The 404,161-nt window shown below is 36.1% G+C and overlaps 1 protein-coding gene across 23 annotated transcripts; it reads left to right on the forward strand.

Moving 5' to 3' along the window:
- The first annotated feature begins 79,038 nt into the window (after nt 1–79,038).
- Nucleotides 79,039–383,019, forward strand: MAP2 (microtubule associated protein 2). 23 transcript variants are annotated; one of them, XM_055290436.2, is made up of 20 exons: nt 79,039–79,293; nt 154,953–155,002; nt 229,112–229,179; nt 272,767–272,843; nt 294,005–294,150; nt 302,388–302,672; nt 327,577–327,690; nt 329,729–329,806; nt 339,559–339,804; nt 341,563–345,288; nt 345,492–345,698; nt 345,870–346,004; nt 349,229–349,290; nt 353,399–353,569; nt 354,530–354,677; nt 358,844–359,184; nt 372,511–372,603; nt 374,630–374,711; nt 378,776–378,888; nt 379,112–383,019. In XM_055290436.2, the coding sequence occupies exons 6-20, from the start codon at nt 302,411–302,413 to the stop codon at nt 379,325–379,327; spliced, it is 5,994 nt and encodes a 1,997-aa protein (XP_055146411.1). In that variant the 5' UTR covers nt 79,039–79,293; nt 154,953–155,002; nt 229,112–229,179; nt 272,767–272,843; nt 294,005–294,150; nt 302,388–302,410; the 3' UTR covers nt 379,328–383,019. The 23 variants fall into 23 exon arrangements, with proteins under 23 accessions (XP_055146411.1, XP_055146412.1, XP_055146414.1 ...); XM_055290437.2 differs by lacking the exons at nt 294,005–294,150; nt 339,559–339,804 and having other exon boundaries at nt 79,040–79,293; XM_055290439.2 differs by lacking the exons at nt 294,005–294,150; nt 339,559–339,804 and having other exon boundaries at nt 79,040–79,293; nt 341,575–345,288.
- The last annotated feature ends 21,142 nt before the right edge of the window (nt 383,020–404,161 follow it).

A 404,161-nucleotide genomic window follows, 5' to 3' on the forward strand; every position in this document is an offset into this window, starting at 1 on the left:
AACAAGTTTAAGAAGAAAATTATTATGAATGCCTTTGATGTCCCCTGACAGCTGAGATTATCCCTGAGTATTCCTCCCCCATCCTATCCACTTACACCCTTTTAGAGATAAACAAGTGAGGATTTGTCATCCCCCTATTTTTATTTACAGTCCTACTGTCAGAGGCGTGTGAATCAGAGCAACTCCATCTTGAATAGGAGCTAGGTAAAATGAGGCTAAGACCTACCGGGCTGCATTACCAGATGGTTAAGGCATTCTAAGTCACAAGATGACATAGGAGGTTGACACAAAATACAGGTCATATAGACCTTGCTGATGAAACAGGCTGCAGTGAAGAAGCTGGCCAAAACACCAAAACCAAGATGGCCACGACAGTGACATCTGGTCGTCCTCATTGCTACACTCCCACCAGCACCATGACAGTTTACAAATGCCAAGGCAATGTCAGGAAGTTACCCTATATGGTCTAAAAAGGGGAGGCATGAATAATCCACCCCTTGTTTAGCATATAATCAAGAAATAACCATAGAGGCAACTAGCAGCCCTTGGGGCTGCTCTGCCTAGGGAGTAGCCATTCTTTTATTCCTTTACTTTTCTAATAAACTTGCTTTCACTTGACCCTATGCAGTCGCCCTGAATTCATTCTTGCATGAGATCCAAGAATCCTCTGTTGGCGTCTAGACTGGGACCCCTTTCCTGTAACACTACCACATGTATTTGTACTAAGTTTTTGGTTTTTCTGAACTTCGATGCTTTTAAACTTTATATAAATGAAATTATATGATGAGTACCCATGTACATCTTATTTTTCCACTCAATATTACAGTCAAGATTCATTCAGCTCTCTGCATATAGTTCACATTTATTCCTCCGCTGTAAAAATTCCACTGTACATTATTCTCCTGTATAATATATATATATATTCATTCCAGTATTGATTGACATTTGGTATTATTCAATTTCAGTTTTTTTTAAATTGCAGATGATGTTTATATTGATTGGCATTTGGTTTTATTAAGTTTTATATCAGGATTTTTAAAATAATTGTAGATTATGCTTATCTGAATAGTCCCCTGCATATACTTTAAAATCACAGACAATTGCAATGAACCATACAACCAGTTGTTACTGAATTAAATTTGAAAAATCTGGTTTGGTTGTGGTAGGTCTCTGCAGAGGCAATTTGATGCAGAATATTTTATGGATGCACACCATATCTAAGAGCCCTGAGTGATTCCATAAATTATCATAGCAAATGAAGATAATTTGAGATAAAAAAGAGAGGAAAATGGCTTCAGCATTCCCCACAGAACAAAACTGAAGAGTCACTTTAGGAGTGGAGGCAACTGGAGAACAAGAGTTCACAGAAGCATGAGCCTAGATGCTGAAATATATAAGGAGGAAAGCCCCTTCATGAACCAGCTGGAGTAGAGGCCAGTGTAGTTAAAACCCTGGGGAAGGGGATGAATGATACTCCATGGATTAGGTGGAAAGCACCAGACAAGAAAATTGCAAGTGCACAAGAGGTAATGAGCCTTGAATCAGAAAAGGTTTAAGAAATACAAATATACATAGTTTTTTCTTTCAAAGGAAGAATAACTTTACAGATAATAATAATTGCCATCTTTAACAATAACTTCACTGTAAATTCACTGCTTCATTTTGCAAAACACCTTGAAATGTTTACGTATGGAAATTGGCAGTAGGAGCTAAATAACAAAGGACAATAGAAATCTGGTAATTGGGAATTTGAAAGGGAGAGAGAGAATTTAAGGAGCCTTGAAGCTATATGGAGAGAGTGAAAATTGGCGTAGAAGAGCAACTAAAAGCATCTTGGAAAACATAACTATACATAAGCATTTTTAGATTGGGTGATGTCCACTCCTCCCTTACTTCCCATATGGACTCTTCATAAAGCTTTGTGTTGTCCTCACAGTTTTTATATGAATGCATCTTCAGAGGGAACCTAGGAGTTACTGAGCTATTCATCTCAGCCCCCCTAGTGTAATACAGATCACACATAAGGATAGAGGAAGAAGCACATGAGATTATGGAAGCGTATATTCCTGAAATCTAGTCATTACAATTCCTTAAGCCATGGAATTGGCATTTTATGGTAAGCATACCTAGATTTCATGGGGCAGGAAGGCCCCAGCTGACACACTGATAATACTAATCTACATCCTTAAAGAAAGGTTAATTAATATTTTAGCTACAGAACAGATTATGATTCTTTTTCATTGCAAAAAAAAAAATCCAAACACAAATTAAATAAATAAAAAGGAAAGTTTCTCATCAAACCTTCTCCATCTTTCTCCCATCTCAGTATCAGCCCAGAGGTATTCATGGATATTTACTTGATCAATTTCCTTCTTGAGCATTTTCTTTCCATTTTCATACACATGCTGTATTCAGTAGACCTTTTAATATCTATAAAAGGCTCTTTTTTTCTCACACAATCTTTTCACCAAGAGCTTACAAATGTGAAATTCTGTACTTTCTGTATTAGAAGGTTGTCTGAGTCAAAAGGGGCAGCCCTCTTATGAGTGGTGACCCTAATTTAGACTCCTGGATGTATCCCCAAATTATTATTTCTTTCCATATTCTGAATAAAGCTCTTTCCATAGTCTGAAGACAGCAATTTTTGTTATTGCCCCTTAATGGAATACTGACACAATATAAGCCATTTCTAACAGAATGACTGGAAAAGTGGGTATAGACAGCAGGGAACCTTTCTGTTCTTTCCCCTACTTGGATAGAATCCTATTTTCAAGGGTGACTTTGGATGAAGTGCTCCTAGTCACTCTTAAAGTTTCTATCTATGTTCCTAGAAAGTTCCTTAGGGAATATTTCATTGCCTCTGTTTCTGTGTTTGAAACTAGGACTATCCAGTTTTAGAATAGCTTAGCCAAATCATTTTGCCTATAATTTCCTTTTTCGGTATGCAGAAGAATATGTAATAAAAATCTGTCTGAATAAACCCAAATATTCTCCTTTTCAATAATCAGAAAATAAAAATTCTAATTGAAAGCACTGTCTCAGAGTTAAATGATCCATGTTTTATTTTTATTAGTGGTGCACAAGATATTGTACATCTTACAATTGATAACATCTTAGATTTAATGAAATATGGTATTTTTAGTCTTCATTGTAGCTATAGGACAAGCATATGAGCCAGTGTTCTACAATAAAATAAACCTACATGAGACTTTGTGTCAGACCTGACCTATGTGAATAAACAGGTTTCTATTTTTGGTGACTTGAGTGTGGCTGATACAGCACTGTTCTGAGTTGGTTGTGGCTGCTATTTGGGCTTGTGGTGCATGGTGGTTCAGAAAGTGTACTGGAAGCTTGGTTCTAATCTGTCCTTCAGCAACTCAATGATTCTGTGAGCTATCTAACATCCACAAACAAATTCCTTTAATGTAGAGACTAGCCGAAGCAGATTTCGCTGTTTGCATTTAAGAACACTAATAATACATAAACTATATTTGAGAATACAATTGCTGGAAAAAGGACTAACAATGCATAAATAATTCTGGGCCTTGACATTCACCTGGGAAAATAAAAACTATTTTGAATCCCACCTTACACCATATAAGAAATAAATTTCAGGTAATTAAATATCTAAATGCATAAATATAATCAGAAGGAATACATTAATAATAACTGGAATCTGTGAAGGCATACAGAATCATGCATACATTGGTAAGGATTATCAGTACACATGATCTTGTTTTTGTAAACAATTTGGGCATTATTTATCAAAATAGTAAATGTGCAATTCTTTGTAGCAAATTTTACCTCTAAAAATCCTATAGCAATATAATTTGCAAATATAACATATTTGCAAAGATTTCTATATAGAAGTCTTCATGACAGCATGATCTGTTATAGGAAATAGAAAATGAATCAGTCTATACAATCTACAATAGGGGAATTGTAAAATAAATAATGGTATGTCTGTGTAATTAAATATTCTGCAACAATATCAAAAAATGAGGTAGATCTTTATGTAACAAGCCTGATGGACACACATCCATGATGTATGTGAGAATACGTACACATTGAGAATGTCTGCATACACTAATACCTTAAAAGATGCCCAACTGTGATCCTCCTTGAGGTAAGAGACTGATAAGAAAGGAATGAGAGTTTTTAACATTTTATTCTGTGTTGTAGGAATTTATTATAATGAAGATTATTGCTTTTATAATTTAAAAAGCAATAAGGCTTAAAAATAGAAATGGCCTCTTTCAAGGCCACACGTCTTTCTTCTGAGGCTTTTGGCTGTAGATTTAGTGGAAGTGATTTAGATTCTATGGAGTTTCTTCTTGTGAGAATGAGCACCCCAGTCCAGTGCAGGTAGCTATTCAGAACACTGTTGCCAAGTCTGCTCATATAATTTAGGGTCCCCATCTGGATGCATGCACTCATTTGGCTGGAACAACAAATTTACCTGTCTTTGCATAGGCTTAGCCACATCATTCCTTAAAAATATGTGTGTGTAATGCACTTTGTATAAGGGAACAATAGAAAGTTTTCCTCTTTCTTGTTTTATTTTTCTGACGTTTATTAACTCACATATGCTATCTTTGAAATAAAAAGTTTTCTATACGCAGAAGAATGAACCTAGATTTATCAAATATATTGACTATAAATGAAGTAAATATTCATTACTGGAAGAATTACCATATTTAGACATCTTGTAAAGCAACAGTCAATTGTATTGCAGAATCAATTCAGAAGTACAGCTCAGAAATAAGCCTACAAATAGACAAAACTCAACTTTGTTTTGACACTGAGGAATCTGAGGCAGTTAAAATTGACAATTATCTCAGAACAAATCAAAAACTGTCTCACCATTTTAAGTTATTAAAAAGTACCTGTCAAAAGCTTCTGGCTAACTCTCAGAAAAGCTGTTTAACTTCAAGAAATGCTAAAGTAAATTAGAGGAAAAACAAAATGATAGATTCTGCTAAATAAGAAATGCAAAAAAATACTCCGTATTATTTGTGGTGCTTGGATATTCTGTGAACAATCCTAAAGGTGCTGGTCGTTAAAATCATGTTATGAAAAGCAATATGTGCCAGTGATGCTAAATATGCATACTTGCCATATTTAGTAAATTTTAAAAAATCTTTATGCATACTTTAAATATGAAGAAAATATAAACTTTGTGATGTTAAACAAGGAGACAGTTTAGGATAATATGAAAAAATCATGTTGTTATTAGATAGAGAATAAAGTGTTTGTGTGTATTTACTGTAATGTTTTCTAAGCTGCATCCCCGCCCACCAATGTGCTGATATTGAAATGTCTATGATTTGATTCAAAAATGGCATCTTAGATCAAGGGTAAGTCCTTTTCCTAATAGGCCACTAAGCTTGTGTTTGTTGCTAATTTCACTGAAGCGTAATATAGTTTTAAAATTGCCTTTTACTTGCAGCCTTTCAAAAATGTTAATTAGGCCCCCATCAATTTTAAGCTTGTATTGCAATTCTATGTGTAGACAAATGGAGTGTCTTATTGATTTTTGTATTCCCTAGGATATAGTTAGTACATTGACCAAAATGCTTATTCACAAAATGTTTTATGTTTGACAATTAGTGCATAGCTTTACTGCAGATATTTATCATCTCGGCTATAACAAAATAAGGCAATTGGTTTATTATTCAGTACCTAGCAGATTAATGTTCCTGCTTCCATAGAAACCTAAGCTTTGGTTACTGCGACATGTTAGTGAAAATACAAATGTGTTATCTCTTTCTCTTGGAAGCCAGTAATTCTGCCTCAATTCAGAGATATGCTATTCTATACCTGGTATAAATTTGTGCTATTTAAGAGTCTACAAAGTTGTACTGATGCACATAAATTTTGCCATATGACATTTTTATGGAAATTGAGAAAAAATCAGTTTCTTATTATTTAATAATCTTATCTTCTTTTTAAATTTTACATTATGAAAATTTCTCAGATACCAGAAATTACGTAAATCATTTTGGGCAAATAATATTTTCTTGGGCAAATTAAATTTCGCTTTTAATTGTTAACTATTTAAACATTGTCAAGTGCCATTGCTAAAGCACAAATGTTATTAGTTCCAAAAATCTTATAGTTATATTAATTTTGCTCTATAATTCCAAATTATTATATCTAGGTTAATACAGATTACTTCCTGATTTCCTAAAACATAATTTCTCCAAGTTCCTTGGGTACTTAGTAAAAGAATATGGAATTTTTGTCATGTATATTTCATTTTTATTGTATCTGTATTTCTCTAGCATAAAGTAATTCCTAATTATAGATTCCAGATACAGATGGATATAAGTATCTCATATTTCTTTAATGGTTTCTCATGCAAAATACTTGTGAGAATTAAAGTGCACACAATAACCAGAACAGATTACTACCAGAATAACAAAATTTGTCATTATGAAAGAGGATGTTATATCTTCCCACTAAAGAGGAATTATGATTTAATGTTTACCTTTTAATCCTTGCTAGACATTCATCCTTGTTTTGGAGTAAGTGCAATGGTAATTGAAATTTGTCCAATACTACAGAGTTAGTAACCAGTAGACTTGTGATTAGCAATGGTGGTATTAGGAAAGAAAGAAGCTGCCCAAAGTAACAGGGGTACAGGGTTTTGACTTGATACTATGAGGCTAAAAACAAAAAAGCTCATTGCGAATGACTTGCATTTAAAAAGGTAAAAATAATGACTTCATTTTTATTAAGAAACCTGGCAGGCACCACCTTAACCAAGTGACTGGCTCCTCCAGTTTCACTGAAAGTTTTGATCCCTCTCCTCAAACTGCATGTTATCAATGCCTGGGGATCTGTCCTTAGCAACACAAAACAGCTGCTCCTCTCACTAAATTAAAATCTTAAACACTTTGTTGCTAATTCTCATTAAAATTTTGACTGTGACAAATAATCTTATTTGGGACTTAGTGGCTCATTGCTAATAACCAGAGTTTAAAAAGCTAAAAATAATTACTTCATTTTTATTAAGAAACCTGGCAGGCACCACCTTAACCAAGTGATCAAGATTAACATCACCTGTCCTAAGATATACTAATATATATCATGTATCTCTGATATATATATCACAAAATGTTTTATGATTGACAATTAGTGCATAGCTTTACTGCAGATATTTATCATCTTGGCTTTTTATCACTAAAAAGGACACATCACTTCCATTATATTTTTTCACAAAATTAATATCCTCACGCAAACCATTTAAAAAATCAGGTAAACCCAATTGAGGGACATTCTACTAAATACTTGATCACTACTCTTTAATGTGTCAAGGTAATAAAAGGTGAGAAAAGGCTAAGAAACTGTCATAGATCAGAGAAGACTAAAGAGACATGACAACTAAATGAAATGTGGTACCCGGGACTGAGTTCTGAATCAAAAAAGACATTAGTGGCAAAACTGGGGAACTTCAAATAAAGTCTATAGTCAGTAGTAGTACATCCATATAAAATTCTTAGTTTTGATAAATATACCATAGTTATGTAAGATGTTAACACTAGGGGAATTTGGGTAAGGAGTAAATTGGAATTATTGCAGTTTTTCTATAAGTCTAAAAAAGTTAAAATAAAATCTAAAACATTTAATTTAGGTATGCTCACACAAATTTTTATAAACAAATAAATTTCTATAGCAACATTACTAACATGAATCAAACTCCAATGTCCATGAATCACTCTACTGCCTATTAACAGTAAAAATAATAAATACATTGTTACAGTTATACAATGGAATACTATTCACTAATGAAAAAATAGACTATAATATGGATGAATATCATAAATATTATGCTGAGAAAATGAGACAAACACCAAAAAGTAATTATTGACCAATTCTGTAAGAAATTATAGAATAAGCAGAACTAATCTATAACGATAGACACCATATAAGTGGTTGCCTGGGGCTTACGGTACTGGGGGGAGGGTGCCGTTATTGACTAGAAAGAAATTGACTATGGAATAACTATTTGGATGTGATGAATATATTACACACCTTGACGGTAGATGAGCTCCATGGGCAACTACATTGATTAGAACTTTCTGAACTGTACTCTTAAAATGAGCTTTTTATTGTATTTAGATGATGTCTTAATAAAGTTGATTTAAAATTCAAAAAATATGATCAAGAGATTTAGTTAAACATGCTTTGTTAATCCCTCATAATGGCATAGCACGGTCATGATTTCTGGTGTACAAATGCACTTGGGTGCTCTTTTTTTTTTTTTTTCAAATTTGGCATGGAACCAGAACTATTTTCTGAAGAAAAATCCTCTGCTACCTCAGTACTGAGAGGAAGTGGCCATCTGTCCAGACAACTGTCCTGATTGGCTTCTCCAATTTCACTGTAAGGTTTGATCTGTCTCCTCAACCTCCATATTATCAACGCCTGTCCTGTCCTTAGTTAGCAACACAAAACAGCTGCTCTTCTTCTCGCCAAATTAAAATCCGAAACACTTTGTTGCTCATTCTCATTAAAATTTTTACTGTGACAAATAATCTTATTTGGGACATTGCCAGAATAATAAGTGGTTATTCTGTTCATCCAGAAGTATAAATTATTTGGTCTGCCTAAATTTGCTTTTAATAAATTATATAATACTTTGACGTAAGACCATCAGCTTGGGTTGAGAAAGCTATTAGGGAGAATACATAAAACTCAATACTTAACTACTCAATATTTAACTACTCATTCAACTTTTTAAAACACTTCATTTATGATGTGAAGTTTGAGGTTCCTGTCAGAAACCCAAGTGGATATGTAAAGCCAAGAATGATGTATGTTAAGTTCCAAGAAGTATATTGTTTTAAATGGGGAAGAGGCTGGGCACAGTGGTTCGCACCTATAATCCCAGCACTTTGGGATGACAGGGTGAAAGGATCACTTGAAGCCAGGAGTTCGAGAGCAGTCTGGGCAACATAGAGAGACCCTGTCTCTACAAAAAAAATTTAACAATTAGCTGGATGTGGTGGCACAAGATTTGCAGTGATAAACAGAGGTCGTCTTACGAAAACCAAAACAATGAGCTTGGACTATTTGCTGTATGCAACAGTAGTCCTGCTACTAGGGAGGCTGAAGCAGGAGGATCACTTGAGCACAGGAGTTCAAGGCTGCAGCGAGCTATGATCACCACTGCACTCCAGACTGCGCAACAGAATGAGACCATGTCTTATTAAAAATAATAATAATAATCAGGGATAATAGGCCATATGCTGTATTTAACAAGTAAGGAGGCACTGGTACTGACCAATCAGGAGAAACAGCCCCAGAGTATTGGAGCAGGTTTTGAAGACTCCCCCACCCCTGCTGCACCAGGTTTCATCACTGGCTTCTGGAGGGAGAGGATAAAGATTAGCAGAGACTTCTGAGAGAGGGTCCACAGCAGAAATGGGTAAAGAGAAAGCATTCAAAGCAGTGGCTATTTACCAATCAGTAAGAAGGTATATTTCAACATTTTAACAACCAGGATGCCTGTACTAATGCATACTAGCTGAATATCAATCCTGAATGCAATTGATCATTATAGCAGGAAATAGCTTATTATGAAGATTGTTGGGAAAAATTTCTTTCAGAACAATGGAAATTTATATAGTTCTTAAGCATCTGGCTTTTTTTCTAATTGCACTCGCTATTTTATTTTATTTTTTATTTTTGTGGGTACATAGTGGGTGTATATATTTATGGGGTACATGGAATATTTTGATACAGGCATATCCCTTGGATATACTGAATCTCAAAAATGTCTTCTATGAGAAGCTTAAAACAATATTTTCATCCAACTTCAGCTATTGTATTACACAGTTTAAAATAAGATACCTTGTATTCCTGATTTGGTTGTATTTTATTTTTATTCTAATTTATTTATTTATTTATTTATTTATTTATTTATTTATTTATTGAGATGGAGTTACGCTCTTGTTGCCCAAGCTGGAGTGCAGTGGCATGATCTTGGCTCACTGCAACCTCTGCCTCCTGGGTTCAAGTGATTCTCCTGCCTCAGTCTCCCAAGTACCTGGGATTACAGGCATGCGCCACCACGCCTGGCTAATTTTGTATTTTTAGTACAGACAGGGTTTCTCCATGTTGGTCAGGCTGGTCTTGAACTCCCAACCTCCTGCCTCTGCCTCCCAAAGTGCTGGGATTACAGGCGTGAGCCACCGCACCCGTCCTCTTTTTTATCTTTGGAAGAAAATTTCTCATTGATTTTTATATCCCATTGTATGCATTTATTAAACCAATAAATGCTTATTTTAAAATATTAAAAATTAAAAAAATTAATACATTTTGTATTAAAGGTACATATTACACACATACACACACACACACACAAATAGGTTAACTTTACTGAGTTTAAGGAAAGAGATGATAGGTGATACCTGAACTGGGAATTGAAAGACAAAGGTGTTTACTTGGTAGACATGAGGACGAGGACATTCCAGGGAGAAGTCATAGCATATTTAAAGGCATAACTTTGTGAATATGGCAGAGCATATTTTGAAGTAGTTCGTTCTTTATTAGAAGAAATGGGCGGGGTGAGGAGTGATTTGCAGAGATAAACAGAGGTCATCTTATGAAAACCAAAACAATGAGCTTGGACTATTTTCTGTATGCAACAGAAATTTAATAAATAATTTTAAGCATGAGAGAAATGTGAATTAATTTGTAATTTAGAAAAAAATACTTTAGGAGTAATATATAAAATTACTTTGAAGATGGGAGAGGTTAGAAACTAGGATGTAAATTAAATGGGTATTGAAATATTTTAAGCCAAATATAACAAGAAAAGTTGTTTCAGGCGCGGTGGCTCACGCCTGGAATCCTAGCACTTTGGGAGGCTGTGGCGGATGGATCACGAGGTTAGGCGTTCAAGACCAACCTGGCCAAGATAGTGAAACCCTGTCTCTACTAAAAATACAAAAATTAGCCGGGTGTGGTGGCAGGCACATGTATTCTCAGCTACTTGGGAGGCTGAAGCAGGAAAATTGCTTGAACCCAGGCAGCAGAGGTTGCAGTGAGCTGAGATCACACACTTGCACTCCAGCCTGGGAGATAGAGTGAGACTCCATCTCAAAAAAATAGATAAATAAAAAGAGCTTTTACATTATTTTGTTTAGCACTGTTCTAATCCCACCACACTTTCCACAGCCCCATGAAAACATTCCTGTAACTGTATTAGTATCTTACACCTTTTCTAGAATGGTCTACCCACCTTCTTGCCTTTCTTGGTCAAACTTTTCCCATTCCCCAAAATGCAGTCCACATCTCTCCATTTGCAGGAAGCATTACCTAACTATTCCAGCCATTATGAGTCACTCTCTTCTCTCAGTTTTCAGATTCTACCAAATTTACAAAACACTATTAAGAATTCAATCTTGTTTTGTATGTTTATTTTATCTCTACCACAAGAACATGTGCATGTTGAGTAGCAGAATCATATATAATAATTTCTTACGACCTCTCTTCCCACCTTCCTCACAGTGGTTAGCATTAAGAGCACACTGAAAACCTTTGTGTGCTTCAATATAAAATTTTTTAACTTAATTCTTTATGACTAATGTCAGCCGCTAGTAAGAAACCATAAATAACTAGCTTTAATAAGGTAGAAGTTCATTTCTCTGCATTTAATTTTAGAAGCTAAAATTAAAAAACCATGGTAGCAGTGGTGACTCCATTTGTCATTAAGGAACCAGTGCCTTATCCTTCTGATTCCCTACCCTTAGCAGATGACTTATATCCTCAAGGCTTCTTTGTGGTCCAAGCCAGAGCTATCCAGCTATTATATGCAGGAAGGAAGCAGAAAGGGAGCAGTGATGGACAGAAACTATATATGGCAACTCTCTGCCCCACCCCTCTGAAAGGTATCTCAGACTTCCTCCCTAACAAATTCTGGTAGTATTTCTTTATTCTCCACTAACTCCAAGAGTGGTTGGGAAATACAGTCTTTTAACTAGGCACTATAAAACCCAAAATTAAATCAGAAGTCATACTAAGGAAGAAAGTTTGAGTGAGTATCCGGTAGGCATTTCACAGTCTCTGCCACAGCATGTTCAGTATTTTAATACATGTTTGGTGTCTTTTAACCTAAAGAGCATTAGTGCATTGTGCCATATTGAATTTAACAGAGCTAAATTCAGGCTCTAGCCTGAATTTATATCCCAGCTCCAGCTGTTACCAGTCATTTGAACTTGGGCAAGATATTTTTCCACTCCATATCTCAATTCCCCCATATGCAAAGCAGGATAATAATAATACCTACATCATGAGTGCTTTTAAAGATTAAATGAGCTAATAAATGAAATCACCTGACTCAGTATCTGACTGCTCATGTTAGTATTTGCTATTATTGTCATGTATGTTCTGTGAAGATACGTCTAATTGCTGTTTTGAGTAGCAAGATCCAAATTTGGCTCCTCTAACACCTATGAGGAGCTTTTGTTGAGCATTTATAATGCCTTGCTTTTCTTCAAATTTCAGCATTGTTCTCATTCTTAAAGAATCTGGAAACAGAACATGAGTATTATCATCACTCCTTCCCTCTCTATCAATTGTTTGATGATGCATTCTTTGAAGGAGCATTCCACAGGAGGACTAGCATCACTGTCTGTAAAGAGTTTGGACATCAGGTCCAGCCTGCCCTACCAGTGATTTATTGCACACCAAGACAGAAGTGCAAATAAAAGACTGCAGAAAAAGAGAGAGGGTAATGCCCAAATATAAGCTTTACTCTTGTGCAGTTTTGCTCAGGACCAGTATTTCCGTGCCTCAGTGGTCTATGGCTTAAAATAATAAAGCTCTATTCAGCACCTGAATCTTGAATACCTACCAAAAAGAAATATTTCAATCTATTACGTAAAACATTATTTTCCATACAAGACTTCCTATGTATTTGAAACTGCCTTGCAAGCATTTAATAGTAAAGTTTTTTTTTCTCTTTTTGGTGCCTAAAAGAAGTTTCAAAGCTACAAATGATTTTTACTTGTTAGTCATAATAAAGTGGTTTTAATTCTAGATCACTGCAGCATTCTCTGTTCCTTCTCAGGATGACCTGACATCACTAGCTGGTTATATTGCCCCTTATCTGATTGAAGCCTTGTCAGGAATTCTCACCTCGTAGAACTGCCAACTGAGGCAACACCACCTCAGCTCACTGACTCACGGCATTGAAATGAAACCAACAACTGGGACTGAAACTACAGGTCCTGTAGACAATGGCATCACAGACACATCATCTAGAGCCGTGGCTTCACGTTGATCACAAGTCGGAGCTGGAACATTTTCCTTGCATTTAAATTGCTGATGCATTTCTTTCTTGAATCAGGGAAATGACCCATATTTAAAGCATGTATTTCTGTAGTTTCTCTAGCCTCAACTATGAGTATAACATGGTATTGAAAACAGTATAGCTGTGTATTCCAGACATGTTATTGCAACCATTATGGTAAACTTTTATTGTTTTAAAAACAAACATCAATTATCTTAGACTATTGTGAAGACAAAGCAACTACACAGTAAAACAAAAATCTATGGACCTGTCCAACTGTTTTAAGAAGGGAAGAAGTCATGCTGAGAAGCATCACAAACAGAGAAGACTGCTGATTCTTTTCTTCCTCCTCAAGGCATAGTCATTTCACAAGTGTGGCCCTGAATAATCTAACACCATCTCACACCAGCCCTATTGTTTGTTTAAAAATTGGGGCAAGATGCATCTCCATATTGTATAACTTTATCCATTTCTACATTATGAAGATGATAAAAATTCAGTATCACAATTTGAACCTAATTTAAGTGATCTAACTAGTAATAAAAACTATACAATAATGACAAGTACGATATGATTTATGGCCAAAAAGCAGTTATCTGGCAGAATGCATTACTATGAAAGGATTTATGATCTTTCTCGATGTTGTAAGAGTATGTTTGTCAAGCTGGAGGGTGCCAAAGGATGACATGGGTAGAGGTGACTTTCACTCAAAAGAGAGAGCAAAATGAGTTTAGGCATATGATAATTAGCTCAAAGTACTTTCAGCAGTGACCTTTGATTTAGATCTATCTCACCTTTGCTTATACACACATGATTAGCATCCTCACATTTAGTGTCTACATATTCTATTTTACCTTTGTGATATTCTTTATCTGCCCCATTGCCTACCTTTTCAGACTCATAAGTCTATAACACACCAAGTGGGAGGGAGTCTTGGAGTTATCCATGGCCTATGCTCCAACACCTGTGAGAATGATGCCACTATTGAATTAATTTGTACAGAAAATATTACCTACAAAGTGAAAAGTGGCATATTGTTATGGAAACACAAATAATGCACAATGTCTGGCACTGGTAAGTATTTAAAAACACATTTGGCTAGTCATGGTGGCTCACACCTGCAATCCTAGCACTTTGGGAGGACGACACGGGTGGATCACGAGGTCAGGGGATCATGACCATCCTGGCTAATATGGTGAAACCCTATCTCTACTAAAAATACAAAAAAAAAAAAAATTAGCTGGGCATGGTGGCATGCGCCTGTAGTCCCAGCTACTTGGGAGGCTGAGGCAGGAGAATCGCTTGAACTCGGGAGGTGGAGGTTGCAGTGAGCTGAGATCATGCCATTGCACTCCAGCCTGGGTGACAGGGCAAGACTCCGTCTCAAAAAAACAAAACAAAACAGACTCGTGAATGAGAAACTCTGGACGATAACTCAAGGAATACAGGCTTGAATTGCAAAAGATCCAATTGTTAGCTGCAGAAATGGGGATGACCACTTAGGACTATGATGGCAAAAGTACATACTTCCCCAAAGTTGACCTAACAGGCTATTTTCATGTGTAATGAAAGAAAGAAGAAACTCTGCATTATCAGATAACCAGTATCTTCCTGTCTTTCTGCAGAATATACCAACTGATGCTATGATGGTAGGTCCCTAGGAGGCCTGTGTAATCTGCTCCCATCACTTGAGTTGCATGCTTACCAGGTGCCCACTAATGAGTACATTATGGTGCTGGCTGTTGGCATTGTAAATATATATTTGAATTAATTATTATATACATTTATGGAAATAAATATGTAGAAAAAAGAGTTGTTTCTATGAACACTCAGCTGGATCCTTTGAAAAGACTTCATAAATGTGAACCTATTTAAATTCATTTTCAAATCAGTCGTCTTGAGAAAACTAAAAAATGAGAGAGATCATAAAATATATAAAAGAAATTTGTGCTTTATTGGCTCCACAAGTATCTTTATAGTCTTGTTCTACTTTAAGGAAACTAAATGAGGAAGTTATATATAAGGAATTTCAGATGAAGATTAGGCAAGAAGATGGAAAAAAAAGCAGGGCATTCAGAATTTTAAAAAAGGCCTTAGCACAATATTAAAATATTTATAAATTAATGCTAATTTTTATAATCAATTTAAATAAAAATGCAGTATATTAAGCACGCATCATTTTTAAGTTTTCTATGTAAAGGACTTTTTATGATCCTTTTTTCAACTAACTAGCCCATCATTGGTCCAGATAATGTCAGAAAACAGGGATTTATCTCAAACATATTTTAAATAACTTTAAAGGTTATAAAGTCTTACAGAAATTTAAAGTATATACGTCTATATTTGTATTACCAAAAATTCACAGCAAATGAAGAGGTCATCATGAACCAAGGAAGAACTGATTCATGTACAGTTAATTCTGAAGTCAAGAAGATATATACTGTGGCTTGAAAAGAGTTGACATAAAACTTCAGTGCTCCCACATCACACTTATTCTAAAATTGACCACATAATTGGAAGTAAAACACTCCTCAGCAAATGCAAAAGAACAGAAATCATAACAGACAGTCTTTCAGACCACAATGCAATCAAATTAGAACTCAGGATTAAGAAACTCACTCAAAACCATGCAACTACGTGGAAACTGAACAATCCACTACTGAATGACTACTGGGTAAATAATGAAATTAAGGCAGAAATAAACAAGTTCTTTGAAACCAATGAGAACAAAGACACAATGTATCAGAATATCTGGGACACAGCTAAAGCAGTGTTTAGAGGGAAATGTATAGCACTAAATGCCTACAGGAGAAAGTGAGAAAGATCTAAAATCTACACCCTAACATCATAATTAAAAGAACCAGATAAGCAAGAGTAAACAAATTCAAAAGCTAGCAGAAGACAAGAAATCACTAAGATCAGAGCAGAACTGAAGGAGAGAGACACATGAAAAATCCTTCAAAAAAATCAATGAATCCAGGAGCTGGTCTTTTGAAGATTAACAATCACTAGCCAGACTAATAAAGAAGAAAAAAGAGAAGAATCACATAGATGCAATAAAAAATGATAAAGGAGATATCACCACTGATCCCACAGAAATACGAACTACCATCAGAGAATACTATAAACACCTCTATGCAAATAAACTATAAAGTCTAGAAGAAATGGATAAATTCCTGGACACATACACCTTCCCAAGACTAAACCAGGAAGAAGTCGAATCCCTGAATAGACCAATAACAAGTTCTGAAATTGAGGCACTATTTAAAAGCCTACCAATCAAAAAAAGCCCAGGACCAGATGGATTCACAGCCGAATTCTACCAGAGGTACAAAGAGGAGCTGGTACTATTCCTTCCAAAACTATTCCAAACAATAGAAAAAGAGGGACTCCTCCCCAACTCATTTTATGAGGCCAGCATCATCCTGATACCAAAACCAGCAGAGACACAACAACAACAAAAAATTTCAGGCCAATATCCCTGGTGATCACTGATGTGAAAATCCTCAATAAAATACTGGCAAACCGAATCCAGTGGCACATCAAAAAGCTTATCCACCACGATCAAGTTGGCTTCATCCCTGGGATGCAAGTCTGGTTCAACATATGCAAATCAATAAACATAATCCATTACATAAACAGAACCAATGACAAAAACTACATGATTATCTCAACAGATGCAGAAAAGGCCTTCCATAAAATCCAACACCCCTTCGTGCTAAAAACTCTCAATAAACTAGCTATTGATGGAACATATCTCAAAATAATAAAAGCTATTTATGACAAACCCACAGCCAATATCATACTGCGTAGGCAAAAGCTGGAAGCATTCCCTTTGAAAACCGACACAAGACAAGGATGTCCTCTCTCACCACTCCTATTCAACATAGTATTGGAAGTTCTGGCCAGGGCAATCAGGCAAGAGAAAGAAATAAAGGGTATTCATACAGGAAGAGAGGAAGTCAAATTTTCTCTGTTTGTAGATAACATGATTGTATATTTAGAAAACCCCATCGTCTCAACCCCAAATCTCCTAAAGCTGATAAGTAACTTCAGCAAAGTCTCAGGATGCAAAATCAATGTGCAAAAATCTCAAGCCTTCCTATACACCAATAATAGACAAACAGAGAGCCAAATCATGAGTGAACTCCCATTCACAATTGCTACAAAGAGAATAAAATACCTGGGAATACAACTTACAAGGGATGTGAAGAACCTCTTCAAGGAACTACAAACCACTGTTCAAGGAAATAAGAGGACACAAACAAATGGAAAGACATTCCATGCTCATGGATAGGAAGAATCAATATCATCAAAATGGCTATACTGCCCAAAGTAATTTATAGAATCAATGCTATCCCCATCAAGCTACCATTGACTTTCTTCACAGAATTGGAAAAAACTAATTTAAATTTCATATGGGACCAAAAAAGAGCCCGTATAGCCAAGACAATCCTAAGCAAAAAGAACAAAACTGAAGGCATCATGCTACCTGACTTCAAAGTGTACTACAAAGCTACAGTAACAAAAACAGCATGGTATTGGTACCAAAACAGATATATAGACCAATGGAACAGAACAGAGGCCTCAGAAATAATGCCACACATCTACCACCATCTGGTCTTTGACAAACCTGACAAAAACAAGCAATGGGGAAAGGATTACCTGTTTAATAAATGGTGTTGGGAAAACTGGCTAGCCATATGTAGAAAGCAGAAACTGAATCCCTTCCTTATATCTTCTACAAAAATTAATTCAAGATGGATTAAAGACTTAAACATAAGACTTAAAACAATAAAAACCCTAGAAGAAAACCTAGGCAATACCATTCAGGACATAGGCATGGGCAAAGATTTCATGACTAGAACACCAAGAACAATGGCAACAAAAGCCAAAATTGACAAATGGGATCTAATTAAATTAAAGAGCTTCTGCAAAGCAAAAGAAACTATCATCAGAGTGAACAGGCAACCTACAGAATGGGAGAAAGTTTTTGCAATCTACCCATCTGACAAAGGGCTAACATCCAGAATCTACAAGGAACTTAAACAAATTCACAAGAGAAAAACAAACAACCCCACCAAAAAGTGGGTGAAGGATATGAACAGACACTTCTCAAAAGAAGACATTTATGTGGCCAACAAACATATGAAGAAAAGTTCATCATCACTGGTCATTAGAGAAATGCAAATCAAAACCACAATGAGATACCATCTCATGACAATTAGAATGGCGATCATTAAAAAGTCAGGAAACAACAGATGCTGGAGAGGGTATAGAGAAATAGGAATGCTTTCACACTGTTGCTGAAAGTATAAATTAGTTCAACCATTGTGAAGACAGTGCGGCGATTCCTCAAGGGTCTAGAACCAGAAATACCATTTGATCTAGCAATCCCATTTCTGGGTATCTACCCAAAGGGTTATAAATTATCCTGCTATAAAGACATGTACATGCACACATATGTTTATTGCAGCACTCTTCACAATAACAAAGACTTGGAACCAACTCAAATCCCTAGCAATGTTAGACTACCTAAAGAAAATGTGGCACATATACACATGGAATGCTATGCAGCCATAAAAAAGATGAGTTCATGTCCTTCGAAGGGACATGGATGAAGCTGGAAACCATCATTCTCAGCAAAGTAACACAGGTACAGAAAACCAAACACCACATGTTCCCACTCATAAGTGGTGGTTGAACAATGAGAACACATGGACACAGGGAGGGGAACATAACACACCGGGGCCTATCGGGGTGGGGGACTAGGGGAGGGGTAGCATTAGGAGAAATACCTAATGTAGATGATGGGTTGATGGTTGCAGCAAACCACCGGACCTATGTAACAAACCTGCATGTTCTGCACATATAGCCCAGAACTTAAAGTATAAAAAAAAGCTACCAGACATTACAAATGTCAAATTTTTCTAAATGATAAAAGAAAAACTTCAGTGCTCATCAATTGGAAGTGTGACCCAAACTCTTCCTAAACTTCAGCAGGTTTACCAAAAACAAGTAACTATCTCTCTTCTCTTTCTCTCTCATCTACCTGTAGATGTGTAAAATATGTTTACATATGTGCACCATAATTTTTTACATATATACCATATGTACTTATGTACACATGAAAATATACATATACACCATGCATGTGCCTATAAATGCACTGTTACATACGTCTATGGAACACTGGACACTCCATTTACTCTTACATCTTATTCCTATAAACTTAATTTTCAGTCATCAATGTGAAGATTCAGAAGTGAAATTACTTAAGAGGAAACTTCACACCTAGCTCACACCTTATAGATTTTCAGTGGCAGCAGGTTCTCAAACTTTCCTCTTGACATTTAGAAAGCCTCACTGCTGATCTTAGGTAATAGAACTTGACACTTGAACAATATGCCCTACATTTTCAGAACACTTTGAATCTACTGATTAATCTACATACTGTCTTCGTGAAGTGAATAATTACAATTTTCACAAGTTTTTTCAGGCGAGACAACTGAGACTCCATTAAAGTGTCTAATAACACATGACAATAAGGAACTGTATTTCAACACTATTATTTGCAGAGGAAGAACTACATAGGAATGATGAAATAATAGCTCACTAAATAATTATTGAGCATAATTATGTGCTCTGTAAACAAAGAAGAAGAATTGTTTCTGCCCTTAAAGCAATTACAATAGAATCTGATATGTATGAAGAGATTTGTTTGAGGCACTGTTGAAGCATGGGGCAGCAACAACTAACTGCCATTTGTGGGGGAATGGTAGAAAATGTGCTTCTAAAATAACCATGATGGAGCATCTTGAAGAGCAGGATTTTATTTAGCAGACAGAGAAGAGAACGATGTTCCCATGAGAGCACTGTGACATACCAAGGTACAGAAGTGTGAAATGCCTTTCTCAGCCAAATAAAATTATACCAATGCAGCAGGCCTGGATGAATCCAAATATTCAGTAGGAAATTTTAGAATATATAGAAACCACATGGCGAAGAACCTATAAATCCATGCTATGAAATCTTAAATCTATTTTAGACTCCCAGGAGTCACTGAAGGAGTTGACATAGGAGAGCGAATGACATGATCCTATTTGTATTACAGAAGATTTTTTTTCTGTAAAGAAGGACTGGCTCAATTCATTAACTTGAACAACAAAGGGAATAAGTTGAAGGGACGAAAGATGTAAATTAAGCTGTAGCACTGAGAATGAAGAGAAGGTAGCAGTTTCAACTCTCATTTTACAGGTATAATTAACAAAATTCAATGCTTTTAAATGTAATTGATAACTTTCCTTCTCTACTGGCTTCTTAAAATGTGCCAATTTTTTCTCCTCAGGACATTTCTAGATTTGGTTTTGCAATATAGTAGTACATAACCTAGCTCCCTGGGTTGCTTCATGACCAAATGGAGTACATATAGATTCAGAAATCACATAATTCCATATTTCATCTGAAGATATTCTTGTCTAAAGTGACAACATTGCTTCTTAATCTGGAGTCTAGACTTAAATAAAATGTACAGGATCAATTTCTACTTCTCTCCCAAATGAAACCAAATTGACCAACAGGTCTGCAGGGGGAACCAGTCAGCTGCAGCATGAGTTCTCACTTCTGTCTCACTTCAGAGAGAAAAGAAGGACATGAAGTATCAGCAGAGGGTGTTCAGTTGCTCCTGAGCTTGTGGCTCCATAAAAGTAACTAGAGAGATCAATTAAGTACCTCGTGCCTTCTAAAAACCTTTCCAATTTAGTTCAAAATAAACAATTCTTACTTTTCAAGCAATAATTTGAAGACATAATTTACATTTTATCATCTAATGTAAAATGTTAAAAAAGTAGTTTCAAAATTATGAAAAATGGAATAGTTTTAAGAAATTATGTCTCTAATCCGTGCATAAGTACATGAGCAATGCACACACACACAATGGAAACATCTAAGATTTGTCAATAAACATTAACTTAAAAATAAGACCTAGCTAGAGAGATACCCAAGGTTATTCATGGGATAGTACCCAGGCTCTATGCATCATGTGGAAAGCTATGACATCATAAATTAAAAGCCAAATAATTTTGAAAAATTCTATTTTAGTACTAGCTGTACTATAGTTCATTAAGGTATGAGGTCTAATGCAGACATGTTTAGTTGCCCCTTATTTTTACTAGCTTACTTCTACATGAGAGTGTAAGGTAGAAATCATGGCGTCATGTTTACCAAGAACGGTAAGAGGAAGATAAATGGCTGACAAACATCCTATATGTCTTCAATTCATTTCAAATGATTTCACAAGGGGACTTCTCACTTCCCCGAGAACCCTCCATGAGGAAAACCCATGCTGACTTCCCAGCCTGATTTCTCAGAAAATATGCCCTTTTTTTATCAGATTCTACTCAAGGCCCCTACTCTGAAAACTAAAATAAGGGTTTGGGGCCATGCAGGAGGCCTGAGTGTGTGAGGCAACAAGCACATCGGCAGACAGACAGCTTAGTGGTATCAGGCAGAGAGCAGCAGTGTGCACCCCAGGTCCTGTCTACTCTTTGCCTTCTTGGGCATGAGTTTAGACATGTGAGTTAACACAGCTGTGTCTCAGTTTTTTCCTCTGTAAAAAGTGTGAGAATTATAATTACTTACCTCTTAAGGATGTTATAACACTAATTAATGTCTCAAAACTCTGTGAATAAAAATCATCCTGTACAGATGCTAATTACTATTATTCATAGATTAGCCATGAGGCCAGATGCAGCAGCAGAAGTGGTAGGCAGGTTTTCAGTCTTTTTAATGAAGGCCAAATGGCAGTGAGTAGGAAGAATTGTGGATAAAAATAAAGCATTAACCAAGGACTTAACATGAAGAACATCACACTAGCAGAGCTGCAGTCACCAGGTGTCCACTGAAATGATGGTGGAGTGCATATCCCATGACTGAAAATCACCAGAAAGTTCAATTATCTGTGGCAATATTTCACGAATAAAAAATATTTTTGAATATGACTCTGAATCCTAGTGGAGTAAACAAATTGTCAGGAATATTGCTACACTCTGCATAATCAAAATAAGACTCAATCACTTAAAAGACATCATGTGAGCCTACCCAACACCATCCTTTTATTATTTTTAGATACAGAGATTGCAGAATATGGCCAAATTAGAGAATTCCATAATCTTCGACAATTGTTACTTTATAATTGAGTTAGGATATTGTTCCTCAGTAACATTTAAAAGGCTCATTTAAAAAATAGTGTAGTTATTTTCTTATGATTCCTACCATTGCATCCATATCCTTCTGGCCTCTGCCCATAATTCACTTTTTGGCTACACCTAGAAAAGCATGAAGGACAGGTCCTCAATCCTCACTAAGCCATCTGGCCATGTGAGGTGATTTCCATAAAATTTCTTGATCAGGAAAGATGGTTTGAGTGGAAAGTCTGGGAATTCCAAAGCCTTTTCCATCCAAAGATTGCAGAATTCCTAGGCACCCACATATTGCAGATTACTTCACATTTTATACTTTCTCATAAGACTTCTGCAAGATGATGTGTTTTCAGTGTTACAAGTTGCTACAATAGTCTAAGTTCAGAAATATGAAAGTGCACTTGAGATGTGTATGAGTGAGCAAAGGAATAGATGGACCAGTTGGAAGACTCAAAAACTTGCAGTGGGGATCAGGCCTGAAGAACAACACTTGTTATCTGATATATCTGAACTGTATCTGACAACCATTTATTTTTATGGAGATCAGATTCAGCATGAAATGAATTTGTATTATATGCAAAGTATAACCATGGTTATTTTCACATTCTAGCTTCAAAAAGAACACAAGTACAAAAGGCATTTCATCTCTTTTCCTTTCAATGAGAAACAGAGGTTCAGAGAACTTATATGACATTGTAAGATAGTGTAGCAACGTAAGATGCCATTGGCTTCCAGTCTAGTGATCTACCCAATGGCTCCCTCTGATGTCATAATTATTTAAGCATCCAAAGAGACCTCTGTGACATGAGTGTGCCACTTCCTGGTGGAATCCACCCCTGGTCACAAGAATGCACCCAGGCACATTAATGCCCCACTTATAGAAAAGTAAAAATAGTAATAGCAGATTCAAATTGCACCTAACAGCAGTAGCAGAAAGATGAGAAAAGAAGCTAAAATATTCACTGTTATCAAATCACCATGGAGGATTGTCCATTCTTACAACCATCATCTACGAAGAATCTATGATGTCAAGAGAGACTAGGTCTTTACCCTCAAAGACTGTACCATGTCTGGGAGGAGACAGTCATGAAACAAATAAGCTCCTAAACAGTTAATAAATTACAAGTGAAACAGTGCTAAAATAAATCTAAAAGTTTAATTACCATAAACTCCAATATGTATAAAATCAGCTGTTAGTTTTTGTCATAGTAGTCATATTACTTTTAATGTAAAAAATCTAATTTCAATTGACATAGAAGAAAGTAAAAGTGGATAAAAATAAAGCTCATGATATAACATCAGTTGATATCCCCCTATCCCAAATGGGATTGCAAGCAACTTTCCCTTAGATTTTAGTGGCCTGGGCTTCCAATGCATTTTGAGACTGCATTGACAGCAGATAGAGTTGGGAGTATAATTACCATGAGGGAATACTAAACTAGATGCCAGAAATTGAATTGGGAATAAGAGGACAATGGACCTGGCAATATGGCATGGTTCAGTCCCCTGGTGCTAGGTCCCCGCCAACTTCGACCAAGAAAAAACTTCTCCTGAGCCTACAGGTGAAAGCAGTCTGCAGGTTGATCTCAACCAACAACTGTACTTCAAAAAATGCTCACTGTGACAGTGAATCCCCTTCTCACATTCTTGGCACTTTAACTTGAAAACTGTAGCCGCATTTTAGTTTCGGAAGTAAGTGTGTAGCAGATGAGACATCCTTGTTTGATTATGTGCCTTAATTTCTAGAATATTCTCTTTATGGGTTGTTAAGATTGTTAGAATTAAGCTGTCTCCTCCTCCACTGCAGAATGGCATTATACCCAGCACGCTGCCCGAGGCTGGTCAGATAATGAAGCAGAACAGCAACGTAATGAGCTATTATAGCAATTCCTAACCCATTCCACACCTGACTGACCCCAGTAATGAGTCAATAATGCCTGTGGCTCTGTAATAGGAGCTTATGCGGTAGAACAGTGAGGCAGGAAGTTGAAAAAGAAAACCTAGAAGCTGTATCAAAGCAGGTACCATAGCTCCTAGCATTTTTAATAGGCCAATTCAATCTATAATCTGACCTCCTGTGGTACCCAGTGGCTTTCTTGCTTCCTTTTCTGAATCACTTCTTAGTTTTAAGTTCCTTATTTAAAAAAAAAAACCACAAAAAACAGACGCCTTCTTGTTAAATGAGACATACAAGATTTACAACTTTGAGGTATTAAAAAGTGGAAGTAGAGTGAATAAAAATAAAGCTCATGATATGAATTAGTTTCTTCTGCTACTAATGTTTTACTCTAAACTCTTCAATTTCTAGAATATATATCTGGTAGCATGATACTAGTAGAATTACTGCCTTCACCCCTTGGTTCTACCAATCCTTTCATTTCTTTTAATTCTGCAGCAGTTTCTACTGGTATTCATCTCTTTTTAACCTAATAATCATATGTGAAATGTTAAAGTCGGATGTTCTGGGCAGTTGTGTCATGATCTTAAATTGATTAAATGTGAAAAGTTAAATATCACAGTTCAGCATGTACCTCTTAAGCCATAAATGGTATTGTAATCGGATGAATAATAGTATGTCAAATGATGTACTGAACATTGGTTTCTATGATGATTCCATATGGGATTCTAGCAGAAGAGAAGGATCAACTGAGTTACTTTTCCAGGAGGCTGGGCACAGAAAGTAAAGTCACAAACATTGACAATAAGATTATCTGGAAGAAGGAAACCTCTGTGTCTCCACAAAGAATGAAATATGAGCGAAAAAAATGAGAACAGGAAAGGATAGATGTAAGAGAGTAATGAGTAACTGCAAACAGCGAAAAAGGATGATGTGGCACAGACACTGGGGACTCACAAATCATCCAAGTCAGGTTTGGATGATTTGTGACTCCATCCAAACATGACTAGTTTTGGAGATTAAAATATGAATGGCAATGACATGTTATTTACAGTCCTATGCAGCTAAGATAAGAAGTGTTGTACCCCTCCATCTCTTAGTAGCCATGTGTTCCTAGATTAAAGCTGTTGTGCAACAGAAATACGATGCAAGCCACATATGTAATTTTAAATTTTCTAACAGCCTCATTAAAATTAATAGACTAAATATTTTTTATTTAATCTAATATATCCAAGATATTATTCTTTCAACATGCAATCAATATAAAAATAATTATTGAGATACTTGACATTCTTTTTATCTTACTATGTCTAATAAATCCCATGTATATTTTACACATATGGCACATTTGGATTCAGACTCCACACATTTCAAGTGTTCAGTAGTCACACGGGGCTAGTGGCTACTCTGTTAAGTAACAAAGTTCTAGAAAGTCTTGCTACAAGATGAAAGAGGGCTGCTCTACATTCCACTGTCTGAGTAAGAGAATCTTCTGTTGCATTAAGCAAGTCACTGAAATTTTAGTTTATTTGTTATTACAGCATAAAATATATTTACCCTGACTAGTATAATAAATGTAATAAAATCAGGACCAACCAAAAGGCTTTCCTTTTTCCTCTTAAGTTTAAAGAAATTAAATGTAGTTAAACAAAAATAAAATTTTTGGCCAGGAAATTAGGCGAGATGTTGATGCATTAGTGTTTTTCATAGGTGGAAGCAAACTTACTAAAAAATAAAAGCTGATGCCTCACTGCCAGAAGAAACACACATAACAGGTGTAATTGATTGTCCAATCAATCACAATCAAACGTGCGTATAAAACTTTGAACTATCACAACTCAATTAGGAGCCTCCTTCTCTGCTTGATTGTTGAAAACCTAAATTTGGGGGATGATATCTTTCAGTCTAACACTAAGGTTATTATTTAATACATCTTTTCAATCTTTCTTCTTTCTGATTTCTTTACTCTTCCCCTTCCTCTTGGTCTTACTTTTAATTTCACAGGAGTCACAAATGCCTAACTCCTGGTGGGGGGGATGAAGGATTCTGATACAGTGAGCTGGCAGAGGCAGGGATTGCAAAAGGTAGAGGGGAGTTGAAAAGGGAGAACTATGCATATTCTCCCAGTTGGGCCTCCTTTCTGTCCAGGTGTTCAGGGTGACCAGCTGTTGACAGTTGTAGTTGAAGACCCATGGAAGGGTAAAGTACCAATTTGTGGACCACTTGATCATCTCTGTATAACTAGTTAACACCACCCATCTGACAAACTGTTGAAAGGGTACCCTTCCATTACTGAGCAATTTCTAGAAAAACTGTTGATCTGGCTCATGATTTGATTTGAATTAATTTTCTGGCATAAGCTTGACCTATATGAGAAATTTAGAAATGACTGTCACTCCTAAATGGGACATGAAGTGTTCCCTAATTAAAGACTCACCCAAAAACTCCAAGGGTAGGTCCCATAGGAGCATCCAATTGCATGGTAAGATGAGTCAAGTACCACTACTTGACTACCATAGTGAGGAGGATGGACTGGAGGGGTATAGCATACCTTTCATACACCTTTCTCCAAATCTCTCCGACACTCCTCTCATTCTCACACCCTTTGCTCCACCTCAGCAGTGGAGAGAAAAACTCGTTCTTCTAGTTCTTATGATCTCTTCTCCACAGACTTTAATATGACACCTAGTCAGGTCTCCATTGAAATGGCAATTTTCTGTATTTCCTCCCCTTCCTACACTTTTTCCCGTGTGTGTGTGTGTGTGTGTGTGTGTGTGTTGTGATTTTGTATATGTGCATGTGTGTTGAGAGTGAAGGAGTGAGAAAGGAAATAAAACTCATTCTCTCTCTCTCTCTGTCTTCAGTTCATTGCCACAGATAAACATTTTACATCTCACCTTCTTCTCTGTAATTTCTACAGCCTCCCCACAGATAAAAGAGCTTCCATAGATACTCAAGACAGGTGCACAATGAGTTCCCGATGAAACCTTTTCTGCTTGGCTTTGTAAACAGATTTGACAACAGTTTCCAGGAAACTGCATTTGATGTTTCAAGGTTAGACCTGGCTGTCAAGCATGCTAAGTCATATCCATTGAGTCAGAGAGTGCTATGCTGTAAGAGAATTTGTCTAAGATTAGCTAACATCTTTGCTTTAAGATGAAGAAGTCAGGAGAGTTCTTTAGCAAATGATTCTGAAGAGGTAGAAAAGCTCCCCTTTAGGAAAGGTTGTATTGTTTGCTTTTCTTCAAGGTTCTGCCATTATTGTCTGAGCTCAACCACCTGGGAACTAGAAGCTTATAACTCAAATCACATTTTTAATAAACATTATGATGGAAGAAAGTCAAAGATGTAACATGAATAATTTAATTAAGCTTCTGTAGACTCAAAACAAACATATAGGTAAGTGCCAGAAGCCTAAACTTTAAGTTCTCAATACCAAAAAAGCAAAATACCAGCAAGGAAACCATAGCCTTCTGTGTAGATATTCACTAGTGAACTAGTGTCTACTGATATGGTAGAAATGGTGGTCTAGATATGATAAATTGAAACACAATTAGAACCTTAACGTTACAAGTTAACTGGAACCCACAAAACAAGGTGAATTGGCTTTCATCTTTAAAAGAAGCCATTTATCAAGATTGAGTATACTTCCTCATAGCACAAAAGACTTAAGGGTTCACAATCAAAATAAAAGTACATATGAAACAGAAAAAAATAGTTATCCTTTCTTAAGCAGTAAGTATCTCAACTGATCTTGACGGAAAGAAAACTAAGAACTACGACCATATTTTAAAATCACCACAGACCCTACAAATGAAATAATCAAAATGAAAGTGTAGAATTAGAGTGTTCATAATACAAAGAAATAATAAATGCTTGAGGTGATAAATATCCCATTACCCTGATTTGATTATTATACATTATATGCTTGTATCAAAATATCACATGTACATCACAAATAGGTACAACTGTTATGTATCCATAATAATTAATAACAAAAACTAAAAATAAATAACCAGGCCTATGTTTATAATACATTCACACATTTCTCACAAGATAACGTTTTAAATCAAATCATTATTTTCTTTTCTATTAATTATTAAACAGACACAAAACTTTATAGCTACACAATTTAAAATATAGTTTTTCTATGGAAACAGTATACATACTTACGACTTTTTCCAATAATATAAAAAGGTTTGCTAACAAAAACATCACTGAATAAAGATGAATATGGGGCAGAATTATTTCCACTATCTTTATCTCTAAAATGCTCACCAAAATTCCATAAACTTATTTCCAATTCTAAAAACACCCACTATTCATATAGAATACACTAAATGTTTTTATTAATGTCATAAAACTATATATACTGGCTCCGAAAGAACCTTTAAAAGATTTTTTTTACCCGAATAAAATATATTTGGGACAGAGACTAAATATAGATTGCATTTTAAAAAATATATTTATTACTTATTCCTTTTCCCTCTAGTTTCATCAATTTAAATTAAAAGGGATTTATAGAATGATGAAAAATAATTCGTTTTACTATTAAGGAGTAAGCAAGACACATTTATAATTAGTGATAAGATAGCAGTAACCATAAGACACACTGGTCAGGAGATGTTGGAGGCTCAGTCTTACTATCCATAAAGTATATCACTGAAGACTAATGAGGAATTTAAGGAGTTTTAGGCAAGGCTATTGGATTCTTCAAATCATCACTCTCACCTATGTAAGTCTATTAACAATCCATTATCCTGGATATTGAGATATTTTGGTGGCCTAAAGTCATCCATTATGATGCATAAAGCTGAACAAAAGGATACACTTGGTTGGGAAATAGATTCTGGTTATGAGTAAAAGCCTCGGGTAGGTGAAGTTTGGAGAAGAGGCAGCATAAGAAAAGAGCTCTGTGACTGATGAAGGAGCCCAAGAAAGGAAAGACAAGGCAACAACAAAGCAACATTTGGCATCTAGAAGCTCTCCTGTGTATGGCATGCACTGGGTGTGATATATATTGGTCTTAACTTATTACCCCTCCTTGTGTCCACTCTCTTTGCTATGTGTCTTTGAAGTTCCTTTCACTAAAGGCAGGGTGCCCTTTCCTACTCATTGACTTTGGGATTGGCCATATACTAGCAGACATGATGTAAGTGAATTAGCAGCTTTAAATGTGCTTGCATATTCTATTGTCCTTCTGCATGCTCTAGGCATGCTCTATGATTAAAGCATGACCCAGCTAGTTCACAGGTCCTGGGAAGAGGAGAGACATGTGGAGCAGAGGTAAATTCAATCTGCATCTTGCAGCCAAATCCAGACTAGCCAAACACCAGGAAATCTGCAAATGCATAAGCAAGAATAAATGATTGCTGCCTTAAGCCACTGTTTTGTGATATTTTGTTTTGCAGCCTCGTTAAGGCAACAGCTAACAGATACGCTGATCTGGATACTAGAAATAAGAGAGTAAACAATGCAAAATGCTTGCTCTCAAGGGACTTACAATTTAGTAAATAATATCAATAAGTACCCTGCAAGTAAATGCAGTGAATGGATCCTATGAAATACCTAACCTGCAGACTCCGGTGTCCTGGATCAAGAGACATCTAAGCTCAGACCTGAAGAATGAAGCAGAATGAGCGAACTAAAAGGACTAGAGAGAAGGTACAATTTGATAGCGCACCACAGGCAAAGGAAGTAAGATGTGCAAAGACCCAGGCATGTGAGAAAGCAGAAGATTTTAAGGTACTTGTGAGCAAATGGAGTGAAGAGTTTGAAGAGGGGACTACTGAGAGATGAAATGAAAATGATGAACTGCCAAGTAATTATAATTAACGAGTGTAACATATAAGAAGCACAGCAAGAATGGGTGTGAGATTTTAGTTTGGTCAAGTAAGAAGATTATTGGGTCGCTGAGTCACAAGACCACAGTTTCGGTGTATTCATTTTTTTTTTTTTTGAGACAGTTTTGCTTTTGTTGCCCAGGCTGGAGTGCAATGGCCCAGTCTTTGCTGACTGCAGCCTCTGCCTCCCGGGTTCAAGCGATTCTCCTGTCTCAGCCTCCCAAGTAGCTGGGATTACAGGCGTCTGCCACCATGCCCAGCTAATTTTTGTATTTTTAGTAGACATGGGGTTTCACCATGTTGGTCAGGCTGATCTCGAACTCCTGACCTCTGGCAATCTGCCTGCCTCGACCTCCCAAAGTGCTGGGATTACAGGCATGAATGGGCCACCAGTGTATTCATTTTTTAGCTCTGTTTTCTTGGATACTTCACATTTGAGCTTCTATTATTTTATTGCCATTCAGAAATAATCGAATCCACTTTAAAGTGTTGCAAATATCCGTAATAATCTTAATAAATCATACATTTCTATGCAAATGTTATATCTGATAATAAGAATATCCATTTAGCTATAATATTCTTTGTTAAGAAAGACAAAGGTAATAACTAAAGTCATATAACATTGTAAGTGAATTTCTATTTTCAAATTTTATTATTTATTAAGTTTGTAATATTTTTATTTTAAAAGTAATTTCAAGAGTGTTTATCAGGATATGCACGGTTAAATTTTAAAAATGCAAAAAAGTAGAGCATTACCAATACCCATATTATTCTCTCCAATAAAAATGTTTCTCTTTCTTCTCCAAACATAAATAAACACAATGCTAAATTTTGTTAATAATTTTCTTATTTTTCTTTATAATTGTATCTTTTTTTTATGCTTCTTTGAATACTATACTATTTACTTTTGAACATTTTATACTCTTACTGTGTTTATCCTGTTATTGAGAGGTGACAGCGTGTTGGCAGCCCTCACAGCCCTTGCTCGCTCTGGGCGCCTCCTTGGCCTTGGCACCCACTCTGGCCACACTTGAGGAGCCCTTCAGCCCGCTGGTGCACTGTGGGAGCCCCTTTCTGGGCTTGCCAAAGCCGGAGCCGGCTCCCTCAGCTTGCAGGGAGGTGTGGAGGCAGAGGCGCAGGCGGAAACCGGGGCTGCACACGGTGCTTGCGGGCCAGCGCGAGTTCCGGGTGGGCGTGGGCTCGGTGGGCCCCACACTCGGCGCAGCCAGCCAGCCCACAAGCCCCGGGCAGTGAGGGGTTTAGCACCTGGGCCATCAGCAGTGCGCTCCATTTCTCACCAGGCCTTAGCTGCCTCCCCACGGGGAAGGGCTTGGGACCTGCAGCCCGACATGCCTGAGTCTCCCCCCTCGGCCGTGGGCTCCTGTGCGGCCTGAGCCTCCCCCACTAGCGCCGCCCCCTGCTCCACAGCACCCGGTCCCATCGACTGTCCAAGGGCTGAGGAGTGCGGGCCAATGGCGTGGGACTGGCGGGCAGCTCCACCTGCGGCCCCTGTGCGAGATCCACTGGGTGAGGCCACCTGGGCTCCTGAGTCTAGTGGGGACTTGGAGAAACTTTGTGTCTAGCTAAGGGATTATGAGTGCACCAATCAGCACACTGTGTCTAGCTCAGGGTTTGTGGATGCACCAATCGGCACTCTGTATCTAACTAATCTGGTGGGGACTTGGAGAATTTTTATGTTTAACTAAGGGATTGTGAATACACCAATCAGCACTCTGTATCTGGCTCAAGGTTTGTGAACACACCAATCAGCACCCTGTGTCTAGCTAATCTAGTGGGGACGTGGAGAACTTTTGTGTCTAGCTCAGGGATTGCAAAGGTGCCAATCAGCACCCTGTCAAAACGGACCAATCAGCTCTCTGTAAAACAGACCAATCGGTGCTCTGTAAAATGGGCCAATCAGCAGGATGTGGGTGGGGCCAGATAAGAGGATAAAAGCAGGCTGCCCTAGCCAGCAGTGGCAACCTGTTGGAGTACCCTTCTGCAGTGTGGTTGTGTTGTTCTTTTGCTCTTTGCAATAGATCTTGCTCCTGATCAGTCTTTAGGTCCACACTGCTTTTATGAGTTGTAACACTCACCGCGAAGGTCTGCAGCTTCGCTTCTGCAGCCAGCGAGACCACGAACCCACCGGGAGGAACAAACAACTCCAGGCGCGCAGCCTTAAGAGCTGTAACACTCACCGCGAAGGTCTGCAGCTTCACTCCTGAGCCAGCGAGACCACGAACCCACCAGAAGGAAGAAACTCCGAACACATCCGAACATCAGAAGGAACAAACTCCAGACACGCCGTCTTTAAGGCCTGTAACACTCACCACGAGGGTCCGCGGCTTCATTCTTGAAGTCAGTGAGACCAAGAACCCACCAATTGCGGACATATTATGACTTGCTTTTTCACTCAAGATTGGTTTGGGAGCATCAGCCACACTGCTACATGTAGAATATTCAGTAAAGGCTCCAGTATGTTTGCTATTACACTCAGGGATGCCAGGAATGTTCTTGTCCATCTGTTCTGGTATACATATGCAGGGTGTCTTGAGACTGCTCCACGGAGTGCTACACCTAGGTCACAAATTATGTGCATTTTCAAATCCACTAGGAATACTATTTTTTTTCCTGAAAAGGTTTACCATCAACAGTACATACAAGTTTATACTGGTAGCTTCTTTGCTTGCACTTGGTATTGTGCATTTTAATTTTGCAAGTCATCCTGCACCCATCCCTCCTTTCTGTCTCTTCTTTCCTTCTTCCTTCCTTCCTTATCTACACTCCATCACTGACGTAGAAACTGAAAGATGTCTATAGATAAATTTTCTAGGGTGAAGAGTGGAGGCAGGGGGTTTGAAGGAGCTGGAGATGCTTTTCCGGCTTTTTAACACAGGCATTCTTACTTCAAGCTCCATAGTGAGACTATTGTCAGCTTGACAACTCTTACAGAATTTTTTCAGACTGCTTTAGCATCATTGATTGCAGAATAGCATTTAAAAGGTGACCTCCTGAAACAGTCAGCGGTCAATGTCGAATGCTTTAGAGGTCATAGCTTCTGTTTTGAGAGTCTGCACCAACCATGTTTTGGAAGGTAAGCAAATTGGTGAAATCTTTTAGTAACCGACTGCAGCTGACTCCACTGTTTCCATGGAAACCTATCTCAGGCAAGGTATTCCAAAGGTTCTTTATTTAAGAAATATCAAATAGCCCCAGGGAGTCACTAGTCATGTCAGACCACTATACCCACAATAGCGAAGATTATCTGCTGCCCGTCAGAAAGGGATAATCCTTCCTTTGGTTTCATGACTTTCTGACACCTCTTTAGAGCAATAAAATTCCATCCCGAAGCTTTCTGTTCATTTTTCTTTCTTGAAGCTAATAGAGTATTCAGAGTACAAAGCAGGAGGAAATCAGGGCTGGAGGATGCAGGCATTCTGCCTATAGTGCCTCTATTTACTTATGTGAGCTGTCTGGAAATATTAAACACAAAGATTCAGAAGGCTTAGTTTTTAATCACTCCTGCTTACTGCTTATAGTAATACTTGAGTCTTGGGTTCTTCCTTTTTAGAATAACAGGATTGAACTGGATTATCTCAAAGGATCTTCAAGTTACCAACTGAAAAATATGATGCCATGTTCTATCTGACAATAAGACTTTTTATATAAACTGATATCCCTTAGAGGGTAATCAACAAGAGCAAAGCTGAAGTTCTAAGAATCTAGTTAGCACTGCACTAGGTTGCTGTGCATTGTATAACATTTTCATTTTGAAACAACCTAAGGATATATTTTTATCCTGCATAGACCACTTTGTTGGGATTTAGAAGGATTAGCTTTCTAATTTTATATTAAAAACAAACAAAAAAACTGTAACTCTTGGGCTGGGCGTGGTGGCTCATGCCCATAATCCCAGCACTTTGGGAGGCTGAAGTAGGTGGATCACCTGAGGTCAGGAGTTCGAGACCATCCTGGCCAACATAGTGAAACCCCATCTCTACTAAAAATACAAAAAATTAGCTGGATGTGGTGACAGGTGCCTGTAATCCCAGCTACTTGGGAGTTTGAGGCAGGAGAATCACTTGACCCCGGGAGGCGGAGGTTGCAGTGAGCTGAGATTGTGCCATTGCACTCCAGCCTGAGCTACAAGAGCGAAACTCCACGAGGCGACTGGATCACGAGGTCAGGAGATCGAGACCATCCTGACTAACATGGTGAAACCCCGTCTCTACTAAAAATACAAAAAATTAGCCAGGCGTGGTGGTGGGTGCGTGTAGTCCCAGCTAATCAGGAGGCTGAGGCAGGAGAATAGCGTGAACCCGGGAGGCAGAGGTTGCAGTGAGCCAAGATCGTGTCCCTGCACTCCAGCCTGGGCAACAGAGCAAGACTCCATCTCAAAAACAAAACAAAAAAACAAGTAACTCTTTTTAGTGCTAATCACTGCATATTCACCATTTCCTTTGGCAAACGTAAGAAAGAAAGCACTAGCATGTCTAACTTTGCATAGCAGGAAATGACATTAAATCTGAACTCTGCTCATTTGTTCTCCATAACATCCCTGACTTCTGCCTTGGGCCTCCCTATAGTAAAGTAATGTTATCCAGTAGATAAAAGGGTGTGTTCCTGGGATCTGACAACCTGGTTTCCATTCCTGAATCTGTCCCTTCTGGGCTTTTTGAAGTTGGGCAACTTCCGTATTCTCTCTGACCTCAGTTTCCACATATATGACATAGAAATAAAAACAGCACCTCCATCATAGAGTTGTAAAACATAAATAAACTAATACTTATGAAGCATTCAGTAGTGCTTGACTACAATAAGCACTCAATAGATATTAACTATTATCACCTAATCGTCTCAGAAGCATTCCTTAGGGTACCATTTAGTGCTCTAAAGTGCTTATTTACTTGATAATAGTCTAGTTGCCCAAATGTGTTTTGCCTCCAAAGTAAGCAGTTCAGTGTTTACCTAATTGCCTAATGGACTCTAACATATTTTAATTTGTTTGGTTAATAATAAAACCCTATAAGAAGGCATTATTCTTATCATTTAAAAAGTTATTAGAAAAAATTAATGCATATATTGAAGGTGGAAAGCTTATTAAATTCAATTCTTTGAAAATATGCTCAACTTATTAACATTTATGTTAGTTATTATTTTAAAAAGCAGTAAAAAAAATTTCCTATGCTTTTTCAAACAAACTTTTTTTAGTCTATCCGGAGTCAAACAGCTTTTTGATATATCAGTAAAATTCAGACATCTAGATCTTTCTATGTTAGTTTTCAAGTAAATTCAATTTTACAAGACATTCTCATCTTTTTTTCTTCATTCTCTCCCTCATTCTTTGTGGTTTTACCCTTTTTAAATTCTTCAATAAACAAAGCTAACTAAAATTGTTCAAAGGTGGCTTCAGCTATCTAGACCTTTGGTAACTAAAAGTGTTAGGAACCCAAAGGAGAATTTTCTTCCATTAAGCCACTTACCACAAGAATATTTGTGTATTTATATATTTAAATTTATCTGTTTGATTTTGAACCTATTTTATAAATAGATGAAAAGTGCTATTTTATCTAACAATAAATTTGCTATGTAAAGTTTAAAAAACTTTTTGCAAAGTGAATTGTTAGTGTCATCAATTTTTTTTCTACACTACATAATGAATTTCTTTTAAGCAAATCCCATTCGGACTTTTCCATCTCCAATAGGGGCAAAATCAGGCCAACTGCAGCAGGAATGCAGCAAGATATTTGGAAGCCTTTCTACGTTGTTGTGACTGGCAAACTGTAGGATGCTTTACTAAGGCAGAAAATTCTTTCTCTGAAGTTTTTAGGAACAGGATGAGTAACTTCTCTGGGAACACTGCCATCCTGAAATCTGAAGGACTGGAATTTCCAGATTATTTAATACAGTTCCATGTTATCACATGCTTATCAAACTTTGCCTTCATTGATGGCCTGCCTCTTACAAAAGAGTGAAGTAATCAAAATGTGCTTTGCTTGCCTTTTTCTACAATGTATTGTTACTCATAATATTACCTGAATTCTTACAGGACAGCTGGTGCTCTCATCTTCCAAAACTTATGAGCTGTCTGTCCACTGTGGGAAAAATTAAGTGAACTAGCATCACTGTATGTAGCATTCTCTAGTACACAAATACTTATGGAATGACATTTAGTTCTCACAGCACAACTCTTTGAGAAAGATATTCTTCTCTCAACTTCGCAATAGGAGGGTCAGAGGTGACAAGCTTTTTCAAAGCAGAATAGCTGATTCTGAATTCAGTGCTCCTTCCAACAAGCTACATTTTTCTCTATTATCTGATAACCCCTAGAAATTAATCACAAATATGTCTAATTGGAATTTTTCAGGGACTGTGGCAAAACAGGTGGGGAAATTGTTTTAGAGTTGGGAAAGAGGAAAGACTTTTCCCAGCTCTCTTCAAATTGTGCTAAGTAGTCAGGTTCATAGTCTGACCACGCCTGAGTCCCAAATTTCAGGGTTTTTTTTTTGTTTTTTGTTTTTAATAATGGCATTTGTCCTTAGGTGATTCAGTTGCATGGCAATCTGAATCTTGTAGAAAAACAGCACTATTCTTAACTCAGTATGTTTCTCCCACAGTCAATTTATGCATGACCAAAATAGATCATCTCTTAAGTTTTATTACTCATTTAATCCAAAAATGTTAAGAAACATCAGCAAATCAAGAGTGAGACTATCCTACTTGGACCTAATGGTTACTTTCAAATTTTTCTTTGGTATCATTGTCAGCACTTGTAAAGAAACATAAACACTTTAAATTAATGTTATAAAAATGAGTGCCTAGAGAAAACTTTCATCAACTGTTTAGTCATGCTTGTATGTTTACCTGATGATTCAAAAGCTTGATTATTCTGGAATGAAACTTCATCACTATCTATCAATATACACTTGGGCAAATTTACAGATATAACAAATTAGCATTTGTTAAAGTACATATTTTAGCTTAGAATTCATAATGAATATTTAAAATACTTCAAATTACAAATGAATGTATATTAAAGGATGTGTCATTTATTTATTAGCTATCATTATTAAGTGATGCAATGCATATTGAGTGTTTTGCCAGGAATCTGACACATAAGTAAGAATCTAATAAAAGACATTCGTGTAAATCTAAAGAGCATGACTTGATTTTATGTTCCTTTTTATTTTACGTTTTATGCAGCTCTCCTCATGATAATTTGTTCCATTACTAATTTTTATTTACTTATTTTTTGAGGTGGAGTCTCACTCTCTCACCCAGGCTGGAGTGCAGTGGCACAATCTTGGTTCACTGCAACCACCGCCTCCTGGGTTCAAGAGATTCTCGTGCTTCAGCCTCCCAAGTAGCTGGGATTACAGCCATGAAGCCACTGTGTCTAATTTAAAAATTAGTGAATTTTTAAAAAGAAATTTTTTAACAGTAAAACAACTGTAAGTTAAAATATATATATCAAGTTGTATTGCAATAATGTTAAAATAAGGTTACTATCCATTTTACTCTCAGATCTTATGGATATCTATTGCAACTCTTTTGTAGAATCTGCATATTAATCTTGATTTTCTTCAACATTAAAAAAGATTTGTTAATCTTTCCACAAGAACATGAGGATGAATGGGGTGAATGAAATCCTTTGCCTATTTAGCACAGGATTCAAACAATAAAAATTATATCAAAAAATAATTCTGATTATAATTCTTCATGTACATTTACCTCCATAATTAGATTATGTGCTATTTGAAGGCAAAGATTTGATTTTAGTAATTTTTACATCATCTAATTATTCTTTCATTTAATAATTATTACAAATTTTTCATGTACTCAGTACAGTGCTAGCCCCAACCATACCAGAACCCATGCATTTATTTCCATCTTACCACTGCCACAAGGATCCTAGCCATCAATACTGCTTGCCTGGACCCCTACCACAGCCTCCTAACTGTTCTTATTTTAACTTGTTCCCCTCTATAATACATTCTCCACAGAGGCCAAAGTGATTTCTTTAATTACATAAATACTCAAATGGTTCTGATGTCATTTAAAATAAAATCTAAACATCCTGCCTTACAAATCCATGCATTAGATGGTCCTATCTTCTTCCTGGATCTCATATAATATACTACCTCTTGCCCACTACCTTCAAATCTTCAGACCTTTTGTCCTTCCTTCTTTCTTCTTCCCCTGGCATTCAGATATTAGCTTGAACATTCCCCTTTCTGATCATCCATCTAAAGTAGTCACCCTGTTACTCTTCATCACTCTACTGCTTTTAATTCTGTACATAGCACCCACTGGTATCTGGTATTTCTCTCCCTACTCAAGAATGGAATTTCCAGAGACCATCTTGTCTATATGTGAGATTGCATCTTTGTCGGTCTTACTCACCAGTGTATGATCAGCAGCCAGAACATAGTAGACATTGAACAAACAGGTGATGAATGAATGGAAGGAGAGGTTACAAACCACAATACCAGCAACAATGGTAATTCACATTTCTTATCTACAAAGAGTTTTCCAGTCAAATAGGAGAAAAAGGAAAGTAACAGAAAATAACACTTGATTCCATGATAGAAGTACACACAGGATGCCAGGAAAAAAGAGAGTCTTTTATTTCTGTGAATAGGGAATGATATTGAAGGGAGAAATGAAAAGATTTAATTTGTAAGATAAAGTAAAAGAAGGAATCCAGAATGATTCTTGGGTTGCTGATTTTGGGGACCGATTGACAAAAGTATCATTTCCCAGTATAGAGATAACATGAACACAACCTGCCATAAGAAAATGTACATTCTATTTGGATGTGTTATGTTAGATACCTATAACCCAAGCTGTAATGTCTAGTGATCAGCCAGGTAGAGGCATCTGGAACTCAGGAGAAAAATCTGAATAGATATTTATACTACTATATATAGGATAGAAAGTACTTTACTGCTCATTCTCACATCCATTATCTATTTGCAAATTAAAACAACTCTTTAAGGTAAGTGATATTATTTCCATAGTCAAATGAGTTATTCAGGAATAAGGCACAGAAGCAATAAGAGAGATAGAATTCAAATATTCTATTTTTTGTCCAGTGTTTTCTTCTCTGTTTTTGTAAACTTCAAATATTAGGAATACAATAATGTATTGCAGAAAGAAAAATGTGTTTTTGATGGAATGGTGACAATGACGAAGAAATATGTGCTTTCCTATTTTTTAAAACTTTCTTGTATTTCACACTGAAAGTGGAAAGCTTTGGTTAATTTATGGCCATCTTTAGCAGGAGATACTCCAATCAGATGCTGATTCATCAATTTTCTCATTTTCCTTTCATGTTAGCAATCCATTTCATTAACTTCTTGGGTGAGAGAGAGAGAAAGAGAAAGAGAAATGCTAAGTGGCAAAGAGTGAGAGAAATAACCACCGAAGTTATTTGAGCGGTTAAAGAATTAAACATACCGAAGGAAGAAAAATAATATAGTTTTAGATTATTCTTAATCACTTTTGTCAAAAAGATCTCAATGAAATAAATCCATGTAGGACTATTTAATAAGAATATCACCAGCCCTTAAAAACTGATTGCATTTAACCTATAAAAGGAAACTGAAGGATAATTGCAGTGGATTTTGAAGAGTGGTCATTGAGTCCAGTTAGAGTGAACAGAAAATAACACTGGAGAAGGCATTTCACTTTGTTTGCTCTAAAGTAGGAAGTGTACTTGATGTACATCCAAAGAGGTGTCTAATTGGTTATTATGAAATGGGGGACACAGTCAGTAAGAATGATAAATATTTATGGTATTGAACAGGAGTGGAGTGGAAAACTACATTCATGGCACTGAGCCCTTTGACCATATTACCAAGAATATCTGCTTTGAGAAGGATTTTAAAACATTATAACTAAAGAAAATAGTTAGAGCAAGTACTTTATGTATAAATTTGGATTAAACAATCTTTTGTGCATTTCTTTTCATACTTTTATTTCAACATGTATTACTCTATTATAAAGTAACAAATATACGAAGCATAGAAAACATTAAATAAATTGGTGCAAAACTAATGGTGGTTTTGCCACTAAACACAACAGCAAAAAAACACAATTACTTTTGCACCAAACTAATATTATCTCTTCTCACTTAAATCATGCGTGTTTTTTCCTCTATTACAAATTCAAGACACCCTGAAGTTTAAGGCATTTAGTTCTGAAGATAGAAATTCTGGAATTTAAATTCTGTTATTTACTACAGAGACTTGTGTAATTTTGCTTAAATTACTCATTTTTTTCTAAGATTGTATTGCCTTTAAATCTAGTGAGGATAATAAAAATACCTACCTCATAGCACTAATGTACAAATTAAATGGGATTATACATAAAATACTTAGCACAGTGCTTGTCATATACTAATTGGTCATTAAATTATACAATGTTTCATTGTAAGTTTATACTCACATTTATTTAACCAATCCACATTTATCACCCCTGAAATTGCTTCCAAATTTTTCCACTCTTATCAATGCTACAACAAGCTTTCCTATCTCAAAATCTTTATTATTTCTTTTCTTCCTTATATACTCTTAAGAGTAGAAGAAATTTCTAGTTAAAATGCATGCCCATTTTAGAGCTTTCAGTCACTTACATTTGGTTCAGGAAAGAAAAAACAAGATAAAATAAAGGTGCCTCAGTGGTACAAAGATACGTGTCTGAGAAAACTGTAACTTCACAATGAGGGTGGGAGTTAGGAGAAAAATATTACAAAATCATGCCCTTAACTGATGCAACTTCAATTAAAATGAACAACGTAAATTGCATGTAGGTGACTGGATTAAGAAAAGCCACGTATAATAGGTCAAAGGCTAAGCATTTCTGAACATTCCAGGCTTGCAATAGCATCCTGAAATAATTAATCCTGCCACCAGTTCTCTTAAGAGAATACTGACAGGCATTATCTGATGAAGAGACAAAGAATATAAACATAAAAAATGTCAGTACCAAAAGTGATGGGTGTCCAGGAATTTTGTTAAATCTACATATAGAACACAACGTTACACACTTATGTGTCACTAGAAGAGAAAAATAACACAGACTATAACATATCTTTTAAAGGACTGAGACTTCAAAAATAATGGATCAGTTTATTTCTAAAGAAAATTGTGCATAAATCCGATATAAAAATTAAATCTAGCAGTATGTCAGCTGTGTTTGACTCAGCAAGAGAAGGTACAGAGGCTTAGTGAAGAGCTGCGGACAGTCAGTAGCCAGAAAACAGTCCAGGGATTGGGGCTACATCCTCTTGAATCACATACACTCCTCCATGTTATAATGTATCTACCCCAAAACTGTAAAGTAATCTTGCCATGGAAAATTCCAAAGCCCACAGAAGGAAGAAATTATAACTATAGAAAACTCACTATCTCAGAAGCATAGCAGTGCATGAAATTATCTATGCAAAGGTCTGAAGCATAATGCACGATTCCCTTTGCTCTACATCTGGGTAAAAATTGCAAAATTTTCAACACAAGAAAAACTAAAAACAAAGATAAACTAATGAAAAACCTCTACAATTAAAGATGTATTTCTACATCCTTAATCTCAGATATTGTATACAGTTTTTTTCTTTAGGTAAAAGATATTGCAACATTTTAGGAAGGGCCCTGTTAATCTAGTTTATAAGATACAAGAAGGGTAATGAAAAACATATAATTCAGGGTTTACTGAGCCAATAAATGGAGGAAGAAAATAAGTCAAAGTATTCCCTTGATTTTTCTATAAGATGCTCTGAGATGGAGTTAGGAAATCAACTAAGTGGATATGGGTAAGTGAATGTGGGATAGATCTAAAATAGAGGCCACAGATTATCCCATGTAGCTAGAAGGAATTGTTTATTAAAAGCCTCTTAACTATCTACTGCATATTACATTATTTCAATCAATCCTCTCAACCACTCTCTGAGGATACTATATTCCTCCTTTAGAAGGAATCTTGTGTATCTTGTTCAACATCACACAGCTGGTAGGAGGAAGAGCTGAGATTCAAATTTAGGAATTCTGCATGATTCCAAAGTCTGTTATTTTGAACACTCTGCTAGCGAACTTTTGGTTAGCAATAGCACCTCAATGCCAGCATAGGGAAGGATCACAGAACCTGGCTCCCTAAACCTGCTGTGTAAATTTTATATTTATATCTGATATCAAAATAGGTAATATAGCCTTGATATAGGAGAATCTGCATCACCGAATTTCCAGCTTGATTATAAGGCTTCCTAACCCCGCTAAAGAAATTACAGGAGAGACTTAGATATTAGTAGCTCAAATTGATCTGTACTCTGCTATGCAAACAAAATTAATTAATGCCATTAAAAAGCTAGGATCTAGGACATATATGAAAATGCAAATAATTAACATGGGATATATAAAAACAAAGATAAGGACTCGGTGAAGACACTTTAAAAATTAATGATAAGAACAAAAATGTGAAGTGTGATGAGTGGGAGTAAAAGGGATACTGAGAAAAGACCATGCGGTTGCCAAGGAGACAGCCAACCATCTTGTGCATGACCTAGCTAGGAGAAATATTTATAAGAGAGAAAATGATTTTGAGACAGTTATAAGGATAATTACATTCTAAGGCAGCATATGCGACAAGAAGACATACCAGAATATTTGATTTTTGAATACTTGGTAACAAAGAAATGTTAGGGAAAATAGAAAAATATTTAAGAATGCCAAGGTTGAAGAACTGTCTGTGTAAAGAAAGGACTACCAGAGAACAATCAATGTATTTTCACCACAAGGCACTGGGGAATAATTATCTAGTAAACAATAGAGAGTGACTTTGCTTGTGTCATTGAGGATCAGCTTTCAGAAATACAACTTGATCATAATAAAATTACTTTAAGTCCTGAGTGATTTACTTTTTGGTTTGCAAGACTAGATTTGCAGAATCAATTTATTTCTACCTATCATTGAACACATTCTACATGCAGTTTGGGTGTCAGCCACCAGGCAATTGGTGATGTTGTATTTATAAAGCAAGACCCAGTCACTAACATTACTGTCATAACAGTTAAGTGAAGATATGAACAAACCACACCATACTAAAAAACCCATATTTTTATACAGAAACTTAACTGTGAATTTGGTTTATCTTTGCATATTACATAGCACCTAGAACCTTGTATATACTAATGGCTTTTCGAATTTCATTGAACAAAGCATTAATACAAATTACTAATCATTATGAATGTCAATCAAGCGCAGGCACCTTCAGAACAAGATTTAAAGAAATAAAAATTGTGAAGAACAGTTGGGATTTTTATGTATGACTTATTTGATGTTGGTGACAATTTCTCAATTTTTACTGGAGCAAAGATTAATCATTCCTCTCAGTTATTCTTCAGATAATGAGAATATTTCAGTATCTACACAGCTCAGTAATTCCTTGAAAAAATGATAAAATTTATGTGGTACAGTTTAAATGAAAATATTTTTGATGGTATCACCTTTGACACAAAGCTAACGTCTCATCAACCTGTGTGAACATAAAAATTGCTTTCTGTTTGATTTGACTATATTGGTAAATGTTAGAACTTGCAAAATATTATGTACAAGTGACTAGGCACTCCAATAGAACATGCTGTATTCCTCAGAAAGAATCATAAGAATCTAAATTTTGAAAGAATAAGCAGAAATTCAGTTGATCAAAAAAGAGACTTACATTAAGATATCAGTATGCATAAAGGAAAATGAATTTATTGATAATAATATCCAATTCACACTTTGACAATTGCAAACTTTACACTTGGTCCCCAAATACCATTGTTATTTATATTCTCACAGTGAAGATAGTATTACAGCTGGTTTATTTCCATCTTTAGGAGCTGCCATGGAATTCATTGTTAAACTTGGTACTCAAAATGCCTCATGAAAAGGTCAGGCCGGGCGCGGTGGCTCACGCCTATAATCCCAGCACTTTGGGAGGCTGAGGTGGGCGGATTACCTGAGGTTGGGCTTTCGAGACCAGCCTGGCCAACATGGTGAAACCCCGTCTCTACTAAAAATACAAAAAAAGTCAGCCAGGCCTGGTGGCGGGTGCCTGTAATCCCAGCTACTCGGGAGGCTGAGGCAGAAGAATTGCTTGAACCCAGGAGGTGGAGGTTGCAGTGAGCCAAGATCGCACCATTGCACTCCAGCCTGGGTGACAGAGCAAGACTCTGTCTAAAAAATAAATAAATAAATAAATAAATAAATAAATAAATAAATAAATAAAATAAAATAAAATAAAAGTTCAAGCCCTAGGTCTTTAAGATCTTCACAAGCAAAAAGCATTCCTTGCAAAAGAGCCACACTTAATTGATTATAATAACGGTGTCCCCTTTTTCCACCAACATTTTTTCTTAAATAGTACAATGTTTACTTTGTCCCTTAAGAGGACAAACTTGAATTAAATTACATGTCAATCAACATAAACATTAGTCACTGCTTTTTGTCAGATCAACTTATTAACAAAAACTGCTATTACATATAATGCATTTCTCCTTTTTTATGGCCTTGTTGTGGAGACTCTTTTGTAAATTCTTCCTTATAGCATTGATTGGGTTTACCTAAAAAAGTATATTTTGAATTAAATTGATGATTAGAAGCCATTGTCCACCTACTTCATTACCTCAATTTATAGCAGTATGAGGAATATTATTTTGACTTTTTGTGAAAACCTTTTATAAAGAGTGTGTAACAAATAATGACAAAAGGCTTACAATATAGATTTTTTTAAATGCAGGTTGGTCAAGCTCTCAAATGAATGAAATTTTAGTTTGATCTAAATAATTTTAAAATCTCATTTTTTATGAGTTTATAAAACAAAATATATGCATATATCCTATTACTCTTAAAATAAAAACAAATTCCTTGAGTTTTTAAGCTTGCAAATGTTCTGAATTTTTCATATGAAGAGTCAAATAAAAACATGATATACAAATATGTTGATCACTGCCAAAGGTATTAGCGTTGTGGCATACTTTACTGCTTTAATGTAAAGAATAATAGATCTTTAAATGTACAATATGTTTTGGAATATAGCATAGTTAAAATGGCAATAGGTTCGTGGGAGCAGTATATGTGACTAGAAAACTTCTGGTACTCTTCTGTATGTCAAACTACATTTATCTCTCCATTTCTCAATCCTATTAATTAAAAAACAAAGACTCATTCAGAGTAGCACAAAAATCGCTGCATATGATTTGGCCTGTAGATATCAGAAGACCTCATTTTATGACTTTGTCAAGCATTATAATTTTTGAAAAATGACAAAGTGGAAAGATTTTTCTTAATTATATTGACTACTTGGAGTATGTGGTCATCATTTAGATGTTTGTGTTTTGAAGTGGGGAAGGTGTGTGGTTAGGTAAGTTTGCAAGGAACAGAGTTTGAGAAGTTAGGAAGAGAGTCCCAATGATATACAATGTGTTAGAAAAATTGTATTTGTATTTATCATTTATTTTGCTTTCAAGTATCAGCAATATTGCTTTTGTACAAAGAAAATGAGTAGGCAGCTGCTGCAAGTGGTCCAGCTCAGTCGCTAGAAAGTATCTTTTGCATTTGGGTTGCCCAGTCTGAGCATGCTCAGTTGTGATCACCATAACTCAGGATTGATTTAATGCAGCATGAAAGTTCTGTTGTTTTGTTGATGGAAAAATACAAAATGTCTGAATTATTTCCATTGGCCTTGGGGAAAACTGGCTTCTGTGTCTGGAACACTTCAGTCCTGTGCTTTTCCAGCACAATTATGTTCAGATTTCTGCCTCCCTTTCTAATAGTTAGAGCAGCCCCTTCGTTTTCCAGCTAAGATACTTGATGCTGATGATCACCCTTACAGTTGGCTTCTAAATACCTGACAAGACATGGAGGGGAAACTGTTTCTCTTGTCAGCTAGACATTATGGTCTTCTCAGCTTTATTTTATACAGGCTTTATAGCATTGTCACTTCACAAGAATAACTACTCTCATTTTACATTGACTAGTACATTACAAAGTTGGAGGTGCAGCCAAAAACTCTTTGATCAGTGAGAAGGTATTATTCAGACAGAATAGGCAAAAGTGCTATTTTCCACAAGGGAAGATTTATTAATTCTCTATAGCAGTGTCTCATTTTTAAATGACTTCTTTTGGAGTGCTGAGTTGTTCATGGTGTTGAGGAGAACTGTATCATAATGACTCATATTTGGAGAACAACTTGCTTACACATTCTAATTTAATTAATTTGGATACGGTAAATTGGCACACAGGATTCATCCCAACATCATTGTTCCATTACATACTGCAGAGGTTAGAAAACCAAAACATACACGTCTCATGCTTTTATATATGGAATTCTGGAAATTATATTCTCTATTTCCTGCCATTTAGAAAGAAATAAGGCTGGTGACTTGGCTATTGCTGCTGACAAGTGCAGTTGAGGGGATGTCAGATTTTTCTGCATCTGTCACTAGTTTAGTGATTGTCAGGGCAGTAGTGGTCTGAGCAAAAGCAGTTTCCTGATCACTGATCTCATTTAGGACACTGTTGTTAAACTTAGTTACAATAGTAGCTTCATGATTTGTAGCTTTCTGGTTGTGATGGAGGAAGCTGCTTTCCTGACTGACCAACCTAGAAGTGTTTTCCTTGTTCTAATTTGAATACCAGGCCTGAGTCCCATAAGCCACCTGTTCAGAAAATGTGTTAGTATTTTATTTATAGTACTAAATCTGTATGCTTAAATTATTTCCAGTGGTTTTTATTTACTACAAGGTAACTCAGAGTAAAGTATTCTCATTTTCTCTGGATTTGACTGAAAATTAGTAATAAATAGAGAATGTTAAAGACTACAGCTTCTGGTAGTTGTAGAATAGTTTATTATACACTAATTCTCCCTTGAAGAAGAATGAGAACAGCTGCACAAAATACAATATATATCTACGTGAAGGTAGTGCCAGTTGAATATTGATGATATAAAACAACAATAATAAGATCTTTTGTAGTTTAAAATAACCAGGTAAATAAAATATATGAAAATTTCACATGAATCAGGAGGAAATATAAATAGAATTAAAGTCTCCTAAGATCCTTTTATTTCCATGAAATGATAAAAGGATACATGCAGGTCATAATCACTAGCATAACCATCAAAAGACCAATAAAAGAATATACAGCTAACAAAGAGGTGACATGAAATCACAAAAATGGTGGATTAATCCAAGTAAAGGCAAGAAAGAAAAGAAAAAGGAAATGAAAGCAGTTTGGACATATATAAAATAAGTAATAAAATGGTACATTTATACCCCACAATAATTTTAATTACAGTAAATGGAAACAGACAAAACAGACCAAAATTTTCAGACCTGGTAAGGAACTAAACTTAACTCAATGTTGTATACAAATTACTCATGGCTTAAAAGAACATAAAAAGACTGAAAGGAAAAAGGATAGGCCATGTGAGCACTAGCCAAAAGAATGTTGGTGGAGGTGTATACTAACATGAGAAAAAGTAGGCTTTGAGACATAACCATAAAAAAGAGAAATATCTTATAAAATAGTCAATTCATCAAGAATTGATCATCATTTTGAATGTGTTTAGTATAGCCTCAAATAAGTAAAGCAAAAAAGTGATGGAACTAAAAAAAGTATTAGATAATCACAATGCGAAATGTCAGCATGCAACCCTCAGAAACTAACAGAACAAGACAACAAAAAATTAGTAAGGAAATAGAAGATGGAAAAACACAAAATTAAAAATTGATCTAGTAGATATATGAAAGAAAGACCTCAACAACTACGGAAGACATGTTATTTTTAAGTACAAATGAGATATTTGCAAAATTAACCATATGCTGGACCCTAAGAGTATAGTGTCTGGCAATAGTAGAGAATCTTCTTCTAAAGCTATAAATCAATAACAAACTAATAGCTTAAAAATATTCAAATGCTCAGAAATGAAACAATACTAAATAACCCATGAGTCAAAGAGAAAATCACAGTGGAAAATAAATAATTGTAATTGAGTAATAATTAAAATATGACATATTTATGAGATGTAGCTAACGCCGTGCTTGGAGAGAAAGTATTGTCTTAAGTGCATATATTAGAAAAGAATCTCAACTTGTATAACAAGAAGCAAAAAAAAAAATAGCATATGAAACTAAAAGGAAGTATTACAAGTAAGAAAGAAAACATCAATATTTAAAAAACAATTATTTTCTGTTTTAACAAAGACAAAAGTTGTTTTCTCAAAATAACTTTCAAAATGATGGCAGCTTGGCAAAGCTGATGAAAACAAAATATAAAAGAGTACAAATTACCAGTATTATGACTCAAAATAAAGTTTATAATAATAAATGCATTGTGGGAAATGTCATATCAATAAATTTGGAAATTTAGAAAAGAAGGTTAATCTGGAAAAATGCAACATATTATAAGCCACCCAGGTAGAAATAAAATCTAAATATATTTATTAAATAATTTGAATACATAATAAAAAAACTGCAAACTAAATACCAGGCTTAGATGATATCACTAGCAAATTCTTCCAATCATTTATGAAAGACAGAATATCAAATGTATGCAAGTCATCCAACATAGGAAAGAAGAAAAGTTTCTAGACTGATTTTATAGGGTCAATAAACTTGATGCCAATACTTGGTAAGAATACTGTAATTAAAACATATAGACAGATCAATTTCTCTCATTCATAAGGAAAGATGTAGAACAAAAAACATGAACCATGAACCTAAATAAAGTATTAGCGAACCAAGTTCTATATATAACAAAGGTGATACAACATAAGCCAGTTGAATTCACTCCAAGAATGCAAAATTGGTATAACATTCAAATGTCAGTAAATCTCCACCACATTAACGGAATTAAAACGAAAAATTATATCATCATCTCAATAGATGTTGTAGCAGGGCGAATAATATCCCCATCCCCCAATGATGTCTTCATCCAATCTCCAGGACCTGTCAATGTGTTACCTTATATAGCAAAATGATATTGCAAATTGGTCAAGGTTATGGAGCTTGAGATGGGGAGACAATCCCAGATTACCCAGATGGGTTCATTCTTGTATCATTAATTCTTAAAGGTAAAGAATCTTTTTCAGCTGTGATCAGAAAGATGCAATGTGAGAAAAATTGCCCACCTTTACTGGTTTTAAAGATTGATAAAGGGGACTGTAGGCTGAGAAGTGCAGTAGTCTTTAGAAGCTAGAAGTCACCCTCAGCTTATAGCCAGCAAGAAAATGGAGACCTCAGTCATACAACTACAAGGAACTGAATCCTGCCAACAACTGAAACAAGCAAGGAAAACGGTTCTGCCTTAGAACCTTCCATTATGAAGGCAGCTCTGAGGATACCTTGATTTTAACCCAGTAAGACCTGTGCCAGACTTATGACCTATAAATCTATAAAGTAATAAATTTGTATTGTTTTAAGTGACCAAGTTTGTGGCAATTTTTATGTCAGAAATGAGAAACTATTATAAATATGTAAAAGGTATTTGATAAATTTTAATATCTATGCATAATTTTTAAAATTGCTTGCAAAATAATAATATAAAAGATAATCTTTAATCTGATATAAGATGTCTACTGAAAAAAAAACTGTATAAGCATCCCACTTAATGGTAAAATACTGAAAGTATTCTCCCTGGGATAAGAAATGAGACAAAGGGGTGCAATATTATGACTTATATCCAATAGCATTCTGGAGGTTCTAGTCAGTAACAAAAGCCAAGCAAGAGAAGTAACATTTATAAAGGACTGGAGAGAAAGAGTAAGATAGATAAAATTATTGTGAATGCAACATTTTAAAAGAATCTCAGGAAAACTACTAGAATTAAAAATTGAAGTTAGAAATTTTACTGGATATAAAGTAAGTATAAAATTAATTGTATTTTCACATATCAGCAAGAAAGGTTAGAAAATAACAATTTTAAAGTGATACATTTTTGAGAGGAACAAAAATATTAATACCTATGAATTATCCCTTGCAAGATATGTGATACATCTACACATAAAACTATAAATATTTATTCAGGTGTATTGAAAAAGACCTAAATGAAGTTGTTGGATTTTCCCAAAATTACCTTTACAGTCAATTTTGTATACTAATTTCAAATTTTATGTAAATATGTATAGGTCCAAAGGTAAAAATACAAGCTTAAAAAAGAACCAGCTGGGCATGGTGGCTCACACCTATAATCCCAGCACTTTGGGAGGCCGAGGCGGGTGGATCACCTGAGGTCGGGAGTTCAAGACCAGCTTGGCCAACATGGTAAAACACCATCTCTACTAAAAAAAAAAAAAATACAAAATTAGCCGGGCGTGGTGGCGCATGCCTGTAATCCCAGCTACTCGGGAGGCTGAGGTAGGAGAATTGCTTAAACCCAGGAGGTGGAGGTTGCGGTGAGCCGAGATCGTGCCATTGCACTCCAACCTGGGCAAGAAGAGTGAAACTCCGTCTCAGGAAAAAAAAAAAAAAACAAAAAAAAAACTAACTGAGCATGTACTGTACTGATTACCAAAATGTACAATACAGCTAGAGTAATTAGGATAGTATGCTATTGTTATAAGAATGCAAAAATAAGCCAGGATAACAAGATAGGCATAAAAGAAATTGAAACATACACACTGGACCCCTGAATTATGATAAAAATGACACTTCGATCATTGGAAAAGGGACAGTGTTTTCAATAAATGATGCTGGGTAAATTAGAAATCTATGATTTAAAAAAACTTGGCTCAACTTATATCATCAAACATTAATTTCAGGTCTATGATGCATGTAAATGTAAAACTTAATCAATATAACTTCTGGAAAAATGCCTTCACAAGCTTGTGTAAATGGAAGCCAGGTTGAATAATATCATTCAGTATATAGTCTCTGACCACAGTGAATGAGAAATCAATAAAAATAAGATCACAAGGATAGTAAGCAACACACTATTTTAAATTTTTCACAGTTATCATTATAAGAGAAATTACATTTTAAACTTAAAGATAAGAAAAATAAAACATAAAATTTGTGGGATGCAACAAAGCAGTATTTAGGGAGAATTTTTATTTAATTGCTTGTATTGGAACCAAATGTCATGAGAGGCTGGGAAGGCAAGTGGAGAGAGGATGAAAAGAAGTTGGTTATTGGGTACAAAAATACAGTTAGATAAAAGGAATAACTTGTAGTGTTTGATAGTACTGTGGGGAAATTATAGTTAACAGCAATATATTACATATTTCAAAATAGCTAGAAGAGAATTGTAATACTCCCAACACAAAGAAAAAATACATGTTTGAGGTGATGGGTATCCCAATTGTGCTGATTTGATCAGTACACATTGTACACAGGTATCAAAGTATCATATATACTCCCAAAATATGTACAACTGTGATATATCAATTTTTTAAAATACAGTCTGGGCATGGTGGCCCACACCTGTAATCTCAGCACTTTAGAAGGCTGAGATGGGAGGATCGCTTGAGCCCAGAAATTTGAGACCAGCCTGGGAAACATGGCGAGACCCTGTCTCTACAAATAATTTTTAAAATTAGCTGAATGTGGTGGTATGCACACGTGGTCACAGCTACCTAGGAGGCTGAAGCGGGAGGACCACCTGAGCCCAGGAAGTCAATGCTGCAATGAGGCTGACTCTCTTTTCGGACTCAGCCCTTCTGCACCCAGGTGAAATAAACAGCTTTATTGCTCACACAAAGCCCGTTTGGTGGTCTCTTCACATGGACGTGAGTGAAATTTGGTGCCATGACTCAGATCGGGGGACCTCCCTTGGGAGATCAATACCCTGTCCTCCTGCTCTTTGCTTCGTGAAAAAGATCCACCTACGAACTCGGGTCCTCAGACCTACCAGCCCAAGGAACATCTCACCAATTTTAAATCAGGTAAGCGGCCTCTTCTTACTCTCTTGTCCAACCTCCCTCACTATCCCTCAACCACTTTCTCCTTTCCACTCTTCAATCTCTCCCTTCTCTTAATTTCAATTCCTTTCATTTTCTGGTAGAGAATGAAAAACTCTGGTAGAGAACCCAAAACTCCAGCACCGGTCACGGACTGGGAAGGCAGCCTTCCCTTGGTGTTTAATCATTGCAGGGACGCCTCTCTCTGATTATTCACCCACATTTCAGAGGTGTCAGACCATGCAGGGACGCCTGCCTTGGTCCTTCACCCTTAGTGGCAAGTCCCACTTTTCTGGGGGAGGGGCAAGTACCACAACCCCTTCTCTCCGTGTCTCTACCCCTTCTCTGCCCTTCTGGGGGGCAAAAAACCCCCAACCCCTTCTCCTTCACTCTCAGCGGCAAGTCCCACTTTTCTGGGGGAGGGTCAAGCACCCCAACCTCGTATCTCTGTGCCCCAATCCCTTATTTCCACACCCTGACCTCTCTCTGTGCCCTGATCCCTTATTTCCATGCCCCGACCTCTTATCTCTGTGCCCCAACCCCTTATTTCCGTGCCCGACCCCTTTCCCGCTTTCCTGGAAGATAAGAACCTCTGAACCCTTTCCCTCCATGTCTCTACTCTCTCTTTTCTCTGGGCTTGCCTCTTTCACTATGGGCAAACTTCCACCCTCCATTCCTCCTTCTTCTCCCTTAGCCTCTGTTCTCAAGAACTTAAAACCTCTTCAACTCATGCCTAACCTAAAACTTAAATGCCTTATCTTCTTCTGCAATGCCGCTTGACCCCAATATAAACTCGACAGTGGTTCCAAATAGCCAGAAAATGGCACTTTCAATTTTTCCATCCTACAAGATCTAAATAATTCTTGTCGTAAAATGGGCAAATGGTCTGAGGTGCCTGACGTCCAGGCATTCTTTTATACATTGTTCCCTCCCTAGTCTCTGTTCCCAATTTGACTCATCCCAGATCCTCCTTCTTTCCCTCCCACCTGTCCCCTCAGTCCCAACCCCAAGTGTCACTGAGTCTTTCTAATCTTCCTTTTCTACTGACCCATCTGGCCTCTCCCCTCCTCACCAGACCAAGCCAGGTCCCAATTCTTCCTCAGCCTCTGCTCCCCCACCCTATAATCCTTTTATCACCACCCCTCCTCACACCCGGTCCAGCCTACGGTTTCATTCCAAGACTAGTCTTCTCCCACCTGCCCAGCAATTTCCTCCTAAAAAGGTGGATAGAGCTAAAGGCATAGTCAAGGTTAATGGTCCTTTTTTTTTTTATCTGACCTCTCCCAAAATCAGTTAGCATTTAGGCTCTTTTTCATCAAATATAAAAACCCAGCCCAGTTCATGGCTCATTTGGCAGCAACCCTGAGACGCTTTACAGCCCTAGACCCTGAAAGGTCAGAAGGCCGTCTTATTCTCAATATGCATTTTATTTTATTACCTAACCTGCTCCTGACATGAAATAAAGCTCCAAAAATTAAATTCTGGCCCTCAACCCCCACAATAGGATTTAATTAACCTCACCATCAAGGTGTACAATAATAGAGTAGAGGCAGCCAAGTAGCAACATATTTCTGAGTTGCAATTCCTTGCCTCCACTGTGAGACAAACCCCAGCCACATCTCCAGCACACAAGAACTCCAAACGCCTGAACCGCAGCTGCCAGGGTTTCCTCCAGAACCTCCTCCCCCAGGAGCTTGCTACAAGTGCCAGAAATCTGGCCACTGGGCCAAGGAATTCCTCCTAAGCCGTGTCCCATCTGTGTGGGACCCCGCTGAAAATCAGACTGTTCAACTCACCTGGCAGCCACTTCCAGAGCCCCTGGAACTCTGGGCCAAGGCTCTCCGACTGACTCCTTCCCAGAGCTTCTCGGCTTAGCAGCTGAAGACTGACACTGCCCGATCACCTCAGAAGCCTACAGGACCATCACAGATGCTCTAGATAACTCTCACAGTGGAGGGTAAGTCATTCCCTTCTTAGTCAATATGGAGGCTACTCACTCCACATTACCGTCTTTTCAAGGGCCTGTTTCCCTTGCCTTCATAACTGTTGTGGGTATTGACGGCCAGGCTTCTAAACCTCTTAAAACTCCCCAACTCTGGTGCCAACTTAGAAAACATTCTTTTATGCACTCTTTTTTAGTTATCCCCACCTGCCCAGTTCCCTTATTAGGCCAAGACATTTTAACTAAATTATCTGCTTCCCTGACTATTCCTAGACTACAGCTGCATCTCATTGCCGCCCTTCTCCCCAACCCAAAGCCTCCTTTGCGTCTTCCTCTTGTATCCCCCCACCTTAACCCACAAGTATGGGACATCTCTACTCCTTCCCTGGCAACCGATCACATGCCCATTACCATCCCATTAAAACCTAATCACCCTTACCCCACTCAACGCCAATATCCCATCCCACAGCTGCTTTAAAAAGATTAAAGCCTGTTATCACTCGCCTGCTACAGCATGGGCTTCTAAAACCTATAAACTCCCCTTACAATTTCCCCATTTCACCTCTCCTAAAACCAGACAAGGCTTACAGGTTAGTGCAAGATCTGCACCTTATCAACCAAATTGTTTTGCCTATCCACCCTGTGATGCCAAATCCATATACTCTCCTATCCTCAATACCTCCCTCCACAATCCATTATTCTGTTCTAGATCTCAAACATGCTTTCTTTACTACTCCTTTGCACCTTTCATCCCAGCCTCTCTTCGCTTTCACTTGGACTGACCCTGACACCCATCAGGCTCATTAAATTACCTGAGCTGTACTGCCGCAAGTCTTCACAGACAGCCCCCATTACTTCAGTCAAGCCCAAATTTCTTCCTCATCTGTTACCTATCTTGGCATAATTCTCATAAAAACACATGTGCTCTCCCTGCTGATCGTGTCCGGCTAATCTCCCAAACCCCAATCCCTTCTACAAAACAACAACTCCTTTCATTCCTAGGCATGGTTAGTGCAGTCAGAATTCTTACACAAGAGCCAGGACCGCACCCTGTAGCCTTTCTGCCCAAACAACTTGACCTTACTGTTTTAGCCTAGCCCTCATGTCCACGTGCAGCGGCTGCCGCTGCTTTAATACTTTTAGAGGCCCTCAAAATCACAAACTATGCTGAACTCGCTCTCTACAGTTCTCATAATTTCCAAAATCTAGTTTCTTCCTCACACCTGACGCATATACTTTCTGCTCCCCGGCTCCTTCGGCTATACTCACTCTTTGTTGAGTCTCCCACGATTACCATTGTTCCTTCCCACCCTTATCTCCCTTCGCTGACTCTCTTTTCAGACTCAGCCCACCTGCACCCAGGTGAAATAAACAGCCCTGTTGCGCGCGCGCACACACACACACACACACACACACACACACAATGCTGCAATGAGTCTTGACTGGGTCACTGCACTCCAGCCTGAGTGACAGAATGAGACCCTGTCTCAAGAAAAAAAAAAAAAGAAATGAATGTCTATCATCCAGTAAAAAAGTACAAGCTGGGCCAAGAAGCAAGAAAATATGATTTATAACCAAGAAAAGTATTACTCAAAAGAAAAAATAAGTAGAAATGACATAGAAAATACAACTAGCAAAAAGATCTTTAAACAGCCAGTAGGTGAATATTTAAGTATTTAATAAAGAGAGAAATTAGTCAAAAACAATGAAACTTCTTAACATATGCAAAATGAAAACTTAGCTGTTTGAGACTAACTGCAGATTAAATGATAAGAAAAAAATTTTGAATCTAATGACACAATAGACTTTTTCAAAACATAAATACAGAAAGGAAAAGATTGAAAAAATTATTGAATAGCATCTCAGTGACATATGAAACATTCAGTGGCATATGATACATGAATAAGCAGTTTAATATCCATGTATTTTAATATTTTATATACCATATAAACATTAAATATTAAAGAAATATTGGATAGAAATTTTTGAAATTTACTGAAAACTATAAATGCAAAGAATCAAGATCATAAACTCCAAAGGAGGATAAATATCACAGAACACACAAACACATAAACTGCATACTAAGAAATATCATAATTAAATAATTGATAAAGAAAAATTATAAAAGCAGCCATTAAAAAAATTACACATTGCATTGAGGAAACAATAGTGACTGCAGTCTTCTCATCAGAAAATATGTAGGACTGAAGACAATGGAAATATATCATTAAAGTGTTGAAAGAAAAAGAGAACTGTCATCTTAAAAGTTATTACCAATGAAATTGTAATTTAAAATAAAAGGAAAAGTAAAAATGTGGACAATAAATTTCTGAGAAAATTTGTTACCTGTAGACCTGAAATACAAGAATATTGGATTAGGTAACTACATAGATAAATATAAAGGACAGTACAAAAGTATTTTTTGTCTGTAACTTTTTGCTCTCCTTTCTCATTTGAAAAGAACTTCAAAAGCAGTAATTATAAATCATGTTGATGGGAATACAATCTATAAAGATGTAATCTGAACGGCACTAATAGAACAAAGGAGGGAGTACAAAATGGCATTATACAGAAACAAAATTTTACTATACTGTTGAACTTAAATTGGTATTAATATGAGCTATACTTCTATAAACTCAGATGTTGATTATAATACTATTGTATTGGCATCCAGTAAAAATTAAGGGATAAATATACTAAAAGAAATGGCTATAAAAAATGGCACACAGGCCAAGGACAGTGGCGCATGCCTGTAATCTCAACACTTCGGAAGGCTGAAGTGGAAGGAACATTTGAGCCCAGGAGTTGAAGACCAGCCTGGGCAACATAGGGAGACCCTCATTTCTAAAAAGAAATTAATAAATAACCAGGCATGGTGGTGGGCACCTGTAGTCCCAGCTGCTTGGGAGGCTAAGGAAGGACGATAACTTGAGCCCAGTTTTTGAGGATGCAGTGAGCCATGATTGCACCAACACACTCCAGCCTGGGCAACAGAGCAAGATTCTGTCTGAAAACAAACAAACAAAAAAGAAATAGTAAACTATAAAATATCTACCTAACAAAAAAGAAGTCAGTAATAGAACAATAGAGTAACAAAAAAAGTGATATATAGAAAAAATAGCATCATGTAGATATAGACCCTACCTTACCAGTAATTATAATACATGTAAATAGATTAAACACTTCAAACAAAAGGCAGATATTGGCAAAATTGATGATAAAAATTGTTTGATAACAATGTACTGTGTACTAGAAAATTGCTAAAACAGTAGATATAGCTGTTTTCAATACCAAAAAATAGTAAGTATGTGAGATAGTGCATATATTGATTAGCTTGATTTAGCCATTCCACAATGTATATGTATATCAGAATATTGTGTTATACACCATAAATATATAATTTTACTTATCAATTTAAAATTTAAAAAATTTTAAATTTTCCAAGAGAGAAACTTTGTATTTCAAAATTAATAAAACTAGAAATATAAATATAAAATTAAAATCCTCAACAAACAATCTAAATCCAATAACAGATAGCTAAGTTTGATTAATCATCACGAATGCAAAGTTGGTTCAATATGAGGATCAATCAATTATAATAAACTAATTTAATAAAATAAGGACAAAAACCATATAATTATCTCAACTGATGCAGAAAAGTCATTTTCTGCATCAAAATTCAACACCCTTTTATGATAAAAATGCTTAACAAACTAGGATAGAAGGAAGCTTCCTCAACTGATAAGGAATATTCTTGAAAACCTGCAGCTAACATCATTCTTACTGATGAATAACTGAAGTATTTACTTTTAAGATCAGGAACAAGAAAAGTGTGTACACTCTCACTGCTTCTATTCAACATTGTACTGAAAATTTGTAGTCAGGGCAATTAGGCAAGAAATAAAATAATAAAGACATCCATATTAAATAGGAAGAAGTAAACCTATATCCAGTTGCTGACATGATTTTGAATATAGAAAATACTAAGGATTTTTAAAAACCTATTGAAGCTTATAAATGAGTTCAGCCAGTTTGCAGAATACAAGATCAATCAAGTTTATTTCTATATGAACAAACGATCCAGAAATAAAATTAAGAAAACTGATCCTTTTACAATAGCATCAAAAAGAATAAAATACTTAGGAATAAATTTAACAAAAGAAGCATAAAGAAGTATAAGATTTGTATACTGAAAACATGGAAAAAATTAATAAAAACCTAAATAAATGGAAAGACACCACGTGTTTATGGATTAGAAGATTTAATATTGTTAAAATAGCAATGCCCCCAAACCTATCTATAGATTCAATGCAATCTTTATCAAAGCTGCAACTTCCTTTTTGTGGTGTTGTCACAGAAATTGACTAGCTGATCCTAAAATTCATATGGAAATGCAAGGAACCTAAAGTGGCCAGAATAGCCTAGAAAAAGAACAAAGTTGGAGGACTCACACTTCCTAATTTCAAAAGTTGCTCCAAAATTACAGTAATTAAGACAGTGTGCTGCTCCTATAAAAATAGACACATAGCTCAACGGAATAGAAATGAGAGTCCAGAAATAAACCCTCACAGTTTTGGTCAACTGATTTTAAAGAGTATGCCATGACAAATCAATAGGGGAAAGAATGGTCTTCAACAAATGGTGGTGGGACAACTGGTTATCCACATGCAAAAGATGAAGTTGGACTCGTATCTCATATCTTATAAAAAAAAACTCAAAATGGACCAAGTAACTAAATGTAGAAACTGTAAAACTCCTAGAAGAAAAAAGGTATACATCTTCATGACCTTAAATTAAGCAATATTATTTTAGAAATAACATCAAAAGTACAAGCAATCAAAGAAAAAAACGAATTAATTGGACTTTATAAAAATTCTAAAACTTTTGTTATAATGGAGAGAATCAAGAAAGTGAAAAAGAGAATTCATAGAATCAGAGAAAATATTTGCAAATCATATGTATGATAAAGGATTAGTATCCAAAATGTGTAAATAACACTAATGATAAAACTATAGATAACCTAATTTTTTAAATAGGCAAAGGATAGACAATTTTTCACATAAAATATATAAGTGGCCAATAAGCACATGAAGACATGCTCAACATTATTAGTCATTAGGAATATACAAACCCAAATCACAATAATATACCACTTCCCACTTAGTAGAATAGCTACAATCAAACAAGACAATAACAAGTGTTGATGAGAATGTGGAAAAATTGAAACCTTCATGCATTGCTTATGGAAATGTAAAATGATGTATCTGCTTTGGGAAAAGTTTTAGCAATTACTTAAATTGTTGAAAATATAATTAAAATATAACCCAGCAATATCATGCCTAGGTATACACACAAAAGAATTGAGAATGTCCATAAAACTACTTGTATAGTACTGTGCTTAGCAGCACAATTCACAATAGCCCAGAGGTGGAAACCACCCAAATGTGCATCAACTCTGTTTATCAACAGATAAGCAGAAGTGTTATGTCCATGCAAAAGAACACAACTGAGTCATAAAAAAGGAATGAAGTACTTATGCTTGCTACAACATGAATGCACCTTGAAAATATTATGCCAAGTAAAAGAAGCCAGTCATAAAGCGCTGCATGGTGTATGATTCCATTGATATGACATGTCCAAAATAAGCAAATCTATAGAGACTGAGGAGAAGGAAGAATGGAAAGTAGACTGCTAATGGTTGTAGAGTTTCATCTGGTGGTGATAAAAATGTGGAAATTCGTGGTAATGGTTGTACCACTATAAATATGCTAAATCTCACTGAATTATACTCTTTATAAGAGTGAATTTTGTGATATCTGAATTATAACAAAATTTAAAACGTAAAACGTGAAAAAGATAAGCTATGTCAATCTTAACCAAAAGAAATCTGAAATTATTTTATTAATATTACACAAAGTAAACTTCAAAAAAGCAATATTACCTGGAAAGGAGGAATATTAACCATTTTACAGGGAACAATTCAGCAAGAAGACAGAAAATCCTACTTGCATATATATATTATTTTGGAGGTTCAAAATGCATGATGGAAAATCTAATAGAATGGAAAAGAAAAATGACAAATCTACAATTTTGGTCGGATATTTCAACACTCTTGCCTCCACTTATAAATGGAATAAAGCACAGGGGCTGGGCTGGAATAAAAAGAAAATATGTAAGAATAGTGATATAAACAATATTAAGCAAATTTATACAACTGGCAGTTTTAAACACTCCACTTAACAGCAGTAGGTACATATTGTTTCTTTACAGATTTATTGGGATATAATTTACATACCATAAAATTCACCTATTGTTAGTGTATAGTTTGATGCATTTTACTAGGTTTAGGTAGTTGTGCCCCCGTAACAATAATATGGTTTTAGAACACTAGGATGACCACAATAAGTTCTCTTATGTGACTTATAGTGAATTGTTGCTCCCACTCTTAGCCTCAGGCAACCAGTGATGTACATTTTGTTTCAACAGTTTAGCCTCTTTAAATTTCATATGAATGAATTCATGTAGTAAGTAGTCTTTTGCATCTGATTTCTCTAACTTAGTAAAATCTCTTGGAATTTTATCCTGGTTGTTGCATGTAGCAGTATTCTGTCCCTTAAATTGTGTGCATTATTCTAGTGTAGAAATATATCACAAATTATTTATTCATTCACTACTTCATGGGATTTTGATAAATTCCTATTTTCAGCTCTTATGAATTATGCTGCTATGAACATTAAGAGAACAACTTTATGTAGACATATGTTTTCATTTATTTTGGGTAGATGGCTGGGAGTAGAATACTTAGGTCATATGGCAAGTGCGTGTTTAAATTTTTAAGAAGCTTACTAACTGCTTCCTAGATTAGATTGCTATGTCTTGAGTACGGCCCCTTAAGTTCATGTGTTGGGAACTTAATCTCCAATGCAACAGTGCAGAGAGGTCGGACCTTTAAGAGGTCATTAAATCATGAAGGTTTTGCCCTCATGAATGAATTAATGCTGTTACTGCAGGAGTGGGTTAATTATCAAGGGGGTGGGTTCCTGATGAAAAAAGAGTTCAGCACCTCACCCTCCACCCAACTCCTGTGTGTGATATTGCCCTTCTGCTTTCTGGTAGGGAATGATGTGTCAGGAAGGCCCTCCCCAGATGCAAGCCTCTCCACTTGGGACTTCTCAGACTCCACAACTGTAAGCAATAAATCTTTCTTCTTAACAAATTACCCAGTCTCAGAAATTCTGTTACAGTACAAAACAGACTAAGACATGGGTGTACAATCTTACACTCTTACCAATGATGTATGAGAATTCCAGTTTTCTTCCCACCCATATCAGTACTTGATATTGTCTCTCTCTCTTTTTTTTTTTTTTTAATCCTTCGTAGTGTGTATGTTGTAGTATGTCATTGTGGTTTGAATTTGCATTTTCCTAATGGTTACTGATATTAACATCTTTTTTGTTCTTAATAGCCTTTACTATATCTTCTGTGGTAAAGTGTCTATTCAAATATTTTGCCTTTTGCAAGGGTAGGATGTGATGTTTATCTCTTTATTATTAAGTTTGAGAGTTCCTTATAATTTCTGGATACAAGTGTTTTATAGGACATAATGATTTGGAAGTATTTACTCCCGGTTTTTGGCTTGCCAATTTTTTTCTGAATGGAATCTTTTGGAGAGCAAAAGCTTTTTATATTAAAGATATCTATTTTTTTCTATTTTTGATAATCCTTTAGGTGGCATACCAAAGAAGTTTTTGCCTAATTTGAATTACAAATATTTTCTTCTATGTTTTTTCCTAGTTTTAAAACTTTATCTCTTATATTTGGGTATCTCACCCATTTTAAGTCAACTTTTGATATACATTTTTAGGATCACATAGAATATTAGTCAAGATAGACCCTATGTTTGGCCATAAAACAAGCCTCAATACATTTAAGAGAATGAAGATCATATGAAATATGCTTTCTGCTACAACTGAATTAAATTTATAATTTAAATTTTTAATTTAATTTAATAAATATATTTATAATTTATATTTAATTTATAATATAAATATATAATTATAATATAAATTTATAATTTAGTTTAATTTATAATTTAAATTAAAATTATAGAATGTATACATTCTAAACAAATATATAATCTAAACAAATATATATATTCTAAACAAATATATAAAATTTTATTTATTTATTTATTTATTATGGGAATTGGCTCATATTATCACAGAGCCAAGAAATCCCATGGTGTGTCATCTGCAAGCTGGAGAACAAGGAAAGCAAGTGTTGTAATTTAGTCCCAGTCTGAAGATCTGAAAACTAGGAAAGCTGATGGTGTAATTTCCAGTTGAGCATGGAGGCCTAAGAACTGCAAAAGGGGGCACTGATTTAAGTCCCAGAACATGTATCTTTGAAGGCAGAACAAGGTGAATGTCCCTGCTGAAGAAGAGAAAGTGAATTTGTGCTTTCTTTACCTTTTTGTGTATTCGAGTCCTTAATGTATTAGATAATGACCATCCACCTTGGTGAAGGTGATCTTCTTTACTCAATTCATCAATTCAAATGGTAGTCTCTTTTGGAAATATTCTTACAGGCATTTAAAACATCAAAAACATTAGAAACGTTTTTTTTTTAGCATTCTGGGCATCCGTTACCCCAGTCAAGTTGACACATAAATTAACCATCACAGTTAGTATATTTCAAATGTACATGTATATTCAAATTAATCACAAAGGAATAATAATAAATTTTGAAGTAAATTATAATGAAAACACAGCATATCAAAATTTGGGAAATGTAGATAATGCAGTGCCTACAGAAAAATTTATCATTTTAATGCTTATGAGGAGAAAACCTAACTCAATGATTTATCCTAATACATAGGCCAAAGTAGAAGTATGAGAAGAAATTAAATAATATTTTGAACTAAATAAAATGAAAATATAACCTATCAAACTTGTGGAATGCAGCAAAAGCAGGGTCTAGAGGTCAAAAAGTTAAAATCATATGATCACATCAATAAGTGTAGAAAAATATTTGAGAAAATCAAGCCTCCATTCATTTTTATCATTAGAACACTAGGAATAAAAAGACATTTTCACTACCTAATAAAGAACAACTACAAGTTACCTACATCTAGCATTATATTTAACAGAGAGAAACTAGATACTTTCCCCCTAAGACTGGAAACAAGGTAGGGATATCCTTCTCATCTCTCCTATTAACATATTAATAAAGTCCTAGCTAATGCATTAAGACAAGGAAAGGAAATTAAAACTACAGATTAGAAAGGTAGAAAACAAGAAAAGTAAATTAAAACTTACAGATTAGAAATGCAGAAAAAAACTATCCTTATTTGCAGGTAACATGTCTGTCTATGTAGAAAATTCCAAAGAATGAACAAACAACAATAAAACTTCTTGAACTATTAAGAGATAATAGCAAGATTGCAGGTAACAAGGTGAATATACAAAAATCAATCACATTATTATACACCAGCAATAGGCAATTGAAATTAAAAATTAAAAACATAATACCATTTACATTAACACCAAAAAGGTGAAATATTTAGGTTTAAATTAACAAATTATGTACAAGATATATATGAGAATAACTATAAAACCCTGATGAAGGAAATCAAAGATCTAAATAAATGAATGTGGGAGGACTCAATATTGTCAATATCTCAGTTCTTCTCAACTTGATACATAAATTCAATGCAATCTCAATCAAAATCTCAGCAAGTTACTTTGTGGTTATCTACAAACTTATCCTACAGTGATATAGAAAAGAGAACCAAAATGTCCAACACAATGTGCAAGTAGAAGAACAAGTTGGAGGACTGACACTATCCAATATTAATATTTACTATAAAGCTATAGTAATAAAGACAGTGCAGTACTGGCAAAAAACAAACCAAAACAGACAAATAGACCAATACAACAGAATAGAAAATTTAGAAATAGACCTGCACAAATATAGTAAATTGATCTTTGACAAAGAAAGAAAGGCAATACAATGGAGAGAAGATAATTTTTTCAACAAATGGTGCTTAAACAGTTCGACATCTGAAAGCAAAAAAATGAATCTAGATGCTAATCTTACCTCTTCCACAAAAAATAACTCAAAATGAATTATAGGCCTAAATGTAAAACACAAAGCAATTAAACTTTAATAGATAACATAAGAGAAAATCCTTGTGACCTTGTACTTGGTAATGAGTTTTTAGATACAAAACTAAAAGACAATCTATGAAAAACAAATTAATAAATTGGACTTCATTAAGATTAAAAAGTTCTCCTCTGTGAATATCACTATTAAAATGAAAAGGTAAGCCATAGATTTGGAGAAAACATTTGTGAAACACATACTCGATAAAGGACTTGAATACAAAATATAAAGAAACTCTTGAAACTCAACAATAAGAAAAAATGTAATTTAAAAAATGGGTAAAATATCTGAATAACTACTATACCAAGGAAGATATACAGGCAGGAAATAAGCATATAAGGTGATGCTCAAAATTATATGTTACTAGGAAACTGCAAATTCAAACAACAAGATACCACTAATGCCTACTAGAACAGGTAAAATTCAAACACTGACAATAGCAAATGCTCTTGAGGACATGAAACAAAAGGAATTTTAATTCATCACCGGAGGAAAGGTGCAGCCACTTTGGAAGACAGTTTGGCAGTTTCTTACAAAGCTAAACAAAGTCTACCCTACAATCCAGAAATTGTGCTTCAGGTATTTACCTAAATGAGTTGAAAACTTATGTCAGCACAAAAACCTGAACATGAATGTTTACAGCAACTTTTTTTGTGCTTGCCAAAATTAGAAGCAAATAAAATGTACTTCAATAGCTGAATGGATAAACAAACTATGGGACATTTATACAATGGAATATCATTTAGTGATAAAATGAGCTATCAAGCCATGAAAGGGTATGGGGAATCTTAAATATTTACTGTTAAATGAAAGAAGAAAAGCTATATACCACATAATTCCAACTATATAACATTTGTGGCGTATTGAAAGACTGTAGGGAGGAATAAATGGAGTACAGTGTATTTTTTAAGGCAGTGAAAATATCTTGTATAATACCACAATAATGGGCACATGACACTATATATCTGGCAATACCCACAAAACTGTACAATACCAAGAGTGAACCATAATATAAATTATGAGCTTTAATTAATAATAATGCCTCAATATTGGTTCCTCAATTTTAACAAAGGTACGTCACCCATGCAAGATGTTAATAGTAGGAGAAACCATGGGCAGGGGAAAGGAAATGTATGGAAACTCTCTGTACTTTCTGTTCTGTTTTTCTGTAAATGTAAAACTGCTTTAAGAAATAAAGCTTATTAATAATGTATATATTTTTCAAAAACTTCAAAAAATCTAATTAAATAGAGATCTATACCATGTTCATGGATTGGAAGACTCAATATTTTTAAGATGGCAATTCTGCCAAAATTGATCTACAGACCTGAGAAAATTCCAATAAAAAACATAATTTTTATTTAAATTGACAAGTTGACGTCAATATTTGTATGGAAATGCAGAAGACTACAAGAGCCAAAAGAAATTTGTAAAAGAAGAATAAGATTGTAGTACTTGCCATATCTGATTATAAGATTTACCATAAAGCTAGAGTAATCAAAATAATGTGAAATTGCCATAAGACTCAATGACATGGCAGAGTTCAGGAACAGACCTATATATATATGACCAATTGATTTCTGACAAAGATGTTATGGTCATTCAATGAGGAAAGGATGGTCTTTTCACAAAGTAATTCTGGAACAACTGATATCTATATGGAAAAAATAATCAGTAATACCTTATATCATGTCTATTAATTTGAAATAGATCATAGAAATTAAAACTATCAAATTTCTATAAGAGAACAGAAAAAAGTAGCCCTGGAGTAGATGAAAGATTACTTAGATATGACCAAAAAAACACAAAGCATAAAAAGAAAATTTGATTGAGGAAATAGGGCTTTATCAAAATTAAAGGAGTTCGCACTTCCAAAAGATAACATTTAGAAAATGAAATGCAAACAAAAAATTGGAGGAAAACATTATCAAAATATATTCCTTATATATTCCTTGTATATTGGAAGATACACAACCCAATTAAAAGTTAGCAAAATATTAGAACAGACACTTCACAACACAAAATGTGATGCAAGAATAACCAATAAGAACACAGAGACATATTGGCATCATTGGTCATCAGGGAAATTTGGTTCTTCTCAATAATTTTAGTTTTTCTACTGAGATTCTCTATTTTTTTCACTTATATTTCCTTTACTTAATTGAGTATATTTATAGTAGCTGATTTTAACACTTTTCTATTAATTCCAACATCTGGGTCATCTAAAAATTAATTTCTGTTGATTGTCTTTTTTCTTGAAACTGGGCCACATTTTCCTTGTTCTTTGAATGTTGAATAGCTTTGGGTGGTATCCTGGATGTTAAGTTGTGAAGACTCTGGATTTCGTTATATTACTCCATTGTTGAAGTTTTTGTTTTAGTACTCATTTAATTTGGTTAGATGCACATTGCAACATTTGTCACTCGGGTAGCAACTCAAACCTCAGTTCAGTATTTGGTTATTGTTTTTGTTTGTTTTGTTTTAATCTTTAACTGGGAAGCATTGAATCTGTTCCATACACACATGATTCAGGGATAAAGTGGAGATTTGTGTGTAGATTATACCTAGAAATTTGGACTATTCCAGTGTCTCTGTTCTTTTCAGTCTTCTATTTTCACTTTCCATCTCAGGACATTGTCCCAAACTCTATACTCTATTTCAGGAAAACTGTAATTTTTCTATGAGTGTTTGCCCCGGCAGTACTGTGTGCAATCTTCTCTCAAGCTAAAAGGCATTGAATGTGCCATTCCTTCTTCCAAGCGTTAATTCCCTTTTAAAATATGCCTGTTTTGTTTACATTCCAGTGCTTTCTGGTTTTGGTTGTTTCACTCCTACAGGAGACGTTATCTGGGGGATGGTAAGATCTAGTAAAAGTCTACTCAGCAGTACTGAAAACTTAGACTTCAATAGTTTCTTAAAATGTTAAGCATATATCTACCATTCGACCCAGAAATTTCACTCTTGGGTATATGACTAAAAGAAACAACAACATATCCACAAAAAATCTTATATAAAAGTTCATAACAACCTTATTACTAACAAGCAGAAACTGAAAATAACCCTAAATGTCCACTAATTAGAAAATCAATATGCAAAATATGGTATATCCATACAATAAAATACTACTGAACAATAAAAAGGAATAAACTGCAGATAACTTATAAAATAAAGAATACATCTCAAAAGTAATATGTGTGCAAAAGAAGCCAGACGTAGAATAGTATATATTGTCTGAATCCTTTTATAGGAATTCCAAGAATATGCAAAGTGAATCCACAGAGAAACATAATCAAAAGCGTAGTTACCTCAATGGGTTGGGGCTGAAGGTGTAGATTGAACATTTCTGATCTGTGCTTTTAATTGAATGTAAATTATACCTCAACAAAATTTTTGAACAGAATGATACATTATGGTCCAGAAGAAGTCAATGATAATTTTACCACCTGTTCAATGAACTAGGCATAGAATTGGAAATGGGAGACCATACTACAAAGCTCATTTTTAAATTTTAAAGCCATTGCAATGGTCAAAACTTTTGAAACATGATAGAAATTTTGATAGATGTGCATCTAGTCATCCATAGAGAAAAGGTCAGGAAATTAAAAACAAAACACAAAAAGCCCATTTCACACATAGAAGGTAAAAGACTTATGAGTGTCTGCTCTTCAGTGTCATACCTGCATCTTGCATCCACATCTTTTCTATGATGGGTTGCACATGGTATCAGCATTATTTGTGTATGTATGAACCTTGCTCATTGTTTCTTTAGGGGCCACTTAATTAATGTTCATCAATTTAATAAGCAAATCCTCAGCTGAGCTATAATTTCTCATAGCTTTATAAAACTAAAGTGACCTTAGGTGGCATGTGGTTGAGTCTCCTCATTTGCTAATAAAAATATTGAGGTTCAAAATGGTAGAGAGATGTACCCAAGGTCACACAAGCAGAGAACAGCAAATATGGGCCCTCAGATCTGACTTGAAGTCTGCTGCTCTTAACACTATGCAGTACAACCTCCTCAAAGGCTCACCTACTCTTTGACTCTCTGGGGAGAAGGTTTCATTACTTCCTATATACCAGTAGACTTTTCTCTAATCAGTAGAAATACATTTATTCAGATGGTTTTCTGACTGAGAAACTATCAGAAGGCCTGTCCCTGAGAAAAGGGTATGGTTGTTTATGTACATAATCTTCTGGGCCAAATAAATACAAATCAAGAATTTAGCCTGAAGACAAGACAAGTAATTGTGGAAATCAATATTGGCAGGCTCTTTCTATCTGTGGTTTACTTTTTGGAGTCCAGCACTGTATTAGTCAAGGCTTCTTCAGTTGAAAATGACAGGAATCCAACTACAGCAAGCTTAGAAAAGAAACAAAAATCTATTGGCTTGAAAAATGGCATTTCTACCTTGAGACATAGCAGGATCCATGGAGTCTTTCAAGGGTTCTTTCTCCATCTTTCAGCACTGCTTTTCTACATGGAAGGAAATACAGTCACTGACAACTCTATACCTATACCATCCGATTCACTATTGTTCATATGACATATCTCATGGAAGAAACTCTGATTGGAAATATTTGGGACCCTGGATCAATCACTATACATGATGAGAACAGGTTCTATTATAGAGTTAGCCAGAGTCACATGTCCACCTCTGAGAAAGAGAAGAGAGGCACACATTTTACTAGCATATGGGGAATCATATGAAAAGGATCATTCCTCTAAGGAAGGGATGCTTTGCTGAGGAAAAAAAAAAAAAAATAGTTCACTTCGACACAAAGATCCCTCATTAAACCGGAAGCCTAAACACCTGGAGTCCACTCCTAAAGTTGTTTGACATCCCAGGGCACTGACTCATGCAAACTGTATTTCTTAGGCTACTTTGTCAACTGACTTTCTTCTAGGTTCACCCAATGACAGGGTTTTGAAATACAGGTTAAAGGAGGGCCACAGTATTTCTTTTCACTCTCAGCTTTTGGAGGACCCTCCAGCATTATCTGTCTCCTAGTAAGCATCTCCACTGTGGTCTCGGTTCCCTTAATGTAGCTTGTGCTCCTCATTCCTGGTAAAGCCTCCTCTCTAGCACCCCTAGCCTGAGAGTGGTAGTACTTTCCTACTAGTAACTATCGTCATGTTGCCTCATCATCCCCTAGTTGGCTTTTTAGTCATTTGAGTCCTTTGTAATTTGTTCCCCATATTAAATTCTCTCTATTGAATTACAACATATAGATGCTATTTTTCTGAAAGAACTCTAAGATGTGTGTTGAGAGGAGGCAATCTCCCATATAAGGACCAAGTTCCCCAAAGAGAAAAGCCATTAGAGTTTGGCTGCCTCAGCTAATCTTAAAGTGGAGGAAAAAACAAACAAACAAACAACAACAAAAAAACTAAACAAAAAATGCTGAGGAACACTGTACTTTAAACTATCAGAGAAATAATCTCTTTTTTATTGCTGTTTTTTAGAGACAGTGTCTCACTCTGTCACCCAGGCTGGAGTGCAGTGGTGTAATAATAACTCACTGCACCCTCAAACTTCTGGCTTCAAGCGATCCTCCCTCCTGAGCTGCTGGGATTACAGGTGTGAGCCACCGCTCCTAGCCCTGGAAAATTACTCTCAGTGAGCATCTGCACCTGCATGCCTGGTCATGAATGTCAGCTGCTAACACTGGTAGGATGCCTACTCCTTCCTCCCATCCACATACTGTCTATAATTTCCTAGTCTCCTAAGACCTCCTTCTCAATCAGGCCATCTTCTGAGGAGGAGCGTCAACTCCTCCAACCTCCCAGCTCCTGGGTGTGCCTTGATATTTCCAAACTCACTGCAAGCGTCACTGGCACATGGTATGAAGCAGAGCGGGAGAGGCAGGACACAGAGCACGGGGTGTGACTGGGGAGGCCAGGCTTTCACAGCTTCCTCTGTGACGGTTTCTAATCCTTGCAGGCTCCCATCATTGGGTGTCTTTCCATCTGAAAATGGAGGGAATTAGACCAGCTGCCTAAAACATCAACTCTAACGTTCTAGGTTCTAAGATTCTATGGTTAATTTAAGTGACAGAACCACATTATGGCTGCTGTTTCATCAGCACTGTGAAGACTGTACAAGCCACACCTCAGTATGTTGGCTGACCTTAAAAACACCTTGTCAGTACTTGATATAGACACTTGAAGTAATTCTAAGTTGCATCTTACTTTTCTTACTTACAATAAAATGCTGCTCTCTGATTATGAAGATTCATACTCCTTAGTATAAATGGTAAAGAATCATTTGTTTTCTCAGTTGGTCATTTCACTTTCAAAAGTATTTAAGAGGCAATTTTTTTAAGGGTGATATTTCAAGGTCAACACTTTCCGTGCTTTCTAATTCATTGTATTTGTATCATTCTTCAAAGATCCTTCATATTCATTATCTTTTTAAGCATGAGAGAATTGGGCTGTCATTTTTAGTTCTCATATGACACATGAATACACTGAGAGATTAAGTGAACTGTCTCTAGAGCATACGTCTGGCTATCTAGAATGTAATAATTATAAAGGGAGGGGATCTTTTTTATTAGGGTTGGGGGAAACGTCTGTTTTATTCACTGATATTTCTAATGCTTAGAAGAGTGCCTGACACATAGTAGGTGTCAATAAACATTCGTTGACTCAATAAATGAATGAATCTAATTCGTGACAGAGCTGGGTCTAGAATTCTCTACTCCCTGAGCCATTGCTCCTTTAGTGCTGACAAGAGTTGTTCTATGTTCTCAAGCGCCCCACATTTCCTTTGTCGTTTCTGGATGCACCTGTGGTTGGGTTTGTGAGGCGAGGCCAATGAGCTTTCCTAGTGAGGTGCCACTGGCACCCTCGCCTCATAGCGACACAAGGGAGGGAAGCAGGGGGTCTGTGGAGGTTATTCCCGAGAGACTAAAGCTGCTGCCCCCAATTTGCCAAGGACGCCAGTGAGGAAGGCCCGCCTGTCCCGCCGCCCGGGCACTGGCCTTACTTTGTCGCTGGAGTGGACCAGGGCTCTGGAGAAGGCCCGGGCCAGCGGCTGGGCGGGGCTGTCCGAGGCTCCCACCTCGCGGTCCCCGCCTGGCGGCCGGCGGCTGCGGCAGAAGGCGGGGCGGTCGTGCTCCCCCTCCCGGACACTGCGGCGGTGGCAGCGCCAGCCACGCCGCGGCCGCCCACGGGCTGGCGGAGTCGGGCGGGACCTGCGCGGGGCGGGAAGGAGGGGCCGGGGCGGGGCTGCTGCGCTGGGAGCCGGGTGGGGGCGCCGCTCTCAGTCTGGGGCGGGCGCTCGGGCTGCGCGGGCTCTAGGCAGCAGCAGCAGCAGCAGCAGCATCCTCTCTTCCTTTACTTCCCTTCCGCTTCTTTCTCTTCCTTCTCCTTCTTTTTCCCCCCCTCCCCTTCTTCCCCTAACCCTTCCACCCCTCTCCTTCTTCTCCGGAGGGCGCTAAGTCCGTGAGCGGTGGCAGTTGCGACCGCGGGTGCATCCAGTTTCTGCGCCCAGGTAAGAGACCGTCCCCACCTCTGGCTGTATGTAGGGCGCCTCTCCTTTTGCCTCGGTCTCTGAGTAGAAAGAGATAAGAATGGGGAGGGGTTGTGTCTCGTCCTCTAGGACTCGCAGCAGGCAGTCTGGGAGTTGGCCGAGTGGCCAGCCGTACACCTGGCGGAAGATTCGGGCCTGTCCTCTCCAGGTGTCACTGCGGAGCAGGGGGCCGGACGCTACTGGTACCTGAGCCCTGGCTTCGTAGAAGAGCGAGTGACCTTGTTAGGTACCACTTTGAAACGACTGAAAACTTACGCCAGGTTAGAATACGTGTTTCGAAAGCCAGTATTACCTGAGCTGTGGAAAGAAGGGGAGTGGATTCTACAAAGATAGTGGAAAATAGGAAATCGAGGTAGGGGATTTTTTTGTTCATCCAGCTGCAGAAAACTGCACACTGCCAAGTGAGTGAGTGAGGGAAGCCTTGCCCATTTCAAATCATGTTTCTCTGTAACTCCTTCAGAAATGGCTGGGAGAGGAGGACTGGTATTTATAATTGTAGGAAAATGAAAAATCAATGTCTGGTGGTGTTGGAGGGCGGGGCACGAAGAAATGAGTCTGGTTGAGCTTCCACACAGTCGTTTTTCTTTTTAAACGATGGGGGTGGACCTCTGATCTACAGTACATCTATTCTTTTCTTCTTTTTCTTTTTAAAAGGCTTTTTTGGTGGGGAGAGGAGGACTGCAGTGCTGGCTGCCTTCCTTCCCCCACCTCGTCTTTTGTTTAAGGATGGAAATTTCAAGAAAGAGTGTGTGGGGGGCTAGGAGTGGGGAGCTGTATATTTGGGTGTGTATAGGGGGAAGTGTAGTAAAGGGAATAGAGTCAGAAAAAAAATCCTTGAAAACTGGAAATTAATGTTATTCTGCTTGGCATCGGGGCTTCAGGATTTTGTCAGAAAATAAAAAGCTTTCCTTAGCAACAAACCCGTTTGTGACAATTGCTGTGTGCCATCTGTCGTAAGCCCTTAGCACAATGCTTTCAGGACGTAGACCCTTTAAAACTGAGTCCGGTGTAAAGGGTTTTTGTTTAAATGACTAAACACACAAGTATGCACACAAATGTATAATACACTATATACATGTTACAAAAGGAAATAGGTACTTAAGAGACTGATTTTTTAAAATTGTATTTGAGGGTTTGGAAATTATGTTGTGAATAAAATCTGTAGTGCAAAACAAAAAAATATTGTTGGGTGGTATATAATTTTGGGTGTGAGGCAAAGGGATTGATGACTGTTGGTAAGGAACTAATTTAAATGTTAAAGATATAATTTATTTTAAAATGATCAGTCTAGAAAAGGAAATGATTGCAAACTGAAATTGAGGTTTGCAGCCACAGTGAGGCGATGGAGAACAAAGCCTTTTATGTGAGCCACATTATGCAAAATGTCCCATGCATGAGCTGCAGGTACCAGCCCAGTTCAAAAGCATAGTTCTTTCACTATGTCATTTCACTGTGGACAATTATGATTTTTTTTGGCAGTCAAATAGATTGAATAAATAGAAGCCCTTTAAAATGCTTTTAATTTTATGCCCAAGGAAAAGATTACAGCCTTCCATCAGAATATAACACAAAACAGCCCTTTAACCGGGCAATAGGTGTCTGTATTTTGGTAGAAATCCTTATGAATTTGCAAATCATGGATGTTCCAAAAGCCCCAGCCCCATGCACACAAAGAACCCTTCCTTCAAGAAAAAAGACATTTTTTTCATTCAGTAAGGATTATTATATTTGTGTATGTGTGTTTATGTTGATTTCCTGGTAATTTCATCTGATTATCATAGGTGTACATCTGCATTCATGATTTGTGTATTATCAGAGCCATTGTGGCTTTAGGATCAGTGGTACATGCTGTTTATCTGTGGTTTATTTAATTTTAATTTTTCATATTTTATAGTTTGCTACAATATTATTTAATGTCCAAAGTTTTCTTTTTTTAAACCATAAGTAGAAAATTGCTTAACACACATCTGAAGATCTAAGTAATTTAAAAATAGAGCTACCTTTTATAAAATAATATTTAGTTATATTAATTTTTATTTTATTTGTTTATCTCCTCTCTTTTTTTCCCCCTTTTTTTTTTTTTTTTTTATCAAATAACCTGTTTCTTTATGGCTGCTTTAGTCTTCTATACTGCCATAGCAGGGCCGGTGTTTTCAAGAATTTTGAATTTAGGATTGTTCATTCTCTGCAGCACCTCTCAGGATGACTTGTTTACAGCACCTTCTCAGGGAGGAGAGAGGGAAAGAATGTGCTGAAAGAGCATGACCCAGTGAAACTAGCACAGCCATTACCTCATCCTAGTAGGTACTTCAGATTCATTGAGAGCGCAGGCATCCTCTCAGTGGAAACCAAACACCAGGAGCACACCCATCTGAGGGCAAAAGCCTTTCTCTTCCCATAGCAGCCTCTACTAATGGTGTTCCACTGAGGTTAAAGGGATATTTTCTCTTTTATGTATTCCTTTTCAGGGATCTTGAACTTGGTTAGAAATATGTAGCCAGAAATGAAACTTGGCACAGAATCCTCTAAGCCTGAAGGAATAATTTCATTCCTTTACCCCTTTTGGTTTAAACCAGTTCGCAAATTTTCTAAACATCAGAAGGGAAAAGGAAGAAAAATGTTGGTGTATTTTTGTGTATTTTCATATCACACACACATATTTTGTATTGAATTTTACTAGCAGTTAGACAACAGACTGGACATGCTTTTAACAAATATAGTTGCACTGTTGGCATTTTAAAAAATCATTATTACATTTGCTTATAGGACAATAGGTGCATCCTTCAGTGATTCATTGATGTCCATGTGAGACTGACCATATGAAACTGACTTGGGGATTTTAGTATTCAAGTTGGTAACTCTGATTATTGAATCTTTTCAATACTTAATTTCCTCTTAACAGATTAAGATAAAGAATCTGAAATAACAGTTACAGTAGAAGATAACACCACCCCCAGATCAATACTATCCTCCTTAATGCTAAAAGTAGTCACTTTAGGTAAGTCATTGGTAAATGCAAGAACCTGAAGGTAACAGTTTTGAAACAATCTCAATTTTTTTCTCTCTGTTATAGATTAGTTAAAGATGCTAATAAACTCTTTGAGTCATATCTGATTCTCTCAGATATATCTAGTCTTTTTGCTACTTTAATTATCTCTTTACTATTGCCATTACCTTTATCTACTCAATCTAGACCTTTTCATGTAAGGGCTATATTTTGATCATTTCACCATATTTTCCCTCCCTTCACATCATTCGTTTTAATTTGATATTTGGATGTTAGACTTACTGTTCTCTAGCTATTTTGGTTTCAGTAATGTTACTCTCTTGATACAAATTTGGCCTTTATTTTTCATTAAGGAGAGCACTTATTACCATTTATGTATTTATTCATTATGAGAAACAACTTTTGATATTCTCAGTTTTCAATTGCAGAAAATGATTCTAGGTACCAAAAGTAGTTAAAAGGCTGCAAATTAATATGTAGTACACACAGTCTGTATGGAGGTTTGGGTGGGTGGGTGGGTGGGTGTATAGGAAGATGTGGAATGAAAGCAAATTCTCAGCTATTAAAAGCTGTCCATGTAGGGTAGAGATGAGCCTTTTTGTCTAAGAGGGTGAAGAAGGAATAAATGTTTTGTTTTTCTGTTTCAACATATTTTGTCCCCATCCCTCCCCTGTCATGTCTTTGAACTAAGGCCATGGTGCTTCCTTATAAAAATTATACTGTATGTTTATTGAAAGGAGTTTTACAGTGAATTAGGTGAATTCAGAATTTTAAAATGATGTGAACACAATTAGATGAATTTGTATGAAAACACTTTGAATCTAATCTTTGATCTTTCCTGTTCAAGACATAAACTTTCCTTTGAATGGTAGTACTTTAACTGTAATACATTTTACTTAAACATTTAAGTAAAATTCTATGGAAAGTTAGACAAAATAAAGAGCTCAGGATCCTCTTTCAGTCTATTGTTAAGTTTATATTGTGGAAGTTGGGGAAAGTTTTAGACAATTTGTTTTCCCTTAAAACACACACCAGAGGGAGCAGATTTCTTTTTTCCTTTTTTTTTGCTTTTTGTTATGTTAATGAGCAAATAATTTACTTTTAAGGTCACATACCTTGACTTTTTTCTTTCCTTCTTTTTTTGTCTTCTTTCTTTCCATTCTCCCCTTTCCCTTTTCTTTTTTTCTTCTTTACTTAGATTTCTTCTTTACTCCTTCCTTTCAGTTTGTATTGGCAAAATAAACATTGGTCTTTAGAAAATGAAATTATAGCCTGATATTCTTATTGAAATTTATTTTTCAATATATTTATATTTCTCATTTAACATGAAGTTTTATGCTAACCTCTCCTCCTTCTCAAGGCTCCATCCCTATCTTGGTCCTTTCTTTGAACTTGGCTTTTATATCCCCTAGGCTTCAACAGTTTTTTCCTTGTATACCATTCTTTCATAACGCTTTGTACCTCACAAAGTCCTTTAAAAATCAGAAAGAAAAGTTGCTACCCTACTTCTCTCCATTAGTTTGTATCCAAGTTTATTCAGGTTCCCTTAGGTTATAGGTAGTTGCTCACCTCAATGTGTCCTCATTAGCCTTCTTTGAATTACTTTAAAGACATTTTCAGACAAAAATAATACATGTATACAACGAATTTTTTTAAATAAAAAATTTGGCTAGCCAACTGACTTTTTATTATTTTGTTCATCAGACACTATAAAACATGATTCAACTATTTTTTTTTAACTTAACTAGTAAAGTTAGTATGTGTCAGGCAGTCCATTGTCTTTATGTTAGTTAACTAATTCCACTAATGTATACCTATTAAGTGGAGTATGAACTACTCTATGAGCAATCAGTAAATGTTGAACTAAATTAATTTGATTTTAAGTAAAATATTCCTAATTACATTTCTCTGTATAGCATCATCATTAGCCATCTTAATCTACCTCAAAAATGATCATAAAATACAGTACTTGAATATCATGAGTATATTTCATCGCTTAACTGTCCAGGTCCTTTACAGTTAAAGCAAACTCACAAGTAAATATACAAACTGATTCTATTTGAGACAAAACAATCATTTCAATATGAACTCTTTACATTTATTTAAGTAGTAATGGATTTTAGGTGGCTACTACGTTGCATTATAACAATTTAAAAATGACAACACTGTGTTGTTAATGCATGGTGCTGAAATTATATAATGAATTGGCATGAGAAAGTGTTTATCAGTTTTAGAATGAATAATATGGTATCATTTTGATTGGTATTAAGGGAATTAAATAATGCTCAGCTTTGACCTTTTACTATTTTATTTGAGTATTATACCTCTCAAATTTGTAATTTACTCTTCCCTTAAGAGTTTTACCTTTTTGAGCAAAATAATGTATTAAACAATAGGCTGCCTATTTTTTATTGTTGTTTATATGATGCACTACGTCCTTTTGGCCCACTTTGAAAAACAAGCAAAAAAGTTTTTAGGATTCAGTTATTCATTCTTTTTATCTTAATAGGTCATCTAGTATAGCCAGGAAAATATTTGATTCTTTAATTTGCTACATAAACTTATTTATTGTTTAAACAAAATTTTTAATCTGTAGCATACAATTTCTTTACTTAGTGGATGAGAACATGGAATTATAATACTTGTAACAACTTCTCAGCCTGCTAATTTTGTCCACCTGGTGTTTCACAAGGGCTAACATGATGGTGGCAGTGGTGGTATTTGCGTGTTTGTGTGTAATTACTTTCTAAGATAGAGTTAGACTTTTATATATTTGCTTTTTTCATAGGTGAAATCAATTATTATGCAATCAGTTGATTCCACATGAGAACAATTGGTATTAAATACAATTTAATAGGGAAAACAATGACCAAGTATTTATTAATGAAATCAAATTAGATTAATATTAAAGTATCGCTGTATTTTTCTGTTTGGATTAAGATAGTCCAGATTCCATTGTTCATTATTGAAATCAAATGGTAAAGCTAAATCTTGTGCTCAAAATTAAAGCATCTCCATGTTGATCAAAATGTCCTAAGTTGGAATACTGGCTACTTAAATGTATCTTTTAAGAAGTTCAGGTGACACTGCTTTTACATGGAAAATGCCCTTTATCTTCACTTAAACATCAGAAACCAGGACTGATGGAACTTTTAAGAATTTTGCTGCTAGGAAAACATAAAATATCAAGCATCTACTGAAACCTGAATCTTTTATAAAACAACCAAGTGACTATGATCTAGGATTTATTTAAAAGATCTTTGGCCACTGTATCTCAGACTAAAGTTTTGCCTCATTCAGGATGAAGATTATTATAGAGCACTGAGTGGCCTTTGGTGAAACTGAACAGTTTTTTTCATTTGTTTAAGTTCTTATAGCTTTAAAACTCAGTCACGAATTTCATGCTTTTTCTTCTTTTGTCTTCAGTAGCACCATATTGAGAGTGGTCAATATCAAAATTGGCAGTATGAAGCTTTGTACAATCCTGGACATTCTTACTGCCTTATTTAGTCCCTTCCCAAATGGTATCATGAGGGTATTAATAGGAATCCAAAGTTCTCCATTAAAAAAATGGTATTTAAAATGATAAGCTGATATTTTAATAAAATCTTTTTATTCCTAACATATTTATGATTTATGTAATGGAATAGCTTTTTGTAGCCCTGTTAATTACTGGACTTAGAAGGACTGTGTGTTTACATATCTGGAAATATTTAAAATGCTATTAAATGCATTCTTTTTATAATTAGTTAATTATTTTTTACATTTACAAATGAGAGTTACAAATATATTCTTTATTTCTGTGCCTCTGCCCCATCACTGAAGAGGCATCAATTCTCAAGACTTGCTATTTATATATGAATTAGAGGATGTTTGATGGGGAAAAGAGACTATCAAGAGCAAATGTTGTGAACCTGTGGAGTACATGTAAGTAAACTGGGACAGTGACCATTTAAGTGACTTTCCTTATCTAGTTAGTAGGGGAAGCAGGCCTGAGACTCAGTAATTCGGGCTTAAACTCAGTGCTTGGTAAGAGGTGTCACTGAAGACTCATCTCATTCTGACTGCCATTCCCAATTCTGATTATATTTCTGTTCTCTGAGCTGAGGGTGGAGTGAGGTGGCAGTCATACCTGCCCAACTTTGTGACTCAACTGTGACTTTCACATGGATATAAAAGAGGGAGGGGCTTGGAATTCTAGGGTCATTCCAACCAGCTACATGCCAGCTACACTACTGTAAGCACTGAGACTAAATCTGATCCAGGAAACACTTACAAAGCTACTGCTCCAGGGCCATTCCTGTGGTTTGGATCTCTCAGGATAGTAGTTTAAACTCTGGGGATGTGTGCCCAGACTTGGAAAGCCAATGAACTTTTCTGTGAGCTTGAACTATCCATACTGATGCCTCCAGACTGATTTGAATCTGTGTTTAAACTTGGCTCAACATATAAGGGGAATCCAACAAAAATAGGTAGGTTGAAGCTTTTTTCTCATCTGTAATGCCATTAAATTTTCTTAAAATTGCTTTCCTTTTGCGTTTCCCCCGGATTTAACATTTTTAGCTAAGAGGAAGTGAGCTAGAAAGGCTGTGGGCCTCTGTGTTTGTGCCTGTTTTCCACTTACCTTCCTACTCTTATGTGCCTTCCTGTTTCTCTGCCTACAGTGCTCTATCCCTCTTGGTGGTGGTTGTTGTTGTTTGCTTTTTCCAAGACTGCATATTAAATAAGAATTGGGTGTTGCTGTGGTTCCTGTGTTCAGCAGAGCTTCACCTGCACCCATGCTACTTAAGCTTTCTGGAATCTTTAGTTGACAAATACTTGAAAGCCATGAAAAACATCTTAAAGGAAAGAAATTAAGTAGAAATTGTGCTTAAATATTAAGGAGAAACATATTCCTGGTCACTGAAAACTGAAACCATACCACTATCGGAAGAGTGAAATAATTCTAATGCCACCATTCTGTTAGAAAATTCCATGTAGTATGTCTTAATTCTCTAGATGAACATGTCTAAACATCCATCAGAATCAGAGTGACTGTTTTATCACTGAGTAGATAGAACAGAGTTTCTTATAATTTCCATTGATGAAAAATGGGTTGTGCATATTGTCTTCCTCTAAAGTGTCTTTATGTGGTACAGGGAATAAAACCACCTTAACTGTATATCAAGAGTCAACATATATAAATGCAGATCTCTTAAAGTAAGATATTTCATACTCTTCTTAGTTTATTTTGTTTGGTGGTCTGAAATTTAAATAATCTGTAAAGAATTAAGATAATGCCTTTTAGAACATGATGTTCTTACTTGGGAGGGATTCACTGTCTCTTCTATTTGAATATCAGGCTAGTGTGTCCTTTCTTAGATCATAGCCCATGGTTCATTCATTTATTTATTTAACACATGGTTATTGGGTTCCTAATATTTAGCAGGCACTTTTCTGAATGTGGAGAATATCAGAAGAAACCACATAAATTCCTGTCCTCATGGAGCTAACATTCTAGCAGCAGGAGATATACATTAACAAGTAAAATAATAAATAAACATTTCAGACACAAATAAATGCTGTAGGGAATATACAATAAATATATATAATAGAGCTTGTCTGTGGTGGTATAGGCTGCCTTTGGAGGCATGAGTGATGAGAAGTAGCCAGCCATAGTAGGACCCAGAGGAAAAGCTTTCAAGTGAGAGAGAATAGGCTCAAAGTAGGAAGAAGTTTGGTATATTTGGAAAACAGAAAGACCAATGGCACTGGAGTCCAACGGACATGGTAGAGGATACTGGGACACTTAGCTCAGAACAGAAGGCAGGTACCAGGCCACATTGCTCCTTTTGACCCCGATAAGGAGTTTGTCTTTTATTTAACTTGCACTGCACTGTAATTTTTGAGGTTAAAAGCAGAATTTTTTAAGAATCTCATAAAAGCTTTCAAAGATTAATTATATCTTCTAAATCCCTGTAGATATATCTGTATCTTATTTGCCAATGTGTTAAATCACAAGAGAGAAATAATTTAGAAAATCAAAAATCAATGGTGGAAACAAGTAGACATTTGGTAAGCTGTTCTTATCTAATGCTGTGATGTAAGTCAAACTGTGTCGTTTTTTTTTGGCTATTGGAGAATTACATGCATAATTAATTTTAATCACTTGTAGTCTCTTTGTACCCCAAACCAAGCTTTTCAAAATAATCTAAACAGAAAAGTACAAATTCATGCTTGAGGGAAGTAGTAAAAAAAAAATTCCATTCTCAATATGAATGTGTTCTTTGGCTATTTCCCCACAGCAGATTTAATTGTAAACAAGGTCAGGTGCCAAGCAACAACCAACATTAAATAACAGTGTAACACACATTTTGCTTCTTAGAGACAATAGTCTAAATCTCCTGAGAATTTGGTAAGTGAGCTGATCCAGTTTCATGATAATCTTGAATCATGTATGAGATTAATAAACAGTGTACCTCTTTATGCATATATTGCTTATACTAAAATATTTAATGTACTTTTCAGATATTTATGGACTTAGTGTAATGCTCTATTGAGTTTAGCTTTAAATACAGTTTGCAGAGACTTGATTTATTGTACTTTTGGCATGGTTCAAAGCTGTTTACTTTTTTCCTAAGCATGCCCTCAATAAACAAAATTATTATTTTTTTATTTTTGTCATGGTAGTTACTGGACATTTCCAAAATATCACTTAATTTAGGAGTAGTTAATATTTTTTATTTTATAATGGAGTATTTAATTATTGTTGATTTTTGTTTAAGCCTCTTTCCTTGACTTCTGTTTTATTTTTAGGATTATTTTTATTATGTAAATTACTTTAATGTGGAACCATTCGATATAGGGATCTCCCAGACTTGCAGTTACTGAAATATTAAAAATATGGGACAAGCATGGTTACTCATGCCTATAATCCTAGCATTTTAGGAGTCTGAGGCAAGAGTTCAAGACCAGCCTAAGCAACATAGTCAGACCCCAAATTTACAAAACAATTTTTTTTTTAATTAGCCAGGTGTGCTAGTGCATGTCTGTAGTCCCAGCTACTCAGGAGACTGAAGTGAAAGGATTGCTTGAACTATAGAGTTTAAGGCTGCAGCGAGCTATGATTGTACCACTGCACTCCAGCCTGCATGACAGAGCCAGATCCTCTCTTTCTCTCTCTCTCTGTCTATATATATGTTTTATATATATATATATTTTATATATATAGGTTTTATATATCTATATGTTTTGTATATATATGTTATATATATATATAAAGCAAATCAACAAATAATTCAAATATATTTTAAAGTCTGAATAGTATCCTTGGAATTATATCCAGAATGTGGGCTTTTTAATATTGAGATATTACTAAGCATCAAATATAAATTAAAATATATTTCAAAGGATTAATGAAAGAGCTTTAAAAAGAATCAGAAAAGTAATTAATTTCTTCTATATAGACAACCCTGCTTGTACTATAGAGCATCAAATATACAGCATATTGTTCTCATCTAGTTGACAGTCACTAGAGATAGAAGACATAAAACTGGTATTAAAAATAATATAATTTACAACAAAAAATAATATAAATTACAACAATATGAATGGTAAAAAAAAAGTATGTCTTATAAGTGCTAGCAAATTCAGAGGAGGGAGTGTCATTGCCATGTGCAGAAGTGAAACACATTATGTCGGAAGTAGCATGAGTGTGTGTAGGTCTGGAAAAGCACCTAGATAGGACAAGAGCAATAGCAAAGGCACTGAGGTGACAGTGAGCAAAGCAAACCAGATTGCCTGTAATAGAGGGTTCCTTTTGGAGAACAGTTGCCTGTGTGGGTGGTGCTGGATTTGTTGAGGTCCTTAGTAAGAGATTTGGTTTCATTGTAAGGCCACTGGCATCAATGAAGGATTTCTGACCTGGAAAATGGCATGAGGAATGTGATATATTCAGATTAGCAAGAAAAATTTGGGGAAAGATAGTGGCCTGCCTAGAATTTCTACATATGATGTAGCATAGAGACATCAAACTATTCAGACTGGGAAACTAAGGGACTTCTTTGGAAATTTTGGTTACAGACGTTTTCACATACAATTAAGAAAATATCAACACTAACGAATGGGATTGTGTGATGCTGGTGGAGATGGGTGAGAGTTAGAAGCCATGCAGAAATGTAGTCAGTGAATAATATAGGCTTCTATTTGGGTTATGTCATGTGCATGCCAAATATATATATATATATATATATATATATATATATATATATACACACACACACACACACATATATATACATATATGTGTACATACATATATATATATATATAGACACTGGCCTTGGAAAATAAAGCAAAAGAACAAAGATTAATTTCTATTTAATTCCTTCTAATTTCTAGGCCTTAATGGAAATGGACTTCATGACTTCACAGAATAAGTTAGTAAACACTTCTTGAAAATCAGTTATATGTATGTATATGTATGTTAACAAATTGTCTTTCAGAAGATTACAAACACATTCTTGTTAGATATTTATTTCTAATTTTAAAAATTTTCATTAAGACGTATTAATATTTTTATAGTTAATGTACTGAGGTAGGGATTGACAAGTTATTTTATCAAAGGCCCAGAGAGAAAATTTTTAGGCTTTGTGGGCCATGTATACATTACAATTATTAATTGTAATTAATTAATTAGTAATTGTCTCTATTACAATTACTCAGCTCTGCTGTTGTAGCAAGAAAGAAGCCACAAACAATAAACAGTTCTTATCATGTTCCAATAAAATTTTATTACTAAAAACAAGTGACAGTCCCATTTGACCTTCAGACTGTATTTTGTCAACCCCTGGCATATGTTGTCATGGTTGAACATGAATCCAGAAAATGGCTTTGAAATTATAAAAACCATACTGTTAAAAGATAACAAATATATGAAGACTATATGAAGACAATAGTTAATATATTTCCCTTTATGAAGTCCCATGGATGGAATCTTTAGATTTCTCTCAAGTCAGAGCATGTTAGATACTGGAGACTCTTTCCTAAGCCACTAGCTTGGTTTTGGAATCAGTGTTTGTGACGTTGATTGTGTCTCCATTTTTTTCTTGGCTTCTAGTTATCTCAGAATAAAATCGTGTCCCCCTTCAAGTAACTGTGTAGAATCTTTAGTAGACATTTCATACACTAACATTTTCATGCATCATTTTCTTATGATTTCTCTTTATCCTAATTTTGTTGAATGTTTTTATTAAAAGGTAAAATGTAAATCAAACTACATTCTGTATTTTCATCAGAGATCTACTTTTAATGAAAGTCTGTGACCAGAACAATATTCACTTTTCAGAAAGAAAAGATGGCATGGCCTTTCAATCATATTGTACTATCAAATTAGGACAGATTGCATTGTTCTTGTTCAGTTTTCACAGTTGAAATCATTTTCTCAAAAATAAATTATAACATGTGTGTGAATATGCTGTCGGAGGACATTTGTTAAATCTGTTACCCTTGTACTTAAAAAAAATGGGGTGGATTTGTTGCTTCTGAACCTTTCACTGTTTGTTATCACAAATGTCTTTTAAACAGTTTTTCAACCCTCTCAACTTTAGTGGTCCTGGTAGGAAGATGCTAAGACCCAGATATTTTGTCTTATAAGTGCATGGTCATGAAAATATTCTGAGAATTAGAATTTAGATATGTAAGCACTATTCTGTCTCTCTCCAGAATGCCGCATGAGGTTTTCTCATTCAAACTGAAATCTGGGACTTACAGTATAACTGTGAATTTTGATTTTGTTTTGTTTTACATATTCTCATGTGAAATTGCAGTGTTGCCTTCTAATTTTGATAATAGGTAGATATTGTGGATACATTGGAATTAGAATTAAATAATTGGCCTAATTTTAACTGTCCTATTAAATCAATAGTGAGATTGTTTGACTCTTCCAGAAATGACATGATGGGCAAGAGAGCTCCTCGTGTGACCATTAGCCTGAAAACAAAAAGTTACTAATTAGCTGCGACTTGATCATGATTCTTAGACATAATCAATGGGAGTGTCAAGGGAAATGGCAATATTCTTCTTTAAAAGTTAAGAAAAATAGAAGAATACTATACAAAAATACATGTTAGAAAGTTCTTGGTTGTCAGATAGTTAGTGGTTTGTTCCCCCTTATCAGGAAGAAGAATACTATACAAAAATACATGTTAGAAAGTTCTTGGTTGTCAGATAGTTAGTTTTTGTTCCCCCTTATCAGGACTTGTCTTTGAGATAAGTTGTTCCCCTGTAATCATCTTGCATTGTTTAGAGTCACAGAGAATTAGATATGTAACAAGTTGCATTTCAACCAGATGTGGAACATAGACAACACATTGAGTGATGAGCCATAGGTATAGTCAGAACCAGATTTCAACAAATATTATTGCCTAGGTGCAATTGCAAGGAAAGTACAATAGGCATGAGACTGTACTATTGTTATGGTAGTGAAATATATAAAGTATCTCAAATATTAGCAAGAGGTTAGATTAAGCTAAGTTAGTCAAAATGAAAAGATGGTGTTGTACTTTGTTAAAGTGAGTTCAATTTTATTTTCCCATGGCAAAGAAAAAAATTCATATTTTATTATAGAGATCAGATACTTACGGAAACAGTCTGTAGATAAGGATGTAGATGTAAATGGGGTATGAATATTTAACCTTGAGAATATTATTTTTATTATTTTAAAATAATTATTTCAAGGTAAAAATTGCTTAGGGTTCCTGTATTATGCTGGGTTATTTTTTGCATTACAAAATATTTCAAAAACATAAGAGCAGCCACTGGAAACTTTGTGATGAATTAAATATTCATGACTTTATATCTTGTGATTAAAACATAGTTTATTGTGTAAATAACTCCATCGATTTTATTCAGTATACTTTTTCTGGGAATATAATTAGGAAAAGACGTTGAACAATTGCAGTTGCCTTTCTCAAAATATTATGCACCTTCTTAAACCTGCAGAGAAGGTTCTATATGTCTATGGAGAATCTACTCTTACCATTGAGCTGAGTAGCCCTGGTTTAGGCCAAGGCACATCTGGAAAATGCTTTTCCATAGAAAAATACTATTGGCTTAAACAGAGTGGCACCACTTATTCATGCCATTTCTGGACTCATGTCAGCATCCTCAGGATGGAATGAAAAGTAACCTTATGATGACACAGCTCTCTGGTGGTCAGTTTTGCTGTTACATATCGTCTTCATAAAATCTAGGTATACATATATTCAAAACACAGACAATATTTCAAATTTTGGGATAACTATATTGTTATTTATAATATAATCTAATAATAGAATAAAATAGACCTCCTGTTGGAAAAATCCATACCAACTCTAATAAAAGTTTCATTTTGCTCTTAAAAATAACATACTGATTTTTATTCGGTTGCCATTTAACTGCATAAAAATTTGTAAGTTAAACATTTGAAGTTATACAAGAACAGTATAATGCCTCCTCATTGATGGTATATAAATAAAGTTTCTTCTCTATTTCTGAGGTTGGAGAGAATAAAATGGAGAACAAAGAGGGGTATCATATGGTGATCGCTTTGTGTAACTCCAGTTTGACTGAATGCTGTTATTTCTGTGTACCCACATTGCTGCTCTGTTTTGTCATTTATAGGATTATACATTTGATTACCTAATTCCATGACTACATGTGATTGCTAACGTCCACATTTATTAATACCTATACTTCTTCGAACAAGATGCCTAATATGTGTGTGTGTATAAACGTGTACATATATATAATTTACAAAGGACAACTTTGCATGGACTCATAAAGGAAGTGCTGAAAAAAAATCTAAGTTGAAACTAAACTATGACTTTCTTGGCCCTTGTTTCAGTATTTTTAAGGTGAGGATAGTTACTAAAGATCTCTTGAGTTTTTTGTTTTATTTTTGCTTCACATCTAAGAATCTGGAAGTCAAATTAAGGCTATCTTTTAGGGCAAAGACTTACTGTTTCTCAGGAAGTGAGAGAGAGTGAACAAAATACTCTATATGCCACAATTATAGCTCCATAGAAAAAGGCAATGTCAACAGGTTTACCATACATAAGAGATGCTGATCACTTATCGGTCACATTAGCCATTTGAGAACGGTCAGAAAGTAAGCAACTGTCACCCTTTATAAAATTGTATAAAGTTTATAAAATTTGAAGTCGATGTTACATTATCCCAGTGCTTGGTACTGGGATATACAACATGAATAGATATAGACAAAGCACTGAATTTATCTGGAGGAGAATGTAAATAAAATAACATCTTACTGACCCTTATTTATTTTATGGTTTTATTGTCCACACAATAACTTTAAAAAACATGATAAGTTACAAACTGTTCTATTACACTTTTTAGATTTATCACTCTATATCATTGTATAGGCCACATAATTTTTATGGAATAGTTCACTTTTTAAATATTTATCCTTGAAACATTCACTAATTTCAGTTTTGAAGTAGTGTGCAAGACACCATAGTCACTACATAATTTTTGTTTCCTTGTTTGTATAGTATCTGCAATGTTTTATTCTCTTATTCATCATGATATCCCAGTTGTGTCTACGAAGGGAATGGTCAATAAGTATTTTTGAGTAAATGAATGAATAGTTTTAGAGACACAAGCTTAGCATCCCAAAAGATTTAACAAAACTTGTTTCATCCTATACCAAAAAGGAAATGGTGACTACTTTTGGAGAAAATAAGATTTGAAAGAATCAACACTGTCTGTTTCTCTTAAAAAGAAAAAGAAACCTCATTCATTTGTCTAAAATATCCAATTTTTGCCTTTGACACAGAAATTCTTATAACATCACCCTCTTATTGAGTCCTTGAGAAAGTCATTTGACCCTCTAGGCCTTAGTTTTCTAATAAAATAAGGGGATAAATTTGTCTCCAAGACTGCTTCTGTTTCATGGTTAATTGGAAGAACATTACATTAATTCACACTTTTACACAAATCAGTCATCTTAGCTACCTGTTTGCTCAACAAAGACTGCAGTGGTTGGAATGCTGAACAGGTAAGTGCTTTTGGTTTGTTTGTTTTAATTAGGGAAATCTGAATGTCGTAAAGAAAGGTTGGAATTATAAGGCACCTTTCAGAGGAAACAAATCTATCCATAGTGAACACTTACTTTATATTCAGCAAGTGTTTATTAAGAACACAGTTTCCTACTGCGATGAGCCATGTTAGCAGTACAAAGTAAAAGACAATCCCACATCCTTGCCCTCCTGAATCTGTTACCCAGTTGAAGTCAGCCATCTCACATCCTTTTGGCAACTAAACAGACTATAAATAAATGCTTATCGTATCACTAATTTACATTTTTAAAAGTTCTTGGGGGAGGAAACATACATGTGATACACTTAAATAAGAGCCCAGTCGTAATTATAGTTGTGTGCTAAAATCATCATTTATGGTCATGTATAAAAATGATGATTCTAATACATAACCATGTAAATAACGATACAAGTAATCAGAGCTGCTGGAAAGATGAGACTGAGACAAAGCTTTGGGAAAAGACACAACTTTACATTCTTTGTAGATTATATTCACCCTTCCCGTAGCTGGTGTGGATTTTTAAAAGAATAAAAAATCTTTTTGAAAAAAAATAATTTGCAATAGAAAGGAAACAAGGTTGTTTTTCTTCACTAATGTACATAATACCACATTTTATTTCTTTGGGCAGTTAAGTCTTAAAACAATTCATCAGGCGTATGGATAAAACATTACTCATAAATCCTTTAAATTTTTTGTTATATACAGATGATCTACAAATGTCTATTTAAATTCTCTGAGAATGTCTTCCACTTCAAATGTAAGTCCTTTGGAGGACTTGATGCTTTGGAAAAGAAGGGAAAAAGGAGGTATCCCCAAAGGATTTATTGTACTGCTTTTCGAAGTGGAGGCCAGCTGTTTTTGGAACTAGAATTAAAATGTAAATTATCAAAGGGAAATAGTGAGAGCCATTCCTTTTAAACAATGCCCAGTGCAATCAGAGTAAGAAAAGGATTTAGGGAGATTTCCTACTATGCACAAGTCACGAATGATGAAGTGAAAGTCTGGGAGGGAAGTGATTTGCAAGGAACTAAGTGAACACAACCCACTGATTGTTTAGGACACTTAGAAGTTGAATTAATCGAGGAACAGACCGTCAGTTCTGCTGGGCCTGAATCCAAATCACAAGGTAACTGTGCGTGGAACTTAGGAAGTCACTACATTAGTACTATAGCAGGACTGTAAATGGAACTACAGTGCTGGCATGAGTTGCATTTCAATTCATGTGGTTTTTGAATCAAAACAGAGGTCTTTTAGCACAATGCAGTCAGTCAGTGCCACATGGGAACAAAACAGAAAGATTATACATGTTTCCTCAGGATCGTCTATATTAATTATTGGACAAACACCCATAAAAGCTTTTAAATTTGAGGATTTTCACAAATAAATTAGTTTTTATTATGTTTTTCTACAAATTTAAGTGCTTCAGAAAGGCCCAAATGTTCTAACCAGGGCTACATACATAGAGTATACTCATTTAACTATTTCTATTAAGTCCTAATATTTAATGTCAATCAGATGTCATAGTTATGTGATGAGGAAATAAAATGTTGATGAGGAAAGGAAAAATGTAGATATATTGATTTGTAATTGGTTTTTACACAAGTAAACCACTAAGTTGAGGGAGCAAAATAACTTTAACCTTAAAAATTTGGGGGGTCTAGGGGCCCCCAAGACATTGATCAATGATTTTGCCTTTTTGTATGGGCTGGTGAACAATTTCTATAGTGTCCAAATGACTAAAGATCAGATTGCAGTTAATGACTGAAATAATAAGAGATTTTATTAGCAAATAAATGTTTAATTATCAGCTTAAATTTTGGCATTATCTCCTCATCCTCTACCTCCAGTATTTTATTAAGGTCCCTGACTCTTCTTTCTGTTTACACTTTCACTGGATGATCTTTTCCATTGTCCAATATTTAACAACCATTTGTATTCTGACTACTTCCTAATCTGTATCTCCAGTTTGGGAATCTTCCCTGAGAGTCAGGCTCATATATCCAACTGCCTGCCAGGTGGCTTCACTGGTGTTCTGCAGGCACCTGAAACTCAACATGTTCATAATGAAACTTATTTCAACATCCACCCTTACATTCCTCTTAGAGTCCCCATTTTAGGTCATGGAACTATTCCAAGTCAGAAATGAAAAGACATCCTAGACTCCTAAATATATATTTCTTTCAAATTTTTCTCCTTTCATCTCTATTGTCACTGAATTTGTTTTTCATCTTTCATCTGAAATATAGCATTTGATTTTCTTGCCTCCAAACTTTTCCCATTAAATTCGCTATTTATATGAGCCAGCGTAATTGATCTTTCTTAACTGCATATTTAACCAAATCACTCCTCTGTTTAAAATCTTTCCTCCAGTATTAATATAGCATATAAAACCATGCAAATCTGGAAGCATGCTATCTCGTCAATCTTACTTTCAGCCACTCCCTTCCTGTATTTTTGGCCTCAGAAATACCAATCTACTGTAGTCGCCACACATTACTTGCTCTGTTCTTCCCATTATAGGTTTTTTTTTTCTCCTTGGCTAGCTGCTTTTAATCTTTCAAAACCAGCTCAGTTTTTGTATTTCTATCCCACTGGCTATTTATACTTCTTGCAGGAAGTAACCATCATATTCATTTTTGTAAATCCAGTTTCTAGCAGAGTGCCTGGCATATACTATGTACTGAATAATTATTTGTATAATCAAACGACAGTGCAGGTTCACAGTTCTGTTTAGCTTTTGCTAGTGATTGTCTACTGCACTGTTTCCCTCTACAGAGCTAACATCAGTCAAATGCTTTAGTATAACAAATATTTTTATCATACTTCTTGATGTATGCTACCAGCCTCTTCAACACCCACTCCCAAAAAACACTTGTTCCATTATTACACCCTATCCTGGTTAAACTAAAGACTCAACCTCAGTTTCTTCACTTCAGCCATGGGGATAGTTTATTTTCCAAAGTTTTGTGAGAGTTAACTGATGGAGAGCTTATGTGAACATGGAAGCATGGTGTCAGGCACACATCATTGGAGTTGAGTAAATATTCAGTGAATTTTCATAAAACCTGAAGACTCGACATTTTCTAAAATGTTTCAACACTGTCATTGGAAAATAAAGATGATGAACAGCTGCTCATAGGAAAGAGGTGAGCTAAAACTTTAATCTACTAGAGGAGGCTACTATGGGGCTCAGTTTCCACACTTGTCATCACTTTGGATTCTTTACACTCAGCAAACCTCCAAGCAAAACCAGTTTTAGGAATATATTATTCAAGTACTGAGAAAGAATTTTAACATTTCCTTTGTATAATAGTTAAGTATTTTGTTTCAGTTTTAGAGATTTTCATAAGGTCAATAGAGATGTCTGTATGCTTGAAATCTATATTGTTTTGCTCAGGTTAATTTAATTTAGTGGCAATAAATGATTTACCAAGCACATTAACCATTAACACCAGCAAAGTAGTCAGAAGTTTAAGACATCTGTCTCAAGTTAATGCAGGAAATTAGAACCCCCATGTTTAATTCTTTCTCGGGGACTAAAATTTGAAATGTATGTGTCTCTCTAGTTCAATATTTCTTGTCTTTGCTCAAGGATTAATTATATTACTCAGTCTCAATGAATAAGGAAATTAATAATTCATGCCTAAATATTACATAAGTGAACATTTTTGTTGTACTAATTAGAATCTTGTAATTAAAAGTCTTGTATGACAAGTACATGGGACTGTCAGCTGAAATAACCATACATTCCAATTAGATTCAGTAAGTCAGTATCATTTATGGGGAGGAAGCCTATTTGTCTAAAATTAGAACCTGGGCTGGGCTGATATTTTGAATCAAAATCTGAAGTGAATTTTGGTTGCAGTTTAGTAAAATTACTTTAAGATATTTTGTCAGAGGGAAAATGAAAATTAAAGTAAAATTCAAACCTCATTATAGTAATTACTAAAGGAGTATGTAAGTTAATTGTTTAACTTGAAATTTAATTATAATGACTATTTTTATTTTTCAAACTGAGTCATCGTTGAAGCTTAGTTTGCTATTCAATCATGTATTCTTTGAGGAAATTTGAAAGACACTTGGTTTCTTGATTAAAAGTTCTTATCGGGAGCAATTTTTAAAAATAGTATGTTTTTAAAATTTTAAAGTACTTTATAAAATCTCACACTTTCAAAAAGAAATATTTGATTGTCACGTATGACAAAGCTTAAGTCAAGCTTTTTTGTGATGATGTGTTACCATCACTACTCTGACAGACATGGTTTTTTTTGTTTGTTTGTATGCTACATTGTTTTTGCCCGATTCTATAATCAATAAATTTCCTAAGGACTATTTAGTTGTAATTCTCTTGAAATTAAAAAATAATATATATGGATCACTCAGATTTTGATTTAGAATCAATGAGAATATTCATATTGTGATACCTTAACACATAAGTATCTAATTAGCTCCAAAACGGCTTCCACATTTAAGTAATATTAAAAATTGCTAACAAAGCCTAATCCTATTCAAATACTTCCAATGGGCAATAGGGACACTACAGTTATTTTGCCTTCATGCTCTCAAGAGAGAGGTTTATGTTCACCTTTATTTTTGTAAACTGACTCCGTGATATGCACAATGTCATTCTCTGTTGAGGTAATGGTGAAAGTGAATATCACTGAAAGCAAAAGCTACATTATAATTATTATGCAGAATAGATTGACAAGAGTATGGTTTCAGTGTTTGGGTTTTCTTAAAACCCTAAAGCTATGTGGCACAGGTTTTTCAGCAGAGAAGTTGCAACACATTTAAAACATATAGCCAGAAATGTGGGTGGAGACAAGAAAAGTTGGTGCTCTTGTTTCTTATGGAAAAGCAAAAATCACTCAGAACACAAGATCCTTCTGGGCACATAAATAATCTGTATTAAGAGTAAGATGTCATTTTTATGTAACATCTTAACTATGGTGACTTATTAAATATGATCAAGAAAATCATGTTCTACCAACGGGACTGAACTTGAGAATAACAATCAGAAGCATTGGCAAACCATTCGAACACCCACATCTTCCAAGAAAATTACTCATAATAGCAATTTGCATTGAGGTATTAGGCAGCATGTTTTAATAATATGTGGACTCAAACTCAACAAGAAAATATAGCAGTTCTTTTCTTTTTGTCCACAGACCATAAAACATACCATAACCTAAATGAACAAAAAGCCACATGTTTTTTGACAATCAAAACCTAAGTACCTACACTTCCTGCCCATTATAGAATACCATAAAAAAATCAATGTTCCATCACAAGATTTATCTGCAAGAACCCAAACAATAGGTATTAAAAAGAAAATATTTGGATTTTGGGGGTAGTTGTTTAACATTGTTCAATTTAATGCCATAATATGGTCATAAGCTTGATGTGTTTTCAGAAAAAAAAGTAAAATTATTTAAGAAAAGTGTCAGTTTCATATAGTTTCTTACTTTTTTTAATCAATCATATTTCTATTGACTAGTAAACCTCAAACACATACATTGCTAAATGTGGTTCTGGCTTATCATACCTGGTTTCTTTGGAGACATATAGACCTTTAGTCAACAATTTGACTGTAGTTATGTCCAGAGTTCTGCCTTGGAATTTTTCCTTCTTTGACCTAGCTTTAATATTACATTGTATATTTCATCCTTTCCATTGAAAAAGAAAGATCCCAAGAGTAGCTTGCATTTATTTTTCACCCTCCAAACCCCGACATCACCAATCTCAGTTCTGGAAGAAAATAGAACCACTGCATTAAATTACTTTGGAAAAGTTGGGTATTTAATGACTAAAAATGAAACAGACTGTACATTTTAAAATGTAGAAAATTTTTGATTTAGAGGCTTAACCTAGAACTGCCTAGACATGAATGAGCCAAGGAAAAAAAATTATGGTAATACCAAAAGCATTTAAAATTACATTATTAAAATAGGTGGAGGGAAATGAGGTTCCAGCTGACTTTTCTCTCCACCCCATTTTGAATAAGTACATCTTGTTTTCTCAAATCATGGGAGGTTTTCTTTAAATTTTAATTGTGAAACCAATAATAGTAGGAGAGTGTGAAGTAGAAGGCTGTTTGAAAGAAAGAATCCTACTGCTGTGTTTAAATAGAGTACCTTTGGCCTTCTATTGAGATTTAATTGACCCATCCAAGTTCAAAATTAAAGAGTGGTATTAGTTTTCCAAAACTTAAGAGGTTTGACAGTGTCACTTCAATAGCAGATATTTTCCCAGATACTACCTACCTAGGTAATGTAGGTATTTCAAGATTACCTAGGACCTCTAAGGCCAACCTTTTTTTCTGGTAAAGCTGCAGCTTGCCACAACCCACATCTTGATTTTTCTTTCTGGAGCTAATATATAAGTAGATAATTAAAAGCAGTAAAGCACTAGAGTAACTCGTTCTTCTTCCAGACAGAAGTTCTACATGGACATGGAATTGTGGCCTTCTTTGGTGCCTGGACTAAAACATCCTTTTTGTTCAGCCCCAAGTGACATTTCATTAAATTGATCATGAACTTTCTATTTGTGGCTATGGAATTGTGGCCTTCTTTGGTGCCTGGACTAAAACATCCTTTTTGTTCAGCCCCAAGTGACATTTCATTAAATTGATCATGAACTTTCTATATGTGGCTTTTTAGTGGCTCACAAGTCTGCAGGCTTGATTTTAGGAAAGAGGCCACTTTCATAGAACTACCAAATATTATCCTACCTTGAACTGCTGACCTTTTGCTAGCCATATCTTCTAAACTACCTGTTGTGGATCATATTGGTCTGTTTGGGCTCAGAATTTCACCTTTAAGGTTTTGCTAGGGATAAAATGTAATATGTTATATAACCCCAGGCTACTGAAATCTCCTTTGCTAGCATCTTGGTAGCAACTCTCTCATTCATATGGAGAAATTCTTACTAAAAATTTGAGTAGCCGTCAAAAGAAACGATAGCATTTTGTTTAGAGGATCTTAAGAGACAGCCTCACATGCTGATGGAGAGGGTAGTCATGATGAGGGTATCAATTCTTGATACTATCCTCAGTGATTTTGCTAACCCCAAGGATCCCTTAGCAGATCATTATTCAAGCCAGTGTCAGGTTGTTTCCCAATTCTCTAAGCTTGAAACCTGTACTATCAATACTTCCAAATAAGAGACTATCAGTTATGTCCTAGTCACTCAGAGAATAGTGGAAGATAACTCCATGCTCTAGCTAAAAAAGACACATCAAGGACTGCAAAGTTCAGTAGAGGGCTCATCAGCTCTATTGTAAGTAGTTAACTCATAACTGAAAATTCTGCTTTTAAAGCAGCCCTTCCCCAAGTATGGTCCCTGGACTAAGAGTATCGGCCTCACTTGAAAACGTGTTAGAAATGTAAATTCTACTTCATATTTACTATGTTTAACAAGCCGTCTGGTAATTCAGATGCACACGAAAGTTCTGAAAGCACGACCTTAATGTGTAGTATCATCCTTCACCATGTAATATACAACAAGTAGAAGAAAAATCTACTGTCCTACAACAGCATTGCTCCAGGGTAATTCAATGAGGCATTGAACCTGAAAGATGATCCAAATAAAGATGTCTATTGTTGAAATTTGGGCAACATGTATAAATATGTAAAACATAAAATTGCTCTCATATAACCACTTGAGGTTGGGAGATAGGTAGCTGTTATAACCATGAAAAGACCATTTCAGTAGTTTTTCCCCTCCTGTTGACCGTAAAACTGGCAGCCAATCTTCTTGCATGCTCCCCAAACCAGAATTATTAATAATTAACTACTTCCCAAGGATTAACAGAGCAACATACCTGGACCACATACTAGGACTAAAGAGTCTTCACTTGGTTGTGTTAATTTCTTGTAGCTGCCATAAAAAATTATCACAAACTTGGTGCTTTAAAGCAATAGAAATGTTTTCTCTTACAGTTCTGGAGGCCAGGGCTCTGAAATTAAGGTATTGGCAGGATGGTGGTCCCTATAGAGGTTCCAAGGAAGATCCCATTCCTTGCCTCTTCTAATTTCTATTAGCTGTTGATGCTTCTTGGTTTGTGGCTACATCACTCCAGTCTTTGCCTCCTTTTTCACATGGACTTCTCTTTTGTCTCTCAAATCTCCTGTGTGTGTCTCTTATAAAAGGTTGCTTGTCACTGGGTTTCAGGCCCATCAGATCCAGGGTCTCTACATCTCAAAATCTTTAATTTATACCTGTAAAAAACCTTTTTCCAAGTAAGGTAACATTCACGGGTTCTGGGAATTAAAGCATGGACATATCTTTTGGGGGGCCACCATTTAACCACCATACCATGTGGTAGCCACCTGCATACTTATGGTACTTATGGCCACAGTTTTTAGACTAGAGAGATATGGGGGACTCTGTAACTAAAGCCTGCTTTTATAATGTCATTATTAGAGTCCCATAACTAACCAGGGTAAGTCTTATACGTGCTTCTATTAGGTCTTCCCTGACTTGGCACATGATTTTTCTCTAGGCATTAGAATACGGAGCTTCCAAGTTCAGCACCTTGGTCTAAAGAGGCAATGGAAGACTCAACCATTAGGTTATACGTTCCACAGTCTTATTTAGCACTGTATCACCTAGCACACTGGCTGGACCATAGTAGGTGCTTAGCACTTTTTTAAAAAAAAATTAAAGAAGGAACAATAGAATCAAAAAATTGTTTCAGGCCCAACAGACACAGGCAGTCAGGGAAGGAACAAACTGTCACGCTCCTTATTCCAGAACTACAAAAATACTTGACAGGGACTGCTTAAGAAAACTGGATGTTTAGAGAATGCCTTTCCCTCTCCTTCCATGTCCATAGTCTATACCAATTATCTCAAAACCTTTTCATGACATACCTATTGCTAAAACAGTATTGAACATACTGCCTAAAATGCATAGTAATTTATTATACTTTTAATAGTTATGTAGTTCAGAACTTGTTATATATGTATAATATAAAATTGAAATTAAAAAGAGCAAATTAAGCATAAAAGAATAATTTCAAATATCTTGCAAATCGCAATGGCTTAATATCTCAAAGAAAAATGTAATTTGAGTGAGTTTCATCATTAATGATATTGGATATAAAGGTATATTGCAAGTAGTCTTGATGATTTCCAGTTTCTTTGTCTGACTTCTCATCAGATCTGAATAGGCTTTCATTGTGTATGTCTGAAAATATTTTGTATTGAAGGTTAGTGACACTTTTTATTGCTGTGTGTTGCAGGAGTATACTTGTATTATCAGTATTATCCTCCATTTGTTCTTTATGCATAGGGAATTTTTTAAGTCACTTATCTTTTTAATTTTCTTTTATTCTATTTTATTTTATTTATTTATTTGAGACAGAGTTTCACTCTTGTAGCCCAGGCTGGAGTGCAGTGGCGCAATCTCATGTCACTGCAACCTCCGCCTCCCAGGTTCAAGTGATTCTCCTGCCTCAGTCTCCTGAGTAGCTGGGACTACAGACATGTATCACCACGCCCAGCTAATTTTTGTATTTTTAGTAGAGATGGGGTTTCACCATGTTGCCCAGGCTGGTCTTGAACTCCCGACCTCAAGTGATCCACCTGCGTCGGCCTCCCAAAGTGCTGGGATTATAGGCGTGAGCCACCGTGCACAGCCAACTTATATCTCTTTTTAACAGATTATTAAACTTCACATCCACTGGCCAAGGCACACATAAACAGTCACACATGTAATAAGCCAAGAGCAATGAACAAAAGGAACCTTTTCTTACTCTCTTTATTAAGAGCCATCCAATCATCACTTGGCCTCAGTAACAAGTTGCTTTTGACTTATAGGCCAAGTGAAGTCTCCCGTGTCAATTTACAGATTAGTAACATTTCATTCCAGTTATTCTTAGGGAAGAATTAAAAATATAATTTCTAATATCTGCTTCCTACACTTCAATATAAATCACATACTTTTACTGCATTACTTAGTACTTGAATCTAAAACTCTTAATTATTTGCTTTTGTTCAAGTATATTTATATGCTCCTCAGAATGTCTGTAATGAAGATGGGGTTCACGTCTTACACTTCTTCAGTATCTTCTACATCATCCAAGAGTATCTTGTAAAAAGTTAATGCTCAAAAATACTATGTGATTAAGGACTGTAGCTCATTGGAAAGTCTGACTTCTCTATAACTTTTTCATTACATATATTTAATAAATCAGAGAAAAATAGAAATCACCTCAGTGTAGCTTATTAAAATGGGCAGTATAGTATATAATATCAAAAAAGAATGAGATTAGAAACTGTAAGCTACTGCAGAATTGTAATTAGAATTATATAATTATTAGAATTTCTAATTCTATAATCATTAGATTTCTAAGTTATGAAATAATTTGTTTTTGTTTTTTTTTTTCCCAAGCCATTAGCAAGTTTGTGTTTTATTCCTTATTTCTTCTGCTGGGTATGTAAAGACTATCTGCTAACCTGGTAACCTGAGGAATGTAATCCAAATCCACATGCATTGAATCTGAACAATTGAGTTATTTATCCTCTGATACTGATATAAGATACACCTAGATACAGAAGGTTCTATAACATGAAGTTGGACCACGTTTAGGGAAAAAACGTATGAAAGATAATCTTCATTTGCTCATCACACCCATCCACTCTCCACCTTTCTCTACCCTGGTGAGGCGGTGAGTGTGACCCTAAGCATCTGCCCATCAGTCTGCTGCTCCTCTGGCTTCCTGTTGGATTCAGACAATTGGGAGCAAGAATAGGTGATCAGCAGGTGAGAAAGGAGCAAGGCCAGCTCTTTATTTCCCCCTTCCCTCCATGCCCTGCTGCTAAGATTCCCACAGTGTCTGTGCCTCCCAGGTAAGTAGTTCAGGCCCCCTTTCCTGGCAGTAGCTATGGTGGGGTCTGTTCTCTCCCCTTGCTCCCATGGCTCCGAGGTGGTAACAGTTTTCTACTTTTCTAGCCCTGGCTGTTGCAATATCCCTCCTTGGTTTCTGTAACCTTATCCATAGCTTTTTATGAGGGATCCCTTCATCAAAAGCCCACTTATCTAATTGGAGCCTGACACATACACATACTAAACAGGGCTTTAGTGTTTAATACAGATATTCAGCAAACTTGCTGCTGGGTGTATGTAGGCACGGCTGTAGGAGACTAAAAATAGCTCTGTCTGCAGCATTGTTTTTTCTTTTGAAATTCTAAGCTCCATTTTGGGGGACTCAGTAAGGACTTTATCATTAGGTGCCAGCTTTTCTCTTGCAACCTAATCCTCTCTCTACTCTCACAAAGAACCTGATATTGGTCACCAGTTACCCTTGTTACTGACCACACAATATTTTAAAATCGATGAATTTTAGAGAGGCATACCTCAGCCTAGAACTCTGTTTTTCAACTTTCTCTCTTTTCAATAAAAAGATTGTATTGATTGGTAATGCAATTTTAGAAAGCACCAAGTTCATGTAGAACTAACTGAGGACCCAAAAGAACACCTTGAAATCGAAATAGGCTGTTTGCAAGTCTAGCCTTGAGAATAAACCATATCATTTCTTTGAGGTTAGGAGTGTGAAAGGGTATGAAGTGACAGTCTAGGTATTTTTCTCCTTTACAGATGGATCTGTGATCTCTACAAGTAGACAGAGTAGGGGTTGACCTATATGCAAATACTAAAGACCTATTTCTAGGAGCTATTTGGTTTCAGCAGCTTCTTCAAGGATGTAAAACCCACTTTCATCCAGTCCCCTGGCAGGTCCTTCTCTCTAGAAAGGCATTCTATCAGGAACTCTCCTCTTTCCTGTTGAGCATAGATCGGTTTCCTTTCATCTAAACACCTCTGAATACATTTTGCATTTTTTCACATACCTAGAAAAAAATCATGGTATTTTAGCACCCCTTTATGGTATCCTGAGGCATATCATATCCCTAGGCATCCCATTTTCTTTTTGCCTCTGATAATAACAGGGCGAACAAAGTACATCTTTTGAATGAAATTTCATCAATTGGATTAGAATAAAACCATATTAAAGGATGGATCCACATTTTAGAATTCTGGATAGCAATATATTTGGTACTTCCAGCATACAGTCCCATCTCTTACAATGCTTCTCTTCCCTTCAGTTTTTAGCCTGCATACATACCTCAGTACCAGCCAATGGCTCTTTATGCAATCTGAAACATGCAGAGAAGTAGAGGGGACTGTTTTTAATATCTTACCTTAACACCTTTGCTGCAATCTTATAGCATTCTTTTATTTAACAATCAAAAGGATACTCTTAGTTGGTCACAGTTGTCTCTATAACACTATTGATCTTTTATATATATAAATAATTTATACCTATCAATTTTTTTCTTCTTCATTGTAAAAGAAATTGGAAATATTTAGCTTTAATCTTTTGTTTTTGCTCAAAGTTCTTATATTTCAATCCTGCAATTTTATTTCTTTCTCTTTCTGTTTTGTCCTGCATGTCTGTATTTTAAGTGTAGGGTAGCCAAAAAGTGATTTCTGTGGCTTATATGAAAACACAATTCATACAGTGTGCCTTATGGTCTTTGTGATTAATACCCTGTTATTCCATCTCAGAATGACAAAATAATTGTAGTAATGTTGTTGTTCCCTTGATGAGCTATCTGAACCCCTGGATATTTCTCTGCTTTAATGATGCATGATCAGCCATTATCTATCTTGTATTTTCTTTGTTTAAGAAATTAATGACAAACTGGCCATGATAGTAACAGTTTGGCATTTTGCTTGGCAAATTCATTCCTACATAAGTTGAATTTCATGTGTTAAAAAGAAAGTTTTCTTCCCCACTTAAGAAATAAAATATCAGATTCTACCCACTTAATGTGAAAGTACTTTAAGATTGGAATGTACAGTTTTAATACACAACAATGCAACATAACAACTTAAAAGGGCTGGAAGAGGATTAACATTACATATATATATATATATACCTCTGACTGTTACTGTTTATATTTTTTCCTAAAAATTAAAGCCTAAATCATCCTAAACATTTATATGTGCCCATTTTATCCTTCCATATAAAAAGATTACATAATATTCTCTTAGTAACGAAAATTCTTGTTTAGAATTTTTTTATCAATAAATAATTTTTTTTAACCAAAGGATCCCCTATTCTTTCTTTACGTAGATGGGGTGTCATATCAAGTGATATTTCTCACATGAGTCACTATCTTAATGTGGACATGATTAGGGTACACAGATGGCACTATACGATAACCTTTCTACTGGACTAAAAAATATAGAGGACAGGCTGGGCGTGGTGGCTCACGCCTGTAATCCCAGCACTTTGGGAGGCCGAGATGGGTGGATCACGAGGTCAGGTGATCAAAACCACCCTGGCTAACACAGTGAAACCCCGTCTCTACGAAAAATACAAAAAATTAGCCAGGTGTGGTGGCGGGCACCTTTAGTCCCAGCTACTCGGGAGGCTGAGGCAGGAGAATGGCGTGAACCCAGGAGGCGGAGCTTGCAGTGAGCTGAGATTGCACCCCTGCACTCCAGCCAGGGCAACAAAGCGAGACTCTGTCTCAAAAAAAAAAAAAAAAAAATAGAGGACAAATTTTAATGCAATTAGCTCAGCCCAGGAGATTATGAAAAAGCTCAATTCTAAAATAAGAAAAAAGGAATCATTCTTCTTTCTGGTGTAAGGCAGGATTGTTCAACCAAAGCTAATATGTTAGGAAATCATCAATATATTCACTGAATGCTGAATATATAAAGAGAGAGATGGAGTCTCACTCTGTCACCCAGGCTAGAGTGCAGTGGCACGATCTCTGCTCATTGCAACCTCTGCCTCCCGAGTTCAAGCAATTCTCCCTCCCTCAGCCTCCCAAGTAGCTGGGATTACAGGCACCCACCACCATGCCCGGCTAGTTTTTGTATTTTTTAGTAGAGATGGGGTTTCACCATGTTGGCCAGGCTGGTCATGAACTTCTGACCTCAAGTGATCCACCTGCCTTGGCCTCTCAAAGTGCTGGGATTACAGGCATGAGCCACTGCACCTGTCCTGAATACTGAGTATCTTAATAAATTCCACTGCATAGCAAGCTAAAAGAGTCTTTTAAAATATAGAATACATAATCATATGTAGTTGCATTATTATGTAAATATATGATAATAGCAAATATTTGTGTACTTGACTAAGGGTTAAACATGTGCATTGCACTCTTTGTGTGTGTGTGTGTGTAATCATTTACTCTGTCTTAGTCGACTTTGGCTGCCATAACAAAATACTATAGATTGTGTGTCTTAAACAGCAGACATTTATTTCTCACAGTTCTGGAGGCTAGAAAGTCCAATAACAAGGTGCCAGCAGATTCAGTTCCTGGTAAAGACTGTCTTCCTGGACTGTAGACAGCCGTCTTCTTGCTGTATCCCCACATGGTGGAGAAAGGGGGAGAGCAAGCTCTCTGTTCTCTTCTTATAAGGGCACTAATCACATCATGAGGACCTCACCCTGATTAACCTCATCTAAGCCTAATTACCTCCGAAAGGCCCCATCTCCAAATACCATCACATTGAGGGTTAGGTCTCCAACATATACACCTTGTGGGGACATAATTTAGTCCCTAGTGTTTTCCTTATAACAATCTTATTAAGTAGGTACCATTATCAACCTTACTTTACAAATGAAGAAACTTACATGAGGAGATGATAGATAATCTGTCCAAGGTCACACAGATAGTAAGTAGTAAAGTTAGAATTTTATTTTTTGATCTTATTTTGTCTTTATGAACAATCATATTTTAAAGGCACATTAAAATATAATAGATTAACAAGTGGTTTTATCTCTGAAATTGCTCCAGCTCTGTGCTATTATTGTCAAAGCTGGCCTCTACTCAATATAACCAGAGTGAAAGGTGGAAGTGTACTATTGTTTCATATTTATCATCCCTTGTAATGATCCTCAAATGTTCAAAATATGGATGCATCTTTAGGAAGATTTCCTGACACAGTTCAAAAATTATTAGCATGAAGTACTTGTATAAAATGCAAAGCATTAATAAAAAACATGGCTTCATATTCTTAATATATGTAGAGCTGGATGACTGTGATATATAAATATATTTTTTAAGGTTTCTAGTAATATTTTAAAAAGCCACCTTGTAATCCTGGTCCTGAAGAATGGATGTCTTGCTTGTGGTGATTTAGAATAACTGGATTCTCATTCTTAAGGTATTAATTATTCACTTGGCTCTACACCTTACTGACCCACATTATCCTTGCGAGTACTGCCATTCTACTACTACTACCACCATTACTGTGAGTGGTTTTTTGGATTTTCTAAGTGCCAGGCATATTATTAAGCATGATATCTACACTATTTCATGTAATCTTCAGAATGATCTTGTTAGGTCAATGTACCCCAGTTTTATTGACAACTCCTTAGGACCCAAGGTCAAAACCTCTGCATCTTTGATCTAAAGCAGCCATAAAAAGAAGTGACAATCACTCATACTCCCTGGCATCTTATCACACTTGTGCCTTTGAGTAATTTTTTAAATGAACCTTATCATGTGGTAAGGTACATCCGAGGTGCTAAATGGTGAATCCTGTCACTTTCAGGAATCTAAAAGGATTTATAAGATCTTCCAGTGCATCCTTAGGAATTATAATCTCAAACCAAGAAGATTGGTTTTCTGCTTATAGTATTAAAAATATCAGGTCTGGGAGGGACTTTAGATGTCACTGTTCTAAACCTTCATTTTACTAATGGGGAAACTGAGGCCCATTGAATGAAGCAGCCAGTTTAAGGTAATGTACTGCATTTGTGGTATAATGAAGAACCATCATTTTACTACTCAGGCCTCTTGCTCTGAAACCAGTATGGGTCCTAGTGAATCTATGTTAGATATGAGAAAGAATGGTGGAAGCACAAAGGCTGCAAACTGAGTCTGTATCTGTGATTAGGGAAAGCCTGCAAAGATACCAAGACATATAGGCCATGTGGGAGGGAGGAAGAAAAGAGCCAATGACAAACTAGGAGTAGCTCTACTTTCTCTGTTTTGTTTATTGCACTTGTCCTTGATCCCTCAAAGAGGAAGTGTTGTGGTCATTGTTGTTCACTGTGATCACATGTTAACAAGTAGAGGCCACAAGTTACCTGTTTACTTCCTTAGGTCAGACATTAGCCTATGAAACAGTGTGCCTTCTTCATATGAAACGCTTAGCTCACAATAGCATGTTATAAATTGCAAACTCCATGTAAGTCACATTCAAGAATTGGGAGTTGGGATAAAGAACAATTTTCATCTTTGTGTCATAGTCTTTGTTATAGATAAATTGTCATCATTGTAGGAATCTTAGGGAAGTAAATTGGTGGCCCACTTCTTCCAACACACACACATGTACACACACACACACACACACACAAACACATGCACAGATCAAAAGAAATCAGGTAGATCACTTTAAGGAGAACTCCATTCCACTTACAGGTAATCATTTTAATCACAGTTAATATTTAGGTAGTGTTTTACTGTATAAAATATGTTTCAATAACATTATCTCATTGAACATTACAAGCTGTTTTGAGGTGGTTTTGAGGTGGTAGTTATTTCTTTGTTGGTTTTACAGATGAAGATATTAAGAATCGTGAAGGGTGTGAATGGTTTGGTTATGGCAGCTACCCAGATGAGCTTTTGCATGGATATTGGCTCATCTTTTCTGCACTTTCACTGAGTCTGGCAAAATCTTCCTAAATTGCCCACCACCTAGTCTGGAGAGGTACCTGTTGACCTATGTATCTTATCTTGGGAGCAGTGAACCAGCCGCTAGAAAATGACTGCATACATGCACAAGTGCATCCTACGTTATTGCCCATTTTTGGAAGCAGGAATGATACAGTACAAAAATGGAGGCCTAAGGAAGTTCATTCAGTTTAGATTTTTTGTGTGAATGGGATGCTTTGGTATGGTAGAAAGAATATTCAATTGGTGGTCATATAATGAAACTCTGAACTGCAACTCTTATGAGTTCTGTGACCTGAACATGTAGCTTATTCTCTCTGAGCGTCAAATTCCTCATCCATTAAAAGAGGACAGGGATATCCCCTGTATGTACTTCATAGGATTGTTGGAATGACTAAACTCTATGCATCACATGAAAGTTCTCTGAAAATGGGAGGATACATGAGAAGTATTCTAGAGATAGGGACATGGAGATGGGGGATTATAGCCCAGGTTGTGTCCTATTAGTGTAGATACCTGAGTTTCATTGCCATCTTTGCCTTTCCTTCTTAAGTTAGGATGATCCAAAGTGAACCACAAACCATGGGCCACAATATGCTACTGCCCTTCTCAACCACTCAAATGAATTGCAGCTGTAAAGGAAGATATCTCCATGCTGTGTTTTTATCTTGATTTTGTTGGGACTTCCAAATTTTTTTTTTGTTAAATTTTAAAAGGCTGCACTATGTTTGCAGTATTGATTATTAGTGAGTCCTGAGCATTGGGATAATAATACAAATAAGTAGGTATTTTTTTTTTTACTTTGGCAGAACTCTCTGCTGCTAAAATGCCAGAAATCCCATTTAATAAAGTAGAATCATTGTAAAAGGTTTGGCTATACTCCCAGAACAGGAGATTCCCCAGTGAGAAACCACCTGTTAGTAAAGTCTTCATTACACTGTTTGGAGTCACAGAAGAATGTAAATTATCCAGAGCAAGCAACACAGAGGGTCTGGAGGGAAATTACCTCCTGCCTAACAACTCAAAGACTGTATAGTTGTACCACTATTATATGAGTGGATGCATTCCAACTATACCCTTTGTAACTAAAACTTTTTAAAAAGGAACTGTTCTAGGGATAGGGACATGGAGGTAGAAATAATATCGAGAGCAAAGGAAACAGGAAAATTGAGATTAAGATTAACGCCAACCAAAATATGGTCCATGAAAAGTAATTAAGTAACTAGAACTCATTCACAGTAAGAGGTCAGGCTGCCTATTGAGAGATAGTTGAGATTGGCTAAAGGGGATGGTCACTGTGTTTGAATGATAAAGCAACTGGGGGTTTAGGGAAAGTGAAGATATTTTGGATTTTCTCCAGCATCTGTGTTGTTTACCTCTAACCACAATAATAATTCATATGGGTAGAGCTCAGTATTTCCAAACCTGAATCACACAGGCTGCCTCCTGCCCATCAGAAGTCCCATAGAGGTGTTTGAGGCATACGATGCTCCCTCCACCTGCCTGAGAAGCAGTGAAGGATACTGTTTAAGAGCATATGGTCTAGAGTAACTTTGTGTAAGTGCTCTAAGCTCTCTATATCTTAGTCTCTTCATATGTCAAGCAGAGATGATACTTATATGTAGCTTATAGGGCTGTTGGGAAGATCGCATGATTTTTAATACACGTAAAGTGCTTAGAAAGGTGTTATCTGACAAATAATCATTGAGCAAAGTTGAATGATAAGGAAATATAGGTCAAGCTATTGCTATTTGTGAAATTCATTTTACCTCTTAAGACATTTTAATTTTTTCCCTAGTATTCTGGCTCTTTCATGCCCAGGATATGTAGTGTATTAATTAAGAGAATGAGTTATGTAGTCCAACTGCTTGTGTTTAAATTATGGCTCCACTCTTTATTAGCTCTAATCTTGGGTAAATTATTTAACATCTCATGCCTCTGTTTTCTCATCTGTAAAATGGAGCTAATACCATTCATATAGTTTTGAGGTTGAATAGTGAGTCGATGAAGTGAGACATGGAAAGCCCTAGAACAGTGCCTGGCACATCTTAAGTGCTTGTCCAATGCTAGCTGTCATCATCATCATTATTATTATTTTCTCTGGAACTTACTTTTTCTCCATAACTGGGACCACTAGATACTCCCTTAAAATCTACCTCTTTCCTAATATTCAAGACGAAGCCTGGCCTAAAGTTAAAGATCCAGGAAAACAACTCTAAGTCTGTCTCAGCAGTGCATTATCCCATTCTGCCCTCCAGGCAGATTCAGATCTTGGTGTCTAGCTCTCATATGTGGGTTTCTACTGTAATTCTTTTGTCCTGATTTCTATTCTAGTACTCTGTGAGACTCCCTGGACTCTCTTGCATCTGAGGTGCTTTTCTACTGCCTTAGAGAACAATCACATCACTGAGATTCATTGGTAAATCTCTCTGATGTGCACTGCCTACGAGGCCACCATGCATTTTTTTGATTAGTAGCAGTTTGGGACTTGCAGGCCCTAGTCCTCATGCCTGCAGGACTGTGCTGGATGTCCTGTAAGTCTTGGACCCATCATGTTTGACTATTCCATGGAGCTTCTATTCTTAGCACATGAAACCCTCTCAGGCCCATGGAGAGTCTCTCCAACTCTTAGCCCCTTTCTTTGTCTTTGTTGCCCATCAGCCACAACCTCTGATGAGCAAATAAGGCCTATTGCTAGATTAACTGATATTCTATGAGTCCAACCTCCTTTATAAAACAAATACTTGGATATTCAACTAAGTGGAGTAAAATTTTTCAACTCAGCACATAAATTATTCTGTTTAGAAATTATAATTCAGTTTTTACAAACCTATTTTAATTTGTGAGTACAAATGTGATATTTTATTGTGTGTGTGCATGTGTGCATAGTTTCCTCAATAAATTCTGGAATTATCATTTTCATGAAGTAAGAAGTACATAAAATAGATGAAGAAATTGGCCGTCATAATGTATGAAGATTACTAATATCTGACTACCCGTGTTTACAATGACAGTCTATGTCAGCTATGCCTGTTTAGAGGAAAACAACATAAGTGGTTTTAAAAAGAACAAACTGGTTCTTTGGGGCGTGGATATTAGTTTCATAAGGTAGACATGGGCCCTAGAAAATCACTGCAGTGCAATAAATTTAGTGACTCAGGTGCCTTAGAGCTGAAAGAGAAAAAAATTCCCTTAGTAACTGGGATGTGGGGGAACTAGGAGAAATGATCTTCCCTTTCCCTTTCCCTTTCCTTTCCTTTCCTTTCCTTTCCTTTCCTTTCCTTTCCTTTCCTTTCCTTTCCTTTCCTTTCCTTTCCTTCTTTCCTTTCCATTTCTTTCCTTCCTTCTCTTCTCTTTCCCTCCCTCCCTCCCTCCCCTCCTTTCCCTCCCTCCCTCCCTCCCTCCCTCCCTTCCTTCCTTCCTTCCTTCCTTCCTTCCTTCCTTCCTTCCTTCCGCCCTCTTTATTTTTTTCTCTTTCTTTTCACTCTCTTTTTTCATCTTTTAACTAATTTATAACAAAGTTTCTCTTTCTCTTTTGTGGTAAGTAGAATCTTACTTTGTGGGTAATTAAAAAATGGAAACTTTTTTGTTGTTGTTGTTTTGAGACAGAGTCTCACTCTGTCTCCCAGGCCAGAGTAAGTGGCATGATCTTGGCTCACTGCAAACTCCGCCTCCCGGGGTAAAGTGATTCTCCTGCCTCCTCCTCCCGAGTAGCTGGGATTACAGGCACGCACCACCACACCCAGCTAATTTACAGGCACGTGCCACCACACCCAGCTAATTTTTGTATTTTTTGTAGAGACAGGTTTTCACCATGTTGGCCAGGCTGCTCTTGAACCCCTGGCCTCAAGTGATCCACCTACCTCAGCCTCCCAAAGTGCTGGGATTATAGTAGTGAGCCACTGTGCCCGGCCAAAAAATAGAAACTTTGAAGATATAAACTTGTTTCACTGGAAAGTAAAAAATAAACAAAAAACCCATTAAATACTCCGGAAAACCTGATTATTAAGTAAACTTAATTATTACTACCAGAAAACTATTCACAATGGTTCAAATTAAAAATAAAGCATTTGTTTAAAAATCTGTGCTCTCCAGAATTAACTACATGACTACTTACATTTGAGTTGAATAAATGTAATAAAATTTGAAATTTAGTTACTCAATTGCACTGCCCTCATTTCAAGTGCTCCAGAGACACATGTGGCTAGTGGCAACCATGCCAGACAGTATGGATTCACATCATTTTATATTGGATCATTGCAGAAAGTTTGACTGCATAGCGTGGCTTTAAATAATTCCCCTGTTTAAAATTCGTAGTTTAATAGAATTTTTTTTTTTTTTTTTTTTTTTGAGACGGAGTGTTGCTCTTGTTGCCCAGACTGGAGTGCAATGGCGCGATCTCGGTTCACTGCAACCTCTGCCTCCCGGGTTCAAGTGATTCTCCTGCCTCAGCCTCCTGAGTAGCTGGGATTGCAGGCATGTGCCACCATGTCTGGCTAATTTTTGTGTTTTTAGTAGAGACGGGGTTTCTCCGTGTTGGTCAGGCTGATCTTGAACTCTCAACCTCAGGTGATCCGCCCCCCTCGGCCTCCCAAAGTGCTGGTATGACAGGTGTGAGCCACCGCGCCTGGCCTTAATAGATTCTTAATTAATTGTTTTTATTGTTTGTTTCTTTGATCTCTAATCTTCTAGTATTTCAGCCTCTTCTTTTGCCACTCTTCAGGTCTGTTTTATTCTCATTCATCTCAGTACTCTTACACATGTTATTCCTCTGAATTTCCCTTTTTCTTCTGATTTTTTTCTAATCCATGGAATTTAATCCAGATATAATCTGGCAGAAAACCTTCCCTGGCCTTTACTCTCTGGTTTAGGTGCCTTTAGCATCTAAGGGGCCCAGTAGTACCTCGTGCTTATTTTATGAGTCATCACACTTATCAAAACTGTATTTTAATTCCTCTCCTACCTTGAGCTGCTTTATAAAAAATCCTGGTAAAATATATAATAGTTAATTCAATTCAATTTTTGACAACTATGAAACGTTTTGTTCTAGTTTTCTTTTTGAGAATAATTGTTGTGAGAAAAGGGGAAATTGGTGTTTGGATATAGAAAAGAGAAATAAAATAGTTGGCAGATGGTTAGTCTTTTCAATTAGACCTTATCGGGCAAGATCAGAAAAAATAAAGGAGGTAAAAACAGGCTTCAGAACTGCACTCCAGTGGTATCCTTGAAAGGTGAGCCATGTGTAAAAAGGACAGTGACTTTGTCATGGATTTATCACAAGAAGAGTTAATGCCATGGAACTAAAAATATCGGACCAGAGGTTTGAAAAATACTTAGTTATTCCAATTAGGTTATTTATAGGCAACCACAAACCTTTTCAGGCATGTACACTACTTTGTATCTCTGAGAGCTCAATAGAACCTAGGAGCTGGGATCCAAGAGACAAAAAGAATGTCAGTCTCTATTCATGAAACTGAAAACCATTGATCAATTAGAAGACCGCACCATGCTCTTACTTTGGATGTTCTCTTCCACAAATCTTTTACCAATTATTGCTATTATGGTAGCAATAATTAACTATTAAACTACTGTAATTAGCTGTTAAACTAGTCTAATTATGACTAGTTTGAGATGCAAAGGATATAATTGGTTTAGTATTTGGTTAGAGTTATGTCTTTGATGCTTGGGTTTAGTAAATAAATATATTGCAAAGACATCATTTAAATTCTAACGTTCTCCACTTAGTTTTAAGATTTTCAGTTGTAAATAATCTTATAATAGTGGCTTTTGGGAGCCCAATCTCTTTAAATGAAAAGGGATTTTTCTGTAATTATCTGCTTGTATGCCTGCTCTTCTGTCAACTCCCAGCATAATGTACACACACACACATGCACACAAATACGTGCACACACACATGCATGAGCAACTTGAAGACATGAGTGTGTCTTTTATTTATGGATCCCCGGAATCTATCTCATATGGTTATTTGATAAATGTTGAGATGAGAAAAGGCAGGAAGAGATGGAGGAAAAAATGGCAAAAATTGTTTCTATACTGAGTCCTTATAGTGTCATTCCACAATTATAAGCTGGCTCTAATGACCTCATATTTATTCTTAATAATATGGTCTTTTAAAATTTGTTCTGATAAGTCGTGCTATTTCTAATTTGTTTTATTTCATACAAAGTAATAAAAGTCAACTTCTTACCATTTCTTAACTTGTCTCACGAAAGTGTTCCTTTGGAGAAGTGTCCCTGTCATGCTTTCTGGTCTGCTTTTAGGTAAGGTCTGACTTCTGCCACTAGAGGCCTGAGAATGTTTTTCTTCTTTTTTTGGTCTCTCTCTGGGGAGGAAGCAGCTTTCAACATGTTCTTTCCTTGTGAATTTGTAAAAATTGAAATCAAGGCATGCTTGTTAGTAATTATAATTCTGATATATACTAATGAGATATAATCATAAAATATTTACAAAAAGAAATCATAAAAATGTATGTACTGAAAATCAGTGCCCATATTTCACATATGAGGAAACTGGAATCTAACCTAAACTGCCCAGAATAAAAGGGTAAAACCTGAGTTATAACATTTTAGCTATTGCTAAAAGAAATCATTGAAATAATCTATGGTAGTTGTCTAGTCCCACTTTCTTTTTTATCTTTGTAGATGCCTCTTTATTGAAAGTTTTAATGTTGGTAAAATACTATTATTTACCTAAGTCAAAGTAGAGACTGTAGATTCAGTGAAGTAAAGAAAATTGTTGGTGTAGGGATTGCCTTTTAAACTAGCTCTCAGTCGCTAGATTTAGAGTGGTTTATATAGTTTTTGACATACAGACATCTCCCTCACTCTGAGACATCTAATTATAAACATGACAAATGTTACAGGTGTTCAAATCACAGAGTTTAGGAATGACTAATGGATGACTGGGGAAAATTAGCTGTATTACTGTATTATTTTTCTTCATGAACAGGTCTGTCTACAGTAACAAGTCCAAAATTTGAGACTGTGCTCTATGCCATCCCAAATTCTTTGAATGATTGAAATGGTTCACTAAAATAGATGATTATATCTCAGTATAAAGAAAAAATTAGCTTGTCCCTTGTTGATATAGCTTCAATGTTAGTCATTTTTTCTGAGGAATTAATTAGCACACGTACTTCGATTGAAAATAATATAGATTACATTAGGAACTCACAACCATCTATTTCCAACTCTTGAATTAGTTTGGTAAAAATCTCTACATGTGATTATTTAAAGTAATGTCAATGAAATAATTTAGATTTATTCAAATTATACTACTTAATGAAGAATAAATTATTGCAGTCAGGCCCATTTTTGTAACATTATTAGGCAACGTTTGCTGTTTGGTGTGGGAGAGTTTGAGGACGCTTGAAGGTGACATTGTTTCTGTTTGCCTGAAAGAATGAAGCTGGAAAACAGTGATATTACTCTACAGATATTAAACGGTACATGATTGATTGATTCCAGTCCAGCATTCATTAATTATACTGTATTTATCAGTAACATATTAATAATAAAATTGCTTAGGTTAGAAAACAATCAACTTCTACTAAAGGTTACAAAGAATGGATTTTAAAAATAACTGTTTATCTAGTTATAAGGTCATTAAAGACAACTAATATAGTTTTGAAAATACAATGACATTAACTAAAATTGCCTGTGTTCCCCAAAACTGAAATCATCTTGTAACATCTTTCTTAAAAAAGTGTTCTTTTTATTGTTAGTGTAATTATACTGCTGTGTATGTGTATGTGTGTATTTGTATACTCACACATCCAGATAATTATAATTGTGTGTGTAAATAAATACCATTCTGTATCCCACCCTTCTCATGTAATATCATAAGCTTTCTTTTCAGTGCTGCATGCATCATATCACAGGAATAGACTATGACCATTCCCCCAGTGTTGGGCATTTTAGATTTTTCCAAAGGTCGTGGATTAATAAAATTATAGAGCTGAAAGGAGCCTTAGGGAAGATTTAATCCAGCCCTTTTTCTCTTATAATTAGATTTTTGTGGTTAGGACTAAGGTCTAAAAAAGTTAATTGACTGAGAGATTATTTTATTTTCTTTAGGAAAATAATATAAATGACATCGTTCCAGAAATACTTTTGTTTAAAAAAAAAGTGAAAGAAAAAGAAACTAAATCAGTCAAGGCACATTCAAAATAGAATAAAAAATGTGCATGAGTAATCTATCATTGGAGTGAGTAATATAACATTTGCTATAAATATTTTTCACATTTTAAAAGGCAAAATAATTGCATATAACATAACTTTTCTAGTTTCTATCATTGTAAGAGGAGGACTCACAAAATATGGTATTGCATGAAAACTGGAAAATAAATTTCTAGTCTCCTTTCTTTAAAAGTTCTGAGTTAATTTCATGACTGTATAGAGTGAGAACATGTTGAAAAGCAAACCTCGGTTTTAAAATTCTTTCCATTTCAATAGTCTAAGTTATTACAAAGAACAGTAATACTTTCTCCATTCTAGGATGTAACTACTTGGCATTTAACTTATTTTTCATTTCCTTATATTTGTTCACTACACTACAATTTATAGACTCCATAGAAGTCTAAATGATAATTTGCTTAGCAAACACCCTTAGGTCTGAAACACATGTTGGTTCTTGAGAGATTTCCCTTCTCCTGTTCCAGTTGTGCAGAGGCGTAATTTTTTAAAATGAATATATCAGTGGGCTGTGCTTCATTTTCCAAAAGCACTGTGATGGTGAAGCCAAGCCTCTGAAAGATCAAGGCCCAGATCTTCCTCAGGTTTCACTTCAGTTAAGACTGTTGCACAAGGAGTCCAAAGAATCAGAAATGCTGGAATTTGTTCTGGGCCATGAAGAATATTTCCTTACCAAATGACCCAAAGCTATCATTGAATGTATGACTTCAAGTATGATCAAACATTGAGCGGGCTGGTTTGTGTTAAAGTCCCATGAGACTACTAAAGAAATGGTTATTTAATCCAAATAATCATAAACTATAGGTTTGTCTCAGTTTCTTACAGAGTAAAATTTGAGAGTAAAATTTGATTTTATCAGCTATTAATGCCCACATTTGTCACCTAAGAAAATGGAATTTCTAGTATTAGTTTTTGACTAAAAGACCCCCTACAAATAAATGTCTACACTTGCCACATTCCTTCTCTCAAAGTAGCTCTAATCCATCCTGAATACTTTTTCTAGACTGATTTTTCCCTAAAATGACATTTGGAAGTAGATTTTGGGAAGTTTCCTTACCTCTCTAAGACTTAGTTTCCTTATCTGTAAAAAGGACTAATAGTAGTATCTTCTTTATCGGGTTGTTGGTTAAGCAAATGAAGTGGTCGGATCACATTAAATGTCCAATAAATAGCTACATTTATCAAGGACCTACTAGGTACCAAGTACTTTACATAATCATATCATGGCAATAATACCTACCCATTTTTCACACAAAGAAAGTAGAACTTTGGATGGCAACTTAATTAAGAGATAATGGAGCAAAGATTTAAGCTAGCTTGGTGTGAGTGATTCCATGATCTAAATGCTACATATTTCTTTCTCCATGAAAACCCTTAAAGATAGGGAATGCATTTGTTTCATAAATAGAAGAATTGAAAAGAACTTGTGGAGTTTCTCTAATGACATGGTAAAAAGCTAAGAAAACAGTAGAAGATCAAATTCTTGCCACTTTCAAAATAAAAGAGCTACCTAGTTCTCACTGGATCAGAGGGACTGAAGACTTGAATTTCTCTCTTTTCCCACTAACCCCTCTCCTGTGTTCCTTAATAACATTTCCAGTTGCCCAGTGGCATTTTCTCTTGAGTGTTCCACTGCTACATTAAGCTCAGTATGTCCCAGTCAGAACTCATCACCTCTTCCACACATTCTCCTTCTTGCCAAATTTTCCTTATTTTTAAGGAGAACACTTCATACCCATGCAGCCACCCAGACTCTAATTGACAGAACAAAAGCTTTCTCTCACCTCCACATTTAATTTGTACAAATTGTGTCACTTCTTACCTTTGCTATGTCTTCTTTTGGACTTTATTTCCACCTCACTTATTCAGGCCTTCTGCACCTTATTAAATTAATTGCAATGACCTCTTTACTGGGGTATTTCTGTTCAGTTTCTACCTCTGTCATTTTGTCCTACATAATATACCACCAGAAGATGCTTTCCAAATTCCATCTTCTGTCCTATCACCCTCCTGATTAATCATTTCTAATGTCTACCCAATTCTTAAAAAAATAAATTTCAGCTTCCAACAACGTACCAATGAGGACTACTTAAAATATACTTTTTTAGATTTGTCTTTTCCTGCTACTTCCATTCATGGCCCTGAATCTCTGACCAGCCTGGAATGATCTCACCATTTCTCACATACTCTTTCTCTTTACATTCTTCTCATCATCCCTTTGTTATGCCACTCTTTCTGTGTATTACCATTTTGATTCTGTTCTACCAGGTAAAATCTCATATATGTATTATTTCTAAAGTATTTTATTTCTCTGCCTTTCTCCTTGGAGTAGGAATTATTTACTCTTTCTTGTCTAGACTGAAGAGGCAAGATAATAAAGAGAATAAGAGCATGGACTCTGCAGACAGATTGCCAGGGCTCAATCTCTCTTCTCCACCACTTATTAGCCATAAGACCATGTGCAGTTTCTTAGCATCCCTTTTCATCAGTTTCTGCATTTGCAAAATAGGGACAATAATGGTACCTGTCTCATAGGTTGGTATGAGGATTATATTAAATATAAAGCACTTGGAACAATGCCTAGCTCATATGAAGTGCTACAAGAGGTTATTACATAAAATAATTAAGAATTGGCTGCAGCAACTGGTTTATACTTACCTTATGACAGGGATCACATTTTATGTCATGTTATTTGCATGCATGTCTTACCTAAGCTTGCTCACTCCCTCAGCCCTAATTTGAGAATGAGATTTTTGCTTTTTTCATTGTATTTTCCTATAGTGGAATTTGGCACTTGATTCTTGAGAAATTCAACTTTCATCTCGGTAGTTGACTAGTCCATTCTCAATAGAATTATTCTAAAATTTGGGCCAGTTTTATCTGATCATTAATTTTTTCACAAAACTAAAAAGTCTCATGGAGGATTTTTTCAGTTTAGTGTTTCTTTAAGCACACAAAGCCTTACATTCAATTTATCGAGAGTTTGTCCCTTCAACACTCAGCAACATGAGTTTCATGATTCTTATATTTTTGCAAACTGCACCAATAGATAATGATGTGGTACCTTTGGAAAGAGTGTTACAGATCGCATCTAATTAAACCATATGGATATCTTTGATCTGGGTATATATTACCCTTACTTAGTAGGTGAGGAAACAGGAGGCAGAGGCACAGGGCAACCAAGTAATGTTGGTGGGACTGCTCCAGTGCCTGGGGCCACCAACATGTGGGAACATTTCTCTGTGGCTCTTAACTTCCAGCTTCCAGGATAACATCCAAGATGGTACTATCAGGACCACACTGTAAGTTTATGGCCGAGCCAGAAACTGAACCAGGTCATGAAATCTTATTAATAAGAACCAGAGAATTAGAAGAGATTTGGGGAATCATCTTGATCAATTTTAAATGCATGAATCCTCTTTAAACAGATTTATGACCTGAGCTTATTTGGGCCTTATTTGAATTCCTCCATTAGGAAACTCATTATCTCTTGAGTCAGCTTACCACATTTTCTCATTGCTAGATAGAGCTTCTTAGTCTCAGGCCATAGCTTGTCTTCTTGCAGTTTTCACTCATTTGTGTAAGTTGTTCCCTTAAATTAGATACAATATGTTCCATTGTCTTCCATAAGATGTTTGTTCCTGGTTGAAAAGACAGATTCCATGCCTTCCACTGAGTCGTCTTCTCTGGGCCAAAATATGCTTAGTTCTCTAAAACATTTCTGATGTAACATTTTTTTTATATATTTTATTTTTAAAAAACACAAAAATTTCATTTTGGGGGGGCATACTCAAGTAAGTATATGCACAATACACTTTTTTTGGTTAATGATTAATGGGCTCTATCTTCTTTCCATCTCCATCTTGTTAGGAAGAGAAGCAATGATATGCTAATTCCATCCTTTATCGTTTCTTACTCTCCCTCTGCACCTGCTGCAGCCTCCCTTCACATCTGTCTCTGTCTCTCTCATACACACGTCCCTCCATACACCCACAGGAATGTCAGTGCCTTGGTTCCTACTCAGGCTAAGAATTACCTAAGCAAGTGTAGTTCATTCTTGCAGACTAGGTGTTATAAAAATAATTTGTCTTTCAGCCACACGCACTAGGATTTGAGTTCTAGCATTGCCACTTACTAGTTATGTTTCTCTAACAGAATTATTTCAACTTGATGCACCTCCATTTTTTCAACCTACAAAATTGAAGTTATGATTCTTGTTTCACTGGCCAGTATTGATTGTTAAGTGTAATAGGAAATGTGAGAGTGTGTGGCTCACAATAAATACTCAAGAACTACTGGTTTCTGTTCTGTAGGTCTACATTCTCAACAGCCCACCTACCAGTTTTATTATGGTTTGCTGCATCAAACACATATGTTTGCTTTCAGAACTTAGTCATCCATATTTTTTTAATATAGCAAATCTTCAGTGTTCAAAATTAGTATAGTATGTTTGAATTTAAACACTTGTAATTGAAAGAAGTGAAAATCCAAACAATGCTTTGGGCAAGGCAAATGCTGTGCAGGAGATGATCGTTAGAAACAGCTTGTCATGTACATGCACAGTGCCCCTTGGCACTGTTTTAAAAGTGGGGAAGAAATGGTTTTACATATGGCAAGGGATCTTGTATATTTATCTAGCCAAGCATATTATTAACGTGTCTTCTTTAGCAGTTTGAATTTGTGCTATACTGTAATTACGCATACATCTCCCCCCTCACAGACTTCTCTTCTGCCTTACTTAGAGAGGAAATTAAGTAAAAAAAAAAAAAAAAATATATATATATATATATATATATAAATTTTTTTTCTACCTTTTCATGTATTTTTCCCCTGTAAAATAAGTGATGTCACTGAACTGCAGTGGGTAAGGGTGAAATCTCATCAGAAAGATGTCTTGTCTTTGTCATCAAAAGTTTCTCAACCTCACCCACATCAACAGCCACTGCCCCTGGCTGTTCTGTCTCCATCATAGCTGCCATGCACCATGTACTTTCAGTTCTGAGGTCAGCTAGGGGTGCTTGGTGTGGCTATACTAACTCCCAAGTCCAACTTCTCTGCACTAATATACCTGGATTCCAAAAGTGAATACTGAAAGGAAACACCTTTTTGAGGGCAAAAACCACTTGCACATCATCTTTCCCCATTCATCTTCTCTAATGAACATAAACATGGTCTTGCTTTTGACAATGACTTAACTGATTTTCCCATATCTCCTGAACATGCCCTTCAACTTGTCCTCCATATTGGAGTAGACTAATTTTGGAAAAATACAAACTTATCAGTATTCATGTCCCTGTTTAAAGGTCTTTAGTAGCTTCCCGTTTGTCTTCTGGTACAAAGACAAATCTTTCTATGACTGACAAGGTTCTGCATGGTCTGACTCTTGCCTGTTTTCCTAGTCTCACTTATACCATTCTCCAGATTGCCACATTTTACCTCAAATACACCATGTTTCTCTTTTCTAAGGCAACATGCATTTTCTTCTAGTTCACATTCTCACCCACTCTCCCTCTTTCTGGTTAATTCTGACTCATCCTACACAGGAAGGGAATCCTTACTCAAACTCCTTCAGGTTCTTTTGCCTCAGAATACTCACTTCAGGTTTTAATTATTTTAAACCTATTAATACCTGTCTTCTCTACTAGATTGTAAGCCTTTTGAGAATGGGAACTGGGTCTGGTTTTGGTCACCATGATATCCCCAGTACCTAGCATGGTGCCTTACATGTCCTTAGGTATTGAATTGTTAAATAAAAGTAGGTGCTGCTAGGGTAAGGGAGGAATATTAAATGGGTTTTGACCATTAACTGTTCTAAAACTGTAGGTAAATTTGGTAAAGAAAGCTATTATTTCAAAATTAATTTACTAAACGTGTTTTAAGAACGCTGGGAGCTTTTCAACCTAGTACTTAAATGATTTTTCTCATGTTCCCAACCCCCCACCCCCGGCACTTAATAAAAGAATAAAGAGGAGGGAATATGTTCTACAAATACTTTATTTATATTAATTTTCTTTTATTTGATATATGTTATTGCCTTAAAAATATATTTCCTTGAGAATGAAGGGTTAAATTATGTTTTAAAATGCCAAATAAGGAGAAATTTTAATGATAAGATCAAATATATGTAAACCTGGTCTCTATTAGTAGGAATTTCTAACTTTAATAAGTCCTAACATAAGGACATGAAAATGAGATATTGTATTTTTGCTGCTGTGTTGAAAAGATAAATAAATCAAATTTTATGGTTAAAAGGAGTTTCACAGCCAATTTTGCTATTCTCCCCACCCCACTTCATCCCAATGATTTTCCATAAGGGTTAATATGCTAGATATGTTATGAACAGCTGACAATTACATATCATGTAACTATTGATTTTTTTAAAAATAAATTTTATTTTGTATATATGAGGTTTACAACATGATGCTATGGGATACATAAAAATAAAAGATGGTTACAATAGTGAAACAGATTAACATATCTATTATCTCACATAGAAGCTATAGATTTTAAATTTTCATTTGGAGCCCCTCTGGGATGTTATTACTGATGGCCTTCAGAGCAAGTGTGTGTCTGGGCTGTTAGCCAAAGATTTAAGTTGGTGACTAGGTTTATTAAGGAGAAAATGGATCCCTTAGGATTGTTGAAGGTATATAAACACCAAGCTGAAAACTGCAGTCAGGAAGCTGTTGAAGGCCAAGGTACTTGGCCTGCTGCTTCATTTCCACCAGAGTTCTGAAGGGTATAGCCAGCCCTGGGTTATGTTGGAGTTGTAAAGTGACACTTAAAAGCTCAAGGCCAGGTGAATCTCAGGAAAAGTGACAGCTTGCAGTCTGCTTTTTGTTTCCAGAAGATTGAAGAGCACAATTCATCAAAGTACTGACAAGGCTTGAGTGTTGAAATACCTCTTTGTGAATGAAAGAAAGAGAAGTTAAGCACTAATTACCAAAGACCATTTGCCCCCTTAAACCTTGAGGGAGGAGGAAAAGCAACAGGATTGTGTAGCACAGAGATGAGTGGTTAGAACTACTCAAAAAAAAATTATTGCCGTTACTGAAATTGCTTAGTCATTGTTTTATATCCAAGAGCAGTCAACTGTGAGTTGGTATAAAAGCATTATCCTATTGAATATAATGCTAGCAATGAATTAGAAGAAAGTTTAGAGATCTTCTAGTCAAGTCTGTTTTATAGGAAAGAACATAAGTGGATTAGTAATTTTCAAACAATGTACAGGGATTTCTGATTACTGTTATGTATATATTTATTGTTTTTACATTCTTCTGATTCTTTCAACATCAGACCAACATCTTTGATGGCTAGGATTGCAGTCTGAGCTCCAGGAGCAGGGTGCTACTCCTTGGTGATTTCATAGCCTTCTTAAAGTATATCACAAATTGTCCTCCCCACATCAACTATGATTGCACTTCCTGCTTAGTGTTGTGCTGTATTTTGGTCTGGTCTGTCTCAAGTACCTACTAGCATTCCTGGAACAAAGTTTATTCATCCATAAACCCCACATTTTACAGTGATTGTCAGGTTATTGGTGGCAAATAATTATACTTTGGTGAGAAAATAAGTGGTAAAAAAGTGGTCTGTGCCTTTCTACTCAGTGACTTTTAAAGGATTTTACTTATGAGTAGACATATTGCTTTCCTTCATTCTTCTTAGTATTTTAATCTAGATTATTAAATAATGAAAATCCATTTGTTAAAGAGTTAAGGTCTTGAGGGTGAAGAGTCTACAGCAGGACCTAGGAGGTAGAAGGAGGTATAGTACCATATATATTTAAAAGTTTTGCTTTTATCACATATGTTTTCACTAAGAGACCTGTACAATTTTATACTATGATTTGTCACCCCCAAGTGTCCAAATTTTAATTTAAAATTTTATACTTAGGGATATAGAAACAGATAAAGATAAAACAGAGATGTATAGTTATCTACTCTTACAGTTTTGGCCTACCAGGCAAAAAGTTACAGGAATTATTAATAGAGCTCTCTGAAGTGTTTACGAGACTAGTTTGTGATGTATTTTATAAATACCTTAGATATGAAGTAACTAATGAAAAATTAGAACATAGGAAATAGAACTAAAATTATTTATCACTTCTTAATAGCACCTTATTAAACAATGACTACGTACATCATACAAATTTGTATCCTTGTATTTTACAGCATATATTTTAAAAAAATTATCACATATTACTTCTTAAGGTTTCGCTAGGAGAAAATGTGATTATTTCTAGCTTACTGTATTTATTTGCCTTATGCAATCCTTGTCTATTTCTGTGTAGTTTCACCACTTAAGGATCTACCCCACAGTGCTCTACTCACATTCCACAAACCTGATTCATGTTGTTTTCTAACATTGAATCGATCCAAGGAGGCAAACTTTAGAAACAGTACTCATTACCTTAGATGCTCTCTATAGTGGTTTACCCAAGGGGAGCTTGAGATATGGGCACACTGCCAGGTGTTGAACCAAAGCAATTTTGGCTACAACTGATTTGTGGTTTGATCTTTGCAAATGTACTTAACTTTGGTCTAAGTTTTAGGAAGTCACTGCAATTCAGTGGAGTCAAATGTGGTAAGTGCCTAAAGACAATGACTTTACTGCATATGTTTTGTCAGCTGGATTTTTTTTCTTAGATAGTGAAAGTTATGAGTCCTTTGTATAATTTATATTACAGCATGATAGGAAGGCAGTTATATCGCTTTTAAAATAATTATTTATTGCTTATTCCATCAGCCCAGGAACAATGCATAGTCTATAAAAACAAATTCTCAGTGCTGGTTTCTGAAAAATAGTATTCCATTACATTCTAATATAATAGTATGGACCATTATATTCCATATTCTCCTGCTTTGAAGACCAGTATTGTTATAAGAAAGAAAGAGAAGGGAGAAGTATATTATATATGAGTGTGTATGTGTATGTATTACAAAAATTAACTGTTCGTATAAATAACAAAGTATAACTTTATTACATCACAAATACTAGGACAAACGGGTGCTACTTAAAGCTTGAAATGGGTGATTTTCAGGCGAATAAAATAAAACCGTATTTTACTACACAGTGAGTAAAATACATGGAGATTTTTACTATACACATACATATATACAAACAATTGAAATCTATAAATAGGCATGAGGAAAGCATATATATTTTTCTCAATTCAACGATATTTCTGAATCCAATTTGGTCAGGATTTATCTTCTCCCTCCTGCCAGAGATAATTTCAAATATCTTTTTCACTTTTTGCAAGTAATGGATTTTCACTCTAATATTATTCTTGATTGGGTGAAAGCATTTTTTTCCTACCTAATAATTTTCTATGTGTATGAAGAGGAATGAGTTTTAGTTCCATTTCTTGTCTTAATCCTGCAGTCTGGAAAATTGATTTATAGTTAGATATCTTTAAACACAATCTGTTACAGTAAAGTAATTTGCTCCCGTCATGAAGTTTACATAAAAATGGTAACATCCTCCTGTGTGTTTATACACGTACACAAATCACAAGTCAGTGAATGTAAAACCATCTTCTAATCAGTTCTTAAAAATGCATATTTGTAAGATTTTGTCTTTATTCACGGTAAAAATATATAAACTGTGTATAGAATTCTCCTCTTGTTTTTGTTTATTTAAGCCACTGTATACAACTCTGAACTGAAAGGACAAATACTCCCCTTCATCTCTGCTCAATGCAATTGTTCTGAAACTGCATTACTTTATAACATTAGGGAAAAACATAGTATTTGAAAAAATAAAAACATTTAGAAATAAATGTTTAGCAGAGATATTACTATTTCATCTAAGGGTACATATGAGAGGAAAAGCCTCATAAAAGGTAAAATCAAATTATATAAAATAGTGAAGTACAGCTTAGGGGTCAAATCAATATTGTTATGTTCAAGTAGGAAACAACCATTTTTTGTTTGAAGAGCAGGCAATAAAAAAATTCAGCCAATTTGAACTACTGTTCTGTTCTATTAATGTATAATTCTAAATAAACATCAATCTTTGTATCTATGTATTCTAGTTTTTAATGCATATTTGACTTTAACACTATGTAATTATGTCAACTTGTATGGAATATATTTATAGTACTTAAGTACAAGAAATATGAACGTGGTGGATCACAGTTTAGCAGTATTCCAGAACCTTCTATGAAGAGTCTCTAGAAAAACTGTAAATTTCTTTTCTCTAGGAAAAACTGATGAGAGGTCAGTTGGTACATGCTGAATGTTTATTAGACAAAGCTTTCCATTTCTCTCTTTCAGAGAAGACAATTTTAATATAACTCAGAATGCTTTTTTTTAGATTGAATGTATTTTACCATACTGGGAATTTCTCATCTAAAAAAAAAAAACAAAACAAGTTTCTTATCATCCAGAATAGAGGAAGGTTCATCTAGGATAAACATTTAGAAAATACTTTAAAAATGGGTATGAATTTTAAGCCAAAGCCTTCTCGAGAACATGATTGTGGATCCTACTTTTGGAAATGAGAGTTCTGTCCATCTCAAAGTGATAGCAGTCACTTAGAAAGAAGATCTATTGACCTCTGACATAAGATTGTTTTCTTTACTTTGGAATTAAACATCTCAGTAAACCGATGCTGAAGAAAGAGATCCATTTACAGAAAGTGGTAAATTAGTCAAACCTGTAGTAGTCCTCCCCACGATTTGCTTTTCTTAGTTTTGTTTTTTTTTTTTCATCATTCTACTATACGTATAATTCAGGCTGTAATTTAGGAAATACACTGCTACTTGCCACTAGCCATCCTGAAATATAGTATCCTGGTCAGATCCCTATTTCCCTAATGGTGATTAAAACTGGGCAGAAAGCCCAATGTAATAAAACAGTCTCCAAGCTTTTTCACCAACCTTGGTCTGGGAAAAGCAACATTAGAGGTTTTATGTCTTGAAAAATATACAACGTCCATATGATTAAGTGCTCTTCATTTTCTTCTCAACCACAGGGTGCACATTCAGTCCTTAATTGTGCCAGCTGTTCTCTTAACCCATCACCTAAATATTGCTTTTGAATATAGTCTGTCTTGACACAAAGCCTTTTAAGTTTTCTTTACTGCAATTTATCTTTCTTATACTAAATTAAACCTCATTTTCTCATTTGAGAAAAGTGAGCTCTTTGGAAAAAAATAAAAACAAAGTTTTTTTATTCTGCACATGTAAAGGCAATTCCTTTTTCCTGCCTTAATTGAATTCAGTTAAGCATTCAAAACCTTCATCACAAAGATTGGCTGAGCTATTTTTCTTTTTAAACAAGGCCAAGTCTTGTTGGCACCCATGACGAAGACCATACTGTGAGAGGGCAGGCTGCCAGCAGGTTTAACATTCAAGTCCAGAGTTTGATGACGTCTTTCCCAAGCTTCATCAAGAGTCTTGCAACAGAGCCACCTTGCAGGCCATTGGTGTGGGTACTGCACAAGTGTTAGTTTCTGTGCTTTTCAGAAGATTTGGAAACAATGAAGGTGATCCATTCACTTTTTCATATACAAAAAAATTAACGATGGAATTGGGGAAGCTGAGTGAAGGGCCACTTTTGTAACTTCTTGTGAATCTTAAACTATTTCAAAAGAAAACGTTATATTGAAAAAAAAGCACAAAAATGAAATATGAAGAAGCCAAACTGTAGTACATAAATATGGCTCTATTAAAAAAATTAAAAATAATGACAGAATAAAGAATACATCATGATTTTTTTTTCTTTCCATTGCTTTAGCCACATGTGTGAAAGGCTCATGCTATTCCTAAAACCCTTTACAATTGTCTTTAGTGGAGGGCACAGTAAAGAACATTAGGCTATTCTTTAACCAAAGGGAAATAATTTTAAATGGATATTTAAGTCTGTCTTAATCTCTACGTATGCTTTCTTCTCTCCCCCCTACCTCTCTCTCCCCTTCTCTGAATCCCTTCTAACATTTTTCCTTCTTTGTCTCTCCACTCTGACAGTTCTGGTGTTGAAAATACTAAAGGTTGGGTGTGGTGGCTCACGCCTATAATCCTGGTTACTCTGGAGGTTAAAGTGGGAGGATCACTTGAGCCCAGAAGTTCAAGACCAGCCTGGGTAACACAAGTGAGGCCTCCTCTATACAAAACATTAAAAAAAAAAAAAAAAAAAAAAAAAAAAAGCCAGGTGTGGTGGTGCATGCCTGTAGTCTCAGCTACTGAGGAGGCTGAGGTGTGAGGATGGCTTGAGCCTGGGAGATTGAGACTGCAGTGAGCTGTGATAGGGCTACTGCACTCCAGCCTGGGGGACAGAGCGAGACTCTGTCTCAAAAAATAAAAATACTAAAAATACTGGTAGATTACTCTTATTCTATTGTATTAAGAAAGTGCTACTTGGGCTAAAGTTTTGTAGCACCTGATTAGGATCAGTCAGGTGTGAGGAAAATAGAATGAAAAACAAACAAACAAAGAATTCTGGTAAACACGTCATTATTGCTAGTTACCTGCAAGAGAATGACATCAATTTTAGTGGTTAGGAACCCAGCCTCTGAAATCAAGCAGTCCAGCTTAAAATCCCGATCACGCTTTCTCCTGTGACCCTTAGCAAGTGACTCTCTGTGTCTAATGTCCTTATCTTTAAAATGGAGATGACCATAATATTATCTACCTCATACATTTATTTTAAAAACTATGTGAGTTAACGCATCCAAAGAATTCCCAGCATAGAGCAGCACTCAGTGATTATTAGCTTAATTATCTAATTGAAGACAAATATTTACTACTGCCAAGTTTAACATGTATCTGGATATTTGAAATACAATTTACAAAACCTCACTATAGAAGAACGTGAAACAGGAGCAGTAAGAGATAACATAGTTGTGTCATGGACACCCAGCACATCACAGCTGCTGCGACTCTCCTGTTGCAGAGTCCACTTTCTGAATATATGTAGGGCAGGCATACCTAAATAATTTAGGTTTTTGATGTTTATCATACATTATTAAAATACCAACTTCTAGTGACTGCTATGTTCAACTCACTATAAGGTTCCACATTTTCATTTTGTTGATGTGTCTCCCATTTCCACTCTAGATTTAATTATCTAAATAGAAATGTTTTGATGTCTTGTGATATTTGTTTTAAATTTGAAGGAAATTGCCCATATTTTCATCAGACATTCTCCCTCTGATGAAATAGGATGGAATTAAATAGGCTGTATAGATTCTTCCAGGGTTTGAAACAACTTTTTTTAAAGGTGTCTAACATTTACCCAGTCACACAGTTTTATTGGCCTGCCTTCATTTAAGTAGTTTTATTTGTTGAGAATCAATTAAGAAACTGTTTTAAACAATGAATAAAATAAATATTCATTTCTAATGTGTTAGCATATGTGTATTCATTTTCAAATTACAAAAGCAAGTGATTTTTTTTCTTCCACGGTTGGACTTCAATAAACATGGAGTATTTTCTACCATGGAAAATACATTGGTTTCTCTTTTAAGATTGATCAATTTTTTCCTTATATGGTTGTGCAAAAAACATATATCTCTCCTTTTCATAAGGTTCTGTATTTAATTAAAATTAACAAAAGAAGGGATTTTGTAGGGTTTTGTTGAAATTGGCATAGGAACCTGCTGAAATATTAATACTCTGCATCACTTATATAAAATTTCATTACCCGAACTTCATTGACATTTACATTACTCTATTAATGCAATTATATTTTGTCATATTACTATTTGCTTAATAGACAGGAACTATGATAATAAAGAATTTTTTGATCAATTTTCTAGGGCTAGGCAGTAAGTAAAGAATGAGCTGGAAATCTGAAATTCAGAATAACATGGTAGTTAGATTTGCTTCATTCATTTCTAAATCTTAAAGTAACAATGTTGATTTCAGCATTCTCAGAACCAAAGGCAGGATATATGAATAAGCCAACAAATTATAGAAAAATTCAGAGATTCTGTAATTAAATGCAGTATACCTGACCCCTGGCTTGAGATAGAAAATAACACAATTTTGAACTACATAAAACAATATTTTTAGTCCTGTGTTTACTACCAAAAATAAAAGTGTCAAATAAAAATGTAAAGTTTTTAAATTACATTTTAAAAGACTTAGTAAATTATAACTTTCTTCAGCCTTAGCAGATATAATAGCCGAACATTTCAACCATTTTCAAATTATGCATCAAAATAAAATTGAGTTGCTAGTAGAAAGCTCAAATAGTTTTGCCCAACTGAGCCTATAAATGTGTTTTATTGCTGCTGTTTCCCATGTTTTACTTAAATAAGTCACATAAATTTGTTTAATTAAAGTGTGACAGTTTGAGCTGCATTTGACATTTTTCACAACTTTCCTCATCATTCCTTACCTAATAATGTACATACTCAAATAGCTGATAGGCTTCTAGCTAAATATGCACATTGACTAAGAGTAGTTAGTATGAAATCAGTAGACTGTCACTGTGTCAAAGAGGGAGAGCTTGATAATGTTCTGCCAAGGATGAGGGTCTTCCTTAGGAGAGTGACAAATAGAACTTTAGAATATAATAATGTAGTCTACTAGAATAGTAGACTCCACTTAGTACTATACCCATTAGCTTTATTAACTGGGACTTTTTATTCCATTTGGAGGGAAACTATTAGGTTCTAGTTTACGCAAGGAACAATAAGGCCATTGTATACTTTTTGTTCTTACACATTTAATTTTGAATAGTGTTGAATTTCTGGCTGAGCCTGTGGATACCTGGAAAAAATATTTAAAGATGATTACAAGCTAGCATTGCTTTATTTGTTGTTGGAATCACATTGTTTTCCTTAGTACCTTGCAATTAAGATGATCTAAAGTTTGTTTGTTTGTTTGTTTTCTTTACTACATACTGTATGCTCTAGTCCATGAGCAGGATTTGCCAAACATGATGCTGCTTTATGTATCAGCCACTTTGTGTTGTTTGAAGTTAATAGTAAGATTTGATATCAGTATTTGTCTATAATAATCAGGCTCTTTCACCTGTAAATAGAAAAAATTTAAAAGTTTAGACGAAAATATTAATGCATATACGATATAAAAAGTCCAGAAGTCCTGTTGGTATAGGGATGGCAGGAACCAAGTTTACCGTTATAATCATTAGCTTAGTCTTGTTCTTCTTTCTTTCTCTTTCTCTTTCTCACTCTCCATCCCACTGTTTCCCTCCCTCCCACTCTTCGTCTCATTTTCTCTCCATTTCCCTGCTCTGCTTCATCTGGAAATACTGGGTTCATCATAAGGCTCTTACTCCATGGTGAAAACAGATACCAGTACCTTCAAGCTTACAAGATTGTTACATGTAGTTAACTGAGAGGAAAAGAGATCATCTCCTGTACAGCCTTCACATATCAGGGAAGACTCTTTTTGGCCTGTGTTGCAAACTGAATTTCCATGAGACTGACTCTGACACAGAGTGTAGCTTACTGAATGTTTCTTGGGATAAATGCCCATGGAAGGGAAGGAGAAGGAAACAGGAATGGGCAGAGGGAGAACTTGAGCTGCTTTGCAACCCAGTGACAACATCTCCCAACAGAAGAATGCTTTTCAGCTTGCCTCCTATTGGGTGAAGATGGTTCAGTCTTCATACTCCTGCACTGATCCATCACTGGATGTGGGCTACCCAGGGAAAGGGAGGCAATCTCTGAAGGGGCCCAACTACTGAGCTTTCTCTACTGACAGTAACTTCCTGTGGCTAGGACATTGTTTCATTGATGAGGGACGGGGCGGTACACCAAAGTGCCACTCCAGCCTAATATGGCCTGAATTCCCAGCTGTCAACCAATCAGTGTCCCCAAGAAATGGAGTCCATGGATTGACCTATACTATCCTATGGCTGAGGGTGGGGTAGGATTGGACTGTGTATGGTCAACCACATCTAAATCACATGAAATTGGCTCCCCACAAAAAAGATGAATTTGACTCCAGATGAAGGAAGGGAAATGCTGAACTGAGATACACATGACAACCTCTGCCTTAGGTCACTTAACTATGAAGCCAGCTTGTCTTTAGGTTTCTAAATAAAGGGAATTATGATAGTAGAATATATTTTTATTCAGAACATAGAATTTGGATATGTTTTATCCCTAAACCCCTCTTCTTCTGTGTTATTGAGCATGTATTAGCTCACCATATAGCATACATGAGAAAGGACAGCCAGCTTCCACGAACTTTTTTTCATATGGAGTTGATGATGTTACAGTTATTTGTGAGTTAAAATACATGAGCATTCTCTTCATTTATTTCGGAATAATGTATTCCTATATGTATGTATACATTTATTTTACTGTGGAACTTCTTTCTTTTTTAAGTAGAACATCTTAGAAGAGAATGCACACTAAGAAAGGCTGGGGTGATTAGACCGAAATCTCAAAGACAGCAGTAGAATCAGTGTTGACACTTCACTATTCATACTTAAAAAGTATTATTTGTAGTTCTGTTGTAGAGACTGATCATGTGTCTTAGCTCTGTTACTAAATGGTAACTCTCTGAGGGCAGAGTGCTATGCTTGCTTTCTATCTCATACCATATAGATATCCAACATTACACAATATAGACATGAAAAAATGTTTGCATAAGTGACTGTCAGTAAGTTAACTGTGCTGATTAAAAAAAAAAACTCATAGTCATCGTGAGAATTAAGGTTAAAATTCAGTGAAATAATGTCACCATCAGAAATCCAATGTCAGCAGCATTGACTTCAGTGTTAATACATTTTAACCTGTCAGAGTCAGCCTCTCTAAAAACTATGTCAGTCCTTTCCCCTTTGACACGTGGCAATATGTATTCAGGTTGATATATTGTTGGTCATAGGAAGTGAACAGATTTTTGCAAACATATTATTGAATGAAGAATTAAACCCCCATTTTATACCAAACTTTCTGATAGGCTCTTAACACACATTATCTCATTATCTCAAAGAACTCTGGGAAATTATTACCCCCATTCTAATGATGAAAAAACTGAGACTCAGACATATTTAAACACTAACTGATAGAAAAAAGTCTTAGGATTCAAACACATGGCCTGGGCTCTTTCCATTCTACCAGCTACCTTGAATTTTTGCCTGTTTCTGTAAGATTAAACAATATTTATAGTAAATAAATCTGAATACTAATATGCTACATGATAGTGGTCCGTTTAAATGAACTCTGCATTTTACAGAATCATTGCCTGTTTTTATGAAATATTACAGCCTTAAACATACCGCATTTTATCTTGTCATTCCTACAGCTGTCCTATTGATTAGGGCGATGTAGATTTTAGTATCTTTTTTAGAACATGACATTTTATGTTAACAAAGGACTGAGTTTAGAACTGAAGTCCTGAAATTGTCCTCAGGGCTTTGCTAAGTCTAGATTATTCATACAACACTAATGACTGTAAACATGATCTGAAATTCTGCTTTTAAGAAATATTTTCTTAACGTGAATTTTGTGCAGCCACCACAGAGAAACAAATTATGTTTGCTTATACTTTCATTATTGGCTGTAATACATGTTGATCAAAGATAATTTGTGAATACAGAAAAATGAAATGTCTGAAAGAAGAGAAGAATGTGAGTGTTATAAATTGTACCTTGTTTTAATGTTTATTTTATTACTGGTCCTGATACCTAGATTCAATGGTACAATTACCCTTTGTTTAAAAAAAGGTATTTAACCTGGACAACACAATAAGACCTTGTCTCTAGAAAAATAAAACAAATTAGCCAGTGATGGTGGCCTGTGCCTGTAGACCCAGCTAGTCAAGAAGCTGAGGCTGGAGGATCCCTTGAGCCTACGAGTTTGAGGCTGCACTAAGCTATGATTGTGCCACCACACTCCAGCCTGGCTGATGGAGCGAGACTCCATCTCTTAAAAATTTTTTAATTTAATTTTTATAAAAGATGTTTTTAAAATTCCTTACTGTATTTTGTCAGTACAGTCTACCTATTACGGGTCTTGTTTATCTACAAGAAAGATGATTTTTGAAATTGGAGGCAAAAGTGTAATAATTTACTGTTCAGTTTTGCTTGTGACAATGCCAGAGTTTGTGTTAGTTTTTGGAAAAATTTTCAAGTCACATGAGCATCTTTTGCCTTAAAAGAGCACACACCATTTACTTTTATCCATCCTTTCATCATGGGGAAGATTAAATGGAACACATGGAGCCAGGAAAGGTGGGTGACAGCTGGGAGAAATTTTCTTAGAGGCCTCAGAGCACCTCCAGAGGATTGATTTGAATCCATTTTCTGCCAGTTCCTTTAGCTTTACCCAGGTTATCATCTCTGCAGGGAGCTGGGAGCTGTATCTCACTGAACTTCTGATATGTTAGACAACCCTAGAACATTCCTGAACTTCCTTAAGCTTGATTTCTTTTTTTAAAAATAGAAGTAAAAATCTTTACCTCCTCTATTTCTTCTAACAACAGTATAAAGAAAATGCATTTGCATTTGAAAAAAATGACTTTTAGCTTGTGAGGGCCATGTGTGTTCACTTAGTAAATTGACTTGCCCCTGAGTGCAGTAGAAGGGCACAGACTGACTTTTTACAGCACTGAAAGTTTACTGGTAGGTGGTTGGTGGTTTATATTTCACCACCAGGAAGTCGAAGAAAATGTATTTGATGGCCAGGCGCAGTGGCTCACGCCTGTAATCCCAGCACTTTGGGAGGCCAAGGCGGGTCAATCACCAGGTCAGCAGTTCGAGACCAGCCTGGCCAAGATGATGAAACCCTGTCTCTACTAAGAATACAAACATTAGCCTGGCGCGGTTGCAGGCACCTGTATTCCCAGCTACTCAGGAGGCTGAGGCAGGAGAATCGCTTGAACCCAGGAGGTGGAGGTTGCAGTGAGCCGAGATTGCACCATTGCACTCTAGCCTGGGCAACAGAGCAAGATTCCATCTCAAAAACAAACAAACAAACAAACTTATCTTTCTCGATGAATTTGCTTGGGGGCAAATTACTGCAAGTCAGCAAATACTTATTTTGTGCTTTTATTCTGCCTTTTAAATAACCTGGCCTTCTTGATTTGAGATTGGCTAGAAAATAAGGCCTCCTCAATTATTTAAATGTCCATTGTCAACTAGTAGCAATAGTGAAAAAAGAAATCTTCTTAAAGAACTTAAATGTGCTATCTCTGATCCCAAAGGCACACTGAAATCAGGCCAATGGAAACGCGATAGCAGTTGTGCACCATGTCTGCAACTGTGGCAGACACACAACCGAAGTTAGTAATTGGGCTGCTCATTACAGACAGGGAGAGGCCTGTTAACTTTCTGTAACTGCTGGAGCGTGTCTATAGTTTCTTTGCTGTGGCACTAGATTCATCAAGTGCTGAGTCCTCCTAGAAGTGACAGGCTGACCTGCTGTACAGACTGATTCTAACTGTCTTCATGTGAGTCACATTGGGCAGCGTTTTGGTGGTACCTGACTGCTGTCAAAGCTTATTTCCCTCTCTGTTAACTGTTTGAAGATTTATGTACCAACAGGAATTTAATCAGTGCTGTATTTTAAATAATTTTGTACTTGGCTCAAACAAGAAGAGTTAATCAATTCATTAGGGGTGGATTATAAGCCCCACCTCCTATAACTTTTTTTACTGTGTCAGAAATTTGGAAATAAAACACATGTTATTATTCAAAACATTTTATTGAATGGGGATTTCAAAAATTAGGTCATTTCTTTTCCTTTATTTCTGGATTGTTTTCTTCTGCATGACATTTGAAACTTTGTCAAGCAAACAATTGAGGATAGCCCATAACCAAAGATTACCTGTCGTTGGGAAGCAGGTGTCATGCTGATGAATCAGAGCCAGATAAATCTAGGCCAACAGAGGTATGTTTGCTTACAGAACTAAGCAAGACTTTATATGTGCAAGAACTAGAAGACCAACAGATATAAGCTGTTAGTTTTAGTGTTGGCACCAACACTGCTACTATAACCCCACACTAGTCTCCAAATATTTTTGTGCACATTCAAAATTCACATGAATTTGTCATTTGCACTTTCTAACTTAACACTCCTATGATTAATCTGTGGCTGAACAGTTGTAGATCAGGGATCTGTTAGTTGGAAATGTTCCCTTCTGAAAAGGCAGAAGGTTAGGGCCTAGCTTTCTTGCTATGATAGATGTCTTTTCAGCTTCTGCTTCTTTCTTGTTGCTTAAATTGGGGGTGGAGAAAGCTCCCAACTACCATTTTCTCTAACCTCATACCCTGCTTTATCTTCTTCATAGCAGTCATCATTCTCTTAAGTATTTATGTTCCACTATAGGACTGTAAGCTTCAAAAGTGCAGGAACCTTGTTGACAACTTCTTCACCACCATTATATACCAGTTCCTAGAAAAGTGTCTGCCTTGCCCTGAAGCACGTCTTCAAAAAACATTAGTTAAAAGAATGAATAACTAACCTAACTTCCTTGTATATTCTATTTGCTTGGGAAATCTTTTTTTTTATTTTATTATTATTTTTTTTTTTTATGGAGTCTTGCTCTGTCACCAGGCTGGAGTGCAGTTGTGCGATCTCAGCTCACTGCAACCTCTGCCTCCCAGGTTCAAGCGTTTCCCCTGCCTCAGCCTCCTGAGTAGCTGGGACTACAGGAGTGCGCCACCATGCCCAGATAGTTTTTTGTATTTTAGTAGAGATGGGGTTTCTCCATATTGGCCAGGATGGTCTTGATCTCCTGACCTCCTGATCCACCCGCCTCAGCCTCCCAAAGTGCTGGGATTACAGGCATGAGCCACCACACTCAGCCTAGGGAAAACTGTCTTACAGTAGAATAAAGATGCAGATATGTCTTGGTTCACAGTCAGGCTGTAAACATTCTATTTAGGTGTTCAGCACCACTTCAATTATACTAAAGATGAAATTGGTCAGATTAGAAATTAAACCATCATTTATAATGTTTTGCTTGTGGTTTTAAATATGTTATTGAAAAATTACAAATATAAGATTGTTTATATGTGAATTATACGGGAAAATGTAAGTTGATTTAAGCTATTTTCATTCCAATGTAATACTTTCTGCTCCAGTGCTACTTCGGGGGAAAATTAAAGCATTAACTCTTGATTAGTACAGTTGAAAGATAATGGAATCTGAGGAAGTACTTAATATGTAACATGGATTAACAGCAGATCTGTGTCATAGATTAATATTTTCAGACTTATGGGAAACCCTAACTTTTGCTGCAGCTACATTTGTTCCAGACATGGAATTTCCTTTTGTAGTGTATAGATTCCATTAGAATTCTGACCGTTTTTTGGTCCCTTGTATGTAACATGAAATGCAATAGTAATATTAAAATGGATGAAAATATACTTTATAATAAATAGGTCTGAAGTCAATTCTCATATACCTCTTTTGGGGATTTGCAATTTTATTTATTAAATTATGCAGAACTTTACTTATAACAGCAACACAGAAGGAATTACATACACCTGGACTCACCCGAGAGAAAGCCTCTGACTCAGAGAAGTGGGTCCAGAAATCTGTGGAATGCTCTGTTTTGACTTATTAGTAGTGCATTGCCAAATTTTTCAGGAAATTAGAGCTTTGGGGAACAGATTTACTTTATTGTCAAGGATTGCCTATAGCTGTACATTCCTTTGAAATTCAGGTTTCACTCAGATGACAAAATGATGGTTTGGTAGACCTAGGAGGATGTGTACTTTGCAAATTGGAGAAAATCTAGGTTGTGGTATTAATCTTAAAAGCACCCCAATGTTAGACACAGCTGCCTGCCTGACATGTGCCTCAGGTATATCCTACATGTTTACAAAGTTCAGTTGTAAATCTGAGTATTAATGAGAAGATGTTCCATGAAAGATTTTCAACAAATAATTAATAATGCATTCAGTTAACCATAAAAGCATTTCAAGGAAAAACTCAGACTTTGAAGACAAATGATTGAATAAATGGATAAAAATAAGCTTAGGGGCTTTTGCAGATTCATCACTCAACTCTATTACTTCATTATCCACATAAATACAGTGTTATTCAGATGCATTTTAACTTTCAAATAACTCATACTTCTTATTGCTGTTTTTATCATAAACCTTGAGTAGGGTAACCTCTTAAACTATTTATATACCTAACATTGATAAAATAAAAATTAAAAAGAAGGAAAAGCAAAAGGAACTTGGTTGGGAATATGTAAGAACTTTTTGCCATACATCTTTGAGGTAATGGCAACAAGTTTCTTTAAAAAATAAATATTGCTGGATTCCTAGGCAAGATGGCCAAGTAGGAACAGCTCCAGTCTGTGTCTCTCAGAGAGACCAACGCAGAAGGTGTGTGATTTCTGCATTTCCAACTGAGGTACCTGGTTCATCTCAATGGGACTGGTTAGACAGTGGGCACAGCCCACGGAGGGCGAGCAGAAGCAGGGTGGGGTGTCGCTCACCCATGAAGCACAAGGGGTCAGGGAACTCCTTCCCCTAGCCAAGGGAAGCCCTAAGGGACTGTGCCGTGAGAGACGGAGCTATCTGGCTCACATACTATGCTTTTCCCATGGTTTTCGCAACCTGTAGACCAGGATGTTGCCGCGGGTGCCTACACCACAAAGGCCCTGGGTTTCAAGCACAAAACTGAACAGTCGTTTGGGCAGACACTGAACTAGCTGCAGGAGTTTTTTTTTTCATACCCCAGTGGCACCTGGAAGGCCAGTGAGACAGAACCATTCACTCCCCTGGAAAGGGGGCTGAAGCCAGGGAGTCAAGTGGTCTAGCTCAGTGGATCCCACCCCCACAGAATCCAGCAAGCTAAGATCCGCTGGCTTGAAATTCTTGCTGCCAGCACAGCAGTCTGAAATCAACCTGGGACGCTCGAGCTTGGTGTGGGGAGAGGCGTCTGCCATTACTGAGGTTTGAGTAGGTGGCTTTCCCCTCACAGTGTAAACAAAGCTGCCAGGCAGTTTGGACTGGGCGCAGCCCACCACAGCGCCAAAAAGCTGCTGTAGCCAGACTGCCTCTCTAGATTCCTCCTCTCTAGCCAGGGCATCTCTGAAAGAAAGGCAGCAGCCCCAGTCAGGGGCTTATAAATCAAACTCCCATCTCCCTGCAATAGAGCACCTGGGGGAAGGAGGGGATGTGGGTACAGCTTCAGCCGACTTAAACATTCCTGCCTGCCAGCTCTGAAGAGAGCAGCAGATCTCCCAGCACAATGCTTGAGCTCTGCTAAGGGACAGACTGCCTCCTCAAGTGGGTCCCTGACCCCCGTGCCTCCTAACGGGGAGATATCTCCCAGCAGGGGATGACAGACACCTCATACAGGAGAGCTCTGGCTGGCATCTGGTGGGTGTCCCTCTGGGACAAAGCTTCCAGAGAAAGGAGCAGTCAGCAATCTTTACTGTCCTTCAACCTTTGCTGGTGATACCCAGGCAAACAGGATCTGGAGTGGACCTCCAGCAAACTCCAGCAGACCTGCAGAAGAGGGACCTGACTGTCAGAAGGAAAACTAACAAACAGAAAGGAATAGCCTCAACATCAACAAAAAGGACAACCAAGCAAAAACTCCATCTGAAGGTCACCAACAGCAAAGACCAAAGGTAGATAATCCACAAAGATGAGGAAAACAACAGTGCAAAAAAGCTGAACATTCCAAATACCAGAACGCTTCTTCTCCACCAAAGAATCATAACTCCTTGCCAGCAAGGGAACAAAACTGGATGGAGAATGAGTATGATGAAATGACAGAAGTAGGCTTCAGAAGGTGGGTAATAGCAAACTCCTCTGAGCTAAAGGAGCATGTTCTAACCCAATGAAAGGAAGCCAAGAACCTTGATAAAAGGTTAGAGGAATTGCTAACTAGAATAACCAGTTAAGAGAAGAAAAGAAATGACCTGATGGAGCTGAAAAACACAGCACGAGAACTTCATGAAGCACACACAAGTATCAATAGCCAAATCGATCAAGTGGAAGAAAGGATATCAGAGATTGAAGATCAATTTAATGAAATAAAGCATGAAGACAAGATTAGAGAAAAAATAATAAAAAGGAATGAACAAAGTGTCCAAGAAATATGGGACTATGTGAAAAGGCCAAACCTACAATTGATTGGTGTATCTGAAAGTGATGGGGAGAATGGAACCAAGATGGAAAACACACTTCAGGATATTATCCAGGAGAACTTCCCCAACCTAGCAAGACAGGCCAACATCAAATTCAGGAAATACAGAGAACACCACAGAGATACTCCTTAAGAAGAGCAACCCCAAGACACATAATCATTATATTCACCAAGATTGAAATGAAGGAAAAAATGTTAAGGGCAGCCAGAGATAAAGGTTGGGTTACCCACAAAGGGAAGCCCATCAGACACAGCAGATGTCCCTGTAGAAACCCTACAAGCCAGAAGACAGTGGGGGAAAATATTCAACATTCTTAAAGGAAATAATTTTCAACCCAGAATTTCATATCCAGCCAAACTAAGCTTCATAAACAAAGAAGAAATAAAATCCTTTACAGACAAGCAAATGCTGAGGGATTTTGTCATCACCAGGCCTGCCTTAAAGAGCTCCTGATGGAAGCACTAAATGTGGCAAGGAAAAACTGGTACCAGACACTGCAAAAACAAGCCAAATGTAAACACCATCAACACTATGAAGAAACTGCATCAACTAATGGCCAAAATAACCAGCTAGCATCATAATGATGGAAATCAAATTCACACATAACAATATGAACCTTAAGTGTAAATGGGCTAAATGCCCCAATTAAAAGGCACAGACTGGCAAATTGGTTAAAAGAGTCAAGACCCACTGGTGTGCTGCATTCAGGAGACCCATCTCATGTGCAAAGACACACATGGGCTCAAAATAAAGGGATGGAGGAAGATTTACCAAGTAAATGGAAAGCAGAAAAAAAGCAGGGCTGGCAATCCTAGTCTCTGATAAAACAGACTTTAAACCAACAAAGATCAAAAAAGACAAAGAAGGGCATTACATAATGGTAAAGAGATCACTGCAACAAGAAGAGCTAACTATCCTAAATATATATGCACCCAATACAGGAGCACTTAGATTTATAAAGCAGGTTCTTAGAGACCTACAAAGAGACTTAGACTCCCACACAATAATAGTTGGAGACTTTAACACCGCATTGTCAAATAAGACAGATCAAGGAGACAGAAAATTAACAAGGATATTCAGGACTTGGACTCAGCTCTGGACCAAGCAGACCCAATAGACATCTATAGAACTCTCCACCCCAAATCAACCAAATATACATTCTTCTCAGCACCACATAGCACTTATTCTAAAATCAACCACATAATTGGAAGTAAAACACTCCTCAGCAAGTGCAAAAGAACACAAATCATAACAGTCTCTCAGACCACAGTGCGATCAGATTAGAACTCAGGATTAAGAAACTCACTCAAAACTGCACAACTACAGGGAAACCAAACAACCTGCTCCTAAATGACTACTGGGTAGATAACAAAATTAAGGCAGAAATCAATAAGTTCTTTGAAATTAATGAGAACAAAGACACAATGTACCAGAATCTCTGAGACACAGCTAAAGCAGTGTTTAGAGGTAAATTTATAGCACTAAAATGCCCACGGGACAAAGTGGGAAAGATCTAAAATTGACACCCTAACATCACAATTAAAAGAACTAGAGAAGCAAGAGCAAACAAATTCAAAAGCTAGCAGAAGACAAGAAATAACTAAGATCAGAGCAGAACTGAAGGAGATAGAGACATGAAACACCCTTCAAAAAAATCAATGAATCCAGGAGCTAGTTTTTTTGAAAAGATTAACAAAATAGGTAGACCACTAGCCAGACTAATAAAGAAGAGAGAAGAATCAAATAGACACAATAAAAATTGATAAAGGGGAGATCACCGCTGATCCCACAGAAATACAGACTACCATCAGAGAATACTATAAAACACCTCTACACAAATAAACTAGACAATCTAGAAGAAATGGATACATTTCTGGAAATATACACCCTCCCAAGACTAAACCAGGAAGAAGTTGAATCCCTGAATAGACCAATAACAAGTTCTGAAATTGAGGCAGTAATTAATAGCCTACCAACCAAAAAAAACCTAGGATCAGATGGATTTGCAGCTGACTTCTACCAGAGGTACAAAGAGGAGCTGGTACTATTCCTTCTGAAACTATTCCAAACAATAAAAAAAGAGGGACTCCTTACTAACTCATTTTATGAGGCCAGCATCATCCTGATACCAAAATCTGGCAGAGACACAACTAAAAAAGAAAATTTCAGCCCAATATCCCTGATGAACATTGATGCAAAAATCCTCAATAAATACTGGCAAACCAAATCCAGCAGCACATCAAAAACTTATCGACTATGATCAAGTCGGCTTCATCCCTTGGATGCAAGGCTGGTTCAACATATGCAAATCAATAAATGCAATCCATCACATAAACAAAACCAATGACAAAAAACACATGATTATCTCAATGGATGCAGAAAAGGCCTTTGATAAAATTCAAAACCCCTTCATGCTAAAAGCACTCAATAAACTAGGTATTGATGGAACATATCTCAAAATAATAAGAGCTATTTATGTCAAAGCCACAGCCAGTGTCACACTGAATGGGCAAAAGCTGGAAGTATTCCGTTTGAAAACTGGCACAAGAAAAGGATGCCCTCTCTCACCACTCCTATTTAACATAGTATTAGAAGTTCTGGCCAGAGCAGTCAGGCAAGAGAAAGAAATAAAGGGTATTCACATAAGAATAGAGGAAGTCAAATTATCTCTGTTTGCAGATGACATAATTCTATATTTAGAAAACACCATTGTCAGGCCCAAAATCTCCGTAAGCTGATAAGCAACTTCAACAAAGTCTCAGGATACAAAATTAATGTGCAAAAATCACAAGCATTCCTATACACCAATAATAGACAGACACAGGGCCAAATCTTGAGCAAACTCCCATTCACAATTGCTATAAAGAAAATAAAATACCTAGGAATAAAGCTTACAAGGATGTGAAGGACCTCTTCAAGGAGAACTACAAACCACTGCTTAAGGAAATAGAAGAGGTCACACACAAATGGAAAAACATTCCATGCTGATGGGTGGGAAGAAACGATATCGTGAAAATGGCCATACTGCCCAAAGTAATATATAGATTCAATGCTATTCCCATCAAGCTACCATTGACTTTCTTCGCAGAATTAGGAAAAAGCTACTTTAAATTTCATATGGAACCAAAAAAGATCCTGTATAGCCAAGACAATCCTAAGCAAAAAGAGCAAAGCTGGAGGCATCACGCTACCTGATTTCAAACTATACTACAAGGCTACGTTAACCAAAATATTATGGTACTGGTACCAAAACAGGTACATAGACCAATGGAACAGAACAGAGGCCTCAGAAATAATGCCACACACTACAACCACCTGATCTTTGACAAACCTGACAAAAACAAGCAATGGGGAAAGGATTCCCTATTTAATAAATGGTGTTGGGAAAACTGGCTAGCCATATGCAGACAACTGAAACTAGACCCCTTCCTTACAAATGTATACAAAAATTAATGCAAGATGGATTAAAGATTTAAACATAATACCTAGAACCATAAAAACCCTAGAAGAAAACCTAGGGAATACCATTCAGGACATAGGCATGGACAAAGACTTCATGACTAAAACGCCAAAAGCAATGGCAACAAAAGCCAAAATTGACAAATGCAATCTAATGAAACTAAAGAGCTTCTGCACAGCAAAAGAAACTATCATCAGAGTGAACAAGCAACCTATAGAATGGGAGAAAATGTTCGCTATCTATCTATCTGACAAAGGGCTAATATCCAGAATCTACAAGGAACTTATACAAATTCACAAGAAAAAGATAACCCCACCAAAAAGTGGGCAAAGGATATGAACAGACACTTCTCAAAGTAAGACATTTATGTGACCAACAAACATATGAAGAAAAGCTCATCATCACTGGTCATTAGAGAAAAGCCAATCAAAACCACAATGAGATACCATCTCACACCAGTTAGAATGGTGATTATTAAAAAGTCAGGAAACAATAGATGCTGGAGAGGATATAAAGAAATAGGAATGCTTTTACACTATTGGTGGGAGTGTAAATTAGTTCAACCATTATGAAAGACAGTATGACGATTCCTCAATGATCTAGAACCAGAAATACCATTTGACCCAGCAATCCCATTACTGGGTATATACCCAAAGGATTACAAATCATTCTACTATAAAGACACATGCACATGTATGTTTATGGCAGCACTCTTCACAATAGCAAAGACTTGGAACCAACCTAAATGCCCATCAATGATAGACTGGATAAAGAAGATTTGGCATACATACACCATGGAATATTATGCAGCCATAAAAAAAGACAAGTTCATGTCCTTTGCAGGGTCATAGATGAAGTTGGAAACCATCATTCTCAGCAAACTAACAAAGGAACAGAAAACTAAACACCACACATTCTCACTGATAAGTGAGAGTTGAACAATGAGAACATGGGCACAGGGCAGGGAACATCACACACTGGGGCCTGTCGGGGAGGTGGGGGCAAGGAGAGGGATACCATTAGGAGAAATACCTAATGTAGATGACTGTTTGATGGGTGCAGCAAACCACCGTGGTCCATGTATACCTATGTAACAAACCTGCATGTTCTGCCCAGGTATCCCAAAACTTAAAGTATAATTTAAAAAAAAAAAAAAGCCAGCTAAATCCCACCGAAATCAAGATGGTTATGAGAGTGACCTTTGGTCATCCTCACTGCTATAGTCCTACCAGCACCATGACTGTTTACAAATCCCATGGCAATGTCATGAAGTTACCCTATATGGTCTAAAAAGGTGAGGCATGAATAATTTACCCCTTGTTAGGATATAATCGAGAAATAACCATAAAAATGGACAACCAACAGCCCTCAGGGCTGCTATGCCTATGGAGTAGCCATTCTTTATTCCTTTACTTTCTTAATAGACTTGCTTTCACTTTAAAAAACAAATAAATAAATATTGCCACCTTCCAAAGTTTTTGTCCCACTGAAAACACAGAAAGAACTAAAAGAGATTGAGATATTTTCATTTCAAAAATTTATCATTGGTTTTCAAGTTTCTTCAAAGCGTGTTTTCCCCTGTTGTTTCTGCCTGAATTTGAATATGCCAGAACTCCTTAGAGAATTATATAGGTAGGAAAATCCGTCAGTGCTCTAAACTTAAAAACAAAAGATGAAAAAATAATATGTGCTGGCCATATATATGTATATATTCCACCTTATCTGTGATTTTTGTTATTTCTTTGCCTTAATAAAAGACTGATAAACAAAGCTGCCCGAAGTTTGGACTGGGCGGAGCCCAGCACAGCGCCGCAAAGCCACTGTAGCCAGACTGCCTCTGTAGATTCCTCCTCTCTGGACAGGGCATCTCTGAAAGAAAGTCAGCAGCCCTAGTCAGGGGCTTGTGGATAAAACTCCCATCTCCCTGTGACAGAGCACCTGGGGGAAGGGAGGGATGTGGGTACAGCTTCAGCTGACTTAAACATTCCTGCCTGCCAGCTCTGAAGAGAGCAGCAGATCTCCCAGCACAGTGCTCGAGCCCTGCCAAGGGACAGACTGCCTCCTCAGGTGGGTCCCTGACCCCCGTGCCTCCTAACGGGGAGATACCTCCCAGCAGGGGACAACAGACATCTCATGCAGGAGAGCTTCGGCTGGCATCTGGCGGGTGTCCCTCTGGGACAAACCTTCCAGAGGAAGGAGCAGTCAGCAATCTTTACTGTCCTGCAGCCTCTGCTGGTGATACCCAGGCAAAGAGGGTCTGGAGTGGACCTCCAGCAAACTCCAGCAGACCTGCAGAAGAGGGACCTGACTGTCAGAAGGAAAACTAACAAACAGAAAGGTACTGGATATTCAATCTTTATAATCTTAGTTTTCTCCTGGGAATAAAAATAGTATCTGCTGTGTTTGGTCTTTGTGAGGATTAAATCAATAATGCATCTGACAAACTTTGTAGAATGATTGAGTTATATTAAACACTTAATGCTCATTTCCTATAATTGTTGTTTTGTATTAGAATGGTACTCTAGCCTTCATAAAACAAATTACATGATTTAGACATTTGAAAGTTCTTCATTTTCAATTGATACTCATTTATTTCTAGTTACTGCATCACCTAGTCATTTTATGTTCAGTGTTGTGACAGCAAATGGGTGAAATAGTTTCAATTTCCCAGCATGTAACTGGCCTTCTTTAGCCTTAACTTTCTTTTCCAGCATTGTTATGGCAGATACAGCAAACATGTCAGAGTACAGAACATTCCATTAAGAGCCTTACCTCGTGCCTCGCTTCCTATGATGTTTTATATGAATAATACAATGTCTAGAGGTGAAATTAGTTGGAGTGCTCATGACTCAGCCTCTTTTTCCAGGGAGTGAGTCATTCCACATTTATAGATTCCTGACTTTGTGCTGTATACCACACTAAGGGCTTGGAATACAAACATAGATTTGCTGGGTCATTGACCCAGAGCAGCCCACAGTCTGGGCAGGCAGGATATGGCATTCATTAAGAATGATATGGGCTTACACATAGCCAGCACTCTATTAATGTTATATCTACCTGTCAAGGCAAAGCGTGATTAAATATACAATAATATGAGCTGTCTAGACAACTTAATTCTATGTTTTGGAAAATGTACCTTTGACCCTAAAACCCTATATTGGTATATTTTGCCTAATTATATCACCACAAATTTAACTCCTTTATTGTTTTGTTTAGATATTGAGTTTTTATTCCTTTGCATATCACATAAAATCATACCCTCCATGAATAGGTCAGTTGCCTGATGAATACCTTTCCTTTATTATCCTGCCAGAAACTCACACTTAATGTGTCTAATAAAGCCCATTATCCTCTACTTTTACCCAGCAACTTGATCTCCCTTCAGGCTTTCCTGTTTCTAAGAATGTCCTGGGAGTCTGTTTTTCTTACACTCTCAAAATTCTCTTGGCTCCTTTCTTCATCCTGTGCCTTTCCTGGCCAATGAATCCTTAAATTCTTTTTTTGTGTGTGTGAGACAGGGACTCTGTTGCCAAGGGTGGATTTCAGTGGTGCAATCATAGCTCACTGTAACCTTATATGCCTCTGGCTTCAGCCTCCCCAGTAGCTAGGACTACAGGTGTGCACTACCATGCCTGGCTAATTTAAAAAAAAAAAAAATTGTTTTTGTAGCAGTCTCTCTATGTTGCTTATGCTGGTTTCAAACTCCTGGCCTCAAGCAGTCTTCTGCCTTGGTCTCCCAAAGTGCTGGGATTAGAGGTGTGAGCCACTATGCCTGGCTTTAATCCCTAAATTCTGTATGGACTGTAAATACTGTTATAGACTGAGTTGTGTCCCACCCCATCCATATGTTGAAGTTCTAAGTGCCAGTGTGACTGTTTAAAAATAGGGCTTGTAGCAGGTAATTAAGGTTAAACAAAGTCATCAGAGTGGGGCCCTAATCCAGTAGGGTTGGTGGCCTCATAAGAAGAGGAAAATAGAGTTCTCTAAATTTCCCCACCCATCTTCGTGTCTTTCTTTCTCCACCATGTGAGGACATAGTGAGAATGTGGCTGTCTACAAGCCAGGATTATAGCCCTCACCAGAACCTGACCATGTTGGCACTTGATCTCACCCCTCCAACCTCCAGAACTGTGAAAAAGTAAATATCTGTTGTATAAGCCACATAGTCTAGGGCATTTTGTTATGTTAGACTATATTAGGCCATTCTCTTGCATTGCTATAAAGAAATACATGGGACTGGATAATTTACAAAGAAAAGATGTTTAATTGGCTCACAGTTCTGCAGGCTATACAGGAAACATAGTGCTGGCATCAGCTTATGGGGAGGACTCAGGGAGCTTTTTCTCCTGGCAGAAAGCAAAGCAGGAGTGGGCACTTCACATAGTCAAAGCAGGAGCAAGCAATGGAGATAACAAGAGAGAAAGAGAGAGTAGAATGGGAGGCTCCACACTCTCTTAAATGACCAGATGTCATGAGAACTCACTATCACAAAACAGCACCAAGCCATGAGGGATCACCTCCATAATCCAAACCCCTCCTACTAGGCCCCACCTCCAGCACTGGGGATTACAATTCAACATGAGAATTGGGTGGGGACAAATATGAAAACTATATCATCTTGCACCTGGCCCTTTCCAAATCTCATGTCCTTCTCACATTGCAAAATACAGTCATGACTTCCCAATGGTCCCCCAATGTCTTAACTCATTCCAGCATTAATTCAAAAGTCCAAAGCCTCATTTGAAACAAGGCAAATCCCTTCGATCTACAAGCATGTAAAATCAGAAAGAGTTATTTACTCCCAATATACAATGGGGGTATAGGCACTGGGTAAACATTGATATTCCAAAAGGAAGAAATTGGCCAAAAGAAAGGGACTAAAGGCCCCACGCAAGTTCAAAACCTAGCAGGACAGTTATTAAACTTTAAAGCTCCAAAATAATATCTTTTGACTCCATGTCTTACATCCACAGCACACTGGTACAATGAGGGGGCTCCTAAGGCCTTGGTTAGCTCTGTCCTTTTAGCTTTGCAGGGTGCATCCTCCCCATACTCCTCAGCTGCTCTCACAGGTTGTTGAGTGCCTGCAGCTTTTCCAGGTGCAGGATACAAGCTGTTGGTCTGAGGTCTGGAGGGTGGTGACCCCCTTCTCACAGCTCCACTAGGGAGTGCCCCAGTGGAGACCAGATGTGAGGGTTCCAACTTCACATTTCCCCTTGGCACTACCGTAGTAGAGGTTCTCTGTTGGGGCTCTGCCCCTGCAGCAGGCTTCTGCCTGGGCATCCAGGCTTTTCCATACATCCTTTGAAATCTACATGGAAGGTGCCAAGCCTCATTCACTCTTGCACTCCATGCATCCGCAGGCTTAACAACACATGGAGGCTGCCAAGACTTACAGCAGTTTGTGCTCTCCAGAGCAGTGGCACAACAGTGTCTGGGGTCCTTTGAGCAGAGGCTGCAGCCAGAGCTTCCAATGCAGTACAGTATCCTGAGGCTGTGCGGGGCAGTGCGGCCCTGGACCTGGCCCGCAAAAACATTCTTCCCTCCTAGGCCTCTGGGCCTATGATGGGAGGGGCTGCCATGAAGGTCTCTGAAATGCCTTCAAGGCCTTTTTCCCATTGTCTTGGCTATGAGCACTTGGTGGGGTTTCGTTATGCAAATTTCTCTAGCAAGTGGTTGTTCCACAGCCTGCTTGAATTCCTCTCTCAAAAAAAGCTTTTTCTTTCTTTGCCACATGGTTAGATGGAAAATTTTCCAAACTTTTATGCTGTGCTTCCCTTTTAAGTATAAATTCCAATTCTTAATCTTTTCTTTGCTCCTGCTTCTGAGTGTAGGTTATTAGAAACAGCCAGGGCACCTCTTAAATGTATTGCTGCTCAGAAATTTCATCTGCCAGATACGCTGTATAGTCACTGTGAAGCTCAAACTTCCAAAGATCCCTAGGGTCTGGACACAATCCAGCCAAGCTCTTTGCTAACACATAAAACGTGTGACCTTTGCCCCAGTTCCCAGTAAGTTCCTCATTTCCATCAGAGACCTCATCAGCCTGGATTTTGCTGTCCATATCACTATCAGCATTTTGGTCACAACAGTTTAACTAGTCTCTAAAAAATTCCGAAGTTTCCTTCATCTTTCTGTCTTCTTCTGAGCCATCCAGACTCTTTCAACCTCAGCTCATTACCCAGTTCCAAAGCTGCTTCCACATTTCCATGTATCTTTATAGCAACACCCCACTCTTCAGTTCAATGTGTTAGGCTGTTCTTACATTGCTATAAAGAAATACCCAAAACTGGGTAATTTATTAAAAAAATAAGTTTAATAGGCTCATGGTTCTGCAATCCATACAGGAAACACAGTGCTGGCATCAGCTTCTGGGGAGGCCTCAGGGGGCTTTCACTCATGGTGGAGAGCAACGCAGGAGCAGGCACTTCACATGGTGAAAGCAGGAGCAAGCCAGAAAGAGAGACGGGGTGGGGAGGAAAAGGAGAGGGAGAATGCCGGGAGGAGGTGGCACACACTTTTAAGTGACTGGATTTTGTGAGAACTCACTATCATGAAGACAGCACCAAGCCATGAGAGCTCTGCCCCCATTATCCAGTCACCTCCCTCTAGGCCCCACCTCCAACAACAGGGAATACAATTCAACAAGAGATTTGGGTGGAGACAAACATCAGAACTATATCACAGTCTCAGCAGACTAATACATATATTCATGCAATAGTTGTAACACTCTCCTTTATATGGACACTGTCTCCACCTGAATTGTCTCTTCATTACCATTCACCTGGGCTTCTGAAGGAGCCACTTTTATGAACACTTCTTTAAGCACTCCCCTCTCTGATCCAATCTACATAATATTGCGAGATTAAATTTCCTAATTATGCCATTCTTGAATTTAAAACCTTCAGCGGTCCACTTTCACCTACAAAATTAAATATGTTTAATTGAATAGCCTCCTCAGATTGTCATTCAAGGTCATTACTTCCTATATAGAGCCAACTTAGCTTTTCACCCAATTATTGCTCTTCTTATGTGTCATACTCCAGGCTAGGTATTTTTCCAAACACCCTCTGGGCTTTGATTCTTCTGTTACTTTGTTTCTGTGGTGTCCTGTCCATTGTCTGTCTCCTTCCCACTCCATCTCCACCTATCAAAATCCCTTACCTCCTTCAAGGGCTAACTCAAATACAACTTCCTCTGTGAATCTTTATCTTCATAACAGGATTTTTCTCCCCTTGATTGATCTCCCAAAAGCCCTGTTAGTATTTCCTTATGACAATAGGATTTTTTCTTTTTTTCCATCATGGCTTTTTGTCTTTTGGCTTTTTCACAACCTCCGTTATCCCACTAGATTCTAACTAAGTGAACTCTTTAAGGTTAAGGAACACTGGATCCCTAAAATATTAATGATGCTAAAAAACATAACAAACAAACAACAAAAAAAACCCTACCCAGTTGGGTATGGTGGCTTATGCCTATAATCTCAGCAATTTCAGAGGGTGTATCAGTTGAGCCTAGGAGTTTGAGACCAGCCTGTACAACATAGGGAAACTCTGTCTCTACAAAAAAATAGAAAAATTAGTTGGGCATGGTGGTGCATGCCTGTAGTCCCAGCAACTCAGGAGGCTGAGGTGGGAGGATCATCTGAGGCTGGGGAGGTCGAGACTGGAGTGAGCCATGATCATGCCAATGCACTCCAGCCAGGACAATAGAGTGAGACTCTGTCTCAAAAAAAAAAAAAAAAAATCCTACTCTATACCTTAAAAATATGAGAATTATAAGAATTACAAACAAAAACATTTCCATTTTTTAAAATATCTTATAACTGCAGTATTTGCAACATTTGTTTCTGTAAGGTGTAACTCCAGTAGTAACTTTTCTGTTACTTAAGCAGTAACAATTTCTGTAATTTGAAAACTCAAGTGTAACTTTAACAAGGGAGAAGCATAAGAAATGTAAAAATTGTGAATTTTCAGCTCACAATTAACTTTGATAATCCAATAGCTAAAAGATGTCTGCTATTTTCATCTTGTATTCCTTGTGAGGTATAATCAGGCCTATTTTAGTTTGACATAGGCTTTATAATGTTATCTGACCATCACAATATGATTTGTAATATGGAGGCATGAAGTCATTTTTCACTGGGGCAGGAGTGTGGCCGGTGGGGGCGGGGGGGAAGAAGAGCTTTACCAATTAACTCAAGATTATTTGCTGACATTTCTCCTACCTTTTAGGTGAGGGGAAAGAGACAGAGGATGGAGAATTGGTGCTTTTAGTATGCTGATACATTAAGCTGCCTGGAAGCAGATGCTAAATCCTATTGAAAAGAATTTTATTTGCGTTTTGCTTACGGCATTGTTTAGCAAAATACTACACAAGAAGTCTTGATCTGTGTGTTTGAAATGGCAGATGTTCACAGTGAGGACTGAGCCTTGGGGCAACATCAGTCTTCACAATTCTGCGCCTATTTGCTCAATAACTGGCTTGGTTGGAAAAAAAGAAAAAAAAATTCCAGGGAGTTATTTACAAAGCAGCTGCTCCTAGCACTGCAAATGAAAGTGCTCTCCTTAAGATAAGAAAAGCAAGCAAACAAACAGAAGCCACAGGACAGCTTGAGCCCACCAGGTCAAAAATGAATACCTCTTTTCCCTCAGAACTGTGTTTCCAATATTTTTATATAAAAATTGTATATATTCAAGTGTGCAACATGTTTTGATATATATACACACACACAGTGAATTGATTACTAGAGTGAAGCAAATTAATGTGTCTGTCTCCTCACACACTTATTGTTTTAAAAAATAAGAACACCTGAAACCTATTCTTTTAGCAAATTTTCAGTAGACCTTACAATATTATTAACTGTAGTCATCATGCTGTACATTAGACCTCTAGGTTTAGTCATCTTGTATAATTGTGACCTTATATCTTTCGGCTAACATGTCCTCATTTCGCCAATCTCTCCACCTCCAGATAACCACTATTCTACTCCGCTTCTATGAGTTCAGCTTTTAAGATTCCACATAAGTGAGATTATGCAGTATTTTTCTTTCTGTGTCTGGCTTATTTCACTTACCATAATGCCGTTCAGGTTTTTTCATGTTGTTGCAAATGGCAGGATCTCCCTTTTAAAGTCTTAATAATGTTCCATTGTGTATAGTATCTCACAATTTTTTAATCCATTCATCTGTCGATAGACATTGGTTGTTTTCATATTTTGACTATTGTAAATAATGCTGCAATGAACACAGGAGTGCAGATATCTCTTCAAGGTACCGACTTCATTTTCTTTGTGTATTTTCCCTGTAGTGGGGTTGCTGGATCAAATTATAGTTCTCTTTTTAATTTCTTGAGGTACCTCCATACTGTTTTCCATAGCACTTGTACCAATTTACATTCCCATCCACAGTATACAGTGTTCCCTTTCCTTTTCGCCACATCCAACACTTATTTTTTTATCTTTTTAATGATGGCCATACTAACAGGTGTGAGATGGCTATCTCATTGTGGTTTTGATGTCTCTGATGATTTCTGATATTAAACACCTTTTCATAAACTTTTTAGCCATTGTCATGTCTTCTTTGGAAAAATGTCTACTCAGGGTCCTTTGCTCATTTTTAAATCAGATTGTTTTTATTTATTTGCTTTGAGATATTGTTTCATTTGTGTTCTTTATGTATTTTGGATTTTTTTTCTTTTCTTTTTCTTTTTTTTTTTTTTTTTTTGAGACAGGGTCTCACTCTGTTGCCCAGGCAGGAGTTCAGTGCACAGTCACAGCTCACTGCAGCCTCGACTTCCTGGGCTCAATCAAACCTGCCACCTCAGCCTCCTGGGTAGCTGGGACAACAGGGCACATCACAATGCCCAGCTAATTTTTTGTATTCTTTGTAAAGTTGGGGTTTCTCCATGTTTCCCAGACTGGTCTCAAACTCCTGGACTCAAGCACTCCACCCTCTTTGGTCTCCCAAAGTGCTGGGATTACAGGCATGAGCCCCCATGCCCAGCCCTATATTTTGGATATTAACCCCTTATCAGATATATGGTTTGCAAATATTTTCTCCAGTTCTCTAGATTACCTTTTTATTTTGTTGATTGTTTCCTCTTTTGGACAGTTTGATGTAGCCCCATCTGTTTGTTTCTGCTTGTGATGCCTGAGCTGTTAGTGTCATATTCAAAAAATCATTGCCAAAGTCAATGTCAAGAAGCTTATTCCCTATGTTTTCTTCTAAGAGTTTTATGGTTTCACGTCTTACATTTAAGTTTTCATTCCATTTTGGGTTGATTTTTATGCATGATGTAAGATAAAAGTCCATTTTCATTCTTTTGCATGTAGTACCCAGTTTACCTAACACCATTTATTGAAGAGACTATCCTTTCAATGGAAGTCATGTAAGGCAAGGATGGGATTTTATTTTCTTATTCTCACCACAAAGGGTATTTTCAACTGTTTCTTTAAATTTGACATAGAATTGGAAAAAATACAACAGTAAGCACCTTTATTCATTTAACAATATTTATTGATATTTTGTGTGCTGCAAATGTTGGGTTCAAATACAAAGTTCACATACCTAAAAGAGTATTAATATTTTGAATACAGTTTGTTTTTGAATCATGCTATATTGAAACCCCATCTCTACTAAAAAATGCAAAAATTAGCTGGGTGTGGTGATGCATACATGTATTCCCAGCTACTCGGGAGGCTGAGGCAGGAGAATCACTTGAACCCAGGAGGTGGAGGTTGAAGTGAGCTGAGATGGTGCCACTGAGCTCCAGCCTGGTTGACAGAGCAAGACCCTGTCTCCAAAAAAAAAAAAAAAAAAAAAGAGAGACTAAGCAAGATTTTTCTTGGAGATGGGGCTTCCAGTGGTGGGGAGGAGGAACACTGGAAGAGGGACAAGTAAGTTGGAATGTCTTTCCAAACACATTATGGAATACATAAAGAAGTCAGGCTCCTGTGTCATAAAACTCAACTTAAAAAAAAAAAATCGCACAGTATCATTTTGTTTTTGCTATGAAAGTGTATATTTGGGAGTGCACATAGAAGAAATGAAATCCAGTCTATTTAAAAGAATATTAAAGATATCAGGATGCTGATCTGTGTTAAAGAGCAATTAGCAAGAAGTAGCTATAGTCAAATGATAAATTGAGGCCTAAAACTTGCAAGCAAACAAATGGGCAGTTTCACTAGTTGACTCCAGGCAACTAGTGAACCACTTTCTCTTTAAAGAGTTGTTAAATGGCGATATCATCCTGGTATTCATTGCTCAGTATGCATTTATCGATTATAGAGCAGGTTTTTGTATGAGACACCATGCAAGATCCTAGGATAACAGCATCACTTATTTTATATTGTAGTAAAACATATGTAACATAAAATTTAACATTTTAACCATTTTAAAGGGTTCAGCTTTGTGGCATTAAGCACATTCGCGTTGCTGTGCAAGCTATCATTTTTTTTTCCTAGTGAATATTTAGATCTAAATCACAATCCCTTTCCAATGTCTCCTTTTTTCTTAGGGGATAATGATTGATAATATGATTAAAATGAACACCTATGCAGTGTATCCACTCTGTCTTTCATAGCCTAGTGTTCTTATGTACATTCTATTTTAGCCATCTCTTGCACACACAATAGAGCACATGCAACCCAGCCACACATACACAGTCACTGAGTGTGTTGAATCACTGTCCTTCCCACTCTCTTAGCACTTTTTCTTCATATTTTAGAGACATATTTTTTCTTTCTCTTTTTTCCTTTGCTCTCCTAGTATTTTTATTTTAAATTTCTCATGCTTTCTCTTTAAATTTGTGGAGCAAAACAAAAAATAAACAACAAGAAACTATGCTTAACAGGAATGTTCCAAATGTTCTCAGTTTATGGCACCCTTAGTATCTCAGTAATTTTATTTTCAAGATTCCTCTAGGCCAAAAGACAAAAGATGTACCTCACAGTTTCATTTAATTAACATAATATGTTTAAGTCCTAACAACTTAGTAACCTTTTGAAAAAATAATACACATAAATTGAAATCAAATCTATTTTTGTTTTATGCTTAGAAACCCACAATCACTTACTAATGGGATTTGTGCCTGTTGAATACTGCCCAGCCCTCAAACCTTGAAGTCACACTGGACACTATCATTCTTATTTCCTTTAATTTTTTTATGGAAAAAAGGTTTTTGCCATTCTTACTTCATGTTGATTTTCATGCAGTATTTGCTTTTATATCACAAACATCATCAAAATCCAACTTTGCAAAGCTGTAACATCATTGAAAGGAATGTAGCATGATCTAATATTGAAACCGCAAACCACTTTAAGTTAATAGTTTTTGTGCTGCCTAATGGATATTGCTGTGGGTTTTTTGTTTTTGTTTTTGTTTTCATATATTGAAAATATTTTGGCCAGGCACGGTGGCTTATGCCTGTAATCCCAGCACTTTGAGAGGCCAAGGTGGGTGGATTGCTTGAGTTCAGGAGTTTGAGACCAGCCTGGGGAACATGGTGAAACTCCATCTCTACAAAAAATACAAAACTTAGGCATAGTGGTTCACGCTTGTAGTTCCAGCTACTATGGAGGCTGAGGTGAGAGGACTGATTGAGCCTGGGAGGTTGAGGCTGTAGTGAGCCATGATCACACCCCTGCACTTCAGACTAGGTGACAGAGACCTTGCCTCAAAAAACAAGAGGAGAAAAAGAAAACATTTCACCATTCCCCTGAGAGTTTACAGTGGTGCCCTGGGCCACCATGACAGTTAGGGAGCTGTTGGCTTTATAGCCAAAAAACAATATTTGTATCCAAGTAAAATAATGTCATTTGTTTGAAGTCAAGATAGATATACTAAAGGCATTAATCTTAAATGTCCTTCATAATTTCCTCAGATACTTAAAAAAAAATCTCCACAGATGTATCAACCCATTTCGTTATTGTAGGACAAAGTTTACTTTTCTTAAACACCTGCCCTTAGGATTAAAAATCAACTATTTCATATTCAGTTGTATTTTCTGTGGTTTACTAGTATTTTCTTTGTCTTATTTTATACTGTTCTTTTCAGTAAATAACTAGTTTTAGGCTAATTTAGTTTTTGGACTTAGCATAGGAGTCTAATAATGAAACATTTCTAACATGTAGAAGAACATATGCTGTTTTCTATCCAATTAACTCACAAACATACTTCTAGAACCTAACTTGCTTTTTATTCTTATTTATTTATTTATTTATTTATTTATTTATTTATTTATTTATTTTTTGAGACGGAGTCTCGCTCTGTCGCCCAGGCTGGAGTGCAGTGGCGCAATCTCGGCTCACTGCAAGCTCCGCCTCCCGGGTTCACGCCATTCTCCTGCTTCAGCCTCTCTGAGTAGCTGGGACTACAGGCGCCCGCCACCACGCCCGGCTAATTTTTTTTTTTGTATTTTTAGTAGAGACGGGGTTTCACCGTGGTCTCGATCTCCTGACCTCGTGATCCGCCCACCTCGGCCTCCCAAAGTGCTGGGATTACAAGCATGAGCCACCGCGCCCGGCCTAACTTGCTTTTTAATTAGAGACTGCCCCGTAGATGCTCCCTGTGGCGAGTTGAGTCTCTTCTGTCATTTTGAAGTTGTTTTGTTTACTATCTGTTCAAGAGGCAGGCTGACTTTGGCACAAAATTTGTTTTTGTCCCTGGTTTACCTTCTTTATACTTCCATTTGACAACATGCTTTTCTGCATATTTACTTCTCAGCATATTTTAGTAGCAAGGCTTAGGTGCAAGAGACCAATGGAAAGATTGATCCTTTACCACTGGAATTGTCTTATTTGAACTTTGCTACCTTTAGCAAAGGTTTAGACTGATTGTCGACCCAGGACTAAAAATCTACATCTTCTCTGTGCATATTAAATCACATTAAAGACCTGTGTCAGTCTGTACAGACTGTTGTAACAAACATAAAAGAACAGAAATTTATTTTTCCCAGTTCTGGAAGCAGTGAAGTTCAAGATCAAGGCAGCAGCAGATTGGTTTTGCTGAGGTCCTGCTTCCTGTTTTTTCCTCTGCCTTCATATGGCAGGCAGAAGGTGTGAGAGCGCTCTCTGTGATCTCGTGTATAAAGGCACAGTCCACTTTTTATATTTCTGGGATCTCTTTTATAGGGGCACTAATCACCTTCCAAAGGCCCCACCTCCAAATATTACATTGGGGGATTAAGAACTCAACATATGAATTTGGGGTGGTGGGGACACAAGCATTCGGTCTATGGCAGGATCAAAATGCATGAGTTTTATTATTTTTGATTAAACATCTCTTAAGAGCAATGGTAGTATATTAGGAACAGAATGTATTAAAAATTCTTTTTGGTTGGTTGTTTCAGACTATAAACATAGGACTTCTACTTTAAATAAGTATAAAATAAAAATAGGACCTAATTTTGTCATTTAATATATATTTTTTTCAATAAAATGTAGAACGTATTTTTAAGTTTAAAGTTGTATTATACATAACCGTCGTGTATTGTAAATGGATGTATTTCAGACAGTGCATTTTATGGAGTGAGGAACAAGTCACTTCTGATTTTATCTTCCTCCATAGTGAAAGAAAAAGCCAGATTGTTCAACTGATTTAACTTACTGGGTATTTTTCTTTTCTTCTTTTAGATTTTATTGATCTAATCCAAAGTATCTTATAACTTCTGGCTGGAATTAAGGTCAGTACTATATTTGTGTCAATCATGAATAAACTATGAAATAAAATAAAGGCATCATGGGTCTTTAGATAGCTGTGTCAGAAATATGCTTGCAATGTGTGGTAAAAGCTCAAATTTAGTAAAAACTGGATATATTTCAGAGTTGGCCTACTAGCAAATATGGTTCCCTAAGTACTGTTTTTCTAATTAGTATAATTTATTTGGTTTTTGAATGTTGAATTTATTTCATCTTACTACTACCTGAGTTTCGAATAATGAAAAAAATCCAACTTGAATTCATTTGTTTAATTAACAGAAATATTAAAAAAATGACTTCTTGGAAGGCTGACCTTTCAAAGAATGGTCAGCTTCCTGAATTTGCAGGAAAACACTTTGAATTCCACAATTATATACTCACAGAGAATATATTTCCTAAAGAGGGTAGTGTTGAAAACGTACTTTTCAATAAAAAATTTCAGTTAGCAGAGTGTTAAGATATCGTTCCTTTTGTTCTGTGCTTTCATTAATTGGCTGTGAGACTCGAAACTAGCTTAACTGAGTTTAGAGTAATAACAGAACCTCAGAAGTCCTTCACAGCAATAAACTTGGGATTTTATTTATGCCTTCTATTTTTTTGAACATGTATTCAGATTTAAAAAAAAACTAAACACTGAATGAAATGAAGACTTTTATTGCTTATGAAAGAACAACATGCCAGGTGTTGCTAAACTTTTTGTATAGGCTTTTGATTAATAATTAACACAAAGGAAAACATTGGCTTTTCATTTACCCTTACACTAATCAGGAATTTTCCCTTTAAAGCCCATGTTTAACTCTTCAGATTGCAGTGTCTGTCATATAACAGGCACACTGTAAATATGTACCTTTTCTGGCCTCAATTCTGACCTCACTTTCCTACAACCAAATACACATAAACACACAGACACACAGACACACTCTCTCCCTCACACACACACACACACACACACACACAGATGAAAAACTGTTATTTCTCTTTTCAGGTTCAAACTGTGCTTTCCTATCTTCGAAATCTGTATAGAATGAAGCAAATAGAATATATTAAAATTATGCCTATAGATAATTGGAAACTTAATAAAAAAAAAGGTGAAATGTCTACAAGTATTGGTTTAAAGTCTATAAACTGTATTATTTTATTAAGTGTTTTTATATAGTTCGGGGTCAAATTTATTAAAGTCTCTCTTTTTTATTCACTTTTTAGCATATACTATGGAGATTTGTGAACATTTAAATGTGCAATTTTTTAAGACTTTTTGAAATTTTTTCTACTTTTATCCCCTACTAGCCCCTATCCCATCCACCTACAAAACCAAAATTACAAGTAGAATGAGATTTTTGTAAAGTATACATCATTGAATCAGTGATATTTTCAATTCACAGAGTTAAGTTTTAATTATAAATAAATCTGTATGAGAGGTAAACTTTTCCTTTCTCTTCTTTAATAAGAAATAAACTCTTCCCTTCCTGATTTTTTATTTTATAGTTGATATGGTAAACATGACAATTTGCAACCTCATCTTGTTCTGACCACTTTCCAGAATGAAAGAAAACTGAAAAGAAAAAGATTTTTGTTAGACTATAAAAAACTAACAGTAATGCACAAAGATTTTTCATAATCTGATCCCCTAACCATCTTCCACATGGAGATTTCTGTTGTGGGAATATGAAAATCGAGTGTGTTTGGTCAAGATGACTTGCCTATTTTCAAATAAATAAATATATCAGTGAAAATAACGTGTACGTGGCCGGGCGCGGTGACTCACGCTTGTAATCCCAGCACTTTGGGAGGCCAAGGCGGGCGGATCACGAGGTCAGGACATCGAGACCACTGTGAAACCCCGTCTCTACTAAAAAGTACAAAAAATTAGCCAGGCGTGGTGGTGGGCGCCTGTAGTCCCAGCTACTCAGAGAGGCTGAGGCAGGAGAATGGCGTGAGCCCGGGAGGCGGAGCTTGCAGTGAGCCGAGATTGCGCCACTGCACTCCAGCCTGGGCGACAGAGCGAGCCTCTGTCTCAAAAAAAAAAAAAAAAAAAAAAAAAAGAAAATAACGTGTACATAGAAATGGAAACGTTTAAACCTCTTTTATTACCAGGTCTTCCCACTTGGATATGTGTGGTTTAGTATTTATTAGTATTGTTTTCCCTTCTATCTGGAAATGAAAATAATATTAAATTACATTTGGTTAATCAGTTATCTAAATCACATTTTGTAAAAGCAGTTAGATGTAGTAAGTCTCTTAAAAATATATTAACTCACCATTAACAGCCAGGTTATCAAAACAGAATATATGTAATGGAAATTACCATTTTTTTCAACTATAACTAAGTACTTTTGGTTTAAGATAAAAGGGTTTCCCTCACAGAAAAAGCATGTTTTTCTGTAAAACTGTTAGCTGAGCAAAATAACTAGTGTTGCCAGATAAAAGCAAGCTACCGATAGGAGTATATAAAATAAGACATCAGAAATGCCATTGCAATATTTTATCAATTCTGTGATGCATGTAATTTTACATTAAGTTATGTAAAATTAAGTGATGCTATAGTTAAATTGACAGCATTTTTTTTCCCAGTAGTAAATGAGGTATGTCTTGTAATAAATGGTATCTTAGATTTTATGAAACACAATATTACTGAATTTAGACTGGAAACGTGTTTTAATCTCCTAAAGTTATTACAAAATAAAAAGTCAGAATGAAGTCCAGAAACAAGGAAGGTATATTTGGCATTGATTCTTAGCAACATTTTAGGCCACAATTTTTGCCTTTTTAAAAAAATGTGTATTGGTTTTTCTGATCTACTTCTTTTTCTTTATTATTAATACTGCTACCAGCATTTTGGTATATTTTCCTCCAGTTTTTGTTGTGGTTTGTTTTCACAAAAGTTAAATTAAATTTTCTCTTCTATACATTCCAGTTACTTGAAAAGGTGATTTTTAGTGGCTCTATGATATACTATCCTATGGATATTTCATAATTTATTTCACCATTTACTGATTGTTGGACATTCAGACCATTTTTAATATCTCACTATTATAAATAGCACTGCAGTAAATATGCTTCTAAAATGTTTATGTTCACTGCTGACATTGTACTTAGGATTAATTTGTAGAAGTGGGATTATGTAGTATAAAGAAATAAATATATTTGAGATGACTAACGTGTACATTGTGAGTGTTCCCCAAAATTATATACCAATATGCACTTCACTGGTAGCAGAAGCAGTCTGAGTTTTGCAATACCCATGTCAATGTTGGAATTAGGATTTTAAAAATTTCTCTCAGTTTTATAATCAAATGATGGCTTCTCGATTTTAGAATATAAAATAGGAAACAGATGCTTGTAAAGGAATACTCATGGATCATTAAAAATATCAATCTAAACAGCATAACTTGTTTTTTAGATAGAATGACCAGGTAATGTTAATTTCATTGGCTCTGCCACTCTCAGCTTGGGAAGGCTGTTTGATCTTATGCTGTTGAAGACAGAATCAAAAGCTAAATGATTTTCATTCTTATAAAGATAGATGATCATGTTAATTATATTAATTATAGTTGTCTTGAGAAAGAGGTTGAGGACCCTAAGGAATGGGGCAAGGGAGACATTCTTTAATAGAGTTCTCAAGTTTACTTACAGTGGAGATACTGCTCAACAAGTGACATGAGGTGCAGTAGCTTTTCTGGAAGTGTTTGGAATGCTGTGAGCAGAAAAGAACTAAGATTACTCTACAAATCTAAAAGTGAAATGTCATATTGTGTGCTAGCTAGTGTAGATATTTTATAAATTTCTCTCCTCAAAATTTTAAAAATACTTTTCTACATTGATACTTTTAGTCTCATTTTGCAAAATCAGAAGTTAAAAAGAAAATATTGGATATAACTTGTTGCTATTTTGTATCTGTTTCTTCTTCATCCTATACACTAACCTTTTATCCTTCCTCTAATGCAGTCAGTACTTAGCATATATATTCCATGAAGACGCTACCTCCAACCCTATCCTATCTTGCTCCCAAAGAGGGATCATATTCATCATACTGACACCTAGTTCTAAGGGATACATTGCTTAACACAAGGCTCTCAGTGCTATAAGACTTCCCCTGCCTTTGCAATTGCACTTGACTATATTAAAGTGTTCTGGTGATGTTGGTTGAAGCACCTGAGTTTGAAATTAGATGAATTCATGCTTTCTTGGTGCTTAGACTTCTTAAAGAGATGATTTCCTATGATTTTTTTTGAAGAGATGGAGTCTCCGTCTGTCACCCAGGCTGAAGTATAGTGACACAATCATGGCTCACTGCAGCCTCAAACTCTTGGGCTCAAGTTGTCCTCTCATCTCAGCCTCCTGAGTAGCTTAGGACTACAGCTGTGTGCCACCATTCCTGGCTATATTTTTTATTTTTTGTAGAGACTGAGTCTCGCTTTGTTGCCCAGGCTGGTCTCAAACTCCTGGCTTAAAGCGATCCTCCTGCTTCAGCCTCTGAAAGTGCTGGGATTACAGGCATGAGTCACTGTGCCTGGTCAATTACCTGTGACTGAATCATTAATATTTATCTGAAATTATTTATCCAAGCCCTGATTTTGATCCAATGCTCCTGGATCTAGTCCTTCCTCCTAATTGTAATCTTTTCCTCTGGCTTAACCTCTGATGCCCTCTATGCTTCTAGACTGCTAAGCTGCTTGTGGTATTCCTTGGTCAAGCCCTCTGATTTTATTATCTGTAAAATGGAAACAAAAATAACTTATACTTCATTCCAAGATTAAATGAGATATTATTATGAGTCTTAAAAATTGTAACTTTTAATCCACTTTTAAGCCCTATATCAAAATATGCTAATTACTTTGATTATTACATAATGTATACTTGTATCAAAACACCACATTGTGTCTGATAAATATATAAATTATAATAAATTACATTTTAATGCAAAAAAAGACTCTTAGAACAATGTCTGGCATATGGGGATTGCTAAATAAATAGGAGTGTTTACTCCATTGAGCCTTGAAAACAAACAAACCAACAAATGCTCTATTAAAGTCTTTTTTTCTAGATTTTACATGTGTAATAAATTCTGACGCTTCTCTTAAAACAGAAAATAAAATGAATGAGGATCTTTAAATTATTGTTATAAAAGCTTCAAAATATATAAATGAAAGAAGCCAGAAGTTTTAAGTGTATATATATACACATACACACACACATATATAAAATGTATGATATATATAAATTAAAACAATATTTCTTTTATAGAGATAGGGCCTCACTCTGTTGCCTGGACTGGAATGGAGTGGTGCAATCATAGCTTACCATAAGCTCAAACTTCTAAGCTCAAGTGATTCTCTTGCCTCAGCCTCCTAAGTAGCTAGGACTGTGGTAGCGTGCACCAGCACACCGAGCTAATTTTTTATTTTATGCCTTTTATAGAGACAGGGTCTCTCTATGTTGCCCAGGCTGGTCTTGATCTGGCATGAAGTGATCCTCCTGCCTTGGCTTTCCAAAGTGATGAGATTACAGGCATGAGACACTGGACGCAGTCCAATATATAGAATTTTATACGTATTTCAAACTGGCCAGAAAGTAATTTCTCTATGCTCTGCTGAGTAGTATTATATCTTTCATTAAAGATGCTGTTAAACTAAACAGCACATTGCACAATTAAGCAGACTTGCACTTAAAAAAGTGTAGAAAATGCTAATACTCTAATGAAATAGGAAGTGGGGAGAGGAGGATGTTCTTAATGTCTAACCAGTAAGCTTCAGTGCTTTGAGCTTTCCAGAATTAAGACAAAATTTTGATTAGCTTCTTGGTCAACTTCCAGTACCTTCTCGGGGAGACGCTATATTTCTCTTCCAACTTGCTTCATGTTGCTTCACACATTTCTTATAGACTTGTTATGCTTCATGTTATGATTATATCTGGACAGGTCCATTCTCCCCTAGCAGCCCATAGGCTTTTTAAGGAGAAACTGGGGCCTTTACCCTTATGCGTGCTATCTCAATAGGGCCTTGGAGGAAATGGACACTTAGGAAATGCTTATATAATGAATTTTAAAGACATTCATTATATAACAAACAATTATAAAATTGCAAAACAGAATATAAACAATTGTATTACATATGAAGACTATAGGGCTACATATATGTGCGTGTATGCGTGTATGTTATAATAATCATTAATCACTGTATCCTCTCTCGGCACCCTATCTTTCTCTCTTGAAAAAACAAAAAACAAAAAAACACCACAGATCCAATACTTGTTCATTAAGACTCTTCCAGTGGGTAGTATTTTTGTATTCATCTTTCATGGCATCAACAAGCCTATTTCCTCAGTATATCAGGCTGTCAAAATGAAAGAGCAATTCTGGAAGCACGTATCCCCAAGATTCTTCATTAGGTCGTGTGAACAAATGAGGAGGGATAAAAGTTTGTCTGCCACCCTCACTTCAACCTCCTCCCCGCCTCTCCTCTTCTAAGTCATGTCATGAGCTAATTCTTTGATAGTCATGTTTTTGTCCGAAATCCAGGAAAGGATTACTTTCTATTAAAAGGAGAAAATATGTATTTATGATGCATCAAATTTCAGAAAGTTTCACAAGAGAAAGTAAATTATCCTAAGGATTAAATGATCTTTTCAGTTTGAAATGTGATTCTGGAAGCTTTGTATTTCTCCTTAAAGTGGTAAACAAATAATTGGCCATTCTATAAATCTTTCCAGAATCTCAAAGTCACTTTGTATCATATGTAAATCTAATCATTAGAATCCTGGATATGTTTTTTAAATACAAAGATATTAATATACTATGCTAAATGTAGGAATAAAATAAAATGACAAAATAGTCACCTTTTTCATAAGTTTTCTAAATTTCCCAAATTAAACCTAATAATTATTGCAGCTTCAAATGTCTTTGGGGTGATTATTGTTTAAAGTCCTCCCTCTTTTTTTTCATGTGGGAAAAGAATGCTCTAGCTCATTCTTTATTCCTTAATTAAATGTGGTATCAAATGGCTGCAAAAGACAACCACTGGCTATGTTTTCATACAAACCCCATGCTTATGAAATCAATTCTGTGGATTTAATTCACTGACCAGCTAATCTTTATTATCTTCCTAAATTCATCTGTAAAAAAGAATCCTATTCCAAAGAATAAAACAGCTGATCTCTTTGCAGCCCATTTATGTCATTAAAAAGTATTATAACCTAAATATGGGCCTTATATCTTATTAGGGTAGTTTGGAAGATTTAAAAATAAAATAAATGAATTTCTTTATTATGTAAGAAATTCTTTATATTCTACTTATTGCAGAATAAGAACTGCATAGTAGTAAAAGGGATAAACTCTCTTGTTCCTCTATAAATCAATGTGAGACTTGTTAAGCTTCATCACTTATTCACCTGAGAATAGAAAAGTATCCATTGTGTATTAGAAAAAGGAATATGACATAAAATACACACATGTGATAGATAGATAAATATATAGGCATGATGGTTTCAAATAATTTTGCCAATGCACAATACAAGGGCTTTACTTTTAGGAATGCCTTCTGAGTTATTCATGTTGAAGAGGGTAAAATTATGTGCCTTTTCTGAGCTAATCTCTCCCAGTTATTAATATTATAAAAATGTTAGTTGAAAATCATTTGCCATAACAAACCAACATGGATTAGGTTTCATTCCATATTATTCAGTGTCTTATGGTTATCAACTTTGTGTTGCTTTAGAGTCTTCATTTTCTTTCTTTCAACCATTTCAAATCTAATTAGTGAAGAGTTGAATAAAGAAAACACCAAATGCATTATATGTGTACATCTATGTCTGTCTTCTTTCTCTCTCTCATTTATGTAAAGTTTTATACCTGCCAAAGTTTGTAGTTCAAAACTAGAGCAAGTGATCACTTAGTACATTACTTTTTGAATATTAATAAGTGTATTAGTCCATTTTCACACTGCTATGAAGAACTTTCCTGAAGTTGGGTAATTTATAAGGAAAAGAGGTTTAATTGACTCACAGTTCTGCATGGCTGGGGAGGCCCCAGGAAACACAATCATGGCGCAAGCGGAAGCAGGCACTTTCTTCACCTTCTTCACAAGGTGGCAGGAGGGAGTATGTGCGAGCACGATGAAGTGCCACACTTTAAAACCATCAACTCTTATGAGAACTCACTCACTATCATGAAAACAGCATGGGAGAAACCACGCCCATGATTCAATGACCTCCCACCTGGTCCCTCCCCTGACATGTGGAGATTAAAATTTGAGGTAATATTTGGGTGGGGACACAGAAGCAAACCATATCAGTAGGTAATTGGAACTTTAAGTACTATTGTCTTCATTTTATGAATTGAGAAACTTAGTCATTAAACCAGAAACAATTTTTATTTTTATTTCATTTATTTATGTAGAGACAGAGTCTTATTCTGTCACCCAGGCTAAAGTACAGTAGTGTGATCATGGCTCACTGCAGCCTTGACCTACCCAGCTCAAGTGATCCTTCTTGCCTTAGACTCCTGAGTAGCTGGGGCCACAGGTGCACACCGCCATGCCAAGCTAAATTTTTTTTCTTTTATTTTTTGCAAAGATGGGGTCTCATTATGTTGCCTAGGCTGGTCTCAAGCTCCTGGGCTTATGCAATCCTCCCACCTCAGCCTCTCAAAGTGCTGAGATTACAGGCGTGAGCCACTGCACCTGGCCCAGATAGAATGTTTATAAACAGATATTCCTCTGTGAAGTATGTTAGTTCTTAGAAATACAGAAAAGTCTTTTATGGAATAACAATAAGTAGAAAAATACACATTTATCTAAATGTAACTACTTGCCTATGATATACATCATTTAGTGATGGCTTAAACTATAAGATATTGATCTTCAGAGTGATAAAGAGAGTGGGTTTGATGTCATTTGCTTAAAGATGCTTCACCTAGAATGAATATGCTTTTTCCACCTTTTCCTCAAAGCTATTGCCTTCTATTAGTGTTCTGCCAGAAGTAGCTCTCTGGTACAATACTAAGGTGCAAGTATAAGCTGATCTACTTTTAAAAAAAACAGCTAAGGTGGTGGCATCTTTAAGGGGTTTTAAGTCAGCCATAAGGAGTATTAGACCAATAGAGGAGAGTAAGTTAAACAACAGGAATAAAAAAAGGGAAGGATTAAGGAACTTACTGAAAATAAAGGTATAGGAATTTCCTTCTTTAAAATTTATTTAAATTTTGGAAATATGGGGTAAAAATGAGTCAGTGAGCAGGACGTTTAACTTGAGAGGCAACTTCATAGTTGCAAACCATTTCAAATTTCACTTCAACATTCCATTATCCCTTAGAGACTCGAAGACCTAATTTAGACCGTCTGGCTACACTATCACAGGGGGATGATTTGTGCACTTAGGGTGTCCCTTGGGGTTTTCTACCTGTTTGGAAATTAAGATGTAAATTACTATTGTAGTATGTTAGAGGGGTGTACTGGCAGGCAGTTAATTTCCCTAGGTGAAATTAATGCTCAGAGAGAAATCGTACTTACATATTCAGGCTAGGCTATTATATAGGCACTTCAATGGAGTGAAATTACCTTTTCTTCTATTTCATACAAGTGTTGTACAACACAACAATTACATAATCTTCCATGTTAATAATTACTAATGTCACCTTAAAATATCATATGCTATTGAATGATTATGCATGTACTGGAAATGTATACCCCACAGGGTATTTACCAAGTTTCTCTATCAGGCATCATCCTCCCTCTTCCACCATACCTGGAACTGCTGTGTTCCTCTTTGATTGTAGGGACTAAGTAGCTATGTATTTTTTTAATTTTCTTATATTTAGATAGTTTTTGTAAATTTTCTTTTTGGTGATCACTGAAGTTCTCTGTTAGAGACCTAGTGGCAAAAGTTATTTTAACTTTGTGCTTAGAAAACAAGGACACTCTTCACCTTTACGTAAGTATAAAGAGGATGCAAACATCCTCTTTATATTCATTAGTACTTCATTAATTAACAAGAAAACTTTTAGAAATATCATGTGTTTTGTCACCACAATGTGTGGCACAATGTCAGCAGATGGCATAAAAAGTGTTTGAAATGTGATGTGATTTGGTTTTGCTTTCGGAAAAGTAAACAGTTTCTCTTTGGATTGAGCATAGTATCTTCTTCATTTACATGTCATGGATTGCTTAGAGAGTTTTCACAAGTTCGTTATCTATCTTGTAAAGCCCACATAATTGTAGTTTTTGATACGTATCTCTTTATTTCATCATTTTGACATAGCCATAAATGGTATCCCACATAGATATTCAAACAATGTACCATTTACTAGGACATAGGGATCCTAGTCATTAGCTAACATGACCCCACGTGGAAATACACCACTTTACGGAGTGGAAGGGCAAGGGAAGCAGATGGGGGAAGAAGTAGCTCAAAAAATAGAAAAGTATATACAAAGAAATCCAAGCCATGAGGTGAATGATAACCAAACAGATTTTTTTTTTTAAATAAAAGAAAAAACGAAAAGTAAAACAGCCTAGATGATAACACATTTTTGCCTGGTCCAGCTTTTGGGAAACCAGATTACATTCTTTTGTCTCATAGTTTCATGGGCATGCATTTTTACCAGGGAAAGAGAATTTGTACATGATAATATTTCTAAATCATACTCTAAATCATTCTCTGTGCTTTCAGAATTAAATCTTTGCACACATATAGTAAGCCTACATGAGAAGGTGCAGTTCCAATACAACTGAGTGGTTATTAATAAATCAAGTAGTGAGGATCCAGTTGTAGTTCATTTGAGAGCAAGATTCTGTGAACGCTTTAAACGTATTAACAGTGGTTACTTTGCTCTGCAATGGCTTGCAGTCAGGAGAGGGGAAAACTAATGCATATAAATGCTAATACATGATGATACAATCAAATACTAAGCACAGATATAACTTTGTAGAGTGACCTAGAGAAGATATAATTGATTTTGAAGGGCCAAATTTTTTTAAAGGGATCTTCAGCTGGGTTTATAGGTAAATAGAATTTATATGGCCACAATAGAGAGTTAGAGGTACAGAAAGAAGGACATTTCTTGAAAGGGGTCTATGGAAACCAAAGCACGCATAAGGGAATGAGGACTTGGAAGTTGCGAAACCTGAACAGAGGGTGCAGGACAGGTTTACTTTGGATCTGTATTCTGCCTCTTCTTTTCTTCCTTCTTTCTTAGTCTTCCACTTTTTTTCCCTACAAATATTTGTTGAATTGCTTGTATGTGTATCTGTTCTTTAACTGTAAGCAGAAACCCAGTTCATCATGGGATTTTTCATTCTCTCTTCATGCACACAGAATAGTTACATAGATATATACTGCTGTGAATGTCTGTTTCAAAAGCTCACTTTAATGAAAGTCTATTTTTGTCATAGGTTTTATGAAAAGAAAAAAGTAAACATTGATATCTCAACACATGGGAACTAGATGTTCCAACTCACCCTCTTAATGTCTGTAATTATTTTATTTTGGCACTAATGTTACCAAGCTTGTTTATAATTAAAGATAAATGAAATAGTAAAATTAACTACTTTATCTCCTTATTTAAATTTCAGATGGGAAATCTGGAATTTTACCGTTCAAGTCCTTTGTTAAATATGTAAAAGGGCTCTACTACAGGGAGACGGATTAATTAAAATCAAAATTGTTGAGGGAATATAATTAAAAACAAAATCTTATACCAACCCAGAAATCCCCTCCACCAAAGTAATAGAAAAAGAAAACACTTTTACTATTAAGCATTAAGCCAGAATGTGATGAACATTACAGGCAATCCACTAAGAGATTGTAAAAACCAAAATAAATCTCACTTTTCTATATTGCCAAGTAGATGTAGCCAAGAGTGGGATTACACACATGCTTTCAAGATAAACAACAACCAGTCCTCAAGTAAAAGGACTTGACAGCACCATCCTAAATTCTTCAGGTAATTGGGGTGATCATCTGTGTTAGCTAATTGGCTTTCTCCAAGGAGAAACAAATTTCTCATGCCTTTATGACAGGAAGAAGTTTTGCAACTTGGAGCAAGGGTAACCCTGAAGTTAGGCTCCTACCCTCCCATAGGAACTGGGAGATAGGGAAGCTTTCTCCCTTGATGTTTGCATTTCAAAAAGATAGCTCCAAGGTTCTTGAGAAAACATTTCTGAGTTGTGAGGCTAATGGGAGGCTTAGTTAGCCATCATTAAGATTTACATAAATTCGCAAAGAACAAAGAAAGAAATTCTAAAAGAAAAGGGAGAGTAGAAAGCAGTCTCTATCTACCATTGTTTTCAGCAGAGAGATTTGAATAAGAGGTATATTTGTCCTTACAGTGTAAAATGAAGGAAATAATTGTTTTTTAAGAAAAGTAGTCAGTGGATATTTTGGGTTACCTGAGTATATTGTCAGTATACTCTAAAACAAAGAACAAATAGGCTTTAAAATGGAAAGATTGAAGTAAAATGATCACTACTCCTTCACACTCATAGTAACTTGATTGCTGGGTAAATTATTGGAGGGTAGTTCTGCTCATATTTGGCTTTTGCAAGGGAAGGCAGACCTTGTGGAGAGCAGAATGGATCATATAAAAAAGGTCTTAAATTTCTACTTGAAATGTGTTTGAGACTGGACATCCTAGCTTTCTGGTGCATTTAACTTAAACTGCTCCACTACTCATTCAGTGCTCATTCAAATGTTAATGTGGGCCATCTGCCTCCCCACCCCCATCCTTTTTTATAGCAGGAACAAGCTGAAGGTCATGTGACCCTAATTACTGCAATTATGAGATTTCTGGGAGTAATCACTTAGGTTGCACCCAGAGTGAGCATCTGCTGATGATAAATAGATCAGGAGATGACTAAAGACAGGCTTCCCTATAAGATATCCAGTGATTAATTTCTTAATATATATACATATGCACAGCTAAATCCATATGCTCTAATAAAAGCATTCTTTTCCTCACACTTTTTCCTAAAATGTCTCTTTAAAATTTAGTAGGAACAGCACAAAATGCATATTTTTTTGTGTGCGAATGTAATTAGAATTCTGAAGAGGGACATAGGGAAGATATTCTAATAATGACTAATAATGAAGCAGCAGCCTTTACCTACACAAATTTTAGTTCTCTGTGCAAGGAGAAAAGAATGTCACAAGGGCTTAATCTTTCCAGCAGAAGTATTATTTCATATTATTTTATTTTGTTTTGTTTTTATTAATTTTGAGATGAAGACCTAATTTCTAATGAAAAGGGTGTGTGTTTAAGGGAAGATTCTTCAGGCCACTTAAGACCTTCTGAGGCCCATTCCTTAGCAAGATGAATTATTTTCCCTTTCATGAGGTCATTTGCTTGTTATTAAAAGGTGGTTGTTTCATAGGATATTTTCTCACAGTATTGTTTACTTTGCTCCCTATTATATTTTGCTTACTATAAAGCACTTATAGTTTTAAATTTTATTGTGTATTAATTGTACTTATTTTTAGCCTCTCCCATCTCATGCAGTAATGTTTGAATGACACACTGTCTGTGCTAAATATCATATTAGGAGATGTGGCAGTATTTTTGCAATACCATTGGTTGGTCCCCCCATGTTGGCTAATGACAATGACATTAAAGGTTATGCATAGTATCTTTCTTCTTTTGAAAATCTCTCTTTTGCCAATTTGCCTTCAAATATGGTTTAGAGCTTCTTATAATTTCCTTTATAGTATTGAGGCAGGCTAAGCTTATTTCCAGTAGGTGTAAAATGACTCTAAATGAATTATTTATTCACTAAACAAATGCTTTCTTGAGCACCACATCATGCTAAGAAGTGTGCTACAAGAGAACAAGAAAGACACAGTCTGGCTCACTTTTATTCAGGTGGCAGCAGCCTTCTACGTACATACATGTACTTTACAACACACTAATATGATGGACCAAAATGTAATGTATCATTTCCTAAATGATTTGACCTCATTTATTAATAATTTCAAAATACATCAATTGATGGTTTTTAAAAGTCGTTTTGTGGCAGCACCTCTCCAATCCTTCCTCCCCCACCCCCTCTTTTGTCATTACTGGGATATGATTCAGTTTATTCTTCAGGCATAAAGGGAGTTCGATTGGATTGTAACCCTTTTCTCTCCTTTTTATCTGTCTTTATGCTTCCTTCCTTGCTTCTTGTAAACTCTTTAATCTTATTTCGAAAAAAATTTTTTTAAGCTGCTTTAGTTGTTAGGATTGATATCTTTCTCTTCTAACTTTTCAGAGAAAGAACAGTTAAGAGGCTTTGCAGTATTGGAACTCTGTCAGCTGGGCCCCTATGCCTCTCAAAGGTAACACCAAAAGCACATTCATGATCAATCTGAACTGATATACCAGGAGATTGGGATTTTGAGATCAATAACACATTACATGGTCCATTCTATAGCATGTTTTAAAGGAGAAACTGCTAAATTCCTTAATTGTTGTTTTCATAGGTACTAAAGCTCCCATGGTATTATTTTTTCAATAAAATTATCAATACATAGCAGTGTAGTTCAGCTTTGTAAGACTTCATATTAATTAAATCATAAATTACACAGAAAAATCTTTTGACAAGCCATATTTTTAGACCTTTGGTTCAGAAAATATTGTTTTCATAAATAAAATTCTAATGGGGGGGAATTTGTTCATTCACTTTTAAAGAAGCAACAAAGACCTGTGTCGAGCTACTTCTCATACTGGATATAGAACAAGAGTCAGCATCATTTTAACCAGTGCCCCATTAGGATTGATGGGCCTCCATTTTTTTTTTCCACCAGCTGGATCTCAGCTGTGAAATGAGAAAAATATATTCAGTAAAGACAGTAATATAAAGTCCAAGGAGCTAATCAGATTAGAAAGCCATGGCCATACACTTCTGAATCAAGGCAGAGCACTGTAAATATGGCCAATGCAAAACCAGTGGCACCGGTCACAAAACAGCATTTTGAACTCTAAAAACTAGAGTATCATAGATGCAGGAAAATAAAATGATTTGGAAGAAGTCTTGCAGGTTGGGATAAGAGAGACCTAAATCATATTGAAGTGGTTGACAAGTCATAAACCTCAGGTTGAGGATAATATTGCCCCTTCTTATATGATGTTTCAAGAAATGTTTGTGACAAATAATTTTTAAAAATAACTTTTGAAAGTGCTGGATAATCAAGCATTGTATTTCTGAATGAGAGTTCAAATCCATATATGAAAAAAGTTCCAAAATAATCAATATGTGTAAGAGGCCGGCACTTGTAGGTCTCTGCAGTTGTAAGGACATGGCCTAAGACCTCAATCCAGGAAATTTATTTAAAGCTCCATATGGAAGTTTTTGTTTTTGTTTATTTACCTTTGGTAAAATCTTAAATTTTCCTCATTTAGGGAAAGTATCAGTTGATGCTGCCCCCTCAGTAACAAAACGGTTGCATTCAAACTGTTACAGCTTACGTAGAAAACCCAGACCACTGAATCAGAGATGTTAACTAACTCATTGAAGCCCACAATTATTGGTGATGGAGTAAGTGTAGTTGTGACTCTAATAAATTTACAGTTGTCTTTTCCTGTTTATGGTTGCCAATATTGGTCTTTAGATATGATATATTACGTACTTAAAAACCTGGTAAGGAACAAATTAAAATCTGACATTTGTATTCAGCTTAAATTAGTTAAGTCAGTAAATGGTTCTTCAGCCTTATTTCCTGCCATCTCTCCTCCCTTTATTCTCCATGTTTTTTTCTGTTAGGAGTGAATGCTTAGACCTCAGTTACTCAGAGCCGTCTTTCCTACACTGGGCGAGATGCCCTCACTGTGCACTCTCATAACACCCTGAATGCAACCTCTCATGGCATTTCGCTTTATTCTCTCTCCATAATCAACATGTTTTAAAGATTAATTAGATTCCTAGTTGTTGAAGTCAGAGACCACGCATGCCTTGTCATTACTGTCTTTCTGGAACTTAGTGCATTGCCTGATACAATTTTAGTGTTTATGATGTTGCCTACATTCACTCTTACTCTTATTGCTGTTGTTGGATTGCTGTTACTATTCCAGTGCCCTGTGTGCCCTTCTCTATTGTTGTCCTGAGTATTCCCTTTCTAACCACCCTGTCTGAGCTCCTTGGCCTATGTCTTCTGCATGCTGGAGGCTGGACCCAAATGCTAGGCCCTTCTCTTGCCCATCTCTTCCAACCTGCAGGAGCTGCTTCTTCTCCACTGGAGGCTCCTGTCATAATTCAGCAGTCAAACTGCAATGTTTACTTTTAAGGAGCTTGACAGGTAAAAAGAAATCTCTTCAAACTGCATGAGACCTATTCAGCTCCATTTGGCTTTTTATTCATTTATTTTTCTCTTGCCAGGTGGTCCGAATCAAAGATTGAAGTGCCCTAGATTTCCAAATTTGTCTTCTATATATTCAGTGTTAAGTGCTTAGTGTTGTTTATAATTTAAACATAACTTTTATAAAACTATTTTGAAAAGCGATGACTAACTATGGATATACATAAAAAGGATCTTAGCAGAAATGAAAAGTTCCGTTTAAGTCCTTCTTAAGGCTTGTCTCATTTAGACAAAGAAAAGTTACATTGTTTGCCTCCTCACAGATGACTGGTACCGTTTTTACTTCCCCCATTCGCTAAATATTCAAAATTTATTTGAGCTTTTTTTTTTTTTTTAATGCAGTGAAACAGTTTGGTGCATCAAAAACTACATATTATGGTGTGAGTAAATGTTTCACAGCTTATTTTAGCATTCTAGAAAGGTTGGCATGGAAACCTTCAGAAGGCATCTTAGATGCTCAGTGATACATAAAGGCATTCATTTTGAAAGTCCTGTTTATCTTATTTATCCCAATTTAGAATCAATTTTAATGGTTATTTGTATCTAATTTTAGAAATATGATTTTTTTCAACAGGCAGAAGTAGTTTCTTTAGTCTTTTCTTTTTTTTTTTTTTTTTTTAACACACATAATCCAGAGTCAGGGAGAGTTTTCAAGAATTAAGCAATGTAATTCACTGGATAGAGATATACATTGGAATCATTTAGATTTGGTTTTAAATAGTGGTTCTTAGCTTTATGATAATTGCTATTTTAGTAGCCTTGAAACATGAGATTAAACATTAAGATAATAGCAATAAAAGGAAATAAATAAGGTAATACATGCAATACACTATACAATATAATATGTTACCAGGTAATATATGTAACACACTTGCATGAAGTATACATTCATCAACTTTCATTATTATATGTGTAAAATAATAGAGCTGGAAAAAGAAAAATTCAATAAATTACTTTGACTCGGGAACCTTTTCATCATTCATGCTCTTTTCAGTCTTTCTGTCTTGCCTGAACACTGGGAAATGTTGGTTCAATTGAATCTCAAGACATTCACTGATTTATTTATGAATAAGCTTCTATGGATTACAAAGAGTGTGAAAAAAGTTAATATCAGTTGTTTTTTCAATTCATTACCTGTTGTGTTTGTTATTTGGTTGTTGGTGGATCTCTCTTACCCCATGATAATTAGGGACCATCAGTGTCCCTTGGGATCCAGAGACCTGGCTTCAATTTTTGTCTCGTCTGCTAAGCAGCTGTGTTACCTTGAATAAGGAAATTCAAATTTTGAGACCTGGGTTTTCTTGTATGTAAATTAAATGGAGATGAGCCATATTATTTTTAATATATGTTCTAGCTTTTATCCATATTTTTCCAGTAGGATATTAGAAATTAAATAAAGGCTATTCTGTGTCTACCATCTCTGCAGACATGCTCAGAGGTTGTCAAACATTTTGTAAATGACTTTCGTTAAGCGAATTAGCTACTAATTTTTTTAAAACTTAGAGTCACGAAACAACTAGCTAATAAATGACAATTATTTCTAAATTTGTTTTTAATGTAGAGATTAACTTTTCATACCTATATTTAGAAATGATGTCTTCTAATTTTATCTAGGCATAAAACAGCTAAAAAATTGATATAGTCTATACCAAAATAACCCAATAATGAAAGTAAGTTGTAATGGGAGAATAACCCAAAGGAGCAATCTTCGTGTGAAAAATTTTCCAGCGTATGAAGAATTGTTATTCACGCAAGACTAATCTGTTGGCAATGTCTGCTGCTGAGCTGAAGAGGGTTCTGCCAAAGCAAGCCCATTCCTGAATGGACTGAGCCTTCGAGTGGCCTTGAATTAGATATGAAGATAATTCTGCCTCTGGAAAAAGATATCATAGTGTAGTTATATAGACCTTACTCCTCAAAAGTTCCAACCCTTCTAACTAAAGCTTTACCAGAAGAATCCCAAAGAAGATCAACTTTCAAAATTCCACTAAATAAAAACTCCATTTTACTTTCAAAAAACATATACATTCTCAGGGAATTTTGTGTAGTTCAAGATTATATAAATAACTTTGTCCAAACTCTTAGTTTCTACATTTCTTTACAATTTCTTTTTTTCTCCTAAGAAAGTCTGGGGAAAAAAACTCTTCACTATAGTAACTGATTAGTTCCATTTCCTGTCATATTTCTTTTCTTGTGGTTGCTGGTTTCTAGCCAATTCTATTTTTGCATTTATTTTCCCCCATTACATTCTGTTTCTTTTTTTTTCTGGGTAGAAGAATTTTTGTGTTTTTCATTTTGTCAAAATGGAATTCTTCTCATGTCATGTCATGATTTTGATATTTTCAAGCTTAAAAAGCAACACAGAGGAGGTTTGTTTACATAATGAAGCATATCATGGGCTTTTTACAGAAGGTCTGATAATTCAGAAAGTATTTTCAACTAGCAGTGGATTAGCAATGCCTACTTTTTTCATAAGTCCTATTCTTTTGAGCATAGTCAGCTTGATGCAGCTGTGGTTTAAAAGAGGAAACTAGGAGTCTAGGAAGTGACCTCATGAAAATGCAGAAAATTGAGAGATTAAATAGTAATAATATACAAAAGTAAATAGCATACTTCACTAAATGTCTGAGTGCCTGAGAATTCTGAAAGTGGAGGGAAATCCAATTTAAAGAATATAAAATTAATATCCACATATGAGCACATAGAGAGAAGTACAGTAGCAGGAGGCTGAGAGACCTTTCTCAAGCTTTTGTTTTTTGGTTTGTTTCTTTTTTTTCTTTCTTTTTTTTTTTTATTTAAAGAGCACTCTAGATTTATTTGGGTAGAATATCGTGAGCATTTGCTTAGGATATATGCATTTATAAATTTAAAAGAGCAAGGATTCTCCCTGGGGGCAAATCTTTCCTTGGATCATTGAAAACTAACCAAACAGTGTCTTCTAACTGGATTATCTTCATACTAGATCCTTTCAGAAGTATTAGCTGGCCTAAGTCCTATTTTCTGCCACCCTGGAAGTGAAAGAAGGAAGTGCTGCTATAATAAGAACTGTAACTAAATCTAACAGCATCCCTGTTTTCTGATGATGGTCATGTGTTAGAAAAGTTTCATTTCATACCTGAGATGTAAGATATACAAATGTCTTTCCTAAGCTTGATCATCCATGGCAGATCTATGATGGAATATAGTGGAGAATCTGTAAAACTGACTGACTACAAAACCAACAAATACTTTTTCTTCTCCCTCAGATTTACTTAATTAAACCAGGAGACTTGTGAATATATGAATAGGACAGAGCTCCAGGCAGATGGACTTTTATGAATTCTGCACCCTCACTATCTGGAGCTCTTTATACTAATCCTGGCATCTGGGGGAAAAGTGATTGCAAAGTTACACATTAGAATTGTCTCATTTTCTTGTGGCAGTTCTTAGTGTGATATCTGGTGGACATTGTTCCTGTATCACCCTGTGTGGAAATAAAAAAGAACACTTAATCCTCACCTACTCTACCCTGTATTTTTCTCCATAGCATTTCTATATTACTGATATAACTGAATTTTTTTGTACAATTAATTATTGTTTCACGTAACTAGAATGTTCATAGAGCAGGAACATTTTCTGTTTTGATCACTGATGAGTCCCTAACATCTAGCCAAGTTTTTGGCACATCATAGTTGCTCAATAATATCTGTTCAATGAATATAAATGTAGTCACTATTTTCATGCATACACGATGCCTACTGTTCTCTGGTCTTCCCCTCGCAGCCATGTACTCCGCCTCTCTTCTTTCTCACCACATCCCACAATTCCCATCCCACTAGCAGCTTTCTTCACAACAATGAGGTTACATACTTGATTAAGGAACCATCTTTTATGGATCTTTCTCAGGTGCTTAGTGTGACACCATGTGTGGCTGTGCCCTCTTAGAGGTGAGGGCTGAGCTCCTGATTTGGCTTCTTTATGCCTTTCCTTCATGAAGGACAGTGGTTCTCAGAGTGTCCCCTGAACCAGCACCATCAGCATCACCTGGGTACTTGTTAGAAGTGTAAATCTTTGGGCTCCACCCCAGACCTAGTGAATCAGAAATGTGTGGCTGCAGCTCGGCAACCTGTGTTTTGTCAAGGCTTACAAGTAATTCTGATGCTGAAGTTTGAGAACCAGTGAGAAGACATAGATTGCCTCCTGGCTTTAACTTTTCAAAATCCCTGTAATTTCTCTGGGTGTATTTCTTCAGGAGATCCAAAAAGATTCATAGTATACAAAGTTCTCTCTCTAAATTAATGCAAGGACTTAACATTTATTTATTAAATTATGGGCATGGTAGGCATAGATTATGTGTCCCTGTAGAATCTTGCAAGGTAGAAGCCATCGTCCCCCCTGCCCGCCCCAGAAAATATGCAAATTCGAGTTTCTAGAAGACTGGGCTGTAATTCCCATTTATTTTTAAGTGTATACCTACCTCCTTCATCCCCCCAAACTTCCCACATGGTATATGTATAAATTCAACCCTAGAACCTGTTGTAGATGAGCCACAGCTCTTCAGGACAAATACTCAAAATCAGTAATTGTATGTAAAGCTAAAAATTAAACTACTTTAGAATGGGAAATATTACATAGATATTATATAGTCTTCTTTCTTGGAAATTCTATGTAATTCTGTTTCAGAGAAAGGAATGGTTGCTCACTTTAAAATTTTTATCTACTAAATCTGCTTTAATTTATAAAATAGCAATAGAATGTTGTATTTGCTTTTTTATTAAAACCACTTCTGTCATTTATGGGAAAATACTTCAGGTGCCACATTTCATTCTTAACTTGATTATAATTTGGTTAACATATTGGCAGTTCAGCCTTTTGAATGCTTGGCTTCTAGTCCCCAGACCTTTCACTGTAGCTGAAAGACCACCAGAACTTGGATTCTTTCTCAAAAGAGGACCTGGAAGGATAGCTGAGCCCAGGTCATCTTAGGACTATATATACACATGTATATGTACATAAATATACATGTATATATATGTATATGTACATATGTATGTATATATATGTATGTGTGTATATATGTGTGTGTGTGTATATATATTCTCAATCATTTTTTCACATTTTAAAAAGCATAATCACATATCTAGCCTTTTTCTCTGGGGAAGACCGATTCATTATAATTCCTGAAGAACTTTGAGTCTGAACTAAGAATAAGGAGGTGCTATTTGTCTCTCAAATGGAGTTTGCTGTAGTACAGATTAGAACTGACAAGGATTTTAGTTAGAAAAAAAAAATGGTGGTGTGGATGAAGCAGCAACAGTTATCAAATGTGGTGGAGAGGACACTAAAGCTTCCTTGCTTGCAATGTTAGAGCAACAAGGGCATTCCATTTTGAAAGGAAGTAAGCAAGTTTAGGAAGACAAACTCTATTGTTGTCAAGATTATAAATTAGCAAGGCATTCAGTCAAAACCAACTTACAGTTAATGCATTGTACATCAACTAACATGAATATGTAAACTTCTTAACAAACAACTGTATGTGTGATTTGATGAAGAGATAGTAACTGAACCTGTCAGGTGAGGAACATTGCTGGTTGTAAGTGAGAAAAGCATATATCTCCTATGGAAATCATTGATGTTACTGTTAAGTCCATTAAAGCAACTCTTCAAGAAAAAAATATATGGGTCTGATCATCACAAATGTTACTTATTAACATATCCAGTCTTATAATGACACCAGGTCTCCTAATATCCCTTTATAATTATTCTAAAAATAGAATTCAATCCAAAATAAGTGGGAGGCAAGCAGATTCATCATTCACTAAAGGGCATCAGCAAGATGAAAAATGGTCCACAGAGAAGCAATAAATACTTTAAGCAAATACATATGTCACTAAGTACCTATACGCTATTTATTTCTCATTTTAGCCATAACCTTTAATTGTACTCCCATCTGTCCTAGACCAATTACTCATGTCTTGACTGCTGAAGTCATTTGTTATAGCCCAACATTTTATTCTTTCTTTTCTTTCTTCTTCCCCACCCGCCTGCCCATTAATGATTGCACAGGAGAAACAAACTCAATAATTCTATGAGTATTGAGAGCGGAGTTTTCCTTAGGTATATTTAATTTCGACCACATGGGGAAGAATTACAAAAAATTTAAAATAACAGTAACTTAAGCCAACTCAAGTTTAACATAGTGCTCCATTATCATCAGGGACCCAGATGCTCTCTGTATTTTTGCCCTGCTGTCCTCAACATGCAACTTCCATTTTGTTTCCAAGATGGCTGCTTCTGCCCCCATTGTCTTATCACATATGCATCCCAGATAGCAGAAGGGAGAAACGCAGAGATGGGCATGACCTCTCCCTTTACACACATTTCTGACTAGTAACATATACTTCTTGTTCTCACATCCCATTGACCAGACCTTAGTTATTTCATTGTACTTTGCTGTATAGATGATATGTAGTCATTATTAAAAATAAACATGTGCCCAACTAACATTTGAGGATTCTTTTACTTAAGAAGAAAGAGAGAATTGATATTGAAGGACAGTTTTTGGCTTCTGCTGTGTGAGAATTAGCCCTATTTATTTTGTTAATCAGAGGAGGAAGTACAGATTATTAGGGTTGAAGTGAATGTTCACTGTTCAGTTACATGATTATAGGACAAATATAGAAAGGAAATTAAAATCTCTTGCAGATTATTTAATTTGAGATTTTAAAGTTGTCTGCTATTCATGAGGATGTGTATTTTTCTCAGCTTGAATTAAATCATAAATTCTAGTAATTTGTATTTATAAGAGAACAAATATTTATGAAGTTTCTGGCAGCATGCAAGGTTCTTGATATATATTATCATTTTTTTCTTTATAAGCATCCAGTAATAGAGGTATTCACCTTTTTTATAGTTGAAGAGTCTGAGAATTAGAATTGATTAACTTGCTCCAGGTCACATAGATAGTAACAAATAGGGTTGAATTTTGACCCATGTCTGTTGGGTTGCAAAATATGTCTTTTCTCCCATATTGTTCTGTTTCCTAGTTGCTTCTCAGTATTTATTAGCACTGTGTTCAATTTGTTTCATTCATCTTTAGATCCTCCATGTTACAAACAGTATATTTAACTGCTGATTGAATGAATTAAATACAAATACAAAGTCCACTATTTTCGCCAATGCTGTGAAATGTTTTTATCATTTGTAGAGTATTTAAAGCCATCTCATGCCTTTGCTATGTTTAATTTCTGATTAGTGGCCAACATTTTTATTGAGCAAATTCAGTGACATGATAGATGGGATATTCCAAATAGTATTTTTTCTTCATAAGAAAAATGAAAGAGAAAAAGAAATGAAAGAGTAAAGAAAAGATAATGTCCTTCTCTTTATTTCTAAGTTCTTATTGCACCTGACTGTCCTCGTGTCATGGGCTAGTTTTGTCTGTGTTCTATGTCCTCAAACATCTACTCTTTATCATGCAGAAACTTTTCCTCATTATTTAATAGCATAGCCTTCTAAAGCCATTTAATTTGAGAAAGCATGTGTAATACCATTTAGTGGTTATTACATTTGATTGCTAGAGTAGAGAAAATACACTTTTTTTATAAGCCTGAATCAGACTTTCATAAAACAAGTTATAAAATAATTAAATGTGTGTTTGCCAAATTTATGCATGTCAACCTTGAGAATAATGAGTCAGAAGTTGAGGAAAATTTACCTTCAATACCCTTGAGTTATTTAATCTTTGGCTAATATGACTTATTTGTCAGTGTACTTTACAATAGTTTTAGAAATCTGTTATGTTAACTGAATTTTGAAATTCAAATAATGATGTTTGGAATATATGGATTGCTGATATAGGCTACTTTTACAGGCAATTCCTCTTTCTATTTTTAATGTTAAATTTAAGTGAGCTTAATTATTCAGGTACAAATGGTATTGGGCATTGACCAAATTAGGATGCTCTTGTGCAACCAATCTTAGACTTCTAAGGGAAGGATCCTATTGAGAAAAAGTGTCTTTAAATAATGTTTTCTAAAATACTATAATATAAATGTTGATGTGTTTCCTCACTTTGACTAATTAGAAAACAGGACTTCAGCCAGGCATGGTGGCTCACGCCTGAAAGCCCACCACTCTGGGAGGCTGAGGTGGCAGGATTGCGTGAGTCCAAGATTTTGAGACCAGCCTGGGCAATAGAGTGAGACCCCGTCTCTACAAAAAATAAAAAAATTAGCCAGGCGTGGTAGCTGTGTTTGTAGTCCCAACTACTCAGGAGGCTGAAGCAGGAGGATCACTTGAGTCTGGGAGGTGGAGGCCACAGTGAGCTGTGATAGCATCACTACACACCAGCCTAGGTGACAGAGGGAGAGCCGGTCTCAGGAAAAAAAAAAAAAAAAAAAAGGAGGAGGAAGAAAAAAATAAAAATGAAAAGAGGACTTCAGCTCTTATATGTTCTAGGATCTATTTATTTCACATAAACTCTTCTTCATCATCCTCATTTTCTTTATCACATGCCTAATGCTAAGTGTTAAGCCCTTACCATGTGTTATTTCATTGAATCCTTTAGCAGTTCCAAAAACTAGGTAATATTGTTATCCCTATTTTAAAGATGATGTAACTGAGGTTGAGTCAAGTTAAACAATTTCCCCAGGGTCTCATAGCTTACAGCTGGCTGGGCCTGGATTCAAGTTGAGACAGTCTGAAATCCAGAGCCTGCCCTCTAAAGTATACTATGATGCCTATGTGCCTAATCTCACAGATTCCTAAATGTGGAACTGGCCGTGTTTCGATGACCCTGCCTTTAGTGTTGTCTCATTAAGTCTCTTCTCTCCTTTGAAAGCTGGCCTCCTAGAACTCAAGTCCACAAAATAACCTCCTGTTCCTCTGCACAGAAATCAATGTGGACTAGTTGTACAGGCGATTTGCATTTCCCATTTTGATTTAATTGGTTGATTATTTTAATTAGCCAACAAATTTGATGAATTTTTCACCAATGAACTCAGTGGTGATTTTCATGTATCTTAAAAACTAAGCTTAGCCTGCTGTCTGGTGAACTCATGAAATAGCTGGGATTTGCCCACTCCTCCCCGCTCCCCTGACAGAAGCATTCTCCCTTTCAGACCTTTTCTTTTTTCTTCAAGTGGTCTGCACTGCATTCCCCTTTGTACCACTTCAAAACCAAGCCTTGAAAAATAAGTGCAATTTTACTTTCTCATTATTTTTCTCTACTGCCCCCATTTCCCAAGCCAAGGTATGTTTTTATTATTTTTATTTTATAATTTATTTTTATTTTTTATTTTTGAGATGGGGTTTCACTCGTCACCCAGGCTGGAGTGCAACGGCATGGTCTCAGCTCACTGCAACCTCCGCCTCCCAGGTTCAAGCGATTCTCCTGCCTCAGCCTCCCAAGTAGCTGGGATTACAGGTGCCTGCCACCACATCTGGCTAATTTTTGTATTTTTAGTAAAGATGGGGTTTCACCCTGTTGGCCAGGCTGGTCTCAAACTCCTGACCTCAGGTGATCCACCTGCCTGGGCCTCCCAAAGTGCTGGGATTACAGGCAAGCTATGTTTTTAAATATTGTTTTTTCTGGTTTCCTAATTGCTCTGTTTTCAGTACAAACATTTTAGAAAGTACAGAACAGTATAAAGAAACAGAAAGAAATACAGATCCCGTGATTCTACCATCCAGATGCAGCTACAGTATGCATTTTGGCAAATTTCCTTTCAGCCTTTTGTTGTATGAAAAATTTCTAAGACATGAGGAATTATTTTTTAATAGGATACAGCTCTTTGAAACAAAAGCCATGTTTATGCTCAAGGCATACTTATGCTTCTGGTTCAGATATACAAAATTGTCTCGTTGTTCTAAGGATTCAGTGAGGATCTAAATCTGTTTGTGTTAGGGACATCGAAGTGATGCCACCCTCAATGAGGACAGGAGAGGTGCTCGAAGATCAAAAACATTCCTGGGAGAACTAGGATGAGACAGGGGTAAGGGGAGCTGGTCTAGGTAAGAAAGTTGACAAAGCAAAAGATAGATCTTTCCTTGAATTTTATTAACACAAGGAGAGTGAGAGCAGGGACCACATCCAGTTGGAGGGAATGGGAGCTGAGTGCTGGCTGAAGGAACTAGGGCATCCCAAGAGACCTGGCTCCAAAGGGCCGTCCAGCAGCCTAGCTACCCCAAAGGGCTATGCAAAATACCAAGACCTGCCAAAGTGCTCAGAACCTCCACCTTCAAACATAGACCAACTTGATTATTCCTGAGCCCTGCAAGTAATTGATGTGAGACCTTTTGTTATTTTGCCATTACTAACAGCCAACATTTCTTGCGTATGTGTCCAGCACTGGCTAATCTATCTCCTGGTGTTATCTTGTTTAGCCCTTACAACAAGTTGGTTACTGTTAGGATATCCATTTTACAGATAAAGAGTCAGATTTAAGAGAAGTTGATGGTTTTGCCCAAGGCCACTTGGATAAATAGAGAAATAGGAATTCCAGCTCAGTGATTGTCTCATTCTAGTTCTTACTCTTTGCTGCCACGTGGTCTGTGATTTAGTCATTTGCCAGGGGGTTATGGTAGTAGTCTAACCTACTGGAGGAAACTGTTGTGTTTGGGGGTGGGTGGGAGGCAGTAATTTCTGGAGGTCTTCAAATTATTGTACCAAGGTAACATTGCTTAGCCCTTCTAAATTGCTCTGTGTAAACCTGTTCTATAAATATGTCAAATATTCAAACTAACTTCTGACTTAGAAGTATTCCAAGCTCTTGAGTCTGTCAACATTTTTTCTTTTAATTAAGCTGGACTTCAGTTTTATTCACATAGAACATAGAATTATATAATCAGAATATCTCAATTGCCACAACTTCTACAAGAGTTACAATTCAAAATTTAACTGAATCACTGCTCTGAAATAGCAGGAGTTTTAAAGTTAGTCTGCAAGGACATGAAGAAATACTCATGAAACATGAAATTTCAAGGTCATGTACCCTGCCTGCCATCATCCCAAAAATGGAATACATGCATTTTTTAACAGCTTTATTGGGATATAATTCATATACCATATAATTCACTCATTTAAATTATAAAATCCAGTGGTTTTTGGTATATTAACAGAAATATGCAACCATTGCCACAGTCAATTTTAGAATATTTTCATTACTGCAGAAAGAAATCCCATAGTGTCCTCTGGCTACTACCTCCCCACCCTTTCATGTCCTCCCTTCTCCTCTCTCCCACCCCAGTCTGAAGCAACTAGTAATCTACTTTCTGTCTCTATAGATTTGTCTATTCTGGATATTTATATAAATTGAATGATATGTGAACATTGGTGACTGGATTCTTTCAGCTAACATGTTTTCAAGATTCATCCAAGTTGTGCCATGTGCTCAATTTGTTCTTTGTATTTTATTTTTTCTAAGGGTTCACACCCTTGATGCCAATAACAGGTGCTTCCCTACTTATCCTGGACAACTTTACTGTATAACCATAACATTTCCAAGGATCACTTAGAATTATAAATTTTGCACATTGTGGTAGACAGGCCTTTGATCCCTGAAAAGCTTTAAGAACACTTTTTACTACTTCAGAGATGTCCATGTCCTCCTTAGCATCTTTTCGTTTCTCATAAATATATTTTCAGCCATGAATGCTTGGTTCAGTGAAGGCTTCCCTTGCAGTCTTGAAAAGTGTCTTTTTTTTTTTTTTTTTCTCCTGCAGAAGAAAGCTGATCAATGCCTGTGAAATAAAAAGAAAGCTTTAAAACAAACAATTAGAAAACAGTAGGGTCAATCCATTTTGAGGAGGTTTGTAGTTTTAGACTCCATTAATAAATTACAAAGCTAGAATTAAACTGGTAATAAATAATACTATGTTGTAGGTATTTTTCAAGGTTTATTTTTCAGTTACACCAAATTAAATATAATCATTTGGTTAAAATAATACAAAAGCCAATATAATATAAAATTTTATCATTTTCTGTTCCTCATTGTCTTCTCCTATAAGCTGGCCTCTTTTATAATATAGTAACTGAATTGGTATTAAATAGGTTTTTGCTCCATTCATCGTAGCTTACTGAATAATTACACAAATATTTCATAATACAGTTGTAAACCTAGAATGAATTTTATACTAACAAACAGATGGTTAGGTTCTTCAAAACTTTCTTAGAATGAGACAGATTATGGATACACATAAAATAAAATATAAAATTGGCATTTTAACTATTATACTTTTTATTTCAGTGCTATCTCAGAGTGAGACAGCATTTGTTTAAATGTTTGTTAAATGTTTATTCTCCTAAACATTTAATAACCTGATCTGTGCCATAAGCTGGACTAGGTGTTTTTAAGTATATTTCAGTTATTTATGACACATGCAAATATAAAATAATAAGCAAAATGATGTAACACTGTCATATTATTATTATTGTTCCAGCTATCAGTATAGTCCCTACCAAAGACTGTACAGATTTATCTCTATGCTTCATTTTGGGCTTGAGCCCAGGTAGAGAGAAAGGCAAATTTTGCTCAGAAACATATACTTTTACGCAACTTCTTTAAACTATAAATAGCTTGAAAGAAAAAAAACTTTTCTTGACTCTTCTTCAGTCAGAGCAGTCTTCCAAACAAAATGTTGTTCATTGACCTTCGAACTGCCCTCCACACACCACGCAACTCTTTGTCAGTCAGGTGAGAGCTGTTTATTGGGCAATGTGGAATCCAGCAGCTTCTCGCATGGTTCCAGAGTCCGGTGAACAGAAGCCATGTCTGTGTCTTGGGTGATGGTGAGACAAGACATGGTGGATCCCCAAGTACAATTTTAACTAATAGAATATGAAGCTATTTCAGAGCCTCACTTTGTGTCTTAAATTGAGTTACTTGTTAATCTACCCTAAAACTTTAAGTATAATAATAATAAAATTTAAAAAAATAAATTTTAAAATATGATAGTATTTTTTTTTCGTAAACCTGTGAAATGTCTAAGCACTAAGTGGCCAGACAGAACATAAATTTAGGTTTATCCAGGACAGAAGTTTTCATCTTCACCCGTTGTTCCAATTTCCATCCTATTGGGTTGCATTGAACCAGTGTTTCCTCACTGAATATGTTCATTATGTGTGTACAGTAAGGATAGCTCACAGTGGCGGGGCATGTGTTTTATAGGATTTTTTTCTAAGTGGCCCAAGGGTATACAGGCGTACCTAATTTTGTTGTGCTTTGCTTTATTGTTTTTGCTTTATTGTACTTCACAGATAATGCATGTTTTAGACATTGAAGGTCTGTGGCACACTTATATTAAGCAAGTCTGTCAGCACCATTTTTTCAACAGCATGAGCTCACTTTGTGTCTCTGTGTCACATTTTGGTAATTCTCACAATATTTCAAACTTTTAAATTATTTTTTGTATCTGTTATGATGATCTGTGATCAGTGATCTTTGATGTTACTATAGTAATTATTTTGAGACCCCCAAAACTACAAGAATCACTGAAAGAAACACACAATAAATTTTCCATATAAGTTGGATTAATTTATACCTGGATAGGTTTATGTGCAAATCAATAAGGCAACTAGCATAATTAAGAAAAAAATTAAAAATTCGGTGTTTCTGTACTGAGACTACATTTAGGTAAAATGGTTAAATGCACCAGAAACTTTCATCCAATCCTAATGAAAGATAAATTGTATGATTTTCTGGATAATGCAATTAATTAGAAACTAATTACAGGTGTATGTGTATATTGTACACGCTTTCTGTACATACACAAGTTTTGTTTACATGATTGTATTACAGCCTCCATCATTATTTAGCACAGTATTGAGAAACTAGTAGCCATTCTTTTAATATTTGGTTTGTAATCAAGTCAAGTCATTTTAAAGGTCTGACATAGTCATGGGGTGATACTAATAAATTCTGGACTTGGAGTGAAGACTCTCTCACTGATATTCTTGTATATGTCACTTATTATTTCCTTAATCCTCCTCAGATTCAGCCTTTAGTGCATTTTATCAAGAAGCAGCATTGCTATGTTAATTTCCTTTATAGTCTGTTGCTCATAGAAGCATTAATAAGCACAGAAATAATAATATGAACAATATTTGATGTTTGGCACCTGTGCCAAATACAGTGCATGCGTCTATTGCTGATCTTCAGGTAGATAGTAGTATCTAGCTCACCAAGATTAAGTAACTTACCCAGAGTCATAGTCAGGCAGATTGAACCCAGTCTATCTTGCTTGAGCATCACTGTAGAATATTTTGATCATACATACACACCATCTTTGGCTGTGTCTTCACTCAGAAATCTGTTGGTTATTTTTTGCTGAGGAGACTTTGAATTTTTGGATTTGTGCCTATGAATATTATCTCTGTTAAATACTTTACAAATGGTGGCCGGGCGCGGTGGCTCACGCTTGTAATCCCAGCACTTTGGGAGGCCGAGGCGGGCGGATCACGAGGTCAGGAGATCGAGACCACAGTGAAACCCCGTCTCCACTAAAAAAATACAAAAAATTAGCCGGGCGTGGTGGCGGGCGCCTGTAGTCCCAGCTACTCGGAGAGGCTGAGGCAGGAGAATGGCGTGAACCCGGGAGGCGGAGCTTGCAGTGAGCCGAGATTGCGCCACTGCACTCCAGCCTGGGCGACAGAGCAAGACTCCATCTCAAAAAAAAAAAAAAAAAAAAAAAAAAAAAATACTTTACAAATGGTTAATACAATTTATGATATAATGAAATAAATGAACTGGAACTTGAAAATAATATTTAGAGAAGAGAGAGAAATGGGAGAGTCAGTTAATATTTTAGATTCATGAACTTTGTGGTGACGGACTTTTAAGGTTAAAAGAGTTAGTGAATTTTTGCTATTTTATATCATTGGTTCATATTCCGTATTTATATCATTGGTTCAAGTTCCTCAAATGTTTTTAGCAAAATAATAATGATGAAGTGAGCTTAATGTCTGCTATTTTTTTTTCATCAAGTTGAAACAAGACAAAATTCAAGAAATCAGCCGGTCAGAGCAAATGGACAGAAGAGTCCTTTTTTTTTTTTTTTTCCTCTGTGTATGACTCTCGGTATAAATAGAACAGTAATAAATTGGTTTTGGAAAAATGTGGTACGCATTGGAAAAGATGAAGGCTAGCACTTGGTACACTTTGGATTAAAATGTGTATCAAACTTCCATATTATCCCCTTCTGCCTCTGCAGTTAATAAAAACACATGGTGAAATCGAGATGCTGAAAAAACAAGCTTTTCTTTCCTAACACTGATGACACTGATTTAATCAAATCTGTCGTTGAATACCCTAAAGTTTGTTCAATGAGAAGGATGTGAATTAGTTAATTTAAATATATATAGATTAGAGTAGCTAACAAATAATATCATTGTTGCTTTTAAGTTAGGGAAAAGTAATCAGTGGTTTCCATCTTGTCTTTTAGAATCTAGTACAGATTACTAGTTTCATTAACTTTTAATTAAACACTAATACAATAACTGGTTTTTCAAAAAATATTAGAATGATACACATCTTTTCTGTGTGATCTTGATATTTACGGCAGAACACAATATTGTTTCCATAATTTATGATGTTCTGGACTAACATTTTAATTTTTTCTTTAAACCTTGTGTTTATTTGACCTGCTGATCTTGCAATTGTCCAGAATCATCATCACTTTGGAGATTATTTTTTAAGTTACCTTAAAATATGCAGATTGTTTCTGCTCTTATAAAATGCCAAGTATAAAGACCAAAGTAAATAACTTATTAAATATTAATGGAATTGCATTTCTGTAATTGTTGTGAATGCATTCTGTATGTAGTGAATTGTTGGGTCTAATTAATTATATATTTACCTCTGCTCCTTCACAATTTGGCCACTCTTTTGACCTAATTTATGACATGAGTCAGAACAGCTGAATTAGTCATTTAATGCAACTAGTATTTTCTGAAGAAAACAATGAATAATCTCTATGCTGAGTATCTGTCTAAAGTCTAGGAAAATAAAGTCAATTTGGCCAATTTCACTGAGATGCTCATTTGAGTATGTTCCTAAACGACTATTCTCTAAAGAATAACTGAAAACTAGTGCTTAATTTTTAGGAGCAAAGACTTCATGGGTTGTCTTTTATTATAATTATCACTTGAATGAATGTTAGAATCTAATTATATTTACACTTACTAGTAAATATCAATTTTTAAAATTAACAATCTGCTTTTTTTATGTCTGTGATGATGGAATAGTGCAAATTTGTTATTGACAAACTCATGTAAGACTCATTTGTTTTTTTGCTCAAACCACATAAAAGTCACATTCGTGCTGGCTGCAGTGGCTCGTGCCTATAATCCCAGCACTTTGGGAGACCAAGGCAGGAGGATTGCTTGAGCTTAGGAGTTCAAGAACAGCCTGGGTAACATAGTGTGACCCCATCTGTACAAAAAATAAAATAAAAAAAATCTAGCCAGGCGTGGTGGCATGTGCCTATAGTCCCAGCTACTCAGGAGGCCAAAGCAGGAGGGTTGCTTGAGCCTGGGAGGTCGAGACTGCAGTGAGCTGTGATCATGCCAGTACCCTCGAGCCTGGGTGACAGAGGGAGATGTTGTAAAAAAAAAAAAAAAAAAAAAAAGTCACAAAGTTTACAATAGTGGATTTGGCCCAGAATCTGTTATTGTGAGCTTGAATTTAGATAAAATAGAAATATGTAGTGACCACTTTCTTTCCATAATTATAGGTCTGAGGAAAAGTTAGATGACATTTTAAGGAAAGTAAAAAAAGTAAATTTAATGTTTTAGCATTTGTATAACGCATTTCTGGATATTGTCTCCATTAAAAAATTAATGAAAATCACAGCACTGGCTGGGCGTGGTTGCTCACGTCTGTAATCCCAGCACTTTGGGAGGCCCAGGCAGGCGGACCATGAGGTCAGGAGTTTGAGACTAGCCTGACCAACATGGTGAAACCCCGTCTCTACTAAAAATACAAAAATTAGCTGAGCGTGGTAGCACATGTCTGTAATCCCAGCTACTCAGAAGGCTGAGGCGGAAGAATCACTTGAACCCGGGAGGCAGAGGTTGCAGTGAGCTGAGATCGCACCATTGCACTCCAGCCTGTGCGACTGAGTGAGACTCCATCTCAAAAAAAAAAAAAAAAAAAAAAAGAAAAGAAAATCACAGCACTTTATCTTGATATTCATGTCATTGATTAAATATATATAGAGTTGTTAAGTGATAGTCCTAAATACACCAAAGTATCTAATGCACTTAAGAAATGCATTGAGGATTTTCAAAATATATTTGCTCTTGAGATTCTCAGTCTACTGTATGCATTATACAGACGTACCTTGGAGATACTGCGGGTTTAGTTCTAGCTGCCACAATAAAGCAGGTCACATGAATTTTGTGTTTTCCAGTGCATGCAATAGTTATGTTTACACTATACTATGGTGTATTAAGTGTGCAATAGTATGTCTAAAAAGTACATACCTTAATCAAAAAATATTTTATTGCTAAAAATACTAATGATTTTGATTTTTTTTTTTTTTTTTTTTTTTGAGACGGAGTCTTATTCTGTCACCCAGGCTGGAGTGCAATGGCACGATCTCGGCTCACTGCAACTTCCGCCTCCTGGGCTCAAGCAATTCTCCTGCCTCAGCCTTCCAAGTAGCTGGGATTACAGGCACCTGCCATCATGCCTGGCTAATTTTTGTATTTTTGTAGAGATGGGGTTTTTTTTATTTTTGTTTTTTTTGTTTTGTTTGTTTGTTTGTTTTGTTTTTGAGACGGAGTCTGGCTCTGTCCGCCAGGCTGGAGTGCAGTGGCACGATCTCGGCTCACTGCAAGCTCCGCCTCCCGGGTTCGCGCCATTCTCCTGCCTCAGCCTCCTGAGTAGCTAGGACTACAGGCGCCCACTACTGCGCCCGGCTAATTTTTTGTATTTTCAGTTGAGACAAGGTTTCACCGTGTTAGCCAGGATGGTTTCGATCTCCTGACCTCGTGATCCGCCCGCCTCGGTCTCCCAAAGTGCTGGGATTACAGGCGTGAGCCACCGTTGGCCAGGCTGGTCTCGAACTTCTAACCTCAAGTGATCCATCCACCTCGGCCTCCCAAAGTGCTGGGATTACAGGCATGAGCCACCGGCGCCCGGCCCTAATGATCATTTAAGCTTTCTGCAAGTCATAGTCTTGTTGATGAAGGGTCTTGCTTCAATATTGATGACTGCTGACTGATCGGGGTGGTGGTTTCTGAAAGCAGGGGTGACTGTGGCAGTTTCTTAAAACAAGATAACAATGAAGTTACCACATTGGTTTTGTCTTCCTTTCATGAAAGATATCTCTGTAACATGCAATGTTGTTTGATAGCATTTTAACCACAGAACGTCAAATTTGGAGTCAATCCACTCAAACCTTGCCTTTGGTTCATCAACTTAGTTTATGTAATATTCTAAATCCTTTGTTGTCATCTTGACAATGTTCATAGCATCTTCACCAGGAGTAGATTTTAACTCAAGAAACCACTCTTTTGCTCATTCATAAGGCGCAGCTCTTTTGTTAAGGTTTTCTTATGAGATCACAGCAATCCAGTCACATCTTCAGGCTTCACTTTTAATGCTAGTTCTTTTTCTATTTCCACCACATCTACAGAATATTAATTCTTCACTGAAGTCTTGAACCCCTCAAAGTCATCCGTGAGAGTTGGAATTAAGTTAATACTAATTTTAAACTCCTGTTAGTGTTAATATTTTGACCTCCTACCATGAATCATAAATGTTCTTAATGGCATCTAGGATAGTGAAATTTTTCCAGAATGTTTTCAATTTACTTTGCCCAGATCCATCAGAGGATGCACAATCTGTGGTAGCTACAGCCTTATGAAATGCATTTCTTAAATAAGACTTGAAAGTCAAAATTACTCCTTGGTCCATGGGCTGCAAAACGCATGTTGTATTAGCAGGCATAAAGCCAACATCAATCTCTTTGTACATCTCCATTAAAGCTTTTGGGTGACCAGGTGCTTTGTCAATGAGCAGTAACCTTTTAAAAGAAATCTTTTTTTCTGAGCAGTGGGTTTCAATAATTGGCATAAAATATTGAGTAAACAATACTGTAAACAGATATGCTATCATCCAGGCTTTCCATTTACATCACCCAGGCTGTTCCATTTACAGAGCAAAGACAGAGTAGATTTAGCATCATTCTTAAGGGCCCTAGGATTTTTGGAATGGTAAATGAGCACTGACTTGAATATCAAGTCACCGCTGCACTAGCCTCTAACAGGAGAGTCAGCCTGTCCTTTGAAGCTGTGAAGCTAGGCATTGACTTTCCTCTCTAGCTATGAAAGTCCTAGATAGGATCTTCTTCCAATAAAAAGGTTGTTTTATCTACATTAACAATCTGTTGTGTAGTGTAGCTGTCTTCATCAAAGATTTTAGCTAGATCTTCTAGAGAACTTGCGGCATCTTCTCCACTAGCACCTGCTGCTTCACCTTTCACTTTTATGTTATGAAGATGGCTTCTTTCCTTAAACCTCATGAACCAACCTCTGCTAGCTTGCAGCTTTTCTTCTGCAGCTTCTTTACCTCTCTGAGGCTTCACAGAATTGAAAAGAGCTAGGGCCTTTCTCTAGATTAGGCTTTGGCTTAAGGGAATGTTGTGGATAGTTTGGTCTTCTATCCAGACCACTGAAACTTTTTCCATATCAACAATAAGGCTTTTCAACTTTCTTACCATTTGTATGTTTTCTGGAGTAGTACTTTTAATTTCCTCTGAGAATTTTTCACTTGCTTTCACAATTTGGCTGTTTGGTGAAAGAGGCCTAGCTGTTTGCCTATTTCAGTTTTTAACATGCCTGCCTCACTAAACTTAGTCATTCCTAGTTTTTGATTTAAAGTGAGAGATATGTAACTCTTTATTTCACTTTAACATTTAAAAGTCATGGTAGAGTTATAAATTGGCTTAATTAAAATATTATTATGTGTCAGGTAATAGGGAAACCTAAGAAGAGAGAGAGAAATAGGGGAAAGGCCAGTCTGTGGAGCAGTCAGAACACACATGACATTTAGCCATTAAGTTCGTTGTCTGATGTGAGTGCAGTTTGTGGCATCCCAAAACAATTACAACAGTAACATCAAAGATCACTGATCATAAATTACCATAACAGATATAAAATTAATGAAAAAGTTTGAAATACTTTGAGAATTGGCGAAATGTGACACAGAAACAGTAAGTGAGCACATGCTGTTGGAAAAATGGCACCGATGGACTTGGTCAATGAGTTACCACAAATCTTCAATTTGTGAAAAGTGCAGTATGTATGAAGTGCAGTAAAGCAAAGTGCAATAAAATGAGGCATACTCAGATATTGATTTTGCAATGCTGTATAGTATTCATAAATCTCCTTAGAATACAACGCTTCCTTTTACTTCATCACTGCTGTCTTAAACCAACATGTTGGGTAATAGAACATTTGGAAAACATTCAAAACTATTTTGTATCTGTTTCTGTATTTTAGAATTGTGTCAGGTTTCTTTAGATACCATGCATGTATTTTAAAGATTTAAGGGCAGTTTAGAATGATGTGTTTTTCAATGTACTTCTCTGTAAAAAACAGCATTGAAATTTTGCTTTAGTACTGTATGAAAATGTGAGATCAAGTTTTATTTTGTACTTGTTTAAACAATTGTGTCATAAATCCATGACGTCTGTCTCTCTAAAAGCTTTCATTCTAAATGTTTGTATCTTTTTTAAAAAAGGAAAAAAACAGGCCTGGCACGGTGGCTCACGCCTGTAATCCCAGCACTTTGGGAGGCCGTGGTGGGCGGATCATGAGGTCAGGAGATGGAGACCATCTTGGCTAACACGATGAAACCCTGTCTCTACTAAAAATACAAAAACAAAATTAGCCAGGCATGGTGGCGGGTGCCTGTAGTCCCATCTACTCGGGAGGCTGAGGCAAGAGAATGGCATGAACCCGGGAGGTGGAGCTTGCAGTGAGCTGAGATCACGCCACTGCACTCCAGCCTGGGCGACAGAGTGAGACTCCATCTCAAAACAAACAAACAAATGAAAAAAACAACAGGGAAAAAACAACCTTTTTAGTTTTTGTTTTGTTTTGTTTTTTGTTTTTTGTCCTCTATCCCAGCAACATCGAGGGAATCTTAAACATGACAAGAATAACAAAATGGTATTGGGAGAAATCTTTTTGCAGTGGGGAAGGAATCTTCACTTTGACTATGAAATGGAGGTCTATCTATCTATGATATAATTTTATTATATGAGCTTAAGGGCTTTAAAATGATTATTATTATTTTATGTATGATCTCTTGGAGCTGGTTTCATTTCATCATAGCTCTCGTAACTTTCCAAATTGCTGCTTAGGCCAGCGTAGAAGGATGTAACCTTGAGCAAGTCATTTTACCGATGAAGCTGCATCTCCTCTTCTGTAAAACAGGGCATTCAGTAAACACTAATGTATATTAGCTATTATTTCCTTAGAAGTCATTGAATTAGTTGGTAAAAGTAAAAGAGCAAAATAATAATCATGGACTGCTCAACCTTAGATTTCCCATCCATTTCTTCAAAATATGCTAACCCAATAATGTGATATAAATCTGTAAGTAGTCAGCATTGTAAACCATCAATATTTTTACGGAGGTTGGAATAGATATTATGTGCACATTGAAATACAATTACGGCAAGTACTTGATTACTCTGGGCTTGAATAGCCAGTGTCTAGATTGCATCAGCCTTTGTAAAACCTGAATATTCTTCTTCTGGCCATTTCACTGTTCATTAAACTATATACCAGAATATGAGCAGTGTGAAGAGATTCAGATAAAATGGAATTCAAACTATTTTTGCCTGTTAGGAGAAAAAAAATACTGTTAATTTTTTAGAGAATTTTAGCTATGGGATAATAGTAAGATTTTTCTTTTTTTGGTGGGTGGGGGAGGAAATCTGGCAGTGATCAGATTGTTTTACACATTTAAATTAGGTTATTTATGCTCTACCACTTACTGAAGGTAGTTGTGAGTTTCCTGTAATGTGCTGAATCTTAATTTACACTTTACCATCTGTCTATGCTTAAGATTTTAATAGATTTTGCCCTATAGTATCCTCTTGTAGATGAAATCCATCTGTGGGAAAGCATCCACTTTTGTAAATCTACCTAGCCTGCACTATTGGGTCTCTAAACCAGAGACACAAGTGTTAGTAAAATTCAATAATTTTTATTTTTTAATGCTACCTTGTTTTGTTTTATTTTCATAGTGTAGAGCTTTGAATAAACATTAATTAGTTGACCTGGTAGCAACAATATTGTGGTAACGATGCAGCTGACAATATTGTAACATTATTAGTCAAGTCAAAAGGCTAGTGTCTTATTAACCTGAAAGTTTGATTTCTACATAAATTAATTTGGCTTTTCTCTTGCAAGAGTAAAAGATGATAACAAATCAAAATAAAACCTACCTTATTGTTTGTTTTTAGCACAAAATTGCTGCAGTATTTTTTTGTTAGCAGTTTTAACTACTTATTTTAAAAAAAGAAGTTCAGGATCTTTTTGTGACATCAAATCTGCACAGTTATGCTTTATAAATTATGGATTGAATGTGAGAAAGTTAATAGTACTGAATTAAATTCACATACAACACCAGATGGTATTTAACAAATTTAAGAAATGCAACTTTTTCGCCAGGCGCGGTGGCTGACGCCTGTAATCCCAGCACTTTGGGAGGCCGAGGCGGGCGGATCACGAGGTCAGGAGATTGAGACCTTCCTGGTTAACACAATGAAACCCCGTCTCTACTAAAAAAAATACAAAACAATTAGCCGGGCGTGGTGGCAGGCACCTGTAGTCCCAGCTACTTGGGAGGCTGAGGCAGGAGAATGGCGTGAACCCGGGAGGCGGAGGTTGTGGTAAGCCGAGATTGCGCCACTGCACTCCAGCCTGGGCAACAGCGCGAGACTCCCTCTAAAAAAGAAAAAAAAAAGAAAAAAGAAAAAAAAGAAATGCATGCAACTTTTTGTAATTTATGGTCACATATATTTTAAATGTGTATGGATGTTTTTATATATACACATACCTAAGTATGTATATCTCTGTATACATGTAGATCCCCACTGTGTACAGACATATATGCACATATATATATTTATATGCAATGACACAAATTATATGTTTGTGCATCTTAATGCTACATATAACAAATCAAATGATTATGTAGTTATGTAATATGTAATGATTATGTAGTTATGTATTATCAATATTGTCATAGAGATAATGTCTGTGGAGTCAGTGTCTGGACAGTGTCTGTGGAATCAGTTAAACTAAATGTTAATTGGGACTGCCCTTTACTGCTTATAGGATTTTTCATCTCTTTGAGTCCCAGTTGCCTCACCTATAAGCTAGTGCATATCAAAAAGTATATCTATGGAAAGTAGATGAGACAACAGGAGATGTTTCAGGCACAGATCCTGGGAGTTATAAAGGCTCAAAGTTGGTCACTTTCCCTTAGGAGTAAAGCAGTACAAAATTTGTTTGATTCTCAAAAGGCCACACTATGTTACAAGTCAGAGAAAGAATCTATATGCATGGCTTCCAAAACCATGTGGTTATTCTCCAAATAAACCAGATTTTAGAAGAATTAAATAACTGTAACTATTTCTCTTTTATTTTCCACTGGTATTGTCTTTGAGTAAAACAAGAAGATCAACAAAAATATGAAATTACAGATTTTAATAGCCAGTGGCTAGGAAAATGGTTTAAGCATGGAGCACACTTTATCATACTTTCCAATGAGCCAATAAATAGAAGAAATTTTTTAAAAATTAATTTGATACATATTTGGAAAGAAAATAGAATTCTCTATTTTCTCCATCATTAAAAAGTCAGGAAACAACAGGTGCTGGAGAGCATGTGGAGAAATAGGAACACTTTTACACTGTTGGTGGGACTGTAAACTAGTTCAACCATTGTGGAAGTCAGTGTGGCGATTCCTCAGGGATCTAGAACTAGAAATACCATTTGACCCAGCCATCCCATTACTGGGTATATACCCAAAGGACTATAAATCATGCTGCTATAAAGACACATGCACACGTATGTTTGTTGTGGCACTATTCACAATAGCAAAGACTTGGAACCAACCCAAATATCCAACAACGATAGACTGGATTAAGAAAATGTGGCACATAGGCCGGGCGCGGTGGCTCACGCCTGTAATCCCAGCACTTTGGGAGGCCGAGGCGGGCGGATCACGAGGTCAGGAGATCGAGACCATCCTGGCTAACACAGTGAAACCCTGTCTCTACTAAAAATACAAAAAATTAGCCGGGCGAGGTGGCGGGCGCCTGTAGTCCCAGCTACGCAGGAGGCTGAGGCAGGAGAATGGCGTGAACCCCGGGGGGCGGAGCTTGCAGTGAGCCGAGATTGCGCCACTGCACTCCAGCCTGGGTGAAAGAGCGAGACTCCGTCTCAAAAAAAAAAAAAAAAAAAAAAAAAAAAAAAAAAAAAAAAAAAAAAAAGAAAATGTGGCACATATACACCATGGAATACTATGCAGCCATAAAAAATGATGAGTTCATGTCCTTTGTAGGGACATGGATGAAACTGGAAAACATCATTCTCAGTAAACTATTGCAAGGACAAAAAACCAAACACCGCATGTTCTCACTCAGGTGGGTATTGAACTATGAGAACTCATGGACACAGGAAGGGGAACATCACACTCTGGGGACTGTTGTGGGGTGGGGGAGGGGGGAGGGACAGCATTAGGAGATATACCTAATGCTAAATGACCAGTTAATGGGTGCAGCAAACCAACATGGCACATGGATACACATGTAACAAACCTGCACATTGTGCACATGTACCCTAAAACCTAAAGTATAATAATAAAAAAAAGAAAAAGGAGCTTCTAGTCTACAAGATTGAGTGAAAAAATTTATAAATGATGTAATTAAAAATTATGTCACACAGCTAAACATGGTAGAAACAGCAGTAACTTGCATAAATAGGCCATCACTCTAGTCCTGGCTTAGCCACTATGTACTGTGAGATCTTAGGCATAACTCGGATAACTTTTCTATGTGGTTGTAGCTTCCTTGTCTGTAAAAAGAAGAGGTTGATTAAAAAAAAATTAATTTGATACATATTTGGAAAGAAAATAGAATTCTCACTTTACCTGTCCAACTGGGAAAAATTGCTCCATTTATATATATATATCCTAAATTTTATTTTTATTATAGATACCATAAACTGGCATTGATGCATCCCCTAAAATACTCTTGTTGGCTCTTCCAGGGGACGTGTGAAGAGATATGCTCCTGGAAGTATGCCCCTTGAGGAGAGGGTGGCCTCTGTGCTATAGCCTGAGGGGCTTTGACATGCTACTTCTCAGACATCCTTCACATAGAGCCACTACCCCCCATGAAAAGAAGACCTACAAAACATACACCTGAATTCTATTTTTTTTTTTAACGTGTTTGCTTTGCCAAATAAAAGTCCCCAGTCCCTCCTTCCACTTAGTTTTTAAGTTCCTCACATGTTGCAATTTTGTAGTCATCATAATCTTCAGGGTAAATGAACGCCAAATAATCAGACATTTAAGTTACAGCAAAACGTAAAATACCAGCAGATTTTAAAGCGTGAAAGATCTAACAAAGAAAAAAGTGACATTGCTAATAAAAATGCTGTATTGATGAATACTAATATTGAAGGTTTCTGGAGTCACATCACAGGTTCAGATTCCTGCTCTACTACTTATTTGTGATGTATCTTTGAACATGTTACTTAACCTCTCTGTGCCTTAGTTCCCTGTCTCAAATGGGGAAAATAAAACCACTGACCTCATAGTGGTTGTAATGTAGTAAGGATTAAATGAGAAATCCATGTAAAACACTTGGCACAGCTAAGTTAAAATAGGGGTTAATTTTTTCCTTAATTCCACTATTATTATGATGTTTATTAAATGTGGTTCCATTGCATAGAACTCATGAATATGCTTGAAGGCTGGAATTCTTTCACATTTTTGATGCTAGAATACAGTCAGTCTTTTTACAAAAATGATATTGATTGTGCAACAGTCTTTAAATTGAAGAAAGAAAATAAACACAAGGCATCTCCTTTTCCTATTTTGTAACTCAAACAGTGAAGCTTTATATGGTGCTTTTCTTGATAAAGCACCAGAAATAAATTGAATGCTGTTTATTAGCTGGACACAAAGTGTCCTGATTGCTTCAGTTCATCTAGGCATGTAAATTATTCAGCATTCCACACTAAATTGGACTTCAGGATCCAAGCATCAGTAGGAAGATATTTCCTGAGTAGCTTAACCAAATGTACATGATTGTAATAAAAACTTCTAAGGCAGTCCTACAAGGAAACAAATCACTCTGATTTGGTAAGGAAAATGGGGAGTTCCACAAACCTCATATTTTTATCTAGGCACAATTAGCTTACATTCAGAGGGACAATTAAGATGACAGCCTGCCTAGAAGGGCTTTGCATTTGTTTATTTGTCCTGTTCCTGATACCCACCAGATATTCTATCTTCTTTCTAAATATTATTTTCTTTGCTAAACAAATAGCAGAGCTTATGCTCTTAGCTGGATCTACACATAACCTTGTGAATCATTTTCAGATGTCATAGAAATGACATAAACACAGAAAGTCAGAAAAATATTAGCCAGAAATGCAATCAATTGTTCAGTGGTACCATAAGAGACTAAGTGCCTGGTACGGTTTGGCTGTGTCCCTACCCAAAATCTCATCTTGAATTGTAATAGCCATAATCCCCACAACCCCCATGTGTTATGGGAGAGACCAGGTGGAGGTAATTGAATCATGGGGTGGTTTCTCCCATGCTCTTCTTGTGATACTGAATGAGTTTTCATGAGATCTGATGGTTTTATAAGTGTTTGGTAGTTCCTCCTGTGTTCATTCTCCCTCCTGCTGCCTTGTTGAAGAGGTGCTTTGCTTTCCCTTTGCCTTCCACCATGATTGCAAGTTTCCTGAGGCCTCCCCAGCCATGCAGAACTGTGAGTCAATTAAACCTCTTTCTTTTCTAAATTACCCAGTCTCAGGTAGTTCTTTATAGCAGTGTAAGAATGAACTAGTACAGTGCCCGAACATATTTTTGTCTTTCTGTGTTTCTAGAATGTTGACTTTTTTCAATCATAAGGCTCTTTGCCCTATAGTCACAAGATAGCTGCTACACGTTCAGCCGTCACATCTGTATTCCAGGCAAGAAAAAATAATTGGGAAAGGCTTTCTCCTGAGGATTTTTGTTTTGATTTAGGAAGAAAGACTCTCTCCAGGAGATTTTTCCCTAATATTTCCTTAGCCAGAGCTGGCTATCACTAAACCTATCACTGGGCAAGGGAAATGGCTGTGAAGTAGACAGTGGACAGTGTCTACCATGCCTCTCTTTCACAAATGAGAAAACCAAGGTTTCTTCACCAGAACAGACTTGTGCAAGGCTTCAGAGTAAACTGAAGAGAAAAAAATGATCATTTCTGGCTCTGGTGGCTCCCACTCTACCAAGCTGTACTCCCTCCATTAATCGATTAAGGGTTTATTGAAATCCTCTCTAGAACTGTGTTATTATTCCCAAAAGTCAATCTTAATTACCTAAAAGGAATAATTAGAAATCTAAAGTATATTAATTAATAAATCAGCATACCAGATATCTGGAAAAATACTTTGTAAAAGGTATTTGTTTATTTCTTCAACCTTTACAGAACCTGATATAGATTTAAATGTCAGAAAACTTCTTGAAGCATATTGTTTTCTTCTCTGCAGCTACTGTATAGTCTGTTGCCTGCTATTTTCATGGCAACAATCACAAGTTGGACACTCTTTTTAGCTATAACAGGACTATACTGAATAGGCCAGCTGAGAGCTATTTTACAAGAAAATTTAGCAATCACTTTGCAGTAATGGATATTGGTTTGTGGCACATCCGTTCTGGTTTCTGCCTTGTTAAACACTTTAAAACCAGCTCTAGTATACTTAGCTTCTCTTTCTGACCCTCTGGGAACTGTAAGTTTACTCATCTTTACAGTTGGTGGTGAACAATTTTTGATTTTATGCTGCTTCAAATGATGGAAAAGGTACTGATTTATTTTAAGGCAAAGTGACAATATAGTTTGTAGATTATTTCAGAATTTTTAAAGGCATTTTTAATAGTTTAGAGAAAGGAAGCAAACATTTTGTTAATTCCTTATTGTCAATCCCTGGGGAAGCTATAGTGGTGAATTAGTCAACCTTGCATTTTACATTAGAAACATTTATAATGTGATTGCTCTTGGTATAAGACACTTAATAAAATGCCGTATTTAAAAACAACATCCTGGTCTCTCCTCTGGGACCATCAAACCATACTCAAAACATTGAAGCTGTTCATAACATATATCTTATAGAAAAATGAATATGCAGTGAATCTATATACTTATGATTATAGAAATAAAGTATATGTAGCTTTATAAAGTAGTATAATGTTTACTCTAAATTTTAGTGGTAAAGAGTCATGAGTTCTGTATTTAAAATATATTATTAAGTCTAGTTTGAAAGCTAATTAAAAGACTCAAAGAAATAGGACTTTATTGCATATTCTTTCACAAAATTGAACTCTAATTCCTACACTTGATATTTACTCTAAACCTGAAATAATTTTTCTGAAATATTGATAATGAGTATGAAACAACCTCCTGGATAGTATTTCTTAATTTCTAAGCCAGGGTAAGCAAGATATAGCTGAATGTTTAAAAAATGTTGCAAGAGATCATTTTTAGATGATTAATAAATAATCAAGATTAGTTCTTATAGTTAACAAAAGGCTGAAACAGTTTCAATATTCAGAAGTCCCAATAATATAATGGTTTTGTCATGGATTAAATATTTCTAGAAACACTTCCTACTTGTCACAGTTCTCATAATGTACTTTCACTTGATTTAATATAATTAAGTAATGAAAACTTCTCAAAGTTTGGTCAGATCTCAGTTTCTCCAAAATAGAAATATTAAATCTTGTGTATAACTTGTATTGGGGATTTTAATATAGGTAGGTTCTCCTAGTCACACTGAGGAGGTCACCCTGACGCCTTCTCATATCATCCCAATTTCATTTTTGTTCAAAACAAAATCTAATAAGAGGAAGAAAAATTATGCCAATGCTGTCAGATCTCAAACACCATCTGTAAAGGATTCCATATTACCATGCCATTAATTGTGTTGGCATAGGAAGAAAATAATGGATTGGGTACAAAGTTATAGGGCTAGGTAGAAAACATACAACTTATCCTTTTTTATTAAAGCTATATTTAAGCCTACAAAACTGAAGGGTTTAGCTATTGTTAGACAGAAATAGATTGCATATGGTATCTGTTAGAAAGCATTACCCAGTAAGAAAAAGTGTGGTCTTGATGGCGCACTTCTTCCTCACTTTTTATTTTCATCAGTTACTTTTTACTACCTTCATCTATCAATTTCCATTTAATTCCTTTTAAAGGTAGCATACATAAAACATTATTTCGTAGTGCATTATTCACCTAGAAAGCTCATTGCATTCACTTGATAAGATACATTTCATAATTTTTAAAAAGTGATTTCATTTTGTATGTACTTGTCCTTGCATAGAGCCCAAAGAGCTCTGTTCTGTTTTAGAGGACATTTTGATAACTTCCTTTATATGCAGAATTAACGTAGGCAAGCTGCATAATGCTATTTATTTTCAGGATTTGGTTTTTCAGTTTAAGTAAGAATTTTCATTTTAAAGATTAGCAATCTGGTAGAAAAACTTTCTATGATTTGAGCAAGTTTGCATGCACTGAAATGTTCTCTCTGTGGAAGTCATAAACGGTTTCCTTTCTGGGGAAACCAGAGTATAGTATGGCCAATTAAGAAAGAAAAGGGACTAACTATTAAGACTGCGTGTGATATGCTGTTACTTTGTACACATCAAATTGTTTATTCCACATAATGATATTGTGAAGTAGGGACTTACGAAAGTCTAGGTTATTTACCTTCCCTTCAACTTTACAGCTAGCAAATAACAGAACTCCATTTTAAACTGAAGACTCATCCCAAAGCCATGCCCCACTCAATATACCATACTGCTAGTAAGATTAAATGGCCCAAAGTGCATAAATACACTTTTTGATGTAATAAATTATTTCTGTTTTGGAATCATGGGGCATGAAGTTTCTACCAAAGCAAAAAGGTTGCAGAAGTGTTTATTGACAGCAAATATTCTAATTTCTTTCTCTACTGTAAAGTGTGGATAAGAACATCTATAAACAAAAATATCTATAATAAAGTAAGAATTAACTATAGAAATACTTAGCCTTTTAAACTTTTTTTGTTGTTGTTATTTACTGTAAAGTTGTCAATCCCTAACCTGTTATGAACAAAAATGTCTCACAGGGCATTTGAAACTTTTACATGTAACGACTTCCTGCATTCATCCATCTGCTTCTATTTTTAAACATTGGGGTTTAGAGACATTTAGCACAGTGCCAGGAATATAATATTGAATTTATGCTTTTAATAACATCAGGGCTTAGAATGAAATAAGCAATTCAATCTGTCACCCTTTTTGCATTTGTGTGTTACCACCATCATCTCCCATATAGTCTCTTCTTTTCAAAGTCCTATTATGTGTGTGCCTAAGACTTATTTTGAAAAATACTTACTGGCCGGGTGGAGTGGCTCATACCTGTAATCCCAGCACTTTGGGAGGCCGAGGTGGGCGGATCACGAGGTCAGGAGTTCGAGACCAGCCTGGCCAACGTAGTGAAACCCCATCTCTACTAAAAATACAAAAATTAGCCAGGCGTTGTGGCACGCACCTGTAGTCCCAGCTACTTGAGAGGCTGAGGCAGGAGAATCGCTTGATCCCGGGAGGCAGAGGTTGTGCTGAGCCAAGATCATGCCACTGCACTCCAGCCTGGGCAACAGAGCGTGACTCTGTCAGAAAAAAAAAAAAAAAAAGAAGGAAGGAAGGAAGGAGGGAGGGAGGGAGAGAAAGAAAGAAAGAAAGAAAGAAAGAAAGAAAGAAAGAAAGAAAGAAAGAAAGAAAGAAGAAAGGAAGGAAAAGAAAAATATTTATTTTGAAAATCAATTAAAATTGAAATTAATGTAGCTGGGAAAAATATTAAGACTATAACAAACACTATTTGACAGCACTGCACTGTCACAAAACAGAGTTAAAACATTAAAAAGAATGTATTTTTAAGAGGCAGTATGGTACCGTGAAAAGAGTACATTAAAACAGAGATCCTGGTGTTGCCTGGTTCATAAACCAGATGCTTGTGTTTATGAATGTATGTATGGAAATATAAAAATTCCTGGGCTCAACACCGTTACAAGAACATATAAGATAATGTACGGGAAGGTGCTTGGTAAATAGTACATTGATTTCCTGATGTAAATGACTGCTCTGATTATTGTTGCTGTTATTAATAGCACCAATTAATAGTAGTGCTAGACTTAATAAATGATAGTAGTTATTGGCATAACTTCTCAGTTGAAGTCCAAAAAGTGATTTCAAGTAATTTAAACTATTTTTATGCCTCTATTTATCTTATTTTGGGGCTATCCCTTCTACACTTATTTAATTTGTCCTCATCCCTAAGTGATGTATTTGAGAATGTTATCATTGCCTAAATAAATGTATTACATTGAAAAGAAGAAGCATCTCTAATTTCTTGATTGTTAGTGGTATACTGGTAAAGTGGCCATCAAGGGGAGTGGGGAAAAATGTAAAATGCCCTACTTTGTATAGTTAGCAGATTTCTGTGTGTAAATACTACTCCTGTGGCCAGTTTCAGGCTGTCCTCATGATGTCACTGACCACAGAGTTGAGAAAAGAAGCTCACAACTGACTTGAGAGTGGGTGGGAGCTGGGTCCAGCATATACACCATGGACCAGGGATCCAATGGGTGTGTTCAAGATACCTGTTTCACAGTGTAAACTACTGAGAATGAAGGCATGACAGAAATATACAGTTCTATCTCAGGAGATGACCTTTTAGCTCTTTGACTCTCATCTTAATACTTGTTTCTGTTTTTTAATAAAGCATTGAAATTCAATCTTTTGGGTATTTGAACCTAAACTCTCCCCACCAGATCCTGGCTTGGCTCAGCCTGTAACCCTTGGCAGCTAGGTGGTCTCCAGAAGAAATTCCCTGTTTATTCTGTCTGCTCCAAATATAGCCCACTACTCTGGCCACAGTGTCCTATATTCTAGGACTGGTCTTCTCCACTCTCTTCTACCTGAGGGTGTAGGATTCAGACAGATGTAAGCATGGTACCATTGTGAGTTAAGATGGATGCAGCCACAGTAGGCTGCTGTGAAGAATGCAGACTGGAGAATGAAAGTCTAATAGCTTGGTTTGGGGTCGGGTGCAGTGGCTTATGCCTGTAATCCTAGTATTTTGGGAGGCAGAGGCCGACGAATTGTTTGGGCATAGGAGTTTAAGACTAGCCTGGACAACGTGGTGAACTGTTGTCTCTGTAAAAAATACAAAGCTACTCAGGTGGCTAAGGTGGGAGGATTGATAGAGGCTGAGATGTTGAGGCTGCAGTGAGCTGTGCCTCAGTTGTTCCACTGCACTCCAGCCTAGGAGTTAAAATTAAAAAATAAAAACTTGTTTTGGGACTAAAATTTTAGATTCATTTTGGTAGCAGGTAAACTGTTACTACAGAATTTAAATACATAATAACTATCTGATAAATACATAAACAATTTATATATTCATTATATATAATGTATACACATTTTATGTATCTATCATATATAAATATATATATTATTGATATATATATAAAATTTACTTTCTGCCTTGTTTCAGAAAGGATTTAAAGTGTCAGAATTTTAGGGGAGGCATCAAATGGGCAAATATAATCATAAATCCTGGTTCTTGGGGCTTCTAACGTCATGTCTAGAAAATAACAGGTGATTCATACAGAAGATAGCAAAAGGGTGCCCAGTGCCCGTCATAGTCCTATCCTTCATTTTATAATCCTAGATCTGTTTTTTGGTTTATTTGTTTGTTTTGTATGTTTGCTTCTATTTACTGCCTAGGATTCAACTATGGGGGTTTATTTGGTAGAATTTATCTGCTAAACAAGGATTTATTACACTTAAAAAATGCACGTATTCCGAGAAAGCTAAGATGCCAGCAAATATTCACTCAGTTCAGTTATTTTTTAAAATTTTCCACATTCCCAGTGGAATCTGCTGTAGGGAAGCTGTTTTAATGGAGGCCAAGAGTTGGGCAATTTTGTGTTATGGAGAACTCTGGGAAGAAGGAAAGACCCAGATGGGACTGTTTATTGAGGCTTATGACTGGACTGGAGGTAAGGTAAATTAGCATTGAGAACATACAGAACCGCAGGCAAAGTTCTAGTTTTTTAGTAATAAAGGGGCTTATCTATACATTTTCAATATGAAGGAGTCAAAATAGAAATTCAGCTTTATTTCTTTACTTCACAACTCAAGTTTATTTCTTTTATTTATCCATTCAGCATTTGTTAAATTGTTGGATTGTGCCAGGCATAGAGGTACCAAAAAGCACTTTCAGCTCAGATTTGTAGTATCATTCAAACACATCACAAGTCTAGCCAGGAAAACCAAGCAATATTTAATATTTGTCTTTATAAACTGGAGAATGCCAATATTCTACTCCCATCCTTCAAGGATGAATTACAAAATCTAGTCACATTCTCAGCATCTGCAGTTTGTAACTGGCCTGGCATCCAGAAAGAAAGCCTAGTGGTTGTGTTCTAACTATCCTTTTAATGGTATTAGTTCTGGAAAAGCTGGATTTTCTGCTTGAAAAGAAATTGAAAAGAGAAAATCATTTTCTGGCATTCTTTCTTTTTTTTTTTTTTTTTTTTTAGAGGCAGGCTGTTGCTCTATTGCCCAGGCTGGAGTGCAGTGCACCATCATAGTTTACTGCAGCCTCCAACTCCTGGGCTCAAGTGATCCTCCTACCTCAGCCTCCCAAGTAGCTGGGACTATAGGCACATACCACCATGCCCAGCTAATTTTTTAAATGTTTCTTGTAGAGACAGGGTCTTGCCACATTGTCCAAGCTGGTATTGAACTCCTGAACTCAAGTGATCCTCCTGCCTTGGCCTCCCAAAGTGCAGGGATTGTAGGCACGAGCCACTGCATCCGGCCCCAGGCCTTGTTTCTTTTGAAGATCTGTGGTTCTACCATTTATTAGCTCCGTTGCCTTAGACAAGTTATTTCATTTTCTGTACCTCAGTTTCATTATCTCTGAAATGGAGACAATACTAGGATATGCATCCTAAATCTGTAAGTATTACATGAACCTTGTAAAGTTCTTAGCAGTGTCTGGCACATAGTAAGTGCTACAGCTCTGCCCTCTACTGCTTAGAGAGAAACGTGAGGCCCAAACATGGGTGCCAGATTTCAACCTGAAACACCTCCACCCTTGCATACACACACACATACTGGCAACATAAAAAGGATTACACAGTGAAAGAAACAATCAAAATGGAAAGAAATATCTTAACTAGGGATAATCTGACATAAAACCATTGTAGCTGACAATGGCATATTAAACCCAAAAATGTTCTAACCTACTTTGTAAAAAAATTTAAACTACATATATAAAATTATGTCTTTACTGCTGAGATTCTTTTTTAATTATTAAGCAATGCAAAACAAAACAAAATAAGAATATTCAAGTATAACGCTTATCATTCTCCTAATGGAAATACAGAGTTAGGTGCTATATATTAAATATGTATTATTATAATTATATATTATTTGGGTCAATTAAGTTGACATCTACCAGATAAGGAAATATATTTTGAATCTCTATGTTAACAGAAGATACTGTCCTTTCTTTTGAACTATTTAAAATAATTTAACATAGTTAAGTAATACTCAGTAGGCTCTGGAAAATCTGTGATCTCACATTCACTGTTAATTCAAAATACACTGAATAAAATACTATTCAGGTTCATCTGAATCTTTGGCTTATGGTTTCTAATTCTGAGACCAGACAACAGACTTGTGGCACCATCTTGTTCTCTCACATAACGTGAGCATTTTGGTTGCACTGAGAAGACTAAACTTTAGTCCAGTATGTGAGTCTCATGACAAATTGTTGTCTCTGTTACCTGTTTGGTAAGAAGAGAAGACTCCTGTCCAGTTCTTCAAGAATGGTATGGAGGTAAATAGCAGGAAAAAAATGTGGTTTTTTTTTTTCCCTGTTTAAGCTGCTACATTCCAACTTGGTTGTGGAGTGTAAGCATGCACATTCACACCAGAATGAATCGTGTGGAGGCTCTTGTCCAGTAGAGCCGCTCTCCAACTCCAGCATCAGGCATCACTGGAAGACTCATCAAGGCATTCTTCCAAGTGGGTTTACAAGTACCAGAATAGTCTGTAAAATGAGTCCTTGGCATCCTGAAATGGCCCTGGATCCCAGGGGCTCTGAAGAGTGGGAATGAGCCAGGTTGTCTTCAGCTTAGATTAGGTCCTGTTTTACTAGGTAGCTAAAGGTAACAGGTTGAAGTGATGTAGGGAGGAAAGACGAGAGAGCCTTTAATGGCTCAAGTCCATGAGCAGTGTGGGAGTGGAAAAAGCACAGGATGTGCACTGAAGGAGTTAGAATTCGGCTCAGCCTCCTCTGTACTCTCATAGTGCCTTATGAAAAACTCATCGCAGAGCTGAGCACATTGAACTCTAAACAGTTTTATATGCCTTTCTCCACCACTGTATCATGAGCTATTTGGAACACACACAATATTTTCTTCTCCAAACTTTTAATTTTGAATAATTTTAAAGCTACAGAACAATTGAAAGAATAGTACAATGAATATCTATGTGTACTTCACTAGATTCACTAATTGTTAACATGATGACAATGTTATCTCTCTCATCTCTTCAGGAAGATATATGTATATACCATATGTATACACACATTCATATATCTACATAAACACACACACATATTCTTATTTTATTTATTTCTGTATTTTTTTGAGGTAGGTCTTGCTCTGTCACCCAGGCTGGAGTGCAGTGGCATGATCTTGGCTCACTGCAACATCTGCCTCCTGGGTTCAAGCAATTCTCCTGCCTCAGCCTCCCAAGTAGTTGGGATTATAGGCACACACCACCACACCCGGCTAATTTTTGTAGTTTTAGTAAAGACAGGGTTTCGCCATGTTGGCCAGGCTGGTCTTGAACTCGACCTCAGGTGATCTGCCTGCCTCGGACTCCCAAAGTACTGGGATTACAGGTGTGAGCCACCACGCCCGGCCACACATTCATTTTTCTTCTGAACTGTTTGCAAGACACTTCACCTCTAAACCCTTCATCTTGTCTCTTTAAAGACCCAGACATTCTCATTACCACAATACTGTTATCAGAGCCAAGAAATTTAACACTTATTCAATAATGTTATCTAGTATGTAACCTGTATTCAAATTCCTTCATTTGTCCCCAAAATGTTCTTTTCTAATAATAATAACCCAAGAATAAGCAAGGTTACCGTGTTTCTTTAGTCTCCTTTAATCTAGTAAACAGTACCTGCTTTTTAAAAATTTTGTGACATTAATGTTTCTGGAAATACCAGGCCAATTGTCTTGTAGACTGTCTCACATTGTGGAAGTTCTTATTTGCTTACCGATGATTAGGTTCAGAGTTTATATTTTTTGGGGAAATAACCAAATAGATGACATTGGACACTTTTTATCAATTTACTTGTTAAAAGTACCTCTCTGCCTCTGTAATGAAGAAGGAATCTGTAGGGGATACTTCAAGGCCATGGGAATATCCTGTTTCCCCACACTCTTGCACCCAGCAGTTTCAGCATACATCAATGATTCTTACCTGAGTCTGTTACTATATTGGAGGATGAAACGGTGATTTTTTGTCTTTAAAGTTTATCATTCTTTCTGCCCTTACTAACTGGCATTCTTCTTTAAAGAAGACTTTTCCCCCAACTCGTCTCCTTTTCTAAAGCTTCCCCCTCTCTCTCCCCCATGACACCTCCTTCCTTCCCTCCCTCCCCTCCTTCCTCCCTCTGTTAAGAGTATCTCTATAGCCTCATGGGTTTTCCTTCAGTAAATGTCTTATAATCTAATACCATCATTATTATATTTGATGCCCAAATTATTTCAAATTTGGCCACTCCACTGGGCGTGGTGGCTCATACCTGTAATCCCAGCACTTTGAGAGGCCGAGGCAGGCGGATCACTTTAGGTCAGGAGTTCAAGACCAGCCTGGCCAACATGGTGAAACTCCATCTCTGCCAAAAAAAAAAAAAAAAAAAAAAAATTAGCCGGGTGTGGTGGAGCATGCCTGTAATTCCAGCTACTCAGGAGGCTGAGGCAGGAGAATCGCTTGAACTCTAGAGGCGGAGGTTGTAGTGAGCCGAGATCATGCCACTGCACTCCAGCCTGGATGACAGAGAGAGAGACTCTGTCTCAAAAAACAAACAAACAGAAAAACCAAATTTGGCCACTGGGAGCCCCACCAAGACAGTAGTGGTGTCCTTTCATCAAGTGTCATCAGTCAGTCCTTCAACACTTCTCTGCTTTCTGGTGCAACAAGATGTCCAGAGACACTTTGTATTTTCCCTGTCCCAGTACTGGAGTCAGCCACATTTTTTTTCAAGGACTTCTTGTTCCTTTTAGTGGTAAATGGTATTTATAAACCAAGACTGGGGTGTCACTGCTTCTAGGACAAAATGAAGTAATTGCTTTGAGAGTACTTGGTGAAATATGAAATGCTATATTATCATGACTATGATTAGTGCTGTGAAACAAGCATTCAGCTTACTTGGAACAACACCAAATAGGAGCACCAGTATGAGTCTGTGTGCAGGGAATAAGTAGGAGGTAGGATATATGTGAGGGTGAAGGAAATAAATAAGCTAGCTTGGTTAGATACAACATGAGTCCTTGTCTTATGACTCTGAGACTAAACAAAACAGATGAAAGGCTGTGGATTGCATTCTCACCTATTCCCTGTGCTGCTTTGTTATTTAATACTTCAGATAGGAAAGCATATTTTATTTTGTGATGCATTGAAATCTTTTCAAAAAATGAAACATTTATATGAAGAATGATAAAACATAAATTTGTGATTTCTTGTGTTTTTACTTTTCTTACATTTATTTAGTAGGTTCTAAAAGAACAGTGTAATTTAGGGAATATAAGATTTTTTAAAATTGCAAACATATAACTTCTTTCATTTTCCCAGTGGATGCAGTACCTATGTCACATTTAAGGAACTAGTGTGGTGACAACTTTGAGATTTTTTTTTTTTTTTTTTTGAGATAGTGTGTCATTCTGTCACCCAGGGTGGAGTGCAGTGGTATGCTCATGGCCCTCTGCAGGATTGACCTCCTGAGCTCAAGCAATCCCCCACCCCTCAGGCTCCCAAAGTGCAGGGATTACAAACATGAGGCACTGCACCTTGCCAATGTTTATATTTTTTGAAGAGATGGGGTCTTGCTGTGTTGTTCAGGCTATCTTTAGATTTCTTGTGGGCAAATGGATTGTTGTGGGTTTTGCTTTCTGTGATTCTTTTACAAGTAAGAAGCACACCTATTTGACTATAATTTCATTTTTAATACATACTATAAATATGATTTGGTTTAATTTCAAGGCTTTCTTGCTTGTGCCATATCACTTTATACTCTCAAATTAAAACTCTTAAAAATAACTTACCACTATGTGACCACAGATTATGATAAATTGGACAGAGGACAGAGATGAGTAAATAGATGATGCTTAGCATCTCATTAATAGCAAGGAAGGAAAGCAAAACAGCCCAGATGACCAGAAAACAATAATTCTTTTCTTTATATCTTCACCTGGACTATTTCTTCTGACTATGGTGGCAAAAGCAGGCATGAGGATGGAGGAAGGAGAACACACACAGAGACTCAATGATTTTACACCTCCTCTTTTCATTAGAAGCTAGGCTAAAAATAGGGAAGAACAAAGATGTGATTGTATGATCTATGTTGGAATGTCTTTTATTCTTATATTTTTGGTTTTGTGTCAAATTCAGGTGAAAGAATGTCAAATGCCTGTGTGTGTGTTGGCATCTGAACTTGGCAAAAAAGGTGATTGGGTTTGGTAGGGCTTTATTCCAGCTTTTTCAAGAATTCCTCACATTTCAATACTGAACAGAACAGGCCATTCTGATAAAGAATCCAATACATATGTAGAAAAATTTAGGCTCGTGGAGAAGCTGGGGCCAGATTGTCTGATTCATGAAGGTTCTTTAGTTTCTAGCAGTTTGTCCTTGGAGAAGTTATTTAACCTCTCTGAGTCTCAACCTGCTCACCTATAAAATGTAATAAGAGGACCTTCCTCATAAGGTCTGATTATTATGTGTAAAGTGCTTAATATAGTGTAGGCAAATTATAAGCACACATCAAATATTAGCTCTTATTTTTATTACTTACAGACACATAAATGGACATGTTAAGAAAATATGATTACTTCTTATCAATGTCTGAAAATTTTAAAACAGTCCAATCAACAAATGAATTACTCAGTCTTCAAACTATATTGTCTAATTTTATTTTGTTATTGGTTTCTTTAACTTTCTTCTTTTGAGATGCAATATTTTTAAAGCTTTTACAGCTCTCTGTATTACCCAGGACCACCAACTCAATGTAAGGCACATTGATGAAGCACTCAGCATGGCCAGGGACTCTTGTAGTTGTGAAGGATCCAAAAATATAATGATATAGTTCTCCGCAAGTAGCTAAGTCTGGTAGTACACACCATTATATAAACAAGGAAATGTCATTTTGTTTGATAATTACTATTATAAGATATAGTGAAGGTATAAATTTGGGAAAATTAAGGAATTCCTTATACTTAAGGGTCATGAAAGATATATCAATGTTCCCCAAATTAACAGTGCTGAAACTCATTCTTCGAAAGGAAAATAAATATAAAATAATTTTGCTCAATGACTACAATATTTTTAAGAAAGTGTGATTTAACTCTAAAGCAAACATGAACACATATGTGATTCTGGATATTATACTTTGGGATTTATCATAATGCCCAAGGCACTACAATATTACTAATTTATTTATTTCCTCTGGGCATCTTGTAATTTAAGAGGGTAAGATATCATTTTCCCCTTTCACTGGAGCATATGCGTCACAAAGGTAGCTACACACTGGGGGTGTCTCCAGCTTGAAAAAAAAAAGCTAATGCAGGTCAGGCATGCTGGCTCACATCTGTAATCCCAGTACTTTGGGAGGCCCAGGAGGGTGGATCACTTGAAGTCAGGAGTTCGAAGCCAGGCTGTCCGACATGGTGAAACCCCCCTCTCTACTAAAAATACAAAAATTAGCCAGGTGTGGTGATGTGCACCTGTAGTCCCAGCTACTCGGGAGGCTGAGGCAGGAGAGTCACTGGAACCCAGGAGGCAGAGGTTACAGTGAGCCAAGATTGCACCACCACACTCCAGCCTGGGTGACAGAGTGAGACTCTGTCCAAAAAAAAAAAAAAAAGCAGATGCAAACAGCATCCCAGTGAAGCACCAGAAAAACCAAAACCAATGCCTCAAAAGCCCAGCGGTGATTGCACACCAGCTCAAATACCAGAACAGAAAGTTTTCTGTTTCTTGACTCCTCAACTAGTCTTAGAATATAAAGCAGTTTTTAAAAATTGGGGGTCATATTTCATTTTTGAAAAATTGAATCATTAATGTTAGTTATTCACACATCTCAGGAAATTAAAAGACTAAGAAATACATTACCAAAACTGTTTTTGGCTATTCCATTGCTTCCTGGATACCTGATTATTCACATTATGCACATTACTTATGTGAATCTGCTGTTGAAATTTTCAGCTAGAGGACTGAGATGCCAGACCTTAACTCCTGCCAGGTCTTTAGCCTTCTCTCTGCTATAGAATCAGTTTTGATTATATACAGAATATAGGAGAGTACAGAGTAGTTAAAAGTATACCTGTAGTATAAAAGCATATGACCTGAATTCATACCCAGTGGTTTAGTCTTCCTGTGTCCTAGTCTGATCATCTATAACATGGGTATAATGAAAGTAACCACCTCACAGAGTTGCTATGAGGATTAAACAAGTTAATGGCTGGTGCAAAAGTAATTGTGGTTTTTGTCATTAAAAGTAACGGCAAAAAAGTGCAATTACTTTTGCACCAACCTATACAAGTCAATGCTCAAAAAATGCCCTGTCCTTAGTAAGCACCTTATAAAAGATTTTCATTGTTATCTACAGAGATCCACAGAACAACCCTCCTTCAGAGGCCATATGAATCTAGTTCAAGATTAAGGACACCTGCATCGCCACCAGCTCCCCAACCCACCCCGGTATACTTCTCTAGCTCATAGTGAAATCCCTTGGCCTCTCTCAGACTAAAACAACAGTGTGGCTGGAATTTCCAAGCTCTGGAATCCAGTCCCAAGCTCTGGAGACCAAGATGATATTAACATAGCCCCTTGTGAGCGCTGGCTGTGCTGTTCCCAAATTCCTCATAGAGGTTTTGGTCTCAACCGAGATAAAACACTGTGGAAGCTGAAGTAATGTACTTTCATCTGAAACAGACAGGTGTCTTATTCACTTTATAGTTTGCTTTGCAGTTGAAAAAATAAGCTTTTTTTTTCTGTGGTTACCAGTTCACAAACATCAAGTGCAAAACTTGCAAGTACTAGGTGATAAAAATATGGCAAGAATGCTGAAGGTAACTTTCTAACTTTAAGCAATATTTGTAGATCTTATTTAAAGCATATGTTATAAATACCATCTTGGAATCCTCTTTGTACTTTCATTTGTCTCTCAACAGTCAATGTGAAATGAAGGTCAGTTAATCTTAAAATATCCTTGATTAGAGCATTTTTTTCTGGATTTTTACCTGTTATTACTGATCGCAGCTAATAAAAAAGGGATAATACGAAAGGGAAAATGAATAGAAAAATGAAGGGAAATTCCGTTGCTTCAAACAATATATTTTAATTTGTAATATCTGTAAGTGTAGAAGACATTGATATAATACAGTATGCTTTGTTCTCAGTGCAAATTCATATTCACATATAGTTTGACCCCTGTACCTCATTTTTGGAACCCCCTGTTGGTTTCATATGTACAAGAGGCAAATACCTTTACATCTGGTGAGGAAATAATTTATCTCAAGTTATTTTGAACTATTTATGCTAGTGTTTTTTCAAACTGGATGTAATGAACCAGTAGCACCAGCATCACCTGGGATGCTAATGAATGCATATTGGACTGATGGCTTACCTCTAGACTTCTGAGTAGAATTACACAAAGGTGAGGCCCAGAATCTGTGTTTTAGCACAGCTCTGTGGAGTAAAAAAACCAAAAAAACAAAAGCCGGGGGTAGCCACAGCTTTCATGTCTACTTTCATAGCCCCTTCCCCATAGGTGGTGCTAGGGAGCAGTGCAAGTTCTTATTTCATAACCTGTTATGGTGGTGGTTGTTTTGAACCACAGATGCAAAGAATTGACCTTCTCATAATCCTCACTTCTTTGGCTCATGATCATCAGATCATGCAAATCTTTTTTCATGCTTTACGTTATTTTAACTTTTTTTCCTTTCATTTCTGAGCTCCACTTCCATTCTCCTGCCCCCACATGCCCTCATTGCAATATGTTGTAGAGATGCCCATACTGTTCTGTTTCTGCCTTTTTTCACTCAACACAGTTTAGAGTTTCTAACAGCTGCACAGGACGGCAAGATTCCTCCTGCCACCTGTGATGTGTCTCCGCCTCTTGCTGTGAACACCTCAGTTGTCTTGACTCCCACCACCATAAACACCGAGCTCAAGCACTAAACTCAGATTCACCGCTTGGCTGCTTCACTTTGATTAGGCTTCAAGATTACTCTTACCATTTAATTTGCTATTAAATCTAGACTTTAACAACTCTTTTTCATTGATTGTGTTTTAAGCTGCCTGGATAACATGTATTAGGAGGAATTGCAAACTCAATGGAAAATTTCTTTTTGTTTTTATTTTTTTGCGACAGGAACTTGCTCTGTCTCCCAGGCTGGAGTGCAGTGACATGATTATGGCTTACTGTAGCCTCAACCTTTTGGGTTTAAGCAATCGTTTCACCTCAGCCTCTCTAGTAGCTGGGACTACAGGCACACACTACCATGCCAGCTAATATTTTTTAAAATTTTTGTAGAAACAGGGTCTATGTTGTCCAGGCTGGTTTTGAACTCCTGGGCTCAAGCGATCCTCCCACTTTGGTCTCCCAAAGTGCTGGGATAATAGGCATTAGCCACTATGCCCAGACTGAAAATATCTATACATTATAGATTGAATTATATCTGTATTTCCTTAACTATTTCCATCCACGATTTATAGCTTCTTTAAAATGTCAGTCATAGGTATATCCTTATCCAAAGTTTTTTTCTTTTTCTCACATTTGTCATACAATTTTGTGATCTTTCTCTCTAAGGCCGTTAGCTCTTTGTTAACTAACCTAAGTTCCTAAGAAAGTCCAACAAGAAGTCACAAATTCATCCTCTCTAGTACAAAACGTCTGTCCTGTGTGGGCACCATTTCCCAATGAAATATTAACTCTTAAGACAAAGGTCACAATGTAGGATTGTTTTCTCTTGTTTTTGCTCATCGGGTCTCTTAATCAAAAATGCTACCTTTGAATTTCTTGTCCGACTGCACAGATGTTTAAGAAGAAATTTTTCTAAGCAAAGATTTTTTAATATAAGTAGCCAAGCATTCAATCTAGGGAAGAATGCAACCAGCCAGTCAATAATGATGAAATACTTTTTTGTCTGTTTTTCATTCTCCCTCACTCAGCGACTGCTGACTATGCACCTTCAGGCCAAAGGCCTATTGAGAGTGACATTCATTCTTTCCAAGATAATCCTCATGATAGGATGCACTTAATTTATCCTGTTGATGAAACTGAACTGAACTTATTTGCATATCATCAATACACGTAAGTCCTGAGTGGAGGACCAACCATCCTAATTAATATATCCCCTGTCACGGACTTGCTGTATCTAGCAAATTCTGGAATAATGCTGATTGCAGGTGGCTGGTGAATATTGACGCTGTTCAGGATTTATAAGGCTGTATTGGAAGGCACGTGAAACTAAAATCTTCCTTGGAACAATGTCCCTGTTTAAAACTACTCTCATTCAGACCCAGCTGGGCATTTAGCAATGCCAGCCATTGAGTAAGATCTTTCAAGTGCCTCAGCCTGCTTCACCTGTCAGACTGGCTCTATGTTTTATAAATGAAACTCTATTTGTTTCCAAAGCTCTTGATCCTCTAACTCTTCTCTATCCATGTTGCATATTCTTGCTTCTCCTTCTGATTTGAGTGTCTTAACTCTCCTAACACACATCATCAGTTTTCATTTAATTCTTTTTTCAAGTGATATACAAATAGTGCTGAGTCAGTCTTGGCATTTCTGTGCTGTTTTATCATCTTCACAACCCCCGTTTGTTTTTTCGTGGTTTTTTTTTTGTTGTTCTTCTTCAGCTTTTTTCTGTTGTAAAATAAGTTTCTTTTTCATCACACTTGGCTTCTAATTCATGACTGTCAGTTTCTCCAGGATTCCTTTTGTGCATTTCTTAACACAAGCCTCACATTCCCTTCTCTCATCAGCCATCAATCAATCATACATTTTGTTAAACAGCTTCAAAATAAAATAAGAAATTATAAGAAAATTAGAAGCATCCCCTTGCCACTAGAAAAATCTGTTGTTGAGGCATCACCTGCTTTTTTCTAATATGTCATCTATATGCTTATAAGCATTACAGTAGAAAGTATGTATAAACTGGACTTTTAATTCTCTTTTCTTTATTTTTTTAGCTTCACTGGGTTAAAAATAAATAAATACCATGCTGCAGCCCTACATACAATGATCTCAGTGACAATATACCTTCCTCCCCACCAGCGACTTCTTCTTCCATTTTTTTAGATCAATGTCCACAACACAAATTAACATTATTTATTGTACACCAATGTAAAAGGAGCCTACCAGATATTAGAGAAAGTTGTGTAAAACGCATCGAGTTTGCCCCTAACTAACATAAAACCAAGGACCTATATAGATGAAAGTTTATTCAAATGATTCTGTAACTATTTTCCTTGACTATGTTCCCCATTACTTTGGAGTAAAATGGAGGAGAAAGAGTTGAAAGGGGAAGGCAAAACAAAGATAATGGAAAAGTAAAAAAAAATGCAAAACACAGGAGTGTGGTAGCTCAAGAAAAAAGTCAGTGGTCCTGGGGGTGTGGAAATTTCTCTTCTAAACAGATCTGTTGGCCCAGATTCTTACAATAGCTATTTTTGCATTCCATTTGAAATAAAAAAGTAGATAGACCATGTCTAGAAAAAAAAATTGAGTTCCGTTTTACAGAATATTAAATAAAACACTGACTTCTTCAATTATATGTTTGCTATTAGTAGCAAAGGAAAAAAAGCCACAAAACTATGGAAAATGAAACGAGTATAAATATAACATAACATGAACTCTTTCTCGCCAACTTAATGATACTGTTGAGAAGGAATATACATATATAGGCATTGCTTATGTTTAATATTTCCTTTTGATTTAAAAGCCAGTATATCTTTTACCTAAAATCCTTTGCAGCTGAGAAATCTGATGATAGAATGAGCCATGAAGTTTTAGTAGAAATAGAAACAGTACACCCACTCTTCATCTAAGTTCCTGTTTCTTTTCACACTAGGGATTTGATATTCATCATCTTTATTCTTTGGTTCCAATCAATAGGAGAATTTGGAACTTTCATGCACATGTAGATGTACTATTGAATACATTCTAAATATTCAAAGTGTGTTGTAGTTCTGTTTTATTAAAATATCTATAAATAAATACCTGCATAGATAATTAATTCTCTCTTCTCATCTCTATTGTAACCTTGGTACAAGGACTAGAGGAAGAGGAGAGACTAAGAAATTACATATGTAATTCCTGGTGGCCATCACCCTAGGGTACACTGTCCCCTAAACAGTCAAGAGAATAAGTTTGGATTTCATAAATTTTGGGGATGTGGATTTCAGTTATTCACAAAATAAATATATGCATTTTCAGAAATCATTCCACTTACGATATTGTATTTATTAAACCATCAAAGTAGACATCTTATTATTTGAACTGGAAATATTAGACACTGAAAATAAAAGCTATAGGATCATGCAGAATTTAAGCTTCTTCAGAATAATTTGGTCATATTAAGGTTAAAGATTACCAAATGTAAATGGATTGGCACTAGCTGACCTCTTAAATTCTGCTGGCTCTCCAATTCAGTGAAGTTGCTAAAGACCGAAGGAACAAGAGAGGTTTAAAATATTGAGATATATTAATCTTCAGTGCTTAGAAAGCAGTCAACAAAATAGCTCCTTTTAGTAGTTTTCAAAAACCAATCAGGTATTTAGATCTACTGTCATGAAATGTAGCATTTGATTTTGTAGCATTTGATTTGATTTCAGTCTTTCATGAAATTGTAATGGCCCCACTTGTGGAGAATTTGATTAAATGAATGTTAATTTCCTGCTTTCAAGAAGATCAGCCAAGAAATTAATGACTCCAGAAGATGGTTCTGCTTGACTAGTTGACTACTAAATAAAAATTTTATTTAGTAAAAAATCTTCCGCACTAATTCTCTTAATTTTCCTTCATGGTTTGCCCATTTGTCTTGCAAATATTGTTTGCCTATAGGGTAGTTGTATCTCCAGTGAATACGGTTAGTCTTAACATTTAGGTTATAAGTAAGATAAAAATAAATTTACTAGTTATAACTAAGGATTCACAAGTAGATAAGAAAAACTGCTAGAATAATTTTTGTAGAAATAAAAAAATAAGTAAATACTTTTTAAAACTTGAAGTAAAGGAAGAGGGGTTACTCAAACTCCCTATAAATGTGCCAAAGATGAAAAATCTAAAATTTGTATATTCAAATAGCTAACCAAGACCCAAAATAAATGAAACACTTGCACTACATGTTTTATCTCATGATTTCTGAAACTTTTAGCCCTAAGACTTTAAGGAAGGTAATTTATGCTTCTTATATGAGCTTTAATGTTTTAATTTCAGTGTTCATGCAGCATGAATGAATATTTATTGTGCACCAGTTATATACTAGGTATTTGGGATATATTCATGAACAAAACAGGCAGAGTCTTGCCTTCATGAAGATTACAAGTGAATGGGGAAAGACAATAAAGGATAAACATAACAAGTAAATTAATTATATGGCACATTAGAAGATGATAGCAAAATGGAGTAAGGGTGATTGGGAGTAGGAATTACAGATTGCAATATTGAATAGGATGGTCAGGTGAAGCCTGCTTGAGAAGGCAATATCTGAGGGAAAACTTCATGGAAAGAATAGAATTGTCTGAAATAAAAAAGTGTCCACACACCAAAATTTAACTATTAAAAATGTGTTAACTTTTTTAATGGACATGGATTACATAACATGATATGGTGTTTTCTCATGTAACGTTTAAGATTCACCATGATGTTTGATGATTTCTAATTTGATAGAATAAAATAATGGTAGTGATTTTGTTAAGATATGTACTTCACTATTATCATCTGTACTTCTAAGATAGGAGTTAATTTCAACAAGATGTTTCAAAACAAACATAATAAGCCCAAATTGTCAAAGAGCAAAGTTCTTTAAAAACACATGAGCATATATTGCACTCATATATTCTATATCCTCTGCCAAGATTAAACCAGATAGATAGTAATTAAAATTATGATGTTTTCCTCACCTCCAGGAATGTTTGTGTTTGTACATATACATTATTTAAATATGAACTGATGGAATCTGAAATAATTCTGACAGTAAAAATCCATATTTTTAATCTTATCTCTTTTATGCACAGCCTACTTACATAACAAGTAGTCTGTCTAAACTCCCTCTCCTGGAAAAATAGAAAATTCTTAATTCTGTGTTTAATTTATCTCTTCTCTTTCTGCTATCTTGTAAGTGTAAATGGAAAATTCTTAGTTCTATGTTTATCTCTTCCTCTTCTGATACCTTCTAAGTGTTAGGCTGAATTACAAACTAATTAGCTGAGAAGTCCAGGGATTGAATTTCTGCTCCACCACTTAACAACTGTGTTCCCCTGGGCACTTGACTAAACCTAATTAGGCCTATTTCCTCAACTGTAAAATAGAGGCACATGACTCTCAGAATTGTTGAATAAAATAATGTACTCAAAAAGACTGGCACTTTCTAGGTTCTTAATCATTTTATCAGAATCATGTCATGTACTTTTCAAATTCGCAAATATTAGAATAAATAACTGAACGTAAACTACTGAAAAATGGACCAAGCCCGTATCTAATAACAGGCATTATGGTATAATGATGGTTTTTGTTTTTTGTTTTGTATGTTGGCGATTCTGAGAAAGGAAAGAGCTTTATGACATTATGTGCTTGTGGGAATTTTGGAAGCCATTATGAAAAAGGCAGAATTTTAAATGAACCAAAAAGGAAATATAAGATTTGGGTTGGAAGAGAAGAAATCAATGATTCCTGAAATAAACTTACGATTATGGTAGGCCTCAATGTGTAAGGGATTTTTGTGAAAAGGATGATACAGGAAGCATCTTAGCTGTCCATTCTTTTGTCATAATAGTGTAGTTCTGTAAGGGCTGCTTCACATAAATACTTTCACTTGTTGCCATATTCCTAAAATACACATTTTACTTCCATTTTTCATTTCATGTGCTTTTACTTTACAGTTGCCATTTATTTACTAAAAGCCAATGTAAAACATACTCTCCCTACTAAGGAGAATGTGCCCTTACAATTTGTTTATTTAATATACACGTAATCATATAGTCTCTATTTACATAGCCATAGTTACGTGGTATGTGCGCAAAATATATGCTTATACAAGAACCCTTTTGCATAATATTCACTGTAGATCCTAAAACTTATTAATGAAGAACTTCTAAAACAATGGCACCGTAATATTTATTACAATTTTTATTATGAAGGTACATTACATTAATAGAGTGCACTCTACCCCATGTCACTGCCACTCAGGTCAAGAAGACATTGTACATCTTCCAAGTTAATACAGTCTCTCATACTACTTTCTACAGAGGTAAACACTATTCTGATATCTTTCTCTGAATATTAGTTTTATCTGCTCTGGAAGTTCATATATTATTCCATATATTTAGTTTAGTATTTACTTTCACTAGATATTGCCAAACAGTTTTCCAAAGTGGTTGTATTAGTTTAAGCTCTCACCAGCAATGTATGAGAGTCTTAGTTGTTCAACTATTATAGTTTTCTTTTCAACCTCTTGAGAGCTTTTAATTCCCAACATAGTTCTTAAACTGTAATGAGATTATGACTTTATGAATTGAAGTAGCAATTATTTTTCATAATTATAGTTCATGTGACATTGTTTTTAAAAAGAAGCTTGGTTTATTTTACTTTGGTAAAAGTATGTGAGAAGACTAGAACTTTGAGAATAGTTATTTCATAAGCTTAGGTGGTAATGTCATATGAAATCTAAATATGGCATTTAAGCTAGCCATTTTATTAAATTGCAGTCAGACTTTGAATGCTGACAATAAGAATAACCTGTCTTTCTTTCTGTCTCTCCATTTATACCATCCCATTGGCTTTACCTTGATAAGTGAAATAAAAGCACTGATGGAATAAAGAAAAATGAGAATTTATTACTTTTAGAATTGTGCAAAATTTGTCAGTGAAATATGAATATCTCTGAGGTTCAAGATGGTGCATAATCCAAAAATAATTTGAAATGTATTATGTACATACATTTGGATAAGAATATAAGTGATTTTAAAAAAATCATCATACTAAGATTCTAAATGAAATAGTCAAGTTAAACCCTGATCATCATGACTCAGAAGTATTAAAGCCTGATTCAAGAGCAATTGGAAAGTGATTTCCAGTTATTTTGTCTTACTCTTCACCCTACTTGGTTGGAATAAATTCATCCTTCCCATTGCAATACAACTCTAATTAAAATCACAGTGAATATGTCAAAGATGACCACATGCAATGCATATCTCAATACGCTCTTTGCTTTTTATAAATATACTTTATTTTGTAATTTGCTTTTCATCCAGATTCAGTGGAGATACTGAATATTTTGTTTAACTATTTCTTACTGGGTTTTATGTATGAGACATGTTTAAAATACATATGGAGTAAGGCAGATAGTATAGGACTTTGGGCTTGGATAATATCAATATTATTTTCAAATTTTAAGTAAGTTAATAGCCCAGAGCTCAGTGGCATAGAATACCTAGTAAACTTAAATGAAATATCAAATAGACAACAAGCTAACAAATGTAGTCCACTTTTTAATCATAACAAAACTTGTGGCAGGAGTCAAGTGATTCAAGGATTCTACTTTTTCAGGAGAAATTTTGTCCCTCAGTAATAAATTTGTCCATTGTTTGCCGTCAGAATTATTTGCATGAGTTTCTCAACATATGGATGTTTTTATAACTAGTAATTCAGCTTCATTGATGGTGTATAGTTAATAATTTTCATAGTTTTCTATGAAAAACAAAAGACAGCCATGAGAGTGATTTACATATATTTATCCTTTAGATGCTTAGTGATTGTCTTTTAACTCCTGACCAGTTGTTCTTTATCACATAAATCAGGAATCCACTAGAGCACGTCTTTCATTTATGATACCACGTTAAAGAATGTAAAAGAAATTTGTCCATGTAAAAGAAATTTTTAAAAATGGAGATCTACAGATCTGCAGTTGAATTTGTTAAAGAATTCAAGAAACATTTCTAGAAGATTTTCAGATTCCCACATGAATCAGTGTCTCATGGCCTCAAAAAAATCAATAGCTCTTGGAGCCATGCTTCTAACAATTTGTAATAATCTGGAAGGTGCCATGGATTGAATTATAAACTTGTCATATTTTACTTAGTGGCCATGGAATTCAAAGACTTGCTGCCTAGAGACTGGGACCTTTTTATTACTTTTTTCTTTCTTTCGTTCTTTTTTCTTTTCTTTTTTTTTTTTTGAGAAAGAGTCTCACTCTATTGCCCAGGCTGGAGTGCAGTGGTGCGATCTCAGCTCACCGTAACCTCCACCTCCTGGATTCAAGCAATTCTCCTGCCCCAGCCTCCTGAGTAGCTGGGATTACAAGTGCGAGCTACCACACCCAGCTAATTTTTGTATTTTTAGTAGAGATGGGGTTTCACCTTGGCCAGGCTGGTCTCAAACTCCTGACCTCAGGTGATCCACCCACCTCGGCCTCCCAAAGTGCTAGGATTACAGGCGTGAGCCACTGTGCCCAGCCCCTTATTACTTTATTTTTTACTGAGTTATTGAGATATAATTCACGTGGCATGAAATTCACTCTTGTATACAATTCAGCAATTCAGTGGTTTTTAATATATTCAGAGTTATGCACCCATAACCATTACTTAATTTCAGAACATTTTCATTACCCCAAAAAGAAGCCCCTACCCATTAGTAGTCACTCTCCATTACCCCCTGCCCCCAGCCTCTGGCAGCCATTAATATACTTTCCATTTTTATGGATTTGACTATCCTAGGTATTTCATATAAATGGAATTATAAAATATATGGCCTTTTGTAACCACCTTCTTTCACTGAGTATAATGGTTTTTATGTTCATTTGTGTTGTGACATATCAGCACGTCAATTTTTTATTGCCAAACAATATTCTATGAATATATCACATTTTAAAAAAGTTTTATTATTAATATTTTTGACTGACAAATCATAATTGTATACATTTATGGGGTACCATGTGATGTTTATTTGTTTTTTTGTACAGTACAATGTTATTGCCTATGATTCTCATGGTACATTAGATCTCTAGACTTGCTCATTCTACATCATGCTATTTGGTATCCTCTAACCTACATCTCATTCTCCGCCACCGCCAAACTGTCCCCCAGCCCTGTCACTGGTAACAACAGTTTTGTTCACTCTCTGTATACTTGAATTATTATTATTATTGTTATTTATATCTCACAAATAAGTGAGATCATGCAATGTTTTTCTTTCTGTGTCTGACGTATACTACACTTAGCATAATGTCCTCCGGGCTAATCTACATTGTGGCAAATGGCAAGATCCTGTTCTTTTTTAGAGCTGCATAATATAGATACACACACACACATACACACACAAACACACACAGACACAGAGGTTATGGTTTCTTTATCCATTCATCCATCTATAGACACTTAGGTTGTTTCCATATCTTGGCTATTGTGAATAATGCTGCAATAAACATGGGAGTCATTTTGTACAACTCACACTACCCAATCCCGCATCCATGTATAGCTTCTCTAGGTATTAGGTTGAACCATAGGAAATTGGCATTTTGTAGGTAAAAAGTAATATAATTTTATCATTTTGTAGATTTATGACTAATGTGCTGATTAGTCTTTTTTTTTTTTTTGCCTTTTTTGACCACAATATATTTTTGTGTGGACCAATTTTGTTGGAAGAGAAAATGCCATCTACAGTAAATAAGGCAAAACAGTGTTCAGTGATTTTGGATATCATGATAATTTGTAAAATACTTACACATCTGCCTATATGATTTAGAACAACAAACTCAAGAATACTAGGGGAAAGCATAAGTATTATTTCTATTATAAATTTTTGAAAGTACAAATTTTAGTAAGTGTAGTCATATCTCTACAAAGGTCATTCCAAAATATTTTAGCCATGAGGCAGCATTAATTCGTCGAATTTTATTTTAAAAATCTAAAAATTATAATTTAGCACATTTTAATACCAAGAGAAGGCATGATTTATCAAACAAACTCTTTCTGAGCATTTAAAAGCTGATAGCCCCAGGCTAGGTACTTTGCAGAATTCAAAGAGAGTAGGAGACAAGTCTCTATTTAAAATAAATTTACATCCTATAATAGAAATTACAAAACATATTGATTACAAAATATATGGCAAGGAAAGCTGGGCGGGGTGGCTCATGCATGTAATCCCAGCACTTTGGGAGGCCGAGGCGGGCGGATCACGAAGTCATAAGATCGAGACCATCCTGGCTAACACGGTGAAACCCGTCTCTACTAAAAATACAAAAAATTAGCCGGGTGTGGTGGCAGGTGCCTGTAGTCCCAGCTGCTCAGGAGGCTGAGGCAGGAGAATGGTGTGAACCCGGGAGGTGGAGCTTGCAGTGAGCCGAGATCGAGCCCCTGCACTCCAACCTGGGCAACAGTGAGACTCCGACTCAAAAACAAAAAACAAAAAACAAAAAAAAGCATATATATGTGGCAAGGAGTCACTTACAAATAAAAGGCAATATTTTTAAGAAAGACTGAATATACAGAATAGGGAAGACAATATGGAATACAAAAACTTCTCGTGTTTAGACATTCCAATTCATCCACTAGTGTGATTTTTCATATTCAGTCATTTAAAAAATATTTTTGAGTGCCAGTACATTCCAGGCACTGTTTTAGGTGCTTTGGATACCAGTGTCCCAAACATGTAAAAATGACTGCCCTCGTGGAACTAGCAGGGTGAAGTTAGAAATAAATAAGAAAAGTTTATGTTATGATAAGTGCTATGGAAAAAAGTAAAATGCAGCAGGGGATGAAAAGCCGTGGAAAGGGCATGGTTGCAACTTTCATTATGGTAGTTAGGAAAGCCCTGGTTGGAAGATGATCTATGAACAAAGGCTTTAAGGATGTAAGGAAGATGCCTCCATTATTCATTCCTGGAGAGTTTAGGTAGTGATACACAAATACACAGACCAATATATTTAGGGAATGAAATCAAAGTTATTTCAGAAGAGGCACAGGGGTGAATTAACTAAATTTGGGAGTATAGCTAAATCAGATTCTTAAAGATCAGGCATCTACAATGAAGCAGATATGACAGAGGGGTGGAGTCATAGTATCTCATCAAAGTGAGAAAAGGAAGGGTGAAGTTAGGTTTCTGTTTATTTATTTATTTATTATTTTGAGAGACGGAGTCTTGCTCTGTCGCCCAGGCTGGAGTGCAGTGGTGCGATCCTGGCTCACTGCAACCTCTGCCTCTTGGGTTCAAGAGATTCTCCTGCCTCAGCTTCCCAAGTAGCTGGGACTACAGGCATGCACCACCAAACCCAGCTAATTTTTGTATTTTTTTTTTTTAGTAGAGATGGGGTTTCACTATGTGTTGGCCAGGCTGGTCTCAAACTCCTGACCTCAGGTGATCTACCCACCTCAGCCTCCCAAAGTGCTGAGATTACAGGCATGAACCGCCATGCCTGGCCTTCTGTTAACTAATTTATTAAATGAAGTGTCTTGAAAAGGAAATCCTGTTTCCCTCTTTTTTTCCATTCCCAGAACCTGTAAAGAGTCTGAAAAATACGTATGTGTGCCATCACAGTTGATTAAATGAATGGATGAATGGTGGTAATCCAAGGTCTAAAATACTGTCAGACAGAAGAAGGGTAAGGCAAGCACCAGTTTAGGCTTTTGGGCATAAATATGAAAACTCTAAAAATTAACAGAAGTATCTCAATTGTCGGTTGTCTTGTATTCTTAGAATATGACATACCTAAGGGCAGTAATTATGTTTCACATATGGTACTTACTCCATGTTCGAAACAAATGGGAAAAAAAGAAAAGAAAAAGAGTATACCAACTCATTCTCATGTACTGAACTAGGTACCCCTAAATATTAAATGACCTCCAGAGAGTATTAAATGTTTTTGGAAGCTGTGCTATATTTTTAGACTGACCAGGATGCTGATATGTGCTTTCATGATAGAATATGATTCATGTTCCAAGACATTAGTCTTAGGCATCATTTTTTATGTTCTTAAGTGAACAGAAGACAATACATTAAAATAAAACATTCACTTGGAAAAATCACCTTATTATCCAAAATCACTGAAGAAAAATAGACATTTAACAGGGAGATTACATTTAAAGGGGCATTTTTTTTTGCGGGTCAGGGGAAGAATTCTAACCAGTATGTAGGATTCACTGAAACCTGAAATTTCTTGTGATTATTACCTGTGGTAGTCATACATTTTAAAAATGTGATTTATTCATTTTATAGCTACATACTGGGGAAAGAGGATGATGATGGTGGCAGCAACTGTCTTTTAGACATCAAAAAAAGCAGTATGACCCTATCTATAGATGAGTTAATCCAAAAGCATTGAATCATATGAACTGAATATGGAAAGAACAGTTTGGAAAGAAAATAAAAACAGTAAAATATGAAGGTCAAAATTCTAGCCACATTTACAGAGTAGTTTAGAAAGATTTTAAGAAATTTTGCGCCCTCCAGTGGTTGTTTCGGAATGAATTATTATCATTATTACTATAATTTTTAATTTTACCTGGGCTCTCCATTTTCCAGCTTCTTTGTTTTTGGTAACCCAGGAAAGTTTACCTTGTCTATACCTAGAAGGTGCCTTGGGAGACCGACTCAATTTGATTACCCAGTTTTATGCTTGCAGAAAGAATGAGGCCAGCAATGCTAAGAGTGCCTAGTATATGATCATGAAGTTCAGGCTCAACAAGATAGGTTCACAAAAGGGCAATCATGCTTGATTTATCTGATTGCCAGACTGGAAATGAAAGAAAAGCAGTGACATAATTACCCCAGATTCCTCAGACCTCAAATACAATCCAGCACAGATATTTGCAAAAGTCTTTAGAATGATTGCAATGCATTTTAAAGAGGGACATCACTACTGTAGCAAATATAAGGTTTAAAAAATCAAAGACAAAGGATGTTTCTGGAATCTGTATTGCTTGCAAACAGAACAAAAGAGAGCAGAGAAAGAAAGTCACTTGGTGAGAGAAGAAAAGCAAAGGACTGAATCAGGAAACGCTGCGGGTGCCTGGGTTTTGTGACCTTGGTCATATTCTTTGGGCCTTAGCTTTCTCACCTATGAAACAAAGGATGTGGACTAGGCTAAATGGTTTCCATGAAGCCAGTATTTGGACAGAGGCAAGGGGTAGCAGAATTGATCTCATACAAAAGAACTGTAGTTTGAATATTTATGAAAGCGAAATTAGTTAGTGATTAAAAAATGGGGCAGAAAGGTGGCTCAAGGAGAATGCAAATTTATCTTAATTCAAAATACAGTATTAAACTGATGGAGGCGATTCTTTCAAGAAGGAAAAAGAAAAAGAAGCCTATCATCTGTCTCTCAATTTCCTTCCCTGTAGTCTCGTTCTGTCTTCTCTGTCATCATATTTTTTTTCTCTTGACTTTCTGTTTCCAGTAACCATGGTGATGCTTCTTCCCAGCAACCTTCTTCACAGCTGGCCTTTTTGGTTCTCATCGAATTTTGCTCCATTCACTGGTTCAGGTTGCTAACAATGCTGTAAAAATTAATTTATTTATTGACATTTTTCTCCTTCCCTTTTCCCCAGGAAATAAATGCAGGGAATTATTCCACACTTAACCTCCCTACGCAAGGGCACTGTAAAACAGGGATATTCAACTGCTAATTTCAGTTGCTAACATGGAGGGGATACAGATTATGTCAAAGATTGAATTCTCTGCCTGGGCCCTCAGGGACTGAAAAGCCCCAGGACCAAGTTGGTTGCCACCTCCTTTTGCTTTTGTATGTAAATGGAATAAATAGATTGCCCCCAGAAATCACATAACGGCCCTGGTTTTCTAATTCTCTTTGTTTTTTTTTTTTCTTTTTCTCTTGTAAGGAAAACATGGCCAAGTGCATAATTATAACTGTTAAAAGGGTATTGAATTTTCTGTAGGAACATATACATAAATATATGCATTTCTTTAATGAACATATTTATTTTGGAATATAAATAAGCAATATGCGATAGTTAAAAATATTGTAATTATCTGCCAATGACAAAACATCAACAAATCTCTGATGTCCTTAATGCAGATAATAAAAATTCCCATAAACTAGTATTTAGTCATGTCCAGTTTGTGTAGCTTAACTTGTTTGTAATCCTATATGCCTGAAAACGGTTTCTCTATTTAAGCGGTGTGTGTGTGTGCGTGCGTGTGTGTGTATGTGTGTGTGTGTCTGGCATTAACACAAAGGAGACCAGATGATGACATTCATAGGCTGATAGACTCGACTCCTGGGGACACACTTGGATGGAGGCAATTAAAATGCCTGTCAGGCATTTGGTACCAGAAGCCCCTATGGCAAACCGCTAAATCGTAAGTGAGGGCTGCATCCTATTGTCAGTGAATGATGGCGGAGCTGAGTGGTTTGTCATCATTCTCGAAAATTCTGAGGCTAGTGAGCTCTCTCCCTCTCTCCCACTCGCCTTATTTTCCTGTTCGCCACTGCGGGGACTTCTAATTTGCAGCTTCCCTTTCCCCAGCACACACAGACACGAGCTGGTGGCTTGCAGACTGCGTCTGTCTGGAGCTAGAGAGCCAGAGAGCCAGCCTGTGGGGATAATGCTTCCGGAGAAGGATTCTGCAGCAGTTCTCAAAGGCTAGACTTGAGTGGTATTGCTGCATATGCGCTGGTAATGGTTCGGGGCTTTTAATTTTATTTCGTTTCATTTTCAATTCGTTTTTCATAGGATGTGCTTTATGTAATCTCAGAGTAAAGATCTTTTAAAATTCGTTATTGAGCTTCCTAAATATTCAAGTACTGCATTTTTTTGTGCTACAGACCTCCAGGCATAGATTTATTATTTGAGTATAAAGAATGCATTTGCTTACTGGTGAGTTATAATTTTTGATATTTAGTTAACAAATCCATATATATATATTTTTTTTCTTTTGTTTTGTTTCGGTAGATTCTTCAGCTTGTTGTCTCTAACCGGGGAAGCATTGATTGGGAGCTACTCATTCAGAAAATTAAAAGGTACCACATGTTTTGTTTGGATGTTTTAATGAGGGAAATTCAGGGGAGAATTGGAATGTTTTTATTTAGATTAATTTATCTATGATTGATCTTTTATCCTTAAGCTGATCATTGTCTATTGCATATACCATTTTCTATGCAGATAATTCTATTATCTAACGTTGTTTTGATTAGAAGATGACTAAAGAATTGTGTCTTTTGCCTATGTTGCAAGTTATTAACAAATATCAACATGTTTGGCTTATTTGGAGATTTTATCATTGTAATGGTTTTTTTTAAGTTCAAAATTCTCCATCTAAATGAAAATTCATTAATTTGAATTTAAGAGAAATATGCTAAGTAATGATTTTATCTGAACAAATCCTGCTAAGTGATTTATTAAAATGGTTAAATGAAATGCCTTGCCCTTCCCAGGTAGAATGGGTGCTAGAGACGAAAGCCCAGGAATGACTCAGTATTGTTGGCTTTACAAATAAAATATTGTAACTTCTTTATTGACATTTCAGTCTTTAGCAATGGATATATTTAAAGGCCGAGGTTGTTAGTTCTTAAAAGAAGTTATTTTACATTTGCTTTATTTGGAATTGACAGCATAAGAAAGTAATCCTTCATCTTGCCATGAATGCACTTGAATCCATTTGATCCTGGGCCTCATGCCTTACGTGAAAAACATCAATTTTGAAATTCAGCCTCAGGATATATATTGATTTGAGATGGCAATTATGGATATTACCTTTTCTTTAAGACTGTCTTTAATACCTATTAATATCAATAAAACCTGTATTTGTAATTTGCCTTTAAAAAATGGAAGACATTTTCTGCCCTGCTGAGAAGAAGATCAGTAATACCTTTTAAGCCTTTCCTTGGGATCTATGTATAATATTTCCTCTCAAGACGGTCAGTCCAAAGCATTTTACACAATAAGTTTAGTTTTTAAAAAATATGCCTGAAAATAGTGTCCAACTACTGACCCTGAAATATTATAAGTATGTGAGTGTACACCTATGAGTGTGAATATTTGTAGCAGGTGAAGGAGAGTAATACATTGTCCTTTGTTAATATCTGCAATATATAATCATGAGAACTTTAATTTATTCATTCCACAAGCACTTCTTAAGAGCCTTGCTGCTGTGGGTAATTATTGTGAGAGAGAGAGGGAAGGGGTAGATGACACTGTCCTCAGCCTTCTAGAGTGTAGGCAGCATCACATAAAGATTTTTGAGCAGGAGAATGAATTCATTAAAATAAATCAGTGTGTTCTAAGAAAGGAAATTGCATTATTTCAGATATTGAACAAAAGCTAATGCTAGTCTTGAGACACATGAAATTATATTGCACTTCTTCTTCAGAAATTACTCAGTGGAATCGTGTATGAAATCCCCCAAACAGCACTATTTCGCCTAGATATTGTAAAACTCTTGAGACCATTCTCTCTTTTTAGATTTCACTCAAAGTAAGTAAAAATATTTATGTTTGGTGGAAAAAAAAATCTATTTGGTATTTTCCCATCTAATTAAATCCAGAGAGCATATATTTCACATGAACATCTATTTCCTAATCTTCAGACTCGTTCAGCAACTCATTATATTAATTTTGAACTTTAGGATATGTGTATGAATTGGAAAAGGGTGAAATTATTTAACTGCTAAAAAATGACTCCAATGCATTGTCAATAGGAACTAATAAGTTCTGTTATGATTTGTCTGGATATTGGAGAAGGGGCATATGATCTCACCAACAGGCCTCTGGCATCTAAATTTTGGAGGACCAGTTAAAAATTCATCTAGCGGTATGCTGACAAAATGCATATAATAAAAAATGAGTTATTAAAATAGTAGGTTGGGTAGTTAAAGCAGAACAGAATTTGACTACTAGAGTCAAATTCTGGGACCTATATCATGGTTTTTCTAGTCAATATTGTGATGAGTTAATTCCTTTACTGATTTCACTCATTTTTTTTTTTCACTTATATTTTTAACATATAATATATAGTGCCTGGGTCACAGTAGAAATTCAATAAATATTTATTTAATTATTTCATGAATAAATGAATTTGTCAGCATTTTCCCCCATTAGTTTTTTGTTCTTGACTTTCTTAAAATTATACACTGTGAAACAGACATCTGGTCATTTTTTTTTAGTTACCCAAAATATTCATTACATGTTTCTAATAAATAATAATTAGATCATTACACTGGATATAAAAGTGACAAACCATGTATAGAAATTTCTTTAGGCTGTACGGAAAAGGATTTTTCTGGTTTTAGATTAAAACGGAAAGAATTCTTGAAATGTCCCCTTTCACTTTCATCAGCTGGGGGAAATATGCCAAACTGCAGCCTGAGCTTTGCTTATGGACACTTCCTAAATACTACTCCCAGGCTTGACATTGTTTATTGCTTTTCATGTCTTTGGCCAAGATTTTGCTGCAGCAAAGGGGAGGAGGCCTTTCCCCCCACCCCCCTCTCTATAAATGTAATATGAGAAATGATGTCATACTTACCAGTCCATAATGAGCAACAAAGCATTTAAGGATAGAGAGATAGATGATAGATAGATAGATAGATAGATAGATAGATAGATAGATAGATAGAATATTTTCTATATATTTAAGGAATCTATCAAGAAACTTCTAGAATCACATGGCTTTAGAGAATGCTATTCTTTCTTGCTGTCATTTATTTTCATTATTAAAAGTATAATTTTTTGTTATTAACGATGTGACTGACAATATCGTAAGTCCTTAACATATATTATCTCCTTTAGCTCTCCGTATAATCCTGGGAGATAAGTATGGTCTCCATTTTACAGATAAATGAATTGAGACTACAGTTGGGCAAACCCAAGTCTGGCCTCAAAAGTCCTTCATATTAAACACTACATTTTACCACATTTTTTTCTAGCAGATTTTTGGTTCCTAGTCATTGTCTTGATGTTCCATGCAATAAGGTTAAAACAGTATACTTGCAATTATCTTGATTTATCTGCAAGTATAAATCAAGATATATCTATCTATCTATCTATCTATCTATCTATCTATCTATCTATCTATCTATCATCTATCTATCTTATCTATTTATCTATGGTAGAAGTGAATATGTGCTCAAATACTTAACTAATATTCAAGCTCTATTGTATTTTAATTTTTATATTTAACTTGAAGGACTTTATTCTTCAAGGATGAATGCCAAAGATAAATTAGGAAGTTTTAAAATAAATGTATTCATAAAGCATTTTCCATGTCATTATAGTGAAATGTTATTTTGAACTGCATAATCTATATAAGAAAATTAGAGAATCCAAGTGCTAAATAGCATAACTGATGTTATAACTTGCAAGGTTTGGGTTTTTTTTTCTTTTTAAAGTGAAATAATGGCAGAAGAATGTTCAAGTGGCCAAAATAAATAAACAAGCAGGCAACAGGGCCATGGGCAGAGTAAAAATACCAATTCAACCTCAAGGACAACTAACTCGGAAAAATCACTGAAGATACTAACAATTACACAAATATGTATTAAGATTCTCTACTTGCAAAGGAGTATTTACAGGAGAACACTTCCGGAGCTGAGTTGGAGTCAGCAAAATAAGATGAGGAAGTAGTACCAAGGCTCACTGGTACCATAAGAAAGACATAAATAATTTTTTTTTTCAGATTTTATTTTAGATTCAGGGAGTACATGAAGGTTTGTTACCTGGGTATGTTGTATAATGCTGAGGTTCGGGGTATGGATGATCCTGTCACCCAGGTACTGAGCATAGTACTCAATAGTTCATTTTCAACTCCTCCTTCCTTCCCTCTGCACTTCAGTGGTCCCCAGTGTCTATTGTTGCCATCTTTATGTCCACAAGTACCCAGTGTTTAGCTCCCACTTACAAGTGAGAATATGTGGTACTTGGTTTTCTGTTCCTGCATTAATTTGCTTAAGATAATGGTTCCAGCTGTATCCATGTTGCTGCAAAGGACATGATTTCATTCTTTTTATGGCTGTGTAGTATTCCATGGTGTATATGTAACATATTATGGATAATTTATTAAGGGACTTCATTACAGGGCATGAATTCTAATCATTGGAATGGGACTCAACAGGAAATACTTTATAGAGCATGAGTTTTTTGAGGCAGAACTTGGGGATGAATAGAAGTATTCAAGGGGGACACAACGTATGGAGGAGCTCCAGAAAGAACAAACATTAGCAAAGGAATCAAAGGAAGTGAACATGCTGGGAAAGCACAGACTGATCTCATTCATATTCTAGAGTATAGAGGAGAAAAACAGGACTCTTAGAGGATAAAGTTGTATCATATGAAATGGCTAATTTTCATCTTTTTTGAATTATAAAATTAGAAAATTTTATTCAGTTCAATTTAATACATTGGAAGATGGCTTTGAATGCCAGTTGAGGAGGTTTGTTTCTTATTCAGTGGGAAGCTATTGACTAGTTTGAGCAGGAGACTACTATGACCAAACTGTGTTTTCAGATTATTTGTTTTATAGCTCTGTGTGAGATAAATCAGAACTGCGTGTGAGAGCATGTTGAAGAAAGCATCACTTCAGAAGCTGTCATAGAATAATCCCAGGGGAAAAACAAAAGTCCAAAGAGGGTATTGACTGTGGGCATGAAAAAGAGGTCATGATAATGAAAGATGCTTCTGAGCTCAAGTTCATATACAGAGTAGAACAATTGCTTGATTGGTAGGAGGAATGAACAGCAGAAGGACTCAAAGGTGACTCTGAAGTTTGAATTGGATAACTGAAAAAAGCAAAGGGAGAAAGTAGCTGAGAGCTACACGAGGAAAGAGTCCTTCTTTTTATTTTTATTGTATCTCTAGTCGCTAGCAAAATGCCTAGTACATAGCAGACAGCCAATAAATGCTAAATGAATGAGTGAGAACGCGAATAAAAAATGAAGAGGTATGTTTAGGACATGAGGCTGGATATGTGGGTGGACTGGGCTCGTAGATTGCAGAACATGCAGATCCAAAGCTGAGAAGGGAAGTTAGGGAGGGAGGGCGTGGGTGATATTAACAAGAAGGATAAGAAGAGGACCAGAGGGAATCTCTTGGCAGTACCTGCATTTAAGATGCAAAATAAGGGACAAGAATTAGAGTTGAATGAAGAATTAAAAAGAAAAAAGCAAAGAAAGAAGAGGACAGGGAAGGTTATAGAAAACAAAGTTAAAACTCAAATTTTCCAGAAAAAATGAAGAATGAGAATAAAGAAAATGCTGCTGGGATTATTATTTATTTCAATAACTATTTTGTTATAAAAACAATAAATCCACATTTTGTAAAATTTGTAAAATTTGGAAGAGTGTAAGGAAGGAAATAATAGTCACTCATAATTACACAATCCAGAGATTATTATTAACACTTTTAAAACATTTTGATGTATTTTTTATCCTATTGCTTTTAAAATTTCATCATCAAAATCATAAGGATATAATTCTGAATTCTGCCTTTTTTCATTCAGCAGTGTCTTAAGCATTTCTTACAACATTTTGCCACCTGCATATTATTCTCTCACCTAAAGACTGGACATTTTTATTCCCTGCTGTTTCCAGTTTTTCACTATCACCATAATGCTGCAGTGGAATAGTTTGTACATTATGCTTACACAATATTTTAAATAATTTCCAATGGATAGCTACTTAAAACAAAATCACTGTATTCTATTTTGTCAAATTCCTGGACAGATAAAATTTGGTCGTTTCAAAATGAGCCTCGGCTTTCCTCCAAGGAGAATCTGAGCTTACATTAGCACCTGCCATGTGCCAGCATTTGTGAAAGGCACTTTAATTATCACAGTATCTCTGATGTCGATTCTATTATACCCACTTTACTAATGAAGGTACAGAGACTCAGAGAGTTGCACATGTTTTTTAGGCCTAGTTTTAAATCTGGGTCTGACTCTAACTAGTCAAATCGTGGAGACAGAAACAAGATCTTGAGAAATGAATGAGTAAATAAGGATATGAAAACAATAGAAAAATACACTTAAGAAATCCAGAACTCAAAGAAAAGAGAGATAAAATATGAAAAGCAAGAAGGTGGTGACTCCATGGGCTTTTGCTGCTTATTAACATGCAAAATCACAAGCCAAAGGCAGGGGCAGGTAGAGAGGGGTGCTACATGTGTAATCAGAAAAAGGACAAATTTATAGAAAATGTTCTAAAGGAAAGGGTATAAAGAATGTGGACAAGAATTTGGGTTTGGCATGCAAAATGTAGCTTCCTTATAAATAAGAGCAAGGGAAAAGAGGGCGAGACTTTTGAAGTGGTAAAGAAAAAATATGGGAAACCTTGCATATCTCATCTGGACTTTATCCTGGACTGAAGGATATTCATTCAATGAATATTAATTGAATACCCAATTCCATTCCCTTTTCCTGCCCTTTTGGAACTTTCCTTCTAGAAAGTGGAATGAATCAGTGGGCTAACAAATAAAATTAAAATTACTCAGGCAGCTGTACAGAGAATGAATTATAAAAGGGTTAAGAGTAGATGCTAAGAGATTTGCTTCTTAAACTTTAAAGCAGAGAAGAGTCAACTGGGGATCTTACTAAAATGCAGACTCAGAGTCAGTCGGTCTAAAGAGGGGCCTGAGATTCTGTATTTTGACAAGCTCCCAGGTAATGATGCTGCTGGTCCATGGAGACCATGCTTTGATTAGTAAAAGGCTAGAAGGCAAATGTCCGGGCAAGAAAAATGAGAAATGATTGGAGGAGTGGTTGGTGAGCAAGTCTGAAGTGAGCTCTTCTTATTCAGCAACATAGCATACTTTTAAACCTCTTTGATGCAAAGAGCGAATTGCCTCTCTACTCCTGAGTTTTTAAATTCCAGCCAGTTGTTTTATGAAAAATCCATTAAATCAACCCAAATGAGCTACTGGCATTCCATTCTTTCTGCCCATTCTCAATGCTTATTATGCCATATAATGAATTTCGGTGACTTGGGTTTGGGGATGTGGTTCTATATAACCCTGTGTCCGTTTCTTAATTCCAGTTCTATTTCCTGCCTCATGACTTCTTTGGACTTTAATGTCCTCTCTGCCTGGATTTCCAGCACAGTACTGAGCTGCTAAATTCTCTGGCCCCTTAGCTCTTGACATCCATCACACTCCTCTGTAGGAAGCTTCTGAGTCTCCACATTCCATCCTCTTGTCACCCACTCCTACTAAAAGCCCTGGGTGACTCTGCTTAAAGCCACAGGGGAACAGAAGATGGTCTCTGACTTCAAGAAAGCATTTTTTTTTCCGTTGAAATCATTTCTTTGTGGTGGACTGTTTTGGTTGGTGACAGCAACCTGCATCCCTCTGAGGGATTTGTCAGAACTCTACAGGAGAATGCATCTGTGTGTAGACAATCAGAGCGTTCAGAGGGGCCAAGTATTCATAAGAAGCCTTGACAGACTCTGTCAAGAGGAATGTTACCTTTCTGCCTCCAGTGCTAGAATGTAATTCTAGTCATCTCTTTTAGCTATGGGAACGTGGGAGCACTGACCTGTTTGATTACCTTCACATCACTCACTGTAGCTATAAAATACCTAAGAAAAAAATCAAATAAATATAACATACCCATCCTTCAAGGCAGAATAGCTCAAGTGCATGTTAAATATCTGTGGTGTCCTCATCCTTGCTAGCATTTATCCTTTGCTTAAAGGGCTAGTTCTCTTTCTAGACTATGCCATGACCAGGTCTCTAGACCTTGTTATCATTTTGTAATTTGTTGTATACTTAAACAGCCACAATAGGCATGAGCAATGTCCTTAGAAACTAGAAATTTAAAATTGCAGTGAAGTATCAAATTAGTTTTTATGTGAAGTCAAGTTAAATTGGTAATCACATTTCCTCAAGAACACTTAGGCAAGGTCCTTGCGGAGAGAAGCCATGTTAACAGGCACCTTTGCACTCTGTATGTTGTCTACATAGAAAATACTCTAGATGCACATGCCAAGTCGAAGTTAAGAAAAATGAGTGTTGTACATGGGTGTGTGTATGTGTCAGTCTACTCTTTCTGTAATGGACAGCACTGGTCTTCTTTGCATAATCAAGCTGGAATTGACTATTTGCAGAATTTGAATACTGTGCCCATGCATTCAATTGTTAAGAGTCTCAGAGTAGCACAGAATCATCTCTGGTCTTCCAAGATTGTCTCTCTTTCTCAAAATAGAAGTCTGAGTAAGTTTTGTTTTTTGTTTTTGTTTTTGTTTTGTTTTGTTTTGCAGGTTCCATTTCGGTCTGCCTCAGATGGTTTGCATTAACCTTTTTTCAGATTCTCTCCTGGTGTTAATGACTACATTATGACCATTTTAAAAAGCCAGATGTACATTGATTCACCTATGGCAATTATTAAGGAAAAGATATTCCATTTAATGTATTATAACCAAAATATATTTCTTCACCATGTGTAGGAACTTAAGAAGTGATGTCTCTTTTTGGGAAGATCTTACATTTTATTTCCAAGGTGAACAATGGTTGTGCTTAGTTTTCTTTAAAACTATTTTCTTGCATTTTATACGATTTTCTCATGGTAAGATTTCATGTTAACATATACAGAATAAGGTGAAGCATGCAGGCGTTAAGGATTCTTCTGACATAGTGCCCAAGAGCCACTAATTAACATAATTTTGAACATAACTTCAGGAAAATTTGTGATATTTCAGAATCTTAAAAAAAAGCCTAAGTAGACTGCCTATACTTTAAATAGTGGGAGCAGAAATTCCTAAAATGATTGACTTTCCAAGATGACATTTGAGGAAATAAGAGATCTAACAATCAAAACATTTTAAAAATCATACAATAATTCATGAGCCTGAGAAATTCATATAATTCTGGCTGTACTTTTCCTCTGTAGGAAAGTGGATAATCCAAGAGATAAAAGAGAAATAATAAATGTAATATATTACATTAAGCATGCAATGTGTGTATGCTTAATGGAATAAGCTCCCTATGTTATGTTTGCAAACACAACCAGGGTATAGACTGTGAATTATAAAATTGTTAGAATAATGCAACCAGTTAAGAAGCTGCATTTAGATTTTTAGGACAAAAAAAAATAACCACTTCTGTACCACTTTTAAGTAATATGAAACATTTTCTAATACATGGTGTTCCAAAGCTCACAACGGTCTTTGGAATGGGAAAGGCAGACCTTGTTATTATATTTGGTAAAGATGAAAATACTGTAGTTTGAAGAATGCAAGTGACCTACTCAAGTCACTGCACTAGAAAATGGTAAACCTGCGACACATATCCTTGTTCTGACTCCAAAGACTTTACTTTCTACTACTATGAAGCTAAAGCAGATAAATGAGTGTATTGCCCTAAATCTACAATATTTTAATAATGCACTGACTTGATTGCTAAAATAAGGAATCTAAGGCAGTGGCAACCTCTACTAAGTGGATTGCCCTACCTTAAAAGACTCCTGCCCTTCCAAATCTTGGATTAGTGTGGCAAGGATTTATGTAAATACTAGTAAAAATAGCACAGTCTTTACTGAAATGGTTTACAATTTTTCAACATTAAAAGTAGATAAAGCTGAATATATCACAGAAAATGAAATAATGAAATATTATTGATTTAAAACACATTTGAAAGAAGGATAAATTAATAATTCATTGTTCAGTTCTGAGTTCCACAGAATTTTAAGTGAATGGTAAATAACGCAGCAAGAATTCAGGATAACAAAGAAATTTATTAAGGTTTCAAAAGAGTACATCTATGGAGAAACATTTTAAAACATAGGCATTGTGATTTGCCTGTTGTTAGGATAATTAAAAGAGCTTATAAAGAAAAAATTTAAACTGGATCTCAGTTCTGGTCTCAGATGTAGATATGGAAGGGGAACATAAATAAAGAAAATGATTACCTCAGGAGCTGCTGAGTTAGGGTCAAGGTGGAGGTTAGGTGTCCCGAGGCAGACACCCATGGGAATGGGTCCACCAAGGCCACGCGCAGTGCAGCGACCCACCTCTTTCCCAGTTCTCCTTTCCACCACCCCATCCATGCTTTCATTAGCACACCAGGGCTACTGAAGTGTGTTTATCTGGTCTCCCTTCCCCAAACACCATCACTACCTTAATCTTCCAGACAAACTAGAACACACTTCCTGTTATTTTTCCCCCTTTAGTGGCTCTCATTTGCTATCTCAAACAGTGCTGGCTAATAAATACAGTAGCCACTAGCCGCATGCAGCTATTTAAATTCAAATTAAGAATTTTTTTTTTTTTTTTTTTTTGAGACGGATTTCACTCTTGTTGCCCAGGCTGGAATGCAATGGCGCAATCTCGGCTCACCGCAAACTCTGCCTCCCGGATTCAAGTGCTTCTCCTGCTTCAGCTGCCAGAGTAGCTGGGATTACAGGCAATCACCACCACGCCCGGCTAATTTTGTATTTTTAGTAGAGACGGTGTTTCTCCACATTGGTGAGGCTGGTCTCGAACTCCCAATCTCAGGTGATCCATCCATCTTGGCCTGCTAAAGTGCTGAGATTACAGGTGTGAGCCACCATCCCTGGCCTCAAATTAATAAAAATTTTAAAAATTGAAAATTGACTTCCTTAATCATACCACATTTCAAGCGCTTGATAGCTACATTCTTTTTATAGAACATTATATATTATCTTACATTTCTATTATCACAGAGGGTTTGATTGAAGAGTTCTACTCTGAAGCATAACCAGAACCTTCACCCAGGCATCCTAGGCCTAGGCTTACTCTCCTCCTCGCCCACTACCCTTAGCACACAGTCTTCACTCCACCTGCTGCTACTGTCCTCCTCTTCATGATCATTATTACAATTAGAGTTAAAATAGTAATGACTCGTGTTTATTTAATGCATGTTATATGCCAAATACATACCTTTTTTACGAGATTATGAAAAAACAAAACAAAAAAGCCTCATAAGACCATTTGGTTTGTTTTTTGTTTGTTTTTGTTTTTGTTTTGTTTTGTTTTTTTAAGCTTAATTTCACAGAAGAGGAAAATGAGGTTTAGCAAGGGTAAGTCTATTTTCCAAAGACAAAGAGCTAGTTGTTTGTGGGGGCTGAAATAAAACTCAGGCCTGTCTGGCCCCAAAGCCAAGGCTTTTCCCCTAACCTGGGGGCCCCTCTGCCAGGAGTCATTTGGAAATGTCTGGAGACATTTTTGATTGTCACAACTGGAGCAAGAACTACTGACATCTAATGAGTAGAGGTTGCCAGGGATGCTGCTAAATCTCCTACAATGAACAGCTTTCTGCAATAAAGAGTTATCTGGCTCAAAATGTCAATAATGCCCAAGTTGTTCGTTTTCTATCTCCTTCTACAAAAATTTAAAGTCTAAAAAAAATAAAAACGAGGACTTTTGTTTCCCCACCACAATTTTCCTACTGCCTTAAACAGTACTTATCATAGAATGGTATATATTTGAATGAGAGGTGAATTTATTGTTTTTAAGTTAAAGTAATACCTACTTATGGCGAATAAATAAAAGTTTAAAAACAAGCCAAACAAGAGGACCAAAACTGTTCCCATTCCCAATCTCACATCCCAGTGAAAACCATTTTGATAACTGCTATTCCCCAAGAGTTCTTCTGATTACCATTTTAGTTGTAAATAGTATACTTCCATTTCTTAACTTTGGACAGTATCTATTGATTTACTACAATAAAAAGTGAGAAATTTAGCACACTAACACTTTCTCCCTCTCCCCTCTATTTGTTAGGTAATTATAATTTTTATATTGTCAAGGTTTATTATGAATGTATTCTATTCTGTATTTATAATTAAGCAATCTGTATTTTGTTTATGTTGATTCAAAAATATATTGAATATATTCAAAAATATATTTCCCTGTTGAATCAAACACTGTAATCAGAACCACTGAAAAGTAAAGGTAATCTTGTGTCTTCCCAACTCCTGCTTTTCAAGTGAAAATATTCTAAGTGTTGAGATCTAGAGGCTTTAATGCCTTTTCAACCTAATTTCTTTCTTCTAAGCTGGGTTCAACACACTTTTTCTTTAAAGGGGCAGTTAGTAAATATTCTTGGCTTTGAGGGTCATCTAATCACCATCACAGCAACTTACACAGTTTCTGTCGCAGCTATAATGTACTCTGTCATTGTAGCACAAAAGAAACTATAGATAATAAGTAAATGAATAGGCATGGCTGTGTTTCAATAAAACATTATTTACAAAAACAGATGGTGGCTGTATTTGGCCCACAAGTCATGACTGACTTACCCTCATTTTAGGCTATATTCGTGTCTCCCAGTGACTTCTATCTCATGTTATTTTTTCTGTATTTCCTTTTGGTTTGACTGGAGCTCCGTGTGAAGGCATTTATTCGTATGTGGCCGGTCACTAATAAATCTGAGTCCTTACATGTTTTGAACTATATATTCACATGGTACTTATACTTGATTGATAATTTGATCAGGTATGCAGTTTTTCTCCATTACATTTTAGCATCCAGTGTTACTGATATGAAGTCTGAAATAAGTCAGATTCTCATTCTTTTGTGAAATACTTTGATGGTTTTCTTTTTAGTAGGCTTTAGGAATTTTGTGCTATTTGAAAATGATGTGTCCAGATGAAGGTCTTTTTTTATTTAACCTATTTGGCAATCAGACTATTTTTAATAATATCTTTTTAATTCAAAGGAATTGTGGTTTGCTCTTCTTTGATTTTTCTTGCTATTCCTGCCTCTGTTCTGTGATTAGGGGATTCCTAATGATAAATATGGAAGCTCCAGAACCTATAATGTCTCCTTTTTCAAGTATTTTAAGTCATTTTTTCACTTTTTCTCCATTCGAGGTTTTTTTTCCTTTTTGTCAACTGAGTCATCAACTTTACCTTTAATCCTGCTAATTCTATTTTTAAAAATCAATTCAAATTATGTAATCAATTTAAATTCAAATTATTTAGGTAGTCATATATTAATTTCCAAGAATTCTTTCTTATTTTCTGATTGATACTTTTCCATAATTCATTTTTAAAAGGATGTTCATTTTTAAAGTATGTAAATGACATCCTTTCAAATCTCTCCAAGAAAAATGCTTGTAAGTTCTCTCTTCTTTCCTGAATCACCTCTACTTCCTCAAGAGTGATTTTTAAAATGTATTGTTATTGTTTGTGCTGCTTATTTTTCTCAAAAATCTTGATTTTGAAATTTTTATTAATTTGTATTTTTTAATTAAAAAAATGAATGAAGAACTAGTTGAGAATCATAGGTCGCTGTTGTAAGTCTCCTTTGCAGTTGTGTAGCTGTGTATCCCCATTAATTGTGAAGGCTGACTAATGGTTCTAGGTAAGAGGGCAGAATCTGTCAAGATGCAGGTATCAGCAGGGTGTGGTAACTCTCATCTGTAAACTCAGCACTTTTGGAGGCTGAGGCAGTAGGATCATTTGAAGCCAGCAGTTCAAGACCAGCCTGGGCAACACACCAAGACCCCATCTCTACAAAAAAAAAAAAAAATATATATATATATATATATATATGTATATATATATATATACACATACACACATTTTAAAATTATATATATACACACACACACACAAATTAGCTGGATATGGTGGCTCTCGCCTGTAGTCCCAGCTACTTGACGGGCTGATACGAGAGGATCACTGGAGCCCAGGAGTTCAAGGCTGCAGTGAGCTATAATTGTGTCGCTGCACTCCAGCCTCGGTAACAGATGAAAAAAAAAAAAAAAAAAAAACCAGGCATCCCAGAGGGAGTATGGAGAAACAGCTGGCAAGCTGGCAATGAGCAGGGTAAGATCTTTGCACATCCACCATGTGTTTTAGTTCTGCCTGGATTTATCTGTACTAGACCAGGTTCCAAAACTGATCACATGCTTTCATTAAAGACCAGTTCTTATTTTGAAGACGAAGGCTTCAAGGGTCAAATGTAGTAGCAAGGGAGAAGAAGAAGGGTCTCAAATGTTCTGAATAAGTTTCTTAATGAATTGCCATGATGTTGCTCCCATAGTCCTCTAGGACTCTATATTTGATTACGCTAAGCTTGGGGTTTCCTCAGGGGTCCTACTATTAAAAAAACACGTTTCCCTGGTGTTTTTTCTCTTTCTGTCTCAGCCCATCTGCATTTGATGTCTAGAATATCTTCCAAATTTCTCCTAGGGTTACACTGTATTTTTGATAATTTTATCCTTTACTGATACTTTAAATAGAGAGAAGAAGTGTGTGTAAGAATTCTCCTATCACTGATCATATTTCATATTTTTTACTCTGAATATTCATAATAACAGTATATGTTTGCACTACAATCTTTTGCACTTATTATTTCATTGTTCTACCTCTAGTATTTACTACCTGGTTGGAAAAATTCCTTTCCTTGGCCTTTATTTTCTGTAAAATAATGATAAGATCTAATTCTCAGTGTTGAGATGGAATATACAAGTACATATTGTAAGATGTAGAATATAAATGTCAACTGTCTTTATATATAAGACTTTCTCATGGATCCAGAGTAACAAATAAATGAAAACCTTGAGATTAACTAGTTACAGGAAAACCCCTTCCCTACTGAATAGGAATTACAAGGTGATCCCAAGGAGAGGCAAGAAGTAAAACTCCTTCTACAATTCAAAAGAACTAGAAATTATATGGTGGTAGCAGTATTAAAATAAGCAATTGCACATTGATATATTTTTCACCTCACAGAAAGACAAAGTTGAAAGCAGACCAAGAATGTAGTTGATAGACTCTCAGCTAAGTAAAAATAAATGTGAAATTTAGGTTTGGCATAGAATATATGACTTAATGTGTGTGATCCTTTTCTTGGCAATATTAAGAATATGAATATTTATGTTAAAATGAGTATAATTTAGTGGTGCTAATTAGCTGCCACAAAACTATTATTGATTTTATCTGGCTTCAGTTAATTGAAAGTTTCAGCTTTCTCAGTGAGATTAAGACATGAAGCACCCAGTAAAAGGAGATACCATCTCACAGCAGTTAGAATGATGATCATTAAAAAGTCAGGAAACAACAGATGCTGGAGAGGATGTGGAGAAATAGGAATGCTTTTACATTGTTGGTGGGAGTGTAAACTAGTTCAACCATTGTGGAAGACAGTGTGGTGATTCCTCAAGGATCTAGAACTAGAAATACTGTTGGATCCAGCGATCCCATTACTGGGTATATACCCAAAGGATTATAAATCATGCTACTATAAAGACACATGCACATGTATGTTTATTGCGGCACTATTCATGATAGCAAAAGCTTGGACACCCAAATGTCCATCAGTGATAGACTGGATTAGGAAAATGTGACCTATATATACCATGGAATACTATGCAGCCATAGAAAAGGATGAGTTCATGTCCTTTGCAAGGACATGGATGCATCTGGAAACCATCATTCTGAGCAAACTATCACAAGCAGAGGAAACCAAACACTGCATGTTCTCACTCATAGGTGGGAACTGAACAATGAGAACACTTGGACACAGGGCGGGGAGCATCACACCCCAGGTCCTGTCGTGGGGTAGGGAGCAGGGGGAGGGATAGCATTAGGAGAAATATCTAATGTAAATGACGAGTTAATGGGTGCAGCAAACCAACACGGCACACGTATACCTATGTAACAAACCTACACGTTGTATACATGTACCCTAGAACTTAAAGTATAATTTAAAAAAAGAAAGAAAAAAGAAAATAAAAATAACAGTAAAGTGGCTTAATTGTAAAAATCGAAGAGATTAAATGTAGAGAGAAAGTTAAGGATCACAGTGGCCTTTTACTTCAACGTACTGGAAACCATTTGTGGATATGATAAAACGTGTATTTTCCCTAAATTATTAAAACACAGCATCTTTATTGATAGCCTTTATTCTTAGGAATAAACTGAAAACACATCAAACAGACAAAGCACACCATGTGAATGTATACAGTGTGATGCATATACAATTAGATATATGACTGCTATTCATTCTTATTTTCTGCATGCAGTTATTACATTCTAACTTATGCAGTTATTACATTCTATTTGCAGAGGATAAGTCACCAGCCCTAGTTAAATGTTAATGGATCTAGTGACATGACATACTTTAAATTCAAGGCCTTATGCAAAGGAATGTGAATAAAATGCATTTGTTTGGCTTTTTATGGCCACTATTAAAAGTAAAGGAAATGAAACCATAAACAACTATGCTCAAATATTGGCATAGGTGAGGCTGCTTTTTTGCAGTAAAAAATCATATTTATTGATGGTGAAGCTCTGTTTAACCTACCCAGCCCATCTGGATGGTAATTGAAATTTTAAAATGTACTTGGAGACTTAGGCAAAACATGAAGGGCTAACTCAAAGCGAGTTCATTTTGATGTGTTTTAATATTCTGTTGTTGCAAAAAGCTGGCACAATTTACAAGTCTTTTTTCTAACTCATACGTAAAGCCAATAATTAATGTGGTATAGATTACTTTTACCCCCAGTACCTATTCTCTCTTTATTCCTCAATAAAAACAGGATTCCTGCTTTTGGGAGATTCATGAGTACTTGGCCATTCAGAAAAAGATCCAGAATTTCAGCCTCCTTTGTAACTAGGTGTGACCATATGACTAAGTTCTGGCCAGTAAGCTGGAAAAGAAGTTTTGTGTGAAATGTGTATCAGCTACTTAAATGGAGTAAGTGTGCTCTTTGCCACTTCTTCCTCCTTTCTTCTGGTGGGAATTCAGACTTAGTGACTGGAGCTTCAGCAGCCATTTCGAATAGGAGATAATCTTATAATATATTTCTATTTTGTTTAAGCCACTGTTAATTGGGGTTTTTCCATTGCTTACAGCCAAACTTAATCATCTGTTTGACAATTTTGTAACTTTATATTTATTTTCAAAGATTCCAAACCATCATTTCATCATCATTGCTCTGTATATAAATCACTTTTATATTAAAATTGTTACCAAAAATATACCAATCAGTTACCAAGTTCTATTCAGTTCTGCTTTCTAAACAGTCTTCAAATCCATTCATTTCTTTATGCTCACGTGAACTATGTTAGTTCAGTCTCTCATCGTCTTGAACTCCGATGACTGCAACAGCTTCCTATATCAACCCTTCCTTCACAGGAACCATTGTACACATGGTAGATGGACTTAGTTTCTCAGAATACAATCTAATCATGATATTTCTGTGGTTAAACCTTTCAATGCTTCCCATAGCATTCACCCTAAAGTGCAGAATAAACTGTGCCGTAAGGCCATCCATGATCGGGCCTCTGCCTGACTCTCTAGGTCCATCCTGAGTTGATTTTCCTGCAGCTATTGCATTTTTTTTTTTTTTTTGGCCTGGTACTCTCTCTCTACGCTCCCTCCCATCTCTCCCCACTCCCACCCTCCTCCCCTTTGCTTACTGAAGTCCTGCTCATTGGCTGGTTCTCAGATTAAGCCTGTCATCATCTGGTCTGATTTAGGCTTGACCATTATATAATTTCAGAGCCCCTGTACTTCTCTCACTTATATTTACCAGATTAATGCCCATCTTCCTACAAGACTAGAATCTCCATGAGTGTCTGTCCTATTCTCTTTTTTTTAATTTATTTATTTTGAGACTGAGTCTTGCTCTGTCACCCAGGCTGGAGTGCAGTGGCGCAACCTCGGCTCACTGCAACCTCCACCTCCCAGGTTCAAGTGATTCTCCTGCCTCAGCCTCCCGAGTAGCTGGGACTATAGGCACCCACCACCATGCCCAGCTAATTTTTGTATTTTTAGTAGAGATGGAGTTTCACCATATTGGCCAGGCTGGTCTCGAACTCCTGATCTTGTGATCTGCTCACCTCGGCCTCCCAAAGTACTGGTATTACAGGCGTGAGCCACCGCACCCGGCCTTGTGTCTGTCCTATTCTTAACTTGAACCCCGGCACCCAGTGCAGAGACTGGTACAGAATAGGTGCTTAGACAATGTTGTCGACTAATTAACTGATACTTTATTCTCTTCTCTTCACCCCAAAAGCATACCTAACTGACATCCCAACCAAGGTTCCACTCATCAAAATCCCATCCATCCTCTGGACCATCAAAACCATTTTTGTACCTTCTCCTTTTAATTAGACATTCATTTTTCTTGTGATCATATATCAGACTTTAATTATAGTTATTTTGTTTACAAAATTCTAAATTACTACTGGGAACACATTCTAGAAAAAATCAAGTGTTTTAGAAAAGTTTTATTATAATAGCTGCCTGTATTTAAAAAACCATTTATTACAATTGCCTTCTTGTCAACAGAACAGAAATTTCTGGAGGCTGTGGCTGGTAAATTATTCCTTTTTTGCAAGCAGAATGTCTGGCACACAACAGGCATTTAACAAATATTGAGTTATAATGTAGTGGAATAAGTCTATACTTTGAAATTAGATATCCTTGGGTTCAAATCCTCATCAACTGTGAAATACTGGAAATTTACCAAGCCTCAGGTGTATAAAACAGGAATGATAATAAAAAACTTATTAGGATATTGAGGGAGTTAATGAAGATAATTTACAGAGCAAAAGTTATATAATTAGCAGTAATTACTATGACCTTCCAAATTACATTACTCTACTCCCTTCTTAACAAACAAGGTAGGTGCTCAGTTCTTTCTTGATGTTGTTTTGAAACTGAATGGTAAAGTTTGATAAAGACAAAGCCTAACATTAAACAAAAGCTACGACCTATAAAAGGAGCATTGAAGGGACTGCAGTTTCCTTTACTCTGCCCCTTTGCTCCTTTCTACCCATTTCACTCCTACCCAAAATAAAAATAAACAAAACAAAAAAAGCCCACACACATCGACAGGTGAAAAGCAGCAAGATGATAGATGGAATTATATATCATCCAAAGTCACCAGAAAGGCCTGGAAATTATATACAACCTAAATTACACCACCTGAGGCCATTCTGCTCTCAGGAGAAAAGCTGGCAGGGGCAATGTTAAGAGTTCAGCTGTTTCTCTTGAGGTTTATCTGAAATGCAGATTTTTCCAAGCCTTTCCTAGCTGTTGCAGCCTCCAGACCCACCAGCTGCTGTCATTCCTCCCAGCTGGCTTAATAGGATTTGTCTTCTCTATAGCCTGTTTCCGGGGCTGTCTACCATCAGCACATATTCGGGTAGACAGTTTTTCCCCCTAACTAATGTCAAAATCCCTACCAATCCCCCAAATGGCAAACATCCATTATCACCTGTCTCAAAGAAAGGATTATTTTTTGTGCTTTCTGCCTCTAGCCACATACATAGATGTTATCTTTTGTAAGAGTCCTCAGTCAGTCCCTATTAAGGGCAAACCTCCTTGTAGGGCTAACAGAGCCAGGACACGGTGGGTGAGCTGGGAGGCAGCTGCCTTGAATTTGCAGGCTTCCCCAGGTGTTAGCGCTGCTAGGCTACCTGATTTCAAATGCTTCCCTTCTCCTACTCTGTAGGAGTAATGTCTATTCCATCATTTGAGCCAGGATTGTGACTATGTAGCCTTTCCTGTAGGTTAAGCTTACACTTTCTTTACATGCACAGATTCTAGCTCAGTTTTTTATGGCTAAGCAAGACACACTGTTGAGAGGCTAATAGCTCGGGTCAGTTCAGAATTAGACTTCTCACAATGACAGCTGTATGGCTCTTGGCAAGTTACTCTGTAGGCACAGGTTTCTCACCAGTAAATTTCAATACTTACCTCGTATACTTGTGAAGAATGGTTGCCATATTGACTGTAAAATACTTAGTCAAGTGCTAGGCACTTCAACATGGACAATAAATGGTGGCTGGTATTCTAATTATTTACAGTTATACTTACATTTAAAATTTTTATTTTTATTTAGTAACTTAAACATTATAGTTATGGGTAGTCAATCCTTCCAATTTTTATTCTTTTTTTCTTTTTTTCAAGTTATAATAATGTAGGATTGTATTTTTAGAACATTTTCATGAAGAAGTATCTCATTCCTTTCTACATCTTACATAAAAATAAATTCTCTTGTTAGGCTTAACTCCAACCATATTTCACACTTTAGGCATGTGAATTTTTTAACTAGAGAGAAAAATACTGTATTTTAAAGATATTGAATAGTCTTTGACATGGAAAACATAGCTTTATTGGTTCATTGTTTATAAAGAGAACTTCTATAAATTATGTCTGAAATGCAGTGAGCTTGCAAGTCAATAGGCTATAAAGGGGTGGTCTTGGGCTTTTTAATTTTTTTAGTGTTTTCCTCTTGTGCTGCCAGTAACTTACCAAATGCATAAATGAAAGAAATGCTAATTTATTCTGGATTTCATCAGTAATGATTCATGAGTCTACTACAAATCAGTTCTTGGGAGGTTGAATCACATTGGTTGGCAGTGTATTTTTCTGTGATATGTGACATACAGATAGGATAAAGGATATTCAGCATTCTAATCTCCCTTGAAGGAGTACTACTTATATTTTTTTAAATTAATCTTGATTTTTAAAGTCTCACCCTTTGTATCTACAAAATAAAACTAAGTTGCCAAAAAGACTCTACTTAATGACATTTAAGAAAGGAGACTGTTTACTTGTGTGATATGCATGAACTCTTCCAAGCTTCAAGGTCTGTTTTAATAAAGCCCTCTTTGCACAGACATTATGTGTGAAAAGTCTCCCAAACTAATTTATGCACACCTGACTCAAGCAAATACTATTATTGTTGTTTTTCTAAACTGCTTGTCACCTTTTGAATTTTATCTAGTTTGGAAAGGAAATTGACCAATATGCCTTAGTTTTTTAGCTCGAACAAGACTCAACTATGCATATTCTTTTTATATTCCTCTCAAATGGAACAAATCAATTCTCAGTCAAAAAGAAAACAGTTGAGAGAGTTCATTTACTGTTTGGGTTAAAAATATAATTGGCTTAAAAGACAAATGTAAAAACTATTAGGATTTTTCTCTTCAAATATATTTGGATAGAATTAACAAAGGATGCAAAGGTATACTTGGCTACCCATCTAGTCATAAAATAAGTGCTGCTGATCATGAATTGCATTTGATTTCACATGCTTCTCCTCAGGCAGGCTGGCAGTCACCTTGGCCTCTTTTAGCTGTCAGAAGGATTGAGCCTTTTGTAAACTCAATAGATCAGAATCCCAGCACTTTGAACAGCTGGTGTAAATAGGAACATGAATACAGAAATATATTCTAAGTTTCTGTTACTAATCTTGATCATTAATATCCACTACCAATAAAAAGTACACATTCACACTGTGAGTCTATTTTGATGAACTCAGAAGAAGAAGAGCCAGCTCTCCTGACAACTGAAAGAGACCAAGAAGACTCAAGTTCTTCTGAGAACCCTAGCGGATTCTGAGCATGCCAAAACTGGACCAACTCTCCAACAGAGTTTATCAAAATGTGAAGGGCAGCCTGTGGGCCTTGCGGCACTTCTCTAAGTCAATATTACACATTATAATTCTCTACCAAATCTTAAAATGGTTTCAGAGCTCGTACTGTTATCTGGAAATAAGAGCTAGGCTTCAAAGAGATGCTTTGGTGACTGCAGTTCTCCGGTAGTCCTAGGAGGAAGGCTAATGACTCTCAGGCAGGCATCTCAAGCTCATAAATCAGTGGCTTGAAGTGAAGCCATTTAGAATAGAAACCAGTTAACCACAAATATCAAAAAGAGATAAAGCATTCATAAGAAAGAGGATTGCCGGCTGTGCACAGCCATGTTTTCATTTAGCTGCAGTCCAGAGTCAAAACTGCCCTTAAGCTCGGAGAGAAGGATAGTTGGGTAAATAGGATTGCCTGTCCAAACCGACCTGATGCCAACAAATTTAGGGGGAAAAGAAACCCTTGGTTTATTTAGAACTAAATTACATTGCGGCATCTAAAAAAATATGTAGGCCCAGCTATTATTTTTTCTACCTACCATGTTTCCCATGAAAGATACCTTAGAAAACCATGACACTCATTGATAATCAAAGATAAAGCTTTACCATTTTCAGTGTGCCTTCAGAGTCATTGTTTCATTTGATGTAGAAACTTCGGGGGGCGGGGAGGCGGTTATTACAAAGGATTAGCAGATTGTGCATGAACAATCTGCCCCCAGTGATGTTCCATTTACCTTTTATATGTAGAAGAGGAAAGCAGGCACAGAGTAACCATTTAAGCAAGCATTTTCAAAGCTTTCTGCATGCTGGTGGGCAGCTCCTTTTACTCAATAGATGTTAATAGCTAAGAAGGGGTTACTCCCAATCTTTAATCCCTGTGAGGTGTGAGATTTCTCATCTTTTTATATCCTCCTTTCTTGGCCACATAACAGAATAGCCATGGCTTTTCACATTTTGGACAGAATATCTCTCAATTTTTGGAATACAATGCTATAAAAGACATCTTTTTTAGTAACAGTTTCAATCTTTTCATCAGAGGAAAGAAACCACAATTGCTCTTAGTGGTTTCAAAGTTGATCTAACTGTCTAAGGGCTGTATGTGCTCTGGTAGGGGAAAAAAATGAGAAAAGTTTGTGTAATGCCAAGGTAAAGCCACAGTGTCCTACTTTTGCTGATCAGAGGAATGTGCAATTTTGTGGAGGGACATTACAAATTCTAGTTAGCTGAGGGTTCTGCCTTGCTGACCTGCAGCAGGTCTCATCATCTCCTGGAGGACTTTGTTTTGCATCTTGTATGTATTCACTAGTTTGTACCAGTTTCCATTAATTTATCCATGAGATTCACTGGATCTCTATAGCAGTAAGAAGGATTGGTGCCAAAAAGAAGGCTATAGATTAGGGTAGGGCCCAAGAAAGATGAATAGATTTTTAGAATGTTTGCATTTATTTAATCACAGCTTCAATTCAGTTTTCCAAGTAGTTACTGAGGTGTTCATTAAGTCTGTACCCAGTACCCTTGAAACAAGAATGCTGCATAAATCCTTGTCTTAATCTGCGCTAATCCAGATGAGCTAATTTGGTAGTTTGGCTCTTCAGTTCCCTAAAGTGACCTTAACACAGGATGTTCACCGCCCTGTCTGCATAATCATGAATTGTAGCAAAAAGATTTTTGCTCCTGGTCTAAAGAAACTCACCAATATTCATTTTGGTGATACATTTGTTCTCTAGTATGACCATCAGTAGTTCAAATGTAACTAGAACTAAGAAAAGGGAGATCCTCTTAAATGTAACCACCTTGCTTTATCTTCGAAGCCTTTAAAAAGGATTTCCATAAAACAGTTTTTGGTATTTCAACGGAGTAACCCTACAATAACTGTCTGTTTTATGGACGTCTTTTCAAATTGTACACATAGGCAGGCCCAAACCCCTGTGCACATGCTTTTTGTTTGTGCAGAGAATGCTGTTAAGTTCTTTTATTGCTTAAGCAAGAATAATAAATAATTATCCTGCCATAAAGGAAAATACTGATAATTATAGTTTGCCAAGCATGTTGAATAAGTGGACAGGAAAGACAAAGTGTTAGTGTTGGCAAATCCCAAAACAGAATACTTCTGCAGACCGGAATAAACTCCCACTTCTAATGGCCTCCCCATAAAAATGCTAAAAACTTTAGAGGCTGTTGAACAAAGCTTGATGGTTATGGTATATTATATGTAACCAAAGAGATGAAGATTTTAAACATAGTCAGTAATTTCTCACTGTGTTTTAGTTAGTGCAGCAGAAATATACTAAAAGAGTATATGCGTGTGTATGCAAATGTGAATAAATAAGCTCTGAAAAAAATATTTATATAAAGGTAACTAGGCTGTTTTAGAAAACAATTTTAAAAATACAGCTTCTCCTAGCTACTGTTCATTAGTAGTCCTCTCAACAAACATATTTCAGTGAGACTCATTTCCCTATCTTAGTTTTGTGTGACTTTTAAATAGCACTTATGGAAATAGATTTATTCAAAATTAGATTTTTGGCAGAAAATATGTACAAGAGAACCTCATTATCTACTAATAATTGTTGTCACAGAAGGAAACATTTAAAGTAAATCTTCCTCAAACACGGATCAAATTTTATTAAAAACATAGTGAAGGAAAGTTTGAGGCAATGTTTAGTTTGAAAAAATAAAGTTAGATCTTATACAAATAAAGTTATTATAACTATGAATAGAAATGTTTGTATTATAATTGCAACTATATGCTCATTCTAAGACAAAGGAATGAATTGAGTTTGTTTGGTTTTATTGAGAGTAACTTCCCCACAAGTTTTATTAGAATGTAGTTCAACATCCTTTATGCCACCTTTGGCTTTTTCAGCATGCTCCTTAAAAAGGCTGTTTGGGTAAAATTATTTAAGCACTTACTCAATTTTTCCTAGATTTTAAAAAACTATTGTGATACAGAAATAATTATTTGTTAAAGTGAATATTGTGCCCTTATCCTTGTGGTTTTCCCTTTTTCACTGGTAACCGGCCTAACCATGCCAGATCTTCATGTTCTCATGATTTGCCTATTAATTAAGTACCTCTCCTCCATTGCCTTAGACTTGCAATTTAAATAAACAGTTGAGTGGTATCCCATTTGTATTGTGTTGTCAGATATTAGCATCTTCAGACAAGTATCTGGAAATCAACTCAAGAGGAAAGACCTTGACCTTTTGAGAAGGGATAAAAGTTAGTGTTAACCACTGGATAGATAGATGCATGTTCATGTAAATACTCATTTTATAAATGGTCAGTTTTTTTAGTGACTATGTTCACGTTATGATAAGGGGGGAGCATAGAAAAAGATTTCTCAAATGGGTAAAATAATCTTCCTCACTCAAAATCATATATCAAGCCTTTTCTTTAAGAGAGCATCCATTTGATTGATACCACCAGAGAAGACTTTAATAAATTGTTCAGTCTTTTTTAATTTCTGGCTCTTTCAGAAAGTTACTTGAAGACTGTTTCTAAATATGTGTCAATGGTTAAAAATATAAAAGAAAAACTTCCAGGTGAGACTATTTAATTTTTAGGCACTATAAAGGGAAGATTTTTCCTCTTGGTATTAACATGTGAAGAAAGAATAGAGAAAGTAGGTCTTGTGGCTTGCACCTCTAATCCCAACACTTTGGGAGGCTGAGGTGGGAGGATAGCTTGAGCCTGGAGATAAAAGCTGCAGTGAGCTGTGATCACACCACTGTACTCCAGCCTGGGCAATAGAGTAAACTTTGTCTCAAAAAAAGGAGGGGGCATGGAATTGGGGTTAAAAAATAGAGTAGATTCATTTTGTGGGCAAAGTCTAGTAAAAAACTAGGTAATTAATGTCTCTCTATTAAATTGGACATATGAAAGAGCTTTAGAAAAATCTGTACCAATCCAGTCTTTTGATGACATTATTTTGAATGTAATAAATAATTATCACATTTGATAGTTGAGATCATGTTTATGAGTCATTTGATTTTGCATATATGAGCCCTGCTTGGAGCTAAGTAACTGCATACTTAAATTTTCATTTAAAGGAACAATAACAGCAGAAAGTCAAAAGCTAACTCAAGTAACAGGTGGTAAATGTTTGGTATCTGTATTTTAGGTGACTTCACAGTAAATGAATAGCATTAATGATATTAAATATATCATTTTCTGTTGTGTTCCTGTTAATCTTCAGCAGAAATATTTATTAACCTTAAATGTATTTTGGAAGTATTTTATTGTTAATGATGAGAAAAACTAATAGCATCTACCAGTTAGTATAATAAGGTAATAACCACAAAACTCATCTACTCACCAACTTGTTTCTATGTTATGATTTAAATGTCCCAGGTACATTTCCAAGTAGATGGCATTCTACCTTCAAATACAATTGGGAACCATAAAACCATTGGATACTATTTAACATTTAAAACATTTTCCAAAGTTGAAGGTGTTTTGAATATTTAAAGTTTCTTTATTTCAGTACTTAAAGAAACATAGACTGAAATACTGGGAGAAACAACTGGTCCACTGACTGCAGACCAAGATGAATTAGTCAAGAGATAATGTAAAACTTGAGCCAAGGGTCAGTTCATCCCAAACAGATTTTGAAAGATGGTAAACTATTCCCTCCCTCTCAGATGTCTTCAAATTAATGTTTTGTTTGTTTGTTTATTTGAAACAGAGGCTCACTTTGTTGCCCAGGCTGGAGTACAGTGGCACAATGTCAGCTCATTGCAACCTCTGCCTCCTGGGTTCAAGTGAACCTACTGCCTCAGACTCCCAGGTAGCTGGGATTACAGGCACCCGCCACCACACCCGGCTAATTTTTGTGTTTTTAATAGAGACGGGTTTTACCATGTTGGCCAGGCTGATCTCGAACTCCTGACCTCAGGTGATCCACCCACCTTGGCCTCCCAAAGTGCTGGGATTACAGGCATGAGCCACTGTGCCCAGCCTGAATATTAATACCATGTGGCTGCCTACCCCACTGGTGTGCACTATTGCTGGATCCTCACCAGTGAGGGGTACTCCTTTTACTCCAGAGTCCTCATTCTGAAATCCCCAGTCTAAAAGTTTGTTGCTTAATTCTGCTAATATTTCTAACTACCACCTTCTTATTCCTTTTGCTAGTCAAACTCCTCTAACGTATCCATTCAATTGATTGTCTTATATCTTTTCCGTCACACTCTTTTCTTAGCATTTTGCTAGATTTCTTTTTCACCCTATTATATGCTGGAAATGTTTTCTGAGAGATCTCCTGTGATCATCTTATTTTAAAATGGAACAGTTGCCTTTTACTTTTTATGTTGAATGACCTCTCTTTGCCACAGTAATGATGCAGTAGAAAGAATGTGAAAACTTGATTTCACTCTTGACTGTACTGTGCACCACTGACTGTGAGACCTTAGGCAAGTTATGAAACATCATACAAAGATTAAATACTGTACAAAACCTGATACAAAGATTAAATACTGTACACGTATATAAGAGGATATTATTAGTGGCTACCCATTTCTCCTTGGAATCTTTTTTTTTTTAAATGGAGACAGTATCTTGCTCTGTCACCCAGGCTAGCGTGCAGTGGCACAATCATAGCTCACTGCAACCTTGAATTCCTAAGCTCAAGTATCCTCCCACCTCAGCCTCCTGAGTAGCTGGGCTGCTGGAGTGTGCCACCACACCTGGCTAATTTCTAATTTTTTTGTAGAGATGGGATCTCACCATGTTGTCCAGGCTGGGAAATCTATTTTTATTTGATTCTGCAATATTGAATTGTATCGTTTTTACTGGCTTTTCTTCATCCTGCCACTCTATCATTGATCTATCCCAAAACTATTGGCCTATCCCAAGATTCTTGTTCCACATGTTTGGTGAGGCCATCCATTTCAATTCTAGATTAATCTTTGTGAAACACAACTAATTATATCTTAGCCTAAAACCTCCAAGAAATTCTTCTGAATGCAGAAATAAATATTCATTCCTCCAATTAGGATTCCATCCCCTCTGTTATATGACCCCTACCTACATTTCCATTTCTATCTCCCACTGTTCTCTGTTGTGTGCCAACAACCTGCAGTTCTCATTGCCCCTTTGCTTCTGCTCTTTCCTCAGTTTCATCTTTGCCCCCATCCCCTGCTTGCCCAAATTATGTGTAACTTTACAAAGCTCATCTTAAATACTGTGCCCTCCAGAATAATTAAAATTGAATGTAATATATTCTCTGATTCACATAGTCCCTGACACATACTTTTTCTTCCGTGCTCTCACCCTATACTTGTGTTAATTACCATCCCAGATTTGATTATATATAAGCTTCTTGAAATCAGGAAGGGTGTTTCATGCATTTTTTAACAAGATCTAAGTAGATGAGGTATAATTTAAAGCCTAATATATAGTAACAAATGTATATTCATTTTGAACATTTTGTTATATAAAGGAACATTTTTCCCATTGCTCAGGCTTAAAACTCTGAAAAAAATCTTAAATTTCCAAAAATTGATATTTACTAAATTAATTTTTGATTTTTCTATCAAAATCATGAATTAACATACGTCACTAGGTCATTAATTTTGTTTGAAAATAACAGCTATATTGAGTGAGATAGAATTCACATATAAAAATTCACCCTTGTAAATTAAATAGTTCAGTGATTTTTAGTATGTTAACAGAGTTATACAAGCATATCCATTATCTAATTTTAGAAGGTTTTTATCACCCCCTATGGAAACCCATCAGCAGTCACTCAATTTCTGCCTCACCTCTATCCTAGACAACCTCTAATCTACTCTCTATGGATTTGTCCCTTTTCCTGGACATTTCATATAAGTAATACAATAGGTGGTCTTTTGTAGAAGGCTTCTTTCACTTAGCATCATATTTTCAGTGTTCATCCATCATTCACTGCTTTTTATGGAAGAATAATATTCCATTGAATGTATATGCCAGATTTTATTAGTTCATTAATCAGTTGATGGACATTTAAGTTGCTGAGTCATTGATTCTTTTTTAAACTGAAAGGAAACCCAGTGGTTATTTAGTCCAGTGTCCTCCTTTAATACATGTGAGATTGTGTCCCAAAGTGGTATTCCTAGACTTACATAGTTATTGTATTTCTTATTATTTTAGATGCCGGGTTGGTACAACACATACATTCATGTACTTTTCTACTCATTCTTTCATATGCATAATATAATAAATACTTATGGAGCACTAAGTGTTTATGATCTGAATAAACAAAAATAATTATGGTTCATGTCCTCATGAGGTTCACAGTTTAATTGGGAATAAGCTTTTATTAAATAATCATATAAATAAACACAAGATTAGAACCATGGCAAGAGCTATAAAGAAGAGATTGGGGAACTGACCTTGTCAAGGAGGATATTTTAGCTGTGATCTATGGATAAGCAATAATTACCTAAGTAAAAAGGGGAGAGAAGAGCATTCCAAGCAGAGCAAGAGCACATGCAAAGGCCCTGGCTATAGGAGCATGGCTTATAGGGGAAATGACAGAGGCAATGTAACAGGAGAGGAGAGGGTAGGGGAAGCATGTGTGGAATGAGGCTGGAAAGTAAGGTTAAATGATGCCAAATCTTCCAGCACAAGGGAAGGGTTTTACTCATTTTCTGAGGAGTATTGGACCACTGAAGTATTTTAATCCTAGAGATAATGCAAGCAAAAAAAAATGTGCATTCTTTTTACTTTTTTTTTCTCCCAGGGCTTAGCTGTGTTAAGAAAGGCGAAATTTGCTGGATGATACATATCTTTTCTGCCAAAACTTGTGGTAGAATTGTGGCGTTTCAAGTTTTCTTTTATGTGTTTACCAAATAACTTGTTATCAAAAGTAAAAACTTGTATTATTTTCACAGGGTAAACAACCTCCTTATTAGAATTCTCCAATTCAATTTTGTAAAGAACTATTCTTTCCAGCTCTCCTACAGAATAAGCAATCATGGCTACTTGAGAAGTATTATAATAAATATATAAAGGCCATGTTTCCATTATACAATAAACATGTTTTAGACCTATAAATTCTAAGGGTACAGAAACCATTCTCTAAATTCCAATTAGCTAATGCCTAATTCTTTAGCCTAAGTGCTTTTGACTTGAGAGCCATTCCTCTCAGGCACTATATGAATGGGACCCAGGAAGCTTTTGTAAAAATAATATAAAGCTTTTGTAAAAAATAAAGGTCATGCCTGCATGGGCATGAATCCAAAGCTTTCATTAAATTCTACAAAGAGTCTATTATACACAAAAAAAGTTAAAAACTAGGGTTTTTGAGAGTGGAAAATAATCTATAAGTTACTAGGAAAAAATATTTGGTCACTTTTTATACTACTTAGAGAAGTTTAAACCTATACAGTTACAAATGACACCAAATATTTAAACTAACAGCTATTATATAAGCTAATATCTTAAAAACAATATTCTCTTTTTTTAAAATTATGGACCTTAGATCATACTCAGGGATTATATTGAGCACTTGTGAGGAATGTAGATTCCTGGACCCACTATAGACATTTGGAATCAGAATCCCTGGAATAGAACTCAGAACTCTGGATTTTTAACCAGGATCCCAGGTGATTTTGGTGTCAACACATGTTTGGAAAGGTAACATAGTAAATAACAACATTCTTTCTCTGTTCAGTGTTTTGAAAAAACAAATTTATACATTAGTTATATCATAATAGTACCATGTAATACACACTGAAAAAAAAAATATATATATAATATAATTTACAATTTAAAGATGAAGAAATTATGGACCAATGAAATTAAATAACTGGCCACATAGAGATCTGACTTTGTTTATACTCTGTCATAAAGCCTCTTGCTGTAACTGCTATAAGTTACCTACTGCTAGTTCCCTACTGTAAGAAGTACCCAGAAAAAGAAAGCTTCTTTTAGAGAGTGGAGTTATATGAGTCCATAACAGTGTCAGTCAACATCCACTGAAACCCATGATCATCAACAAAGTTAAAGATTTATAAAGAATAAAGTATAACACATGAGCCTCTCTCGCCAAGCACAACTGTCTGACACTTTCTAAAAGAAGATCTCAGAGGTAACACTTTACAGGCAGAAAAAGTGTGAAAATGAGAAAAATTTGCTCCAAGTTGTTACAATTTAACAAGCAGGGAATATAAAGAAAAGACAAAATATTACAGTAAAGTAACCCTAAAACCTATTAGCATGTATCGCTACCAAAAATAAATAAGTAAATAAATAAAATTCCATGTAACTCCTTAAAGCAGCTGGAAAAAGACAGGTCTGTTAGGTTGCTTTAAGACATGAGCTTAAATAAGCATTTTACCCAAGAGAGATGGCTCTGTGATATGTGTGTGCTGTATCACATGAATTGCATTTCATTTCATGCAGCCCCTTTATTGGGCATTAATAATAAAACTGTTGAATTTAAAAACAAATTCTGAAATCAACTCTATTTTATAGGCCTTTACTAGAAAAGAGCTCTTTGCCATTATAATGTAGTCTATTCATAAAATATTTTGAGAGTGAAAAGATACAAGTTTTCTAGTTATTTGTTTATATCTAGTTTCTAGTTATAATTTTGAAATGTTTGCATTTCAGTAATGAAGTCAGGGGTTAAAAAAATTTAATTTGACTTTAAGGTGGCTTTAACACAATAACACTGATTTCTTCTAAAATATCTTCACAGTTTATTTCTTTATGAAAAAAATGATTTTAAGTCAAACTATGTAAGAGAAAAGATCGTTCCTTTATATAATGCTAAAAACCAACTCTTCAGGAAATTGGGAGCCAGAATTTTTTTCTGGGCCTGTAGTAACTGAGTTTGTCAGCTGCCATATAACAGCAGAAATAATATTTCTTATGATGCTGTTGAAAAGTGCTATTCAGCTGGCGGCTATAGCAAGTAATAAATGAATGAGAGAACTATTAAATACATTATTTCAAGACTTTTAGGTGATGCTATAGCTGATCAATATTTGAGAATATTTTGGGAAATGAATGCAAATGTCTTTTTTGGTCATGCGTCAACTTCTCTATGACATGGAAACATAGTATTAGAACAAGTTTTACAGGAAATCTTATTTAAGGACAGAAAATGCTATAACTTCCTTTGGATAGTTAAGGATCCTTATCTTTTGGTTTAGCAGTGGCGTTATGTTTACTTATTAACACAGTAGAAATCTGTATTCTGGTTTTAGTGTTATTTCAAAGTTATATCAGGATCTAATGAAACATGGCCCATTCATGGCTGCTTGCTACTGTAATAAATTCTTGGAGAGTATTGCTAAGATTACCTTCTATTAGATCAGGTTCTCTTACCCCCGCCGTGTGCATCAGTTGATCTCCAGACAATCAGTGAGAGTACTTTAAGAGCTTGAAGTGGACTTGCTGTGCATAGGGAAAGCATATTCTGTTTATGCTAACTAGATAGAACCACCCAAAACATGAGGCAAAGAGAAAGCCACAAATGGCTTCCAGTCTCTTAACATGTTTTTTATTTCTATTTTTATTTATTGATTTATTTACTTTTTAATCTGTTTTCTATAGCTGCATGAGTTTTCTTTTAGCTGAATGGCTCTCTGTTTGGAATTAACATTAGGAAATTGAATGAATGTGAAATGGCAAAAATAAAATCATAAACAAAAGAAAACAAAACTCACTAAACTACAAGTTCTGTAGTCCTTCATTAAGAAAGTGCCTCCAAAATCTTCCTTAGAGCCAAAGCCCCTGCTAAAGGTGAAATCATGCAAGTCACTAGTTGCTGGGGGGAGCCCACAGTGCAGGTTGCTGGCTTTGCAGTTTTGGGAAGGCCCCAGATGGATCAAGGAGCTCAGTGGGGCTAGTGGAGAACAGCTCTACACTTGGAGTCTTGGAATTAGACCACTCAAAGACTAGAATGGGACTTTTTTATTGTAGTATAGTTATTCAGAACCACAATTTTAAAAGATAAAACATTTTGAAGTCTGTCAACTATTCATTGGCTTAACATAGCTCTAAAAAACATTCTAACAGTGTGAGGTTGAAACCTACCTCTAAAGCAAACTTTTGTGCCTGCAGATACCAAAGGTAGCTGATGTAGTCCCAGACAAGCCCAGGGTAACCCAAGCAAGGAGTCAACAGCCCTCACTTTCCTCTGGAACAACAATAATTAGAGCAGCTGGAATATTTGCAACCTCATTGGCTCACTTGCTGTGTTTTTAAGCCCAGGCTTTAATCTTATTTTTATGTTTTTGTATAAATCAGACACATGTGGCTTAATTATAGACATTAAGTGGCTACTAGGAGCTTTAGATGAAAGCTTTTCAATACTGTGCAATGCCCGGGTTCTCTGGTGTCCTCCCCACTCTGCAGTTTCTGTCTCTTTGTGCTCCTCCTCCTGTGTTGATTTCTGCACTCCTCCTTCCTCCATTCCGACTACCCCTCATCTCAGTGGTGCCTATTTACTTAAATCTAAGCCAATTAAATACAACATAATAATAGAACATCCTTCTGAAAAGAGCACAAAGAATGGGGAATTGCATGGCCACTGACTGAATAACGGAAGAACGGGGAAAACATCTTAAAAGAAACCCCCAATAGATGATTCATCTATTCTTCCTTTGCCTCCTATTTATAGGGAGGCAACCTCTTCTTTGTTTTTGTTTCCAGCAATCTCTATGCCAAGTCCCCCACCTTTCTTTGGTAAAATCTTAATGGTATATCATCATGTATATTTCCAAGATTATTGATGTGAGAATAATTGTATTATGCACTCAGGAATATGGTTATAGAATTTCCAGAACACTTGAGAGTGATAACATTATAGATTGAGATATATTTCAAGGCTTGCTTTTATGTCGATATATTTTCTGAGCCAGTAAGTAATATTCTCACTCAATTAAGAGAAACTCACTTTTTAAAATGGGTTATTACAAGCAATCGCTTTAGTAATAAAATGTTGGCTTCCACTGTTAAGAAAATAATTTGGGGAGGAAGAAAAGATATTTCACATTAGCATCACAGAAGGGGGAGGGGAGGGTGCCAGCTTAGTCCCCACTGTGCTAATTAAGTGATCATGCATTGCCTCTTGAAGAACATGCAGCAGAAGATGAAGAACTCAGATCAGCTGGAGATCACCCTTAATTGTAAACTCTTCCGCAATACTCCAGTGAGTTGATGAACTTCCTCTGCTTCTAGAGCTTTTAGCTTTTCATGCTAAAAGTAGATTTGTCAGAATTTCATTTTTCTGGTCAGATGACTGTAGCACAGCCTGTATTTCCCTCTCTCTGGTGTGGTCCCCTTTCCTAAATGCATGCCTTTCCAAATTATCCACAATCAGGAATGTCAGAGGGTGTGGAGCTCAGGCAAAAAACATCATCAGTCAGCTGAATTTCAGTTTCTATAGACCACAGCTGGAATCTGAATGCTCACGTTGACCTCAAAAATAGCCTGGTGCTCTGTCCCCTGTGTTCAGCCAAATGCCTCTTCAGTGAAATCTCTGTATGTGGCTGCAGGTTGACAGATGGCTCCCAGCAGGTGAACTCAAGGCTATTAGTGAGTGAAATGCATTCTCTGCCACAATCCTTCTCAAAGACAACCTCATGTCTTAAGAACCTTACAAAAGGCTTTTAGATGTTAAGCAAAACTCAAGAGAAGAGTTGAAGCCAAGAAACCACAGATTAAAATAACCATAGGGTTTCTGCTCAAGTTAATAACTAGTTTCTTCATGAGATAATAAAGTAGTGCTAAGTGGTAAAAGAAAATATCATTTAAAGACTGATATTGACACTTTGCAGTTTTCCACAATTGTCAAAGCATTTTTCCAAACATATAACTTTATGTAATCCTTACAATGACAATAGGGGAAGTTTCATTAATAGTCTTCATTTTGAGAGTGGCAGGAGGCAGCCAAATGCCTAGGCAGATACGGGCAGGTCCCCGGTGAAATGCCACCTCCAAGCCAAAGACAGCAAAAAGCCTGAAAGCCAAGCTACAAGTTAAATCCTCTGACTGGATTGAGAACTTGTGTTCCTGTTTAGTGCGCTTTCCTCTGATTTGTGCCTACCCTTCACCTATTTTACATATACCTACTCTTTCCTAATTGATTTTTCTATGCTATCATGCCCTCCTTTGAGTGGTATCTTCACTTTAAGCTTTTCTGCATACTCGCAAATCAATCAGCACACACTCCCCATTCTGAGTTCATAAAAGGCCCAGACCCAGCCACACAGGCAGAACTTTCCCACACGCGGGTGAGGGCACCATTCCTCCCCTATCCCACATCCCCTGTCCACTGAAAGCTATTTTCATTGCTCAATAAAATTCTTCTCCCTCTCCACCCTTCAATGTCCTGCTGTGTATCATCCTTCTTCTTGGGCGTGGTACAAGAGCTTGGGAACCACCAAACAGAGGTACCAGCTATAACACAGGTGACCTGGCACACACAAGCATGGCCAAGTGAGGCCCGGGTGGGGCATCACTGGCCCGGGGTCCTCAGCTTGCAAAGTGATCAGGAAGAAAAATCCTACATCAATTTTATTGCTAACAGTGATGATCCAAAAAGTTAGAAGGCTTACCCAATATTACACAGCCAGTAAGTGTTCAAGTTCAGCTTCTATTATCTAAAGTTTGAGTTCTTTTTACTTCAGAGACCAAATTTGATTAATTCCTAGTCAGAATGGTTAGGAAAATAAACTATGTCTTTCATTAACTCATTCATTAGACCTTTACTAACCCACTTAAAATCAGGGAAGCATTAAGCAGAGTATAACAAGATTTCATTGCTTATAACAGAGGAGCTCATCTACACAAAGTTAACCAGTACTGAGCACACCTTTCCATTTTTTGCAATATGTCTCTCAGCTGTTCATTCATTGGTTGAATAGTTACTGAACAAGTATTTGCTACCAAACAGGGGGTGTAGTGTAATAAGAAAACAGTCACTGTCTTTCTAGAGTATACACATTAGTTGGGGTGGAGTGGGGCAGACATTAAACAAATACACAATATGCATTGTTAGTGATACTGTCTGAAAATAGACAGTGGGATCCGTATGTGTTAGTCTGCCCAGCCTGCCATAAAGAACACCAAAGGCTGGGGGGCTTAGGTTCAGTGAAGCATGGGCAGCCATGTAGAAATATGATTGGACAAAAAGGATATTATCTCATAATTATAGACTAGGCAGGGGGACCTAGCAAGACCTGTCTGTTCAGATTCTTCATGGCCTCTGTGCAACATTCCTTCCTTCCATTAAATAAGGTAGATCAAAGCATTTCTTTATGGCAAACTCTTACACAGAAGGGCGGGATAGGGGATACAGTGTGGGGAGTCATAATGATATTTTTAGGTTTTATGGCTGACTTTGGGAAAAGAGGGCTCTGGTTTCTATGACCCACCTTAAGGAACAGGGATTCTAGTTTCTATGACTTGTGTTGGAGAAGAATGAGACCTAGAGACAGACAAAAGGACAGCAGAAGATCAGAAAGAAACTGCTTCCTAGGCGTTCATTTTGGGTTATTGTTTTCTGAGCCCCAACGTTAGCCAATGAGCAGAGTGAAGGGATTATGGATGAAAAATTACTAAGAGACATCAATTGTAGGTTGATTCTTGCCAAACCTACCTAATCAGATTCTTGCTGAAGGCAGACCAAAGACACACACATCAAAGCTGGGGGATAAGAAACTCAATCAGATACCCAGCATGATCAAATGTCAAGGGTGGGGGAATTCTCCCTAAACTGATTTTAGGTTCTTGCTCCAAGAATGCAAAGGAGCCAAAGTCAAGTCTTCCAGTTAAGAAGAGGGCTCAGAGAAGCCTGGCTAAAGTTTGGTCAAAGAGAGACTCTTGGCTTCTTTGTGCTCATGGAGAGAAAAGGAGATCTGGTGTCTCCTCCTCTTCTTATAAGGACTCAGTCCTGTTGGATTAGAGCCCTACCTTTATGACCTCATCTAACCTTAATCACCTTCCTAAAGGCCTTATCTCCAAATATAATCACATTAGCAGTAAGGACTTCAATATATGAATGTTGGGGGTGGGGGAGGATATAATACAGTCCACAAAGGGTATAAATTAATAACTCTTCAGAGACACTTTGACAGCATTGTTTGAAGTCTATTGTGTACGTATATGGTTTAACATTTTTTATCCTGCATATGTTTTTATTTTAAATTCAAAATACTATCAAAAAGTAGTTTATATATTTAATAAATACTAATGGCTTTTAGAATTGAAATAAAGCAGAAAAAAGGTCAGGGACATGAATTTCTTACAATTTCAAGAAGGCTTAATCAACTGTATATCGTAGTTTACATGAATATCAAATAAATATAAGAAACAAGAACCATACATCAGTGAAAGAAACATTACTGTCGTGGTTGGGGAATCGAAGAGTTCATGGAGAACATTTCAGTTAAATAAGGAGTTGAAAAATCTAGAGGAAGGAAGAGGCAAAAGGAGCAGGGGAGATAGGCAGAGAGAAAGAGAAAGAAGAGGACCTTGCAGGAGAGGAGAAAAATATAAAGATGGAATTAATAGTTCTGCAAAAGAACTAGTCTAAGAAAATGTGAGGGTTTGTAACAGTAGAAAGTTCAGGATGAATACATTGTAGTCACAATACAAAAGTCCTTGAGGCTAAGCTGAGAAATTTAGATTTTGTCATTTTGAAAAAATAATTTTGACCATGACAGCTACTAATAAATCACTAAGTGGTATCCCGGCAAGATAAGTCTTATGACAACATGTGAACCTGCTCAATTTCCTTTGAGCCTCTCTCCAATTTTTTTCTCCTACCACATGAACCTGGGTACCTGCATTAATTTATTCTACCATTTTTAAAAGATTGGTGTTCTGTTTGAATGGCTATTATTAAAAAGACAATATATGTGTTGGAGAGAATGTGAAGAAAAGGAGACACTTGCCCACTATTGATGGAAATATAAATTAGTACAGCCATTATGGAGAACAGTTTGGTGGTTCTTCGAAAAATTAAAAATAGAACTACCATATGATCCAGCAATCCCACTACTGGATATATATCCAAAGAAACTGAAATCAAATGTCAAAGAGATATCTACACTCCTATGTTGATTGCAACATTATTCACAATAGCCAAGATATGGAACCAACCTGTGTCCATCAACTGATGAATGGATCAAGAAAATATGGGATATATACATAATGAAATATCATTCAGCCATAACAAAGAAAAAAATCTGCAACTACTTGGATAAACCTGGAGGACATTATGTTACATGAAATAAGACAGACACAGAAAGACAAATTCCTCATGGTCTTACTTATATGTGAAATCTTTAAATGTTGATCTCATAGAAGTAGACAGTAGAATGGTGGTTATCAGGAGCTGTGGCAGTGATGTTGGGGGTATGCTGCGGAGATGCTGCTCAAAGGTAATGAAGTTTCTGTTTGATGGGGGAAGTAAATTCAAGAGATCTATTATACAATATGGTGACGGTAGTTAATAACAATATATTGTATTCTTGAAAAATGCTAACAGAATAGATTGTAAATGTTCTTACCACAAAAAAATGACAACTATGTGAGGTAATACATATGATATCAAGCTTGATTTAGCCATTCTACAATGTATACATATTTCAAAACATCATATTATACGTGATAAATATAGATAATTTTATCTGCTAATTGAATAAATAATAAATAAAAGGTTGGTGTTTTGTATGCAACTTAGAGACAAATGAACAGATGGCTTTCTGTCAAGGAGTGTTACATTTCTTCAGCTATATTCTGATGCTGAGCAGAAAACAGCAGTGTAGTATATAAATAAGCAAAACTACTGACAAATGTGCCCCATTGCTGCTCAATGTTCCCTATATTGCAGTGCTAATTCATATTTTATTTATAAAATAAAATATCTATTGATATGTATATATATTTAATCACAGTCAGCATAAGCTAACAATTTAGCAAAGTAAGTTTTAAGCTGATATCACCAAGCATTGTTATTTATTTTCAACCTTTGTCAACAAGGAAGAATCCTAGCATAGCTACAGGACCCATCCTATCATACCCATTCATCCTTGAGATGGAGATATTTATTGCTCACCAGATATCAGATATCCATTTATCCCCCATGTTTCTCCACCCCTTGCATTTAAGCAACATGTTCAGTACAGTGGGCTGTAAGAGGAAGTGATGTGTGTCACTTCCTCATTAAGGCATTTAAGAGCCTGTGCTCAGCCCTCCAGATGTCTTCTTTCGCTGCTGCTGTAATCCTGAAGGCTGTAGTTGAGCCACAAGAAGGATGTACCTAGAGAGCTCCATCACTGCATGAGAGAGAAGTGGCCTGGAGAGTCTTCCTACTCACCTCAGGATTTGTGTAAACAGGTTATAACCTTTATTGTGTAAAGCCTCTGAGACTTAAGCCTTACTTTTCTGACTAATCTAATTGTTTATCCTTCACCTACTTGTATACTATTTTTACTGCCTTGAATTATGTTGAGATGCTTCAGACAAGACTGGATCATTTCTACTAAATCAGCTTAACCTAGCCCATTAGTCCTCTACAACAGCCTAGAGCTTCTGGGTTTAGAGATGAAAGGAGATAATTCTTACTGTCTACCTTACCCAAGTTCTCTGCTCCACTGAAGACCATATGTTATTTGCATAGGAATTTGCTAACAGCTCTTAATCCTTTCAAGTTATATTTTGAAATAAGTTTCCTTTGCAAGAAACATAAGTTTCTCTTAAAAGGAACTTTGACAAAAGCTCCAAGAAAGAAAGATCATTCTCTGATATTTTCAATTATCAGTGCCTTTGGGACACTATGACTTCCTTCTACTCACAAATAAGTAGATAACTAATTCTATAATAAGCACATTAGGGAGTAGAAATGGTTTAGTAGCATGTTAGACTAAATGATTTTATGTTGGCATCTGCTCTCCTATTTAAAAGACTGCTTGAATAATGGATATTTTCCCAACTGTTCTGGACATTCAGTCTTCAATAGCTAAAATATTGTTATCCTGGACAAGTGCACTAAATTACATGAATTGCTCAAAATCTTGATAGGTCAGATTGATAGTGAAGGTGAAGTAAAATGTTATTGTTGTTTATTTGAGAATTGAATGAGCAGCCTAATGCTAGTCATTGAGGTTAAGCTTAGCCTTTAGAAACACTATTCGGAGGCCAGGCTTGGTGGCTCACACCTGTAATCCTAGCACCTTAGGAGGCCGAAGTGGATGGATCACCTGAGGTCAGGAGTTCAAGACCAGCCTGACCAACATGGTGAAACCTTGTCTCTACTAGAAGTACAAAACTTAGCTGGGCATGATGGCACATGCCTGTAATCCTAGCTACTCAGGGGGCTGAGGCATAAGAATCACTTGAACCCTCGAGGCGGAGGTTGCAGTGAGCCGAGATCATGCCATTGCACTCTAGCCTGGCAGCCTGGGCAACAAGGGTGAAACCAAAGAAAGAAAGAAAGACAGAAAGAAAGAAAGAATACAGGATTCCAGCAACTTCAGGCATCTCGATTTTTTTTTTTTTTTTTTTTTTGAGAGAGAGAGAGAGTCTTGCTCTGTCACCCAGGCTGGAGTACAATGGCACTATCTCGGCTCACTGCAACCTCTGCTTCTCGGCTTCAAGTGATTCTCTTTCCTCAGCTTCCTGAGTAGCTGGGATTACAGGCATGCACCACCATGCCCAGCTAATTTTTGTATTTTTAATAGAGAGGGGGTTTTGCTATGTTGGCCAGATTGGTCTTGAACTTCTGACCTCAGGTGATCCACCCTCCTCAGCCTCCCAAAGTGCTAGGATTACAGGCATGAGCCACCACGCCCAGCTGATGTTTTGCTTATCTGGCAAAGTCTATCAAACATGAGATTTAAAAACTAAATGATACTTAGAATGTGTTTCAAAGGAAACTAAAGAGTATATCCTGGCTCAACAATCCAGGGAAGATTTTATCTTGATGACTTTGTTGTTTAATAAAACCTGAGTTCTTACAGCAGTTGAGAAAACCACAACATGGCAACATTTTCTCCAGAAGACTCTGAAAATCTGCATGAATTTATCATTATAACCTCAATGCTGTAGGTAGCAAATAACTTGGACATAAATATGAGAACAGCCAAACATATATGCAGCCTAAGCACATTGCATGCATATCTTGTTTTACGGAGTAACCAGCTGATAAAAGCTGACTTTGTTTATAGCTGAACAATTATTTTGGGTTCCTCAAATGATTTACTCAGCTTACTTTGTGATGCCAGTGTGCAGTGTACATCCTATTCTCTGCCTTGAGTAGGCTAACTCTTAAATATAATTGTTAACCAGTTGATTTCGTCATGTGTTGTAAGTCATTATTCTCAACAGCATTCATATCTGGCTCTAAAAGGTTCTGGAAGGTAGCATAAGCAAACCTGGTAGAAATAATGGAATGATATAATGGGAGGCAGAACTGTGGCTGAGTATACTACAATTTGTTCAAAAAGCTGAATATGCTAAGTAAAAAAAGTACTTTGTAGGTAATTCTAGTAAATTAAAAGTTGACATCAGTGTAATATCATTCCTCAGAGAAGCCACAAGCCCTTAGGCTCAAAATTGTCTCTAGCCAGAGTTGAAGACCCAAAACCAATTCTCAGTGTCTGTGGAGTTGCTATGTAGCTAAAAGATTTGGGCACTGTCTAGCCTTGTGATGCTGGGAAGGACACTTAAACTCTTTTGGCCTGTTTTCTCATTTGTAAAGTGGGGACAATAATAGAGGATGATGGTGAGGAATAAATTACTTAATATATATGAAGTGCTTGGATCATTGTCTGGCAAACAATAAATTATGTATAAATGTTTGCTAATACTATTTTAGGCATGTTGCAGCCACTCTATATAATGAATCTAATGCTAAAACTATGTTGTTAATGTTGTAAAAAAATTAATGTTATTTAATACTATTTATATGGGTAAAAATGATCACTTCTAACTATCCTATGTTAATTTAAAATTTTGTATACCTTGTGGAATAGGCCATAAGTTGCTCTTTAAAAATAAATCCCAGAGAGCATGTATCTCATTCTCGTAAAGTCTAGAAAATTATAGTTATTTCTATTTTTTATAATAAACAAAACCTCATAAAAGTCAAGCTTATGTGAAAATGGGCCATTCTTTTTATGACTGATAGGTATTGAGTACCCTGAATTTTTTAATAATCGTCTCATCCTTTGGCCAATAATTTCCCAATTCTTTTGGGATGAAATAAGCTTTTAAGTATTTAGGGTTGGAATTTCACTTTCATTCATATGTAACTACCGAGTTAATTTTTGGAAAGACTAAAAGACAGGATTTTTTTTTAGTGTTGTTTTTAATATTACTCAAATAATGAACATGCTCTTTGATAACAGGTAAGTTAAATGTTTTCTGTAAATGGCCAGATAGTAAATGTTTTGAGCTTTGCAGGCCATATAGTCTGTCAGAACCATTCAAGTCTGGCATTATGGCATGAAAGCAGCCATATACAATGTGGAAGTGCGTGGGAGTGGCTATGTGCCAAAAGCATTGTATTTTTTAAAACAGGCAGCAGCAGGATGGTTCTGGCCCATGGACCATAGTTTACTGACTCACATTTTATAAAATTCATTTTTTTTCTTATTTTTACTAGGGTAAAAGACATACGCATAGAATGTGTACTCACACACTTACCCATATGCATGTGTGCTTACTTAAAAATCATGAAGATGAAGCACAAAAAACAGGCACTTTAAGAAATTTAAGAAAAATACATAATTTCAAGAGAAAATAAAACAGGTATTCTCTCCAGCATTCATTTGTTAAGTACACAAAGACTCTTTCTATCCAAATAAGCTCCAGAGCTGGCCTACCATTCTACTTTAGTTCTAAAACCAACTTAGAAGGTTTAATTTGCTTATAATCAAAATTATCCTTAAAAATTCTCTAAATAGTCTGAAGTTATTGTGCACAGAACCCTGTATTATACTGTTATATATACTCCAAATGTGAGAACCACTGAGCTGGACTAAAGAAAATAAAAAGCTATATGTAAAGATTTGGACGGTCAAACCTTTCTTTTTAAAATAGTTATCAAATTGTTACAGGAATGGAGAATTCTACCATGTTTCTTCTTGCCTGCAGATATTTTTTAATGTTTATTTAAATGTTAAGACTTTCTAACTTTAATATGTACTAATAGGACTTGTTTGCTGCTGCACATTATGTGTAAATGTTCACAGATTAAATGAGCTAACATGTGTAAAAGCACTTCATACACAGCTCTGGCCCAGACCTTATTTTTTGCTTTTGAATCAAACTTGTGTCTGCTCATATCCATATACACATTGGTCCTTAGAGGTTCATACAGAAGAATTGAGCCATATGCATCTTGTCTTTCCAACTTGCATTTCCTACTGGGTCTTAAAGAAGAGTTAATAGGTATCAGAGTTTGAGTCAGAGCAACATCTTTCTAGAAGATATGATGGGGTCCACTCTACCAGGAGTAAAATCACACAGGTCCTAATAAATGCATGGAGATACATAGATTTAGACACCTAGTATAAGAGAGCTGGACTTTAAAATGGCCCTCAGCTCTGCAATCCGTTATGTATTATGCATCCTTTGTAGTCCTCTTTATAGATGAAGATGGTTACACCTGAATTACTTATGAAGTAGAAAACAAGCCTCGTGCTTTCTAGTAATTCTGTTTATTTCTACGTACCACTTCAGTAAGAAGTATTCTGTATTGTTCTAGGTGGAGTTCCGAAGCAGAACTACTAATCCAGAATGACATTTAGGATTCTGAATGTCAAAATAAGCTCAGTACTCCACGGAGAAAATTTAATGAGTTGTTAAAAAATTCCTCTCCATCCTGTGCTGGAGAGAATCACTGCAGACTGGGCTGGAGGCCCAGTCCTTTAAAGATTACTGGATATAATTAACGATTTACTAGAATGAATGTATTCTCTTGGGAGAAAATATGATTGTCTGCTATTTATTAGCTGAAGACAATTTAAAAATTTATTCTCCCTTGGATGTGATACCTATAAAGTGCCATTGGAGTGGTTCTCAAAGTGAGAAAAAGCATGCAGCAGTTAGCATTTTCACTGCTCTATTCTATCTGCGATAGTTCCCAGCCAGTGATAAATGCTCAGTGTATGACCACTGTAAAGAACCATGATGATATCCATCTCATAGTCTCATAGTTGCCAAACACAAAAAGAGAAAGCCACAAGATGAATTCTGTTGCTGAGCTACTTGATGTGATTAATGTATATGGATCAGGGATTAAACTATTAATTTTCTATTTTTTAACAGAAAGAAGCCAGAAAATATTATCAACCCTTTGAGAACACGACACAACGAACTTTATATTTTACTTCTTCCTTGAATAGGTAAGACTCTCTCTACTCTGAAAGAGTTACCCACAATTGTGAAAAATAACTCTTTGCTAACCTTTTGTTTTTTAAAATCTTTAAATAAGTAACAATTCATTTTAGTAATGGAGAAATAACTTATAGTTATTTCTAATATTTGAATAGTTATAGCTAATAAATTCAGTGTTATTAAAACAGCACTTCATAGTGTTGAGTTGACTTGATAGTAAGAAAATGACAAGCTCCTTCTCTTAAATCAGGATTGAATTCAGCCCGTCTCTCCTGCCTTGGTTGACAATGCCAACAGTATTTCTTCAGTACCTGTTACGTGCCAAGCATGATCCTACATGACTTAATTTGCATAAATCAATTCATTTACTTCTTACAACAGCTCTATGAGGTAGATATGGGGATCATCCCCATTTTATAGATTAGGGGCATGAGGCAGAGAGAGAGGCAGGTGGATGCAGGGATTCACCTGAGATTGCATACATGGCTCTGGAAGCAGGCACTGGACAGAACACCAGCCCCAGCTGTTATTAGGAGAGTAGTTTTATGTTGTGGTAGAAATGTCTAGCAATCAGACTTTCCTACATTTTGAGTAGTTTTTATCAAAATTTGTGGAATAAAAATAACAGTGCATTTACTGAATGAGCTGTAAATGCATAACAGGTAAACTTTTATGTTTGCATTTGTTCCTCACAAAATTTTCACATGAGTAAATAAAGGAACATATATGCTTTAGCTCAGTTACAAGCAGAAACAATATTTTCCTTTATTTTACATCTTTCTTTAAACCCAAAATTCCTATGATAAAAGCATAATAAAATTATGGAAAGATTATAAATCAATGATTTCTTATTCTAGGAAATATATTTCAATTTAGTTTTTTTTAAATTAGAAGTACTGAATATATAATCTTAAATTGGCCACAGCAGTATTCACTTTCTTGTTTTTATTATTTGTTTTTAAGCAAGAAAATTTATAAGATGTTCAAAGCAAAATATAAAAAAATATTATAGGCCGGGTGCAGTGGCTCACACCTGTAATCCCAGCACTTTGGGAGGCCAAGGTGGGCAGATCATGAGTTCGGGAGTTCGAGATCAGCCTGGCCAATATAGTGAAACCCCATCTCTACTAAAAATACAAAAAATTAGCCAGGTGTGGTGGTGGGCACCTGTAATCCCAGCTACTGGGGAGGCTGAGGCAGGAGTATCTCTTGAACCTGGGAGGTGGAGGTTGCAGTGGCTGAGATCACACCATTGTACTCCAGCCCAGGTGACAGTGCAAGACTCTGTCTCAAAAAAGTATATATATTACAGCAAATACCTAAGTATCCACCACACAGATTAAACAAATGCTAACATGCAGCTATATTAAAATCTTGTCTAAAAAAATAAACTATCACAGAAGTCATCAAAGCTCTTCTTGCTTCCTTTTTAGTTTCTTCCATTCTTCCAGAGATGTCAAAACCCTAAAGATCATATAACCTTCCTGTGTGTGTTCTAACACTGCTATGACAGGTGTAAGAAACAAATGTTGAACAATTATTAACATTTTAAAAGTTTACATAAAGGGCATCACACTGTAGATATACTTTTGCAGCCCATCTTTACCCAATATTGTATGTAGAGATTCTTTCATATCGAGGGATGAAGATCTGGTTGACACCTTCTGTTATAAAGTTGACTCATTTTAATATTTTAATCTTCTGGTGCTTAGTATTATTAATTATTATTTCTAAATAACTTTCAGCATTTTAAAGGTTTAATGTTAAAATGTTTTAAGCATGGCTTGCAAAGCTTATTTGGGATTTATGTATAATGAATTCAAACTTTTTAATAGATAGTATCATGCCAATCCTGCTTATGTTTTATTTTTTTCAACCAGAAAAACATTTTTTATTTGGTTTGTTAGGATCTTACTAATTTAATGGGACTCATGATTTTCATTCTTTTGCTATAACACAATAATTAGAATCTGTTTTATCTCCCTATACATGAAATACTTACTATTCCCAAATATAGTATAAATTACTACCTTTGGAATTTAAGATACTTAAAAGTGAGATATCTTTGTCTGGCCCATGTTAGTTGATCATATTCTCCTAGAAAATAATGGAAGAAACTAAAAAAGAAAAGATTTTTTTTTCAAAATTTTTTCTAACACTATAGCTAATTTTAGAATTTGTTTAAGGTTAGTATATGGTAGTGAAATAGTTAGACATAGACTCTCTCCCAACTTTTATTTTCTGAGGGAAATAAATTATTTTGTCAAAGTTGAGGGAGGAAGAGGAAGAGAAGACTGACCTTTCTGGGCAAATATGAGTAAGTAAATATGAGATTTTATATGTCTCTTAGGTCAAAAATGCATTACCATTTTGCACAGGAGGAAAATAAGGCCCAAATACCTCAGGTAACTTACTCAAGATCATATAATGATTGCAGAGCCTACATGCAAACTCATCCCTTTCAGGCTCTGAAGCTATTCTGCCTACCAGAAAATAAATTGGAAAAACCTAATCTGTTTGTCACATATGTAGACATTTTATTCATGCCACTAATATTTATTGGGATCCTTTTATGTGAGTTGAGGGCCAATGTTAGGAAAGCAAGGAAGACACAGTAACTAAAATGAGAAACAGTCTATTAATTAATTTAGTGATACCACTAAATGTGACTAATTAGACATTTTTATTTTGCTGTGATATCCTTACACTGCTTACCAGGTGATTACCTTTGAAATTACCTAGCCATGCGAATTTAATTAAACTGGATAGGATAATAGGAGTGAAAATGTTTTGCAAATGACAAAATCTTTGCAATCATTTGCTAATATTACTAATTCTCATATTCCATGAATTTAGAGTTGAATACTTCTATCCTAACACATGTACTTCTAAATTTCAAGTTTGAGTCTTACTAACTTATGTAGAATTCACATATTTTTCGGCCGGGCACGGTGACTCACGCCTGTAATCCCAGCACTTTGGGAGGCCGAGGCAGACAGATCACAAGGTCAGGAGTTTGAGACCATCCTGACCAACATGGTGAAACCCCCATCTCTACTAAAAATACAAAAATTAGCCAGCCGTGGTGGCACACGCCTGTAATCCCAGCTACTCGGGAGGCTGAAGAAGGAGAATCACTTGAACCCGGGAGGCGGAGATTGCAGTGAGCTATTTTTCACACAAAAACCTTAAATATTACAGTGCAGTGGTTAGCAACTCTGAAAGTTTGTTTGTTTCTAACAACCACCACCTGTTAAAGGCATGATTTAATCTCTTTAAGACTCAGAGTAGATAATTACAGTACCAAGCTCATGCCTGTCCAGGATCTTGTCATGCCTTATCATCTCTACCTATATCATTCACATCCACTGTCTCTCATGTTTACTACTATCATAATCCCCTGTACTCAGTCTTGTTCTTCTACAGTCTATTGTTCACATGGAAGTCAGAATTATCTTTTAAAAACATCATAATCAATTGATATGACTCTGCTATGCATAATCCACCAATGACTGCCTGTAATAGTCAAAAATAAATCCCACACTCCTACAATGGCCAACAAGATGCTACATATACTGGCATCTTCTCCCTACATCATCTCAACATGATCTCCTCTCATGGAGGGCAGAGACTATGATGTTCAGAGCTGTATTACCAGCCCCTAGAACTACCACCTATCCTGGTGGATGGACCCTCACTTGCTAAAGGGATGACTAGGTATGCAAGGGATACCACGGAACAATGTAGGTAGAAACCCCCATCTCTTTTAATCTACAAAAAAAGATTAAAGATGCTCTGCACAAAGAGTACCCTTAATGCACAACAGTGATAGTCGTTGCCCTTTTAAGGATTCCTTTGGTTTGTTTCAACAGAGGCCATCACATCTGCAATGCTAAAGCACTTTCATGTTTTTGACTCATGATTTTATAGCATTATGAGAAACTTTACTTAGCTGATTTATAATTTCAAGCCATAATGTATAATACCAAAAGAAAGAAAAATGCACATAGACAAATCAGGAACTAATTAGCTGGATGAGAAAGCCAGTTGAAGAGCAGAAAATATTTAGTATTCCTTGCAGTCTTTTAACTAAATAATAATACTAAGATTTACCACATTCAACATAGTTAGATTTTACTTTCTCTTCAGAATAGATTTATATCTTTTCATCATTCATAGATGAGCAAAGTTTATCCTTTAAGACAATTTTCTGTAAAATAGGCTGGGTTTTTGTTGTTGTTGTTGTTGTTTTATTTTTATAATATTCCTAGGAGAAGCACTTGATGAGTGTTTATATCATTGAGAACATTTGGCAAGAGAAAGACAAACAGTAGAACCACAATACCCCAACATTTAAGGAAATGAGAAAGAAAACCTGGTATTTTCACCATCCTCTCTGAAAATAAATACTTTGACTTGCACTGATTACTACTTTATCAGCATTCAACTCCGCTCCGTGGCACTCTGTGTGAATAATTTTAAAGGCAGATTAAGCATTCTAAAAATAAATTCTATTGGTAAATTAGGATATCAGATGCTTCCATTATAAAAGCCTATCCTATTGTGTACTCTCAGCTGGCAGTCATATCCAGATCTCAAGCTACTCTGGCTCTTATTGAACAAGAACTTATTCCAGGAGTGAGGTTTTGAAGAGGGATCTCTCATGGTTAACTAGAGACAGAAAGAGGGAGAATTGCTCACATACTCTGGCAGGAGTTAAAATAACAATAACAGCCCTCCTACTTAACAGGCTGAGTCATCAGCACATTCTACTGATTTCTCAGTAATTCTGGGCAGATTGTTTGGGCTGGAATTCTGTAGGCAGAGGTGGGCACCACCTGCTTCAAAAGGCTCTAGTTCTTATTAGGAGGGGGCTGTTACTAAGTCTTGTCTTTTAACAGTTTGACCAAATGGAGATAAGAAAAGAAAAAAAAAACGGTGCTGATGAACACTTTTTCTAATGCTTCGAATTTTTTAAAATGGTGGTCCAGGCATGGTTACTATGCAATTAGTTCTTTTACTGGCTATGAGTGTAAGTCACTTTGCTTAAGCAGAATAGGGAAGATTATTTTATGGTTGCTGAGGGACCTCATAATCCAAGGGCTCAGAAACAGATCTTATGAGGGTCTAGAATCAGGAACTAAACATCAGCCAGGAACTAAGGCCACCATTCTCCCAGTCTCTCTGGGGCTCCTCAGCCCAATTCTTCTGTAGCTCTCTTTAATTCAAGATGACTATAGATAACTCTTTACATAGAGACTGGATTTCCCTACTGCCCGTTACACAAGCACAACTCTCAAGTGTGGTTTCTCATGAATGCCACCTTCAAGCAGTATATTAATTTTTAACGACCCAAGCTGCTTGGCTAATAAGCTGTGATCAATGGAATAGACCAGGTGGTACATATATAGTTGCCAGGATCCTATACCTATGGGTGGGAAGAAGGAAGAATAATCAGTGAAATGGAGTCTCAAAAGCTATTAAAAATCTCGTGGTACAGTTTATTTATACCCTAAGTCTAACCTTCCACAAAATTCCCCTTTATTGAATTTCGTTGTTGTATAAAGAGCCAAAGAGTAGGATATTAAGAGATTAGAAGAGCAGGGAGTATAGCCAGCCTCCAAGGGAAAGACAAATGGATAAAGGACTTCTTGACTGTGGCTTTTGTGTAATTGATACTTTAGGGAGTGTTCACTACATACTATTTTTTCCTTCTTCTTCACATACTTATGTATATTTTATGGTTGTCAACTCATGAAAACCCGATTACTATACTGATCAAGGGTCTTCCATATTGGTTGGTGCTCAGAAACTGAGGAAGTTTATAAGCCCTTAAAAGTCTTATTCAAGCTCTCTTTGCCCCTTGGGCTAGAAAGTAGCATTTTTCAAAATTGAAGGGAGCTACAAAAAAAAAAAAAAAAAAGAGAGAGAGAGAGAGAATAGATGGAAAGCAACATGACTATCACAGACAAATCTAGAGACAGAACAAGCAGCTTAAGGAAGCATTTCAGGTGCAAAGTTAGCATTCAGCCTTTAGCTTGCCACATTTTCCTGTAAAAATAAAACTGCTTATAAGATGCATTCATCTGTCTGTCCTGTCCCTTTGATGCAATATGAAAAATGTGAACTTAGCAAGAGATGTGCGGGTATGTGGATGTCTGTGTGTTTACATGCACAACTTAAACCAACATTTCAGTACACATAGTTCCAAAGACCACTCTTCTACAAAATTTGGCATGAATGTGATTATGAGTTTGGGACGCTTTAAAACCTCAGTCCCATGGTCATTGAAACCAATTTTAATTTGAGGATAGAGTGTGATATGAGGAACTTTGCAGGCAGACCCTTCAGCTACTGTCATGTGGACCTGGCTGTTCCTGAGGAGGTGACTGGCCATTTTCCCAGAAGTGGTATGTTTGGCCTTTTCCTCCTTTGTCCCTCAGGCTTCTGTTGTTGGCAAAAAAAATAAAATAAAAAGTAGTTAACAAGGAAACATTTTTCTTAATGGTCATAATCTAACCTCAGCATAATACCTGCCTAATTCTCACTGAAATATGTAACCAAATATATAAACTTATTTTCGAGCCAATCGTCATTTTACAAGACAGAAAAGAGTATGTGATGAAGCAAAGATCTTTCTATTCACTCATTAAAAAATATTTTAATCCTACCTTGTTCAAGTCTTTGTTCTATAAAGCATGAGAAATCCAAGCAAGGAATTGTGTAGAAGCATGAAACTGCAACATGTGTTAAAAGAAACAGCAAGTCCATTTTAATTGGATTATGTAAGGTAGGAGACTGAGTTGAGTCAAAAGGGGTAAATTGAAATAGGATTGTGGAGATGCTATAAAACCTAACCTGGGGGCATGCACTTTATTCATTAGATAGTGGGGATTCCGTAGGCAACACGATTTCTGGCAGAGCAATGACGTGATCAAACTTGAGTTAGGAAGTTTGATTACACTGGCAAAGATGTGTAGAATGAATTAGACAGTAGATTCTGAAGCAAAAGAAAATTGGAGGTTTGCATCACTAATATTTATTTACACCTTCAATATGTGGCAGTGGACAAGAAATTGAGTGGAAAAGAAATCTGTAGCTGAGGATAACAGTCAGGACTGCAATTATGGACTAGGTACTCATCTAAATATCCAGTATCTGAACTATTTGGAGTGAAGAGCCATGGAGAAGATAATAATGCCAGAAAAGAGCAAAGAACATTAGGGAACATTCACATTGGTGGGGAGAAGTGGAGAAACAGAGAAAAATTAGAAGGATATTTAGAAGAAGGAATCATGCCTATCATGAACCAAGGTTGTTATTACAGAAAATGATATTTAAGTCAAGAAGAAAGAACGAACAACAAAAAAGTATCATACTTCGTGCTTAATAGGTTCTCAGTGACTATTAAGAGACAGGAAAACAACATTAACTACAAAGTCTCTATCTTCAACCCCAGTCCGCAGACCACCAAACACAAACTTTCTACCATGCTCTGGCCATGCCCATCCAGATATGCTGTTGTCAGGCATCACAAACACACATGTCCCTCTGTGCTCTTCCCGGCACCCAAAGTTTTAATGTATCTCCATTGCTATCCATCAAGATATCCAAGTAGAAATCCAATAATCTATTGTTTAATCCTCTTGCTTTAATTCCTAAATCTGGCCAGGCAACAGATTCTGAAGTATCTCAGAAACCTGAGCCATCCTCTTCCTCACTCTTACTCTCTCAGCCAAGGGCATCTACCAGAACCTTTCAATGGCCTTTGATTAGTTTCCCTCTTCCTGACTTCTTTATAAACTGACTCTCCTCCATGCTGTCACTGTGTAATTTTCAGTGTATATCAGATCATTTCTTTTTCCTACTTCAAATTTTCCTACAGTCTAAAGCTCCAAACATATTAAATGCCATTTAGAACAGGTCAAAGCAGCTGTTTCTGGACAATCTCCAGTCTTTTCTTTCTACTCAATTGCCTTTTCTTCATTCTAACCTCAGCAGGTGACTTGTTGCTTCCTCAATTTAATTATTTATTTTTGTATGCCATGTTTCTCTCATGTTACAATCACCTTTGTTATTTCTGTTACCCCATCTAAATACCCGTGTTCCCCTCGTCTGCCTTCCAAAAGCCTATGTCTGTTCAATTCAAATGCCATTCCTTCTATGAAGCTTTTTCTCCAGTCCTAAAAAAGTGGTATTAATTGTGCCTTTAGGCAATAAGGGGCATCTGTAGCCTTTTAAATATATCTGCACTATAGAAAAATCATCTTGGCGTGTCATTATTCCCATCCAGTTGGTGAAGTCTCAAAGGCAAAAGTTTCACCACTTCCAAAACCATGTTATTCGATTTTAAACAAAATAATATTTAATAAATTGTTGTTAATAGTTGTTACTAAGTTATGAGTAAAAGAATGAGTAGGTGATAAATAAATGGATTAAAGAGGTGAAAAGAAATAAACTGTAGCCTTGAGATAGCAGATTTACAAAATAGATTTTATGGTTATGGTTACTGTTTATCATCCTTTCGTGTGGTAGGGAAGGGGGTTTGTTTTGGGTAGGAAAAAAGACTAGGTTTGTAGTCAGAAAGTAAGAAAAGGAGTAAGAATGAGCTGGAATTGTGAGACCATGAGGGGATATTTGACAACATTTTGGAGGAGGCAGGAAAAGATATGTTAAAGAATAAATAAATTAACAAAATGAGGGCCACCCATTCCTCTAAAGAAAGGTGACAACAATGAGGGCAAATGAAAGGTACCTAGAGAGACAAGACGTAGACCTTTTGCAGGGCGTCTGTTTTTTACCATCTCAGGAAAAGGAGGGCTTTCACTTTGCTTTTGGCAAACATGAAGCTGTCCTAAGATTCCCTGAATGTGTTTGCACATTCTGTCTGCACGTTGGCCAGAAAGCAGATGTTACAAAAAGACCAACCCAGAAGCTGGGCCATCTTTGCTCCAGCCACACCAGAGAAGGGCATGAAGAGAGAAATTCAGGAAGAGCTGCAGGAAATTCTTTCCTCAAGTTTGCTCTCTCACTTCTCCCACTCCACCTCCCACAGGGTGTTCTAGTTGCTGTCAAGATTTGCTGTGCAGGCAATAAATTGGGGACAGTGACTTAAATGTTGCATTTAATCCTGCTACTTCTATTAGTCTCATCTATTTTTTGGAAAATCTCATTATACTTTTCTTCAAACCAAAAGGATTAGCTTATTGCTGTAACAAACAGATCTAAAAGTGTGTTATAACTTTGTTTCTTGCTCACCCAACAGTCCAGGTTCGGTGTTCCAGTTGAAACGTTGTTTGTCCTCTTCGTAGTCAGCCAGGGTCCAGGCTTCTTCCATGTGTGGCTTTGCTTTGTCATTTTCTTCATCCAGTGAGTGGAAGGGAAAAGACCAAGGAGGAGCAAAAGGCAGCTGTACATTAGGTGATCTTGGAAGTGTATACAGCACTTCTTTCTGTTCACCTGCCATTGGTTTGAACTCAGTCATTTGGACACACCTAATCTCAAGGGAAGTTAAGAAATGTACTCTAGCTATATGCTCAAAGAAAAGGGAAAAAAGATTTTGGTCAATGGTTAGCAGTCTCTGTTATACCAAGGGAAAATCTGTCTACAAATTAATATATTTGAATACTCAGATCAAGTAGCTCAAGCTGTGGCAAAAATAGATGTCAGTTATACCACAGAGATGAGTGTGGATTGTAACTTCAATATCATGTTAAAATAGTAAATGTATTAAATAAACCAGTTTATCGAACTTAATTCTTACAATAATAGAGAAAGCAAGCATTTTGCTTGGGCAACATAGCGAGACCTCATCTCATCTCACAAAAGATAAAAATAAAAATTAGCTAGGAAGGTAGCACCTGCCTGTAGTCCCGGCTACTTGGGAGGCTGAGATGGGAGGATTGCTTGAGCCCAGGAGTTGGAAGAAGCTTGAGAGAGCTATGATCATGCCACTACACTCCAGCCTGGGTGACACAGCAAGACCTCTGACTCTAAAAGAAAAAGAAAATAATAAATCAGATATTTTACATAACTCTCCTTATAGAAATACTCATTGTTTCCAAAATGATAATGACTTCAAAAGCATAGTGTCTATTGCCATTCTTGGTTTCTTCAGTAACTTCTTATTAAAGGAATCAATTGATTAATTAATGTAGAAAGCCTCATTATGGAAAAAATAAATATTTGTACTTTAATGAGTTTCTAAAATTTATTATAAAAAGACAAATTGGCATGGCCAATTAAAAACTCATTTTTGTACTGAAGAAGGATATATGCCCTTTTAAGGAAAACTAAAGAGTAAAAGTATAATAGAAGAAAAAAACCCTGAGTTGATACTTTTGCAAAAATGTTTAAAAAACTGTGATGTTTTGATAAACTTACAAATAACCATATATAGTCCTGACATGATATTTTGTATTTGCTCCATCCATACTGTTTATTTGGATATTTATAAATATTACTATTTACGTGGAGGGTAGCAGTGCACCTGGTTTATATGAAAGGAATATAGTGTGTTGCAGTGTTGCATGAAAGCTGTTCCGTTGGATAAATATTCTACAAAATCAGTTTATCTGCTAAATAATTCTATAATTGAGTTTCTGTTTCCTGTGACTGCAGAACGCTTGGGTGTTTGTGAAAATACTGCATTGCAGTAAGTGTGTGATCACTGGTTTTTCCCTGAAAGTTAAAACTCATTTTCTCTTTGAGAGTAGACGGCCATTTAATAGAATTCTCATGACATCAGAGAGCATTTCAAAGGGAAGAAAACTGGCCTTTCCTACAAGCATGTAAGCAAAGACAGTTTGATGTTTTCTTCTATGTGAGATTAAGTAGCCAACAAGACCCCATTGTGGCTGAACTCAGAGATTGATTCCTTCTGAGTGTCTCTGTCAAATCGTTCTTCCTAAGAAGTGTGATGATTTTACTTAAACCTAGTAATTTCTTGAGATTTTTACTCTTTTCTTTTATCACCCACCCTCTGCACTTTTCTAATGAATGTCAAGGACTCTAGTTGTACCATGTGCTCAGTAATTACTACAGAAGGCAGTTTGATTCTGAGACAGTTGTAGTCTCTGTCAGAGAAATTTAGAATTCACTAAAGCAAATACTTCAGTGAGGGAGTGCCAAAGCTTGAGTCATTTACAACCGTTGTGAACAGAGCTCTAGGAAAGATCCAGTAGTAATCAATCCTGAATAAAAAGCAAAGGGCCAACACAATCAGAAAAGACCTTTTTCTAACACAGACAGACTGCTGTGGCACTAGAAAGTTCTTCCTACTGGGAAGCAATGTGTAAGCCTTTTTGTTTTGAGCTTGTGTATTCCTTTTTGGCATGTGTTTACAATTGGAGTGAGTCCTGTTTTTGGAGTGTGAGAATTCAAGAGAGAACTTTATTTTAAAAGCAAGGGGAATTGAAAATTATAGTATAATATAATGTTATATACATGTATATTATATATATATACACACACACTTATAAGTAACAGAATTGAAAATATAGCAGCATAAGATAATACATTGCATATGCACACTGATATACAATATCCATATACATACATCTATGGATTATTTAAATATACACTGTAAGATTTGACTGAAACATGAGGACAGGGAAATTCTTCATTGAAATACTATAGGGAAGTAACATAACAATGTATATTTTTAATGTAATTTTCTTATGGCAGAGCTGAGTAACTGTATTACATAGTTCAAAATATTTGTACATGGAAATCACACAGAAAAACCTTCTAACTTTATTTTCTCCACGATAGTTTAAATAATGACAAGCCTATCCTGCAATTATTGTTTCTGGCATCCAGGATCTACCATGCTTAAGAGCCTACAAAGACTTCCCAGCTTGTATAGGATCCTGTAGAGCTTCGTCAGGTGAATTTTTTGAATTATACATTAAAAGTCTAAAAATCACAGAATGCCAAATGAAAGCTCAGAACCTACCTGAATAGTGTTCTCTACAAGCAAGTGTGCTGCTGCTATATTCTGCTTTTCTCAGCTCATCTGGAATCCCAGAAAGAAAAGGAGCAGTTCTGGCCGGGTGTGGTGGCTCTTACCTGTAATCCCAGCACTTTGGGAGGCCAAGGTGGGCAGATCACTTGAGGTCAGGAATTCAAGACCACCCTGGCCAATATGGTGAAACCCTGTCTCTATTAAAAATACAAAAATTAGCTGGGCGTGGTGGTGGGTACCTGTAATACCAGCTACTCGGGAGGCTGAGGAACAAGAAGCGTTTGAACCCAGGAGTCAGAGGTTGCAGTGAGCCAGGATCGCATCACTGAACTCCAGCCTGGGCAACAGACTGAGACTCTATCTTGATGAGATAAGACAAGATAAGGTGAGATGAGATAGGGTAAAATAAAATAAGATAAGATGAGATAAGATAAGATGAGATGACATGAGGTAAGACAGGAAAAGAAAAGATGGGAGCCATCAGTCCACAGTGGCCCTTTTAGGGATGCTGTTACCAGTAATACTTCTAAACATCAACCTCACTGGTCCCTTTTTCTCCTCACTTACTACTGTGATTAAAATATAAAATTGCTATCCTTTGTTATTGTGATGGTTATGATGAAATGTTAAACATATGTTAGGTTTAATAGAAAGTTAATTTTTTAATACACTTGTATTAAAAAATTAATACGTCTCCTTAAAGTTTTTGTGATTTTTCTAAAATTTGTTTTATTTTAATATTAACTTAATCTTTTTTGTGTTCTAAATAATTTTTTTAAATTCACTCTTGGCTAAGTCCTATTTACCTAACTTGCATATGATGGGTCTATTTTTATATCTAAGTATTTTGCCTACAGGCCCGCCACATAATATTGCCACATCTATTAAGACTTTTCCAAATAAGATTGGAATATTTGTCTTTGAAGAAAAATTAATTATTGTGGCAATTTAAGTACTTGAATATTTTTTCTAGCTCATTCTTTTAACATCTCATAAATGTAAATGAATTGTATGCATTTCAGGCCTGGATGATTTAGCAAATGTATGTCCCATCATACCCCTCCAGAAGTTTGACAGAATACAAGTCGCATGCCATGGAAATTAACCTGATTTCTAGAATTCACTCTGGGGCACACTAAGATAAATCTACTCAAAGAGAGAAGTCAAACAGTATATGAAGGCTGATCCAGTTGGATCAAACTTGGGTTGCAAGGGAATTTCAGATGACAAGGATTCTCTGGATGCTTCCTTTTGGCCCAACTCAACCGATATGGTGAATAAGGCTACTTTCAACTTAGAATTCCTCTGAATCACAATTACAGCTGCAGTGGGCACAGCACAACACAAGCAGCCTGCCCCAAATCCCCCCCCGCCCAGAAAAAAGAAAGAAAAGAAAAGAAATGACTATGCTTTATATGACTCATACGTTACTTATATATGACTAATATTTACCTTTCTCTGGAGAAAAACTAGTATTTAACATAATTAACTAGATTGTTGATGCTCCACAGATGTAGTAGGTTAGTATACTTTAAAATGCATATAATACAAATGTTTTGCTTCCATCCATTTTTCTTTTTAAATATGTATGACTCAGAAGGTTTTTATTCATGAAGTACCTATGTTATCCTCTATTATTGCATTTACTGTGTTATAATGTATGTTTTTTCAAACACATCTGCCTTTCTGAATACAGTGTAAGAAGTTTATGGTCAGAGTCTATATCTTTAATCATCATCATTTTCCTAATGCCTAACAGCATTCCTGATATAAACCTGGTATTCAATAAATGATCATTGAATAAGATACTAGAAACCAACATAAATTAATTGGTGGATTGATAATGATCTTAAAATTAAATGAAGGCCTGATACATGCTCATTATAGATCATTATCAACCCATCAATTTATTTATTTTGCTTTCTAGTATATAATTCAATAATCATTTATTGACTACCACCTTTATATCAGGCCCAGTGCTTTGGTCATTTAGGCTCTCTGTTGCTTAAGCAATCCTCCCACCTCAGCCTCCCAAAGTGCTGAGATTACAGGCATGAGCCACCATGCCTGGCATCAGCACAAATTTTAATGAAAAGGAACTCTTCTGGACATCATGTGTGACTGGACCACAAACTGAATTCAAAACATAATAATGTCGATACCCATCAAAATTGTATAAAACATGATATTTTATCATTCTTTTCAAAACAGATACATGTAAATAGATGATAGATAAATACTGTAACTTTAATTGATGAAACAGTCTGTTAAGTTTATTAGACTGTATTAATTTGAGGATTAGGTTTTGTTTTAATTAATTAATTTTTTTGAACGTAGAATCTTGCCCCTTGTTTCAGTCCCACTCACACTGCCATAGCTCAGGCCCAGTTCCTTTCAAACAACTGTCTCTGAGAAATGTTTCTATCCTTAGTCATGTCTTCTTCCAATTTACTTTCCATACCACTGCTGGATCAATCATCCTAAAAACTAAGCTCGAGTGTACCATTTTCTTCTCTCCATCTTTCATGGGCATCCATGGCCTTCAGGACAGAGTACAGGCATGGCTCACCACATCCCTTTACAATTCTGCCATTGCCTGGCCATCGACCTCATTTCCACACTTCCCACTTCACTTCTGTTCCATAGTGAACAATTTTGTGCTTTACATGAGTTTTTTTTGTTGTTATTGTTGTTCATTTATTTAGCAAGCATTTGTTGTGGAGCCTACTCTGTGCCACACACTGTACTTGGTGCTGGAGGTCAGAGATGAATTAAACACAGCCCTTCCCCCAGGAACTCACAGCCTTGTGAGGGAGACATAGAGTAGAGAGGAACCTCTGACCCAGAGTGAGGGCTGGAGTTATGGAGATGACAGAAGATGCTCATTTTGGTATCTTTCTAGAAAGTGTTGCCTAGCCCAAGTCTCAAAAACAAACAAAACAAAAACAAAAATGTAGGATTTGGTCATCTAGGCTCTTTCTTCCTAGGAAGATTCTTGTCCTTTCTTTGACTACCTCCTACTTGTCCTTCAAACCCTCCTCCAGGCAGTGTTGATTGACTTCCTAGTGTGGCAAGAGATGTTGATGTACCTCCACAACTTCCCGTCCTTATCACCATCACAGCATGTACCACACTGTATTATTGCTATTGGTTTGTCTGTGACCTCCTTCAACATGAGGGCTATATATTTTTTTCTAGTATTCCCAGTGTGTTCCTACTACTTGATACACAGAAGCCTGTCCATTAATTTTTTAAATACAGTTAAAAAATAATTAATTGCTTAATGCATTAAAATTTGTAATCTTAGAGTTGGACAGCATCTTAGTAGTCATACATTCCAGCCTCCCATCAGTCAAAACCAGAATTGATTCTATAATGTTCATAACAGGATGATCATTCAGGTTTTGCTTCAACACGTTCACTGATAAGGAATGCAATGAGGTTCAAAGAAATGCAAAAAAAATACTATGACTATGCTGTAAATCTGTTTACACTTATATTTGGAATGTGATTTTAATTTGAACACGTTAGAGACAGAGCTTTAGTCAGATGGCTTGCATTTGTGGAGAAAGAATTGTTCATCAAAAGATAAAGGGACTGAGCAGATCCCATAAAGAGAAGGGCACACAACAAATGGTATCCTGCTTATAATTCCCCAGGACTTTATCCTTCCTCTGTCTTAAATAGCCAAGAAGCCAATCCCACTCATAGAATTAACTATCAAGCATCTAATTTTTGAATTTATGTTCTAATACATTCTCCAGTTTCAATTATCTATTCTTTTTTTTTTTTTTGTCTTTTCATGACTGCCATTTCTTCTCCAACTTTTAGAGTTTTGTTTGTTTCTTAATTTTAATTCTAGCATCTTCTTCCGTGATGTATAACATGGCCTTCAAATTTACCTGGATCATGGCCCTATTACAATACAAGGAAATCTCTAAAGCATCTAGTCCTCAAGTACTGATTGTTATTTTTAAATTGTTGTCAATCCCAGTCAGTGGCTTCTTTATAATGTGGCTCTCAGGTATCTCAAACCCAAGGATCTTCACTCTGTGGTGGTACAAATACTTATGGCCTAAATTCTGCTTTGTAATGTCTGCAATTCTAGCGAATATTCTTCAGAGTTGTGTCCAAAGAAGATTTATGGTATTTTGTTAAGTGAACCTGGACCAAGTCTGACAGGTCTTGAATCAGATTCCACAGTGGAAAAAGTTTAAAACAAAATACATTATTTATCCAAATCCAAATTATAATTTTCCTCTTAAGCTTTTTATCCTGATATTTAAATGTATGCTTATGTAAGAAAAATTTTTATTAAAATTCTGATTAGAATTTTTTCTGCTTATAAAGAAAAATTCCAATGTAGGGGTCAAAATTTATTTGTTCAATGGCTCCATAGTTAGTTACATACTTATGAAACTAACACTCTGGTTTAGCACCATGTCCAAGTTTACATATCTAGTAAGCGGTAGACCCAGGATTCACCCCTAATTTTCTGATTGAAAATCTGTTACTTATTGCACAATATCTCCAGTACCTAAATGCAAGTCCTTAATTCCTTAATTAAATATCACTGGTAGGGGTGGGGGGACTTAAAAAAAAAGGAAAAAAAAATTACTGGTAGAGACTAAAGCTCTAAAGCATTTTAAATATTATGTATATCTAATACATACCGGAGCTATTTATTAGTCTTCCAATATAATAAAAAATAGGCTCAGAAATAGTATACAGCTGTGAAGCATAAGTTGTATACCATGGTCACATAAAGACAGTTGCCCAGTTTCATATGGTAAGTTGTTACCAATCGAGCAGGTTTACAAAGTTAGTGTTGTTATCTGGACTGGATTCTCTTTTTAGCTCTAACCCTATTCCGCCAGTCTCACTGCTTTGTGAAACAGCAAGCAATGGAACAGATGTTGGGATTTGACTTCTCCTTCCAGATCTCTCTGGAAGTGTCTAATTTGGTTAAATAATTTACTGTATCTGTTCTTGGTTTTTCAGTGTGGGTCAAACCATGTACTGAATCCTATTGCTGAAAATGTTCAAATAAAAACCATAAAATGGGCTGGGCACAGTGGCTCATGCCTGTAATCCCAGTGTTTTGGAAGGCTGAGGCAGAGGAATTGCTTGAGGCCAGAATTCCAGGCAACATAACAAGACCCATAGCTTGATGGTGGGTGGGGGGGATTAGCTGGGTATGGTGATGTGCACTTACAGTCTTAGCTACTCAAGAGGCTGAGGCTTGCTTGAGCCCAGGTGTTTGAGACTGCAGTGAGCTATGATAGTGTCTCTGCATTCCAGCCTGAGTGACAGTGTGAGACCTTGTCTTTGAAAAAAAAGAAAAAACAGAAAGAAACAGAAGAAGAAAACACAAAATAATAACAAGTAATAGGTAACATTTCTTAAGCCCTTCCAACTTGTCTGAATTTATACTTTATTTGTATTATCTATTTCTAGCAATAACCTAATGTTATCTGTGTCTATCATCATTTGAAATTACGTGTTATGCACCCACCAGCTCTCTTCTTTCTAATTGTTTATTAGTCATGGTATGTGATGAAGAATGATGAGTCATCCTTATAGGTATTTTACAATCAGCCTGAAATAAAGCAGGGAAGATATGAAACAAATATCTGGATTTTCAGCATATCTTTTTCATGTTATTGAGAACCTTTTCCTCTGTTTTTCTTAGAAGACAAAGAAGGAGAATATAGAGTTGCAGGCAGCTTATTAACAAATGTTTAAGCTTAGAACTTCTCAGCATTTATAAGCAAAAATATGGATTCTGCATAAACTTCTAATACCATCAAGGACCAAAACAAAAGTTTCTGTTTTGTGGTACTGATATGCATAGTAGTAGTATAAAGCATAATTGAGCCTACATGGAAAAGAGAAACAATATTTATGTGCTTAATTATATTACACAACTGGTCATTTTAGCCTTTTGTTCATCTGTGGATATGTAGTAGCACAAAATTATAAAACCAATGTTTTTGATTGAACTGGCACATTACATGATGATAGGGCAGAACACATAGAAAACATTCTAGAACTGTCTGTGCCAAACACATTATTAAAATGGAGACATGCCTATCTGGCACATAGTGTATTTTTCCTTTAGATTTTCCAAGACTTTTTTATTTCTCCTTTTGCCAATTTTTGAGAGTAGTTAGTGCTGCCTGGTAATAATTATCATCAGTGAGGTATTCCTGTGCTTTGTGATCTTTCTAATACTGTAATCCAAATAAAACCATTGAGGTTTGTGATTATGTGGGAATCCCAGGAGAGAAAGTTCTATTCTACTTAATGATATTTTCAACACACATGTCTCAATGATCTAGATACTAAATAATTCAATTACTTCTTTGAGAGCTTTACAAATTCCGAGTTATCTACCACCCATTTGCACCCTGCTTATTACCCCACATCCACCTCCAAAATGATCTAACGGTAAAGAAAATTGTAACTCAATTTGAGATTTGTGTACTTCTATCACAAACCATTAATGAATGCTAAGGAGTGTTTAAAGTAAATGTTCGAAAGACAATTTGAAAATGCCAGGGACTGCCCATTGTTTTCATAATGTGAAGTAGATTTTTTTTAAACCATGACAACTGGTAATTTTAAACATTCTTGGAAGATATTACAAGTAGGATTAGGCACAACAGAGCACTGCCTTATTCCCCATAAGCTAGAATACGAGCAGTCTATCTTGTGATTTAACTCCATCAACTCATCATAATGTTCTGGACAAAGGAAGTGAAAGATCCAACTTCTATTTGTGAGAATAGTCATGTGACCTATCAACATCGTTGCCTTAACCCTCCACTTCAGTTAGTCTATAGGGATTTTCCATGTGTGTATTTTTATCACTCCTCATTCTTTTCTGAGGTCCTATGCAGCAAGCTTGGCTGAAAACACTAGTCTTCAAATGTCAATGTATCAGAGTCACCCTATTGAGCTTGTTAAAATATCAATTTGCAAGTCCCACATTGAGAAATTCTAATTTGTTAAACCTGTGTTGGAGCTAATTGACTGAAAACACTGTAAGACACACTGGAATGGATGATCACCAAAGATCACTTCAGTTTTATGATTTTAAAACCTTTTCTCCAATGGATTGAAGTAGTTTATCTTAAAAATATTTCTAAACCTGTATATCATGTGGTTTATATTATGATTACTAGACCTCTATCTATCACCCCATTTATACAGATTTAGAAATATTTTTACTAGACCCTATTCATGTCCAGTAGTTTGTTTTACTTGGTGTTATTTTTCATATGCACCGGAGCATATGAAATGGAGTTAGAACTTGAATTCCATGCTTCTACCATGACAGCCCTGAAAATTAGATTCAAAACTATTCCCCTCTTACCCAATTTGCTATATAGTGTTGGCCAAACATCCACAGCCAGCAGAACCTTTCTGTGTTTACCCTGAGGTAGGTAATTGATTAATTAATATTCATTCAACATTGAATACATATTTGAAAGCTGGGAAGTGAAGGTTGCAGTGAGCCAAGATGGAGCCACTGCACTCCAGCCTGGGCAACGATGTGGGACCCTGTCTCAAAAAAAAAAGAAAAAGAAAATGAAAATGAAAGCCAAAGTATGACCAAAGGCTGTTTTGATAGTTTTTTATATTGCTATCATGGTTTGGTTATGCACACCATACTTTCAAATAACCCCTTTTAGACTTTGAAGAAAAGGTATGGAAAACTTCAAATTTTTAAGTGGGTAGAAAACGAGAAAATTGTTTCTTTTTTAGTAAAATGTATTTCTGATTTGCATCCTTAGTCCTGGAGTTACCCAGAGAAAATAAATTCAAAATTCATCAATAGCTCAGACTGATGGCAGAGTTGTCAGGGGCATTTTTTTCTGGGCATTTCTGCTTACTTCTTATTTCTTTCCTTTAAATAGTCTGGGAAATGTGACAGCTGTACTTTATTTTCTTGTGTCTGCAAGCCCTCAGGGCATATGTGCTCAGGAACTACTTTTTGTTACACTTAAATAAGTATATCTATTTGCCACTTGCTCTAAAAAACAAAATGCGGGAAACATCAGAGTGTATCAAATTTTTTTTTCCATGTGCAATATTCAGGCAATGCAATAATAGATGGAGGTCCAGGTGAAAATGCTTATCTTTTTAAGCCAGCTGCTAAATGCATTAAGTTTTAATTTGTACATACAGTTTTATAACACTTAGATAACCAACCAAAATATGTTATTTGGCTGTCTCCAATATAATAAGTCATTTATCATTTTAAAGTTATTATTCACTTATTAGCAACATTTACTTCAATGATAATTAAAAGAATATTCCAAGGAAGAAGAACAAAGGAGAAATACTTAAAAAAAAAAACTAAGTAATTTATTCCAACAAATCAGATTTTTCTGCTACAGTTTGTTAACCTGTAACCTATCTGAAAGGTCTAAAATATTAAATTTTTACGAGACATTTTGTGTGGAAAATATTGTTGCCTATTTTGTACTTCATTTGCTTTACATGAAAATAAGCTATTGTATGCTACATAATATTATATAATTTTATTGTAAGAACTATGCTCCAAACTAAAATTCTAAAAGGCAATATGTACAGTTATGTATTTATGATATACATTCTGCAGGATTTCAGAAAAGATTCGATAACTTTCACAATTATAAATAAAATAAGGAACAGAACATAGTGCTCAGGACTTAGAATAATGTAAATACTGCATTAAGCATTAAAATTCTTGGGAATAAAAGAAAATAAGGGAACAGATGTATTTGCTGATAGTCTAATCATCAGAAATATGCAAAATAAGCTGGGCATGGTGGCTTATGCCTGTAATCCCAGCACTTTGAGAGGTCAAGGTGGATGGATTGCTTGAGCTTAAGAGTTCAAGATGAGCCTGGACAATATGGCAAAACCCTGATTCTCTAAAAAATACAAAAATTAGCTGGGCATGTGGCACATACCTGTAGTCCCAGCTACTTAAGAGGCTGCTTGAGAGGCTGAGGTGGGAGAATCACTTGAGCCCGGGAGGTTGAGGCTGCAGTGAGTGTGATTGCACCATTGCACTGAAGCCTAGGCAACAGAGTAAGACCCTGTGTCAAAAAATAAAATAAAATAAAGAAAATAAAAGAAATCAGCAACATATAGGTTATCTTATTTCTAAATTACGATGTAAATTAATTTATTATGCATATTTTTTTGCAGGAGGCAATCACATCACAAAAGACAATGTTTCAACAGTAGTGTTACAGATTTGCAGGCAGACTTTTTGGCCACCTATGGGCAAGTCCAAATTTTTTCTTACACACAGAAAAAGAGGAATTCATTTAAGCATCTAGACACACACTCAAGTAAGATTTTAGAATTTTTAAACATAGAACATTACAATCTTAGGCCTGGAAAATGCTAAAAGCAGATACATTTAAATATAAGAAAATCCTAATGCAGTAGAAATTGAATTATTGATGTTTCAGTCAATACTCTAGAAATCTGATAAATAACAGCAGTAATGACTAAAAGAGCTACCCATCAGCTACAAAATGAGTTTCCAAGAGTCTACATTAATTATGATATTAGATAAAGAAGTTTCTATTAAGTGATTGAAAATTAGAATATGTCTGTCCCAAAATTGTTTTGCTGTAGTACCCATGTTTTATATTGAGCTGGATGTTTCCTTTTGTTCTTTCTTCATTCTTTTGTTGTTGTTGTTTCTTCCTATTTTTTTCTTGCTTCTCTCTCTCTACTATCGCTTTTATTTCTTTACTAGAATTAATAAAAACATTTGGTTACTTATTGTATTAGTCCATTCTCACATTGCTGTAAAGAAATACCTGAGACTGGGTAATTTATAAAGAAAAGAGGTTTAATTGCCTCATGGTTCACAGGTTGTACAGGAAGCATGATGCTGGCATCTGCTCAGCTTCGGGGAGGCCTCAGAAAATTTACAGTCATGGTAGAAGGCAAAGGGGAAGCAAGCACCTCACATGACCAGAGCAGGACTAAGACAGAGTGAGGAGCCACACACTTTTAAACAACCAGATATCATGAGAGCTCACTATCATGAGGACAGTACCAAGGGGGATGGTGCTAAACCATTCATGAGAAAACCACACCATGATCCAGTCAACTCCTACCAGGCCCCACCTCCAACACTGGCAATTACATGTCAGCATGAAATTTGGGTAGGAACACAGATCCAAACCATATCACTTATAAAATTCATAATTCATGATACCAAAACCTTTTAATCAAAATGAGGTAAAGTACTTGTTTTACTCAACAGTATTAAACATGTAAGCATTAAGTCTACCTAAAAACAAAATTGAAGAATGTTACATATGTCAAAAAGACCAGAAATTAATTCATATACCATTTCAACTTGAAATTTAAGCTCTAGAACATTCTATTCTGGTTATATAACAGTTTTATTATGCTGATATACTATGATACAGCTTAAATCATCAATATGCTAGAAATCTGATCAATACCAAGTCTCTTAGTTTGGCTCACATCATTGGAATCAAAGGTTAATGTCAGATCAACAAACACTAAGGAATTTTAGATTTTTCATAATTTTCCATCAGTGAAATTATTCAGAGTGCAGCAGTGATCAGTGGTCAGAGGTTGGTATGAAAACATTCATGTTGTTGTCAAGAACATTAGAATGAGAAAAACAGATCTAAGGTTTATCAAGGGAAAAAGCTGGAATTTTAAAAAACAGAAGTTTTAGCTTTTGATGAAGTAGAAATAAATGTGTCCATAGAAACTCTCAAATATCAAGACAAAATTGTGTAACAACCAAGGTAGCAAACATCAAAGCTCACCACTCAGATTCATAACTAACATTTTTGGTGGCACAATATTTTTTCTTTTTTTAAATAATACACCTTACCTAGAAAGAATACTTGGGCCCTTTAATATATAGCATAATAGTCATAATACAATAAAGTCAAGTGTAATATCTCACCCTGATATCAATAGATATTTAAACGTCTTGGATTTTTTTTTTTTAAATGGAGTCTCGCTCTGTTACCCAGGCTGGAGTGCAGTGGTGTGATCTCGGCTCACTGCAACCTCCGCCTCCCAGGTTCAAGCGATTCTTCTGCCTCAGCCTCCCAAGTAGCTGGGACTACAGGTGCACACAGCTAATTTTTGTATTTTTAGTAGAGACAGGGTTTCACCATGTTGGTCAGGCTGGTCTCGAACTCCTGACTTCATGATCCACCCGCCTTGGCCTACCAAAGTGCTGGGATTACAGGCGTGAGCCACCGGCAAATGGCCATGTCTTGGATTTTTAAAAAATGCTTATCACACATACAGTATTCCCATTATATATTGACATGTGTGTTTTGTCCTAAAAAGTAAGATTCCCATTGCAATATATTATAAATTGTAAATCATTGTTTTAGTCTTAGATTTCCTTGCTCACATTATCAAGCTAGGCTTTGCAGGTAAGAGAAATAAGGTGGCCAAGACAGTGAAACCCCTTCTCTACTAAAAATACAAAAAAAAAAAAAAAAAAAAAAAAAGCCGGACATGGTGGCAGGCACCTGTAATCCCAGCTACTCAGGAGGCTGAGGCAGGAGAATCACTTGACCCTGGGAGGTAGAGGTTGCAGTGAGCCGAGATCGCACCACTGCACTCTAGCATGGGTGACAGAGCAAGACTCCGTCTCAAAAAAAACAAAGAAAGTTTAGGTAGCATCTCAGCTTGCTCTATCAAAGCAGGGATTGTGTGGCAGATGCTCAGCGGTTTGGCAGTTAGGAGCAGTTAAGATCTGTGATCTTTTGCAATTTGGAGAGTTTCCCATTGCACAGTAGGAATGGAATGTTAAAAATTCCTAGTATTTCACGACAAATTTTTTAGTAGATTTGGAGAGAATTTGTCGTTGTCTTCACTTTTTTATTTGTATCTTTATTTGCTTAGAGACAGAGTCTTTCTCTGTCACCCAGGTTGAGTGCCATTTCATAATCATGGCTCACTGTAGCCTCAATCTCCTCGGTTGAAGTGATCCTCCCACCTCAGCCTCCTAAATAGCTGCACCTAGCTAATTAAAAAAATTTTTTTTGTAGAGATGGGGGTCTCACTATGTTGATCAGGCTAGTCTTGAACTCCTGGACTCAGGCAGTCCTCCCACCTCAACCTCCCAAAGTGCTGGGATTACAGGCAAGAGCAACTATGCCCAGTCTTTATCTTCTTTAATTGCACATTCACATGGTTTCCAAAGAGATTTGGGTAAAAATAATATTACGTCAGGAAGAAGAAATTAAAGAAGGCTATGGTACTTTTAACTATGTTGAAAATACCATTTTGAAGAACAGAGATAATCTATGACCCCAAAACTCTGATTAGAAGTATAAGTGAAATTTATCATTTATGGGTGGTATTTTAATAATATTATGTTGTGATTATAAATGAGTGTGGCCAAATAGTGTCTCCTTTTGTTCAATAAACTTTTCCCTAAAACAGAAGCAATCTTTTCAAGTTATATTTTCTGTAAAAGTAGTATTGTCAGAGCCATGCTAATTTTAGTTTGAAATCTCCTAAAATGATCATTACTTACCAAATGGTTAGACTATTTTCTTTCAAAAAGCTTAATAAATTAAAAAGTAATACCTGATTAATCTGCATACATTTTAAGGAATATTATCTGAATAGTCTTACCAGGAAGTTGGGTGATACTTTTTAGGTAATAATTTTGATTTTTTTGTGATTCTGGTATTAAGCGAAATCAGTATGGCTATCCAGCCTTTTCTTCTTCCAAAATTAGTTTTTATTAACTAATTTAAAAAATTCAAAACTCTAAAGCATTAAATACTAAGGAATTCATTTTTTTAAATGTCTGTCCTCTTGAAAACAAATTATCTTAATATTTTAAATGGATGATTACCAAGTAGCAGTCTCTCTATTTAAGTGTTGGTTTGCTAGGTTTAAAATAAGGATTCTTGGTCACTGAGAAATCTGTTCTAGAAAGCTCTATGGCAGGGGGATGAGAGAAGTCAAATGTAACTGAGAGTTGTGGGTGCTTATATTGTTGTATTTGCTTTTAATATTTGGTGGCTAGAACTCCTAGGGTTAAACATGGGCTAAAGTACAAACCTAACTATTTCCCAGATCCTCTTGGGGATGTTAATAAATACGGTGTTAGAAAAAGTTTTGTGGCCAATTGGTTTGGGATGTTTTGCACACCACTGCCTTTGCCTGAGATTCAAATATCCAGTAGCATATCAAAAGCTTTCAGAAGGCTCATAGTGTTCCTACCCACGTAGCTTAGCATCTCATTTGAACACTTTACCTCTGTGGTCTTCCTCCCCAAAACACATAACTTTAATCATTACAAAAAACAGACAGATCTCAATAGAGGGGTATCCTATGGTTTATCTGATTAGTACTCATCAAAACTTTCAAGGTCAAAGTCTTAAAGGAACCTAAGGAGACATGAGGACTAAATATAATATAGTACCCTGGATCAGATCCTGAAACGAAAACGAAAGACATTAGGTAAAAACTAAAGTAATCTAAATAAACTATGGACTGTGGTTAAAAGTAATATATCAATATTGGTTCACTAATTATATAAATGTACCATACTGATGCAAAATGTTTAAGATAGGGAAAACTGTATGCAGGGGGTAGATGGGTGATCTCTGTAGTATCTGCTTAATATTTTTATAAATTTAAAACTGTTTCAAAAATATAAAGCCTATTAACTCAGAAAAAGCTACATCAACAAGGCATGTTATTTATGTGAAACTTTTTCTGTTTACAATGTTCTCTGTGTACACAAAATAAATTGGGCCATATAAGAATATGGAAATCTTAATTAAGCTCTTTGGTAAAACAAACAAACAAAAAAGAAATAAAAGCATGTAAAGATTAGGATACTGAAGTAGGCAAGAATCTATCAGTAAAATGTTGTGATCCAAAAGGTCACAATTGGAATTTAGATAATTTCCTCAATCTTTTACATATATGAAGATGCCACAACTCAGCAGAAACACAATGCTTAGGCTACCCAATTAGATCTTTTGATATGTGACTGGAAGAAAATGGCAGAATGGAGTGTAGAACACTGCAGAATGGTTTTTATAAAAAAGATGTAGCTAATTTTTCAGTGTACACAGGGAGAGGTTAATTCCGAGGATGCTCTATTCTCATTAGGCTACCATGTCTGGTACATTTGCCATGCCTGTCTTGGGATATCCATTCATCCCTACACAATATCTGGGGACAGATTTGCAAGTAACTCTCATTATTGTACTCACCAAGTTTTCAGGCTCCTATTCCTATGCCAATGTTGTATATGTAATGATTAATGATATAATTAACAAACAATAACAAATGTAATAACTACTGTTTATTGAGCATGCCAGGAACTGTGTTGAGCCCTTTATTTTATTCTATTTAAACTTGGTAACAAACCAATAAACTAAGCATTGTTCTCATTTAGTAGATGAGAAAACTCTCCTGTGCACACAATTCTTTACATATAGTTAGTGAGGTGGCGATACTCCCTGATTTACTCATAAGCCCATCAATCAATGTTTTAAGAGCTAAATTTTTACATCCTGATTAAATGTGTTCTTAGGGAACATAAATAGAGATGTTTTGGGAATCAGTTTTGGGAGAGATTTGGTGCTGTAGTCAAATTGGCTTAAATGAATTAACTCATCCAGCTCTTCCTGCTATGAAGAGAAAATAGAGAGAGCGGAGGATAGCAACAAAATTCAGTTAAAAAACCCCCAGACAAATGCTTGTTAGTAATCTGATGGGAAAACTTACTTTATTTATACTTTCTCCAAACAGAGCTTGGTAGTAAGAAGTGGATTTGTCTTAATATAATTTTTGCTTACTTGTTTGGAGGCCTTTGCTTGAGATACTTTTTTGAAAAAAGGAAGATGTTCTTAGTTTCCATCAAAGACAGTATTGCTTGTATTGTCATCCTTACTGTGGAGACGATAAGCCATCAATAAGGCTACGTGGTGGGCAACACTTTCCAAAACTGAGTGGTGAATCACTTCTTTTCAATTATATATCTAAACTTGGTAATATTGAGAGGTGACAGCGTGCTGGCAGTCCTCACAGCCCTCGCTTGTTCTTGGCGCCTCCTCTGCCTGGGCTCCCACTTAGGTGGCACTTGGGGAGCCTTTCAGCCGCTGCTGCACTGTGGGAGCCCCTTTCTGGGCTGGCCAAGGCCGGAGCTGGCTCCCTCAGTTTGCGGGGAGGTGTGGAGGGAGAGGTGTGGGCGGGAACCGGGGCTGCGCCCGGTGTTTGCAGTCCAGCTCGTGTTCCGGGTGGGCGTGGGCTCAGCGGGCCCCACACTCCGAGCGGCCGGCCGGCCCTGCCCGCCCCGGGCAGTGAGGGGCTTAGCACCTGGGCCAGCAGCTGCTGTGCTCAATTTCTCGCTGGGCCTTAGCTGCCTTCTCGTGGGGCAGGGCTCGGGACATGCAGCCTGCCATGCCTGAGCCTTCCCCGCCCTCCATGGGCTCCTGTGTGGCCGGAGCCTCCCCAACGAGCGCCACCCCCTGCTCCAAGGCACCCAGTCCCATCGATCACCCAAGGGCTGAGGAGTGCAGGCGCACGGCGCAGGACTGGCAGGCAGCTCCACCTGCGGCCCTGGTGCGGGATCCACTGGGTGAAGCCAGCAGGGCTCCTGAGTCTGGTGGGGACTTACAGAACCTTTGTGTCTAGCTAAGGGATTGTAAATGCACCAATCAGCAGCCTGTGTCTAGCTCAGGGTTTGTGAATGCACCAATCGACACTCTGTATCTAGCTACTCTGGTGGCGACTTGGAGAACTTTTATGTCTACCTCAGGGATTGTAAATACACCAATCGGCACTCTATCTAGCTCAAGGTTTGTAAACACACCAATCGACACTCTGTATCTAGCTACTCTGGTGGCGACTTGGAGAACTTTTATGTCTACCTCAGGGATTGTAAATACACCAATCGGCACTCTATCTAGCTCAAGGTTTGTAAACACACCAATCAGCACCCTGTGTCTAGCTCAGGGTTTGTGAATGTACCAATCGACACTCTGTATCTAGCTACTCTGGTGGGGACTTGGAGGACCTTTGTGTCCACACTCTGTATCTAGCTAATCTGGTAGGGCCGTGGAGAACCTTTATTTGTAGCTCAGGGATTGTAAATACACCAATCAGTGCCCTGTCAAAACAGACCACCGTGCTCTACCAATCAGCAGGATGTGGGTGGGGCCAGATAAGAGAATAAAAGCAGGCTGCCCCATCCAGCAGTGGCAACTCGCTCGGGTCCCCTTCCACGCTGTGGAAGCTTTGTTCTTTTGCTCTTTGCAATAAATCTTGCTACTGCTCACTCTTTGGGTCCGCACTGCCTTTATGAGCTGTAACACTCACCGTGGAGGTCTGCAGCTTCACTCCTGAAGCCAGCGAGACCAGGAGCCCACCTGGAGGAACGAACAACTCCAGACGCGCCGCCTTAAGAGCTGTAACACTCACCGCGAAGGTCTGCAGCTTCACTCCTGAGCCAGCGAGACCACGAACCCACCAGAAGGAAGAAACTCCGAACCCATCTGAACATCAGAAGGAACAAATTCCAGACACGCCTCCTTTAAGAACTGTAACACTCACCATGAGGGTCCATGGCTTCATTCTTGAAGTCAGTGAGACCAAGAACCCACCAATTCCGGCCACAATATCAGCTTGTAAGAGAAGGTCATGCAGTATCTTCCATCCAATTAACACGTAGAACACCTCCTCCACAACTCATTCATCCTTTACTATAATTTACAACTTCCTGTTATATGTCAATGGTTTTAACTTTTTCACATCTTATTTGATTTAGCTAAGAATGCCATAAGATAGGATGTAGGCCTAATGTTATATTTATTTCCTTTCTTTCTGTAAGATTTATATTAATAGAAAATATCATTTCCTGTTAGTCTATAGATAGGGTCCAGGAAAGTTTATCAAAAAATTAAGTTAAAGCTATCTTTCTTTTAATTCACAATATCCAGAAAAGCGTATCTACCTTTGGCTTTAATTGAACACCCTTGAAACCAAAACGGCTAATATGTTAGTTATTGTCTTTTCTAGATCTCACTGAAAGTCATGATTTAAGAGAGTACGTGGGATAATTTTTCATGGTATAGAATTCCTCCTGTCATTCTTCCTCCCACTTTTTCTAGCCAGTTTTCTCATACTGCAGATTTTCCCTATGCTGAAGGATTCCTTGACTCTACCATACGGTCAACATTCAAGACCATAATTAAATGAAAGTTCATTAAGATGTGTACCTAAATGCCAAACACTAGTTTTTTTATTGTTGTTTTGTTTTTTGTTTTGTTTTGTTTTTGTTTACAAAAAGGAATTTGTGTAGAATGACATTGATCTTATTTTAAAAGAACTAATATTCCAGAAACAGTCTGTAAAACTCAAGATGAACTAATTGACCCATTCTTGATATTAAACATAGGTTATTGTACATGTTTTCTTTGACTATAGAAAGCCACGCGGTTTGCTATAAATTTCTCCTATCTTGGTACAACCAATATCAGATCAGAAGATGTCCCCAAAGTAATAGCTACTATTTTTCCTCTTTCAATTGCAGGAGAAATAACAAGGCATTGAAGAATGGCAGATGAACGGAAAGACGAAGCAAAGGCACCTCACTGGACCTCAGCACCGCTAACAGAGGCATCTGCACACTCACATCCACCTGAGATTAAGGATCAAGGCGGAGCAGGGGAAGGACTTGTCCGAAGCGCCAATGGATTCCCATACAGGGAGGATGAAGAGGGTGCCTTTGGAGAGCATGGGTCACAGGGCACCTATTCAAATACCAAAGAGAATGGGATCAACGGAGAGCTGACCTCAGCTGACAGAGAAACAGCAGGTAACTAAGGGCTCTGCTGTCACCAAGTGCTTGCTTTGTGCTTTGAAGTCAGTTTAGTCTGAAAGTGAATTAATATACAGCACTGATCCTCTTTCAGTAGTGCTAGGACTGAACTTCCAGTCAGTCAGAGGAAATAAAAGAAGAGAAAAATCATGGCAACTAACTTGACATTTCCCCACATTAGCTGTATTCTCAATCCCATTCCCCTATTTAATTTTTATCACGTGAATTTTTGCAGGCTGAGTATATGTATGTTTTGCTAGAAACTGTCAGCGTTTTAACTCATTGAAAGAAAATTTTACAAATAGTTTTTTTTTTTTAATTCTCTTAAATGACCTTGGACCTAAATTCAATGGATTGATTAGAAGCATATTTTTTAGAGCAGAAAAATGCAAAATACATAAATACATACTGTAATTTTTTTAACCCATCATTCAACAAACTACAGTTTAGCTTTTCTACATGCAAGGCGTTGTGTTAGCTTCTGTGGCCAGTGCATGTGCAAGAAATGGTCCCAGAACTTCGTGGATCAGATGATCTTGGAGCAGACATGAGACTTGTGCATATGTTTATTTGGATACAGAGCATAACATGTAAGTGCCACATGAGCAGTATAGAAAGGCAAAGTTTAAAGCAGATTATTTCTACTTTGGGCCAAAGTCCCCAAATTATGCGCAAAATCTTCTTATCATCTTGGGGTGCTGCAGCAAATTCACAAGAATACAACAAGATATTTTAAATATTTAAGGGGAACAGTGATAATATCTGTCAAACACTGCCTTAACTATTAGCTCAAGATAGTTCACAGTTTCAACATTACATTACACTATATTCCTTTAACATATCATATCTTTGCAAAGATAGGTTTTCAGCAGTTGTTCTGATAAAAGCAAGTACCCTGCAGAAATCCATGTGAAGTGGAAGAAGAGAGTGATAGTGTCCAACCTGATTCCAGGATTTGAGAAGCTGTGCAGTGCCCCACAGGCACATACATTCAATTAGTATGAAATTGTGGTTGAGAATGAAATAAAAATATTATTTGCATGTTTCATGGTTACAATGAGGATTAAATAAGATAGTAAAGTGTACAAAGTGAATGGCTCAAGAAATAATAACTATTAATTAATTTTATTATTATTGGTGGTAGTGGTGGTATCAATATGGATGACATAGCACTCTTGATCAAGTAATATTTTTCTATAGCTGAGTATACACAACTTTAAGAGGGTGGAATTTGGGTGTCAGGAGCACTAAAAGGATTTTGAAGGGATTGCAGCATGAGGGGATGAGAGCATATTATAGCATATTGGTTGTGAGGTAGAAAAGAGTTAGTATGATATGTCAAGGTTTTTTTTGTCATCGTATCTTGCAACACCTGGCATTAGACCTTTGATATTCCATAAATGTGTGTTGAGTGAGTGAGTAAATGAAGGAATAAATGAATAAATTCAAAAAGAAGAAAGTCCTCTTCACATTAATGGTGAAAACAATTGAAAAGTCTTACTTTGTGCTCTCACCAGTTGACTCTCAGTGCCTGTTATGAAGGCTTGTAATACACTAAAAAAAAATCACTGCAGTGTGCTTGGTCATGGAGTAAAAACCAACACCATTCAGTATTTCATCTGTTCAGTGATCTTAAGTATTTGAGAGTATCAGAAAAATCTATTTGTCAAGTCAGTGTGTTATCACCAGCTTCTCTGAGAAAATAATATACATTTAAAAGAGGCTAAAAGGCATTTCTTTTAAATGATGGGTTTAGGACCATCTGGAGTTAATTTTAAATTCAGCTCAACATGTATCAAACACATTTGGTATTAGCTTTTGGAGACTGATTACAAAGGTTTTGTATGTATGTTCTGAGTGACAAAAATTGCAAACAGTCAGCCGTGGGCTACCAGAGTGATTGTAAATCCAAACTAAACTGTGGTGTGATTTTTAAATTAACTTTCATCTAGAAATAACCAGCCAAGTATTGAATCCATGAGATATGCGTGTGTAGAAATCTATAGAAAAAGGAAAATGTAAAATATTATCTTTTCATATCTACAGAGGATGTTCCAGTGATGAGTTAATGTGCAATTAAATTTATTTCCAAACTCTAATTTAACAAATAACAACTTTTATCATTCATGGGTTATTGACAGCTGTTTCACAAATTGTGTAATAAAAATCATCTCCAGCATAAACAGATGCTCTTAAATCCCAAATATGGTATTTAGAAATGCTATCCTTTGGTGATAGAGAGTATAGATATGAGCTGGCATAATATTTTGATGTGATTATTTTAAAAAGGACCAGGGATCTATACATCAGCTCACTCTTTTATACAATCTACCAGTGTATTACATTTTTCCCTATAAAGGATATTTCTCAGGGACACTGTTAGCATGAGGCATTTCTCAGTCACATCAGGTCCATAGCTATATGTTGTAGTATCCAGGACATTACTGATTAAATCCAAAAATCTTCTCTCTACTTTCTTTTTTTGCTATAGTCCTCTCTTTGCATTTTAAAATAATATTTTCTCCAAGGTTGTTTCTTTTTAACCATCTATGTAAATAAGATCACATGATAAATAAATTGCAATCGTCATCTTCTTCCCCCTTTTCTCCTTCGTTAGAGTGGGCTCACTTCAACCAAGATCCTTACTTTTTTCCCCCTCATCCACTCCTTCAATGTTCATCTTCATTATAGGCAATAATAATTTTTAAAGATGCAAACCCATAGTCAGTATATCCTTGATCTTATGCACTGACACCAGAGGGTGGGAGAGTGGAGAATGTTAGAAGGCAATAATAATTTAAATTGGCTGGGTGCAGTGGCTCACACCTATAATCCTAGCACTTTGGGAGGGTGAGGTGAGTAGATTGCTTGAGCCCAGGAATTCGAGACCAGTCTGCGCAACATGGCAAAACCTCATCTCAAAAAAAAAAAAAAAAAATTCGCCGGGTGTGATGTCACACACCTGTGGTCCCAGCTACTCGGGAGGCAAAGTTGGGAGGATCACCTGAGCCCAGGGAGGTCAAGACTGCAGTGAGCTGTGATCAGGCCACTGCACTTCGGCCTGGATGACAGAGCAAGACACTGTCTCAAAAAAATAATGATAATAATAATCTAGATTTTGTCCCCTATTTTATGATTTAAAACTACCCATAAAAAGAATTATTTCCTCAACTATAGCAAGATTTTTCATTCTTTAAGATTTTTTCTTACCACTAAAGTGTCCTTTTTAGAAGCCATGCCACAGAAGCATGAAAAAAAGAAATGAGAAACTATTAAGCATCTAGCCACTTAGGAAAGCTGTTGTTATAATAAGTCTAAAGCATGATTTTTACCTTTGTCTTTGTTTTTTTTTTTAATTTTTATTTTCATGGATTCAGGGGGCACAAGTGCAGTTTTGTTACATGAATATATTTCATAGGGGTGAAGTCTGGGCTTTGAGTGTACCCATCACCTGAATAGTGAACATTGTACTCGATAGGTAATTTTTCAACCCTCACCTCTTTCCCACCCTCCCACCTTTTTGAGTCTCCAATGTCTATTATTTCCATATTTATGTCCACGTGTATTCATTGTTTAACTCACACTTGTAAGTGAGAACGTATGGTATTTGATTTTCTCTTTCTGAGTTATTTGACTTGAGATAATGGTCTCCAGTTCTATCCATGTTGCTGCAAAGGATATGATTTTATTCTTTTTTATGGCTGCATAGTATTCCACCATGTATCTACACTACATTTTCTTTATCCAGTCATCCACTGATGGATGCTTAGGTTGATTGCATACCTTTGTGAATGGTGCTGCAATAAATATATGAGTGCTGGTGTCTTTTTGATATAATGATTTATTTTCCATTGGGTAGATACCCAGTAGTGAGATTGCTGGATCGAATGGTAGTTTTATTTTCAGTTCTTTGAGAAATCTCCATACCGTTTTCCATAAAGGCTGTAGTAATTTAACATTCCCATCAACATTGTTTAAGGGTTCCCTTTTCTCTATAGCATTGTTAACATCTGTTGTCTTTTGACTTTTTAATAATGGCCATTCTAACTGGTGTAAGATGATATCTCATTGTGGTTTTAATTTGCATTTCCGTGATGATTAGTGATGTTGAGCATTTTTTTTCACATACCTATTTGGCCATTTGTGCATCTTTTGAGAAATGTCTATTCATGTCCGTTGCTCACTTTTTAATGAGGATTTTTTTTTTCTTGTTGAGTTGTTTGCATTCGTTAGTCCTTTGTTGGATACACAGTTTGCAAATATTTTCTCCCATTCTGTGGGTCGTCTGTTTACTCTTTTGGTTATTTCTTTTTCTGTGCAGAAGCTTTTTAATCTAATTAAGTCCCATTAGTCTATTTTTGTTTTTGTTGCATTTACTTTTGGGGTGTTAGTCATTATAATTCTTTGCCTAGGGCAATGTTCAGAAAAGTTTTTCCTGGGCTTTTTTTCTAGGATTTTTATAGCTTGAGGTCTCACATTTAAGTTAAAGCATCATTTTAAAATTGTTTTCCAAAGCGTAAATAATAAGAGTAATGGCTTGTAATAATTCTTTCCTCTCTTTTCTGTGTTATCTTTATTGAAGAAAGCAAGAGGAATGCATTTTGGTCCCCACAGAGTTTCAGCTCTGAAGATAATTAGGAGCCTCGTCCTTAAGTTTCAGTTCCAGGGTTGGGGCCCAAATTCGTATTAGAACTTGTATCAAGATCTTATAAGAGGGCAAAAGGGATTATTTGTAAAATTTGTAAAATATTGAGTGGAAAATTATTTTAGAAAATGGAAAGTGAACTTTCAAATTTTAAGAGCACAGAAAAGCAATTGATTTCTGTAATCATTGTGCATGTGACTTAACAGTGTAATTGGTTTTGACTTCATCTAGTATTCCCTTAACAGTATTATATCAAATCCCATCTTTACTGTGCCTGTTTATAGAATCATTTTGAATATGGTATTTTCTAGCAGCAAAAACAGGGTTGTGCAAACAAAGTGGTGGTTCTATGTTTCTGACCTTGCTCTAAAAAAGTAATAATTTTGCTGTTGCTCACTTTTCATCTAAAGAGAGGAAAAAAATTTCTTTTTTTTTTTTTTTTTTTTTTTTTGAGACGAAGTCTCACTCTTGTCTCCAAGGCTGGAGTGCGATGGCACGATCTTGTCTCATTGCAACGTCTGCCTCCTGGGTTCAAGTGATTCTGTTGCATCAGCCTCCCGAGTAGCTGAGATTACAGGCGCCTGCCACCAGGCCTGGCTAATTTTTGTATTTTTAGTAGAGACGGGGTTTCACCATGTTGGCCAGGCTGGTCTCGAGCTTCTGACCTCAGGTGATCCGCCCACCTCGACCTCCCAAAGTGCTGGGATTACAGGTGTGAGCCATTGCGCCCGGCCAAGAGGAAAAAATTTTCTAATTTCTATTCATCCCTCAAGGATTGCTTACAGAACTATTATGGAAATATATATAAAACTACAGCTTAGAAATGTGTATAGAATTGCAAGCTGCCATAGTGCTCTTCAGTTTATAAAGCTCCGTCATATCTTTTATCTCATTTCATCTTTTTGCAATTTCCAGGAGGATATCTGTTATTAGTGTCTTCTTTTTACAAATAAGAAGACTAAGGCACAGAATGGCTGAGCAACTTGCCCATTATTACACAGTAAGAAAGTGAGAGAGGTGAATTGTGAACACAGTGTTCAGGAATTTCATGCAACTCTCTTCTCAACTGTCCTACCCTCAAGAAGTGGTGTGGATTTTTTTTTCTATAGTTTATAATTTACTTGGCTTTATAAATATGCTACTCATTGTGAAAGCTTTCAAGACTTTTTTAGATGAATGTATTTTTTTCTTGCTCTCAGGATTAATTTTGCAAATGTCAGGATTTGTTCTTTATTAGAAAATAGTGGTGAAATCAGCTACTTTTCTATCACAGTTGGGGATGATGTGATTGAAAGCTGGAAGGGACCAGTGAGATGACTTTTCACAGTAGATCATGTGACTACTACCAGAATGCAAGTCTCTTGCCCTACAGACCAGTGCTCTTTCCACCATCCCCATCTGCCACATTCAGAACAGCAGTTAGTTGCAGCAGTTATCAATTACAGGCAAAGCAGACAATTCTTCTATTCCAGAACTGCCACATTCATGTAATTTTAAGTGATATGATATCATAACTTTATTCCTAATTTTCAATCTGAGTAGACAAAAAGGGGAGGCAATTTTGAGATGTTTATTCATACTAAAACATTTTTAAAGTATTTAAAATCAGGCTTTGGTGATTTTTGACTATCTTGAAGTACAGTGCTGTGAACACTAGTAAAAAAAAATGCTGATCACAGGCCGGGCATGGTGGTTCACACCTGTAATACTAGCACTTTGGGAGCCAAGGTGGGCGGATCACGAGGTCAGGAGATTGGGACCATCCTGGCTAACACTGTGAAACCCCGTCTCTACTGAAAATACAAAAAATTAGCCAGGCGTGGTGGCGGGCGCGTGTAGTAACAGCTATTTAGGAGGCTGAGGTAGAAGAATGGTGTGAACCCAGGAGGTGGAGCTTGCAGTGAGCCGAGATGGCGCCACTGCACTCCAGCCTGGCTGACAGAGCCAGACTCAGTCTCAAAAAAAAAAAAAAAAATGCTGGTCACAGTAGAAAGTGCCTACGTGACGATCAAAAGCCAGTATCAGCAATCTCCTTGGGTAAATGTAAAGATTAAAAGGCAATTCCTCACTATAATCCCCACAATTTACCAGGATTCCTTTGTCTCCCCATCGTTTCCAGGCATACTATCCAGACCTACCCACTGCCAAAGAGGCAGGAATGGAAAAGCTTTTCCAGGCTTTGCGTTGTCACTTTTTCAGGGAACTCACCATGGGAGCTATGTCTTCTAAAATCTGGCCCTACACTATCACATCCACATAACTCCAGCAGCCAAGTGACTAACACTCGGTTATATACATTTATTGTTGCTGCAATTTTTTTTTTTTTTTCGAGACGGAGTCTTGCTCTGTCGCCCTGGCTAGAGTGCAGTGGCACGATCTCGACTCACTGCAATCTCCACTTTCTGGGTTCACGCCATTCTCCTGCCTCAGCCTCCCAAGTAGCTGGGACTACAGGCACCCGCCACCACGCCTGGCTAATTTTTTTTGTATTTTTTAGTAGAGACGAGGTTTCACCGTGTTAGCCAGGATGGTCTCGATCTCCTGACCTCGTGATCTGCCTGCCTCAGCCTTCCAAAGTGCTGGGATTACAGGTGTGAGCCACCGTGCCCGGCCTGCTACAATTATTATTAGTAGTATTTATTATTTTTTTTTTTTGAGACAGAGTCTCGCTCTGTCGCCCAGGCTGGAGTGCAGTGGTGCGATCTCGGCTCACTGCAAGCTCCACCTCCTGGATTCACACCATTCTCCTGCCTCAGCCTCCCGAGTAACTGGGACTACAGGTGCCCGCCACCACGCCCGGCTAATTTTTTGTATTTTTTTAGTAGAGACAGGGTTTCACCGTATTATCCAAGATGGTCTTGATTTCCTGACCTCGTGATCCGCCCACCTCGGCCTCCCAAAGTGTTGGGATTACAGGCGTGAGCCACCGCATCCGGCCCATTGCTGCAATTATTAAGTTTGAAAACACATGAAGGAAAAGTTTGGCATCTCTCACATGCAAAAAGCTGAGTATGCCTTTAATAAAGCTTTTCTCTCTGTTCTGCTTTTCAATCTCAGAAGATTCAAATCTACCTTTTTTCACCTCGCCCTTTCTCCCCTGCCTCCATTTCTAGATTCGCGATTTACTAATAGGAGTCAGCATCCCATTTAAAATATGGCCTATTCTATGTAATATGATATTAATTTATGCAGAGCAAAATAGCACTGAGCCATTTCTCCTGCAAAATGACTAAAGCCATCCACACCAACCCCCCAAGCAAATAAACAAGCTCGCCTAACAAGCGAGAGGTTGCAGATTTTCCTTTCCTAGTTGCCATGCCAACCACTCATTGCTCTGGCTGCCATTTCCCTGAGCTCCGCAGAGAGAGGAGTGTGCAGAGCAGAGTTATTTAGCATTCAAGGGTGGATCTGCAGAAAACCACACAGCCTCACTGCGAAGCATCTGGGCCTGGTGGCACCGATGGATGAGGACAGAAAATGGGGATCTTTTCAGTGTTTTCCTTCTAAAGGTTAGGCATCTGGGGCTAGAAAGAGTGAGAAAGACAAGGATTGATAGAAAAGACAGTTCCACGAGGTTTGTATTGTCACGTTTGCTTTGTCCTATGTGGTCTCTCTACTAGGTGAAGCTGGTTGTGGGGATTAGCTTCAATCATAATATTTGGCTTGGCTTGTGGATGAATAGGATTTGAACCTAATTTAGGGCTAACTTATATGGATATTATAATAAAGAATTGTGTCTTTAATTCTTGATATAATATGAGGTTGTATATAGCAGGTATTGCCAGCCAGAGCTTTTGATATTTTACAAATTAGAGGAAAAAACCAACATCAGATAAAGTTTTGTTTCATTGTACAGTTATAAGGTAGTTTGTCCCATAAGAATCTGTCTTTGCTCTTTAGTCCAGTCTTAAGGTAGGATGAGATTTTCTTAAGACGGTAATTCTGAATCGATATATGAGGAAAACTTGGTTTCTCAAGACTTGTTTCCATTAAACCCTATGACTCAACAAATTGAGGTATGATTTTATTCTTTGGAATTTTAATTGCCTACAAACACTTCAAGTTGTGAAGAGCAAGGCTCTATCTAACACAATATAATAGGATATTTAAAAACTGAGGTTAATTGCATTCACATATACTTCTATGTGTGTTCCTCAAGAAAATTCCTCCCATGCACTGTGGAAATCAGTCTTATTTCTTGTCTCGCTTTGTGCTAAATGTCAGAACTACATCACAAGTGCAAAAAGTATTTTCTCAGACATTTTGGTCCACTGACATTTTAAAAATTATTTTGTTGAATTTGAATCTTAATGAAACAGATTTTTGCCAGTGACAATTCAGACCTATTTGTGAAAATTATTCTTTCTAGTTTGTTTTTAAGTGCAAATATAATTTAATTATCATTGTAATTTTCACTTGACCTTTCTCTCATGCTGTATTTTCCAAGATCTTGTTAGGTTTTCTCTCCTCTAATATGCTGTCACGTTTTGTCATCATATTTTTCTTTTAACGTTTTTCAATTTTTTTGAGATTTAAAGAACCTCCATTTAGATAAAAATTAAAAACAATTCTTAAATTCTTTTTTATTTTTAGCGAACAGATGAAAGTAATAAGTAATGGAAGTGAGTCTTCTAGATTCATTTTTGGACTGTCTAAGCCTTTGTTTTGGTTAGGATTATGCATGGCCTTTATCTGTCCTTTGTTATGTTTCGAAGTATTTTCTCCTCAAAAAAGAGAAAAAGAAAAAAAAGATAAGATAAAAAATCTAATACTTTTGAACAAATAAATTGCTCAAATGTCTTGAGACTATATTTCTTATCAAGCAATAATGTGTTTTTATGTGTGAGATATATATATATACACATATACATATTCTTTGATTATATTACTTGTGTATGTCTGAGAAAAATATTTGCGACTGTATGCCAAATGCTGCCTTGCAGTTTAGAATTGGGAGGTTATGTGGAGAGTACCCAGCAGTTATCATTCCTCTTTTTTCCCCTCCAAGCTATTGAGATAAACTGACTCTTTCTGCTTCAGTATGTCAAGGCTTTTTCTCTTCCTCTCATTCCCTCACACCTCACTGCTCCCCAGTACATTACATAAAGCACGTGCTTTGACTGTCAGGGGAGTCTGGAAATCATATCAGGAGAGGATGAACAGAACAACTGGTGCTGCATTGCAGACCTGGTAGCTTCAGCATTATCTGACCTGGCATCGTGAGTCCTGGGGGAAAAGGACACTAAACCGTGTCCTGCCGGCTCACTGTGTAGCTCGTCTCACTGAATGAGTCACCATTCAGCAACACTCATAGAAAATACAGTTCAAAAACCAGCCAAGCTGATGAGCAAAGGAAGGGGAAAACATATGTCATAGGTTGTCATGCAACTTTTAACAATGCTTTTAACAATTTTTGCAAATGCTGGGTGGTTATTAGAACACAGAAATTAGAGTAAAATACAGTTGATTTCAGGAATACGCAAGAAGGCATTAGGCAAAAATAGATAAGAAAGGAGGAATCAAGATTCAGAGAAAAATCATCCTAAATACATATGATTCAGTTTAAGCATCCTGAAAATCCATATTTTTAATTTGTAAACACAGGTCAAAGTGATGCTGGCATATAGCACCTCTGATTCTTGCAAAGCATCTCCAGCATGAATGATCAGTCCTCTGATTGGTCTAAAATTTTCTCTTTTGTGACACATTACATTTGCCGAATGTAAATGGGCAAGTTTACATTGTGGTGTTTTCATTCCCATGCAGTATTGTGCAACAAGTCATAGGAAAAACATTTTGGAAGGGTACCACCCTACAGCAAAGGTTCTCAGATGTCTACCATTAAAGATAAAGAGCTGTTGTTGATTTTATTCTCTCAGATGAATCTTCCTCTTCTGAACACCACCAAGCACCATGTTTATATCTTGCTAATACAATTGATCATAGCAATCATTTTACTGAGGTTACGTGTTATTTGTTTTTATTCCAGTCAGTAGGTTGGAAACGCTTTGGGGTAGAACCTGTACTTCGTTCGTCTTTCTTTTCCTTTTTGTATATAACACAGTGCTTATTTTCTATAATATGTGCTAATATATATTTTTTGAATTCATATAAAGAAGAGAGGGCTGGACCTAGTGGCTTACGCCTGTAATCCCAGCACTTTGGGAGGCCAAGACAGGCGGATCACTTGAGGTCAGGAGTTCAAGACCTGCCTGACCAACATAGTGAAACCCTGTCTCTACTAAAAATACAAAAATTAGCTGGGCATGGTGGCACATGCCTGTAATACCAGCCACCTGGGAGGCTGAAGCCCAAGAATTGCTTAAATCCAGGAGGTAGAGGTTACAGTGAGCCAGATCATGCCACTGCACTCCAGCCTGGGCAACAAAGTGAGACCCTGTCTCAAACAAAAAAAAAAAGAAGAGAGAGTATCCATATATAGTTGTGAGAATGGAAATCACATAAACAAAATGGTCTACAAAATTTATACTATATTGTGAACAATAAATTTGCAGGAAAGACTATATTAGAAAGGAAAACCATGGCTCACGCCTCTATCCCAGCACTTCGGGAGGCCGAGGCAAGCAGGCAGATCATGAGGTCAGGAGATCGAGACCATCCTGGCCAACACTGTGAAACCCCCATCTCTACTAAAAATACAAAAATTAGCTAGGCTTGGTGGTGCATGCCTGTAGTCCCAGTTACTCAGGAGGCTGAAGCAGGAGAATCGCTTGAACCCAGGAGGTGGAGGTTGCAGTGAGCTGAGATCGCACCCCCGCCCTCCAGCCTGGTGACAGAGCAAGACTCCATCTCAAAAAAAAAAAAAAAAAGAAAAAGAAAAAAAGAAAGGAAAACTGAGAATGAAGAGGTAATCAAGAAACTGAAAACAGTCTAGATTCAAAGTAAGAACTTTAGAACTGTCAGTTAGAACAGAAAGAAATTAGGTAGGAACTCCAAAATACTGTAGTGAAAGTATATGGTGGAAGACTTGACTTGTTCTGAAATTGGGAGTGAGAGTTGGGAGTAAAGAAAATATATCTTTGGCTGAAGATAGTGGTAAGATATCGAATTGGACATATTTTCTTGATGATGAAAATTACTGAGCTGAAAATAATATGAAAAGTCCAGATAAATGAACTTTCTAAAAGATAATCTAATGGTTAAGAAATACATAGATACAGAAAAATTTTTCATGTTCATTTCTAAAGTAGAATTGAGGCCAGTGTAATAATTGGTTTGGGTTGAAAATGCCACCGAAATATTCTGTAAATGGAACTCTATAATGCATGTCTTTTTTGATCCTCTGACTATAAATAAGGATTGCTGCACTGTTCTAGGTCAGGAGCTCAAGTAAGTCTCATTTCTGACAAATGGGCAATCTTAAAGCATTTGGATATTCTAAGTCATGGATTTAATATGTGCCTCCTTTAAAGGAATATACCAGTATCGTCTTGGAAAGATATTATGTATCCTATTTTTGAAGACCAAATGTCACCAATGCCCTTTATTTTCTCTGCTTCATCTTTGAGTGTATAAAATTATTTGCAAATGAGTTCTTAGATAGTAAACAACATTTTCATATCAAATTAGGAAATTTATACATTAGGAAAATATTGTGATTTCAGTTAAATATAATTCCTTAGTTTCATTTTAGTTTTCATTTTTCACTTAATAAAAAGCTTCCTGTGATCCATAATTTTCTTTTCCTTTGACATATTTGAATGAAAATGCTCCCATTTACATTTTCTAAATCTAATCATTAAGTATTTCAGTGTTTAGTGAAATTCTTCTCCAAGGAGGAGACTAATAGTAGTAATAATAATTATTAACTTACTTTTATAACCACTTTAAAAAAATAAATCAATTCACTGGATACTTTTTCTCCTTGTTGCATTTTGCATCTTCAGCTCATGTTTATTTATGTCTTTCTTTAAAAATTGGCTTTGGTTGTTTTTCTCATCAGCTTGAAAAATAGAGATTTGTGACTAAAGCATTAAAATAATTGGAATAAACTTGCTTTCCTTCGAGCTTTACTGGAACACAAATGCTGACCTGGGAAAAGTGGCTTTTTCTCCAAATATTGCACTAACTTGGTGTAGATCACAACGCATGTAAGATATTTATTTTCTCCAGGCCAGTTCTCATCTAATTCTTTGTAAATCCTGATTGCTGTAAGAAAAGAAGCAAATGATTGAGTTTGAGGCAAATATAGTAGCCACTTAACAACAATCACATTTTAAGAGAGGAAGTTCATTCAGTTGGGATAACAGTAGAGGAATAACAAGAGGATAACGAGAGAAGAAGTTCATTCAGTTGGGATAACAGTAGTTGCCTGCTGTCATCTGCATCCTGAAGAAAAATGTGTTATGAAATGCTCTACAGACCACATTTAACTTTCTTATATGATCCTAATACAACATCAAAAATACTGCTCAAGGAGTTGGCTATTTTGGTGACACAGGTTTCCTTTCTAGTTGTATTTCACTCTTTAAGGGTGAACTTAAATTACTCTAGCTGGCAATTTATCATCTTATGATGGAATTACTAGATAAGTTTGAATTTAATTTTTTTTGATGTGAAGAAAAAAAACTCCCCCAAATTATACTTATTTTTAAAGTAAATTTTATAATATCCTGCATTTCTTCAATTCTAACTAGAAATGCTTGAGTCTCCTGAGGCTTGAATAATGGCAAGTTTCAACTTTTGCCTGTGTTCTTTGATGCAACTGAATGTGGAAAAACTACAGTATGTAAATAGAAAGTGGTTTTCTTTACCAGTTCTGTGGGAAAATGAAAATATGAAATTTGCTCTTTAAAGAGTATTTTGGACACTCTAAACTCTATTTAAAATGTTGAGGTATTTCTTGTATTTTATGCTATAAAATTTCAGGTAAGACACTTTAATTAACATAATGATTGTATTAAAACCATACTTCTCTTCCTATAGCTTTTGATCACCTTCTAGTTGTTTTCAGATCATGTCATTCCTGCCTTTGTTTCATGTGTGCATTTCAGAACTGTCCAAGAAAAAGAGCAAAAACAACAAAGTTCTCTGGTTTCATGAGAGTTTTTACTTTTACAGTTGTTTTGGAAGAAAACAAACCCAAACTACAAACTCACATAAAATATTTTTGGAGGGGGTGGTCTCTGTAAAAGTTGGGAGAAAAATGACTGATAAACTAGCAAAGGGAAAGGAAAGGAATCTGAGAAACCAAGCTATTTTTAGGCATATTCTTAGAACCAAGAATTGGTCAACTGCTTCATGATCAGGGCTGCTGTACGTGAAATACTGAAATTGTAATTTCATTTTGAAAAACAAAGGCACAAGTCCTGATTTAGAAATTTTCCTTATATGTTGGGAAGAAAATAATATATTTTTCGTATATTATCATAGTAAATTGAATTTTCATTGTAATATTTTCCTGAAAATTTCAGGGCCTTTTAATGAAATCTGATTTTCCATATCCTCAGCAAGCCCCACATATCTATTCCATAAGATTGTGATTCTCATTCCAAATGAAGCTCTGTCTTTGTAGACCAAGTAGGTTATATGGGTATAGTAATATCTGCCAACCTGCCACTGGCCCTATGCAGAATTAGAAAGTAAATGAAACATGACTTCAGCACTTTTCTATCTGCTTCCCCAATCCCATCTCTTCATTTTCTTTAAGTCAGCAGTCATATGCTCATATGCCTAAAATCCCACCATAAATCCCATTACAAAGCTTAATTTCCTTGCCCTATATCAGGCTACCTACCTAGATAGCATCCTGTTCTTACGTTTTTCTCAACTCTACCACCCCATCAAATTTTATCTACCTTTCTCTTTCTGCTGGGCTCCTACAATAGGACAACCAGAGCTATTACAATAACAAGTTACAGTTTTATGCTCCTAGATATCATTTCTATTCTGACATAGAACTTCATTGTCTTCAAGTAAAGAGTGAGTTCTTTGGCAAATATAGGTATAATAGAGATGGAATTCATGCTTTGAAGGTATTCCTAGAGGTGTGCTTGGTATCAATGAGAAGCAATACAGTGGAGAGATGCAGCTATAGAAATTGGCATGAATAAACAACATTGAAGCAAAATCATCAATGTAAAATTTTATTTCAACAAACATCCCAGAGATATTTTCTAAAGATTTGTATGCTATTTGCAAATTTCTCAAGGTGCATTTGAAATTATTATTTGTTTTTTATTTGTCTTACATAATGAAGAAATAAAATTGAAAAATGTATTTAATAATATTTTCTATGGGATGCATTTATCAATACAGAATCTAAAAGAAATCATCTTTATTCTAGAATATTTTTGGCATGAAGAAATTTTAAAATTCTATTAAAGTCTTTGCTTTTTACTATCATAATGGCATTGAAATACAAATATGACATTGACCTTACACTTCTTGCTGTAAAAAGAAGATTTGCAAAGTCTGTTGATTTTGCTACTTACAGGTCTGGCAAAAAGTATTTTAACTATCATCAATTTTACATAGTTAGAATTTTTCCAGTGAAGTTGCTCCCCTTCTCTTGGGTTGTGACTGAGCTTTTATTTTACAGCATTATTAAAGAAAGAATAGTAGGATGGTTCAAATTTACTTTACTTTCTTTTGCTTTTTTTTAAGTAGGTATTTCAGTTTTCAGAAGTTCATAGTGTAATTGATTTCACTGTACCTCCCCCCATAAGATTACTAAAACATGATTATCTGATTATATATTCAGTTATGATTTGAAAATTACAAAGAACTACCATGTCTATTTAATATTGACTTTTAAAGTCTGCCAAGTCGTTTCAAGTGCTTGTGTAAAGAGAATCTTTGTGGACAATACTTTTGTAGCTGTAATGATATAAAATATGCAGGTATAGAAAATGAACAATCACTTATTTACAACATTAATAGTTAATGAGAAACTTGCTAAGAAGAAAGCAGATAAGGTTGATGATTGCTGCTATTTGCAAATTGTTAGAAATGTGATAGGACGGGAAGGAGGTTTAAGTGAAATCTAATTATGCAGAAGTCATGTTGGTTTTTCCATGTGACCATTGAGTGTACCTTATGATATATTTTGAACAAAGTGATTTTTCCCATCACATGGTTCCTAAATTCCATATGCATCTAGGTCACAAGGCCTCCAAAGATTTCTAAGTTATGTTGGGGATGAGAGAGAAGGATCAAACAAAAGTTAGCTAAGCTGCTGATCTTTACCATTTTATTGTAACAAATATAGTCTCTCCTAGAAGAAAGATCTGTGTTTACAGAGGTAACTAGTAAAGACTATTCTTGGTATATAGAGAACTTAATTTCAAAAGTTTATTCCAATGACATCTTTTTGGAATGTAGAATTTTTTTTCCATTATATCCTCTGTCTCAGGCCAGCATTGGCATTCCTGTGTTTTGCAGCTATAGAAGCATTGATTTCTCCATAAGAAGCCCTAGCCTTGCTCCTTGTGCCCAAGACCTGTGAGGTATCCATGTACAGATGAGACTTTAAAAGCATGGACAGACCTCTATGTGCATGAGTACTAACATGTGCATAAACACACACACACACACACACAATTGCTTTTCCACAAACACACTATATTTTATATTTTGTTTATCTCACAGTTACTCTTTCTTGGGGTGGATTTATTCAAGGTCTCTTTGTTTTATTGATATTTTATTTTCCCACTAATATTTAAAATGTATCATGCTACATTCCTTTAGCAATGTGATGTATTTTAAGACTTAATGAAGGAGAGAAAATAATCCAATTTCCCCACATCTACAAAGAGTAGTACAATTGTAACAGTTTTGACGAGATGCCAAACAGAACATTTCAAAGTTCCAAAAGTACTGTCAATTCCCTCAGTGCCTTAATGATTGGATTCAATTTATTGGTGTTAAAACTATTTGAAAATTTCAGGGGAGCAAACCTCTCTAGAAATTTCTCTTTCTCAAGTTAAGATTGATAAAATATTACAAGCTTAGTTAATTAGTAAATGTGTAATATATGGGCTACGAACAACATAAACATGCAATACATTACTCCATTGGACACCCCCAAAACCACCAGCAGCAGAAAACTTTAACTAGAACATGATAAATATAAAGCTAAATTGTAACGATATTGGCTTACCATATTTCTTCTGCTTAAATGTGTTTTCTGTTTCCCTACTTTCAGCTGGGAACTTAAAATTAGAAGCAACATTTTCCAGTAGGTACTATCTCTGATCTGTGCTTTTCTAATTACCTTTGACTCCATAATGTAGTGTTTTTAACCTGTGGTGTCCTTTCACTGATAATAGTATTAATTTACTACATTTTCCTCCTTGACCAAATTTAAATGCTAGGCCAGTTCTATTAAACTCTAAAGACTTCATTTGAGTACATTAAGGTATAATCTAAACAAGATTGTGGGGTTTGAGCATGTACGTGGAGGTAGAGGAAAAAAAAGAGCAAGAGAGGGAAAATTCTCCTATGATTATACACTGTACTCACAATCCTAGTCTACCAATTTGTAAATCCATTTCAGAAGAGGACCATATGAGTGACTGTGGCGGGATCAGTCAAAATTTGTGGCCACTACTAGTAAATCTTGAAGAAGAAAAATAAAACATGTCCTTCAACAAGATTGCCCCCCTTTAAACACAATTTAAATGTAGGAATACCATATCTTACTCATCTTTGTATAACCCCTAGTGACTAAGAATAGCTCCATTGTCTATAGCAGGTGCAAAATAAATTCTCTTAAATTTAAGTACCCATCAGAGCCAAATTTTGTGCCATCATAATTCTTTTATCTTAAATGCATTTGTCTCTGTTAACTAACTTCACCTCAAATGCATTTTTCCCCATAAACGAAATTGATCCTTGTTTTAATCACTAAATCTTTAGAAGAAATATCTGGGAAAAAAAAAAGCTGGTGGGCAAAGATCTGTAGCTGCAATGTTGGCCAGTGTGACCCCTGAGATTAATAGAAGTCTGTCTAGGGTGAGACAGGCCAATGCTGGCCTCTAATTAATGCAAAGGTGCCAGGGAAACAAACAAATAAAAACCCAACAATTTGCTTCTTTAATTTCCTTCATCATCAGTTGATTACAGGAAATAGTTTCAGAGGAACCATTTACTCTCCAAATTGAGCAAGGAGTAGAAGCAAAGAACTTTTCTTCTTCCCCTATTTTTGTGAATTCGTCTAGGGTCTTTGTTTAGCAGAGTGCTTCAAACTACACAGTGCTTTCCTTGTTGATTAGTTTCCATCAGCAGCAGCAATTAGCATCGGTTTCCTAGGAAACCATTCTGTACCCTACTGAGAAAAACCTTTTCTTGACAGGAGCATTCTGTCTAAAATTGTTTTGTTTTCCTTCTTCCACAAGCGTACGGTAAGCTTATTTGTCGTTTTCTTTGAACACAACATTATTATACCAAAGATTCTTAAAACATTTACAGGCTTTTATATTCCATATGGTTGAATTTACAGGCACTGTCTCTTACTTTTCTCTTAACAACCTGAAAGAAATCAACAAAAATATGTTCTCAAGCATATGCCAAGGTGCTTGGATTTTTTTGTTCACAGTCTAATTGGTGAACCTTTGCACGTTCAAGTAATCATAGCTGGTCCTGCTGAAAAACTACAGGGTGCGAATTCAAAATCAAACTTATGGGTCTACCAACAATGTTATATATCACTCAGAAACAAGTTGAAACTTCTGGGATCATTGAAAAGGTTTCATCTCCATTGCTCTTATTATTAATCAACCAAGCAATATTGATAGATAAATATAACACAATAACTTTAAAATGTGCTAAAAGCAAAGCCTGAGGTTGTCTTAAAATTTTTGTTGTGGCAAATAGTGTGATCAGAAGAGCATGGCAGTGGTGCAGCATGAATCAGTATTAGGGAAAAAACCAGAGGGTCATGATGGCTATAAATGCTGAGTAGTATGATATGACAGTAAAGCAAAATTTACCTTATGTACCTTTTAGTTTAAATAATAAGTGGCAGGAGCCTGATGTATTGTCTGTTAGGGTCCCAGTAGTGGCCCAACATTTAAGCAAGGAGGTACTCATTGGTAAAAGTGACAGAATCATCTCAGTGTCTGACAAAAACTTTCAGATCTTACCTACATTTTGTCAATCAAATGATGTTCATAACAGAACATCAAGAATGATTAAAACAGTGGTACCTAATTTAAATAAGCACTTGATTTATATTATTTTATTTAATTGCCACAACACACCAAAAGATGAATACTACGCTTATTCCCACTTTACAGATGTACAATCTGAAGGTTAGAGAGATTGTTACTTAACCAAGGTCTTTTGGCTAGTAAGAGATGGAGACGGAATTTGATCCCAGGTGTTCTGACACTAGAACCTACTTTTATATAAGATACTGATGTAAATCATAACAGTGTCTAAATGGGACAAGCATATCTTTATCCATTATTTTGCCAGTTTTCCCATCTGGACAATGTGTAAATATGTGTATTAAATAACATCAACAAGAAATGAAAGTGCCTACTGTAACAACTCGTTATACAAGGTTGCTTAATAATGTTGTGTGACAGTGTGATGTTTATTCATTTGTTAGGTGAGATGTAAGTAGCTTAACATGATACCGTTTGGGTTTCTTCAAGTAGTTTTTGGTGGATGACAGCATTTCTCAATTAGTTTCTCATACTTATTAATCTCCTGTATGTGTTTCCACTAATATGTTTCCTTAATACCAAGAAAAGATATTATTTGTTTCCAGAGGACTGCTTTGATTCTCTTTTCTAAATACTGACCCCATCTTTGTTTCCCAGGAAAAGTTTTCAAGACAGATTTCACTTTTTATCTTCAGATGTTTACCTGGATAGTGATGATCTGCTATCATCTATTGCTCTGTTGCTTGGATTAAATATTTAAATCCTTTATTCTTATCAGCCTTTAACCAATAGCATTTTTAGAAATTATGAGATGAATTTTACTTAGAAAGGTTCCTTTTTAATGTTTTCCCTCTAATTGATTTGTGAGCAGATCCAAGTTGTCACTCATGCATAGCCATGACATGACTTTACAGGCATGTTATAATATTTCTTATTACTTATAGAAATTGTCTCATTATCATATTGACACTACCGATAAAATAATAACAAATTAACATTCAAATACCAATGTAAGGGTCTTACTGCAATGCAAAAACTACTGTTAATTACATCAAAACCCTGACATTCATTCACAAAAGACAGAATGGAACATTCACAAGAGAAAGAATAGAAAAACATATTGTATACACTTATTAACTAAGATAATTTCTAACATAAACTAAAAAATGTCCAGTGCCAGAACATTTTATAAGTTCAAAAGAAAGATAATTGAGCCTTTCAAAATATCAGATTACAATAAGCAGTTTTATGTTTGTTTAATATTTTCAGCTATGAAGATCGGTGTTACCTTTCAATTACATATAATGAATAATAATTCCCCAATTTATGTGTAATCTAGATTCATCTTTAATCTTCTAACAACTAAGTCCTGGTTATGACTTCACACATATGTTTGAAACAAAAAGCAAGAAAAAAAGAATAGGAAATATAAAAAGGAATAGAAGGTAGGAAAAATAAGCAATGAAAAATTAAAATGTAGTCTAATCTCTTACTTCAAAGAGAATTTTTCATGTCACCAATTGTCTTCAGAATTAGACAGGATTATCATACCTTTTAGAGCACTGTCCAGAATAGACAGTCCTGAATTGGGACTTGCTGGACGGAATCTTGAGCAGATGGTAGCCCAGGACCTATGCATCCAGGAAACTGGGTGTGAAGCCAGAAAATAAATAACAAAGACAATATTTACTTCTCTCATATCTTTGCCTTGGAAAAAAAATACTTCGCTTGTCCATTAACATAGCCATCAACATCAGTGATATTGGATTAACTATATTTTCAGATGGTTATAATAACAATAGCCTAGTTGGGCTGACCTTTAGTGCATATCACTATTGCTCTTTCTTTAAAGTAGAAATATTAAAGTAGAAGACTCAGAAAAATACATGACTAGGGGAAAATAAAGATGCGCTGGTGAAGGACTATCTAGAAGTTTTTATTTTATTTGTATTCCAGGCCTGTTATATAAATATGTGCCAGGCCTGTTATATAATTATGTAATTGAGTCCCCACAACACCCTCTGAGACAGGTACTAAAATTATTTCCATTTTATGGATAAGGCATCGAAGCAAATGAGACTGAGTACATTTCATAGTATGAAATAACTAGAAAGTAGCAATGCTGGAATTTGTACCCACATTTTCCTGAATTAAAGTCTGTGAGATTCCCTCTGATGTGTGCTGTAAAAAAACAGCAATCAGTAATCCCCTAAATATATAGAAAGACTAGATGGATGGATGGATGGATGGATGGATGGATGGATGGATGGATGAGGCATTTAATAGACAAATGTAGAATCAGTGAAGAAATTACATATATAATCACACACATCATAATCATTACCTTTATATTTTTATAGGTCTGATTTTGTGACTGTCTTTCCTTGTCTTCTAAGTTTGTTTGGAACGTTTACCATTAATCTTCCCTGAACTTTACACAAACTCTGAGTGAATTTGCTCCTGTCCCAGGAGCCATGCTATAAGGATGAAGCTCACCCAGTAGATTTGCTGATGAGGCTTCCAGTGAGAGAAGCCCATCTCTTCCTTCCTTAAGAATGCTTCTATCTCTGCTGATGACAGCCCTTACTTACAGGAAGATTTTAAATTAATTGGACCAATTGAAATTCCCAGAACAATCTTAGGCTCCTGTTTTCCTAAATTCACTGTGAACTTTATATTATAAAATGTGTCAGGCCCTATTTGAAAAAGTTTAACAATATTATTCTCCAAAAAGTCTTAAAGATAATATGTCAATTAAGCCAATAACTTGTTTGACTATGCTAAAATAATATTTCTCAAATTCTCTTAAATTCCTTCAAAGAAGAAAAAATTTACCAATTCTTCCTTGGATTTTTTTTTACAACTTTTGGTTAAACATATACAAAAATAAAATTAACTTATTCATGAGTTCTAATTCCATTATGGGACATAAACACACTTATAAATTCATTTTCTCTGAAACAACAAAACCAGTAAAATTCAAACTCTCTGCTGCTTCCCATCTACAATAAATGATACTGCTTTGCTGAAACTAAATTATCACTCACGATTAGTACTGGCTGATACAGTGCCTTTGTTTAAGTTGGACATTTCTATACTGAACTGGAGACAAGTAATACTTCTATTCTCCTTTTGTCTCTGTTTCAACTATTTTCAAAGTCTATTTATACAGTGTACCACAATGTTATTTGGGCTACACTTGTATGAATGCATCCTTTATGTATTAAATCCACCTATCCTTTCTTATTAGCTCTCAACACTTAAAATAATTCTCCATGGTATCAAAACTGTATGCTAAAATACAATCCCAAAGAAAAATACTGAAATAATGTAGAGTTGCTCAGTTATAATTTGCTCATATAACCAATGGATACTTATTTATTTTGGATTATCTTCCCAATCTAAAAAAAATGAATACATATAAAACACTCTCAGACCCTAAAAATACTTATCAATAGTTAAACAAGAATGCAGGACCCCCATTTAAGAAATACTGTTTTGATATATATATCAAATACTTAATAATAAATAAGATAATTTGAGGTTTTAAGGTTACTAACTATAGTAACAAGCATGAATTATTTCTGAATTTTTGTAAATATTATGAACAAAACCTTTCATATTAATTTTCTATTCTGTCAAAAAAAGTTTTGTTAAGCATCCAATCTGAATAAAGCTCAATAAGAGAAGCTTCAAGGATTGCGCATTGCAACACTATTCACAATAGCAAAGACATAGAATCAACCTAAATGCCCATCAATGATAGACTGGATAAAGAAAATGTGGTACATATACACTGTGGAATACTATGCAGCCATAATAAAGAACAAGATCATGTATTTTGCCAGGGCATGGATGGAGCCATTATTCTCAGCAAACTAACACAGGAACAGAAAACCAAATACTGCATGTTCTCACTTATAAGTGGGAGCTAAATGATGAGAACACATGGACACATCAACATCAAGGGGAACAACACACACTGGGGCCTATTGGAAGGTAGAGGACTGGAAGAGGGAGAGGATCAGGAAAAATAACTAATAGGCACTAGGCTTAATACCTGGGTGATAAAATAATCCGTACAACAAGCCCCCATGACACAAGTTTACCTCTGTAACAAAGCTGCACATGTACCCCTGAACTTAAAAGTTAGAATTGTGACAATGACAGAAGAGAGTCCTCGACTTGGGAAACTTTACATAGTGTGGGAGATAAGCCATGTGAACCAGCACAATTCCATGTGAGATGTACTAAATGCCATAGGAAGATACTACAGTTTGCATACGTGCTAATAGAAAGATGCAAGAATGATCCAGAAGACACAAAGGTCATATATATATATCTTCCAATTTCTGCCATGATTGTTTCACCTCTTTATTACACTCAATTTTTCCATAAATCACTGGGGTGCTAGAAGAAGCTACCTCACTCTACTGATTTTTAAATATTTTAATTGCATTAAAAATTAATATATGTAAGTGGCAATTCTCAAAACCTAGAATAATTCTTTTTGTAACATTATTAAACAATTTAGAAGTCTAAGCACTATCTTTACAGCTAATTTAATTTTCTGTAGCCCTTTTGGTGTACTCTTTCCCATTTAAAAAAACATCACTTTAGGAGCCCAGCCTTTCAGAGAATGTTCAGAGAAACCCCACCCAGCAGCCTGGCTTTATGAAAACAAACAGCCCTTCCTTCTCTATTGCCCTCTTCACTGAGTAGCATAGCAGATAATCTTCCTCATAATGCTTTGATGACTGTTAATGTTATTTATTTAACTGGTGTAACTGTGAAAAATTCTATTCCAACACTAAAACAAATATGCTAATAAGATAGTATTATCTCTTAGAAATAAAATAGTCATCTTCTAAAGGCAAACTATCGCAATATCTAACATGGTCTATGAGATATATAGGTAGGTAGGCAGGCAGATAGGTAGGTAGATAGATGATAGATTAGATAGATAGACAGACAGACAGACAGACAGATAGATAGGTGGATGTTGCTCAATTGTGGCTAATCACTTGTTGCATAGCTTCCAGCTATAATCAGGAATGGAATTACAATGATGTATTTTAGATAGACAGATAGCTGAGCAGGTCTGAAAGTGAGTATGTTTCCTTCATTCATACCACTAAATGAGTTGATATATTTCCGTTAGTCATTCACTCATGACTGTTAGAAAGTTTTGTGATTATGTGTTTGTTATTTCTTCCATTGTTCTGCTTAGGAGAAAGAATATTATAATAGTCAGGGACGCTAAAAACTAGTTATTTGGCATCTCACAGACCGATCATTTTAATTTTGAGCCCTCCTTTTAAAAAAATGAAACTAAGATGATTTTATGTCATATGGCTTTAAAGATCTTTAAAACATCAACTATCTAGAAAAATACTAGTTCTTTAGAAAGAGACCATCTGACATATCATTGCCATGTATTTCATTAAAACTTCATCTTTCCAGATTCTTTATAATTTATCTTATTTTCACTGATCCTGGGTAATGCTGTTTAACCACAAATAGATTTTCAGATTTTAAATAATGGTATTTCTGCAAATCAAGCACATAAGCTTATATAAATTACATTTTTAGAATAGTATAAGAAAACTATAAAACAAATTTAAGTTAAATTCAAAATGAATCCTCTATTCTCTCCTTGAATTTGTTTTACTAGGTATAAAGAAATTAAATTGTTTCTATTTTTGTAAACAGCTTTTACAAAATAAAGTACCAATTGCCTTCACATTGGAGGTTAGGACTTCAACATATGACTTTGGGGGCAGGGGATACAAACATTCATTATATAACAGAGATGTCATAGACTTCAGAGTTGAAAATAAATTTCTGTTGTTGAAGCCAAAAACATGTTCAAATACCATGTAAGTGTTTTTTCTCAGTTCTGTGCTCATTTTGCTTGCTTAGCTTAGCTCCTAGAATACCAACTTCTTTTCTTCTTCTTTTTTGTATATATGTGTTTATGTTTTCTCTGCAATTAAAAAATTATGTTGTACTTTTTAGGGGGAAGAAAATGAAATTCTAATCCACTATACTGTTTGGTTACTTTTCCTCTTTGCTTTCTCAGACTTCTCATCATTATATTTTATTTTGTTACTGTTTATTACAGAGGAGGTGTCTGCAAGGATAGTTCAAGTAGTCACTGCTGAGGCTGTAGCAGTCCTGAAAGGTGAACAAGAGAAAGAAGCTCAACATAAAGACCAGACTGCAGCTCTGCCTTTAGGTAAATGAGAAGATTCTCAGGTTAGGGACTGTGTCTGTTGCACCCTGATCACAGGATAAAGTCTTCAGGTTCAAAAGATAGGCCATATCTTGTACTTCATCCTTACATGTAACATTCATCAGACACCTTGACTGGGTATGCAGTAGCACCTATTTTCATCTTTTTCCACTGGTTTGTTGTAGTGTTTGCATAGTCTTTAGTTAGGGTGGTGAGCTTACAGTTAGACTTTTCCCTAAGTGGCCCTTAATTTTTTCATTTTCCAGACAACTAGAAATAGTTATTATTAAAATAAAGCCAATGCATTATTTCATGACCTCCACCCATAAGGATAATATACTAAAACTTTCATAAGAGATGATTATTTCCTTTACAGGTTTTGGTGAATGATTATACTGTAGCCTTGTTTGGGTCTTCTTGAACTGACTACACAAAACCTATAGCCAGAGCTTTGTTATAATCGTGAGTGACTTTGTATCTTATATGAAGTACTGAACTTCACTTGGTTCACCTAAGGGCGCTGAGAGAGTGCTGCTCTCTCCCTTAGTAACAAGACAAATGGCCTCCAGGCCAGGCAAGTCATTTAACGCACGCTTGCCAAAGGAAACACTCTCAGCCAAAGTCTTGCTGCCCCTACTCATAGATAGATAGATTGATAGATAGATAGATAGATAGATAGATAGATAGATAGATAGACAGACAGATAGGCAGATAGAGAGATGGATGTATATACACAAAGAGATACAAGAAAGGAGACTCTCTTAAATTCAATATATATATTTATTTCACAGGTATATACACGCGAGTCATAGAAAGGTATCGTTTTAAAGGCCTAAAAATAGTACATATCCATTTCCCTCTCTTACAGTCTAATATATCCATGATATTTGATTTTTTTATCAGTATTCCTTTAATTGTCTATTAAAAAGTAAGTAATAAAAATAATCTGCCCTCCCAGAATAATAATTTATAATACACTCAGTATTTTCAGTACTGTGGATTTTTTTAATTATTAAGGACTATTTTTCTCTTAAAACACATAGAGAAAGAATTATCTAATCTAAAACATTAACCTTCAGTTTATTGTTCACTTTTATTCCTTGAAAGAAAAGAAAACTCAATTTTTTAAAACTTGAAATCTTAAAATACGCCATGCAGAAGCCCATAGGGTAAGGAACTAAAAAGTCACCTGTCATCCCAAAGCTCCCTCTAATAACTACTTTATGAAGCTGAAATTCCCCTAATATTTAAAATAGATTTAACCACTGGCCTTAAATGAGAAATATTTCCTTTTGCAATTTCTGTCATATGAGGGGATCACAAATCATGTAAGTGTCTTGAAAAATAAAACTTACATTAACTGTAAATTAATTACATCTTTTAGAATCTTTTTCTCTGGTTCCTCTTCATGTGTATTGATTGCTAAGACCAGAAGTTTACTCAGCGCATGGTTTTTGTCTGAAAGTTCACTCAGGCTATGAAAGCTTATTTTTCCGTTTCTGAGAATACATACAGAAGATGGGTTTTGAAATTAGACTCAGTGAACAAAAGGTTGTTTAAAAAATATGTTCCCTAAAATAACTATGAGTGATCAAGATAACACGTTTCCAGATTGAGCAGTTGAACAATAGAGCGTTCTAATAGTTTTTTCAGTCAGTAGCTGAATCCAGACTAAAAACGCCTGCCTGCCTATGTGTGTTTTCATATGGTAAATTAGGGCCAAAATGAAATATTTTATTAATTGAACAGGTAGACACATTAATGAGATTAATGATGGAATTTTAGCAGGCATCTCTAATCTGTTTTTCTAGAGATGATAAAATCATTTTTTTAAAATATCAAATGCTTGTCTTATTTTTTAGTTTTTCAAAAATGCATGAATCAGGTAATGGGCCTAAAAATAAACCAAATGCGGCTTACTATTGAATCTTTTTCTGAATTTTATAGAGAGGTCTTTTTACAAATGGCAGAACTTCCTACACATCTACCAGCCTAAAAGGATTAATTATTGCATCTCATTTTTCCATTGTTTGATCTTTAGCAGCTGAAGAAACAGCTAATCTGCCTCCTTCTCCACCCCCATCACCTGCCTCAGAACAGACTGTCACAGTGGAGGAAGGTAAGGCCTATTGGACTTTTCAGGGTTTGTCTTCTGATAAAGGGTGAACAATAAACTTCAATCAAAAAGCTCTGGACTTTGGTATTGGTTAGTATGTGACCAAGCTTTGGATCTATCTGTTTCAAATAATGAAGAAGAAACAAAGACTTTAAATAAATAATCACTTATTTTTATAAAAGCAAAAGTAGAGGAATTTGGTAAATAAAAAAGAAATCTGCTTGATTAAGGAAAAGAATTTTGTGTTCAGTTGCTAAAATAACTGTACAGAACCCATTCACTTTAGAATGCTTTAACAGGGAAGATACAATTCTATCTTGTAAGTGACTGAACAAAAATTAAAATAAATATAAATGTAATCTCCATAATAGTAGGGGTCAGATTTATCAATGAAATCAACAGTTCCTTATGAAAGTGTCAGGAATTACCTCTGTTTTGCTCACTGTTATATTGCCAAGACCTTCCCCAGGGCCTGACTCATAGAAAATTTAATAAATATTAATGAATAAATGAAGAAGTTAATGAATGAATCTGATACTGAGAGCATTGAACTGGAAGCTAAGCTCATGATTCTTTCCTGTTGAGACCTGTTATTGTCCATGGATCTTTTTATGAACTTACTCAACATGGAATGTCATGTTAGCTTTTCAGTTCTCATTGATAAAACAGAAAGATGCCTTTGAAGAATTTTCATTCAGAATCTGAGATGAAGGCACTACTTAAAAGGAAACCATTACTGGTTCTCCGACTTAGGCCAGTTAACCTTTGTTTATTGTTTGAGAGTTACAGGAAAAGGCAGAGAAGAACTAAGGCTCCATTGTTGTTTCAACATTACTTAGTTTTCATATATTAAAACCAGAATTTTAAAAGTGTTTATTCATTTATTTTTCCTTTTTACTGTGTTAAAGACTGAAGAACATTTATTTTAAAAGACTTGTCTTTTTATCATTTGTAATTAGGTTCATTTAAAATATTCTTTGATTTCCTAAATACAAAAATTTGAATTAGTGAACCATATTATCACCTCTAATATAATTCTATTTTGTCACAGATTTATAAACCTAAATTTATTTTAGCAAGGTTTTTCTTTCTTAAATTGAGCCCTTTTTTTTTCCAATTTACTGCCTGAAATAATAAACAAACTAAATTTTTCTGAGGAATAAAAGAAACTTTGGGGATAATAATCAGTTCATAGCAGCCACTGATTATTAGTTAATGTGATTTAATCTTGTAATTTATAGGTTTGAAAAGTTCCTTTTGACCTTATGTTTATCCATTCACTGGGCACATATTTATTGAGCCCTACAATGTTCCAGGTACTCTTCAAATTCTGAGTATATACTAGTGAACAAAACAGACATGATCCCTGCTTTTAAAGAGTACACTATAGCCGGTAATCCCAGCACTTTGGGAGGCCAAGGCGGGCGGATCACTTGAGGTCGGGAGTTCAAGATCAGCCTGGCCAATATGGTGAAACCCCGTCTCTACTAAAAATACAAAAATTAGCCAGGCATGGTGGCGCACGCCTATAATCCCAGCTACTCGGGAGGCTGAGGCAGGAGAATCACTTGAACCCAGAAGGCGGAGGTTGCAGTGAGCCAAGATGGTGCCATTACACTCTAGCCTGGTGACATAGCGAGACTCCATCTCAAAATAAATAAATAAATAGTACACTATCTAGTGGAGAACAGAAATCCAATAAATAAGCTTACCAATAATTTCAAATTGGATTAGCATTGAAAAGGAAAAGAATAGGGAGCTTTAAAATATTACAAGAGAAACCTTATTTTATTGGGTGGTGAGGGGATGGCTAAGTAGCTGAGACCAGTAGCATGAGGAGGAAGTGTTGGCCAAACAAAGATAGAAAAAAGCACAAGGGCACTCAGGTGCCCAAGAAGATGAAGTGACCCAAGAACTGAAGGGGGTCCGTGGCTGATGGGTAGTGAGAAAGAGTAGAGCAGTGGAGGAGTGTGAGAGTAAGCAATGGTCAGCTGGGGTCAGTGGCCTAGATTTCACTCTGAATGCAGCAGGAAGCCTGACATGACCCTTGTACCTCCTTCAGGCCGTGGAAAATGTTTTTAAGCTCCTACTTAAAGCTTTTCAAGCATCAGAGAATCCTCTTAACCCAGAGAGGGATATGATGTTGACAGAGTAGGTTTACTCCAAAAGTCGGCTTGAGGTCAAGTCATTTAATCTTCCTACTCTATATGGGATTTGGAACAGAAGGGGAAGAAGCAGAGTCCTCCCATCCATCTGAGAATTCACCCAGGCTGCTTCCTGTAGGGTAATATGATGGATATAATGAAAACATAAATAAATAAAATGTAGAATCACCTTCACATTTTGGTAACTTAGGTGTCAACTTTCCAGAGTTCCCTAATATTTTAGAATTACTTTCTTCAAGCTGTTTCAAGATATTCAAGGAAAATACCAACTAACCTCTTATTGAAAGTAATTCAAAGTTATTTTCAAGCCAAACTTGTATTTTTAACTTTTTAGGTATTGAACTATCTGAAGTTCTGATTATTTGCTTTTAAAAGTATAACCATTTTTTGAGTTTTAAGAAAAATAGATGTATATATTTTATAAACTCTACCTCTATAAAGACCAGATAATATTCTCACCTTAAATATGTAAAAGATTTGTGGTCTAGACAAACTACTGCTTCTCTTTTATGTTAAGCCACACTTAAGTAATATACACGTATTTTTTAAGTTTAGTTTTGTCAGAAAATAAATCAGTGACAAGTCACAAGACAGGATTGAACTGTTCAGTTTTTCAAACCAAGTAGTTTGTAAATACTCAGCCCAAATTCCACCAGTATATTGCTTATAGCAGGTCAGGTGGAAAGGGAGCAGGTGGATTTTTTTGCCTTATCTAGGGGATTATTTACCCTCCGTGATACCCTCAAAGCAACTTTAATCTGAGGGTATAGTGACTGCTGCAATCTGATCCTTTTATACAAATGGAAGAAAGCTCTTTTGTTAGATTAATTCAGCGATTTTGAGGATACACTTTCTTTTTATTAATTATCAAACTTTTTAAAGCTGTTCTTTCCCAAAGGGGAAACATGAAAGCTTCCACTAAAAATAATTTAAGACGTTAATTACTATCATTTATGAATATTTATTATAATTAATGTAATATCAGTAATTCCCAGGATATGTGCTTATTCTAGAAAACATTTACAAGGGATTTTGATGAAAAAAATGAAACAAGCTGCACACTTAGAAAAGGATCTACGGTACAGTAAACCAAAACTGTACCGATTGTGATGTTTTCAAATTAACCTCCTTTTTCTTTTTGGCCTAATCATAATAGTTGTCATTTGGACTGAGCTATTAGAATTTGGAAGGCTGTGAAGGTATGGAATAATCTGAACACAGAACCAGGATTCTTTCTGCCCTTTTAGGTTTGCTCCAGAATTCTAGGGTGGTGTTTTCCTGTGTCATGGATGTGGTGACCTAATTGTCGCTCATCTGAAAGTAGTTTTCTCTTTATGTCATTCTGGGGCAGCAGTAACAGTCAGCAGACTGAGAAGTCCTCAGTCAAAAGCTGGCAGAATGGAAAGGGCTTGGAAATGGTGGAGAACAATGTAAGTGCGGCCAGCAGCCATCAACCATATGCTGTGATGCCACAACAAGAAAAAAGTACCGAATCACTAACATTCCACAAGATGTAGTCTCCAAAGGAGGCTGGCATACCAAGGCTGGGTTTTACATGGCAAGCCTTACATTAGCCCAGTGGAAATTTTCAAATGCTTTATTAAAAAAAAAAAGTTTCAATGAAAGCAAACTAGGGAAACTTTATTCCTCCATTGAAACCAGGTAAGCTTTATTTTTGAAGATTATAATTATGCAGAAAACTATGCAAAAGTCCAAGGTGTATAAACTTACCCTGTTTTTAGCATAACACGTGATTAAATGAAATAGAATATTCTGTGGCAAAAGCGGAGTCCCCAGAATCATGCACACTTCTAGTAAAAGGATGCATGCATTCAATCCTGACCTCAAACAGCAAACTAACTGTTGTGAAATAAATTTAATTTTTCATGTATCTCTCAACTCCAACTTTGATGTGCTAAATGAGAGGAAAGAACAGAGGTACCTGACAACTTGTCTGAGTACACTGAAGACACATATGCTAAGATGTATGGAGTCAGACATTGTGCTTGGCATTTTCACAGATATCTTCTCATTTAATCCTCCCAGCAACCCACAGAGATAGACAATATTCATTTCCACTCCTTTGCCCAAAATGTCATGGTTTATGTCTGGAGAAGTGGCTTGTCCAGAATGCAAATCCAAATCTAAATTCTGCAATCACAGTTGCACTACATCCCTAAAGCTGTTTCTTATCAAGGTTCTTACTGTGAGACTATGGAAGTAAATTATCTTCAAATGAGAGTTATTTGTTACAAGCTACTATACTAATTTCCTTTAAGAAAAAAAAGTTTACAAATAAATATTCCATTTATTATTTATTTATTTAAAATTATTATGTCTTCCATCTCCATTGGGAGTGATCCAGATGCACCTGCCATACACAACACCATAAGCAATGAGAATCTAATGTCTTCTGTCATTATCATTAGAATCAAGTGCCCTGTTTGGCTTAGCCCTCCCTGGTCCCCATAAAGCGTAGCTTCCCTGGCATATCTCTAGAGCTTGTAACATAGATGGACTTTAGGCTGATACATCTTAAACAGAGACTTAGAGTACAGACAGCTTACAGTACCAAGAGAAGATTGGACTTTGCCAGACACTCTTTTTGAAGTTGCCTTGGTCCCAGGCCAAATACTACAAAGAAGCTACTTTTTCCACTAGAGCTTTCAAAATTTGTGTTGTTCTTTTTGTTGTTTCCTGATTAGAGTGAAAGTTTTCAGAACAGAAAATACCATTTGCCATTTTTTTTTAATGCCATAGATCGGTAGCAAGGCTCTGGACTGTTTTTAAATTTTGGCACTTTCACAAAGAACAATGACAACAAGAAAGAGAGGGCCAGAATCTGCAAAAGGTTAAAACATCCAATGAGTATTGCCTTTACTCTCAGCTTGAAATTCTTTAGTTTTATACTATAGTCTGATGTACCCCCCAGAAAATAAATGTTGAAAAGCAGAGAGGAACATATCCCATTTTCATTTATTGGTCATGAAAGTACCCTACTGAACATATTAGGAGTTTTAGAAGTAACTTGCATACATGGGGAGTTTACAGCCCCAGAGATCCACTGAGAGAAATATGAATGGCTAGGACATGTGACAAGCCCGGGCTATGATTCAGTCAGTGTTGTAGGCCAGATCTTGGACAATTATCTGCTCAGCTGCAAAATCGTGCCGAGTTGAACTAAGAATATCAAACGTTATTTTAGGCTTCTGCTATCCCATGATATAAAAAGCATTGTGGCTGAGAAAGTTCTGAGCATCCATCCAGAAACATCTTCCATGGAACAATCAGTAAATAATGTGCTTGAAAGATTAAATGTATTTTCTCTACAAAATGTTATTTTAGTATCCTCATGATTTCAGTCTTATTTCTAGTTGTCAGCACTTGGTTGCCAAAAATAAGTTACTGTCCTAAAAATACAGTATATTTGCAAATTAATGCTATAATTTTGTCTTCTTAAAATCTGATATAAATAAAAACTGTACAGATAGATACTATAGATTTTGTTCTCATTATTGAGAGTCATGAAATTTTAAATTGATTTCTCAATATAAGTAAATAAATAGTGATTAGCAAATTTAGCAACCACTACATAGGCCTGAGATGTAATGTCTGTACCACATCAGAAGCCAAGTGCTCATTGAGTTATACAAGAATCCAAATGCTAAGCAGACTGATCTACAGTTGTATATTTAAGGAGATATGTTTAAATAATGCAAATTTCCTGGGCAAGATAGAGGAAAGAACAGAAATGAGAGTAGTTACTTTAGCATTTCAATAAGAAATATGCAATAAGAGATTTGAAACATGAAAAACAGCCAAGAGCCAGTGGTACAAATGAAACTACATGGAATAAAGTCTTGATGAATCTGCAGCCGACTCTGCAGAAATTTTTAGCTAATTGTATCTCTAGTAAGCTTTCAGGAGGAAAACAAAACATAAGAACACAAGTTTATAATATTAGAGCCTTTCTTAAAACAGTATACTTTCAGTGTCCTGCAAATCAGAACCTGGTTTAAAATGATGCCCCTAGGTACTACATTAGCCTTAGCATCCTAAGAAAGAGCTATGCTGACTGCTTATTTCTTATTAAGGCAGGAAAGAGGAATAATGCATTGTAGATTTTTCTTAACAGGATTGAAATTAAAAATGACTTTCTGGTTAAAGTTATTAACTAGAATTAAATTAACCAAAACACTAACTACTTGTGCATCCTAGATAATTAAGGCTATGTGTTAAACAGGACTATTTTCTTCATAATCTTACAGGCATTAAATCCTAATAACTTTCTTCTTTTTTAACTTATAAATATATTGATATAAGCATGAGTAAGTAGTGTTAACCTTCATGAAATAATTTCCTCCAAAGAATGCATTTGTTTTGTAATGCTTTGTTTCTATTCCAATGTTTCCTTGGTTATTCTGACTTGTTTGAGAGCAATGTATAGATGATTTTTATTTTGCCACAGGGCTGTCAATGCTTTTGGTTCACTTAGATCAATGGCAAACTTGCTTAAGGGATAGGTGGAATTCAGCAGTTACTGAGGCATGAAACATTCACTGTCTCCCATCCTCCATCAGCTTGATCTTGCTAATTTCCCTTCATCCTGCTGTGCTGCTTCTGTGGCCCTTCCTGTCCTTGTGTAGGTGTTTGTCTCGTCCGTCTGATCTTGTGTCTGTGTTGTCCAGTTCTCCCTGCAGTTTCTTCCTATGTGTCTGTTTGTAGATGAAGGGGCTGAGGATCAAGTTGGTCCTCTACACAGGTTCCCCAGCCATGAACCTGCCATCAGCGGGGAGAGGCGTAGACTCCTAGCCCCCTCCATCTCAGTGTCTGTGCCTGATGATGACCCTTGCAGTTCCGATGAGGAGTACTATGAGCATCCTTTGTTCAGCTCAGAATGGACCACCTCTAGTGTGCTCCCCAGTGTCACAGCGCAGAGTGCAGAGGCCCACTTAGGCCAGGAGAAAGGTGAACCAAGCATGGTCCCCTTTTGCTCCTCCTCCCTGGCCTGCAGCTTTGACCACCTGCATCATGTTAAGCGTGCCTTAATACAGGGTGGGAGGGGCAGGAACCTGTTTTCTCTGCATGAAAGTGAAGTTCCTGTATAAGTTGAATCTATCCAAATGCCTTAACAATTTATATAAAAGAAGCCTCACTGGAGGCATGTGAGCACTTCCTTTTTCTGTATCATTGCTTCTGAGAAGGAAGAAAAAAAAAGAGAGAGAGAGAGAGAGAAGCAAAAAAATATTCTATTAAAGTATGACTTCTTTCTGCTCCCTGCCAATAATCAGCTGGGAAAGAACATATTCTTTACCCAAACCAAACAAGGTGACTCTGAATATAATTTTTTTCCTCCTTAGACACATAATATTATTATTAAATAGCATCTTTAAATAGCATCTTTAAATAGCATTAGCTTTCTTTTTAGTGCTATATTAATATGATAGATCTTTAAAAGAGAAAGTATGAAGAATCTGTTTAGCGCAGAATAAATGTTATGGAAACAATTTATTTCCCCATATCATGTAATCATCTACAGAAACTACAGAGGCTTCCCCAGGTGACTAAATCTTGGCCCACATCAGTAGAGCTGGACTAAAATGAAAGAAATGATTCAAAGCGTGTGTCATTCTAGCCTTATAAAGCTGGGAGACTCAAGTGTAGAATTGGTTATCGTGAGGATAAAATAAGTAGGTGATGAGCTGCAATATGTCTCATTCTAACTAGGTAGTTTTGGTAAAGAAAAAAAAGATACAGCTAAATATATTTTTGCTTAGGCGAAGAGTTTATTTCCAAAAGGGACAATATTTAATATGAAAGCAGATAGTTCTAAAGCAATAAGGAATAAGCTTACAGCTCACCAGCTACAGTCATCATAATAAGCGTCTTCAAGGACCCTTTTGGAAACAGAACACCAATAGCTCAGGCTCTCTGATAAAGAAATATAACCCCTATTAAGTGAAACGAAGTTCTTCTAAACTAAATTTCTAAAATATGTGAGTTTTTAAATTAGGAACAATTGTAGTGGAAATAAATATGATTTATACTAAATGAGAAAATGAAAAGCTAAAAAGCTACATGGATTTGAAAACATGTAAATTAACTTGATTAGACTTTATCCAAAAAGGTAACGTTATAATGCATTATATTAAAATTCTTTTAACTGTAATCAAAATCTATGGCATTGTAAAAATTTTCTTAAAATAACAAGTTAGAATTTAAATTTTTAAAATGCTACTTAAAATGCCATAATTAAATTACAAAACTAAAAATGAGTGCTAAATGTGAAGAGATAGATAACGTAGATTTTTTTCTCTCTCTTTCTCTCTGAGGATATTAATATTTCTAAAAAAAAAAAAAAGAAATTCCTTTTCCTTGTATCTGTAGTCTTTCCCTCAGGGCCGTTTAAACAATGCACAACTATTTCATAAGAATTTCGTAAGAATCTTCCATTTACAAAACTATAAAACAGCTCATATATTTCTCTCCAATTCCTTAAGTAACAAAATGGGATTTACTTATTTTTACTGACATTTTAAGTGTAAATGAGAAACAAATTAGTGCAATAACTCATGAACTTTAAAAGTTTATCTTTACATCTTAAATGTTAACTTTTTATGTGATATACATGGTTTGGGGGGTGGTTATTTTGGCTGTTTGATTGCCACTCAGTTATCTTTCCTTGGTGATTTTGTTTTGAATTACAGAAATAAGACTTGATTACTAATGTGCATATTTTTTCTTTAGTGTCAAAGAGAATTATACATGAACTACATTACTGATATTTCAGGGAGTTAAACAATATGATAATAGTCGTGTCCCAGACGTAGACTTTTGTGAACAGATTTAAATTTAACCTTGACCTTGTTTTTAACATATTTTATTTTACTTAATTTTTGAACATGTTCATTTTCTGCAACATCATACAATGCAGTGAAGCTAACATAACTTGACTTAGGTAGTCCCTTACCTTGGAAATGCTAAATAAATTATATTTTAAGTAAATTTGGTGGACTTTTTGATAAAGCTGTTAAGGTAGTTGGTTGGATATTCTTTTGAGGCAAGGCTTTTTTTATTCCCAAAGATTTATTTAGCAAAATTTGCACATTTTAAATAAAGCAGCTGGGAATTCTTATGTAGGGGCTTCCTGCATTGGCAAAAACAGCACATGTCTAACAAATTTAAAGGCTTTTTTTTTTTCAGTACATCAGTACATCCATCTTTTCACAACCATCTGTTATCCGGCAGCACCATCTCTTATTTCCAGCAAGCTTTCTACATGCGTGCAACTTACTGCCGTTTCCAATAAGGGTAATCAATCAATACAACCCTTTCAGCTCTCAAACTTTAAAATAAATTGCCTTTTAATGAGACTTTAAAAGTCATCACTATTAGCAGATTATACATCATAGTTTTCCAACCAGTACATAATGTATGTTGCATTAGAATATTAATTTGTTTACCCCAAAAAAACAGCTGAGGTCTTCATGAGGTCATTCTAATGGAGCTGAAAGTGTTCCTTTAGTAATATTTCTGTCGTTTCGTGTATTGTTCTGTGGTCATGATGTCAACATCTTTTTCATCCCTAAGAAGAAGAAACGCTAGAGAGTCGGATGGCTGAGGAAGAGAAACCTGCTGCTCTTCCTGAGAAAGAGTGTGGGGCTGCTAAGTCCTCAGACCAACCCAAGGGCCTCAGTAAGGGCCAAATGGAGTCTAGTGCGGAGGCCCAAATAGTTCCCGAAGAGAGTGCCCTGGCAAGGGCCCCACATGAGAAAAGTGTAAAAGAGGTCAAGGAGGTGTCTCCAGAAGTAAAAACCCCTTCCTCTGCTGGGGAAGGTGTGTCTTTCTCAGGATTTGCATGTGTTTTGTTGCAAATGATCTCTCCAGTGGCTTACCAACCTGATGCCTTTCCAACACTATTTCACTGTTTCATCGCTGGGTCTTACGATAACAAGTCCACTGTTGTAGGCTTAATGTGCAGAGAGTGTGGCTTGCGCAAGTGCCGTGTGGCAGCTGGTTTTCCAGTGCTGCAGCTGATTCCTGGTTTTCCTTTGCCATGATACAATACGCTTTGCAGCCAGGCTGATGATGCTATGTGAGCTTCTTTTTTTATTTTTTTTACCCGCCCCCCTCATCTCAAATGTTTGCCAGTCACATTGCTAATACATGTGTATTTTTGTTTTTATTTTGGGGACAGCAATTCATATGCTTTTATTTCAAATCGTACAGTTGGATTTTGGCACATAGAGGCTTAAATGGTGGAATCGTTTTTGTTTGCAACCAAAATGTGCTATATTTTTTATGCTTCAATGAATACTGGTTTGATTTTCTTGAGCTCCTGCTGATGCTTCTCGTATCATTTTCTCCCCATGGCAGCCAGCCCTTCTGATCATCCCCATATCTCTTGAGTTTTCATTCATCTAACCTTTATTAGAAGTTCATAAAGTATTTTTTTCTATTGTTACAACAGGACACATAAGTATATAAGGTAATGATGATCCATACACTTGCTCTTTTAGGGATGGTTGAATTTTATTATTTTTCCCCAAATCTTTTCCAGATAACTACATTTAGCTCTAATGACCACGGTAAAATACTTTTGACCTTAAAACACAAGTGGGACAATAAAACCTTTTGGATTGTAGAATAAATAAAAGTAAAAATGTGTTATCTAATTTCCGTGAAGCACCTTTAAAGCCAATACTGGCCAATGCTTCACCAGTTGGTCATGCTCCAGTGATTGAGGTCATGACCATGGAAATAAAGTTATTTCAATAGTTGACTCTTTTGAAAAGTTTGTTACTCACATGACTTCCCAGTATCAACAGTGTAATTCAGATTTTCTTATATCTACTGTACAGACTAAGTAATGATTAGGAATTTAAATTTTTAAATATGTGATAGAAACTGGCTTGTAAATTCTTAAGTCATATCATATAAAATTGATAGCAAGTATTTACTTATATTTCTGAAATTTACCCTCAGATGAATTCTAAAAATTTATGCCAGTAATCTGTGGATGCCTAAAGAATTGGCCCTGACATTTGTTGATCAAGTTAACTGCAACTATTAACATTATATCATTGTGTATTACTTGGCTCTCTGCCTATAGCCTACCAATTCATTTTTAAATGATAAAACCAATGAAAATGTTCAGTAGAAATCAATTCTTATCTATATTTAGTTCTTACTATATATTCTTGTGTACCCTAACATTAGCTGCTTAGTCAATATTCATTAGCTTATAACTTTTATGTATAGAAGGCACATAAATTTGTTTCTTCTATAATACACATCACATAATGTTTAGGAGAGACCAACAAAAGAAAAAAAGAGAAAAGAATATCCAGAAATATACTGCTCTTAGAATTCCTTTGCACATTAATTTACAACCAAAGTTCATTTTAGTAATAGTACACATATATCTCAGTCCTGACCTTTTCATATTGACTTTTACATGGGTAGCATGCTTGCATGTTCCATAATTTTTGTTTTTATTCTACCATTCATTTATCACTTCAAAATATAATTTTAAGCTTATTTCCTGAACGCACTTGCCTATTATTTGTTTAAAAATCAACCCGATTACTTCAGATTTACTTACAGCCTCGAAGATGGAGTTCCATGATCAGCAGGAATTGACTCCCTCTGCAGATGAGCCTTCAGACAAGAAGGAAAAGGAGTCAGAGAAGCAAAGTAAGCCTGGTGAAGACCTTAAACATGCTGCCTTAGTTTCTCAGCCAGAGACAACTAAAACTTACCCTGATAAAAAGGACATGCAAGGCACAGAAGAAGAAAAAGCACCCCCAGCTTTGTTTGGGCACACTCTTGTTGCCAGCCTGGAAGACATGAAACAGAAGACAGAACCAAGCCTTGTAGTACCTGGCATTGACCTCCCTAAAGAGCCTCCAACTCCAAAAGAACAAAAGGACTGGTTCATCGAAATGCCAACGGAAGCAAAAAAGGATGAGTGGGGTTTAGTTGCTCCAATATCTCCTGGCCCTCTGACTCCCATGAGGGAAAAAGACGTATTTGATGATATCCCAAAATGGGAAGGGAAACAATTTGATTCTCCCATGCCAAGTCCCTTTCAAGGTGGAAGCTTCACTCTTCCTTTAGATGTCATGAAGAATGAAATAGTTACAGAAACATTGCCCTTCATCCCTGCCTTTTTACAGCCAGATGACAAAAAATCTCTGCAACAAACCAGTGGCCCAGCTACTGCCAAAGATAGTTTTAAAATTGAAGAGCCCCATGAGGATAAACCTGACAAAACGGCAGAAGCACCACCCTCAGAGGCAATGACCTTACCCAAAGATGCTCACATTCCAGTTGTAGAAGAACATGTTACGGGGAAAGTTTTAGAGGAAGAAAAGGAGGCCATAAATCAAGAGACTGTGCAGCAAAAAGATAGTTTCACCCCCAGTGGACAGGAACCTATACTTAGTGAAAAGGAACCGGAGCTGAGGCTTGAAGAAAAAACCACCATTTCTGACAAAGAAGCTGTGCCAAAGGAGAGTAAACCCCGAAAACCTACAGATGAAGAAACAGGCATAATTCAGACCTCCACAGAGCACACTTTCTCAGAACAGAAAGACCAAGAGCCTACCACAGATATGTTGAAACAGGACTCATTCCCTGTAAGTTTGGAGCAAGCAGTTACAGATTCAGCCGTGACCTCTAAAACACTGGAGAAAGCCATGACCGAACCATCTGCATTAATTGAAAAGAGCTCAATTCAGGAACTTTTTGAAATGAGAGTTGATGACAAAGATAAGATTGAAGGAGTTGGAGCTGCAATATCAGCTGAGCTTGATATGCCATTTTATGAAGATAAATCAGGAATGTCCAAGTACTTTGAAACATCTGCCTTGAAAGAAGAAGCAACAAAAAGCATTGAGCCAGGCAGTGATTACTATGAACTGAGTGACACTAGAGAAAGTGTCCATGAGTCTATTGATACCATGTCTCCCATGCATAAAAATGGTGACAAGGAGTTTCAAACAGGAAAAGAATCCCAGCCCAGTCCTCCAGCACAAGAAGCAGGATACAGCACTCTCGCACAGAGTTATCCATCAGATTTACCTGAAGAACCCAGTTCTCCTCAAGAAAGAATGTTCACTATTGATCCAAAAGTGTATGGAGAGAAAAGGGACCTCCACAGTAAGAATAAGGACGATTTGACCCTTAGCAGGAGTTTAGGACTTGGTGGTAGGTCTGCAATAGAACAAAGAAGCATGTCAATCAATTTGCCGATGTCTTGCCTAGATTCCATAGCCCTTGGATTTAACTTTGGTCGGGGACACGATCTTTCTCCTCTGGCTTCTGATATTCTAACCAACACTAGTGGAAGTATGGATGAAGGGGATGATTACCTTCCAGCCACCACACCTGCACTGGAGAAAGCCCCTTGCTTCCCTGTTGAAAGCAAAGAGGAAGAACAGATAGAGAAAGTAAAAGCTACTGGAGAAGAAAGTACTCAAGTGGAGACATCATGTGAGTCTCCTTTCCTAGCCAAAGATTTTTACAAAAATGGTAATGTCATGGCACCTGACCTGCCTGAAATGCTAGATCTGGCAGGCACAAGGTCAAGATTGGCTTCTGTGAGTGCAGATGCTGAGGTTGCCAGGAGGAAATCAGTCCCATCAGAGACTGTGGTTGAGGATAGTCGTACTGGCTTGCCCCCGGTAACTGATGAAAACCATGTCATTGTAAAAACAGACAGTCAGCTCGAAGACCTGGGCTACTGTGTGTTCAATAAATACACAGTCCCATTGCCATCACCTGTTCAAGACAGTGAGAATTTATCAGGGGAGAGTGGTTCCTTTTACGAAGGCACTGATGATAAAGTTCGAAGAGATTTGGCCACAGACCTTTCATTGATTGAAGTGAAACTGGCAGCAGCCGGAAGAGTCAAAGATGAGTTCAGTGTTGACAAAGAAGCATCTGCACATATCTCTGGTGACAAATCAGGACTGAGTAAGGAGTTTGACCAAGAGAAGAAAGCTAATGATAGGTTGGATACTGTACTAGAAAAGAGTGAAGAACATGCTGATTCAAAAGAACATGCCAAGAAAACTGAAGAGGCTGGTGATGAAGCAGAAACATTCGGATTAGGAGTAACCTATGAGCAAGCTTTGGCCAAAGATTTGTCAATACCAACAGATGCATCCTCCGAGAAAGCAGAGAAAGGTCTTAGTTCAGTGCCAGAGATAGCTGAGGTAGAACCACCCAAAAGAGTAGAACAAGGTCTGGATTTTGCTGTCCAGGGTCAACTAGATGTTAAAATTAGTGACTTTGGACAGATGGCTTCAGGGCTAAACATAGATGATGGAAGGGCAACAGAGCTAAAACTTGAGGCTACACAGGACATGACCCCCTCATCCAAAGCACCGCAGGAGGCAGATGCATTTATGGGTGTTGAGTCTGGCCACATGAAAGAAGGCACCAAAGTTAGTGAGACAGAAGTCAAAGAGAAGGTGGCCAAGCCTGACTTGGTGCACCAGGAGGCTGTAGACAAGGAGGAGTCCTATGAATCTAGTGGTGAGCATGAAAGTCTCACCATGGAGTCCTTGAAAGCTGATGAGGGCAAGAAGGAAACATCTCCAGAATCATCTCTAATTCAAGATGAGATTGCCGTCAAATTGTCAGTGGAAATACCTTGCCCACCTGCTGTTTCAGAGGCTGATTTAGCCACAGATGAGAGAGCTGATGTCCAGATGGAATTTATTCAGGGGCCAAAAGAAGAAAGCAAAGAGACCCCAGATATATCCATCACACCTTCTGATGTTGCAGAGCCATTGCATGAAGCAATCGTATCTGAACCAGCAGAGATTCAGAGTGAGGAAGAAGAGATAGAAGCCCAGGGAGAATATGATAAACTGCTCTTCCGCTCAGACACCCTTCAGATAACTGACCTGGGTGTCTCAGGTGCCAGGGAGGAATTTGTGGAGACTTGCCCAGGTGAACACAAAGGAGTGATTGAGTCTGTTGTGACCATCGAGGATGATTTCATCACTGTAGTGCAAACCACAACTGATGAAGGGGAGTCAGGGTCCCACAGCGTGCGTTTTGCAGCCCTAGAGCAGCCTGAGGTGGAAAGGAGACCATCTCCTCATGATGAAGAAGAGTTTGAAGTAGAAGAGGCAGCTGAAGCCCAGGCAGAACCCAGAGATGGTTCCCCAGAGGCTCCAGCTTCCCCTGAGAGAGAAGAGGTTGCACTTTCTGAATATAAGACAGAAACCTATGACGATTACAAAGATGAGACCACCATTGACGACTCCATCATGGACGCTGACAGCCTCTGGGTGGACACTCAAGGTGTGCATTATTATTATTATTATTTTTAATTTTCTTCTCACAACTCAAACACAATAACCTTATGGGAATTTTTTTTCACTTAAACATTTTAAAATACTTTATCTCTTTATTTTGCATTTTGTTAAATATACAAAGGATTTTGTACACTTGTTACTAATGTTTTCACTGTTGTTGTTGTTGTCATGATTTGCTTTGATCCACAGATGATGATAGGAGCATCATGACAGAACAGTTAGAAACTATTCCTAAAGAGGAGAAAGCTGAAAAGGAAGCTCGGAGATCATCTCTTGAGAAACATAGAAAAGAAAAGCCTTTTAAAACCGGGAGAGGCAGAATTTCCACTCCTGAAAGAAAAGTAGCTAAAAAGGAACCTAGCACAGTCTCCAGAGATGAAGTGAGAAGGAAAAAAGGTTCATTTAACAATCACTTCTTTAAAAATGTTTTTGAAGTAATTCATTATTACTTTTTTGCAGAAGAACTGCCTAACAGTGGTAACTAATTATTTATAAAATCTCGTTCGGTTTTGCTCCAAATGTTTATTTTTTCCTGATGGTATGCTTTTTGTGTTTTCTTATTCATAGCAGTTTATAAGAAGGCTGAACTTGCTAAAAAAACAGAAGTTCAGGCCCACTCTCCCTCCAGGAAATTCATTTTAAAACCTGCTATCAAATATACTAGACCAACTCATCTCTCCTGTGTTAAGCGGAAAACCACAGGTGACTGTTCAATTCTGCAATGTGACTGGCAAACATAGACATGTATTTTTTTTTTTAAATCTCATTACTGTAGCAGCTTCTTCATTTTGTTTTTCTTCCAAGAATCTCAGCAGTCATGAACAATTTTACTATTAAGTGTCTTGTATCATTATTCTTTTTTTCCCCCTCCTTACAGAAAAGGTCATGACCATCTGTTTCTTTGTCATGCTCAGACATAACAGTGCGTGATTGTATCTTGGCATTGTGCTCTAGTGTCACGTTCTGGGGATTCCTATTTTCATTCTGTGTGTTTGGTTAGACGATGGCGATGAATTTAACTGTGGTATGCATTCTCATTATTTTGCTTATTTATCTCTCTCATGCTTAAACCCATAAATATTTGTCCTATTTTCTACATTGATACTGCCAAATCTGTTACTGATGTTGATGAATTTATTGAAAACCACCAAGAATGTGTAGTGATTTAGATACTGAAAATGAAAAGCAAGCCAGAAAGTGAAATTGTGGTTTGCAAAATTACTATTACTTTGCTTTTGCTGAAAAAAAGAAGATAGAAAACAAAATTTTCTGGCAATTTTATCAGATTTTATTCTTCATATCCAAAATTAACGAGATTTTCACTCTACTGAACTACATCTCTTAGCTGACATTTTGTCATGGGGATTTCTTAAATATGTTGGATCCAAACTGCTTGACTTTTCTGTATAATTTAGTATTCGAAAATTTGAAGCTAAAACTCTTCCTTTTAGGAGGAACTTGTTAGAAATAAACTTCGGTTTATTTTTACTTTGCTACCTACTTTTTTTTTTTTTTTTTTTTTTTCCGAGACGGAGTCTCACTCTGTTGCCCAGGCTGGAGTGCAGTGGCACGACCTCGGCTCACTGAAACCTCCACCTCCCGGGTTCAAGCAGTTCTTCTGCCTCAGCCTCCCGAGTAGCTGGGATTACAGGTGTGCACCCAGCTAATTTTTTTTTTTTTTAGTAGAGACGGGGTTTCACCATCTAGGCCAGGCTGGTTTTGAACTTCTGACCTCGTGATCCACCTGCCTCGGCCTCCCAAAGTGCTGGGATTACAGGCATGAGCCACCGCACCCGGCCTGCTATCTACTTATTACTCTTCCTCAAATACATATTTTTTCGTAAGTTTATAAAACTGGTAAAACAAAGTAATGAAACAAGTTGGAAACCATCATAAAAGCCCCTACAAATATCTGTAATGCCAACTTTTTTCTAAATTTCAGGGCAAAGTATTTATTTTATATGTTTAATTATACTAGGATAATCTTACCTTACACTATATTTTATTTTAGCATTTATTAAGTGGCATGCTTGTAGTCTGCAAAATGACAGATTGCTAAATCGGAAAAGAATGTTTTTCTTTCCATTGTACATCATCAATGCCTCTATATAAATCTTTGGATGGTTTTAAAGGTTAAGAGGAACATTAGCCTTTGTGAGAAAGAGAAAATCAAAGTAATTGATGGTTTTATTTTAGCCATTGAAAATTCCAAGTATTTTGTATTTGTGTTCTTCATCTAGAAATCGTATCATGTGTTTTCCTTCAAAAACAAGAATCTAAGGCAGGATTTGAAAATAGAAGGCTTGTATATACGCACACCTTGATAAAGCTTCAGGATGAAGAATATCTCTGAAGCTAGGAGTTAGGAGTTAACATGACACACCTCAGTTCATTTTCTCAGGTTTTTAGCTTCATCAAACTTAGAACTTCATTAAACTTAATAGCAAATTAATAGCTTCATTAAACTTAGTAGCAAAATTGCTTGGGCAAGCAGAATCTCTTGATTTAGCATAAAAACTCTATAACCTACCTAAAAAGATGAAAGATGTCATCAGGATTGTGGAATTTTAGAGAAAATGTAAAATGGTTTAGTAAAGTGTTTGCATGTCATTGGTATTCAATTTACCACATTTAAAGTAAATTGTGTTTTTATTCATTCTTTGAAAGAAATTTAAAATCTTTGAACTAATTAAGATTTTCCTTTATTCTGGTCTAATGTTAAGATACTTTAGGAGAAAGCATGTATCAGATGTAGGTGTCATTGGTTTGAAGCAAGCTATACATGTCACAAGAATTTGAGTTATATTACAGAGATAGAAGTAAGGCATCGCTTTTATTGCTTCCTTAAAAACAGTGAGTCCTAGAATCTGAAAAATCTCACTAGCTAGTCCTACATGGCATAAAGCATATTGTAGACAGTTATTATGTTTGTGTCAGAACTGTACCTGTCATAAAAATACCTTTTTGGAACTTATTGAGAGGGCTTATAAGGATACATATTTTTTCTGAGGGTTTCTGTTTTATGAATGCAAATTAAGGAGGAATAAACACACAAGCTTGATTATTTTATCTTCTAAGCCCAAATTTCAAACATAGATGGTTTTCCAAACCACAAAGGATTGTTTTAAATCATGAGAGCTAAGCCACCTCAGGTAAGTCATCAACCAAAATGTGCTAGAGATAATGGAGTTTAAAATTGAAACCAGAAGCATAAAACAGCAGCAAGAGAAACAACAGTAACAGATGTGGTAATAATTTCCTACAGGAAGTGCATGTGTAGAACATGTTCTGTATTTACTGAACTTAAATTTTCTCTCGTGTTTTCCGTTCTTGACAAACTATTTTTGTTCCCTTCTCATGTGGCATTTTCATATCAAACAAGTATGTCATTCATATTGTGAAATGAAGGGATACAAAGGGAAAGGGGTTGGCTGATCATGACAGTTTGAAATGTAAAATACCGAAATATCTATGGGTATGCCAGTGGCTTCCAGAGCAAGAAGAGGGTTTGGAACTCTCTATGAACCCTCTTCTGTATATCATGTGAACCCCAGAAACCAATCAATGTTCTTTTCCTCAAATTTTGCAACATTCACATTGCTATTCTGTAACTTCTGTTCTAAAGGATCTATCCTTACGTACTAGTGACTCAAAGATACATTGGTAATCAATAGAAAAATTATGTGGTGTGCTTACTCGCACTTTGGTAGACAAAGGGTTATATTAATTAGCACACACTGTTGGAGCCACATGCTATGTTACTGTTATTCCGGTTACTTGAGTTATTGAATTTGAGTCTCATAATAAGCAAACTTTTGCTTTGCATTAGTCTGTTGACACAACAGAATATCCTACAGGTATTTAAAACTGCATTTATGAGTTTTTAGCGACTAAGTTTGGGGTTGTTTGTCTTTTATTTTCAACAGCAGCAGGTGGGGAATCAGCTCTGGCTCCCAGTGTATTTAAACAGGCAAAGGACAAAGTCTCTGTGAGTAAAATAAGTTTTTCCTTGTTCTTCATTTGAAGTTCCTTTGGTATTAGCTGTAACATGGGAATAACTTTTGATAATGTTTAGATATTTACTCTTAAAAGTCATTTTAAATAGTTCGCTCACCCAGAAGATTCTCCGTGGCATCCAGGCATGGAAGGATGAATGTCTTCTGGGATGGCATATGATGGTAATTGGTGAGGACACAGCTGGATTGCTTCCTTACTAGTAAGACAAGAACATAGAAAGCAGCACAATGATATGGCAAAAATAAGGAAGTCCAGTTTACTTTTCATAGAATCAAATTAAACCATATAATCAACAGTAACTATTTTATAATACACTTTCATTGTTTTTGTTACAAAATAAAAATATGACCAAATGAAGCACTGTACACAAGCAGAAAGAAGTAGAAATCAATTATAATCCCCTTATCATAAAGATAAACACAGCTATCATTTTGATGTAAAATCCTAATTTTTTTCTATACATTTATAGGCTTAACAACAAAAATGAGAACACTGTGTATCAATTTTTAAATTAAACAGTAAATGTACTTCCATGTCGTTGAACATTTTGTAAGCTTTAATGACTACGTGATACTGCATTTTATTTCTTTGCAATGATATACTTAATCAATTTCCTATTATTTGATTTTTAGAATTCTTTGTTGGTATTTTAACAATATTACTGTAGAGAACTTTTTGGCTAAGTTCAGTTTGTATGCTATTTCCTTCAGATAATTTTCTACTAGTGAAATTATTGTTTCAAGAAAAATGTTTATATTTAAAGTTTTTGCTGCATATTGTCAAATTGCCCTCTGGAAAGGTTCTACCCACTTATACATTCTGTATAAGGAGAGTGTTCATATTTATTATTATTACTACATATTTTATATTGTTGTATATTTGCCAAATTATGGAGATGGCATATATTATTATTTTAAAAATTTATTTTGGTTGTATTAGTGGTGTTTAACTTCTTCATATGTTTATAAATCTTTTCTATTTTTTCTGTGAATTTTATTTTTACATTATTAACTATATTTTAATGACCAAAGCCAACATGAAGTATTTTCACTCCTTTATGATTGAAAGAAAAAAATTAAAAGGCTACTAATGAAATCCTAAAATTATAACAAATAATTTGAATGATATTAATTAGTAGCTTATAACAACATTCTGAGACTGAGCAAACACATATAATATGTAAATCACAATTCTTAGTTTACCCTTCTAAAAAACCAATAAGATTTTAGACTTCCACTTTTATTTATTATGAAAAGTAGTGATTCATTTCCTATGACAGGCAAATCTTTGATCTTGAACCTGAGGGGTTTTACACTGATAAAAGATGATACTTGATTTTTATACAAATGTTTCAGATATATTCCTGAACATATGGCAAGCAACAGAATTCATTTATTGCTTTGGTAAATATTAGGCTTTATTATAAACACATTGTGATTTCAAGATTTGTATCTCTTTACCTTCTGTTTCCAAATTAATGAGGTATGGTGGTTAGCCGTAGGGCTATGAAACAAATCATGTTCAAATCTTGAACATCTATTAGTTATATGATCCTTTTCTTCCTATTTCCTAATTTTCTAAAAATAAAGGGGAGGACAAAATTCCTATATCATGAGTTAGTTATAAAAATTAAATGTAATAATGTTATAAAACAGTATGCAGTATAATGTTTAGAACATAGAATTCATTTAATAAATGGTAATAGTTGTTAGTTATTATTATTTTAATTAACTGAATGGTGGAAGTTTTCAGGAGCAGATATAGAAAATAAGTCTGACCTTTCCTCCTTTAGGTTGACATTATTTGGAACATTTTTAGGAAATTTTTAAGCCCCTTGGTCTTTGAGTAACTCGATAGAATCAGCACTTGGAACAGAACCATAGGCATCGTCTGACACAAAACAACCTTTTTTCCTTGTAAATGCCCATCTTGTCTTTCTGAAGCAAAATTAGCCCTTCATTCTTTCTTTTTTTCTCATTTATTAGTCTTTTTTTCTTTCTAATCCCATATCTTTGTCCTATAAGTTTTCTAAAACCCCGAGGAACTTTTGTTTGATTTAGCTCTAATATTCAGTATATCCATCAGAACAGTTCTCTGATTTTTTTTGGTAGTTGTATGCTCTTTTAGATTCACTTTTTTTAACTTAAAATTTTTTTTCTATGGGTACATATTAGGTGTATATATTTATGGGATGCCTGTGATGATTTTTTAAATTGCTCTTTATTAGGAACCAGACCCACCCGTAATCCTGCATTTCAGATAAGTTTTTCTGTTGTTTGTTTGTTTAGCATTAATAGTTGTCTTTCTTAACTACAAGCAATCCAATTTATTTTTCTCTTCTATATCACACTTTTGAAATTCACTCTTTTGTGGGTAGGACCAATCAAAAAAGAATGACTTGTGCTGACCCAATTACACTTCCCACTCAAGATACTGGGTCTGTAAAACAAGAAGTGATTTGTACAGTCTGTAAATACTTATGTCTCTGTTGTAGCTACAGAGGTTAAAACTTGAGATAAAAATCTCAGTTTTATCTGTCATTTCTGTAACAGTTAAATCAAATTAATTATTTGAAGATAATAATCTCCTTGGCTTTGTCATACTTATCTATACTTTTAACAGTCACCCATGAGACATATGGAACGCCGGCATAGCTTTCTCCAAAAGCCATACATCCTTCCCAATTACACTTGCAGACAGTCTCCCCAGGGGTTATCAACACCTGTAAATTAAGTCGTGATTTTCATTGGCCATCTTTTCAGTCCTGACTTTCCTTTTTAGAATCATAACACATCATGCAGACTCTAGTCTTTGCATAAAAATGTTATTAGTTCTATGGTATAACTTAATCCACAGTATGTGTTTTACTTATAAAATGAACTAATTGTATATAAACTCTGAAAATTTTCTGTTGAAGTCAATGTAGATTACCTGAAAATAAATATTCTCAATCTTTAAAAATACTTTTTTCATTATTAGGCTTCAAATATACCTAGTTCTAAAGTTCTTGAAACATGATTAAGATATGGATTGTATGTACACCTTAAAGGCTGTGTTTATTAAAGGAATAATTCCAGCAGATAGGATATTGAAAGATATTTCCAAATGTGTTATCATTATAAAACTTATGAATTAATTAGAGACTATATACATAGAATCCAAAAAGAATATTTTATATACATTATCCTTAAATTAGAGAACTATGTATAGAATCATTTTTTAAACAACAAAATTTAAGCACTCAGCATTATTTTTTAAACCAGCAAAAAGAGAGTTTTGCTAGTCACTTGTAACATTCTTTCTATATTAAGGCTTGTTCTATTTTTAAAGAGAGAGAGAGACTTGCTTTGGTCTCAGGATTTCACAAAGCTAATTCCTTCATATCTAAGCAATATTTACTCTTTCTTCTGTCCTTGTATCTATCCACCCACTCATCCTTTATTCAGCAATTATCCAGTGGGTCTCTACTGCGTACCAAACATAAACAATCACATTTGGAAGTAAAGAAGAGCAAATAATAAATAATAAACATGGATACCTGTTCTAGACCTGGTTAATAGAAAATAAAGTGGTTTAGCATTATTTTTGTGTTTTATTTGTATAACAGATTTTTTATTTTATTTTTAATCAGGGTGTCCATGTGCAGGCTTGTTACAAGGGTATATTACGTGATGCTGAGGTTTGGGCTTATATTGATTCCATCACCCAAATAGTGAACATAGTTCCCAATAGGAAGTTTTTCAATCCTTCCCCCACTTTTGGAGTCCCCAGTGTCTATTGTTGCCATCTTTATGTCCATGTGTACCCAGTGTTTAGCTCCCACTTATAAATGAGAACATGTGATATTTGGTTTTCTTAGACATTTTTCTATGACTATTATTAAGTTAGTTTTGGCTAAAAAGAGCTGTTCAATGAAAATCTCATCTAAGTACACATCTCTATCATTGATTATAACCATTTATCATGTGTTCTTATTAAAAAGACTTTGAGTTTCTTATACGTTTATATTTTTTTTTATCTTCCTTTTACTTTATAGTTTGGTTTATTTTGTGCTTTTGTTTGTTTTCTTTCATGGCTAGAATTCTACCTTGTCAAAGATTCCTGCTTTACAGGGTAGCACAAAGTCCCCAAGATACAGCTCAGCCTGCCCTAGCACGACTAAAAGGGCTACATTTTCTGACAGTTTATTAATACAGCCCACCTCAGCAGGCTCCACAGACCGTTTGCCATACTCAAAATCAGGGAACAAGGTAAGGCGGCAGGTCAATAAAAGGTGCAGAAAGAAATAGAATTTGGGAGAAGGTTATGTTATAGAACCTAATTCAGGAAATGTATGAAAGCAAAACTTTACATTCTGAAGTGTTTGACACATAAACAATAGGTCCTTTTAAAAACAAATACAAATTTAAAATTTTGATAAACAGTATACCTATTTTTTAAATGTAGAAAATATGTCTTTTTCTCGATATGCTACCTATTATTTATGGTTTGATTATCTGGTAAAATATCAAATGCAAACTAACAAAACAAAATATATTCTGTTATATATAATATATAAGAAATAATATTGTATAGTACAATAATAACAAATTATATTGTATAGAATATAATAGACAATTTAAACTTAACATCATATACATCAGGGTTTAATACCATCTCTGACACCTACCAACTCAATTGTCTTGAAACAATTACATGAACTCATTAAACTTGTTTCTTCAGCTTTAAAATGTGTATCATGTTTTGTGGTGAGAATCAAATCATAAAAGGATGTAAACTATAAAGAGTTCCTTTCACATTCACACACAAGATATGGTAATGGTCATTGTTAGAAATATTATGCATGCAGTGAGCTACTCTCGGTCCTTTCTGATTAATAAATTATCATGCTAATGAAGATTTTTCAATAATATTAGTAATTTGCTGAAGATTGCTTGAGTACATTTATTTTACCAATATTATCATTTAGAACTTGAACTTCACACTCAGTTATTAGAACTCCAAAATAATATATTTTTATAAAACATCTAGGCAAATATGCAGTCTTTCTAAGTTATAAAGTAGAAATGTTTATAAATATGTGAAATCCAGTAGTTTGTATTAAAAGAAATTCATTTATCAGCACAGGAGGAAAATAGCAAAATCAATATCACTTCATATAAATTAAAGAGTTACAAGAACCCGATGTCCTTTTTGTTTTCTCCAATTAGGATGGAGTAACCAAGAGCCCAGAAAAGCGCTCTTCTCTCCCAAGACCTTCCTCCATTCTTCCTCCTCGCCGAGGTGTATCAGGAGACAGAGATGAGAATTCCTTCTCTCTCAACAGTTCTGTCTCTTCTTCAGCACGGCGGACCACCAGTAGGTTTATTTTGATTTGACTTCCTTTTTAAGCACTTTTTAAATCCTTTAAGTGGAATAACACTTATATTTATATTTTAATTTGTAAAAATAAAACATGCATTAAGACTAGATTATATTTGCCCTAAGGATCAGAAAATCCAGAATGTAGATGGTGCAAACTAGCTGTTTGAGTAAAAACAACTGATGGAGGAAATGGTAACGTATTACTCTATTATCTAAGACTGATATAAAGTTATTTCTCTAAGAATATATTTTCCTTTTTGCTTCAAATTTAGAGCATAAAAGAAAATTCTAAAGAAGTAATCAATGTAGAAACCAAGTCAAGGATTTGAAAAACATACATCTATAAAAGCTTAACACTTACTAGATTTCCAAGTTGTAAAATCTAACTAGAAAGTCGACAATCAAAACTTAGGATCCTGTTCAACTCATTAAGAATTTGCATTCCAAATGAGCTATAAATATAGCATAGTCTATGCAGTAGTTTCAGTTTATCTTGATTGATGGCCCATTCATGAACTGATTGGCAATTATAACAGTTTATATAATGCTCCAATCATTACACACTTATATGTTGCATTGTGGCAAACTATCTAGTAAAGCATGGATTCAAATTACTTCCATAAGTATTTTTCTGTTGCAACCAAAATAGCTACCATTTATTGAGCACGTATAGATACTAAACTCTTAAGATACATTTTTTTCACTAATTAATTAGCAAAACTAATGACTATTATAATAATTAATAAACTCAATTCAATCTACTGATGAGAAAACTGACCCTCTAGAGAGGGTAACTTGTCCAGTGCTTCACAGCTCGTAAGTGGTTGAATTTGGTTTTCAGCCTACTGATAACTTCACAACCTGAAGTCTTAATGTCTTTTCTACATTTATTGGGAGGAAATAGTACTAGAGAACTGCTCTGTAAAATTATTTGGAGAAGAGTATCTGCGTCATTTAAAAACCATTTTAAAATGGTGGAAATTGCTACCACTATCACATTATAGTTGACTTCAACACTTATTTTAATAATAATTGGCCCACTTAAATATGACTATTGGCATTTAAACAGTTTTTGCCTACAAGAAAAATGTTTATTATAATAAGAGTAATTGTGTCCAACATTATTTAGTTTCCTAGAGTATTAGCATCCTTTGAAATATGTGCTAAGAACACTGAAATCACAAAAACTATTTTATCATAGCAAAAATAAATTATTTGAATGAATTAGCAGGAAGGGCATTTAAGATTTAGTACTCTCCAGGGAAGAGACTTTAAATCTCTAGAGTTGAAATTGAACATCATTAATAACCCCAAGGATGTATGAGACAAGACAAAGATACCAAGTACTCTCCAAAGGAACATCTTGAATTATGCTTGTATTTGTTGCTATAAAAGCAAAATGGCACTTCCTCCATAAATCCACTTCTTCAAACCACTGTGTTCTGCCTTTTAAAGTGTATCTGTATATGAATTGATTCATTAAATGTTCAGCACCAATTCTATTTTGACTTTTTAAATTTACTGATGTTTACAAGCATTTTGCATTGTATTATTTGATAGTGAACATAACTAACATGTTGATAATTTTAAAACATAGGGTCTATTTTACCTCTACATATCAATAGCTGAAAGGCATAAAGATGATTGGAAGAGCAAGCACTCTGCCCACTTCTACTTGTGCACCATCCCCTTAATGGCACACAGGGATGTTCTAACATTTTGTGCAGCTATTGAAAAGATTTGAAGGAAACAATGTTGTGCAGGAAGCTCATCCACCCAAGAGGAAGGAAATCCATTGTCATTGAGGAGTTGACAAGATAAATAAAAGCACAGTTTAATCAAGTAACTTGTAAACAAATATCTTAAAAGTTGTTTTAGATCTTAGGTTTAACCTCTTCAAGTTCAGAACAAATAGGAAACATTCAAATTTATTGTTTTGATGACAAGAACATATTTATTACAATAAAAATTGGTCATATATATTGAACAGCAGTGTGAAGGCCTTAATATTTGTAGTTTATCCTCTTTCTCCAGATGTAACACAAAACATTCTTTTATGAAGCTTAAAGTGTTTTCTACAAGTATGGAAATGACCCCTTAGAAGTTTAGAAAAAATTATTTCATATAGTAAAAATTGTTATTCACATCCAGAATATTGCTTCAATTCAGTCTCCATGAAGTCAAAAAACCCCTCAGCACACTTTGATGAATTCTGAATTCAATACATTTTATTAAAAAAATATGTTGTCTACCTACTGTATTCAGCTCACCCTAAAGTCACCAGGGCTAGATACAATGGCAAAAAATACAGGGATGATCCCTCTCCCCAGAATATCTGAGCTATTCAAAACTGGTGAAGTAATAGAGAAAACATTCAAGAAAGAAAGAATGTTTCTGGAGAGAGTATTCAGACAGACATAGAGACAGACATCTACATTACAAACTTAGTGCATAACAAACCAGGACATGGAAGTTACAAAATGCCAAGTTGGATGTGGTTGTGTCATCCTAGTCTTGAAATTCTTGTGAAAAACAATAAAAATCACAGAACACATGCTAATTTCTCACTTTAGACTTCTCATATCCCATTTCATATTATCAATTGAAGAGTCTAACTATCTTGTGCCCTGTGTTAGAAGACCAAAAAGACACAGGGCACTTTCATTTGATACATGAAAACTGTTCATTGAAAGAGGTAAAATTGTTCTGTGTTTCTCCAGGAGATAGAACCTATGGCGATGGGCAGATTTACATTTTCCATAGATCACAATTGTCCAAGAAGCTCTCCTGAGCTCACATCTTGTAAATATTTAAGCAAAGATTACATGTCCACTTCTCAGAAAGAACTTCCTATATTTATAATCAATTGCATTAGGTGACCTCTAAGATTCCTTTCACTTCAGTGGCTTTAAAATTGTTATATATTTATTCTCTACAAAATTTCAGAAGATTCATTGAATTTTTTACTTAATCAGCAGTAAAAAATGAAAAGTATCCCTTCTATAAAATATGTTATAAATGAAATTTGCGTGCTTAAAAATATAAATCCTCAGGGGCTAAATATTGTATCTGGCTTAGACGTTAGTAGCATCTGGGTGAATGAGCCTCAATATTCTCATTTCTTAGGAATAATAAGAGCTGCCCCTAACAACTGTATTGTGCATGTTTGTTTGGTTATCAGTTGGTTGGTATTCACATAACTGCTTTAAAATGTATAAGGTGTTGCATTCTTATTTCTATCATTCTTTCAGAAAAGTATTTCAAATGTCATTCAAAGCACATTCAAAAGATGGAAGAAACATAGTATAGGAAAATGGGGGGTGGGAATAATAATAATATGAGGCTGAGCTCAACTTGAGGCAAAGAAATGCATCTCAGATCCTGTATAATTAACAGGGTTTTGGATTTAACTCCAAACTGCCAAACTAGTGATGAAAACAGAGGAGAAAACACAGTCAGGTACAAGGCTCACTGGAAAAATATTGTTGAGACATCCCAAGTTTCTAAGGCAAGAAATAGACTTTTTTTTTTTTGGTTTGAAGCACTGAGATAATTTTCCTTATGAAAAGAATACATGATATAGCAATGTCTGACAGCTTCCATAAACACATTTACACCTCATAGTGTTCCTCAATATAAGGATATAATATTGAAATGCAGATATTTCTATACAGACCAAAACTATGTGTCCTAAATACATGGTTCTATATTGTATGTTCACCTGGATCCCAGAATGAATTTAGTACATAGAGGAATGAATGATCTACATATCATTCAAGGAATCTTCAGTAAATATGGGTTTGCAGTGTAAACGCTTTCCAAATAAAGGCAGATCCATTTGCCTTAATAGTCACACAAGTAGAAAATAGTTTTTGACACATCCATAATGAAAATTAAGGAGAACAAATCAGAAAAAAAAATCAGGTTTTTTTCTTTGTGTTGATAGCAATGCGTGTTCAAAAGAGTGCCATCGGGTTATGCACCTGATTTCAGAAACGAGACTCTCAGCTTCTTGAGCACTATAGTGATCATTACAATAACTGTTTCTAAATACCTTAGAAATTTAACATATTATGACTTCTAACAATCTATGGGGAGAGGGATGTTTTGAGGAGAACTGTCTGACTCTGGTTTGATTTTGGTCTTGCTTGTTAATACAGGGTCAGAGCCAATTCGCAGAGCAGGAAAGAGTGGTACCTCAACACCCACTACGCCTGGGTCTACTGCCATCACTCCTGGCACCCCACCAAGTTATTCTTCACGCACACCAGGCACTCCTGGAACCCCTAGCTATCCCAGGACCCCTCACACACCAGGAACCCCCAAGTCTGCCATCTTGGTGCCGAGTGAGAAGAAGGTCGCCATCATACGTACTCCTCCAAAATCTCCTGCGACTCCCAAGCAGCTTCGGCTTATTAATCAACCACTGCCAGACCTGAAGAATGTCAAATCCAAAATTGGATCAACAGACAACATCAAATACCAGCCTAAAGGGGGGCAGGTAAGAATTGTATGAACACATATTTGCTGCCAGAAATAATGATTACGTTGCCTTCTTCATATGGAAAACTAACAGTTCTTAAAAGGGAAGCAGATGTGTTATAAGAGCTGCTGGTTACAATTTATTGCTAAGAGTTTGGACTTTACATTAGGAAGATAGCCTCTGAAATATAATGAAAATCACATGACATGCCCATTCCTTCTGTTTGTTATTGGGTAAAAATTTTTAGCCACTTTTAGTTGATTAACTAACTTTTTTTTCTGAATGTATCTCTGTTGCTTTGTGTTTTTTAACTTGAGATTAAAGTTATATTTCTGATATAAAATTGAGTTTTCTATTTTAGTTTCTGACCATGAGCTCATTTGGCTATCTTTTAGTGATTCCAATTTTATCTCCTTCTTTCTTCCCCAAGGATTTCCTATGACATTTTCTACCATTTCCTCATGTTTACTCCAAAATAAGGATGTTTCACCGGAGTTTCAATTCTGGCTACTATTGCCTAAATGTTGCAAAGGGCAGGTATTCGTGTTGATAATAAAAGACACATGGTTCTGATGAATAAAATTGTAGACTTTGAACTTCTATTCAAGATTAATTGTATTAAATAGAGCTATTAGTAAAGCTTACTTACTAACTCTTAACTTCAGCTCCCCAGAGCAAACATTCATACCTTTTCAAACCGGGCGGTTTTGAGTTCTGTCTTGACCTGAACCTTGCTTATACGCTATATGTTTGGACAAAGCAATTAGCCTGGAAGGAAAAATACAAATATTATTTAATGTTTATCTCATAATATTGATCTATTCAGGATAGTTTAACTTTTGTCATTGAAGAGATATAAAACAACATGCTTTTTTGAAAGAAAGAAGGACAAAAACAGTAACTTTGTACATAAATGAACTTATAATGCCCTTTCAATATTCCAAGAAAGTCTTTCCTTTTTAACGTCAATATTTTTTCTGCCACTCTTTTTCTTGTCTCTTGTATTTTGTGCCACTGCTTTCTGGTATCCCTCCTTCATGCCAAAGAAAATCTATTTTCAGGCAAGTTTAGAAGAAAGATCTTGCCAAAATGTAAAGCTATCAGGCACTCCTACTCACCAATGAAGCAAAAATTCAGTGTTGCTCTTTCATTTAGCAACAAACTTCTTTGCTGTCTCATTATGGCTCTGTTAGGGAAAGCCCAAAGAGTTAAGAAAAATCAACCAATGGGGCAGGAGGGAAGAGGTCAATATGCCCTTTTAGAACAATGATAACATTCTATAATAATAGAGTCGTAGAAAGATACTTTTTCATAGATGCTATGAAAACTAGAAGCTACAAGAAACATTTTTAAGCAAAAAGCAGAATTATAAGCCTATAATTCCTAAAAAACTCAAACTATTCTTGCGTTCATCAGAGTTTTGCACATGCAAGAGAAGGAAATATTTTGAGCTTTTTGGAAATATTCAAATGTTGCATCATCTTTATATTTATACATAAATAATTTAAAAGTGTAAGGTGAATAAAATCAATTTAGTACCATTTGGAAAGTTCTGCATTTTAGCCTTGGACAAGCTATCCTCTAAAATAGAGTAACTATTATGTATATTTAAAAATCAGTTCTTTTAAAATAAATATTCCCATGTCCTGTTATTCTCCTTAACTAGATGTGGAGTTTACTTAATTATATTCTGGAAAACATTAATACTTAAAATAATTTGTTTCCTCTTAGAATCACAAGAAAATACAAATTATCTCCAAGATATTGTATTAAAACTAAAAAAAGTAATTAAAAGAGAAAAGTACTATTTTAAGTTGACATAGAAATTTTATAATATATGATTTTCTTTGAAGGACTCCTTAAGAAAGGCAAAAAGAATAGTTTTAGCCCCAGCTTTGCAGGAACCTCTAAGATTCAATCAACCCAAAAAATGTGAAGACGTCTGTTTTCTTTTTCTGATTCTTTATCATATCTGGTTTTGAGTATTTTTGTGTCTTATTTTAATTGACTTCTATATTTGGTAATTCATAAAATTGATACAAAATATCTTATACTTTTGAGCTGAACTGAAACTTCCTTAGAGATTATGGTAGTTAAGGACCAGTAAATACATATGACACAAAAATTACAGAAAGAACAAAAATAGCTTCAAAATCACAGTGTCATTTGAAGCAAATCTGTTTTTTTCATCAGGCAAGTGTTAACCTGCTACAAAATTATCCTAGTTCAGCAACGATGACTTTGGAAGAAATCCACAACAGTGGAGTTATGAGGTGACTTTTTTGCGGAAGTAGGAGGTATTTCCTCACCAAGATAAGAAACAGATGAAAGATATTTGCCTTCTATTTTGTGATAGATGGTGTAAATTCACTTAAATTAAAGGGTAAAATGAATTGGGAAATAATAGCGCATTGCAATTGAACTGTCTGTAGGAAAAACATATCATTCAACACTTCAGCACTATCCCCTTAAAAGCCTCCTTACAGTGTATGATCTCAGATACAGGGAGTGAGGAGAGGTTTTTTCCATACTTGTAAAACTGAAGATCTTATAGAACGGCTGAAGGAAAAGTATTTTAGGGCTTCTTAGAAATTATCAAAATGACATGTTAAAGACCTTTATTAGATGATTGAGCATCTATACATGCATACTGTTGAAGAAATTGAAGCCACTAGCACATTGTTCTCAATTGTAAATTGATTTTCCTAAGGCATTTGAATGGATAGTGGCCAACCCAGAAACATTTAAAAAGACAGAACAGGAGCTATACTTTCTTCACGGGCCAGGTTTTGTAATAGTGATACATGGTCTCTAGGAACTGAGAAAAATATTCATGTAATTCTTATTAAAGAAGGTGGGAGTAAAATTAAAGATGTAACTTTAATTCCTCTGCACAGGGTCTGTTGTGGTAAAATTTGAAGCAATTAGTTTGTATACAAATGATTTAATTGTGAAGACTTCATTATTGGGGTTTTAAAATTTGTGCAATCTCTAAAAATTGGGAGAGGAAATCTATAATAAAGATATATGCATCTTAGGAACTCAACAGCTTTCCAAATTATTTGCCTCCAGTTTGAACATTAATTGCTCTTCTGTATGTACAGGTTTTGTGCTTACAGCAGCTATCTCTTCTGTTAAGGTCCAATTTCTGTTGGCAGAGGGGCTCAGCTCAGTGAGTCAAATCAATGCCTAATGGAATAGATAAGCTAGCTGAAGATACGAGGAGCTTTACAGAAAGCAATAAAGCTAATCTTTTCAGCTAAAACAAATTCATTCTATTGGAAAGAATAGGGGCAATCATGGATTCAGTGTAGATAATTAGCTTGATTGATTTCACTCAAGGCATAGGGAAGACTATCTTATTAAGTGTATTAATTTGAAACTGCTCTATGTAGCTAGCCTCTCAATCTACATTAAATCTAAGTTTTAGAATAAACAATGTTAGCTTTTGAAGAACACAGCTGCTTCAGTTAAACAAAGGTAGGAAAACAAGCAATTTCTCTAAATAGGTAGCATAAAAAAATTTAGGAAACAACTCAAGGAATAGTGCTTTTTACCTTTTCTATCTAATAATCAGGTTTTAAAATAGTTACTTGGATTTATATGGAATGCTCCTATATGTTTTGACAGATATCTTCTTTTTCTCCATTGGCTTTATGAAGATGAGTATAAAAAGCACAAGTTGGCCAGGTGCGGTGGCTCATGCCTGTAATCCCAGCACTTTGCGAGGCCAAGGCGGGTGGATCACTTGAGGTCAGGAGTTCGAGACCAGCCTGGCCAACATGGTGAAACCCCATCCCTACTAAAAATACAAAAAAAAAAAAAAATAGCCAGGCGTGGTGGTAGACACCTGTAATCCCAGCTACTTGGGAGGCTGAGGCACGAGAATTGCTTGAACCCAGGAGGCAGAGGTTGCAGTGAGCCAAGACCACGCCATTGCACTCCAACCTGGGCAACAAGAATGAAACTGTCTCAATAAATAAATAAATAAATAAATAAATAAATAAATAAATAAAATTTTAAAAGCACAAGTTATATGCCCTTGTAATAATTGAAAGTTACTAAAGAAGTGGTTTCACAGATGTTGTTTTCATTTACTGCTCATTGGATAGGATAGTGAGTTAGAGCATGATCTCTGCAAGGCCATGTCTGTGGATCTGATTGATTGCCTCTGAATTATGTGCTTTTGCTCCATTAATGACTACTGTCAGTCATTTTCAGGTTAGCTAGGCTACAGATGGTGGCATCATCATGCAAGTCACTCCTTTTTAAAGAAAAAACAGTACTCACTTTTTAAAGAAAGAACTTTGTAAAATTTGTCAGCTTTCCCAATCAGCATTGCTCTGTCATCTTTTTAAAATTTTTATTTAGATAAATCTATTAAACTAGAACTTGTAAAACATATCATTACATTCTAGAAATAAAGCAATCTTAGTTTCTATATCTCAGTTCTATATGGATCTATTAAACTAAAGGATATTAGACGTCAGAGATATCCATCTCCTTCTAATCCAACCCTCACATTTTCACAGAGTAAGAGACAGAAGTTCTCACATTACCCGCATCTTGCATATAGGACATTAAACATCATCCTTCCATGGCTGAGCTATGAAGTCAGAGTCTATACTTTGTCTTTAATGAATAATTAGTCACTTATCTGCAAGTATGTAATTTTGTATACCTTAGTCTTTTTTGTTTGCTTTACTTTTCATTTCATAACATGAAAATAAATGGTAATTTTATTTAACAGTGCTTTCCATGCCAAAGTTTTTTTTATCATGTCAGGATTGAAATTTGAAGCTTCTAAACTTTTATTATATTTTCATGAAATAATTTAATGCAAATAGCATGTTATATTGATACACTATTAAAATACATGTTATATTAATATACTACATTAAATTTGGAAAGGTATGTTGCATTTTATCCTATTTTTTGTTTTCTCCTATGATCGACAGTTAGTTTTTAAATAATTCTAAAAATTAAGGTTTTAAAATAGAGGCTAGTTAGCTTTTTAGTTTCTATGGATAATATAAAGAATCAATTATGAAATATTATAGCATCAATCTTGGCATCTTAAAAATAACATGGGGAGTTGTCTTTTATTTCTTTGATAATCCCAGAAATACAAAGTTTTACCTTTCTTTACTTGACCATTGATTCAACAAATATTTAATGAGCACCTACTACACCATGCTATGTTCTACATACTGAAATATAACGATGAACAAAACAGACATAGATTTCTTAAATTCTTGCCATCATGGAATTTACATTCTAGGAGGAAAGGTGAGCAAAAAAAAAAAAAAAAGTGATATAAGAAAAATATGTAAAAAAGTGCTAAATATGAAGGAGAAAAATAAAGACAAGAAAGAGGCTCAGGATATGTTAAGAAGAAATTGCATTTCTGATAAGATGGCTAGGAGAGGCATGAGAAGGTGATATTTGAATAGAAGCTCCAAGGAAATAAAGAAGTAAGCCATTTGGATAACTAGGTAATGAGCCTTTCAGGCAAAGGGAACCACACATCCAAAGACCCTGAGGTAGAAGCAGGCCTAGCATGTTCTAGGAACAGCAAGTACATCAGTGTGACTGATGCCACATACATCTTTGAGTATAGAAAGTTTACGCTATTATTACATTATTATTTTTAGTATTATTACATTTATTCAAATAACAGGACTTTCATATTGCTAAACCAAAAATCTAAGAGTCGACTTTTCCTCTCACTTTCTCTCATCCCATATCCTAACCATCTGATTTTGTGCCCTGAATAGCTCTTAAATCTGCCCATTTCACTCACTCTGCTCTGCACTACCTTAGCGCAGGATACATGATCTCTTGTTGATATTGCCACAATTGTTATTAATTTTTGGTTTCCCTACATCTGTTGTTTGCTCTATCTGATACACTCTCTATACTGTAACCAAACTTTCTCACCACATTTTTCATTAAATATTCCATTGTATAATTAGTAATTTAATGTCTATCTTGTTTCACTTACTAGACCATAAGCTCCATGAAGTCAGAGATGATGTGCATTTTGTCCATAATGTCCCATACATAGTAGGTGCTCAATAAATATGCATTGAAAATTGAATGAATGTATTATGCCAAATTCATGGAGAGACGCATTCTTTTAGTGACACTGTTGAATGATTATGAATGTTTTATGTCATGACAGTTATTATCCAGAGAAACTTTCCATGATTGTCTAAAACAAGCTTGTCCAACCCGTAGCCCTTGGGGCCACATGTGGCGCAGGATGACTTTGAATGTGGCCCAACACAAATTCATAAACTTTTTAAAAACATTTTGATATTTTTTGTGATTTTATTTTTAGCTCATCAGCTATGATTAGTTTTAGTGTATTTTATGTGTAGCCCAAGACAATTCTTTTTCTTCCAATGTGGCCCAGGGAAGCCGAAAGATTGAACACCCCTGATCTAAAAGAATATTGAACTAGGATTTAAGAGCTGAGTTAGTGGTCCAGCTCTTCTATTGAAGTATTGCATTACCTTAGGTACTGATTTTTTTTTGTCCTTATTTGTAGACCAGAAGCAACAAAATCATGCTTGATTTTGTATATAGCACCATTTCATTTAAATAGACTCTTAAGTCATTTTAAATTCTCACATGCATGGTACTACTTGGAGCATGATAGTAGTTATGCATTACAGTTCATCAAAAAACATTCATTTAGGTATTCTAATAGATTCCATATGTGTTTGTGCCACAAGGGCCAGCTGAAATTGAGTAAAAGAGCAGGGTTTCTGAAATAGAAGACAGGTGTCATAAGGGAAGAAGGAGCCATAGAGAGGGAGGAATAAGGGAATAAAATTAGTAAAATGTAGGGTGGAATCTTTTTAAATATATTCTTATAAAGTTTTAGGCATTATCTATATTAGTCTGTTCTCACATTGCTATAAAGAGCTACCCAAGACTGGGTAATTTATGAAGAAAAGAGGTTTAATTGACTCACAGTTCCACAGGCTTAACAGGGCGCATGACTGAGAGGCCTGAGGAAACTTAAAATCATGGCAGAATAAGAACTTTCACTCTCTCTCTCACCTGCCACCATGTGAAGAAGGTGCCTGGTTTAAGGGAAAGCAGTTCCACACACTTTTAAATCATCAGATCTCATGAGAACTCACTCACCATCATGAGAACAGCAAGGGGGAAATCCATCCCCATGATCCAGTCACCTCCCACCAGATCCCTCCTCCAATTCAACCTGAGATTTGGGCAGGGACACAAATCCAAATCATATTGTTACCCTCGGATTATTTTTAGGCCCTTTAAGTGCTAATTACATAGTTTACCTTCAATTTTATATTTAAGAAAATGGATTAATTCTAGAAGCAACTAATAAATTATAGTGAAACAGAATTTTCCCTCATTATATGAAATTATAATGGTTACCCCTATGAAGGTCTACTGGGTGCTATTAACATGTAAGCATGTTTATAACATATAAGATGAAGAGAGAAAGATTGCAATGAATCTTTTTCTCATTCACATATTTATTCTTTCATCAAACATTTACTAAGATTGCTGGGCATTAAATGACAAAAGGGGAATGGGAGACAATGAGACATGGTCTCTGCAATCTAGGCAAAGGGGAGGCTTTTTGTTTTTTGTTTTGTTTCTTGTCCTCCTGTAATGTCTTCCCCTTATTTAATTTTAAGTTTTTTCCAAGCCATTTCTTTACATATTCTTAGAGCTACAATAAGGTCTAAATAAGAGGAGTCATAAAATACCCTATGAACTTGTAAAAATACTGTTGGTCAACACAGCATGAAGAAATTTATTACAAGGCTTTTGTTTGTTTTGTTTCGTTTTTTGATATCAAAGTCATCATTATGTCAGAGTGAAAGCTCCTTAAGATCAGGACTCTGTCTTTATGTAATAGAATTTTGTAACTATAATTCAAATGTCTTTTGTGGAGTAATGAAAAGGTTTTGAGCTAGGTTGAGTAAATATTAATTTTTAAAAATTATGAGAAAATTACCACTTTGGGTTTGCAAAGTTGAGGCCTGTTGAGCCTTTTTATCTACTATTCATTCACAAGCCAAACAAAGACATAGGAACTAATGAGGTTATTTTCAGATAAGTGAGCAGACTATTTAAAAGTTACTTTCTTCAATGACTTGGTCCACTATTCCTTAGAATTTCTTAAAAATTTAAACAGGAAAAAATTTAATGTGAAAAAATTGTAGTATACAAATTTGAAAAAGTTCATTAACTGTTCATTTTCATGCATCAAAATGACTGTTGTACTCATGTTTCTTCCAGCGCCCATTGAGAGACTATTTACAAATACTTAACAATGGGTCTAGTGACTAAACTCATTAATGTCTATTCCACTAAAACGTTCTTTCCAAATTCTTCAGCATTATCTATTCACCCCAGGGCTTTTCAGTGTGGTTCTAGTTTCTGTGCCATGTGACTCAGCTTGCGTAGGAAAATTCATCTCTCCAACTTTTCTTTTAGAGTTTTGTGGAATTGTGCATTTTGACATAAACTGTTATTTCTTCCTAAAAATGTATTTAAATATACATATTGTTTATATTGGATATAAAGAATTTTAAAGAAACTCTTGTTCAATGTAGGCGGGGATGATTAAAATTCTGATTATAATGTTTGCATACATTTTAACCAGAGTGCAAAGTTTTTAACAGATGAATCTTTGAAGAACATCATGTGTGCCAGAGAACTTTCAATCTTCAAGAATATCTGTAGTCATAGTTTGCTTAACTATAGGATACTTGAGGATTTATAGAGGCTAAATAGTTTTCCTTAAAATGAATATTATGAAATAAAAAATACTTTCGAAAGAGAGAGAAAGTATTTTCATAATGCAAGAACAAAGGAGGGCTTAATTTTATGCCATCCTGAGAAATGAGGGAAACCCAAAGGAGAAACTTAATCCCCTGCAAGGTTAAAGGGAAGTCAGTTGAGTGCCACTGTTCACTCCCCCTTCTCAAAAGCATTCTTTCTGATACAACTCAGGTGGAGGAAGAGAGAAATGGTGTTGCAACCTAGGTTCATACCTAATGGATGCCTGAGGGGGTCTAGACAAATCCAAATTATTTGACACCTAGTCACCCTCCACATCTCACCACGTTGAGCTGATGTGTGGGTCTTTTGATAAAGAGAGCAGTGTCGGAGAGAGTCAATTTAAAAAAAAATCAAAATCTCATTGCTCAAGAAATTCAAGTTGACGTTGGGATGAATGCCTCCAACTTACAAATTGTTTTACTAAAAATTATACATTAGGAATGTATTTTCTTTCATTTTACATGTTTCTTAGTAAGAGAGATTTTTTTTTCTTGTCTGCAGGCATATCCTGCATTTTCTGTTTCAATCCTTTCCTAGAGCAACCCTGTTTTAGGGGAACAGGTGTTAATTTATTGAAAGAAACAATTAAATATATGCAGAGAGAGAGAGCACCGTGGCAGATCACTTCAATTAAACCATGGTGATAAAATCCAACTAAAGTCACACAAGGAATATCCAGAAAGAAATTACGATATTCTTCTCTATCATAGTGGAAGAATAGAGTTAGTCAAAATTAAAATAAAGCAATTCTAATGAATTTTTAATGTCATTAACCTATGCTTATACAACTCTTCATGCTATATGACCCTTATGTGAATGGAAAGCCAACTATTTCTGCAAATAAATCACCAATGTTTGCATAAAATTCATGAGACTACAGTCCTTTTTTGCAAGCTCTCACTGGGGGTATTGATTGCACCAAACCTTGAAGAATAATCTGTTACAGACTCAACTTGGAATGAGAGCACCCTAGGGAGAGATAATAACATAAAACACAGGGATGAACTTTAAATGTAAACACAGACCTGAAAGTATAGAATGTAGCAGAGTCTGGCCAAAATGTAAAGTAACGGAGAAGTCTGAAGATTCAGAATTGCTGAGACCTCTGGCTGCCTCACTAAGAAGTTTTGATGTATTTAATAAGAAATAGGGCGCTTGGGGGAATTTTGAATGGGGAGAGCTATAGGAAGATGATCTGGTTGATTAATATAGTATTTTTCACTTCTACTATGAAGTATGTAGAAAAAAAGATTGTCACACTCTTTCAGATTACACTACTTTGTATTAATAGTGCAAGTAAAAATTTTACTTGAAATAGGCCGGGCACAGTGACTCACGCCTGTAATCCCAGCACTTTGGGAGGCCAAGGTGGGCAGATCACGAGGTCTGGAGATCGAGACCATCCTGGCTAACACGGTGAAACTTCATCTCTACTAAAAAATACAAAAAATTAGCCGGACATGGTGGCGAGCGCCTGCTGTAGTCCCAGCTACTCAGGAAGCTGAGGCTGGAGAATGGCATGAACCCAGGAGGCAGAGCTTGCAGTGAGCCGAGATCGCGCCACTGCACTCCAGCCTGGGTGACAGAGCGAAACTCGGTCTCAAAAAAAAAAAAAATCTTGAAATAAATTGGCAGAGATTAAAATGTGATTTAGAGAAAATTTTTTGCAATTATTATTCAGATTTTTTCCTTCATATCATGAGCACAGAAAATTAGTTTTTTCATTAAATAGTAGTTACTTGTTTTCTAGACAATCTCTAAGATGTTATAATAATTTTCCCTTGACATAGGTTTTTGGGAAAACAAATGTTTTTCTAAAACTGAAAATCTCTTCCCAAAGAAATAAGTGTTTATTTAGATTTATCCATAGAACCCAGAGTTAAAACTTAACTCTTTGATTTTTTTTTTTTAACTGATCTGGAATATGGCCTTCTCCTTCACAGCAGCCACGAATTTTTCTATTTTATGAAATGGTTTCTGAGGACTGCTGTTATTTGTGGAATGAACTGTAAGATGCTAATTATTTGTAATTGACCCTAGAGATCTTTGGTGTGAAGTAATTTGTAATTTTGCTACGGCATAAATGTGAGTCATGCAGAATAGGTGAACATTCAGGTGCAAGTTGTCAAGCTAGAGTGTAACTCTTCACAAGCACTAAGTGTCCACTATCCAAAGAGGTTTATGCTTCTTTCTACCCTACCATTAAGCGCTATGGAAAACAAAGGTCTAGAGAGGCCAGTTACATTTATTCTGTCATAATTCACCTCATTTTAGATGAAAAAATTATAATATAAGCTATTGCAATATGGAAATATGTAAAGAAAGTGCCAGTGATGCATGTGAAAGGATAGGATTGCTTCATATTACAAGTTGAGCAGACATAGGTGGAGAAAGTCTACCTGCAAGAGAGGCAAGCAGGTTTTTTTGATAGAATATCTGTGATTTTCTAGAAAATCTGGGTAAAATCAACAGAAGTCAGCTATTAAGTTGTAGGACTTTAAGATTCTAAATAATCTCTTAATAATGCTGGCAATGTGATCATTTAGGATTGAATCATTTGCTTTGGAAATCATAAAAATGGTCAAACAGTTGATTAAATGTTAATGTCAAAGAGATTTATGCAACTGATTTTAGAATTTCCATTTTTGTAACAAGTGAATCAGATTGCATGTTTGGCTTGTGATCACTTGGCAATGAGTCACTAGATTGGTACTCTAATGATCTCTAAGTTAAATTTTTTAAACATAGTATGAAATCCTGTATATTCTCAAGGATTAGTAAAATAGCTCACATCATGTCTATGTCATTGCCAAAATAATTAGATACTTACTGAGAATCCTTTAAAGTATTATTATTAGAAACAATAAGTCAAAATTATTTGCTTTCTCCCATCCGAGTACTAATCAAGCCCGACCCTGCTTAAATTCCAAGATTAGATGGGAATGGGCACATTTATGGTGATATGGCCATAAATAAAATGATTTGGTCTTTGTTGGTTTAAAACTATCTCCGTCTTATGTGAAACATTTATAGTTCAACTACACTTATTGTTAGATACAGACTGTGAATATCTTCAACTCTGTTTAAATTGCAACTTTTATTATGCCCTAAAAAGTAGCCCAATCAATCTGTCTTCTGAATTCAAATTTTGACAAGAGGCTCTCCCCGTGGGTTGCTGATGAGAGATATCAATGATATTTCCCTGCAAGGGACAAGCTATCTTGTCAATGTTAGGCAGGCACTGTGAATTAAGCTTTGCCTAGTTAAAAATAGTCAAGATTCAATGTCTTTTCAAATTTTTTATTCTTTTTTGGAAGTACCAAAAGGTGTGGTAATATTCTTGCAGATGGCTGTGTATCTAGGGTAAATTTATTTAGAATTTTTTAATAAGAGGATAAAGTGTCCCCTAAAGCATTGAAAATGTTTTTTTTCTTTAGCTATTGCAGAGGTGGGGAAGAGAAGAGAGTAGAAGTAGCCAAAGTAAAACAAAATGAACAAATAACAGTAACAACAATAACACAAATAAAGCTTTCTTTCCATGCTTACATTGCTTATGTGCAAAAGATGCAAGGTTCAAAAGACATATGAAAGATGTCATGAAAGTTGTAACATTTTACATTAAACCAGAGTAATGTCCTTCCAGATCTGGATCTGCTGTTGTCTTCAAGATGAATGTTTGACTTTCCAAAAATGGAAATAAAACACCTAACCTCAAATCTGCTGGCCTCAATCAAGGCCTGACCTATGTCTGTATGACCTAGTTACAAGTCAGCTAACCAACGGGCATGGGTTTTCTTACCTCTAAAAATGGAAATAATGCTTCCATATGATCGTCCATGGAAAATGGCTGCTCTTGACCAATTGCCAGAAAGGGGCCTTCAGGAGGTCACTGAACCAAACCTGCAAGGGAATTGTGAAACCCAAAGTTTCTTTGTTGACCCTCCTGGGAAACCGGGGGTTCTTACCCTAGATGAATGAGAACTCTGATGTAGAGCATTCACCATGTGTGAGCCCCATTTGTGCTGTGCGGACCAACAGAACAGTCAAGTGTACAAGGTGATTAATAATTGTGATGGCTGACTCTGATAGGGCGAGGGAATGGCATATCCTTTAGGGTCCTGTGCTGAACAAGATTTAGTATTAACCACTATTGAACCTTACCTAGAGTGAGCCTGAGTCCCAGTGTTGCTGACAACATTGGTAGCCTCCCCATCACAGATGACTCAAGTTTTATTTTTCAGTCCATACAACTGTTTCCAGATAATACCTAAGTACAGTGGGATTTCTAAGCCTCTCTCACATTTGACCCTTGGGGGTGCAGAAGAATAGGGGCTCAGATTTACATGATAGAACTGTTCTTCAGTTCCAGTGTTAGATTTTCTCTTAAATGAATGTGTAGGTGGAAGGGAATCTAAAGCCTCTTTGATGCTACCCATTCTGGTTCCCTTTATCCAGCAACTTGACAGAAAAATGCACAGTGAAGTTACCTCCAATTCCTTTTAGGTTAGGATTTTAAACAAGAAGATCGATTTTAGCAAAGTTCAGTCCAGATGTGGTTCCAAGGATAACATCAAACATTCGGCTGGGGGCGGAAATGTAAGTAGAAGCGCCTTTTAGAAAGCTGTCCTGATTGCGTGGAGCCACCTGCACAGCCAGCACCCTGCCTTCTTTCCCACCTCTTTCCAACACACTGCTCCTTTCCCACTGCTGTTCCACATGTCTCCCTGGTATGATAGCTTGTAGCCTTGCATTTTCAGCGATGGACTTCCCATCATTCCCTGTAAGATCATTAGGGAATTTCTTGCTTTGATTTGGGAATGAAAACCTTGATGGAATGCACCATGGTTTTCTGGAGAATGGCAAAACCACTTCACTTGCCAACTTTGTTGCTGGCCTTCTTGTCTTCAATGTATTTTCTCATGTTGTTTCTACTCTGCTGCAAAAGTCAGCTGGGCACATATTTTTCTAGCTCCATTTAAATTACCCATGAGGCAAAGACTGATATACTTGTAAATGCCCGAAGTATGTAATGTCAATCTTCAGTGGTTCATTATTCATGAAAGTAAGGATATCATTTAGAATAATACAAAACTGGTGGAGCATGGTTCATCTATAATTCAAAGTGAAAGGATTCAAGTCCAGTGTACACTTGAGCTTGATGGGATTTTTTTTCCTGTCTCTTTCATTTAGTGTAAATAATGTCCTGTGAGAGGAAGGGAAAGATGATTCCATGTTTTTTAAGTGTGATTGAGGCAGAGTTGAAATGGTCAGACAATCTCAAGCTAAAGGAAGCGTGGTTGTATATAAAACAAGAATAGTTTTTCAAAGGTTATCAGGCTAACTGTATTCTACAGATCCTATCTTTTTAAACTTCAGTTTCTGATCATCCATGACTCAAGTAATTTACAGGGTGTTGAGTCTAGAATCTCACCTGTCTAGTAACTCTTGGCTACTTGCTTCCCAACTGGGCAGAAGTAGAATCAAGCAGTGAAGAGAGAGAGAGAGAGAGAGAGAGAAGCAAGTGCCTTCTACAAGCAGCTGTTGCCTGATAATCAAAGTAGCTTCTCTGAGCATAAAACTGTCATTGTCACTGAAAGTTCATAGCAATGTTTGCTGGCCCCCTTCAGGTATGCTAGGCTAAGCCTCAGGGTTAATCTTTACATTTATGTGGTTGCCATTCTTCCTTATTCCCCAGACTGTAAGTATACACCATGTAGTACTCTGATAAAAGTAGCCCCAGTCCTGGTAATCACCTTGAGGGTATCAGAGGATGGACCCAGCTATCCTTTACACAGGTGCTGCTGGACAAAACACCTAAGTGGAAAAGGATAAACTAGGATAATTAAAGATCTTAAAGTAAGTAGAGAAGCTTTATCTCCCAAAACAATAGTCTAAAATTTTCATCTAGGAAAGAATCCCTTGTTTAAATATGCAGACATCCTGGCCCTGTCCTCATGATGTCTGATTCAGTAATTCCCAAGTACTCTCATGCAGATGACAATGGACCAAACTTGGAGAAGCACTGCTTCAAATATTGGGAGAGGAAATATTTTCAGTAAAACACACAGAAGAAAAAACATGTTGCTATCATTTTATAATTTGGTATGAAAGAAAAATTTCATCTAGCTAAGATATGACAATGTAATAACAATTTAGGAAAGCACATTCAGAACTTCTTGTTGTATCTTAAAACAACGTTGGTCTTCTTGTAACTATGAGCAACATTGGTCACTTTTATGTAAAAATCACTTTATAAAGAATAATGCAGCTCTTCTCTTGGCTCTTTGCTTATGGAAAGGTTTAACACAGTGTTGCTTAGTTCTCTGAGTGGAAGCTTGCCTTATTAATATGTTTCTATCCTCCTGTGTCATAATCTGCTTTCAACTAATAAAATCTTCTATTCTAGGGTTTTCTTTCACTTGGGTTCTTCTTTCCAATCCAAACATGTGGGAGAATATATGGAAAATTATGTCTTCCTCTGTTTGTGTGTGTACTTCAATTTGGGTTTCTAGCTATGTTGTTGCATGTTGTGACTTTGGGTATGTTTCTAGATCTTATATATGAGCTTGGGTTTTTGTCCATGTTTCAACTATTTTAAGCATGTTTTATGTGGTTCACATAGGTACAAATTGTTACCAAGAAAATAGACCTAAGCCATGTGACATCCAAATGTGGCTCTCTGAAGAACATCCGCCACAGACCAGGTAAATAAATAATTTTTAGTAGTTTGAGAAATATTTAACTGGAATCAAGAAATGGATGAGAAAATTTTTTGTTGTTGTTGCAAAATACCTAATTGGAAGGATGTTTTAAAATATGGATACTTCACATTTTTATTAATAGAAACTAAAATTGAAAATTTCAAGGCATCTTCATTGGGGAAAAGTGAACCCAATTACAATGAGGAGGACACATTTTAATTAAAAATTAAAAGGACATAAGATGCATTTATCTTTATGTACTCAACACGCTTATTGGAGCTCCTTTGAAATATGTAGTCTATAAAATACATCAGATCATGTATTCATATATAATAACATTGAATGGGGGTAGCATTTCCAAAGTTTTTTTTCCTAAAATTGACTTTCTACATTATGTAAAATAAGGATTGTGCTTTGCAAAGCTGAAGAAGTGTATTTATCTGGTGAATTTCTCAGATTCTTTATTAGGTCAGTAAACACCGTGAATACCCAGCAGAATGCAATGTTTCCTCAACTTATTTGACCATGAACCCCTTTTGGTTTTTCAAAATATCTCATACGACTAGTGCTCTAAAGTAGAATTTATATTCATAGTTACTGGGAGATTTTCTCCCTTTAAAGTGTGAATCTAACATTATGAGTCACTTTTTCTGAATATCATGTATTACATGATTTTGTTAAATTCTGCCTCCATAGAGTGGGCATGTTGGCTGATGCCTGTAATCTCAGCACTTTGGGAATCCAAGGCAGGAGGATTGCTTAAGGCCAGGAGTTTGAGACAGACTCGGCAACATAGGGAAACCCCTGTCTCAATAAAAAACTAAAAAATAAAAATAAGACAGATACAAGGTGGTACATGCTTGTAGTCCTAGCTACTTTGGAGGCTGAAGCAAGAGGATCACTTAGTTTCAGGAGTAAGAGGCTGCAGCAAGCTATGATCACACCACTGCACTCCAGCCTGGGCAACAGAGCAAGACTCTGTCGCAAAGAAAAAAACTCTGCCTCCATAGATGTGTAATAAAAGATGACTGTCAAATTTGTAATTTTCTTGAGAATATTTTGACACAATTCATTTATCCCTTTGAGAACAAAAGGAAAGCAAGTGGTTTTAACTGTCTATGTTTGGCATCTTAACATGAAAACAAAGTAATAGGTTTTTTTTCCATGAAGCAAGGTATAATAACAATCGAGCTATTAGCTGACAATTATTCTGCTAGTCAGGAGAAAATTATTAATAAATTATTGGTTGAAAAGCAAAGATAGGTAGAATACATTTCAAAATGGATAAACGCATTGAAAACATCTGGAAATCAGGATTCATTTGGTCAATGGGTGTTCATTATAAAGCAAGTCAAAGAGTTAGAAACTACATTTATGAAGTCTTCACTACCAGTTTCAGAACTGCTGCCATGGAATTAGCTTCTCTGTTATTCATGAGGCAGCGGGAAGGTTGTCCCATACTTCATATCTTCGAAATTCCTCTGTCCACAGCTGAAGTCTACAAACACTGAATTGACTTTGTACTGCTGTGTCAACAGCATGGCTGGAATACTTGGCAACATTGCCTATTTTCTTTCAGAATACAAAAGAAAATGCTAGACTCTTTAATTCTAGACAGTAAGGATATAGTTAGTCAAACTCACCTGTGATCTAGATGTACGGAAAAATTTTATATAGATAAGGAACTATTCTGTGTATGATTTGTTGGTCATATAAGGCTGTTGTCATGGACTCCCACCTATTTCTAAATCTAGCTCTTGCTTCTATTATAACTGAATCAAATGACTAAATTCATAAAGAAGTGTAAGCATAATAATCCTTGACAGCAGCAACTTTTTCACAAAGTTACTTTGGAATGTGGAATATCCAAAGAGAAAATAAAGAAAATAAACATCTGGAGGCACACATTGAAATATCTGTTCTTCTCAACTTCATTTACAGAGCTTGACAAAGATAATAGTCTTTCACAATTACTGCTCCTGATGAGTGCCAGAATTCTTTGAAAATCAAAGGCATAGATCTCTGAGTTTAAGATATCTGGATTCTCTAACAGTTGCATAAGAATTTCTAGAGGGACTTCATCAGAAATAGACTTCTTAAGCTTCCTTTTCTGAATATGTTTTGGGTCAATAATACATTATTATTTTTCCCTCTCAGAAGACAGTTCATAGTGAGATTCCATCTCTACAAAAAAATTAAAAATAAAAATAAGCTGAGTGGGGTAGTGCACACCTGTAGTCCTAGCTACTCAGAGGGCTGAGGTGGGAGGATCACCTGGGCCCAGGAAGTCAAGGTTGCAGTGAGCTATGATCATGTCACTTCACTCCATCCTGGGCAACAGAGCAGACCTTGTCTCCAAAAATAAAAAAGGACATTTTTGCAAAAATTTAACAAGATTATATTGATACAACATATAATCAGAAAAGTAAATGATTTCCATCAGAGGCTACCAAAAATACAAAAATAAGATCACAAAGAAATTATTCTTATCTAGCTGAAAGTCCAGTATCCTCTAACCTCTAACCAAGATAAGTCTGTCTTTATGAATCATTACGAATCATGTTCATCTCATCACAATCAACAAGTGAGACCCATATGGCCAGGTAAAATGTGGGAAGAATAATACTCTATAAAATGAGGCATATTTTCAGGGAAGGATAACGACATCTCTAAGCATGAGTTAAATAACGTCATACAGTTTCTAAGCCTTAAAAGAAGAATGAATGGATGTTTCTCCAAAATTTAATCTAATTATGTAATATAGTTTCAAGAGGCCCCTGGCCAGGCAGTTGGGTATTAACATAGATGTCTAGATATTGCATGAGAAAAATACCTCATGGCTTAAGAGAACTGTGAAGCCTTAACAAACCTTCCTCTTTCGTCTACAGAGATACATGAGCAACAAGAATCCAAAATTGCAAAATCTCTTTCATATTTCCGTATGGTCCATCAGGCATTTTTTCAAAATCAAACTCCAAAGTAAGATGCACTTTATATACTCCACATGTTTATTGGAGCAGCTTTGAAATATGTAATCTGTAAAATACATCACAAGTGAGACATACGTTATCACTGGCTTTCCAGAAGAACACGTGCTCAAAACCAAGTTGCTGTTAAAGTGAAAGCAAATCTCTTAGGTGGAGATAAGTAAATAAGGAGTCCAATTTCACTTTTTATCTAGATCAAACACATCAGCAGACACTCAGAAATGGTCAAGGACAGGCTCAAGGACAACAAATAACTTACCTAGTGTAGAAGAACTTCCCATATTTGAGAGCTTGAGAAAGACATGTAGAGATGGGGAAGACTACACTGAAGAGTGCAGCATGGCACTGTTATAATCAGCAGATCAGAGCTCTAGACTGGTTAGCATTAGGGAAAATGGCATGGTCAAAACTCTGTCTCAATATTATCATATCAAAGTCAGCGTCAAATTGGTCCTATGGCATCCGTACGAGAAAGAGATGATGATCTGTCACTCCATATATGAAATGGGAGGCTTTTAAAGCTTACTAGTCATAAACAACTTAGCTCCTGACTCATTTCATCAGTGAAGCTTTCAATGTTGAACATTATAAATGAATATATTGCCCACATGTGCACCACTTCCAGCCTGAATCTTCTTTGGATTAGTAACCTGTTACCATGAAGAATAAAAAAGAGTTTTATTTAAATTTAATTTGGCCCCTTAGAAATAAGAGACTAAATGTTCCAACTTTTAGAAAGGATTCAAATAAGATATTTTCATTTTGCTAATTTTTAGAGTTCTTGTTATACCAAAAAGAAAAGCCCCTCTGATTTCTTAGGTTAGACATGGATAAAGGAGAAAGGTATTAATACGTGAAGCAATCCATATAATGGTATAAGAAGGGTGTTATGGTCTTGGATCATATGAGGAAATACTATGGGCTAGAAATTCTAAAAGACTCCTTTTACATATATGGTTGGAGGGATGGTAAAGTCAATACATTTGTGGTTTGCAATAGTCTATCTACTGCAATCATTTTTGGGAAATAGTTACCATAAATGCAAGATATAGTTATATCAAGGTATTTCTTCCCTCATAGGTGGTGGACGTGTGAAAATTGAGAGTGTAAAACTAGATTTCAAAGAAAAGGCCCAAGCTAAAGTCGGTTCTCTTGATAATGCTCATCATGTACCTGGAGGTGGTAATGTCAAGGTAAGAAACAAGGTTATGAGCCAATCTTGTCTTTCTTAAAAAAAAAAATTCTTCTGAAATACTCTTCATCAAAATAGGTCCCAGATTGTAGACCTGGACAAATAAGAAGTGGGGATAACAGAGGTGAATAGAAGTCATTAATATCAGCCCTGGGAGATGGAGAAAGAGGTAGGGGCCAGTTGAGATGCGTGAGTTAACGAGGACTGATGCTTGTCTTAAACAGATTGACAGCCAAAAGTTGAACTTCAGAGAGCATGCTAAAGCCCGTGTGGACCATGGGGCTGAGATCATTACACAGTCCCCAGGCAGATCCAGCGTGGCATCACCCCGACGACTCAGCAATGTCTCCTCGTCTGGAAGCATCAACCTGCTCGAATCTCCTCAGCTTGCCACTTTGGCTGAGGATGTCACTGCTGCACTCGCTAAGCAGGGCTTGTGAATATTTCTCATTTAGCATTGAAATAATAGTATTTAGGCATGAGCTCTTGGCAGGAGTGGGCTCTGAGCAGGTGTTATATTCATTCTTTATAAACCATAAAGTAAATAATCTCATCCCCAAACTGTAGTAATTGTTACAATTTTATATTAAAAAATGAATAGTACATGCAGAAATTGACCTGATTTCCATTTGCAACAGGAAGACACTGGCTTTACATGGGTTCAATTGGACAATTATTTTTGCTCTGCTCTGTTTTGCATGGAGTATTATTATTTTAAAAATTGCATTTTTACCTTTCATGTGCCTGAAGGCTATCCACTACATTCTGAAGGCCTTGTTAAAATCCAAGCTGCTCATTTCACTATTCTGTTTCTGAGTGAGAAGATAAAAACTGCCCATTGTAACTTATTTCAGGTTAAATTAAACCAAGGAGTCTGATTGCAGGAAGGGAAGAGCATGTAAGAAATAAGTTTTTTTAAAGTGTTATTTTGTATAAATGGGAAGAAAGATTCAATTAAGTTATTAACATTTGGGACCTGGATAATTATATCAGAGTATGTCAATCCAATAAATTATTTAACTAATTAAAAAATAGTTGCAAAGCATTTGAGCTGTGATTGAGGAAGTGGTGTAAAAGTGCATCCCTTAGGAATGATGCACTTTCATTAGGATGGACTCGTGTCTGATTAGAATATCAGTTGGTCAGCTAGATTTGTGTCCACACTACCAGTTTCACACCCCCTTTCCATCTGTTTGATACAGTATTATAGATATAAATATATATATATATTTCTCTGTGGCCATTTGTGATACTTCCTCATATACTTGAATATTACACTTCTTTATTCACAGTATCTGTGTCTCCTGCACCCTTCGGTGTTGCAATTTTAGGTATGTGAAAGTAGATGTTAGCAGGGTTCTCTCCCTATTTAAAAAAAATACATTAAAAAAGACAAAAAATCTTAGCATGAAGTTGCTTTCCGTAACAACTCAAAGCCGTAACCCTGTTTTAGTGCCAGATACAAGTCTCTCCCGTGATGCTAGAAAAAAAATTATTTTTCTTTGCTTTCACCAACATGGAGTTTGTGGGGGTGGGTCCAGTTATACATGAAAGGGTTTACAGATTGTTGGTTTAAGACTATGGATTTATCTCATTTTTAATCACAAGATAGTTTGGGGTTTATTCACGAAACCGACTTAAGATTTTTTCTTTCTTTTTCTTTTTTTTTTCCATTTGCTAAAGTTGAAAGTTGAAACTAACTGTAATAGTTTGAAACATGTTTTCTCATTTTTCCAAATAGTATCTGTTTATTAAATTCTCTAATAGAAGATGTTTGTCTTTCTTACCCAAAGTAAATGTCTCCTGATTGGAAAGAAAAAAATACAATACTTTGGGAAGCTATAGCTATAAAACACTTGAGACACAGATATCTAAATCAGTTTTTTTCCAAGACTCCAACATTGCCCTCTGTAAAGTAACACAGTGTGATCTAGTATTATTTATCAGTAGATAATACTTTTCTGACTGTATATACAGTCTAGAACTCACAAATCAATTAATTGCTCTCACAAATCATTCATCTTAGACTTACAAATAAGGAATGAAATAGTCAATGGCCTGATTGAGGCAAAGAGCTACCAGGCTAGATGGACATTTTTTAGAATTTTGTCTGTTCTTTTTCTTGCTCAGGGCTGGCAGGTTTGATCTGAACCATTAAAATCAAATGGTCCACTAGGCGTATGATCTCTTTGAGCCAAATCAGTTCCTGAATATAAAGGAGGAAATGATGAGGATGGACTGAGGCAACGGGGAAGTATAGAAACATCCAAGACAAAAGCCAAGGGATGCAAAGGCAGAGACACAAGTGTTTTTGGTGACCCAGTGGATATGGCAACCAGTGTAACTGCCATACAAGAAACCCTAGGAGCAAACCCACACCACTCATTCTCAGCTAAGAGATTTTACACAGGCAAACATGTCTTAAACCATTTATAAGTCAGTTATTTTATATGACAGTCAAAACCTTAGAAACCTTAGGATCATTATATCTATTTTCTGCCTATTAATTGCTGTGAGGTTTGATTTGACCAATCTGGGCAGTTTATTCATCAGCTTCCCTTGAAGTGCACCAGAAAATAGAAGAAAGGTGTGTGGAGACTTAGGGTATTTTATTACATGTTTTGATAGTATTAAATAGTGATTAAATTTCTCTAGAAAGAAGTTAACAGCTCATTAGAAAAGTTTTAACCTGTGAAATAAGTATTTTTCTCAACATTCTTTAAAGTTTTTATATAAGTTAACACTAGGTAAACATTATACATACTAAAAGTCAGTTTATTACAAATACATGTCAAAAATAAAGATTATACAAGGCACCAAACTACTAGATTTGGCATTAAAACAAATGTTTATTTCTAATCACAACAAAATTATAATGAATAAATGTTCTTGCTTTGTATGGAAATACAATTCTTTATTAAAGTTAACAGAAAGGAACTGATCGTTTGTACCAGTAAAAGAGAGAAACACACAGGTTAAATGTCTTCTTGTGGGGTTAAGGGGTAGAACCTATCTTGCCTTCACTCTCAAGATAACGACTCAAATTAAGCTTTTTGAGCACCACTCTTGTGGGGACACACATACGCTGATCTAAGAATGAAATCTTCGTGGTCTCAATTCTAGATCTACTATGCCAGTTTCTCTTTGGCTTTAGCCTTTGAGAACCTGTATAAGAATACGTAAGTAATCCAGAGCTGTGAAGAGTTAAAAGGCCAACTTCTCCAGTGAACTCACCCTCTGGGTCACTTGCAACCAGAAATTGGGTACCTCATAATGATGCAGGAAAGACCCGAGTTCATGATGAGTTTCAAAGGCCACGTTCATTTAGGAACCAACTCTCTCTGGATTCACCTGCTGAGTTCCAGCAGCGTGATGGGCTGACATCCCACCTACAAGCATGACACCTGTGTAACACCAGCTAGGTACGGCTGAAGAAGGCTGAAGAGAGAATGCCATTAAATGGAAGAATGTACTGATTGTAGTGACCTTCTCCACACACACACAGACACACACCCCTACAGTAATACAGCAAGCGTGGAATAATCAGCCAATATATAACATTATATCAGTATTTTATTAAAGAAATAATCTGAATGTGGTTGATTTTGACAAAGCTGAAATTACAGTTTTCTTCTATTTTTCAAGCCACAATAAGGAGAATAAACTACTCATGGTCTAAATACCAGAGATAAAGTAGATTCATGGCTTGGTAAGGAAATTTTAAGCATTCCTTCAAAGATTGACGTGCTAAAATAAGCATTGATGTTATGAGTTTTTTACACCTAGGATTTTCAGCTTGGGTGTGTAGGTGAAGGCCAAGACCCTCTGCAGGAAAAAGCTTATTTTCAAACTCAGAAAATAAAATATCAATCATAAAAATCTACTTCAACTTTAGCAAAAAGAAAAAAAATCAACAAAAAGTATACTCTGTATGCTGGGATTCCGAGGTTCCAACACACTGTTACAAATCTGTGGGGGGGTTCTTTCTTCTGATAATTCTAGAGCCTGTTACCATAGAAAGGCATTTCTTCAATGGCTGGTTGTAGTTAGTTCATGTTTTTCAATCAAATTTGCAAATGTATTTGTTGCTGTATAGTGATTGTTTTGCAAAATAAAATTGCTTGTCACCTAACTGCTAGCTTTGGTTTCAGACTGTTTAATTGCTTCTCCTCTGGAAAAAAAATTATATATATATAGTGATACAGTGCGTGTGTGTGCGCGTGTGTGTAATACAACCAAAGAAAAATTGTGAAAACAAGGCTATTATTATGGCTGAGTTTCTATTGTGTGTCAGGCTCTATATTAAATGATTTTATATTAGCTCAATTAATAAGGAAATTTATTTTTATCACTACTGTATTAGCAGGATGCTATCTTTTGCAAGAGACAAAAATTCTAATTAAACGGGCTTAAACGTAAAGGTGAATTTGTAGGCTCAAGTAACTGACTACTCAGGTGTATCTGCCTCAAGCATGGCTGGATCCAGGGCCTCAAACGATGTCATCAGGAATCTTCCCTTTTCCAACTTTTAGTTTTGCATCCTCTGTGTTGGCTTCCTTCTCAGGCAGGCACCCCTTCCATGATGGGCACCAGAAGCTCCAGATTTCACAACCTATCAAAGAAAGCCCCTTTCCAGTAGCTCAAATCCAGGGTCTGAAAATCACTGAACGATTAATACTTGGATCTCCTGCCTACTTATGCTAATTAACCAGGATTGGCTCACATACCCAACTCTATCACAGGTGGTTGGAGTAGAAGGAGAATAAGGGGAGAAGTGGCTTTATTCTCCTCCCTACTACCTGAGCTAATCATGGAGAGGAAACGTTTCCTCCAAAGTTAATTCAGGCTACTCCTGCCAGAAGAAAGGAATTGATACTGTACAGGCCACAAAAACAAATATGTGGTATAGCTGCACCCCTGCTCATCTTTTAGCTCCTTACAGCTCAGATGATGCTCAGGCTTCACCAGGGAGCTTGATAGAAATACAAATTTCTGGACTCCACGCCAGACTAACTAACTAACAATCCTCCAGGTGATTCATCTGCACTCAAAAATTTGAGAAACACTCAGCTCATTCAGTCCCTGCTAATGTGTTTAAGGAGAAAGAGCTCCATTGCAGGTCTCTAATGGATAAAAATTATCCCAAAGACTATTTGAGACAGCATCCCTACCTCTGATGTCAAACTAGGAACCAAGACATAGAAAGCTGTGACTGGTAAAAGAAATACTTGTGTCTGTATTAGAGATTTTCCAGCCCTCAGACTATTTTAACTTGGCTAAAACCTACTTCTCTTATTAATGGCGTCACTTCTCATTCAGTCTCACTTTGCTAATAATGCAGATTTTGTAGAACCTAGCAAGAATTATTAGTGTATCTCTAATAATTCCTTAAAATCAGCACACGTGTTGTCCTTCAGAGTCTTCAAACCACAAGGATTAAATTTGTCCAGTAGCATGAATCACCATAAAATTGTTGGTTTTCTTTTTTATTTGTTAACAAGGCAAATAAAGGTTTATTTGCCTTGACAAAAGACAAATAACCATAAATAATGGAGGATGACAGGATAACATTCAGTGTAACTTACAGAAAGATAAATGTTCCTTTTCTTGTTTATGATGTGGCACTTGCTTGTAGACCTGAGACTTCAAGAATTTAGGGCTGGAAAATTGTCAAAAGTATACAGTCTAGCAACCTAAAATTGTTTCAAAATATTAAGCCCTTCACTAGATTTTCTTGAGCATGATGAAGCAGCATCATAGACACACTCTTTAAAGCCCCTTTTTCTACCTCCCATGCCTTTCCCTCACAAATATGCCTCAGCTGTTCCCACTTCTACTCCCTTAAATTCCAAGACAATCTCTGTTCCAGGCCTCAGTTGAGGTAATAAACCTGTGGCCTCCAGATAGGCTTTATTTGGCCTGCAAAGTGTTTTCAAATTTCAGAAACTTCACACGCACACACACACATCCCAGATTTGGATCTTCGCTCTCGGTGACCGTTGACCAGAGCTGTCCATGGGTACCTCTGAGATGGGGTTTCTTCCCTTGACTTGGCCACCATGCCCAGCTAGGCTTATTATTTTCTCCCACCCCTCTTCTTTCACTCATTATGATAAGCATTAAACTACAGATTTAGAGTTTGTAACCCTTGACCTAGGCACACTTGTCTTTCTCGCCAGTATTTTCCTCATCCTATGAAACAAAAGCCCAAAATCCTAGAGCCCCTAATCCTAGAGCCAGGGAGTTAGGGAGGTTAGACTAGAATCCTCAGGGTGACGGAGAACTGGGAACACCAATATTTATAGCTTTTGTCCTGTCTCAAAAAAAAAAAAAAAAAAGCAGGGAGAAAAAGACCTTTAAGAAGCACATTTATTTCATAGTAGCAACTATTAAGGTCCATGAGTCCATGATAAACATATTTAAGTTTCTGCACACCCCTTATATTTATTGCTAAATCAAGGAAAAAAAAACTGCAGTGAAGTTTGTTTCCTTGTCGTGCCACCTATGATAAAGATCTCATTGTCAAGTGAGAAATGACAAAAACTATTGTCTTACTCTGTAGGACTGAACATATAGGATACTTGCCTGTTCCTTTTAGGAACAAAGAAAGGCATAGCTAGGAAATGCTCTAGCCTAGACAAGCCAGTGTTCTTGAACCCAAGGCTGATCTTCAGGCAATATACATGTTATTTAATTGAATAAGTTGTTACAATATTGAAAGACTTGCTGCCCAAGCCTCCTCCCCCTTACCAATGCCCACATTGGCCACCCAAACCTATTCTTCTGTGCTCCACTGATGTCCTCTGATTCCAGCATATACAAAGGGACAGCAGAAGGCCTTCAAAATCCTGCTCCAGTCCCCTCGAAAGTCCTGGCTTCCAGGCATCACCAGTGGCTACTGTCCCCCAAAGGCTCCTGAGAACTAGCTTGTGCCTTACAAACTGTTGCAAGAAGCCCAGATGTGCAGCACAGGAGGTCTACACTGGCACCTAGAAGCCTGCTTTCCTGCCAGACAGCCTGCCACAGCTCTTATTTGCCTACCCCATCCCTGCATTACACAACCCCAACCAAGTCAGAAGGAGATTGGAACCCCCCAGAGGAGATAGTGCCTTTAGTGACATGATGGTAGGTAAATACCTGGTGCACATATAATTATACCTTGACTATGGTCACCTGTTGTCAGTCTCTAGTCCCCTAAGAACCTCTCTCATGTAGTTGCTTATGAAAACTAGTCACCACAGGGCTTGAATTCTTAGCATAGTATGAAAGATGGACAACGGGAACTAAGGGGGTAATACAGGTTCCTGAGGCCACAAACAGAAGGATGTTGTCATAGATAGGCTAGCCTATGGGATGATTTGGGCTAACAGATGCCTAAGGTAAGGAGTTTTTATGGTCCATGTTAATAGTCACCTCCATTTTAAACCCACCCAAAGCCCAACTGATGTGGGTATTAACACTTTTAATTTTATTCTGATTTAGTGATTGTGCCAGGCATCCTTAAAAACATATATTAACTCCTAATAGTACTGTATTTGTCAGCATCACCATTTTACAGATGAGGAAACTGGGGCTTAGGTCATTTAAAATTTAATGGCAGAGCTAGAATTTTAACCCAAGCAGCCCAACAATAGATGTTTCATGTAGTGGATTAGGTTTAACCTAATTAAATATTCTAATAAACCATTTTTGTGACAGTTAATAATGATATCAAATACAAGGTATATAATACCTTATTATATCACAGTATTACAAGGGCTAGAAAAATGTTTATGTATTTGCTATTCAGCAAAGGGTAAACAGGTTTATGAATAATAAATATCATTTATGTAAAGACAAATGCTTTTTTTCAAATAAATAAAGTCATCCAATGACAATCAATTTGAAGTCATTGGAAGTATTTTATGCGGTTCTCTGCATCATCATGGCTTGTACAAAAAAATATCTAGCAAGTGACATCTAAGTCAAGCAAAGATCAACCAAAAATTTCTAAAATTCAACAATTTATTTGGAAATTTCTAGGAAATTGTATAAGCTATTACTACATCACTCAGTCTTATAATTCATATTGTTTAGAGAATAAAAAGCAAGTTTTCTAGTATATGTGTTAACTTATAATAGTGTACCAGCCACTAAATATTTTAACATCACCCTTGCTTCCAGCCTCATTATAAGCATGACTTGTCACTTAGATTTTCCTTATGAAAACAAGGATCTGCAGTTCACAGCATAAAATATGAGAATACCCGATTAAGCCTTAGATGTGGAACGCACACGTCAGACAGTCTTGTTCAATTTTGGTAATATTAGTAAACAAAAATATGCTGATATTCATTAGCATCAGAAAACTAAGACACAAGCCAAGGGGACTTCTCAGCCATTTTTCTGCTTCAAAAGCACAAAAAGCAGAAAGCACTCATTATGTGAATACCAGAGTACCAATATTTCATCTTTTCCTGTGTAACGAGAATGTTGAACAAGCATGACTCATATGAATTTCGATCAAAACACAAATTTATTTTTGTCTCTCACAGTTCCTTTAAACATCCTACTGAATGGTGAAAGAAATCTTCCCCTGCCTCAAGCTGAAGACTTGGACAAACCTATGGCTTTTTAGTCACTCTTGGATCATAAAATTATTTTGGTTATAAAAAGAAGTCTCAATTATAAAGAGTCTCATTTCAGACATTAAAACGTCCAATGCATGAAATAATGAAAACGCTGAACGGATGGCGTAAGATCTATACCACGGATTTGCCTTCAGGCTGCAAGCCTGCGTTGAGATTGGGGCATAACTATGCCCCAATATAACTATCTTTTTCCTTCTCTGTGGATTCACTTTTTTCCCCTCCTGACAGGTGCTGGGTTTGCTCCCTTCAGAGATAAAACTTGGGGAGTAAGAAAGAGTTAGGAGAGGTCTTACTTGATTGGGGGTGTTGCACTCCATGACTGTGGTGGCTTAAGCAGATCTTTTCTCTTTTTCAGTGGGCATCCAGTGATACACCTTCAGCCTCTTTCTACTGAGGCATCTAGCCCATCTAGGCAGTCCTACTGGACAAGACCCAAGATGTCTCTCTCCAGCTCTCTCTCCCACCTATCTCTCAACTGACCTGCATGTGTTACCTATCCTAATAACTCTATTGGAGGCAGATCCCAACTCAGCAGCACTCCTCAGACCTGCCAATCAGAGCTATCAGTTTCCTCTAGCCACTAGATTTCTCCAGCCTGAAAAATCTCATGTCTACCAACATCCGTGTTCCCCAACACCATGGAACACATTTCAGTGCTTTCCAAGTAGTCCTTTTAAATCACTTTATTAAACTTAGGATAGGAAGGTAGCACTCCCCTATGCCTCCCCAAAAAGAGAAGTGTGACCCACAGACAATGTGGGGAATCCCTTATCAGTCTCCTCTCACCAAATCCCACTCTGTCCCATTTTTGTGTCTTTTATCTGATAGAAACAAATCTTTGATATCATTTCCTGTGTCCATCTGCACATGGAAAGGGGCAATTTTTCACTCTCATTTTTGTGACCTGGTGTTAATCAGGCCAGCCCCTCAGTAGATTCTCACATGAAAAGAATCTTGTTTTAACATCTTGTTGCAGTTGTCTTTTCCACATTTTTGGCTAGAGTGGTCTCATAATGTCTGGACCCTTTTAAACAGAAAACAAATAAAAACCATAAACACTCATTGAATGCCACATCTTCATCTGCTCTAGTGCCCTCAAGGCATTCAGAGCCAAGTGAGGGAAGCAGATCATACACAACTAACCATAGCCCAAGATAAACAGCGATAAGTGGTGGAAGCTTAAGTCACGCAAAGATCCAGGGGACAAAAGGGGAGTCAGAAAGGACAAGGGGATGAGAAGGGACTTCGAAAGCAAAGGCATAAAGGCATGAGTGAAGGACACATTCTGAACATAAAAATCACCTGGTATATCTGGAGTAGAGGTAGGTCCAAAGAAAGGAGGCCAGGAAAAAAATAAAGAAGGTTGGAGACAGATTTTGGATCTTCTATCATATTCAAACACTTGATTTCTATTGTGTAAGCTCGCAGAGTCATTAAAGGTTTTGAGGAGAAATGACATGATCAGATCTGAATTTTAAAAGAGTAATTTTGGCAAGAATGTTGAGATTGTACTTAAAAGAAGAGTTGTTAGTTGGGGAAACCAGGGAGAGATCACTAGAGTCTGGGCCAGAGAGTGGCAGTGGTGGCATGGAGGAAGGAACAAGCTTAACACACTTTTGAAGTAAAAGTGACAGAACTTAGTGACCATGGAATATGAGCTGGTTAGTCAAGAAAGAGAAATAAACCTGAGGCTTTTCACTTGCATAATCAAGTAGATGATAATGCAATTAACTAAGATGCAGTATGCAGGTGAAGAAGATGAAGTGTCGGTGGGTTATCCAGAAAGAAAGAAAAAGAAAGAAAGAAAGAGAAAAAGAAAGAAAGAAAGAAAGAAAGAAAGAAAGAAAGAAAGAAAGAAAGAAAGAAAGAGAAAGAAAGAGAGAAAGAAAGAGAAAGAGAAAGAAAGAGAAAGAGAAAGAAAGAAAGAGAAAGAAAGAAAGAGAGAGAAAGAAAGAAAGAGAGAGAAAGATAAAGAAAGAAAGAAAAAAGAAAGAAAGAAAAAAGAAAGAAAGAAAGAAAAAAGAAAGAAAGAAGAAAGAAAGAAAGAAAGAAGAAAGAAAGAAAGAAGAAAGAAAGAAAGAAGAAAGAAGAAAAAGAAAGAAAGAAAGAAAGAAAGAAAAAGAAAGAAAGAAGGAAGGAAGGAAGGAAGGAAGGAAGGAAAGAAAGAAAGAAAGAAGAAAGAAAGAAAAGAAAGAAAGAAAGAAAGAAAGAAAGAAAGAGAAAGAGAAAGAAAGAAAGAAAGAAAGAAAGAAAGAAAGAAAGAAAGAAAGAAAGAAAAAGAAATCTCAGGAAATTATTAATTCCCATCTGGATCTTAGAAGTGGGATCATGACCAATGATAGTTATATTCTTATCACTCCAGATTCTGGATGGTCCCAAGCCAGGGGGGATTAAATAAGAGGAAGAGGAGTGGCTTGCCCTAATCATCTCTAACCCAACCATATTGATCAGTAATGAGCATTGCAAAAGCTTGGCTTTTGAAATAGAAAGACTCCTATTTATCAGATGCCATGCATAAAATAGGAAATAATAGCTACAACTTGCATCTCTTATGCTTCATCCCAGGGCATTATTCTCTCCAAATTCAGGTGTTATCACTTAGGATGGGTCTAGTTGACCATGAATGCAATGTTGATGACCACCCCAGGTCTATGACTTATCTGTTCTGAGTCCCTGTAGATGTTGCTTCCTTTAGAGAAAGTTAGAGGAATTGAGTTTCAAAACTATCTGAACCAGTAGGATGCAGGCTACATCACATCAGTGGGGTTATTTTATCTTCAATTCCTCCTCTGTCATCATCAGTGTTGGCTCTATTAATTGGTCTATTGTCCCAAGACAGTTACATCTGAAATTGAGACAGCGTCTTTTTCGTCTAATTGCTTTATTTGTTCTTGGTATTCACTCATTAGACACCAGGTATATATTTACCTTAGCTCTATTTATTTTGTTTAGGGACAAAACGTCTGATCATCAAGGAATAACATTCTTAAGTCAGCAATGGCCAGAACAAAGTTATTTATTAATTTTCTGTGGTCCCAAAATATTTGACATTTATTCTAATGTTCTCATTTGCCAAAGTTCATAACATCTTACAGGAATTTCCAAAATTCCTATAACATATAAATGATGCCAATTCTGGGGAACAGATGAACTCATTCAGGCTGAGCTCACAATGGAGAGAATTAAAAAGTCCAAAATGAGACTTAGTGTAGTTTTCATATTGAAGTGACAAGTAGAGAAATAGGGTGATCAGAAAAACTAAGGACTAGTCATTGGAGGGATGTTCCTAGAAGAAAATGTTACAGAAGCCACAGGAGTAGATGTTGCACAGGGTTAAAATCTGCATCTGCCAAATATGAGAAGGAGAAGCATTTTAGAATGGATCGCTCAGTGACTTTGCAGAACGATGGTGGATGCTGAAGATAGAACAAGGTTTCTTGGGCTGTACTTCTTCATTTCACTTTTATATAACAGTGGCAAATTGCAATATCTTCTCCAGCTCCTGAAGGACCATCTGAAAAGAATTTCCCCACTCATAGCTTGGGGAACTTTGAATATAAATATTTTCCTCTAGAAATGCCTTTCATCCAAGGCACACGATGTTTGTCAACATCATCCATGATAAAAAGGCATCTCTCTGTGCTTTGGCATCTCACCCTGTCACTCCAACAGCTGTTTTTGAAAGCCAGCTTTTACTTTTATTGGTTCACAACCACCTGGATTTGCTATCTTGCTGGCTCATGGATGCTAACTGACACTGGCTTCTAAATGAATATAAATTGATTTATTTGCTTGTATAATGAGAAAAGTACAAATACAATTTTTCAAAAGGGTAAACAGGCTTTGGTAAGTATATAAAGCAGCTTCAACTCAATGGAATGTTGGGTTAAAATAAAGTGATTAAAGTCTGTTTCATTACTTATTCATCCATTTACCTTAGATTAAATCCTTTAACCAACCCTTCCAACCCCCAAAAAATGATGATGGTAACCTTGCTTTTGTCCTTGTATTTCAGCCAGTTAGATTTCCAGCATGATCTGTGATTTTCAAATGACAATTATTGAGTTTTCTCATTTATACATTATAAGAATAGTGGATGATGAGTTGAGGAATTTAAAATCTGCCTTCAGGGCCAGTCTGGAAAACCAAAGTAGATTAAATCTGGTTACATAATTTATGTGATTTCTTCTCCAGATACACTTGAATGTATTATACAATCCTGCAATCATAAAACTGCCTTTGAATTATTTTCTATTTTGATCCAATTCCTATGCTCTCATATACATGCATGTGAGCATACTCTAAATAATCTACATTTTATGATGTGCCCATTCTAAAATTAAGTTAGTTTTTAATTTCTTAGTGGGAAGTGTTTCTGACAACTCCAGCATGAAAAGGAGAGGAGGAGAATGAGTTTGCAGGCTAGCTCTTAGAGAGAACTTGTAATTCCTCCCAGTTACATCACCTGTGCTTTCATTCCTCGTGCCAGAGGATCAATCGTGCTTGATTAGAGAAGCACATTCACAGCAACACAATCTGTGCAAAGCAGGAAAAATTCAAGAGGAGATGGGGCATTTACCTTTGTCTTGAAAGGAAATTTTGCAGTAATATAACAACAAAAATCACATTAAATAGTAATGTATAAATTGGTGACTTCCAGTCTTTTTAGAATATAGTTTAAATATAGGAACGCAAGTAGAATACTTCTTTCGATCATCAAATCCACATTCAATGTCATTCCTTCCCTTTTTATAGCAAAATTTCTCACCAGTTTTCTCTAGAGAACCATCAAAGTTTAACACAATTAATTACATTAATTTGAGAGGAAGAGTCTATCTGTAATATAAGTGAAAAAAGTAAACATTGAAGAAAAATTAGCAAAAAAAATCTACACACTGGAAAAATAAATTCAAATTACCAACTATGATACAGCAGTTGGAAACAAGATGAGATATCTTTATTGTTGCAAAGGTGTTTCAATCACAAAGGCCATTATTCTCCATACAAAACACTTGGCCGAATCTTCTTTCTTGTGTTTGAACCAATAGCAAAGCTCATGCTCAGCTATTTCCAATTTCCCTGACATGACACCTAAGAGGAACCCATAACACCTATTCCTTGCATGGGGCAATTTTCCTAACTCACTAAGCTACGGTCCTAACACTACTAGAAAGGAAACTTCCCAAATTCTCCTTTTGAAGAAATGTATGTTTTTCTTGCCAGCTAACATATTTTCTTCAGCAGACAAATGTGATTCTTACACAGGTTGGGTAAGGGTGCTTGTCTCTAATTCAATAACTATATGAATTTTACAGCAAGATCTTATGGATTGATTGGTATGTGTGATAAATCAGTCTTTTCCTTTGGGAAAAATGATCTTTAGGATCATTCCTTGGAAAAAGATTAAACCCAGGAATGATCTCTTATGTAAATTACAGGTTATAAACAGAATAATCAGTTTTAGAAGGAGAATTAAATAACAGTCACTTGTTTGGTATTTTCAGCAATTAATATACAGACATATAATGGTAAATTATGGTTCTTACCACTTATAATGTATTTAACGGAATCAAAATGTATTGCTTTTCAAATATGCCTTAAATGTTTTGATACATTGCCTCTTTTAATCTTTACAATAACTCTATGAGATAAATATTATTATATGCATTTCATGTTAAAGAAATGAGAACCCATAAGGCTAAATAGCTTGTCCACTATCACACAGATAATAAATGACTGAGAAGTGAATTACATGAATCCTTGTGATTGAAAACCCATCTTCATCCATGTCTGTGTGGGGTGGGGGGAGGGGGGAGGGATAGCATTACCTAATGTAAATGACGAGTTGATGGGTGCAGCACACCAACATGGCACATGTATACATATGTAACAAACCTGCACGTTGTGCACATGTACCCTAGAACTTAAAGTATAATAAAATATATATATATAAAGAAAAAAGAATTTTAAAAAAATTAAAAATAGAATACGTAGAACTTTAAATAAATCAAAAAATGCTAATTATAAAAAGGCATCAGCTTCTTATACTTGAGAATTTATTGAAATTTGCAGTTATATTTTTATTAAAATAAAACTCTCAACCTAATCCTGAAAGGAGAAACTGTGTAGTAGCATACAAAGAACATGAACTTTCTAATCCTGACCTTACTGTTTCTTGGTTATGTAACTTTAGGCAACTTACTTACTTTTTACTGTGCCTCAGTTTCTATACTTGAAAAATGGAGACACTGCTAGGTACACACACACACACACAAACACACACAAAATACAATTAAAAAGTGGGTGAAATTCACAATAGCAAAGACATGGAATCAACCCAAATCCCCATCAGTCATAGTCTGGATAAAGAAAATGTGGTACATATACAACATGGAATACTATGCAGCCATAAAAAGGAACGAGATCATGTCCTTTTCAGGGGCATGGGTGGAGTTGGAAGCCATTATCCTCAGCAAACTAATGCAGGAACAGAAAATCAAACACCACATGTTCTCACTTATAAGTGGGAGCTGAACAATGAGAACACATGGACACAGGGAGGGGAACAACACACACTGGGGCCCGTCAGAGTGGGCAGGGGGAAGGAGAGTATCAGAATAAATAACTAATGCATGCTGGACTTAATAGGTAGGTGATGGGTTGATAGGTGCAGCAAACCACCATGGCACATGTTTACCTATGCAACAAACCTGCATGTCCTGCACATGTATCCCAGAAAATAAAATAAAATGAAATTAGTTTTTGTTTTTTAAAAAGTGAGTGAATAGCTCACAGGATTGTTGTGAAATTTTATTTTATTATTTTGTTTCTAGAGACAGGGTCTTGCTCTGTCACCCAGACTGGAGCACAGTGACATGATAATGACTTACTACAGCCTCGAATTCCTAGACTCAAGTCATCCTCCTGCTTCAGTCTCTCAAGTAGCTCAGATTACAGGCATGCACCACCACACCCAGCTAATTTTTTTAAATTTTATTTTTTGTAGAGATAAGGTCTCATTTTGTTGCCCAGTCTGGTCTCAAACTCCTGGCCTGAAGCAATTCTCCCACCTTGGCCTCCCAAAGCCCTGGAATTACAGGCATGAGCCACTGCAACTGGCTTGTTGTGAATTTAAAATAAAATAATGTATAGAGTTGTCTAATAAAGTACTTAATTGTAAGTGCTACATTTTTCTGCTATTCCACTTTTTATATTTTTATAATGTTTAATAAAATATCACAGCATATAATTTTATCAGAAGAATATACTATCATATTTTTTGTACCATGGTGTTCATTAAACTTGAATTATGAACATCTTTTCAATTCAATATAGGTTTGCATTATTTTTTATGACTTTATTGCATTTCATTTTGTGAATATATTATAGCTGAATTAATTATTTATGTTTGAGCCTTTGGTCTGGGGTTTTGTTTTTTTTTTTTGAGACAGAGTCTTACTATTGCTCTGTCGCCCAGGCTGGAGGGCAGTGGCGCAATCTCGGCTCACTGCAAGCTCCGCCTCCCGGGTTCACGCCATTCTCCTGCCTCAGCCTCCCAAGTAGCTGGGACTATAGGCGCCAGCCACCATGCCTGGCTAATTTTTAGTATTTTTAGCAGATATGGGGTTTCACCATGTTAGCCAGGATGGTCTCGATCTCCTGACCTCATGATCCACCTGCCTCGGCCTCCCAAAGTGCTGGGATTACAGGCTTGAGCCACCGCACCTGGCGGGTCTGTTTTCAAATTTTCACTATTATAAGTGGTTCTGCTTTCCCATATACCCACACAGCTTTTTAGTTACTTCCTTTGCAAAATTTTCTAGAAATGAAATTGTTGAGTCAAATGGTATCCAGATTTATAACGGATTTTTATATATGTAGCCAAATTATCTCCAGAAACTGTGTGCTAAGTTTTATGTTCACAATAGAGGGATACTTCCCCACTTCAATTCGTTTTCAATTTAGATCCTTTTGATAACAATTGATGAAACACTATTCTCTTATTAAGTTTAAAAAAAATTAAAAACAACCTATGATTTAGATCAGGGATTTGCAAACTTGGTCTGTAAAAAGCCAGGTAGCAAATATTTCAGATTTCACTCACCATACCTTCTCTGTCTGCTCAACTCTGCTGTTGTAACATGGAAGCAGCAACAGGCAAAACATAGAGAAATGAGTGTTGCTGTGTTCCAATAAAAATTCATTCATGGACACTGAAATCTGAATTTCATATAATTTTCACATGTCTCAAAATGTATTCTACTTTAATTTTTGTTCATTTAAAAATATAAAAAACATTATTGCCAGTCATGGTGGCTCATACCTGTAATCCCAGAACTTAGGGAGGCCAAGGCAGGGGGATCACTTGAGCCCAGGCGTTCAAGACCAGCCTGGACAACATGTCAAAACCTGTCTCTACAAAAAATACAAAAATTAGCCAGGCATAGTGGCTCACACTTGTGGTCCCAGCTACTCAGAAGACTGAGGCCAGAGGATCGCTTGAGCCTGCAAGGTCAAGGTTGCAATGAGCCAAGATCGTGCCCAGCACTCCAGCCTGGGTAACAACATGAGATCCCGTCACAAAAAAAAAAAAAAGAAAGAAAGAGAAAGAAAGAAAGAAAGAAAGAAAGAAAGAAAGAAAGAAAGAAAGAAAGAAAGAAAGAAAAAGAAAAAATAAATAAAACCATACTCATATGTAAAAACCATCATTAGCCAACACAAACAATGACCCTCATTTGGCCTAGGCTGTATTGTAATGACTCCTGAGTTGGTTAGATGTAGTGAGATTTCACATGGTTCATACTTCCTGATTTTTACCTCAGGAAGACAAGGGAAGAAGTAGTAGTATAGATGGAAAGACAACCATTAAAGAGACTGGTACCCTTTACTCTAAATAAAAAGATAGTTTTCATGATCCAATGACTTCAAATCCTGGTCTATAATTTACTACCAGTGTAAATTAGCCTTTCCAAACCTCAGCTTTTCCTTAACAATAATGAAGCTATATCCATATGGTCCCCCTAATTCATATGGAAGTAGTTAACTTTATTCTTCAGTGTTCTGGAAAACTCACGCATGAGCTGATGCAATAATATATTGGATACACGTGTGAAAATGGACAGTGAAGTTGATATTTATACATAAGCAGTTATTTTGCATTGCTTCCCTTGCAGCAACAATTAACTTGACATTCTGGTACTTTGAAGTAATTATTCCTTTGCTTTTGTCTGATGCTTTTAGTTTTATTAAACATTTTCAACCTTTTATTTAAGTCTTAAAATAATCCTCTGGGATGTATATTCTTGCCACATTTTATAGAGAGGAAACTGATATGAAGTCATTTCCCAAGATTATGCAGAATAAAGCTAGTTAATAAAAGAACTATATGTTGAACACAGATCTTCTAACGTCATGCTCAGGCTTTTTCCTACATCCAGAAGGATCCTCTCACATATGAAAAAACTAGGTAGCTACTTTTTCTGTTGGCCCCCTATCCTGGAGCTGCCACTCATTGCCTGGATCTCACAGAAATTCAAAGTGAGTCTGCCCCTCTCTTCATAGCCCCTGCTGCCATAAATAGTCACGGTTTAGAACATGACTTTTCAACTTTAAACAACTTCACAGTTTATCAAACTACTAGGGATTCTGTGAGTCAAAAGCAGCTGTAGTATTATAAAATATATCTTTGATCTTTGTCCCTGTTTCCCAATATAAAAATCCTAAAATCCTTGGAATTTCCAAAGTGATGTATGTTTTTGTGTGCTCATGAGTTGACAGATGGCTGACAGTCCCTAGGTAACTTCAGGATAGGGGCTAGTCACAAGAAAGACCAAGGCACGATTAGAGAGTTGAGACTTTTCAGCTCTACCCCTCAACTTCTGGGGAGGTGAGAGGGGCTGAAAGTATTGATCACCAATACCTAGTGACTTAATCAATCATACTTACATAGTTAAGTATTCATAAAAGCCCAGAATGACTGTACTCAGAAAGCTTCTGGATAGTTGGACATGTGGAGGTTCCTGGAAGGTAGTGCACCCAGAGAGAGCATGAAACTCTGCATCACTTCCCACTTGCCTTTCCTATGCATCTCCTCCATCTGGTGCTCATCAGTATCCTTTGTAATATCCTTAAAATAAACCAGTAAATGTTAAGTGTTTCCTTGAGTTCTGTCAGCTGCTCTAGCAAATTAATCAAACCCAAGGTGGAGATTGTGGTAGCCTCGATTTATTGCCTTCAATGAAAAGCACAGGGAAAACAATCTGGGGCTTGCAATTGACACCTAAAGTGAGGGGCAGGCTTGTAGAAATGAGCCTTCAACCTGTGGGATCAGATGCTAGGTCCAGGTAGATAGTGTCAGAATTGATTTAAAGTAGAGAATGCTAGCTGGGTTGTGGGGTGTGAGAGTACAGAAAAACAAACTGTTTGTTTGATTGCTTTTTCTACAGACTAGATTAAACCTTGGGCTGGGCAATTGGAGGGCAAAATGATCAGAGATGAGCAGATCCACAGAATGAAGCTGACTCACATGAACAAGGAAGCTGTAGTGAGAACTGCTGCTGTAGTCCATTTAGCATCTTTGTTTCATCCACAGTTCTGTCTCAGTAGGGTCACAGCATAACTTCCAGGTTTTTGTGATTTCCCTCCTTATAATACTTCCCTTCCTTTAAGCTAGTCTGAATGGGTCTTTATTTCTTCCAACCAAATAAGCTCCAAATAAAACATCCTGATTAAGTCATTGAACATTTTTATTTCTTTCCTACAATATGTAAATACCTACATAGGTCCATAAAATTTGGAGGAGGAATACAAGAGTCATTAAATATGTTGGAGAAGAGCCAAGATGGCTGACTAGATGCAGCTAAGAGGAGCTTTCCCCACCAAGAGACCAGACCAACAAAATCGGCACACTCTAAGCAGATCTTCAGAAGGAAGATATTGAGAATGGACAGAGGAAGGGTGCAGACCCTGGGGAAGGGGTGAGTTAAACAGGCGAGCAGTGGCCCACTCTCACCACAGACCTCTAGAATCCTAGCTGCAGGAGACCTCACAACCCCCACTGACATTTGAGCTCGCAGGGAGATCTGTTTGGAGAATTGTCAGGGACAGGACTCCAGTCTGCGAGGAACCCAGAAGGTTTGATGTGGGAAAAGCTGCTGTGAAATATGACCAGGGACACCCATCCCCCAAGGCTTGCCACACTCCTCTAAGTGGCTTTGACTTTTGTTGACTGTTGGATCTGTCTTGCTCATGAGATGGGCCCAGGCTATTCTAAGCACACCCTGTCTGCTGGCCTATCCTGGGTTCCCTCCCTCGCCATGCCTGCTTGCAGCACTGCTTTGGATGCTCAAGTAGGGTACTTCCCAGTGGCTGCCACATAGCTTCTTTGTTGGCAGACCCCATCTAACCATTGGAAAGCTTCTGTAGATGGACCTCCCCACTACCACTTTGCTAGTGTGTACTCACCTGCAGCTTTCCCTATCACTTTGCAAGGCACACACATGCATGAGGACCCTGCTACCCCACTGGTGCTTGCACATGCATGCATGCAGACCCCACTGTCACCACCTCAACAAAGCACTTTTGCTAGCACCCCACCATTGCAGTATTGTTGCCAGCAAACCAGAAATAAATACCTAGGACCTTCCAGCACAGCAGGTGCTTAACAGCTCAACACTTTTGGGCTGTGTGCTCTAATCCTGGGGGGCTGGGACAAGTCTCATGGCCACCAAACAAAGCCATGACCCTGGTCCTGGGCCCCTAGCATTACAGCACACAGCCCAAAAGTGCTGAGCTGAGCCTTGGATCCCTGAAATCATCCAGAAATGAAGCCAGTCAGTGGAGCCTAACTTATACTACAGTCAAATCCTCAAAGGCATCAAAGAGTGTAACAGCAAAAAGCCCCATCCAAAGGACAACATCTTCAAAGATTAAAGGAATATCAGCCCACACAGATGAGAAAGAACCAGCACAAGAACTCTGGCAACTCAAAAAGCCAAAGTGTCGTCTTACCTCCAAATGATTGCACTAGCCTTCCAGCAGTGGTTCTTAACCAGGCTGAAATGGTTGAAATGAGAGGCACAGAATTCAAAACCTGTATGACAAAGAAGGTCACTGAGATTCAGAAGAAATGTGAGTCCCAATCAAAGGAAACTAAGGAATCCAGTAAAATGATATAGGAACTGAAAGATGAAATAGTCATTTTTAGAAAGAACCAAACTGATCTGATAGAGCTGAAAAATTCACTACCAGAATTGTATAATATAATCAGAAGTATTAACAGCAGAATAGACCAAACTGAGGAAAGAATATGAAAGCTCAAAAACCAGTTCCTCTAATCCACTCAGTCAGACAAAAATAAAGAAAAAAGAATAAAAAAGAATGAGCAAAACCTCTGAGATATATGGGATTATGTAGAAAACAAACCTACAACTCATTAGCATCCCTGAAAGAAAAGCAGAGAGAGAGCAACCAACTTGGAAAACATATTTGAGGATATTGTCCGTGAAAATTTCCTCAACCTCACTAGAGAGGTCTACATTCAAATTCAGGACATTCAGCGGACTTCCTTAAGATACTATATAAGATAACCATCCCTAAGACACATAGTCATCAGATTCTCCAAGGTCAATATAAAAGAAAAATTATTAAAGGCAGCAAGAGAGAAGGGGCAGGTCACCTACAAGGGAACCTCTTCAGGCTAACAGCAGACCTTCAGGCAGAAACCCTACAATCCAGAGGAGATTGGGAGCCTATATTTTGCATTCTTAAAGAAAAGAAATTCCAACCAGGAATTTAATATCCAGCCAAATTAAGCTTCATAAGCAAATCCTTTTCAGACAAGCAAATGCTAAGAGTTTGTTACTACCAGACCTACTTTACAAGTCATCTTTAAGGGAGTGCTAAATATGGAAATGAAAGACCATTACTGACAACCACAAAAACATACTTAAGTACATAGGCCATTAACATTATAAAGCGACTACCCCATCAAGTCTATGTAACAACTAGCTAACAGCATAATGACAGGATCAAATTCACACATTTCAATATTAACCTTGAATGTAAATGTGCTAAATATCCATTTAAAAGTCACTGAATGGCAAGCTGGATAAACAAGCAAGACCCAACTGTATACTATCTGCAAGAGACTCATCTCACATGCAATGACACCAAAGGCTCAAAGAAAAGGGATGGAGAAAAGTCTATCAAGCAAATAGAAAAAAAAAAAGAGCAGCGGTTGTTATTCTGATTTCAGACAAAACAAACTTTAAACCAGCAAGGATCAAAAAGGACAAAGAAGGGCATTACATAATAATAAAGGGTTCAATTCAACAAGACTCAACAACACTAGATACATATGTACCTAACACTGGAGCACCCAGACTCAAAAAAGAAGTTCTTAGAGACCTACAAAGAGACTCAGATAACCACACAATAATAGTGGGAGGCTTTAACACCCCACTAACAGTATTAGATCATCAAGGCAGAAAACTAACAAAAATATTCAGGACTTAAATTTGACACTTGACCAAACGAACCTAAAAGACATCTACAGAACCCTCACCCAACAACAGAGTATACATTCTTCTTATCTGCACGTAGCACAAACTCTAAAATTTACCTCACACTCATCCATAAAGCAATTCTCAACAATTTTTTTTTAAATCATACAAACCACACTCTCAGACTACGGCTCAATAAAAAATAGAAATCAATACCAAGAAGACATCTCAGAACCATACAATTCCATGGAAATTGAACAACCTGCTCCTGAATGACTTTTGGGCAAACAATAAAATTAAGTCAGAAATCAAGAAGTTCATTGAAACTAACAAAAATGAGGATACAAGACAAAAGAACCTATGGCATACAGCTAAAGCAGTGTTAAGAGGAAAGTTTATAGTGCTAAACACCCACATCAAAAAGTTAGAAAGAATTCAAATTAGCAACCTAACATCACACCTAGAGGAACTAGAAAAACAAGATCAAACCAACCCCAAAGCTAGTAGAAGAAAAGAAATAACCAAAATCAGAGCTGAACTGAACTAAATGGAGATGTGGAAAACCACACAAAAGACCAACAAAATCAAAAGTTGTTTTGTTGAATGAATAAATAAGATTGATAGATTGCTAACTAGACTAATAAACAAAAGAAAGAGAAGATCCAAATAAACACAATCAGAAATGACAAAGGGGACATTATCACTGACCCCATAGAAAAACAAAAAAGCCCTAAAGACTATTATGAACAACTGTATGCACATGAACTAGAAACCCTAGAAGAGATGGAGAGATTTCTGGAAATATACAACCTCCGAAGACTGAACCAGGAAGAAACTGAAAACCTGAAAAGACCAATAGCAAGTTCTGAAATTGAACAGTAATAAAAAGTCTGCCAACCAGAAAAAGCCCTGGACCAGACTGACTCACAGCCAAATTATACCATATATATAAAGAAGAGCTGGTACCACTCCTACTGAAACTATTCCAAAAACCTGAGGAGAAGGGCCTCCTCCCTAATTCATTCTATGAAGCAAGCAGAATTCTGATACCCAAATTTGGCAGAGATACAACAAAAAAAGAAAACTCCAGGCCAATATCCCTGACGAACATAGATGCAAAAGTCCTCAACAAAATACTAGGAAACTGAATTCAGCAGCACATCAAAGAACTAATCCTCTATGATCAAATAGGCTTTATTCCTGAGATGCAAGGTTGGCTCAATATATGCAAATCAATAAATAGATTCATCATATAAACAGAACAAAAACAAGAACCACATGAATATCTCAACAGATAGAAAAAAATGTTTTGGATAAAATTCTACATCCTTTCATGTTAAAAACCCTCAACAAACTAGGCTTCAAAGGAACATGCCTCAAAATACTAAAAGCCATCTATTACAAACCCATAGCCAACATCATACTGAATGGGCAAAAGCCAGAAGCATTCCCCTTGAGTACCAGAACAAGACAAGGATGCCCATTCTCACCACTCTTATTCAACATAGAACTGGAAGTCTGTGCCAGAGCAATCAGGCAAGAGAAAAATAAGCATCCAAATACAAAGAAAGGAAGTCAAACTATCTCTATTAGCAGATGATAGGACTCTCTATGCCAAGAAAACCCCATAGTCTCTGCTCAAAGGCTCCTTGACTGATAAATAACTTCAGCAAAGTTTCAGGATACAAAACCAATGTATAAAAATTAGTAGCATTTCTATACACCAATAACATCCAAGCTGAGAGCTGAATAAAAAAATGCAATTCCATTCACAATAGCCACAAAAAGAATAAAATACCTAGAAGTACAGCTAACCAGATAGATTAGAGTGTCTACAATAAGAATTACGAAACACTGCTGAAAGAAATCAGCAATGGCACAAACCAATGGAAACACATTCCATGCTCATGGATAAGAAGTATCAATATTGCTAAAATGACCATACTGCCCAAAGTAATTTACAGATTCAATGCTACTCCTATCAAACTATCACTAATATTTTTCACAGAATTAGAAAATAAAATTCTTATGGAACCAAAAAAGCCCGAATAGCCAGAGCAACCCTAAGCAAAAGCAATAAAGCCATAGGCATCACACCATCCAACTTCAAACTATACTACAAGGCCACAGTAACCAAAACAGCATGGTACTGTTACAAAAACAGACACATAGACCAATGGAACAGGCTAGAGAACCCAGAGATGAAACCACACACCTATAGCCATCTGACCTTCAACAAAGTGGACAAAAATGAGCAATGGGGAAAGGGCCTGTTATTCAATAAATGGTGCTGGCATGACTGGCAAGCCACATGCAGAAGATTGAAATTGGACCACTTCCTTTCACCATATACAAAAATCAACTCAAGAAGGATTAAAGACTTCAATGTAAAACCTAAAACTATTAAAAGAAAGCTCAGAAGAAAACCTAGTCAATACCATTCTGGACACAGAAACAGGCAAAGATTTCATGACGAAAACTCCAAAAGCAATTTCAACAAAAACAAAAATTGACAAGTGGGACCTAATTAAACTAAAGAGCTTCTGCACAGCAAAAGAGATTATCAACAGAATATATAGACAAATGACAAAATGGGAAAAAAAGATTTGCAAACTATGCATCTGACAAAGGTCTAAGGTCCAGAATCTATAAGGAACTTAAACAAATTAACAAGTAAAAAACAAACAATCCCATTGAATAATGGGCAAAGGACATAAACAGACATTTCTTTAAAGAAGATGTACATATTGGAAAGAAAAAAGTATATATTCACACACATGTATTTACACATAAGATTGTAAAAATAATAGAAAAGAAAACTAGTACTCACAGGTTTAATCAACATCAAAAGCTCCATATCTATGTAAGCATTGAGCTCATATAAAAAATATAATTAAAGTAGGCAAAGTAGATTTTGAATTACTTTTCAAAGGAATCAAAGAACACTGATTATTACACACTATGATACGTACTTTGTGTTAGTCCTGTTCCATGTTCAAATGTTAATTAAAGGCTTGATGGTAGAAATTGGTAGACTGTCTGTACTTTGATGGTATTTTTTTTTTCTGCTTTTCCTGGTGAAAAAAAACTCCACTTTCTTGGCTAATCCTTTTTATACAACAGTTAGAATAGTTTACTTCTA

This window comes from Symphalangus syndactylus, chromosome 8, assembly GCF_028878055.3.
Source record: "Symphalangus syndactylus isolate Jambi chromosome 8, NHGRI_mSymSyn1-v2.1_pri, whole genome shotgun sequence".
Lineage (NCBI taxonomy): Eukaryota > Metazoa > Chordata > Mammalia > Primates > Hylobatidae > Symphalangus > Symphalangus syndactylus.

What these genes read in the sequence shown, in the direction of transcription:
- MAP2 (XM_055290436.2), top strand. Translation starts at nt 302,411, where the DNA reads ATGGCAGATGAACGGAAAGACGAAGCAAAGGCACCTCACTGGACCTCA. An exon ending in GACTGTCACAGTGGAGGAAG is followed by an intron (nt 329,807 to 339,558) that starts GTAAGGCCTATT and finishes TTCATCCCTAAG; the next exon opens with AAGAAGAAACGCTAGAGAGT. An exon ending in TGAAGTGAGAAGGAAAAAAG is followed by an intron (nt 345,699 to 345,869) that starts GTTCATTTAACA and finishes TCTTATTCATAG; the next exon opens with CAGTTTATAAGAAGGCTGAA.